This window comes from Pinus tabuliformis, chromosome Q (assembly GCF_031772625.1).
Source record: "Pinus tabuliformis cultivar Carrire ecotype Pingquan chromosome Q, CPIR1, whole genome shotgun sequence".
In the NCBI taxonomy this organism is placed as follows: domain Eukaryota; kingdom Viridiplantae; phylum Streptophyta; class Pinopsida; order Pinales; family Pinaceae; genus Pinus; species Pinus tabuliformis.
In genome coordinates, this window is record NC_142296.1 from 1,235,834,455 (window position 1) to 1,236,411,170 (window position 576,716).

Below are 576,716 nucleotides of genomic sequence, written 5' to 3' on the forward strand. Positions count from 1 at the left end.
GCTTCAACTGAAAGAATGCACCAGCACCCTAGTTTTACCAACTCCAACTGGAAGGATGCTTCAACACCCTGCTAGCATCAATATGCTGCCCTAGCACCACCCTACCACCTTGAAGTGTTTTTAGGCTGCAACTTGAGGGAGACTTCACTCTCCACCATGCACCACCCTACCATCCTAAAATAAAAATAAATATGGGATCCCATACCATGTACAATAAGCCACTTACAATGATATACAAATAAACCTTTACTGTTGTCTTTGTCAATATAATGCTCAGATCATAGATAATATGCAATGGTGCTTAGATTTGAGCTCAAACATGAAAAAATAACCTTCATGTCTGCCTCTTGAATTGTGGCATGTTTGATCTAATTGTAGATTTGATGTTTAAACTTACAAAGAGAAAAAGACAAAATATAGCTTATACCTTAGTAGATTTGAAAGATCATAATAAAGAAGAAGAAAAGCCTCAAACTTGACCTCTGATTTTGCTCAAAATATATCCTTAAAGGGGGACTGAAGCATACGTAAGTATGCCCCTTGGATATTTACCCTTGAACCAATCTTTCAATTGTTGCGGCAAGCAACCAAAATAGATCTCAACAAATGCAACTAGCACAGGGCTATTGTGGCCTTATAGTATAGAAACTCAACCTTACAATGTGCCTTAGGATAGGCTAAAACAAGTCTCAGACCAACCTTAATATAGGTCAAAGTTTTTAACTTAGGGAAGGCCACTAAAACAACTCAAACTCTACCTCAAATATCATTGTGTTTGGAATCAAGTCAAATGAAAAGAAGCCATATAAAATAACATTTTTTTGCTTAAGGATAGAGGCCAAAATAAGTCTTAGAAAGAGCCTCAGACTTGGCTTTGAACTTGTTACAAGAGGGTGGTGGGGGGGGAGGAATAGGCCTAAATTTATGTAACTGAATCACAAAACAAAAGAAAATATAGTTCAACGACTTGAAAATATGCCTCTTTGAGGGGGAAACCCCTTTTACATTGCATAAATGAACAATTCTTAGATGATTCAAATAACAAGATCTTCTTAGTATATATAGGAGTCTAAGGGGTTGAAATATAATTAAGGCCTACATAACAATAATAATGTAAGGGTATAACAATAACAATAGTGAGCTTCTTATGGGGCACAACAATAACAATAATGGGCTTCTATGGGGTACAACAATAAGAATGTGGGGGCTACACTAGTATTATAGAGACCTAACATGCCTCTGTCCTTAAAAAAAGTGTTGTCCTCAAAGCTTGAGTAGTTCTAGACGTTTCTGAATAAAAATACTCATCCTCTCATGTGGAGTCTTCAACAGGTAAGTTCTTCCACTTAATGAAATACTATGAAATTGATATGTTCCGTAGATGTCAAATTGTTGTTTCTGTGATCGCTTTAGGCTCCAATATGATTTTTCCTTCCTCGTCAAGTTCTGGCAATATAGTTTGAATTGGAAGCTTGGCTTCTATAACCTTCTTTAACCATGAAACATAGAAAACTGTGTGTACTCGCGAAGATGCAGGCAACTCCAATTTGTATGCCATAGTACCAATCTTTTGCAACACCTTGTAAAGGGCATAGTATTTGGGTAATAATTTATTATCCTTCTTAGCTTTCTTGAGGGACATTTGTTTATTTTGTTGTAGTCGTAAAAATACCCAATCACCCACATCAAAACTTCTTTCACTACGAAGTTGATTACCCTATTGTTTCATTCGATTATGCACCAGAGTCAAGCTATTCTTTAAGAGTTAGAGAACTTGTTGTCTATGCTCGATGTGATCTTCCATTGCTTGAACCTTAGAATTGTCTCTTAAAGACGAGGTGATGGGCGATGGATGATATCCATAAAGTGCCATAAATGGGGTCATTTTTGTTGCGGTATGGAAGGAAGTGTTATACCATAATTATGCCAGGGGTAACCACTTGATACATTGTGTTTGTTTATTAGATACAAAGCAACAAATATATCCTTCCAAACATTTATTCACTGTCTCAATTTGTCCATCAAATTGAGGATGATAAGATGAGTTATGAGCTAATTGAGTACCAAGATAATAAAATAACTATGTCCAAAAATTTCCAGTGAAAATGGGATCTCTATCACTTACAATAATTTTTGGGTTTCCATGTAGCTTTTGAACTATTTCCATAAATGCAACTGTACGGTCTTTGAACGGATGAGATAGTGCACAAAAATGTGCATACTTGGTAAGTCTAGCAAGTACCACCATGATGGACTTTTTCCTTTAGACTTGGGTACACTTGTGATAAAATCCATTGAGACCTCTTCCCAATGCTGACTTGGAATGACTAATAATTGTAAAATACATGGTTTCTTAATTATCTCAACTTTATTTTGTTGGAAAACTAAACATTCTACCACAAACTTCTGTATACCAGATTTAAGTCCATCCCAAAAAAATTCCTTCTTGACCCTGTGGTACATTTTAAAAAATCGTGAGTGCCCTCCTATAGAAGAGGTGTGCAATTCAAAGATAACCTTTTGTTAAAGTTTAGATTTATTACATAGATATACGCAATGTTTGTACCACAATGAATCATTTTTCCAAATAAATGAATCAAATGCACTCGAATCTCGCTGCAACTTTTGAATGAGTGTCCATACCTCTTCATCATTCTTCCATTGATACCTTGCTTCAATTATCCAATCAGGTTGGATAATAGAAATGACACCGATCAATGCTTCCACATCCTCATCCGTTCTTGAGAGTGCATCTGCAACAACATTTTGCTTTCCTTTTTTGTAGATGATTTCAAAGTCATAAACCAACATCTTTGTGGCCCATTTTTGCTACTCTTTTGAAGATAATCTTTGTTGCAATAAGTATTTAAGACTATCATGATTTGTTCAAGTATTTAGGACTATCATGATCTATTGAAGAAGTTCACCAGGATTTCAACTCCACGTGGTAAAATTTTCAACTTATGAATCCTCGCAGGAAAAAGTTATAGAAAAAATGCCAAAATGACCTATTTGAAGTAGTAAAACCCTAGGATCGAAAGCTTTGATACCAAATGTTATGTAACCAAATCACAAAACAGAAGAAAAGATAGTTCAACGACTTGAAAATAAGGCTCTTCAAGGGTGCAACCTCCTTTTATGTCACGTAAATGAACAATTCTTAGATGATTCAAATGACAATATCTCCTTGGTATATATAGGAGTCTAAGGGGTTAAAATATAATTAGGACTTACATAACAATAATAATGTAAGGACACAACAATAACAATGGTGGTCTTCTATGGGGCACAACAATAACAATGTGGGGGATACAATAGTGTTATAGGGACCTAACACCTTAAGAAATGCCTTTAATGTTGCTTTATATTGGTCTGAATTAGGCCTTCGAATAGACTTAAAACGTGCTGCAAAAATCCTTGTATTCTGCCTGAGAAGCCTAACAAATAATCACCTGAATTTAGCTTTGATACCCTAGACAATGCCTCTCAAATAAAGCACAGATTTGACTCAAGATTGCCTTCAAGAAGAGTAGTATTTCACTTTGGTCGTTTACCATGCCATGAACATTTATTTTTTACTCCCTCTTAAATGTGTGGGTTACACTAATTTGCTTATCTTTGGGGAAATTAATTAGTTATTGTTTCAAATTTTTTATTTTTTGAAACTTAGATTGATTTTTTTAATGGTATTAATTTATTTTGGTGATGTCTCTTAAATTTGCATCAATATCCAACTTCCTTTTTCACAATAGTTCTTTATAATTATTTCACTTTTACACCCGACCCTCCAAAATACACTTACAAATGCAGTGACAAAACCATGTTTAAAGTATTTGTCTATATATTTTATTTGTATATTGTAGTTCAAATTCAATACACTTTTTGGGATGCCTTTTTACAAGTTTTTTAGAATGCCTTTATTTATATTGGTAATAGTTTGCAAGGACTTTAATGGTTCATGCATTGCCTTTTGAGAAGCCTTCATATTGTAAGATAATACTTTACACAAACTTTGGTGATTCTTTTTAAGGTGCTTTCCTATTTTGGAAGCATCCTAATGCAAGTTTTGATCCCACTTTTAATTTACTCTCTTCTTTTCACATGTTCACATATCTCAATTTTCAAGCTAATCCTCGACATCACATTCTCCATTTATTGTTTCACATTTGAGGAACCCTTTAATGCAATACAAAGACCTTCCATGTGTCATATAAAGTAATGGAAAACCAATGCAATGACGTAGTGGATGTTATATATGAGCTTTAGTGTGTTTTGGCATAATATTCAATGCAGTTGTTTGAATGTATTTATGTCCTTCTACGCGTTATGTGGAATAAACAAAAACTCAACATCTTAAGTTGGTTTATCTTAGTTTGGCCTTTTCTCCAGGCTATTAAATAAGACTCTTATAAGCATCAACCAAGGCCTTATATGTTGAAGCCTTCTCAATTTTGTTATATTTGTGAGTAACTAATGCAATGATGTTTTTGGTGTTGTATGCCAAAGTTTTAGGTTTTTTGACATAATATTGTGTGCATTTATTTACTATTTGTTTTTAAAATTTTGGGCTTAGGAGATCATCCTTCTATTTGTCATGTAAAGCAGAAAAAAACTTAACATCCTAAGTTGATAAAAAATGTTTTGAATTGCCTCTAATTAATCTAATCTTGATTCATATGTTATCATTTTTAGCTACATAATGAAAAATTTTGCAATTCCATTTGTCTTGTAAATAACCACAAGATCTTTCATTTCTTACTATTTTAAGGTTTTGTATCATTATCACATTCCATATTACACTACACATACATGTTTCCAATGTGCTCACAATCAATTACAATAAGTTTTCAACCTCTTCTCATATTTAGGACATTCTTTTATACCATCTAGGGAAATGCCACTTTAGGTTGTTACATGGAGAAAATTGAAGTTATTTTTTCTATGTAGCCAGACACCCCACACTCTAACTCATAGGCAAGGGCAAGATATTCTTCAGGGCTCAAGGTTCTCCAACAATAAGACTTGAAGCCATTACAACAATATACTTGATATAAGTTTGATATATCACTTACAAGAATTGTACCTCAAGAGAAAAGGAAACTCCTACTAATCACTCTACATGAACTTAATAAATAAAAATATTAAAATATATTTAGTGCACTTTATAATTTAATATAAAAAAATGTATAACTTAATATTAATAAATTAAAATTAAAATAAACTTGAAATTTATAATATAAATTGAAAAAAATATAATAATAAAAAGAAAATATTGTTAATTGAATTTAAATAAATAATTTTGACTACCATTATTATTATGCCTTTTTCACATCATTTCTATGATTGCTAATAAAAATTACTGCAAGGAAAATGCCATGATCGAAGTTACTATGAGGAAAATGCCATGAAAATTAAAAATAATGTATTAAAATAATATATGATATTAATTAGATTAAAATAACTTAATTTTATTTAAAAAATAAAATAAAACATTATTCATTTGAATAATTAGCTTTAAAATACTCATTTGTACTGCTGTCTTAATTCCTTTTCCATTCTTAGTTTTTAGTTTCACTTCTCCAATATGATTTTGAGGAGATGTGTAAGAGAGGAGGTGGTTTTTGACATCTCTTTTTATCATGTTAGGATGGTTTTTATGGAGATCATTTTATTATAAAAAAGACATTTTTTAAAATTTTAAACACTGGTTATTATTGGCCCAATGCAAGGAAATATACCACATGTAATGAGTACCTACCAAATGCAAGGAAATATACCACATGTAATGAGTACCTACCACATGTAATGAGTACCAAAGAATGAAGAAAGCACACCCAAACATGAAATGCTCCTACAACCTCAAGTGGCCAATCAATACAAAAAAAAATACATCAGTGTGCAGTGATTGCTTGACAAAGTGGACAAAGTGGGTTAAGACAAGACAAAGACTATGAAAGCAGCAACTTAGCATAAAGTGACAGAATTTTTAAAAGAGAACATCTTCTGTAAGTTTGCCTATCCAACGGAGCTAGTCACTAATCAAGGAGCACAGTTCACATCAAATTTGATTGATCTTTGATGGCATGGAATACTATCGCAAAGGCGGTTCATATGCGCGCTGTTCAAGTGTTCGAACTACAAGTATCGAGTTATGATTTACCCAATGCGAATATATTTGACTAAACCACCACCTATCTCTCACATATATTGAAGAACCTGTAACCTTAGACATTTAAATTGTCTGCTATAGGCTCTGGAAAATGGGGGGCGATGTGTATTTTGTGGATCAGGGTGCTCACATTACATTAGATAATGGAATTGTGCGAGTCACCATATCAAAACCAGCGGGGATAATTACAGGCATACGTTATGGAGGGCTTGACAATTTGCTCGAAATTCTCAACAAAGAAACGAACAGAGGGTCGTTTATTTTCAATCTATTTCTATTTCCGCATTTATTTATTTATATCCCTACCGATGTCATAGCATCTGCTTAACTATTTTTAGTTTTGCAGATACTGGGATCTCAATTGGAACGAGCCAGGAGGAAAGGATACGTTTGATGTGTAAGTAAAATTAGGCAAATTTGTCGAATATTTCGTTATGAAATGGTAAATGGGGGTTATCCCGAGTAATTCAAGGCAATGTCTGAATTTTCAGATCATCGGGTGACTAAACACATGTTTTGCATGAAAACTACATGGTTTTTGTTTTTGTTTTTAGAGTGTGCCAGTGATTTTATGTGGAGAGTGTGTACAATTTGGTATAATTAGAGCATGTAGTATAACAGGGTAAGAGGTGACGAGAACTTTGAAAATTCCCTTATCTAAAATTTGATGAGAATTAAAGCCGGCAATTACCCAAGATGGTTCAATGATTTTTTTTTACTTTTTGTTTCGTTTGCTTGTTTTATGTTCTTTTTAAAATTATATTAAATTGAAGAGCCAAAAATTTGATCAAGCATAACTGCCAAAGGCAAATCTTCCCTTCTCAAATTGCTGGGGTTACTGATCCGCTGATCTCAGGTTTGATGTCGGCTGCAGATTGATCTTTTGGTTTGATACGGTTGCTACTTTGGTTTACTCGCCTTTATGGCTAATTTTGAATGCTTTCTCTGAAAACTTTTTATGCGGGCCAGGTAGCATGTTATATTTTGGACTTGATCTAGGGCAATTTTGATGATTTTTAAGGCATTTATTGCCGACAAATTGTGCTAATGGTGGTCGCCCTAATAACCCTTTTATGTTGTATGTAATGCCTTGTATGTGCATAATACTTATGTTTAATAGTAAAAGGTGCATTTTCTACAAAAGTAAATGCTAAAGGTATTGGCAAAAGATTAGCAAAAATCCTTAAATTCAGCCCTCAATTGATGTTTTCCAAAATGAGGTTGTCTTGGTCATAATATGTTTCAGACCACTTGGCATGATGGGATGAGTGGGAATCCGTACATGCTCAAGCACCATCGATATATGATGATCCAGCCTAACAATATCCATTCAATACACAATTCCACCTTTAGATACACACTATATAACCAGAAAAACCTCCGATGGAGACCTCCTTAGTGATTAGCTCTAAGTGTAGACCTGGTGGCTCTAATTTGACTTTGCCACCTTACCAAGTAGCTGGGATTCACCTTATTTTATCCAGCATGCTTTTCTCTTTTGTCCTATCTTCTCCAAGTGGGGCGCTTTCCTCCTTTTCGGGATGCTTTCTAAAACAAGGTCAAATTTATTCTTGATTCTCCTCCCGTCTTATCTTCTCTTGGCTATAAATAAGAGTGCAAGAAAATGAGACAACCATTGATGTCTTCATGTTTGCCTCTTCTTGCTCCCTCTCTTTTCAATGGAGATTTAGATGTTTGAATAAACACTTGTACTATTGTACTGGTTGAGTTTCCAACATGCACTACCCTAGTTATACTTTGACTTGTGTGAGGAAATTGTAAGTCTTGGTGTGATTACTTCTATCCCTTATGATCCTTGAGCACGTTGATATTTGTCCAACTTGCTTGGAACTTTGTTCTTTTTATGACTCCCAGTAATGAAGATCCAATCAACATCTTTTGGCAACAAATGGAAGCATACCCGTGTATAAGAACTCTATCTAGTTTGCCTACGTGGTTCTCAGTTAAATGTTTAATTCTCAAATACATGAACTTGTGACATTCAAATAATCTAATTTGCTTCAAATGTTTTCTATTTCATTCATTGCATTAGCCAAGGACAAGCTAATGATCACCTAAAAAGCATAGTTGCTTTTTAAGCTCGGAAAAATTGCATTGAATACCATTAACCTTTTGAACTTAATTGAAGATTCGCGAGAGGAATACCTAAAACCAATTGTAAAACATTGATTTCAAGTTCACATTTTAAGGCCAATTAGTTCGTTGTTCTGCAACTTTAATTGCAGGGCAAAGCATAGGGAATTAATAAATTGTAGATTTGTTTTCACATAAATAATTATAAATTTGAAGTTTAAGTTTTCTTATTTGAATATAAGCTGCAGGTTTCTTTTACTGTTTTGGTGCAGAACACTAAGATTTAATTGCAGATTTAAGGTGTTACATAGCCCCAAAAGGTCATAATTGAAGCCTTGAATATAGTATTCCTAACTAGGAAATATCAGTGAATATCAAATGCATGCACTAAGCTACAACAAAATAAAATACTGATAACACAAATCACAATCAGTAAACACAGTGAATGAGTGGAGACAAATATCTGAGCCATGGTATTAATTTGGAAAATATAAGTACATCAGTAGTAGAAATGGAACCTGGGCTTGCTACTGCCAGCTATGGCAAAACCCAGGTGTCAATACAATATATCAAAGTGCCAGAAAGATCCTCAAAAAGAATTGCACACTGCCTAGAAGAACTGCTGCTGTTGGCTGGAATCAACCCTGTGTTTTGGCGCCCTAGAGTGCTCAGAAAATTCGGCCAAATTAATTGGAGCCTCTCCACATTAAACCCACAAAAGCCCAGAAAGGCTTTGCGCTGAATCCAACATGCCCCAGTGACCCCAAGAAGTGCGTGTGGCTCTACTGGCTGGTTCTGCTGTAGGAAGAATCTGCTGAAGAATGGCTTCAATCACTATTGGAATTCTCCTCCTACCCATGCAATTCTCTACTCCAATTCTTCTGCTTTCTATGACTGCGCAGAGTATGCTCAGTAAACCTCTGCATAGGCCCAGACTTGGGCAATTCGGCCCTCCAAAATGCAACACCCTCAGCCCTGCAAAATACAAAAAGGGAAACTCGCCTTTCCATTGGATGAATCTCTGCAAAATCTCCTGTGCAGACTCCACTTCATGCTGGTTTTATTCAACCCCGTGAGTTCCTCTTTGCGCCCTAGGAAAAAGCACACTCCAGCTGATGAATGGACTGCGAAATAACTCTTCAAATGCATGGAACAATCTTCCTTCTTCTCTCCTAGGGTAACACTCAAAGTTCACCGAAGGTAGAGGTGGAATCCCTGCTTGGAAATTCCTTGTGCTAAGCAGCATTGGTTGACTTGGCTGAACAACTCAAGCAAACTCAAGTTCAAATGTCAAATTGTCAAAAGATCCCAAAATGAGGCCCTTCTCTTCCATTTACAGTTGCTGCTCCCTTATCTCCTTGCAGGGTCCACTAGTTTGAGTTCTTTCCTTTCCCTTCTCCGTTCAATTTTTCCTAAGGGGTTTGAATTCCCCTTCTTGGGTGGCCCCCACATTCCACTACCAAATTAGTTTTATTTTTTCTAGTATGTTTGTAGCCTCCTTCTCTCTAAAAATTAAGTGGAGTTTCCTCAACCCACTTTTCCTAAGTTTTCATGCCAAAATATTTTCTTAACGCCAAAATTGCAAAAATAGAAGTTTACTTAGCAATTTTTTTTAGCGGGGACTGTTGAGTTCCAAAACTGCCTTTCCCTTAGCTACTTTTCTCATCCTTCCTTCTCTGTTTTTCCATGAAAAATGCATCCTTATCATCAAAAACCATTATACATTGCCTTAAGGAGTATATTTCAGTGATTTACATGTTATACTATTATGTTTGCTATTTGAATAAGTTTTTGTCTTTTAGGTATGGAACGCAACCACATTCTGTAGCTAATCGGCTGTTCCGCAGCTACTTCCATGCTTTTGTAGGTTTCAGGTGTCAAGAGGGGAAAAGGACTACATGGGTAGCTTGGAAAACAGCAGGGCATGGATCATATCCTATTCATCTGACCTAGATTGACAAGGAAGACTCCGGTCAAAGGGAAGTCAAACATAGAAACCTATGGCAAACAGGACTTTGTTTTGCACACGTTTTTCAGTGATGGGATCCGAAGCAGTTTCCTGAGGCCACGGACTTTATCTGCGACCTACGCAAATAGAATCCAACAACCATTATCATAAGATTTATGTTTCCAAGCAACCAAGGACAAGAGTTCCGCATACTTGCCTGCCTACGTGTTTTATTGTAGCTTATTTCTCTCTTTAAAACAGTTGTATAATTCTCTATAAATACTTATGTGAAGAACGCAGAACAAGTTCAGTTTTTGCTTATGTATTAAGTTCAGATTTCTGCTCTGTAGTTTGAAGAACTCATTCTTTGTTTTAATATAAAGACTCTGTTTCATGGATACTTGAAGCGTTGTTGGAGTGTTGATTAAGTGCTTATAATCCAAGACCTTTGCAGAGGGCACCTGTGTTGGTTAAGCTTACATTTTACATTTTATTTTTCTTTCATAGTTAACTGTAAATTCACTGTGTTTTTCCATGATGTTTATAACCATTTTCTAACTCTGTTCATAATGCAACTTGTGTCATCTTCTTACTAACTCAGAATAGTTTTATCTCAGCACTGAATAGTTCTTTTGTTTCACTACTTTCTAGTCTCTCATCAGTAGCTTGAAGTTGATGTCAGTAGCGTAGATTGATTCATTTCATTTGCTGTTCATTAGTCTTTAGATTTTGAATTAAACTGTTCAATGCCATTTTATTGTTAGTTTAGTAACTCATGTTGTAAGTGAATGTTTCCAGAAGCCCTTTCAGTTGATGGTTCATCTTAAAACTAAGTGGTGAAATATTTCATTTATGAATGAGTCTTTCTCTGCATCTTTATGCTTACTTTTTCTTAGAACAATGAAGTATGAAATCCCCCAAAATGCTATCACAAGGAGGTTGTTCTCCCAAAATTGTGTAGCAGAGTGACAAAGCGTTTCATTTAGCTGTTATAATAGATTAGTTGCAATTTCACTTCCAATGTTAGTCTTTTATTTAATTTCATTGCAATTTCATTTTCAGTTTTAGTTTCTCTTAAAACAATGGAGTATTGAATCCCTCAAATGCTATCACAAGGAGGTTGTTCTCCCAAAATTGTGTAGCAGAGTGACAAAGCACTTCATTTAGCTGTTATAGTAGATTAGTTGCAATTTCATTTTCAGTCATAGTTTTTCATTTAGTTTTGTTGTAATTCCATTTTCAGTTTTTCATCAAGTTTTGATTCCGCAATAGACTAGACTGTAGTTGTAATCTCATTTTCAGTATTTCATTTTTGGTTCATCAGAGAGAGCTGCCATCTCATTTTCAGTTTTTAATATCTCATTTAAGCTTTGGTTTTGTAATTGATTGGATAGTAGTCTTAAGTCCTTTTAGTTCATGTTTTGGAAACAATCATAATAGCAAGAAGAGAAACTCTGTTTTCATTTTCTTGGTTAAAACTTTACTTCCAAACCTGGCCTAAAGCACTTTTAGCTCTCATTTGATTTCTCTAGATTCTTAGCAGCAGTAAATTTAAGATTTTGTTAAGTACATTGTAGAACATTAGGAATTAAAAGATCAAACCCCCAAAACAACATAGAACTCAAAAACAGTGAGGTAAGAAGGGTCATCTAGCACATATAGTGCATTACACTTCATCAGTTTACGATACCCGGATTGATAATTTATGTAGAGCAATTTAGGACATTAAATTGACCAAACATTTTGGCGTCGTTATGGGGGAAGTGTAACTAGGTAGCCTTATCTCTTACATTTATTAAAAAAAAAACAACAACAAAACAAAACAATGACATGCATAGAGAGAGATTCTAGGGGTAGATTTATAGCTAGGGGCAGAAGTTCAATTCCCACAACTCCACCTACTCCACCAAGAATTAGAAAAGACACACCTCCATCCCAGACTCATACTCCCAACCATAGGATTCTTGGAATTCAAGGGGTAGAAACTCAATCAGAAGATTCTCCTACATCATCCACCAAAATAGTCCTAGGAGAGAAGACCTTTTTCACCTCCACAGGGGAGCTTTTTGTAGTTGAAGAACTAGGAATACCCGGTGAGAAAGAAAAAGTAGGAACTCCCTCTCATAGTCCATTGATAGAGGAACCAGAGGAAGAGGGAATAACCTTGCAGGTTGAGCCCTATACTGACTCTGAAGAAACTATAATGGCAGAAGAAGAACAAGATGGAGAATTCTCACTGTTTAGAGGAGGGGGTAGAGGGAGAGTGTTGGGTCCCTATAATACTAGTGATTACCCCATTACTATTGTAGTTGTATCCCTTATTAATATTGTTGTGCTCCTATTGTCTCCATATTGTTATTACTGTGCCCCATAGAATCCCTCTATTGTTATTTTTGTGGCTTTATATTATTATTGTTAGGTCGGATGGGTTATATTGTGACTACTTAGACTCCTATATATAGAAAGGAGCTTTTGTCATTTGTATTATCCAAGAATTGTTCATTTATGTAATGTAAAGGAGGTTGCCCCCTCGAAGAGGCCGAATTCTAAGGCGTTGATTTATCTTTTCTATCTTTTTTGGAGCTGGTTTCATTACATTTGGTATTAGAGCTTTGGATTCTAGGGTTTCGCTGCTCCAAACAGGTCATCATGGCATTTTCGCTATAACTTTTTTCTGCGACGTTTCAGAAGCTAAAAAAACCCATTTGAGAAGAAATCGCGCTGAATCTCGGGTTTGAATTTCAGAGCTTTTCGCGCTATATTTGCGGAGATATGATCTGAGGAAGTTGGTCTTTTTGCAGACTCTTGAATTACATTCCAAATAGGTGACCTGGGGAAAATCGTCATAACTTTCTCTCTGAGCATCGGATTGAAATTTCATAAGAAGGTACAAAAAGAGGACGGACTGTAGTTTCTTGTGTATATTTTTCAGAGCCAAAGGTCGAAACAGTGACTCGTGGCACGTCGTACAAGTTCGCTCTATTGAACTAGTCTATAATCAGGTCATCTTGGGAGATTGTGCATAACTCTTCTTTGGAGAATCCAATTTGGATCAGACTGGTGGCATTGGAAAGAGGACACAGAGGGCTACTACAGGTCGCAATTTCAGAATTGGATGATCCGAAATTGCAGAGATACATCAGATTCAATATCAAGCTTCTACAAAGTGAAAAAATGTGTATAGTTTTTTTTATAAATTTTTGCATAAACTTGGTTTGAAAAATTAGTTTGAATCGGTAATTGATGCCCTGAGGAAAAAAAATGCAAACATCTAGTAAGCAACTTGAAAGCTCTAGCATGACTCATGAAGAAGAGGAAGAAATGCAACATGATATATCAAAATTACGAGACCAAGTGCAACAAGTGTCACTTGCACAAAAAACAACAGAATCTAAGATGGATGGTTTAAGGAAAGATGTAGAAGCTAAGATGGATGGTTTAAAGAAAGATGTAAAAGCGAAGATGGATTGTTTAAAGAGAGGCGTAGAAGCTAAGATGGATGGCATGAAAGCTAAGATGAATGGCATGGACGCTAAAATTGATGGCATGGATGATAAGATGGAAGAATTGAAGATAAATATGAATAAGTTGTTACAAGAAATGGTCACTAATGGTGAAAGGGTAGTAAAAGAAATTCATGATGAGAACAAAAGAAATGTTAATCATGATTCCATAGACTCTAATGTGGGATCAAAGACCCACCATATTCCAAAAATCGATATGAGAAAGTTTGATGGCAAGGATCCCGCAACATGGATATTACAGATGGAACAATTTTTCGATCTCAATAATGTGCAAAACACACAAAAGGTACGTATTGCAACTTTATATTTGGAACCAAATCAGTTTGTATGGTATCGATGGCTTTGCTCTCGTAAACAAATTATCACTTGGGCGATTTTTACGGAAGAATTGACAGCACATTATGAGGATACAAAATGCAACACTTTTTTTAGCCAATTGGTAAGTCTCAAACGAAAGGGTTCAATAATGGAGCACATTGAGGAGTTCCAAAAATTGAACATAAGGGTAAAAAATATTCCAGAGGAGCATAGGGTTGATGTGTTCATAGGGACTTTAAAGGATAATATCCAACATGATGTTCGCCTTTGGGAACTGGATTCATTAGAGAAGGCATTCAGGTTAGCAAAAAAATGGAAAGCAAAATTATGGCAACCAGGAAGCATACCACTCACAACTATAAAGATGGAAGTGTTGTTGCCCCTAGTTTTCCGCAACCTATAAGGTTGACGCCACAACAATTGGAAGAAAAAAGAGCAAAAGGGCTTTGTTACAGTTGTGATAGCAAATACACTAAAGGCCATAAGTGTGCTGAGAAGAAATTATTCTACATAGATTGTGAAGAGGAAGAAGAAAAGGAGTAAGAAAGGTCAAAAGAAGAGGATATACTCCAGGAACAAAGCCTAGATAAAGAAGAAATGAATCCGACCATATCTTGTAATGCATTGGCGGGAATTACCACTCCTCAAACCATCAAGATAGAAGGACAAATCAAGAAGAAAATGGTAATAGTGTTGATTGATTCCGGAAGTACCCACTATTTTATTCATTGTAAGGTAGCAAAAGAATTGAATTGCTTCTTATATCCAGCACCAGAGTGTCAAGTGATGGTTGCAAATGGAGGAACAATAAATTGCTCTAGAAAGTGCCATAATATCAAGCTATCCATGGAAGAATATGTATTGACTAGCCCAATGCTTTCCATTCCAATGGGAGGTGCTGATGTTGTACTAGGAGTCCAATGGCTACAATCCTTGGGTACAATAGTTTTTAATTTTCAAGAACTTTTCATGAAATTTTCTGTGGAAGGAAAGGAAGTTGAATTAAGGGGTATTGCAGGGAAACCGGGAAAGATAATCAACTCTAATGGTATGACAGCTTCTAAAAAATGAACAAAGAGGTGTAATTGCACAATTATGTTCGCTAGATGTTTCCACATTGGAATCATCTATTTCTCCAGATCTCCAAAAAGTCTTGGACAATCATTCCAAGGTATTTGAGACTCCCAAAGGTCTCCCACCTATTCGTGATCATGATCATGTTATTCATCTGATTCCAGGAAGTGTTCCTCCAAACATCAGGCCGTACAGATATCCCTATGCCCAAAAGAGTGAAATTGAACGCATGGTTGCAGAAATGCTAGAGGCTGGTATAATTCAACCGAGTCAAAGTTCTTTCTCTGCTCCAGTAGTATTGGTGCACAAGAAGAATGGATCATGGCGCATGTGTCCAGATTATAGGGAGCTCAACAAGCTCACTATTAAAGATAAGTTTCCCATTCCTGTCATTGATGAATTACTGGATGAATTGCATGGATCAATTTACTTCACCAAGTTGGATCTTTGTTTAGGATATCATCAAATCAGAATGAAGACTGAAGACATTCGGAAAACAACATTTAGAACTCATGAGGGTCATTATGAATTTTTGGTCATGCCTTTTGGCCTTACCAGTGCACCTTCAACATTTCAAGGTTTGATGAATTCCATTTTCAAACCATTCCTTAGAAAATTTGTGTTAGTATTTTTTGATGATATACTAATCTACAACAAGTCTTGGAAGGATCATGTTGAACATGTTGACAGGGTGTTATAACTATTGGAAGAGAAACAATTATATGCAAAAATATCCAAATGTTTCTTTGGAGTACAAGAGGTGGAATATTTGGGTCATATTGTATCTCATGAAGGAGTAGAGGTAGACCCTAGCAAAATTAAAGCCATTAAGGAATGGAAAATCCCCACATCCATAAAGCATCTGCGAGGATTTCTCGGGTTGACAGGGTATTATCGCAAGTTTGTTAAGAATTATGGGAGAATAGCAGCGCCTCTAACAACATTATTGAAGAAAGATGCATTTTCATGGACTCTAGAAGCAACAAAGGCCTTCGAGCATCTTAAAGAGGCAATGTGCGAAGCACCGGTCTTCGCTACACTAGACTTCACAAAAACCTTTATTGTGGAATGTGATGCTTCAGGAAATGGAATTGGTGCTGTTTTAATGCAAGATGAAAGATCTATTGCTTTTGAAAGTCGTCCAATCAAGGGAAAGTTTTTACACAAAGCTATTTATGAGAATGAAATGTTGGCAATACTCCATGCACTTAAGAAATGGCGACCCTACCTAATGGGAAGACACTTCAAGGTAAAAACGGATCATGATAGCCTTAAATACTTTTTAGAACAAAGATTATCCTCTGAAGAGCAACAAAATTGGGTCACAAAGATGTTGGGTTATGACTTTGAAATCATCTACAAAAAAGGGAAGCAAAATGTGGTGGTAGATGCACTCTCAAGAAAGGATGAGGATGTGGAAGCATTGTTGTGCGCCATTTCTATTATCCAACCAAATTGGATAAACGAAGCAAGGGAGGAATGGAAGAATGGCAAAGAAGTGTGGGCACTTATTCGAAAGTTACAACAAGACTCTAGTACGTCTGATACATTTAGCTGGCAAAATGATTCGTTATGGTACAAAGATCGCTTATATCTCTGTAAGAATTCCTAGCTAAAACAAAAGATTCTTATGGAATTGCACACTTCTCCCTTAGGAGGGCACTCAGGATTTTTAAAAACTTACCACAGGGTTAAGAAGGAATTTTTTTGGGAGGGCCTTAAATTAGATATTCAAAAGTTTGTGGCGGAATGTTTGGTTTGCCAACAAAATAAAGTTGAAACAATTAAGACACCGGGTCTATTACAACCTTTATCCATTCTGTTAGCGCTTGAGATTTCACCCTAGGCTGAGGAAGACAAACTCTCAAGGCTACATCAAACCATTTCACCTCGTAGCTAGCCCTACGAGGTATGAGAAGGCTCTCTCGGGTCAGATTCAGTAGATCTTTCAATATGATAAGCTGACCAATTAGGAATAAAGATTTTAGGCTAGTAAATTGATAAGGGGGGTTGATTTAAAGATTTTTGGGGTTTTTGGTGGCAATTGGAGGGAGTGCAATTCAGGGTGCGGGGATTAGGCTCAGTTTTTGCAGGGGGATCTTTGGGGCAAGGTAGGAGTGAGTGCTGATGCCTTAATCTGAGATGGATGATCAGGAATGATAGAGGAGGAGCTAAAGAGGGCAAACAACAACTTTGAATCCTCTTTAGACAGTGGAAAACATAGATATTGAACAAAATTAAAAGCTGAGCATGGCATGCATGAATTCAAACTTTATCACTTCATCTGTTCAATTAGCAGCAAAGAAAGAGATGGAACACATAAACACACTTACAATAACATGTAGAGAACACACCATCAACACAACAATCCACAAGAATCCACAATGATGTCTGCAAAACCCTGGCCTTCCTTTTCCTTAAATTGCAGTAATAGATGTACAATATACAATAATGCTTCTCCCACAAGAGTCCAACCATGAAAATGAGCAAGAGAAGGCATAATATAGACCATCTAACTCCTTTCCCCACCTCTAGGGGTCGAGCTCAGCTTCCTAGGAGCAGTTTGAACTAATTCTAAACTAAGCACTAGATAATAGGAAGTCAAAACAACTTGCCTCTAAAACTTAGCTAACTCATCCATGCATTAAATATTCACTATTTATATCAAGGAAGCTTCTAGAAGGGTTAAGAGAGATTAAATCTATCAATGTGCCATGAAAATTATCCATACATCCATCATTTACAGGTACAAATGATCAACCAAGGTAAAAACAGAGTTTGCAGGCCTGAAAAGTCAAAACTGTCAATTTTAGCTCGAGTGGTCGCGCCCCTTTGCAGCACTTTTTGAATGGGTTCCAGTTGTCCAAATCAAGTGCAAGATGGCTCATTGGAAAGCTCTGTGTGTCTACTTTCCATCCCAAGTGGAATTTCTGGATTTGGAGTTGATCTGACCCCTCAAAAGTCAATTCTCCCAAGGTCACTTTCTGCAACTCAAAAAGTGGGCAGAAAGTCAAAATTTTGATGTATTTTGAGCTTTTGGAGGCCCAAATCTCAAAATCAAGTTGACCCCAAGTATAGGTAATTCTAGTTTTTGCATGCCCTTTCCAAAAATGTCAACTTTTTGTGATTCTGAGCAGTCCTCCCGAGTGGTCGCGCGGGGGGTGAGACCACTCCACAGGCAAAAACCTGTAAATTTCCAAAAAATTTCCAAAATGCTCCAAAACTCTCAATTTTTTTTTATTTTGCTGCTGGATGAAGGCTAATGAGTACCATGGTGAGTGAGGGATGCCTCAGCCAAGATACGGAGTGGGTTTGTCCTTTTCTTCTTCTTCTGGGCCTCTGACAGCTTCCTTCGGAGAATTTTCATTTTAGCCTTGCAAACATGCAATCTTGCCCAATAGTGTGTTTTCATGTTGCGTAGCAGCTCTTTGTCATGATTTGCCTTCTCCAAGCCAACGTTGGGAGGAGGTTTCAATGGATTTTATCACAGGTTTACCCAAGTCTGAGTGAAAGAGTGTCATCATGGTGGTAGTTGACAGACTTACCAAGTATGCACACTTTTGTGCATTATCACATCCATTTAAAGCTAGTACAGTTTCTACTGCATTTATGGAAACAATTCAAAAACTACATGGAAACCCAAAGATTATTGTAAGTGACAGAGATCCCATTTTCACTGGAAATTTTTGGATAGAATTATTTTCTTGTCTTGGTACTCAGTTAGCTCATAGCTCATCTTATCATCCTCAATCTGATGGGCAAGCTAAGATAGTAAACAAATGTTTGGAAGGATATCTTCGTTGCTTTGTATCTGATAAACAGACACAATGGGTCAAATGGTTGCCTCTGGCTGAATGGTGGTATAACACTTCCTTCCATACAGCAACAAAAATGACCCCATTTATGGCACTTTATGGCTATCAGCCACCATCCATCATATCATATTTAAGAAAAAATTCTAAGCTTCAAACAGTGGAACATCACATCGAACATCAACAACAAGTCCTCCAACTCTTAAAGGATAACCTCATGTTGGCACATAATAGAATGAAACAACAGGCAGATCAACATTGCAATGAAATAAGTTTTGATGTAGGTGATTGGGTATTCCTACGGCTACGACCATATAAGCAAATGTCCCTCAAGCAAGCTAAGAAGGATAATAAATTATCACCAAAGTATTATGGTCCGTACAAGGTGTTGCAAAAGATTGGTACTATGGCATACAAATTGGAGCTTCCTACAACTTCTCGATTGCACTCAGTTTTCCATGTTTCATGTTTAAAGAAGGTTATAGGCGACAAGCTCCCAGTTCAAACAATATTGCCAGAACTTGACGAGGAAGGAAAAATTATATTGGAACCAAAAGCAGTCACAGAAACAAGAACTTGATAGTTATGAAATCGATCAATTTCGGAGTATCTTATCAAGTGGAAGAACTTATCCGCTGAAGATTCCGCATGGGAGGATGAGAATTTTATACAGAAGCATCTAGAACTACTCAAGCGTTGAGGACAACACCTTTTTGAAGAAGAGGGGTATGTTGGGTCCCTATAATACTAGTGATTACCCCATTACTATTGTAGTTGTATCCCTTATTAATATTGTTGTGCCCCTATTGTCCCCATATTGTTATTACTGTGCCCCATAGAATCCCTCTATTGTTATTTTTGTGGCTTTATATTATTATTGTTAGATCGGATGGGTTATATTGTGACTCCTTAGACTCCTATATATAGAAAGGAGTTTTTGTCATTTGTATCATCCAAGAATTGTTCATTTATGTAATGTAAAGGAGGTTGCCCCCTCGAAGAGGCTGAATTTTAAGGCGTTTATCTATCTTTTCTTGAGCTGGTTTCATTACAGAGAGGTAGAGGAAACAATGGAGGTAGAGGTAATAATGGAGGAGGCAGAGGAAATAGGGAAGTAGATAACTCATTTGGATTCCCTATAGTGGATGAGGAAACACATACCACAATGAAAAACATTTCACCATTTGTCCTCCCAAACTTTTATGGGTTAAGAAGTGAGGACCCTGAAACATTTTTGTTTGAGTTTGAAGTCTTATGCAGAACCTATGACTATCTAGAAGACTCTCAAGAACTCAAATTGTTCCCTTCAACGCTAAAAGGGGTTGCTTTGAAATGGTTTATGGGGTTAGTCACTTAATCCATTAGAACTTGGAATGCCATGAAACAAACATTTTTGGATAGATACTTGGATTATTGTATGCCTATCAATCATGAAGATGAGGTGTTCAAAATGATACAAAAAGAAGATGAAAATTTAGAGGATTTGCTTAAGAGATTCAACTATAATTTGAAAAGAGCAAAAATGAACAATTTAGATGAAGAAACTTTGAAAGCTCTTGTGTTAAAGACCATTAGAGATAAATGGACAGATATCCTTAACATGATGGGGAAGGGAGATATCTCTCAACTTCCATTGAGTGACATAGCAGAACTATGTGTTCATCCCTCAAGAGGGAAATCTAAAACCGAGAAAGGGCCGAGAGATCCTTCTCTTGTTAGAGCAAACAAATCTGCAATTGGATTTGTAAGTAGGGCAGAAATTGGCAATATGCTTGATGAGTTTAAAACTGACATTTTAGGGAGCCTTAGTGAGCAACTAGACACCCTTAAAATTCAAAACAAGCAGAAAACAGAGGCTGATGCTTTAGCCATTTTTTGTCCAAAATGCAGAAAGAAACATGCTCTAAGGGAATGCCCTTTAGATGCAAAAATTGTAGAAACTTGTATGATTTGTTCAGAAAGTCATGAGACCAAGGGTTGTCCCTCAATCCCAGGTCTTAAGGTTGTCTTTCAAGAGGAAACAGTCCCAAATCCTACAGAACCTCTTTGTTTTGTTGCAAGAAGACCTTGGCAAGGGCCACAAAATCAAAGATTTAACGATCCAATGTATTTTCAGCCCCCACCAAATTGGAATTCTTGGCAGCAACCTTGGCCTCAACCTCAATCTCAGTATCAATCTCAACCGTGGGCACAAGGGGTACAAAATCCTTATGGGAGATTTGCTCAATATTATCAATATCCTCCATCTTATCAGAGCTATCCTCCCCCACAAAATCAGCAATCTCAACTTCTAAATCAAAACCCTCAACTTTCATTGCCATTTCCACAACAACCTCTACAACAAAGTCAAAATCCTCAACTCTTGCTTCCATTTCAGCAAAAACCAAATCAGTTACCTACCCAACCATTGCAAAACCCCAATAATAAAAACCCTCAGAATGCTTACATGGTAGAAGGACAACAATTTCCAACTTACATGATTACTCCTCTAGATCCTAATAATGTTCAGCTTAGATCTGGTAGGATAGTAGAAAAGGAAAAACCTTCTATAGTCATTTAAGAACAAGACACTTCTGAGGAGGATTCTCTGAAAATCAATAAAAGTTTTGAGGGAACATCCCTCCAAAACCAAAACATTGAAAAAGAAAAACAAAAAGAATCAATAAACACAACTCCTATCATTGAGCAACTAGCATCTACTTCTACACCTCTTTTTCTTGAGAGATTACAAATTGATAGAGGGGTAGAAAAACAGATCTGGTTGCCCAATTATGATTTTCTAGATGAATTGAAGAATGTTTGTATCAAAATTCCTTTGTTACAAGCCATTAGAGAAATTCTTATTCTAGCTAAGACAATAAATGAGTTGAGCATCAAAAGACCAGGGAGAAAACCAAGAGAAACAAAAAGAATTCACCTCGTAGGAAAGATAGCAGATATCATGATGGGAAAGATTGCCATGCAGAAATATGTGGATCCAGGAAGTCCAATTGTCAAGACACATATAAATGGGATTGAAATTCCATACACATTGATTGACTTAGGGGCAGCAATAAACATTATGAGTAGACAAACTATGGAGTAATTTAAACTTGCTAACCTTCTTTACACATTTACCTTATTGCAACTTGCACATAGATCAGTAATCAAACCAGATGGTGTGCTAGAAGACATGTTAGTATCCTTAGATTCTTGGGAATATCCTGTTGATTTCATGATTTTAACTCCCAGTAATAATCTAGGAGGACACCCACTCATATTAGGAAGACCTTGGCTGGCCACAATTGATGCTTTTATTAGTTGTAAATCTAGTGACATGTATATTTCTGATGGTAGTTCAACAAAGAAATTTACTTTGTATCCTCCAGCAAAAGCAATCACAGAAATAGATGACAAAGAATGGATCGATGAAGAAGATGATATTCAACTTCTCTTTACTATGTCAGAAATTAGTGAAGATAGTCCAATTTTAAACACATAGGAAAATTTTGAAACATCTTCAAAATATGATTATGCACAATTCCAGGAAAAATCTAATGTTGAATACTTGTCATTTAGGCAAATGTCTCTCTATTCTATGGAAGAGTTTGGTAGCTCTCCAATTGAAATTTTTCCAGGTAGGACATTGAACATAAACAAAAACTTGAAGAAACTACAACAAGAAAAGCTAACCAAAATATTACAAAAACATTCTGTTGCATTTGCATGGGAGTATATCGACATGAAATGAATTGATCCTAAGATTTGTATCCATCATATCTATATTGAAGAAAACAGTAGACCAGTCAGACAATCTCAAAGAAGAATGAATCCAAATCTTAGGAAAATTGTGAAAGAAGAGCTCCAAAAATTACTCAATGTAAACTTCATTTACCCAATTTCAGATAGCCAATGGGTTTCTCCTTTGGTAATTGTGCCTAAAAAGAATGGTAAATGGAGGGTGTGCATTGATTACCGAGAATTGAATAAAGCAACCTTGAAAGATCACTTTCCTTTGCCCTTCATAGATCAAGTGTTAGATACATTAGCAGGTAAAAAGTATTTCTCATTCTTGGATGGTTTTAGTGGTTATAATCAAATTCAGGTAGCACCTGAGGATCAGGATAAAACCACATTTACTTGTCCATGGGGAACTTTTGCCTACCGAGTACTTCCTTTTGGGTTATGTAATGCACCTGCAACATTCCAAAGAGTAGTACTAAGAATTTTTTCTGATCTAATACATGCTTGTGTAGAGGTATATATGGATGATTTTACAGTTTATGGTAACACATTTGAAGAGGCTTTGGAAAATTTGGAAAAAGTCCTTAAAAGATGTAAAGAAATAAACCTTTCACTAAGCCATGAAAAATGCTTTATGATGTTTACAGAGGGTATTGTTTTAGGACATCACATTTCAGGAGTAACACATTTGAAGAGGCTTTGGAAAATTTGGAAAAAGTCCTTAAAAGATGTAAAGAAATAAACCTTTCACTAAGCCATGAAAAATGCTTTATGATGTTTACAGAGGGTATTGTTTTAGGACATCACATTTCAGGAGATGGGATTAAAGTTGACAAATCTAAAGTTGAAGTCATTTCGAAGATATCAATTCCAAATTACCAAAGGGATGTTAGAAATTTTCTAGGATTTACAGGGTACTATAGAAGATTTATAGAAAACTTCACTAAAATAGCATCTCTACTCTTCAAATTGCTTACAAAATATTGTGAATTCAAGTGGAATCCTGATTGCCAACTAGCATTTGAAACCTTGAAAGCAAAAATATCTGAAGTGCCTATCTTAAGAGGACCAAATTGTAAATTTCTTTTCCATATTTTTACAGATGCTTCAGATACAGCTCTGGGAGCTGTATTGGGACAAAAAGATTTGATTCCTTATGCCATTTACTATACAAGTAAAAATTTGACTCCCACTAAGTTGAATTATACTGTGACTGAAAAAAAATTCTTAGCTGTTGTTCATGCAATTAACAAGTTTAAACACTATATAACAGGCTATGAAACCTTTGTTCATACAGATCACTCTGCAATTAGATATTTGATGAATAAACCTATTACTAATGGCAGAATTACAATATGGCTTTTACTTTTACAAGAATTCAACATTATTGTGCTAGACAGACCTGGAAAACAAAACACAGTTGCTGTTTTCTTGTCCAGGATTCAAAATATCAAAAAAGACTCTCCAGTTGAAGATAAGTTTCCTGATGAATATCTCTTTGCAGTAGCTACTCAAACTCCTTGGTTTGTAGATGTTGCTAGCTACTTGGTTACAAGGAAGTTATTTTCACATTTATTTCCTAGAGAGAAAAGAAAGATTATTCAAGATAGTGCAAGATATTCATGGATCACTAACGAATTGTATAAAACAGGGCCAGATCTTATGATCAGAAGGTGTGTCAGGGAAGATGAAATGCCTGATATTCTCAAAGCATGTCATGATGAGCCGTGTGGTGGACACTTTGCTGATAAGAGGACAACCTATAAAATTCTTTCTTCAAGATATTATTGGCCATCCATCTTTAAAGATGCTAAAGAATATGTCAAAAGGTGCGACAGCTGCCAAAGGGTAGGGAAACCTGCTCCCTCAAATGAAATGCCATTACAACCTCAGGTACTTATCGAACCCTTTGAAAAATGGGCTTTAGACTTTATTGGACCTATTAATCCTCCATCCAAGTAGGAAAAATATATATTGGTATGCACTGACTAAATCACCAAATGGGTAGAAGCCAAAGCATTATTTTTTGCTAACGAAAAATCTGTAGCTAGTTTTCTTTTTGAGGATATTTTTACTCGCTTTGGTGTTCCAAGAGAAATTGTGACAGGATCAAGGACCTCAATTCGCATCTAACATGATGGAGAAGCTTATGGAGGAGTACAAAATCAAGCATAGGAAATCCACTCCCTATCATCCACAAGCAAATGGTCAAGTGGAGTCTACAAATAAGATGATTGAAAGAATCCTCACCAAGACTGTGCATCTACATAGAAGAGATTGGGCAGAAAGGCTTCCTGAAGCCTTATGGGCCTATAGAACTACATGGAGGAACACAACTGGACATACACCCTATGAACTTGTTTATGGGAAACAAGTCCTGTTCTCCATAGAGTTCCAAGTCAAAACTTTCAAAATGGTAGTCCAGTTGGGGATGGATTTATCAAAAGCTCAAAAGCATAGACTGGAACAATTGAATGAACTTGATGAAATCATACAAGAGGTTGTTCAAAGGATTGGTCTAGTTCAGCAATAGAGGGCTAAATGGCATGACAAATACATCAAGGACAAGAAGTTTCAAGAGGGAGATTGGGCACTGTTATTTGATTCAAAGTTTAAAGATTTTCAAGGGAAGTTTAAAACTCATTGGCTTGGGCCATATGAGATTGAAAAAGTTTTCAGTAATGGAGCAGTAAGGATCAGAACAATAGATGAAAGTCAAATTCCTCTCCTTGTGAATGGCCATAGATTGAAAATTTATCAAAAACCAATCTCAAAGGAGGAGTTCATCAAGATCTTTCAGAACAATTCTGAAATGAAGTTGGTGAAGAAGAATCTTTCGTCTCCATCAACTTAGTGTTTGTTTTTCCTATCTAAAAAAAAAAAGAAAAAAGAAAAAAGAAAAAAAAATAATTGTATAAGGTTGAAAACCAATCACTGATTGGCATGCTTATACAAAAAATATAGGGTGAAAATCAGAAGTTTCTGACACCCTATATTTTCCATTTCCTTTTTCTAAAAAAAATGGTGACTCACTTTGCATTTTGCAAAATTCATTGTTTTATCTCATTTTCACTCTGTTTTACTTTTGCAAAGTTTCACTTCACTCCACTATCATATTCCACCAATAAATTTTTCCTCTCTAGCATTTCTTCCATCTCCATTTTTTATTTATCATCTTGTCATATTTTCACTCATACAACCATTTCCATTCCATTCATCCATAAGCCATAATTTGTTCTCTGTTTTACATTCTGCAACTGTTCCCACGTTCTGCCGCTGTTTCCATTCCATAGCTAATCCTGTTCTGTAGTCAATCTGATTCTGCAGCAACAGTTTGATCATCAGTCCATGCACAAAGAGGCAAGTTCATAATAATATTTCATATGCAGGTAATTGAGGAGAAAACAACTTTTGAAGACCAATCACATCTAAGCACCTGTGGATGCAAACAACAAGAGATTAGCAAGCGGAAGGTATGGTTCTAAAGGTAAAAACAAAAACCTATTTCAAAAAGCAATACAGAACATAAGTTTGTATAACTCGTATAATCACATGACTCCTTGATTTATCATTATGAGATTTGATTGCCATGATGATTCCGCCACACCTTCCGTCTTTAATGCCAAACGGTCTAATGATGCAATCTCCGTTTTAAACTCAATGACTCGTACTTAACCGGACTTCTCCAACACACCTGTTAAACGGTTAGATTCATGACATAACCTATTTGAATACGACTCTTCAAAACCCTGATTGTTCATTTATTACACCAAGTTTTTCTCTTATACTTCCGCAACCTTTTTGTGCATACAATCACTCTGTTTTCATATATTTCGTGCATACAAACACTCTGTTACCTTGTGCACACAGTCACTTTGTTTTCGTATTCTTTGTGTATAACAGTCACTCTGTTTTTCACACAGTTTACGTGTACAACCACTCTGTTTCATATACCTTGTGCACACTCTGTTTCCACACATTTTATGCATACAACTACTCTGTTTTCGTATACCTTGTATGTACAGTCGTTTTATCTCATACTCATAGTCATTTTACTTCCATATATTCTGTCATTCCGTCCCCATATCCATAGTTATTTTTGTTTTTATATACCAGCTGTTCCATTGCCTTATACATAGTCCTCTGTACACAGTCACTCCATTTCTCAAACAGTGAAGGAAATTTTGAAGAATAGCAGAGAATAGAAGTGATGGGGCTCATCGTCAGAACTGAACCCATAAGGGTGAAGTACATGGAAGGTTATCCTCCGCTGAAAGGAATGTTACAAAAGGCTGGTTGGTTGAGTTTCATTGAAAAATTCAACGGTTATAATAAAGAAATCACCAAATCTTTTGCCAGATCGTTTGATGGAATAGACGTGGAAATAGGTGACATAAAATTTGCAGTTACCGAGTCCTTTATTGCTGAAGCAACTGAGCTACCAAGGCTAGGAGAGAGGTGGTTCAAGAACAAAGAATTTCATGGTGAAACCTGGAAGGTCATTTTCAAAAATCCAGGTATGGACACTTTAGTTTTTAGGAAAGGAATTCCAATCTCTGCACTTAAGAGCAAATGGAGTAGCATGTTATTAATTTTGCAAAAGTTTATTACATGTGAGGGGAGGTTTGGTTCCATGTATGTATATCACATACGACTGTTAATGAATTTTCTTGAAGATGGAACCCTCAATCTCCCATTTTTCCTGTTGAATAGTTTGAGAAGAATGGCCACTAATGTTCAGAAGAAAATTGAAGCAATATAAACCACTCTTTATCACCATGGACTAGTAAAAATTTTAGTTGAATTTCACTTAAAGAGAGTAGGGGACACATGGGAGGGCTTTTTGGTTAGAAACTTCTTCCAAGATGCTCTAGAATTGCCTGAGAGAAGTCCTACAAAAAGAAGTAGGAGAAGGAAGACCAGTCTCAGCATTCAAAACACTTTTGAAACTTCAACACAAAAAAACAATGAAGAAGAGCCAATCTCTGAAACATTAACAGAGATCAGAAAGCAAACAAAGTAGAGAAGAAAAATGAAAGAAAAGGTTGAGGAAATCCACAAAAATATTCCTGAATCTTCATCATCTAAGGAGGATGAACAACTGCTTTCTGAGAGACTAATCAAAATCAGGGATCAGCTCAAGAAAGATAAGGAGAAGGGAAAAAGGAAACAGGTTATAGAGGAAGAAATCATAGGCTCCCAAAGTTTGAGGAGAAGTTCTAGACTCAAGGGCAAAGTGAGGAAAGCAAAATCAAAAGAGACCCAGTTCATAGATATGGAGGAAGAAACTCCAACCCAGTCCCATGACAATATTCCATATGAGCAAAGCCCACAAAACTCTTCTCCACAAAACTTTGAAAGCAGCCCAAGAAGAGCCTCTCCAGGCATTGATCCAATCCAACAGTAGATTTATGACTACATAGAGTCATTGGAGAAAAAGAGTACATCAGTGGACCCAGGGACTTCATCTAATCTTGAGCAGCCTACCACATCACAAAAGACTTTAACTAGCTCACTTAAACATGAGATCTATGAGCTAGAAGTTCTAAATAGGCACATCCAAAGAGAAAATGAAGCTTTAAAAGAACAGAACAAGTTGGATAAGATTGTCCATGATAACACTATGCTTCACTTTGGTTTATGGCACAAGAAGAACATAAAACTAAAAAGGAAGAATAAGAAGTTAAACAGGGCACTTATTAACCTCAAGTTCAGATTTCTCATGAGAAAGCCTAGGATGGCAGTTGGTGCAAAGAAAAGCAAGAATAGGTTGGATGTTTTGGCTGAAGTCTCAAAACAAATGCAGTAGGAGGAGGGAGTTCACAATTTTGATTGCATAGGGACATGCAACAATCTTGCAGTGGGGGTATGTTGAGTTCCAAAACTGCCTTTCCCTTAACTACTTTTCTCATCCTTCCTTCTTTGTTTTTCCATGAAAAATGCATCCTTATCATCAAAAACCATTATACATTGCCTCAAGGAGTATATTTCAATGATTTACATGTTATACTGTTATGCTTGTTATTTGAACAAGTTTTTGTCTTTTAGCTATGGAACGCAGCCACATTCTGCAGCTAATCGGCTGTTCTGCAGCTACTTCCACGCTTTTGTAGGTTCTAGGTGTCAAGAGGGGAAAAGGACTACATGGGTAGCTTGGAAAACAGCAGGGCATGGATCGTATCCTATTCATCTGACCTAAATCAACAAGGAAGACTTCGGTCAAAGGGAAGTCAAACATAGAAATCTATGGCAAACAGAGCTCTATTTTGCACACGTTTCTCAGTGATGGGATCCGAAGCAGTTTCTTGAGGCCACGAACTTCATCTGCCACCTGCACAAACGGAATCCAACTGCCATTACCATAAGATTTATGTTTCCAAGCAACTAAGGACAAGAATTCCGCATACTTGCTTGCCTACGTGTTTTGCTATAACTTATTTCTCTCTTTAAAACAATTGTATAATTCTCTATAAATACCTGTGTGAAGAACGCAGAACAAGTTCAGTTTTTGCTTATGTATTAAGTTCAGATTTCCGCTTTGTAGTTTGAAGAACTCATTCTCCACTTTAATATAAAGACTTTGTTTCATGGATACCTGAAGCGTTGTTAGAGTGTTGATTAAGTGCTTATAATTCGAGACCTTTGCAGAGGGCCCCTGCGTTGGTTAAGGTTACATTTTACATTTTATTTTGTCTTTCATAGTTAACTGTAAATTCACTGTGTTTTTCCATGATGCCTATAACCATTTTCTAACTCTGTTCATAATGCAGCTTGTGTCATCTTCTTACTAACTCAGAATAGTTTTATTTCAGCACAAAATAGTTCTTTTGTTTCACTACTTTCTAGTCTCTCATCAGTAGCTTGAAGTTGATGTCAGTAGCGTAGATTGATTCATTTCATTCGCTGTTCATTAGTCTTTAGATTTTGAATTAAACCGTTCAATGCCATTTTATTGTTAGTTTAGTAACTCATGTTGTAAGTGAATGTTTCCAAAAGCCCTTTCAGTTGATGGTTCATCTTAAAACTAAGTGGTGAAATATTTCATTTATGAATGAGTCTTTCTTTGCATTTTTATGTTTATTTTTTCTTAGAACAATGAAGTATGAAATCCCTCAAAATGCTATCACAAGGAGGTTGTTCTCCCAAAATTGTGTAGCAGAGTGATAAAACATTTCATTTAGCTGTTATAGTAGATTAGTTGCAATTTCACTTTTAGTCTTAGTCTTTCATTTAATTTCATTTTCATTTTCAGTTTCTCTTAGAACAATGGAGTATTGAATCCCTCAAATGCTATCACAAGGAGGTTGTTCTTCCAAAATTGTGTAGCAGAGTGACAAAGCACTTCATTTAGCTGTTATAGTAGACTAGTTGCAATTTCATTTTCAGTCATAGTTTTTCATTTAGTTTTGTTGTAATTCCATTTTCAGTTTTTCATCAAGTTTTGATTCTGCAATAGACTAGACAGTAGTTGTAATCTCATTTTTAGTATTTCATTTTTGGTTCATCATAGATAGCTGCAATCTCATTTTCAGTTTTTAATATCTCATTTAAGCTTTGGTTTTGTAATTGATTGGATAGTAGTTTTAAGTCCTTTTAGTTCATGTTTTGGAAACAATCATAATAGCAAGAAGAGAAACTCTGTTTTCATTTTCTTGGTTAAAACTTTACTTCCAAATCTGGCTTAAAGCACTTTTAGCTCTCATTTCATTTCTCTAGATTCTTAGCAGCAGTAGATTTAAGATTTTGTTAAGTACACTGCAGAACATTAGGAATTAAAAGATCAAACCCCCAAAACAACATAAAACTCAAAAACAGTGAGGTAAGAAGGGTCATCTAGCACATATAGTGCACTACACTTCATTAGTTTACGATACCCGGATTGATAATTTATGTAGAGCAATTTAGGACACTAAATTGACCAAACAGGGACATCACATTGAATCACTTAGGGATACCCATGTGAGGTTAGAAAAACACTTGCCCAAAGTAGGAGGGATTGTGTGAGGTGACATTCGCACTTTCCCTAAAGTTATACAAACACCTTTGGGTCTTTTTAGTGAAGGTATTTCTCGGTCTTTGGGTCTTTTCAGTGAAGGTATTTCTTGGTGATAACAATACACAAGTTAATATGACACATACATTAATACAAAACTGTGTGAAACTGGATTGATGTGAGCATATAGTGTAAGTATGAGAAAGAGAGAGGACATGTTTTTTGAAACTCTCGTTTCTTCAAGGCTATGGCTATTTTTGAATTACATATATATAAGTATGTGGCAAGATTCAAGATTGAAGAGGAACATATAAGGAGACGAGTATCTAATTTGTAAGGGTGAATTCAAGAGGAGGAATGGATTTCCCAAAAGGCTGAGTTGATCTATCATCTTATCTCTTTTGTTGGCTGATGGAGTTACCACCTAGGGTGCAGTTAGCAGTGCTACAAAGGCAGACATACCATGAAATAAACAAAATGTCATATCCCCAATAATTAAATTTATCTAAGGAGTATTGTCAATTTTGCAGTTCTGTTTCCTACTAAATTATTTTGGCACTTGGACTTAGGAGTTTTGGGAATTAAATTTTGCAAGGAAAGGAAGACAACTTAGGAAAAGTGGGTTGAAAATCAAAGGGTGAGTTGTGGGGGTCACACAAAGGGGAAACTCGAACCCTTAGGAGGAATTCGATTCACATGGAGGGAAAAATGCTCAAGGGGCTCGATTTGGTGGGGACCACATGAGGAGGAGGAGAGCAACTACAAAAGGCAAAAACAAACTCATTTTTTGGGGTTCCTTGTTCATTCATCTAACTTAGAGTTTGCTTGTGTTGATAGCCAAGTCAATTGGTGCTTTGAGCATAGGAATTTCCAAGGAGAAATTCCAGCCTCTCTTTTAGTGGACTTTGAGTGCCACCCTAAGGAGGAATTTCTGAATTCAGTGGGATGGTGAAAATTGCTGGGGTCGTGGTATAATGCAGCCCATTCCTTAGCCAGTTCGACTTCTAGGGAGGACGCAATAGTCAAGTCTGTACTACTGAGTTGAGGGAGATAAGAGGGGTGTTTTGGCTGGGGAATTTAGCAGAAATTACACTCAGATTGGACCAGCATTTGTGGAGATTTTCAGGGCCAAGCATTGCAGATTTTGTGAGTACCAAACGTGCCATTTTAGGGCCTGCGCAGTAGAGTTTCTGGGCAAAATTCGTGTAGCCGGGTTCATCTCACTTGGGCTAGATTTTGGGAAGAAACTTAATTCTTTTGGGTGAAATTTTTAGAACATTCCTACAGTTGTTAGAGTGGAGAAAGTGACATATTCAACAACAGTGGTTGTGGAGGACGCAGTTTCTGCTAGGGAGTGTGTAGCACCAAAAATTGGGTAATTCCGGGAGGTCAGAATTAGCCCAATTCCTTTCTGGGTTTTGCTGAACTATTATCAAGGAGTACATGCCTAATTCCGCAGAATTTTTGGAGGTATTTTGAGCCCTCAAATTCCAGTTTGCCTACAACAACAGTGCAAATAATTTTCTGGGTGCAGCGTACAGCCTATTGGAGCCATTCGCGTGGGGATTTTCAGCTACATTCACCTAGGTATTTGCTTGCTTTCATAGCAAGCCCAGGTGCACTCTTTCCACTCCCTATTGTAACCAAAATTCCATGATTTATCAATAAAATGGATCAGATTCCTTGTTGTTGCATTATGGGGTTTTAATTCTTGTTGCATGTGTTATTTCCAGAATTTTTATGGTTGTTTATATGTTGTAGCTAGTGCATGTCTTTGGTATTTTACTCTATATTTCTATTAGGAATATTATAGTGGTATCTGAGCAAGTTTCTGGCCAGAGTGGGGAACAAGAGTAGGTGATGCCTCCTAGGTACCAAGGTGTTGTTTTCCAATGGGGCCGTGGAAGAGGAAGAGGTAGAGGTCAAGGTAGAGAGGGAGTACAAGACCCTTTTCCAGATACTGAGTTGGAGAATGTTAGAAGGGGAATGGAGAACCAAGAGAACTTAGAGGGAAGTGAACAACCCAGATAGCGAGGACAAAACCCGGTCCTTAAGGAGCTACTGAGAACATCCCAGCATATGTTGAGACAGGGCCAGATGAGGATGGATATGATGTAGCAGGTGATGGGCCTACAAGTGAATCAGAGGCTAGAGGCATAACCCCAAGGTGATGGGGGTTCCAGAGCAGGGGGAGGCCAGGTAGGCAAGTACATTCCAATCCCCACACACCCCTTTGCGTGGCCAGGTAGGCCGTCTCACAATGCTTCATTTTGTGGATGAGCTAGAGCATGAGAGGGAGCCAGATCCAGTTGTGGATTTGGTCAACTTAGTTGCATTGGGTATTGATGAGTACGAGGGACTAGACCCCAGGATCAAGAGGGTGATGTCCTTTGGGGAGTACATCAACCTAAAGGAGAGACATACCACTGGGGTTGTGACCCACTATAGAGGGGGGTAGTCTAGTGAGAAGGTGCAAAAGATAGCGGGGAAGGTCACACTCCCCAACTATGATGGGTCGGCTAAGAGTTCAGCCAGGGCATGGGTTCAAAAGCTAGACACTTACTTTCACTTGAACCCCATGCGAGAGATGGATGCTATTTGGTTTGCTATGCTACATCTAGAGGGAGATGCACAGGAGTGGTGGTACCACAGGCTGATTACATTGGGGCACATTCACATCACCTCTTACACCAAGTTCACCAGGAGATTGATTGAGAGGTTCGAGAGGAAGGACCCTAAGCTACATTTCAGGGAGTTGGCCCACCTGAAGTAGACATACAACGTAGAGATCTATATCTCAAAATTTCAGAGGTTTGCCATGATGGTGTCGGATATCTTAGAGGCCGTGTTGAGTATGCTATTTCTGGAGGGGCTAGCAGAGCGATTGCATGTTTGGGTGAGGGCCTACAAGCTCACATCCTTATTGGACGCTATTTCTAGGACCCGGGACATGATTGACACAATGCCCAAGACCAGGGCCTTGGTACCCACTAGACCTACCACCCCACAGGGGAACTGTGACATTCACCCACCTCAGAGGGAGGGTGGACGTGGCCATTTGGATGAGGAGACTAGGAGGGACCTCAGGAGGAGGAAGCTATGCTTCACGTGCCAAGAGCCTTGGGCACTCAGGCACAAGTGCACCAAGGGCAAGGCTTATTATATTGAGGTGTATTCAGTTAGTGAGCCGGATGAGGAGAATGAGCTAGGCACAAACTAGGGAGATGAGGGGGTGCAGTCATTAGGGGGAGCACCACCACCACCCCATGGAGGAGGACCATTCGCTCCATCTGGGGGAGTTCTCGCTTCACTTCGGGGAGTTCTGAAGTACTTGACACTCAGGATCAGAGGTATTGTACAGGGGCAACATGTGTTAGTCTTAGTAGACAGTGGGGCCACCCACAACTTTATTGATGCCCAGATGGTGGAGCAGAGGGGCATTCACACAAAGACATTTGAGGGGTTCTCAGTGTTGGTGCCAGGAGATCGGACGATGCAGTGCATGAAATATGTTCCCAGCTTGACTCTGATGATGGGGAACTACTCTGTCACTAACCATTTCTTTGTGGTTGATGTTCCAGACACCAACGTGGTGTTGGGTGTCCAATGGTTGTACTCATTGGGGAGGGTCACCACTGATTGGTAGAAGTTAGTGATGGAGTTTACGGGCCCAGATGGGAAGTTGGTAGTGCTAAGGGGAATGCATTCCTACCCACCCCTGACAGTGTCCGCTCATCGGATGGAGGCAGATTTATGACACATCCTTTGCGCTTATATGGTGTGGCCAAATAGTTCTGGAGTACCCCTGTTGAAACAGGGATAATAGATTGCAATTGGCCTTGACTTCCTCATTGTGGCCTACCTCTTTCTAGGCTATGATTGACCCGCATTATTTTTGGGTACAAGACCTTGTGTGCAGGCTGCAGGTTAGTTTTATGAAATTAGTTTGATATTGTAAGTGTGAAGACACAACCTCAGGTAGATCAAAGTCTTATCATCAATGTTAGAAAAATTGAGTAGTTAAATGTTGCACAAAGAGGAAATGTTGTGCCTAACTAGATAGCTGAAAATTAATTATAAGAGGGAGAAGATTAGATAAGAGAACATCTCTTTTCTGAAAATTGGTAGTCTCCATATGTCCATGAAATGAGGTTGGTGACAACAAATAAAGGGGAATACAATATTTATAATTCATGTCTATAGGGACCACTATGGGGAAGTCTTTCTAATACATGGATCAATCAGCTAGTAGGGTGTCTAGCGACACAAAATTGGTAAACATGCTCCTGTCTCTTTGTCATTTCATCATTCTATTCTCATTGTGTATCACATCTCTGCATATTCCTGAATTTATTACACATTAATGAAGTGTTTCTACATTAAGAAGAGGAACGATTTCTAGAGGAGGAATATAACTTTACTATTTTCAGGTATCATTTTTCCAACTTTAGTGGTTTTCTTGTTGAAGTTTTGCATGAGAAGGGAATTCACTTTGTACTTACTATTTTTCTATAATGACCTTATGATCCTCTTAGAATCACTTGGATAAAGGGACCTTGTGATGTTTGTACAAGGATAATATTGCTTTTGAAGTCCTATTGTGTTGATTTTGGGTTGATGCAGGGATTCTGGGATGATATATGATAGTTGTCTTTAACCTTTTCTTTAATTACATTGTATGTTAAATGGTTTTGACGTGAATTTCCCCAATTTGAAAGAAATGTGTTCCCCTTTTAATGAGCGACCATTTGTTTTGTTTGAGTGAAGTCATTACCCACTTATACATATATTAATGATGCAACTTGATGGAAACAATGCACTTGTATGCTCACATTTGTTTTGGTTTTGTAAGGTCATCCTAGTTTTTGGAAATGCACTTGTTACTAATTGTTCCTTGTTACACCCTACAACCACAACTTCATACAATGTAAGAAGGCAGGCAAGCTTGCATGCAGTGCAACCTAGTTAGAGTCAATATAAAATAATAAGACATGTTTTTTTTCACAAATTGGATATGTTTGTATAGTCCTTAATACCTTTGAATATGCAATTTTATTAATAAGCGCCATTTTTTATACTTGTGATAACTAGCCGTTGAGAATTATAATTTTGTTTGCAGGCCAAGTGCGATATTTTTTAAAGTAGTCGAGGCTAACAAGGATAAAGTCGAAGTCTCTTTCCTCAGGCCATACAATCCTTCAAGCAGTTGGAAGATGGTGCCACTAAATATAGACAAAAGGTTAGTTTGTATCTTTTCAATTTTCCCGCGATTAAAAATATTGCAAGGGAATTTTTTTTCTTATGCTTATCCTTATCTGTCTTGTGCAAAGGAAGGTATTGTGTTGTTTCTGCTTTGAATGAACATGTCAGCTTTGATCTTTATTACAATGGATGATAAGGAGCTTATTGGTGGGAGAATTTTTTCTATTACTCATGAAGTAACTTTGACATACATTTTTTTTCATTTTGCTGTCTGCCTTGTCTAACTGATTTAGAATTAGGATTTCAAACCAATTTTAAGGTTGCAACTTCGCTTAAATTGTACCAACTTAGACACGGGCACAAGTAATAGCCTTTATGGAATATGAACTGTTAGATTTCACAAAAACCCAACATATTTAATTCCAAGCAATAAATCACTGAACAAACACATAGCTAGATTCCTAACAAATAATATCTAGCTAAAGCAAATTATGATCTGAATCACATGAATCACAAACAAAGTTTTGCCCAACAAATCAATTCATCATTAATAGAACTCAAAACTTACTTGGGCTCCCATCTTCGTACAATGGTCCAACTTAGAAAATACAGATTATAATACTCTGGATTTGATCCAACAGATCTGCTCTCTTGTAGATATGGATCTCCAGCCCCTCTGCACTCCCTTGGACCCAACACTCACTCACTGAGACATTGCTCTCAATCTTGTGCTGCCGTTGTATCTTTGGCTCAACCCTTAGGCTCAATTTATAACTTTTCTAAGCTAAGATTGACGGCCAAAATTAGCTCATAAAGTTAAATGAAGATACGTGACTGAAATTTAGTTAACTTTCTTATCTTTATCTTTCTTTACTTTAACTTAAGTATTGGTGATAAATTTAGCTTGCATTTCATGCATGTCACATGCAACACATCCACATGCATGCAACTCATTTGTACACTCTGCATGTCACATGCATTCAACATGGAAAATCCATGTGTCACATGCAAGCTCCTAGAGAGGCAAAACAAGGACCTTCTTGCTAGAAGACCTTCCGCAGGTACAAAAGTACCTGCTTGAGCTACAAAAATCAATACTCCCTCTTAGCGAGGGAGGTACTTTGGAAGAACCTCCTCCACCTGGATCTGTCTCCAATCCCACCACGTCATCTGTTGTTGTAGCTGCTCTCTTTGAATTGGAAAATTTTTGTATTAATTGCTTCAGAATCTGCTTTGAAGACCTGTTTCTCCCAACCATGCTCTAGGATCATGCTCCTAAGCATCCATCAATGTTAGCTCATACCATTTGGTCCTGATAGATTTGGAAGAGGCCTCTTTCCCATCTGCCATATTAGAACGCTAAGTCCCCGGTATCAACACAATCTTCAAAGCTTTATGCCCAATCCCTGTCACTAACATCGATCCTTAATCCAAGATCCCCTTAGATCTATTTATAGGCTGGCCCTACAAGCTGTACAACTTACCCTTCTTGACAACAAGCCTGACTGCTGTGTCTTGGGTAGCTCCCTCTGAACATATGAATAGTTGTCCCTTCTGGAACTCTACATCGTACCTTGTGTCCTCTAGCGCTGAGACTGAGAGCAAGTTCGTCTTCAGCCTTGGGACATATAACACCTCTGCTGCCTCCAGAGATCCTCCTGATTTCAGCTGGAATAACATTGTTCCAACCCTTTTCACTGCACGTATGGTAATCATACCAACTCTCACATGCATTTCTGAATTTGTCTCTGAAACACTAAGGAACACATCCTTCATTCCCATCATATGGTGAGATGCTTCACTATCTATGAACCATGCATTGTTGTCCACTATCCGGGCACTTCTAAAACTAGTGCCAGAAAGACAAGCAACCACCAATGAGAACTCATCAAACTTTGCTGCAAAATCTGTAATCTCAATTAATGTTGCAATCTGTGCTTTCCCTTTGTCTTTCTTTTTGTTTGGACACTGACTCCCATAATGGCCTGTATTTTGACATGCAAAGCACTTGAATTTGTTCATATATTTATTTTTTCCATCCTGAAAAGATCCACCCTCTCCTTTGTTCATGTTGGAAACTCCCTTGCACTTTCTTACATGACTTGAAAGAGCAACGTTCTCTTCATCCCTTTCACCTTTTACCTAGTTGCCATGAAGAGCCTCTTCACGAGTCTCCTCTTGGGTGAAGTCATCCCACAACCTATCCCAGGTTGGGAGTTTATCTTGTGTTGTGACTCCTAAAATGAAGGCACCCCACTACTTTGTGAACTCGTTCAGAGTTGTCCTTACCAGTTTTGAGTCGAAAACTTTCTCCCCTACTACAACAAACTCATCTCGTACTTGATATATTCTGGTGAGATAAGAAGAAATGGTTTTGTTCTTGGACATCTTGGTGTCGTTAAGTTTCTCTTTGTGCACCATTTTTCGATTCTCGTTGTCTCTTTGGTATAACTTGGTCAATGCCTCCCACATTTCTCTGTCTGTTTTCTTCCCGGATATACGAGGAATAATATGGTCCTTCACTATGTCCAAGATAATCCTCTTGGCTTGTTGTTGCAAAATCAAGCAGGCCTTGGAGGGGTACCCTATAAGGCTAAGACTCGACCAAGTGACAACAATGGGGTAGTGGCCCACTGTCACCACAGCCAAAACCTCCTACTCTCTACAAATTATCACTGATGGGAGGGATCCCAGTTTGTGAGAAGGTCACCTAATAGGTTTTCTAAGATTTAAGGTGAGAGGCGACCTAAGGCTTTCAAGGGAAAGGCTCAACTTAAGTACAAGGTTCCACACGAGAGGTGAGGCATTCACTTTCCTTGCAAAGCCCTATAAGAAAGCAATCTATAACCTAGGGTTTGATTGATTGGTTGAGAGTTGGGATACCCAAGGCTAAGATGAGGAGAATGGGTTTCCAAAGGTATATATCAACAATATTCAAGCACATGAATCCCTCAAACAAGCCCCCAAGTTGAAGCAACACAAAACTAGGGTTTTCCCTTAGGGCAAACAACTAGGGCAAAGAAGTTTATGGACAAGATTGGAGTTGATGTCCACCAAAAGAAGCGATTTTGTGGCAAATACACTCCTCTTGATGTTTAGGCTCTTCAATGCCAAAAATCTACCTTGCCTAAGGATTCATACCAAGCCATAGTGAGCTTGGCCTTAAAGGGGCCAAATTAGAGAGAGAAGAATTTATGGATAAAGGAAGGGTTTCATCATCAACAAATAGGCCAGTTCCTTGTTCCTTCGGATCATGGAGTCTATGATGTGATGCATTAGCCAAAGGTTTTCTAAGGATGTTGAAATCTTGATGCCCTAGCACCAAAACTCAAGCAATTACCTATGCAATGGACAATGGAATTTTCATGGGCAATTTAACTACTAAGATGAATAACTGAAAACTGAAACTAGTTAACTTTCACCTAGATACAAAGTTCCTTAACAATTCGTACGCAGCAGAATAAAAAACACTGAGATAAAAACACAAGCACAAATTGACACAATTTTCTTAGGAACCCAATAGGGAAACCTACTTGCTCGATGTGGCTATTTTATTGATTGTCCTTGAGCACTTTGATCTATTACAAAGCAATTTTTCTCTTTGAGAAAGTGTTCTGCTTCTCTCTCAAATCTCAGCTAATATAATTTATCTTGGCTGGCCTTGATCCTGCTTGATCTCGACCCTCTAGCACACAATTGTTCTTTTGTTGCCTCCTTGACTTGGTCTGCAAAACCTGCTCTCTTTTGCTTGATCTTCACGCACTAGAGACTCCTTTTGTCTGCACATAACCAATTCTCCTAAATCCTAGCGCGCTTGTGGCTCCTATTTCTTAGGATACTCCACAATCTAGGCTCTCTCTCACAAACTCATGAGCTTTGTCTTGTCACAATCCTTTGTGCACAAAACAATTGTAATTTACTTGTGCCTTTGTCCTTCCTTTATAGATTTGATCCATGCTGAATTAGGCTAGTTCAAATATAGAGCTCGAGCTCTGATAACGAGTTAACTGATAGTGTCACTTGCTCTCCTTCCAATCATCACTGGAGTTGTTAACTCGTGCTCTCTCTAATCAACACTGGAGATCTAACTCGCTTTTCCTTCAATCAAGACTAAAGACCCAACTTGTTCTAACTTAATTCGATCTGCCAACCAATCCTGTAGTCAAATTGATGAAGACTTACACTTAACTGAAGCTCCAACTCTACACATGCTAACTTGATGATTATTCCAGGAAACTGGAAATAAAATCACCATCATTGAAGTCTAACTCACGAGGACAATTCGAGGTCTTCACTGGCTAGGGCACAAGTTAGAAGACCTTGCTCACTACTTTTTCAACACTCTCTCTTAGTGAGGAAGGTACTTTTGGAAGAACCTCTTCCACCTAGATTTGTCTTTAACACTACCACATTATCGGCTGTTGCAACTGCTCCCTCTGAACTAGAAGACTTCCTTGCTACCTGATCTGGAACCTGAGCAGTGAACCTGTCATGTGACTGGATGCTCTACTATCCACTAACCTCAATCCTGTGCTAAGTCATTCTAGCATGGCTGTGGGCCTGTCTCGATCCTTTGAGACACCCACGAGTTTTGCTGCCAATCCCTTGATTAGTATGGTCTCCCCTTCTCCCTTTGAGGGTTAACCTTTGCCAATCCTGCTGGCAAAATTGGTACTGTCCTTCTTACCTTGTTGCTAGCTATTACCAGCCTAGTCAACAACTGTTGGCCCATGCTTGTCACCTCAGATCCCCTATCCAATGACTCCTGCACAATAACATTGCATGCAACTCTTTGTTAGCTACTGCATCCACAAACTTGGGCACCAAATCCTCGCTCAACTTGAATTTTGCCCATCTATTGACTATGTTGTCGTATGACCTATATGGCCTCACATTTACATTCGTGCTATCTTGGCGATTGGCTGACACTCAGCCTAATAGACTTTGATAGCTCTCTTGTTGCCAACCTTGTCTGTCTCATTGCTTTTACTCTGTGAGCCTAGTACAACAATTTCTACTGGCTGTCAATCCTTGTTGGCCTTGCTGCCACTGACAGTCATGTCTTCTCCACACTTTTCCCCTATTGGATGCCTTGATCTGCAACCGTTGGTAGACATTGAACTTGGTCCAACTCCTTACTACCTCTGGGCTGCCACCCACTATTGAGCCTCCCTACACTGGCGCACCCTAGATGTGAATCCTATTTCCATGGGCCGATTCCTTTGCATGGCTACTGTGCCAACTGTTGGCTACAACAATCACGTATGCTGACGCACCTCCTTGTTGTTGTCAGTGTCAACCTTGCTCCTGTGTGTTGATTTCCAAAATCCACTGATGCTCGAAACTGTTTGTGTTTGTCCCCTATGTTGTTGTGCTAGCGCAACCCACTATGCTTCTGTTGTGGCTGTTCTGTACCACTACGGCTCCTTTGGTTGCCTTCGACCCGCTGCCTGTTGTCTTCGATGACATGTCCTTGCACTCGATCTGCTTGTCTGTGTTTGCTTGCCATGGCTGTGCGTTGTTGCTGATTGATTGTACTTGAGGCTATCAGATTTTCCCACGCACCTTCGCGTTGGTCTCGTCTTGTAGCCTTCTGACTCTTCCTCTATTGCGTCCCGTTGAGTTGTCTACTTAAGTTGAACTTGTTGCTGGCTGTTGTGTCTTTTTCGCGCTCCCAACTGCCCATTCTCCTCGATCCGCTACTGCATCCTTTGTGGCCCTTCCTTGCCGACCTCGTCTGCACGATTGTCATGGCCTTGCGGTTGGTCGACTTGTATGTTGGCTACTATGGGCTACTTAGACAGTTGAGCAACAACCCCTGTCAGATGGTTGGCTTGTTGGTTGACCACCCATGGCCTTTGACTTTTGTTTTGTTTTGTTTTTTTTTCATTTAAAAAAAATGGCCCTTTTCCTTTTTTTTTTCTTTTACACCCCTTTTTTTCTTTTCACGAAAAAAATTGTCAGTAAAAATTTTCTTTTCGGCCCCCAAAAAAAATTCTCGTTCGTACTACTCTTTAAAACTCTAGCGCAAGCTTTATGCTTGATCTGCGTTGTCCACCAACTGGTCAATTTGTTGCTGGCCTTTATATTGATCTCTTCTCTGATACCATGTTAAATTTCGATGAAACTCTGCAACTACTTAGATGAATAACTGAAAACTGAAGCTAGTTAATTTTCACCAAGATACAAAGTTCCCTAACAATTCATATGCAGCGAAATAAAAAACAAAGAGATAAAAACACATGCAAAAATTGACACGCTTTTCTCAAGAACCCACAAGGGAAAACCTGCTTGCTTGATGTGACTATTTTATTGATTGTCCTTGAGCACTTGGATCTATTACAAAGTAATTTGTCTCTTTGAGAAAGCATTTTGTTTCGCTCTCAAATCTCAGCTGATACAGTTGATCTTGACCGGCCTTGATCCCGCTTGATCTCGACCTTCTGGCACACAATTGTTCCTCTGCTGCCTCCTTGACTTGCTCTACAAAACCTTCTCTCTTATGGTTGATCTTCACGCACTAGAGACTTGTAATCGCCTCTTCCCACATTTACCCACTTGTACCGGTTTACTTGGGGTAAACATGAGCTGAGGGTCACTATGATAAGACTCAACCTCCTATATGACCTTAAGGAAATGGAGTCGACAACTTAAGACCTTATTGACTTCCCTCAGGTGCTATAGGACCTCTAGGAGCAACCCAACCCCTCCAGGTGTCCAACCCCTGAGATAACTCTCTTTTTCACTGATCTAGAGCCCCAACCACTCCCTTGCCAAGGCATGCAAGCGACTGTAGCCCTCCAGTTGCACTGATAAGCCTGCCTCCATGCGATTGTGGAATTTTCCAGTTAGTTCTATGCCAACGACCCCGAATTCTGAGCCACTTTTTTAGGGCCAAGACTCAAGCCTTTGCCCAGAACTCAATGAAACTTCCAGAAAACTAAAAGGTAAATGACATAGAAATAAAGCTTATAAACCAAAAATTGAACAAGGACTTGACTCGACTCCTCCCAACTAGTACTGAAATTCTGTCAAACAGATGGTAAACATGCAACCTACAAGTCATGAATGCATATTTAAACATAAGGATCTGAAAACTTATCTGAAGTTAAACAAGAAGGGCCAATGCCTTCTCACAATAGCTGTCATAACACCAATTAGGTCATACATTTATTAACCAGACCTTCATGAAATGAGATGTGATAAGAGCCATACTTAGAACTGTCAATTAACCATGCTCATAACCAACATATAACCAGATAAATAACAATGAGAGTACAACCATTTAAGCTACAGAATAACAAGTACATTTACTCATCAAAACAAGAGGAACTTAGCTCTTATTAACCATATGCAAAAACCAACCAAGTCAAGGACTTCCATGTACCACCCGACCATAGATTGTGCTGAACCAAATCTTTCTTTTAGCCAATCACCCTCGTGCCATATTCCAAGCATGAATGTGGGATCTCATGGGATAAGCCAATCCATAAACAACCAAAAGAGTTCAGAGGTTAAACCACCTCCACCTTCACCATACCGTGATCTCACCTAAACCGGTCCCAAGATCACAAAACCAAACTAAGTTTGGATGCCTTAGAATTCTTTCACCATCCCTTGAGGATTTTTCCTGTCTCCACCCACCTGTTTAGGGTTTCCCGAAGAAAACCATCTCCACCCCCAACCCTTGAGATTTTCCTTAGACCACCTCACTTGGATCCAAAACCTTCCGACAATCCAAAGCTCAACCAAGAATGAATCCCATCACACCATGGCTATCCGGAAATGGCAAGGCAAGGCTAAAACCACTGTCAAAACTCGGCAAAATCCATGCCACTGACAACAAAGAAACCTAAATACACACATGCATATGTCGTGCATGCCAAAACCAACTAGGAAACCATATATGCAATCTTTTACTTGCAAGTATTCCTGCTGAAGCTACCCGATCCAACCTTTCCTTGCTTCCTTTGCCTTCCTTGTCCTTCCTTTGCTTTCCCCTCTTGCTTGCTTTCCTTCTCCTCTTGGTGCTCTTCTCCTCTCTGAGACTAACTCCAAAACTGAACTGACAAAAAGCTACCAATTGATGCTCTGATGTCTTTTTATTATTGATGCCTCTAATTTCTTCATTTTCCTTCAATTTCCTCCTCACATGCAACATGTGACCTTTCACCTCCCTTTTCTCCTAATTTCCTTTATTTTCATAAATAAAATGCCAATAATACATTTTTGCCTTTTCAAAGCCTTTGCCATTGTCTTTGCCAATTTCTCCTTAGCCATAAACACACGAAGTGATGCCCACTAGGATATTTTTCCCAACATTCAACTTGGAATAAGTGTCCCTTGACCTTGGTCTTATTTTTCCTTTATTAACTTTTATTACATGAACTTTTAACCCGGGGCTGTTACAGACCCCTCCCCCTTAGGGGAACACCATCCTCGGTGTTCTATGACACCTACAACTAGCAAAACCGCTGAAAAGCATAACATACTGCCCATGGAGCTTTATAACTTAGCTCGTTGCAATATTTACAATGAACAACCTGCTCAAAAGCAAAACCATCATGAAAAACATGACAACATGACAATCATACCGCTTATTGGAGCTTTATAACACAACTCATTGCAGTATTTACAATAACAACCATACATGAATATGTACATATACCAAAACTGCTTTGCCTCAACTGAAAAACAATGAAGGATACATAGCCCGCATTTGATCAATCATCTCCCATGTAGCTTCATCGGGCCCAAAGTGCTTCCACTGCACTTTAACTTGCTCGATTGCTCTATTCCGGAGCATGAGCTGTTTCCGCTGCAATATGCACTGAGGTTCCGACTGTAATTCTCCTTTTGGTTCCACTTGCAATACAGACTAATCAATAAGATGATCAACATCCTTTACATATATTTTAAGCAATGAAACATGGAAAACATCATGGACTTTCACTGTCAGAGGCAGTGCAAGTCTGTAGGCCATTGGTCCAATCCTCTCAAGGATCTCAAAAGGCCCGCAATACCGTGGTGCCAACTTGGCACATGATCCAATCCTCAAGAAGCTCTTCTTGGGCTTGATGCGCAAATACACATGCTCCCCAACCTAAAACTCCTTAAATTCCCTGTGTTGGTCTGCATAACTCTTCTGCCTGTCTTGTGATGCCTTTAGATTCTTCTTTATAACCTGCATTTCTTGTTCCATGTTTGCCAACATGTCTGGTCCAATAAGTACCCTGTTCACTGGATCACTCCAGCTGATGGGAGTATTACAACTCCGCCCATACAATGCCTCAAACGGACTCATCCTTAGTGACTCCTAGTAACCATTGTTGTAAGCAAACTCAACCAATGGAAGGTACTCCTCCCATCTCCTCTGCTGATGCATCACATACATCTTCAACATATTCTCCAGAATCCTCTTGACCCTCTCTGTTTGTCCATCTGTCTACAGAAGGCCAACTCTATCCCCAAACCTGCAAACAACTCCTTCCAAAACTTGGAAGTGAATTTAGCATGCATCTGTAACCCTGTTCTCCTTACCCTTGATGTATCTGATGTCAAAGTCAAACTCACTGATCGTGGCAAACCACGTAGCTTGCTTGACATTCAGATTTGGTTGGTCAAATAGATATCTCAACCCAATGTGACCGCTCATTAATACAAACTCTTGCCAAGAGGATAATGTCTCCACATCTTCAATGCATGGATAATAGCTGCCAACTCAAGATCATGAGTCACATAGTTTTGCTCGTGCTCATTCAGTTTCCTAGACTCATAGCATACCACTTGATCCTCCTGCATTAAGACCCCACCAAGTCCTCTCTTGCAGACATCTGTACACACCACGAACTCTTTATCTGGATCTGCAATCTTAAGAATTGGAGTATTTGTCAACAACTGCTTCAATTGCTCAAAACTTGCTGCACATTCCTCTGTCCATTCAAATTTCTTCCCTTTTCTCTGCAAAGATGTAATAGCATATGCAATGCGTGAGAAGTTCCTGATGAACCTCCTATAGTAACCTACTAATCCCATGAATGATCTGACATCATCCACATTCTTAGGCCTTGCCTACTCCATGATAATCCTTATCTTTTCTGGATCTATTGCTCCGCCTTCCTTGGAAACAACATGTCCCAAGTAATGCACCTCTGTTTGAAAGAAGCTGCACTTGCTAAACTTGGCATACAATTGATGTTCTCTTAGCAATCTCAATACTGCTGCTAAGTTCTCGACATGCTCTTCCTCATTCTTAGAATATATTAAGATGTCATCAATGAATACAATAACAAACTTGTCTAGATAAGGATGCAACACACTATTCATCAAGCACATAAAAGTAGCTGGAGCATTAGTCAAACTGAATTGAACTACAACAAACTTATAATGCACATACCTGGTCCTGAAAACAATCTTGTAGATGTCCTCTTCCTTGATGCGTACTTGATGGCATCCTGATCTCAGATCAATCTTCGAAAACACTTATGCTCCCTCCAATTGATCAAACAAGTCACAATCCTCGATATTGGGTACCTGTTATCGATCGTCACCTTGTTCAACTGCTTGTAATCAATGCACAACCTGAGAGTACCATCCTTCTTCACGAACAATACTAATGCACCCCAAGGTGATACACTTGGTCTAATATATCCCCTATCAAGCATTTCCTTCAGCTACAACTTCAACTCTACTAACTCAGGTGTGCTCATGCTGTAAGGTGCTTTTGATGCTGGTGCTGCCCCTGGTACCAACTCAGTAGAAAAGTCCACTTGTTTGTGAGGCGGCATCTCTGAAATCTCTGTTGGAAACACATCCTGAAACTGCTGCAAGATTGGTTACCTGCTCAATATATCAAGATCCTCAACATCCTTACCTTTATCACTAGAAATATGCACTACAAATAACACATACCCTTTTTCGTGAATGCGCCTAGCCTGCATAGCGGTGACCATCTTTACTGATGTAGGCTTCTTCTTTCCTTGCAAAATTTTCTTTTCCCCATTATCATCTAGACACTCAATAGCCTTGTCGTAACAATCTACTTTGGTCCTATGAAGGTACAATCAATCCATACCAAAAACCTTCTATATGATCCCAGTGTGTTAATTTATGGTATGTTCTATGCTTAGTGTAGTTTACTTCAATTTCTTCTTATTAGCCATTGTTTAGCAATCATATTGACATAAAGTAAAATGCTGACAGAACATTAATAGATCGGCAGAAAACAAGCCAAGACAAGAGACACCAGATGTGGAGGCTAGCTAGGGACAAATGTCAAACCCCAATGTGGGGAAACCCTTTGATCAATTCTTCTATACTCTTCAATAGTTCAGCAGAGAGAGAAATAGTACAAATATACAAATCTATAATTTTATGATAGCAGCAACAAACCTTAACCAACAAAGTCAAAGCTGGTCAAACAAGATAGAATTGACCTCCAGTTAGCTTGGTCAATATCCCAGTCAACTCGTCCTCCAACAACAAGAAGAGGTAGCTCAAAAACAATTTGAAAAACCCAGTCAAATGAAGTCAACAGAAGTCAACCTGCTGCGAGAAATTAGGGCAGTTAACGCTGGTCAAACCTGAGGTTAGAATGCCTCGGTTTGCATGCCAAAATCTGCGGCTGCCTAGGACAGACATCCACACCAAAACCGGACTTCAAGAAAGTCTACATTGGTCAAAGATACCATCTGCAGCCCTGGTCAATGCAGTCAAATAGTTCTGCGTCCTTTTGTGTCCTCCTACTTCGTCCTTCTGCATCCTCTTTCCTCCCACGTGAGAGCTGCTCCTTTGTGTGTAAACCCAATCAACTAAGGAGAGAGAGAATGTGAGAGATGAGATGAGTGAATAATGCCTCAACCTCACTTCTATTTATATGAAACGTTGAGGATGCGTGCCACACATTTCGCTGATGGCCAACCTTAACAATTTGTCAAGTAAATACAAATAAATTCATATCTCCATATATACTTGTCGGAATCGGATGATCGTTAGATCAATCCTACACCTTTCGACGAGAGGAATCCAAGAAAAATATCACCTGCCATAAATAAGATTACCCACATGGAGTTTGGCCCTAGTTGCCAATTTTAACACAGTGGTAGTACATTGAGATGTGCTGCTGTAGGCATACCATTCAGCTCAAATGCACAAGCTCTTACCCAATGATGAACTCTATATCAACTGCCATAAATAAGATGACCCACATGGAGTTTGGCCCTAGTTGCCAATTTTAACACAGTGGCAGTACATTGAGATGTGCTACTGTAAGCATACCATTTAGCTCAAATGCACAAGCTCTTACCCAGTGATGAACTCTCTTCTTAGTACCTGTAGTCAACTGCACCAACCAAGACTCTGCATGCACTTCTTTTCTTAAGCCACACTTATCCACCAGGGCAAGATTAACATAACCATAATTGGATCTAGGATCAATCAAAATAGAAACAACTCGACCGTAGAGCTTACCTTCCATCTCAATAATGGATTCCTGATGATCTGCTTGCTTGTTGTCCACAGCTGCATAAATCCGAGGAATGCTATGACCAACATCCCCAACTGTTTGTGCCTCCCGAGCACTATAGATCTGAGGCCTACCAGCCTAGTACAATGGACAATTCTTCTTGCGATGATCTTTGCCACATATCCAACACTATAATGGTCCCCTACTATCACCTCGGTTCTGCTGCTCTCCATGTCCCTTCTTGTTAATTTTAGTTAACAATGTTATGTTCTATGCTTAGCATGTACTTCAATGTTACTTATAGCTCAATAACAATTTCTAGTTTACAATAGTAGTCACAATAATCACATTGACGATAAAAGCAGATAGAATATGAAACAAAATGTAGAAGACAAGCCAAGACAAGAGGACAACAGATTTGGTGGATGCTAGGGAAAAACCCCAATGTGGGGAAAACCCTTTGATTAATTCTTCTTATTATTAAATCAAAAGTTCAGTTGAAAGAGAGAGTACAAAAGTCAAATTGATTTGCCTAATACCAAGTCAAAACAACCTTGTAAATTTCTACAGTCAACTGCAGTCAAACTTCAACCCTAACCAGAAAGTCAACGCTGGTGAAATCAACATCAAATCTTCCTCAAAGTAGCTTGGTCTTCTTTGGTCAAACTCGGCCTGCTCAAGAGGATAAATTCAGCCCAAAACAATTCGGTCAAACTCAGTCAAAGGAGAGAGAAAACTGCTGTAATTTTCTGTGGTCAAACAATAGTCAACCTTGAAGTCAACGCAGGTCAAACAACCCAAAATTTCTGTTGGAATTTCTAAGTCTAACTGTTAGAAACCCTTCATGTACTTTTCTGATTTATTTCTACCTACTTGTTCTGATTAATTAAGAAGTTATTTACCATGTAAATACTGGCTAACCATGACTTAGCTCTTTGAAATAGTTAGATATTGATAAATGAAGTGCAATACGCGAGAAATAAAATTATTTGAAGTTTGATATTTTGATGCAAGAAATAAAAGCTTTAAGAAACATGAAAGAATCCTTGCAAGACACAAATAAGATATAGATGAGACTTTGAAGTTCAAAACATGCGGGTTCTCCTTGAATATTTTTCAAGAATGGGTTGATTCCTCCGAGAATTTCCCCTCATGCTTGAAAAGCTTGACCAAATAATGGTTCTTTTACAAAACTTCACCACAAATCATTAAATCGACATGAAATTAAATAAGTGCAATGGAAAGAATTCCTAGAGATACATCTATTATCCACTAGAAGATTTCTTTTCCTAAAGCAAATGAGTAATTCTTATGCTAATATGAGATAGTTGCATACTAACATAACTTGAAACAAACATGAAAGAAACAATGACATGATGAAATAAGTAGAAGCATAACAATAAGTCAAGAATTTACCACATATGCAAGGAGAAAAACACCATCACGTTTTACCTTAAAGACTATTGTATTATATTGCAAGTAGTGAATACAATTCGGTAGAGTCTCCTCGAGCATAATAGCTTGTATTACATGATACAATATGAGAACCCATAGCCTCATTATATAGAGAGTTGGGAGCAAATCCCAAGGAAGAATGCATGTGAGCACTGAACTTGGAGCAAATCCCAAGAAAGAGCAAGTCGAGTTCCAAGTGGAGATGATAGAGACACCAAGGCATATCGAATTCCTCATGTGGAATCCAAGGGAAATCGAACTCTCTATATGACATAGTAAACATATCCCCGATTGAACCAAAGCAATGAGATAACTCGAGTCAAACCAAATCAAGCTCGAACCAAGTGTTGCCACTTTAGATGATGATCCCCAAGATGCTCAGCACAAATCCCTAGGAACTGTGTGATTTCCTCTAAGTGAAACTCTTAATCCTCCATGGTGAAGTGCTAAGTGTAGAAGCACTCGAGCTAACAGTGAGAGAAGGTCCCACAAAATCCTCAGTCCAAATATTCCATAGAATATTCCTTTAGTGCATGAGTTCCTCTAATAAATTTGATTTTCCACATGTGCAACTGTTGCTTTATCTTTGGGAAATTCGATTTTTCCAAATAATGGTGTATTTATGATGCAGTGTGCTCAATCATCTTCCACATGTCCGTTGATTCAACTCTTTGACTTGGATAATTTCTAAGTCATTTCCACTTGACAGAAAATGCCACAATTTCCACTAAACTTAGTAAATGTGGGTTTTGAGGGTGCAAAACACATTATTAACCTCTCAAAGTGTGTCATTGTAGAAAGTTGAGGGTGAAAGGTGTAATTTTTTTACTCGTACCACATACAACTTCTTTAGACTAAACTTATTACAATTTAAATACAATTTTATTTGCATATTTTGATCTACGGGAAATCTAAAAAATTAAAAAATGACTGCCTAGACCTAACCAAATTCCATGAATTTTTTTGTGTGATTTATTATGGTAATATAGATCGACTCTAGACGCTAATATGTGTTAGGAGCTCAACCTTCAAACCGTCACCTCGACTTTGGGTTAAAAAGTGAGTGAAAAAACCTAGAAAATTATCCGCCTTTAAAAAAAAAGGGATAATTAACCCGATAAAAAAAAGCACTCCAAGGTGTACTCTTTTTCTGATCAAGTCCAACATCTTAGCCCTGTTACAGACTCAAAACTCATCATTACTAGTATCACTTATTGCAATTCCCCGTAGGGTGTGGAATTTGGGTACGAGAAAGATGATGAGAAATAGAAGTAGAGTTAAAAAACTCTGTTGACCGATGATATCTGATGGTACAAGTGTCCTTTGGATCATCATTGGGCATGGAGTCTTCATATAATCATCAGGTGCCATTCCTCTGCTATAGTGGCCCACAGTATCACAGTCGCAGGATTCGGTGTTGGCAGAGCTAGTTGCAGTGAGTACACGTGAGACAATGTAGAGCTAGCTGCAGTGTCACAATGTCAACAAGATGGAGTTGGATGACAGTGGCAAAACTAGTTGTGGTTAGTACATGTGAGGCAGTTGCAAAGCTAGCTGCAGTGACATGGGCAATGTGAATTGCCTAGTTGTAGGATGCAGGTGCAGTTCCAACTAGAAGATTCCCAACATAGAACTACGTAGTCTAGTTTCCAGTGCAGTAGGACAATGCAAGTTGCCAAGGGGGAGCAGAGTGATTTTTTGTAGGGAGATCAAGACTTAGAGGGAGTCTAGCTTTAGAGGGAGCAACCCTATAGAAGCTATCACTTTAGGCTCTGGGGAGATGAGAGTCATTATTGCAGTAGTTGCAACAACAATGCAAAAATAGCAACAAAACAGTAGCAACAACATGAGTAGATTAGAGTTTGCACAGTAGCATGATAGACAATATTCTCTTCACAGTCACTTCCAGTGACAGGGAGATTGGTCAGCTTGGAGAAGATTAGTCAGACATCAGCAGCGTAGAATTTTCTAGATGCAGGAGAGTAGTATTGGTGGAGAAAACACCTTCCTCGCTAAGAGGGAGTGTTAACCAGAGCTAAAAGATGATGGAGTGATGATCTATGTTGGTAGATTGATAACAACATTGATTGGCTGAAGCTAGAAAAACAGACAGGAGTTACAGGCGTATAACCTGCAGTCATAGTGATGGATTACTTGATTCCTATCCGATTCTTCCTGTTTGTCACTGCACAAGATTTGTTGGATGCCATTTCTGAAACATTTTAGCATAGAAATTCACATCTTTCCAAGAATCTTCATGATTACCCATTCATTGGAGAATTTTGCTTTAGAAACTGGCTTTTTCTACAGTTGGGCTTTCATTTCTCTCCAATCTTTATGATTTAATGTCTAGTCCATATATTTTTCTTTAGCTTTTGTACACTAGAGACATTTCTCGGTTGACCTGCCACAGACAAAGCTGTCCATCGTGATAAATCTACTTAGCCCCACTTACATGCTTACTTCAAGGTCAAGTATTTGAATTCGTGTCTTTTGTGGTACTAGTGGTTTTTACTTCCACTACTAGGTCATCATTCTCAAACTTTCTCCAAAGCCACTAGATTTGTAAATGTTATTCCAAGGGATGAGATGAACAAAGCGTTATCTATGTAGCTCCTTGCTAAGGCCCAATGCAATTTGTTGATATTAAGTCAGAAATGAATACCACTAGTGCATTTTAGAGCTTCCATGTCTTTTGGTTGCCTTAAAAAGCTGAGTTATCCGTGCAACAGATGAGACACAGTGACAATTTTTACAAACCAAGATGTTGCCTGGTTGTTTGAATTGAATCTCTCTCATTATCTGGATGCTGATCAAAACTAAAAACGGATGGCCAATGTATTGATGTGAGACCTGGATTAATTCACAAGCATTTATTTGACCATTTACTTGCCATGACAATTGCAAACAACTTTAATGCCAATATTTTGTTTTCAGAACAAATATGACACCTTTTACCTTCCCAGCGATCTTCAAGTTGGCTTCAATTTCAAATTTTGTGCTAGTTGGTACTGTCATAATCTGTGTGTATTCTACGGAAATTAAATGCATCATTTAGATGCCAAAATGCTAATGTGCTGAGAATTTGATAACTTCATCTATATTTTTTCCAAAGGTTTGTTTTGCTTCGAGGGAGCAGTGGGTTTTACACCTATGCGATATATGAGCGTCCAACGGGGTGGCCAGATTTCAATCTCAATCAAACTCGTGTTACATTCAAATTGAGGAAAGACAGGTCTGTGGGATCTCCCATGGTTTGCAAAGCTCTTCTTTTTTCCCTTCTGTGATATAAAAGTGAGTAGTTTGTTTGGTTCCTTAATGATAAGAATATGAATAACAAGTTTGGTTGCTCTCTTTTCCTACTGCAACAATTTGTTTTTTTTACTTTTTGGATGCTCTGTTTTCCTACTATAACAATTTTGTTGTTTAACTTTTATATAGATTTCACTACATGGCACTTGCTGATAACAAGCAAAGATTGATGCCATCCCCGGATGATCGGATGCCAAACAGATGCAACATACTTGCATATCCTGAAGCAGTTTTTCTCTCAAATCCCGGGAACCCCAGCCTTCAAGGCGAGGTGACATGCAATCTTCTTAAAGAAGCTGATATGGTTATTTCTGTTTTTAATCATATGCATTCATGCACTCCTTCATTTGTAAATAAGCAAATAACAAAGAGTAATACATAAAAGTTTAGATCATGAAACTGCAATGTATTAAAATAGATATGCATAATAGGCATTAAATGCCAACAGTGAATGCCATAACAAAGGTTTTCAATCCCAGAAATGATACTGCGATCGCAGATCTGTTCATCTGTCTTCAGAAATCTTAATGGGACATATTTCATGAACAATCCAATGTATTCTCTCCTACAAAAAGGCCTAGCACCATCGACTTGGTCGATCCATGGAAGAATATCAGCTTGTCAGGAAAGCTCACAGTAATAGTTGCATTTTCTTTCTGAGATGCTTCACTTTCAGTTCTGACTGACAGCAGTGATCCTAAAAGAATGCCTGTGCTTTCTGAGATGGCGGGAACCCCAGCCTTCAAGGCGAGGTGACATGCAATCTTCTTAAAGAAGCTGATATGGTTATTTCTGTTTTTAATCATATGCATTCATGCACTCCTTCATTTGTAAATAAACAAATAACAAAGAGTAATACATAAAAGTTTAGACCATGAAACTGCAATGTATTAAAATAGATATGCATAATAGGCATTAAATGCCAACAGTGAATGCCATAACAAAGGTTTTCAATCCCAGAAATGATACTGCGATCGCAGATCTGTTCATCTGTCTTCAGAAATCTTAATGGGACATATTTCATGAACAATCCAATGTATTCCCTCCTACAAAAAAGCCTAGCACCATCGACTTGGTCGATCCATGGAAGAATATCAGCTTGTCAGGAAAGCTCACAGTAATAGTTGCATTTTCTTTCTGAGATGCTCTACTTTCACTGCTGACTGACTACAATGTTCCTTTAAGAATCCATCTTTCATCACAGAATATGTTATACTCCTTTAACAATGGAGACAGGTCTAGCCCAACATGCCTACTACACTTAATTATGACGTCCAATTTTCTGAATAGTTTGACAGAAATGTACAGCTATCACTTGTTATGTAACCTCCTCCCTTTCCCCCAAGGCCCTATGGTTTACCTCACACAATCCAATAGGTTCAGCATGCACATGTTAGGATGTCAGCATATGTAAGAGACGTTCATATACCTTGAAAGACAAAAGGATCTACATGTAGGTCTGTTATTCTAGCATAATAAGATTTAGTAGGCATGATATTTCCACTATTGGTTTGTTGACATTGTTGCCAGTATAATGTCTCTAATCTATCAATCATATCTGGTTCCTGTTCCCAATCAATTTAGTGGTCCTGGCAAGGTCCCCTGAGGCACTAAGGTGGGACCAGAGAGGACAAGTGCCCACTGTCACCTTGGCACAAGTCCCCGCTATTTAATCCCAACTCTTACTAAAAAGTTACGGAAAGCTTCCCCAACACACACAAGTGACTTCACCTAATTTAATAGTCCAATGACTAGTATTGACTTGTAAATTGCAGATAGGAGTTAATTATTTAATAATTTACTAATCTGGAAGTGAAATTCACTGCAGAAGTAATGTAGAATAGCAAACAAAAATCATTCAAAACTTTAATTATCAACTAAAGAATGAGTGATAAATACTTACCTTTCCCTTGGATAAGTGCCTGTAAGTAGGCAAATTCCTTGTTATTTTGTACTTTCAGACTTGCAAAATTGTCAAAAAATGCAGAAAACCATGAAACTAATATTCTCAAAAAATGTAGAAAACCATGAACTTAATATTGTCAAAAAATGCAAAGAACCATCAAGCTAATATACCTAATGAAGTCACCGACAATTGTGAAATCACACACAATCTATTGATTTGTGGGTAGGAAGTTTGGGTAGCAAGTTAATCACAAATAATATATCCCAAACTTCAATTTTGTAAGTGTAATTGGAGTTTTTGGCAATTTGGAAACTACTTGCAGCAAACAGGGGTCAAATCCTTCCCCCATTGGGTGAAAACCCATAAAATTTTCCAGCAAGCAAATTGACGTTATAATAGTTGAAATATGTATATTTCAGCTCCAGAAAAAAATGTATTATATGCTATTAAATTAACTCTGGAATAAAACAAAGGGTTATTGGGTAAGCCTCTTTGTACGAGGATTTTGTTAGATCTGTTGTAGATTTTTTCTATAGTAAAGTGCATATTTGCAAAATACTTCACAATACCCTCGTGAAATATAAATATAAATGTGTAAAATTGAACGGCAAAATATCTTTGTATATAAAATAGATCTAGTGCTAAAATGTTGAATCTTGGTAGCTGCGATCGGTATTCCTTACTATACAAGTTGGCCCTAAAAGAAAAAATGGAAAGGAAGAAATTTAATATTTAAAATTTTCCTTCAAATGTAAAATTGGCCCAGCCATAAAGACACACCTATACGGGCACCCTAAACGGCTTTCGACCTCTCACATTTGGCAAGCAACTCAGATCATCTATTCTTCTGTTTTCTGTCCACACGTGCGAAGGAAAGAAAGAGTTAAGACCAACAAAGTTGACTGAGGCATTTGACCGAAATTCTGGGTAGTTGACTGAATTTGTTTCTGGGCAGTTTGATTGCAGTTGACTAGGGTTTCTGAGGGAGTTGCAAGAGGCTGAAATTCGGTCCAATTAACCAGAGTTGTCCGAATTTCAGAGGAGTTGCAGGAGGCCGAAAAAGTGGTCTGCTTGACCAGGTTTGACCTATTAAATTTTGTGGTTAGTCTGACATATTTTGAGTGGGCAAAATCAGATTGTAATTTTGAGAAATGTAATAATATTAATTTCTCCCAAAAAAAGGTTGCTGGGTTTTTCCCTAGTTAAGGTTTTCCTAGGGAAAAAAATGTGTCTCTAGTGTCTGGCTGTCTCTTCATGATCCTATTGTCATTTTGTTTTGCTGTTGAAATTTTCTATGTATAATTGCTTAATGATGAATGTGACAGGAGATGGATTGGTTAAAGAATCATTGGAAAGTAATTATCAGATTAGGAAGTCATGAAAAATCAACATAAAACTCCAAAGATCTACTAGCTAGTAAGATAAAATTTCAAGCACAAGCTAGGAAAAAGAAAAGAAAATATTTTTTGTATTTTCTATTTTTATAGAACAAAAAATATAAAAAAAGACACTGAAGGTTTTTTACTAGATGGTTGTTGTAGTGAGGTTTACCTTGTCCTTATTTACCTTCCAATATGCTGGATTGCGATCACAACCCACTCAAAGTCAGCTATGTAGATTGGAATGGAGAATGGGGTTGGAGTCTAGCGACTATCATACCCAATATAGTCTAGAATAGTTGTTTAAGCCTTTGGATTCTACTAGAAAGGTCTCCCTTGTGGAGATGTCTCCAATCCCCAGCTCAACTATGGCACATAATGCAATCTAACCCTCATTGAAGGAACCCCCTACAGGGGTGTGTCCAACACTTGGGTTCAATTAACACTTGATACCAACATGGGTGAGATGAGGTCTATCACCTTGTTCCCGCTCTCCATGTGACTCGTTGCCCCTCGATGGATCAACCTAGTGGCCTTGTAGGAATCCAAAAGTACTTGTGTCTATTCTTTCAAGCACAATTATACCATAAAATCTAAGAAGAGAAAGCATAGAAAAATCAATCCACACAAAGGTTTGCACTTGGAAAATAATTTTATTAATATGGCATGAGTGATATCACAATTCAACAACCACATCTAATGGGAGGAGGATTTAGCCTTACATAAATTTTCTTGTAACAACTAGATAACAGTTAGATAATGGCTAGTTTGTCTCTTTCCTAAAATAATATTATTTGACTTGTAATTTGGAGTAAGTCATTTTATAAAAAATAATTTTCTGTGTTAACAAAAAATTAACGCACAAGAGGCTCGACTTGGTTTGGAGAGGCAACGCTGGGGCCTTTGATTCCCACATGTGAGCTTGATTTAACCTTGATTGAGTTAAATGAGAGGAATAGTAGCCCAACGACTAGCTTAGGTGGCTCCAATAGCTAGTTTGACCTTTCTTTGACTCCCATGTGTGAGCTAAGAGCACGTTTGACCAGTTCCAAAAACTGCCTTGTGGAGAAAAAGCCCTACAAGATTAGTCTAATGTTTTGCTTGAGGTAGGTGGACCATAGTTGCAGGAAGCGCCCCCCCCGGGATCCTAGGCCGGAATCGCGTCCCGTACGGAAGCGTTCCGGAACCTCCAGCCGAAGCGCGATTCCAGTTTTCATGAAGCGCGATTCCGAATTTTTAAAACGATTCCTGGTTTTTGGGTTGCGTTGCCCCCGATCCGCGCTTCGGAGGGCGCTTCGGGCCTCCGGAAGCACCACGCTTCGGGCCCGGAAGCGCACGCTTCACGAGCGCTTCGGAGCGCTTCCGGAAATTTCCGCGCGGGCTCGGTTTTAAACTTAAATTTTTTTTAAAAGTTAACTTAACTTGCAATGAGGGGGTGGGTTAGGGTGAGTTTAGGGTGAGTTTAGGTGAGGAGTGAAAAGCATAAAGCTCCCATTCATTCCTCATTTTCTCACTTTGAGTTTATGAGAGTTGGAGAAGAGAAGAGAGGAGAGGAGAAGAGAAGAGAGGAAAGGAGAGGAGAAGAGAGGAGAGCTTGGAGGAGTGAAGAAGGAGGAGCTAGGAGAAGGAGGAGGAGCTTGGAGCAAGAGCTTGGAGGACTTCATCTACAAGAGCTAAAGAGGTAAGTTCAAACCCCAAACTCCCTTGTTTTTTTGAAAAAAAAATTGTATTTTTCTCCTCCCTCTCCTACTCTTTCCCATTGTTTCTACTTGCTCCTTTATTTACAGGTTGTCCACCACCTATATCCATATTCCAAGATGGTGTTCTTTTGGCTTCTATGTATCATTCCACTCTTGGTTTTAATGATGGCAAGGGTGAGGCAGAGGAATAGAGGGGAAGAGGAAGGGGATGAACTTGGTCCTAATAGTAGTGACCCAATGTATGATGAGGAGGAAGGGTTTGAAGAGGAAGGGGATGAACTTGAAGGGGACACTGAAGCACAAGATGGGAAAGGTACATCAACACCCTTGTGGAACTATGTGACCAAACTTGATGGGGGAAAGGGTGGTGGATCTTACAAATTTGTGTGCCCTCATGGTTGTCATGGAGGAAAACCATATACGGGTTCATATACCCGTCTGAGGAGGCATCTTTGTGGGGTGCTGGACAGTGATGAAAAAAAGGGTTCTGTGGGGGTACAAATTTGCCCAAACATTTCAACTGAAGAAAGAAGAAAATACATCCAAATAGAGATGGCTGCACAACAAAAAAACAAGAAACAAAAAACTCATTCTGAATCAAGTGCAACCTCTAAATTTGGTAGTTGCCCATCTCCTCATGGTACTTCTGCAATCTCTGGAGGTAGAAGAACAATAGGGGATTTCCTTAATGTTGCTGGGAGGGATGATGTGGATGGAAAGATAGTCCGTTTTCTTTGTGCTTGCGGTGTACCATTCAATGTGCTTCGCTCTCCCTATTGGCATGACATGGTAAAGGCCATCAATGAAGCCCCAAAAGGATACAAGGCCCCCAACTATGAGAAAGCTAGAACAGTGTTATTAGAAAGAGAAAAAGCTAAGGTTCAAAGAGCTTTGACATGTTTTACACATGAGTGGGTGGATTCTGGGGTATCCATTGTATCAGATGGGTGGACAAATATTAGAAACCAACATTTGATAAATGTTCTTGGTGTTTCTTCTAGTGGTGCAGTATTTATTGCATGTCATGACTCCTCCTCCATCAGTGCAACTGCACAAAACATTGCAGATCTCCTATTGAAATCAATCAAAGATGTTGGTCCGAATAATGTGGTTCAAGTGATCACAGATAATGCAGCAAATTGTAAGGCAGCAGGAAAAATTATTGAGCGTACTCATCCACACATCTTTTGGTTTGGGTGCCTGGTTCACACATTGAACCTTTTGATGCATGATATTGTGAAACACAAAGATTGTGGGTGGATTGCTGAGGTTTACAGGAAAGGGAAGCAGCTCATTAAATTCATCACAGGGCATACAAGGGTAAACTACTTCTATGGCACTTACTCCAAGTTGCAATTGCTTAAAATTGCAAAGACAAGATTTGCTAGTTATTACCTCACCTTTAGGCGGCTAGTGAGGGTGAGACAAGCTTTAACTAATCTGGTGTGTGCTGAAACATGGGATGAAATTAACACTGACACAGATGGTGCTAATGTAGTCAAGGACACTGTTCTTGACAGTTACTTTTGGTCACAGGTTAAATATGTTTTGCAATTCACCAAACCAATTTATTACATGATCAAGTTTGCAGATTCAGATCGACCAGTAATTGGGGAGGTGTATGAGCAAATGGATAGCATGTTGGGGCAGATTAAAGACATTGTTGAGCCTAGAGATACCACCTTGTACAATTATATTCGTGTAGAGGTGCAAACCGATGGGAAATGCTAAATATTCCATTGCATGCATTAGCATATGTTTTGACACCTAAATACTATCATCCATCATGGCTTTCAACACCAGCACCTGGGGGGGGAAGCATGAAAAAACCACACCAAGATAGAGAGGTTCACGAAAAATATATGGCTGCATTGAGTAGATTAATCCCTGATGATGAGGAGGCTGCATTGGTACGGAGACAGGTGAGCAACTATACGCTCAACACTGGTCCATTTGGGAGCATGCATGCAATTCAAGATCGAGAGCATTTTTCTGCTCTTGAGTGGTGGAACATGCATGGAGGGGGTACTCCACTTCTACAGAGTTTGGCATTGCGGGTGCTATCACAGGTGGTAAACACTTCTTCTGCAGAGAGGTGTTGGAGCTCTTATTCTTTCATCCACAGTGTTAAAAGGAACAGGTTGAATTTAGACCGGGTAGAGAGCTTGGTTTATGTTCATTACAACTTGCGATTGTTGTCCCATTACTGTGAAGATGCAAAGTCTAATAAAGACTTGTTGATTTGGGACAAGAATCCAGAGGAGCCCAATTTGGAGGATGGAGTGTTGCGACTAGAGCAATTAGAGGATGCTCTTATCCAGGTATGTCCATTGTGGTATGAATTTTCCAATTTTCCCTTATAAAGCATTTCTCTAATTCATGTTTTTAATTTTTTTGTTAACTAGTGTTTTTTTTTTTTTGCATGAATTTTTTGAGCGATTCTAGGATGATGATGACCGTGTTGATATGCCACCACCCCCACCCCCATCTGGTCCCTTGGTTCCTAGGTTCCATGGTTCAACACCAACAGCAGGGGGTTCTTCTTCATCAGTTCCAGTGCCACGACTTACACAGGGACCATCTTCTTCATTGCCACCACGTGGAGGCCCGCCATCACGTTCTATTCGTGGTGGAAGGAGGAGAGATTAGTAGATATATTCACAATCTACTTCTTTTTGTCATAGATTACTCATTAGACTTGTAGACTTGTGAATTTGAATTTTGAACCTTTTTGGCTTGGCGGTGACCAAGTGACATATTTTGTAAACATTATTATTTGAATTTTGGACATGACAAATGTTGACAGTTGCTCACTTGCTAGATAAATCATAATATGCTCTATGTTTTATGTTTTATAATATGCTTAAATGTTTTATGTTTTATAATATGCTTAAAAATTTGATGTATGTTTGTAATAGCTAGAATATAGATGATTGTTGTACATACTAGTAACTACAATGGAATCATGGATGCCATATCTATCTTGATTTATGCAAAAATATGCATGTTTTCATGTCTTCTACAATTAATTTGGTATTTGGGATGTTTGTTTTGAGTATAAATGCAAAAAAATAAAAAAAAATATATATATATATAGCAGACGCTTCCGCGGACGCTTCGCTTCCTAGATTTTTAGAAAATGACGCTTCCGCTTCGCTCCCGCTTCGTGCAACATTGAGGTGGACCACTTCATGAGGATTCCAATGAGCTATCTTTTGCCCAATTTGGATCTAGGACATTACCTCTATGCCCACTTTTGATTCTAGAACATCAAATCTTTTAATTGACTCAACAAACTTCTCTTCATGATGTGTGATGCCCTAAGGCCTTTGAATCTTCCCAGCAGTCCAATCTCAATCATTGCTTGGCAGATTCAGCAGAATGAATTTCTACACTGCAACTTTTTGAGCAATGACAACCACTGCATAATAGTTATACCCAAAATAAGTTTTAGGCCAAGATTATGTAGGACGTGATATCCTTGATATAGGAAATGATGGTTGCACAACTTGTCAAAAGATCAATTCATGATATGCAGATCTAATTTCTGAAATTCAACGTAATTCCAAAACTATACAACTTACAAAACACCAATCAAAACTTTGTTTTTCCAAAGAAAACTATAGTAGAAAGATAGATCAGGGAAAGAGACACATCATATTTGAGTTTTGGATCAATCCATTAACAAGTTGTAGATCTGAGAAATATCACTGCTGTAATTAAAAACTAGTAAGTTTGAAGTCTGTAATAGCAATCACATAACTTTTCATCGACCATAAAAAATGATTACAGTGATACAATATAAGAGGGAGGTGCCCTAGGAAGGTTGGAGCTCCACTTGCTTGAGTTCTCTCAAGTCAATTCACACTCAAAATCACCATGTGCTCCTCTGAAGCATCCAAGTGATAGAGGAGGCAATGCATATGGATTCTTAAGCAAAATAGAAAGAACAACAATGGCACACCTCTATATCCTTCATTGTTTTAACTAGGAAAACTAGCAAAACTGGGGCCACACCTTTATATCCTTCATTGTATTCACTTCACCATTCACAATAGAATATTTAGATATTTCATGGCATCCATAAATTTAATACACTAACCCACATTAGATTACAACCCTATTCCCTTAACCAGGATGATATATTAATGGGCTGAAAATCATTGTCTGAAAAAACTAACACTCATGGATGAGTGCACAGTCCACACGCTACCACTGACACCTCGTGCATGAATGCGCAAGCTACATGCAACAATATAACATCTCCATTTTTCTCCCACTTGTTTTCTTTTCGAAACAATTGGGCCTAGTGTTTATAAGATCACATATTTATGGAAGTAATGGCCATTAATTGTCTACACCCATAAAGCCTCTTAATACTAATACTTTTTTCAGTGAGTATGCAACATTTTTCAAGGTATCAACCTTCTTCAACAACACTTTATTGTGTTCAACCATGTTTCCAACAAAATAATATTGCACTTTAATATTGTTAAATTTCCATGAAACTCTGCAACTACTTAGATGAATATCTGGAAACTGAAACTAGTTTACTTTCAACAAGATACAAAGTTTCTTAACAATTCTTATGCAGTGGAATAAAAACACAGAGATAAAAACACATGCACAATTTTACACACTTATTTTCTAAGGAAACACAACAGGGAAACTTGCTTACTTGATGTGGATATTTTATTGATTGTTCTTGGAGCAATTGAATCTATTACAAAGCAATATGTCTCTCTTGAGAAAGTGTTCTGCTTCTGACACAAATCTCAACTGATACAATTGACCTTGGCCTTCCTTGATCACTACTTGATCTCTATTCCTACACTTAATTGATCATTTTCTGCTTCCTTGACTTGCTCTGCAAACCCTGTTGTCTTGCTTCGATTCTGCTCCTCCTTTCTTGTGCACTTAGGCCTTCTTAATCCTTACGCGCATTTCTGGCCCTATTTTCTAGCGCACTTCAGCTCCTATTTTTTAGGAGCCCAACTTCACACAACTTGCGCACAACCAATTCTCCTAGATCCTAGCGCTCTTGTGCTCCTATTCTTTAGGACACAATTCCTGCGTTCCACAATCAAGGCTCTCACTCTAACTCATGAGCTCTGCCTTGTCACAATCCTTCGTGCACAAAGCAATTGTGAATTTTCTTTTGCCTTTGTCCTTCCTTTATAGGCCCAATTCGAACATGCAAGGAGGCCCAGTTCCAAATTTAGAACTCAAGTTCTTATTGAGAATTAACTGAGAGTTCTTCTCGTCCTTGCTCTAATCAATGCTTGGAGTTTACTGAGAGTTCTTCTCATCCTTATTCCAATCAACACTTGAGTATTAACCCATTCTCTCTCCAATCAAAACTTGAGTATTATCTTGTTCTCTTGCTCTAACTGAACTGTAACTGCCACCTCGTTCTGTAGTCAAACTGATGAATACTCCTCTTTAACTGAAGCTTCAACGCTATGCATGCTGACTTGATGATTCTTCCAGTAAATTGGAAATAACTCATCCTAACTGCGGTCTAACTCATGAGGACAATTCAAGGTCTTCACTGGCTAAGGCGCAAGTCAGAAGTCTTTGCTCACCACATTTTAGACAATTATGCTTTGTCTTGGAATGATAAGCAAGGTTCTTGGTTAGAAAATTATAGTTGAGCTATCACAACCTATCCTCGTTGTTTTTTAAACAAAACCAATGCTTGATCACTTTGCAACCATACTGCTTCCCTAGTTCTATGAGTAGTTTCCGTGTATTGAGTTTCTTTAGTTGACAATGCAACTATGACATGCCTCTTTCTCATCCAATTGATTGCTTTACTAAATAGGTTAAAAATGTGATCACTTGTAGACCTTCTACGACCAATATCTCTAGCTTAGTTCGTATCAACAAATCCCGCTTATTTCTCTATGAGGTCCAAGTCTTTGTCCTTCCTTTATAGGCCCAATTCGAACATGCAAGGAGGCCCAGTTCCAAATTTAGAACTCAAGTTCTTATTGAGAATTAACTGAGAGTTCTTCTCGTCCTTGCTCTAATCAATGCTTGGAGTTTACTGAGAGTTCTTCTCATCCTTATTCCAATCAACACTTGAGTATTAACCCATTCTCTCTCCAATCAAAACTTGAGTATTATCTTGTTCTCTTGCTCTAACTGAACTGTAACTGCCACCTCGTTCTGTAGTCAAACTGATGAATACTCCTCTTTAACTGAAGCTTCAACGCTATGCATGATGACTTGATGATTATTCCAGTAAATTGGAAATAACTCATCCTAACTGCGGTCTAACTCATGAGGACAATTCAAGGTCTTCACTGGCTAAGGCGCAAGTCAGAAGTCTTTGCTCACCACATTTTAGACAATTATGCTTTGTCTTGGAACGATAAGTAAGGTTCTTGGTTAGAAAATTATAGTTGAGCTATCACAACCTATCCTCGTTGTTTTTTAAACAAAACCAATGCTTGATCACTTTGCAACCATACTGCTTCCCTAGTTCTATGAGTAGTTTCCGTGTATTGAGTTTCTTTAGTTGACAATGCAACTATGACATGCCTCTTTCTCATCCAATTGATTGCTTTACTAAATAGGTTAAAAATGTGATCACTTGTAGACCTTCTACGACCAATATCTCTAGCTTAGTTCGTATCAACAAATCCCGCTTATTTCTCTATGAGGTCCAGGTCTTCCTTGGTAGCAGATTCCATAATTTGAATTGCCACACAAATATCTAAAGACCCTCTTTACCTATGTCTAATGTTCTTTCCTTATTTTTGAAAATACCTACTCAAATATCCCACTTCATGTTGGTCTAGTATAGACCATAGCCTACATCATAATTCCAACAACACTAGCATAGGGAACACAAGATATGTCCTCTACCTCTTTTTGTGTCCTTTGCACACTGATTTGCAAACAACTTTACACCTATAGGCTTAGAGATTTTGACTAGTTGACATTCTTGCATAGTAAATCTCTCAATATTGTCTCAACATATTTACTTTGATTCGACTAGAGTTTCCTGTTTGCACTCTCTTTTAATTGCCATACCCAAAATAAAATGTGCAGCACTAAGATCTTTCATATCAAATTTAGAAGACAATTGATTTTTGACATCCTTGATAATTTTTTGATTATTTCCAATCCACATCATATCATAAACATGGAAGACCACATAAATAAAATGATCACTAATTAGCTTGGAATACAGATAGTGATCAACTTTGCTATGATAAACCAACTTCTAACATATAAGTATCAAACTTTTGGTACCACATTCTTGAAGATTGTTTTAATCTATACATGGAATTTTTCAACTTGCAAGCTAGCTCCTTTTCCTTCACTAAAAAACCTTTTGGGTGTTTCATGTACATTTCTTCTTAAAAATCTCCATGTAGAAATTTTCTAGGAAAATACCCATGTAGTTATTGTGACATAAGATGCCTAGCCCTCTCCATTAGAGAAATATTTGGCCATAGATCTTGGTTCTTGCATGCCTCACCCTGCCATGAGATTACTAGGATCAACATCTCATACTTTTGTTGCACTACTGGGTTGGGGCAAAGACAAAGGTATTCTTAGAGTATTCTAGACCATATAATGATAAGGCAATGTGCATCCTCTCAACCTCTCCCCCTGGGATGTTGACTGATATTCTCAAGTTTAGTTCACAGGTGTCAAATTAGACTTCTTGTTGCCCAAATTGTATTGGGAATATGCGACAACGCTCAGGGTGGGGGTTGTCACTCTAATCCCGACCCTCTATGTTCTAGTTGTCTCCCTAGAACAAACTATGGGGGGTGTTGTCGCACAGATTGTCTAGGCAGTGCGACAACGCTCAGACCAGGGGCTGTCACCCTGATCCCTGATCTCTCCGTTTAAGCCGTCTCCCTATAGCAGGCTAACGGGGGTAGACCCTATGGGAAAAAGGAAGACCAACTGGGAACCAGCTGGGTTGGGAGACACAACAGGGGGAAACAAGCGCTTGATCGATTTTAGAATTTGATTAGATCTTTAAATGCTTAAGACCAGTGCCTTATGGAGTCAATGAAAACCAAGTAATTAATTAGCTGTTGCTGCTTATGAAGTAATTTAACGATTGCCTGAAAATATTTACAAAATTTCCAACATGTAACGAGAATTATATAATCCAAGCAATGATTAATTTTACCAGGTGCAAAATATTCAATAGATGCGCAATGCTCTAGCAATTAAATTTCAAAAGATCAAATATTTTAAGCAACCATGAAATTTAAATGCTAACCAGCTCACAAAATGATTCACCACTTTTCAATAGCTAATCTTTAAATAAACATTTAAGCACATTTAACTATAGAGAAGTGGAACATAGATACCACGAAAGACACCAAAACAATTTTCAATTTTTAGTTAATCTTTTCAAATTTTCTTTTAATTTTTATAAAATTCTAAGATTAAAATAAAACAAAACTAAAGTCTAAATAAATAAAATTTAAATCTAAATAAAAATCTAAACTATAAAACAAAATTCTAAATAAAAGCCTAAAGATTTGTAGGAATTTACAGGGTAAGTTCCACAGAAAGAATACCAAAAGGACACCGCTCACAACCAGATCTCAAATCAATACACCAGTATTTTTGACGTGGTTAAAACCCTCAGAGTGCAAGGAGGGAAACAGTCCACGGCCTGTCCCAACGTGGGTACTACAGGCAATTTATTAATCAAAGAATGAAAATTTACATAAGCTTCTCTCATGCACGGATTACCCGAACAATGACCCTCCATGCGCTTTAAATAGAACTCATGGACCAATCGGGTGTCAAGCCACGGATCAAGTGTCGGTAATACCGAGGTGAGAGTGAACCGTCGGATCACTACATATCGTGACCGTCGGATTGTAAGTTACAAAATGTACAACGGTAAAGAAACACACTTTACCTAACTCTAACCTAACTCTATACTAGACCAAGTTGAACTTAACTATATCCTATGTGTCGGAATATCCTAACATCCCCCCTTAAGAACAACTTGGGATAGGATTGAAGGATTTACAAATATGACACAATAGGAGAAGGAAGGAGGCACTAGAGCCTATCCCCCCTTAGTGACAACTTCCTGAACTCCAAGCATATATCGAAGTTTAGTGAACTTCGCCTCTGTGAGAGCCTTTGTGAAGATGTCTGCAACCTGATCATCTGTTGGACAATATTGCACTTCAAGAACATGGTCATGAATGAGCTTTCTGATGAAGTGCATGTGTAGTTCAATGTGTTTGCTGCGCTGATGCTGGACTGGATCTTTGCATAGCTGAATGGCACTTTGATTATCACACCAAAGTGTGGTTGGATGCTGCTGCTCAAAGCCAAACTCTGATAGGATCTGACGAAGCCACAAGGCTTCCTTACTAGCTTCCACGGCACCACGATACTCTGCTTCTGCTGACGAAAGAGAAATGGCAGCCTGTTTCTTACAAGCCCATGTAATAGGTCCTGAACCAAGAGTGAAGACATAACCGGCAGTAGACTTCCGATCATCAGGGTCACCAGCCCAATCAGAATCAGTGAAACCAACTAACAGAGGAGCTGCTTTGGCACTGTAATGAATCCCAAACTGTACTGTACCTCGAACATAACGAAGTATTCTTTTAGCTGCTTTCCAATGACTTTCACGGGGGTTTTGCATAAAACGAGCAACAAGGCCAACAACAAAGGAAAGATCAGGACGAGTATGGGTTAAATACAAGAGTTTTCCGACAAGTTGACGGTATAAGGTAGCATCAACTTCAGGAGAAGTACAAGAGACTGAAAGTTTGACTCCAGACTGAAAGGGAGAAGGGGCTGGCTTACAGTCTTCCATGTGAAAATGACGAAGAATATCACAAGCATACTTGGACTGGGAAAGGAAAATACCCTCTTGGGATTGCAAGACTTGAAGACCGAGAAAATAGTGTAAATGTCCTAAGTCTGTCATTTCAAATTTCTTTTTAAGGCTGGACTTCACATGGTTTATAAGGTTGGGATCACTACCAGTAAGAATAAGATCATCAACATAAAGAACAAGGATGATAAGAGAGTTGCCCACTTTCTTGGTGTAGACAGTATTGTCAGAATGACACCTAGAAAAGCCAGATTCTAAAAGAAAGCTATCCATTTTGGCATACCAAGCCCGAGGAGCTTGCTTGAGGCCATAAAGGGATTTCTTAAGTCGACAAACAAGGCTGGAGTCTGTTTGTATGAAGCCAATGGGTTGTTCCATATAGATTTCTTCCTGCAAGTCCCCATGCAAGAAGGCAGATTTAACATCCATCTGATGGACTTCCCATTTTAAAGAGGCAGCAAGGGAAAGAACAAGGCGGATAGAGTTCATTTTGGCAACAGGAGAAAGGTTTCAGTGTAGTCAATGCCTTCAACCTGTGAAAAGCCCTTAGCAACGAGACGAGCTTTATGTTTATCAACTTTCCCATCTGGTCCATACTTGGTTCTGTAAACCCATTTACATCTAACAAGTTTGCGTCCCTTTGGTAGAGGAACAAGATCCCATGTATCATTTGTCATCAATGAATGATATTCTTCATTCATAGCTGCTTCCCAATGTGGATGGCCTGAAGCTTCTGCAAAAGTGTCAGGATCATGATTTACTGGAGCTTGAGCCAGTAAAGAAGAGGCTCTTTCAAACTGAGAACGTGTACGTCGCTGATCTGTAGGATCACCGGCAAGATCACCTGCTGCATCCCGAGTAGCACGGACCCATCTTGGAAGTTGAGGATCCTGAGAAGGTGGGGGAGGATTATCATCCTCGCTTTCATCATCTGAAGAAGAAATGTTTTCAAAGATAGAAGAGATAGGAAGAGGTGGCACATCCGCCGGACTAGGCTCGCAGGCCGATTTATTTTCATCAAATTTTACATCTCTTCTAATGATAACATTTTTGGACTTAAATGGAATAAGTCTATAACCTTTTACATCTTCAGAATATCCAACAAAAGTACATTTCTCACTTTAGGTTCTAAAGCTTTATGCTTTTCATCTGGAATATGGGCCCATGCTTCACTTCCAAACACACGAAAGTGACTTACATCTGGTTTAATGGAACTCCAAGCTTCTTCTGGAGTGATATTCTCTAGAACCTTAGTAGGAGTGCGATTGATTATATAATTTGCACAATTAATTGCTTCGGCCCAAAAACTAAGACTGAGTCCTTTAGATTGCAGCATACAATTAGCCATTTCCTTTAAGGTGCGATTTTTCCTTTCAGCTACACCATTTTGTTGTGGAGTGTATGGAACAGTATGTTGCATTTGAATTCCATTTTCGGTGCAAAAGTTGATGAATGTGTTTTTAACATATTCTCCACCATTATCAGTTCTTAGCTTAAGAATTTGATGTCCAGATTGTTTTTCAACAAATGCTTTGAAGGCCAAAAAAGTGGTAAATACTTCGCTCTTGAGTTTTAAGAAGTATACCCAAGTGCGTCTGGAGAAATCATCAATGAAAGTTAAGAAGTACTTGCAGCCAGAGAATGAAGCAACAGGAAGAGGACCACATAAATCACTGTGCACAAGCTGTAAAGGGGCTGAGGCGTGCCAAGAGGCACGTTTGTCAAAACTGTCCCGATGATGTTTTCCGAGTACACATCCGGAACAAACACCATCTCTGCAAGATACCATAGGAAGACCTGTCACCATATTTTCTTTACATAGATGCTGAAGGGAGCGATAGTTTAAGTGACCAAATCGCTCATGCCAAAGTTTGCTCACTTCATCATTATGAGCAACAAATACTGAGGGAAGATTGGATGACCCAAAGTTGTGAAACTTATACAACCTTTTGGAATCATCAGCAAGACCAGTAGCTAGAATCTGTTTAGGATCTTTTAGATCCTTGATTACAACATCATGAGGTGAAAATTCAACAATTTTACCTTCACCTGAATGAGTTATCTGATAGACAGATAGAAGGTTGCAGGATAAGGTTGGAACACATAATACATCATTAAACTGACCATTGTCTAGATGAACAGTTCCAGTCCCTACAACATTAAGAGATCTATCATCACCAATATATATATTTTTGGTGTTACAATCATTTAAAGAAGAAAACATGGCTTGGTTTTTGGCCATGTGACAAGAGGCTCCAGAATCAATGAGCCACTCATGAGAATGAGAAGAAGAAGAAGATACATTTAATGCATAACCAGACTGAGATGATTGACAATGACATGCAGAAAGTGCCATTCCGGAAGTTGAAGTTGAAGTAGGCTCCACATGGATGTTATGTTTCTTCATTGCGGCTTCCAAGGCTTCCATCTTCTTAAAGCATTTAGATTCTAAGTGGCCATCTCGATTACAAAAGTTACAATGTCTATCAGTCTTCTTCCATTTGTTTTTATTGGTCTTATCATTTTGCGGCTGAAATGGTTTAGGACCATTCTTTTGAGGATATGACTTCTTAGGATTCTTTGAATTTGGTTGCTGCTGGGCGGCTAATGCTTTCGTGGAAGAGTTTCCAAGATTAAGAAGACCAAGGTGTAAGAGTTTTTCTTGTTCTCTTATTAAGGAATCACAAAAGGAGTCAAAGGAAGGGGGCTTGTAGTCTTGTCCTTGACAAATGAAAGCTTCTCTTGTAGAATGGAAAGTGGAAACAAATACAGAGTAGGCTGGTCCCAACTTAGTAAGGATGGAATAAATAAAGTTACCATCGTCTTTCTTAACTTTAACACCTTCCAGAAGATATCTAAGGTTCTTGAATTTGGACAAGAAATCTTCAATGCAAGAAAAATTATTAGGATCCAAAGTAAGCAGTTCATTTTCAAGTTGATGGGCTCTAATTTCATTTTTAATCCCAAAAACTTTAGCAAGTTTTTCTAATGCTTCATGAGGAGTCTCAAGTTCCGCAATGTGGAATCTAAGATCAGGAGAAATAGACATCCCTATCAAACCACGTGCTTGATCTTGTCTATTTTCCCATTTTGCCGCCTTGTCTTCATCTTTTGGTTTCTTCTCTTGGTCTGTGGCTATTCTGAAGAGACCTTTACTTCTAAGTAAATCTTCGATGTAGGCTACCCATTGGAAGTAGTTAGTGCTGTCAAGAATGACTTGGCATGGGCTTTCCATTTTTAAAAAAACTGAAGCTGAAGATGCTGAAAGTAGGTGTTCCAATGGATAGATCTCGAAAAAATAGGCGGTTTTAAAAAAAACGGCTCTGAAAAAGGCTTCCGGATGAAGAAGTTATGGCTTTTTGAAAAATAATTGTTGAAGTAGCCGGCAAAGTGCGCGAATGAAAAAATCCGCCCCCACAAAATGGAGACTTGAACCCAAGACCTCTACTCTCTTAAAATAGCTTTGAACCAATTGATCTATACAAAAAATTTGAGAGAGAGAGAGAGAGGGGGGGGGGGCCTCGGTTTGCGTGCTTGCCTTGAGAAAGCTCTTTTTCCCTACAAAACACAAAACACAAAACCCAACACGAATATGCAAAGAAAAACGAACCTTGCGGCTCGAAGTTAGCTTTAGCCAAAAAACTAGAAATTTTAAAAAAATCTCAAAGTTAGCTTTAGCCGAAAAACTAAATGTTTTTCTCAATGTTTCTGATTTTCCGAGATCACACTAAGGTGCAGGGAAAAGAGCATACGCATGAGAAAAATCCTTCCTTTCTGTTTCTGATTTGCCCAGATCGCACAGAGTCGCAGGGCAAAGAGCATACGCAGAAATGAAAGGTATAGATCCGGTTAAAAAAAAGGCTAAATAAACTGAGACCGAAATAAGCAGAGAGAAAATAACAGTAAACTGCAAAAAAAACACTGTATACCTCCCGATCTGAAAAATGACGCAGCTAGGGCTACCGGAAACCTTTTCGCGTGAAACGAAAGGGGTTCCTCACTGGAACAGATGCTCCAAACGCAACAGAGCAGTCCTCTCGGCCCGAAAGCAGTCAGAAACAGCAGATCTAGGAAACGACAGTCGCATGCAGTTCTACCGGCTTCAGATTTGGATCACCAACGGACGCGGCCCTCAAATAGCTCTGATACCATGTAGGAATTTACAGGGTAAGTTCCACAGAAAGAATACCAAAAGGACACCGCTCACAACCAGATCTCAAATCAATACACCAGTATTTTTGACGTGGTTAAAACCCTCAGAGTGCAAGGAGGGAAACAGTCCACGGCCTGTCCCAACGTGGGTACTACAGGCAATTTATTAATCAAAGAATGAAAATTTACATAAGCTTCTCTCATGCATGGATTACCCGAACAATGACCCTCCATGCGCTTTAAATAGAACTCATGGACCAATCGGGTGTCAAGCCACGGATCAAGTGTCGGTAATACCGAGGTGAGAGTGAACCGTCGGATCACTACATATCGTGACCGTCGGATTGTAAGTTACAAAATGTACAACGGTAAAGAAACACACTTTACCTAACTCTAACCTAACTCTATACTAGACCAAGTTGAACTTAACTATATCCTATGTGTCGGAATATCCTAACAAGATTAACTTTTATGCTTTTGGGATTTTTTATATTTTTTATTTTTTTTATAAAAAATAAATCTTAATCTAAAGCTAACACCTTATCATATATATATATATATATATATATATATACAAAAGGGAAAATTTATAAAATCTAAATTCTAAAAACTCAAATCTAAAACCTAAAAAAATGAAACTTTTTTATGATTTTTTCATTATAAGTTATCCTAACTTAACAAAATAATGTGAAAAATCGAAATTAAAATCTTTTATTTGTTAAAGTCTAAATGCTAAAATCTAACTTAAATAAAAGTGAAATCTAATCTAAACAAACAAAAACATAATACGCCAACCTAAGACTCTAATCATGCCAACCCTATCGAATATACAAAAGATGAAAACGCGTTTTAGTGTGTAGCTGCAGGTTTGCCTGGAGGTAACTTGGCAACGACGGTTGAAGGAGTTTTGCAGGCTGAAGATATTGGAGAAATATGGCTGCAGCAAGGGAAGGGATATGCGTGGTGATGGAATGGATGCAGCCAAGGGAAAAACGCAGAATGAAGGGGTTTGGCAGCGTGGAAAAACGCAGGAATGGAGACTCAACTCAGCGAAGGACTACGTGGAACGTGGGATGGCCAGCGTGAGGATGGCAGAAGGGTGCAGCGGACAGGAATGGAATACGCGGGCAGAGGGAGCGAGAGCAGAAAACATTGGAGAAGGCTTCGATCAGGTAGAGAGGCAGCGTGGAGCTGCAATGAAGCCGCAACAACGTGGTGAGATGAGTTCGATGCGGGGTTTTTAAAAAAAATAAAAATGCAGGCACAACAGCGTGAATGAGCCGCTGATTGAAATTTGTGTGGTGGCTGAGAATGCCAGAAGGAAATGCGGCAGCATGAGAATGAAGGATTTGATGGCCAGTGATGCAGCTTGAAGGATGCAGATCTGGAGGTTTGAACAGTGCACACCTAAAACAAATTTCGAAATTCTTCTGCAAAAAAGAAACCCCCAAGGCAACAGCAGAAAACCCTTGAATTTCCTCAGAAATTGTAAACTTTTTTAACTTTCCTACTTAAGATCTGCATGATGAAAACCCGACAAGAACGATTTACAGATCTAAAGTAAATATTCCTGCTAGAGCTGATCCTGAGGCCAGATCTTACTCTCCAGGGCCTAGATCTGGCTTCAGACAAAATGTTTTCTTCCAACCTGCAACCTGCAAAAACCGAACACCCAGAAGTAAAATGTGCAAGAAACAAAATTAAAAAACACTAAAACCATCTAAATAATTACAGTATTCACAGTTTAGAGGCTCTAACTAGCCAGATTTGTCAATATGCCACAAAAATATTTTCAGAATTTTAAATTTAATGTGAGGTGCTTCAGAAAACCCTTCATGCATCCGCAACAAAAATTCTAATGATAAGCCCGGGATCAAAACTCACTGGGCTCTTTAGAAAATGCAATCTGGGAGTTGGCTGGTTCAGCTGAGAACTTCCCTAAACACCCAGTAATCTCAAAAAAAGGATTTCTTGTGCAGCTTAATTCAACCATTAACAAAGAGGGAGAAAACGATACTAAAATCCAGATCTAATGGAGATACCTGCCATCATATTTAGAAATTTAATTACCATTCAAACCCTAATGACTAAACAAGATATCTGTGTTTAAAATCACTCTTCATAAAGCTATCATCAATGGCTGAAATTAAAATCATACATGGAAATAAAACATCTTATAGCATTTTCGGAAGAGTAACACCAACAAGATTTCAACCCCAAAGTCTTTCTTTATTGCACAAAAAATGACTACAAGAGAGCTTTTTTTAGGACACGACTCTAAGATCGAATGATCTCAAATGACCCCTGACACCCTATTTAAAGGAAAATTTCCCAACGGATAGTTCGAGTGATCGATGTCAAAGTGATCTCGACCATCGATAAGGATCAAAATCTCTTTTAATCTCATACGTCGAAATTTTAAATATATTAAAAAATTAAAATCTTGCATTTATTTTCTCAAAACTTTGACTTATTATTATTTTATTTTACTTTTCAATTTATTTATTTATTTTATTTTATTTTTTATTTTTTAATTTTTAATTTTTAATTTTTTTATTATTTTTATTGGACCCTCAAACTTAGCCTTTGGGAATCTTACCTAGGACTTAGGACCCATGAAGGGATTAATTATTTTCTAACCCTTAAGACACTTTACATCATGACTTTTACAATTTTACATCTCAAGGGGGAAAACCCATTTGACATAGACCCTCATAAACCACCTAGTTCTGCGACACAAATATAATCTAGCAGATCAAGCAATTTGTAATAACCTAACCAAATAGTTAGGATTATTTCCAAATAACTTTTACATAGACTCGAAGCACACTAGGATTCCTCTGAGATTCTAATGACAAAATCGATTCCAGCTTTGGGGTTAGGCCGAAGGAAAACTCTGCCGACCATGGGTCGGTGAGACAAAAAACCTTCCGGAATGTAGATCATCACTAGAAGATTAGGTTTACCTAGGCAAATACATACATGATATAGATCTGCTAAGATTATTTACAATTTACACATGCAGACTAGGTTTACAACATAACACGATCGGGCTGATGATGATAGTCGAATGGTACGGACACGTCGATCAAGCGCTATCCCTTTTACGAACAAAGGGGGTGTACTGCTATGGGTAGTTGACATGTAGTGGTCAACATCTGGCTCTACTTGGGGACACGTTCCTGCATTGTAGGAATGTGAGAATCCAGAATCTGCATCCACGCAACACACAACAAAACATAAGTAGCGTCCATCCAAAATCATCACATAACATTAAGCACAGGGACGATATAAGCTCTTCATTTATTAACTATCTAGTAACATGCAAAGTAAATCTAATCCTAAAACAGAAATGAAAATGCTGAAAAACCAAGGAGTAGGGTTAGAAATAAAGAGGATGCCCAATGGCATCAGATGTGTTCAATACAGTGTATACTGTGCATTTGCCTGCTTTCAGGCAAATCTGTCGGCTGCTTCTGGGATGTGCCATGTCCAATTCTGCATACAGTAGGAATTTTTCCTATCTGAAAATCAAGTTGCTCGCGGCCATCTGATGCATCAAATCTTTTTCTCATTCTCTTTCTTTTGCGTTTTTTCTTTGTGGCAGGCTATATCACTGATGACGTGGAACTTTCCATTTCAAAGCTCTCAAATGAAGTATGTAAGATATGTATGACATGTCTTTCTTCATTCTGCATTTGCTCTATCAAGGATGATGGATCAGTCTCACAGGTGTCATGAGTTATAACTTGATCTTCTATGACTCGTGGATTAACTGTGTGAGCATCAACCTGATTATTAATTTCCCTTTTATCCAGGTCACCTTCAATTAGCCACTTTTCAATGGAACAAAGGACCTCATAATAAGATGGAGCTTGTTGCAGCAGATAAGGAGGCTTTTGATCTATTGACGTTCCCTGGTTTCTTTCATCCTCCGACCGCTGTTGAAATTTCTGAACCTGTATTTTAATGGCATCCATCTGACTAGAGTGTTCAACCTTCATAGCACTGATTTCCCTGGCATGGTCTTCTTCCATGGTCAGTAACTTATTCTGAAGACATATTTGACTGGCTTCCATATCTTTTATTACTTTGTCGTCCTTTGCCTTTATGGTCATCCAGCAATGTTGCATAAAGTTTATCTCTTTCTTATGATTTGCTTGCAGGGTAGCCAACTGATTATTATAATCGAATCTCATGATGGTCATTTCATCATCCATAGTTGACAACTTGTTCTGAATAGCACTTATTTCTTCCTGAAAACTTGCTTCCCTGGCAGTCACTTGATTTGAATGATTGAGTTCCATGATTGTCATATTTTCCTCTAAGCCTGATAACTTGCTTTGCATAAAATTAATTTCCCTGTCATGATTAGCTTTCATGGTCTCAATTTCCTTAGCATGCTGACTTTGCATGTTAGTTACGTGATCAGAGTGTTTAATTTTCATGATTTCCATCTCCTTATCACGTTTTTCCAGGTGGGTGCATAAAGTTCTCATATCATTGGCGTAATTAGTTTGATTGATCTCCATATTTTTTACCAGCCGCATTAGTTCTTGTATAATTTGCTTCTGATTTTCCCTTTCATTGTTGACATTGATTTTACAATATGTCCCTGCTTTTCCACTATCATGGATTTGATCAGCAATGGTACAGGTGGATGGCACATTCTGATATGAAGAATTGTCTTGAAATCTTTCATCGACAACTGGACCTTTCATAAGATTACTTTCATTCTTTTGCACAATTTTAGGGGCACAAGGCGAGCTATCTTGATAACCATATCTATCTTTAAAAGCATTGACAATGTCTTATAAAGAAGCAAAAGAATTTTCAGGACAATTATTAAACCAATTCAAAGCATCATCCTCTAAAGGACAAATAGACGCATTTTGACATCTTCATGATCATACTGAGGAGATCTACAATATATGATCATTATACGAGTAAACTTGCATAAATGCTTTCTAACAGCGACTGAATCACCACCCGAGAACAAAGGTAATTTAGAAATGGCCACTTCTGGAACATCATGGAGAACATCAATAAAATGACATGGGGTAAACGAATAATCCATGATGAATAATGAGGGACCAAATGGATGATAGAAAGAGATCTCTGCTCAAGAAAATCAAGAGATGAAAGAAGTGGAGTCACCACTTGAACAATGAATCTAATTCTAGGATCCAAAAAGCAACAAACAAGCAGATATGAGGGATGGAGTTGCCACCCAAACAAGAAACAAACTGAAGAGTAGTTGCTGATATGACGAAAGATAAGGTGATAAAAAGATCAAATGACGCCAAAGAATGTTGGCCGTTTGACAGGCTAATGAATGGCGGAAAAGATGAGATGATGCCAAAAAATGTTGACCTTGCCGGCTCAAATGAAAAGATTCCAGATTCCAGATGAGAGAGAAGAATGAAGATGAAACGCCGTTGAAACGCTAGAGACAGAAAAACTCTATCCCCGGCAACGGCGCCAAAAAATCTTGTCGCACAGATTGTCTAGGCAGCGCGACAATGCTCAGACCGGGGGTTGTCACCCTGATCCTCGATCTCTCCGTTTAAGCCGTCTCCCTATAGCAGGCTAAGGGGGGTAGACCTTATGGGAAAAAGGAAGACCAACTGGGAACCAGTTGGGTTGGGAGACACAGCAAGGGGGAAACAAGCACTTGATCGGTTTTAGAATTTGATTAGATATTTAAATGCTTAAGATCAGTGCCTTATGGAGTCAATGAAAACCAAGTAATTAATTAGCTGCTGCTGCTTATGAAGTAATTTAACGATTGCTTGAAAATATTTACAAAATTTCCAATATGTAACAAGCATTATATAATCCAAGCAATGATTAATTTTACCAGATGCAAAATATTCAATAGATGCGCAATGTTCTAGCAATTAAATTTCAAAAGATCAAATACTTTAAGCAACCACGAAATTTAAATGCTAACTAGCTCACAAAATGATTCACCACTTTTCAATAGCTAATATTTAAATAAACATTTAAGCGCATTTAACTATAGAGAAGTGGAACATAGATACCACGAAAGACACCAAAACGAATTTTCAATTTTTAGTTAATCTTTTCAATTTTTTTTTATATATTTATATATTTTTATAAAATTCTAAGATTAAAATAAAACAAAACTAAAGTCTAAATAAATAAAATTTAAATCTAAATAAAAATCTAAACTATAAAACAAAATTCTAAATAAAAGCTTAAAGATTAACTTTTTATGCTTTTGGGATTTTTTATATTTTTTGTAAAAAATAAATCTAAATCTAAAGCTAACACCTTATATATATATATGTATGTATATATATATATATATATATATATATATATATATATATATATATATATATATACACAAAAGGGAAAATTTATAAAATCTAAATTCTAAAAACTCAAATTTAAAACCTAAAAAAAAAGAAACTTTTTTATGATTTTTTCATTATAAGTTATCCTAACTTAACAAAATAATGTAAAAAATCGAAATTAAAATCTTTTATTTGTTTATTTGTTAAAATCTAAATGCTAAAATCTAACTTAAATAAAATTGAAATCTAATCTAAACAAACAAAAACATAATACGCTAACCTAAAACTCTAATCATGCCAACCCTATCTAATATACAAAAGATGAAAACGTGTTTTAGTGTGCAGCTACAGGTTTGCGTGGAGGTAACTTGGCAATGACGGTTGAAGGAGTTTTGCAGGTCGAAGATATTGGAGAAATATGGTTGCAGCAAGGGAAGGGATATGCGTGGTGATGGAACGGACGTAGCCAAGGGAAAAACGCAGAATGAAGGGGTTTGGCAGCGTGGAAAAACGCAGGAATGGCGACTCAGCTTAGCAAAGGATTGCGTGGAATGTGGGATGGCCAGCGTGAGGATGGCAGAAGGGTGCAGCGGACAGGAATGGAATACGCGGGCAGACGGAGCGAGAGCAAAAAACATTGGAGAAGGCTTCGATCAGGCAGAGAGGCAGCGTGGATCTACAATGAAGCCGCAGCAGCGTGGTGAGACGAGTTCGATGTGGGGTTTTAAAAAAAAATAAAAATGCAGGTACAACAGCGTGAATGAGCAGCTGATTGAAATTTGTGTGGTGGTTGAGAATGCTAGAAGGAAATGCGGCAACATGAGAATGAAGGATTTGATGGTCAGTGCTGCAGCTTGAAGGATGCAGATCTGGAGGTTTGAACAATGTACACCTAAAATAAATTTCGAAATCCTTCTGCGAAAAATAAACCCCTAGGCAACAGCAGAAAACCCTTGAATTTCCTCAGAAATTGTAAAAAATTTAAACTTTCCTACTTAAGATCTGCATGATGAAAACCCCACAAGAACAATTTACAAATCTAAAGTAAATATCCTGCCAGAGTTGATCCTGAGGCCAGATCTTACCCTCTAGGGCCTAAATCTGGCTTTGGACAAAATGTTTTCTTCTGACTTGCAACCTGCAAAAACCGAACACCCAGAAGTAAAATGTGTAAGAAACAAAATTAAAAAACACTAAAACCATCTAAATAATTACAGTATTCACAATTTAGAGGCTCTAACTAGCCAGATTTGTTAATATGCCATAGAAATATTTTCAGAATTTTAAATTTAATGTGAGGTGCTTCAAAAAACCCTTCATGCATCCGCAACAGAAATTCTAATGATAAGCACGGGATCAAAACTAGCTGGGCTCTTCAGAAAATGCAATCTCGGAGTTGGTTGGTTCAGCCGAGAACTTCCCTGAACACCCAGTAATCTAAAAAAAAAGGATTTCCTGCACAACTTGATTCAACTATTAACAAAGAGGGAGAAAACGATACTAAAATCCAGATCTAATGGAGATCCCTGCCATCATATTCAGAAATTTAACTACCATTCAAACCCTAGCGACTAAACAAGATACCTGTGTTTATAATCACTCTTCATAAAGCTATCATGAATGGTTGAAATTAAAATCATGCATAGAAATAAAACATCTTACAACATTTCCAGAAGAGTAACACCAGCGAGATTTCAACCCCAAATTCTTTCTTTATTGCACAAAAAACGACTATAAGAGAGCTTTCTTTAGCACACGACTCTAAGATCGAATGATCTCAAATGACCCGACACCCTATTTAAAGGAAAATTTCCCAACGGCTAGTTCGAGTGATCCATGTCAAAGTGATCTCAACCGTCGATGAGAATCAAAATCTCTTTTAATCTCACCAGTTGAAATTTTAAATATATTAAAAAATTAAAATCTTTCATTTATTTTCTCAAAAAATTGACTTATTATTATTTTATTTTATTTTTCAATTTTTTAATTTATTTTATTTTATTTTTTATTTTTTATTTTTAATTATTTTTTAGTTTATTATTTTAAAATTTTATTTTATTTTATTATTTTTATTGGACCTTCAACTTAGCCTTTGGGAATTTTACCTAGGACTTAGGACCCATGAGGGGATTAATTATTTTCTAACTTTCAAGACACTTTACATCATGACTTTTACAATTTTACATCTCAAGGACCCATTTGACATAGACCCTCATAAACCACCCAGTTTTGCGACACAAATATAATCTAGCAGATCAAGCAATTTGAAATAACCTAACCAAATAGTTAGGATTATTTCCAAATAACTTTCACATAGACTCGAAGCACACTAGGATTCCCCTAAGATTCTAATGACAAAATCCATTTTGGCTTTGGGGTTAGGCTGAAGGAAAATTCTGTCGACCATGGGTTGGTGAGATAAAAAACCTTTCAGAACGTAGATCATCACTAGAAGATTAGGTTTACCTAGGCAAGTACATACATGACACAGATCTGCTAAGATTATTTACAATCTACACATGCAGACTGAGTTTACAACATAACACGATCGCGCTGATGATGATAGTCGAATGGCACAGACACGTCGATCAAGCGCTATCCCTTTTCGAAAAAGGGGTTGTATTGCTACGGGTAGTTGACACGTAGTGGTCAATAGGGGGTAGCCCCTATGAAATGTGAAGATGAGAGACTTGTTGGTGATCAACAAGTCTGGGAGACACAATCGAATGGCCTAGCAACTTGGTTAAATTAGCAAGTTAAATGATTTGATTAGATTATCATGGAAGACCAATGTTGTACAACTCGTATTCGTATAAGACTAGTTTGGCTATTGACTCATCGACTCGTATAAGACTCGGGAACGACCCCTATACGACTCATCAAAATACAAAAAAACAAAAATATGGTAAATTTTAAGCACAAAAAAGAAACTATTGACAATTCCAATCCTTATAAGCTATAAAAGTCACAATATATGCAATAATTCATAACATCATCTTATATCTATAAAAGTACAACATAACATATTCAATTTTTGTAAGCAAAACATTTAGATACTAAATAAGAAAAGGAATAATGATTCCATAATTAAAATAAAAAATGTCAGCAATTTCAAAATTCAAATACATGTCATAAATGATAAATGATTGTCTCATAACAATCTTGAGTCCCATCACTCATGGATGACTATGCCTACAATTAGCCCTCATGGAGCTAGTGCTAAAATCGGAAGGCTGAAGCAACTGTGAGGCAGGTGCATTTGGAGTCTCCATTTGAGATGGCAAACTAGAGAGATCCTTAGTCTCTTCATTAAGCCAACTCAAATCGGGGGACTCCTCCTCCACAACCTAATCAGACTCTAAATCAATAGTATCCAATAAAATTGGATCTGTATCCTTTGGTTGCACTGGTTTTGTGAGCATTCGAAGGTTGTAGTAGATGAAAACCAACTTCTCCAACCTCTCATGCGCCAACTTGTTTCTCTTTTTGCTGTGGATGTGCTCAAACACTGACCAATTGGGCTCACAAGAAGAAGCATTGCAGGGTTGACTCAAAACTCTAATGGTGAATTCCTGTAATTGTGGTGCCTTAGTGCCACAATCTATCTACCAATGAGCTGTAAAAAAATAACAACAAATATTATCAGTTTGCAATGTTGAAAAGTGTAACTAGGTTCGGTCTTCGTAATGACACGTAATTGTGATTTTTGTAAATGATGAAAAGAAGAAAAATAAAATTATTATTGTAATCCTTGCTTCATGGGTTTCATGAGCAAGAGATTTTACTTTTAGATGGCTCCCATTGAGAGCCTTTAGGATTTGTCATTAAAGTAAAAAAGAGTCAATGTCATGTATGAAGAACCCTTCTTGGGCATATAATGAATGTATATGAGTCTATAGAATTGTCATGAAGCCCTCCAAAGACAAGCACTAGTTCTCCTCTTCAAGTCGGCCTAAAGATGAAGAATATGACACATGTCGACTCACTTAATTAGAGACACATCCTTGCTTGAGGTCATGTCGGCTTTATATGGTCAAACCACTATATATATGTGTGAAGGGTCTTCATATTAACACAGTCAGTCAAGCTCGGATCTCTCTGAAATTTGGATCACAGAAAAGAGACAAGTTTAGATGGAACTCAGAGAAGCGATGAAGGGACAATGAGGATTTGTTTAGGGCTAATCACAGAAATAACAGTTCAGATTTTTGAGAGAAGGTCTTGGTGCTTTAGGAGAGGAACATTGTTGGGGAAAGGGTATCTTGGATGCCCTAACTCATCCTCAAAGAGTATCAGATGCCAGATGTTTACCCAACTCTCCATTTTGTCTTCCCAAGTGAAGACAAGAATGATGTGTCTATCTCTCCCTCTTAATTAGGGAGGACATATCTATTTCAAGAAAGGAATGTACTCATTCCTACAGAAGGAATGTACCTAAGCTCCCTCTTGGCTTAGGAATTTCCAAGTTTCTTCGAATTAAGAAACTTGTTTCTAGATTCCCTCTTAATTAGGGACCTACAACAGCTCCTCAGGTGGAGATAATGGGACGACCAGTTGCTTGAATAACTCCTCCTCACGACGTCATGAACTTCTTTTTGTCATTCAGGAGTCTTCATAGTTTGGGACTTCTTCTTAGGGCACAGACCATCCATCACTTTCAGCCATGAGTTAGCCATGTCATCATCGAAAAGTGATCCATCAGTCTATATCTAGCCTTTCTTCATGCCATGTTTACTTAAGGATCTTTCATCCTACTACGTGTGCATTGGTGGTGGAAGACATCCATTGATCTTCCCTTGGCAACCCTGCATAAACCCATCAAGATATTTGATCAAAAATAAAGGAATGAACATTAAAAACAACATTACCTTTGTGATGGTCTCTTATCATGACATCTTCTAGTTTGCATCAGCATCCTGCATACATATCGACACATCTCCCAAAGATATATATATTGTTAAAGGTCTCTTTGTTTTTCAGACTTCATCAGAGTCTTCATATCTTCCATGGAGATATCCTAGTCAAATATTCTTGGTCTTTCAGATGTTGGTTGCCTTTACCATGGTTGCATATTCCATGATCTCTTCCTTTCTTCACACATTTCATTCCCAGGAGCTTCCAATCAGAGTTCCTCAATTGCAGTCAACCACATCAGAGTTCCTCAATTGCAGTCAACCACCTCATTCTTCATATGAGGACATATGTTGATTTCATCTAGTGAATGTGTGACCCATGCATTCCTGCATCCCTTTGAAGGAGGAGATCCTTCCTTGTGATTATGCTCTCAAGATAGAGCATTGATCCATGTTACCTGCAACCATATGACATGACTTCCACAATATCAAATGTAAGCATACATACCTCATTTTTCCTTGGGTCATCCAAACTTCCTGCAACAACTTCCTTGATTGAAAGAGCTTCAATTCCTTGATCTTCTTTTATGTCATCATATCATCATCCCATGAATTCCACAAGTTTGGAATTCTTGATGAAACACTTGCTTCCTCTCTTGATCAGTGAACCTTTCGATGAAAATTCCGTCAGAAAATCATGAGGATCTAGAGTATCCCCATCAACAGATATTTCCTTTTGACAGATGTATGATAAATCTTGTATTAGATGACCCTGCCACTAATGTTCCAATGAGATTCCTAAGAGCTATATCCTTGACTTCCATAGATTCTAACCATCTTTCATGCTTCTCTATGATGATGTCCTGAGCTCTTTCTTTCAATGCTTCTATGATGCCTTGATGCATCCCATTGAGTGAATTATGATAGCCATATCTTACAACAAAAGACTTAGGAATTTGAAAAGAACTTAGGTGTGGAAGACTATCTCAGTCATAGTAGAGATCTCTTACTTCCTCTATCTTGGACTTCTTCTTTTCAACTTCCTCCACTTCTTCAGTGATATGAGCTTCGTCTCTTCTTTTGTTATTGTCATTCTTGATCTTAAGACAATCTCTTTTGTAGTGTCCATATTCTTGACACCCATAGCATTGAATTTTAGACATGTCCCTTTTCTTTTTCCAAGAACCATACTTTCCAAATTTTCCTTTTTCTTCTTGTCATTGTAGCATAAGCTTGACTTTGCTCACCTGCTCACACATCAGATTTGGCCTTTAGTCTAGATTCTTCAATCTTGCATAATGACCATAGATCCTGGAATGGAGTAGCTTCTTTATTCCCATAAATACTTGAAGTGAAGTTACCCCACTCCTCTGATAGTGCATTTAATACAACTGTAGTCATTTCACTATCAGACACGAATTCTCCCAGATCTTGTAGTTGATTCTGAATCTTAGCTATCCTCACAAAATATGGGGCTATTCCATCTTCCCTAGACATCTTCAACTCGTAGAGTTCTTGCTTTAATGAGATGACTTCTCCAATAGTGCGTACGGAATACAACTCTACCAATTTGTCATAGATTTCTTTTGAAGTTTCGTGTTTAGATACATATGGGATGAGGGGATCCTTGATGGATTCTATGAGAATCCTCTGAGCCATAACTTCCCCTTTCATATACTTGGCAAGAGCTTGAGCATCTTCCTCTCTTTGTTTAGTGATAGAACCTTTGACATGTTCCATAACCTCATTTTCAATAAGATTCAGATCAGTCCTTTTTTCCATGCAAGATAGTTTGAAGACCTAACCAATTTATTGCTTTCCTTGCAAAGAGACATTTTGATAGATATACTAACTTGATAGAATGCTCATTCTTCTTGCTGCTTCCTTGATGTTGATGATGATATAGAGGATAGAAAAGTTTTTTTTTGTTGATGAAGATAGTTTTTCTTCAATAATGATCCTTGATCCCACAGAGAGGGAGATCCCTTGGATCTTTTGATGATGATGATCTCTTCAATGGTAGGGATCTTGTTTGAGAGAGATCGCCTTAGAGTCTTGATGACAACGCCTCTAGCTTCCTTTTGATGAATATACTTCAAAACATGTAGGGTTTTGGCCTTCTCCTTCTTGATGATGATCCCAATACTTCTTTGTAGACTTCTTTGATCTTGGGTTATGATGCTTCCTTTGACTTCAAGATGATCTTGTCTTTGGTGCCTTCCTTGAGATTTGATCCTTGAGTGTCCCTTGATAAGATGCCCTTCCTTAACTTAGTCACCTTAGCTCTAATACGATGTTGAGAAATCTAGGGCATAGTTATTATGTGTTTTCTCTTCTTTTAGTAACTGCCTGTGAGTGCTTTTTACTTCTTTAGATTCATAACTTCTTTTACTTAAGTTATTAGTGTTCTTCTTCATCAAACAACTACCAATGCATAAACCATAAATAGACAAGAGACACAGAATATAGGTTATCATCCAGGGCCAAAATCTCTCACTATTTGAGATGAAAATCCGAACAAATTCTTCTTCTTATAGAGATTCCAATTGACGAATACCAAGACCAAGACCCTTGACCTATTAGACCTCTCCTAGACCAACATACCAAGCTTCCTATCTTTCCCTATTGAATCAACGATGGTCAACTGCCTGCTCCTTCCTTCTGCTTCAACTTCCTTTCAGATCTAGGCTTTCTTTCCTCTGTTTCAGGCCTGCAACATTTCGGCCCTAAATCAGAACCCTTGCATGTGTAGATGACAGTCCTTAATCTCCTTCGCTTGAGGTGGAGGATACTTCTTTGGCAACTCGACCTTCCTTATGACTTTAATCTGGTTGCCTCTGAAGCTCGGACTTGCTGTAGCAAATGGTTACTTCTTTCTTTGCACAAGTGACAACTACAATACCCAAAAAAAAAGACCTAAGACTTCTCCCTTTGCTGATCCTTAGGCTCTTTCTTGATCACCTTCGAATTGGTTTTCTGTACCTCGCATTTCAGACTTGATCACTGAAAAATCCTTGTGTCTAAATGAAATTCCGACAGCCCTATTTATAGTGGTTTGCCTCTATAATAAGCCAACATGAATAGGGTGAGCCGACATGACTCTTTGAAGGAGTTAATTAATTCCATTTGAAGGTGACTTGAAGAGGGATGCTTAGTGCTCGTCTTGGAGGGCTACTTGAAATTTCTATTGACTCATACATAGGTGTAATATGCCCAAGAAGGGTCCTTCATACATGACATAGACTCAAATTGACTTTCAAATCCTAAACGCTCACAATGGGAGCCACTACTAAAATAAAATTCCTTGCTCATGAAACCCATGAGACAAGCACTACAATGATAATTTTTTTTTCTTCTTTTCATCAATTACATAAAATCACAATTTCACATGTCATTATGAAGATCAAACCTAGTTACATTTCTACATCCCCAACCTGGGGTATTTTGGGGTTTTCCCCTTTATTGAGGACTATAGCCTATGGAGATTGATAGGCTATTTCGTCCCTTGGGCCAATTAATTCCTTGGGGACATTAGACACATCATGCATGCAACATTTGTAACACCAATTCTGATCTTGACAGTCAAGCCTTGGTGAAGCATAAGCCCTCACCACACTTTGTGCTTGAAAGAACCCTGGTTTCCAAATGGACTGACACCTCCTAAACCAATGTGCTTCAGAATCCCCAACTTCCCACCCATTGTTCAAGCATGAGGTAACATTGGAGGTGTGTCTTAGAAGGTCATAAATATCCTTTTCCACATATATGTAGAAGGGTTTCCCACTACTCCATCTCCAATCTCTTTGTGTTTGAGTTTGTTGAGCTTCTGAAACATTCTTCTTCTTTTACAACTTCCTTTGTATTTATTGTATTTTTTTCTCTTCATGTCGTGAATCTATCTATGACTAATCTCTGTTTTTCACAGAATATCACTCTCTATATCTTGGATTTGTTATATACTCATTATTGATGTGATTCCTTAGTCTCGTATTGAAACTAGTGTAGTTTGATGATGGTGTTGGTGTTATTATGTATATCTATCTATAGTTTCAGCAAGTCATTTTCTTGCTCAGTAATTCTAGTTTGCTCCAAATAAGATTTTGATTACACTTTTATGCATTCTTAGAGAATTGAGCATCCAGATTTGCGATTCCTGTTTTTCCATGAAATGGATAGGCTATCTGTGGAGGCTATACTGATAAAATATAAAGAAAGAATGAATCTATGGAGATCAGTCTTATGTTGTTTTTTAATGTTGCTATAATCTCTTGTTCCATGTGTTCTTTTCTCTTGTTCCTAATGGAGGACAGAAGCTAGGATGTAACTTGGTAACATTAAAGTGGCTTTTTTAGATGCTGAGACCTGAAAATTTCTTTTAATAATATTTTATATGCAGGTAGATGATAAGTACCAGTACTCATGTGACAATAGGGAGAACAGAGTCCATGGATGGATCAGCTTTGATCCCATGGTTGGGTTCTGGGTCATCACTCCTAGCGATGAATTTCGTAATGGAGGTCCAATAAAACAAAACTTGACATCTCATGTTGGGCCAACATCGCTTGCAGTAAGCATCCAACAATGAATTCATTTTTGATTTTTGTCTATGGATGCAATTTTATGGTTTCCATCACTGTTTTATTCTGGATTTCACTTTGCATGCTGTTGATATAATTATATTTCATAACTCTATATGACATCATTTTTTATTTGTACCATTGAAACTGTAGTGGTGATATATGACTTTACCTATTTATTACTGATATTTTGTGGAAACTATATAGGTTAATCATCGATATAATTCTTATTTTTCCAATTTTAAAATTTGAAATTTGTTTCATCTATTTTGTTAGATAATGCAGTAGCGAGCACTGAGAAGTTCATGCCATGATAAATTAAAATGGCTGGATTGCCTCAAGACTACTCTGAGTTTTGGTACGACATTAAGGCAACTAGGAGTTGAATAATCAGGAGGAAATAGGCTTAAGTCAATTATCAAACCAATCCATCTTCCGAGAAAGACCCGTGTGAATTTGTGTAGATTGAGCGAATCCTGTGATGAAGTGTACTTATATTCCCTCAATGCCTACACCATTATGACATTATGTTATAATGAGAAATGAACATAGGGTGACCAGCTAAGTTGCACTGAAACGGATACGGATGCATGGTTTGGAATGGATACGACAAATTTTCAAAAAATCTAGAAACGATACGGCAAGGAAACCACACACACACATGTAAAATATAAAAATTTCATATTAACATTCATTTTTTAGAATCTAGATTCTATATCTAAAAATACATAATCATTTATCATCTATCATCATCATCAATTCAGCATAAACATTGTCATCATCATTAATGATTATTATAACATTCATGATTCAACATATCATCAAGTTTCTGTTTCAAATTTCAATTACCAACATGACAAGTTACAACATCATCAAAATTAATAATGTTTACTACATAGTACAAAGTACAAAATGAACTATGACTGGCAGTCTACTATCATTATTCATAATTCATATGGCATATTATGGTATTCAATATTCATTGTTCAAAAGTTTAAAACACCATCATAAATTACATTTACATATCATCAAATATGTCTTCATTCATGTCACTAAGAATCACATCCTATTCAGGAGTGGGAGCATTGCTGCCATGTCCACTTGAAGATCCAAATACTGGTGCCTCCTCATCAAACAAAATCATATAAGACCTGACATTCAATGTCATATGCAAGTCAGGCAACTCTGGTTCCACATCTCATAGTTTGGTGGGCCCAAATTTGTATTCGTCTCTCTTGTGTGACAGAAGGCAAAGGTTCGAATGAACATACACTAGTTCCTCAGCCTTCTTGGAACCCAATTTGTTTTGCTTCACTGAATGGATGATGCCATATGTACTCCAGTTCTTTTTTGTTGAAGAGGAACTAGCAACCTGTGACAAGATCCTGATGGCCAATTTTTGGATATGTGGAAGCTCCCCACCATAGTAGTTCCACGAATCAATTGGAGTCTAGACTTAATCTGGTCTTGTCCCACATACAATCAATATCAACACCTCAACCCTCTGATCCCACAAAATGAACAAACTTTGAACGAATTCGAATCCCAATTTCAAGATCTACAAAAAACTTTCTAAAAGCTTTTTAAATCTTTGTGAGACTTTTGGGTGTTTGTTTGGTGCGGTTCTTTTTGGATCACTTGGCAACTCTACTACATAATATTCTGGATTCATTGCATAGGCCAAATTGTGCAATGGGGTGGACATTTGGGTCCTTCTCTTTGGCCTTTATAACCACCCTTATCTTCTCTATCATGGAATCAATGTCCTCATACACTTCTCCCAAATTAGGCATATTTGTGTCAAACAAGCGGAACAAATCCACAATTGGCTTAGTAACTGCCAAGAGGTACTTCACCCTATCCCACCATTCATCATCAACAACCAACCTTTTCACTGCTTGTGCTCTTTCAAATTGGAATTGCCTCCATTGATTCCAAAGGGAACTGCATACCATTGATTGCAATGCTTCTTTCACTTGCATAAGCCTTGTTAAGACTGTGATGTGAGAAGCAAAACGAGTCTCGGCAACCTGCAAGTGTCAAATTGCCAATGTTTCAATCAATTAAAAATCATAATTTGATTGAATAACTATTATGATTCATGAATCATAACATTTGAGAATCCAATTTACATATTTGAATTTTGAGTCATAGAAATTACAATTTATGAAATAAACTTTAAAGTTTAGGTACCCTAAGGAGCTCCAACTTCTCAAATTCCCTGTAAATGCTTCGAGACATGTGGTGGTTTATGATGAAGGCTTGAATTTCTTTTGCCTCTTCAAAAATAACTCAAATCCACTCAATTTGCTTCCCCATCTTGCTCAACATGAGGTTTAATGAATGTACAACACAAGGGGTCCAAAAGATGCACTGATATTTGCCTTCAATAATTAGGCCTACTCTTCTACACACTGTTGCATTGTCAGTTATTGTTAAATTATGCAACTAGGGTCAGATTTCACTTTGGATAGCTCATTTGATGGAGATGATGATTGCATTGAATTCTTCTTTTCAAGAGGACCAAAATTGACCTAAAGATCATCAAATTTGGACAAGGAAAAGTGTACTTATGAAGAAAAATCCACATATGCACATTTGGATAGGCCGGCCCTAATGGTAAATTGGTCACCCTTGGAAGCCTATAAATACAAGTGACCTCAATCTCATTTGGACATCACCAAATATCTTTTTCTTCTCTTCCTCATTGATTGGTTCGCACAGGTCTGAGGCTGGGACGACCAAAGAAGTTCGCAAGGGTCCGAAATTACAGGGTCTGAGGCTCGCATCTGATTTTAGGATTTTGGGTTACAGTCGCTGGTGTTGAGAAATGTAGGGGCAGCAAGTGTAGGTGATTTCTCTTATTATGATAACTGTTTGTGATGTATTTTTACTTTTCTTAATTAGATTCTTCTTCGCGTGTTTCTTATTAGTGTTTTCTTCATCAAACAACTACCAAACCATAAAGAACAATGAGACAAAGTAAACAAGATGTAGAAGATCAGCGAGGGCCAAAACCTCTCCAACTTGAGAGGAAAAACCACCAGAATTCTTCTTCGTATAGAATCTTCAACTGACAAATTCCAAGACCTAGAGCCTTGACCAAGAACCCCTCCAAGACCAAGTCAATGCGTCCTCTTTAAATAGCTTCTCCTTTCAGCAACTTCGACCTACTCTGCAACTGCAACTGCAACCTTGACTTGCCCAAAGACTAAACTTCGACTTGTCCAGAAATTGCAACTTCAACTACCCTAGAAACTACAACTTCGACTGCAACTTTGACTTGCCTAGAAACTGCAACTTCTCTTCTTTGCTTGGGTAGATTTTCTCTCTTAGAGAACTCGGCTTCCAAAACAACTCTTCTAACTTCACTTCTGCAACTTGGTTTCACTGCGGCATTATGTGCCCTAATTCCTTTGCACATGTGGAGAGAAGTAGCCCAAAAACAAATCCAAAATAGCTCGACTTTTCCTCCTTTCTTTTTCTTCTTCTTTTTCGCACTTCTTCTTGTCCTTATCATCAAACTTGTGTGTGAGAGTGAAGTGTCTCCAAATGAAGCCGAGTGCCTTATATATAGGCTTTCTTGAGCCTCTTATTAGGCTGACTTGACATGTCCTTAGGCCGTCTTGTTGCTTCATGAGGCCGACTTGATGCTTGCATGTTTGACATGGCCTTAGAGGGTATTTTGACTCTAATTTGACTCAAATAATTTTCTTACAATATGTAGCATGCCTAAGAAAGGTTATTCATACGTGAAAATGACTCTTTTGACTTTATTGACTCTATGACAAATCTTAGAAGCTCTCAATGGGAGCTTGACCTAAAATAAATTTCCATCGAGCATGAAACCCATGCCTCAAGCACAATAATAATAGATTTATTTTTCTCTTTTCATTGAATACATAAAATCAACTTTACATATGTCATTATGAAGACCGAACCTAGTTACATATTTCAACACTCCCTCTTAACTAGGGAGGTATTCATAATTCATACAAGGTACTTGGACATTCTCAATCTGAAGAATTCTCATAAGAAGAGTCGGATTGGTAACCCATCTGTATAACATCATACCATCTATCATTGTCTCATAGCAAGGCTTTGACTAACCGCTCTATCTCTCCACAAGATCAGAGCACAATGTTGGCGAGACCAATGATATATAGACACCCTCATCATTGTCTCTCTCGAAACATACCCCACCTGGGTTCTCTCAGAGTATTTTCCACCATGACTATTCTTATCTTGGATTCCCAGTCCTCAAAGAATATTGGTCCTCTACAACTACTCTTGTTTTGGATGCCCTATCACATTCAAAAAGAGTATCGGATGTGAGATGCTTACCCAATCCTCCATTCTATCTTCCCAAGTGAAGACAAGAATGATGTGTCTATCTCTCCCTCTTAATTAGGGAGGATATACTCATTCCAATGAAGCAATGTACACATTCCTATAAAAGGAATGCACCCAAGCTCCCTCTTGACTCGGTTTTGCTTCTAGCAGCTCTTTAGGTGGAGATCATGGGACAAACAACTGCTTGTAGAAATTCTTCCTTCGATGTCATGAGTTTCTTCTTTGATATGGAGCCTACATCTTTTTGGTACTTCTTGTAGGGCACAAACCATCCATCACTTTCATTTAGGAATTATGTTAGTCATGTCATCCTTCTTTTCATTGGAAAGTGATCCATTAGTCCATATCTGGCCTTCCTTCATGCCTTGCTACCTTCTTCATGTCATGATTCCTTCAGGATCTTTCATCCTATCACATGAATATTAGTTGTAGATGACATCTACAACTCTTTCCTTGGTAGCCCTGCATTAGCCCATCCAGATATTGTTCAGAAATAGAAAATGAATATTAAACCAAAATTACCTTTGTGATGGTCTTTCATCATGACATCTCCTTGTTTGCATCAACATCCTGCATATATATTGACACATCTCCAAAAAAATATACAATGTCAAGGGTCTCTTTCTTTTTTAGACTTTATCAGGATCCTCATATCTTTCCCATGGAGATAAAATAGCCAAATATTTTAGTCCTTGGATGTTGATTTCCTTCTCCATAGTTGCATTTTTCCATGATTTCTCCCTTACACATTTCTTCCAAGAAATTCCAATCATAGTTCCTTCAATCACCTCATATTTCATATGAGGACATATTATGTTGATTTCATCTAGTCAATGTGTGAACCATGCCTTCATGCATCCTTCCAAAGGAGCAGATCCTTTCTTTTGATTATGCTCATGAGGTAGAGCACTTATCTTGCTACCTGCAACTAGATGCCATGACTCTATTTTATTAAATACAAGCATACATACCTCAGTTTCTTCCTTTAGGTCATCTAGACTTCCTTCAACAACTTACTTGATTGAAAGAACTTCAATTTCCTTAACCCGCTTCACTTCTTATGACATCATACCATCATTCCATGAATCCATACAAGGTGGAATTCTCGGCGAGACACTTGCTTCTTCCAATAGGTGAATCTTCCAATGAAGATTCCAACGGAGGATCTTGATCATCCTTTTCCAGCAAATGCTCCTCTTGAATGATGTATGATGAACTTTATACTAGATGACTTTTCTTCTTCCCATAAGTACTACTTATGCTTCTAATGAGGTTACTAAGAGCTACATCCTTCTATGGGTGACTGCCATAGACTTCTATTTCAGCTGTTCTTCATGCTTCTCTATGAGCTCTTGCTATCAATCGTATGCTTCTATGATGCCATGATTCATCCTATCATGCTTCTTAGTGATTCCAATCATGGTACCCATACAATAGAAAACTTGAAAAGAACTAGGTGAGGAAGACTATTTCAATCATAGTAGAGATCTTTTACTTCCTCCTTGGATTTCTTCTTTTCAACTTCGTCCACTTCTTTACTGATATTGGCTTCTTCTCTTCCTCTTTTGATGTTGTCCTTCTTGAGTTTAGGACAATCTCTCTTGTAGTGCCCATATTCTTGACATCTGTAGCATTGAACCTTTGCCATATTCTTCTTTCTTTTATGAGGACCAAATTTCCCAAACTTCCCTTTTCTTTTTGTCATAGCAGCATATGCTTGAGTTTGTTCATTTGATCCTACATCAGATTTTGCCTTCAACCTGGTTTCTTCAATTTTGCATAGTGACCATAGATCATTGAATGGAGTAGCTTCCTTCTTCCCATAGATACTTGATGTGAAGTTGCCCCATTCTTCTAGTAGTGCATTGAGCACTATGGTAGTCATCTCTTTGTCAGACATTATCTGTGAAAATTACGAAACCCAGAATCCTACTACAGCAACTGATAATATTTCTTCTATTTGTTAAATTAATTAAACAAAATATTTGTAGTTTCCTACGACAAATATTGAAACATATACACTGCAGCCTTCATAAAACAAATATTGCGGGAGAAAAAATAAATGCTGAAAAATTAAAGAAATTCTAGCGCACATAAAGATATTGACACAATTATATTTGGACAATTGTCCCTAGAAAAACCCAATGTGGGAAAACCAATGCTGTAGATGAGGGTTTCTTTATTAATTCTTCCGCCGTAATTCAAGTATAAGAATTTGGACAGCAAAGCAGAGGAAAAATATTGAGAGAAAAATTTCTCACTCTCCACAGTAACTCCCTGACCCCGAGATGTGTTGATTTTTGGTAGCATTGGATGTGTTCTAAGTCTCAATATTTGTAGGGAGGCTTAGACACATGCATTCTCCAATACCCAGAAACTGTTTTGGAAAATTCTACCTGGAGACAATTTTATTAAAATAATATTATTTTTAATGGGTGCCTAAGCCTAAACTTAGGAAATTAAAATAATTAAAGGGTATTCATCTAACTGTGGGTGTAACCTCTAGAAGAAGACAAGGATCAAGACAAAATGATCTAAGCTATTGATTAGAACTTAATCTAGGCCATTGGTTGTCCAACAGAAAGATATAAGAAGAGGCCTGAGGGGCACTTGGAGAACAGACAAAGGGGAGATCAGAAGTTTGATTTTCTGAAGCAGAGCAGCTACCACAGAGATTTTTGATAGTGATCTTTTGCAGTGAGGGCCAGGCGTAGTATTTGAAGGGAAATCTTTCCTGGTTGGAGAATACTCAGCAGAGGAGGCAGAGAGAGATATGGGAGAGGCAGCATAGAGCCAGAAAAGGCTGACGCAGGACCATGCAGAGGCAACGTTTTGAAGAATCAAGGGAAATTATGTATAGTAGGATTCTTTTAGATTTGATAACAATTTGTGAAGCACTTTTACAATTTATCTTTGTTAGCTTGATCTTCTTCTCTTACTATTAGTGTGAGTGTTTACTTCATCAAACTGCTATCAAAACACAAGAAACAAGAACACAAGATGTTGGCTTTCTGTGAGGGCAAAACTTCTCTCTCTTAGAGAGGAAAACCCTTTCGTAAATTTCTCTTATTGGATCTTCTATTGATCAATACCAAACCTTAGATCCTTGGACATGAATATCCTCCAAGCACAAGTTAAGTCCTTTCTCCTCCCTGTACTTCATTCCTCGACACTTCGTCCACCTTCTTTTGGCATTTCGTTCTTCCTACAACTGTTGATAGTCCTTGTTGCACTTGCTCTAGAAGAGACACTTACCCTTGATCTTTAGTGAGACCCTTTACTTGTGATGATTCCTTCCTTCCTCTTGATCAACCGAGCTCCTTCTTCAAGGTGTAGTTGCAAACTTGATATGACTGTCTTGCAACCCTAAATTCTCGCACGCGTTGGAGGTTTCCTTGAGTATTTGGTTCCTTTCTTCTTCAATTGAGAGTCTCTTCTTCGCCCTAGTGGGAGGCCTTATAGGCGTAATTTTCAGCCCAATTTTCAGCCCAAACAATGAGAAGTATGAGACTGTTACGTTGCTGCTGTTATGACCGCAGAGATGCCTCCTTTTCTCACACGTGTGACTGTGTTTTACCCTAGAAACAGTCCTCCAACCTTCGGTGATGACTTCTCCTTCTTCGCTGCACTAGAGGCTCCTTATACTCGTCCTTTTTCACCCTTTTCTCAGTCTTCCTTGCTCGCTGATTTCAGAGGTGGATTGCTTGTTGTTTGAGGGAGTGGACAACCTCTATATATAGAGGACTGTCCCTCCTTTAGGCCGACATGATGATTGTAGGCCGACTTGAGTTTCCTTCATCATTTTTGCTCCTTTGATGATGTCGTTGCATGGAGAGGACTTGTCTTTGCTTGGAGGGATATTCTTTGACTCTTATACAAATATGTACATGGTGTAACATGCCCTTAAGGGTCTTCAACATTTTCTTTTGACTCTTTGACTCACCTATAGCACTTTGACATGTGCTAGACCTATTTCAATGAGCAAGAAACTCATTGATAAATATAACAAAAATAATATTTCTTTTCTTGAATAAATACAAATATCAAAAGTACATTTATGAAGACTGAACCTAGTTACACTTTCTTCAACACTCCCTCTTAACTAGGGAGGTATTCATAAATCATTACAAGGTGTTTGGCTATTTTTCAATCTTGAAGAATTCACATAAGAGAAACCGGATTGGCAATCCATCTGTTATAGCATCATAGTAACCAACATTGTTCATAGCAAGGCCTTGACTAACAACTCTATCTCTCATAAGATCAGAGCACAATGTTGGCGAGACCAATGACTTATAGACACCTTAGTCATTGTCTCTCAAGGTACATACCCACCCGGGTGTTCACTGAGTATGACCTTCTAGGACTATTCTTGTCTTGGGTTCCCAACCCTCAAAGAATATCGGTCCTCTTGCCTACTCTTGTCTTGGATGCCCTACACATCCTCAAAGAGCATCAGATGCCAGATGATTACCCAATCCTCCCATTCTTTCTTCCCAAGTGAAGACAAGAATGTTGTGTCTATCTCTTCCTCTTAATTGAGGAACTTGTTAGAACTCCCTCTTAGCGAGGGACTTGTCCATTCATCAAAAACTTCTTCTTTGTGGGTCCTTCAACTGCTTGATCTCTTTCTTTCCTTCGATGTCATGAAGTCTTTGTTTGAACTTCTTCTTGGTACGACACCGACCATCGATCACTTTCCTTCCTGATTTTTCATGTCATTTCTCCCTTCGTGGAAAGTGGCCTTCTTAATATATATCAGGTCCGTTTGTCATCTGGCTACTCCTTTGTCATCTTGTCTATGCTTCAGAATACTTATCACAGGGATGCTTAGTTGTACTTGCTTGTTCCCATACTTTGATTCAGTAGCCCTTCATGACTTCATCCTATATTGTTTCAACATCAAATGGTGCTTTTGCTGGATAGCTTCTTCATCATGACATCTTTGTAGAGTTGAATCAGTTATCTGCACCTTACTATCTCCAAGGCCTTCATAGGTGTCAAGAGTCCTTTGATCTTTTTCTTCCTTTGTCAGAGTTGTCATGCCTTCTTTTAGGAAATGTTAATGAATGTTGTCAGATAGTGATTCTTTTTGACCACGGTGTTCTTCACATGCTTGATCTCTTTCTTCATTTGCTTCTTAGATTGATTAGTCAACCACCTTATACTCCTTATGAGAGCACTTCTTCATGTCAACCTTTATTGCATTGTAGTACATGCCTTTGAGCATATCATTGGTGAAAGAGATCCTTTTATTCTTGATCATGCTTCTAGAACTTTTCCCATGACCCAATGTATATGATGACATGACTTAAAACTTTGATGCATACGTGCCTCATCTTGATTCGCTTTAATCATCTCGGCTTCATTTGATAGTTCTCCTTGATTGGTGTAGCCTTTCTTGCTTCATCTTCTCTTGCCTGCACATCATCCTTTCTTGAATCCCATAAATGGGACTCCCAACGAGACATCTACCCTTATGTATGAACCTTCTTTTGAAGATTCTATTAGAGGATCTTGAAGACTCTTATTTTGCAAATGTTTCTTGCTTTGATGATGGAGGCCTTCTAAGAATTTTAATCATGATCAATTATTCTTTCATTGTGGATGAGGTCCTACAATAGGTATGCTCCTTCTATATGAATATTTTGAGCTATATCTACACCATGCTCCTATATTCTAGAAGATATCTTTAACCATGCAATCTATTCTATTTCTATATGCTCCTATACTACTCAAAAACTTTGAAAGAAGACTTTAAGTAAAGAGGTTGGCTTAGTCATAGTAGAGATCTGGAGGATCTTCCTTTTTCTGCTTCTTGTCTTCTTCTTTCACTTCTTGAGTTACATGAGCTTCTTCCCTTTTTCTCTTGTTGTTGTTGTCCTTTTTAAGTTTAGGACAATCCCTTTTGAAGTGTCCATATTCTTGGTATCCAAAGCATTGGACTTTGGACATTTCTCTATTGCTTGATCTTCTTGGACTAAATTTTCCAAATTTTCCCTTTCTCTTGGTCATGGTAGCAAATGCTTGCTCCTTTGATCCCACATCATCTTTTGCTTTGAGTCTAGTTTCCTCTATCTTGCATAGAGACCATAGTTCACTTAGTGGGGTAGCTTCCTTCTTGGCATATATGCTTGATATGAAGTTTCCCCAATCCTCAAGTAGAGCATTGAGTACTACAGTTGTCATTTTTCTGTCAGACATGACTTCTCCCAACTCTTGAAGTTGATCCCTCATCTCAGAGATCTTCATGAAGTTGGGAGCTATTCCTTCGTTTGATATCTTCATCTTGTACAATTCATTTCGTAGAGATATCACTTCTCCAGTCATGCTTACTGGGAATAGCTCTATTAGCTTGTCATAGATTTGTTTTGATGTTTCAAATTTAGAGATATAAGGAATGAGAGAGTCCTTGATAGATTCTATTAGAATCCTTTGAGCTATTGTCTCATCCTTATTGTACTTGGCTAAGGCTTGAGTTTGTTCCTTAGCGGGGATAGTGATATTCCCTTTGATGTGAGGCAGAACCGTAGAAGTTCATCCTCTTTGAGAAGTAAATCAGTCCTCTTTTTCTTGCAAGGAAGTTATTGGTCCCAACCAATTTGTTGCTTTCCTTGCAAAAAGACATTGATGTATATTCAAAAGGGGACATATACTTACTTAATAGAGTTTGAGATGTAGTGGACTTGCTTTCTTCTGATGGCTTGCCTTCCTTCGATCTTGATGTTCTTCAAGTTGCTTTCTCCAAATGGACTTGCTTGATGTAGGTCCCTCTTTGATTTGCTCTTCTTGTAGGTGCCTTTATATAAGGCTTTTCTTCTTGTTTTGTAGTCTTCCTTGATGAATAGTAGATAATAGACCTTCTTGTCCTTGATGTGATTGAGACTTCTTGTCTTGATGCTTCAAGCTTGTAGATGTTCTTGAGATTTCATTCTTAGATGAGTCACCTTATGAGTGTCCTTGAGATGCCCTTTCCTTGATGTGTCACCTTAGCTCTGAAACCATGTTGAAGAATCAAGGGAAATTATGTATAGTAGGATTCTTCTAGATTTGATAACAATTTGTGAAGCACTTTTACAATTTATCTTTGTTAGCTTTATCTTCTTCTCTTATTATTAGTGTAAGTGTTTACTTCAAAACTGCTACAAAACACAAGAAACAAGAACTCAAGATGTTGGCTCACTATCAGGGCAAAAAGTCTTTCTCTTAGAGAGGAAAACCCTTTTGTAAATTTCCCTTATTGAAGCTTCTATTGATTAATGCCAAACCCTAGACCCTTGACAAGAATATCCTCCAAGCACAAGTCAAGTCCTTCCTCCTTCATGCACTTTTTTCCTCGGCACTTCGTCCTCCTTCTTTCAGCATTTCGTTCTTCTTACAATTGTTGATAGTCCTTGTTGTACTTGCTTTAGAAGAGACACTTATCCTTGATCTTTAGTGAGACCCTTTACTTGTGATGATTCCTTCCTTCCTCTTGACCAACTGAGCTCCTTCTTCAAGGTGTAGTTTTAGACTTGATATGACTGTCCTGCAACCCTAAATTCTCGCACGCATGGGAGGTTTCCTTGAGTATTTGATTCCTTTCTTCTTCGATTGAGAGAGTCTCTTCTTTGCTCTAGTGGGAGGCCTTATAGGCCTAAGTTTCAAGCCCAAACAATGAGAAGTATGAGACTGTTATGTTGTCGCTGTTATGTCTGCATAGATGCCTCCTTTTCTTGCACGTGTGACTGTGTTTTACCCTTGAAGTAGTGCTCCAACCTTCGGTGATGACTTCTCCTTCTTCGCTGCACTAGAGGCTCCTTATACTCGTCCTTTTTCACCCTTTTCTCGGTCTTCCTTGCTCATTGATTTCAGAGGTGGATTGCTTGTCATTTGAGGGAGTGGACAACCTCTATATATAGAGGACGGTACCTCCTTTAGGCCGACTTGAGGCTAACATGATGACTATAGGCCGACTTGAGTTTCCTTCATCATTTTTGCTCCTTTGATGATGTCATTGCATGCAGAGGACTTGTCTTTGCTTGGAGGGATATTATTTGACTCTTATACAAATATGTACATGGTGTAACATCCCCACAAGGTCTTCAACATTTTCTTTTGACTCTTTGACTCACCTATAGCACTTTGACATGTGCTAGACCTATTTCAATGAGCAAGAAACTCATTGATCAATATAAAAAAATAATATTTCTTTTCTTGAATAAATACAAATATCAAAAGTACATTTATGAAGACCGAACCTAGTTACACTTTCTTCAACACAAGGTAGGTTGATGCAGAGGTAGTGCAGAGCCTTAAGGAAGTCCGAAAATTTGCTAGGGAGATCGATTTCTGTAGCTGGAAGCCGAGGTGTGAGACCAGGAGAGTAGAATTCAGAATCTCAAAGGCAAATCGATCTGCTGAAGGGGTGACACTGGGTTGATGCAGTGACTGTGTAGAGGCAGCGAGCGGCAGTTCATTCAGTGGCTGGATCTTACGAGTGATAGTGTGAGGTAACCTCACTTATCTCTCTATCGGTGATATTCTTTGTAACTGGATTGCCAGGAAGGCATCCAGAGATTGTATTCATAAATTACTACTGCATAATAATAAAACCCTCAGAACTGTTGCACCAGTTTTCCCGCGTTGGGTTTTTTCGGGGACATTTGTCCAAAAATAAATGTGTATATGTGTTGTATATTTCTTTCTTGTTCAGTTTCTTGTTTCTGTATTTTATTTAAATGGTGAAGGATGCAGTTTATTCGTTTCAATGTTTATTGTAGGAAACAATAAATAATTTGGTCCAGTAATTAACAAATAGGAGAAACGTAATCAGTTGTTGTAGTAGGAATTTGGGCATCCAAATTTTCACGAGATGGACCCTCTTCCCATACGCCTGTCTCTGCGTCACCCTCTGCGCAGTGACTGTGTAGTGCTCTAGTGGACTGCATCTCTCCTCATGCTGTCTCTTCCTGAATTTGTCCTGCACCTCCCAGACCATTGCTGATACCCTCTCTCTTTCCCCTGCAACTCACCCTTTGACTTTATCTCCTCTGCTGAACTTCAACCACTAAGAAAATCAATCTGTTTGGGAAATTGAGTAATTGCACTGGTGTGTCCTCCATCTACCCATTGACTTCTTCTTATAATCTTCTGTTGGAGCACCAACAACCAAGATTAAAACATAATCGATGGCTCAGATTATTTCCCTGTCGATCCGTGTGAGTTTCTAGAACATTCACACCATGACTTAATTAATACTGATCATATTCCCTAAGTTTAGACTTAGGAAATATTTAAAAAATGTCTAATAATCTAATTAAATCGTCTCTAGGTGGAATTTCCATAAACGATTTCTGGGTTTTGGAGATCTCATGTATTCTAGCCTCTCCACAAAATATCGTGGTTAGAACGCATCCAATGCTACAAAAACTAACACTCCCTCTTAGCGAGGAATGTGTTCTAGTGCTGCTGCCCCCTGTAGCAACACCCTGTCTCTGCATCATCTCTTGTGACGCTGCTAATGTTTGGTTGCTGCTGCCCACCAACTACTGTGCAACTGTAATATGTGTTGCATCTGTGCTGCTGCTAACCTTGCTGTAGTGCTGGCAACTACTACATCTGCACTGCAAATCCCTCTCATCTGCTGTTGCTGCAACTAAGAATCCATCTGTTTCTGCTACTGAAACGAGTTCTACACCATACCCATCTGTTCCCTGAACTGGATGAACTTAGCTCTCCCTTGAGATTTTGTGAGTATGTATGCTACCTGATCTCTTGTGGGAACATATTGCAGCTGGACTGCTCCACGCTAAATGCAACCTCTGATGAAATGACACCTGATATCAATGTGCTTTGACCTATCATGAAATACTGGATTCTCAGAGTGTTTTATGCAACTCTGATTATCATAGTAAACACTGGTCGCTCCCATCTTCTTCCTGAACAAGCTCATGAGAAACTTCCTAAGCCATATAGCTCCTCACGTAGATATGTTGGCTGCCATATATTCAACTTCTGCTGAGCTGCATGCTACTGACTTCTACTTCCTGTTGCACCAAAAGACCATCCCTGATCCAAAACTGAAGCAATACCCAGATGTACTTTTCCTGTCCACTAAACTAGCTGCTCAATCTACATCTGTGAATCCACATAATCTGACATCATCTCCTTGAGTATATTTCAACCCATATTTGACTGTTCCACGCACATATCTAAGAATGTGCGTAGCTACTTCCCAATGTACCCCTTTTGGTTTTACCATGAATTGACTAAGAGTATTGGTAGCGAAACAAATGTCTGCCCTAGTGTTAACTAGATACATGAGTGATCCAATGAGCTGTATGTACAAGGTGGGGTCGAGTTCCTTGTCCCCTGATGCATCTATCTTCTTCCAATTGGTGACCATGGGCGTCACCATGGGTCGACAATCTTGCATTTTGAATCTCTTCAGAATATCTGTAGCATATCTCCCTTGCCCAAGGAAGATCTCCCCATTCTTCTGCCATACTTCAAATCCTATAAAGTACTGCATCAACGCCATATCCTTCATGTCGAATGCTGCTTCAAGGTTCCTTTTGAAGTCCTTTATAAGCCTTGATGATCTTGTCAAAAACAAGTCATCTACATACAAAACTAGAATGAGAGGCTCATTCTCCACCATCAAGTGGTAGATATTGGGATCTGCATCACTCTTGATGAATCCCAACTATTGCAAATAATTGTTAATTCAACCATACCATGCCCTGGGTCCCTGTTTGAGCCCATATAGGGCTTTCTTTAACCTGCACACATGAGTGTGCTTCTCATGAGTTTCGAAGCCTTCAGGCTACTCTATATACACCTCTTCTTCTATCACCTCGTTCAAGAATGCTGTCTTGACGTCCGTTTGGGGAATCTCCCATCCCAACTGCGCTACTAGGGATATAACAGATTTGATAGAGGTATATCTGGCAACTGGGGCGAAGGTCTCCTCGTAGTCTATCCCTTCCTTCTATGCATACCCCTTTGCCACGAATCTAGCCTTGTACTTCTCTACACTACCATCTGCAGCGTACTTGATCTTGTAGATCCATCTGGAACCTACAACTGATCTGTCTTTTGGTCTAGGCACTACCTCCCAGGCATCATTTGTCATGATAAAACTGTATTCTTCTACCATGGCATCCACCCACACCTGATGTTGTGCGGCTTCGTGAAAGCTGGAGGGTTCTGTAACCTGAACTACCAATGCTTGATATCTATCAGGCTGTCTGTGCTATCTCTTGTCTGTCCTAGGAGCTTCAACAAACTCCTCTGCGTCCCTCAAGGTCTGATGCACTTCTCTACTGGCTCTACCATTGGTGGTGGGAGGTTCAATCAGTTCCTCCTCGTGTTCCTATTGATATGTCTACTGAGAACTCCCTGGATCTCCTTCCCTTGAGGAGATAATGGTACTGGTCTTGGTACTCGATCCTTGTGACTGTCCTCCTGCTTGTCCCACTCGCTGTCCCTACTGTTGGACTAACAAAACTTTTGCTGATTGATCACTTACAGGCATTTCTCCAGATCTTCTGAAAGCTCTGTCTTCCATGAATTTTACATCTTGCCTTACTACAATCTTCCTGTTGCTAGGAATGTAGATCCTGTATGCCTTTGAGGTCTTGCTATACCCTACAAGGAACCCCTTCTCTGTAGTCTGATCCAATTTACTGCGCTTTTCATCTGGTATGTGGCAGTAAGCCACACTCCCGAATATCCTCAAATGACTTACTTCAAGCTTCTTTCCTATGAAGACCCCCTCTGGCATTTTCTTCCCCAATGCTCTATGAGGTGTTCTGTTTTGAATGTACACCGCTGTGTTGCATGCCTTTGCCAATCCTGGTCATACAGCATAGCCTTTGCAGCCCCAACTATTGTTCTGTTCTTTCGCTCCACTACTCCATTCTATTGAGGATTATATGGAGTTGTCCATTCTCTTTTGATGCCTTCCTTCACGCAGAAGTCTGTGAAGTCTTTATCTGTGTATTCTCCACCATTATTTGAATATAGCACCTTGATCTTTTTCCCTGTCGCATTCTCTACGAGAGCTTTGAATTCTCTGAACCAATCAAAGACCTCATCTTTGGTCTTTAAGAAATATATCTAGGTCTTCTTGGAATGATCATCGATAAAGGTGATGAAATATTCACCATCGCTAAGAGCTCTAGCAGACATAGGGCTGCAAATATCTTAGTGTATCAATCCCAACATGCCATTTGCTCTGCTAACACTTCTAGGAAATGTTGCCTTTGCGTATTTCCCAAGTATGCATCCTCTACACACATCATCGTGCTCTGTGCTGAGAACTGGAACTCCTATTACAATTTCTCTGAGCATCCTAAGTGCTCCATGCTGTAAATGTCTCATCCTCATGTGCCATAGTTCGTTTAGCTTCTTCCCACTGCTATTCTCACCATCTATCAATATTGTTGGAGAATCAAGCTGCAACCTGTGTAACCTATTGCTTCGAGTTCCAATCTGTCTCACCTTCTTCCAGCTAGAGTGTTTGACATACACTTTCTTCCCCACGAAGTGTACATCATACCCCTTGTCCTCTAACTATGTTAAATTATGGTATGTTCTATGCTTAGAGCAGTTTACTTCTTTTCTTCTTATTAGCCACAGATTAGCGATCACATAAACATAAAGTAAAATGCAGATAGAACATTAAAAGATCGACAGAAAACAAGCCAAGACAAGAGACACAAGATGTGGCGGCTAGCCAGGGACAAACCCCAATGCGGGGAAACCCTTTGATCAAATCTTCTTTTATCTTCAATAGTTCAACAGAGAGAAATAGTACAATGCAGAATTCTGTAATTTTATAACGGCAGCAGAAAGTCCTAAATCAGTGCAGTCAAACTTGATCAAAACAGCCTCGAATTGACTTCTAGTCAACTTGAAGAACTTGGTCTTCAACAACTGTCTTTAGCAGCCCAAAACAGTCCACAAATCTTAGTCAAACAGCAGTCAACACTTGGTCAAAGTCTGGTCAAACCTGCAATAGCTCCTTGACAGTCAACGCTAGTCAAAGGGGTGGTCAAACCTAGTCAAAGTTGCTGAACAGAACTGCGGCTAGCCTAGGAGAGGTTGCCCAACCCAATCTGCAGTCAAGAAAGCCTCCACGCTGGTCAACACTATCCAATCTGCCCACCTGCAGCTAGGTCAACCCAAGTCAATGTTGCCCTAACCAGAAATCTGCGTCTTCCTTCTTCAGCCACACGTGTGAGAGAGAGAGGCTCATCTAATGCGTAGGAGAGAGAGAAGATGAGTGATGAGATGAGTTGCAAATGACTCAACCTCTCTTCTATTTATATGAAACGCTGGGCATGTGTGCCACACACTTAGTTGCTGGCCGACCTTGACAATTTGTCAAGTAATTAGAAATAAATTCATATCTCCATAAATACTTGTCGGAATCGGATGATCTTTAGATCAATCCTACACCTCTCGACAAGAGGAACCTAGGTAAAATATCAGAAACCATAAATAAGGTGACCCACATGGAGTTTGGCCCTACTTGCCAAATTTAACAGTCCCTCTCAACTAGGGAGAACTCCATCTGCAATCCGTTTGACCGTCGCTACTATCCCAACCATCAAATGCACTGCCCTACACAGCTTGGTCCTGCTCTGCTCTGCTCGAACTATGAAGAAGAAGAAATGATCGAGGATGTATCATACCATCCTCCACTGACCCGAAGTCAGTCTCAGAGTGTGTCATAACACTCTCACTGATCCCATATCAGTATCATTGATCCCAGATCAATGGAGGTCATCCTAGCATAGGGAGTACGGTAGATACAACGATGCATCCATCGATAGTACTACTATGGTCCCTAACCTCATTTCCCTGCTCATTGATCTGATGAGAGGTACTTCCCATGAGTCCCAGACTTCATGAGTAGGATGCCTCGACAAGAGAACTAATCATCTTGTCCACAGGAGAACGAATCATCCTGTCCAATAGACACCACGGAGAACTAATCATCCTGGCCCACAGGAGAACTAATCATCCTGTTCCACAATCACCACGGAGAACTAATCATCCTGGCCCACAAGAGAACTAATCATCCTGTTCCACAGTCGCCACGGGGTGTCACAGGGGAAGGTTGAACCTTTCACCCTGTACATAGTGCACCACTAGGGGATGGTGAGTCGCCCTGTGGTCACATGTCGCTCCAAGAAGTACCCCGTGCCCCCTGGAGCTCCCAGAGCTCAATACATCATACTCGACCCTCATAAGAGGGTCTCTGAACGACACCAAGTCGTTCTCGGAAAGTCAAGAATTTGACCTTTCCTAGGGGCTTCGTCAAAATGTCGGTGACTTGTTCATCTGTATTGATATGTTGGAGCCTTATTGCTCCCCGCTTCACCATATCTCGAATATAGTGGTACCTGATATCGATATGCTTGGAGCGATCATGAAATACGGGGTTTTCTGATAAACGACTCCCGCTCTGGTTGTCAGACAAGATCACGGTGGTATCCAATGTAAATCCAAACAGCTCACTGAAGAGCTTTTGCAACTAGACTGCCTTGCAAGAGGCCATACTAGCAGCAATGTACTCTGCCTCGGCGGTGCTCAAAGCCACCGACTTTTGCTTCTTGCTCATCCATGATATCGAGGCAAATCCCAAAGAGAAACAACACCCAGAAGTGCTCTTTCGGTCCACCACACTGCCTGCCCAATCAACATTGGTATATCCAAGTAGTCTCACATCTCTGGCAGTGTATCTCAACCCATGAGTGATTGTGCCACGAAGATATCTCAACAGATTCTTGGCACCAATCCAATGTGTATGGTGAGGCTCAACAATATGTTGACTCAACGTGTTGACTGCAAAGCATATATCCGGACGAGAGTTCACCAAGAACATCAATGCTTCGATGAGTTGATGATACTTTGTAGCATTTCATAAAACGGGTCCGGCAGTACTACCTCTTAACTTCTTGAAGTCAAGCTCCATCGGGGTAGTTACGGGCTTGCAGTCCACCATACCGAATCTCTCCAATATCTTCACCACATATTTTCCTTGAGATAAGAAAATCTCCCCTGGCTTCTACCATACTTTTAGTCCTAGGAAATAGTGCATCAGTCCTAGGTCCTTCATCTCAAACTCAGAAGCCAACTCCCTCTTACATTTGTGAATGAGAGGGTCTGCCCCTCTTAGAAAGAGGTCGTCAACTTAGAACACTAGTATGAGAGGACTGTCATCTTCAACCTTAAAGTAAAGGTTAGGGTCGGCTTCACTCCTAGTGAATCCCAGCTTCATCAAGTAGCTATCGATCCTTTCATACCACGCTCGGGGTGCTTGCTTCAGCCCATAGAGGGCCTTCTTCAACCCGCACACATGAGATTCTCGATCATGAATCTCAAATCCTTCAGGTTGCTCCACATAGACTTCCTCTTTGATTGAACCATGCAAGAACGCAGTCTTGACATCCATTTGATGTAGGTTCCATCCTTGCAAAGCAGCAAGGGCTATGATCAAGCAGATGGTGGTATATCGGGCAACAGGTGCAAATATCTCGTCATAGTCTATACCTTCCTTCTGAGAGAAGCCACGAGCGACAAAACGAGCCTTATACTTTTCCGCACTTCCATCAACTGCATGCTTTATCTTGTAAAGCCATTTCAAAGTGACAACTGCTTTGTCCTGGGGTCTGGGGACCACATCCCAAACATTGATTTTCATGATGGACTCATATTCCTCGGTCATAGCATAGCGTCCGTGAATGACGAAGGCTCATTTTGGATGATCGTGCTCATGATGGTCAGGTATCCCTGATACCTGTTCGGCCTCTCACTTCCCGGAAGGTTCCTCTGGGTGCAATGTGTCCTTCAGCATCATCAAGTGTCCTTCTTTTACCTCTGCCATTGGACTTGCCATTCCTTTGATTGCCTTGAGAGTAATTTTGATCATCGTCATGGTGTGAGTCCCTTTTATCAGGGCACTCCCTCGCATAGTGGCCCATTTTATTGCAATTGTAACATTGTCCTTTTCTTCCACCCTTCGGTCCAGCCTTTTGTTTGAATTTAGCCCCGGAATTGTTTCTTCTTTTAGCATGAGAAGAAAAGGCAGAGGGATGACTTTTAAGTACGAGCATTTCTTGCTCTTCCATCCTTGTTTTTTCTTGAATGCATCTGGCCATCAATTCCTCAAATCCAGGAATTAAATTATTGTTGAGAAGAGTAGTCATGAATATATACCATTTCGGTGGCAGTCCTCCAAGAGTTGTGAGTGTCATTTCCCTGTTAGGAATTACTTCCCCAATAAATAGGAGATCGTTCTTGATCTCAGTGATCCTCAAGAAATATGCTTGCATTCTCTCATCTTTGCCCTTCTTAATTTCCTTCAGCTTATTTATAAGGAACAAAAATTGATTTGCATCATTAACTTTAAATAAACTCACTAGTCTATAGTAGATTTCCTTGGAGGTGGTCAGCTCGGAAACATAAGGCGCCAGGCGCTTGTCGATAGAGTCCCAGATGATCTTTCTTGCTTTGACTTCTCCCTTGGTCCATTTGTTCCTAGCAGCAGCGGATGCATTTGATGGAGGCTCAACAATCCTACCTCTCTCATGGTCCAACACTTCCTGCTCTTCTAATGTTAGAACGAGAGACATATTCCATCTGTGATAATCAGATTTCTCACGGAGTTTGTCTTCAGCAGGGAAGTGTGCTGAGGACCCCATGACTTCTTAAGATAGCTTTAACAGCCTTCGGTGATTGCTCTTGCTCTTGTTCTTGCTTGGGCTTTGTCTTCACCTTAATCAATGAATGGATTGAAATTGATTTACAATGAGCAATGAAGCTCAATAAATAATACAAAAGTATTTACCATTTTCCCATTTTTTCCCAAGTCTAGCCCCATTAGGTCACTTAGGGAACCATATTTTTCGAGAATTGACCCAAGGAAAAACTTCGATCTCCTACAAGCCACTGCACAGGTGGGTCCCCTCCCTCTTCTCCAAATTTGAGGCAATTCTAACGATGGAATCTCCCAGAATCCCAAGCCCTAGCTCTAGCATCGAATTTTTCCTAGGCATCCCCAAGGCTAGACATCAATAGGATCAATTCAAGCTTTCAAAGTAAATATTCTTGTTTGGTCCTTTCCCCTCACCTTGTCCAGAATAGGAACATCATTGGTTGGTGCATTCCGGCCCCGAACCTGCGTTGGGTCTATTTGGTCCTGTGTGGTCCCACTTCTCAATAAAGACTATTTGTCAAGGACCATTTGGGAATCCAAGTTTCCAAGGATTATAGGGATTGAGAAACTCATCTATAAGCTTATCCTTTCTCCCTCAACCCTCCAATCCTCACCCCTTACCCTTGGTGGACCAAGTCCCTTGCTTAAAGAGCAAGTAAGTTCCATTCTTCACTCCATCCTTGGGAAAGGGTTTTCAGGGTCACTTCTCACCTATCCATTGACATCTACTTTACAAAGTGATCCCTACACTACCGGGACTCCTCCCATTGGTGAAAGTTCGTAAAGAGCAGGGAGACTTAGCTGTGGTGACAGTGGGCTAAGCCTCCACCGTTGCCCTTGACCTAGCAGTTTCCCTCTTAGGAAACCCCTTTAGGTCCCCTGCTGGTTTGAGCGGTAACAGTCTCTAAAGTAAAATTAAGTTAAATATGTGAGTTTCTAGGAGAGTTGTTAAAAGTCAAATAGATTACTTTTTAATATTTATAAGCAAAAACTGATATGAGCAATAACCATCAATACATAAGATAAGCATGAAACATATAAACAACTAGTGCCTTCAAAGTATTTCTCTTAATAAATGAAATTGTGTTTTCTTAAAATGAAGTGAAATGCTTTCAAATGGAAAGCCAAAGTAATGCTGATAAGTGAAACAATAAACTGTTAGCACAAGGTATTATAAATGCTTTTAAGATGAACAAGTTTATAAATCAAAGCATGTAAAACTATCTTGCTCAAAATGATACAATTAGAAATCTACTTATGAGAATGAGATGATAAAAAGAACTCAAATGTTAGACCAAGATACCAACATGCAATTAAATTTGCAACAATATAAGAGTACTTGAAAGTGAGATCAATGACCATCAAAATGGAAATATGTAATTAAGCTTCAGCGCAAGAAAGGTGAACTAAACTTGTTGCAAAATTAAGAGATTACGATGCTTGCATGCAAAATGCTTCTTGACATAATATTTGCATGTGAGACTTTTCACCATCAAGATAGCAAGAAATTTAAGAACTTTGCAAGTAAAACAAATATGATGAAATAATGTTATTGGTTTATTTTATTAGCTAGCATTAAAGCAAAGTTACAATTGAACTCTAGTCCTCAGACCTCACCCTCGCTCAAAGATTTGGATCTCATAGTTAGGAGTCAATAGAGGTAGAGGGTTCCTAAAATGTCTATTCAACCAACTTAAGTTGGGGGTAAGTTTTAGTGATGCTTGGGGCATGTAAGTAAATTTACCAAATAATGAAAATTAAATTCAACTTGAAATGTACTTGCTTGACATGAAATAGAATCTTACTGTTAGGGTCCAACCCTAACCCCCTTATTTATGTAATAGGGTCAAGTCATAGTTATAGTTAAATAAGGAGTCAATAAAGCCCATATTAATAATTGTAAGTGGTTGACCTGCATTTAAAGAAGGGACCACAATTAGTTGCAAATGGGCCATGCTATTAGATGGATGGTATTAATAAGAACCATGGTATTGACCCATGGTATTGCATGTATGAATCCTATATAAAGGATAGAGACTCCCCTCGAGGAGCATCATGTCTTATTTTGTAATTGAGCCCAACTCTATTGGAGGTTGCCCCCTCGAAGAGGCAAGTGAACATTGCTTTCCTTTCTGAATAATAAAATACTTGCTGTTATTTCTTATTGTTCTGTGTTTTGGGTATATTTCTTCGCATATTTGGTATTCTGGTATCTTCTCGCAGGTCAAGAGCATAACAAGTGCTATCAGAGCACTTTCTAGGGTTGGTGGGATCTCCATTTTTAGCAATTTTTTTTCTTGGCTAGAGACGTGTTCCGACGTCTTTAAACCACGGTATCTGTCGTTGAGCTCATAAACCTGCGGAATTGGGGAGGCATGCATGCAGGAAATACAAGAGGTGGTCACGCTTGTTGGACTCCCTTGTAACCCCTGTGGGTACCCCTTCGAGTAGTAGCGCATTAGACAGAACCGCACATTGACTGTCTTCCAAGTACCCTCTGGGTATATAGGAAGCCCCCTAGGCTCTCTTGAAACCTTGCCATAGATAAACTGTCGGCCGTCTTGTTGCTACAGTACGCCGAGAACAACACTCGAGGGGATTACTCGCGCGTACAATAGGGTAGTCGGGTTGTACGGCTAGGGGTACGGTTGATCCTCCTTGGTTAGTGCTGTGAAAGATTGGGTCGAGTACTACTGTCAGACCCTTATGTATATTGCGATCTGTAGCACCTGACACTCCTTGAGACCATAGTTCCCTTGTCTCTCTCTAGATCACGCATCATCTTTGCCAGATCAAATCTAGCAGGTGGGGTTCTGTTGCAGCTGCAACAATCAGTTTCGCTATTCAGATCTCTCAGATCCGCCATTCAGATCTATCAGATCCGACAATAAGATCTATCAGATCCGCTATTCAGATCTAGTCGTTGCCATAATCAGATCCACCATTCAGATCTAGCAGCAGGGGTTTGATCACTGCCACATTCCTACTCAGACTTTGCAGTTGAGGGTTAGCCGACAGATCTGACTATTTGTTTGGGCCCCTATACCTGGGTGTGATTCTCGCAAGACATTGGGCAGAATTTACTTTTTTGGGATTCGGCTACTGCGGTATTCCTAAGCGAGGACTAAAACTCTTTTTCTGAGACCCTCTCGGGACGCTTATAGGAGACTTAGCCCATAAGAATCAGGTCGACGAGTTGAGCAAGGTGGTACCATTCACTTGTTAGCGTCAAAATTTCGGGTGGTCCCAAATTTTATTTTTTTCGCAGTAACGACAAGTGCACCGGATCGGTGCATGGTACAAACCAGAGCTCAAGCTATGGCCAATGAGAAGATCGACACCCTTGAACAAAAGTTGGACACATTACTGAAGACGATCTAGACCTTAGCTGACACAATGACAAAGGGCAAGTCGGGGGAACAATCGGAGGCATATGCTTTTAATGAAAACATTGAGGGCGAGTCTAGCCATTCTCTTCACCTCTTTGGAAACCACCAACAGTCCCAATCGTGACCACCCAAGCTGGACATGTATAAATTTGATGGCTCTCATTCGGCCACATGGCTAGCACAAATGGAGCAATATTTCACATTGAATCACATCAGAGATTATGCGACTCAGCTAAGTGTGGGTAGCATGTACTTGGACAACGAAAGATGGCAATGGTGGTAGTGGCATCAACGTTGCTATGGAAATCCCTTGACTTGGCAGGTATTCTCAAAAGCCCTTACGGATTGCTTCGACCATGAATCTAATTTTTTGGGTCGTCTTACTAAGCTCCGACAGACAGGAACAATGCAAGAATATATTACAGTGTTTGAAGCCTTAGCCTTTCGCACAGGAGGTCTACGAGATGAGTTCTACTTGGAATGTTTTGTCAGTGGTCTCAAAGAAGCCATACAAGCCCACGTCCGACTGCAACACCCAATCTCATGGCTGGATGCTTGCAAGATAGCTTGTGAAGTAGAACGCGCGTTAGCAGCCCAGTCGACTCGTCCAAATTTCATAGCCAAGGGTTGCCCCACCCAGGCTCCAAGCACCACCCAAACACTTAAAGTTCAAAAGGTGTCACCAACGGAAATGGCGGAAAGAAGAAAGCAAGGATTGTGTTACTACTGTGATGAGAAATACTCCCTGGGGCATAAATGCAAGGAACCCAAATTCTTTCAAATTGATGCTACTGATCACAGTTCATCGGAGGAAGCCCCACCATTTGAGGAACCAGAGGAGGAAGATGAGGACAACCAGCCGGACAATGCGCTCCCAGCTACACCTGACGAACCAGTTATCTCGCTTCATGCTTTGGCAGGGATTTCTTCTCCCCAAACTCTCAAAATCAGAGGTTTTATCATGCATCGCCCTGTAGTAGTCTCGATTGATAGTGGCAGTACGCATAACTTTATCCATCAAAGAATCGCTGAAGCAGTGCATTGTTTTGTTAGAGCAGTCACTAACTTCCAGGTCCAAATTGCTGATGGGGGACAATGAAATGTGAAGGCCGCTGTGAAAATGTCAAACTTCAAATGGGGGATTATCAGCTAAAGACCCACATGTTTGCCATACACATGGGAGGATGTGACATTGTCTTGGGTGCTGAATGGCTCCACATACTCGGCCCAATCATAATGGATTTCCAGGAGTTATATATGAGCTTTAAGCAGAACAACCACACACATACCCTCCGTGGACTCCAGGCGGGTGCTCCCTCTATCATCAACTCGCATAGGATGGAAAAATTGTTAAAAAAGGGCCACCATGGAGTTATAGCTCAATTTAATGCCATCCAAGCCTTCGAACCAGCTTCTCTTCATATTCATCTTGAGATGCAACAAATCTTAAACAACCATCTGCCGGTCTTTGACAAGCCTCATGAGCTTCCACGCTCGAGAGGGGAACATGATCATAGCATTACTTTGGTCCCAAGAGCCCAACCACCAAATGTGCGCCCATATAGATATCCGTTCGCCCAAAAGAATGAAATTGAAAAAATCATCAAGGAATTCCTAGAAGCAGGCGTCATTTGTCCTAGCATTAGTCCTTATTCATTGCCTGTGGTCATGGTGCTCAAGAAAGATGGGGAATGGCGTATGTGTCTAGACTTCAGGGCTCGCAACAAGCTGATGGTCAAAGATAAAGTTCCCATCCCGGTTGTCGATGATTTGCTGGATGAACTAAATGGGGCTCAATTCTTTACTAAGCTCGACCTTCGCTCGGGCTATCACCAAATTCGCATGAAAGAAGTAGACATTCCAAAGACTGCTTTCCGAATTCATGAAGGCCATTATGAATTCCTGGTCATGCCATTTGGTATTTGTAATGCCCCATCCACTTTTCAGAGCCTCATGAACCACCTGCTCAAACCATATTTCAGAAAATTTGTCCTTGTTTTCTTTGATGACATCCTCATCTACAGCCGCCCCTGGGCCACACATCTTCAACAAGTAGATCTGCTCTTGCAACTGCTCCGGAAGTATAAATTGTTTGTCAAGATGTCCAGGTGCTTTTTTGGCATGGAAGAAGTCGAGTATTTGGGCCACATTGTGGGGCGTGAAGGTGTCAGGGTGGACCCCAAAAAGATCCAAGCAATGCAGGATTGGCCTCAACCAAAGACCTTGAAGAGCTTGAGAGGATTTTTGGGTCTCACGGGCTACTATCGCAAATTTGTCCGCAATTATGGTTGCATTGCTAGACCCCTCACTCACCTTCTCAAGAAAAATTCATTTCTTTGGAATGATGAAGCGCAACAGGCATTTATAGCTCTCAAACATGCCATGTGTTCCACTCTCGTATTAGCACTACCCGACTTCACCAAATCTTTTGTGATTGAATGTGATGCTTTAGGTACGCGTATTGGGGCGTTCTTAATGCAGGAAGGTCGACCCTTGGCCTTCACTAGCCAACAACTAAGTGGGACAAATCTAGGACAATCTACCTATGAGAAGGAGATGATGACCATCTTACATGCAGTAGATACCTGGCGACCATACTTATTGGGGTGGCGTTTCCAAATCCACACAGATCATCAAAGCCTTAAATATTTTTTGGAGCAACACCTATCCTTGCCACAACAAAATAAATGGCTCGCCAAAATGTTGGGATATGATTATGAGATAATTTACAAGAAAGGGCGCGAAAATGTCATAGCAGATGCTTTATCACGCCAATTTGAGGAGGAAAGCACCCTGCTCGCAATCTCCCTTCTCATTCCAGAATGGATTGAAGAGGCTCACAAGGAATGGTTTTCACATCCTTTGCTCTCCCAACTCATTAATAAATTGCAAGTGGATCCAAATTCCACAACAGGCTACTCTTGGTAGGATGAGATTCTTTGCTACAAGGACAGAGTCGTGATATCACCAACATCCACCCTCAAAAGTCGCATTTTGGCGGAGTTGCACTCATCTCCCACTGCAGGCCATTTAGTTTTTCAAAAGACTTATGCTCGCACTCAACGTTCATTCTTTTGGACAGGCATGAAAAAGGACATTCTTACTTTTGTAGCTGAGTGTGACGTATGTCAACGCCACAAAGGAGAAACAGTCAAATCCCCAGGCACATTACAGCCATTGCCCATCCTGGCCTCAATTTGGATGGAGGTTTCTATGGACTTCATTACGGGTCTTCCAAATTCAGGCAACAAGTCAGTCATCATGGTGGTTGTGGACAGACTTTCTAAGTATGCTCATTTTTGCACCCTACCCCACCCTTTTACACCGGTTTTGGTGGCTCAATCTTTCATGGACCAGATCTTCAAATTGCATGGCATGCCCACTTTCATTGTGTCTCATCGTGATCCGATTTTCACCAGTAACTTTTGACAGGAACTCTTCAGGCTACAAGGTACCCAACTACAACTCAATAGTTCCTATCATCCCCAAACTGATGGTCAAACTGAAGTAGTCAACAAATGTCTGGAGACCTACCTTAGGTGTTTCACTTCAGAATAGCAACATCTATGGGTACAGTGGTTACCTCTAGCGGAATGGTGGTATAACACTAACTATCATGCCACCACCAAAATGACTCCATATGAAGCAGTTTATGGTCAACTCCCTCCTTCACCTACTTCTTATATCTAGGGATGCTCGAAGGTACAAGCAGTGGATCAACTCCTACAGAACCGCACAACCATGCTGGCCCACCTCAGAGAAAATCTCCATCAAGCTCAAAACCACATGAAGCAACAAGCAGATCAACATCGTTCAAAACACAAATTTTAAGAAGGGGATTAGGTATTTTTGAGGTTGCAACCATATAAGCAAACATCACTCAAAGACAAGGGTTGTCAGAAATTATCTCCAAAATTCTACGGACTGTATCAAGTACTTCAGCGCATCGGAGAAGTAGCCTACAAGCTAGCTTTGCCACCCACGACAAAAATCTATCCAGTCTTCCATTTCTCATGCCTCAAGAAAGTGATTGGGAACCATTGCCGAATTCAAACCAGTGTACTGGAATTGGATGAAGAAGGTTCAATCTGGCTCCAACTTGAACAGGGTCTTGACATGTGAGAATGACACCTGCGCGGCTGCACGATCAAGGAAGTCCTTGTCAAGTGGAAAGACACATCTCCAAAAGATGTGATCTGGGAACCAACCATTGTCCTTCAGCAGTTTCCGCAGCTTCAACCTTGAGGACAAGGCTATTTTTATGGAGGACGGCATGTTAGGGTCCAACCCTAACCCCCTTATTTATGTAATAGGGTTGAGTCATAGTTATAGTTAAGTATAGAGTCAATAAAGCCCATATTAATAATTGTAAGTGGTTGACCTGCATTTAAAGAAGGGACCACAATTAGTTGGAAATGGGCCATGGTATTAGATAGATGGCATTAATAAGAACCATGGTATTGACCCATGGTATTGCATCTATGAATCCTATATAAAGGATAGAGACTCCCCTCGAGGAGCATCGTGTCTTATTTTGTAATTGAGCCCAGCGCTATTGGAGGTTGCCCCCTCGAAGAGGCAAGTGAACATTGCTTTCCTTTCTGAATAATAAAATACTTCTTGTTATTTCTTATTGTTCTGTATTCTGGGTATATTTCTTCGCATATTTGGTATTTTGGTATCTTCTTGCAGGTCAAGAGCATAACACTTACTTTATGGAGAAAATTTGCCCAAATACTTGATGCATGTAAGATTTGTTTAATGGTGAAACATAAGTAAACTTGGAACTATGTTCAAGCCAAATAAGATCAAGTAAACGCTGCTTTTATGCAAAAAAAGCTGAACTTGTTATGTACTTAAAACATGTAGTAAATCAAACTAAAACAGATGCGTAATGAGTGTAATGCATGATTGTGCTAATTCTCCAATTAAATGAGATGCATGCAAATAAAATAGATCAAAGATCAAGCTGCCAAGTGGAGAGATGGGATAACAATGGGTAACACCCACGCTCCCAAAATCAGAAATTATATTAGATATTATAAGGAGGAAAATGAAATGAAGTTTTCTCTAAAATCCAATGAAAGTTTTAACAATTTGACTTCAAACCATAGACGTTTCCAAGCTAAAACTTTTTGCAATTTGAGGCCCAAATAGGCTCAACAAAATTTAGATTTTGAAGAAGGAGAAGAGAGGGTAAGCCCTTTCTATGGCCACGACTAAGAAAGAGAAAGAGATGACCAAAAGAACTCGGCCTCCCTCAGGAAGAACATGGCCTAAAGGTGGAAGTAGTCACTAAATTCTAGCCCCAAGGTGTTGCATGCAAACTTGTAAGTAGTTTTTTGATGATGAATCCCGCAAGTAGCTGCAAGAGAACATGATAGAAATGGATACAACAACGCAACAAATATTAGTTCATGAAAACTACAAAATATGTTACAAAATAATCTACAAGACACTAAGCCAAAGAGTATGAGCAAACTCTTCTCTTCGACTAGCCATAACTTGGTTCTTTGAAATAGCCAATTATAACTTTGAAAGTGCTAGAATCAAATAAGTATTTTAAATGTAAATGGATGATCAAGTAGCTATAGAGTAAGAAAACTCTCCCTTGTATTTCGTTAGATGGAAGATTTAGAGCGAAAAAATGGCTGAGTCTTGGATCGCTTTGACTCTAGGAGTGAGTTGATCTAATTGAGATTTCTCCCACTTCCAGATAGATTTTTGCACACAATACAAAAGATCTTTCCTATAGACTTGAACAAGTATTATTTTACAAAGGATTAGAGAAATATAATGAATAAGATAGACTAAACATTCTTCCGAAAATGAATTGGCAAACTAATCCCTAGAATACTACTCTAAATCAATGATATATGCAAAATAACTTGCACATATCAATATAAGCAAGACGACAAGTATAAACTAATATTAAATCAATATGCAAAAGAAATTAAACACAATAGCAATAGCATGAAAGAACATCACGTCATAACACTAAGAGAACACTAGCCAGATAGTCCCAAAGTCTTGATTATATTAAGAAAATGTGCAAATACAAAATGACAAAGTTTCTTCAACCCCAATAGCTCATAACATGATACCATATGAGAGCCCATAACCTCATTATATAAAAAGTTGGCAACAAATCCCAAGGAAGAATGCATGTGAGGACTAAACTTGGAGCAAATCCCAAGAAAGAGCAAGTCGAGTTCCAAGTGGGGATGATTTTGTACCAAGACAAATCGAATTCCTCATGTGGCAACCAAGGAAAATTGATTTCTCTAAATGCCATAGTAAACATATCCCTGAGTGAACCAAAGAAATGAGATAACTCGAGTCAAACCAAATCAAACTTGGACCAAGTGTTGCCACCTCAGATGATGATCCCAAAGATGCTCTGCGCAGATCCCAGGAACTGTGTGATCTCCTCCAAGTGAAACTCGTAATCCTCCATAGTGAAGTGCTAAGTGTAGAAGCACTCGACCTAACAGTGAGAGAACGCCCCATGAAATCCTTAGTCCAAATATTCCATAGAATATTCCTTTAGTGCATGGGCTCCTCTAATAAATTCGATTTTCGACATGTGCAACTGTTGTTTTATCTCTGGGAAATTCGTTTTTAATGAAATAATGGTGTATTTATGATGCAATGTGCTTAGTCATCATCCACATGTCCTTTGACTCAACTTTTTGGCTTAAAATAATTTCCAAGTCATTTCCACGTCATTCTGTCACATGGAATAATTTATTTCTATCCATTTTATTTAATTCTAGCCTAATTAAATGCCACAATTTCCACTAAACTTAGGAAATGTGGATTTTGAGGGTCCAAAACACATTATTAACCCCTCAAAGTGTGTCATAGTAGAAAGTTGAGGGTGATAGGTGTAATTTTGATTACTCATACCCCATACAACTTCTCTAGACTACACTTATTACAATTCAAATACAATATTATTTGCAATTTCCGCAGTGCGAAAAATCTATAAAATTAAAAAATGACTACTTAGACCTAAGAAAATTCCACGAATTTTTGTGTGATCTTGTATGGTAATATTCATCGACTCTAGATATTAAGATGTGTTAGGGGCTCAACCTTGAAACCATCGCCCCGACTTTGGGGTAAAAAGTGAGTGAAAAAACGTAGAAAATTATCTGCCTTTAAAAAAGATGGGATAATTAACAAGATAAAAGAAAACACCCCAAGGTGTACTCATTTGCTGATCGAGTCCCAACATCCTATGCCTGTTACAGACTCAAAACTCATCATTACTAGTATCACTTATTGCAATTCCCCACAGGTTGTGGAACCTGGGTACAAGAAAGATGATGAAAATTCGAAGTAGAGTTAAGAAACTCTGTTGACCGATTATATCTGATGATACAAGTGTCCTTTGGATCATCCTTGGGCATGGAGTCTTCATATAATCATCAGGTGCCACTCCAGTGGTCAACATTTGGGTCCATATGGGGATGCATGCTAGATATGAAGTGATAGTGTGCAAGAACTTGGAATCTACATCCACCGACAAAAGACATATATCAACAGTATCCATTCAAAATATCATCAAACAAAATCAAGTACTGAAATGAAGAAATTGAAATTTATTCTAAGAGCATAAATGATAATTTATTCATGACATAAAAATAATTAAACAAAAATGACAAGAGATAAGGTTAGAAATATGATACAAAAAGATGCCCCATGGCATCAGATGTCTTCGGTGAAATCCATCTTGAGAACCTGCCTACTCATAAGCAAATCCATAGGTTCCTTCTTTGATGTGCCTTGTCCAATTCTGACTATCTTGGGACTATGACTTGCCCCAATGTTAATCAGTTTGTGGCCATCATATATACCAAACCTCTTCCTTTTCCTTTTTCGACTATCGATGCGTTGAGGTTTGATTTTGCTCAAAACTGGTGGTTCATTTTTTATATCTTTTTTCTTTTCTTCTTGGTTAGTTGCGATGGTGATGATGATGCAATTACTGTCAATCCTACTGCGTTGTCTTGAAAATGTTTTGATGGAAGATTTGAAGTACCCAAGCTTTTTGAGCTACGCACAATTTCTTCGTTTTGAATCTGTTCTATTAGTGGGAAGAAAATTTATCAACGCTACATCACTTCCTGTCTGGCATGATCTATAGATAATCTCATTGTTAGGTTTCCTTGGATCCTCAACATGATATCTTTTCTCTAACTCCCGATCAACTTTGTCAAAGGTATTATCAGAAATGGGGATGGTGGCTTCTGATAAGTCCATTTGAAGGCTACTACCTAAATCTGATGCCCATTTTCTTGATAGAAGCATTCCCCATGAATCAAGAACATCTATCACAACAATATCCATAGTCATTATTCTATTTGTTGGAATTTCTAAGTCTAATTGTTAGAAACCCTTCATGTACTTTTCTGATTTATTTCTGCCTACTTGTCTTGATTAATTAACAAGTTATTTACCATGTAAATACTAAAAATAAATACAAGTACATGCTCAACACGTTACAGATCATCAACTAAAGGAAACAAAACAAACACACAAGTGACACCGTTGTTTTTGGACCAATGTCCCTGGAAAAACCCAATGCGGGAAAATTGGTGCAACTATCTGAGGGTTTTAATTATTAAGCAGTTTCAGAATACAATTTGGGTGCCAAAACCAGCTCACCCAACAGAGAATAATCTTGATAGTAGTACCTCTTAGTCGGAGATAGATGTTCCGGCTGAAACCCCGGATAAACACTCTGACAGCTCCCAGCTCCAATCTGCCCCACGAAAACCCCAACGTTAGCCTCTAGGGACTGCGTCAGCCCTTTCTGGCCCAACGTCTGCCCAGCTTCACCCTAGCTTGCCTTGCGTCAGCCTCTGGAGGCACTGCATCAGCTCGCCTCTGTGTCACCCACGCTGGCTCTCTGAGGCACTGCGCAACTCTTGGTTGGCTCTGCGTGAGCCCTGGCTAGCTTTGTGTGAATCTCTAGCTGGCTCTGTGTCCCTCTCTCCCGGCTTCTGCGCTGATCCTCCTGGTACTCTCTCTACCTCTCTGCATCTGTATTCACTGCCTCTCAGCTGCAAATTTGATCACTCTTTCGACTTCCTCAGCAAACCCTGCCCCAGAAAATCGAAATATTGATCAACTCGGTGTATTCTTCAAGTGATCCTCAAGCCTCCTTTTATACTTTTCTCGTTGACAATTCAATGACCGAGATGAAGTTCCTAATCGAAGGCTAAGATTAATTCTGGCTTGATCCATGACTTTTTGACCCTTCTAATAGTTTTATATTAATTCACATTAATATTTTATTTTCCCTAAGTTTAGACTTAGAGACTCCATTAAAAATATTAAATTGTTTTTAATATCTCCCAAACTGTTTAGAATCTGCCCAAACTATTTCTGGGTATTGGAGATCTCATGTGCCTTAGCCTCTCCACTAATTTTCGTGGCTAGAGAACACTCGATGCTACCCCAAATCAACACTCCCTCTTAGCGAGGACTGTGCCCTAGTAATACTCCTCACTGAGCATCACCGTGATCATCCGGCATCAGTCCCTGTGCTGATGTTAGGCCTGCTGCCCAACATCCTCTGCACTGCTCCATCATGTACTGCTACCCATGGCCCTGCCACTGCCACTGCTGTATCTGTACGGCAACCCCTCTCATCATGCTGCATCGTGCTGCCCATAGCACTACCACTGCTAACTGCTGCGCTACAACTCAGTTACTGAGAAGTAAGTAATTGATGTCCCAACTTTGACATCTCTGTTAGGCTAGAGACACCCTCGACGCTGAAACTCCCTCTGTCGCTGACAAGTGCCCCTTCTCTGACCTCTGCGTTGCTGCAACAACTCCATGCATCTCGGACTGCTGCCTCACGTTGCTCTGGGAATCCTGCATTGTAGCTCACTCTGTCGCTCCATCTGCATCTGTCTCTACTGACATCCGCTAGTATTGCTCCTCCTCTTCGGGGCTCTCGTAGCAAGGTATAATCCAAGAGGCTAGGTACCTCGAGGATCTTGCCCCCCATCACCTGTAGTCCATCTGACTACAACTCGATGTCTCCCCACTTCCTCTCAAGTGGCGTGTGAGCACTCATGGCACAGTCATCATATGTCTCCACTTCCTTCTTTGCCCTTGCTAGCGTAGCCTTGGTCTTGGAAGCCTCTCCCTTGCTCTTCTTCCTTGGACACTGGGTCGCATAATGACCCAGTTCCCCATAGTGGAAGCATTTGACCTTGGAGTGGTCCTTCTTCTTTCGTTTCTCCAGCTTTCCCTCAGATGCTATGGCATCATCCACCTCCTCCTCCTCCTTGATTCTGACCCCCTTGTCGCTGCTTCCCACCTTGCTTAGCCTTCTGATCTCTTCTTGGTGAAGAGCTGCCCACATTTCCTCCCAATCTGGAAGGGTCGCCCTGCCCAGTATGCTTTGGACAAACACCTTCCAGTCTTCTGAGACTGCATTCAAGGTTGTTCTCACCATCAATTCTTGATCTGGCATGGCCCCTATGGAAGTCAGTTGATCCCGGATCTCCTTCAATCTACCGAGGAAGGTGTCTATTTGTTTTCCCTTCTGCATCTGGTATGACCGCAATTGATTTTCTAGTAGCATCTTCCTCTGCACGGAAGTATGCTGATACAACTTCTTTAGGGCCTCCCACATCTCATTTGCTGTATTCTTCTCGGCAATGTGTGGTACTACATGGTCCTTGACCCCGTCAAGGATGATGCTCTTAGCCCTCACCATTGCATCCTCGTACTTATCGTTATCAGCCGGGTCAAATGGGAGCACTATTGACCTCAAGGCGAATTGCTTGAGACAGTTCATGTCTAGAACAGATAAGATTCTAGCCTTCCAAACTACAAAGTTTGAGGTTCTGTCTAGTTTGTCCTGGTCTCTTACCCCGTTCACTGCCATCTCGTTGCTTCCCTACTTCCCTCCTGGTAGTTCTTGGTGTGACTCCCTCTGAGCTTTGATTTCCCTCCTGGAAACCCTTCTGCCAATGTCGAGATGCCCCCACTTCGATTGTTAGTGCAGCTGTACCACTGATCCAGATTTCTTGGCTAGAAATCGTCAGTAGAAACTCCCTCCTCCTTGGTCTTGCCCTGTTAGGTATTGTTCTGACTACAGTACCCCACTAGCCTCACTCTGCAACTTATCCACAACCTCCTAAGCTCCAACAAATCGAAGGTTTAGAGCTTCTAGGCTCTACGCAATCCCGACACCAGCAAAATCCGCACCTCCTGGCCACGGGCGTCCATCCTTCCTGAATGAGAAAGATGACTGGGCACTGCGTAGGTCGAGTCTGCTCCCCTCTGCCACTGTGTTGATCCTCTTCCCGACTCAAACTTGATGACGTAGGCACTGTGTCAACCCTTCCTTGCTGCTTCTCTTCTGCTAGGAAAAACTTCTGTCACTCAGGATAGCTATTTTTTGCTGCTACTACTTTGCTCGGCTGATGTCCTCAGTTCTCTTCTGATCTGCCACCACCCTCTGATACCATGTTGGAATTTCTAAGTCTAACTGTTAGAAACCCTTCATGTACTTTTTTGATTTATTTCTGCTTACTTGTCTTGATTAATTAACAAGTTATTTACCATGTAAATACTGAAAATAAATACAAGTACATGCTCAACACGTTACAGATCATCAACTAAAGAAAACAAAACAAGCACACAAGTGACACTGTTGTTTTTGGACTAATGTCACCGGAAAAACCCAATGTGGGAAAACCGGTGCAACTATCTGAGGGTTTTAATTATTAAGCAGTTTCAGAATACAATCTGGGTGCCAAAACCGACTCACCCAACAGAGAATAATCTCGGCAGTAGTACCTCTCAGTCGGAGACAAATGTTCTAGTTGAAACCCCGGATTAATACTCCGATAGCTCCCAGCTACAATCTACCCCACGAAAACCCCAGCGTCAGCCTCTAGGGACTGCGTCAGCCCTTTCTGGCCTAGCGTCTACCCAACGTCACCCTAGCTTGCCCTGTGTTAGCCTCTGGAGGCACTGTGTCAACCCTTAGAGCCTCTGTGCCACCCACGCTGGCTCTCTGAGGCACTGCATAGCTCCTGGCTGGCTCTGCGTGATTCTTGGCTAGTTCTGTGTGAACCTCTAGCTGGCTCTGCGTCTCTCGCTCCCGGCTTCTGCACTGATCCTCCTGGTACTATCTTTGCCTCTCTGTTTTTGTATTCACCACCCTTCAACTGCAACTCTGATCACTCTTTCGACTTCCTCAGCAAACCCTGCCCCAAAAAATCAAAATCTTGATCAACTCGATGTATTCTCCAAGTGACCCTCAAGCCTCCTTTTATACTTTTCTCGTTGACAATTCAACGACTGAGATTAAGTCCTTAATCAATGACTAAGATTAATTCTAGCTTGATCCATGACTTTTGGACCCTTCTAACACAGTGTTATATTAATTCACATTAATATTTTATTTTCTCTAAGTTTAGAGTTAGGGACTCCATTAAAAATATTAATTATTTTAATATCTCCCAAACTGTTTAGAATCTGCCCAAATCATTTCTGGTTATTGGAGATCTCATGTGCCTTAGCCTCTCCACCAATTTTCGTGGCTAGAGCACATTCGATGCTACCCGAAATCAACATCATCTAGGTATGCAGCTAGGAAAACCTGTAAATCTTTAATAATCCTACACACTTCAATTCTTTTAGAATTCATTGAAGATATGTTGTGATAGGGCCTATATACCCTTAAATTCAGTTGCTCCATGACTTTCTTGGTCATTATCTTTGATGAAGCCCCTGAATCAAGCATGCCATTGTGTAAAAGGTGATCATTCACTATCAAAGAAACATAAAATGGTAGATGATCTTCATTCCCCACATAACAATTCATATTTTTCAATACAATTTCCTCATCTTCTGGTTCGTCACTAGGCTTTTCTTCCCTTTGAGTAACTTGAATGGCACTTCGTAACTTGGGCCTTTGAGATGGTATCTTTGAAAGTTCTGTCACTGGAATAGAAACCTTTGCATTATTCACCCAATTTCCCAAGTCAAAGTTTAATTCTGAAGTAGGAGGAGAATTTTTTTTGTGATTATTCCGGTTCTTGAATATCTCTTCTCTAATAAGTCATCCTTTTGTGTTTTCCCGTAGCAAAAATTTGTCCAATGTAGACTTTTCCCCAAAAATCTCAATGACTTTGTCAAAATTTACAATCATATTGTCAACCCCAAGATTATTAGGCCTATGGTCAATCTCTTGATTTCTCTCAATGGTGTATACCTGATCTTCCATGGATAACATATTGATTTAACCACTTGTCCCTACATGTTCATCTCCTAACATGCCACTTTCCATGATTCTCTTCACATATGGGCATGTGGCCTCTTCATGGAACTCATTACATGGCCTACAAAAAGGGGGAATTTGATCTACCATGTTGGTGGATTCCAATGGATTAGGAGGCCTATAATCTTGTGGAGGGCCTTTATTCTTTTTCCATCTATCATTTGGCCTAGGTTGGAATCTTTGCACTTGTGATCTTTCCATGGCCACCAACGTATTTTGGATGGCTTGCATTTCTTTAATGTGATTTTCTTCCATGCTCTTGATGAGTTGAATTAATTCTTTAATATGATCATGTGTAGTCTCTTCCTTGACCTTGCCTTTGGAATCATTTTGATGGCCCTCTATTGAAACTAAGAATTTCAGATTTTCCTGATTGCTTTCTAGCCTTTTCTATCTTCGACGCTTCAGATTGAGCTACACTTAGATTCATAGGCTCCTTCCTCCTCAACTCATAGGTATTGTCAACCCCAAAAGCATCTAGATATGAGCATAAAAGGAATTCATTAGGAGGTTTAACAGTAGCAGGCATGCTTTTTACTAATTCATTGAATCTCTTGTTAAACTCCTCCATGGTTTCATTCTCATTTTTCCTCATGTTTCTAATGGTATTGATCAAATGCCTATTTTCCTTCTCTCCAAACTTATCTAAAAATGCAATTAGAATGGCTTGTAAAGAGTTATATGAATTAGCAGGTTGCTCAATGAGCCAATCAAGAGCATCCTCTTCTAAAGATAAAACAAAAAGTCTCATCTTCACATCCTCATAATTAGTAGTGTTACACTATTTAAAGATACAAACATTGAAGTTTTTCACATGTGATGTAGCACTAATGACATTGTTACCTTGAAATGAAGACAACTTTTCAATAGCCTTGTCATGGATATTTTGAGGATAGCCATTTATGTTAGTGAGGTCACAAGGAACAAAAAGATCATTCATGATGTTAGGCTCTACTTGTTCTTGAAAAAACAAATGAATATTAAAAATAGCCTCTTTCTCAAGACTAGCAAGAGCTCTACTATGAGAAAGTCTATTCAACCTCTCTCTAAAAACCCTTTCAGGATTAGGAGAGGGGCTAACTAGACCACTTGAATTTCTCCTAGTAGGGACTCTTGTGAAATTTGGGTTGAGTGGAGTCGCCACTTGCCCAAGAATCTAAATCTAAAGTTCAAATATGCTAAAACCAAAAGGTTAGTTGATTTCCCAGGTATAAGAAAGCTTGTCCCCAGCAACGACGCCAAAATTGTTGCTCCCGCCGCTTACACCTACCTACAGGTTAGTGAGAAAAGCCTTTAACCCCACAAGGTGTGGTTGTTGGCAGTGAACTCAGAGAAAGGGTTGTCACACTAATCCCGACTCTCTCCGTTTAAGCTATCTCCTAGGTTAGCTAAGGGGGTGGTCCCTAAAGGAAAATTAAGTTAAAGATGTGAGTTTTTAGGAGAGTTGTTAAAAGTCAAATAGATTACTTTTTAAGATTTATAAGAAAAAATTGATATGAGCAATAATCATCAATACATAAGATAAGCATGAAATATATAAACAACTAGTGCTTTCAAAGTATTGCTCTTAAGAAATGAAATTGTATTTGCTTAAAATGAAGTGAAATGCTTTCAAATGGAAAGCTAAAGTAATCCTGAAAAGTGAAACAATACACTGTTAGCACAAGATATTATAAATGCTTTTAAGATGAACAAGTTTATAAATCAAAGCATGTGAAATATCTTGCTCAAAAGGATACAATTAGAAATCTACTTATGAGAATGAGATGATAAAAAGAACTCAAATGTTAGACCAAGATGACAACATGCAATTAAGTTTGCAACAAAATAAGAGTACTTGAAAGTGAGATCAATGACCATCAAAATGGCAATATGTAATTAAGCTTCAAGGGTAAACCAATTTCCAAGCACAAGAAAGTTAAACTAAACTTGTTGCAAAATTAAGAGATTACAATGCTTGCATCCAAAATGCTTCTTGACATAAGATTTGCATGTGAGACTTTTAACCATCAAGATAGCAAGAAATTTAAGAACTTTGCAAGTAAAGTAAATGTGATGAAATAGTGTTCTTGGTTTATTTTATTAACTAGCACTAAAGCAAAGTTACAATTGAACTCTAGTCCTTAGACCTCATCCTTGCCCAAAGATTTGGATCTCACAATGAGGAGTCAATAGAGGTAGAGGGTCCCTAAAAGGTCTATTCAACTAACTAAAGTTGGAGGTAAGTTTTAGTGATGCTTGGGGCATGTGAGTAAATTAACTAAACAATGAAAATTAACTTCAAATTGAAATGTACTTGCTTGACATGAAAAATAATGTTACTTTATAGAGAAAATTTGCCCAAATACTTGATGCATGTAAGATTTGTTTAATGGTGAAACATAAGTAAATTATGTTCAAGCCAAATAAGATCAAGTAAAAAGTGTTTTCATGCAAAAAAAATCTGAACTTGTTATGGACTTGAAACATGTAGTAAATCAAACTAAAACATATGCGGATTGAGTGTAATGCATGATTGTGCTAATTCCCCAATTAAATGAGATGCATGCAAATGAAATAGATGAAAGATAAAGCCACCAAGCTGCTTGAGAGATAGGGATACCAATGGGTAAAACCCACACCCCCAAATTCAAAAATTTTATTGTTACAAGAAGGAAAAGACAATGAAGTTTTCTCTAAAATCCAAGGAAAATCTTAACAATTTGGCTTCAAACCATAGACCTTTCCAAGCTGAAAATTTCTGCAATTTGAGGCCCAAATAGGCTCAACAAAATTCAGATTTTGAAGAAGGAGAAGAGAGGATAAGCCTCCTCTATGGCCACGACCAAGAGAGAGAAAGAGATGGCCAAAAGAACTCGGCTTCCCTCAAGAAAAACATGGCCTAAAGGTGGAAGTAGTCACTAAATTTGAGCCCCAAGGTCCTGCATGCAAACTTGTAAGTAGTTTTTTAATGATGAATTCCACAAGTAGCTGCAAGAGAACATGTTAGAAATGGCTACAACAACACAACAAATATTAGCTCAAGAAAACTACAAAATATGTTACAAAATAATCTACAAGAGGCTAGGACAAAGCGTATGAGCATGCTCTCCTCTTTGACTAACCATAACTTGGCTCTTTGAAATAGCTAGATATAACTTTGAAAGAGCTAGAATCAAAGAAGTATCTTAAGTTTAAATGGAATGATCAAGTAGCTATAGAGAAAGAAAACTTGCCCTTGTTCTTCGTTGCATGGAAGACTTGGAGCAAAAAATGGTTGAGTCTTAGGTCACCTTGAATCTAGGAGTGAGCTGATCTAATTGAGAATTTTCCCACTTCTAGATGGATTTTTGCACACAATACAAAATATTTTTCCTATACACTTGAACAAGTATTATTTTGCAAATGATTAGAGAAAAATAATGAATAAGATAGACCAAGCATTCCTTCTAAAATAAACTGGCAAGCTTATCCCTAGAATACTACTTTAAATCAATGATATATGCAAGATAGCTTGCACATATCCATCCAAGCAAGATGACAAGTATAAACTAATATTAATTCAATATGCAAAAGAAATTAAACATAATAGCAATAGCATGAAAGGACATCACCTCATAAAAGCCAAGAGAACACCACCCAGATAGCCCCAAAGTCTTGATTATATTAAGAAAAGTTGCAAGTACAAAATGTCAGAGTTTCATCAAGCCCAATAGCTCATAACATCATACCATATGAGAGTCCATAACCTCATTATATAGAGAGTTGGGAGCAAATCCCAAGAATGCATGTGAGAACTGAAATTGGAGCAAACCCCATGTAATGTTCCTAAGTAGGAATATAAGTGATATACAAGCATAGAATCATTTTAGCAAATATAAAAATGAAATAGATACTAAGCACCCATGGAAATGCTAGAAATAATGAACTGTTGAGCCATTTTATTAATTCTTTCAGGGAAAAATACAATAGAAAATAGAGTAGTGCACTTGGGTTTGTTTCAATGGACAAGCATGACCAAACCCAGGTGAGCAATAGCTGAACTGATGGCTGCTACAACTGCTGCACCAATCTACATTGCGTTGCCTAGAAAACTGCCCTTTCTGTTGACTTCGAATGAATGGAAACACCACTTCCCGTGCTTAGAAAATTATGAGATTCGAGCCCTTGACTCCCTGGCCTAAACCCAGAAAAACCCACGAAGGAATTCAGCTGGTTCATACTTCTGAAATTCGACTCCCAAGGAGCCCCACTTTAGTTGCAATTGCAAAACTCGGCCTGCTGGATTTTGACTGTAAAGCCTCCTGGAAAATGTCCAAAAGTGTTGGGCTGATCCCTACTACAAATTCCCTGACTTCCCGGATGAGTTTCCGGGTTGTAGCACTTGCCCCCAAGACCCATGAAAACGCTATACTGGCCTTCTGTGCTCTCCCCCAGGCCTGGAATTCGAACTACTGGGTTGCTGGCTCCAAAACTCTCAAGAAATGTTGGCCTAATGTTGTCCTTTAGATCCCTTAGCTCTCCCAGGAAATGATTGATTTGTTGTGGGTCAAACTCTTGCGTATTCTCTTGGTGGCCTAGAAATACGCATTTCCTGTGTGTGGCTGAATGATAGTGCTGTAACAAACTCCTGGATCTCCTGAAAACGCTGATGGAACTGCCTTCCTAGGGCAGGCACTCGAGGTCCCTCGAAGGTAAGGTTGAATCTCCCGCTTGAGAGATTCGTGGCTAAACAACCAGTACTTGGCTAAGCAACAGAGCGAACAATCAAGTAAATTCGATTTGCACGGTGAATGAATGAATGCAAATGAGAGCTTCCTCCTCCTTTTATCTTCATATGCCTTCCTTGCCTCATGTTGGCCCCTCCATTCAGCTTTTTGAATTCCCTCCAAGCCATTGGAATGGCCTAGTTCAAATTCCCACGTGGGTGGCCCCCACCTTCCATTAACAACCAAATTAAGTCGAAATCTCTCCGAAGTCCCTAAGTCGAAAATGCTAGATTCTTTTCCTTTGCCAAAATTGTGCAAAAATGTGTAGAGACACGTTGTTACAAATGTGTTTGAGAAGGGACATGACAGTCCTTCCAATCATGGCAGATTCTCATGAGTGATAGACCAGTTGGTCTCCGAGATAGAGCATCGGCCACCACATTGTGCTTTCCCTGCACATACTCTATATCGAAGTCATAGGCATGCACCTTGCTGACCCATCTTTGCTGCCTGTGATTGAGTCCCTGCTGCTCCATGAAGTGACGAAGACTGTTGTGATCAGTCTTCACCCGAAACCTGTTGCCTACCAGGTACTGTCGAAATTTGGCCAATGCATGCATGATGGCCAACATCTCCTTGTCATATATGGAATATGACTGCTCATGTGGTAGGACCTTTTGACTCTTGAAAACAATGGGATGCCCATCTTGTGATAAAACTGCTCCAACTCCGTCCCTGAATGCATCACACTCCATGGTGAAGGGCTGGGAAAATTTGGGAAGTGCTAAGACCGGGCAACTGCTCATCACCTCCTTGAGGCGATCAAAGGCTACTGGAGCTCCATCAGTCCATGTGAAGGCCCCTCTCTTGGTGAAATCTGTTAAGGGTGCTGCCAGCTGTGAAAACCCCTTGACAAACTTCTTGTAATAGGTGCAAATGCCCAATAAACCCCTCAGCGCTATCACATCTCGTGGTTCGGCCAGTCCCAGATGGCCCATGTCTTCTCCTCATGGACCTTCATCCCATCAACACCGATGATATGCCCTAAGTAGAGCATCTCTGTCAAGCCAAACTCGCACTTGGATAGTTTGGCATAAAACTGCTGCTCCTCTAGCATACGTAGAACCTTCTCCAAGTGCTGGAGATGCTCCTCCCATGTCCGATTGTTAATCAAAATATCATCGTAGAAAACTAGCACAAACCTCCTCAATTGTCCTCAGAAGACATGGTTCATGCATGCTTGGAAAGTGGCCGGAGCATTAGTCAGCCCAAATGGCATGACCAGGAACTCAAAGTGCCATAGTGACACCGGAAAGTTGTCTTAGGGATGTCCTAATCCCTCACCCTGATCTGATGGTACCCTGAATGCAGATTGATCTTAGAGAAGTACTTGGCTCCTCTAAGCTCATCCATCAACTCATCTATGTGGGGGATGGGGTACCTGTTCTTCAATGTCTTCCGGTTGAGGGCCCGGTAGTCAATGCACATGCGTAAGGTCCCATCCTTCTTCTTCACCAGTACTACTGAAGAAGCGAAGGGACTGGAACTTGGCCTAATATGGCCCAATGCCAACAACTCTTGAATGGCCCTCTCTATCTCATGCTTATAGGCCTCAAGATGCCCATAAGGGGTAGTGATCACCGTCTGCACATGGCTCCAACTCAATAGTATGCTCGAATCCCCTGTCTAGCGGTTGCCCTGGTGGAATGTCCCCAAACACCACTGCATATTTGTCCAACAAGGCCAGTATGTCTGGTGGTGCTGGCTGGGCCCCTCCCCCAACCTCGGAAATCCTTAGCTCCACTGCCCATGCGATGTCCCCATGTCGCAGATCTGCCTCCATCCTGTCGGCCAAGACTATCTGTGGTGGATAGGAATGCATGCCTTTGAGAACTATTGGTTTGCCATCTGGCCCGGTAAACTCCAACTCTAGTTTCTTCCAATCTGTAGTGACTCGCCCAAGGGAGTAAAGCCACTGGACACCCATCACCACGGTTGTGCCTGGCTCATCGACCATAAAGAAGTGGTCTGTCATCGAGTAGTTACCCATAACTACTATCAAAGCAGGCATATAACGAGTGCACTGCATCATATGATCACCCGGTACTGGGACTGAAAAGCCCTCGAACTCAGTGGTGGTGAGGCCCCTCCTCTGAACCAACTGGGCATCTATGAAGTTGTGGGTAGCTCCATTGTCAACTAGCACTGACACCCGCTGTCCTTGTATGGTGCCTCTGATCCTCAATGTCAAGAATTTGGGAACCTCGCATAAAGAAGCAAGGACTCCCCCAGATGGGGCAAAGGAAACCCCTCCATGTAGAGGTGGTGGTGGTGGCCCCCTATCTGCCGGACTCTCACCATCTCCCACACCACACTCCTGCTCCTGATCACTGTCTGAAAAGACCTCAATATAATGTGCTTTGCCGACAATGCACTGATGGCCTGGTGCCCATGGCTCCCTCCATGTGAAGCACACCTTCCTCCTCCTGAGGTCCTTCCGTTTCTCATCATTTAGCTGCCCCCACCCCTGTGTGGTCCTCTAAGGTGGAGTGTCACGCCCCTTGTGTGGAAAAGGGGTCCGTGCTAGAAAAGGCACTCTAGTCTTGGGGATGGCCCCCTGTAGATCTCTAGTGCACAAAATTGGCTCTTGCAACGTGGAGGGTCTGCGTGACTTCACCAGTCCACGCAAGGGCTCAAGTAAGCCCTTAATGAAGGTGTATACCCCCCGAGCCTCTGATAGGTTCGGAACCATCACTAACACTCGCAGAAAGTTCCAAATATACTGCTCTGGGTTACTTGTCTGGCGCAGTTGGGTCAACTCCCTTAAATGGGCCTCCGGATCCCTCTGGTCAAAACATTCCACCACCCTCCTGGTGAAATCCTCATAAGAAGCCACATTGGCATGCCCCAGGGTGGCCAAGCCATGAAACCACCAGTCATGGGCTTTCCCCTCCATGTGTAGCGTGGCCATCTTGATGGCTTCCTGTTCAGTCATCTAGTTGAGCTGGAAGTAGGTGTCCATATTCTCAACCTAAGCCCTAGCAGTGCACTTGGCAGTGCCATCGAAAGTAGGGAAGTACATCCTCCCTATGGTCCTTTGTAGCTCATAGCTCTGTGTACCATGTCCTCCATAGCCCTTGTTCTTCTCACTCTGCTTGAGCTTGCAGAAATCTCTGAAAGAGAGTGCCTCCCTGAAGTTTGCATCCATAGATTGCTACTCTCTGAAATGATCTCTCATCTGTGTGGGGTCTTCACCCCTTGTTGATTTGATTTGTGCCACTGGTACGAAAGAGGGAAGTGTGGCTTGAGTTGGCCCACTAGCTGATGGGTGTTGTGTCGCTGGTGAGGGGTGATTGAATGGTCGGGAGACTCCAAAATTTTCCCCAAATAGAAAACCTCTAGGAGTGGTCCTCTCTCGGTTCTGCAGCTTTATCTCCTCCAGAATCTCTTTTTGGCCCTTGGCTAAGTCATTCAAGGCCTTTAGGAGGCTGTCAAACGCCATCTCTTCCCTGCTCTTGGGTTCCACCATGTCCTCCATGTTTGGAGTAATCTCCAACTCACTTTTTCTGCTACGGTACATCTGCCCTCTGTATGTGATGTTTTGCTGGTCCCCTTCTCTCATAGGAGAAAATCCCCATAGCTGAGCCAAGAACTAGGCTCTGATACCACTGTAATGTTCTTAAGTAGGAATACAAGTGATATACAAGCATACAATCAGTTCAACAAATATAAAAAACGAAATACTAAGCAGCCATGGAAACGCTGGAAATAATGAACTGCTGAGCCATTTTATTACTTCTTTGAGGGCAAAATACAATAGAAAATAGAGTGGTGCACCTGGGCTTGTCTCAATGGACAAGCATGACCAAACTCAGGTGAGCAATAGCTGAACTGATGGTTGCTACAACTAATGCACCAATTTGCACTACGCTGCCCAGACAACATCCCTTTCTGCTGACTTCAAATGACTAGAAACACCACTTCCCGTACTCAGAAAATTATAAGATTCGAGCTCCTGACTCCTTGGCATAAACCCAGAAAAACCCATGATGGAATTTAGCTGGTTCAGACTTCTGAAATTCGAACCCCAAGGAGCCCCGCTTCAGTTGCAAATGCAAAGCTCAACCTCCTCGATTCTGACTGTAAATCCTCCTGGAAAATGTCCAAAAGCACTGGGCTGATCCCTACTACAAATTCCCTGACTTCCCGGATGAGTTTCCGAGCTGTAGCACTTGCTCCCAAGATCCACAAAAATGCTAGACTGCGCCTCTGCGCTATCCCCTAGGCCTGGAATTCGAACTGCTCTGTCGCTGGCTCTGCTGGCTCCAAAACTCTCAAGAAATGTTGGTCTAATGTTGTCCTTCAGATCCCTTAACTCTCCCGGCAAATGATTGATTTGTTGTGGCTCAAACTCCTGCCTATTCTCCTGGAGGCCCAAAAATACTCATTTCCTATGTGTGGCTGAATGGTAGTGTTGTAACAAACCCCTGGATCTCCTGAAAACGCTGATGGAACTGCCTTCTTAGGGCGGGCACTCAAGGTCGCCCGAAGGTAAGGTTGAATCTCCCACTTGAGAGATTCGTGGCTAAACATCTTGTTTACTCGGGTAAGCAGCAGAGCGAATAATCAAGTAAATTTGATTTGCAAGGTGAATGAATGAATGCAAATGAGAGCTTCCTCTTTTTATCTTCATGGGCCTTCCTTGCTTCATGTGGGCCCCTCCATTCAACCTTTCAAATTCCCTCCAAGCCATTCGAATGGCCTAGTTCGAATTCCCACGTGGGTGGCCCCCACCTTCCAGTAGCAACCAAATTATGTCGAAATCTCTCCTAAGTCCCTAAGTTGAAAATGATGGGTTCTTTTCCTTAGCCAAAATTGTGCAAAAATGTGTAGAGACAACCTGTTACAAATGTGTTTGAGAAGGGACATGACATCCCAAGAAAGAGCAAGTCGAGTTCCAAGTGGAGATGATAGAGACACCAAGGCAAATAGAATTCCTCATGTAGCACCCAAGGAAAATCGATTTCTCTATATGGCATAGTAAACATATCCATGACTGAACCGAAGCAATGACATAACTCCAGTGAAACCAAATCAAACTCAGACCAAGTGTTGCCACCTCAGATGATGATCCCAAAGATGCTCTGCATAGATTCAAGGAACTGCGTGATCTCCTCCAAGTGAAACTCGTAATCCTCCATAGTGAAGTGCTAAGTGTAGAAGCACTCGAGCTAATAGTGAGAGAAGGCCCCATGAAATCCTCAGTCCAAATATTCCATAGAATATTCCTTTTGTGCATGAGTTTCTCTAATAAATTCAATTTTCCACGTGTAACTGCTGCTTTATCTCTGAGAAATTCGATTTTTGTGAAATAATGGTGTATTTATGATGCAGTGTGCTCAATCATCCTCCACATGTCCGTTGAATCAACTCTTTGACTTAGGATAATTTTCAAGTCATTTCCACGTCATTCTGTCACATGGAATAATTTATTTCTCTCTATTTTATTTAATTCTAGCCTAATTAAATGCCACAATTTCCACTAAACTTAGGAAATGTGGGTTTTGAGGGTCCAAAACACATTATTAACCACTCAAAGTGTGTCATAGTAGAAAGTTAAGGGTGAGAGGTGTAATTTTTATTACTCATATCCCATACAACTTCTCTAGAATACACTTATTACAATTCAAATACAATTTTATTTGCAATTTTCGCAAATCTGAAAATCTAAAAAATTAAAAAATGATTACCTAGATCAAACAAAATTCCACAGATTTTTTTGTGTGATCTAGTATGGTAATATGCATTGACTCTAGACACTAAGATGTGTTAGGGGCACTTCGACTTTGGGGTAAAAAGTGAGTGAAAAAAACCTAGAAAATTATCCACCTCTAAAAAAGAAGGGATAATTAACCAGATAAAAAAAACACTCCAAGGTGTACTAGTTTGCTGATCAAGTTTCAACATCCTAAGCCTATTAAAGACTCAAAACTCATCATTGCTATTATCACTTATTACAATTCCCCACAGGGTGTGGAATCTGGGTACAAGAAATATGATGAGAAATAGAAGTAGAGTTAAAAAACTCTATTGACCAATGATATTTGATGGTACAGGTGTCCGTTGGAGTTGATTTTTGGTAGCATCAGATGTGCTCTAGCCATGAAAATTGGTGGAGAGGCTAAGCCACATGAGATCTCCAAGACCTAGAAACTGTTTGGAGAAATTCCATCTGGATGAGTAGATATTAAAATAATTAATATTTTTAATTGGGTTCCTAAGTTTAAACTTAGGAAAATTAAAATATTAATGTGTATTAATAAAAAATGGGTGAGAAAGTTCTAAATAACGAGGATCAAGTCAAATCTAATCTTAGCTGTTGATTAGGGACTTAATCTCGGCCATTGAATCGTCAACAAGAAAAGTATAAGAGGAGGCTTGAGGGTCAGTTGGAGATACAGCAAGTGAGATCAAGAATTCGATTTTCTGGGGTAGGGTTTGCTGAGGAAATTGAGTGAGTGATTAGTTGCAGCGAGGGATAGTTCATCAAGACGCTGAAGAATACATATTAGAGAGATAGCGCAGAGCCTAGGAGGGTTGATGCAGAGGCTATGGAGGCCAGCGCAGAGGACGCATAGGGCCAAAGAAGCTGACGAAGAGGTCGTAGTCGCTGACACAAGAGACAAAGAGCTTCAGAGGCAGCACTGAGGTGATTCAGTGGGACAGACTGAGAGATGATTGGGTGACACAGGCAGAGAGGGTGATGCAGTTCCAGAGAGGGTGACGCAGTTCCAGAGGAGTGTGTGGAGTAGTTTTCGTTGTCTAGCACAAGGAACGATCCGAGTCACTGTGGGATTGTTCATCCGGTTGTTGATTAGCCGGAATATCTGCCTCCGAATAGAGGTATTGCTACCAAGGATATTCTCTGAAGGGTGAGCCACTTCTGGCACCCTAGCTGTATTTATAAATCTGCTTAATAATAAAACCCTCATATATGTTGCACCAGTTTTCCTGCATTGGGTTTTTCCAGGGACGATTGCCCAAAAATAATGGTATCCCTTGTGTTGTCTCAATTTTTTTAAGTTGTTGATCTGTATAGTTTTGAAGGCTGCAGTTGTGTTTATTTCAATGTTTATATTATTAAATAACTTGTTACTGTAAAGAACAAATAGGAGATATTAAACCAGATATTTCAGTAGGGGTTTCTTATGTATTAGATCCAAAATTTTTCACATGGTATCAGAGCGATTGTAGATCAAAGAGGACTAAAGACACCAATCGAAGAAATTTGAGCATTTGAAGTAGAGAAGCAGTTGTCTCGAGAGACAGTACTGTTCCAGAGTTGAAGAGGCATGATCTGATAATCACCCTATGAGTGATCTCAGTTAAGAATTTATTAAATGAAGGTATTACAGACTCATATGTTGGTGTGTGTGTCTATGTTATTTAAGCAACGGATCGATCAGATTGCAAATACACAGACACTTGAAATGGAAAACAACAGAGAAATACAGTAAGCAAAGACAAGAACACAAGAAATTAATAAGGAGTTCACCCTATCCTCCAGGGCTACATCTCCGGTCCAGCTCTCAGTGGTGGCCTTCTTTTTATTGTGTCTTGAAGCAGAGAATTACAATGAAGGAGCTCAATATGAGTCTCCTGAAACAGATTGGCTTGGCAGGGTGGTTCTTGGATTCCCCAAACCACTGGAGTACACAGACTCTCTTCTCTACCAGCTCTTTGACCTCTCTGGTCTGACAGATCCTCTCAGGGATGGCTTGAATCTCTCAAGCTCTTTGGTGCTCGACGCTGCCTTTGGTCAGCTTGGCCCTCTATCTTCTTACTGCTTTTTGCTTCACTGATTCTTTCTCTTCTCTGTCTTCTGTCTTCGGTGTTCCTCTCTAGGTTCCCGACTCTTCCGTTTCTTTTTCTCTCTGTTCTCTGTTCATGACTTTAAACCATTCGATCTCATGGCGGTTCGCTTCCTCTTCCACTTTCGTCGATTTGCCTGCCTGCAGTTGCGCTTGGAGTTCCTTGTTCCCAGCGTTATCATCAAGCTCACAGGGATGGCCACTTGTCCTCCTGCGAACTGCGCCAACCTGCGTCGTCGGTTCATTTCTTCGTTTACGTCGTGGAATGAGTCTTTTGCCACCGTGGCGGTCAATCCGGACTTCAAATTCTTTCATATCGCGGCTTAATCCCCCATCAATTCCGTCTTCTCCATTGGGCGTGATCTCAGCCGTTAGATCTGGAGCCCCCAGATCCGACGCCGTTCGCTCGTCCCTCACAGTTGACTAGCTCGACCGTTAGCACGCGATGAGCAGCGGTTTTCTCTCTCCTTCGCTTGCCATACGTTGGGCGTTGAGTGGAATCGCTCCTTTTCTGTCAAAACTGCTTACCGCCCATGGATGCCCCCTATCAATACCGCCGGTTTTGGAGCGGGTCCCGCCTTTTGCGCTTAGCCTTTTTCCCCACGGTTTTCCTTGCTCCCACGCCATTGAGTGCTCGGGGCTTCCCTAAGCGATAATCGCGCATCAAAAACCTCCTCTGTTTCCCGATCTGGGCCTCCCAGGGGCTAATTTCGCCTCCCGCGCAGCCTCCATGGGGCTCGGTTAGCGCACTTTGATCGAGGTCCTCGTCGTTCCACGCTGGCTGCCATTGCCACTAGTTTAGAGGTGTTTTTGATCGCTGTTGTAATTTCTTTGAACTCTGTCCCGACCTGGTACAACCATGGCTCTGTTTATCATTCTTTATGGATTCAATTCGGATCACAACCTTCCCACTAAAAAGCCTTTGGACCACCAAAAGTTGGTTTTCTTTCAAGCATCGACTAAGTGAGGGTACTGTTGTCTCACTTGCCCAATCTCAATCCACTTTGCATTGCTCGGCTTCGAACTTTTGAGTCCAATTCTGAGGTACTCAGCATCTCCCCTGCGCGTTGTCTTCACCTTCCTGTCCAAGACTGTGTCTTCCTGCAATTCATTCAGATATTCAAGTAGTAGGTCATCAATAGAAGGCAATTGACTTTGCTCTTCAGGATCCTCAATCATTGAAGGTTCAAATAGTCTCAAGAAATCTGCATTTACGACTGAGTAGATGTGCATGTAAGTTGGTAGATCAAGGTGAAAAGCGTTTTCACCAATCTTCTCAAGTATCCTAAAAGGTCCATACCTGATAGGCTTTAGCGTTTTACCTTCACCTTGCATTCTGTCCTTGCTGATATATAGCCAGACCTGGTCTCCAACTTGAAAACTATGCTCCATCTGATGCTTGTCATCCCTTGCCTTGTATCTGGCTTGGCTCTTTTCTAGCTGTTCCTGTATTGCCTAGTGGATCTCCTGGATCTGTTCAATGAACCTAGTTGCCTTGTCCACATCACTGTGTCCATCAACTGTGGTATCTTTACCAAAGACAAAATCGAAGGGAGACCTTGGTATGAAACCAAAATAGGATTCAAAAGGAGATCTCTGTGTAGAAGAGTGTTTTGCTCTGTTGTAAGCATGCTGCACATAACATAAGTGTTCATCCCAAAGCTTAGGATGTTTGCTGCAATATCCTCTGAGTAATTGGATCACTGTCCTGTTAACTACTTCTGTCTGGCCATCGATTTGTGGATGAAAAGCTGTGCTTTTCTTCAGTTGGGTGTCCATCACCGCCCATAGACTGGACCAAAACTTCCCCACAAATCGGGTGTCTTGATCAGATACAATAGAAGTGGGTAATCCGAAATGAACCCATACATGTTCAAAGAACAGTTTTGCAGTTTGTTCAGCTGTAATCTATTTATTACAAGGTATCAAAATACATATTTTGCTGAGCCTGTCCACAACCACATACAGATAATCGTGACATTTCCTAGATTTAGGCAGTCCTCCAACAAAATCCATGGAAACACTTTCCCAAGGGTGAGAAGGAACTGGTAAGGGAGTGTACAAGCCTAGTTTTCTATTGCTGGGCTTGCTTTTAGCACACATAGTACACCCTCTTACATATCTAGAAATTGTCTCATTCATTTTTGGCCAACAACAAAATCTTTGCAGCGGTGCAACTGTTTTACTTACCCCAAAGTGACCTGATATCAGAGAAGTGTGTGCCTCTCTAATTATCTTTACTCTCTCAGTTTGTGGAATGCAGAGTTTCTCACAATGATATAAGAGTCGGTTCTTTATATGATAATCCAATTCTTCTACCTTTCTGCCTTGACTCAAAGTTGCATATACATCTTTAAAATCTATATCTTGAGCATATTGTTCAATGTAGCTTTCATGTAGTACAGAGTTATGCTTAAGTATAGTAGATGCATTTATAATAGGTTTAGATAACATGTCTGCAACTTTGTTATGTATGCCCTTTTTATATCCGATGACCAAATGAAACTGTTGTAGAAAACCCATCCACCTGTAATGTCTTGATTGCTACAACTTAGTTTGGGAGTGTAGATATTGAAGTGGTTGATGATTAGTATGTATTACTGTCTCTTTGCCCATTAAGTAATGTTTCCACTTTTTCACACTCTGAACTAATGCATACAATTCTTTATCATATGTAGGATAGTTAACTATTGTAGGATTAAAAGTCTTAGGATGATAACATATGGGTTTACCATGCTGTGTCAACACTGCTGCCATGGCATAGTCACTGGCATCTGTTTGGATCTCAAATGGTCTTTGTAGATCAGGTAGTACTAGTATAGGCGCTGTACTAATCTTTTCTTTCAAGGTGTCGAAGGCTTTCTGATGTTTGCCTCCCCACTGAAACACCTTGTTCAATCCTGTCAAAGTATGTAAGGGAGCTGCAATTGAGGAAAAGTTAGAGATGAACTTCCTCCAATATTGTGCTGCTCCTAAGAAGCTTCTCACTTTTGTAGCAGACTTGGGTTTAGGCCAGTTTACAATAACTGCCACTTTAGAGGGATCTATTTTCAATTCACCACCCCCTACTATATGACCCAAATAATTTAGAGATGTTTTGCCAAATTCACATTTTGAAAGTTTAACATAAAGTTTTTCTCTTTTCAAAACATCTAATGTCTGCTTAACTTTTTTTAAGTGTTCTTCTCACGTTTTACTAAAAATCAGAATGTCATCCAGATACACAATAACGAAATCATCAAGAAAAGGTCTGAGTACATCATTCATTAGTCTCGTGAAAGTAGCAGGGGCATTGGTCAAGCCAAAAGGCATAACCAACCACTCATACAATCCCTGCTTTGTTTTGAAAGCAGTCTTCCATGCATCTTGCTCTGCAACTCTGACTTGATGGTATCCATTGTGCAAATCCAGTTTGGTGAAATAAACAGCTTCCTTTAATTGATCTAAAAGATCATCTATGCGAGGAAGGGGATAACGATTTTTGATTGTTATATTATTCAGTGCTCGGTAGTCAATGCACATTCTCCACGAGCCATCTTTCTTTCTCACCAAAACGATTGGTGACCCACATGGTGATGTGCTAGGCCTGATGAACCCCTTCTCGAGCAACTCCTGCACCTGCTTCTTGATTTCAGCATTCTCTAAAGCAGACAGCCTGTACATTCCAATGTTAGGCAATGGAACATCTTGCTGCAAAATAATATCATGTACTATTTCCTTTTTGGGTGGTAGATCTTTAGGTTCTTGAAATAGGACTTCATACTCTGAAACAATCTTTTCTATATCAGCTTGCTGCTTAGCATTACAGCCCTCAAATGCATTGGTTTTATCAGGTTTTTTTTCCTTTACAACCATTAGTAAGAATTATTTGCATGAATTTATCATTCTTTTCATCTGCCCTGAGTTTATGAGAGTATAATCATTCTTGAGCTTATGAGCTCTTACAAAGTATTCGATTCCATCTTTAACAAGTAGATACTTTTTCTCAGCTCTATAGAAAATAGCTTTTCTATCATACAAGTAAGGACTTCCTAAAACAATTCCACATATATCCAAAGGAATTATGTCTAACTCAACCTCATCTACAAATGTTGACCCAAAAGAAAACTTGAGTTTGCATTGTCTAGTCACTTGTAGTTGTGCTTTATCATTCAACTATCTTAATGGGTATGGTTTCTTGTGAGGTGTAGTTGCTAATCCCAATTTCTTTACAATTGCTTCAGAAATCAAATTTACTTGTGAGCCACTATCAAACAAAATATCAATCTTTTGATGTTTGGAAATAACTTGAATATGGAAAAGCTCATGTCTTTTTCTCTCGTGTTCTTCATCAATAATAGATTGAGCAGAATTACTAGTAGATGCTTTAGAATTCTTACCTTTTATACCTGTGGCTGCAATGATTGTTTCATCTCCCGAGTTTGACCCCAAATCTTTCTGAATAGCTGCAACAATCTTCTTCTTCTTGCCCTCGGACTTCTTAGGTCTCAGCTCTGGATGCAGAATCCAACAGTGCTCATCATCATGCCCATCCTTTTTACAGTGAGTGCATGAAGCTTTGCCTTTTTGTGCAGTGTTAGCCTTCCTTGCTTTCCACTTCTGCTTTCTTTTCTCCTTGCTCTTGCTTGCAGTGGGTTGGGATGGTCCCCCAACTTCTGGATTTCCATTCTTTCCTCTAGCCTCTAGATGAGTAGCTTGTACAGACACCTCATCTATACTAGTGGGATTAAACATGAGGATGGTATGCCTCATGTAGCTGTGTAGACCACCAATGTACTTCAAAAGAGTCTCTAGTGAGTCTAATGAGATCCCTAGAATCAATGCTCTCTTTCTAAATTCTTGAGTGTACCCTTGCACACTTTGCCCTTTCAACTGCCGAAGAGTTTGCCAACTCATCATGGCTTGTTGCATGTAGGCCAATGGATAGAACTACTTCTTAATTGCAGAAACAAAGTCACTCTAGACAGAGATGGTCTTACCATGTCTTTTCATGTCAGCTTGGGTTCTGCCTTCCCACCAAACTAAGGCAGTGCCTCCTAGGCTTAGGCTTGCCAGCTGAATTTTGCTCGTCTAAATCGATGTTCTGTACTCTACAATACACATCAATTTGTCTAATCGAATTGTTCAACTTTTCAGCATTTAGCTTTCCATCATATATAGGCAAGTCAAATTTAACATCTAGCTTAATCAAAGATGCTTTCTTATTATGCACAGGGCTATTAGGAGGTGTGAGAAAGTTTTCCTCTTTCCATTTTCCTTTTGAGTGGTCATGGGAATGAGACTCATCTTCTTCTTTATCTTGTTTAGAATCTGATGAATCTTCATCCTTATGCTTTCTAAAGTCCTTAAACATTTCTTCTACCATAGACTTTATAGCTAGGAAATTCTCTATGAATTGAGGGTTTGGCCCCACAGAACCTTCCTTTGACATTGTCTTCCGAGGATAGACTCTCCCAATTTCAGGATTAGTTTCGACCAACTCTCATTCTCCTAATTTGAGCTTTGATCTAGTGAGCATTCAACAGCTAAACCAACATAAGCTTGTCTAAACTTACAGCCTAAAGCTCTGATACCACTTGATCTGATAATCACCCTATGAGTGATCTCAGTTAAGAATTTATTAAATGAAGGTATTATAGACTCATATGTTGGTGTATGTGTCTATGTTATTTAAGCAATAGATCGATCAGATTGCAAATACACAGACGCTTGAAATGGAAAACATCAGAGAAATATAGTATGCAAAGACAAGAACACAAAAAATTAATAAGGAGTTCACCCTATCCTCCAGGGCTACATCTCTGGTCCAGCTCTCAGTGGTGGCCTTCTTTTTATTGTGTCTTGAAGCAGAGAATTACAATGAAGGAGCTCAATATGAGTCTCCTGAAACAGATTGGCTTGGTAGGGTGGTTCTTGGATTCCCCAAACCATTGGAGTACATAGACTCTCTTCTTTACCAGCTCTTTGACCTCTCTGGTTTGACAGATCCTCTCAGGGATGGCTTGAATCTCTCAAGCTCTCTGGTGCTCGATGCTACCTTTGGTCAGCTCGGCCCTCTGTCTTCTTACTGCTTTTTGCTTCACTGATTCTTTCTCTTCTCTGTCTTCTGTCTTTGGTGTTCCTCTCTGGGTTCCCGACTCTTCCGTTTTTTTCTCTCTGTTCTCTGTTCATGACTTTAAACCATTCGAGCTCATGGCGGTTGGCTTCCTCTTCCACTTCCGTCGATTTGCCTGCCTGCAGCTGCGCTTGGAGTTCCCTGTTCCCAGCGTCATCATTAGGCTCACAGGGATGGCCACTTGTCCTCCTGCGAATTGCGCCAGCCTGCGTCGTCGGTTCATTTCTTCGTTTACATCGTGGAATGAGTCTTTTGCCACCGTGGCGGTCAATCCAGAGTTCAAATTCTTTCATATCGCGGCTTAATCCCCCATCAATTCTGTCTTCCCCATTGGGTGCGATCTCAGCCGTTACATCTGGAGCCCTCAGATTCGATGCCGTTCGCTCATCCCGCGCGGTTGACTAGCTTGATCGTTAGCGCACGATGAGCGGTAGTTTTCTCTCTCCTTTGCTTGCCATGCGTCGACCGCTGAGTAGAATCGCTCCGTTTCTGTCAAAACTACTTACTGCCCATGGATGCTGCTGATCAATACCGCCAGTTTTGGAGCGGGTCCTGCCTTTTGCGCTTAGCGTTTTTTTCCACAGTTCTCCCTGCTCCCACGCGACTGAGTGCTCGGGGCTTCCCCATTTTGAGGGTTTTCACCCAGCAATGCCGCTAATCGCGCGTCAAAAACTTCCTCTGTTTCTCGATCCAGGCCTCCCAGGGGCTAATTTCGCCTCCCGCGTAGCCTCCATGGGCCTCAGTCAACGCCCTTTGACTGAGGTCCTCGTCGTTCCATGCTGGCTGCCATTGCCATTGGTTTAGAGGTGTTTTTGATCGCTGTTGTAATTTCTTTGAGGTCTGTCCCGACCTGGTACAACCATGGCTCTGTTTATCATTCTTTATGGATCCAATTCGGATCATGGCAAGAGGAGGAGTGACACAGTGCAAGGAGGGTGACACAGATGCTCACACAGGGCTTGCGTCAGCATTCTGAGCTAGGAGAAGGGCCAACATAGAGGAAGAGAGGGGCAAAACAGGCTCACGCAGAGCCACGTCATCCTTCTCAGTTAGGTAGGATTGACGCAGTTGGCCAGGGAGTTGCTCTAGCTTAAGTTGTGATTGCGCGGAGCCTGAAGGGCTTAGATTCTTCAGTTGCCGGGGCTAAGGGAGCTATGTAGATTGTGATTTGAGGAGCTGGCAGGACACTGTTTCTGTCAGTGCAGAACAGTGTCTAAAGAGACTAAACCAAGGTAGAGGGAAGCACTACCTCAACTGATTTCTAGCCAAGAAATCCAAATCCGAGTTGCAATGACAAAGGATTATTGGAGATGAGTGGTTCGACAGTTAGCCAAAGGATTTTCATGAGGGAAGTCGAGACTCAGAGGGAGTCTAGAAGAGGAGCAGGGATGACAATAAATGGATTGAGGGATTAGGATAGATTGGACGGGGCTTCCAATTTTGTCATCTGGAAGGCCAGGATCTTGGCAATCAAGGATAAGCATCGCATCAAGGACTATGCCTTGAAAACTGTAGCTATCCCAGTTGACCCTAATGCTAATGAGAAGTATGAGGAGGCCGAGGCGAAGGCGAAATTCATGATCCTAGACGGGGTCAAAGATCATGACATACCACACATTGCTGAGAAGAACACATCAAGGGAGATGTGGGAGGCCCTGCCCACCTTATACTAGGGCTCTTCCATGCAGAGGAAGATGCTATTGGAGAATCAACTGAGGACATATTAGATGCAGGATTGGAAAGGAGATCGATCACTTCCTCCTTAGGTTGCAAGGAATTCGTGACCAGCTTACTTTTGTAGGGTCTACACCGGATCCAGAGTTTATGGTCAGGACTGCTTTGAATGCAGTCTTTGAGGATTAAGAGACGTTTGTCCAAAGTATTTTGGGCAGAGCGACTCTTCCCAGTTGGGCGGAGATGTAGGCAGCTCTTCGACAGGAAGAGACCAAGAGGTGGACCAAGGCAGGGAGTAGCGGTAAGGGAGTTCGAGTCCAGAAAGAGGAGGAGGAGGATGCGGCTCTAACATCTGCGGGACAGCAAGGAAAGAGGAAGAAGGACATCTCCACGGTCAAGTGCTTCAACTGTGGGGAGTTGGGACATTATGCATCTCAGTGCCCCAGGAAGAAAGGCAAGGGAGAAGCTTCCGACTCGAAGGCAGCTCCAGCAAAGGCGGAGAAGGATGTCGAGACTGATGATGATTGTGCCATGAGTGCTCATGCACCTCTAGAGAAGAGGTGGGGAGACATCAAGTTGTAGTCAGGGGGACTACATGCTATGGGCAGGATCCTTGAGGTGCCCAAACTCTTGGATCACATCCGACTACGAGAGCCCTTAACGACAGTAGCATGATGACAGGTGTTGGGTGGAGCAAAGTGTGATGGAGTAGCAAGGCAGGGCTAGAGTGCAGAAATCTAAGACATCCAAGTGGAGGTTGCAGCAGTGCGAGAGGTACATAAGTGTTTGCAACAGCACAGTGGCAACAGATGGTGCACAGGATAGCAGCAGAGGTAGCTTCAGCATCACGAGGATTCCACACTGACCAGGATGTCAGTGTTTGCGTGAAGTTAGTTACTTCTCGGTAACTGAGTTGCAGTGCAACAGTTAGCAGTGACAGTGTTATGGGCAACATGATGCAACGTTTTGAGAGGGAGTTGTAGTACAGATGTAGCAGTGGCAGTGGCAGTGTCATGGGCAACAATATAGGAAGGAATAGTGTAGTGGATGTGAGTCAGTATGCCAAGCATCGACACAGGTACCGATGTGGAGGATCAGTGTGATGCTTCTATGGTGGGGTATTACTAGAGCACATTCCTCGCTAAGAGGGAGTGTTGATTTTTGGTAGCATCGGATGTGCTCTGGCCATGAAAATTGGTGGAGAGGCTAAGGCACATGAGACCTCCAAGACTAGAAATCATTTGGAGAAATTCCACTCGGATGAAGAGATATTACAATAATTGATATTTTTAATGGGGTTCCTAAGTCTAAACTTAGGAAAATTAATATATTAATGTGTATCAATATAAAATGGGTGAGAAAGTTCTAAATAACAAGGATCAAACCAGCTCTAATCTTAGCTATTGATTAGGGACTTAATCTCGGCCGTTGAATCGTCAACAAGCAAAGTATAAGAGGAGGCTTAAGGGTCAGTTGGAGATACACCAAGTGAGATCAAGAATTCGATTTTCTGGGGCAAGGTTTGTTGAGGAAATCGAGTGAGTGATCAGTTGCAGCGAGGGGTAGGTCAACAAGAGGCTGAAGAATACATATTAGAGAGGCAATAGAGTGTCGGAAGAGGTAGCATAGAGCCTAGGAGTGCTGACGCAGAGGCAGCAAGGGTTGATGCAGAGGCTAAGGAGGCCAACGTAGAGGACACTGAGGGCCAAAGAAGTTGACGCAGAGGCAGTAATGGCTGACGCAGGAGACTCAGAGAGCTTCAAAGGCTGCACTGAGGTGATTCAGTGTGACACACTGAGAGCTGATTGGGTGATGCAGAGCCAGAGAGGGTGACACAGTTCCAGAGAGGGTGATGCAGTTCCAGAGGAGTGCGTGGAGCAGCTTTCGCTGTCCAGCACAAGGAACAACCGGAGTCATTGTGGGATTGTTTATCCGGTTGTTGATTAGCCAGAATATCTGTCTCCAAATAGAGGTATTGTTGCCAAGGATATTCTCTAAAGGGTGAGCCATTTTTGGCACCCTAGTTGTATTCAGAAATCTGCGTAATAATAAAACCCTCATATACGCTGCACTGTTTTCCTGCATTGGGTTTTTCCGGGGACGATTGTCCAAAAATAACGGTGTCCATTGTGTTGTCTCAATTTATTTCAGTTGTTGATTTGTATAGTTGCGAAGGCTGCAATTGTGTTTATTTTGATGTTTACATTATTAAATAACTTGTTAATGTAAAGAACAAGTAGGAGATAATAAACCAGATATTGCAATAGGGGTTTCTGATGTGTTAGATTCAGAAATTTTCACATTTGGATCATTCTTGGGCATGGAGTCTTGATATAATCATCAGGTGCCACTCTAGTGGTCAACAGGTGGTAAGGGAGACACACTCAATGAATTCTCAACCATCAATACAAGTGGTGACACCTCTGAAATCAAACCAACGAACTGCCCTCAAATTGCTTTGTGTATCTGCTGTGGATGCTGTGTGTAGATCCTTTTGGTAGTTGGACTGAAGAGCTTTGCGTACAAGTCTATGATGGAGTAGGTTATAATGGAGACATACCTCCATAACTCTCTCAATTAAAATCCCATAAAATATCTTCAAACATGTGTCGATTTTCATTGAGATATTTGACTCGCCACATGGGAAATTCGGGCTCCAAATCTTGCCCACAAATTCAACTTGATGAAGTGTAATAATTTCTTGATTATGTGGGTGCCCAATCACTATCAAACTTGTCCTTTGACTTGATTTTGGCTTGAGTTGATTTTCCAACTCATTTCCACCTCATTTGGGATGTGGAAATAATTATTACTTTTGTCCACTTATTAATTTATTTTCAATTTATTCTTGATTTTCCCACTAGACTTAAGAAAAGTGTGTTTTGAGGGTTTACAAGTGATTTTTTTCCCTCTCAAAGTGTGTCCTAGAAGAATGTCGAGGTGGAGACGTCTAATTTTGATTATTCATACACCCTCAACATCTTCAGGCATCACTTTATTATAATTTACATAAAAATTAATTAAAAATTCATATCCTGCGGGAAATTTTTAATTTAAAATTTCCTATTTAGACTTAGTCAAATTCCACGAAATTTCAGAGACGACCTAGCATGGTAATATACATCGAATTTAAAATTTCCTATCTAGGTTTAGTCAAATTCCACGAAATTTCAGAGACGACCTAGCATGGTAATATACATCGACCCTAGACGCTAAGATGGACTTATGGCATGATCTTCAAGCCATCACCCCGGCTTTGGGGTATGCGGTAAGTGAAAAAACCGAGTCAATTATTCGCTGCTGAAAAGCGAGAATATTAACCAAGTAAAAAAAAAACACTCCAAGGTGTGGTGGCTAGTTGACCGAGTCTCAACCATCCTAGTTCTGTGATATAGCTTTACTCATCATGCTAGTGACATTTATACAATATCCCCGCAGAGTAGCGGAATCTGAGCACTGAGAGAATGATGACAAAAGAGAAAGAAAGGGGCTGGAATGCTCTGCTCACTTCTGAACTTCAATTTTTTTTTGGTGTACTGTGTCATGGGCTATGGAGTCTTCACAACATCTGCTAAGTACAACTCAGCAATCAACAACATGAATAAGCCCAAGCTTGGTCTTCCTATGCTTAGCAATTTACATATCTCGTGCATCAATTTACCATAGACTAATATCTCCACTTGAATGCTTGTGCAATATCGTATTATTTGAGATGCTCATATACAACATTTTTTTTGAGGTTTGTTGTGCATCTGACATGAAGAAGATACGCTATAGAATTCTTGATCATAGGTTTTGATGCTATATATTTCTCTGTCTGCAGTTTGTGACCTGTGAAAAAAAACTGCTGACAGAGTATCTATGATTAAATGGTTTTTATGTTTTGCCTTTGATTAAATGCTATTTCAGGTTTTCATTACTGCAGTCATAGAAAGGATGTTGAACTATTTTATGAGTAATTCTCATTCATTAAAATCTTCAGCCACTAAACAACATCATGAGCTACATGTCCATGGCAGGAAAGTTCCAAGAAAATTTGGTTTACTCTACTTAAAATTTAAGATATAGTGTTCCACTTTAGCATAAGCAGGAGAAGTTTCTGTTTTTATTGTCTATTTTAAAGTTGAATTGAAAATGCAGATGTTTCATAGTGCTCATTATGCGGGTGAAGAGCTGTGTCCTAAGTTTCGTTCTGGAGAAGCGTGGCAAAAGGTTTTTGGCCCAGTCTTCATTTATCTTAATTCTTCATCAAGAGAGGCTCACCCATTCTCCTTGTGGCAAGATGCAAAGTTACAGGTAAAAGTTATGTAATTGTAGAATCTAGAGTGCATGCACATAATTTTAGGCAAGTTTTTTTTTGTCTTTGTCTTTGAAGTTTCTGCGAGTTTCATCATTATGTAGATTATCTTCCGGATACATCGCATTAGGTTTCTTTCCGATCAACGTTTCAAACCAGCAACGATGGTTCATCTTTAGGATGTGAAATGTTATTTATTTTATTTTTGTGTCTTTCCCAAAGTTTCTTTGCTAGAGCTACATTAACAATAAATTGCAATGTAGAGAGAACAAAAGGAAGTATAAATGATTGGGAATAAATTTATCTAACTTGTGGGAAACAATGTTAAGATTCAATAATAGCAGGTGTAATGATATTTTATGCAATCTTAGACTCACATGAAATAAACATATTAGAAAAGTAGACTCTTATTGCAATATTGCTTTAAGGTGGAAGCTTTGGAATATAACATCACAAGATTCTTTGATGTCTTCCGTATTCCTACCATTACTTATTTATGGAAGAGGTAGTTATCTCATGCACTTTCTTCCGTTGACACATGAAGGAGTGGACAAGAAGAAAGTAATTACTTGTGAGTACTAAAAGAGTATTGGTAATAAGAGTGAGTTCTTGAATAGAAGCATTTGAGGGGTATGGTACTTGATCCACTCACTTACATTATTAGCGGAAATAACTGAGTACAAGGAAAGATTATTAGGCAAGTCATAAATTATTGGGAGAGTAACACAATGTGCTTCCCACCTTCAAAAGCTTTGTCCTCAAAGCTTGCAATTCTAGATGATGTTTCATAAACTGTTAACCATGTATAGGTTCTTCCATTTGATGAGATACCTGGAAATAATTCCATGCTTGACATGATGGTGAAGGATTAACTCCTACTTGTGATGTTTAATAAATAAATTATATGATGGTTTGCAATGATAAAGACCAATTCTAGAAGTATATGTCATAATTAGAGATGGAGAGAAATGGGAGATGCCAGGGAAGAATATTTGGTTGAGAGATACATGGTAAGGAGATACTTATGGAGATGGTTGAACTAAATGTCCAATTCTGACATAGTTGTCATGGTCACCTATAGTTATATAAAGGGACCTTTTTTACAATAGAAATATAAATGAGATGATTTAATATAACAGATTTTTCCCTCCGAGGGTTTCTTGACCATATACTCCTAGTGTCCCTTAGTTCATATATGTGTTACTGTTTATATGTTTGCTGATGTCTATTAAAGCCAACAATCTTATCTCTACAAGGAAAAATGGTGTGATATTGATGAGGCTGGATGAAAATTGTGTGATTATCAACTTTCATTCAGCTTGAATTGATGTTTGTATGACGTTGTATGAATTTGCTGATCTACATGAACTGGATGAGGTGTTTGTAAACAAACCAAAGGAGTGTCTGCGATTGGCCATTCAAGCCATTGAGTTTGGTGCTGAAAATTGCACTACAACTATTTAGGAAAAGCCTGCAACAAAAAACTCACCTTTCTTGTCACAATGTTATGTCATCGTATTCCAAAGCCATTGTTCTTAGAAAATTCTTCAAAAAGCATTTGTGGTTTTGGATTTCTAGTATGTTGAAATTTGTATCTCGGGCAGGTACTTCTACATAGGCCTCGTTATCTAGGCGTGCAAGAAGTCACCCATAGATTTCCTCAGGACACTTTCTTTAGTGTGAGAAATTTTCTTTTGTAACTTAGCCTAAGTTTTTAACTTAGAAAAGCACATAATTATTATGTTGGATAGTTGAGCTAAAGTAAAGCAAGGAAAGGTGAGATAATTACTTTAGTGATTAATATTAGCTCTTGATCTCAAGTGAAGCGAAATCTAATCTTGGCTGTCAATCACTTTGGAGATTAGGGTGAGGAATTTAGCTCAATGTGAAGTTATAAAAGCAAGGCTAAGGCGAGGAGAAGACACACCATACAATGACACAACACTGAGAGAAAGACATCTCGGTGTCAGGGTAGAGGACTTCCACTGAGTGTGCCAGGTTTGAGGAAGGTGCAAGGAGTAGTAAGGGAGTCAAATCTAGATCATTCAAGGAAGATCAAATGATATATCTAGGGCTTGATCGGGTGGCTAATTGCAGGTTTATTGCTCTATATGAAAATTCCTCAGTTGGGCCATTATCCCATGACTAGAGTCCAAGTACGTTCAGGTTAAGTTATTAATGAAGAACTATTGATTGGGCAAATTCTATTCTTGCGATTTTGATTGGTGTGAATATTTTGCTTCTGCTGAATGTTATATTAAGAATCTAGTTGTGCATTTATTTAGTAGATCTGTGATTTGCTAGGTCAATAAACTGCCAGGTGCTAGGTTTGTAGGAAAATTAACATGGTATCAAATTGAGAAACTCTAAAAGCTAATCTCTGAATCATACAAAAGCTAGGTTCACACAAGATCGTCGGGGCCAAGTTTGGTCATGATTGTACTGTTGAAGAATCTGGGGCAATTATAGTTAATGAGATTCTTCTTAGCATGATAACTATTTGTGAGGTATTTTATCTTTAGCTTATTAGCACAATCTTTTCTTGATATCATTAGTGTGTGTATTTCTTACTTCATCAAATAGCTACCAAAACAAAGAGACAAGAACACATGATGTTGGCTTTCTGCCAGGGCCAAAACCTCTCCCTCTTGGAGAGGAAAACCCACACAAAATTCTTCTTATAGAGATTCCAATTGACGAATACCAAGACCATGACCCTTGACCTACTATGCCACTCCAAGACCAAGACATCAACCCTCTTTGTTGTCACTGTTGAGATCATCATTATGCTGCACCATTGAAGCCATTACTACTTTACCATTGAGATCTTCATTCTAGCTGCTCCATGACTGTTCCTTCATCAAGCTTTTCAACATCACAATGAGATCTTTAATATTTATATACATAATTGAGAGTTGCACTTAGATCATTGTTGTATCATAGTTGCACCAATGATATCTTCATTGGAATACCACCGAGATCATGATTGCATCATGATTGTGTATGCTGAGATAAGATTATGTATGCTGAGACTATGACTGTGTATACTTCTGCACTGTGCTCTTCACCAAGACTATAGCTATGCCCTCCTTGCACCGAGGTCTGTTGCAACTATGTTGAGACTGTATGGTTGTGACCTTTTAACTAGGCTGAGACATTAGGGATATATGCGAAGATATCACTGTGATACTCATTCGAAAGCTATAGTAATCCTCCTCCATACGAAATGCTGAACTGTTGCCCTTATCTGAGTGTCTTGTACCACTGTACCTTGTCCGAGATTCTGAGCTGCCTGCACCCATCCGAAATTATAGAGACTTGTCCGAATTTTTTTGTGTTTCTTGTGGTGACCTCAACGGGGTATTTATAGTGGTTCTGTCTCCCTAAATAAGCCAACATGTCACAGTGAAAGGATGTGTCTATTATTTGAGCCGACTTGACATTAATATATATTTTGAGGCCGACATAGCTGCTCTTCTTCATCGTTTTGTTGGTTGATGTCTTCAGGAGGATTGTGCTTGTCTTGGAGGGTTGTTCTAGACCTTTATATAGACTTTTATACATTACACATAGGCTCAAGAAGAGCATGACATTGACTCTTTAAACTAAATCCTAAGGCTCTCAATGGGAGCCACTAAATAAATAAACTTCTTGCTCATGAAACCCATGCAGCAAGGAATAAATTCATTTTCTTGTTTTACAAAAATCATAATACAATGTCATGAAGACCGAACCTAGTTACACTTTTTCCAACACTCCCTCTTAACTAGGGAGGTATTCATGATGGTACTTGGTCATTCTCAATTTGAAGAATTTCTCATAAGAAGAATCAAATTGGTAACCCATCTGTATAGAATCATAGTAACCAACATTGTTTCCACAAAAAGGCCTTGACTGACAGCTCTATCTCTTATTAGATCATAGCACAATGTTGGCGAGACTAATGATTATAGACACCTTCATCATTGTCTCTCAAGGTACATACCCACCCAGGTGTTAACTGAGTATGACCTTCTAGGACTATTCTTATCTTGGGTTCCCAACCCTCAAAGAATATCAGTCCTCTTGCCTACTCTTGTCTTGGATGCTCTACACATCCTCAAAGAGCATTGGATGCCAAATGATTACCCAATCCTCCATTCTTTCTTCCAAAGTGAAGACAAGAATGTTGTGTCTATCTCTGCCTCTCAACAAGGGAAGATATGCCCAAGTTTCCTCTGATCAGAAACTTGCCCAAGCTCCCTTTTAATCAGGAACTTGTCAGAGCTCCCTCTTAGCTAGGGATGCTTCTATACATCAACAACTTCTTCGTCGTGGGTCCTTTAGCTGCTTTTTCAACTTCCCTCCTTGATGTCATGAAATTTAGTTGAGCTTCTTCCTTGTTGGGCATCAGCCATCGATCACTTTCCTCCTTAGTTCGTCATGTCATTCCTTTATCCTGGAAAGTGGCCTTCTTCATATCTGGAACCTTTGTCATATGGCTACTTCTTCATCATGCTTTTTCTATCCTTCACATGAATGTTAGTTGTACTTGTATTTACAACTCTTATCTGAGTAGCCCTGCATGAACTTATCCAAATATTTTTCAAGAAATCAAGAAATATTAAATAAAGTCATACCTTACGAGATGGCTCTTTATCATGACATCTTCTTGTAGTTATTATCATCCTACATTCATGTTGACACATCTCCCAAGGATATCTATTGTTAAGGGTCTTCATCTTTTCCATCAGAGTCGTCATAACTTTCCGGGAAATTTCCTAGTCAAGTCTCTTTAGTCTTTTGGATGTTGATTGCCTTCATTAGGGTTGCATATCTCACGATCTCTTCCTTCTCCACACATTCCATTCCCAGGTGCTTTTAATCAAAGTTTCTTAATTGTGGTCAACCACCTCATACTTCATATGAGGACATACTATGTTGATTTCATCGAGTGTGTGTTATGCCTTCTTTTAGAGGAGGATATCCTTTTTCTCTTGATCATGCTTCTCAAGATAGAAGTAATGATCGATGTTACGTGCAACCACGTGACATGACATTATAATATTAAACATAAGCATACATACCTTATTTTACCTTTAGGTCATCTAGGCTTCTTTCAACAGCGTCCTTGATTGAAGTGTCTTCAACCCCTTGATTTGCTTCTTCTCTTATGTCACCATAATATCATCTATGAATTCCACAAGTTGGAGTTCTTGATGAAACACTTTCTTTTCCTCTAGATTAGTGAACCCTTCAATGAGGATTCTATAAGAGTATCTTGAGGATCTTTGTATATCCCCGTCTGGCAAACGTTTCCTTTTTGACTTGATGTATGATGAGCCTTGTCCTGGATGACTTCTTTCCTGTAATGTCCATTGAGATTCTCAAGAGCCATATCGTACATGTTTGTCTGCCATGGATTTTGTCCTTCATGATTCCCATGGTGATGTTGCGAGCTCTTGATTCTAATGCTTCCATGATGCCACGATGCATCTTATTATCATTGTCATATCTTATAACATAAGCTTCTAATAGGATCCTTTTGTGAGGGATACTATCCTAATCATAGTAGAGATCTGTTACTCCCTTTTTCCGTGGCCCTTTTATTCAGCGTCCTCCATCTATTTGGTGATATGAGCTTCCAAAATCTTTCCATATCATTGAATCTTAGCTATACTTATCTGTCTTCCTTGAGGACCAAACTTGCCTTTCCTTTTTGCGCATATTTTAGTCCTTTAACCTTCAATATTTTTTTCATCAACATGTCTTTCTCTATTTAGCATAGATACCATAAGTTTTTGAATGAGGTAACTTCCTTATCCCATGGATACTTGTTACCTTTTTAGTGCATTATTGTTAATTTTAGGCAACAATGGTATGTTCTATGCTTTAGAGCAATTTTACTTCAATTTCTTTATGAGCCCAATATCAATTTCAATTTAGCAATCACATAAACATGTAAGTAAAATGCTGATAGAACATAAACAATAGAAGACAAGCCAAGACAAGAGGATACAAGATGTGGCACCAGCCAGGGACAAACCCAAATGTGGGGAAACCCTTTATCATAATCTTCTTTTAGTCTTCAATAGTTCAGCAGAGAGAGATAGTACAATTTACAAATTCTGATAACAACAAAAGAGCCCTAACCAGAATCATCAACGCTGGTCAATAGGGTAGATTTCTTGCTCAATTCAGCTCGGTCAAATCAGTCAAATTCGGCCTCCAACAACAAGTCTAATCGGCCCAAAACAGTCCGAAAAAGTCCAGTCAAAACTGGTCAACAAAAGTTAACCTTGCAGCCAACCTTAGGACAGTCAACGCTAGTCAAATAGGAGGTCAGATTGCCTCGGTTCTTGTGACCAGATCTATGGCCTGCTAGGATAGAATTCCTCCACCAAAATCGAACCAAAAACATGTCAATGGTTTGGTTAACATAGTCAAACATCCTCGGAAATTTTCGGTAAAATCTGGTCAATGCTGAAACAAAAAAAACCTTCCTTCCCTTTGCACATGTGGAGAGCAGCTTCTGATTTTCGTACCCAATCAAAGTAGAAGAAAGAAGATGAGAGAGTGAAGTGTGTCCAAATGAGGATGAGGCATCATGTATTTATAGGCTAACGTTGAGGATGAATAGACGTGACTATTGGGTTTCTGAGCCTACATGAATTTGCTGGCCGACCTTGACAATTTGTCCATAATCAAAATAAATTCATAACTTCATTTATACATGTCAGAATCGGATGATCTTTAGATCAATCCGACACACCTCTCAGAGAGGAATCTAATAAAAATATTAGCTGCCATAAATAAGATGACCCATTTGGAGTTTGGCCCTAGTTGCCAACTTTAACACTCCCTCTCAACTAGGGAGAACTCCACCTGCTAATCCATCTGCCAATTTGTACTATCTTTGCCATCCATGCACTGCTCTGCACTCCTTTGCTGAACTATGAAGAAGAAGAAGTGATTGAGAATGTATCATACCGTTCTCTACTGGCCCGAAGTCAGTGCCAATCAAAAGAGTGTGTCTCATACCACTCTTACTGACCCGAAGTTAGTTCCCATTGATCCTAGATCAATATCGGACATCCTAGCATAGGGAGTACGGTAGTACACGATGCATCCATCAGTAGTACTATGGTCCCTATCCTCATTTCCCTACTCATTGGCCAGATGAGAGGTACTTCCGATGACTCCCAGAATGCATGGGTAGGATGTCTAGGTAGGATAAGGATGAACCACTCATCTTGCTCACATGTTGCCAAGGGGTATCACAGGGGAAGGATGAACCACTCACCCTTTACACAACAAACACTAGGGTAACGCTAAACCACTCATCCTATGGTTGCTCATCGCTCCAAGAAGTACCCCAAGCCCCCCGGGAGCTCCCAGAACTCAATGTTCATCTCATATAGGACCCTCATAAGAGGGTCTCTCCACGACTCCAAGTCATTCTCGAAAGGCCAAGAATTTGACCTTCCCCAGGGGCTTTGTCAGAATATCGGTGACCTGCTCATCAGTCTCAATGTGATGTAGCCTTATTGCTCCTCGTTGTACCATATCTCGGATAAAGTGGTACATGATATCTATGTGCTTGGAGCGATCATGAAACAAGGGATTCTCTGATAATCGTATCCCACTCTGGTTGTCACAGAAGATCACGGTGGTATACATCACATGTCCAAACAGCTCACTGAAGATTTTCCTCAACCAGACAACTTCACAGGAGGCCATACTAGCAGCTATGTATTTGGCCTCGACGGTGCTCAAGGTAACCCATTTCTGCTTCTTGCTCATCCAGGATATCAAAGCAGAACCCAAAGAAAAACATCATCCAGAAGTGCTCTTGCGATCCACCACATTGCTAGCACAATCAGCGTCAGAATAACCATACAACCTCATATTTCCGGCAGTGTATCTCAGTCCATGAGTGATTGTGCCCCGAAGATGTCTCAAAAGATTCTTGGCGGCAGTCCAATGTATATGATGAGGCTCAACCATATATTGGCTCAATGTGTTAACTGGAAAACATATGTCCAAATGAGAGTTCACCAAGAACATTAGTGCTCCTATGAGTTGACGATACTCAAAAGCATTTCCCAATTTAGGTCCAGTAGCACTACCACATAACTTCTTAAAGTTAAGTTCCATTGGAGTAGTCACAGGCTTGTAGTCCACCATTCCAAATCTTTCCAATATCTTCGCAACATATTTTCCTTGAGAGAGGAAAATTTCACTTGTCTTTTTGCTAGACCTCCAACCCTAGGAAATAGTGCATCAGTCCTAGGTCCTTCATCTCAAATTCAGAAGCCAACTCCCTCTTACATTTGTGAATGAGAGGGTCTGCACCTGTTAGAAAGAGGTTATCCACTTAAAGTACCAGAATGAGAGGTTTATCATTTTCAACCTTAAAGTAAAGGTTTGGATCGACTTCATGTCAAGTGAATCCCAGCTTCATTAGATAGCTATCGATCCTCTCATAGCAAGCCCGGGGTGCTTGCTTCAATCCATATAGAGCTTTCTTCAACATGCATACATGAGATTCCCGATCATGAAATTCAAACCCCTCGGGTTGTTCCACTAGATTTCCTCTTTGATTGAACCATGCAAGAAGGTGGTCTTGACATCCATCTGATTTAGGTTCCATCCTTGCGAGGCAACAAGGGTTATGATCGAGTGGATGGTGGTGTATCAGGCAACAGGTGCATATATCATCGTAATCTACACCTTCCTTTTGAGAGAAGCCTCGAGCAACAAAGCGAGCCTTGAACTTTTCTGCACTTCCATCAGCTCCATGCTTGATTTTGTAGAGCCACTTAGAAGTGACAATCGATTTGTCCTGGGGTCTAGGGACCACATCCCAGACATCATTCTTCATAATTGACTCGTATTCTTCATTCATAGCATCCTTCCATACTTGTTGCTTCACAACTTCTTCGAATGATGAAGGCTCATTTTGAATGATAGTGCTCATGGCGGTCAAATATCCTTGGTACCTGTTCAACTTCTTGCTTTCACGGAAAGTCCCCCTTTGTGCAATGTGCCTCTCAACATCTTCGAGAGTCTCCCTAAGCCATGAGGGTCTCCTGTTGGAGGAGGAAGGCTCATGAGGGAGTGGATCAATAGGATCCATAGTTTCATCAACATCAGGCATCGTTTCGTCCTCTTTTTCACCCTGATTTCCTGTGTCATCTTCTTTGTCCTTCCTTAGGATGGGAAGCTTGTTGATCTTCCTGGGGGCCATATCTTCGTCGAAGGTGTCATCATGACTTATCTCAACTTCCTTTTGACCAGCCACATAAATTCTATATCCCTTAGAATTTTCCTTTTTTCCCAAATGCACCCAATTTGCTTCTTTTCTCTTTCGGCACATGAAAATATACGAGGCTTCCAAAAATTCTAAAATGTGAGACATCGGGTTTCTTACTAGTGAAGATTTCTTCGGGAGCCTTGGAGTCCAATGCTTGATGAGGGCATCGATTTTGAATATACACGACAGTGTTTGCAACTTCACCCCATAGAAACTTCGGAAGGCCTTGATCATGAAGCATGGAATAGACAACTTCTACAATAGAGCGATTCTTCCTTTCAGCCACACCATTCTACTTGGGAGTGTATGGTGTTGTAGTCTCCCTCTTAATGCCGACTTCTCTGCAATAATCTTGGAATTCGTTGGATTCATACTCGGTCCCATTATCAGTCCTCAATATCTTGATTTTCTTCCCGAATTGGTTTTCGATCAAGGCTTTGAAATGTCGGAACTAGGTGAACACTTCATCCTTCTTCTTCAAGAAGTAGATCCAGGTCTTGCGAGAATAATCATCCACAAAGGTGAGATAATATAAGTATCCTCCTAAGGAGTTTACGAGCATCATACCAGATATGTCAGAGTGGATCAATTGCAAAATGTTTGTGGTCTTGTTATTACTTGAGGGGAATGGCCCCCTTGTAAGTTTTCCTTCGGCACATCCTAGACATACACCTTCATGCTCTACTTTGAACTCGGGCATACTTGTCACTATCTGTCTCACATCAGGTAGGGCCTTATAATGAAGATGGGCGAACCTCCGGTGCCATAGTTCAGATTGTAGAGATGTGTCGCAAGACATGGCTTCCAATGGACTTCCTCCAACTTGATACAAACTGTCATCTTGAACCCAAGAGTAAAAGCATCCTTGAAATTTATTTTCCAAACACGTACCTTTCCATCGATAAAAGCCACCTTGAATTATTTATCTTCCATTGCTGAAATGGACACCAGGTTCTTCTTGAGATCGGGTATATATAATACTTCTTGCAAATGAATAGTGTTACCTTGATTCAATTGATGGGTAACATTCCCTACTCCTTCACAGGATAGGTGGCATCGTCTCCAAGGATGATTGCCAAGTTTGTCTCCTTTTTTATCAGATTATAGAGGGCTTCCTTATATCCGGTGAATTTCCTTGAGGCACCACTATCAATCAGCCAATTTCCCAAAGTGTTTGGAGGAGAGGCAATGGAGAGGGCCGATATAAGATAGTACTCTTTTTGCTTATTGTTAACAACATTGGATTCATCGTACTTGGAGTTTCTTGATTTCTTGGAGGGTCGACCATTTCCTTGATGTCCCGCATTCCTTTTTCCTTTTCCATTGGACCTGCCATTCTTTTGATCGTTGTTGTTGTTGTTGAAGTTGCCCATAGAGTTGTTATGATAGTCATCATCTCGAGGTGTATCCCTTTTATTAGGACACTCTCTTGCACAGTGGCCAAACTTATTGCAAACAAAGCACCTGCACTTCCTTCCTCCCTTAGATCGAGGCTTTCCATGGAAATGACCTTTCGACCCTGCATGATTCCTCCTTTTGGCATGAGCGGAGAATGCAGTGAGGTTGATTCTATTAGAAGGCATTTCTTGCTCCACCATTCTTGTTTCTTCTTGAAAGCATCTCAACATCAATTCTTCAAACCTTGGAATTCGATCATTGTTGAGTATAGTGGTTCTAAATACATACCACTCAGGTCGGAGTCCTCCAAGGGTGGTGAGAATAAGTTCCTTGTCAGGAATGACTTCTCCAATCGAGAGTAGATCATTCTTGATCTCAGTAATCCTCAAGAAATAGAATTGAATTACCTCATCCTTGCCCTTCTTAATATCTGTCAACTTATTCTTGAGAAAGAGAATTTGATTAGCATTACTAACCTTGAACATGCCGACTAACCTGTTGTATATCTCCTTGGAGGTCTTCGATTCAGAGATATAGGCCATCGGATGCTTGTCAATGGAATCCCTGATAATCTTTTTCGCTTTGACTTCAGCCTTATTGTACTTGGTCTTTGCAGCAGCCGGTGCATTTAAAGGAGGCTTAGGGATTTTTCCTGCACATAATCCATAACTTCAGTCTTTTCCAAGGTCAAATCAAGAGACATCTTCCATTCATGATAGCCAAATTTATCATGGAGGTTGGTCTTCAGCGGGGAAGTAGGATGAGGAACCCATTGAGTCTTTTGTCCTTGTCCAACTGCCTTTAGTGTTTTCTCTTTCACTCTTGCTTGGGCTTTGTTTTCACCTCAGCTTTGATACCATGTTAATTTTAGGCAACAATGGTATGTTCTATGCTTTAGTGCAATTTCACTTCAATTTATTTATGAGCCCAATATCAATTTCAATTTAGCTATCACATAAACATGTAAGTAAATCGCTGATAGAACATAAACATAAATAGTAGAAGACAAGCCAAGACAAGAGGACACAAGATGTGGCACCAGCCAGGGACAAACCCCAATGTGGGGAAACCCTTGATCAAATCATCGTTTAGTCTTCAATAGTTCAGCAGAGAGAGATAATATAATTTACAAATTCTGATAATTTATAACAACAGCAAAAGAGCCCTAACCAGAAAAGTCAACGCTGGTCAATAGGGTAGATTTCTTCCTCAATTCAACTCAGTCAAACCCAGTCAACTTTGGGCTCCAACATCAAGTCTAATAAGCCCAAAACAGTTTGAAAAAGTCTAGTCAAAACTGGTCAACAAAAGTCAACCTTGCGGCCAGCCCTAGTACAGTGAACGTTGGTCAAACAGGAGGTTAGATTGCCTCGGTTCTTGTGTCCAGGTATGCGGCCTGCTAGGACAAAATTCCTCCACCCAAAATCACACCAAAAACAGGTCAACGCTTGGTCAAGGCAGTGAAAATAGCCTCTGAAATTTTCCGTCAAATACGGTCAACGCTGAAACAGAAAAACTCTTCCTTCCCTTCGCACGTGTGGAGAGCAACTTTTGATTTTCGTACCCAATTAATGTAGAAGAGAGAAAATGAGAGAGTGAAGTGTGTCCAAATGAGGATGAGGCATCATGTATTTATAGGCTAACATTGAGGATGAATAGATGTGACTATTGGGATTTTGAGCCTACATGAGTTTGCTTGTTGACCTTGACAATTTGTCCATAATCAAAATAAATTCATAACTTCATTTGTACATGTCAGAATCGGATGATCTTTAGATCTATCCTACACCTCTCTAAGAGAGGAATCTAATAAAAATATTAGCTGTCATAAATAAGATGACCCATGTGGAGTTTGGTCCTAGTTGCCAATTTTAACAATTATAGATCAATGATGGTTATCTTCCTTCCTAGATCTTGTATATTAGAACTTATTAAGATATCCTACATCTTTTGATACCTTTTACTTTCATGTGACCTTCTTCATTGCACCTTAAGAGAAAGAGTTTATCATCTACATCACTTTGATGTCTCCAATATTGCTATGTGAGGGGATCTTTCATAAATATCCCTTTCCATAAATTTAGAGGAGACCTTTTGATATGTTTAATGACTTCAACTACTTATAGGACTATGTATATCCTTCTTCTCCATGCAAGGAATCTTGATGACCCATCAACCTATAGATGTCCTTGCAATTCATGAAGTCATTTAACCAAATTTATAAATTGAAAAGATACTTACTTGTCATGTGAAGATGAAATCTTCACCTTGATTGCTTTGATGATGGTTGAAGAAGATATACTAGTTCTTCTTCTTGGATGACTTTCTTTTGAATGAGAGAGTCTTTCCTCAATAGAAGAGGTTGCTCCTTTCGATGAGGATGATTTGCTGCTTCCTCGGGTGATTTTCTTCTAGGGCAAGGAGATGATCCTTGCTTGATTTTATATCCATGAAGATGATAATGCCTTCTTGCCTTCAATAAGCTTTGCCTTCTTTTATAGTATAGATGAGGACTGCTTCTAAGATTTCAACCTGTTCCAAGATGATGTGATCCTTGTTTTTAAGCTCCTTTGAGTTACCTTTATTTGTATACCACTTGATGAGGGTCTTGGTGGCCTTCTCATGATGACTGTGGAGACAAATGTTCTTGCTGTTGTAGACTGCTGTGTTGATTTGGGGTAGCATCGGATGTGCTCTAGCCATGAAAATTGGTGGAGAGGCTAACGCACATGAGATCTCCAAGACCCAGAAATGGTTTGGGCAGATTCTAACCGACTTGGGAGATATTAAAATAATTAATATTTTTAATGGAGTTCTTAAGTCTAAACTTGGGAAAAATAAGATATTAATGTAAAAGTAGGTTAGAAGGATCCAAAAGTCATGGATCAAGCCAAATCTAATCTTGGCTGTTGATTAGAGATTTAATCTCGGCCATTAATGGACCAACGAGAAAAGTATAAGAGGAGGCTTGAGGGTCAGTTGGAGAACACACCGAGAGAGATCAAGAACTCAATTTTCTGGGGTAGGGTTTGCCGAGGAAATTGAGTGAGTGATCAAAGTTGCAGCTGAGGGGCAATGAATACATAGCAGAGAGGCAGAGTTAGTACCAGGAGGATCAGTGCAGAGCCGGGAGAGGGACGTAGAGCTAGCTAGAGGCCACACAGAGGCAGCCAGGAGCTGTGCAGAGCCAGAGAGGGCCAGCGTGTGAGACGCAGAGGGTCCAGGGGCTGACGCAGAGGCTCCAGAAGCTAACGCAGAGCCCAGAGAGGCTGATGCTGGGCCAGAGAGGCTAACGCAAGGCCTAGAGGCAGCACTGGGAGCATTTCGTGGGACAGACTGAGAGCTGGAGAGTCGGATAGGGTGACACAATCCCTTTTAGAGAAACGCAGAGCAACATAAGCTGCATTGTTGCTGTGGGATCATTCATCTGGTGTTTTAGCCGGAATTTCTGTCTCCCATTGAGAGGTACTACTGTCGAGAGCATTCTCTGTTGGGTGAGCCATTTTTGGCACCCAGGTTGTATTTTGAAACGGCATAATAATAAAACCCTTTGAATAGCTGTGCGGATTTTCCTGCATTGGGTTTTGTTGGGGACATTAGTCCAAAAACAACAGTGTCACTTGTGTGCTTGTTTACTTTCAGTTGATGATCTGTATGTTTTGATACTGTACTTGTATTTATTTGTAGTATTTACATGGTAAATAACTTATTAAGTAATTGAACAAGTAGGAAGAAATAAATCAGATAGTACAGGAAGAATTTCTAACAGGTTAAACTTAGAAATTCCAACATGGTATCAAAGCGTGGTTGCAGATCACAGGATAACTGAAGGCATCAACTGAGCAGAGCAGTAGTAGCAGAAAACAATTGTCCTGAGTGACAAAAGTTGTTCCTAGCAGAAAGTAGCAAGGAAGGGGTGACGCAGAGTGCCTGCATCATCAGTTCGAGCCAGGAGGAGGATCAACGCAGTGGCAGAGAGGAGCAGACCTGACCTACGCAGTGCCCGATCATCTTTCTCAACCAGGAAGGTTTGATGCTGTGGCCAAGAGGTGTAGATTTTGTCGGTGCCAGGATTGCGCAAAGCCTAGAGGCTCAGTCCTTCAAGTTGCTTGGGTATAGGAGGCTGTAGATAACTTGCAGAGTGAAGCTGGTGGGGTACTGTGGTCAGAATAGTACCTAACAGGGCAAGACCAAGGAGGAGGGATTTCCAGAAAGGAAATCGAGACTCAGAGGGAGTCGAACCGAGGACTTCCAGGAGGGAAGTAAAGAGACTCAGAGGAGTTGGAAGAAGAGCAGCAAGATGGCAGTGAATGGGCTGAGAGATCAGGATAGACTGGATGGAGCTTCCAACTTCATAGTCTGGAAGGCTAGGATCTTGTCCATTCTAGACAGGTATTGCATCAAGCACTTCGCCTTGAAAACGATAGCGATCCCAGTTGACCCAGCTGAAAATGAGAAGTACGAGGAGGCAATGGCCAGGGCAAAGTGCATCATCCTTGATGGGGTCAAGGATCATGTGGTGCCACATATTGCTGAGAAGGACACGACAAATGAGATGTGGGAAGCCCTGAAGAAATTGTACCAGCACACTTCCGTGCAGAGGAAGATGTTACTTGAAAATCAACTGCGGTCATACCAGATGTAGAAGGGAGAGCAGATAGATGTCTTCCTCGGTGGATTGAAGGAGATCCGTGATCAGCTAACTTCTATAGGGGCCACGCCAGATCAGGAACTGATGGTGAGGACCGCATTAAACGCAGTCTCAGAGGATTGGGAGGTATTTGTCCAGAGCATACTGGGTAGGTCGAGCCTTCCAGATTGGGAGGAACTGTGGGCGACTCTTCGTCAAGAAGAGATCAGACAGGTGACCAAGGCAGGAGGTAGTGGAAAAGGGGTTAGAATCAAGGAGGAAGAAGAAGATGCGGCTCTTGCATCTGCGAGAAAGTAGGAAAAGAGGAAGAAGAAGGACCTCTCCAAGGTTAAGTGCTTTCATTGTGGGGAATTGGGTCACTATGCGAACCAGTGTCCTAGGAAGAAGAGCAAGGGAGAGGCCTCTGAGACTAAGGCAGCGCCAGAGAGGGCGAAGAAAGAAGTGGATATTAATGACGATTGTGCCATGAGTGCTCATGTGCCACTTAAGAAGAAGTGGGGAGACATCGAGCTATAGTCAAGAGGACTATAGGTGATGAGGGGCAGAATCCTTGAGGTACCCAACCTCTTGGATTATACCTTGCTACAGCAGCCCTGAAGAGGAGTAGCAAGATTGGTAGATGTTAGTAGAGAGTTGAGACGGATGTGAATGAAGTGACAACGAGTGCTACGATGCAGGAGTCTTAGGACAACGCAGAGGCTAGCAGGATGCAACAGTGTGAGAAGCACGAGAATATTGCACCAGTGCGGGATGGCATGAAGAGGTGTGCAACGGTGTGAGATGCATGAAGTTGTTGCAGCAACGCAGAGGTCAGTAGAGGGAGCACTTGTTAGCGTCAGAGGGAGCTTCAACATTACGAGAGTCTATAGCCTGACAGGGATGTCAGAGTTGGGTGGATCAGTTACTTCCTTCTTAGTAACTGGGTTGCAGTGCAGCAGTTAGCAGTGGCAGTGCTATGGGCAGCATGATGCAGCGTGAGGAGAAGGGGATGCAGTGTAGATGCAACAGTGGCAGTGGCAGGGCCATGGGTAGTAGCACAGATGCAGAGGGTGCTACCGTACAGATGTAGCAGTGGCAGTGGCAGGGTCATGGGCAGTAGTACATGATGTAGCAGTGCAGAGGATGCTGGGCGGGGAGGCTTAGCAACAACATAGGGACTGATGGTGGATGATCAGGGTGATACCCAGTAAGGAGTATTACTAGAGCACAATCCTTGCTAAGAGGGAGTGTTGATTTGGGGTAGCATCAGATGTGCTCTAGCCATGAAAATTGGTGGAGAGGCTAAAGCACATGAGATCTCCAAGACCCAAAAATGGTTTGGACAGATTCTAACTGGTTTGGGAGATATTAAAATAATTAAATTTTTAATGGAGTTCCTAAGTCTAAATGTAGGAGAAATAAAATATTAATGGGTATTAATATAAAATTGGGTTAGAAGGGTCCAAAAGTCATGGATGAAGCCAAATCTAATCTAAGCCGTTGATTAGAGATTTAATCCCGGCCATTGATAGACCAACGAGAAAAGTATAAGAGGAGGCTTGAGGGTCAGTTGGAGAACACACTGAGAGAGATCAAGAACTCGATTTTCTGGGGTAGGGATTGCTGAGAAAATTGAGTGAGTGATTAGAGTTGCAATTGAGGGGCAGTGAATACATAACAGAGAGGCAGAGTTAGTACCAGGAGGATCAACGTAGAGCCGGGAGAGGGACGTAGAGCCAGCGAGAGGCTACGCAGAGGCAGCCAGGAGCTGCGTAGAACTAGAGAGGGCCAGTGTGTGAGACGCAGAGGGTCTAGGGGCTGACGTAGAGGCTCCAAAAGCTGACTTAGAGCCTAGAGAGGCTGATGCTGGGCCAGAGAGGCTAACGCAGGGCCTAGAGGTAGCGCTGGGAGCATTTCATGGGACAGACTGAGAGCTGGAGAGCTGGATAGGGTGACGCAGTCCCTATCAGAGTGACGCAGAGTAGCAGAAGCTGCATTGTTGCTGTGGGATCGTTCATTCGGTGTTTTAGCCAGAATATGTCTCCCACTGAGAGGTACTACTGCTGAGGGCATTCTTTGTTGGGTGAGCCATTTCTGGCACCCAAGTTGTATTCTGAAACTGCATAATAATAAAACCCTTTGAATAGCTGCAACAGTTTTCCCGTCACTGAGAGGTACTACTGCCGAGGGCATTCTTTGTTGGGTGAGCCATTTTTGGCACCCAGGTTGTATTCTGAAACTGCATAATAATAAAACCCTTTGAATAGCTGCACCGGTTTTCCCGCATTGGGTTTTTCCGGGGACATTAGTCCAAAAACAACGGTGTCACTTGTGTGCTTGTTTAATTTCAGTTGATGATCTGTATGTGTTGATACTGTACTTGTATTTATTTTCAGTATTTACATGGTAAATAACTTGTTAAGTAATTGAACAAGTAGGAAGAAATAAATAAGATAGTACAACAAGAATTTCTAATAGGTTAAACTTAGAAATTCCAACATGTTGTTGTAGACTAATTTTTCAATCTTGATAAAGCTCTTCAATGTTGCTTTGATGCCCTTCTTGAAGCTTGATCCTTGAATGTCTTTGAGACTTGATCTTTGAATGTTTTTGAGACTTGATTCTTGAATGTCCCTTTGTTGCCCTTCCTTTGACTTCAGAACCTGGCTCTGATACCATGTTGAAGAATCTGGGGCAATTATAGTTAATGAGATTCTTCTTAGCATGATTACTATTTGTGAGGTATTTTATCTTTATCATATTAGCACAATCTTTTCTTGAAATCATTAGTGTGTGTATTTCTTACTTCATCAAATAGCTACCAAAACAAAAATACAAGAACACATGATGTTGGCTTTCTGCCAGGGCCAAAACCTCTCCCTCTTGCAAAGGAAAACCGACACAAAATTCTTCTTATAGAGATCCAATTGACGAATACCAAGACTATGACCCTTGACCTTCTATGCCACTCCAAGACCAAGACATCAACCCTCTTCGTTGTCACTGCTGAGATAATCATTATGTTTCACCATTGAAGCCATTACTACTTTACCACTGAGATCTTCATTCTTGCTGCTCCATGACTATTCCTTCATTGAGCTTTTCAACATCACAATGAGATCTTTATATACATGAATGAGAGTTGCACTGAGATCACTGTTGTATCATAGTTGCACCACTAATATCTTCATTGGAATACCACCGAGATCATGATTGCATCATGACTATGTATGTTGAGATAATATTGTGTATACTTCTGCACTGTGCTCTTCACCAAGACTATAGCTATGCCCTCCTTGCATGAGGTCTGCTGCAACTATGCTGAGACTGTATGGTTGTGACCTTTTAACTAGGCCGAGACATCAGGGATATATGTGAAGATATCATTGTGATACTCATTCGAAAGCTATAGTAATCCTCCTCCATACGAAATGCTGAACTGTTGCCCTTATCCGAGTGTCCTGTACCACTATACCTTGTCCGAGATTCTGAGCTGCCTGCACCCATCCGAAATTACAGAGACTTGTCCAAATTTTTCTATGTTTCCTGTGGTGACCTCAACAGGGTATTTATAGTGGTTCTGTCTCCCTAAATAAGTCGACATGTCATAGTGAAAGGATGTGTCTATTATTTGAGCCTACTTGACATTAATATATATTTTGAGGCCAACATCGCTGCTCTTCTTCATCTTTTTGTTGGCTAATGTCTCCAGGAGGATTGTACTTGACTTGGAGGGTTGTTTTAGACCTTTATATAGACGTTTATACATTACACATAGGCTCAAGAAGAGCATGACATTGACTCTTTAAAATAAATCCTAAAGCTGTCAATGGGAGCCACTAAATAAATAAACTTCTTGCTCATGAAACCCATGCAACAAGGAATAAATTCATTTTCTTGTTTTACAAAAATCATAATACAATGTCATGAAGACCAAACCTAGTTACATTTTTTCCAACACTCCCTCTTAACTAGGGAGGTATTCATGATGGTACTTGGTCATTCTCAATTTGAAGAATTTCTCGTAAGAAGAATCAGATTGGTAACCCATCTATATAGCATCATACCAACATTGTTTCCATAGCAAGGCCTTGATTGACATCTCTATCTCTTATTATATCAGAGCACAATGTTGGTGAGACCAATGATTATAGACACCTTCATCATTGTCTCTCAAGGTAAATACTCGCCTGGGTGTTCACTGAGTATGACCTTCTAGGACTATTCTTATTTTGGGTTCCCAACTCTCAAAGAATATCTATCCTCTTGCCTACTCTTGTCTTGGATGCCCTACACATCCTCAAAAAGCATCAGATGCCAAATGATTACCCAATCTTCCATTCTTTCTTCCAAAGTGAAGACAAGAAGGTTGTCTATCCCTCCCTCTCAACAGGGGAAGATATGCCCAAGTTTCCTCTGATAAAAAACTTGACCAAGCTCCCTTTTAATCAACAACTTGTCAGAGCTCCCTCTTAGCTAGGGACCCTTCAATACATCAACAACTTCTTCTTTGTGGGTCCCTCAGCTGCTTGATCAACTTCTCTCCTTGATGTCATGAAATTCAGTTGAGCTTCTTCCTTGTAGGGCATCAACCATTGATCACTTTCCTCCTTAGTTCGTCATGTCATTCTTTTCTTCCTGGAAGGTGGCCTTCTTCATATCTGAAACCTTTGTCATATGGCTACTTCTTCATCATGCTTTTTCTATTTTCCACATGAATGTTAGTTGTACTTGTATTTACAACTCTTGTCTGAGTAGGCCTGCTTGAACTTGTCCAGATATTTTTCATGAAATCAAAACATATTAAATCAAGTCGTACCTTACGAGATGGCTCTTCATCATGACATCTTCTTATAGTTATCATCATCCTGCATTCATGTTGACACATCTCCCAAGGATATCTATTGTCAAGGGTTTTCATCTTTGACATTAGAGTCTTCATAACTTTCCGGGAGATTTCCTAGTCAAGTCTCTTTAGTCTTTTGGATGTTGATTGCCTTCATTATGGTTGCATATCTCACGATCTCTTCCTTCTCCACAGGTTCCATTCCCAGGTGCATTTAATCATAGTTTCTTAATTGTGGTCAACCACCTCATACTTCATATGAGGACATACTATGTTGATTTCATCTAGTGTGTCTTATGCCTTCTTTAAGAGGAGGAGATCCTTTTTCTCTTGACCATGCTTCTCAAGATAGAAGTAATGATCCATGTTACTTGGAACCCTGTGACATGACATTATAATATTAAACATAAGCATACATACCTTATTTTACCTTTAGGTCATCTAGGTTTCTTTCAACAACTTCCTTGATTGAAGTGTCTTCAACCCCTTGATCTGCTTCTTCTATTATGTCACCATAACATCATCTATGAATTCCACAAGTTGGAGTTCTTGGTGAAACACTTTTTTTTCCTCTAGGTTAGTGAACCCTTCAATGAGGATTGTATAAGAGTATCTTGAGGATCTTTGTGTATCCCCGTCTGGCAACTGTTTCCTTATTGACTTGATGTACGATGAGCCTTGTCCTGGATGGCTTCTTCCTTTCCTGCAATGTCCATTGAGATTCTCAATAGCCATATCCTACATGTTTGTCTGCCATGGATTTTGTCCTTCATGATTCCCATGGTGGTGTCGCGAGCTCTTGTTTCTAATGCTTCCATGATGCCGTGATGCATCTTATTATCATTGTCGTATCTTATTACATAAGCTTATGTTAGAATCCTTTTGTGAGGGATACTATCCTAATCATAGTAGACATCTGTTTCTCCCTCTTTCCGTGGCCCTTTTCTTTAGCTTCCTCCATCTATCTCGTGATATGAGCTTCCAAAATCTTTCCATAGCATTGAATCTTAGCTATACTTATTCTGTCTTGCTTGAGGACCAAACTTGCCTTTCCTTTCTGCACATGTTTTAGTCCTTTAACCTTCAATATTTTTGCCATCAACTTGTCTTTCTCTATTTAGCATAGAGACCATAAGTTGTTGAATGAGATAACTTCCTTATCCCATGGATACTTGTTACCTTGTTAGTGCCTTATAGATCAATGATGGTTATCTTCCTTCCTAGATCTTGTATATAAGACCTTATGAAGATATCCTACATCCTTTGATACCTTTTACTTTCATTTAGATCATATTTCATGTGACCTTCTTCATTACACCTTAAGAGAGTGATTTTATCATCTACATCACTTTGATGTCTCCAATAATGCTATGTGAGGGGATCTTTCATAAATATCCCTTTCCATAAATTCAGAGGAGACATTTTGATATGTTTAATGACTTCAACTACTTATAGGACTATGTATATCCTTCTTCTACATGCAAGGAATCTTGATGACCCATCAACCTATAGATGTCCGTGCAATTCGTGAAGTCATTTAACCAATTTTATAAATTGAAAAGATACTTGCTTGTCATGTGAATATGAAATCTTCACCTTGATTGCTTCGATGATGGTTGAAGAAGATATACTAGTTCTTCTTCTTTGATGACCTTCTTTTGAATGAAAGAGTCTTTCCTCAATAGAAGAGGTTTCTCCTTTTGATGAGGATGATTTGCTGCTTCCTCGGATGATCTTCTTCTAGGGCAAGGAGATGATCCTTGCTTGATTTTATATCCTTGAAGATGATAATGCCTTCTTGCCTTCAATATGCTTTACCTTCTTTTGTAGTATAGATGAGGACTGCTTCTAAGATTTCAACCTATTCCAAGATGATGTGATCCTTGTTTTTGAGCTCCTTTGAGTTACCTTGATTTGTATACAACTTGATGGGTCTTGGTGGCCTTCTGATGATGAATATGGAGCGTTGGGTGCAGTATAGGGTCTATAAATGTACCAACATATAATTTGTCAATCCGGATAGTTCGTGAACTTCGAGACGCAGCACTGGAAATGCCAGAGAAAGCCCCTGGCAACCTGCAAAACAAATGCTAGTCTATCTTCCGTATTACTCTCATCGATAAATGAAATCTTGCACTAAAAGAGAATTCGAGAAACACTAATCCAACCAATTAAATCATGCAGGAAATAAAAGGAAATTAATAATGCGAAAGGAAATTCAGAAAGAAAATCATAACTAGAAACCAAACAGTGTCCACACAATATCGAGAGACTGTAAATGTTGGAAGGAATTCAAAAGCAATTCAAAATCATTCTGCCTTTACTAATTTTGTGTGAAATTAACTTGAAAGCATCTGCAAGTAAATCTATTGCGTAAATAACTTATGAAAGAAATTAAATTAATATGAATCTCTCGCCTTCCTTGTCCCTAAAAATTAATCATGTAGAATTGTGCAGAATTTAAAGGGCAACTACAATAGCAATTAGAGAATATCATAGTGCAATTTCCCTTTTATACATGTTGGCTTTGCGTGATAAGAATCACAACTTTAGATAGTATAAACTTATATGTGATCGTTGCTTAATGATGCACCAATTAATGATTAAATGATTTCACCATTTCATAATTATTCAAGTGCATAACGTGAAACTGATCAAAGCACAAACCCGTTGATTCTCGACTAGAGCAGAGGATTCTTATTAAAACTTGTAAAGGCAGGATGTTGCAGCATAAGCCAATATTGTAAATTCAGATAATCTGGAGGATGCAATTGCTATTTAAAATATTTAAAGTGCAAATATAATTAACAATGTAACAAATGAAATAGTGTGTAGAGGAACAAATTGCCACAAATTAACTTTAACACTGAGAATAAAAGATTGCAGCAAATCGAATTAATTCTAGAACTAGAAATAAAACATCTGCAGCAAATTAGATAACATCAATTGAAGACAGAAAGAAACTGTAAATACACAAATAAAATTAACACAACAAATATGAATTGAAATGCTATTTAGTTTAAAAGATGAGAGCGATGTCGAGCTGGTCTGGCGGCCAACGCAGCCAGCTCGCACCCTCTTTGAGTGCCTGGTTCACACAGAAATTAACACCATTAGATGCAGAAAATAAATAGACAGTTCATGGATAAAAATTGCTTCAATTAACTCCTGAAAACAATCTTTTACATGATGCAGACATCGGCTTAACTCCAACAAGCAGGAGAAGCGATCCACAACTAGAATCCGTGTGCTGCTACATTGGGACAACTTCTCCTCCCTTCTGCGCTTCCTTCAGTCCTTGTGCCTGTCTCTAAAGCTCTCTTGATCGATTAGCTGACTAATTAAGCTAACCCCTTGCCGCTCCAGGCAATCTATTATATATGCATCAGATTACAATTTGGGACTCTTAATTAGCCAATTAAAAACACAAGAGGTAGATCATCGATCATAACAATTTGTTGTGAATAAAATTAGTTTGCAACTGAATGTCGAAACAGGGATGATTCTGGCGAATCATTCCTCTTTTCTTGGAATGGTGCTGTTGCTGGACTCCATGTAGGATGGGTGCAATGCTGCATCATAACCACTTGGCGTAGATGTGGACATGGCATTGCGTTGACTCTAGCGTTGATGTGTCTGCACTTTTCCGGATTTAGATAATACGTACTTGTTGACTCAAATCCACATTCCAATAATGCGGCCTTCTGTGTACCATTTCCATCAAGCAAAACACCTCTTAAATAAATCATGTCGCTTGGTTGGATCATGATGCTTCGGTTTCATGTATACCATGCCACTAGTGGCGGCTGACAACAGGCAAATGGGAACCATTATTCTTTTCACCCCATTTCTATTGGACTCACACGTTACAGAAAATTCTTGTTCGTTGATTGTGTTGATCGGGAGGTCAAGGATCGCTATGAAGGGAAGCAAAAAGATCGAAGGAGCGTTTAAGAGACTTGAGGCTCGATGGGTTCGATACTTGAACTAAAACCATCTTTCTGATCATGCCTGAAACTACCTCTGAATGAATCTTACAATCATAGCCATTAGAGATTGGCAAAGAGAACTTGTTGCATTCAAGTAATTTCCATTGCAAGCCTCTTTGACTTCTTATTTCAAACTAACAATACACAGATATATTACTGCCCAAATCACTTCATCACCAAAGATACAATTCATGATAAAAGAAACTTCAATAAAATAAAGGATGTTTTGGTGAAGCAATTAAGAGCAACAACGCAAAATCATTGGACTCATAGTGCAGGAACGTGAATGTAGTTCAGGAATCCTTCATAGTGCAGGAAGACATAAAATGGTGCAGGCAGGTAAATGCAATGGTGCAGGCATGTAAATGCAATGGTGCAGGCACGTCCCAAAGTATAATCAAACTGGTTTTAATCCTGCAACATACAAACCTTAATTAAACTCTTATTAATGCTATTTTAATCCTATTAAAACAAAGAAGTAACAAATACTCTTCAAAAATAATCATTTAGCCAATCGACAACATGAGAGAAATAAATAAAAATAAGACAAAACAGAGACCCAACATCCCCCCATGTTGACCATCTTGAATGTCCTCATGCAAGGAAATCCGCTACTGTTACTTCCTCGCAAAAAAACAAAATTAGGAACATTTGTAGGTATTCAAAATGATGTTCCTATAATTTTGTGTGATCACACTTCCTGCGCTAGTTAAAGCATACTCTAAAAACAGAGTGTATGCTGGACTCTTTATTTGCTTAGACTGATTTCAAGAAAACCTAAAACGAAAACTGCCATAAAAAACTAAATTGCACGGATGGTGTTATTACTTGAATAAAATAGCTAACTTTTAAAATTTCCAAAAAAATATCTTGTAGGCATCCCTTATCAGAAGTTACACGTTAAAATCGTCATTGTGAATATGAGTGACATGATTTAAATGACATGGTGTTAAAAGTAGACATAGTAATACCTTCCCACAGTGACCATTCTACCATTATCCATGTATATTTGAAGCTCCTCTTGTCTGGGCACAGTAAATTACCTGCACTAAGGGTCCCACGTCCATAAAAATCATTCCAAAAAGATATAACTCCAAGGTATAACAACAAAAGGATTTTAAAGCCATTCTCAAAGAGATTGATAATGAGTTCAGGGAAAGCAAAAGCAACCAAGTAAATTATAGTGTAGAGTTAACTTTAATACCACAGACGTGGCCCTGTTGCCAGCAGGCATCTATAGCCAACATGCATCTATAGCCTCGATAGGGATACCTTTTAACCTTATGAAATTCTTTTGTCCCACCTATTAGATATAGATTCAGAGTCGTTTAAGAACATCTTACTTTTTCTCTTTTTAGAAATTAATAGAACGCCGTTGTCCTGGCTTGTTAACTAGCTATCGACAGTGCCAGTCACAAGAGCTAAGAAGAATGAACAAGCTGGCTCGCGATGAGACCTCTCATCTTCCAGTTTTTCAACTGAAAGACATTACCCTGGCTCGGTGACCAGTGCGGTAATGTCATTCTCCTTAGGACCCATGATCATAGTAGGTCGGTTCTCAATGAGACCTCCTATCCCTCAATTAATTTGTTTATATTTTTTTTTAGGAAAAAACTTTGATTATGATTAACTTTAGATGGATTACTTAATAGTTGGGGAAGCAAATCTACTCTTTAAGAGTGTAGGATGGCATGAAAAGTTTTTAATTACTATTCTTTACTGGTTGGTCATGCTACCCTAAGAACTTATTTAAAAAACATCTCGGATAATGACCAAAAATATTCCTTGAGTTGATCATGTCAGGGTTCTTTATGAAAGCTTATTAGAGTTTTGTAGGCATGGTCCACCATAGGAGGTTTTTCACCGGTCCCTTCGAAGAGGAATTTGAAAAGATTTTTTGGATGATAGTTTGTTAGAATAGGAAAAAGTATTACATGTAACTTAAAACAATATCCTTGACTGACATGTTAATCCATAATCAAAGTCACTTTAAAATATGAGGTATTAAGTGTAAATTTCTTTTGACAAGTCTTACCATGAGAGTGCATGATAATAGAAATTTCAAAAAGTTGTGCTTTTAGGGAATCACAAGTTCAAGAGTGTTGTTAAACATCTTTATTCATTATTCTCATATTACCCTACCCTATTTTTAAAGAAAGAAATATCACCTTTAAGTGAAGGCATACTTCCAATGAAGCCATGTGCGTAACAAAATGTTGATTATACTCACACTTAGTTTTAAAGAATAGACTTCAAGACATACCAAAGCATGAGAAACCAATTGCTTCAATTGACATGGTACCAAGAGTTTCCGAATGATGAGGAAATAAGGTGGCTTGATGACTGCTCGAAACCAGGATTCAATGGAATCCACATATGTATGATTCTCCAACTGATGCAAGTCTTCCACAGTTTGATAGTCACTCTCCTGGAGGCACAAAGAATCTGGTGAAAGACAAAAGACAAATCCCTCAAGTTCAGGCTCAAATATTTGATTTTCAGATTGATAAGAATGGTTGAGAGAGATTCTAGGGTTTCGAGTTTCAACAACATTTTCAGAACAAGTTCCAATGAAAGATTTCTCCTCTGGTGGTCTTTGAATGATAACTTCTTGGGGTGAATGTTCAACACTAATGGGGGAAGTTTCCAAATTCATTCCCTTTCCAAACGTGGAAGATGTAGCATTTTGTTCAATGGGAAGAATAGGTGTTCGAAACTGCTGTTCCACCTGGTTTGGGCTAGGGTTTTGGTTAATGCTTGGACTAAGGCTTGGGTTTGGATTGGGATTAGGGTTTGGACTAGGGTTAGGTCTAGGGTATGGATAAGGGTATGGACTAGGATTAGGGTTTGAATGAGAGCTAGGGTATGGGTAAGGATAAGGAGTAAGGTAAGGATCAGGATAAGGGGTAGGGTATGGATTAAGGCTAGGGTAAGGTTGCACATGCGGTTGGGACCATGGAGGAGGATAACTTAATGGTGCATTGGAAATAAATTGTGGTTGTTGTTGGTGCTCATATGATTGAATTTGCATGGGAGATTGCCCTAGAGATAAGGATCCAAACGATTCTTGAGGCCATGGTGATATCTGGCTCGAGGATGAGGGCCAAGGAGAGGGCCACTGCGACCATGAAGTAGGATATTCGATTGGAGGAGGATTAAAAGTTTGCCATGAAACTGCAGGATTATAAACATGTTGAGGAACCTGCTCAGGATGATAAACATTATTCCAAGTATCAAATGGTGATGGGTTTTGAGTTATACCTGGTAGTCGATTTGATTCCTTACTTGATTTCCTAAGTATCTACAGTAATCTTGGTAGTGCTGGGCAATGTTTCGTTAGATGATCCTCTTCACAAATTTTGCAAATTTTCAGGCTACTAAGTGGACACTTTCCAAGGAGGTGTTTCTTTCTACAGTTGGCGCAAAAGATAAGTGGTGGGTTTTCATCCTGCTCCCACTCTTCCTGCAAATCATCCAATTTCGAAATCAAAGATTTAATAATATCATTTTTATGTTTAATCAAAATATTAAAATTTTCAATTGTTAATTCTTCATCGGATGAATTGTATGTCTCTGTAGCAGCATAAAAATTCCTCATTAGATGATTCCTCAAAATACCATTTTCCTGTTTTTAACAAGCCAACTGGTACATTCGTTAGCACATGAATGGTGTATATATATATATATATGTAGGGTGGGTTGTTCTTTCAACATCAGATAAAATTAGAAACCTTAAAGAAACAGTGCAAGAAAGAAATAAATTCAAAGAACATAAAATTGCAAGAGAAACTAGGTGAAGGAAAAAAACAAATGCGGCAGATCACCAAGGTCAATCCCCTGAGCGCCTCCTCGGCAACGGCGCCAAAATGTTGGGTGTAGTATAGGGTCTATAAATGTACCAAAATTTAATTTGTCAATCCGGATAGTTCGTGAACTTCGAGACGCAACACTGGAAATGCCAGAGAAAGCCCTTGGCAACCTGCAAAACAAATGCTAGTCTATCTTGCGTATTAATCTCATCAATAAATGAAATCCTGCACTAAAAGAGAATTCGAGAAACACCAATCCAAACAATTAAATCATGCGGGAAATAAAAGACAATTAACAATGCGAAAGGAAATTCAGAAAGAAAATCATAATTGGAAACCAAATAGTGTCCACACAATATCGAGACACTGTAAATGCTGGAAGGAATTCAAAAGCAATTCAAAATCATTCTGCCTGTACTAATTCTGTGTGAAATTAACTTGAAAGCATCGGCAAGTAAATCTACTGTGTAAATAACTTATGAAAGAAATTAAATTAATATGAATCTCTCGCCTTCCTTGTCCCTGAAAATGAATCATGTAGAATTGCCTAGAAGTTAAAGGGCAACTACAATAGCAATTAAACATTATCATAGTGTAATTTCCCTTTTATACATGTTGGCTTTGCGTTATAAGAATCACAACTTTAGATAATATAAACTTATATGTGATCGCTGCTTAATGATGCACGAGTTAATGATTAAATGATTTCACCATTTCATAATTATTCAAATGCATAACGTGAAACCGATCAAAGCACAAACCCATTGATTCTCGACTAGAGCAGAGGATTCTTATTAAAACTTGTAAAGGCAGGATGTTGCAACATAAGCCAATATTGTAAGTTCGGATAATCCAGAGGATGCAATTGTTATTTAAAATATTTCAAGTGCAAATATAATTAACTACGCAACAAATGAAATAGTGTGTAGAGGAACAACTTGCAACAAATTAACTTTAAAACTGAGAATAAAAGATTGCAGCAAATCAAATTAATTCTAGAACTGGAAATAAAACATCTGCAACAAATTAGATAACATCAATTGAAGGCAGATAGAAACTGTAAATAAACAAATAAAATTCACATAAAATTCACATAGCAAATAAGAATTGAAATGCTATTTATTTTAAAAGATGAGAGTGGTGTTGAGCTGGTCTAGCAGCCAACCTAGCGAGCTCGCACCCTCTTTGAGTGCCTGGTTCACACAGAAATTAACACCATTAGATGCAAAAAATAAATAGACAGTTCATGGATAAAAATCACTTCAATTAACTCTTGAAAACAATCTTTTACATGATGCAGACATCGGCTTAACTCCAGCAAGCAGGAGAAGCGATCCACAACTAGAATCCGCGTGCTACTACATTAGGAAAACTTCTCCTCCCTTCTGCGCTTCCTTCAGCCCCTGTACCTGTCTCTAAAGCTCTCTTGATCGATTAGCTGACTAATTAAGCTAACTAGTTGCCGCTCTAGGCAATCTATTATATATGCATCATATTACAATTTGGGACTCTTTGTTGATTTGGGGTAGCATTGAATGTACTCTAGCCACGAAATTTGGTGGAGAGGTTGGGGCACACGAGATCTCCAATACCCAAAAAGGGTTTGGGCAGATTATAAACAGTTCAAGAGATATTAAAATAATTAATATTTTTAATGGAGTCCCTAAGTCTAAACTCAGGGAAATTAAAATATTAATGTGGATTAATATAAAATTGTGTTAAGAATGGTTCAAAAGACATGGATCAAGCTAGATCTAATCTTAGCCGTTGATTAGGGACTTAATCTCGGTCGTTGATATGTCAATGAGAAACGTATAAGAGAAGGCTTGAGGGTCACTTGGAGAACACACCAGAGTGATTAGTTATTTTATTCTCTAGAGCGGGGTTTGCTAAGAGAGATAGAATCAGTGATCAGAGTTGCAGCTGAGGGGCATTGAGTGCAGAGATACAGAGAGGCAGAGATAGTGCCGGAAGACCAGCGCAGTAGTCGGGGAGAGTGACGCAGTGGAAGCCAAAGCTCACGCATGGCCATGCAAAGGCAGCCGAGAGCTGCGCAGAGGCAGCTGGGAGCTGCGCAGAGCCTTAGAGAGGCCAGTGTTGTTGACGCAGAGGGCCAGAAGGTTGCGCAGGGCCTCCTAAGGCTGACGTAGACGCATTCAGGGTGACGCAGGGCCAGCGCTGGGCAGGGAGGGGCTGTTGCAGTCCAGAAAGGTAGACGCTGGGGTTTCTGGGGCAAATTAGAGCTGAGGAGCTACTAGAAGGATTATCGGGGGTTTCAGCCAGGAAATTTGTCTCAAACTGAGAGGTATTACTGCCAAGGAAATTCTCTATTGGGTAGGTTGGTTTTGGCACCCAGATTATACTCTGATATTGATTAATAAGAAAACCCTCAGATAGTTGCACCGATTTTCCCACATTGGGTTTTTCCCGGGACATTGGTCCAAAATTAACGGTGTCATTTGGTGTGATTGTTTCTGTTTCCTTCAATTGTTGATCTGTAATATGTTGAGCATGCACTAGTGTTTATTTTTAGTATTTGCATTGTAAATAACTTGTTAAGTAACAGAACAAGTAGGTAGGAATAAATCAGATAAAGTGCATGGAGGGTTTCTAACTGGTAGACTTAGAAACTTCAACATTGTATCAGAGGGTGATTGCAGATCACAGGAGGACTAAGGACATCAGCCGAGCGGAGCAATAGCAGCAGAAAACAACTATTTCGAGGTGACAGATGCTGTTTCTAGCAGAGCAGCAACAAGGGAAGGGAGACACAATGCCTGCGTCATCAAGGGTGAGCCAGGAAGAGGTAGTGCAAAGGTTAAGGAAGGCAAAGGGGGCCTCACGCAGAAGCTAGGAGGGTTGATGCAGTTGGCTGAGGCTGGGTTGCTGTTGACGGGATTGCGCAGAGCCTAGGAGCTCTCACCTTCAGGTTGCTGGGGTTTAGAAGGCTGCGGGGAGATTGCAGAGTGGAGCTGGTGAGGTACTATAGCCAGAACGGTACCTGATAGGGCAAGGCCAAGAGGAAGGAGTTGCTACTGAGAGTTTCTAATAGAGAAACTCGGATCCATGGTGTGGTTGCACAGACGATCAGAGTAGGGGGCATCTCAACATCGGCAAAAGGATTTCTAGGAGGAAATCGAGACTCGGAGGGAGTTAGATTGAGAACTTTCAGGAGGGAAGTAGAAGAGCATCATGGCACTAGACGGAGTAAGAGACCAGGATAGACTGGAAAGAGCATCAAACTTCGCAATTTGGAAGGCCAGAATCTTATCCGTATTTGACAGAAATCGTGTCAAGAACTTCGCCTTAAAGGTTATAGCTATCCCAGTCGACCCCAATGATAACAAGTACGAGGAGGCAATGGTGAGGGTCAAGAGCATCATGCTTGACGGGGTCAAGGACCATGTAGTACCACATATTGCCGAGAAGGAAACGACATATGAGATGTGGGAGGCCCTCAAGAAATTGTACCAACATACTTTTGTGCAGAAAAGAATGTTACTAGAGAATCAGTTGAAGTCATATCAGATGACGAAGGGAGAACCGATTGACACCTTCCTCGGAAGACTGAATGAGAGCCGAGATCAGTTGACTGCTATAGAAGCCACGCCGGATCAGGAATTGATGGTGAGGCCGGCCCTGAATGCAGTCTCAGAAGATTGGGAGGTTTTTGTCTAGAGTATACTGGGTAGAGGGACACTTCCACCTTGGGATGAGATGTGGGCTGCTCTTCACGAAGAAGAGATCAGACGATAGTCGAAGATGGGTAGCAACAACAAGGGGATTAAAGTCAAGTAGGAGGAGGAAGATGTTGCCCTAGCATCTGAGGGAAAGCAGGGAAAGCGGAAGAAGGATCTCTCCAAGATCAAGTGCTTCCACTGTAGGGAGCTTGGTCATTATGCGACCCAGTGTCCAAGGAAGAAGAGTAAGGGAGAGTCTTCCGAGACTAAGGCAGAGAAGGAAGTTTTGACAGATGATGACTGTGCCATGAGTGCACATGCACCACTTCAGCGGAACTAGGGAGACATCGAGCTGTAGTTAGATGGACTATAGGCGATGAGGGGCAGGATCCTCGAGGTACCCAGCCTCTTGGATTAGACTTTGCTACAGGAGCCCCGAAGAGGAGTAGTAGGATTGGCTGATGTGGGTAGATATGGATGCGGATGGAGCGGCAGAGAGAGCTACAATACAGGAGTCCCGAGACAGCGTGAGGCTAGCAGGCTGCAGTGTTGCGAGAGGCACAGGAGTGTTGCACTAGTGCAGGATGGCACAGAGAGGTGTGCAACGGTGCGAGATGCAGGGAGTTGTTGCAGCAACGCAGAGGTCAGAGAGGGAGCACTTGTCAGTGGCAGAGGGAGCTTCAACATTAGGAGGGTCTTTAGCCCAACAAGGAGGTCAGAGTTGGGAGATCAGTTACTTACTTCTCAGTAACTGAGTTGCAGTGCAACAGTGGGCAGCACGATGCAACATGATGAGAGGAGGTGCAGTGCGGATGCAGTGCTAGGAGAAAGGACCAGCAACAACACGGATGCAGAGGGAGCTGTCATACAGATGTAGCAGTGGCAGTGGCAGAACCATGGGCAGCAGTACAGGATACAACAGTGCAGAGGATGGTGGGCAACAGTACAGGATACAACAATGCAGAGGATGGTGGGCAGCAGGCCCAGCATCAGCATAGGGACTGATGTCAAATGATTAGAGTAATACTCAGTGAGGAGTATTACTAGAGCACATTCCTCGCTAAGAGTGAGTGTTGATTTGGGGTAGCATCGGATGTGCTCTAGCCACGAAATTTGGTGGAGAGGTTGGGGCACATGAGATCTCCAGTACCCAGAAAAGGTTTGGGTAGATTTTAAACAGTTCAGGAGATTAAAATAATTAATATTTTTAATGGAGTTCCTAAGTCTAAACTTAGGAAAATTAAAATATTAATGTGGATTGGATTAATATAAAACTGTGTTAGAATAGTCCAAAAGACATGGATCAAGCCAGATCTAATCTTAGCCGTCGCTTAGGGACTTAATCTCGGCCATTGTTATGTCAACGAGAAAAGTATAAGAGGAGGCTTGAGGGTCACTTGGAGAACACACCAGAGTGATCAATCATTCTATTCTCTAGAGCGGGGTTTGCTAAGAGAGATAGAATGAGTGATTAGAGTTGCAACTGAGGGGCATTGGATACAAAGAGATAGAGAGGCAGAGATAGTACCGGGAGAGCAGTGCAGTAGCCAGGGAGAGTGATGCAGTAGCAGCCAGAGCTCACGCAAGGCCACGCAGAGCCTCAAAGAGGCCAGCGTCCCTGACGTAGAGGGCCAGAAGGTTGATGCAGGGCCTCCTAAAGCTGACACAGACCCATTCAGGGTGACGCAGGGCCAACATTGGGCAGAGAGGGGCAGTTGTAGTCCAGAAAGGCAGATGCTGGGGTTTTTGGGGCAAATTGGAGCTGAAGAGTTGCTGGAAGGATTATCCGGGGTTTCAGCCAGGAAATTTGTCTCAAACTGAGAGGTATTACTACCAAGGAAATTCTCTGTTGGGTAGGCCGGTTTTGGCACCTAGATTGTACTCTGATATTGCTTAATAAGAAAACCCTCAGATAGATGCACTGATTTTCCCACATTGGGTTTTTCCAGGGACATTGGTGCAAAAATAACGGTGTCATTTGGTGTGATTGTTTCTGTTTCCTTTAGTTGTTGATCTATAATATGTTGAGCATGCACTAGTGTTTATTTTCAGTATTTACATTATAAATAACTTGTTAAGTAACATAACAAGTAGGTAGGAATAAATAAGATAAAGTGCATGGAGGGTTTCTAACTGGTAGACTTAGAAACTTCAACACTCTTATTTAGCCAATTTAAAACACAAGAGACAGATCATCGATCATAACAATTTGCCATGAATAAAATTAGTTTGCAATTGAATGTCAAAACAGGGATGATTCTAGCGAATCGTTCCTCTTTTCTGGGAACGGTGCTGTTGCTGGACTCCACGTAGGATGGGTGCAATGCTGCATCATAACCACTTGGCGTAGATGTGGACATTGCATTGCGTTGACGCCAGCGTTGATGTGGCTGCGCTTTTCTGGATTTAGATAATACGTACTCGTTGACTCAAATCCACATTCCATTAATGCAACCTTCCGTGTACCATTTCCATCAAGCAAAACGCATCTTAAATAAATCATGTCGCTTGGTTGGATCATGATGCTTCGGTTCCATGTATACCATGCCACTAATGGCAGCTGCCGATAGGCAAAGGGGAACCATTATTCTTTTCACCCCATTTCTATCGGACTCGCACCTTACAGGAAATTCTTGTTCGTTGACTGCGTTGATCGGGAGGTCAAGGATCACCATGAAGGGAAGGAAAAAGATCGAAAGAGCGTTCAAGAGACTTGAGGCTCGATGGGTCCGATACCTGCACTAAGACCATCTTTCTGATCACACATGAAACTAACTTTGAACGAATATTACGATCATAACCATTAGAGATTGGCAAAGAGAACTTGTTGCATTCAAGTAATTTCCATTGCAAGCCTCTTTGACTTCTTATTTCAAACTAACAATACACAGATATATTACTGCCCAAATCACTTCATCACCGAAGATACAATTCATGATAAAAGAACCTTCAATAAAATAAAGGATGTTCTGGTGAAGCAATTAAGACAGCAACGCAGAATCATTGGACTCATAGTGCATGAATGTGAATGTAGTTCAGGAATCCTTCATAGTGTAGGAAGACATAAAATGGTGCAGGCACGTCCCAAAGTATAATCAAACCGGTTTTAATCCTGCAACATACAAATCTTAATTAAACTCTCATTAATGCTATTTCAATCCTATTAAAACAAACAAGTAACAAATACTCTTCGAAAATAATGATTTAGCCAATCGACAACATGAGAGAAATAAATAAAAATAAGACAAAACAGTACCCAACATGGAGACAAATTTTCTTGATGTTGTAGACTAATTCTTCAATCTTGACAAAGCTCTTCAACCTTGCTTTGATGCCCTTCTTGAAGCTTGATCCTTGAATGTCTTTGAGACTTGATCTTTGAATGTTTTTGAGACTTGATTCTTGAATGTCCCTTTGCTGCCCTTCCTTTGACTTCAAAACCTGGCTCTGATACCATGTTGAAGAATTTGGGGCAATTATAGTTAATGAGATTCTTCTTAGCATGATAACTATTTGTGAGGTATTTTATCTTTAGCATATTAGCACAATCCTTTCTTGATATCATTAGTGTGTGTATTGCTTACTTCATCAAATAGCTACCAAAATAAAGAGACAAGAACACACAATGTTGGCTTTTTGCTAGGGCAAAAGCCTCTCCCTTTTTGGGAGGAAAACCTGCACAAAATTCTTCTTATAGAGATTCCGTTTGACGAATACCAAGACCATAACGCTTGACCTACTATGCCACGTTAAGACCAAGACATCAACCCTCTTCGTTCTCACTGCTGAGATCATCATTACGCTGAACCATTGAAACAATTACTACTTTACCACTGAGATGTTCATTCTTGCTGCTCCACGACTGTTCCTTCATCGAGCTTTTTGTTGGAATTTCTAAGTCTATCCGTTAGAATTTTTATTTGTATCCTTCTGGTTTATTTCTCCTACTTGTTAATTACAAACAAGTTATTTAAACATATAAACAACGAAATAAACACTATATAATCTCAACCATCTATAGATCAACAACTGAAAGAAATAGCAAACACATAAGTGACATGTTATTTTTGGACAATTTGTGCCCGGAAAAACCCAATGCAGGAAAACCAGTGCAACAACTATGAGGGTTTATTTTATTATGCAGTCTATCCTTGAGTACAACTGGGTGCCAAACTGGCTCACCTGCCAAAGAAAAATAACCGGCAGTAATACCTCTCTATTTGGAAGTAGATATTCAGAAAATCTGCCACATGAAACCCTGTCCAACACAATTGAAGCACTGCGTCAGCCCTCCTGGCCTTTGCGTTAGCCTTCCGAGGCACTGCGTAGCCTCTACAACCTTCTGCGCCACTCCTGCTGCCCTCTACGTGCATGATGTAGGCCCTTCTGGCTCTGCGTTGTCTTTGTTGGGCTTTGCGTGGCCTACTTTGGCTTCTATGTCTGCCTCTGCACTGGTATCTTGGCACTATCTCTGCCTCTCTGTCCAGTACTCATTGCCCCTTAGTGCAAATTGATCACTGATTCAACTTTACTTAGCAAACCCCGCTCTAGTAAATTGAATCACTGATCACTTTGGTGTGTTCTCCAACTGACCCTCAAGCTTCCTCTTCTACTTTTCCTGTTGGTCTTTCAACAACCGAGATTACGTCTCTAATCAATGGCTAAGATTAGATTTGGCTTGATCCATGTCTTTTGGAACCTTCTAACCCAGTTTTATATTAATACCCTTTAATATTTTATTTTTCCTAAGTTTAGACTTAGGAACTCAATTAAAAATATTAATTATTTTAATATCTCCTAAATCGGGAAGAAGCTGCCCAAACCATTTCAGGGTCTTGGAGATCTCATGTGCTTTAGCCTCTCCACCAATTTTCGTGGCTAGAGCACATCTGATGCTATCCCAAATCAACACTCCCTCTTAGCGAGGACTGTGCTCTAGTAATACTCCACACTGAGAATCACTCTGATTATATGACATCGATACCTGTGCTAATGCTAAGCCTCCCCACCCAACATCCTCTGCACTTTATGCATCCTGTACTGCTGCCCATGGCCCTGCCACTGCCACTGCTACATCCATACGACAACTCCCTCTGCATCCATGCTGCTGCTGGTCCTTTCTCCTAACACTTCATCTGCACTGCAACCCGTTCTCATCATGCTGCATCGTGCTATTGCCAACGGCTACTGCACTGCAACTCAGTTACTGAAAAGTAAGTAACTGATCCACGCAACTACTGACATCCTTGTCAGGCTAGAAACACTCCCGATGCTGAAGCTCCCTCTGCCGCTATCAAGTGCTTCCTCTATTGCCTCTGTGCTGCTGCAACAACTCCCTGCCTCTCGCACCATTGCAAACCTCTCTGTGTATAAAATTGTTGTTCCTCCAGAATGCACAACAACTCCTCAAAGTGTTGGAGGTGCTTCTCCCACGTCCGGATATAGATCAGGATGTCATCGAAGAACACTAGCACGAACCTCCTCAGTTGTCCCCAGAAAACATGGTTCATGCAAGATTGGAATGTGGCTGGAGCGTTGGTCAACCCAAATGGCATGTACAGAAATTTAAAGTGCCCATAGTGGCACCACAAAGCTGTCTTCGGGATGTCCTAATCCCTTAACTTGATCTGGTGGTACCAGAACGAGAAGATCTACATGATGAGACTCTTGAATGGGAGTTTCAGTGACTTGAGGAGACATGGTGGCCAATTTACCCTTTTCCCGCATTAAAAAGAATATTTTAATTAAAATAAAAGAGGGAAAAGTGCTCTATGATTAAAATAATAATAAAATAGAAGATTCTAGAGGCGTCCATCAGATCTATAAAAAAGGAGGAGGAGGCCATTGGAGGCCATCTTGGATTGAGTATTTTTTCTTGTATGAGAGGTTGAGAACCCAGTTCTCTACTCTAGCAATAGCCCTAGGACAGAAACTGTTGGGTGATTCAGTGAGAGTGGGCGAGCACCCATCTCTTCCCTTGGTGAATCCATTCAGGGTTCACAGGTTGCAATGTATTGTTTTTAGTTGTTTGGACTCTGGAGGCTGATTTTTGGCATTGTTGTAGATCTGTATGAGGCTAGACTATCTCAGATGTATGGGTTGTATGTGCATGTAAAACCCCAATTATCTAATATAATAAAGCTGAGAGTTTTCTTATTTATTGTGTTGTGAGATTGCAGTGCTCTATTTGTTTATTTTTACATGGCAATCTTCAGTTTATGAATCAAATTTGTATCTGGAGTTTTTTTGTGTTAAAATTCGAGCTTGTTCCAAATTTTTCTCATTTGGAACATTACAATGGTATCAAAGCTGGTGTTCCTACCAGCTTGAGCATTCATCTCAGATCAATTTTTGAGCCAAAAATTTTGTAGTTGGCATCATTGCTCCATTGCCAAGATTGCTCTTTGAAGAGTTTCTGCAAGAGAGGCAAAGTGACCACTTGTGACTTGTTGAACCGGATGAGTTTTCCACTTTAATGAGAAGCCGAGGATCTTCATTATCGGGAGACCTAGGGCATTCATATTTGAAGACCGAGCTGCTCAGCAAGCCAAGTAAACAATGCGGTGACTTTGGGTCGAATTTATTATACAACTACAGATTCGTAGGACCCTCGACTCTGTGAAACTGCAGGGGAAGCGAAATTAATTCTTTAAACAAGTAGCAATTGTTGATCGAGTACCACTGATACAAACCATGGAGAGCCACTTCTTCTTTCAGCCGTCATTCATAACGAAGGAGGGGTTGTGCCCCATCAGTGAGACCGAAATTTCCAGAGCCATTGACTCATATAGTGGTGAGTCACTCTATGGCGTTATATGTTCTGGTTATCCACGGATCTGAGCAGATCCAGAGTCGGAATTATATTTGAAAAGGGCCAAGCCGATTTTTTAGTTGACCAATCATGGTACGTGGTCAAAAAATTATAATTACGTGCAACTGATGCCGGAGATATCTGCAGCTGTGGGTTCTCCGTCGCCAAGGGATCAAGTAAATTGCCAAATCTCGTGAAATATAGGTGGGAGCCGACTACTTATCTACAACTCGGTTTGTCTATGTTTGCAACTTGGGAATGCGATGGTGAAGTTGAACATTGTGGTAGAGTAACACGTAATTTTTTTTTTTGGGAGTCGATGGATCAGATCCACACACCTAGGAAGTATGATCGAAATCATACCCTGCGTTGAAGTGAAACCGAGGATTGAATACACTGTTGAAGAAATATCTGCACTTGAATAACACTCGGATTGGTGAGCTCTTGGAAATGCGGTGACGACAAGTGAATAGCACGTGGAAACCGTTGGTGTGCGCTTGGGAATGCGGTGACAACAGAGAAGAGTACATGCTCGTGAATGCGCAATTGACTTGTTCCACAAATGAATGGATGCAATCTAGATGGTCATGTGTTTTGCATAACTCTGAGATCGTAAGGAATGAGGGGTCGAAATTTTCTCGGGGTGGAATGTTTCTAAATCTGGTAGTGACTCAGAAAAAAAGACCAACATTTAAATCTGCCTAAATGAGCCAAAAATTTTAGCGTATTAGTGATTAAAAGAGGGATGTGTGGCTCAACAACTGTGATAATATTGAAAGTTGTTTATCAGTGACGAATATCTGAGTTAATCACTGGGTTGCGTGATGGGTATTGGAGGTGTCATTCTTTCCCCAAAATTTAGGATGAGATGTTGATTATTGTGGTTGCTATACAAGAAATATGAAGTCCGGTTAATAGATTGATGCCAAAACTCTTTGCTAGATGTGACTGGTCACCTCTGTGTACATTCTGGGACAACATGCCAATTAACTGGGGGTGAAATTGTGCCTTATCTTCTGGCTGAAGGCTTGCTGGTATATTTCCAAGCCAAGTTTGGGTTGATTTTGCCATAAAAAAATTAAAAATAAAAACAGAGCCATACAATGCTATAGTTGGTGGGTCAAATTTTTTGTGGAAAGAAGAGGGATTTAACCAGTAAAGGGCCAAGTTGTTGTTTCTCCTGCTGGACAAGATGTTCTAGGTTTGTGGGTGAGAAACAGAGGAGAAGGAGAAGAGTATTATCTGAGCCTTGGCGAAGCTAGCCTCTCTACTTTTCACTGGTTGTTCCCTCTTCTTCCTAGCTGGTCTAACTCAAGGACCACGAATTCTCATTGTTGACTGATTTCTATTAGGAAATGAGTTGTTCATGTGTGTGGTTTTCTGGGCATACTTGTGCATTTGGGAAGAGAGAATATATATATATTGCTGCTCTCATCTTGAAGAGGACTGTCATTCAACGAACTGTTTGCTGAGCTACACACCAGGAGGAGGCAGAGCTATTACGCTGGGAAGCTGAGTCAAAGAAGGGAGCATAAATCAGAAGCTGAGAGGATATTGGCTGTAGCAGAAGAAGTATTCTACAAAGTTTCAATTGACGAGGCCACCAGTATATCCAAGTGCCATATTCGGAGGATTCTCAATTCAAAATCTTGCCTTTGAATCTGTCATTTCCAAAATTGCCGGAAGTTGATTTTGTAGTAGTCTTCAGGCTTTCTTGAATCAAAGGAGAGGCCCAATTTGTGCATTTTTGGGACAGACCATAGTGCTGGACATTTCTGAGCTAAATTTATCAGGTTCTCTTTGTCACTGTGTTGTATATCTCAAGTAATGTTATGGCTGCTTATTTAATTTTGAATGTATCATTGGTGCTATGAAGGTGCTATGAAACTGAATGTGAGGTCTATGTATTGAGTTAGCTACTATTGGGTACTTCTATTGAGCTATCAGTCCAGGCTGTGTGAGATGCACTTGACTTCATTGGACTAAAACATTTCTGATGCCTTTGTAAACTCTCCTAACAAACCAACAAAAACAAATAACAAACCTTTTTCAAAAAGAGTCCATGCCATTCTTTAGAAAGAACAACCAAAGGATGTGCAAGAGGGGCAAGAAATAGGACACAAGATTTATGCTCTTGGGACAGATTTGAAGCACATGAGGGTCACATGGAAAGTTCTTTTCAAACTTGATGAACTAGATGCCCTCCTTTCCAAAGTGAGCCAGTTAGAAGGGAAGAAACTAATATGGGCTCTAAAACCAGCTATGTTTGCTCTCATACAACAAAAGTTCTTGGAGGAACCTTGTGAAGGGGTTAGATTTCCAGTTGTATCTTGTCTCAGCAACATTATGAGACTAACCGCCCGTATAGCTCTTTACAATGATGATGTTATGAGGAGAGTTTTCAGACTGATAATAGAGACTTTCCAGGACTTGGACAATAGTGTAGGCTCTACCTTTGGGAAGAAGCTTGATATTCTAGGAGGCATGGCCATGACTAGGACTTATGAGATCCTGTTTGATCTGGAGTGTGACGATTTGATCTTACAGATGTTCCAATGCTTCTTTAGCATTAGGAAACATCATCTTGATAGAGTTATAACCCACATGCAGTCCATCTTGTCCTCATGTATGAGAGGTTGTGATGCCATTTGTCGGGAGTTGCAGTCTCGATTGTTATCTGTTTGGAGGAGAGAGCAATTGGTCTCACCTGTTGCTTATGGTCTAGCTAAGAGGTTGGTTGAGCAGAACATTGGGCTGTTCAGGAGACAATTGACCAGGGAGGAGCAGCTCAGGTTTGGGGGCTCATGCAGCAAGAATGAGATGAGGAGGAAGGGACTTTGCTTCATCTGCAAAGGACCTTGGGGACTTGACCACTCATGCTTGAGTGACACTGAGGAGATGACAATGGTAGAGCAAGGAGATATTCTTTATGTCTGTCAGGATGAGGACTCTTCATTGGACGAGTCCATGGGTTCATACAATGATACCTTAGAGGAGCACGAGCAGTGATATGGAGTTGATGATAGTAGCCTAGATATGCATCCATGTGTGGTAGAGGAGTACGAGGAGCAATTGATTGTTCCCATGTGGGAAAGAGATCAAGGAGCAGATGAGCAGTTGATGATTCAGCATAGAGAGCACGTAAAGGAGCATGAGTCATGGTGAGTCATTGACATCAGGCCAGATTCAAGTCCGTGGGTCCTAGGGGAGACATTCATGATAGTGGGTCACCAGTGATGAGTCAACATGAGCAACATATGATGGAGCGTAAGTCAATTGAGGAGGATGAGGCGCACAATATGCATGATGAGCTTTTTTGGGAGAGCTAGTTGGAGGTTCATATTGAACCCGTGATGATGGAGGATGAGCAGCCACCCTTGGGGTCAGTCGTTGATGAGGAGAAGATAGATGTACAGACAACTGGCAGGGTGATGATGTTCGCTGACACTTGTCCTCAGGAGATGTTGGAGTATGACAAGATAGTTTGGCAGGAGATTGGTGGATTGGAAGAGCGTGGAGTTTCCTATCAGGCGAGGGAGATGGCAATGCATCCATCTTTGGGTCTACCCATTGATGAGGTGCAAACAGGTGTAGTGGCAGCTAGCTGAGCTGCAACATTTTCAGGCAGCAGCCCTCTCCAGGAGTACATAGATAGGGCTTGCAACACAGTTTGGCTACTTGTACCCATTATAGGGAGAGAGGCAGGACTTTCTCGATGGATATTGCTAACCAACCAGATAGGGCAACATGAGTTGAGCATGGACCAGCATCAACATAGTAGACTTGTTCCTTACACAGGAGTCCATGACTTAGATTGGCAGGAGATCATGAGTTGGTATCTTATTGATGGAGTATCATTCTTAGTCGGGAGCAGTGTACTATAGGATCCCTTTGAGGTGGAGGATATATTACATGCTCCAGTCGACAGCAGAATGTGGGTTGGCCACTCATCAGTATCTCAACGCAACATTAGTATGGTGAGACTGGCCTTGGGGTATGCTAAGGATTGGATTGGAGAGAGGCGATGAGCTGGTACATAGTTGGTAGGGTAGAATTCATAGTCGGAGCTACAACACAGTAGGAGTCATGTAGCATTAACGCTCCTTCTTGGTGGCATTAGGATTAGGTGGATCTACTGGCAACAAGTTGAGTCAGAGATGGACATGGGATCCAGGTATTGGAGGATCCAGTCATGTTTCGATGGCTTGGAGACGTGACGTGGACCAGTGGTTCGTATGGGATCTGGGCATTGGGTCTTAGTGGTGTTGGACCACTAGATTGGTCCACAAATTTGGATTGCTTGAGGGCAAACAATCTTGGGGCGGGAGGACTATCATGTCCCCATTTTGATTCTTCTTCATAGTACAGCGAGGGTGGATTTCGAGGACAGGGGATGGCTAGGTCAATGGAGTAGGTTTATGTCCTCTGGGGTCTTGATGGAGTTTTGAGGAGTTTTTATGGGATTTGATGGCATTCGCTTGGCATATTCCATCATCAGCACAATTTTCCTTTCGTTCCGTTGCATTCCGACAACTTTCAAAAATCAACATTATTATTGGGCATAACTTAATTAATTATGCTCGAGGTGGCATTCCAGGGAGATTAATTGATGGAACACCTCAGCGTAATAGCTCGTTGGAACCAGAATGAGAAGATCTACATGATGGGACTTTTGGATGGGAGTTTCAGTGACCTGAGGAGACATGGTGGCCAATTTACCCTTTTCCCGCATTAAAAAGAATATTTTAATTAAAATAAAAGAGGGAAAAGTGCTCCATGATTAAAATAATAATAAAATAGAAGATTCTAGAGGGGTCCATCAGATCTATAAAAGAGGAGGAGGCCATTGGAAGACATCTTGGATTGAGTATTATTTCTTGTATGAGAGGTTGAGATCCCGATTCTCTACTCCAGTAGTAGCCCCAAGACGGAAACCCTTGGGTGATTCAGTTAGAGTGTGCGAGCACCCATCTCTTCCCTTGGTGAATCTATTCAGGGTTCACATGTTGCAGTGTATTGTTTTTGTTGTTTGGAGGCCGATTTGTGGCATTGTTGTAGATCTGTATGAGGCCAAATTATCTCAACTGTATGTGCATGTAAAACCCTAGTTTTCTAATATAATAAAGCTAAGAGTTTTCTTATTCATTGTGTTGTGAGATTGCAGTGCTCTATTTGTTTATTTTTACATGGCAATCTTTTGTTTATGAATCAAATTTGTATCTAGAGTTTTTTTGTGTTAAAAATTTGAGCTTGTTCCAAATTTTTCTCATTTGGAACATTACAAAAGATCAAAAACATTTAAAACAAAGGGAAAAAAGTTAATTTTTTTTTAAAACAATATAAAATAATTCAAAATCAAATTTATTTAAAAAAATGAGTAAGAAAATTATATATATATATATATTTATAACTTAAACTATTAAAAAAAACAAAACATTTCAAAAAAAAAAAAAAAAATTAATTTTTTTAATAGGAATGAGTAGCTTCAGAATTAAATCTACGCCCAGATGGGCTGAAACTCGGGGAATTTACATTGTTTCTACAACCTCTGATACTCCAAAAAAGCCACCTACAACTATGATCCATTCCCAAGTTACATGAGCAAAATTCCCAAAAGTTGACACAACTATAACAAGCCATGAAGAGTACATGCTAAAAAACTGTAAGAGTAATCTAATACATGTAAAACATTGCATTTCAAAATCCTATGAATGTGGAGAAACATGCTGTTGAGATCTAGCCCTTGAGGCTGACTGATTTCTGGCTATACTGGCTGAGGATGTTGCAGACCGAGTTCATTGAGAATGCTACGAAGAACATCAATTTCATCTTCTAGTGTTGAAACCTTCTGCTGTAGGGACCCGATATACTCCCATAAATCGCCTTTGCGGACCTTTGTCGGTAGTACCAAACGTTTAAGTCATAGATTTTAGAATTCAAGACCTCGTGTGCATGCTTGCATTGGGTGCAAACTGAGTCCGTGGAGTCAAAAGAATTCAGGCTGGTATCCATTGGAGAACCGTGTGAGAGGATGGAAAAATTTCCCAGTGACCTACTAGGAAAGGCTGTAACAATCAAACTTTGAAACACAAAGATAGAGAAAGGGGACTGATCGTGCTGAAACAAAAATAAATAGAAGGAGCCCGCTAGTGTAGAATTGCCACTCTATATTTCTGTTCGAAGAAATATAAGAGAAATAACTTGTCTTACCAATTACCTCAGTGTAGAGCTGAAGAAAGTCTGCAGATATGAACCAAAACCCTCTTTCCAAATAGCTCGTTGTCCCCAGTGCTTTCTATAGTTTACAATAGGTAAATATAATCGCCCAATTGTGGAGATAGGGTCAAAGAATTTAACATCTAGTAGTCCCCTTCTGTCTCTAGAATGTGAAATCCTCCACTGAGAAGATGTCTTAAATTTCCAACACCACCAGAGAGATGTATCTATAAACCATAGAAATATGAACTACACAAAATGACAGGAAACTAAGTCAACCAACCCATTTATAACCCCATTCCTTTTGAAGCGCTACAATAACGCATTAATAACCCACTCATGATAATCATTTGCCCAAGGAGCCCAAATTTGATCCAAACGTTTCGGGCAGATGAAAATTCCCATAGTTGTGCGAGTTGACATGCGGGAAGGTCAAGTCTTCCTCTGAACAACATCCTTCAACACGCTCTCGAACCACTTTCCATGCAAACCATTAAGGCATTGATCTGAGCACAGCCTAATCACGCGCATGAAGCAGTGAGGATCGTGTCTATTGTCGCCTGGATTAACAAGCACCGCGACAACGCTCGGGTTGGGGGCTGTCACTTTGATCCCCGCCCACTACGTTCTAGCTATCTCTCAACAACAGGCTATGCGGGGTAGTCCCTATGGAATGAGGTGAAGGGAAACAAGTTGGAAACCAACTTGTGTGGGAGATACGGACGAGTGGCCTAGCCAAATGGTTAAATTCAAGCAAGATTATTAATTAGATTAGGTTTAAAGTATGAGACCAGTGCCTTAGTAGAGTCACAAATTCTTGCTTATTGTAAATTGGAACCAAATGACCGGATGGACACTCGCTGCTTAAAATGATTGACTAACCTGAATGATACGCAAACCTATGACCTATGTGTGATGCAGAGATCTTGGTTATTTTTAGTTAAATGTCTAATCTAGATGTAACCTTCCTTTAACTATTTTGAAGCTGGGCTCCAAAGTAGGTTGTGGGAAGGAGACCAACAGGAAGTAGGCTAGGGCCTGATTAACGATACCTTCTGTTGTGCTCCTATCATTCGATGCCTCTGGCGCTGCAGAGACTGTGGCTTTGATGACTGCAAGGTCACCGTGTTAACCACCGAAGAGTTGCTGAGGCCCCTCAAGCTAAGTGAGAAGGGTTGCCCTATATCTCTATCAACCTAGTTTATGCTAGGAGGTAAATTATTAATGCAATCTAAATCTAGTATGCTTATGCAAGAGATTATGGATGAGATTATCTACAGTTAAGTACTTATGTGAAACTTGTTTTAATGCAAGAGTACTTAACAATGTTGTGATACAATCTTAAACAATATGAGTGCTAAGTGATATAAGTGTAAATTTCAAGTAACCAACTTATCCACCATTGATTATTAACACAAGATATTATGCCAATCAACAAGATCAATGTCGGATTCTAAATGCAAAGATGAGATTAGCCAATTTTAGACCTATGACAATTTATATCAGCAGTAAAAATTCAGAGTTTATCATTGTTATAACAACAGTGAGGAAACCACTTCAAATCATGAAATTTGCCATACACATAAAACATAAAAATTCTCAATGACCAACAGATGTAACTTAACTTATTTAGCCCACTTTGTGATGGTGTATTGAGTGATATTTCAGATTTGATTGTTTAGTTTACATCAGTAAACAACCACAAATAAACAAGCTAAAGATGCCAAAAATAGATGGTCAATATGCCAAAAAATAGTAAAAATGCACTAGAACACAAAAATTTCAGTTTTTAGGGCTTTTAGGAAGTGTGATTCAGCGAATTTCAGAACTGATATGTTATTACAACAGTGAAACAATGACAGATCAACAAGCTAAAAATACTAGAGATGATGCCCAAAATGCCTAAAAATAGTAAAAAATTTCTGGAAACTGAAAATTCAATTTTTTTGATTTTTATTAAGTATATGCTTCAGAAATATTTCAGACCTGAATTTTACAGTTATGCAGTAAATTCCAACAAGCTAAAATGTTAGATATAGGTCAAATTAGAGATGCCCAAGTGGCCAAAACTTATGAAAATTGAGATTTTACAATTCTATGTGATTTTGACCATTTAAAATGTGATTTTAGGGCTTAGATATTAATGATTTGACTGCTATAATAAAATTGAAGTAAAACAAGGGTTTAGAGGTCACGTCCTAGGCCCAAGACCCTAAATATCCCATCGTTGAAATTTGTTGAAATTTTGGGATCACGTTGCCGCTTGAAAAATATGAATTTTGAGACCTTAAACCTGCAAAACTGCCAAATATTTAACCTTAAAACTTCAGATTAGGGTTTTAGGTCAATTTAGGGCAAAAGAGGCCAAGGAAATAGAGAACAAGGCTAAGTGAGACAAAATTGTGGGGAAAAAGGGGCTAAGAATATAGATCAGGGCCTAAGGATGAAGAATAATGCCTCAAAGAGGCAACACTATGCCCAATGAGGCTAGCATTGGGGGTATGGAGGGTTTAGAGGCTTAAGAAAAGGCCTAAGGCTTATGGCCTAGGGCCTAAGGGCCACAAAAGGAAGGGATGCAAACCCTTAGAGGGTTGCGACTTAGAGAAAGGTGGGAGAGGAGGCTGAGAGGAGAAGGAGTAGAGGATGAGAAGGCTGGATGGAGGGACGAGTAGGCCTCACAGAGGAGGACGAAAGGCTGAAGATGGAGCCGCAAGGCATCTAGGGCCTGCGGCTAGGGTAAGGAAGGGAAGCCGCAGCGACTAAGGATCACGACTAGCCCTGGGAGAGCTAGAAACTAAGACACAGAGGGTAGAAGGAGGGATGCTAAGGCCTAGGAGGGAAGAACCGGGGCTAGAAGCCCTGAAAAGATTGAAACCCTTGCGCCAATTTTTTTATGCTTCAACTCTTTGATTTTGTAAAAATTCTTTTGTGGAAACCCTGCTAAAAATTCCAAGAGACTACATCTTACCCTCAAGGGCCTAGATCTAGCTCTTCTTCCACTTAACTCCTTGATTTAACTTGCAAAAATAAAATTTACAACACCCAAACGCCAAATATATACAAAATGCATCTAAAAACCCCAACTCAAGTTAGAAAAATAATTTACAATTAAAATTACAAAATTATTTTACAAAATATACATGGGTTTTAAAATAGATTTTGAGAAAAATATTGTTTTATGAATTTTTTTTCCTTGAAAGAATGGCTAAAATGCTTTAGAAAAATTCATGCTCGCTATAACCCTAGCAAAGACTCAATCCACCATATAAAAACCAAGGATCCAACCAAAGTAACCCTTGCCCACAGTCTATGAACTTGGAGACCAGGGATTAACTACCTGCAAACACTATGTATTATCTCAAAATAATAATATAAAACACCACATAGGAAGCCCGTAGTCAATACATATTACAAATCAACAAACAAGAACACCTCAAGTTGCACCCAAAAGTCTTTTATTATAGTAGAAAAAATAGTTCCTAGCAGGAGAATAGTTTACAAAATGCTTCAGCAACAATTTTTTAGTTAGAGAGGAAGATGACTAGAGACCTATGTTGCGGGGGAGCCCCCCCCCCCGAACCCGCTCCCAATCTGCGCTCTGGGTGGGAGTGGCTCGGGAGCGCGCTCTCGAATTTTTTTTTTCGCTCACTGCCAATTTAGGAACCACTGTCGGGAGCGTCGCTCCCATTGCTCCTGGAGCGAAAATTATAGCCCGGGAGCGATCGGGGAGCGATCGCTCCCGACCACTCCTGAGCTATAAATTTTCGCTCCGGGAGTGAATCGAGCGGCGCTGGGAGCGATCCGGCAGGAAAAAAATCCGTGGACCCGAAAAAAATCAAATTAAAAAAAAATAAAATAATTTGCATTAAAAGCCCAATGGGGCTAAAAATATTTCATTATCACTTGAATGAGTTGAGTTAGAGCTGGAGAGCAAGAGCAAAGGAGCGAGGAGAGCGAGGAGCAAGCGCCGAGGAGCAAGGAGCAAGCCTGCAAAGAGGTAAGTAACTTAGTTATTTAGTTAGTTTAGTTAGTTTAATTTAGTTAGGTAGTAATTTAGTTAGTTTAATCTAGTTTATTTAGTTTATTAATTTTATTTAGTTTAAAAATCATGAATCTAAATTAAATTAATAAATTAAATTAATTAATCTAAATAAATTAAATTTATTAGCAGATTCAAAAGCCTACAAATATCAAACACCATGGACCTGGCTATATTTCTTGGCATTTTCCTCTTCTTGGTCCCTTTTATGGTTATTATGGTGTTGGAGAGTAGGAAACGGAGGGGCCAAAATGAAGAGGGGGATGAAGAAGCTGGAGAAAGTCGAATTGATGAAAACCTTGGTGAGGAGGAGCTGGAAGAGGGTGAACATGACTCTCAAAAAACTAAACAAGACCAAACCCCATTGTGGAAATATGTTAACAGGGCTGAAACAGGGAGAGGGGGTGGAACCACTAAATTTCATTGCCCCCATTGTAACAATGATTACACAGGTTCATACATCCGTGCTAGAAAACACCTCTGCGGGAAAAGACCATGGGATGGAGACAAACAAATAGGAATCAAAACTTGTCCAGCGGTGTCAACAGCGGATAGAGCCAAATACATAAGGGAAGAGGAGGAAGCCCAATACAAATCAAAAAAATCAAGGGGTTTCTTTGAACCAAGCTCACAACTACAAGCACAAAGAACTCCTTCAACATCCTCCCAAGGCAATGGATATGGAGGCACAGGGTCATCATCTTTAAGGCGTAGAACCATATCAGATTTCCTTGATGAGGGGTGTAGGAATGATGTGGATTCAAAGGTTTACAGGTTTCTCTATGCATGTGGGATACCATTCAATGTTCTTCGCTCACCTTATTGGCACGAAATGGTTTTTGCCATAAATGATGCACCTAAAGGATACAAGAGCCCTGGGTATGACAAGGCAAGAACTGTTGGACTTGATCATGAAAAAGCAAAAATATCACATTCTTTGAATAGAATGACAAGTTCTTGGACTGACCATGGGGTGTCCATTATATCTGATGGATGGACAAATGTAAAAGGCAAGCCATTGATAAATGTTCTTGCTGTGTCTGTTAGTGGTGCCATCTTTCTAATTGCACATGATTACTCAGACAAGTTCAGGACCGCCATCAACATTGCAAAAGCATTACTTGAAACAATTGACCGTATTGGGCCATACAATGTCATCCAAGTCATCACTGATAATGCTGCTAATTGTAAGGCAGTGGGAGCAATTATTGAGGATAAATACCCCAACATATTTTGGTCTGGATGTTTGGTTCACACATTGAACCTTCTGATGCATGATGTTGTCAAGAACAAAAAAGCACAATACCAATGGATTGGTGATTTGTACAAGAAAGGCAAACAAATGATAAAATTTATTATAAATCATAGCAATACCCATGGCCTTTTCTGCAATCACTCGAGATTGGAGTTGTTGAAGATTGCGAAGACCAGATTTGGTAGCTATTACCTCACCTTCAGGTGTCTTTTGAAGGTAAGAGAGTCATTGGCTAGCATGGTATCAAGTCCACATTGGCAGGTATTAAAGGAAAGGGCTATAATGCAGCTGACAGGGAAGGTTTTGAACTGGTGTAGGAGGCCGCTCTTGATGGTCAGTTTTGGACAAGTGTGAGGCAAGTATTGGATTTCACCAAGCCCATTTATCACACGATTCGGTTTGCAGATACAGACAAACCAGTGATTGGCGAGGTGTATGAGCAAATGGATACCGTGTTGGGGCAAATAAAAGATATTGTTCATAACAGAGATCCCAACTTGTACAAACTGATTCATGATTGTGTGTGTAAACGGTGAAATAGACTTAATCTTCCACTACATTGCTTGGCGTATATTCTTACGCCAAAATACTACTCTACATCTTGGTTGGGCCAACCTGCACTAGGGGGTGGGATTAGGACCAAACCCCATTTAGATCCAGAGGTAACTAGTGGATATTTGCAAGCATTAGAAAAGTTGATACCTGACAGGGAGGAATGTGCAGCTGTGCGCCTTGAAATAGGCAAATACTTCAGTGGCACTGGTTTGTATGGTAACTTCCATGCAATGGACGACAGAGATAGATTTGATTCTCTCACATGGTGGGAAACATATGGCGGCCAGGGACTTTTGCCAAAATTGGAAAAAAAAGTTCTTTCACAGGTTGTAAATACTTCTTCTGCAGAGAGGTGTTGGAGCACCTACAGCTACATACATAATGTGAAAAGAAACAGACTCAATGAAAACCGAGCAAAAAGCTTGGTTTATGTGCACTACAACTTGAAGTTGTTGAGTCATTACTGTGATCGGGCTTATGAGGATCCCACATATAAAATTTGGGACAATCACCCAGAGGATGAAAATTTGGAGGATGGCATTGTACATCTTGAAGAACTGGAAGAGGAACTTATAAGGGATGAAGATGAAGCAGTTGTAGCAGCCATGCCACCTCCACCTCCACCATCCAGTAGCAGTGCTCGAGGTCCGAGTCTTGTTTCTTTGCTGTCGCCACCTCCATTTACACCCTCACATGGAGGGCATGTGCCTTCTAGTTCTGGTCGTCGGTCTGTGCGGGAGACTCCTAGAAGACCACCACGACCTGCTTATACTCCTGGAGACTCTCGTGGCAAGGGCCACATGTAGATTTATAGTTTACTTGTCTTTTCTAGTTTCTATTAGACTTTAGTTTTCATAACTGTTGAGTTTTGAGTCCTTGACTCTTGACTCTTTCATATCATAATGATATTTTTTGTAAACAATATATGACTGTGACAATGAAAATTTGAAGTTTGAAGTTGGCAATTATAACTCATTGGTAATGATTGTGAATTATGAATATGATGCTTTGTGAAAGACTAAAGTTGTTTCATTTCATTTCATTATTCATGTTTCATTTTATAACATTTCATTTCATGTTAACAGTTAGAAGTTAGGACTTAGAAATATCTAAGATATTACTTCTTGTAATGGTTAAACTTAGCTTGCAAGTACAACTTTGGTGATCAATGATGATAAATGTTATATATTGAATTTTCAATTTTGAAAGCTTGAAGTTGAAACTTTAAGATTGAATTTGATGAATCATGATTCACGAGACTCAATATGTTGCAGTTGTAATATGTATTTTACTAACTTGTGGACATGGTTGATGAAGATTATAATTTCTAGATGATTGATCATTGATGTGATATGGTTCAATGATCAATCATCAATCTATGTTTTTTTTATGTTTTTTATGTCTAATTCATCATTCTACATGTTTTTGTTGACATATATGTATCAAAAATAAAAAAATATAAAATATATATATATATTTTTAAAAAATTGCTCCGGGATTCGCTCCCAAACCGGGAGTTTCTGAAAATGGTCGCTCCCGCTCCCCGCTTCCGCTCTCGCTCCCATGTAACATAACTAGAGACTCATCTGACTCTCTAATTTACAGATAAATCTCCAAACAGAAAAATAATGGCTAGTTTCTTTGATCATTGTCAAAATAATCTTGGCCGTTGATAAACACTTCAAAATCTTTTAATCTTGGTCCTTGATTTTTTATTTTTATTTTTGAGGAATTTTCGAATTTATCATTCAGTTCCATTTTAATTTAGCTCAAAATTAATTATTTTGAGCTAATTTCCTCAAAATGTTGACTTTGACTTAACTACCAAGGTCCAAGGGTCCAAATTTTCTTGAAATATACAATATTCTCTTGGTGGAGGACATTTAAAAATTAATTCTTTTGAGACCCACGTATTTTTTCATTTGAAGAATTTATTTTCTTAAGAAAATTTAATTTGACTCTAATTAATTAATTTTCTGGCTTAGGATTTATTTTGCTAGAAAAACTAATTTATTTACACATGAGGGGATTTAATTATTTTTCCAACCTTTTAATAACGTAAGATTTTTCATTTACAAGACTCAAAGATGGAATATACATTTGGCTTAGATCCTCAAGACACAACCCATCTGCGACACAATATGATCTAATAAACCAAGTGATTTGTAATAAAATAATTCAGCCAATTAGCTTAAATTATTTTCAAATCACGTTTACATCAGATTCGACTAAAAACACTAGGACTCACCAAATAATTCAACAATAAATTTTACCCTAGCTTTGAGGGTTTAAGCTGGAGGGAAAAAACTTTTCTAATTAGCCGTATTGAAAAACACAGGTTACTAGTGAAGTTAAAAAACCTCATAGGATGGAATTCGTCATCAAATTATAGGGTTACCTAGGTTGTTACATAGACTCAAGGTTTTACTAAGATCATTTACAATATATAACTTGCATAATGAGATGACCAAGACACACAAACTGCTGATATGTGATTTGATCCTTGTTGAAAAAGTTGGCACTTCCGCTTCCTTGGAACCTTGACAATTTGAGTGCAATAATGCTAAGGAACGAACCTTAGGACGATGCCATGAGAGGATGACACCAAGCTCCAAGAGGGAGCATGCATTGCTTATAACTGCCAGAAGAGAACATGTTGGAGGAGAGGGTTGAGGTGAAAGGGTGCGGGGTAATTCAAGGAGATGGGGGGAGGGGTGATAAGTGTGATGGGAGAGGCGACGAGGGGCACAAGGGGCGACAATTTAAGGGGGACAAAATGAATTTGAGAAAAAATTAAAATCTTCATGAATCACTAGGGGATGATTATTGACCCCTCTTCTCCATTAATCTCGCGCTGGTTTATAGAAGGAGACTTTAGAATAGCCTGAGAGAACAGTCTTTACTCAATGATACAAGAGATGGAGGGTACTGTCTCTTGGTGGGGATGTGTTCCTCATCTATTGAAGGACTAAAAGGGAGTCCCCCAAGATGATGATTTTAGATATGCCTCTGTTGTTGGCGATGCTCAAGCCCATATAAAGACCACACATTTCTGCTTGGTTATTGGTCTTATTCCCAAGGTCCTTGGAGAAAATTTCATTAATGATTCCATCAGAATTGATTAAGATCCCTCCCGCTCATGCCACCCCTAAAATTGAAAAAAAATATTAAAAATATTACAAGTTCTATTAAAAAATTAGACATAAAATTGAAATAAATAGATTAAAAAAAAAGAAAAAGGACTAAACAAATTAACGAACATGTTAGAAAAAAAGAGGTAAGAAAAAAAGAAACATAATTATTAAAAAAAGAGATTGAGAGAAAAAAAACAAATTAAAAATATAAATAAATACAAAATATTCCACATTTTAAAAAAGATCAGAAAAATAATAAATAATAAATAAAACCATATTAAAATATAAAAAGAAATAAAAAAACATTTTATAAATTTTTTTTTTTTTTTTTTTTTTTAAATAACATTAAAAGTTATTAAAAAAATTGGAAAAAAATCGAAAAAATAAATAATAAATAAATAAAATATTAAAAGCAATTTAAAAAAATGGTTAAAATTTTATTTGGTTGCCCTAGCGCTAAGGGGCTGGGGGCAGGGTGAGTGGAGTGATGTCATCGCTCTTGTCGCCCTGCCAGTGACCCCCTGGGCATTGGGGCGGGACGACAGGTCGATTCCTAGAATTGACCAATTGTGTGTGGGTGGTTGATCGATTTTGGTAATAGACCTGTCGCTGCACTGGGTGCCAAAGGGTCATGGGCATCGCGCCGCTCCACCCAACACTGCTCCACCCATTATGCTCGCGGCCCCTTGGTGCCCAGGCGGGGCGGCAGGTCGATTCCTAGAATCGAACAACGATGTGCCACACGTGGCTGGTCGATTTTGGGAATCAACTCCCTGCCCCACGCAAGTGCCAAGGGGCCGCAAGCATGGCGGCTAGAGTGGCAATGGGAATCAACCTGTCTCACCTGGACGCCAAGGAGCCGCCATCAACAGGGCGACAATTTTTTATTATTATTTTTTTTTTTTTTTTTGGTTATAACTATTTTTTTTTTAAATTGTTTTTAATACTTTAATTTTTTATTATTTTTGTTTTTTTAGTTTTTTATTTTTGCCTTTTAATTTTATTTTTTGTTTGTTAATTTCTATTTTTAATTATGTTTTTTAGTGATTTATTTTTTTGTTTTTCATTTGTTATTTATCTATTTTAAATTTGTTTCTTGTTTTTTAAAATTTTTCTAATTTTTGATTTTTTTGTTTATAATTTTTTATATGATTGATTTTTTTTTTTTTTCCCAAATTTTTGTTTAGTTTTTATTATTTTTAATTTTTTTAAACTCTCTTTTTAATGATTTATTTCTTTTTACCTTCATTAAAAATTTTGTAAACTTTTTTTTTTTTTTTTAAATTTTTATTTATTTATCAATCTTTTTTTTTTGGCGGCCAGGGCTGTGTCCATGCTCGACTAGCAACTCAACCCCTCTATGCGTCAATTCAATAGCTGTTTTTTAAGTTTTTGTTACAATGGATCAAGTCCGCCTTAACTGTGTGTCAATTTGATGGTTGATTTTTAAATTTTCGTTGCAATGTGTGAAGTTGTATTAAGGCAGAGACTTTAAAGGAGATACACTTTTAGCATTTAAAAAAATTACTCTTGGTTTAAAGACTCCTTGATTTAGGTATTTATTTTTATTATTTAAAGAATTTTTAAACATGGCATTTGGTTTTGATTCCATGGCTGAAAAATCTCGAAATTTTAAGGTTATTTGAAGTTGTGATATTTTATCTTTAACACCATGGTTGAAAAATGTCAAAATTTTAAGGTTTTTCAGAGTCATGATATTTATCTTTAATGCCATGGTTGAAAATTGTTGGAATTTTTAAGTGTTTTGGAGTCATGATATTTTAACTTTTATGTTATCATAAAAATTTATTGGAATTTTAAGGTTTTTCAAAGTCATGATAAATTATTTATAATGCCATTGCTAAAAAATGTTGGAATTTTATTCCATAAATAGTTGAAGCAACAACACTTTCGATTTTGGCGTGTTTTTTCATGTTTATTGTACAATTTTTTTAGTTTTTAATGTCATTATTAAAAAAATATTCAACCCCCTCCCCCAGACCAAAAAAATGATGAAAGTGTTGATGCAACATCAACACTTTTCATTTTCAGGGTGTTTTTTCATGTTTATTGCACAAAAATTTTGGTTTTTAATACCGTTGCGAAAAAAATAAAATGGAATTTTAACCTTGTTGTCACCTGCCGTCTACAACTCCCTACAAGCTAGTGGGAAAAAGCCTTCAACCCCACAAGGTGTGGTTGGTGGCAAGGAACTTAGAGAAGGGGCTGTTACACTAATCCCGACTCTCTCCATTTGAGCTATCTCCTAGTTTAGCTAAGGGGGGTGGTCCCTAATGAAAAGTTAAGTTAAAAGATGTGAGTTTCTAGGAGAGTGTTATAGTGAAAATGGATTATCTTTAAGGATTTATGGGAAAATATGATGTGGACAACTTGAAATAACAGTGCTAATCATTAACATGAGAAAAACCATAAAACTAGTGCCTTATAAGGAATTTTCTTAACAATTTAAAGATATATTTGCTCAAAGTAAAATGTAATGCTCTCAAAAGATAAAGCAAAGTAACCCTGGAATGTTAACAAAAAATGTTAGCACAAGATATGTAAGATACAAAACCCAAAAATTAGTAATTAACTTGGAAATGTAAAGAAAATGAAGTGTTAAACCAAGACATCAATATGCAATTAGATTTGAAGCATAAAAAGAAAACTCTTGTTTGAAAGGATTACAATACTTGCTTTCGGAATAGACTTTTCATATGAAAACTCAAACTATCAAGAGACAAGTAAAGTAAATGTAATGGAAGTGCTCTTGGTTAATTTTATTAATTATCTCTACAACAAGATTACAATTTAACTCTTCAATCCTTAGGCTTCACCTTCGCCCAAAGATATGGATCTCACAATGAGGAGTCAATAGAGGAGTAGAAATTCCCTAAGATGTCTACTTCAACCAATTTATGTTGGAGCTAAAATTTTAATGAGGCTTCGGGCCTTCCTATACTAAAATGCCTAGATGAAATGCATGTATGTTTTTCCCCAAAAGAGAGATTGATTTGCAATGCTTCAAAGTAATGAAAATAAAATAGTGTTTAACGTAAGTTGCAATTATAACTTCAATTGGAGGAATAAAATTAGCTTACAAGTGTTGCATGTGTCTCATCAATTGATTGGAAATGAATTAAAATTATACAAATAATTTGCTTGAAAGTAAAATTTGTTTCAAATAGACAATGACAATAAATCGCTTTAATATTCAAGATAACAACGTAGCATAAAAATGAAGCATGTATTCAAATGCCCATGAAACAATTTACCAAGGTAAATGGAAACGAATCAAAGTTTGTTAAGAATATAAAATGCTTGCATGTAAATGATGAATTGCCCAAAGTGTAATCTTGTAGCTCCACAACAACAATGAAATAGAGAATGCAAAGCTCAAATGAAATTGTAACAAACTTTAACTTAAAAAATGAAATGTGATAGTGAGGTTGTGTTAATTCCCAATTAAAGCATGCATGTAAGTTAAAAGAAAACTAGCAAAAGAGAATCAATCCACCCAACAAAGGTCCTCCCTCTAAATGAGGAGAAGGGATGCCATGGGTAGAAACCCAAGCTCCAACAAGAAAATTGGAATTTTATTAGGTATTACAAATAAGAGATGGGAACCTCTCTCTAGGCCTCAAAAAAGCCTAAAGGAAAAGTTTACAATATGATGCTTCAACTATGAACCTTGATCAAAACTCACAAGTAACGAGGCCTAAGAAAACCTTTTTTATTAAAACCAACAAATCTCAGATTTAAAATCTGAATTTTACATGTAAATTTCAGCAACTTAGAAGGAGAGGAATTAGCATGAGAAAGAGAAAAGAAGTCTCTCCTAAGGCCCATGGCTTAGAGAGGAAAATGGGCAGCCCTCTAGTGAACTTGACTTGGCCAAAATAAGCCTCAAAAGGGCTCACGACATCCTTGGAAATCGAACCCCAACACTTGCCAAAGGTCCTGCAAACACTTGTTAGATGTTGCGAGAGGTTTATCTTCAAAATCTGCCACGCAAGAGTTAGCAAACAATCCAAACCACTGTATATAATATCGTCGAAATATCACTGATTTTCGCAAAGATCGCAATATTTTCTGGGAGAGGAAATATCGCGATATTTTCTCTCCCTGAAAATATCACGATATTTTTGAAATATCGGTGATATTTCGGGAAAATATCACGCTACGACCCAATTTATCACCGGGCGGGTAAAAATACGCAGTGCCGCAGCTAAAAAAGGCGAATTTCGTTTTTTTTTCCTCATTTTTGTTTTCTGATTGTTGGAGAAGGAAGGGGAGAGCATTGTGCTTGCTGTCAAGGAGGAATCAAGGGTTGAATAGCCATTATCGCCACCAACAACGAATTTTTTGTTGATCAAAGATTGAAGAACAGTGAGACAATCTTCATTTCTTCCATTAATAGGTATGTTCTAAAAAACCCCTATGTTAATGATTTTTTTGATAGATTTAGGGTCATTTTTGATTGCCTCTTTCACTACAAACATTTTGCTTTTTTTTTCCCCATTTGCTATGATTTTCATGCCCATGAGCCAATGCAAGGGTTTTCTCCATATTTGGACAACAAACTCCATTTTTTTTTAACTTTCAAATGCACCCTCTTATTGTCATTTTTCATTGAATTCACATTGCAAATAATGTAGCAAAAAAATTATTTTGAAAAATGAGGTGGTTATTAGTAATTACTTATTAATTTTAATCTTTTTTTTGGTGCCCTAGGTTTGAGTTAACTCACTACAAAATTCAAATATGCCAAAAACCTTGGACCCATTTTGGGAGTATGGGGAGCCTAACAGTGGGACAAATTGGGCATATCTATTATGCAAATTGTGTGGGATCAGGATGATAGAAGGGGTTACGCGATTGAAATACCATCTGGCTAAACTCACTGGACATGATGTTGGGATTTGTACAGTTTCTAGTCTAGAGCTTATACAAAAAGCTCTTGAAACAATTGATGAAAAAGACAAAAAGAAGGAAGAGGCAAAAAGAAACAAGGCTAAACGTGCAGGTAGGTCTTTCGGGATATCTTCTTTTGATTTTGAGGCTAAGAGTAGTGGGAGGGGCTCCACAACATCACCTGCTACTACTAGTGTGAAGTCATTATTTTTTGTTCGACGAACAGGACATGGAGCACAACTTGACATAAAATCAATTGTTAAAAAAAGGGAGAAGCAAGAAGCAGATAGAGTCATGGGGAGGTGTCTTTTCTGGAGCGACTTACCTCTTAGCATAATCAAAACCAATCCATTTTGGCACCCAATGTGTGATGCTATTGCTGTTGTGGGCCCAGGGTACAAAAGTGATACATATGAGGAGTTGAGGGTGCCAATTCTTCAAGCAGAAAAACAAGACATCAACTCTAGATTGGTAGAGTTGAAAAAAACATGGGAAGTTTCTGGATGCATAGTGATGTCTGATGGTTGGGCTGATAGGAAGGGTAAGACCCTTCTAAATTTCTTGGTACATTGTCCTACAGGTACCATGTTTATTAAATCAGTGGATGCATCAACACATATCAAAGATGCAACAACAATATGTGAGTTGTGAGATGGGTTCATTCAGGAGATTGGTGTGCAAAATGTGGTGCAAGTCATAACAGACAATGCAACTAATTATGTGTCTGCCGGCAAGATGCCTATGGAGAGGCATTGTAGATTGTTCTGGACTCCGTGTGCAGCACAATGTATTGATTTGTTGCTTGAGGATATGGGGAAACTTTCCTTCATCAAGGAGGTGGTTGATATGGCTAGGAGCGTCCCCAAGTTTATTTATAACCATGCTTTTGTTCTTAGCCTCATGAGGAGGTTCACTAGAAACAAGGAGTTGCGGCGTCCTACAATCACACGTTTTGCCACAAACTTTATTACTCTTCAGTCTTTGCTTCGATGCCAGTTCGAGTTGAAGCAAATGTTTTTTTTGATGAGTGGCGTGATTGTAGATACAACAGGAGACAGGACGGGAGAGCCATTGCAAAAATGGTGTACTCTGACACGTTTTGGCAGGGAGTAGAAGAAGCATGCTCAGTTAGTGAACCTATAGTAAAGGTTCTGAGATTGGTAGATGGGGAGAAGCCTGCAATGGCTTATTTGTATGAGGCCATGGATAGGGCCAAGGAGGCCATTTGTTCTTATTATGCAGACAAGGGTTTTGTTAGGCTTGATAGGCATATGATGTTATGGGATTTCATTGATAGTTGGTGGACAGGGATGCTTCATCGACCCATTCATGCAACATCACTCTTCCTCAACCCCGCATTTTCATACAAATGCGGCTTTGATTTTGATGGCGAGGTGATGGAAGGGCTCCATTCCTGTATTCATAGGATGGTACCTGATCCTGAGCTTCGTAGCAAAATCAATCACGAGATACAATCTTATCAGGAATGTGTTGGCCTATTTGGCTTTGATGATGCTATTAGGGAAAGGACCCTCTTCATGCCACGTAAGTGACAAGTCATCACTCATTAGAAATTAGAATTTTCAATTTAGAATTTCCTTACTTATAATTCTAGATTTTTAAAATTCAATTATGTAACTTTTATTTGAAAGTTTAATTATGTTTTAAGTTTTTGAATTTTTTATTCTTTATTTGTTGTAGATATTTGGTGCCAAAGCTATGGTGCAAGGGCACCAAATTTGTAGAAATTGGCCATAAGAATCTTGAGTCAAACATGTAGCCTTTTAGGGTTGAGCGCAATTGGAGTGTATTTGAGAAAATACACGCAAAAAAGCGCAACAGGTATAACTTTGAGCTTTAGCCTTCAGTTGAGCAATTACACTTATTGTAATTTAAAATTTTTAATTTATGACCCTCAAGTGTCAAGAGTCAAGAGTCAAGACTCATTAGTTTTTTTGACACTCTTACAGGTTCGAGTTTGCACACCTCAATGATTTAGTATATGTGCATTACAATATCTGATTTCAAGTGAAGCAAATAGAAACACCAATGGATCTAGATGCCATTTCCTTAGACAATATTGATGTATTGTCTCAGTGGAGGGTGGAGTCTGAAGAGCCCATCTTGGAGGAGTCACCTTCATGGTTAGAGCCAGATGATCCATTAGAACAGGGGTAGAAGGAGGAGGAGGACTCGGAGGAGGAGCAGGAGGCAGAGGAGGAGGAGGAGGAGCAACAAGAGGAGGAAGAGTAGGAGGTAGAGGAAGAGGAGGAGGAGACTGTGGGAGCATCAACATCAACACCATCTGCTATAGATATAGGAGAGTACAACTCCATACTTAGCACTCATTATTTGACATTAGGGGCAGGGCCAGGGTCTTCTACTGATAGGAGCAGGTCTGGCAAACAACCCATCATGTTTTCTCGTAAAAGTGGGAGAGGGTACTGATTTCAGATAGATAGTTACTAGTTTCATTTGTTTTGCTACATATAACTCATGATGATGAGATACTTTTATATATGTGATGTTATTTTGTATTGGTTCTCCACATTTGAGTCCTTGATTGGACAATTATCAGGGATTAGCAGGATTTGGTATCGCTTTTGATGTATCATTTTTTTTTGACATCATATATATCAGTGCTTTCTTCATATTTATGTGCCAATGTGTTTATTTCATGTTGTTATTGCTTTATATATTTAAAAACCTGAAAAAATGAATATATTATGCATTTTTTTATGCTTGCTGATATTGTTGCCGATATTTCCGATAAGATGTTTTCTGCACCCTCGCTGATATTTTGTTGATACCGATATTATCAACACTAATCCAAACAATGGTTGCAAAATAAATTAAGTATTCATGGAAAAATCAGCAAGATGAAATGTTTATGTACAATTATAATTTACAAAGGGATAAGTTAAAGAGTTTGAGTAAACTCTCGCCTTTTCTTAGCCATCTTCAAGCTCTTAGATAGCAAATGAAAGCAACGAAGTACGGTGTTTTTTAAAAGAGATTTAAATTTAGAAGTACTTGGCTTGTGTACAAGTTATGTTCCAAAACACCTGCAAAACCATTTTGTAAGATAAGACTATGAAGGCTCAAAGAACAAATTAGAGTTCCTTTGAGAATGTATCAAGAGTGGGTTGGTCTCTCCAAAGACTTCCCCTAACACTTGCTGCTTTGATCCCAACAAGATGTTCCCTCTACAAAACTTCAATCAAGAATTAGTTCCATATCGATTTAGCAATAAACAATGATAAAAAACTCTAGAGATTTATTTGAAACCAACTAGAGCATTCTATACTTAGGGCATACTTGTAAATCAAATGTCAATGCAAGACAGCTCTACATTAACAAATCTATAAGAGCATATGAAAACAAATTAGATCAAAGCATGAGTAAAAATAATTATACCAATGACCAACAATTCATCACATTCGAAAAGGAGAAACACCTCATGAATGAAACTCCAAAGTCTTTATTGATATTTTTAAAAGTGTACAAGGCAACAACATTTCCGCAAGCACAATAGCTAGTGACAATATGATATAATAGGAGAGCCCATGGCTCTATTATATAGAGTTGGGAGGATCCCAATGTAGAAGTGATTAAACAAGTTGCATGAGGTGACAATTCCAAAGACAAATTTGAATTTGTTGAATGAAGCTCCAATGCCAAGTGTAAAAATCGAATTTTGGCAAGTGGACATCATTTTCTTCTTCCCTTATGTGCCAAATTCGAATTTTATGATGGAATGACAAGTGTAGATAGGTGGTAGCCCATGTGGGGACAATTTCCCATAAAAATATCCACCAAATATTCTCCCAAATCCTCCCAAATGTGTATTAACTTTACAAATTTGAATTTCCAAGTAATCAATTTTTTCATTTAATGCTAGAAATTCGATTTTATTTGAGCACATGTCGTTTCCTTGATTTTAGGAATCCACATCACCTTGGGATTTCACTTTAACTCCTCCATAATTTTCCACCTCATTTTCACTACATTTAGCATGTGTGGATATTTATTTTTTTCCATTTATTTAATTTTTGGCTTAATTAATTATCAAATTTCCCACTAAACTTAGGAAAAGTAGTTTTTGAGGGTTCAAAACACATTTTAACCCCTCAAAATGTGTCATAGTAGAAAGTTGAGGGTGAGAGGTGTAAATTTTATCACTCATACTCCATACAACTTCTCTAGATCTCACTTATTACATTACAAATACAATTTTATTAGCAATTTCTGCAGTGCAGAAAATCTAAAAAATTAAAAATTGACTACCTAGACCTAACCAAATTCCACTAATTTTTATGTGAGATCTAGTATGGCAATATACATCAAATCTAGACACTAAGATGTGTTAGGGGCTCAACCTTCAAACCGTCACCCCGGCTTTGGGGTAAAAAGTGAGTGAAAAAACCCAGAAAATTATCCGCCTCTAAAAAAGAAGGGATAATTAACCAGATAAAAAAACACTCCAAGGTGTACTCGTTTGCTGATCATGTCTCAACATCCTAGGCCTATTACAAACTCAAAATTTATCATTACTAGTATCATTTATTACAATTCCCCGCAGGGTGTGGAATCTGGGTACAAGAAAGATGATGAGAAAATAGAAGTAGAATTAAAAAACTTTGTTGACTGATGATATTTGATGGTACAAGTGTCTTTTGGATCATCCTTGGGCATGGAGTCTTCATATAATCATCAGGTGCCACTCCAGTGGTCAACAAACCCGAAAAAATAAGAAGAAGAAAAAACGTTGATGCAACATCAATACCTTTTGTTTTCATGGTGTTTTTTCACACTTTGCAAAAATATGGGTTTTCTGGTCTATAGTTCTCATTTTGAGGTTACAATGCTTGTTAAGTTGGTAACTTTTTTTTATTCATTACATAAAATTTAATTAAAAAATTTACATCCTATGGGAAATTCTTAATTATTAAAAAATCCTAGAAATACATAATGCAATTCCATGAGAGTCTGGATAATGCCTAGCATGGTAATATACATTGACCCTAATTTAGAAAACACACTCAAGGCTTAGTTGGAAATCACACTCCAGCTTTGAAGGATGTAAGTGAAAAATTTCAATTAATTATTTATCACTAAAAAGAAAAAATAATTAACTAAGTAAAAAAAACACTCTACAGTGATGTTCTTACTAACCAGGTCCTAAGGATATAAATCTGTTACATAAGTTCATCATTCTAGTGTCAATTTCCCCATGGGGATATGTAATTTGCATAGAGAGAGAAGATAGAAGAAGAGAGAGAAGAAGGGGCGAGAATTGCCCAGCTGGACTTTTAAACTCTAAAAAAGTTTGATTGGTGCCTTGTTCATTGGGGAATGGGGGGTCCTCATTCCTTGCCAGGTACATCTGAGCAAGTAATAGCTCTAATGAGAATAATTTAAATCTTTAGTGAAGCTTTTATATAATTGATCAATCAATTTGAATGGTCAACCATTTAGCCCCAACTTGCATTCCAACCATATGTATGTTCGCCATGTTTTATTACCGTTAGGGGAATTTTGAGGTAAAAAGTGGGCTTCAAAACAAAAAATGTACGAGCAAAGTCAACTTTAAAAGAAGTGATAAGATTCAAGATGATGATGTTATTCTCAAAGGTAAATAATTTTGGAGGGAAAAGATATATATATTTTTTAATTGTTTTTTTTACTTATCTCCTTATAGGTTTACTCAAATGTTAAGTCTAGACATTGGTTGGATGTGAAATTAAATTCCTCTTCTGAGTACCCACTATGCATACTTTTGAGTAGACACACCAAAAAAAATGAAAATACATGAAAAACTGAAAGAAACACATTTTTTCATGAATAAGTGAAAAATTTCAATTAATTATTTATCGCTAAAAAGAAAAAAATAATTAACCAAGTAAAATAAACACTCTACAATGATGTTCTTACTAACCAGGTCCTAAGGATATAAATCTGTTGCATAAGTTCATCATGTTAGTGTCAATTTCCCCATGGGGGTATGTAATTTGCATAGAGAGAGAAGATAGAAGAAGAGAGAGAAGAAGGGGCAAGATTTGCCCAGCTAGACTTTTAAACTCTAAAAAAGTTTGACTGGTGCCTTGTTCATTGGGGAATGGGGGGTCCTCATTTCCTGCCAGGTACATCTGAGCAAGTAATAGCTCTAATGAGAATAATTTAAATCTTTAGTGAAGCTTTTATATAATTGATCAATCAATTTGAATGGTCAACCATTTAGCCCCAACTTGCATTCCAACCATATGTATGTTCTCCATGTTTGATTACCGTTAGGGAAATTTTGAGGTAAAAAGTGGGCTTCAAAACAAAAAATGTACTAGCAAAGTCAACTTTAAAAGAAGTGATAAGATTCAAGATGATGATGTTATTCTCAAAGGTAAATAATTTTGGAGGGAAAATATATATATATTTTTAATTGTATTTTTTACTTATCTGCTTATAGATTTACTCAAATGTTAAGCCTAGACACCGGTTGGATGTGAAATTAAATTCCTCTTCTGAGTACCCACTATGCATACTTTTGAGTAGACACACCAAAAAAAATGAAAATACATGAAAAACTGAAAGAAACACATTTTTTCATGAATATATATATAAAATTTTATTTTTAATTTTATTTTGTTTACCTATTGGTGTGGATCTGCTAAAAAGTATGTAGAGTGGATATTCTGTAAGTAATTGGTGTTTACACTTGACATTTGAGTAAAGCTATAAGGAGATAAGCTGAAAATACAATAAAAGAAATAACTTTATTTATTTTCCTTTAAAAATTTGTAACTTTTATTTTTTTAGATGTCAATTTCAGATCTCAAAATTCCATTAATGTGAATATTAAGTGAAAATGGATTATATATTATGAAAATAAGTTTGGTTCTCTATTTTCAGTTGCGCATATACTTTTCTTGTGGGTTCTATTGAAGTGTGTAATAAAGCATAGTTAAATTGAATGTTATTATATCAATAGCTAATATAAGGCATGTTATGTATAGTTTGTTATTCATATAGGATGAGTGTGATTTTCAAGATTTATTATTCAACTTGTGTGGTAAGAACATTGGATTGATGAATGTATCTAGTCTGCCATGTTGAACGTTTGTTTTTCCCTTTCTTCAGATGATAAAGGAGGTACAAAGTTGGCCTTATGGGTGGCCTGAATCTCCATTATTTAGAAAGAGACCAGAACGAGGATATATTACTGGACAACTGTTAGTACATGATAAGTAAGTTTCAATGTGGGATGCATTCTATATTGTTAGACCGAATGAGATGTAGTGTCAGCTAAGACATTGCATTATGAGGTACAGTAAAAATGAAGATGTATGTTTTTGTTAGTTAAGATGTGGTTCTGCCATTCTGAATTTATATTTGTGATAATTATATATGTAAAATCAATATTGGAAATATCATTTTGGGGAATATATTGCTGAGGATCCAGAAAGAAATTTATTGAAAATATAGGAGAAAATATCGGCAAGCATAAACTTGGACCTGAAAAACTCGGAGAAAATCATCGGAGATGCTATTCAAGTTAGCTAAGGATAGTCATCACATGGTGCATCAATTAATGAAATCAGAATCATACAGAATGTTAGAAATCCATAAGAAACTAGAATGGATTTTGGCCTATCTTCATGTATCTTCCGTTGAACTTTGCCACTTCATGCCAGTACGATTTGGACTGATTATTCATAATTAGGTTTGTTACCGCCCAAGTTCTAACTTGAGCTGTAAAAGTCCCAATCAACAGGTGAGACCCCAAGAGCAACTTAGAAAGACTACCCACTGTCACTTCAGTAGTGCTTTCCCTCTTTTTAAGCTGGCTCTCCTCTGGCACAAGGGGGGCTTCCCTAAGCAAACTATGGTTCCCGTGAAGCAAATAGAATGTAAGGGACATCTACGACTTAATGGAAATGTGGTTTCAAGCGAAATTAGAGCAATAAATTCCAAATTTATGAAACAGAAACTAAGTCTAAAATAGATGTGAATAAAAGAGTTTCTTAGACTTGTAGCAATCTGATTTTAACGAATTCAACAGTAATTTCTAGATTTACAAAACATAAATAAAATGATGGATTTTTTACCTTTTTATTTAAGGTGGTCGAAAGGGAAGACAAGTGGCTAGATTCCAGATTGGGCAAATAGGGTTAATGGAGCAGATTTAGATGGCTGTTTTAAAAATGTTTTAGGGGCAAGCTGAACTGAAAAATGCATGCCACAGCAGTTCTAAGTTGGCTGTTAATCTCTGTAGAATTTTATGTAGGAAAGGTTCTGCAAGAGTTACATATTCAAACCTAGATCTAGGGTGAGTTTTACAGATGCAATAGGATAATTTCCATTAACAAAACTACAAAGCAAAAAGAGAGGAAATTTCACACCTAGTTTGCTTCCATTGTGGTAGATATAGCCTCCATTGTTGCCACATGAAATGAGGTTTGACAAGTATAAAATCAGAACCAACACAACAACAATAAAGCTCCAAGAAATTGCCTCTGTAATATTCCTAACTAGGAAATATCAGTGAATATAAAATGCATGCAATCAGCTACAACAAAATAAAATTCTGATGACACAAATCACAATCAGTAAACACAGTAAATACTAAATAGAGCCAAAAATCTGAGCCATGGAATTAATCTGGAAATATGAGTACATCTGTGGTAGAAATGGAACCTGAGCTTGCTACTGCAAACTATGGAAAAACCCAGGTGTCAATACATGATATCCAAGTGTTGGAAAGGTCCTTGGAAAAAACTGTGCACTCCCTGGAAAAACTGTTGCAGCTGGTTCCAATCAACCCTGTGTTTTGGCTCTCAAAAGTTCTCAGAAAATTCACTGAAATTAACTGGAGCCTCTCTACATAAAACCCACAAAAACCTAGAAAGTGTTTGGGCTATATCCACAAGTCACCGATGACCCCAAATCTGCATGTTGCTGTCACTAGTCTGTTAGAGAAGCTACAAAAATCATACTGCTGCAAAAATGCCCAAATCTCCCTCAATGAAGTCCTCTCCAACTCCAACGAATTTCCTCTCCCAATCTCCACGTGATTTGTAGGTCCAAGGTCCCCTACACTCCTAGTCTTAGTGAGTATGTAGAAGATGCTCGGTAAACCTTGCGTAGGCCCCAAATATGATAAAATCAGCTCTCCAAAATACCACACCTTCAGCCCTGCAAATCACCAAGGGAAAATTTGTTCTTGTGGCAAACTCTCTGCAAAAACTCCAAGCAAACACCCCTCTATGTTGGCTCCCTTACGCCAACGAATTTGGATTTTGCATCCCTGGAAAAATACATCCTGTTGACCACTGGAGTGGCATCTGATGAATGTATGAAACACTTCATGCCCAAGGATGATCCAAAGGACACTTGTACCATCAGATATCATCAGTCAACATAGTTTTTTAACTCTATTTCTATTTCTCATTATCTTTCTTGTACCCAGATTCCACACCTTGCGGGGATTGTAATAAGTGATACCAATAATGATGAATTTTGAGTCTGTAATAGGCCTAAGATGTTGGGACTCGATTAGAAAACAAGTACATCTTGGAGTGTTTTTTTTATCTAGTTAATTATCTCTTCTTTTTTGGAGGCAGATAATTTTTTGGGTTTTTTCAATCACCTTTTACCCCAAAGCCAGGGTGACAGTTTGAAGGTTGAGCCCCTAACACATCTTAATGTCTAGAGTCGATGTATATTACCATGCTAGATCACACAATTTTTTTTGTGGAATTTCGTTAGGTCTAGGTAGTTATTTTTTAATTTTTTAGATTTTCCGCAATTCTAAAATTGCAAATAAAATTGCATTTAAATTGTAATAAGTGTAGTCTAGAGAAGTTGTATGGAGTATGAGTAATAAAAATTATACCTCTCACACTCAACTTTCTACTATGACACACTTTGAGGGGTTAATACTGTGTTTTGGACCCTCAAAACACACATTTCTTAAGTTTAGTGGAAACTGTGGCATTTAATTAAGTTAGAATTAAATAAAATAGAGAGAAATTAATTATTCATGTGACAGAATGATATGGAAATGACTTGGAAATTATCCTAAGTGAAAGAGTTGAATCAATGGACATGTGGAGGATGACTTAGTACACTGCATCATAAATACACCATTATTTTACAAAATCTATTTTCCCAAAGATAAAGCAACAGTTGCACATGTGGAAAATCGAATTTATTAGAGGAACTCATGTACTAAAGGAATATTCTATGGAATATTTGGACTGAGGATTTCGTGGGGCCTTCTCTCACTGTTAGCTCGAGTGCTTGTACACCTAGCACTTCACTGTGGAGGATTATGAGTTTCACTTGTAGGAGATCACACAGTTCTTGGGATCTGTGCAGAGCATCTTTGGGATCATCATCTGAGGTGGCAACACTTGGTTTGAGTTTGAATTGGTTTGACTAGAGTTATCTCATTGCTTTGGTTCACTCATGGATATGTTTACTATGCCATATAGAGAATTTGACTTTCCTTGGGTGTGACATGAGGAATTCGATTTGCCTTGGTGTCTCTATTATCTCCACTAGGAACTCGACTTGATCTTTCTTGGGATTTGCTCCAAGTTCAGTTCTCACATGCATTCTTCCTTGGGATTTGCTCCCAACTCTCTATATAATGAGGCTATGGGCTCTCATATTGTATCATGTTATGAACTATTGGGCTTGAGGAAACTCTGCCATTTTGTACTTAAATACTTTCTTAATATAATCAAGACTTTAGGGTTATGAAACCGGATTTGCTGAAAGGAGGCTACAATGTCCGAATCTCATGAATCAGACACGATTTGTTGGAGATTCGAATCCCAAAATGGGACACGTCGTGTCCTAACGGGACACACTCGAATCCCGTACGTGTCCCGTTAGGACACAATGTGTCCTGATTTTGGGATTCGAATCCCAAAATAGGGAAACCTGCGGGCATAAAAGGACGTTGTTCTTTCACTCATTTACCATTTCTCTCTTTCAGTTTTGCATACATTGAGCTGTGGGCAAGGAGCTAAGGGTTTGGAGCAAGGACCTAAGGGTGTGGAGTGTTCGGAAAGGAGATTCAAGCACCAGGTAAGTGCATTTCATCTCTATTTTTTTGCATTTCTATTATAGCAGTTTGTATATGATTTTTTTTTACAAATTTGTGCATGTTTTGTTTATTTTTTTACAGTATTCAAGGCTCAATCAAGGGCAGTAGTTAGGGGGCAAAGGAAGGGGAAGAATGTCTCCATTGGAGATGCCCCTCCTCCCCCAATATCATTAGAGTCTGCTGCAAGTAATGTAGAGGGAAGATGAGGACCTAAAGACAACACTGAGAAATATCCCTTGTGGAAATATGTCACAAGAGAGGATGGGACAAGCACCAAGGTGAAGGGAGGAGGCAATGTGTAATGGAGATGCAACTTTTGCAACATTTCTTTCAAAAGCACATATTACTGTGTGAAAGGCCATTTGTTGGCTTTACCAGGTTATGGAATTGGAGTTTGTAAAGTTGTTCCTTTACAAAAAGGAAAAAAATGGAAAAGGAGTTCACTGTTGGTATGACAAATGTGGCTGCAAAATCAAGAAAAACCAAGAATGAAGACCCCCTTCCATTTTTGAGGAAAGACACCACCAAATTTCCATTCGAGAGTTCTATTGGGGGTCAAGCAGCAAAAAGAAGAGCAATTTCACTTGCTCCAGTGGACAAGATTTTTCAAAAAGAGAAACGGGAAGAGCTTGATCTCAGCGTTGCCTTCTTTTTCTATCAAAACTTCATATCATTTAATGTTGCACGCTCACCTCTATTTATTGAGATGTGTCAAGCTCTAACTCATGGGTCTCCATCATGGTATGTGCCTCCTGGTTCAGAGAAGCTTAGAACCACATTGTTGACGAAGGTGAAAAAAGAGGTGCAAAAAATGCTTGAGCCTATTAAAGCATCATGGCCAACATCTGGGGTTACCATTGTTTCTGATGGATGGACAGATCCAACACGACACCCAATGATCAACTTCATGGTGTTTTCCTTGAATGGTCCAGTTTTCTTGAAAGCAGTGGATACACTTGGAGAATACAAGGATGCACAATTTATGGGTGAGTTATTTATTAAAGTTATTGAAGATGTAGGTGTTGATTCTTGTGTGCAAATCATTACAGATAATGCACCTGTTTGCAAGGCTACTGGCGTGATTGTGGAAGCTAAATATCCACAAGTGTTTTGGACACCTTGCATTGTCCATTCATTGAACTCAGCATTGAAATCCATCGCTTCTGATGTGCTTTGGATTGGTAACATTATTGAGGATACACGACATATTCGTAACTTTGTGCAAAATCATACAAATGCCCTCACTATCTACAAGGAGTACAACAATCTATCATTGTTGAAAATTGTTGATACACGATTTGCCTCCTCATTCATGATGTTGAAGAGGTTGAGGGAGGTCAAGACCGCTCTTGGGGCCATGGTTATTTTTGAGTTTTGGTCTTTTTGGAGAAAGACAGATCAAGTAGCCTCTAAAAGAGTGAAGGAAACAGTGCTAGATGATGCTTGGTGGGAGAGGGTAGATCTAATTATTCAGATCGTGGACCCTATCATTTCTTTGCTTCGATTTGCAGATACAGACAAACCCATCCTAGGAGAGGTTTATGAGGGACGAGATTCCATGATTGAGTTTGTGAGGAGCATTATTCTACAGAATGAGTGCCCCGAGTATGAGACATCACTAGACGCCTTTTGTGGTACTATACAGGATATTCTTGTCAGTAGATGGGACAAGAATTGCACACCTTTACATTGTGGGCTCACTCATTGAACCCAGAATACTACAACCACGAGTGGCTGAATGGTGGACCTTCTCGCAGATTCCCTCCTCACATGGATGGTGAAATCTCACAGGAAAGGAAAGATGCATTCAGGCGGGTTTTCCAGGATAGAGCATCCCTTGATGAGGTGGAGGATGCCTTTGCAGAGTTTTTCACTGTCACTAGTTGATTTGTAGTAAATGATGTGATTAGAGACAGGGGGCTAAGAAGCCCTATTCTTGGTGGGCAAATCATGGGGAAACAAGCCCTCCTCTTCAGCAGTTTGCCATGAGGCTCCTCGCTCGGGTGACTTCATCCTCTTGTTGCGAGAGGAATTGGAGCACATATGGGAATTTGTATAGTAGTTAGCCATGAGGCTCCTCGCTCAGGTGACTTCATCCTCTTGTTGTGAGAGGAATTGGAGCACATATTGGAATTTGTATAGTGTGAAGAAGAGCAGGCTTGAGCAATCCAGGGCAAAGACAATGGTGTATGTGCACACCAATCTTCGTCTTATTTAAAGGCAGAGGGAAGAGTGGTTGAGGGGAAAGGCAAAGATGTGGGATGTCTTTCCTGATGATATGGGTCTGGACAACAGTGTTGAGTTGGCATTGGCCAACCTGGATCTCAATGATCCAGTGCTAGAGCTTGTTAGATTTGATGACAGTGATATTTTAGAGGGGTCATCCTCCACACCAGCAGATGCAGAGGCGACTATGGATACAGGGGAGGAGGAGGAGGCATAGGAGAGCAGTGGTGACCATGATGATGAGGACATTGATGCTGATTCTGATGATGACTATGTGGATTGTTGACTCATGAGTCATGGGCTACCTATTGCCTTGAGGCTTGTATACCTGTAGTTGTTTTAGATTTTCTATTTCTATGTTTCAAATCAATGAATTTGTATCATTAATGAGAATTTGTGTAAGAAATATCTAATTTTTAATATATATATATATATATATATATATATATATATATATAATAAAATAATATATAACGATTCCTATGTGTCTTGTTCTGGGGGGTCAACATGTCTGAATCTGACTCTCGAATCCCCGTATCCTACGAATGCCGAATCCCCGTGTCAGCTTATTTTTGGGGCTATCTGGCTAGTGTTCTCTTGACGTTATGAGGTGATGTCTTTTCATGCTATTGCTATTGTGTTTACTTTCTTTTGCATATTGAATTAATATTAGTTTATACTTGCCATCTTGCTTGGATTGATGTGTGCGAGCTATTTTGCACATATCTTTGATTTAGAGCAGTATACTAGGTATAAGTTTGCTAATTCATTTTTAAGAGGAATGCTTGGTCTATCTTATTCATTATATTGCTTTAATCCTTTGCAAACTAATACTTTTTTCCTAAAGGAAAATTCGTAACTTTCATTATGTATTAAAAAATTACATGTTGTAAATGCTTCTTAGAAAGCATATATCAAAATCTGGTGGCAAGCCACATGCATAGTAAAATGTCTGTTACATAGCTATAACCTGATGACCTGAGATAAATATACAAGAGATAAACAAAAATATATAGTTTAGTAAATATATATCATTCAGAAAGTATCTTCTCCAAAATCAGGGCAAAGCTGCCCCTTGTGAAGGTTGTTCAGCAAATGGCTTGTGAAAGTATTGGTAAAAAGCATAACTGTTCTATTCTTGTATCAACCAGTGACCACGTGGAAGGCGCGCTGCCTCCTTGGAAAGTTGATTGGAAAGATTTCTTTCCCTATAAATATGATAACATGAAATAGAGTCAAATTGTGATTTTAATAGTAGAACATCATCCGATAGGTTCTGCAGTGTGTGCACGTGACAAGTAGATTGCTGATTGAACCAATTAATGATGAGTTTGGAATCTCCAAAAATCTGTAGGTGTTTGCATCCCTTTTCTATTGAGAAAGAAGGAAGGTATTTGAGACTGATAAGCTCTGCAAAGTTATTGTTGCCTCTTCAAAGGCCCATTTTTAATTTGAAATGTTGATCATCATTAAGATATAATATCACTCCACCCCAACAATCATCGAACTGTGCAGATCCATCAAATATGCCTAGGGGGAAGGTTTGTGAATGGTCTCTGCAGTGATGGTTCTGTTGTTTTGTTTGGGGTCTTCCTCATGTATCAAATGATAAAGAGTAGATATGTGTGCAGTGACCGCAATCCAGTTTGGATCTCTTCCATGAAAGATAATCGAGTTCCTACTAAGCCAAATACCCTAGCATATGAGCAGAGAGAGGTTCCGGAGCTTGGAGGGGATAGCTCAATTCCACCATGCTTGTCGGGCTGCAATGATGTTCTAACTAGTCCAGGGTATGTTGGTATTGAGCATATGCAACAGATGACGCCAAAATGCTATGATGATAGGGCAATGAAGGAATAGATGGTCAATACTTTCTTCGACATTCCTACACAGTGCACACCAAGAGGGACCATAGAAAGATTTTTTCTATAGGTTGTCACCTATGGGCGCTTTGTTGTGTAGGATACACCACATAAATAGTTTTGCCTTGGGAGGGCATTTTAGTTTCCATATGGGACACCACCACCAGGACAAATCCAGTGGTTTATGATCAACATATATGAAAGAATATCCATCCTTAGGCACTGATATTGAGCATATGCAATAGATGACACCAAAATGCTATGATGATGGGGTAGTGAACGAATAGATGGTCAATACTTTCTTCGACATTCCTACACACACCAAGAGGGACCATAGAAAGATTTTTTCCGTAGGTTGTCGCCTGTGGGTGCTTTGTTGTGTAGGATACACCACATAGATAGTTTTGCCTTGGGAGGGCATTTCAGTTTCCATATGGGATGCCACCACCAAGACAAATCCAGTGGTTTAGGATCAACATATATGAAAGAATATCCATCCTTAGGTGTGTACCTGCCATGTTGTGAGATCTAGTATACCTATGGGGGATTGTATGGGGTACAGAGGGAGGTACCCAAGGGAATAATCTAATAATGGGATGGGCCATAGTAATAAATAAAGTGGTTAACCTGTATCATGTAAGGGACTACAAGTAGTTAACAATAATGTAATAAGCCCATTGTATTAGATAGATGGTATTGAGGGAACCATGGTAATGACCAATGGTATTGTATGTATAAGGCCTATATAAAGGCTAGAGACTCCCCATTGAGAGATGTCAAGGAATATTGTATGGACAAGCATATGGCTTGTAGAGTGTTCTCCTTCCTTAAGGAGTGAATGTATGGTGATGCCCTACCTTAAGGGTTGATCAATAAAGAAGCATTTCTATCTATATTTAGATCTGGTTATTTCTTGGGTATATTTGTATTCTCATATATTTGCAGGTCAAATCTATTACAAGGGGTATCAAAGCACTTTCTTGGGCAACGCAGAATTTTTTTTTTTTGCAGGAACTTTTTGGGGCGGCAAGTTTTCAGATCAGATCTGTAAGTTCTGCGGCAACATTTGCAGAATCTAATTGCAGATCTAGGTTATTTGCGAAAAAATACCCAATTTGAAAAAAAAATTGGCTGAATTAGAGTCCAGATGAGGGAGATATCGCTAATTTAAAAATCAGCTGTGTTGTAGACATTTTTCGGGGTGGTGAGTTTGCCGATTAGATCTGTATGTTTTGGTGCAAAATTTGCAGAATCTAATTGCAGATCTAGATTGTTCGCGAAAAAATACCCAATTTGGAAAAAAAATCGGCCGAATTAGAGTCCGGATGAGGGAGATATCGTTGATTTAAAAATCAGCTGTGTTGCAGACATTTTTCGGGGCAACGAGTTTGCAAATCAGATCTGTACCTTTTGGGGCAACATTTGTAGAATCTAATTGTGAGAGATATCACTGATTTAAAATCAGCGCTTTTTTCAGAAATTTTTGTGACGACGAGACAGTTGTAGCACGAATCGGAAATTCCAGTGCCTTGATCGGGATTTCTATCACATGGGTAGATGTAGAATGGTTGTTCCATTTTCGAAAACATGTCATAATAAGGATTTTGAGCAATATTGACCGAACTGTGGCCATTTTAAATTTTCACCAAGTGAGTGATTTTTTTTAAACCCTCTTCTTAGCTTCTAGCAATATGTTTTCAGGAAAAAATGATGGGCCGACTATTGAAAAATTTATACAAGAGAAGAAGAGTGACTTTCTAGGGTATTGGAAGGACAAAATAGGGTATTATTTGGAAGATGAGGCTGCTATATGGTGGCAATCACTTGACAGTGAGTTTCTGAAGTTATGTAGTGCTGATGAAATTGAAAAACTATTGTTGGACAAATGATCTCATGCTGGAAAGAAAAAAACCAAAAAACCTAGCAAAGATCTTGTTTTTATAGGGAAAGATAATGGTCCTACTATTGAAGAATTCATAAAGATCTTAAGAAAAACCATCCGAAAAATTGGACAAGTTTCCTATGGCTTACTTTGAAAGAAGAGGCTGCCATATGGTATTACCCACTTGGCACCCAGCAGTTCAAATTTTTAGATGAAGAATTTGAAAAAGTCCTTTTGGACAAATGGTCTCATACTAGAAAACAGGGGAATGAGACATGTAAGGGGTTATTTTCTACTGGTATCTCCTTATTACAGGTTCATGGATATATTCAGAAGGAGAAGATCATTGTGTCTATAAATCCTAGTTGCAAGCAAAATTTTATAAATGTTAATTTGGCAAAAAGATCGCAAATTCCAGCTAAAAAAATGGAGCACACACAGGTTAATAATGAGTAGGTGCAAGTTTATAAAGATTTGAAGATTTCTATGGACAAGTATGTATTGCATTCTGATTTTTATGCTTCAGATATGGCTAATGTGGATGTTGTTTTGGGATACCCTTGGATGGAATCTGTGGGTACTATCAATATTAATGTGCAAAAGAAATTCCTAAAGCTCTGATATAAAAAGAAGAAAATTACATTATAGGATATTTCCATCAATAAACAGGTAGAGTCCACGGAGGCTGAAGCAAAAGATGTTCCAGGGACTGACACATTAGACGACGAGCTTTTGATGGTCGACAACAAAACACAAACATCAAACCAGGTATGAGAAAAATAGGTAGAGTCCAAGGAGGCTAAAGCAAAAAATTTTACAGGTACGGATACATAATATGAGGAATCCGTGGTTGAAGTAATATTGGAAGATAAGCAACAACAACAGATGCCACAACATGTACCAGATACTAATCAGGCTCCTTTAGGTGGTGAATTAAAGAAAGATACACCGTTGGTTAAAACTTCAGCATATCACCACCCACATCACCATGCAAGGAAACAACCAACATGATGGCAACAAATTAGCCATAAAGACAACAACCCCTGCATGACAGATTGAGAGGGGCGACGATCCACCTACTACACATCAACACAGAAGAGCTGCAAGGGTCAAATTCCATCTCAAGGGAGCGAGGCACCAACTAGATTGAGGGTTCACCTTTCTCTTGGATGGCTAGATGCACGTGCATGGTACCAGTGGACTACTCTTTTGAGTAGACCTTATTATTTGTATTCTTCTTATGTTTGGGGATGAAACATGTTTAAGTGGGGTGGAATGTAGTATACCTAGGGGAGATTGTATGGGGTACAGAGGGAGGTACCCAAGGGAATAATGTAATAATGGGATGGGCCATAGTAATAAATAAAGTGGTTAACTCGTATCATGTAAGGGACCACAAGTAGTTAACAATAATGTAATAAACCCATTGTATTAGATAGATGGTATTGAGGGAACCATGGTAATGACTCATGGTATTATATGTATGAGGCCTATATAAAAGCTAGAGACTCCCCATCGAGAGATGTCAAGGAATATTGTATGGACAAGCATATGGCTTGCGGAGTGTTCTCCTTCCTTTAAGGAGTGAACCTATGGTGTTGCCCTACCTTAAGGGTTGATCAATAAAGAAGCATTTCTATTTATATTCAGATTTGATTATTTCTTGGGTATATTTGTATTCTCATATATTTGCAGGTTAGATCTATTACATGAGAAGATCCATATGAGTTCATTGTTCCTATCAAAAATTCTAATATGATATTCCATGAGTGCATCGATGTAGCTTGACCATTCCTGATGCCATTCAACAGGGATGTCGAGGTTGAGTGTCAATTCCCAGGCTTGAGAGAAAATGGAAGTGTTAACCGGATCAACAATATGGCCAAGTGTTGTGATGCCAGCTTGTTCCAAGAAACGAATGAGGCCAGGAGAGAGGGAGTGAGCATTGCCACAACCTAACCATGGATATTTTCCAATACGGACCTATTTGCCCGATCGAATTCTCCAATCCAATCCATTTCGAATGTAATCAATAAACTTTAGAATAGCACGCCAGATCGAGGAGATGCGAGCCCTGTTCACGATGGACTTCGGATCCACTCAATGGGTCGGAGAGGACTGATATATTTCTTTGTGACAACCTTGGTCCACAAGTTGTCAGTAGTGAGGATTTGCCACCCCAATTTAGTAGCAAGGGACTTAGAGAAACACGAGACATCTTTTAATCCCCAACCTCCCCATTTGCAATAAGGTCCCATCTGGTCCAAGCAAAAGTGTGTCCTTGCTTGGAACCTTTCCAAAAGAATTTGTAGCAAATTTGTTGGATTCTGGAGAGTATGCCTTTAGGAATCCATGCTAGTGACATCCAGTATAATGGGGTCACCTCTAGGACTGATTTGATAAGGACTAGACGACCTGCTCTAGAGAGCCATTTGTGCTGCCAAATATTCAGTCTTTTCTCAATCTTGGCTACCAACCAAGTCCAGTATGCAATTCTGTATTTGTTCGGTCTAGATGGAAGCCTAAATATTTGAATCCTTCTTCAAAATCCAAAGAGGAGAAAGGAAACCTCTGGAGGGCAAAATGTAACTCATGCTATGAGTAGCCCAAAACTGATAAAGTAGATTTCAGATTATTACACATCATACCCATGGCTTTACAGAAAAGCTTGAGCAATGTATTGAAGACCATGGGATCACTGATAGATACATTTAGATAAATCAGAATATCACCCACAAAGAGGAGATGTGTTATGATACATATTTTAGCTATTTTGATGCCCTTCAGTTTCCTAGAGTTTTGCTTGTCGATAATAAGCCTACTTAGGCCCTCCATTACCAAAAGAAAGAGTAGGGGCGATAAGGGGCATCCTTGCCTGAGTTCTCTCTCGGCATGAAAAAAGTTTGTGTTAGCACCATTTATAAGGACTTTGTATGATACCGATGTGATACAACACATGATCCAATTGATAACGGAGATACAGAATCCTAGGTGTGTCAGGAGCATCCAAATGTATATCCAGCTGGTCCTGTCAAAAGCCTTTGCAAGATCAATCTTGAGGATCATGCCCTTGATGTTTTTGATATGCATAGAATGAATCCCTCCTGTGCAATGCTAATGGCATCGTGGATCTGTCGGTTGTCCAAAAAAGAAAACTATTCCTGTGAGATATAATGAGAGAGGATAGGCTTAATCTGATTAACAATGATTTTGGCGATGATCTTGTAAATACAATTACATAAGGAGATAGGTATGTAATAAGAGAAAGTGCGAGGCAAATCCGATTTGGGGACGAGGGAAATGAGTGTAGAGTTAAAGGCATGATACATATGACCATTTGTCTTGGATTCTTCAACTACCCGAAGAAGATCATGACCAAGCAGGTCAAGGAAGGTAAGATAGAACTCAACTGGCCAGCCATCTGGTCCCGGACTCTTGTCTTGAACCATTTGAGTACAACTTCTAACTCCCCCATTGATATAGGTCTGTTCAGTTCCTCCATTGTATCATCATCGACAAATCTGGGAAAGAGACCAACGATTTTGATGATTTTCGCCAAAGTGGCCTCCTGTGGAGCTTTGAAAAGTCGACCAAAATGGGAGGTGGCCAGTGTTGCAAGTTGATTGAAAGAAGAATATGTATGTCCTTCCTCATCTTCCAGAGACCAAATGGTGTTGATGGCCTTTCGTCCTTTAGCAAATTGGTGGAAGAACTTGGTGTTATCATCTCTGACTTGAAGCCAAGTAGCTCTGCTCTTGAGCCTCCAGGTTTCTTCCCTTTCCTTGAGGATTCTAATTCTTTCCAATTCCAGCTTAATGATACGATCTTTGGCTTCAATGGATGAGAAGCCTCCTCTGCTAGGGTCTTTCAATCTGGCTAGTTCTTCTTCAATATTATTGAGCAAGTGTTCATCATGTCTTCACCTAGCCCTTGCCCACTCAATCGTTTTCTTTTTGAGACAATGGAGCTTATTGGCAAAGATAGTAGAGGCAGACTGTCCCGGGGAAGGTGGGTCTGCAAGCCATGTCTCTTTGACAAGCTGGGTGTAATTCTCGTCCATAAGCCAAGTTGAGTTGAATTTGAAGGGTGCTTTGGGCTTGGACATGTGACCAGAGATATCAATATATATTGGAGAATGATCAGATATACCCCTCGAGACCACTCTTTGTCTGTACAACACAAGTTTGTTAAGGAGGCCTTCTTTAATTAGAATCGATCCAGCTTCCAGGCAAGCATAGCATCCCCAATTCCCATGTTCCTCCAAGTAGGTTGTAGACGTGCCATCGGAATATCAATTAAATGGTGATGCTCCAACAATGGGCTAATCATGTCAGAGAGAGGGTCCGACTGTGCATGGGATCCCCATGATTCTGCAGCTCCAATAGAGAAATTGAGGTTGCCACCCAAAATGATGTTGTCAGATTGCATAAAGGAGGAATTCAATATTGATTCCTAGAATACCATACGATTGTGATAGGGTCCATAGATATTTACCAATCGAAGTTCCATCCCAATCTGTTTCGAGTGTACATCCACTACCAAAACACCTTCCCTACCCCATACATTGATGAGTCTTAAGGCCTTGGGATTGATACCAATAGCAAGACCCCCTGAACGACCGCGAGCATCGAGGGCATGGAGGGTCCAACCTGGTAAGATCGAAGCCAGAACAAGGATAATATGGTCACAGTCACCAAGAGTCTCTTGTATCAAGATCGCGTCCACCTTCTCAACTTCAAATAGTCTCCTAAGGGCTAGTCATTTTGCAGGGCTAGCCAACCTGCGACAATTGAAGGAGAGCCACTTCATGAGGGGACCAAGGAGGGGTTATTTCTTGCTCTAAGAACCCCATCAATGGAGAGTTGCCTACCTTCGGCCACGTCAAGACCGACCTGTTGTATGGCTTTGGATATGTTGGAATGTCTACCCCTAGAGGATTTAGGGATCTTTGGGATCTTTTGGGGGGGGGGGAGGATGTACCCAATCCACCCCCAGAGGATGAGACAGGCTTGTCAAGAGATCACAGGTTATATCGATGGCCTGAGAGAGATTCAGAGGATGCCTCGAGGGTGGAAGGGGGGCACGAGGGGAATGTAGGGATGATAGGTGGTGGATTAGAGAAAACAACAGGGGAATTAGTAGAGGGGCAGGGTACCGAATTAAGATTGAGTCCAGATTGAATAACATCCTTGGGAGGTGCAAGAGAAAAAACAGATGATTCAATCGAAACAAAAGGAGTAGAGAGGCAAGGAAAGGATTCAGTACCCGAAGGATGACCGACAAATGTAGAGCATGACTTGGTGACCCTTGGGGAAGGTGGTTATGGTGTTGCAGTCGATTTCGTTTGATGAGTCGCGGTTGATTTTGATTTCGATGGCCCCTCCTTCATCGAATGCTGATCCTTTTGTGGAGGCTGCTCGGCCTTACCAGTATCATCCAGTGTCGCCAGAGGAGGGAGTTCTTTGGCCAGCAGGGGACACTCTTTATAGAGATGGCCAACTTTGTGGCAACGCCGACAACTGAATGGTACTCCTTCATAATCCAGAATTTGAACTCTGGTGGTATTCCTCCATTGAATCTTCATGTTCTCCTCCAATCCTTCACGGGTGTCCAGATGTACCAGGATACGAGCAAAAGCCATCTTCCCTGTCTCAATGAAAGATTTATCATGGTCGAGGTATGTCCCCAGGGTGTTTCCAATGCGCTTGAATATGTCCTCCGACCATAGATGCAAAGGCAATCCTGGCAGCCTAACCCAAATTGGGCCTACACCTAACTGTTTCCGTTCAAGATCGAATAGGGGACTCCATTTTTTAAGCAACACAGGTGCCAATTCAATGTGCCAAAATTTGGTGAGGACCAAATCTGCATGTTTAGGTTTGTGAAATTGGAGAGCGAACCAGCCCTTTGACATCGTTACAACCAATGGTAACACCTCCAATATTTGGCCCCAAATCTCCGTAATCCATTTCCACAGATGGGGGGCGGTATAATTCCTTCCATGAACCCTTCCCACTAGAACCCTATTTGCGGTGCTAATGACATTAGCCATAGGAAGCCCTTCGCCGAGAATTCGCTGACTTCCCTTATTGCTCACCTTGATACACTTGGATTTTTTAACACTGTGCTTGCGAGTTTTAGATTCTGGGTTAGCTACTTCAGTGGAAGGTGCTTTTGAGGATGTACTAACCCTGGCGGCTTCAATAGGGCTATCAGGTTGTGGAATGGGGCCTCCTTCAAAATAGCCAGAGGATGGAGGAACAGAGGGGAGGTGGGGAGGGCGAGAGGGTGGTGGGGAGGACGAGAGGGTGGTGGGGAGTGAGCGGGTGGAACTGAGGTGTAAACCTTAGGCGTGCCTGAATCTATAGAGGAGGTCACCGGAGGGTGAAAGTCGAGACAGGATTCCAGAAAATGTATCGAGGACGGGGAAGGGATGGGGTAATTCGGTAGATTAGAGTGAAAAGGGTCATCATATTAGTAGTGAAACGGGGTTCCCACAGATACATAACCAACCGCGCGAACGGAGACCAACCCAGTAGGTTAGGGTTTTCGGGAGAATATGTCAGGGAAACCCTAGACTCGCCGACAAGGGAAGCTGGTTGTCTCATGCCGCCGGTGGATCCATAGATGTTGACCGATGTGGAGGCTCAGTCCAGATGGACAAAGAATCGTAGGGGTTCCCTGAAAAGTCTACAAGCTCATCCTTCATCTCAGCCTCCAATAGTGATGCAACTGACCTGCGAGAGGATACTAGGTCCAATTGAAACCTATGATTGCGTAAGATGCGCTCAAGTCCCCACGTTATGCAACCGCCTCAAGGTATGAAAAGAGGAAGAGGAAACAATGAGTAGTCTATCGTGCTGCAGTCAAGCGACGCGACTAAACCGTGGTCGTGCGAAGGTTGCAGGCTTGAAATCAGGCGCGTGTTCAGAGCCATTTTTCCTCCCATGCCCTTTTTCATTGCAAACTAATACTTGTTCAAGTGTATAGGACAAATATTTTGTATTGTGTGCAAGAATCCATCTGGAAGTGGGAGAAATCTCAATTAGATCAACTCACTCCTAGAGTTAAAATTGGCAACTAGGGCCAAACTCCATGTGGGTCTTCTTATTCATGGCAGTTGATATTTTTCTTGGATTCCTCTCATCGAGAGGTGTAGGATTGATCTAAAGATCATTTGATTTCGATAAGTATTCATGGAGATATGAATTTATTTGTGTTATGGGACAATTTGTCAAGGTCGGCCAACAACCAAATTGCCCCCATCTATCCTCAACGTTTTACTATAAAAGGAGGTGGCTTGCAAGTCATTTGTCACTCATCTCATGTGATCTTTTCCTCTCCACTCGTTTGGGTTTTGGTGGAAGGAAAAGTCACTAAGAGTATACGCTGCCCTAATGGATGCCCTAGACCCTAATGCTGTCATGGAGGAGGCTTTAATGAAACTACAATAACGCGGCAAGGAGAGATCTAATTGCAGGTCTAGGAGAGACCCTATTCGCTGCCCTAAAAGGCTTCCTATACACTGTCATGAAAAGGATGCCTAATTCCTATACGCTGTCATGGAAGGGATGCCTAAATCCTATATGCTTTCATGGAAGGGATGCTTAATTCCTATACGCTGTCATGGAAGGGATGCCTAAATCCTATACGCTGTCATGGAAGGGATGCCTAAATCCTATACACTGTCATGAAAGGGATGCCTAAATCCTATACGCTGGCATCCTTATGCTAAACGCTGTCATGGAGGATCTAGTCTCCTAGCCGCAACAATAAAGGAGGTCCACTCTCAGCTGAAGATATGTAGCCCTAGCTACAATAACCATAGACCTGATCCGTAGCTATTGTACAACCCTCACTCTTAGTCCAAACAAGGTGACTACAACGTTGTCATATCTGGCCCATCCGCTATAAGGAACAACACCTAACCTCATCAAGTGAAAGGTCACTTGGCCACAGTAAAATAGGTTTCAACATTGAAGTGACCTGAGGCCTCAAGATGCTGCTAAGGGGTTCTAAATTCACAATAGATGACAACGTTGTACCAATGTAATGAATAAGCTTACTAGTCGAGTAATTCACAATAGATGACAGCATGGTGGAATGTACTTACCAGTGTTTTTTGAAGAAGACTTACTTGACTTTCCTTTTGTGTAGTTGTTTGATTTTTCATTACTAGCATATGGTGTTTTATGGAACTTATATTTTTGCTCAATAATTATTGCTGCATGTTTGGCTTCTTCAATGGTTTTGGGTTTATATAGTTTTAATTCTTTTCGAATATACTATTTACGCCCACATTTGTACATTTTTAGCAGTTCTTTGTCGGACAACCCCCTTTGTCTTATAGCTAATACTTCCCACTCGTAGGTGTATTCGCTTACAAATCCTTTTTGTTTGAGGTGAACGATTTTTTCGTAAGCATCGTCTTCTTCTTTGTCATGGAACCTTTTGAGCAGGGCGTGCACACATTTTTTCCAATTGAACGAACAAGCCTGACATCTATTGGACCACCATAGGAACCAATCGTATGCTTCATCTTCGAAGTTATTGGATGCGGTCATGATCTTCTCTTACTCACCTATTGGCGGGTTTGCTTCGAAAATGGCCTTGATTTTATTTACCCACACAATGTCACCCCTATGTATGGTCCTTACCATCGTACTTAGGTAATTCCCTTTTAATTTTTTGGTAGTCTCTTTCAGGAAATTTTGTATAGTACTGATTTCCTTGGAACTATATATGTAGTATTTGTGGGATTTCGTGCATCAGCAGAAATTCATGACTAGGAAGAACTTCGCCTTCTAGAGTCTTGGGACTTTGTGGCGATTCTTGAGTGATTAAGGGATTAAAAGATGGATTGACTCTCATCAGCTGGCTCAACATTTTCTCAACGTTCTTTATTTTTTAATATTGTTTTCCATTTGGTATTGTGTACTAATTATCCTATCTTGGCCTTTTCCGAATTCATCTTGCTTCTTTTCGACATTATCAAGGCGCTAGTGCATTCTATTGAGTTCCACTTGAAATTTTCTTGAATTTGCACCGTCATTGCTACTCTCCATTTTGTTCTTCTTTTTCTTAGTAGACCCAATTTTTTATTTTATTTTATTTATTTATTTATTTAATTAAATAATAATAATATATTATTATTATTTTTTATATTATTATTTTTAATTATCTATATAATATAATATAGTTATATATTATAACTATATATAATAATTAAAATTAACAATGAAATTAAACCTATACGCTAGAATTGCAATTTGAAATGACGTGGAGAGGTGACTTTCCGATTGGACCAAACCTACGATATGAACTAATTGGATGACGGAACAGGAAGGGTGGTGTCAGAACTGGTCAAATGCTCGCGTCAGATTTTGACGGATAGGACAAAGTTGGTCGGTGGTGGAACGGTGTCAAGTTATCAGATTGGTGGGGGGAATGAGTACAGGGTTATGTACAACAATGGGGGTGGGGGACAAGATGGTTGACACAAGGTGTGACGGTCGGGAAGGTCAATAGGGAATGTATGCCAATGGTTGTCGAATGTAAAGGAATGGCAGACTAGGAGCACAATATGACAAGGTAGATGGTCGGGAAATTGAAGAGATGCATAATGACAAGGTAGTGAAGGATGCGGGTAGGTTGGTGAGTAATGGAAGATGCAGGGAGAACGGTGGTTGCAAGACGATGTCGGAGGACTTGTCGGGACGCAGATGAGAGACAATAAACAATGAACAAGAAGGGACGATTAGCGACATTGTGCAACTACCAGCCCAAGAAAGAACACTTTGATACCAACGGAACAAGAGAACCCTTGTTCACTGCAAACTTCCAATTGCAGACACATTTGTGTACAAACTATATATTTTATTATTCAAATACTCAGATGATGGTTTACAAGTCCTTGGCAGTTCACCTTTATAGGAGTTGACTGGCCATAAGGACTAAAGAACATATCTTATGACATATGTGCCCTTTCATAATTAATGGGCAATTTAATTTAACTAATTTATTAATTAATAATATATTTATGAATTTAATATTTTTATTTAATTATTATATAATTATGAATATTTTATTCATAACAAACAACGAAACTTTTCACTGCTTGTGCTCTTTCATATTGAGATTGCCTCCATTGATTCCAAAGAGAACTGCATACCATTGATTGTAATGCTTTTTTTACTTGAATAAGCCTTATTAAGACTATGATGTGAGAAACAAAACAAGTTTCGACAACCTGCAAGTGCCAATGTTTCAATAAATTAAAAATCATAATTGATTGAATACCTATTATGATTCACGAATTATGATATTTGAGAATCCAAATTACATATTTGAATTTAGAGTCATAGAAATTATAATTTATGAAATAAATTTTAAAGTTTAGGTACCTTAAGGAGCTCCAACTTTGCAAATTCCCTGTAGATGCCTTGGGACATGTGGTGGCTTGTGATGAAGGTTTGAACTTCTTTTGCCTCTTTAAAAATAACTTGAATCCACTCAATTTGCTTCCCCATCTTGCTCAACATGAGGTTCAATGAATGTATAACACAAGGGGTCTAGAAGATGTGTTGATATTTGCCTTCAATAATTAGGTCTGCTACTCTACACACTGTTGCATTGTTAGTTATTACCTGAACAACATTTTCTGGCCCCACCAATTCAATTGCTTCAGTCAAGATGTTAGCAATGAATTGGGAATCTTTTAGCTACCCCTCACAATCCATTGCCTTCAAAAACATTGCCCCCTTTGAGCTCTGAGCAATCACTTTGATCAAAGGCCTATTCCTTTGATTTTTCCATCCATCTAAAATGATGGACACCCCTGAAATGCACCATGAATTACGAATGGGGCTTAATTTAGCCTCCAAATTTAACTTGTCAACACTCAACATTGTAGTGTGTACCTTCTCATATCCAAGGCTCTTGTTGTTGGGAAATCAATGCATGCAGTATTTATGGTTTTGATTCCTCTTTTCTTGATAATTACTTGTGATATGTGTTCGTTTCTTTACTTCTTTGTTATGTTATCTTTCATCAGGCAATTACGAAATCAAAAAATACATGCAGATCACAAGAATAAGATACAGAAGATTTAGGCACTCAGCAAGGGCGAAACCCCTTTCAAGCTCTTCTTGTCTAATAGAACCAAGTCAAAATGATACAATCCAAGACCTTATGACCAAGACAAAGACCTTCTCCAATCACCAAGTCAACCCTCCTTTCAAGTAGACAAATTTTGCTAGAGTCAACAAGTGTCAAAACCCTTCAAATTTGCTCCATTGGAATTTCAGCCCCTACAACTCACCCAAAAACCCTAGAAAAACTTGCACGTGTGAGAGAGAGATGCCCAAAAATTGTCCTTTTCACTTTTCCTTGACTTTGTCTTCCTTCCTCTAGACTTCGCTCTCCTTTTTGTCTTCTTTCCACTGCAAATCGAATTTGTTGTGAAGTGGTGCTAAGGAGGAGAATTATTGTGAAGTGGTGCTAAGGAGGTCGAATTCTCCTTCTATATATACTTCTTCCACAGGGTTGAATAGTTCCAAACAAGGCCAGCTTCATCAAGGTAGGGCCGACTTGGTGAGGAGGCGTAAAATGACTTTTGACTCAAAATAATTTTTGTTTTTCTTCTTTTTCAATTTTACAATAAATACATAATGATGAAATACAATAACAATTATGAAGATCGACCATAGTTACATTTTCAACAATTGTACCCTTTTGGGGCATCATTCACTACTTTGATCATCTTTGCCTAGTAAGGAGATCATACAAGGTTAAAGAGAAGGCCATTTGCATAAATGCATTGAACTATAGCTGCATCTGCCGTCTCTTGAGGATCATTATTAAAACTATTTTCAAGCAGCCCCAAATTCCATAAGAGGGTTGCCAATTCCATAAGAGAAGTGAAAGCTTTGATGAAGACGATTCCAATCTTATTGGTTGTTTGAATTGAGAGACGGGTTTTGCCTCATCTTGTTCTTTCCAATATTTTACAAGTTTTTCCTTGCTTAAACCTTTTCCCTTGTCCCATTCTCTTTAGGTAGACCAATGCATATTTCCAAAGTGGTGACTTTGGATAAACTTTAGAGACAAATTCAATTTCTTGTTCCTCTGCCTCACGAATGGCTGAACTTGAAGTTACCATGATGACGATGCAAATGGAATTGCAAAATAAAATTGACAATTACAAATTCAAACTCAAATAATTTTACAATTTATATTATATAACTGTAAAAATATAAAAAAGTTAAAAAACACAAATGGGCAGATAAATGGTTCATGTAGTAGTGTTACATTCTGATTCCATAGATACGTTATTAGATAATGGTTTATATAGGAAGTTGGAGCATGTGAGTGATAACCAATGGATTTTACTCCAACTACTCAACATTCAGTCTCTTGCCATTTCGTATTGGAGGCTAAAGAAGTCCTAGACTTTAGTGAATAAATTCTTTAATTTACAAAAGTTAAAATGATGAAAGGGCTTTTATAAGTTATTTTCGATGTTTGTTTTGTGGATCTCCATATCTTGTTTATGTCATTTCTAATATATGAATTGTGGAATCCTAAGGTTTTGGGTCTATTACTTGCATCCTATTTGTGGATCCAGCGTGCAGGGGGCTACAGTCAGATCACATTTGGCCAAGAATTTGCACGAAAGACAATAAGAAGGGTTCATGATCAGAAAGTGGCAGAGTTGATTGGCAACAACATTTTCAAAGGTGATACTCCATTAAATTTTGTAGAGAACCCAGTTAGTGTTGCAAAGCTAAGGGAGATGAGTGGAAGTGATATATTTGCCGATGAAAAGCTAGTAAATTGAGACTATCTTGGAGGAATCAGTGTTGAAATGTGTAACTAGGTTTGGTCTTCATAATATTTTATGTACTCTTGATTTTATATATTTGATGTAAAAGAAAAAAGAAAATTATTATTGTCATTTTATAAAGCATGGGGTTTCATGCTCACAGTTAAATTGTTTTAGGTCAAAGCACCCTTTGTGTGCTTCTAGCTTTTATCATAAGAGTAAAAAAAAGTAAAAAGTGTCATAGTCACATTTATTAGACCTTATTGGGCATATTGTAACAAGTAAAAAGAATTATTTTTGAGTCAAATGTGTCAAAAATATCCCTCCAAGACCAAGTCGGCCTGCAGAGAAGAAGTCGACCCTATTTAGGGCTATTCATACTCCAAGGAAGCCTATATATAAGAAGCCATCGACCTCATTTAAAATATTATCTCATGATTCGATCCAGGAAGCAAGACAAGAAGAAAGGAAGGTAAAAAAAGATCTAGAAGAAAGAAAGAAGGCCAAAAAATCTGATTTTTACCCTCTATCTCTCACACATGTGAAGAAGAAGCTAGGATTTTTGCAGCTACAAGAACGAAATTTCAGATCTATAAGAAGGGTCGAAAATCTGATGAAAGGAAGCAAGTTTTATAGTCTATTTGTCTAGAAGGAAGAAGCAAGCCAAGCGAAGAAGAAAGGAGGCCAAAATTAGCCTCTTTCTCCCACATGTGCGAAGTTGCAGTAATTGTATGAGGGCTGAAAAAGTGCAGACCTGCAGTGAAGGCCAAAAATTTGTTGCAGGGGTCGAAGTTGTGCAAATAAAGAAGATTTGACTTGGGTTGACTTTGTGAAAGAGAAGCTCATCTAAAAGGAAAGTTGACTTGGTCTTGGAGGGATCTCTGTCTTGGGTCGAAAGGTCTTGGAATTTGTCATTTGAAGATTCTATAAGAAGAGAAAAATTTCTTGTGGGTTTTCCTCTCTAGGAGAGGTTTTGGCCCTGGCTAGCAGCCTACATCTTGTGTCCATTTGTTCTATTGATCTTCATGTTTTGGTAGCTGTTTGATGATAAGAACACTATAATAATCAAAAGAAGAAGAAGCTAATTATAAATACTACAAGTTGAAGTAAAGAAGATCGCAAGAAATTACCAAAGTAAAGAGAAGCCACCCCAATCTAGTTGACCTAGATTTCTCAACATGGTATCAGAGCTAAGGTGACAAGGAAAGGCAGCTTGAAGATCACTCAATTGAAAAAGGATACATAAGGGCCGAATATAAGAGGAAGAGCATCAAGGAGATCTAGTCATCACATCACAAAGACTTTATCATCTTGAAGGAAGAACTCTTGGAAAAAGAAAAGAGACCTCAAAGACTCTACCTCCATCTCAAAAAAGGACTCTACACATTTGAAGCATCTTGGGAAGCCTCCCTTATTCTACATCATCATCGAAAGGAAGCAAGAAGAGCACTTCATCATCATCAAAGATATCAAAGTGATCTTCCTCATATTGAAGAAAAGATCACTCCGCAAGCATTTTGAAGGAAGAAGAACATCTCTCCCTCATCATTGAAAAGAACAACGACTCTAGTGAAAGGCACCATCATCAAGGGAGCATCCTTATTTGACAACTAAGTATTTTATATTCATGTCTCGATCTACAAATCAAATGGTTGCTTTTTGCAAGGAGAGCAATAAACTTGTTGGGACATCAAACTAACTTGCATGGAAGAAAATAATAGATTTGATTCTCATAGAAAATGAAGTTTTTGATTATGTCAAGGGCTCCATCACAAAACCTCCTCAAGAAAAGTCTCAAGCATTATCAAAATATATGAAAGGATAAACAAGGGCTCTAAGAATCCTCATTGAATCTATCAAATATTCTCTCATTCCCTTTGTAGCGAAATTGAAGACATCAAAAGAGATCTATGACAAATTGGTAGAGCTATACTCTGTAAGTACAGTTGGGGAAATAATATCCTTAAGAACCGAGTTATACAAAATGAAAGTATCAAAGGAAGAAGGGTGAGCTTCATATCTCATGAAGATATCTCAATTTAAAGATCAACTACAAGAGTTAGGAGAAACATTTTCAGATCTTGAAATGACCACTTGTGTACTCAATCCAATACCGAATGAATGGGGCAACTTTGTATCAAGCATTTATGGAAAGAAGGAAGCTACACCATTTAGTGATCTATGGGCATTATGTAAGATTGAAGAAACTGGTACACTTAAATTGTTCGCTCACATTCACAATGCTCAGAAACATTGATGTTTTTTAAACATATATATATATATATATATATATTATTCAAATAATGGATGATGTTGTTACAAGGCTAGGGCAGTTTTCTTTATAGGAATTGATTGGCCATGACCCTAAAGACACGTCTTTTGACTAATGCCTCTTCAAAACTAATAGAGTAACTTAGTTTAATTTATTTACTAATTATTAATTAATATTTATTTATTAATATTTTAATATTTCATCATTTATTTTTATTTTATATATATATATAGTTATGAATATTTAATTCATAGCATTGCCTCTCTCTTAAAAACGAGTCTTCCTCTGGAAGTTTTTTCCATTTGATAAGGTACTCCTTAATAGTCTTTGATCGTAGTACCTTCTCTTTGGTAGCGAGGATGCCTTTAGGTTCTAAGATGATCCTTCCTTCTTTGTCAGTCTCAGGTATCTTTGTTTGCGCTGTTTGGTTTTGCCCCAGTATGTTTTTGAGACTTGATACATGGAATGTGTTGTGGATTCGACAATTGTCTAGTAGCTTTAGTCCATAAGCCACACTACTTATTTTTTTTATTATTTGGTATGGTCCATAATATTTAGGAGATAACTTATTTTTCCCTTATTGTTTTAATGACAACTGCTTATAGGGTTGAAGTCTAATAAAGACCCAATCTCCTTCTTCAAACTCTCTTTCGGTGCGGTGCTGGTCAGCTTGTTGCTTCATTTTATTACATGCCACTGTTATATTATCTTTTAAGAAGTTAATAATTTTGTGGTCTTCTTCTAAGTGGTCCTTCACCGCTTGTACCTTAGAATCAAGTAACGCAAAATCATTCCACGTAGGTGGTTCATAGCCATATAGGGCTTGGAAAGGCGTTATTTTAGTTGAAGTATGGTAGGTGGTATTATACCACCATTCTGCCAAGTGTAGCCAGTGAGAGCATTTGTTTTATTTATCAGTGGCGAAACAACAAAGATATATTTCCAAACATTTATTTACTACTTTAGTTTGACCATCTGTCTAGGGGTGATAAGCCGAACTCATGTTGAGAGATATCCCTGCTTGGTGGCAAAAATATTTCCAAAAATTGCCTTTAAATTTTGCGTCTCTATCATTGACAATAACTTTGGGAAAACCATTTAGTTTGTAAATGTTTTTACAAAACACATCCACAATTTGCTTAGTTGTGTCAATTTTTTTGATTTCCGTGAAGTGGGCATATTTGGTGAGTCTGTCGACTATGGCAAATATCTTGTCCTTACACTCAGACATGGGTAGTCCTTCAATGAAATCCATCGATATTTCGTCCCATTTTTGATTTGGAATATGTAATGGGTGTAGAAAACCAGGGGTTGGGATATTTTCACTCTTATTTCTCTAAAGACCATCACATTCCGCGACATATTTTTGGATTTCCTCACTGAGAACCTTCTAATAGAATGATTGTCGAATGTTGTAGTAAGTTTTGAAGAATCTGACATGCCCAGTGGCAGGAGAATTGTGAGATTCCCTTAGAATTTTTATTCTAAATTTGGATGATGGGATTAGGTAAATTCTACCTTTGTACCCTAATATGTTGTTTTTCCATTCAAAATTGGCATATTGACTGATATTTTCAATCATAGAGCCACACTCCAAATCTTTGGCATACTCAGCTCGTATTTCGTCTAACTAGTTAGGAACAGCCATCAAGGCGACGCATGTTGTGTTGCCATCATCCTTCTATGAGAGTGCATCAACTACAATATTTTCCTTTCTTTTTTGCGTAGTATTTCTAGGTCGAATGCTGAAAGTTTCTCCATACGATTTTGCTGTTCTGTTGACAATGTTTTTCGTTGAAGTAGGAATTGAAGAATATTGTGATCAGTTCGGATGGAGAACTTACTTTTGAGCAGGTACTGTCACCATTTAGTTAAGGCATGTATGATTGAAAGCATCTCCTTTTGGTAAGTTGATTTCAAGCTTTCCCGTTTGTTAAGCTTCTTGTTCTCAAAGGCTATAGGGTGGTTGTTTTGCATTAACACTGCTCCAATTCTGAACCCTGAAGCATCAAATTTGACTATGAATGGTTTGGAGAAGTCTGGAGTTGCCAGTACCGGTGTGGTTGACATCACTTCTTCTAGATTTTCGAAGCATTCGTTTGCCTGGATTTTCCATTGAAAAGCGTTCTTTTTTAACAAGTTGGTTAGGGGCACCGTCAAATGTGCATAGTTTTTTATGAATCTTTTGTAATACCTAGTTAAACCTAGAAATCCTCTTAGTTTTGATATGTTCTTGGGTTTGGGCCATTCTTTAATTTCTTTGATTTTGTTGGGGTCCACTTTGACTCCTTCCCTGGATATAACGTGTCCCAGGTATTCAATTTCTCTTTGCCCAAAGGTACATTTTGATAACTTGGCGTAAAATTGATTCTTCTCTAATACGGAAAATACTTCTTCTAGATGTTTGAGGTGCTCCTTCCACGTCTTACTGTAAACGAGAATATCGTCGAAGAAGACATACAAATTTTTGCAAGTATGGCTGGAAGAGTTCGTCCATGGTTCTCTGGAAGGTGGTTGGCACATTTGTTAAACCAAATGGCATTACCTTAAACTCATAGTTCCCTTCGTGAGTTTTGAATGCAGTCTTTTCGACGTCTTCTAATCTCACTCGAATTTGATAGTAACTTGATCTTAAAAATAATTTTGAGAAATATTTTGCACCATGGAGCTCATCTAGGATCTCATCAATGAATGGAATTGAAAATTTATGTTTAATAGTAATTTTTTTTAATCCTCTGTACTTTATAGTATATACACAACCGGAAAGATCCATCTTTCTTCTTGACCAATACTACTGGTGCAACGTATGGACTTATACTTTTCGTAATGACTCCATGCTTTAACAAATATTGTATTAATCGTTCTATTTCTGTTTTATGATGATGGGGGTAGCGATATGGCTTTACATTTACTGGTGTTGAATCTGGTTTGACTTCAATGATATGTTCAATTTTCCTTTCAGGGGGCAATTTCATCGGTAGATCTTGAAAAACCTTCTCATATTTCTGGATTAGGGTTGAAATTTCAGACTGTTGGTGAACCCTTTCCATCAATAATAATTCTAACTGTTGACATTGTGCAACGAATACTAGGTTTCCCTTGCGAATAATGTTTTTCATTAGCTGAGCAGAAAAGACTTGGGTAAGTGGGGTTAGAACCTGAACAAACTATACTTCCATCAATTTTGAACTTAATGCACTGTTTTTGGTGATTTGCTGAGTACGTCCTTAGTGTTTGCAACCATTTTACTCCTAAGACGACGTCTACTCCTCCTAAAGGGACCGTATAAAAACTGGACTCCATTTCGTATTCATTCAGTTGCATTTTAACTTTATGGCACTTTCCTACTCCATCTATTCGTTTTCCATCTGCCACCATAGCTTTTAAATCTGCTACGGGGTAGGCAAAAATGTTCAGTCTTTTTGCGACATTGACATCTATAAAGTTGTGCGTACTCCATGAATATATTAAAACAATAACTTTTTGTTTCTTGATATGTACTTTAAGCTTCAGTGTTTGTGGTTGAGCTATCCCTGTGATGGATGCCAAAGAAATTCGTGGCATATTCTCTTCTTCTGGATATGGATTAGGGGTCTCGTTTTTTTCATTGTTTTCTTCGTCGGAACTATCTTCTGAAGATTATTCTTCTTGTTCTGCTTCACAATTGTAAAGTTTTTATGTAGTGCATTTGTGCCCTGGGGAATATTTGTCTCCGCGTGTCCAACACTTGCCATCCCTTTTTCTTTCAACATTAGACTGTTGTTTTCCTCCATTGCGCATTGGTGGTGGAATGTACTTACCAATGTTTTCTGAAGATGGTTTACTTGACTTCCCCTTTGAGTAGTTGTTTGATTTTTCATTACTGGCATATGGTGCATTATGGAGTTTATATTTCCACTTATTAATTATTGCTGCATGTCTAGCTTCTTCAATGGTTTGGGGTTTATATAGTTTTAGTTCCTCCCGAATATAATCCTTAAGGCCACATCGATACATTTTTAGCAGCTCTTCGTCTGAGAACCCCCTTTTCCTTATAGCTAATACTCCCCACTCGTGGGTATATTCACTTACCGATCTTTACTTTTTGACGTGAATGATTTTTTTGTAAACATCATCTTCTTCTTCATCGTGAAACCTTTTTAGCAGGGCGTTTTTAAAATTTTCCCAATTGAATGAGGAAGTTGCACATTTGTTGGACCACCATAGGAAACAATCATATGCTTCCGCTTCCAGGTTGTTGGATGCAGTCATGACCTCTTGTTCACCTATTGGTGGGTTTTCTCCGAAAATGGCATCCATTTTATTTACCCATACAATGATGCCTTATGGTCCTTACCAGTGTACTTAGGTAATTCCATTTTAATTTTAAGGCAGTCTCTGCTTGGAAACTTTGTATGACATTGACTTCCTTCGAACTGTATATGTGGTATTTGTGCTTTTCGTGCATCGACGAAAATTCATGACTTGGAAAATTTCACCTTCTGGAGTCTTTGGACTTTGCATGGCTAAGGTGTTAAAAGGTGGATTGGCTCCTCCCATAAACTAGTTCATCATGCTATTTATTTCTTTGATATTCTCTGCCATTTGGTCTTCGCCCTGCCCGAATTCATCTTGCTTTGTTTCGACATTGTAAAGGCACTTGTGCATTCTGACGAGTTCTTCTTGAAATTTCTTCGAATCGTTATTATTCTCGATTTTGTTCTTCTTTTTTCTAGTGGTCCCAATTTTTTTATTTATTATTATATAATATAATTTTTCTTTAATTAAATAATTTACAAAATAAATAATTACATTAATCTATTTATATAAATTAATCAATTTATATAAATTAACTAATAAAATTTACTTAAGTGATATCGTTGTAATATATTGTGTATATATCGTGATTCCAACAGTTATGTTGTATCCAACAGGTGGAACTTTGGACGCCTCATGATTTAATGCAGATTGGTCAACAGGAAGTTGTTGTTGGGTGGCAACATGGACGAACAATGACAACGCTATTGACTGTGTATGAACGCCACAGACGAGGCAATGTCGAAACAACTGACCAGGGTTGTTGGGAGGTGTCGGTGGTTACAACAGGACGTGCAAACAGAGTTAAAGTAGAGGACAAAATGACGAAGGTATGGGGAGACGGTTTGGTAATGCGTGTGGGTGGTCAGATGTAGTGGAAGGTTGAAAACAGATGGGAATGGTGGTAGTAGTGACGGGTATTCATGCAGCAAGAGACCAGATAGATGAGACACAACAGATTGTTGGCATGGGGGCACGTAATGTGGAGCAGTGGCGGAAATACAATGCTGGTGGGCAGGGATCGAAAGGGACAATTGAGAATGTGAAGGGAGTGTGAAATGGAGGGTGAAAACCAACATAGGCGAGGGGATGCGATGCTCTGGTACCACTGGTACACTTAAGTTGTTGGTCACGTTCACAATGCTCAGAAACATTGATGATATATATATATATATATATATATATATTAATTATTGAAATAATGGATGATGCTATTACAAGGTTAGGGCAGTTCTCCTTTGTGAGCCTAAAGACATGTCTTTTGACTAATTCCTCTTCAAAACTAATAGAGTAACTTAATTTAATTTATTTACTAATTATTAATTAATATTTATTTATTATTATTTTAATATTTCATCATTTATATATATATATCAGTGTTGCACGAAGCGCCCCCCCCGGTTCCAAGCCCCGAAGCGCGTCCCGTACGGAAGCGCCTAGGAAGCTTGGCCGGAAGCGCGCTTCCGAAATTTTTAGACGCTTCCTGGAAATTTGGAAGCGCTGGCGCTTCCGAAGCGCCGAAGCGCGCTTCGTACGGCGCTTCCCAGACGCTTCCCAGGCGCTTCCCAGACGCTTCCCAGACGCTTCCGTACGCTTCCAGAAAAGCTTCCGGAAAAGCATTTAGAAAATCTTTTTTTTTTCAATTTTTTTTTAAATTTTAGGTGAGTTTGCTTGTTGGGGGTGGGTCCACCTTGGGTTAGGGTGACAAATGAAAGCAAAAAAAAATATAAATATAGCAGATGCTCCCTCATGGTAATGTTAAATTCTTAAAGTAAAAGTGACATTCTCCTTTATTTTTCATTTTCATCCTTTTACTTAAATTTTTAACATTACCATGAAATGACTCAGAATGTTTGAGAGTGGTTCCAGCCTCATTGGACTTCATATGGAGAAAATAGAATTTCATATCCTATTCAAAATTCAGCAGACTTAACAGTTTTCAGGTATTCAGGATCAATGGGATTGTGGCATTTCATTAGATTATATCAAGTATGAAGGTATGCGATTAGCATTTAATCAAGAGCACCAAGCCCTATATGTACCCTGGTGTTGGTGGTGTTAATTGTTGAACTCCTTTGTCACGCAGCACGCCCTTAGCAAAAAATTACCTTTCAATCAAGTCAAAATCATCGATCAAACATGTTAAGCTTTTTCTACCATATTTTAAGTCTTGAATTAGGTAGTTTGATCAAAATTGGGCAATGTTGACTAATATCCCTAGACAATCGAGGTAGAGGCAAAGGCTAGAGAAGAGGAGAAGAATCTAGATTCTAGATCATTAATGTACAATGGATGTTATATCTATCTTGATTTATGCAAACATATGCATGTTTTCATGTCTTCTACAATTAATTTGGTATTTGGGATGTTTGTTTTGAGTATAAATGCAAAAAAATATAAAATATATATATATATATATAGCAGACGCTTCCGCGGACGCTTCGCTTCCTAGATTTTTGGAAAATGACGCTTCGGCGTCCCCGCTTCCAAAAAACGCTTCCGCTTCGCTCCCGCTTCGTGCAACATTGATATATATATATATATATAGTTATGAATATTTAATTCATAACAGGAACCCGATTAAAAGAAAAGAATGATATTGAATCCAATGAGTAGTCTCAAGCATTTGCAACTATGTCAAGGAAGAAAGGAAGGTTTGGAAAATTTGAGCCTTGAAAGAAATTTCAAAAGAAAGTTGACATGTCTAAAATTCAATGTTATGAATGTAATGAATATGGGCACTACAAGAGGAATTGTCCTAAACTCAAGAAGGGCAACAAGAAAAGGAAAGAAATAAGTGAAGCCCATGTAACCGAAGAAGTGGAAGAACCTGATGAAAAGAAAACAAAGAAAGAAGAAGTGAGAGACCTATACTATTAATGTTCTCTCATATATTGAAGTTCATTTTCAAATAACAGTCATGGTAAAAAACATTGCAGTTATGATAGGATGCATTATAGCAGTATTGAGATGGCATCATATTAGAAGCATAAAAGGATAGCTGAAGTAGCAGTTTGCATGGTTGAAGCAAGTCATCTAGCAAGATTGGAAGATAAGAGCTCATCACACCTCATCATCATTAGAATGAAGTATTTGCAGAAAAGGATCATCAAGATCCTCTACAAGAATCTTTGTTGAAAAAGTTCATTACTACTGAAAGAAACAAGTGTTACATAGATAGTCTTTCCACCTAGTGTAGGATCCATAGTTTAGAAGAATAAAGGTATGATGACAGGAAGTGCAGCGTGATGATTTGACTGAAGTATTTTCATCTTAAAGCAAGGGAAATGACGCTGTTGAAGGAAGTATAGAAGACCATAAAAATAAAGAGGTATTTATACATTCGATAACTTTTTGATAGATAGACAAAGTCATGTCTTCACTTTATTGCAGAAAGAATGATTGAAATGCTCTATCTCATGAGCATGATTGAAGAAGAAGGAACTCTTGCTTATGGATGATACATGAAGGCATAAATACGATGTGCCCTAAACTCTTCTATATAATGACATGATAGAGTCAACATCATATGACCTCATGAAGAGTGTGAGGTGGTGGGCAAGAATTCTTCCTAAGCATGAGGAGCTATGTTTAGAGATCCCGAGAAAGTAGTATGTAAAGAAGTTTAAAGGAGAGTTCGTGAAGATGTGTCTACAACTACTTAAATAAGATGATTAATCAACATCTGATAAGAATTAGAAGGATTATCTATGACATCTGTTAAAATTGGCAACTAGGGCCAAATTCCACTTTGGACAACTCCTATGGGGAAGATTATTGCAACATTGAATTCCTCTCTTCGAGAGGACCAAAATTGATATAAAGATTGGCTCATTTGAACAAGCGGAAGTGGTATTTTGTATTTATGCTCTCTCACAAGTAAATTTATAAGTTTGGCCTCATTCTTATGTTGGCACATAAGCCCAAAAGTCATGTCCCTTGCACTCCAATGACTAGTATATATAGAGATGCTTTCAACCTCATTTTATACATTGAAAAAGGGTAAAATGGTATCTGAGGCAACCGAGTTGAGAAGGAGGACGTAGGAGTATTCTGTTTTGGGTTTTCTATTCCATCACAGGGCCAAGATTCGTTTGTTGGGAAGGTCGCAAGTTGTTAGGGCATGTCTGGGATAGTTTCATGTGGTAAACTCTTCCCCACTTCAGGCCAAGTATCTCAGGCGGAAGACCGAGGTTGTTGGTGGCATTTCTGAACTAGATTGATGGGTGTTCATGACAATTTTGGACCACATTCATCTTACCTTGCTGGCTGTAGACCCTCCTTGGAATATAGTAGGTTCAGACCTCGATTGTATGGTAGAAAAGAGGCTAAGGTATTAGCCTAGCCTAAGCCGCTTTCACTGCTAAGAAGATCAAATGTTTTTGAGGTTAATATCATGTGTTTGTTGTTGTAGGTTAGGGCAGATGTATGCCTTAGCTAGATCTTCATTCAGTGCAAATTAATCTACTTCGGGTAACTCTTCTTCAGCTAAGAAGGCCACATATATGTATCCAAGATCCAACTGTTTTGAAGTTAGTAGTGTGGTGGCATTATCTATTATGAACCTCTGATGAGATCAAGAAGTGCAGACTTGACAGACATTTGGACTATGGTATTGCCCAGTCAATTTGAATTTAAGTGTACTCTCCTTCTCTTTCACTATTGAACATTTGATAATAATAATAAGAAGAATTGATCAAGGGTTTTCCCCTTCTTGGGGTTTTTCCCTGGCTTGAACCAATTTTGTGTTCTCTTGTCTTGGCTTGTCTTCTGCATGTATGGTTTATGTTCTTTCTTCAGTTATAATGGTTAATGTGATTACAAAAGGAAAAGAAATGGATTGGTAATTGAGCTCACATTGATCTAACTGTCGTAAGAAAAGAACATGTTAAAATTTAACATCTCCATGAAGAAGCTATGAAGACTCTAATAAGTATAATAGAAAAACCTTGGTAAATGTCTTGGAGATGTATTCATATAGTATACAAAAAGATGGTGATGTTGCAGAAGCAAATGTTATGACGAAGGGCCATCATGAAGAGGTAAATCTATTTTTGAAGTTCACTTTTGACTTTTTGAAAGCAAGCATCTGGTTGGACTGGAACAGGGCTACCAACAAAAGGTTGTAGAAATTCACCTACAACTAGTACACAAATTTGGATGGATGATTCTGAAAGGAACATGACTTGAAAGAGGTAGCAATATGTGTTAGTTTTTGTAGCATCAGATGTGTTCTAGCCTTGAAATTTTGTGGAGAGTCTAGAATGCATGAGGTCTCCAAAACCCAGAAATCGTTTATGGAAATTCCTCCTAGAAATGACTTAATTAGATTATTAGTAAGTTTTTAAATATTTCCTAAGTCTAAACTTAGGGAATATGACCAATTAATCAGAATTAATTATGTTATGGTGTGAATGTTCTATTAACTCACATGGACCGACTTCAAGTTCATCCAAACCATCGATTAAGATCTAATCTTGGCCGTTGAAGTCTCAACAGAGGATTATAAGAAGAAGTTGATGGGGCTTGAGGAAATCATTGTGTAGTTCAATTTCATGAGCATATCGATTTCCTCAGTAGTAGCATTCAATTGCCGGAGAGAGAGCTAGTGAAATTGAAGCAGTGAGAGAGGGGTAGTGATAGTGAAGTTAGAGGAAGGATTCCAATTCCGTTGAGTGCATTTGCAGAAAGGCAGAGAAGCCATAAGTGAGGCTGATGCAAGGCGTCGTAGTAACCTCTAGAGGCAAAGTCAAATTGTTGAGATGCTGAATTTTAGTGCTAGAAGCTAAGCAGAGGTTCTAGAGGTTAGGAGAGACGTTTCTTCAAACAACAGCTGGTCAGACGACTTGAGGAGAAGCTGTTCCAAGATGAGAGCAGCAGCAATTGCGCTAGGGTGATGTAGTGACTGCGCAAAGGCAATTTGGACCAGTGTTGCGGAAATCGCGGTTTTTTGACTCAACCGATATTATTGCCCGATTTTTACAAAGTTTTGTTTGTTTGTTTGTTTGTTTAAATCGTGATTCGAACGGAAAAAATCGCTACCTTCTAGGACAATGCATTTTATAAGCAAATTGATGAGTTTTATTTCTCATTTTTAGCAGACAACAGACTTGTTTGAGAGCTTAGGAGAGGAAGGCATCTACTAGGGCAGAGGAGGAGAAAAACGGGAGATTTTAGCATCCCAAGCAAGAGAACTTCATGTTTGGACAAGATTTCTTCGGAAAACAGTGGTTTCCAGGTATGGGCACCAAATTTGGCCATTTTGTTTTGGTTTTTTTTTTCTTTTTGCTTGGGTTTCTATAACCCATTGATTATCAATGATTTTTGAGTGGATTTGATGGTGTTTTTTTCATTTTTTGTTGCATAGAGTGGAGAGGGTTCATTTTGGTAAAAAAATGCAAAAACTTGATTGTTAGATTTATTAGTTTAATTTTTTCTTGTGCTCTATTTTTTTGCATCATTTTTTATTGTGTTTCAATGTGCATTTTTTTTATTATTGTTGGATTGAGTTGAGGTTTTTTTTTTGTTCGTAAAAAATTCAATGTGTTGTGTCATGTATGTAATTTTTAAATTTTTTTTTTAACTTGCAATTCTTATTGTGCCATAGGTTCAACTTCAAAATTCATCTTACATTAAAATTCAAGAGTTCAAACAAGTTACAAACATGCCAAGGAAATTGGACCCTTTGTGGGAATTTGGTGAACCTGATGGAGGGTTTAATAGAATAAACTTGTCTTGCAAGTTGTGTGGGCAACATATGTCAGGGGGGGTTTATAGATTGAAGTATCACCTTACACAAATCCCTGGACGTGATGTAGGGCCTTGCACTAATGAAAATGCGGAAATCATCTGAAGAGCCATGAGATCATTGGAAGAATTAGAGCAAGACAAAGTGACCAAAGCAGATCTAAAGAAGCAACTAGCAAGGAGTGTGTTAGGATGTGAATATGGAAGTGGCACTGGTTTTACTTTAGTGCCAATGTCTACAACCAATCCTGTAGTTACCTCATCATTTTTTTTCTAGAACCATAGCTGGTTCACAACAATCTATCACTTCAATGCTTTAAAAGAAAAGGAGAAAGAACAAGTTGACAAGTTGCTGGGCAAGTTTCTCCTTTGGAGTGATATTCCTTTCAATGTTGCAAGGAATAATCCATTTTTCCAACCCGCTGTTGATGCTATTGCAATTGTTGGCCCAGGGTACAAAATCCCTTCTTATGATGACTTTAGAGGCCGCATTCTTCAAGATGAAAAGGTTGACTGTACCAAAAGTTTGGAAGAGTTTAGGGCATCATGGGCACAAACAGGATGCACTGTGATGTCAGATGGTTGGACCAACCAAAATGGGAGAACCCTTATAAACTTCATGGTTAATTGTTCCAAGGGGACAATGTTTATGAAATCTATTGATGCATCTTCACATATCAAAGATGCAAAATTATTATGTGATTTGCTGGATGTGTTTATTTTGGAGGTAGGTGCAGAACATGTTGTCCAAGTCATAACGGACAATGCTACAAATTATGTTGCTACTGGCAATATGCTTATGGAGAGGCATGCTACTTTATTTTGGACACCTTGTGCTGCACATTGTATTGATTTGATGTTGGAAGACATAGGAAAAATTTCCTTTGTCAAATATATTGTTGACTCATAAAAAAGGATTACAAAATTTATATATAATCATGCATCTGTGCTTAGCTTGATGAGAAAATTCACCAACAACGAGGAGTTGGTGCACCTCGCCATTTCACGGTTTGCCACCAGTTTCATATCTCTTCAATCTCTCTTGAATTCTATGTGGGATGTGAAGAGAATGTTTCTTTCAAATGAGTGGCGTGCTTTGACATTTAGTCGCAAACCAGAGGGAGAGGCCATATGCAGATTAGTTTCATACCAGGAAAACTTTTGGGCGGGAGTGCAGGAGGTGTGCAACGTTATTGAACCTTTGGTAAAGGTTCTTCGATTAGTTGATGGTGAGAAGCCTGCAATGAGCTATTTGTATGAGGTCATGCATAGGGCCAAAGGATCCATTCGGGCCTACTATGATGATAAGGGAGATGAGAGGTTTCAGAAACAACTCCTCCTATGGGAAGTGATTGATGAATGATGGAACAACACATTCCATCGTCCCATTCATGCTGTAGGGATTTACCTAAACCCTGCATTTTTTTACCCATGTGGGTTCTTATTTGATGCTGAGATCATGGATGGATTCTTAACTTGTGTTCAGAGGATGGTGCGATCTCCTGCAGAACGTGTAGAAATCTGCAAAGAAATAGAGATATACAGGATGACAGGTGGCACATTTAGCTTTGAGATGGCTGTGGTTGATAGGAAGACTAAAATGCTAGGTATTTTTAGTTTTTTTCAAATTTCATTGTCTTTTCAACTTCATAACTTCATACTTTGCTTCAACTTTCAAATTTCATTTTTTTTCTTATGTTTATCTTATTTGTAATTTTGTTGTAGATGCATGGTGGACTTGCTATGGTGCTAGAGTACCCCATCTGTGAAAGCTTGCCATTCAAATCCTTAGCCAAACATGTAGCTCCTCAGGATGCGAGCGCAACTGGAGTGTATTTGAAAAAATACACAACAAGAAGCACAACAGGTTAAACTTAAAACTTAAAATATTCCAAATTTCCAATTAATTTTTTGAATTCATTAAATAATATATTTTTTATAATTATTATTTTATGATCTTTGTACAAGTTGGAGTCCCAACGACTTAATGATATGGCCTACGTCTACTACAATCTTCGATTGTGGGTGAGGCAACTTGAGAGGATATCTGATATGGAAGCCATTTCATTGGATGGGATTGACACCACTGCTGCATGGAGGGTTGAGGCCGAGAGGCCTCTCTTGGAGTCTTTCGATGATTGGTTAGAGCAGGAGGTAGTGAAAGGCATAGAAGGGGAGGAGGAGGAGGAGGAGCAACAGGAGGAGGAGCAATAGGAGGAGGAGGTGACACCACCCACCCAGGCTACCCCTGCCACTAGTAGAGGACGTGGTCTACCTCCTGTAGCTCCTAGTTCTTCAGCTTCTAGAGCACAACAGAGTTCACTGCCAACTCCACTGGCATCTACATCTAGAGGGAAAGGGAAAACTATTGCATTTTCTCGTAAGAGGGGTAAAGGAAATCGATAGTATTAGTTATTCAGTTCATTTCATTATATATGACATTATGACTCATGATATGAGATACATTATTATATTTTTTGTTGATATTTTGAGGCCGAGTTGGGACTCAGGAGTCAGGACTTACTATTCAGGACATGATTCATTGTTATGTGTGATGTAGGACTAGAAATGATATTACACATCTTATATATTAGTTCTTTTATCATATTTATGTGTCAATGTATTTATTTTATGTTGTAGATGCTTTAGATATTAGAAAAATTGAAAAAAATGAATATATTTGTATTTTACGATTTTTTCTCGATTTTTACGATTTTTTCTGATTTTTTCCCCTCGCCGATTTAATCCCGATCGAGATTTTCGCAACATTGGTTTGCATGACTCAATTTGAGCTGAGGTCAGTGTCGGGATTTGCCTGTGGAGTGAGGAATTTCTCCTCACTAGATTTTCTTGCCAGTATTTCTCTGTAGGATTGCCAGTTTTAGCATCTAGTTGTACTCAAATTATTTCACTGTTGCATAATAATAAAACCCTCAGCTGCTGCACTGGTTTTCTCGAGTTGGGTTTTCCAGGGACATTTGTTCAAAAATAATTGTCATTTTATGTGTGTGCTAATATTTCTTCCAGTGTTTATTTCTTTCACAGTTTATTTGTGTAGGTTGCAGTGGGATTTATTCATTATTTTTGTGGTAAACAGTAAATAAATCGTTAAGAATTAATTTAACAATTAGGAGAATTAGTTCCAGTTGTTGCAATAGGAATCAGGGTTCTGAATTTTCACATGGTATCAGAGCATAAATGATCAACCGGAGAGCTCAATAGCAAAGAAAGTGGGAGTTTTGTTGTTCATTGAGGGGCAACAGATCGAAACCCCCAGAGGTAGCGTAGTCACCTTGGCCAAGAGGTCGAATTTCTTGAGGAGAATCGATTTTTTTGAGAGAGGGATAGAAAAATTCGATCTCTCCAGATCGAGGGATTCTAGAGGCAGAGGAAGTAGCCCATATTTTTCGTAGAGAAGATCTCTAGCTGGACACAACAATTTTGCAGCAATTTACTAGAGCAGAACTCGCATTGGTAGGAAGAAGAGCACACACTGAGGGAAAATTTTCCTCGGGGAAATTCTAGTCTCAAGAAGTTCAAATTCCCTTGTAGATCAACAGTCGTTGTGAGCAAGTTTTCTCACTCCAGAAGGGAGTGCGAATAGCCTAGTAGCAGCTATTTGCCAAAGAGCTCAGTAGCGAAGAAAGAGGGAGTTTCGTTGTTGATTGAGGGGTAGCAGATTGAAACCCGAGAGGTAGCGTAGTCACCTTGGCCAAGAGGTTGAATTTCTTGAGGAGAATCGATTTATCTAAGAGAGGGACAAAAAAATTCAATCTCTTCAGATCGAGGGATTCTAGAGGCAGAGGGAGCAGCTAGTTTTTTTTGCAGAGAAGGGCACAACAGTTTTGCAGCAGTTTGCTAGAGCAGAACTAGCGTAGGGAGGAAGAAGAGCACACACTGAGGGAAACTTTTTCTTAGGGAACTTCTAGTCTCAAGAAGTTCGAATTCCCTTGCAGATCAGCAGTGGTTGTGAGCAGTTTTTCTCACTCCATAAGGAAGTGTGGATAGCTTAGCAGCAGCTGAGCAGAAAGGGAAGAGGAGGTTTTCAACATCATCTAAGATGGCCATTGCTTGACTATGAGTTTCGGATAGGTTGGACGGTGCCTCCAACTATGTCATCTAGAAGGTAAGGATATCCTTCCTCCTGGATGAATATGGCCTGAAGCCACTCATAGATGCAGTGGTAGTTATCCCCATGGATGCAGATCAGCTAAAGGAGTACAGAAAAGAGATGGCATAGGCAAAGAGGTTGATTCTTGATGGTGTTCGAGATCACATTGTATTTCACATAGTGGGCTAGGAAACGACCAAGGAGATGTGGGATACACTTTCCATGTTGTACCAAGGCACTTTCGAGCAATGAAAGATGTACTTAGAGGAGAAGCTGAGATGCACCAGGATGCAGAAAGGGGAATGCATAGACCCCTTCCTCACTAGGATTCAGGAGATCCAGGATCAGTTGTCAGCTGTTGGGGCAGCGCCTCAAGCCACAGAGCTAGTACGATTGGCACTCAACAATGTCTTCAAGGAGTGGCATATATTCGTCCAAAGCATCTTGGGCAGAGAAACCTTGCCAAGGTGGGACAGGATGTGGGCTGATTTGCAACAAGAGGAGTTGAGGCGAGACTTAGTGAAGAGGTCCATCAGTGGCAGCAACAATGGATTGAAGCAGGTGAAGGAAGAGGAGAATGTGGCCCTCACATCAAAGGGTCCTAGTTAGGGACAGGGGGAGCAACAAAAGAAGGATTTGTCAAAGGTCAAGTGCTTTAGATGTGGTGAGCTTGGTCACTACAACATCTAGTGTCCTCTCAGGAGGAAGGATAAGGAGGAGAAGCAAGAAGCATCAACAAAGATCGATACGTTGTCCTCCAGGCTGGAGGAAGACTTCATCGTGTTTGCTGACATATCCCTAGGAGTATAGTGGGGTGACTTGGTTCTATAGCCCTAGAGCGCTACAGGTAGGATTCTTGAGGAGGTCCACCTCTTGAATCAGTACCTTGCTACAGGTGCCCACAGTGTTTCAGTAGCAGGATGGATCAGTGGCAGTAGATGCAGTCAGATGCCAGAGTGACAAATGTAGAGTCTAGTTGCAGTCAGATGCTGGGGAGTGTAGTGCAGAGTTGGCAATAATGCAGGTGGCACAGTGCAGAGTTAGCAACAGCGCAGATACCTCAGTGACAACGCAGATACTAGTAGCAACCAGAGACTCACATGACATATATATCATACTGAACACAGTTGATTCAATATTTAGGATGTTTTTCAGTTGCAGATGTTGCAGTTGCAACAACAACAAATGGAGAGGGAGTTGCAGTGTAGATGCTGTGTTGGCAGCTGTTCAACAGCAACACAAATGCAACACATATCAGAGTTGTGCAGTGGTTGGTGGGCAGCAGCAGCCAGATATTAGTAGTGTAACAGGGGATGATGTAGAGATAGGGTGTTGCTACAAGAGGCAACAACACTAGAACACATTCCTCGCTAAGAGGGAGTGTTAGTTTTTGTAGCATCAAATGTGTTCTAGCCTTGAAATTTTGTGGAGAGGCTAGAATGCATGAGATCTCCAAGACCTAGAAATTGTTTTTGGAAATTCCGCCTAGAAATGAATTATTTAGATTATTAGTCATTTTTTAAATATTTCCTAAGTCTAAACTTAGGGAATATGACTAATTAATCATAATTGATTAAGTTATGGTGTGAATGTTCTAGAAACTCACATGGATTGACTTCAAGTTAATCCTAGCTATCAATTAAGATCTAATCTTGGCTGTTGAAGTCTCAACAGAGGATTATAAGAAGAAGTCGATGGGGCTTGGAGAAATCACTTGTGCAATTCGATTTCATGAGCTGATCAATTTCTTGAGTAGCAGCATTCAGTTGTTGGAAAGAGAGCCAGTGAAATCGAAGCAGTGAGAGAGGGGCAGGGATAATGAAGCCGAATGAAAGTTTCTAGTTTCGGTGAGTGCCTTTGCAGAGAGGCAGGGAAGCCACAATGAGGTTAATGGAGAGCAACACAATAGCCTCTAGAGGCAAAGTCGAATTGCTGGAAAGCAGAATTTCAGTGCTAGAAATTGGGTAGAGGTTCTAGAGGCCAGGAGAGACGTTTTTTCAGACAATAGCTGGTCAGACGGCTTGAGGAGAAGCTGAGAGCAACAACCACTGTGCTAGGGTGATGCAGTGACTGCGCAGAGGTAGTTTGGATGACTCAATTTGAGCCGAGGTCAATGCTGGAATTTACCTGTGGAGTGAGGAATTTCTCCTCACTAGATTTTCTTGCTAGTGTTTCTTTGTAGGATTGCCAATTTCAGCATCCAGTTGTACTTAGATTATTTCACTGTCGCATAATAATAAAATCCTTAGCTACTGCACTGGTTTTCCCGAGTTGTGTTTTTTTGGGGACATTGGTCCAAAAATAATTGTCATTTTATGTGTGTGCTAGTATTTCTTCCAGTGTTTATTTCTTCTGGAGTTTATTTGTGTAGGTTGCAGTGTGATTGATTCAGTATTTGCTGTAGTAAACAGTAAATAAATTGTTAAGAATTAATTCAACATTAGGAGAATTATTTCCAATTGTTGCAATAGGAATCGGGTTTCTGAATTTTGACAATATGAAGTATAGCCATATGATGACAAAGAAGGTTACTTTCCTACGAAAAGAAGGATGACATGACTAGCATTACTTGGTTCAACACTATGTTTCATTGAAAAGAAAAAGGGAAAGTGATGAAGAAGATGGTCGAAGCCCTATGAAGAAGTTATGGAAGAAGATGGCTCCATGATGTGGAAGTTGAAGTTTATTCATGACATGATGATGTAGAAAGAAGAGCCCTACAAGTAACTGATAGTGCCATGATCTCCACAAGAGAATAAATGGTTGTTGTTGGAAACAAGTTCGTAGTTAAGAGGGAGCTTGCTTATATTTCTTTCATGTAAAGGAAGGAGTAGATCCTCCCTATTTGAGAGGGAGAGATAGACACATCATTCTTGTTTTCACATCATGAAGAAAGAATGGAGGACTGGGTAAGCATCTAAGACCAATACCGATACTCTGAGGATGAGGTAGGGCATCCAATAAGTAAGAGTAGTCAAAGAGGAGATTCCTTGAGGATGTGTAAATCGAAGAAGGGAATGGTCCTAACCAGACATACCTTGTGAACATCCGAATGGGGTATGTGCCTTGAGAGACAATGATGAAGGTGTCTATAAATCATTGCGTCCATAACATTATGCTCTAATCTAGTGGAGAGATAGAGCTGTTAGTCAAGGCCTTGCTGTATGAAAATGATGGTTGATATGATGAGATGCACTGGTATACGCTGAAAAGATATATTATGGGATGGCTTATCAATCCAACTCTTCCTATGATAATTCTTTAGTATGAGAGTGTTCGTCTATTATCAATGTATTATGAATACCTCTCTAGTTAAGAGGGAGTGTTGAAATGTGTAACTAGGTTTGGTCTTCATAATATTTTATGTACTCTTGATTTATGTATTTGATGTAAAAGAAGAAAGAAAAAATATTATTGTCATTTTATAAAGCATGGGGTTTCATGCTCAAGGTTGTGAAAATTTCACCCTTGAAATACTATTGCAGCAACTGGTATTAATTCTCCTAACTGAAAAATTAATTATTTAGTTTATTGCTATCACAAAATCGAATTAAATACACTGCAACCTTCCTAAATAAAATTCTGTGGAAAATAAATAGTGTTGGAATCTGACAAAATAGTAGCACAGACACACACACATATAAATGACGCCGTTATTTTTGGACAATTGTTCCTGCAAAAACCAGTGCAACAGCTGAGGGTTTTATTACCATGCAACAATGAAAATCTGAGTACAATCTGGATGCACAAACTGGTAATCCACTACTGGAGAAACTGTTGGAGAAAATGTAACTAGGTTTGGTCTTCATAAATGTAATTTTGATATTTGTACTTATTCAAGAAAAGAGAAATTATTTTTGTATTATTTGTCAATGTGTTTCTTGCTCATTGAAAATAGGTTAAGCACATTTTGAAGTGCTTCTAGAGAGTCAAAGTCAAAATGTAATTATGAAAAGACCCTTTAAGGGCATGTTACATCATGTAAGTCATCATACAAGGTCAAGGAAATAACTCCAAGCATGGTCAAATCTCCTAGCACCAACGAAGTCTACAAGCAACAAAAACGATGAATAAATGTTGAAATATAATGTAACTGCAAGTCGGCTTTAGGGACAATCATGTCGGCTTCAAGGAGGAGGGACAAACCTCTATAAATAGAGGCTCTCCACTTCTCATTTGGACACACAATCATATCTCTAAAATCCGCAAGGAATGAGGACAAAGTAAGACGAAGAAAAAGGTGAGAAAGAGGGCTACAAGGGCAGCATAGGAAGGAAACAAAATAGCGAAGGGAAAAAAGTGAAATCTGAAGCTGCTACAGCCACACGTGCAAAGAATTCAAGGACAAATCTGCAGCCAGAGTAGCAGCAAGGTTGCATTGGTGTTTTCTTTATGGTTTGGGCTAACAAATAGGTCCACAAAAGTCTCATACTCTAGTGTTGAAGGTCGGCTCACAAGCGAAGGAAGGAGGGACAAATCTGAAGAAGAAAAGGATTGTTTCTAGGGCTAGATACAATCACACGTGCGAGGTGCTAGAAGGGTTTGACTAGGGCAACAACATGAGCAACCTCCTTCAGTTGTGTATTAAAGTCCACAAGGTATCCAAAGAGAGGTGAAGAAAGATCTCTTTATAGCGAAGAAGAGAAGCCCTAATATTCTAGGGTTTCCTAACCTAGAAGATAAAGTGCTGGAAGAGAAAGTGCCGAAAGAAGTGCCAGAAGATGTGCTGGAAGTGACAGTGTAGAAAGAGGAAGGATTTGACTCATGCTTGGAGGACATCCTAGTCAAGGATCTAGGGTTTGGCAGTTGTTCAAATAAGAAGCTTCAATAAGAGAAAACTTACAAAGGGTTTCCCTCTCAAGAGTGGAGAGGGTTTGTCCCCGGCGGAGAGCCAAATTTGTGTTCTTGTTATTTTGCATTTGGTAGCAATTTGATGAAGCACACACATATGCACTAATAATAAGAAGAAGTATAAGCTAACTAAGAAAAGTAAAAAGACTTCACAAATTGTTATCAAGTCTCAGAGAATCATCACATCACTACTTTGCCCTAGATTCTCTAACATGGTATCAGAGCGATAGGTGACACATCAAGGAAAGGGCAACTCAAGAACACTCAAGCATCTACAAAGTTGAAGCATCAAGCCTAGAAGTCTCAACCACTTCAAGGACAAGAAGGGTCTACAATCCATCATTCATCAAGGAGGGCTACAAAGTGGAGAGCCTTCTATAAAAGAAGAAGTAGATCTACATCAAGCTACAATTCCCCAAGAACACCTCATCACCAAGCAAGTCCACTTGGAGAAGACAACTTGAAGGACATCAAGATCCAAGGAAGACAAGCCATCAAGCTTTCAAGGAGGAAGCATATCCATCAAATCTCAAAATCTATCAAGTACGTACATGTCCCCTTCTGAATATACATCAATGTCTCTTTGCAAGGAAAGCAATAAATTGGTAGGCACCAATAACTTTCTTGCATCAAAGAAGAGGACTGATCTACTTCTCAAGGAGAATGAGCTCCTAGAGTACATCAAGGGGAACATCACTGCCCCTGCGAAGGAACGGACTCAAGCCTTAGCCAAGTTCAATAAGGATGAGACAAGAGCTCAAAGGATTTTGATAGAATCAATCAAGGACTCTCTTATTCCCTATGTCTCGAAGTTTGAGACATCAAAAGATATTGATGATAAGCTAGTAGAGCTATTCGCGGTATCCACCACCAAAGAAGTATTATCTCTAAAGAATGAATTATACAATATGAAGATAACAAAAGAAGGAATAGCTCCCTACTTCATGAAAATCTCTGAGATGAGAGATTTGTTCAAGTTTCTAAATCTACCAGTTAGAAACCCTCCATGCACTTTACTGATTTATTCCTACCTACTTGTTCCGTTACTTAACAAGTTATTTACAATGTAAATACTGAAAATAAACACTAGTGCATGCTCAACATATTACAGATCATCATCTGAAGGAATCAGAAACAAGCACACAAAATGACACTGTTATTTTTGGACCAATGTCCCTGGAAAAACCCAATGCAGGAAAACTGATGCAGCTGTTTGAGGGTTTTCTTATCAAGCAATTTCAGAGTACAATTTGGGTGCCAAATCTAGCTTACCCAACAGAGAATGCCCTTGCCAGTAGTACCTCTCAGTCTGAGACAAATGTCCTGGCTGAAACCTCGGATAAACCCTCTGGCAGTTCCTCAATTCCAATCTGCCCCAGAAACCCGAGTGTCAGCCTCTCTCTCGACTGCGTCAACCTCTCTCTGCCCAGCGCTGGCCCTGTGTCACCCTGAATGGGTCTCCGTCAGCCTCAGGAGGCCCAACGTCAGCCTTCTAGCCCTCTGCGTCAGCAACGCAGGCCTCTCTGAAGCGTTGCGCAAATCCTAGCTGCCTTTGCGTGGCCCTGCATGAGCCTTGGTTACTACTGCATCACTCTTTGGCTCCTGTGCTGATATCCCGGCACTATCTCTGCTTCTCTGTCTCTTTGTACTCACTGCTCCTCAGCTGCAACTCTGATCACTGATTCTATCTCTCTTAGCAAACCCTGCTTTAGAGAATAAAATCACTGATCATCTGGTGTGCCCTCCAAGTGACCCTTAAGCCTCCTCTTATACTTTTCTAGTTGAAATATCAACAACCAAGATTAAGTCCCTAATCGATGACTAAGATGAGATCTGGCTTGATCCATGACTTTTGGACCATTCTAACACAGTTTTATATTAATCCACATAAATATTTTAATTTCCCTAAGTTTAGACTTAGGGACTCCATTAAAAAATATTAATTATTTTAATATCTCCTAAACTATTTAGAATCTTCCCAAACCCTTTTAGGGTATTGGAGATCTCATGTGCCTTAACCTCTCCACCAAATTTCGTGGGTAGAGCACATCTGATGCTACCACAAATCAACACTCCCTCTTAGCGAGGATTGTGCTTTAGCAGTACTCCTCATTGAGTATCACTTAGATCATCCGGCATCGGTCCCTATGCTGATGCTAGGCCTTCTGCCCACCATCCTTTGCACTATTGTATCCTGTACTGTTGCCCATGGTTCTGCCACTGCCACTGTTGCATCTGTACAACAACTCCCTCTGCATCAGTGCTGCTGCTGGTCCTTTCTCCCAACACTGCATCCGCACTGCAACTCCTCTCATTATGCTGCATCGTGTTGCCCACTGCTACATTGCAACTTAGTTACTGAGAAGTAAGTAACTGATCTCCCAACTCTGACCTCTCTCTTGGGCTAGAGACCCTCCTGATGCTGAAGCTCCCTTTGCTACTGACAAGTGCTCCCTCTCTGAGCTCTGCGCCGCTGCAACAACTCCCTGCATCTTGCATCGTTGCACACCTCTCTGTGCCATCCTGCACTGGTGCAACACTTCTGTGCCTCTCGCACTGCTATAGTCTTATAGTCTCGCACTGTCTCGGGACTCCTGCACTGTAGCTCTTTCTGCTGCTCCATCCGCATCCATCTCTACCCACATCAACCAGTCCTGCTACTCCTCTTCGGGGTTCTGGTAGCAAGGTCTAATCCAAGAGGCTGGGAACCTAGAGGATCCTGCCTCTCATCACCTGTAGTCCGCCTAACTACAGCTTGATGTCTTCACACTTCCGCTCAAGTGGTGCGTGTGCACTCATAGCACAGTCATCGTCTGTCTCCACTTCCTTCTCTACCCTTGTTGGCATTTCCTTAGTCTCGAAAGACTCTCCCTTACTCTTCTTCCTTGGACACTGGGTCACATAATGACCTAGCTCCCCACAGTGGAAGCACTTGATCTTGGAGAGATCCTTCTTCTTCCACTTTTCTTGCTTTCATTAAGATGCTAGGGCAACATCTTCCTCCTCTTCCTTTTTGACTCTGATCCCCTTATTGCTACTTCCCGCCTTTGTCTACCGTCTGATCTCTTCTTGGCGAAGAGCCGCGCACATCTCATCCTAAGGTAGAAGTGTCCCTCTGCCCACTATACTCTGGACAAATACCTCCCAGTCTTCTGAGACTGCATTCAGGGCTGTCCTCACCATCAATTCCTGATCCGGCGTGGCTTCGATGGAAGTCAACTGATCTCAGATTTCATTCAGTCCTCCGAGGAAGGTGTCAATCGGTTCTCCCTTCTTCATCTGAAATGACCTCATCTGATTTTCTAGTAACATCCTTCTCTGCACAGAAGTATGCTGGTACAATTTCTTTAGGGCCTACCACATCTCATTTTCCATTTCCTTCTCGGCAATGTGTGGTACTACATGGTCCTTGAGCCCGTCAAGGATGATGCTCTTGGTCTATGCCATTGCCTCCTCATACTTTTTGTTCTCAGCTTGGTCTACTGTGATAGCTATTGTCTTCAAGGCAAAGTGCTTGACACGATTTCTGTCAAGTACGGATAAGATTCTGGCCTTCCAGACTGCGAAGTTTGACGCTCCGTCCAGTCTGTCCTAGTCTCTGACTCTGTGTAGTGCCATGATGCTCTTCTACTTCCCTCTTGGAAGTTCTCGATGTGACTCCCTCTGAGTCTTGATTTCCCTCTTGGAAATCCTTTTGTCGATGTCGAGATGCCCCCTACTCTGATCGTCTGTGCAACCGCACCACTGATCCGGATTTCTCGGCTAGAAACCCTCGGTAGCAACTCCCTCCTCCTTGGCCTTGCCCTGTCAGGTACTGTTCTGACTACAGTACCTCACCAGCTCCACTCTGCAACTTTCCCACAGCCTTCTAAACCCCAGCAACCTGAAGGTGAGAGCTCCTAGGCTCTGCGCAATCCCGGTACCAGCAACTCGACCTCCTCAGTCAACTACGTTAGTCCTCCTAGCTTCTGCGTGGCTCTGCGTGAGTCCCCCTTTGCCTCCCTTAGCCTCTGCACTGCCACTTCCTGGCTCAGCCTTGATGACAGAGGCACTGAGTCACCCTTCCCTTGTCGCTGCTCTGCTAGAAACAACTTCTGTCACTCGGGGTAGCTGTTTTCTGCTGCTATTGCTCCGCTCGGCTGATGTCCTCAATTCTCCTGTGATCTGTAACCACCCTCTGATACCATGTTGAAGTTTCTAAGTCTACCAGTTAGAAGCCCTCCATGCACTTTACTGATTTATTCCTACCTACTTTTTCCGTTACTCAACAAGTTATTTACAATGTAAATATTGAAAATAAACACTAGTGCATGCTCAACATATTATAGATCATCATCTGAAGGAAACAGAAACAAGCACACAAAATGACAGCGTTATTTTTGGACCAATGTCCCCGGAAAATCCCAATGCGGGGAAGCTGGTGCAGCTATCTGAGGGTTTTTTTGTTAAGCAATTTCAAAGTACAATCTGGGTGCCAAATCCGACTTACCCAACAGAGAATGACCTTGGTAGTAGTACCTCTCAGTCTCAGACAAATGTCCCGCCTGAATCCCTAGATAAACCCTCCGACAGTTCCTCAGCTCCAATCTGCCCTAGAAACCCTAGCGTCAGCCTCTCTCTACCCAGCGCTGGCCCTGCGTCACCCTGAATGGGTCTGCATCAGCCTCGTCGGCTTCTTTGAAGCATTGTGCAACTCCTGGTTGCCTCTGCGTGAGCCCTGGCTGCTATTGCATCACTTACTCTGGCTCCTGCGCTGATCTCCCGGCATTGTCTCCGCCTCTCTGTCTCTCTGTACTCACCGCCCCTCAGATGCAACTCCGATCACTGATTCTATCTCTCTTAGCAAACCCCACTCTAGAGAATAGAATGACTGATCATCTGGTGTGTCCTCCAAGTGACCCTCAAATCTCCTCTTATACTTTTCTCATTGACATATCAATGACCGAGATTAAGTCCCTAATCGACAACTAAGATTAGATTTGGCTTGATCCATGTCTTTTGGACCATTCTAACATAGTTTTATATTAATCCACATTAATATTTCAATTTCCCTAAGTTTAGACTTAGGGACTCCATTAAAAAATATTAATTATTTTAATATCTCCTAAATTGTTTAGAATCTGCCCAAACCCTTTCTGGGTATTGGAGATCTCATGTGCCTTAGCCTCTCCATCAAATTTCGTGGCTAGAGCACATCCGATGCTACCACAAATCAACAAGATCAACTTCAAGAGCTTGGGGAAGTCATGTCTGATAGAGAGATGGCAACTGTTGTACTCAATGCACTACCTGAGGAGTGGGGAAACTTAACATCAAGCATTTATGCCAAGAAGGAAGCAACTACTCTCAGTGATATGTGGTCTCTATGCAGAACAGAGGAGACCATATTTAAGGTGAAAGAAAATGTGGGATCAAAGGAGCAAGCATTTGGTACCATGGCCAAAAGAAAGGGTAAATTTGGCAAGTTTGGTCCATGAAGAACAAACAACAAAGACATGTCCAAGATCCAATGTTTTGGATGCCAAGAATATGGACACTACAAAAGGAATTGTCCCAAGCTTAAGAAGGACAACAACAATAAGAGAAAGAGAGAAGAAGCTCATATAACTCAAGAGGTGGAAGAAGAAGGAAAGAAGCAAAAGAAGGAAGATCCTCTGGATCTCTACTATGACTAGGTCAAACTCTTTCCTTCTAGACTTCTTTCAAAGTTTTGAGTAGAATAGGAGCATGTAGGAATAAATTAAATTGCATGGCTAGAATTACCCTCTAGAATCTAGCAGCATGATGTACATGGAGTTCTAGACACTCGTGTAGATGTAACATTTATGAGAAGAATAAAAATGCATAAGTAGAAATATCTCCTAGAATATAGGAGCATGGAAAATATATCTCAAAGATATTCATGTAGAAGGAGCATACCTAGAATAGGACCTCATATATGATGGAAGAAAACTTGATCATGACAAGAATCTTAGAAGACCTAAATCATCAAAGGTAGGAAACATTTGCAAGGCAAGGATCTTTAAGATCCTATGATGGAATCTTCAAGAGAAGGTTCGTGAACCAAGGTAGATGTCTCATTGGGAATCCCACTCATGAGATTCAAGAAAAGGGATGATATGCAGGCAGGCTAAGATGAAGCAAGAAGGGCTACACCAAAGAATGATCAAGGAGGATCAAGATGAGGTATGTATGCATCAAAGTTTAAGTCATGTCATTATTTGTATATTATTGAGTCATGGGTATAGTTCTATAACATGCTCAAGCATGAAAGGATCTCTTTCATCAAGAACATGCTTGAAGGCATGTACCACGATGCAATGAGGGTCAACAAAAGAACATGCTCACATAAGGAGCATAAGATCGCTGACTAAGAGGCAAGAAGAAATGCCGACAAGTCCACAAAGAAAGGGATGAAGGAATGCTTCCACAAGAAGCAATAGGTGGTTGACCAATCTATCTAAGAAGAAGCAAATGAAGAAAGAGATCAAACATGTGAAGAACACTACGATCACTAAGAATCACTACTAACAAAATGCCTTGAAAGATATCTCCCGAAATAAAGCAAGATAACTCTGATGAAGGAAGAAAGGACACTTGACACCTATGAAGGCCTTAGAGAGATAAAAGGTGCAGATAACTGATTCTACTCTATGAAAATGTTGTGATGAAGAAGCCATCCAACAAAAGGAAAAACAATGTTGAAGCAATATCAGGATGAAGTCATGATGGGCTACCAGGTCAAAGCATATAACCTAGCAAGTATGATGGAGCATCCATGAGGAGAGCATTCCGAAGCATGGACAAGATGACAAAGGAGTAGCCAAGATGACTAGAAGAACTTGATAGTCACTTTCCACGAAGCAATGACATGACTAACCAAGAAGGAAAGTGATGGATGGATGGTGCCCTATCGAGAAGAAGTTCGATCGAAGACTTCATGACATCAAGAAAGGAAGGAGATCATGCAGCTGAAGGACCCATGAAGAAGAAGTTGCTGATGAAGGAAAGAGTCCCCAGTTAAGAGGGAGCTCTGACAAGTCCTTGATCAAGAGGGAGTTTTGAATCACCCCTGATTACAAAGGAGTGACTATTGTGTTTTCCATGTCATGGGTCATGTAGGACTAACAACCATAAGTCTAGATGAAGGCCATGAATGGAAATGTAGACACAAGATAGACACAACATTCTTGTCTTCACTTGGGAAGAAAGAATGGGAGGATTAGGTGATCATCTAGCATGCGATACTCTTTGAGGATGAGTAGGGCATCCAGGAAAAGAGTAGGCAAGAGGATTGATATTCTTTAAGGGATGGGAACCCAAGATAAGAATAGTCCTGGAAGGTCATACTTGGAGAACACCCGGGTGGGTATGTACCTTGAGAGACAATGATGAAGGTGTCTATAAATCATTGGTCTCGCCAACATTGTAGCTCATGGTCTCGTAAAGAGATGGAGCTGTTAGTCAAGGCCTTGCACTATGACAACACTATTGAATATGATGCTATAACAGATGGATTGCTAATCCGTTTTCTCTTATGTGAAATCTTCAAGATTGAAAATTGCCAAACACCATGTAATGTTGTATGAATACCTCCCTAGTTGACAGGGAATGTTGGAGAAAATGTAACTAGGTTTGGTCTTCATAAATGTAATTTTGATATTCGTACTTATTCAAGAAAAGAGAAATTATTTTTGTATTATTTGTCAATGAGTTTCTTGCTCATTGAAAATAGGTTAAACACATTTTGAAGTGCTTCTAGAGAGTCAAAATGTAATTATGAAAAGACCCTTTAAGGGCATGTTACATCATGTAAGTCATCATACAAGGTCAAGGAAATAAGTCCAAGCATGGTCAAATCCTCTCCTAGCACCAACGAAGTCTACAAGCAACAAAAATGATGAATAGATGTGGAAATATAATGCAACTGCAAGTCGGTTTTAGGGACAGTCATGTCAGCTTCAAGGAGGAGGGATAAACCTCTATAAATAGAGGTTGTCCACTCCTCATTTGGACACACAATCATATCTTTGAAATCCGCAAGCAAAGAGGACAAATTAAGATGAAGAAAAAGGTGAGAAAGAGGGCTACAAGGGCGGCGTAGGAAGGAAAGAAAACCGTGAAGGGAAAAAGGTCAAATGTGAAGCTGCTATAACCACACGTGCGAGGAATTCAAGGACAAATTTGCGGTCAGAACAGAAGCAAGGTTGTAGTGGTATTTATTTATGGTTTGGGCCAATGTTGCTTGGGAGCGGGGAGCGGGAGCGAAAATAGAAGCGGGAGCGACCATTTTCTGAAGCTCCCGGTTTGGGAGCGAATCCGGGAGCGATTTTTTAAAGATATATATATATATATATATATATTTTATATATTTTTTAATTTTTGATACATATATGTCAACAAAAACATGTAGAATGATGAATTAGACATAAAAAACATAAAAAAACATAGATTGATCATTGAACCATATCACATCAATCATCTAGAAATTATAATCGTCATCAACCATGTCCACAAGTTAGTAAAATACATATTACAACTGCAACATATTGAGTCTCGTGAATCATGATTCATCAAATTCAATCTTAAAGTTTCAACTTCAAGATTTCAAAATTGAAAATTCAATAACATTTATCATCATTGATCACCAAAGTTGTACTTGTAAGCTAAGTAACTAAGTTTAACCATTACAAGAAGTAATATCTTAGATATTTCTAAGTCCTAACTTCTGACGGTTAACATGATATGAAATGTTATAAATTTATAAAATGAAACATGAATAATGAAATGAAATGAAACAACTTTAGTCTTTCACGAAGCATCATATTCATAATTCACAATCATTACCAATGAGTTATAATTGCCAAGGCCCAACTTCAAACTTCAAATTTTCATTGTCACAGTGATATATTGTTTACAAAAAATATCATTATGATATGAAAGAGTCAAGAGTCAAGAGTCAAGGATTCAAAACTCAACAGTTATGAAAACTAAAGTCTAATAGAAACTAAAAAAGACAAGTAAACTGTAAATCTACATGTGGCCCAGGCCACGAGAGTCTCCAGGAGTATGAGCAGGTCGTGGTGGTCTTCTAGGAGTCTCCCGCACAGACCGATGACCAGAACTAGAACCTCCACGTGAGGGTGTAGATGGAGGTGGCGACAGCAAAGGAACAAGACTCAGACCTCAAGCACTGCTACTGGATGGTGGAGGTGGAGGTGGCATGGCTGCTGCAGCTGCTTCATCTTCATCCCTTACAAGTTCCTCTTCCAGTTCTTCAAGATGTACAATGCCATCCTCCAAATTGTCATCCTTTGGGTGATTGTCCCGAATTTTATATGTGGGATCCTCATAAGCCCGATCACAGTAATGACTCAACAACCTGAAGTTGTAGTGCACATAAGCGAGGTTTTCTGCTCGGTTTTCATTGAGTTTGTTTCTTTTCACATTATGTATGTAGCTGTAGGTGCTCCAACACCTCTCTGCAGAAGAAGTATTTACAACCTATGAAAGAACCTTTTTTGCCAATTTTGGCAAAAGTCCCTGGCCGCCATATGTTTGCCACCATGTGAGAGTATCAAATCTATCTCTGTCGTCGATTGCATGGAAGTTACCATACAAACCAGTGCCACTGAAGTATCTGCCTATTTCAAGGCGCACAACTGCACATTCCTCCCTGTCAGGTACCAACTTTTCTAATGCTTCCAAATATCCTCTAGTTACCTCTGCATCTAAATGGGGTTTGGTCCTAACCCCACCCCCTGGTGCACGTTGGCCCAACCAAGATGTAGAGTAGTATTTTGGCGTAAGGATATACGCCAAGCAATGTAGTGGAAGATTAAGTCTATTCCACCGTTCACACACACAATCGTGAATCAGATTGTACAAGTCGGGATCTCTGTTATGAACAATATCTTTTATTTCCCCCAACATGGTATCCATCTGCTCATACACCTTGCCAATCACTGGTTTGTCTGTATCTGCAAACCGAATCATGTGATAAATGGGCTTGGTGAAATCCAATACTTGCCTCACACTTGTCCAAAACTGACCATCAAGAGCGGCCTCCTCCACCAGTTCAAAACCTTGCCTGTCAGCTGCATTTGTAGCCCTTTCCTTTAATACCTGCCAATGTGGACTTGATACTATGCTAGCCAATGACTCTCTTACCTTCAAAAGGCGCTTGAAGGTGAGGTAATAGCTACCAAATCTGGTCTTCGCAATCTTCAACAACTCTAATCTCGAGTGACTGCGGAAAAGGCCATGGGTATTGGTATGATTTGTAATAAATTTTATCATTTGTTTTCCTTTCTTGTACAAATCACCAATCCATTGGTATTGTGCATTTTTGTTTTTGACAACATCATGCATCAGAAGGTTCAATGTGTGAACCAAACATGCAGACCAAAATATGTTGGGGTATTTATCCTCAATAATTGCTCCCGCTGCCTTACAATTAGGAGCATTATCAGTGATGACTTGGATGACATTGTATGGCCCAATACGGTCAATTGTTTCAAGTAATGCTTCTGCAATGTTGATGGCGGTCCTGAACTTGTCTGAGTAATCATGTGCAGTTAGAAAGATGGGACCACTAACAGACACAACAAGAACACTTATCAATGGCTTGCCTTTTACATTTGTCCATCCATCAGATACAATGGACACCCCATGGTTAGTCCAAGAACTTGTCATTCTATTCAAAGAATGTGATATTTTTGCTTTTTCATGATCAAGGCCAATGGTTCTTGCCTTGTCATACCCAGGGCTCTTGTATCCTTTAGGGGCATCATTTATGGCAGAAACCATTTTGTGCCAATAAGGTGAGCGAAGAACATTGAATGGTATCCCACATGCATAGAGAAACCTGTAAACCTTTGAATCCACATCATTCCTACACCCCTCATCAAAGAAATCTGATATGGTTCTACGCCTTAAAGATGATGACCCTGTGCCTCCATATCCACTGCCTTGGGAGGATGCTGAAGGAGTCCTTTGTGATTGTGAGCTTGGTTCAAAGAAACCCCTTGATTTTTTTGACTTGTATTGGGCTTCCTCCTCTTCCCTTATGTATTTGGCTCTATCCGCTGCTGACACCGCTGGACAAGTTTTGATTCCTATTTGTTTGTCTCCATCACATGGCCTTTTCCCGCAGAGGTGTCTTCTAGCACGGGTGTATGAACCTGTGTAATCATTGTTGCAGTGGGGGCAATAAAATTTAGTGGTTCCACCCCCTCCCTGTTTTAGCCCTGTTAACATATTTCCACAGTGGGGTTTAGTCTTGTTTAGTTTTTTGAGGGTCATGTTCACCCTCCTCTAGCTCCTCCTCACCGGGGTTTTCATCAATTTGACTTTCTCCAGCTTCTTCATCCCCCTCTTCAGTTTGGCCCCTCCGTTTCCTACTCTCCAGCACCATAATAACCATAAAAGGGACCAAGAAGAGGAAAATGCCAAGAAATATAGCCAGGTCCATGGTGTTTGATGTTTGTAGGGTTTTGAATCTGCAAATTAATTTAATTTATTGGGATTAATTAATTTAATTTATTAATTTAATTTAAATTCATGATTTTTAAACTAAATAAACTAAATAAACTAAATTAAATTAACTAAATTACTACCTAACTAAATTAAACTAACTAAACTAACTAAATTACTAAGTTACTTACCTCTTTGCAGGCTTGCTCCTCGCTCCTCGGCGCTTGCTCCTCGCTTCTCCTTGCTCCTTTGCTCTTGCTCTCCAAGAAACTCAACTCAATGAAGTGATAATGAATTTTTTTTAGGCCCATTGGGCTTTTAAAACAATTTTTTTTTAAATTTAATTTTTTTCGGGTGCGCGGAATTTTTTTCCACCAGATTGTTCCCGGCGCCGCCCGAGATGGTCCCAAAGCGATTTTTTAATGTTCGGGAGCGATTAAGAGCGATTGCTCCTCGATCGCTCCCGGGCTTAAAATTTCGCTCTGGGAGCGACGGAGTGATCGCTCCCTACAACGATCCCGAAAATGGCAGGGAGCGGAAATTTTTTTCGGGAGCATGCTCTGGAGCCGCTCCTGCCCGTAGCGTGATTCGGGAGCGGGTTCGCGGAGGGGGGGGGGCGCTCCCCTGCAACTCTGGTTTGGGCTAACAAATAGATCAACAAAAGTCTCCTACTCCAGCGTTGAAGGTGGGCTCACAAGTGAAGGAAGGAGGGACAAATCTGAAGAAGAAAAGGACTGTTTCTAGGGTTAGAAACAGTCACACATGCGAGGTGTTGGAAGGGTTTGACTAGGGCAGTAGTAGAAGCAACCTCCTTCAGTTGTGTATTAAGGTCCACAAGGTATCCAAATAAAGGTGAAGAAAGATCTCTTTATAGCAAAGAAGAGAAGCCCTAATATTCAAGGGTTTCCTAACCTAGAAGATAAAGTGTTGGAAGACAAAGTGCTGAAAGAAGTGCCGGAAGATGTGCCAGAAGTGACAGTGCAGAAAGAGGAAGGATTTGACTCATGCTTGGAGGACATCCTAGTCAAGGGTCTAGGGTTTGGTAGTTGTTCAAATAATAAGCTTCAATAAGAGAAAACTTACAAATGGTTTCCCTCTCAAGAGTGGAGAGGGTTTGTCCCTGGTAGCGAGCCAAATTTGTGTTCTTTTTATTTTGTTTTTGGTAGCAGTTTGATGAAGCACACACATATGCACTAATAAGAAGAAGAAGTATAAACTAACTAAGAAAAGTAAAAAGACTTCACAAATTGTTATCAAGTGTCGGAGAATCATCACATCACTACTTTGCCCTAGATTCTCTAACAGAAACTGGCCACAAAAATTAGTGAGACAATTTTTGTATCACCCGACACTGATCCAACTCGAAAACTGGCTTTGAATTGGCTCCACGAAACCCCTGCATCAACCTCTGCTCAAGCCTGTGCAGCCATTGGCACGCTCTGCTTGGGACTGCAACTGATCAAATCGTCTGCCTAATCTAGCCTCTGAGAATGACTCTCTAGTCCCTTCCAGAAATCTACCTGGCCTCCAACGACTAAATCGACCCTCTGTCTGGCGCAGTGTTGCAGGAATCGCCCCCCCCCCCCCACCGGATCCTAGGCCGGAATCGCGTCCCGTACGGAAGCGTTCCGGAACCTCCAGGCGAAGCGCGATTCCAAAATTCATGAAGCGCGATTCCGGTTTTTTGAAACGATTCCTGGAATATAGGTTGCGTTGCCCCGGATCCGCGCTTCGGAGGGCGCTGCGGGCCTCCGGAAGCGCCACGCTTCGGGCCCGGAAGCGCACGCTTCACGAGCTCCGGATCCGCGCTTCCGGAAATTTCCGCGTGGGCAGCAATGTAACTTGAATTTTTTTTAATTTTTTTTAAAAGTTAACTTGAGTTTGCATTGAGGGGGTGGGTTAGGGTGAGGTTAGGGTGAGTTTAGGGTGAGTTTAGAAAAGAATAAAGCCCCCACTCTCTTCTCATTTTCTCACTTTGAGTTTATGAGAGTTGGAGAAGAGAAGAGAGGAGAGGAGAAGAGAAGAGAGGAAAGGAGAGGAGAAGAGAGGAGAGCTTGGAGGAGTGAAGAAGGAGGAGTTAGGAGAAGGAGGAGGAGCTTGGAGCAAGAGCTTGGAGGACTTCATCTACAAGAGCTAAAGAGGTAAGTTCAAACCCCAAACTCCCTTGTTTTTTTGAAAAAAAATTGTATTTTTCTCCTCCCTCTCCTACTCTTTCCCATTGTTTCTACTTGCTCCTTTATTTACAGGTTGTCCACCACCTATATCCATATTCCAAGATGGTGTTCTTTTGGCTTCTATGTATCATTCCACTCTTGGTTTTAATGATGGCAAGGGTGAGGAATAGAGGGGAAGAGGAAGGGGATGAACTTGGTCCTAATAGTAGTGACCCAATGTATGATGAGGAGGAAGGGTTTGAAGAGGAAGGGGATGAACTTGAAGGGGACACTGAAGCACAAGATGGGAAAGGTGCATCAACACCCTTGTGGAACTATGTGACCAAACTTGATGGGGGAAAGGGTGGTGGATCTTACAAATTTGTGTGCCCTCATGGTTGTCATGGAGGAAAACCATATACGGGTTCATATACCCGTCTGAGGAGGCATCTTTGTGGGGTGCTGGACAGTGATGAAAAAAAGGGTTCTGTGGGGGTACAAATTTGCCCAAACATTTCAACTGAAGAAAGAAAAAAATACATCCAAATAGAGATGGCTGCACAACGAAAAAACAAGAAACAAAAAACTCATTTTGAATCAAGTGCAACCTCTAAATTTGGTAGTTGCCCATCTCCTCATGGTACTTCTGCAACCTCTGGAGGTAGAAAAACAATAGGGGATTTCCTTAATGTTGCTGGGAGGGATGATGTGGATGGAAAGATAGTCCGTTTTCTTTGTGCTTGCGGTGTACCATTCAATGTGCTTCGCTCTCCCTATTGGCATGACATGGTAAAGGCCATCAATGAAGCCCCAAAAGGATACAAGGCCCCCAACTATGAGAAAGCTAGAACAGTGTTATTAGAAAGAGAAAAAGCTAAGGTTCAAAGAGCTTTGACACGTTTTACACATGAGTGGGTGGATTCTGGGGTATCCATTGTATCAGATGGGTGGACAAATATTAGAAACCAACATTTGATAAATGTTCTTGGTGTTTCTTCTAGTGGTGCAGTATTTATTGCATGTCATGACTCCTCCTCCATCAGTGCAACTGCACAAAACATTGCAGATCTCCTATTGAAATCAATCAAAGATGTTGGTCCGAATAATGTGGTTCAAGTGATCACAGATAATGCAGCAAATTGTAAGGCAGCAGGAAAAATTATTGAGCGTACTCATCCACACATCTTTTGGTCTGGGTGCCTGGTTCACACATTGAACCTTTTGATGCATGATATTGTGAAACACAAAGATTGTGGGTGGATTGCTGAGGTTTACAGGAAAGGGAAGCAGCTCATTAAATTCATCACAGGGCATACAAGGGTAAACTACTTCTATGGCACTTACTCCAAGTTGCAATTGCTTAAAATTGCAAAGACAAGATTTGCTAGTTATTACCTCACCTTTAGGCGGCTAGTGAGGGTGAGACAAGCTTTAACTAATCTGGTGTGTGCTGAAACATGGGATGAAATTAACACTGACACAGATGGTGCTAATGTAGTCAACGACACTGTTCTTGACAGTTACTTTTGGTCACAGGTTAAATATGTTTTGCAATTCACCAAACCAATTTATTACATGATCAAGTTTGCAGATTCAGATCGACCAGTAATTGGGGAGGTGTATGAGCAAATGGATAGCATGTTGGGGCAGATTAAAGACATTGTTGAGCCTAGAGATACCACCTTGTACAATTATATTCGTGTAGAGGTGCAAAACCGATGGGAAATGCTAAATATTCCATTGCATGCATTAGCATATGTTTTGACACCTAAATACTATCATCCATCATGGCTTTCAACACCAGCACCTGGGGGGGGGAAGCAGGAAAAAACCACACCAAGATAGAGAGGTTCACGAAAAATATATGGCTGCATTGAGTAGATTAATCCCTGATAATGAGGAGGCTGCATTGGTACGGAGACAGGTGAGCAACTATACGCTCAACACTGGTCCATTTGGGAGCATGCATGCAATTCAAGATCGAGAGCATTTTTCTGCTCTTGAGTGGTGGAACATGCATGGAGAGGGTACTCCACTTCTACAGAGTTTGGCATTGCGGGTGCTATCACAGGTGGTAAACACTTCTTCTGCAGAGAGGTGTTGGAGCTCTTATTCTTTCATCCACAGTGTTAAAAGGAATAGGTTGAATTTAGACCGGGCAGAGAGCTTGGTTTATGTTCATTACAACTTGCGATTGTTGTCCCATTACTGTGAAGATGCAAAGTCTAATAAAGACTTGTTGACTTGGGACAAGAATCCAGAGGAGCCCAATTTGGAGGATGGAGTGTTGCGACTATAGCAATTAGAGGATGCTCTTATCCAGGTATGTCCATTGTGGTATGAATTTTCCAATTTTCCCTTATAAAGCATTTCTCTAATTCATGTTTTTAATTTTTTTGTTAACTAGTGTTTTTTTTTTTTTGCATGAATTTTTTGAGCGATTCTAGGATGATGATGACCGTGTTGATATGCCACCACCCCCGCCCCCATCTGGTCCCTTGGTTCCTAGGTTCCATGGTTCAACACCAACAGCAGGGGGTTCTTCTTCATCAGTTCCAGTGCCACGACTTACACAGGGACCATCTTCTTCATTGCCACCACGTGGAGGCCCGCCATCACGTTCTATTCGTGGTGGAAGGAGGAGAGATTAGTAGATATATTCACAATCTACTTCTTTTTGTCATAGATTACTCATTAGACTTGTAGACTTGTGAATTTGAATTTTGAACCTTTTTGGCTTGGCGGTGACCAAGTGACATATTTTGTAAACATTATTATTTGAATTTTGGACATGACAAATGTTGACAGTTGCTCACTTGCTAGATAAATCATAATATGCTCTATGTTTTATGTTTTATAATATGCTTAAATGTTTTATGTTTTATAATATGCTTAAAAATTTGATGTATGTTTGTAATAGCTAGAATATAGATGATTGTTGTACTAGTAAGTAACTACAATGTAATCATGGATGCCATATCTATCTTGATTTATGCAAAAATATGCATGTTTTCATGTCTTCTACAATTAATTTGGTATTTGGGATGTTTGTTTTGAGTATAAATGCAAAAAAATATAAAAAAATATATATATATAGTAGACGCTTCCGCGGACGCTTCGCTTCCTAGATTTTTGGAAAATGACGCTTCCGCGCTCCGCGCTTCCGCTTCGCTCCCGCTTCGTGCAACATTGGTCTGGCGAAATCGAACAGCTACCTCTGAAGCTTCTGCGCTACCTCTGTGCAACCTCACTGAGGAAACTCGATGCTCCGATAGTTGACTCTTCAGATCTAGAAAATCTACTCCGGACTCAGTATCCCTGCCCCTCACTGTTTGCTTCAATCTCTGGCTCTTCGGCAACTGACTGTTGCAACTCTAGAAATCGATCTGCCAAGTAAATCGAACCTTTGGTGTTCTGGTGTGTCTTCCCCAAGTACACATCGACTTCCTCTTATAATCCACTATTGGAGCACTAACGACCAAGATTAAAACTTAATCAAGGGCTAGGATCATCTTGGAGTTGATCCGTATGCGTTTCTAGATGATTCTCACCTTGACTTAATTAATTCTGATTAATTAACTATATTCCTTAAGTTTAGACTTAGGAAATATTTAAAAATTGATTAATAATCTAATTAAGACATTTCTAGGTGGAATTTTTGGAAACAATTTTTGGGTATTGGAGATCTTATGTATTTTAGCCTCTCCACCAAATTTCGTGGCTAGAACACATCTGATACTACAAAAACTAACACTCTCTCTTAGCGAGGACTGTGTTCTCTCTCTAGTGTTGCACATCCTACCACAACACCCTGTCTCTGTATCATCTTTGTCACATTGTTGATGTCTGGCTGCTACTGCCCACCAACTACTGCCTAACTCTGATGTTGCATCTCTGCTATTGCTGACACTGCCATACTGCTGCCAACTTTGCAATTGCAACTACTGCAACTGAGAAGGGTTAATACATTGAATCAACTGTGTTCAGTATGATGCATTTGTCTCCTGACCGCTACTATAATCTGCACTGTCACTAAAGAATCTGCGATGCTTTGAACTCTGTACTGAGCCACTTGCTCTGCTGTCAACACTGCTCTGTGCTCCTCCATCATCTGACTGCTACTAGTATTTAATTGTCACTCTGGTACTGATTGCATCAACTGCCACTGATCCATCTTGCTACTGAATATTGTGGGCCCTCGTAGCGAAGTAATGATCCATGAGGTGGACTCCTCAAGGACCCTGCCCAAATTTGTAGCTCTCTGGTGCTACAACTCTAAGTCACCCCACCTCATTCATGTAGTATGGCTGCCAACATCGTGAAGTCTTCCTCCAACTTGGAGGACAACTTGTCGATCTCAGTTGACGGTGTGTGCTGGTCCTGCTTCTCTGACTTATCCTTCTTCCTGAGAGGACACTGTGTGTTGTAGTGACCAAGCTCACCACAATGTGAAGCACTTGACCTTTGACAGGTCCTTGTTTCTCTGCTCTCTCTACCCCTGACTAGGATCCTTTGATGTGAGGGCCACATTCTCCTTCTCCTTCACCACCTTCAATCCGTTGCCATTGATGCAGCTCTTTAATAGAGCTCGCCTCAACTCCTCATGCTGGAAGTTTGACCACATCCTATCCCATTCTGGTAGCTTGTCTCTGCCCAATATACTTTGGACAAAAACTTGTCACTCCTCAGAGACATTGTTTAGTGCCAATATCACTAGCTCTATCAGTTGAGGCATTGCCCCAACAACTACAAGCTGGTCTCTGACCTCCTGAATCCTAGTGTGGAAGGGATCTATGCCTTTCCCCTTTTGCATCTTGATGCATCTCAACTTTTCTTCCAGGAATATCTTCTGTTGCTCGAAAGTGCCTTGATATAGCGTGGAGAGAGCATCCCACATCTTTTTGGCAGTATCCTTACTAGCTATGTGTGAGACAATATGGTCCTAGACTCCATCAAAGATCAACCGCTTCGCCTGCGCCATCTCCATTTTGTATTCCTTCAGCTAATCCGCATCTTAGGGAACTGCCACAACACTGTCTATGTAGAGCTTCAGGCAATATTCATCCAACAGGAAGGACATCCTAGCCTTCCAGATGACATAGTTGGAGGATTTTGTTTTTCCTTGACTTTGGTGTCTGGGATAGAATCTTAAATCTCTGATGCTGCCAAACCAAGAATCACAACGATACTACTTTGCACAATGGAATATAAATAGGAGTAAATCTACTAGTGCACAAAATATGGACAACTTTTTACATTTTTCAACCCAACTTCGTTATATTAATCAACATATAATACAACAGTCTAGGGCTTCTGTGCTAGGGATAATGGCCCTCATACATCCACTAGTACAAGAATACGAAACTAGGGCTTGGTGTTAGTCCATCAACAACCAATCTACCCTCAACAAGATACTTTGACCATCTGGCTGATGTGGTCAACTCTCTCAGCTCCTCTCGGTTGTACCTTGTACCTTCTCAGTCCTTCGACTCCTAATTTGCAGCACTGCCTTTATCAATGATTGAAGTCCGTCAGGCCACTGAATCTCAACTATCCAATTTGCTCACTACTTGTGCCTTATTCCATCAGGGCACAACACATCAAGACTATTGTCGAGTTGTTCACAACTCCACTTGTGAAAAACTCTCAACTGCCCACTTCTGCTCCTCTGGTACTCGGGGACTTCAGCCCACTATAGTCTTCCCACGCTGCTCCAATGAAGACTAACATAGGGCACGGAGGGCTGCCACATATCACTGTAAGATGTCCATCTCCCGCAATGAACATGGGTTAGGAGGGATGCCCATCATCTTCTGCAGATGCCCTTCTCTACACACAAGTATAGGGCTGCACAAACTGCTCCTGGTTGATCAAACCCATTAGCTCAACAACTGCCACTCTAGCAACCACCTAATTCCATGAAGATGGTGCACATCGAACTCTAACTTGGGCACTATCACGCTGTCCCCCACCAGACCATAAATGCCCAATTACTATCCACACTTGGTTCACTCTCACGCTGCCCTTCAACAGTTGACGAATGACCAATTGTATTGTAGCATCTGCTCCTAGTTAGGGCATCCAACCACCTAGGAAACCCTTCTTCTTGGCTGCTAACAGACTTCCAAATTGTTGTCTTCTAGGACACCATTCACTAGCATCAATTCAACCTTAACACATCAATACAATACATCAACCTGATCTCTTCCATGCCAAAGAAACCCTCGAGTTGTCCCAAACATCCATGAAAAGACAAAGGAAGCCCGCGATCTGCAAACCACCATATAACATACTGAAGTGTGTCAGGTCCATGACCTTGGTTGTCTGGGATAGAATCTTACATTTCTGGCACTACCAAACCAAGAATCGCAATGATACTACTTTGTACAATGGAATATAAACAACAGTAAATCTACTAGTGCACAAAATATGGACAATTTTTTACAATTTTCAACCCAACTTTGTTATATTAATCAACATATAATACAATAGTCTAGGGCTCCTGTACTAGGGATAATGGCCCTCATACATCCACTAATACAAGAATACAAAACTGGGGCTTGGTGTCAGTCCATCGACAACCAATCTACCCTCAACAAGATACTCTGACCATCTGGATGATGTAGTCGACTCTCTCAGCTCCTCTCGGTCGTACCCTGTACCTGCTCGGTCCTTCAGCTCCCGATCTGCAACACTGCCTCTATCAATGATCCAAGTCCATCTAGCCACTAAATCTCAGCTATCCAATCTGCTCACTAGTTGTGCCTTAGTCCATCAAGGGCACAACACATCGAGACTCTTGTCGAGTTGTTCACAACTCCGCTTGTGAACAACTCTCAATTGCCCATTGCTGCTCCTCAGCTACTCATAGACATCAACCCACTATAGTCTTCCTATGCTGCTCCAATGAAGACTAACATAGGGCATGAAGGGCTGCCACCTATCACTGTAAGATGTCCATCTCCCACAATGAACAAAGGCTAGGAGTATTGCTCGTCATCTGTTGTAGATGTCCTTCTCCACACACAAGTGTAGGGTTGCACAAACTGCTCCTGGTTGATCAGACCCATGAGCTCAACAACTGCCACTCTAGCAACCACCTAAGTCCATGGAGATGGTGCACACCAAGTTCCAACTTGGGCATTATCACATTGTCCTCCAACAGACCATAAATGCCCAATTACTATCCACATTTGTTCCACTCTCACGCTGCACTCCAACAGTTCATGAGTGACCAGTCCTGCTGTCGCATCTATTACTAGTTAAGGCATCCAACCACCTAGCAAACCCTTCCTCTTGGCTGCTAACAGACTTCCAAACTATCCTCTCCTAGGACACCATCCACTAGCATCAATTCAAGCTTAACACATCAATATAATACATACCTAGCCCCTCCAATGAAGACCAACACAGGGCATGGAGGGAAGCCACCTATCACTGCATGATGTCCATCTCCCACAATGAGCACGGGCTAGGAGGATTGCCCATCATTTGCTGTAGAAGTCCTTCTCCACACACAAGTCTAGGGCTCCACTAACAGCTCCTGGTTGATCAGACCCTTGAGCTCAACAACTGCCACTCTAGCAACCACCCAAGTCCATGAAGATGGTGCACACCGGGCTCCAACTTGGGCATTACCACGCTGTCCTCCACTAGGCCATAAATGCTCAATTACTATCCACACTTGGTCCACTCTCACACTGCCCTCCAACAGTCCACAAGTGGCCAGTCCTACTGTAGCATCTGCTCCGAGTTAGGGCATCCAACCACCTAGGAAACCCTTCCTCTTGGATGCTAACAAACTTCCGAACTATCCTCTCCTAGGACACTGTCCACTAGCATCAATTCAACCTTAACACATCAATACAATAAATCAGTGTTGATAATATCGGTATCGGGAAAATATCGGCGAGGGTCCAGAAAATATCTTATCGGCAATATCGGCGAAAATATCGGCAAAATATCGGCAAATATCGGCAAGCATAAAAAATAATTTTTTCAAATTTTTAAATATAGCCGATATTTTGCCGATATTTTCAAAATATCGTGATATTTTGCCGATATTTTCCGATATTTGCCGATATTTTGAAAATATCGCGATATTTTCAAAACAGAAAATATCGCGATATTTTCTCGGCGATATATCGTTTTGCCGAAAATATCGCGATATTTCCGAATATCGCCGATATTATCAACACTGCAATAAATACCTAGCCTTGCTTTGCTTTTGCATCACCCTGGTGCAGTCTCCTACATGCTCAACCCTCACTTGTGTTGCCTGCACTCGTGCTCCTGCATTCGCATGTTCCTGCACTCGCGCGTTCCTGCACTCGCGCGTTCCTGAATTCGTTCTTTCCTGCACTCGTGTGTTCCCGCACTTGCGTGTTCCTGCAATCGCGCGTTCTTGCACTCGTGTTTCTGCACTTGCGCTGCCTGCACTCACATTGCCCGCACTCATGCTGCCTCTCTTGATGTGTACACTGTAGACTATGAAAGATGCTTCTTGGATGTGTCTAAATGCCTTACACTTGACCTATATTTATAGGCGTCAAGTGGCTACAAATAATTTGTCTTTGGGCACTACTTTAACCTCAAGCCGACCTGCCCAACTAGACAAATTTATCCTCTTAACTTCAAAAATTCATTTCTCTTCAACCAAAACTCGGAATCAGATGATTTTCGATGCGTCAAATTCGTCTCGACGAGTACTATCATCCTCATCCATCACATGTCGAAATCTCTCAATAGTTATGTCCCCAACATCAATGGGTGCAAAACCCCAAACTTGGGTTTCAAGCCCACATTGCCATTTGTGTAGTTCCTTCCTCCAAACCCTCGATCCTCAAGGCTTGGAGTACCTCCTGTTGTCGCGCAGATTGGCACGACAACGCTCGGACCGGGGGCTGTCACTTTGATCCCCGATCCCTCCGTTTAAGCCCGTCTCCCGCGGCTAAGGGGGGTAGACCCTGCGAGATAGTGAAGACCAACTGCCAAACAGTTGGGTGGCAGACACGATACACGATATGATAAGCACTAGATGGATTTAGAGATTTAATTGACCAGTGCCTTGTGGAGTCAATGTTTAAATGATTACTTTTTAAATGATAAAGAAACATGGACCATGAACAACAACCATCTATCATCAGCTAAATCATGTGACCAAAACGATATCCGGCAACTGAAAGCTTTGAAGAGATAAATGCCTTAAACCACCATGAGCATCATGAATTATTAACCAGACATTGGATTTCGTGTTTCGACTTGAAAATTTCAGATCTCAGCATGAAAGATATATCGCGAAAGCAACTGAAACTGGCAAAATGATTTTCCACAAAATTTTTATTTTTTCAATTTTTTTTTTAAATCTTTTTTCAATTTTTATTTTTCAATGTTATGGAAATTAAAAATAAATCTAAAAAAATTTAAAATTCTAAAACTAATCTAATTTTAAAACTAAACTAAACAAAAAAAATAAATTAAAATTTAAAAAATCTAACAAAAACATTTTTATTTTTTAATTTTTATGAACCTATATAAAAATGAAACTATATAAAAAAAAAGAATTAAAATCTAATAAATTAAAATACATAACTAAAATGAAATCCTAAAAAAAATCTACGCTAGCTTACACATTACTATGACCACAAAATATCGATTTTTTTAGAATTTCATTAAATTAAAACCTAAAAACCAAAAAAAAGTGAAAACGTAAATGAAAATGAAATAATTCAAATCTAAACCAAACGTAAGACTACGGCTACGAAAAACTTCAAAACGCAATCAAGTAATCATAAACGCGATATAGCTCACGAAGGAAGAAATGTAAAAATGTGTGATGCGGCGACCAAAAAATCGATTTAAACTTGCGTATGACGGCGGCAATGAAACAGTGCTTTACCTGAAATGAATCGGCCAGGCAAATTGTGATGGGACACGGCTTTGAAACCCTGGCTCAGCACACATATAAACAGTGAATCGATTTTTACATTATACCTGCGTGATGGCCATAACCACGTGCTGAGATTGACTGTGACGAATCGTAACTGTTGTTGCTGGCGGTGAATATGGCTCCTACGATGTAACTCGTGAGAAATCCGCGTGAAAATTGTTCTAAATGCAGACAGAGGCAGAATCCTTCAAAGCATTAAATGGTTTTGATCTGAGTACTGCGCAGACATGTACATATTCGTAGAACCCAAGGAACCGAAACGATGATACTCAGCCGGAAAATGCGTGAGTGTGCGTGACTTGGCTCGGTTTTGACTGAGATCAAAGCTGACAAATTTCGCAGCGAATGATTTCGTTTTGGAAACGGATCTGCCGCTGATGTTTTATCTGAAATCTTTCACGCTGGAGTTTGCAGATTATCCAAACTGATTTCGCTTAGTGACTGGCCTGCGTGGCGGCAAATGCTTTGCTGCTTGACCCTCAGATTGATATGCGTTTGCAGCTTAAGGAGACGGCAGAGGCTCATACGTTCAAAATGCTTCTGACGGTGGTCCTGCAATTGGCAAAACCCTATACCTGCAAAAAGAAAACAAAAGCCCAAATAAAAAATCTGTATAAAACAAAAATTTAAAACCCTAATAAGAAATGCGGAACGCAGAATTTTGGAAACCCTAGATTAGCTAATTAATTTACAGATTGCTGGCCCCTGAAATGCCAGATTTGACAATAATTGCAGTAATGTTTTCAATATATCAGAAATTTTGAACTTCACTGTGAACAGAAAGAAAATCTCTCAATGTAAAACAGAAAAAAAACTTTGAATGATTAACCCAAGGAACAATCAGCTGGGCTCTGCACAGAAGAGCCAGTGGGAGTCGGCTGGTTCAGCCCATAACTTCCCCAAACGCCCACAAATATCCTTCACTAAAAAGTTTCCCTGCACATCTTCAAGCAACCATCAGCACAGAGAGGAAAAGTGCTGCTAGATTTCAAAAAATAATGGAGATACCTGCCATTATTTCAGAAACCCTAGCAGCCCTCAAACCCTAGCAGGTGAACAAGATACCTGTGCTCAAACTACTCTAAAAACAAGCTATGATTAATGGCTGAAAACTGAAATATGCAGAAAATTAAAGATCTCACAGCAATTCCAGAGAGTAACACCAACACGATTTGGACCCCAAAGTCTTTTTATTAACCAGAAAATCAGATTACAAGAGAGCTTTTAAGTTTTTAGTACAGACTCACAGATCAGATCCCTTGAAATGACCCCCTAAGACCCTATATAAAGGAAATGATCTTAACGGCTAGTTCGAGTGATCCATGTAGAAATGATCTCGACCGTTGATGAGGATCAAGACATCTCTTGATCTCATCCGTCGATTTATGAACTCAAAATATTATTATTTTATTAGTTAGGGTTTTTGCTTTATTTTTTAATTTTTTATTATTTTATTATTTTTATTCATTTTTTAATTTTTTTAATTCATTTTAAAATGGATCACTGAACTAAGCCTTCGGAAACATCACCTAGGACCTAGGACTTAGGACTCATGAGGGGATTTAAAACATTTCTCGACCCTCAGGACACATTACATCATGACTTTTACAAAATTACATCTTAAGGGACAAACCCATTTAATACAGACCCTCACAGAACACCCAGTTCTGCGACACAACTATAATCTAGCAGATTTAACACACTAGGATTTTCCTAAAGTTCTAATGACAAAATCCATCCCGGCTTTGGGGTCAGGTTTGAAGGAAAACTCTGCCGATCCATGGATCGGTGAGACGAAAAACCTTCCGGGACATAGATTATCATAGAAAATTAGGTCCACCTAGGCAGCTTTATATACATGACTCTGATCTGCCTAGATTATTTACAACTTATACATGCAGACTGGGTTTACAACAAAAAATGATCAAGCTGCTGATGATGGCAGGATGGCACGGACATGCTGATCAGGTGCTGCTTCTTTCTGTCAAAAAAAACGGGGTGCACTGCATGGGTAGTTGACCAGTAGAGGTCAACACCTCCCAAGCTACAAAACTCAACAGAGGAACCCTCCAACCTATCTTGATCTCTAAGTCCAACTGTGGCCATCTCTGCATCTATCGAAAACTCCCTCTTTCCCTCTACCTAGCTACTGCTCTGCTACTCGCACTCCCTTCTGGAATGCACAAATCTGCTAGCTGCTACTGCCAATTTGCTGGAAACATCAAACTCCTGAGACCCGAAGTTCCATGAGAGAAATTTTCCCTCTGCTGTGTGTGCTTTTCTCTTCTACCTGATGCTAATTCTACAATTGAAACTGCTACAAAACCTTTTGCGTCCAACCAAGGAATCTGCTCAATGAAAATATGATTTGCAACTGCCCCCTCTAACTGTTGGAATCATTAACTCGGACAATTCTACTTTTTTGCCAACCTGCAACTGAAAATTGAATCCTTGCCCTAGCAACTCTGCCTTCTTGTCGAGGAACTACGTTGCCTCAAGAATTTCGGCCTGCTACTCCCTTTGAGTAGCGAAATTCTTTTCCTTTACTTCTGAGCTTCTTGACTGATCACTCAGGCTCTGATACCATGTGAAAATATCACCACTGAAATCCTATTGCAACCACTGGTATTAATTCTTCTAACTGATAAATGAATTATTCAGTTTATTGCTACGAGAACATCAAATCGAACACACTACAACCTTGACAAATAAAATTTTGTGGAAAATAAATAGCATTGGAATTTTAGAAAATACTAGCGCACACACACATAAAAATGACACTGTTATTTTTGGAAATTGTCCCCTGAAAACCCAACATGGGAATACCGGTGCAGCAATTGAGGGTTTTATTATTATGCAATAGTGAAAATTTGAGTACAATCTGGATGCACAAACTGGTAATGCACTACAGGAGAAATTGGCCACAAAAATTAGTGAGATGAATTTTGTGTCACTCGACACTAATCCAGATCCAAAACTGACTCTGAATGGGCTCCACGAAACCCCTGCATTGGTCTCTACGTCAAGCCTATGCAACCACTGATATCCTCTGCCTTGAACTGCTACTGATCAAGTCGTCTGCCCAATCCAGCCTTTGAGAATGACTCACTAGTCCCTTCCAGGAATCTTCCTGGCCTCCAGGAATGAATCGACGCTCTGTCTGGCGAAATCGAACTGCTACCTCTGAAGCTTCTATGTTTCCTCTGCACATCGTCACTGAGGAAACTCGATGCTCCTGTAGTTTACTCTCCGGATCTGGAAAATCTCTTCCGGACTCACTGTCCCTGCCCCTCACTCATTGCTTCGATCTCTAGCTCTTCGACAACTGATTGTTGCTACTTTGGAAATCCATCTGCCAAGGAAATCGAAGTTTTGGTGTCCTGGTGTGTCTTCCCCAAGTGCCCATCAACTTCCTCTTATAATCCACTGTTGGAGCACTAACGACCAAGATTAAAAGTTAATCAAGGGCTAGGATCATCTTGGAGTCGATCTGTGTGAGTTTCTAAATGTTTCTCACCTTGACTTAATTAATTTTGATTGATTAACGATATTCCCTAAGTTTAGAGTTAGGAAATGTTTAAAAGTTGGTTAATAATCTAATTAAGTCATTTCTAGGTGGAATTTCTAGAAACGATTTTTGGGTTTTGGAGATCTCATGTATTCTAGCCTCTCCACCAAATTTCGTGTCTAGAATACATCTGATGCTACAAAAACTAACAAAGGTTAAAGTGTTCTAGGTCAAAGCACCCATGGTGTTCTTCTTGGTTTTGTCATAAGAGTAAAAAAAGGTCAAAAGAGTCATAGTCACATGTATTAGACCCTATTGGGAATTTTGTAACAAGTAAAAATAATTATTTTTGAGTCAAATGTGTCAAAAATATCCCTCCAAGACCAAGTCGGCTTGCAAAGAAGAAGTCAACCGTATTTAAGGTTATTCGTAATCCAAGGAGGCCTATATATAAGAAGCCATCAACCTCATTTAAAAGACTATCTTATGATTTGATCAAGGAAGCAAGAGAAGAAGAAAGGAAGGCAAGAAAAGGTCTAGAAGAAAGAGAGAAGGCCAAAAATTCTGATTTTTTCTCTTTCTATCTCTCACACGTGCGAAGAAGAAGCTAGGGTTTCTACAACTACAGGGACGAAATTTCAGAACTATAAGAAGGGCTGAAAATCTAATGAAGGGAAGGAAGTTTAATAGTCTATTTGTCTAGAAGGAAGAGGCAAGCCAAATGATGAAGAATGAAGGACAAAATTAACCTGTTTCTCCCACACGTGCGAAGTTGCAGGAGGGCTGAAATAGTGTAGACTTGTAGTGAAGGCCGAAAAATTGTTGCAGGGGTTGAAGTTGTGCAAATAAAGAAGATTTGACTTGGGTTGACTTTGTGAAAGAGAAGCTCATTTAAAAGGAAGATTGACTTGCCCTGGATCTTAGTCTTGGGTCTAAAGGACTTGGAATTCGTCATTTGAATATTCTGTAAGAAGAGAAGAATTTCTTGTGGGTTTTCCTCTCTAGGAGAGGTTTTGGCCTTGGCTAGCAGCATACATCTTGTGTCCATTTGTTCTTTTGATCTTCATGTTTTGGTAGCTGTCTAATGATATGAACACTATAATAATCAAAAGAAGAAGCTAAGTATAAATACTACAAGTTGAAGTAAACAACATAAGAAGCAATTATCAAAGTAAAGGGAAATCACCCTAATCTAGCTGCCTAGATTTCTCAACAATCAGGAAAGTTGGAAACCCTTGAGAGGAGAGAGCAACATTGCTCTGGTGTAAATAAAGATTTAACCAATGATATACCTGGATTGATTAACCTTTTGAATGACCATCATGCATGGGATCATGGATGACGGAGATAGCTGTTTGTTGTTAAGTTTTTTGGTGTTGTTTTGGATTTATGGATTTGATTTGGATTAGGCAGTTTGCATGGCAATTTCAATAACATACAAGCTATTTGGTGGGTGGATGCTTCTATAGGCCACTGCCAAGAGCTTCAACTACTAAAATGATATTCCTAATAGTGCGAGCATGGCAAGAGATGATAAATTGTATAGTGGAGGGCGACGCATTAGGAATTGCCTTAACACTGTTATTTTCATGGGTGATAATTAACCAGATGAAAAAAACACTCCATGGTGTACTTGTTCTCTGATCGAGTCCCAACATCCTAGGCCTGTTACAGACTCAATACTCATCATTACTAGGACCACTTATTAAATTCCCCGCAGGATGTGGAATCTGGGTACAAGAAAGATGATGAGAAAATAGAAGTAGAGTTAAAATTCTCAAGTTGATTGATGATATTTGATGATACAAGTGTCCTTTGGATCATCTTCGGGCATGGAGCCTTTCATATAATCATCAAGTATCACTCCAGTGGTCAACATGACCAACCAATGGTACCACCACTCCTGCGCATCTTCATCCAGGTGTAGAGTGGAAAATATGATCACATTTGTCTCTCACATAAGATTCATATGGAGGTATGTATCTAGCTTTTGAATCGATGCGCTAGCTAAAGTTCTAGTTGATCCATCAAAGTTGGGCAATGTCACCTTCCCTGCCAACTTCTGAGTGTCCGAGTTCTGATGCTGCTATCCTCCTCTGGAAGATGTTCCTACCTTAGGTCTGTACTTCTCCTTTAGGTGGCCATATTCCCCAAATGATAGGATTCTCTTGAACCTAGGATCCAATGCTTCATACTCATCAACCCTATCTGTGAACAATCTCATCTGCTCAGCAAATGCATCTAGTTCTCTCTCCCTCTCTTGTTCCTCTAAGAAATGAGGCATTGTGGATCTAGGTGTCTGGCCATAGGTGTGGGTTCTCAAATGTTTATTTGTGCATGCATGTACATGGCTCGCCTCTCCTGTTTGGGACCCACCTTCTCCCTCGTTGGACCCTCCTTGTATGTTCTGCAACTGTGGACCCAACATTTGCCGCATCATATCTGTAACTTGCTGATTTTGCCTCAACATCTACTAATTCAACCTCACTAATTCCTCCAACAACTGATTCTGCCCATTCTGTCTATGCTGCTCGTTGTCTCCCTGATTTTTCATGCACTCTCTAGCATGATCAATCTCGGTGTCGAAGTAATGGTCAGATTCTTCTTCTTTACCACGACCCCTTCCTCTACCTCTTCCTCTGCCTCTGTGGAACACTACTACTTGGTACTTGGGTGGCATCACTTGCTATTTTGCCCACAACTGGCCAAGAACATGCTTTGATACCACTATAATATTCCTAAGTAGGAATTATTAGTGAAGATCAAATGCATGCACTAAGGTACAACAAAATAAAATTATGATGACACAAATCAAAATTAGTAAACACAGTAAATGGAGCCAAAAATATGAACCATGGAATTAATCAGGAAATATTAGTATATTTGTGGTAGAAATGGAACCTGGGCTTGCTACTGCAAGCTATGGCAAAACCTAGGTGTTAATACGTGATCACTAATATCTTAGTGTTGGAAAAGTTCCTGGAAAGAATTGCACATGTTGATTTGGGGTAGCATCGGATGTGCTCTAGCCACGAAATTGGGTGGAGAGGTTGGGGCACATGAGATCTCCAATAACCAGAAAGGGTTTGGGCAGATTCTAAACAGATTAGGAGATATTAAAATAATTAATATTTTTAATGGAGTCCCTAAGTCTAAACTTTGGGAAAATAAAATATTAATGTGTATTAATATGAATCTGTGTTAGAGTGGTCTAAAAGACATGGATCAAGCCAGATCTATTCTTAGCCGTTGATTAGGGACTTAATCTCAGTCGTTGAGATGTCAACAAGAAAAGTATAAGAGGAGGCTTGAGGGTCACTTGGAGAATACACTAGAGTGATCAGTCATTCTATTCTCTAGAGCAGGGTTTGCTAAGAGAGATAGAATCAGTGATTGGAGAGTAGTTGAGGGGCATTGAGTACAGAGACAGAGAGGTAGAGATAGTGCCGGGAGAGCAGCCAGAGAGAGAGACGTAGGAGTAACCAATGCTCACGCAGGGCCACACAGAGGCAGTTAAGTGCTGCGCAGAGCACTAGAGGGACTAGCATAGCTGACGCAGAGGCTCAGAGAGTTGACACTGGGCCTCCTGGGGCTAACACAGGCCAAGATAGGTTGACGTAGGGCCAACAATGGGCTAGGAGAGGCTGACACAGTCCAGATTGGGTAGACGCTGGGGTTTCTGGGGTAGATTGGTGCTGAGTAGCTGCTGGAAGGATTATCCGGGGTTTCAGCTAGTAGATGTGTCAGAAACTGAGAGATATTAATGCCAAGGAAATTCTCTGTTGGGTAGGCCAGTTTCGACACCCAAATTGTACTTTGATATTTCTTAATAAGAAAACCCTCAGATCGCTGCACTGGTTTTCCCACATTGGGTTTTTTCCGAGGACATTAGTCCAAAAATAATGGTGTCATATGGTGTGTTTGTTCTTGTTTCTTTTAGTTGCTGATTTGTGATATGTTGAGCATGCACTAGTGTTTATTTTCAGTATTTACATTGTAAATAACTTGTTAAGGAAAATAACAAGTAGGTAGGAATAAATCAAATAAAGTGCATGGAGGGTTTCTAACTACAAGTAAACTTAGAAACTACAACAACGCGCTGCATGGAAACACTGTTGCTGTTGGCTAGAATCAACCCTGTGTTTTGGGCCTCAAAATTGATCAGAAAGTTTAGCCAGATTCATTGGAGCCTCCCCACGTAAAACTCACAAAAACCCATAAAGGGTTTGGGCTAGATCCATAAGTCACTAGTGAGTAGTGACCCCAAATCTGCTTGTTGCTCTCACTAGTCTGCCAGAGAAGCTACATAAATCATGTTGCTGCAAAAATGCCCAAATCTCCCTCAATGGAGTCCCCTCCAACTCCAACGAATTTCTTCTCCCAATCTCCACGTGATTTCTAGCTCCAAGGCCCCCTAAACTCCTAGTCTCAGTGAGTGCACAGAAGATGCCCAATATTGCACAAGCGCCAAGTATGAGCAAATCAACTCTCCAAAATACCACACCTTCAGCCCTGCAAATCGCCAAGGGAAATCTTTGTCCTTCTTGTGGCAATCTCTCTGCAAAGAGTCCAAGCAAACACCCCCTCTATGCTGGCTCCCTCAACCCCATGAATTTGGCTTCTGCGTCCCTAGAAAAATACACCCAAGCTGATGGAAGGTCTGCGAAATAGCTTCTCAATTGCTCGGAAATCTCTCCTGAATTGCTATCCTAGGATGACACTCGAAGTTCACCAAAGGTAGAGTTGGAATTTCTGCTTGGAAATCTCTTCTGCTCAGTAGCACTGGTTGACTTGGCTGAACAACTCAAGAGAACTATATTTTAGATGTCAAATTGTCAAAAGATCCCAAAATGAGGCCCTACTTTTTCATTTATAGTTGTTGCTCCCTTCTCTCCTTGTGGGCTCCACTAATTCGATTTCCTTTTTCTCCCTCCTCCCTAGTTCGATTTTCCCAGTGGGTTTGAATTTCCCCCTTTGGGTGGTTCCCAGATTCCACTATCAATTTAATTTTTCTTTTTCTCCAATGTTTGTAGCTTCCATTTTTTCCAAAAATTAAGTGGGGCCTCCACAACCCAGTTTTGTTAAGTTTTACATGACAAAATATTTTCTCAATACCATAATTGAAAAATTAGTTTACTTAGCAAAATTATTTAGTGGGGACATTACAACCTCACACAAACAAGAATGCACCCATATATTTCCAAGAGCCTTCACAAAAATGTCTAGCAATAGGTCTAAAATGTCATGGGCACTTTTAACAACTATTTCAAGTTGGAGGAGCCTCTATTATATAGAGGTTTAGGCCTCCTCGATAATAAAATAATAATATTCATGCTAAAACCCTAGTTCTATCCTAGGAATACATAAAAAAATAATATCCACAAACTAAGAGCGAACAAATCAAACAATACATAGAATATAAGAGGCCATGCCACATGTAAAAATATCCAACAAGAAGAGATTCAAGAGGTTGGATGCTTCCTTAGGATGGGTGAAAGACCATGTCAAAGGCTTCAATGTTCTCCTCAAATGTGTCCAAGATAGGGGACTCCACCAAGAAGCCTCACTACACAGTCTTCCCACCTCCTCTTCTTTTCACTAACACTTGCCAAGGATGGTTGAGATCTTGGTCTTGTGTAAGGTTGGAAGAAAGGCGAGGTGATGGTTAGCCTTGCAAGATTTGATGAGCACCTACTGGGAGTTGGCATTTCAGATCTATCAACTCCTGCAATTTCTAACTTCATCCTAGATTTGCTTGTTTTGTTTAATAAGATGTTTTCCAAAACCATTGTCATTTGGGTTGTGTCCTCTTAAAGGCAGTGGTTATAAACAATAACATATTTGTATGGTAATAATTTTAGGTGGTGTTTCGACATGTTTATGCCTCCAAACATAAATTTCAAACTGTATTTGTGTAATACCCTAACTAAGGAGTTCTTAAGTAGACAATTATTTGGTTTAAAATTTTAAACTTTTGTAGAAGAATACCTGGAAATTGTTTTTGCTGTTGAGATCAATCCAGGTTGTTGCTGCTCCAAATTCTCTCTTGTTACCAAAAGACCAACTCCAACTTGCCATACTAGGCAAAATCTTGGTACCCAACTCAAAAATACTTCCAATTTGAAGTAATTTGGCCCGTGTGCCCAAAAGCTTCAAGGACAATTAAGGTTGCTCTAACTGTAGCTCTTCACTGTAAATTCTTCCTTCATGTACTGCATTCTCCATGCCAACTTGCCTTCGAAGGCAAACCCCCTTTTCTTATATAGGAACCTCAACTGTTTCAAGACGGTAATTTTTTTGTTCCCCAATTCCTCTAGCGAAGGGTTAAGTGAAAAGCTTTGGTTTACTACTGAACAAGCATCCGCCACCTGCATTTATGTTGACAGTGTTCTCTTTTAAACGCTTATAATATTTATACACCATATAAGTTACGTGCCTTATATTGCTTTATATATGTTCTATGGTTTTCGTAAAGTTTGCATAGGGTCATCTTATGTTTTATTATATTTTTATTAATAATTATTTCTTTTAATTTTATTTAATATAAAATTTCATTAATTTAATAATATCAATAATTAATACAATATTTAGGCATAACTAATAATATTATAGTTACCCTTTTATTTTGTAAAATACTCGAAATTTACTTTTTTTGAATATGTTAATTATGGTGGTATATATATAACAAGTCACCCACCTTAATATGCTTATTATATTCTAATGAGTCTGGTTATTTACTTAGTATGTCAATAATTCATTCATTGGACTTTTCATAAATGGTTAACACATTACCAGTGTTGCGGGGGGAGCACCCCCCCCGATCTCGCTTCCAATCCGCACTTCGGGTGGGAGCGACTCGGGAGTGGGTTGAGAGTGTGCTCCTAAATTTTTTTTCGCTCTCTGCCTTTTCGGGAGCGTTTTGCCCTTTTTTGCAATTTTTTTTTTTGTAGTAATGTTCGAAATGCAATTTTTTTTGAAAGAAACAAATAATTTTTGAGTGGGGTAGCTTAATGATAAAGTGTAGGCCCTAGTATTGATATGCTATTCATGGTAATGTTAAATTCTTAAAGTAAAAGGATGAAATGACTCAAGATGTTTGAGAGTGGTTCCGGCCTCATTGGATTTCATATGGAGAAAGTAGAATTTTAGATTTCATTCAAAATCCAGCAGACTTATCAGTTTTTCAGGATTTTAGGATTGGGGGATTGCAATGTTTCCATTGAATTTTGTCATGTATTAGGGTATGGAACTCATATTTAATCAAGAGCACCAATCCCTCTATGTACCTTGATGTTAGTGACATTGGTTGTCGAACTCCTCTATTATGACCCTCCTAAAAATGTATGCATCACTCAAACAAAATCTTGACTTGACATGCTATGCTTTTTCTATCTGATGTTAATGCTTAGACGGTGATGTTAATGACAAAGATCCCTATACAGATACAGAGGTAATGACAAAGATACCTCTGGATATTATTGCTTAGAGGGTGATATTAATGACAAAGATCCTGATTTTTCAACAAGACCAAAAAATTAGACATTTCTCGTGGTGGCAAGAGGCCCAAGCATAAGAAATAGATAATAGATTTACTTCTCTTTTCTAGTTTCTAGTAGCTTTTATAACTATTGACTGTTTCATATTTATTATGATATTTTTTTAATAATATATGACAAATTAAGTTTGAAGTTGGCAATTATAACTCATTAGTAATGAATTATGAATATGATGCTTCATGAAAGTTGAAAGTTATTTCATTTCATTTCATTTTATAACATTTCATTTCATGTTAAATATTATTTGTTGTAATGGTTACACTTAGCTTACAAGTACAACTTTGGTGATCAATGATGATAAATGTTATATATTGAAGTTTGAAAGCTTGAAACTTTAAGATTGATGAATCACGAGACTCAATATGTTGTATGTTACTAACTTGTGGACGTGGTTGATGAAGATTATAACTTCTAGATGATTGTTGTTGTATGGTTCAATCTATGTTTTTCTATGTTTTTTATATCTAATTCATTATTCTACGTGTTTTTGTTGACATATATGTATCAAAATATAAAATATATAAAAAATATATATATTATATAAAAAACACTCCGGGATTTCCTCCCAAACTAGGAGCTTCTGAAAATGTCTCTCCCGCTCCCTGCTTTCGCTCCGCTCCCAGGTAACACTGCACATTACTAATGCAGTGCATGTGATATGCTAATATTCACATTCTTTTTGTAAATTGTAGGTGGATCATTACAATTTGCACTTGAACTTCTTGTTATCAATGGGATACATCTTGATAGCATGTTCCCATGCTTGATCAGGATGCCTTTTGGGCTTAGGAGCGATGGACATCAATCTAGGTAGAATCTAGAATCTAGATGACGATAATCACTTTAATTAAAACATGAAAATGAAAAATCAGAAAACATTTTGCTCAAAATTAAAATACTTTCTTTCAAATTAGAATGTAATGGACATTGGAAATGGAACAGCAAATTTCCTACAGGGAGGTTGATTGCCTCTCCACTTTGAGGCTTGTATTCGGTATCCAGCAGATGATATCCAAACATCAAAGTCGAACACCAAAGTTCCCATTTATTAGAAACACTATATCCAATCTCATGAAGTCTAGAGTATCACACGTTGAACTATTGTTTCTTTCTTTGCACTTTACTTTTACACTCTCTTGTAAATTATCTCAATTCTACTCAGATAATAATCCAAATTATCGTAATTTTCTAAAAAAATACAAAATTGCTAGTGAAGAAAATTTGGTGCTAGTTAAAGAGAAATGTCTAGTGTAAACTTTAAAGTTTAAAGTCAATAACATTGCATCAAAAATACCTAGCATAGGAAATGAGATTCATAACATTCATTCTTTTGTATCCGCACTTCACTCCACCTTCAACACAGATTTTCCATCTAAACAATTTTAGGCGTCAAGACCAAACACACTAATATTCATTGAGACCTATCAAAAGTTTCAAAGTTTCAATCAACAAGCTTGGTTTGTTGGTTTTTACTCGAATGGTACCCTGTTCATTTGAGTACATATATCTATATTTATGTTTTTATATAGATAAATCTTTTAAAGGAGTTGTACAATCCTTGATTTTCAATTCTCCTTTGTAAATGTTGGTGTCAAGAATACCTGGTCATGCTATTTCTTTTAAAATCATTTAAATTATTTAACTCAATTTTATGTTCAGATATGCTGTTGAGGATGTTCACCCTGCTCGTTTTGCTTTTTTGGGATTGTCCACACCTGGGGAAAAGGGATCTTGGCAAAAAGAGAGTAAGGTGTATACTTAATCATAACATTTATTAATTTTTGTGATAATTCCCTTCTTTTTTGTATTTTCTTCCTTTTTGATATGTGTGCGTGGGGATTGGAATTATATTCTGTGTTAACAGAGCTACCAATTTTGGAGTCAAGCTGATGAGAATGGGCTTTTCTCTATAGAAAATGTTTGCCCTGGTACCTACAATCTCTATGGTTGGGTGCCGGGTGTTCTTGGTGACTATATGAAAGAAGGCTCGATTAACATATATTCAGGTTTGAAATCACAACTCCAACCCAGAAATGATGATTTGAAGTTTCAACTCGTTGATTATGTTGACATCAGTTTGTGCACATTTTCTTCATGTAAATATGACGTTAGTGTTACCAGCTCAGCATTGAGATTATAAAAGTCATTACGATAGTCAATTGTGAGTAAGAAAGGCATCATATGGTGGATAGCAATTTATAGATGGAACTAATATGTGTTAACTTTTCCACATGACCTCCTGCTAGGTAAGGTTGTGTTGATTAGGTTTATAGTTATTAGTTTTATAAGGTTGATTAGTACAAAGTCTTATCAAATGGTCATATTGGTTGAACAGTGGGGTTTCTTGTGAGTTAATTTTAGTTTTTTTATTCGGCAATGAAAACATTATTGGCATGGAACCTTTCATTAAAGATATCATTGAGAGATTTTTATAGGCTTTGTTTTCTATATGTAGAACATACATGTTAATAAGCCAATAGGCAATTAGAAAAAATGAATATAGTTTAGCAATGCTAATTAAAAGGTGATTGCTTAGTCTATAAAATCTTATAGATGAATCTTATTACAACGCAAGCATAGACAAGGGTTGAATATCATTAGTATGAATAATTTGACAATGAACCCCTAATCCATACCAATGTTGCATTAATTGTTATTGGGATTAAATCGGTGCGGGGAAAAAATCAGAATTATCGGGAAAAATCGGAAACAATGGGAAAAAATCGTTTGGTACAAAAATATTCATTTTTTTTCAATTTTTTTAATATCTAAACCATCTACAACATAAAATAAATACATTGACACATAAATATGATAAAAAAACTAATATATAAGATGTTTAATATCATTTCTAGCGCTAAAATCACACATAACATTGAATCATGTCTTGAATAGTAAGCCCTGATTCCTGAGTCCCAACTCAGCCTCAAAATATCAACAAAAAATATGATAATGTATCTCATCATGTCATAATGTCATATACAATAAAATGAAAGTCTAATCCTATTGATTTCCTCTGCCCCTCTTGCGAGAAAATGCCACAACTTTCCCTTTCCCTCTAGATGTAGATGCTGGTGCCCGTGCTGGTGGAGATGGCAGTGGAGTCTGATGTGCTCTAGAAGTTGAAGAACGAGAAGTAGGAGCTATAGGAGGTAGACCACGTCCTCTACTGGTGGTAGTGGTAGCCTAGGCAGGCGGTGTCACCTCCTTCTCCTCCTCCTCCTCCTCCACCTGCTCCTCCTCCTGCTTCTGCTCCTCCTCCCCCTCCACTACATCCTGCACTAACCAATCATTAGCAGAATCCATGAGAGGCCTCTCGGCCTCAACCCTCCATGCAGCAGTGGTGTCAATCCCATCCAATGAGATGGCATCCACATCAGGTGTCTTCTCAAGTTGCCTCACCCACAATCAAAGATTGTAGTAGACGTAGACCATGTCATTAAGTCGCTGGGACTCCAACCTGTACAAAGATCATGAAATAATAATTAATAATTATAAAAAAAATATTGTTTAATGAATTCAAAAATTTATTTGGAAATTTGCAATATTTTAAATGTTTAAGTGTTAACCTGTTGCGCTTCTTGTTGTGTATTTTTTCAAATACAATCCAGTTGCGCTCACATCCTGAGGAGTTGCATATTTGGCTGAGGATGCGAATGGCAAGCTTTTGCAGAAGGGGTACCCTGCCACCATACATTTTCCACCATGCATCTACAACAAAATTACAAATAAAATTTTAAATAAACATAAGAAAAAAATGGAATTTGAAGAGACAATGAAATTTGAAACAAAGTTACAAACTAAAAAATACTTGGCATTTTAATCGTCCTATCAGTGATAGCCATCTCAAAGCCAAATGTGCCACCTGCCATCCTATATGTCTCAATTTGTTTAGAGATCTCTATACGTTGTTTTGGAGATCGCACCATCTTCTGGACACAGGATAAGAATCCATCCATGATCTCAGCATCAAAATCAAACCCACATGCATAAGAAAATGAAAGGTTCAGGAAAAGCCCAGCAGCATGAATGGGACGATGGAGTGTGTTGTTCCATCGCTCATCAATCACTCCCCATAGGAGTTGTTTCTGAAACCCATCATCTCCCTTATCATCATAGTAGGCCCGAATGGCTTCTTTGGCCCTGTCCATGGCTTCATACAAATAGCCCATTGTGGGCTTCTCACCATCAACCAACCGAAGAACCTTTACCAAAGGTTCAGTAATGACGCACAACTCCTGTACTCCCGCCTAGAAGTCTTCCTGGTATGAAACTAGTCTGCATATGGCCTCACCTTCTGGTTTGTGGCTCATTGGCAAAGCACGCCACTCCTCTGAAAGAAACATTCTCTTCACATCCCACATAGAAATCAAGAGGGATTGAAGAGATATGAAACTAGTGGCAAACCGTGTAATGGCGGGGCGCACCAACTCTTTGTTGTTGGTGAATCTTCTCATCAAGTTAAGCACAGATGTATGATTATATATAAATTTTGTAATGCTTTTTGATGAGTCAACAATATCTTTGACAAAGGGAATTTTCCCTATGTCCTCTAACATCAAATCAATACAATGGGTAGCACAAGGTGTCCAAAATAAAGTAGGATGTCTGTCCATAAGCATCCTACTAGCAGCAACATAATTTGCAGCTTTGTCTGTTATGACTTGGATAGCATGTTGTTCACCTACCTCCAAAATAAACACATCCAGCAAATCACATAAAGTTCTTGCATCTTTGATTTGTGCAGATGCATCAACAGATTTGATAAACATAGTCCCCTTGGGACAACTGACCAAGAAGTTTATAAGGGTTCTCCCCTTTTAGTCAGTCCAACCATCTGACATAACAGTGCATCCTGTTTGTGCCCATGATTCCCTAAAATCCTCCAATCTTTGGGTGCAGTCACGCTTTTCATTTTGAAGAATCCGGCTTCTGAAATCATGATAAGAAGGGATTTTGTACCCCGGGCCAACACTGGCAATAGCATCAATAGTAGGTTGGAAAAATGGATTATTCCTTACAATGCTGAAAAGAATATCACTCCAGAGGTGAAATTTTGCCAGCAACTTGTCAGCTTGTTCTTTCTCAGTTCTTTTTAGCATTGAACCGATAGATGGCTGTGAACCAGGTGTGGTTCGAGGAACAAAAAATGATGATGCAGCTACCGGATTGGCTGATGCTGCAGTAGAACCAGTGCCACTTGGCCCACTTCCTTCAGCTGACCTTTTTAGTTGCCTTTTGAGTTCTTCTTTGGCCTCTCTATTCTGCTCTAAAGTTTCCAATGCTCTCATGGCTCTTTGGATAAGTTCAGAAGTTGTATTTGTACAAGGCTCCACATCATGTCCAGGGATTTTTGCAAGGTGAAACTTCAACCTGTACACCCCCCCGGACATCCCCTTTCCACACAACTTGCAACTCAAGTTTACTCTATCATTCGGAGCATCAGGTACACCATATTCCCAGAAAGGATCCAATTTCCTTGGCATGTTTGTTTTTGAACTTTGAAGTTGCAAACTTGAAGTCTTGAATGGTGTTTTGGTGCAGTTGTGAACCTATGGGAAAATAAGGATTAGGATTACAATTTAGCATTTACAAAATTACAAGTTACAAATTTACAAATTACAATTTAGTATTTTAATTTTTAATTTTTACATTGATGATTGTACAATGAAAACCCAAGTTACCAGTAACCCAACCTAAAACAACCATTCCAAAGTTCAAAGTTTCAAACACAAATTACCCAACCATTCCAAACCCAAGTTACCCAACCAAATGGCAAAAACAATGAAAAAAACATAAACAATGTTTCAAAAAAATGAAAACAAAAAAAAAATGGTTCCCATAGTCATACCAAGTTATCCAACCCAAAACAATGAAGAAATACAAAAAAATCTTTAAAAGCAATGAAAACAAAAGAAAAATGGTGCCCATACCAAGTTTCCCAACTAAAAACAATGAAAAACATACAAAAACAATGTTTTTAAACAATGAAAACAAAAAAAAATTAATCCACATACCATTTCTATGGAGAAACCGGTGGTCTCCTCTCAATTTCCTCCTCTAAGCACTTAGATTTGGCAAAAAACCCTCTTCAGCTTGGTCTCCAAGAGCTCCTCCTCCCTCCGCGCGCGACTGTCCAAATGAGCGCATGAAAAAACCCAAAAAAACGTTATAAAACTACGCTGTCGCGACCCCCAGCGATTTTTTCAGTTTTTATCGCGATTTTTTCAGTAAAAATCAGCAAAAAAATCCAGCGATTTTTTCGTTTAATTATCGCGATTTTATCGGTAGAGGGAAAAAATCGCGATTTTTTCATTTTATCGCGATTTTCACAACACTGACCCATACCATTTAGTAGCTAGTTCAATACAACACCATAAGACAACATTGAGGTAATCCAATGGCTTTTCCAAAGCAAAGTTTTGTCAATTGACAACATAATGAATGTACCTTTCATCTCACTTAGACATCTGGTATCTTGCATCACATGTAGGACATTTTAACCATATTTTAGGTACATCAACAAGACAAGGGTCATAGCTATAGAAGGGGATTTTGGGCCTTGGAAATCTATATATTAGGCATGTTATCACATAAAGGAATTTCATAGAAGCATGAAAGGAACAAAAGACCTCTACTTGAGTGGAATTTTAACTTAATTTGTGTTTTTGAAAAATACATCTTACATTTATTGAAAAATATTTAGAAACAAACAATTTTGGAAAAGGTGAAAGGTATATACAATGAACAAACATTACCTCTTCAATAAAACTACTAATACGAAGATAATAAAATAAGCTATAAGGGATCAAAAGATTTAGCATCTTTGAACAACAAAGCTCCCTTAGCTAGGAGTTGATGGTGTACTTCATCCTACCGCATAGAACTAAAAGAAGAAAATGGGATAACCTCATTCTCAAAAATAGACTTAGACTTGCTCTTCGATATAATGAATAACATTGAAATCTGCTAGCATTGACATATCTCAGAGAAGGTAGTACAAACTAGAGAACAACAATTTCCAAATAATGTAGTGTGGCTATGCACCTTCCTTGGGAGTAAATTTAAATATTGATCTAAAGGGGTTTGTGTGTAGAATAGTGTCAAGGGGTGCGGCACTTATGAAACAAAGTTTTACCCCCAAAAACATCATTTAAGGCTTCAAACTGAGTTTGGAAGGTTTCTGACCCCAAATCTTCAAACTGGGTCCTACTGTTAAAACTGCTCCTGTAAGCTAATTTCTCTATTTTTTCCACCTTGAAAGCATCGAGATGGATGACAAATAATATAATTATTCAATCCAGATTTGTAAGCACTGAGATGGATGAAAAATAATATAATGATCCAATTCGAATCATACCTCCCCATTTTGAAAGGATTTTGTTCCCTAGAATATTTCACTAAATGGGCTGAGGAAAATTTTCCTCTAAAAAACCATCTCCCTAGAGTACCATTTAGCCTTGCCTAGAGGCTATCCTTTCAAACCAACCTGCCAAAGGTGATGATGCCCCTGTCTTGTAGTTTTGGATATCTCTACAACATTGTTTCCTTTATCAACTCAGCCTGAGCATCTGGGGCCAAATCCCTTATAGAAGGTAGGACCTGCTCCCTTTCCATATCCAACATGGAAGGCTCATAGAGTTTCAAATTTTCCATTTTCACCATTGAGTAAATGTGCACGTATGGTGGTAGGTTGAGTCTATAGGCATTACCTCCCACCTTTTACAGTATCTCAAAAGGACTATATTGTAGAGCCTTGTGTTGACCACTACGTGTCCACTACCCATCGCAGTATACCCCCCTTTTCGCAAAAGGGATAGCGCTTGATCGTTATGTTCGTGCCATTCGACTGTCATCATCAACCCGATCATTTTATGTTGTAAACCCAGTCTGCATGTGTAAATTGTAAATAATCTTAGCAGATCTGAGTCATGTATGTAAATTGTCTAGGCAAACCTAATTTTCTAGTGATAATCTACATTCTGGAAGGCTTTTTGTCTCACCGATCCATGATCGGCAGAGTTTTCCTTCAGCCTAACCCGAAAGTTGGAATGGATTTTGTTATTAGAATCTTAGGGGAGTCCTAGTGTGCTAAATTGAGTCTATGTAAAAGTAATTTGAAAATAATCCTAATTATTTGGTTAGGTTATTACAAGTTTCTTGATCTGCTAGATTATGTTTGTGTCGCAAAGTTGGGTAGTTTATGAGGGTCTATGTCAAATGGGTTTTCCCCCTTGTGATGTACAATTGTCATGATGTAAAGTGTTTTGAGGGTTAGAAAATGTTTTAATCCCCTCGTAAGTCCTAAGTCCTAGGTCCTAGGTGATTTTCCAAAGGCTAAGTTGGAGGATCCAAAAAAAAATAAAATAATAAAAAGATATAAATAATAAAAAAAATAAAAAAAATAGATAAAAATAATAAAATTTAAAAATTTAAAAACAATTAAAAAATATTTTTTTTCAAAAAAAATAAAATAAAATAATAAGTCAAATTTTTGAGTAAATAAATGCAGAATTTCAATTTTTTAATATATTAAAAATCCATTTAAAAATTCGACGGATGAGATTAAAAGGGATTTTTGATCCTCATCGACGGTCGAGATCATTTTGACATGGATCACTCGAACTAGCTGTTGGGAATTTTTCGTTTAAATAGGTTGTTAGGGGTCATTTGAGATCATTTGATCTATGAGTCTTGTGCTGAAGAAAGCTCTCTTGTAAACTTTTTCTTGAGCAATAAAGAAAGACTTTGGGGTTGAAATCTTGTTTGTGTTACTCTTCTGAAATGTTGTAAGCTGCTTCATTTTCTGCATAAATTTATTTTCAGCCATTAGTAATAGCTTGGTGAAGAGTGATGTTGAACACAAGTATCTTGTTTACTCATTAGCGTTTGAATAGTAATAAAGTTTTTGAAAATAATGGCAGGTATCTCCATTGGATTTGGATTTTACTACTGTTTTTTCCCTTTTTATTGATAGTTAAAGTGAGCTGTGCAAGCAAATCTAGATTGAAAGGATCAACGAGCGTTTGGGGAAGTTCTCGGTTGAACCAGCCAACTCCCGAAAAGCATTTTCTGGAAGAGCCTAACCAGTTTTGATCCTGGGTTTATCATTTAAGTTTATCTTTTGAATGCATGAGAAGTTTTCTGAAGTATCTCATAGTAAACTTGAAATTCTAAAAATATTGCTGTGGATTACTGACAAATCTGGCTACTTAGAGTCGTTAATCTGTAAATATTGTAATTAATTTGTAGGGTTTTTAGTTTTTTCATATATCATTTCTGGGTATTTTTGCTATTGTTGTTACAAGTTTTGGAGCTGAGGATATAATCTTGTCCTGAAGCCAGATCTAGGCCCTGGAGGGTAAGATCTGGCCTCACAACCGGTTCTTACAGGGGCACTGTTTTGTTGTCCAAGGGTTTCAAATTCAATCACTGTCAAATCTGGAAATTTGTTTCAGGGTTTTGAAGCAAAGGGAGTTAAATTTTCTTTTAGTTTTCAGAAGGACCTCAAAGCTGCACAAGCCATACCACTCCTGCGTGTTATCAATCAGAATCTGCATCCATTTCAACTGTTACTCTCTCACGCAGTTGCCATCCTTACATTGCAGCGTTTAAACTTCTGCGTTCATCCCTCACCTGTTGCCAGCCTCAGCATACAGCCCAATCTAATCTTCTGCTGCCGTCAACCCTTCTTCGAACCTGCAAACACATACACACATTCTTATTTTCCTGCAAAACAAAGCTGCTGCCATACCCACGCAGCTCCTCGCTCCCTCTTCCAAACCTGTGATTTTTCTTCCCACGTCTCTACCTATCTGCATCGTTGCAGCAAACGCATAACAAAACCCTCTCCCTCACGCAGCTCCATCACTGCCATATTCATCGTGTTGCCACCTTTCCATTTCCACGCATTTCTATCATCGCATTTTTCAGCGTTCATCACACCCCATCCGTTGACCATCCTAGGCATAACTCTTGGCCTTCATCGAGCTCCTTCAGCTGCCAACAGCTACCCTCAGCTCCTCCCTCTTTATGTTCACCTGCACACTACCTTTTTTTTGCGGCTCCTCACGCAGCTCTAACCTACGTTTCCAGCCAACTCTACACCCATCTGTGTCCCTTCTTGCGTGCTGGTCTGCGCCTCTAATCACGATTTCTCTTCATCATTCGACCTGCAGTAAGCAAGCAAATCTGCAAATCCTTCTATCATATCCCTCAGCCACCTGCGTTCCTTTCTCTGCTATCTGCCTGTCTCTCCGCGTCCTTGTCTTCTTCACACAACACTCCTTACCTCCGTCCTGCTCCTTAAGCCTTCAGGCAGCCCTGCGTCCCTTCCTTGCGTCCATCCTTCACGTAAACCTGCAATTGCAAACAAGCAAATACGATTTCTTTTTTTCTTACGTTAGGATTATAGTGTAAAATTTTCTGTTGTTACATAGTTTTAGTTTTAAATTTTTATTTATATAGCTTTAATTTCGTTTAACTTAGTTTCTTTTGGGTTTTAGATTTTGAATTAATTTAAATTTAGTATTATTTCGTTTTGACTTAAAAAAAAATATAAAAAATATAAAAAAGCAATAAAAGGTCCCTTTAGTTTCTATAGATTAGGTGTTGGTTTAGTTTTAGATTAGATTTTATTTTTATTTGTTTTAGGTTTGTTTCATTTTGAATTTAAAATTTTAAAATCATAATATATCTATCTATCTATCTATCTATATATATATATATAAAATCATAAAAATTAAAAAAGGGCATTCTTTCTTTAGTTTTCTTTTATTCAGTTTTAGAATTAAATTTTAGAGTTAGATTAGTTTAATAATTAGATTTTGAATTTTAGTTCTAGTTTTAGATTTATTAAATTTTTGCTTTAGTTTTAGACTTTGATTAATTTTAGTTTAGGTTTAATTATTTTTAATTTAGTTCAGTTTTGTTTTATTAGAAAATCGTAAAAAAAAACATAAAAAGTAATCCTTAAACTTTTTATTTTTGTTTTATAATTTAGATTTTTATTTAGACTTGATTTTTATTTATTTAGACTTTGTTTTCTTTTAATCCTAAAATTGTATAAAAAAATAAAATATATATATATATATATATCATAAAAAAAGTTGTTTTTTTTTTTTGAAAATATTTTTTTTGTGTCACATTTAATCTTAAGCATATTTTGTCACATTTCCAAATTTTGGTGTATTTAGCTAAGGCTAATAGATTTTTGATGTGGGATTAATGTTTATCATTTTTATGTGGTTAAACATGCTTAAATGTTCATTTGAAGATTAGCTATATGAAAGTGATAACTGGTTAGCATTTAAAAATTGCGTGGTTATTTAAAGCATTTATTTTTTTTGCTAAATCATTATTAAGGCATTGTACGACTTATTTGATGATAGATGATTGTTAATGGTGGAATTACAAAGTTCATATTTTTGTAGCATTTGATAAACAATTATTTAATCATTAACTCCATAAGGCACTGGTACATTAACTTCTCAATCAAGTGCTAATTTGCCTCGCTGTGTCTCCCAACGCAACTGGTCCACAGTTGGTCATCCTTTATCCCATAGGGTCTACCCGCCTTAGCCGCGGGAGACGGCTTAAATGGAGAGATCGGGGATCAGGGTGACAGTCCCCGGTCCGAGCATTGTCGTGACAATCCGTGCGACAACATTTTTGGCGCCGTTGCGGGGGATAGAGTTTTTTCTGTCCTTGGTTCCTTCGACATTCATCTCGTTTCTTTCGTATTGTCCTTAGCTCTTTCTTTTCGAGCTTTTCCGTGTTTCACTTCCTGTCCGGGTGGCGACTACACTTCATATATCGTCTGCAAAAGTGTATACTAGAAGACATCCAAGCAGTTTGTGCAATCCTGCTCCTGATCCTGAAAGGGCTCTCAGGGTAGGATTACACAAACTCTCTTCTCATACACTTCTTGTTAATCTCGGACAAGAAGCCCTCTTTGATATCCATTTGCTTTTTACTAGTCCAGTTGGGCATGACATCATGGATATATATGCCCCTTGCGATTTTTTTAACATTCAAGGTTATCCCAATGATCTTCCATCACTTGGGATAGATAAGTTGCCGAGCTTTCAGGGAGATAATGCGATTAGTGCTAATGCCCATCTGAGCGCTTTTAGTATATGGATGGCTAAGTCCGCAAGGTCTGCTGATTTCGATCATGAAGATGTTAGAATGACTCTTTTTATTATAACCTTGGAGGGTGATGCTCATGACTGGTTTTCAGAAAAGCCTTGGAATTCATTTAATTCCTTACGATCGATCATTGATGCCTTTAAGGAAAAGTATGGAGATAAGAGAGAAGGAAGACACCTCGTGAAAGCTATTAGCATAATAAAAAAGAGAGAGAATGAAACCGTTTTAGAATTTAACAGAAGGTTTAATGATATTGTTAAAGAGTTACCTCAAGATTATAAGGCTACTGACAAATCTCTTTGAGATTTTTACATTGATGCCTTTAGTCCTGAGCCCTCTTATGAATTGAGGCGTGCTAGACTTAATGGTTATAGGGATTTCCAAGCCTTAGCAATAGAGCTTGAAAAGGACAAGGCGACATCTGGGAAGTCTGAGATCCCAGGTTTCGATAGGGCTGCTACGAAACTACAAGAACCTAAAGGAAAAGCGGTTCAAGAGCCTGAAAGCGAGCTTGTTCAGAAATTACTCCAAAAGATCGAAACCATGGAAATTAATCATAATAAGGAGATAACTACTTTGCAGAATAGGTTGGTCCAAATGGAAAGAGCACAAACGCAAAATTTCCAACCTAGAAATAATAATAACAAAAATAACAATTGGCAAAAGAAGGGTCAATCTAGTGAGCAGAGACCTCCCAATCCGCATACTAATTTGGTTGATAATGCTCTACCTTACTATCGGGTTTGTGATGCTCTTCATGAAGAGGCCACTTGTCCCATCATTAGAAGAATTTTAGATAATGGAATATTTGGGATAGGTGATCAAATAAATGTAGTGGGTAACAAGTTTCCTTTATCTATGGATGATTGGATGGAGTTCAAGGAAAATAGTCGTGACGTTATGAATCCCTCATCAGCTTTTATTATAAATAACCTTGAAAATGAAGATGACATTTTGGCCAAGTTATATGGTGAAAAACCCTCTCCAGAGAAAATCATGGAAATTGCTAGAGATAAAGGTTTAACCTATCAAAGAAGGGATAAAGATCAGAGCAGGAATCAAATTCCCCCTCGAACTTTTAACCCTGGCTTAAACTCTGGATTAGATGTTGATTTGGGAAGTTGGTTTAACAATGTGATAACAAAGATAAGTTACTAAAAGCTATTCAAGGTCGTCAAGTGAATATTTCTCAACAAAAGACCCAGGAAGTTGACTATCACGATGCTCCCATATATTTGCAAAGCTTAGATGCAGATAACAAAGATCATCAGCCTTTCTTTATCACCTTGTTGGCTAATGGATATAAATTGAATAATTGCATGTTGGATTCTGGTGCATCAACTTGTGTCATGACTAAAAGGGTCATGGAATAGCTTAACTTAAGAGTTTCTAGACCCTACTATAATATATGTGCCATGGATTCTAAGAAGATTGAAGTGCATGGTTTGATCAAAGATTTACAAGTTCATCTATCAGTTTACCCAGACATCATGATTGTTATGGATATTGTTGTTGTTGATGTGCCTGATGCCTGGGGTATGCTTTTATCCAAAAAGTGGGCCTCTGATCTAGGAGGAAGTATTCAAATGAATTGGTCATATGCTATGATTCCTTCTCCTAGAGGTGATGGTTTTGTAAGACTTAATAGAGAGCCCAAAAGAAAATTCCATGTTGAAGATCCTAAGAGACCTCACAACGAGATAATTAAAGAACAATCTGACATTGGGAATTACGCTATCATGTCTAATTTCATAATTCCTCCTGATGATAAGATTAAGGATCTCAATGATAGAGTTTGGTACATGTACTTTGATGGTGCATCGTCTAGGCATGGTAAAGGTGCAGGAATAGTGCTTAAATCTCCCCTTGGTCACATTTTCAAGTTTGCCTATCGATTAGAATTTGAAGCAACCAACAATGTCGCTGAATATGAGGCTTTATTGTTGGGTCTTGAATTGGCAAAGTCTTTGAAAATTAAGTTGCTTAGCATTAAGGGGGATTCTGATTTAATTATCATGCAGCTTAAAAATAAATTCACATGTAAAAATCAAAGATTAAGGAATTATCGAAATGCTGTGTGGGATACTATGGAACACTTTGATGCCCTTGACCTCGAAGCTATCCCAAGAGAGCAAAATAGTTTGGCGGATGAACTTGCAGTAGCTGCTACTACCTTCCAGTTATCTGATGAGCTAATTAAGGATAAGATCAAAATGGAAGTAATATTTAGACCGTCTGTTCCAGATAACTCAGAGCATTGGCAAGTCTTTAATGATGAAAAGCAAGTGATTCGTTTTCTTGATAGTCTGGATGAGTTTGAAGATTTCCGGATAGATTCTGAGGAGGATGGATCTTTTAATCATGAGCATATCATAAATCCTACTCCTAGGAATGTGGTTGCCTTAGAGCAACACTTTGATCGTCATGATGCCACGAAGTTGAGAGAGGAAAATAAAATGGACCCAGGCGAATATCTCGAGATAAACATTGGTACTCCTGCAAATCCAAAGATTGTTAAAATTGGTAAAGGTACTAGTGTGGAGGAAAGAAAAAAGTTAACTAATTTACTTTGCGAGTATCGAGATGTTTTAGCATTTTCTTATGCTGAATTAAGAGGCTATAGGGAAGATGTCATGGAACATACTATCCCCTTAAAAGATGAAAATGCTAAACCCTTTCGCCAAAAGCTTAGGCAAATTAACCCTAAGTTAGTCCCTTTGGTTTAGAAAGAGCTTTCAAAAATGTGTGCAACAGGAATTATCGCTCAAACAAGGCATTCGACTTGGTGTTCCAATCTGGTGATTGTTAGGAAAAAGAACCGTACGATAAGGCTTTGTGTCGATTTTTGAAATCTTAATTTAGCATGTAAAAAAGATAATTACCCTTTGCCAAACATGGAGACTTTGTTGCAAAGAGTAACCGGTTTTGGAATGATGTCATTGCTAGATGGTTTTTCTGGGTATAATTAGGTATGGGTTAAAAAGGAAGATTGTCACAAAACCACATTCACCACACCATGGGGTACGTTTGAATACATTAGAATGCCGTTTGGATTAACCAACGCTGGGGCTACATTTCAAAGGGCTATGGATTATGCCTTCAAGGGGTTAATCAGGAAATTTATTGAAATTTACCAAGATGATCTTACTGTATTTTCTAAAGATGGTATTAGTCATATAAATCATCTTAGGCAGGTTTTCGATAGATGTAGAGAATACGGGATTTCTTTGAATCCAACTAAATCTATTTTTGGAGTAACCGAAGGGAAATTACTTGGCCATATCATTTCTAATGATGGAATCAAGATTGATCCTGAAAGAATTGAAGCAATCCAAAAGATTCCTCTTCCTTATAATCTTAAATCCCTTCAGTCTTTCCTTGGAAAGACAAATTTTCTTAGAAGGTTTATTCCAAATTATGCAGAAATAGCTAAGCCTATTCAAAGTCTTCTGAAGAAGGATGTAAAATTTGTTTGGCAAGAAGACGGAAAAAAGGATTTTCAGGAAATCAAATGCACTATTGCAAGAGCCCCTGTCTTAGTTAGTCCAGATTATTCCAAGGATTTCATGATTTTTTCTTTCGCATCTGAAGATATCATTGCTGGTGTCCTGTTACAAAAGAATAAAGATGGTCACGAGCAACCCATTGCTTTCATGAGTAGAGCGCTTCAAAATTCCGAATTAAAGTACAATACCATGGAAAAGCAAGCTTATGCCTTGGTCAAGTCTCTTAAGCACTTCAAAACTTATGTGGGTTATTCTAAAATCATTGCTTTCGTCCCACATTCTGCTGTTAAAGATATATTAACTCAAACCGATTGCTTAGGGACTCGCGCTAGGTGGGTTACTAAAATACAAGAATATGATTTAGAGATCAGACCCACCAAGCTAGTCAAAGGCCAAGGTTTGGCTCAAATGTTGACCGAAAGTAACGAAAAGACTCTTGGTTTGTTTTGTCTTAGCGATCTATCTTCGCCTGAGTTGCAAAGATTAGGAGAGCATGAGTGGTACAAGGACATTGTTTATTACTTGATGAATCTTACATGTCCTAGCCATTTAGTTGCGCATAAGAGAAGGGCTCTTAGACTAAAAGCCACTAAGTATTGCCTTATGAAGGATGGCCTTAGGTGGAGAAATCCCGAGGGCATAGTGCTTAGGTGTGTTGATGAAATTGAGTCCAAGAAATTGATCTCTGAGTTTCATTCATGATTTTGTGGTGGTCACTATGCTGCTAGAACTACCCCCCACAAAATTCTGAGAGCTGATTATTATTGGCCTTCAATTTTTTCTGATGTGCATAAGTTTGTTAGGACTTGTCAAGCCTGTCAACTGTTCACTGGGAAACAGAAGCTTGCTGCCCTGCCCCTACAACCTATCATTGTGGAGGCACCTTTTTAGCATTGGGGTTTGGACTTCATCAGGAAGTTCCATGAAAATTCTAGCAATGGCTACTCATGGATTTTGACTTCTACTAATTATTTCACTAAATGGGTTGAAGCCATTCCTGCTAAGAATGACACTGAAAAGGTTATTATGGATTTCATTGAAAATAATATCATTACTAGATTTGGTGTCCCTGCTAAGATCACTACTGACATTGCCAAAGCTTTTAGTTCCTTAGAGTTTTCATCTTTCTGTTTCAAGTATGGCATTGTCTTATCTCATTCATCAAATTACTATCCTCAGAGTAATGGTCTGGTTGAATCAAGTAACAAGAATCTCATAACCATTATCAAGAAGATAGCAGGAGATAATAAGAGATCATGGGATAGCAAAATCAAGTATGCTTTATGGGCAGATAGGATCACTAAAAAGAAAGCTACTGGTAAATCTCCCTTTGAGTTAGTTTATGGCTTGGATGTCACCTTACTTGTGCACCTGAAATTGCCAGCTTATCAGCTCCTTCAGCATTTTTCTACTAATAAAGATGTTGTTCAAAATAGAATAGATCAGATTGTGGAGTTAGATGAAGCTCGTAGGACAACGTTTAATGCTATATGTAAAAATCAATCTAACATTAAGAAAAGCTTTGATAAAACCTCTCGATCTAGATCTTTGCAGGTGGGAGATATGGTACTTCTTTGGGATCGCAAGAATGAAAAACCAGGAAAACATAAGAAGTTTGACAGTTTGTGGCTGGGACCATACATCATTCGAGATATAGCTGGACCAAACTCATTCCACTTGAGCGGATTGGATGGCGAACCACTTGATCTACCTGCAAATGGCCAAATGCTCAAGCTGTTCTTCAAAGATGATATCTGATGCCATGGGGCATCCTTTGTATTGTATTTCTAACCTTACTCGTCATTTCAACATTTTATTTCTATTTTAGGATTAGATTTACTTTCCTTGGTACTAGATAGTTAATAAATGAAGAGCTTATATCTTTCATGTGCTTAATGTTATATGATGATTTTTTGGATGGATGCATACTTATGTTTTGTTGTGTGTTGCATGGATGCAGATTCTGGATTCTCACATTCCTACAATGCAGCAACGTGTCCCCAAGTAGAGCCAGATGTTGACCACTACGTGTCAACTACCTATAGTAGCACACCCCCTTTTTTGCAAAAGGGATAGCGCTTGATCGATATGTTTGTGCCATTTGACTGTCATCATCAGTTCGATCATGTTATGTTGTAAACCCAGTCTGCATGTGTAAATTGTAAATAATCTTAGCAGATCTGAGTCATGTATGTAAATTGCCTAGGCAAACCTAATTTTCTAGTGATAATCTACATTCCGGAAGGTTTTTTGTATCACCGATCCATGATCAGAAGAGTTTTCCTTCATCCTAACCCCAAAGCCAGAATGGATTTTGTTATTAGAATCTTAGGGGAGTCCTAGTGTGCTAAATCGAGTCTATGTAAAAGTAATTTGGAAATAATCCTAATTATTTGGTTAGGTTATTACAAGTTGCTTGATCTGCTAGATTATGTTTGTGTCGCAGAACTGGGTGGTTTATGAGGGTCTATGTCAAATGGGTTTTCCCCCTTGTGATGTACAATTGTCATGATGTAAAGTGTCTTGAGGGTTAGAAAATGTTTTAATCCCTTCATAAGTCCCAAGTCCTAGGTCCTAGGTGATTTTCCAAAGGCTAAGTTTGAGGATCCAAAATAATAATAATAATAATAAAAAGATATAAATAATAATTTAAAAAAAAGATAAAAATAATAAAAAATAATAAAATAATAAAATTAAAAATAATATTTTTTTTTTTTTTGAAAAAAATAAAATAAAATAAAATAAAAAAATAATAAGTCAAAGTTTTGAGTAAATAAATGCAGAATTTCAATTTTTTAATATATTAAAAATGCTTTTAAAAATTCGACGGATGAGATTATAAGGGATTTTTGATCCTCATCGACGGTTGAGATCATTTTGACATGGATCACTCGAACAAGCCGTTGGGAATTTTTCCTTTGAATAGGGTGTTAGGGGTAATTTGAGATCATTCGATCTGTGAGTCTTGCGCTGAAGAAAGCTCTCTTGTAAATTTTTTCTTGAGCAATAAAGAGAGACTTTGGGGTTGAAATCTTGCTGGTGTTACTCTTCTGAAATGTTGTAAGCTGCTTCATTTTCTGCATAAATTTATTTTCAGCCATTAGTAATAGCTTGGTGAAGAGATGTTGAACACAGGTATCTTGTTTACTCACTAGGGTTTGAATAGTAATAAACTTTCTGAAAATAATGGCAGGTATCTCCATTGGATTTGGATTTTACTACTGTTTTTTCCCTCTTTATTGATTGTTGAAGTGAGTTGTGCAAGAAAATCTAGATTGAAAGGATCAACGGGCATTTGGAGAAGTTCTCGGTTGAACCAACGAACTCCCGAAAGGCATTTTCTGGAAGAGCCCAGCCAGTTTTGATCTTGGGTTTATCATTTAAGTTTATCTTTTGAATGCATGAGAAGTTTTCTAAAGTATCTCATAGTAAACTTGAAATTCTGAAAATATTGCTGTGGATTACTGACAATTCTGGCTACTTAGAGTCGTTAATCTGTAAATATTGTAATTAATTTGTAGGGATTCTAGTTTTTTCATATATCATTTCTGGGTATTTTTGCTTTTGCTGTTACAGGTTTTGGAGCTGAGGATATAATCTTGTCCTGAAACTAGATCTAGGCCCTGGAGGGTAAGATCTGGCCTCAAAACCGGTTCTTATAGGGGCACTGTTTTGCTGTCCAAGGGTTTCAAATTCAATCACTGTCAAATCTGGAAATTTGTTTCAGGGTTTTGAAGCAAAGGGAGTTAAATTTTCTTTCAGTTTTCAGAAGGAGCTCAAGGCTGCACAAGCCATACCACTCTTGCGTGTTATCAATTAGAATCTGCGTCCATTTCAACTGTTACTCTCTCACGCAGCTGCCATCCTTACATTGCAGCATTCAAACTTCTGCATCCATCCCTCACCTGTTGCCAGCGTCAGCATACAGGTTGATCTAATCTTCCGCTGCCGTCAACCCTTCTTCGAACCTGCAAACACATACACACATTCTTATTTTCCTGCAAAATAAAGCTGCTGCCATACCCACGCAGCTCCTCGCTCCCTCTTCCAAACCCACGATTTTCTTCCCACATCTCTACCTATCTGCGTCCCTGCAACAAATGCATAACAAAACCCTCTCCCTCGCGTAGCTCCATCGCTGCCATAATCATCGTGCTGCCACCCTTCCATTTCCACGCATTTCTGTCACCACATTTTTTAGCCTTCATCACACCCCATCCGCTGACCATCCTAGGCATAACTCTTGGCCTCCATTGAGCTCCTTCAGCTGCCAATAGCTACCCTCAGCTCCTCCCTCTTTATGTTCACCTGCATGCTATTTTTTTTTTTTGCGCCTCCTCACGCAGCTCTAACCGGCTTGTCCAACCAGCTCTTCACCCATCCGTGTCCCTTCCTGCGTGTTGGTCAGCCCCTCTAATCACGATTTCTCTTCATGATTCGACTTGCAGTAAGCAAGCAAATATGCAAATCCTCCTCGCATATCCCTCAGCCACTTGCGTTCCTTTCTCTGCTATTCGCCTGTCTCTCCACGTCGTTGTCTCCTTCACGCAGCACTCCTTACCTCCGTCCTGCTCCTTAAGCCTTCAGGCAGCCCCACGTCCCTTCCCTGCATCCATCCTTCACGTAAACTTGCAATTGCAAACAAGAAAATACGATTTCTTTTTTTTCTTACGTTAGGATTATAGTGTAAAATTTTCTTCTGTTAGATAGTTTTAGTTTTAGATTTTTATTTATGTAGCTTTAATTTCGTTTAACTTAGTTTCTTTTGGGTTTTAGATTTTGAATTAATTTAAATTTAGTATTATTTCGTTTTGACTTAAAAAAAATATATAAAAAATATAAAAAAGCAATAAAAGGTTCCTTTAGTTTCTATAGATTAGGTGTTGGTTTAGTTTTAGATTAGATTTTTTTTTTTTTTTTTTTTCAGGTTTGTTTCATTTTGAATTTAAAGTTTTAAAATCGTAAACTATATATATATATATATATATATATATATATATATATATATAGATATCATAAAAACTAAAAAAGGGCGTTCTTTCTTTAGTTTTCTTTTATTCAGTTTTAGAATTAAATTTTAGAGTTAGATTAGTTTAATAACTAGATTTTGAATTTTAGTTCTAGTTTTAGATTTATTAAATTTGTGCTTTAGTTTTAGACTTTGATTAATTTTAGTTTAGGTTTAATTATTTTTAGTTTAGTTCAGTTTTGTTTTATTAGAAAATCATTAAAAAACATAAAAAGTAATCCTTAAACTTTTTGTTTTTGTTTTATAATTTAGATTTTTCTCTAGACTTAAGTTTTATTTATTTAGACTTTGTTTTCTTTTAATCTTAAAATTTTATAAAATATATATATATATATATATATCATAAAAAAGTTGTTTTTTTTTAATGTTTTTTTTGTGTGTCGCATTTAGTCTTAAGCATATTTTGTCACGTTTCCAAATTTTGGTGTATTTCGCTAAGGCTAATAGATTTTTGATGTGGGATTAATATTTATCATTTTTATGTGGTTAAACATGCTTAAATGTTCATTTGAAGATTAGCTATATGAAAGTGATAACTGGTTAGCATTTAAAAATTGCGTGGTTATTTAAAGCATTTATCTTTTTTGCTGGATCATTATTAAGGCATTGTACGAGTTATTTGATGATAAATGATTGTTAATGGTGGAATTACAAAGTTCATATTTTTGCAGCATTTGATAAACAATTATTTAATCATTAACTCCATAAGGCACTGGTACATTAACTTCTCAATTAAGTGCTAATTTGTCTTGATGTGTCTCCCAACCCAACTGGTCCATAGTTGGTCATCCTTTATCCCATAGGGTCTACCCCCTTAGTTGCAAGAGACAGATTAAACGGAGAGATCGACGATCAGGGTGACAGCCCCCAGTCTGAGCATTGTCGTGACAATCTGTGCGACAACACCTTGATTTTCTTACTAGGACCCTGTAGCTTCTCCTTGTTCAATCATAATGATACTTTGTCTCCCATCTTGAATAAATTCTCTGTTATGTGTTGATCACGCTTAACCTTCTACTTTTCCCCAGACTTCTTCAACGTCTCGTGTACTTGCAAATGGATTCTCTTGATCTTCTCAAGAAATTTCTCTGCCCTTAAAGCATCCCCTATGAGTTTCTCCCTCACTCTTCCTTGGTGTCCATATGCAATATCCAAAGGTGAAAGTGGCAAAATATCGAAAACTGGTTTCAAATGGGGACTTATAAGTAGAAGTGTGGATTGCTCTATTACAAGAGTGTTATGTATATACCAGTTTTTTATCCCACGTCTTTAGATGATTTTGATTATAACCCCTCAAAAGATGCAACAAAGTCATGTTGTCTACTTCTATTTGCCCATTTGTCTATTTATGGAATATTGTATATCTCCTCAACTTTGTGTCCATCTTCTCCTACAATGTAGTCTGAAATGCACTAAGAAATCTAGTGTCCCTGTCTAAAATAATTCTCCTTGGTAACCCAAAGTGCACCCAAACCAATTAAAAGAATAAGTTTATTGCTTCTTGTCTTCTAATGGTCTTTTTACAAGTCATGAGAAGACACCTCTTGTTGAACCTATCAACTACCACAAACAAGTAGTCATGTCCTTTCCTAGTTGTTGGTTAACGTGCCACAAAGTCCATGGAAATGCTTTCCCAAGGGCAAGTGGGTATAGAAAAGGGATAATATGGACTTTGTTTCCTGTAATTAGGATTGTTGGTAACTTGGCACAACAAGGCATACATCGGCATCCTCTTATGAACCTAGCTACATGTTTTTACAACTTTGGCCTGTACACATGCTTTTGTAAGTTGGCTACTATCTTCCCTACACCAAAATGCCCTGCAACCTTTTAGATGTATGAGCCTCTTTGCTTAGCCACAATGCTCACCTTTAGGGACACATAACTTGTCCAACTTGTAGAGTAACCCATTTTGGAGGTGGTAGTCAACCATGCTATCTTCGTTCTAGGCAAGACTCTGATTTTGCAATTACTAAAATGCCTCCTTGAAGTTCTCATCCTCTGTATATGCCTCTCTCTATGTGTCATGGGTGAAAGGCTCCATGTGCATCGAAGTTCCCAAAGCTATGAACTTTGATGTGGGTGGCCTTGAAGGCATGTCGACCAACTTGTTTATGTTGCCCTTCTTGTACTTGATGACTAAATGAAACTACTGTAAAAATCCCATCCACTTGTAATACCTGGTTTGTTGTAACTTAATTTTGGCCTAGAAATACTATAGAGGTTGGTGATCTATTTGGATTATTTGTCTCATTTCCCATTGCGTAATGTTTCCACATTTTTGAAGCTTGTACTACAACATAGAGCTCCTTGTTGTAGGTAAGGTAGTCGAGAACCACCCCATGGAATACTTCCATATGTTTCCACTTTGAAGGGTTGCTACAGGTTCAGTAATGCAAGAATTGTTGCTTGACTAATTTTTCATTTTTTAACTCAAAAGCATTTTGCTGACCCTTCCCCCACTAGAAATTCTTACCACTCACTGTTATGGCATGGAGTGGTGTGGCTATTGCTGAAAACGAGGCGATGAATTTCCTTAGGTACTGTGTTGCTGCAACAAAACTCCTAATCTCAGAAACATTGGTAGGCACTGACCACTTCATGATGGCCTCCATCTTGGTAGTGTTAGAAAATCGATAGTGGCAACTTATTATACTTATTTTCTTTAACTTTGATACTTGCTTGTGGATCTTAACTATCTTCTATATGTTCTTCAGTTAGATCTTTTCATCAAACAATATCAAGAAATAGTAACAACAAAAGAGGATAGAGATATAAGCTCTCAGCCAAGGTAAAACCCCTCCAAGGGGAAAACCTGGAAACCCTTGTCTTTTTAGAATCTGCTTCAAATGAGATGTAAAGAGTCAAGACCCAATCCCTGGACCAAGTCCTTCTCGCAGTACGAAGTCGACCCTTCCTCTAGTCCTTCCTTTGTTCCTGCACCAAACTGCTCCTTCCTACAACTTTGTTCTGCCAGGGACAACAATGCTACTCGACTTGCAACTTCGACCCAACAAATTTTCCCTTGCAGCTTCTTGGAAACCCTAATACAGTCACCTCCTGAGACCTACTTAGATCAAGACAACTCCCCTAAGGGCAACAAGATCTAGACAAAGGGTTTTCCCTATTCCAGCTACAGATTATACACTTCGTCCTTTTGCAACTTAGACTTGCAATTTCAAACTGTTTCTGCAACCCAAAAACCCTAGAATTTTGCATGTGTGAGAGAGATAGAGTCCAAAGACAAGATATTTTGTCCTCCCAGCTTCTTCCAGACCATTGCTCTCCTTTTCTTCTCCTTCCATTTACAGATCAAACTCTTTCTTGATGATCAAACTTGTGAGTGAGTTTTTCTTCAAACAAAGTCTAACTGCTCTTTATATAGCCTTCTCAAGGGGTTGAATTCCCTACTTTAAATTAGCAGGTTTGACATGTCTTGTCTCATATTAAGTGCCAATACCAAAGGCTTTAAGATATTGCTCCAACATTGTTTTGTCAGGTGGCTTGTAATCTTGATTCATATCTTTAAGGATACCATTAAATCTTTGGTTGAACTCTTCCATTGTCTCATTTTCCCTTTTCTTAATAGAGTTAAGCTCTTTGGTAGAACAACAAGAGGAACAAGAGGAGGAGGAGGAGCGAGCCATAAGAGGATGTAGCACTATCAAGTTTCAACACCACCTTTTAGAGAGACTAATGAGCCTAGTTCTATGCCTACTAGTCACCATTAGACACTTGTTGCAGTGCCAAGGACTTTTGTTGTTAGGGGCAGGCCTAGCAAATAACATATCGTCTTTTCTCGTAAAAGGGGGAGAGGTCATTAGCTAGTTGCTAGTTTTGTTTTTATTGTCATTGTACATCTACCTCATTATGATGATATACATTTATACATGTCATGTCATTTTGTATTGATTCTCTATTTTTGAGTCCTTGATTGGATGACTATCAGACTTTAGGATTCAATATTGACAATGACAGATCATTTTTATTTGGCATCCACTACACACACACAAATGTGTGTGTTTTCTTTATATTTATGTGTCAATGTGTTTATCTAATGTTGTTGTTGCTTTATATGTTTAAATCAATGTTGCATGACTTGTACTCGTATAAGACTTGTTTGGCTATTAACTTGGCGACTCGTATCAGAATCAGGTATGACTCATATAAGACTCATATAAGACTTCGCAAAATATAGAAAATAATAAAAATAAAAATCGAAAAATAAAGAAAAACAAAAAAAATCGAAATTTGCTGCCAGGGACGGGCCTTATAAGGGTTTGCACGAGTTTGATACAAGTCGTATGCGAGTCGATGAGTCAACGCAATTCTTATGCGAGTCAACGTGGGTAAGGGTCTTATGCACGGCTTCTATGAGAGTGACTCATTTCGGCATATGACTCGTCAAGACCCGCTAGTCTGGAAGGGTCTTATAAGGGTCGTGCTTCACTGGTTTAAATTTTTGTTTAAAATGAATATATTATGTATTTTTTTATGTTTGCCAGTTTTTTTCCGATTTTTTCATCGATTTTTTTGACACTGTTTTCTGTATCCTCACTAATTTTTTTCCAATTCCTTTTCAACATTGATTGGAATAATTTGCAAGTAAAATTGTTTATGAAATGTTTCTAAATATCCAACATGAATCTAATTTTAGGAATAGCGTGTCTGTGTTTAGTTCTTACATTGTAAAGTAAGTCCTCAATAGAAGTAAAAGGTTGTTAGGATATTCCGACATATAGAAAATAGTTAATTATAACTTGGTCTAGTGTAGAGTTAGGTAAAGTGTGTTTCTTTACTATGTACTTTTGTAACTTACAATCTGACGGTCACGATATGTTCTAGACATGAAGTGATCCGGTGGTTCATTCTCTCCTCGGTATTATTGACATTTGATCTGTGGCTTAACACCTGATTGGTCCATGATCTCTATTTAAAGAGAATGGAGGGTCATTTGTAAGGGGGCCGTTCATGAGAGAAGCTTATGTAAATTTTCTTTCTTTTATTAATAAATTGCCTGAAGTGGACGCGTTAGTTTAGGCCGTGGACTGTTTTCCTCTTTGAGGGCTTTAACCACGTCAAGAATACTGGTGTATTGATTTGTGATCTATTTGTGAGCGGTGTCGTTTGGTTTTCTATCTGAGAAATTTACCCTATAAATTCCTACATGGTATCAGAGCTATTTGAGGGTTGCATCCGTTGGTGATCCAAATCCGAAGCCGGTACAACTGTGTCCAACTTTCGTTTCCTAGATCTTTTGTTTCTGACTACTTTCGGGTCGAGAGGACTGCTCTATTGTGTTAGGAGCATCTGTTCTAGTGAGGAACCCCTTTTGTTTCACGCGAAAAGGTTTCTGGTAGCCCTAGCTACGTCATTTTTAAGATCTGGAGGTATATAGTATTTACTCACAGTTTTAGTTATTCATCTCTTTGTTTATTTTGGTTTATTTAGCTCTCTGTTTTTTATTACCGGATCTAGACCTTTCTTTTCTGCGTATGCTCTTTGTCCCGTGACTCTGTGCGATCTGGGCAAATCAGAAACAGAAAGGAAGAATTTTTCTCATGCGTATCCTCTTTTCCGCCACGCCTTAGTGTGATCTTGGAAAGTCAGAAACATTGAGAAAAATATTTAGTTTTCGGCGAAAGCTAACTTCAAGCCATAAGGTTTGGTTTTTTTGCATATCTGTGTTGGGTTGGGTGGTTTTTTGTTTTGTAGGCAAAAAGAGTTTTTCAAGGAAGCATGCACCCCAAAGCTTCAGTGACTAAAAAAAAATAAAAAAAATCCTTCATCTTTTCCAAAAATTACTAACGTTTTAAACTAGCTCACTTGGTCCAAAGTTACTTTATGAGAATAGAGGTCTTGGGTTCAATTCTTTCTTTTTGTTGAGTTACCTTTTCAAAAAGCATATGTAACTTATGTTTTAAAGTTACTTTATGTAAAAGTGTTTTCACCCATTATAAAAAGTGAGTCACTTATAATTCTGAAGTCTCTTTATATTTTATCTAAGTTACAATTTTAGTGAGTAGCTCATAAAGTACCATTGTGAAAGTGACTTTTACTTATTTATAAAAGTGGGTCACATAAAATATTTTTTTAAAGTGAGCTAATTAGATTAAGTTTGGAGGGGGGGGGGGGACGGGGAATTTTTTTTAAATATAACATTATCATTCACTTTCACACATTCACGCACTTCATCGACATGTTCAACAACTTTTCTTCAAAAAGCCATAACTTCTTCATCTAGTAGTCGTTTTTAGAGCTATTTTTTTTTTGAATCAGCCTATTTTTTCAAGATCTTTCCATTTGAACACTTAGTTTTAGCATCTGCAGCTTCACTTTCTATTAAAATGGAAAGTCCATTCTAAGTTATTCTTGACAGCACCAACGACTTCTAATGGTGGTCCTACATTGTGGATTTACTTAGAAGTAAAGGTCTTTACAGAATAGCCTCAGGCCAAGAAACTAAACCTAAAGATGAAGATAAGGCATCCAAATGGAAAAATAGACAAGATCAAGGACGTGGGTTGATAGGGATGTCTATTTCTCCAGACCTTAGATTCCATATCGCAGAACTTGATACCGCTAATGAAGAAATGAAATAGCTCACTAAAGTTTCTAGAATTAAAAATGAAATTAGAGTCCATCAACTCGAAAAAGAGTTGCTTATGTTGGACCCCAATAATTTTTCTTCCATTGAATATTTTTTGTCCAAGTTCAAGACCCTTAGACTTCTCTTGGAAGGTGTTTGTTATCACCCCAAGAAACTCACCTAGGCTATAAATCGGTGATGCTCAAGAACATTAAAAATTCAACAGTTTTGTTGGATAAAATGATGGATAAATGGAAGATGTGCAGCACATTTAAGCCAGATAACCACTCCTACTATGATTATCCCCAGACATGGGTGAAGATCCCCAAACTACAAGGCTTTCAACTACCAACTACTCACAGTTTAAGGTAAAAGTGATGATGGAGAAGACTGATTGCACTAGCAGATGCACAGGACCCTGTGATGGCCAGCTGCAACCAATTAGAAGGTCTGCAAAACTATTATTCAATACACAAAGAGGATGACAGCTCTCTGTTATTTAAACAACCGCAATCTGCAAGCAAAATCAATGAACCACTAAATTGTAGCACAAAGGTGGGATGACAGCCCCTCACATGCTAAATATTCACAACACATCAAATAAATGCAATGCAGGCAGAGCCTAGAACATAGAAGAAATGAAAAGTGAGCAGGTGACAGCAAAAGAAGCTTATATTTGTTGGAAACCAAGAGCAGAAGCTGCAGGTCTCATAGTATTTACAGTCTCCAGAAGTTAAAAGGCTACAATAAGCTCTCATTCATCAAACATTCATCGAATCCCTTACATTCTCTCTTCTGAGTATATATAGTGTTACAATACAAAATATCTCTGCTAAACAATGCGTGGAGGAGTCCATAAATGGCCACCAACCACATTCACACTTAGAAATGGGCCTCTGATACAAATCTGTTTGAGTTTTAAATAGATTTGACCCTCTCCGGTGCTCTGTGGTCCTCCTTGGGCAGGTGGAGTGAAATATGGGTGAAACCCATAACCATTGAATGCTCTGACTGGATCGGCAGTGTCCTGCTTCCTCCTCGGCCATACTGTGTATTGAATGAAGTCTTTGATCATTAAAACGGATCATCATGACTAAAGCACTGTCAAACTGCTCATTCCCGCCCAACACTGCTTCATTTTGGACTCTAAAAGGTTCATTCATGCCTATTTTCTTTATCGGGTCCGCCTTTCGGGTCACAATGCATATCGCAGCCAGCCAATCCTCTGTATTTTTATTTTTGAAAATACACGTAAAAATGCTGCAAAATCATGAAAAATGGCTTTGGCGGACTTCAAATATCAAATGATTCTGTTTCGAAAATCCATCGGGTCCGGTTCCATCGCATCGACATATATGAAAGTGTTGAGCACCCTTGGTATCCCTGATTGCGAAATGCCGACTTGATCTGGGCCAATGCGATATGGGCCGATTCCTCTGATCCCTCGCTTTCCTTTATGTTTCAAAATACATTGAAAAATGCTGCAAAAACTGAGAAATCCCCTTTGGCGGACTTGAAAATAAATGTATTTCACTTCCCGGACCCATGAATGGGTCTGGGCTTCATCGCTTTCTGCGCTTGCCTAAGGCCTCCCTTATATTTCATTTATACTATGAAAATGCGCAAAATTCATTGAAAATGGCCTGAGCGCGGACCTAAAATTTTATAAAAATCACTTATATCACCATCGGGTCCGCCTCATCGGGTCGCAAACATAACTGTGCGAAGGCCCTGCCCCCTTTGAAAACGCCGACGCGATGCGATCGCAATCGCATATCAGCAGATATAAATGCCCCGACCCCTTTGTAAGTCCTCCATTGCGACATGATCTCAGCCGTTGATCCTGATGCGCGATCAACGGTTTTGATCGAATCGCTATATCGCATCGCTATGCCACCGCTGATACCTCCGATTGCTCCGATGCTCCAACCTGCCGACTTGCCGATACGCCCATCGGCGATCGCTGATCGGCAATCTCCCACGTCGCTGCCACTGCCTGCCTTCTCCGATTGCGATATGCCGACGCGATCTGGGCCGTTGATCGGCTAGATCCAACGGCTGATATGATTTCGGACCTTTAAGCCTGCGATTTGGGTTTTTTATGGTTTTTTAAGCATTTTAGGCCTCCCGATAGTGTATTTTTGCTCCCTTAAGGGCTTTTCTCTTGCAACTTTTTATTCGGTGGAAGGCTTTTAATCACATCTTGGAGATTTTAACAGCTTCCATGGATCCTATGACATGCATCTAAGTGTGTTTGCAGCCCTTGAGAGTGTCTTGAATCCATTTTTGACCCTTTTGTAGAGCAGAGCTAACACTAGCTCCTTCTGGGGATGAGATCCTCCCTGTGAGGTTTCAAGAACCTGCAGATCAATGCCTTTCCAGCAACAAACAAATTAGCCAAAATTCCTAGTGTTCCATTGGGCATGGAGTCTACCACAGCTACACTAAAAACTGATAAAAGCAGAATATTTACAGCTTTAAGGCCAAAGACCTTAAATCACATAATTTTTCAAAAACTGCCCATTAACTGGGCCATCAAAAGCTGTTTCTCCTCCCATACTTTTCAGTATAAAAGTGTTGTTCCCTTGAATCTGTGAAATGATGAAAGGCCCTGTCCAGAGAGCATCAAATTTCCCATGATTGCCTTTCTTTTCTTTAAATGCATCCCATTTTAGAACCAAATCCCCAACCTGCAAATTATCTCTTTTTTTTGCCTTCTTGTCAAAGACTTGATCTTTTTCTGATGTGCTGTAGCTTTTTCAATCAACTGCTCTCTGATATGATACAATTCTGTTAAATCAGTGATTCTATGGGCCATATCATCTTTTTCATCCTGCGCTGTTTGGAGCAACTTTGCCACAGGGAGGGTAAGTTGAATTGGAAAAACAACATTGGTACCATATACTAGCTTGAAAGGAGAGCAGCCTGTAGATCTCTTGATGGTCACTCTGTCTGCCCAAAGCGCATACTTGAGCTTGGCATCCCAATTCTTCTTATTATCCTCTAACAACTTCTTAATTATTCTGATCAGACTTTTATTAGAGGATTCTGCTAAACCATTCCCTTGAGGGTAATAGGAGGTGGAATGAACAATTTTAATGCCCATTGAATTACACATTTCCACCAACTCTTTTACCTTGAAAGCTGCTGCATTATCTGTTATAAGCTTATGTGGGCAACCAAATCTGCTAAAAATGTTTTCTGATAAGAATTTCATGACCACATTATGATCAGCCTTCCTTGTTGGGATTGCTTCAATCCATTTTGTAAAATAATCAGTGGCAACTAATATCCACCTGTGCTGGCCACTAGAGTGTGGGTTGATTTCACCAATGAAATCCAAGCCCCACTGCTGAAAAGGTCCTTTTGCAATTATTAGCTTTAGGGGCAGGGATTTTAACTGCTACTTTCCTTCAAATCTTTGGCACCTGTCACAAGATTTAACAAAAGCAAATGCATCAGAAAATAAAGAGGGCCAATAGTACTCACCTCTGAGAATCTTATGGGCAGTAGTTCTCCAATAATGATGTCCTCCACACATGCTGTCATGGAATTGCTGCATAACCTCTATTGACTGTTCTTTGTCCAGGCATCTTAAAAGCACTCCTGATGGATCCCTCCAGTAGAGCAAGCTATCATTGATGCAATATTTTGTTGCCTTGAGCTTTAAAGTTCTTGCTTGACTTTGAGAGAATTCTGAAGGGACTTCTAGCTTTAGAAGGAAATTGATTATTGCAGCATACCAGCTACATGAAGCTAGATTCTCGGCCACCGACTGCTTATCCTCTGATTCAGCTGTTTCATGCTCTTCTATTTGACCATTTTCTGCCACAGTGAACAAGAAATCCATGTCCAAAGACCTGCAATTTTCTTCAGCCAATAACTTGGCAAGCCCCTGACCTCTTACCAGCTTGGTGGGCTTCAGCTCTATGTTGAATTCTATCATTTTTGCAATCCATTTCGCTCTTTTTCCATCAGCATCAGGCTGCGTTAAGACATCCTTTATTGCAGCAGAAGGCACGTATGCAACTATTTTGGAATGCAAGATATACACTCTGAAAGCTTTCAAAGATTTGATAAGAGCATAAGCCTGCTTCTCAATGATATCATACCTTAGTTCAGCATCCCTCAGATTCTTGCTGAAAAAGGCCACTGGATGCTCATGATCTGCTTCATCTTGCTGCAACAGAACAGCTGCGATGGTATCCTTAGAGGCGAATGAAAATAGGTGAAACTCCTTGCTATAGTCAGGGCTTATCAAAGTAGGAACTTCCATAATAGCCTTCTTAATGGAATCAAAAGACTTTCTTGCTGCATCGGTCCACTTTACCTCTGCTCCTTTTTTTAACATGGAGGTTACGTGCTTTACCAGCTCTGCAAAATTCGGAATGAACCTCCTTACAAAATTAATTTTGCCCAGAAAAGACTGTATGTCTTTCTTTGATCTTGGGAGCGCCAAGGCCTGAATCGCTTTGACTCTTTCTGGGTCAATTTGAACACCTGTAGCAGACACTACATGCCCCAACAGTTTGCCTTATTCCAAAGCGAATTGGGATTTTTTGGGATTGAGTGAAATCCCAAACCTTCTGCACTTCAAAAACACCTTTTTTAAGTGTTGTAAGTGATCATGATGGCTGCTGGAATAGACAGTTATGTCATCAAGGTAGATTAGCACAAATTTATCCTTCTCTCCCACAAAAGCAATATCCATAGTGCGCTGAAAGGTGGCTCCAGCATTCATCAGCCCAAACGGCATTTTGGCATACATAAACGTGCCCCAAGGCGTGGTAAATGCTGTCTTCTCTTGATCATCTGGATGCACAGCGATTTGATTAAAGCCTGAAAATCCATCTATAAAAGACATTACTTTGGCACCTGAGACTTGCTGTAACAAATGCTCCATTTTTGGCAGAGGATAATTATCCTTTTTAGAGCATTTATTTAGATTCCTGAAATCAACGCATAGTCTGATTTCTCCATTCTTCTTCCTCACAACCAGATTGGCCACCCATTTAGAATATCTGAGAGGCACTATGATCTTAGCAACTAGCAACTTTTTAATTTCTTTCTCAACCAGAGGAAGGAGCATAGGATTCATTGGTCTCAGCTTCTGTTTGAAAGGAATGGTGTCTTTCTCAAGCGGAATTTTATGCTGAATTATATTCTTGTCATATGTCTTCAGATCACTGTACTCCCAAGCGAACACATCAGCAAATTGCCTCATTAACTTGCAGTATTCGGCATTCTGATCAGCTGATAGATTAGTAGACAGATTTATAAATTTGGGCTGACCTGGGCTTCCTATATTATGCTTACACACAACAGATTGATCTTCTTTATGGGCAGCTTTGTAAGGCACATCATTGTGGTCAAACAATCTCTCAAGAGGAATCAGACCCTTAGGAATATGGTTGCTAGGGAGCTGGACTATGCTATTCTTGCCAATCTTATTTCTAAGCTGGGACTTGGGATCTTCTAACAAAGCATCATTATTTTGGTCAATTTGCATTTCGGAGAACTCATCAATGACTTGAAGGAACCTATTTAACTCATCATCATCATCAAAAACCTTCCAATGGTGGACATTATCAGGCAAGGAGGGCCTATACTTCATTTGTACTTCATAAACTAGTTTGGGAGGCGATGGAGGGATGAACAAACTAGCTGAAACAGCAAGGGAGTCGGCAAGCTGATTTTGGGCTCTAGGAATGTATGAAATGTAGAAAAAATCAAAGAAATCTTTAACTCTCCATACCTCATCTCTGTATGCTTTTAGCCTCGAATGCTTTGCTTGGAATGTTCTATTTAATTGCTGAATTATCAGATCAGCATCTCCAAATACCTTCAACCTTTTTATTCCTCTGTCTTTAGCTGCATGAAGGCCCGATAGCAGTGCTTCATATTCTGCTACGTTGTTTGTGACCTGAAAAACCAGCTTCAAAGACAATTCAAGTCTTTCTTGCCACGGAGATATTAACACCACCCCTGCTCCTGCAGTCTGTTTGGTACAAGCTCCATCAAAGAACATCTCCCAAATCTGACTTCCTATATCATGCTCGGCCTGAGCTATTGGTTTCCTAATCTGCAATGAGACCTTCTGAGATTCTTTTATTTGGAGATTGCATGTTCCAAACTCAGTGTCCACTGCATATATGGGATGGTTTGTAGGATTCTTCTCATCACTAATGATATATGCCAGTGGTGCCTCTCTATATAATCTCCTGCTTTCTTCTCCAAACACTAGGATAGTTGCATAAGATAGATCATTCTGTAATGTCCCTCCTAGTCTCTTAATCCACCCTCTAGACAACAGCATACCAAACTTCGGAGGGACATCGACCACCACTATATCCATCATCATACTCTTCATGGGCAGCTGGGTTAAGGTAATGGCTAGATCCTTAATCAATCCAATGCATTTTAACTTCCTTGAATCAAAAGAGAACAAATCATGATAAGGTCTAGTGATATCAAGGCCTAACTCTTCCATGACAGTTTTAGGCATTAGATTGTGGCTGGCCCCTGTGTCTAGCAGGCAATTGTGGAGGATTTTATCATGGATAGTCAATGAAACATAGAAAGATGGAGAACTATTATCAGCAGGTTCAATCATGGGGCTGAGCACAATAGCAGGCTTGTCATCTTGCAAATTGACAGAGTCAATGGAGGTTTGTTTAGACTCCAGTTCAAGGGCTTCAAGGATGGGTTTTCTAAATAATTCACTCTTTACCAACTCGGCCAGAGGCACAGCTATTTTCAATTTCTAAACTTCTGACTCAAAACTGAAAGATGAGAATGATTTATCAGCAGTTTTTACCTCTTGAACAAGGGCTTTGAGGGTGACAGGATCAGCTGCTGGTCTTCTTTGCCTGGTATTCTGTGGCAGTGTTGATAATATCGCCGATATTTCGGCGATATTCGTAAATATCGCGCGATTTTCTTGAAAACGAGATATCGGCTGGAAAATATCGCGCGATTTTCTCATTTTGAAAATCTCGCGAGAAATCCGAGATTTCGGCGATATTTTTATAAAAATCGCGCGACGATGGTGAATATCGCCGGCAGAGTTTATAAATTGGGTTTTTGTTTACCGTCAAAGCGTCATTTGATTTTCGTGAGCTGGAGAGTCGAGACGCTGCGAGTGCGAACAGTGCGGAGGGTTTGAACTTTGGCTGCGAAGGAGGGTTTACAGCGGCCAGCCTACAGGTATGCACGTCATTCTATATGCATGGAGAGTCGAGACTATATACGCACAGTCTATAACTTATTACAGTGATCGCATGGTTTGTCTTCTACAGTCATCGCATCTATATTTTGTGGCTTGTATTCTACATTGATCGCATGGCTCTTATTTATCCCACATATGTTATCTATGGCTTGCCTCTATTCTGTGAGCATTGCTCATATACAGTGGCAACGATTATTCTGTTACACAGTGGCAAAGATTACTTTGTCTCGCATTGAAATTATACAGGAGCAACGATTGGTAAAAGCTTGATAGTGACATAGAGAAATGGCGTTGACTCTACATGGCAGTAAAACTTGGCATATCAATGACTATGACCTTGCTATATGATGACAATGGCAGAGTAATCTATATGACAACAAGATCGAAACCTACATGATAAACTTTTGACATATAATATCCTCAATGTATACACTGCCTGTAGCAGCCAAATCGCAGTCCTCTAACGCTGTTATTGAATACATTTATATTTTATGATTTTAATGTCTTTTGACTCTTTTCTACATAGCTTGACTAGGGTCCTTTGTGTGAAGATTGCAGATTACATAAATGATATTTATTATTTATTATTGACTATGACACATAGATTTGAAAACCTTGTGACTGTCCTTAATATTTTCAGAAGCATGTGATCACAGATAGCAAACACAATAAAAGATGCCTATTTGTGACTGATAAGGCTACCCTGCTACCGTAGTCTCCACTTTAACTGATCAGTGAGATGAAGATCACAAGCAAACCCATGCTCAACTTGCAGATGCACTGAAAGTGACTCTAAGGCCTGTGTTATCTCCTTAGTTAATAACTTAATCCCTTTGCTTTTGAGGGTCAACAAGTAACCAACATCATGATCAAAGTAATAGATGCTGTATAGGTAGCAATGAGCATATTACTCTGCTGCCAAAGTTAGCATACCTGTAAACCTGTATAAAGATATGGCTGAACCTGTAAAATTGCAGCGTTGCAGTTATACTGTTATTGCTCTTACACTTTTAAGTTATGTGATGTTATTTTAATTTTTGTTTGAGTCCTTGATTGGACAATTATCAATTTATCACTATCAGGGATCAGCAGGATTTGGTATCGCCTTTGAAGTTTGATGTATCATTTCTATTTGACATCATATATATCAGTGTTTTCTTCATATTTATGTGCCAATGTGTTTAGTTCATGTTGTTATTGCTTTATATGTTTAGAAATCTGAAAAAAATGAATATATTATGCATTTTTTATGCTTGCCGATATTTGCCGATATTTTGCCGATATTTTCGCCGATATTTCCGATAAGATATTTTCCGGACCCTCGCCGATATTTTCCCGATACCGATATTATCAACACTGTTCTGTGGAGCTGTTTGGGCAGCAGCTTCTTGTGCAACATTTTCTTTGGCATTCTTTGCATTGGATCTTAGATTATATTTTCGCTGCTGCTCACCAGATTGTAGAACAGCACCACTGTCCCATCTCTGACTGTTTTGCTCTTGCAGCAATGACTCTTCATATTCAGCCAACATTAAATAATAAAAACGCAGCGCTGCCCTTATCTTCCATGCAGTGGATTTCATCCTCATCTTCTCCAGATTGTTCCCCCTCCATGACTGCATTTTGAAAGGGAGCTTTGACTTTATGATCTTCTTTTGCTTCTTCACCCCTTTGCATAATTTGCAGCTGATCATTTGCTTTTCTGAATGGGTTTGGATTTCTTGGAGCAAATGTGTTTTGCTGCCTTGTTTTGCCTGAAGCCTGCTCAACCTTTAGCTTAGAAATTTCAGCAGCCAATGACTCTATCATCTTAGTCATTTTGTCTAATTTAGGCTCTGAAGTAGAGGCAGAGGAAGAAGAGGTCTCACCTCTCATCCTTCTTCTATCAACTTGACTCTTCAACTTCTCTGCTGCCATAATATTGGATTCCACCTCCAGGTTGCTTCTTGCATATCATTCAAGGTAGCACATCGTCTTTCTCTCAACAATAAGCAGAAATCGGGGTCAAAAGCATTGGCATATGTGAGTTTGGTAGTGGTGGGGGTAGGCTTTACCTCAGCTGGTATTTTACTGTACATTTTATTAAATCTCTTATTAAAGTCAGGCAAAGACTCACCTTTTTCTCTTTTCAGATTTCCAAACTCAGTATGATAATACAACAAGTCCTTCTTATCTCCCCATTGCTTCAAAAATGCATCATCTAATGCTTCAATATCTGTTATAGATCCCTGGGGTAATTCTCTAAACCACTTCCTAGCCTCTCCATCAAGGCTTTGGACAAAAACTCTCATCCATACATCATTCTCACTTATATCTAAGTTATCAGCATAACTGTAAAAGGCTTCAAGATGTTCTTCTGCTGTCACTCCCTCTGTTCCAGTAAATTTAGGCATATATTTTTGATATTCTCCCACAGGCATAGGATTTAGAGGCACAGGCAATACCAGAGGTCCATATCTAGCTGCAACAATCCTCTCAATCCTAGTGGGTGCTTGCTGTTCTGCCATATTTGGAATATGTGGAGGAACATTAACAGATGGAGCAGTAGGAAATAATGCGATGGATGGCAGAGATATTGGGATATTTTGGACCGTATAGGAGGCTTTCTTTGGACTGAGATTCAAAGGGGAACTGACTACACAAGGGGCTGAACTAATCTCTGAAGTAATTTCTTTATTAATAGCGCCGGGCTCCAAGACTTCAGGCTGTGATTCTTTAGCTATAAACTCATTTTTCAGAGATAAATCAGAGTTTTTAGGCTTACCTGATCTTGATGCCCCTTTCTTTGATGATTTCTTCGATTTAACAATTCTTTCAGGGTCAAGAAACGGTTTAGCTGGAGATTTCTGAGGATTTCTTCGAGTATGCCTTGCAAACTGAGCCAGAACTTCAAAGTGGAGTCACCAAAGGATGGTTTTCCACCAATGGAGTCGCCAGACAGATGATTACAACCAATGTTGTGTTCAAACCTTGTCTGTCATCAAAGCTTGAAACTATGTCGTTCTCCCAGGGAAGCTTGAGCTCCGATTCTCCTCTCTCCCCGGCAACGACGCCAATTAATGTTATCACCCCAATAAACTCACCTAGGCTGTAAATCGGTGATGCTCAGGAACATTAAAAATTCAACAGTTTTGTTGGATAAAATGATGGATAAATGGAAGATGTGCAGCACAGTTAAGCCAGATAACCACTCCTACTATGATTATCCCCAGACATGGGTGAAGACCCCCAAACTACAAGGCTTTCAACTACCAACTACTCACAGTTTAAGGTAAAAGTGATGATGGAGAAGACTGATTGCACCAGCAGATGCACAGGACCCTGTAATGGCCAGCTGCAACCAATTAGAAGGTCTGCAAAACTATTATTCAATATACAAAGAGGATGACAGCTCTCTGTTATTTAAACAACAACAATCTGCAAGCAAAATCAATGAACCACTAAATTGTAGCACAGAGGTTGGATGACAGCCCCTCACATGCTAAATATTCACAGCACATCAAATAAATGCAATGCAGGCAGAGCCTAGAACATAGAAGAAATGAAAAGTGAGCAGGTGACAGCAAAAGAAGCTTATATTTGTTGGAAATCAAGACCAGAAGCTACAGGTCTCATAGTATTTACAGTCTCCAGAAGTTAAAAGGCTACAATAAGCTCTCATTCATCAAACACTCATCGAATCCCTTACATTCTCTCTTCTGAGTATATATAGTGTTACAATACAAAATATCTCTGCTAAACAATGCGTGGAGGAGTCCATAAATGGCCACCAACCACATTTACACTTAGAAACGGGCCTCTGATACAAATCTGTCTGAGTTTTAAATAGATTTGACCCTCTCTGGTGCTTTGTGGTCCTCCTTGGGCAGGTGGAGTGAAATATGGGTGAAACCCATAACCATTGAATGCTCTAACTGGATCGGTAGTGTCCTGCTTCCTCCTCGGCCATACTGTGTATTGAATGAAGTCTTTGATCATTAAAACGGCTCATCATGACTGAAGCGCTGTCAAACTGCTCATTCCCGCCCAACACTGCTTCATTTTGGACTTTAAAAGGTTCATTCATGCCTATTTTCTTTATCGAGTCCGCCTTTCGGGTCACAATGCATATTGCAGCCGACCAATCCTCTGTCTTTTTATTTTTGAAATAACACATAAAAATGCTGCAAAATCATGAAAAATGGCTTTGGCGGACTTCAAATATCAAATGATTCTGTTTCGAAAATCCATCGGGTCCGGTTCCATCGCATCGGCATATATGAAAGTGTTGAGCACCCTTGGTATCCCCGATTGCGAAATGTCGACTTGATCTGGGCCGATGCCTCCGATCCCTCGCTTTCCTTTATGTTTCAAAATACATTGAAAAATGCTGCAAAAGCTGAGAAATCCCCTTTGGCGGACTTGAAAATAAATGTATTTCACTTCCCGGACCCATTCGGGTCCGGGCTTCATCGCTATCGGCGCTTGCCTAAGGCCTCCCTTATATTTCATTTATACTATGAAAATGCGCAAAATTCATTGAAAATGGCCTGAGCGCGGACCTGAAATTTTATAAAAATCACTTATAACGCCATCGGGTCCGCCTCATCGGGTCACAAATATAACTGTGCGAAAGGCCCTGCCCCCTTTGAAAACGCCGATGCGATACACTGACGCGATGCGATCGCAATCGCATATCGGCAGATATAAATGCCCCGACCCCTTTGTAAGTCCTCCATTGCGACATGATCTCGGCCGTTGATCCTGATGCGCGATCAATGGTTCTGATCGAATCGCTATATCGCATCGCTATGCCACCGCCGATACCTCTGATTGCTCCGATGCTCCAACCCGCCGATACGCCGATCGGCAATCTCCCACGTCGCTGCCATTGCCTGCCTTCTTCGATTGCGATATGCCGATGCGATCTGGGCCGTTGATCGGCCAGATCCAATGGCTGATATGATTTCGGACCTTTAAGCCTGCGATTTGGGTTTTTTATGGTTTTTTAAGCATTTTAGGCCTCCCGATAGTGTATTTTTGCTCCCTTAAGGGCTTTTCTCTTGCAACTTTTTATTCGGTGGAAGGCTTTTAATCACATCTTGGAGATTTTAACAGCTTCCATGGATCCTTTGACATGCATCTAAGTGTGTTTGCAGCCCTTGAGAGTGTCTTGAATCCATTTTTGACCCTTTTGTAGAGCAAAGCTAACAGTGTTAAGGTAAAGAAAGGAGATGGTAGCCTTATCTATTCCATTCTTACTATGTTGGGACCATCCTACTCTGTGTTTGTTTCCACCTTCCATTCTATTAGAGAAGCCTTTATTTCTCAAGGACAAGACTACAAGTCCCCCTCTTTTGATTCCTTTTGTGATTTTTTAATAAGAGAACAAGAAAAATTCTTACATCCTGGTCTTCTTAATCTTGGAAACTCTTCTAAGAAAGCCTTTGCCGCCCAACAACAACCAAATTCAAAGAATCCTAAGAAGCAATATCCTAAAAGGAATGGTCGTAAACCAAACAAGGGTCCTACGCAATTTCAGTCTCAAAATGAAAAATCAATTCAACAAAATGATAAGGCAAATAAAAACAAAGGGAAGAAGATTGATATACATTGCAACTTTTGTAATCGAGATGGCCACTTAGAATCTAAATGCTTTAAGAAGATGGAAGCCTTGGAAGTAGCAATGAAGAAGCATAACAAACATTTGGAGCACTCTTCAACTTCATCTTTATGTATAGCACTTTCTGCATGTGGTTGTCAAGCATCTCGGTCTGGTTGTGCACTAAATGTATCTTCTTCTTCTCATTCTCATGAGTGGCTCATTGATTCTGGAGCTTCTTATTACATGGCCAAAAACAAAGCCATGTTTTCTTCTTTAAATGATTGTAACACCAAAAATATATATGTTGCTGATGAAAGATCTCTTAGTGCTGTAGGGACTGGAACTGTTCATCTAGACAATGGTCAATTTAATGATGTATTATGTGTCCCAACCTTATCCTGCAACCTTCTATTTGTATATCAGATAAATCATTTAGGTGAAGGTAAAACCATTGAATTTTCAATTCACGATGTTGTAATTAAGGACCTAAGAGATCCTAGACAGATTTTAGCTACTGGCATTGCTGATGATTCTACAAGGTTGTATAAGTTTAACAACTTTGGGTCATCAACTCTTCCCTCAGTATTTTTTGCTCATAATGATGAAGTGAGCACGCTTTGGCTTGAGCGATTTGGTCACTTAAACTATCGCTCAAATATGGTGACAGGTCTTCCTATGGTATCTTGCAGAGATGGTGTTTGTTCCGGATGTGTACTCGGAAAACATCATCGGGATAGTTTTGAAAAACGTGCCTCTTGGCATGCCTCAACCCCTTTACAGCTTGTGCATAGTCATTTATGTCATCCACTTCCAGTTGTTTCATTCCCTGGCTACAAGTATTTCTTAACTTTCATTGATGATTTCTCCAAACACACTTAGTTATACTAATTAAAACTCAAGAGAAGTATTTAACATGTTCTTGGCCTTAAGCTAAGATCTAATAATGGCGGAGAATATGTTAAAAACAAATTCATCAACTTTTGCACTAAGCATGGAATTCAAATGCAACATACTGTTCCATATACTTCGCAACAAAATGGTGTAGCTGAAATGAAGAATCGCACCTTAAAGGAAATGGCTAATTGTATGCTTCAATCTAAAGGACTTAGTCTTAATTTTTGGGCAGAAGCAATTAACTGTGCAAATTACATAGTAAATCACACTCCATCTAAGGTTTTAAATAATATCACTCTAGAAGAAGCATGGAGTTAAATTAAACCAGATGTAAGTCACTTTCGTGTTTATGGAAGTGAAGCATGGGCCCATATTCCAGATGAGAAACATAAAGCTTTAGAACCGAAGAGTGAAAAACATATTTTTGTTGGATATTCTGAAGATGTCAAAGGATATAGACTTATTCCACGTAAGTCCAAAAATGTTAACATTAGAAGAGATGTAAAGTTTTTTGAAAATATATAGGCCTACGAGCCTAGTTCTGTGGATGTGCCACCTCTCTCTATCCCTTCTACTTATGAAAATATTTCTTCTTCAGATGATGACAGCGAGGATGAAAATCCCCCCCCCCCCCACCTTCTCAAGATCCTCCTTCAGCTCCTCAGCTTCCATAATGGGTCCGTGCTACTCGGGATGCAGCAGGTGCTCTTGCAGGTGATCCTACAGATCAATGACGTACACGTTCTCAGTTCGATAGAGACTTTTCTTTACTGGCTCAAGCTTTAGCAAATTATGATCCTGGCACCTTTGTAGAAGCTTTAGGCCATCCAGATTGGGACGTAGCTATGAATGAAGAATATTGTTCATTATTGGCAAATGATACATAGGATTTCGCTCCTCTTCCAAAGGGATGAAAACTTGTTAGATGCAAATGAGTTTACAGAACCAAGTATGGACCAGATGGAAAAGTTGATAAACATAAAGCTCGTCTTGTTGCTAAGGGTTTTTCACAAGTTGAAGGCATTGACTATACTGAAACCTTCTCCCCTATTGCCAAAATGAACTCTATCTGCCTTATTCTTTCCCTTGCTGCCTCTTTCAAATGGGAATTCCATCAGATGGATGTTAAATCTGCTTTTTTGCATGGGGACTTGCATGAAGAAATCTATATGGAACAACCTCTTGGCTTTATACAAATAGACTCCAGCTTTGTATGTCGGCTTAAGAAATCCCTTTATGGTCTCAAGCAAGCCCCTTGGGCTTGGTGTGCCAAAATGGATAGCTTTCTTTTAGATACTGGCTATTCTAGGTGTCATTCTGACAATACTGTCGACACCAAGAAAGTGGGTAAGTATCTTATCATTCTTGTTCTTTATGTTGATGATCTTATCCTTACTGGTAGTGATCCCAACCTTATAAACCATGTGAAGTCTAGCCTTAAAATGAAGTTTGAAATGACAGACTTAGGACACTTGCATTATTTTCTTGGTCTTCAAGTCTTGCAAACCCCCATTCCAAGTATGCCTGTGATCTTCCACGCCATTTTCACATGGAAGACTATAAGCCAACCCCTTCTCCCTTTTAGTCTGGAGACAAACTTTCAGTCACTTGTACTTCCCTTAAATTTGATGCTACCTTATACCGTGAGCTTGTAGGAAAACTTTTGTATTTGACCCATACTTGTCCCGACCTTTCCTTTGTTGTTGGCCTTATTGCTCGGTTTATGCAAAACCCACATGAAAGTCATTGGAAAGAAGTTAAAAGAATACTTTGCTATGTTCGAGGTACAGTTCAGTTTGGGATTCATTATAGTGGAGAAGCATCTCCTCTATTGGTTGGTTTCACTGATTTCGATTGGGCTGGTGACCCTGATGATCGGAAGTCGACTGCAGGTTATGCCTTCACTCTTGTTCAGGACCTATTACATGGCCTTGCAAGAAACAAAGTGCCATTTCTCTTTCTTCATCAGAAGCAGAGTATCGTTGTGCCGTAGAAGCTAGTAAGGAAGCCCGATGGCTTCGTCAGATTCTGTTAGAGTTTGGCTTTCAGCCGCAGCATCCGACTACACTTTGGTGTGATAATCAAAGTGCCATTCAACTATGCAAAGAACTAGTCCAACATCAAGGCAACAAACACATTGAACTACAAATGCACTTCATCAGAAAACTCATTCATGACCATGTTCTTGAAGTGCAATATTGTTCAACCGATGATCAAGTTGCAAACATCTTTACAAAGGCTCTCATAGAGGCGAAGTTTACTAAACTTCGATTTATGGTTGGAGTTCAAGAAGTTGTCATTAAGGAGGGATAGGCTCTAATGCCTCCGTCCTTCTCTTATTGTGTCATATTTGTACATCCTTCAATCCTATTCCAAGTTGTTCTTAAGGGGGGATGTTAGGATATTCCGACACATAGGAAATAGTTAAGTATAACTTGGTCTAGTGTAGAGTTAGATAATGTGTGTTTCTTTACTATGTACTTTTGTAACTTACAATCCGACGGTCACGATATGTTCTAGACATGAAGTAATCCAACGATTCATTCTCTCCTCGGTATTATCGACACTTGATCCGTGGCTTAACACCTGATTGTTCCTTGATCTCTATTTAAAGAGCATGGAGGGTTATGTGTAGGGGGACCGTTCATGAGAGAAGTTTATGTAAATTTTCTTTCTTTATTAATAAATTGCTTGAAGTGGCTGCGTTGGCTCAGGCTGTGGACTGTTTCCCTCTTTGAGGGTTTTAACCACATCAAGAATACTGGTGTATTGATCTGTAATTTGTTTGAGTGGTGTCCTTTGGTGTTCTATCTGAGGAAGTTACCCTGTAAATTCCTATAAAGGCCAGAGGTACTATTAATTCTTTTTATTTGGAATAAAATCTTCTTTTAAATATTGACAAAAGAATATGTACATGGTCATCTTTTATACGAAAAAAGGAGGGTCATAAACTAGCTGCCACAAGCACTAGTAAGGTCATTATCGGCATGGCTAATTACCAAAATGACCACCAGATTTACAACCTGGTGGAAACGTTTTTATTAAAAAAATTATAAGTCTAGGAGATATAGTTATAATCATAAGGCTCCATGCCCAATCATAAACACCAAGTAATCATGCTACACTCGGTAGGAGGCTGGTATTCAGTGGTGGCTTGCTGTGAGCATTGAGGGTTTTCCACCCCATTCTAAAGCTGGTGGTTTGACCTCCACAACAATCAGTTCTCAGTAATCAATGCTGTGTTTGATACTATAATGCTATAAAGTACATGACGAAGTTCAACAATTTTTTATTATTTGTACATAAGTTGTATCCAGATAAATTTGCATCCTCAATAGCATTTTGTTAGAGGTGATTATCATTACAGGGAATAGATATTGTTTAAAAGGGTTAGTGACGAAAAGAAACTAATACATTTGTTTTTTACTTATATCCATTTGGCATATGGTTTAGAAATTTGAATCTTGATAGTAACGATTATTATTTTATCAAGACTGTTTCCAATATTTAAATAGTTTTTTACATTAAAATAACCATTATGTGGTCGAGTTGGATCAATTTGTGCATTAGGATGAAAGTGCATTGTTATCAAGAATCACTGAGCTTCCCATGCTGATGAAAAATGTACAATGTCAACTGATATATTGCAGGTTGTAGGATAGATGTTGGGATCTTGATCTATGAGCCCCCAAGAGATGGCCCTACTATATGGGAGATAGGTTTACCAGATCGCACTGCTGCAGAATTTTTCATTCCAGATCCCAAGCCTTGCCACATCAACAAACTATTTCTCAATCATCCTGAAAGGTCCTTCGCTCTATCTTGTTCATTTGACCTCTCCAATATAATTCATTGTTAACATCTATTTCATAGTAGAATACAAGTTTAGACTAGAATGGATAAACTATTTTAAGTTTTAAGTGACAATATAGGCTAATGTCTATGATTGATTGATCTATTGTCAACAGGTCACCCATTAAATGAAAATCATGACAATAAAATCCTTTTGTTGCTCCTTCATTACAGCTAAAGCTCTAAATGATAAGTGATCACACTGTATGAAATATAGAAAAACAAAAAATCCTGGGAAGATGCACTTTATAAACCCAAGAGGAAAGGTTTTTCTTGAATTCGCCATATTTCTTGTAAGATATGAATTATAAACGCACAAGGAAAAGTGACTTGAATTCACCATGTTTCCACTAAATTGCTAACATATATTTATATTACAAAATTATATCAGAGTCAAATATTCAAGATGAACATAGGTCTTAAGCATTTTATAAATCCAGCCTTAAATGAACAAACATATAAAAAAATAACTTTTTTAACATGAGGGACAGTATATACTATAAATTGGTGTGGAAAGAGCTGCTAATACTTTCAAACTGTGTGTTTACTGTTTAGTGATCTCCCTTTCCTCCCTGCTTAGATAAAATTGTCCACAATTTTGCTAATAATGGGGAAACACCTCAAAGGACAAACTTCTTTTCCAACCAGGTATGTAATAGTTTTCGTGCTTCATATATTTCCAATATGAACAGCTTCTAATACTGGAGGCAGAAAATTTGTAGTACTTTGATTGGGGGCAGAACTCTGTTAATCAGAAGAGTCACAAAAGGGTAAAACATTGGATATCCCCCCTCTTTAAAACTGATGGTTATGGTTAAAGATTATATTCTAGGCACTGCATGTAGGAAATTAGGGTGCAAGAATTCAAACATTATAATGGAGAGAGTAAATAAATGATTAACTTTGTTACTCATGCTGCAACGATACTTCTCTTACACATTATATATCCCCATAGATGAAATATTTATAGGAGCCCTAGTTGGTTAGCTTGTTTAAACCTGAAAAACTACAAATATTATTTCAAAGAATATATCTCTGGGGATCTGGAAATAAGCTTATTGAAAATATTAGGGAAAACATAAAAAAATGTTGGGAAATATCGCCAAAAAATCTGAAAAATATAAACATTGGGAAAAACTAGCAATATTTGCAACACAATCTTAACCCCCAACTATGGCATCTGAAATTGCATTGGTCACATATTTATCATATATTGTGACATATGTATTAGTTACACCTAATGACACTCAATGAGTGTTAACACTCCATCATAACACTAAATATCACTTTTTATTTTACCCCCCTCAATAGAAAAACTGAAGGTCAAAAAACTTGCTGACGAGATAATTTTAAAAATATATTTACAAAAAACTCCTAGCACACCTAATCTCCAAGCAATGTCCTAGGTTGGATCACCAATGTCCAAGGTCTGAGGCTGAGGGATGGTCTCCTCAATTGTGCCAAATCACCCTCAAGGTCAACGTCCCCAAAATATGCCCAACATCCTTTGTTGAAGTGCTCTACGTTATCATCAAAGTGGTTGGACATCATCTATGAAGAGCTGGAGAAGAATCATATCATCCCTCAAGGGATCTTGGATGCACCTGGAGGAAACATCTAACACATACTCAAGGAATCAAGTGAAATCAACATCATGGGTACAAGAACCATAAGAGCATCAAGGTGGACCATATTTAATGTCAAAGCCATCAAAACAATTCACACAAGTATCATCTTCAAATGTCTTACTAGCTTATGATTGTGCACATGTTACCATACGTAGGTATGAAAGGGTTATCACATGACCCTACTAGTGATGAAGTTTCTAAGTCTACCAGTTAGAAACCCTCCATGCACTTTATCTGATTTATTCCTACCTACTTGTTCTGTTACTTAACAAGTTATTTACAATGTAAATACTGAAAATAAACTCTAGTGCATGCTAAACATATTACAGATCAACAATTGAAGGAAACATAAACAATCACACCAAATGACACTGTTATTTTTGGACCAATTTCCTCGGAAAAACGCAATGAGGGAAAACCGATGTAGCTATCTGAGGGTTTTCTTATTAAGCAATATCAGAGTACAATTTGGGTGCCAAATCCGGCCTACCCAACAAAGAATTTCCTTGGCAGTAATACCTCTCAATTTGAGACAAATTTCTTGGCTGAAACCCCGGATAATCCTTCCGGCAGCTCCTCAGCTCAAATCTACCTCAGAAACCCTAGCATCTGCCTTTCGGGACTGCGTCAACCCCTCTCTGCCCAGCGCTGGCCCTGTGTCACTCTGAATGGGTCTGCGTCAGCCTTAGGAGGCCCTGTGTCAGTCGTTTGGCCCTTTGCGTCAGCAACAATGACCTCTCTGAAGCTCTGCGTAGCTCTCGGCTACCTCTGCGTGGCCCTGCGTGAGCCCTGGCTGCTACTGCGTCACTCTCTCTGGCTCCTGTGCTGATCTCCCGACACTATCTCTGCCTCTTTGTCTCTCTGTACTCAATGCCCCTCAGTTGCAACTTCGATCACTGATTCTATCTCTCTTAGCAAACCCCGCTCTAGAGAATAGAATGACTTATCACTCTGGTGAATTTTCCAAGTGACCCTCAAGCCTCCTCTTATACTTTTCCTGTTGACATATCAACAGTCGAGATTAAGTCCCTAATCAACGACTAAGATTAGATCTGGCTTGATCCATGACTTTTGGACCATTCTAACACATATTCATATTAATACACATTAATATTTTATTTTCCCTAAGTTTAGACTTAGGGACTCCATTAAAAATATTAATTATTTTAATATATCATGATTTGTTTTGAATCTGCCCAAACCCTTTTGGGTATTGGAGATCTCATGTGCCCCAACCTCTCCACCAAATTTCGTGGCTAGAGCACATCTGATGCTACCCCAATTCAACACTCCCTCTTAGTGAGGACTGTGCTCTAGCAATACTCCTCACTGAGTATTACTCTGATCATCCGACATCGGTACCTGTGTTGATGCTAGGCCTTCCTGCCCAACATCCTCTCCACTACTACATCCTGTACTGTTGCCCATGGTCCCGCCACTGCCAGTGCTTTATCTGTACGACAGCTCCCTCTGCATCTGTGCTGTTGTTGGTCTTTTCTCCCAGCACTGCACCTCTTCTCATCATGTTGCATCGTGCTACCCATCGCTGCACTGCAACTCAGTTACTGAGAAGTAAGTAACTGATCTCCCAATCTGACCTCCCTATTGGGCTAGAGACACCCACTGATGTTGAAGCTCCCTTTGCTGCTAACAAGTGCTCCCTCTTTGACCTCTGCACTGTTGCAGCAACTCCCTGCATCTCGCACTGTTGCACACCTCTCTGTGCCATCCTGCACTGGTGCAACACTCTTGTGCCTCTCGCACTGCTGCAGCCTGCTAGCCTCACGCTATCTCGGGACTCCTGCACTGTAGCTCTCTCTGCCGCTTCATCCGCATCCATCTCTACTCGACTCAGCCAATCCTGCTACTCCTCTTCAGGGCTCCTGTAGCAAGGTCTAATCCAAGAGGCTGGGTACCTTGAGGATCCTGCCCCTGATTGCTTGTAGTTTGCCTGACTACAGCTCAATGTCTCACCACTTCTTTTCAAGTGGTGCGTGTGCACTCATGGCACAGTCATCGTCTGTCAACACTTCCTTCTTTGCCCTTGTTGGCGCTGCCTTAGTCTCGGAAGACTCTCCCTTCATCGTCTGTCAACACTTCCTTCTTTGCCCTTGTTGGCGCTGCCTTAGTCTCGGAAGACTCTCCCTTACTCTTCTTCCTTGGACACTGGGTCGCATAATGACCCGGCTCCCCACAGTGGAAGCACTTGATCTTGGAGAGATCCTTCTTCTTCCGCTTTCCTTGCTTTCCCTCAGATGCTAGGGCAACATCCTCGTCCCCCTGCTTGTCTTTGATCCCCTTGCTGCTGCTACTCGTCTTTGACTGCCGTTTGATCTCTTCTTGGCGAAGAGCAACCCACATCTTATCCCAAGGTGGAAGAGTCCCTCTGCCCAGTATATTCTAGAGTCTAGACAAATACCTCCCAGTCTTCTGAGATTGCATTTAGGGCCGTCCTCATTATCAGTTCCTGATCCAATGTGGCTACTATCGCAGTCAACTGATCTCGGATCTCGTTCAGTCCTCCGAGGAAGGTGTCAATCGGTTCTCCCTCCTTCATCTGGTACGACCTCAACTAATTCTCTAGTAACATTCTTCTCTGTGCAGATGTATGCTGGTACAATTTCTTGAGGGCCTCCCACATCTCATATGTCATTTCCTTCTCGACAATGTGTGGTACTACATGGTCCTTGACCTCATCAAGGATGATGCTCTTGGCCCTCGCCATTGCCTCCTCATACTTGTTGTTATCATTGGGGTCGACTGGGATAGCTATAACCTTCAAGGCGAGGTTCTTGACACGATTTCTGCCAAGTACAGATAAGATTCTGGCCTTCTAGACTGCGAAGTTCGACGCTTTGTCCAGTCTATCCTGGTCTCTTACTTTGTGTAGTGCCATGATGCTCTTCTACTTCCCTCTTGGAAGTTCTCGATCTGACTCCCTCTGAGTCTTGATTTTCCTCCTGGAAATCCTCCTGCCGTTGTCGAGATGCCCCCTACTCTGATCGTCTGTGCAACCTCACCACTGATCCGGGTTTCTTGGCTAGAAACCCTCGGTAGAAACTCCCCCCTCTTGGCCTTGCCCTATCGTGTATTGTTCTGACTACAGTACCTCACCAGCTCCACTCTGCAATATTCCCACAGCCTTCTAAACCCCAACAACCTAAAGGTGAGAGCTCCTAGGTTCTGTGCAATCCTAACACCAGCAACCTGACCTCCTCAGCCAACTACGTCAGCCCTCCTAGCTTCTGCGTGGCTCTCTGTGAGGCTCCCTTTGCTTTCCTTAGCCTCTGCGCTACCTCTTCCTTGCTCACCCTTGATGATGCAGACACTGCATCACCCTTCCCTTGTTGCTGCTTTGCTAGAAACAACTTCTGTCACCTCGGGACAACTGTTTTCTACTGCTATTGCTTCACTTGGCTGATGTCCTCAGTCCTCCTATGATTTGCAATCACCCTCTGATACCATGATGAAGTTTCTAAGTCTACCAGTTAGAAACCCTCCATGCACTTTATCTTATTTATTCCTACCTACTTGTTCTGTTACTTAACAAGTTATTTACAATGTAAATACTGAAAATAAACACTAGTGCATGCTCAACATATTACAGATCAACAATTGAAGGAAACAGAAACAATCACACCAAATGACACCGTTATTTTTGGACCAATGTCCCCGGAAAAACCCAATGTGGGAAAACTGGTGCAACTATCTGAGGGTTTTCTTATTAAGCAATATCAGAGTACAATCTGGGTGCCAAATTTGGCCTACCCAACAAAGAATTTCCTTGGCAGTAATACCTCTCAGTTTGAGACAAATTTCCCGGCTGAAACCCCAGATAATCCTTCCGACAGCTCCTCATCTCAAATTTTCCCCAGAAACCCAGTGTCTGCCTTTCTGGACTGCGTCAGCCCGTCTCTATCCAGCGCTGGCCTGACATCACCCTCAGTGTGTCCGCGTCAGCGTTCTAGCCCTCTATGTCAGCAACATTGGCCTCTCTGAAGCTTTGCGCAACTCCCAACTACCTCTGCGTGGCCCTACGTGAGCCCTGGCTGCTACTGCGTCACTCTTTGTGGCTCCTACGCTGATCTCCCAGCACTATCTCTGCCTCTCTGTCTCTCTGTACTCAATGCCCCTCAGCTGCATTTTCGATCACTGATTCTATCTCTCTTAGCAAACCCTGCTCTAGAGAATAGAATGATTGATCACTCTGGTGTATTTTCCAAGTGACCCTCAAGCCTCCTCTTATACTTTTCCTGTTGACATATCAACTGCTAAGATTAAGTCCATAATCAATGGCTAAGATTAGATCTGGATTGATCCTTGTCATTTGGACCATTCTAACACAGATTCATATTAATACACATTAATATTTTATTTTCCCTAAGTTTAGACTTAGGACTCCATTAAAAATATTAATTATTTTAATATCTCCTGATCTATTTTGAATCTGCCCAAACCCTTTCTGGGTATTGGAGATCTGATGTGCCCCAACCTCGCTACCAAATTTCTTGGCTAGAGCACATCCGATGCTACCCCAAATAAACAACTAGGTGCTTCTAACCCTAAAGGGAAGAATAGTTGCTAGGCTGACACTCTCGAATGATAGGTACAAATGATAGGTGTTATGCCTTGGGATTTACTTTATGAAAGGTGCATAGTCTTATACTAGGTTATGTAAAACCATTGTCCATGAGCACCTTTGTAGAGGGAGCACTTAGCTGCTTGAGTTACCTTCCCTCGCCTTTGTTTTTCCAAGCCCCCTCATTTTCCTTTTTCTTTGGGTTGATATGACTTGTTTAAAAAGCTTCATTGATTTATAATGTAATGATGGTGATATAATCCCACTTTAATGATGGGCAGTTTATAGCTTCATTGGGGTTGGGATGTTCTTTGAGAGTTCCTTTTACTTTGATAGGCATGATATACATAGATTCTCCTGAGGATGAGTGGCTATATAAGAGGGGCTACAACTCAAGCTATAATTGGCTTTTGATTCCTTCATATCCCTTGCCACTCTTTTGCATTTCAACATTTGGCTTATGCTTTTTTTTTTGTTATAGCTACATCAACCTCGGGTATTTCCAACCCCTTCTTCTCATAGGAAAAGGCCAATAGGGAACCAATATGAGGGACTGACAACAACCAGTCAAAAAGTGGGATAATGAAATGAAGTGAATGATGAGAAGTGTTTAGTATGAAAAACATGGAACACTACCATCATCAGAGCCTCCTATTTGTGCCCCTCCTAGACAATGAAAGAAAGGCCCAAAGGTCACATTGGACTAGGGGCAAATGATAACCACCAAGGTGAAGTAAGGGAACAAGTACACAACCAATAGTGGTCTATACTCCAATTTCAACCAGCGATCCATACTAGAATGCCTTAAAATCTAAATGAAGGCACTTGAATGTAAAAATGGTTAACGTACGTCACAATAGATGACCTACCTTCATTGGATGATTAGGCTAGACCAATGAATGTATGGACCAGAGAATGGGTGATAGGCATCTGAGGTTAGGTATTTGTGGATCATAGTAGGGGTTGTTGGTTGGCAAGCTGCATCATAGGAGAAAAAAGTTCTCCTAGGACTACCTATGTATGTGGACAGGTAAGAGCACCAAAACTACCTCTAAAACAATCTTGGAATTGAAAACTTTATTATTTAGTAATTGTTGGCTTAGCACATATATTCCTCTCACTGGCTCACCTTTATCTATAACTTCATCCCAAACTTCGAAAAGAGTGATGATCATCTCACTATAATTGAAGTTCACAGATTCAAGAATTTCATCTAAGGTGCTTCCTGATAAAACAGGAAAAATAGCTTTAGCTGCTCCATAGCGAATGTCAGCATCAGATGGTTGGCATGCTCTCAAGAGCTGATACTGACCTTGTCTGGAAAGCACTGATACTGCTCAAAATAAGACTTCAATCAGCCTTTCCTTTTGATATTAAAGGCTCCTTGCCGTCCTTCACTTTCTTGTCGTTTCCCTTGAATGGATGTTTTATGAACCATTCTATCATCCTCAGAAGAAAACAGGTCCTAAGTTCTGGAGCAAAATGTCAATGTAAGTTCTTTGCATTCTTTACATTGTCCCTGCTATGCTATTTTTGTCTCTGGTATTTGCTGCCATGTAGAGAAGATGCAATTATCTCTTAATATGAGAAACTATTTCCTGAAGTTGAAAGGTTAGATTGTAGCATTGACACACTTGAAGCATTCTAAGGAGAAGAGATGTCCCTAAAATTGCCTTTATAGTCCCTTTCGTCATAGGAGTTGACCTGTGAGTTGGGTTCAAGCTTTAATTCTTCAGATCTGCCTTTTATAGTCCCTTCAGAAAAATAAAATTCTTTAGTGGCCCCCTTCTCTTTAACTGGTTCTACTTTGTAAGGCTTACTACATAAAGAGGAAGTATACAAAAAACTGAACAAGGAACATGACTACATTCAGGATTACTGGGCTGCCATCCAAAAACAGATTTAGCAAAGCAAGTACCCTCCATTAGTGCCAAAGGTGTGAGCTTAATTTGACTTGTCACATCTATGAACTGCCCAGACATTTGGAACTATAAAACTTCATCTACAAGGCTGCCAATGGGATCTTGGGACTAGTTCCTCTGTTCTGAAGGGATCAACACCAGTAAAAATCACCATGAATTCATCCTAAATATGATGAAATCTGCACGCCTTGACCTGACCTGTGCACAATCCCTACATGTAAATGATGAGTCTGCAAATCTGTGCACCTTTATTCCTTGCTTATGTGATTTCTCTGTCTATGCACCTCACCAGTAAAATCATCATGAATTCATGCTAAATAAGGTGAAATCTGCATGGCTTGACCTGACCTGTGCTCAATCCCTACATGGAAATGGTGACACTGCAAGTCTGCACACCTTTCTTCCTTGCCTATGCACTTTCTCTTTCTACGCATCTTCCTTTCTGTGAAAGAATACCTAATAATCATGGCAATAATGTCAAATAATTTGATCCAAGTTCCTCTTGTTGGGAAAAATGGGTAATGAAATATTTTTTGTTGTTTCCTGCTTTTGTCTAAGCAAGGCAGCATTATCTATCCCTTTATCTTTTCATTAAATTAGAAAATCTTGCTCATGAAGTCAACCGACCTTTTGACTTCATCCATTATTATGAATATGCCAAAACTGAGCTAATGGTTCGAATACCCCTCTTTCCTCATGCAAGATCATGAAAAAATTAAATGTGGAAAATGGGAGGAAACCATGCTTTATGCCTATTCCATTTGCCTTTGGTAATAGATATATCATGACTTTTATTGATGACTGTTGCCACAAAATCTAGCAGATCTAGTGAAAGGCCTCACCGGGTGAGGGGCCAGACCTTATGGCAACATTGAGGAAGGGTTGCCATTGTCACCTCAGAAACATTCCTCCTGTTGTTTAGGGGTATTCCCTATGCCAACTATAAGATATTTTAATACTAGGGCTAAATGTGACTTATTTTCAAGGTGCAAGGATAGATAGAGGGCTTAGCAGGGTCAATGATGATCAAGGTGTTGATTTTCTAAGAGCCTTCTATTCTGATAATTATTTTTTATCTTTTCACATTCTTATCCATTAATCCATCATTCAATAATTACATAGAAGACATCAACAATATAATTTTTAAAACAGTAGGATCATAAAGAGACAGTCACACAAATGAACACAATGGTTTACCCTAGGAAAATGCACATGGGGAAAAACCCAGCAATCTTTTCAATAAAGAATTATTCAATTCAGCAGAGATACATCTAAGTCAACAACTCGTCAAACCTGGTCCATGGTCCATCCTCCTAGTCAAGTCAATCTGGCCCAGAAAATATTCTTTGATCTTGTTTCAGAAATGCTGCTCTACTAGCCCTTATAGCTGACACTTCATAGCTCAGAATATGCCTTTCGCTGGCTGCTTCAGATTTCATAATTCACTGCCTCATATATCCCTTCGCTAGCTACCTCAGACCTCAGACTTCATTGCCTCAGAGTGCGAGTTCTCTGCCTCAGATATGCGAGCTACCTGCCTCAGATACATGAGCTACTATGCCTCAGATATGCGAGCTACTATGCCTCAGACTTCACTGGTCTTTTCTGCCTCAGACATATCCTATCCACTACCTCAGAATTCTTTTTCGCTGACCTCAGAAGATGACTGAGTTGCTTGCTTGGAGAGGGACAAAATGATGCCTTTATATAAGATTTCATGAGGCCGAATGGGTGCCTCTTTATTGGAGCCGACCTGAGCTATCTAGAGGGCTGACTTGACTAGGACGAGGCCAACATAACTAATTTTGGAGCCACAAATTTTATTTCAGAAATTCGAATTCTTCCTTTTTAAAAATCCAAAAAGGGACATGACTCAATTTTTATTTTTTCTTTTTGTTCTAGCACGAAGAACATGCTTACAAATACATAAATGACTCAAATATACATTATGAAGACCGACCATAGTTACAAAAATCAACACTCCCTCTTAACTAGGGAGGTATATGTTAATTTTACTAGGGCATAGGTTAGAAATAATTTTCTTCTTCATGATAACTAGTTTGAGATAGTATAAATTCCACAGCTTTTATTCGAAGATCATTAAGAATTTATATTAGGGTTGCATAGGTGCGGCTTCCCCCCCCCCCTTCGAATTGCAGTGTTCCACGAGGACGCGTCCCCCAGGGTCGGGTACATGCACCCCTTGCACCTAGAATGGGGAGTCTTCTAGGGGTGCGTTTCTCCACACACCCTTGTTGGGGAGTCTTGGGGAGACGCAAGGGGGTGTGTTTCCTCAGTGTGGGGGACGAGACTCCCCAAAAGGGGTGTGTCTGAGTTTCCCCCCTCAAAACTTCAGTATCTAGTATATAGTATATGGTAATATACTAATATGTTTTGCTTTCAATTTAGATTATAGAATGTTGAATGATGAATTTAATTTTTTAATCAATGTAGATTGTAGAATGATGAATGATATGGATCAATGTATTTGAATATTTCATTATTGAATCTCATGGTATGGATGAATAATGAGTATGTCATATGAATGATGTACATATCAAAATGAGTGATGAGGATGGATCAATGTATGCTATTATTTAATTCAATTATGAATTTAAATTTTATGTGTGGTTCAAATCTCAATTTTCAATGTATTGGTATACATATTATTATTAGTCTATTTAATATTTATGCTTTCATTATTGAACAATGAATATGAATTTGAATATAAATATGGATACCCCGATGTCCGCCCCGCACCCCCGAAATTTCCTTAAAATTTGAGGGTACTCGCACACATCCCCCTGTGCGTCTCCCTGCAGCGAAGTTTTGGTGGAACATTGTTGAATTGCTCCCGAAGTGTGCTCCCGAAATTCGCTCCTGCAAAAAAAAATTCGCTCCCTGGTTTCTTTCACAAATTTTTTGTCACAAAGATGTTCCAAACACAATTTTTTTTCAAAGAAACAAGATTTTTTGAGTAGGACAGCCTAATATTCAAGCTTATGGCCCTAGTATTGATATGCAATTCATACCATGAAATGACTCAAGATGTTTGAGAGTGGTTCTAACCAATGTTGCGAACATTGCGATCAGGATTAAATCGGCGAGGGGAAAAAATTGGAAAAATTGGGAAAAAATCGGCAAATACAAAAATATTCATATTTTTTCAAATTTTTAATATCTAAAGCATCTACAACATATAATAATGCATTTACATATAAATATGATGAAAGAACTAATATATAAGATGTGTAATATCATTTCTAGTGCTACATCACACATAACAGTGAATCATGTCTCGAATAGCAAGTCCTGAGTCCCACCTCAGCCGCGAAATATCAACAAAAAAATCATGAGTCATAATCTCATATACAATGAAATGAACCAAATAACTAATACTACTGATTTCCTCTGCCCCTCTTGCGAGAAAATGCAATAGATTTCCCTCTAGATGTAGATGTCGGTGGAGTTGGCAGTGGAATCTGCTGTGCTCTAGAAGCTGAAGAACTAGGAGCTACAGGAGGTTGACCACGTTCTTTACTGGTGACAGGGGTAGCCTGGGTAGGTGGTGTCACCTCCTCCTCCTGTTGCTCCTCCTCCTCCTCCTCCCCCGCTCTACCCCCTCCACTACCTCCTGCTCTAACCAATCAATGACAGACTCCATGAGAGGCCTCTCGGGCTCAACCCTCCATGTAGCAATGGTGTCAATCCCATCCAATGAGATGGCTTCCATATCAGGTGTCCTCTCAAGTTGCCTCACCCACAATTGAAGATTGTAGTAGACGTAGACCATGTCATTAAGTTGCTGGGACTCCAACCTATACAAGGGTCATAAAATAATAATTATAAAAAAAATTATTTAATGAATTCAAAAAATTAATTGAAAATTTGGAATATTTTAAGTTTTAACCTGTTGCACTTCTTGGTGTGTATTTTTTCAAGTACACTCCAGTTGCGCTCGCATCCTGAGGAGCTACATGTTTGGCTGAGCTTTCAAATGGCAAGCTTTCGCATATTGGGTACTCTGGTACCATAGTTTCTCCACCAGGCATCTACAACAAAATTACAAATAAGATAAACATAAGAAAAAAAATGAAATTTGATAGTTGAAGCTAGTGTTGCGGGGGAGCGCTCCCCCCTCGCTCTCGCTCCCAATCCGCGCTCCAGGGGGGAGCGGTCGGGAGCGCGCTTCCGATAAAAAAATTTGCGCTCCCTGCCAATTTAGGGAGCGACATCGGGAGCGTCGCTCCCGTCACTCCCGGAGCGAATATTTAACGCTCAGGAGCGATCGGGGAGCGATCGCTCCCGATCGCTCCTAAGCGTTAAATATTCGCTCTGGGAGCGAATCGACCGATGCCGGGAGCGATTCGGGTGGAAAAAAAGCCGCGGAAGCGAAAAAAATTTCCAATTAAAAAAAAAAATTTGTTTTGAAAGCCCAATGGGGCAAACAAACATTTCATTATCACTTGAATGAGAGCAAGAGCAAAGGAGTGAGGAGAAGCGAGGAGCAAGCCTACAGAGAGGTAAGTAACTTAGTAATTTAGTTAGTTTAGTTAGTTTAATTTAGTTAGGTAGTAATTTAGGTAGTTTAATTTAGTTTATTAACTATATTTAGTAAAAAAATTATGAATCTAAATTAAATTAATAAATTAAAATTATTAAATTAATTAATCTAAATAAATTAAATTAATTTGCAGATTCAAAAGCCTACAAATATCAAACATCATGGACCTAGCTATATTTCTTGGGATTTTCCTCTTCTTGGTCCCTTTTATGGTTATTATGGTGCTGGAGAGTAGGAAACTGAGGGGCCAAAATGAATAGGGGTATGAAGACGCTGGAGAAAGTGGATTTGATGAAAACCTCAGTGAGGAGGAGCTGGAGGAGGGTGAACATGACTCTCAAAAAACTAAACAAGACCATACCCCATTGTGGATATTTGTTAATAGGCCTGAAGCAGGGAAAGGGGGTGGAACCACTAAATTTCATTGCCCCCATTGCAACAATGATTACACAGGTTCATACACTCGTGCCAGAAAACACCTCTGCGGGAAAAGGCCATGGGATGGAGACAAACAAATAGTAATCAAAACTTGTCCAGCGGTGTCAGCAGCAGATAGAGCCAAATACATAAGGGAAGAGGAGGAATCCCAATACAAATCAAAAAAATCAAGGGGTTTCTTTGAACGAAGCTCACAATCACAAGCACAAAGAACTCCTTCAGCGTCTTCCCAAGGCAGTGGATATGGAGGCACATGGTCATCAGGTTTAAGGCGTAGAACCATATCAGATTTCCTTGATGAGGGGTGTAGGAATGATGTGGATTCAAAGGTTTACAGGTTTCTCTATGCATGTGGGATACCATTGAATGTTCTTCGCTCACCTTATTAGCACGAAATGGTTTCTGCCATAAATGATGCCCCTAAAGGATACAAGAGCCCTGGGTATGACAAGGCAAGAACTGTTGGACTTGATCATGAAAAAGCAAAAATATCACATTCTTTGAATAGAATGACAAGTTCTTGGACTAACCATGGGGTGTCCATTGTATCTGATGGATGGACAAATGTAAAAGGCAAGCCATTGATAAGTGTTTTTGCTGTGTCTGTTAGTGGTGCCATCTTTCTAACTTCACATGATTACTCAGACAAGTTCAGGACCGACATCAACATTGCAGAAGCATTACTTGAAACAATTGACCGTATTGGGCCATACAATGTCATCCAAGTCATCACTGATAATGCTCCTAATTGTAAGGCAACGGGAGCAATTATTGAGGATAAATACCCCAACATATTTTGGTCTGGATGTTTGGTTCACACATTGAACCTTTTGATGCATGATGTTGTCAAGAACAAAAATGCACAATACCAATGGATTGGTGATTTGTACAAGAAAGGCAAACAAATGATAAAATTTATTAGAAATCATAGCAATACACATGGCCTTTTCTGCAATCACTCGAGATTGGAGTTTTTGAAGATTGCGAAGACCAGATTTGGTAGCTATTGCTTCACCTTCAGGCGCCTTTTGAAGTTAAGAGAGTCATTGCCTAGCATGGTATCAAGTCCACATTGGTAGGTATTAAAGGAAAGGGCTACAAATGCAGCTGACAGGCAAGGTTTTGAACTGGTGGAGGAAGCCGCTCTTGATGGTCAGTTTTGGACAAGTGTGAGGCAAGTGTTGGATTTCACCAAGCCCATTTATCACATGATTCAGTTTGCAGATACAGACAAACCAGTGATTGGCGAGGTGTATGAGCAGATGGATACCATGTTGGGGCAAATAAAAGATATTGTTCATAACAGAGATCCCGACTTGTACAAAATGATTCACGATTTTGTGTGTGTACGATGGAATAAACTTAATCTTCCACTACATTGCTTGGTGTATATCCTTACGCCAAAATACTACTCTACATCTTGGTTGGGCCAACCTGCACCACGGGGTGGGATTAGGACCAAATCCCATTTAGATGTAGAGGTAACTAGTGGATATTTGCAAGCATTGGAAAAGTTGATATCTGACAGGGAGGAATGTGCAGCTATGCACCTTGAAATAGGCAAATACTTCAGTGGCACTGGTTTGTTTGGTACCTTCCATGCAATGGAGGACAGAGACAGATTTGATGCTCTCACATGGTGGGAAACATATGGCGGCCATGGACTTTTGCCAAAATTGGCAAAAAAAGTTCTATCACAGGTTGTGAATACTTCTTTTGCAGAGAGGTGTTGGAGCACCTACAGCTTCATACACAATGTGAAAAGAAACAGACTCAATGAAAACCGAGCAGAAAGTTTGGTTTATGTGCACTACAACTTGAGGTTGTTGAGTCATTACTGTGATCGGGCTTATGAGGATCCCAGATATAAAATTGGGGACAATCACCCAGAGGATGACAATTTGGAGGATGGTATAGTGCATCTTGAAGAACTGGAAGAGGAACTTATAAGGGATGAAGATGAAGCAGCTGCAGCTGCAGCAACCATGCCACCTCCACCTCCACCATCCAGTAGCAGTGCTCGAGGTCCGAGTCTTGTTCCTTTGCTGTCGCCACCTCCATCTACACCCTCACGTGGAGGGCATGTGCCTTCTAGTTCTAGTCGTCGATCTGTGCGGGAGACTCCTAGAAGACCACCACAACCTACTTATACTCCTGGAGACTCTCGTGGCAAGGGCCACATGTAGATTTACAGTTTATTTGTCTTTTCTAGTTTCTATTAGTTTTCATAATTGTTGAGTCTTGAGTCCTTGACTGTTGACTGTTGACTCTTTCATATCATAATGATATTTTTTGTAAACAATATATGATTGTGACAATGAAAATTTGAAGTTTGAAGTTGGCAATTATAACTCATTGGTAATGATTGTGAATTATGAATATGATGCTTCGTGAAAGACTAAAGTTGTTTCATTTCATTTCATTATTCATGTTTCATTTTATAACATTTCATTTCATGTTAATAGTTAGAAGTTAGGACTTATAAATATCTAAGATATTACTTCTTGTAATGGTTAACCGTTAAACTTAGCTTACAAGTACAACTTTGGTGATCAATGATGATAAATGTTATATATTGAATTTTCAATTTTGAAAGCTTGAAGTTGAAACTTTAAGATTGAATTTGATGAATCATGATTCACGAGACTCATTATGTTGCAGTTGTAATATGTATTTTACTAACTTGTGGACATGGTTGATGAAGATTATAATTTCTAGAATCTAGATGATTGATGTGATATGGTTCAATGATCAATATATGTTTTTTTATGTTTTTTATATCTAATTCATCATTCTACATGTTTTTGTTGACATATATGTATCAAAAATTAAAAATTATAAAATATATATATATTTTTAAAAAATCGCTCCCAGATTCGCTCCCAAACCGGGAGCTTCTGAAAATGGTTGCTCCCGCTCCCAAGTTACACTGGTTGAAGCAAAGTATGAAGTTATGAACTTGAAGAGACAATGAAATTTGAAACAAACCAAAAAATACTTGTCATTTTAGTCTTCCTATCAACCAAAGCCATGTCAAAGCTAAATGTGCCACCTGCCACCCTGTATATCTCCATTTCTTTGGAGATTTATGCACGTTTTGTTGGAGATGGCACCATCCTCTGAACACAAGTGAAGAGTCCATCCATGACCTCAGCATCAAATAAGAACCCACAGGGGTAAGCAAATACGGGGTTCAGGCAAATCCTTGCAGCATGAATGGGATGATGGACTGTGTTGTTCCATCATTCGTCAATCACTTCCCATAGGAGGAGTTGTTTCTGAAACCCCTCATCTCCCTTATCATCATAGTAGGTTCAAAGCGGGCTTGTCACCATCAACTAATCAAAAAACCTTTACCAAAGGTTCAATAATGTTGTACACCTCCTGCACTCTTGCCCAGAAGCTTTCCTGGTATGAAACTAATCTGCATATGGCCTCTCCCTCTGTTTTGCAACTATATGCCAAAGCACACCATTGATCTGAAAGAAACATTCTCTTCACATCCCACATGGAATTCAAGAGGGATTGAAGAGATATGAAACTGGTGGCAAACCGTGTAATGGCGAGACGCACCAACTCCTTGTTGTTGGTGAATGTTCTCATCAAATGAAGCACAGATGCATGATTATATATGAATTTCGTAATGCTTTTTGATGAGTCAACAATATTTTTGACAAAAGAAAAATTTCCTATGTCCCCCAACATCAAATCAATGCAATGTGCAGCACAAGGTGTCCAAAATAAAGTTGGATGCCTCTCCATAAGCATCTTGCCAGCAACAACATAATTTGTAGCATTGTCTATTATGACTTGGACAACATGTTCTGGACCCACCTCCAAAATAAACACATTCAACAAATCACATAATAATTTTGCATCTTTGATATGTGCATATGCATCAACAGATTTCATAAACATTGTCCCCTTGGGACAATTAACCAAGAAGTTTATTAGGCTTCTCCCCTTTTGATCGGTCCAACCATCTGACATCACAGTGCATCCTGTGTGTGCCCATGATGCTCTAAAATCCTCCAATCTTTTGGTGTAGTCAACCTTTTCATCTTGAAGAATGCGGCCTCTAAATTCATCATAAGAAGGGACTTTGTACCCTTGGCCAACAATTGTAATAGCATCAACAGTAGGATGGTAAAATGGATTATTCCTTGCAACGTTGAAAGGAATATCACTCCAAAGAAGAAACTTGCCCAACAACTTGTCAACGTCTTCTTTCTCCTTTTTTTAAGTATTGAAGAGATAGATGGTTGTGAACCAACAGTATATCTAGGAACAAAATATGATGAGGTAGCTACAAGGTTGGTTGTAGATACTGATGCTAAAGTAAAACCAGTGCCACTCTTGTATTCACCTCCTAACACTCTATTCCCTGCTAGGTGACTCCTCAGCGCTGATTTGGATTGTTTAGTTTGCTCTATTTCTTCCAATGATATGAGGGCTCTTTGGATGATTTCCGGATTTGTATTGGTGTAAGGCCCTACCTCATGTCCAGGGATTTGTGCAAGGTGATACTTCAATCTATACACCCCCCTATCATATGATGCCCACACAACTTGCAAGACAAGTTTGATATGTCAAACCCTCCATCATGTTCACCAAATTCCCACAGAGGGTCCAATTTCCTTGGCATGTTTGTAACTTGGTTGAAATATTGAGGTTGTAGAACTGTTCTTTTGGGATATTTTTAAATTGCATGGGCTCCCCAAGAACATTGTGAGTGACAGGGACAACAGGTTCATGGGAGGCTTCTAGTAGGAGCTTTTCAGATTGGTTGGGATGGAACTCACTCCTAGCACTAACTACCACCCTAAGACAGATGGCCAGACCGAGGGGGTTAATCAATGGTTGGAGGGGTACCTGAGGAACTTCGTGACCGGTCACCATAGGGCTTGGATTCAATAGTTGCATGTAGGCGAGTACTGCTACAACACCACACACCACATGTCCATTGGTATGGTTCCTTTGCATGTTTTATATGGATATGATGCATTATCTTTCGCTGACATTGTTTTTGGAGACAGTCGGGCCCTAAAGGCCAAAGATTGGGTCCAAGAGAGACAAGACATCCTCAAGGCTCTCAAGGATAACTTGGTGACAACCCAAAATCAGCAAAAGGTATACGTAGATCGGCAGAGGACAGAGAGGCATTTTGAGGAGGGGGATTGGTGTACCTCCGGCTACAGCCTTACAAGCAGTCCACTTTGAAGCAAAAGGGGGTCGAGAAGCTATAGCCACGCTTCTATGGGCCCTACTGGGTGGTTAGACGAGTTGGGGTGGTGGCCTATGAGTTAGAGCTGCCTCAGGGAGTAAGATCCACAATGTTTTTCATGTCTCATACCTTAAAAAGGTGTTGGGACAATAGGTGACAGCAACAATTGATCTACCCCCACTGGATGATGAGGGCCACTTGGTTTCGGAACCTAAGGCCATTTTGGAGAGTAGGGAAAGAAAACTGAGGAGCAGGACCATCAGGGAATTCTTGGTGCATTGGAGGAACTTGCCAGATGAGGATGCCACTTGGGAGAGTAAGCACATATTGGAGCACCCAGTTTTGAGGTTGCTTGAGGATAAGCAACATTTGGGAGGGGAGAATTGTCGTGTCCCTTCTCAAACACATTTGTAATAGGGTGCTGCTACACAATTTTGCACAATCTTGGCTAAGGAAGAGAACCCATCATTTTCGACTTAGGGACTTAGGAGGGAATTCGAATTTATTTGGTTGCTAGAGGAATGTGGGGGCCACCCACATGAGAATTCGAATTGGCCCATTCGAATAGCTTGGAGGGAAAGTCAAATAGGTGGATAGAGGGGCCCACATGAGGCAAGGGAGGCCCAAGGAATTATAAGGAGGGAGAAACTCTCATTTTGGGATTCATTCTTACATCTTGCAAACAAAACTACTTGACTATTCGCACTGCTATTTAGCTAAGTCAACTGATTGTTTAGCCACAAATCTCTCAAGCAGGAGATTCAACCTCTACTTCGGGGGACCTTCCGTGCCCTCCCTAGAGAGGCAGTTCCACAAGTTTTTTCAGGAATTCCAGGGTTGTGAGACAACACCCTCATTCAGCACGAAGTAGGGAGTGCGTATTTCTGGGCAGCCAGGGAATACGCAGAGGAAGCTAGGAGCCATCAGAGATCAGGTGTTTGCCGGGAGAGTTAGAGGGCTAAGAGAACAGCAATAGGCAAGCATTCTTGTTGAGTTTTACAGCTAGCAGAGCAGAGCCAACATTCCAACAGTTCGATTTGTTGGGCTAGGGGATAGTGCAGAGGTGATTCCAACAATTTTCGTGGAGCTTGGGAGCAGGGGCCATAGGTCGGAAGCTCATCTGAGAAGTCAGGAGTTTGTTAGCAGGGGTCAACCCAACACTTTGGGACCATTTCTGAGAGGATTTACAAGCAGTTTCTAGCAGGCTGAGTTTTGTAGTTGTAGCTGAAGTTGGGCTCCAAGGGGTTCGAATTTCAGAAGTCTAAACTAGCTAAAATACTTCGTGGGTTTTTTTGGGTTTAGGCCAAGTCTGGTGTTAAAAGTACATAATTTTTTGGACAGTAAAAGTGCACCTTCCAGCCATTCAAACTTCTGTAGAAAGGTAGTTTTCTGGGGTAGCGCAGTGCAGATTGGTGCAGCAGTTGGGTAGCATTCAGTTCAACCATTTTCTTGCTTGGGTTTGGTCATGCTTGTCCATTGAGACAAGCCCAGGTGCACCATTTGCAACTTTTTTATGGATGTTTAATGTGTATTTCACTTTGAGAAATTGATGCAAAAATTATTTGCTTTGTATCACTTGTATTCCTATTTAGGATCATTACATAGCAAGGTGGCAGTATTTGCAGACACTTTTCCTCAAGAGGTGTTGGAGGCTGACAAGGTAGTTTTGCAGGTGATGAGTAGAACAAAGGAGTGTGGAGCTTTCAGATAGATGAGAGAGGATCTTCTAGAGATGGTGGTGCACCCATCCTTGGGCCTACCCATTGATGAGGAGCCAATAGGTACAGTGATAGCCAACAGAGCTACAGTGTTTCCATGCAGTAGCCCTCTCCAGGAGTACATAGACAGGGCGTGCAACACAATTTGGCCACTTGTACCCATTGTAGGGAGAGAGGTTGGGTTCTCTCAGTGGATATTGTCAATTGACCAAGTAGAGCAGCATGAGTTGAGTGTGGAGCAACATCAGCATAATAGACTTGTTCCTTACACCAGAGTCCATGTGTCACACCCCCAATTCTTTTTTCACGAGTTGGTTGACGTGCGGCACCTGCCAAATGCCTAAACATTTTATTTTCTAAGTCATTTCCCGGACTACGCCTAACACATTCATCTTTCGACATTTTCATTATATTAGTTTGCGGAATAAACATAAATCTTCACCAACATAAAGAATGCAAGAGACCCTTCATAAAGATATAATATCAGTAATAATATTATAATTTCTGTTTTTACAATCCTCAGGAGAAATACTCGACTGAGTTCATAATTTACAATATAAAAATCAGTCTGTCATGCAGCTCGGCCGGTCCACCCGACTCGGCCGCTGCACCATGCAGCCCCGCCTTGGCTACCCGAACTCGTTATCGCAACTCACTGCCGCAACCGCACCGCCCATTCACCCGAACACACTACCCACCCCAATGCTATTTACCGTCGTGTCGCTCGGGTCGCAGCTGTGTTGGCTCGCCCAACTTGCGGCCTGCACCTGTTGTTGTTACAACTCTCCATGCCCTCTACAGTCCTCTGCTACCCGTATTGTAGCTCGGCCAAAAGAGCCGTGGGCAAAACTACCCTCCTGTGATCCGATGCTACCCGACCTGCGGTTCTTCCGACTGCACCTCGCTTGAACTTCCTATTTTGCGTTATGTTTCTGCTGCCCGTCACCACGGGCTTATTCCGCTTCTTAGCTCGCTCGTCCTACCCAATACTTGGACTTGCTTACTTCAATGGCTTGTGAAATGATGCCTTTCTCCACTTTGTCGTCTGCTAATATATACCCATGCTACAATGGTTATGTCGCCCTCCAAGCCGATCTCTCATCATAACACTTAACCAAATTAACATGTCGGCCTAAGTGTGGGGGCGCCCCAGCTCGTTGCTCCCTTATAAAGTGAGTTGACACGTGCTCTCCCATACTTACCCAATTTTTTACTCTCGTGTGGGCGTGCCCCTCAACTTGTTGGTTGACCCGGCTCGTCGGTTGGGCGTGCTCATCGCAACTCATCGGTTATGCGCGATTGCCCGACTCATCCACTCACTCGCCCTAATGTCTCATCCTCAACTCATCGGTTAAACGCGCCCATCGTGCGTGCCTGACTCGCCCAAGTGCGATGATGACTCAGGGGCCTGACATCCTCCCCCACCAGAAGTCATTGTCATCCTTGACAATCCAGCTACTCTCCTCAACTTCTTGTCGTACTCCGCAATCTCCTTCCTCCATATCCATAGTGAATTCTCTGTTTCCCAGCTACTATGCTTCGGTGCATCCTTCCATTTAATGAAGAACTCTAGTCGCATGTTACTCCCAAGACCTGTCGTTTGAAGATCCATGATCTTGTCTGAAACAAGGTTTGGCCTGTCAACAATCATGGTTGGCCCTCTCAGTGGCTCTGTCTTGTCTAGATGGTGTGCATCAAGTCGACACTTCTTCAACTGACTCATATGGAAAACAGGATGTTTCGAACGCATGTGGTTCGGAAGCTCCAACTCATATGCAACTTCTCCCACTTGCTTCTTCACTCGAAATGGCCCCTCATACTTCCTCATCAAAGATCTCACAGTCCCTTTCGGTGGCTGAAACTGATCTCCGGTAATCCTAAGAAAAACCATATCTCCCACACTGAAGTGTGCATCCCGTCTATCCTTATTTGCCCATTTCTTCATCCTCCTTGTAGCTTCATGCAAGTGTACCCATGCTAACTCCAAGGTCTCCTCCCATGCTATCATAAATCTCTTCGCATGTGGACTCCTCAAGAAACCTCTCGATAATATGGTGTGAGGAGAAACTGGCATTTGTCCATTCACCAACTCAAATGGACTATACCAAGTTGCGGAACTCTTCTGCATGTTGTAGCTAAATTGAGCTACATCCAAGAGTTCAGGCCAATTCTTTTGATCAACCATCACATGATGTCTCAAGTAGTCCTCCAGCAGTGCGTTAATTCACTCAGTCTGCCTATCTATTTGTGGATGGTAACTTGAACTCATCAACAACTCTGTCTCAACCAACCTGAACAAAGTGGCCCAAAATATGCTTGTAAATCGCGAATCTCGGTCCGATACGATACTCAATGGCATTCCCTGATACTTCACAATGTTCTTGAAGAACAACTCGACAGTCTTCTCGATTCCACAAGATATCTTCATTGGAATGAAAACGACATAGTTGGAAAAACGATTGACCACGACCATAATCCCATTATACTCCCGAACCTGTGGTAATGAAGTCCATCAAAACACTCATCCATGGTCTCTCTAGAATCAGCAAAAGCTACAACAATCCTCCCTGTCTCTGGTTATCTGATTTGTCTTGTTGAAAAATAATGCATGTATGTACATACTCCTCTACATCCTCCCACATCTTCTCCCAAAAGAATCCTCTCTCCAACAATGCCAAAGAACGACGCTACCCTGGGTGGCCAGCCCATGGAGAATCGTGGCACTCCTTCAAAAGGTGTCTCCTAAGCCCTGATGTCTTTGGAATGTAAAGTCGGTTCCCAAAGAACAAGAGTCCATCTCATAGAAAGAACTTCCATGTCTTCCCTTCCTTCACCTGCTTCACAATATTTTGCGCTTGAGTATCAGTCTCAATGCTTGCTCGAAGCTTATTCTGCATCTCATCGGTCATTTGTACCTGACTCCTACTTCGTGCTACCCGGTCTTCTTCCTCCTCAAGTGCGGCCAACTGTCCCTTCCTACTGAGGGCATCTGCAATTGTATTGAGTCTACCCAGTCTATACTCAATAGTGATGTTGAACTCTTCCAAGAAGCCTTGCCAATGAGCTTGCTTTGCTGACAGCTTCGGTTGTGATGCAAAATAACTCGCTGCAACATTGTCAATCTTGACAATAAAAGGCTTCCCAATCAAGTAATGCCTCCATACCTGTAAACAATGGATGATCACAATCATCTCTTTCTCATGAACCGGATACCTTCGTTCCTTGTCCTACAACTTCCGACTTTCGTAAGCCACCAGATGCCTATCTTGCATAAGGACGACTCTTATCGCAAAATCTGAAACATTTGTGTGTACGTCAAACGGTTTGTCGAAGTCACGTAACTTCAGTATCGGTGCTGTAACCATCCTCTTCTTCAAGTCTTCAAATGTTGTACAACATTTCTCCATCCAATTCCATTAATTATCCTTCTTTAAAAGGTCTGTTAGTGACGAGGTCACTTTGGAGTACCCCTCTACAAACTTCTGCTGGTAGTTGGTCATCCCCAAAAACACCCTCATATCATGGACATTCTTCGGTTTGGCCCAATCCTCTATTGCCTTCACTTTGCTCGGCTCCATCTGTATGTGCCCTTGGCCCACAATGTGCCCAAGGAACGGAATCTTGGTCTGGGCAAACATACACTTCGACTTCTTCAAGTACAACTAATTCTTCTTCAATGCCTCAAACACCAAAGCCAAGTGTTTCTTATGATCCTCCATGTTATCACTGTATATCACGATATCATCCAAGTATACTACTACGAACGAATCCAAATATGGACGTAGTACATTGTTCATCAAAGTGAAAAATGTGGCAGGAGCATTGCACAACCCGAAAGGCATAACAACAAATTCAAAACATCCATACCTTGTCACAATCACGGTCTTCCTCTTATCTCTTTCCTCTATTAGCACCTGATAGTACCCATGCCTCAAGTCTAGCTTGGAAAACACTTGGGCTTTTGCAAGCTTGTCGAAGCAATCTGCAGCTAATGGCAAAGGATATCTGTTCTTTATCGTTTGCTTGTTAAGAGCACGATAATCACAGCACATCCGTAGTTCATTCGTGTCTTTCTTCCGCTGGAACAATACTGGAGCTCCATATGGGGACCTTGAAGGTCTTATGAAACCTGCATCAGTCAAGTCCTTCAACTGTCGTTTCAACTCCTCCAACTCCGGTCTTGACAATCGATAAGGAGCTTTTGTTGGAGGTTGCTTCCCTGGCTCTAGCTCAATGCTATGGTCCACTGCATGCCTTGGTGGAAGTGTCTTTGGTAGCTCATCGGGCATCAAATCTGCATACTTGGCCAATACATCGGAAATTTCAGCTAGAACAGGCGTCCCCACTCCATCATCGCTATCAACCTCCCTGATGATTGTCGCATATGTCTCCACATCTAACTCCCGCATAGCCTTCTCCAAACATAGTGCAGAAACATGTTGCACCTTGACTTCCTTCCTTTGCTTATGAGTAGGAAAGGTCCAAGTTTGTGAGCCTCCAATCAACATAATCTCATCGCAAAAGGGGACAATAATTTCCTTATTTCCCTTTAGAAAATCCTGCCCCAATATCATGTCAAAGTCATTCATCTCCATCACTGTGAAGTCCAATCAACCCTACCAATCTCCAATCCGAATTGGCACTTCATTTGCCAATCCTGACACTTTAGCCTTCGAGTTCATTGCCTTGACTTCCACATTAGATGGAATAATCTGTAGCCCAACTTCTCTTGCCAAACGTGTAGTCATGAAGTTATGTGTGGCACCCGTGTCCACCAATGCTTGGATAGTTTTGCCATGAACTTCCAAGTCTAGAAACCCCAAACTATGAATCCAAGATTTCCTTTCCAAAACTTCAGACTGCATACATACCTGGTCTTTGCATCTTTTACCTCTGATACCATTTGTCATGCCCCCAATTCTTTTTTCACGAGTTGGTCCACGTGCGGCACTGGCCAAATGCCTAAACATTTTATTTTCTAAGTCATTTCCCAGACTACGCCTAACACATTCATATTTCGACATTTTCATTATATTAGTTTGTGGAATAAACATAAATCTTCACCAACATAAAGAAAGCAAGAAACCCTTCATAAAGATATAATATCAGTCATAATATTATAATTCCTATTTTTACAATCCTCGGGAGAAATACTCGATCTAGTTCATAATTTACAATATAAAAATCGAGTTGTCGTGCAGCTCAACCAGTCCACCCGACTCAGTCACTGCACCGTGCAACCCCACCCCAGCTACCTGAACTTGCTGTCGCAACTCACTACCGCAACCGCATCACCCGTTCACCCGAACACACTGCCCACTGCAATGTTGTTCATCGTTGTGTCGCCCGGGTCAGTCGTGTTGGCTCACCCAACTTGCGGCCTGCACTCGTTGCCGTTTCAACTCTCCATGCCCTCTGCAGTCCTTTGCTACGCGTATTTGTAGCTCGACCAACAGACTTGCGGGGAGACCTGTCCTCCTGCGATTTGTTGCTACTCAGCTTGCAGTTCTTCGGACTGCACCTCGCTTGGACATTTGTTTTTTTCGTTATGTTTTTGGTGCCTGTCACTACGGGCTCATCCCGCCTCTTAGCTTGTTTGTCCTACCAATTGTTGGACTTGCTTTCTTCGATGGCTTATGAGATGATGCCTTTCTCCACTTTGTCGTCCGCCAATATATACCCATGCTACAATGGTTATGTCGCCCTCCAAGATGACCTCAGTTGAGCGCGCTCGCTGCAACTCATCGATTATGTGTGACCCCCCGACTCGTCCACCCATGCGCCTCGACGACTCATCCTCAACTCGTCGGTTAAACGCGTCCGACTCGCCCAAGTGCGATGATGACTTGGGGGCCTAACACCATGCCTTAGATTGGCGGGAGATCATGAGTTGGTATCCTTTTGATGGAGTATCAACCTTAGTCTGGGGCACTCAGTTGCAATAGCCCAGCATCAGCAGAGTGAGGTTGACCTCAGCCTATGCCAGAGGCGGTATTGGAGATAGTTGATAAGTTGGTATTTGCTTTATGGAGCAACCGCTATAGCCAGAGATAGAGCACAGTTAGAGCCATGGGACTTAGGCGATGTTGGTCATGGTGGCATTGGGATCTAGGATGATTGGTTGATGACAGGTATAGTCAAAGATCAGTTTGGGATCTGGGCATTGAGGGGTTTATTGACCGCTAGACTGGCACCTGATGATTATCTGAAGACTCCATGCCAAAGGATGTACCAAAGGATGCTTGTACAATCAATCATCATCATATCACCAAAGTTTTTAAACTCTATTTCTTATCATTTTCTTCTTCAATTCTTAGATTCCGCAGCCCTACGGGGATATTGTATAAATTTCACTAGCATGATGAATAAATCCATGTAACAGGCCTAGGGTATGGGGACTCAATCAACAAGCAAGTACACCTTGGAGTGTTTTTTTTACTTGGTTAATTATTCCTACTTTTTAGTGGCGAATAATTTGCTAGGTTTTTTTTCACTCATTGAATTACCCCAAAGCTAGGGTGATGGCTTGAAGGTTGAACCCCTAACACATTTTAGTGTCTACAGTCAATGTATATTACAATGCTAGGTCATCTCTGAAATTTTTACAGAATTTGACTAGGTCTAAGTAGGACTTTTTAGTAATTAAAAATTTCCCTCCAAAAAGGATTTTTTAATTAATTTCTATGTAATGATGTAAATGAATGGTCTTAGGAAATGTCTAGGGCGTGTGACTACTTGAAATTCATCCTAAGACCCGACATTATCCTAGGACCCACTTTGAGGGTCAAAAAACGACTTGTCCCTCAAAAGCCAATTTTTCTAATGTCAATGGCAAAAATGAGAAAAAAAATAAAAAAATGAATAATTGGAAAAGTTCAGAAAATTTTCCAAAGTCAAAATAAGTCAAACAAGTGACAACGCAAATTGAGGGGAAGTCAAAGGTGATGTGGCAGTCATGTGGGGCCCACCACATAAGGTACAAGTCAAAGTCAAATGTTCCAAATGCCAAGTCAAAGGCAGTCAAATTGTTTCATGATGAAGTCATGAAGTATTATGTATGGCAAAAATTCAAGTTAGATTTAATTCAAAAAGAAAAAATGTGAGGAATTAAAATATAAGGTAAAGTTAGTGAGTGGGGAATGGACCCCACCTCACTCTCCTTTGCTATGCATGGGCAATTAAAAGAGAAATATGCACATGCCATAAATGTCAAAGGTTTCAAACGCAGCAAGGGAAATCAACGGAGGGCAAAAGCTTATGAGAAAATTATGGTAAACGTTTCTCCAAAGTATAGTATACCATCACACTTGTACATGGGTCCTTCACCACAGCTCCATGCAAATCAACCAACAACAGTTCAGTTTAGTTAACACGCACATGCTTATTAGAGCATCTACGCACAAGCTACAACAAAGGAATATCCATGCTGGACAGAGATATCTCCACGCAGATTTGAAGGGTGAATCAACTATAGTTAGCTTCAGTTGAGTGTGTAACTTCAACTCCATTGTGTCTCCGCGTTGAGTAAGCAGCAAACTGCCATATTCGTTTCAGCCATATGCATAGTCAAGAAGGCATCCCGCAGCTCAACGCACTTCAGTTTAGAAATGAACACAACCTTTTTTTCCAGCTACACACAAAGATTAGGGAGTAGTTTGGATACGATTATTTCTAGAGATGTTTTTACATGACTATGGTTGAAGATTTGTTGGAGAATTTGCTCATTTTCAGCTCCTATCAACAAGTTCGATTTTCCTTGTGATCTCCTCCCTCTCTCTACTTGTCACTTGCACTCTACATTGGGATTTTTTCCCATTCTCTTATATAATTGGGCCTTGGGATCTCATTTGTAATCATGTAATACGAGCTATTTTGCTTGACCACATGCTGTTGGATTGTACATGCATTTTGCAATATAATACAACAAACTTTGGGGTTACTTGTGATGGTGTTCTTCTCCTTGCATATGGTAAATTCTTGACATGTTGTTATTGTGTTTCTACATACTTCTTCATGTTATTTTTCCTTCATGCTTGTTTCAAGTTATGTTGATATGCAACTATCTCATATTAGCATAGGAATTGTTTAATTGCTCTAGGAAAAGAAACATTCTAGTTGATGTCAAATATATCTCTAGGAGTTCTTTCCATTGCATTTATTTAATTTCATGTGGATTTAATGTGTTGTGGTGAAGTTTTGTAGAAGAATCCGTCTTTGGTCAAGCTTTCAAGCGTGAGGGGAAGTTCTCGGAGGAACCAACCCACTCTTGAAAATATTCAAGGAGAACCCGCATGTGTTAAATTTGAGTGTCTCATTTATTTCGGTTTGCTTTGCAGGTGTTTTTTTAAGTTTTAAGATCTTATTTATTGCATCAAAATCACATTAAAATTTTATTGTTCACGTATTGCACTTCATTTATCAATATTTGGCTATTTCAAAGAGCCAAGTCATGGCTAGTCAAAGAAGAAAGCTTGCTCATACTCTTTGTCCTAGCCTCTTGTAGATTATTTTGTAACATATTTTGTAGTTTTCTTGAACTAATATTTGTTGTGTTGTTGTAGCCATTTATAGCCTGTTCTCTTGCAGCTATGTTAAATTATGGTATGTTCTATGCTTAGCGCAGTTTACTTATTTTTCTTCTTATTAGCCACGGATTAGCAATCACATATACATTAAGTAAAGTGCAGATAAAACATTAAATGATCAATAGAAAACAAACGAAGACAAGAGACACAAGATGTGGCGGCTAGCCAGGGACAAACCCCAATGTGGGGAAACCCTTTGATCAAATCTTCTTTTATCTTTAATAGTTCAGCAGAGAGAAATAGTACAAAATCTAAATTCTGTAATCTTATATCAGCAACAACAAACCCTAGATCAGCAATGTCAAACTTGGTCAAACTAGCTGAAATTGACCTCTAAAATACTTGGTCAATTTCCGGTCAACTTGTCCTCAAATAGCTTGAAGAAGCATCCCTTGAACAGCCCCAAAAGTTCAGTGAATTTGCAGATTTCTGAAGTCAATTTGCAGCCCTCAAATAGGACAGTCAACACTGATCAAACCACAGATTAGATCACCTCGATTTTCGTGCAAAAAATTGCGTCCTACCTAGGAGAGGCAACCGCACCCAATCCGCACTTTTGGAAGGTCAACGCTAGTCAAAGAGATGATTTGCTGCCCTAGTGTCCTTTTTTCTGTGTCTTCCTTGCCCTAGGATGTCTTCCTTTCAGCCACACGTGTGTGAGAGAGAGAGGCTCCTTTTATGCGTAGGAGAGAGAGAAAAGATGGGTGAATTGAATTGTCCAAATGAGGAGAATGCTCCTTGTATTTATATGCAAACTTTGAGGTTGAATAGACATGATTGTTGGGCTTCTAGCCTACATAAGTTTGCTGGCTAACCTTGACAATTTGTCCATAATCAAAATAAATTCATATCTCCATAAATACTTATCGGAATCGGATGATCTTTAGATCAATCCTACACCTCTCAATGAGAGGAATCTAGGAAAAATATTAGAAACCATAAATAAGGTGATCCACATGGAGTTTGACCCTAGTTGCCAATTTTACACTCCCTCTCAACTAGGGAGAACTTTATCTGCAATCTGTTAGACCGTCGCTACTATCCATCCATCAAATGCACTGTCTTGTATAGCTTGACCCCACTCTGCTCTGCTCTGCTTTGCTTTGCTTGAACTATGAAGAAGAAGAAATGATCGAGGATGTATCATACCATCCTCCACTAACCCGAAGTCAGTCTCAGAGTGTGAACCACTCTCACTGATCCCAGATCAATGGAGGTCATCCTAGCATAGGGAGTACGGTAGATACAACGATGCGTCCATCGATAGTACTACTATGGTCCTTATCCTCATTTCCCTGCTCATTGATCAGATGAGAGGTACTTCCCATGAGTCCCAGACTACATGGGTAGGATGCCTTGACAAGAGAACTAATCATCCTGTCCACAGGAGAACGAATCATCCTGTCCAGTGGATGCCACGGAGAACTAATCATCCTGGCCTATAGGAGAACTAATCATCCTGCTCCACAGTTGCCATGGAGAACAAATCATCCTGACCCACAAGAGAACTAATCATCCTGTTCCACAGTCACCACGAAGTGTCACAGGGGAAAGTTGAACCTTTACCTTGTACATAGTGCACCACCAGGGGATGGTGAGTCGCCCTGTGGTCACATGTCACTCCAAGAAGTACCCCACGCCCCCCTGGAGCTGCCAGAGCTCAATACATCATACTCGATCCTCATAAGAGGGACTCTGAACAACACCAAGTCGTTCTCGAAAAGTCAGGAATTTGACCTTTCCTAGGGGCTTTGTCAAAATGTCGGCAACTTGTTCATCTGCATCGATATGTTGGAGCCTTATTGCTCCTTGCTGCACCATATCTCGAATATAGTGGTACCTGAAATCGATATGCTTGGAGCGATCATGAAATACGGGATTCTCTGATAAATGGATCCTGCTTTGGTTGTCGCATAGAATCACGGTGGTATTCAATGTAAATCCAAATAGCTCACTGAAGAGCTTTCACAACTAGACTGCCTCACAAGAGGCCATGCTAGCAGCAATGTACTCTGCCTCGGTGGTGCTCAAAGCCACCGACTTCTGCTTCTTGCTCATCCAGGATATCGAGGCAGATCCCAAAGAGAAACAGCACCCGGAAGTGCTCTTTCGGTCCACCACACTACCTGCCCAATCAGCATCAGTATACCCAAGTAGTCTCACATCTCTGGCAGTGTATCTCAACCCATGAGTGATTGTGCCACAAAGATATCTCAACAGATTCTTGGCACCAATCCAATGTGAGTGGTGAGGCTCAACCATATGTTGACTCAATGTGTTGACTGCAAAGCATATATCTGGATGGGAGTTCACCAAGAACATTAATGCTCAGACGAGTTAACGATATTCGGTAGCATTTCGTAAAACAGGTCCGGCAGCACTACCACTTAACTTCTCGAAGTCAAGCTCCTTCGAGGTAGTTACAGGCTTGCAGTCCACCATGTCGAAACTCTCCAATATCTTCACCACATATTTTCCTTGAAATAGGAAAATCTCCCCTGGTTTCTGCCAGACTTCCAATCCTAGGAAATAGTGCATAAGTCCTAGATCTTTCATCTCGAACTCTAAAGCCATCTCTCTCTTACATTCGTGAATGAGAGGGTCTGCACCTGTTAGAAAGAGGTCGTCAACATATAGCACCATGTTGGAAATAATACTGAGAGGGGGGGGGGGGGGTGAATCAGTATTATCAAACTATTTTCAACATACCATCCAGATTTATACTTTAAATTATTCTTCAGATATTGATGATTAACTTATATGTCAGTACCGCATAATAATGAACAAGAACAAAAACAGATAGTCACACCAAAGAACACCAGATATAAGGTGGAAACCCAATGTGGGTGAAAACCACCTGCTGCAATATGTCTCTATCTTCTTTCAATTAGAAACTTCTTTTACAATGATTTTGTACTGGTGCAGTCCTTTACCAGTACGCAGGCTGCAACCTGCAGAGAGCTACAACTCTCTCTCGTTTTCCAGTCTCTCCTGGAAGGGAGCTACAACCCCCTACTTCTTTTCAAGGACCACTTTTCATAAATTTTCAAACTGGATCCATGAACATCAATTGTGAATCACCCAATCAACTCAATCAAAAATCAACCAATAACTTCTCAGAATTCAGTAACCAGATCAGCAATACCAGTAATCTAAACCCAGAACTCTTCAGCAATAGATAAAAGACAGCCAACAAATGTTTTAAGACAGATACGCAGTTTTCCCTTGTCTGGCCTGCGCAGCTCCGCACCTGCGGCTTCTGTTGCGCTGCGTACCCCCGCAGAGCGCCTTCTGCTGCGCTGCATACCTCCGCACTGTCCCTTCTGCTGTACTGCATACCTCTACTGTGCCTCCGCACCTGCACCTTCTATTGATCTGCGTACCTCCGCACTGTGCCTTCTGTCGCGCTGCGTACCTCCGCACCTACGCCTTTCACTGGACTGCGAACCTCCGCATCTGCACTGTGGATCGCCTGCGGACCTCTGATTAGAACCAAATTAACAGTCCTCCAATGTGCCACTGACAGTCAGATCCACAGATCTGATCATGCGCCCGAGAGATCATGACTTAATAGATTCACCTTCAAATTCACTTTGATTTAGATCAAGCTTTTAAAACCGATAACCCAATATTTCAGATCTTAAGATATTCAAATTTCACAAGTGTCTAGCCAAGCGATCTCCTTTCCTTTTTATAGGCAAGCCCTTACTAAAACCATGAACCAAAACCATAGAGAGCCAAAACAAGGGACCCAAAAACCAGGGGCTCAATAATTTGGATCTTATACCACGAACCAAAACCATAGGATCATGAACGATGGGCTAAATACCACGGGCCAAACAAAAGAAACCCCATGTGAGCGCATTTCTCTGCATTGGAGTGAGTGAACTGGGGTCCGCACCTTCTGAATGGAGCACCTGCGGGTATGTCCGCACCTGTTGGTCGGGGTACTTGCGGGTCCGCACCTTTTGAACTATCCACCTGCGTACCTCTTATTTTCCATCATTTTGAGATTCTGATCAGAGATTTGCCACTTGAATGAGTTGCCATCAAGTACAACACCTGTACCATAGAGCCAGATCAGAATCATAATGCCAACACACCAGTATGAGAGGCTTGTCATCTATAACCTTAAAGTAAAGGTTAGGGTCGGCTTCACTCCTAGTGAATCCTAGCTTCATCAAGTAGCTATCGATCCTCTCATACCATGCTCGAGGTGCTTGCTTTAGCCCATAAAGGGCCTTCTTCAACCTGCACACATGAGATTCTCGATCGTAAATCTCAAATCCTTCGGGTTGCTCCACATATACCTCCTCTTTGATCGAACCATGTAAGAATGCAGTCTTGACATCCATTTGATGTAGGTTCCATCCTTGCAAAGAAGCAAGGGCTATGATCGAGTGGATGGTGGTATATCGGGCAACAGGTGCAAATATCTCGTCATAGTCTATACCTTCCTTTTGGGAGAAGCCACGAGCGACAAAACGAGCCTTATACTTTTCCGCACTTCTATCAACTGCATGCTTTATCTTGTAAAGCCATTTTGAAGTGACATCTGCTTTGTCCTGGGGTCTGGGGACCACATCCCAACCATCGTTTTTCATAATGGACTCGTATTCCTCGGTCATAGCATCCTTCCATACTTGATGCTTGATGGCATCTGTGAATGACGAAGGCTCATTTTGGATGATCATGCTCATGATGGTCAGGTATCCCTGATACTTGTTCGGCTTCTTACTTTCACGGAAGGTCCTCGGGGTGCAATGTGTCCTTCAGCATCATCAAGTGTCCCCCTAAGCCATGAAGGCCTCTTCCTAGAAGAGGAAGGCTCCTGCGGAGGAGGATCAATAGGATCCATAGGTTCTTCCACATCGGGCATCGTCTCTTCTTCTTTTTCCTTCGGTTCCCCGTTGTCCGCTTCTTTAGATCCCCTTAAAGTAGGAAAATTGTCTACCTTGCTAAGAGCCATATCTTCGTCAAAGGTGACATCGTGACTAATCTTGACTTCCCTTTGACCACATAGATTCTATAGCCCTTAGTATTTTCGCTATAGCCCACGAAGATTCCTTTCTTTCCAGATGCACCCAATTTATTCTTTTTTTCTTTAGGCACATGAAAATATATAGGGCTTCCAAAAATTCTAAAATGAGATACGTTAGGTTTCTTATTGGTGAACATTTCTTCAGGAGTCTTGGAACCCAATGCTTGACGAGGGCATCAATTTTGTACATATACGACGGTATTTGCAGCTTCGGCCCATAGAAACTTCGGAAGTCTTTGATCATGGAGCATAGCATGGACAGCTTCCACAATTGTACGATTCTTCCTTTCTGCCACACCATTCTGTTCAGGAGTGTATGTTGTAGTAGTCTCCCTCTTAATTTCAACCTCTTTGCAAAAGTGATGAAACTCATTAGATTCATATTTAGTCCCATTATCAGTCCTTAAGATCTTGATCTTCTTTTCGGTTCGATTCTCAATCAAGGCTTTGAAGTGCCAAAACCAAGAGAACACTTCATCCTTCTTTTTCAAGAAGTATATCCAAGTCTTGCAAGAATAATCATCTGTAAAAGTGAGGTAATATAAATATCCTCCTAAGGAGTTCACAGGCATCATACCGGATATATCTGAGTGAACCAACTACAATATATCGGAGGTCTTGCTTTGGCTTGAGGGGAATGGTCCCCTTTGGCACATCCTAGACATACACCTTCCTGTTTTAATATGAACTCGGGCATCTCGGTCACCATTTTTCTTACATAATGTAGAGCTTTATAATGAAGGTGAGTAAACCTCCGATGCCATAGTTCAGACTGAAGAGATGTGTCACAAGACATGACACCCAACGGACTTCCATCGACCTGATATAATGAATCAACTCGAAACCCAAGAGTAAAAGCATCTTTAAAGTTGTTTTTCCATACATGTACCTTGCCATCGTTGAAGGCCACCTTGTAGCCTTTGTCTTCCATTGCCGAAATGGACACCAGGTTCTTTTTGAGATTAGGTACATATAATACATCTTGTAAGTGGATGGTATTACCCTGATTCAACTGAAGAGTGACATTTCCTACGCATTTCATGAGATATTTTGAATTATCTCCAAGAACAATTTCTAGGTTGGTTTCCTTCTCTATTAGATTATAGAGAGCTTCTTTGTAACTAATGAAGTGCCTTGAGGCACCACTATCAATAGCCAATTTCCCAACAAGTCCGAGGGAGCAGTAGTAGATAGAGTTGCTGGTAGATAATATTCATCTTGCTTATTGTTAACAGTGTTAGATTCATACCTGGAATTTCTTGCCTTCTTGAATGGTTGTCCTCTTCCTTGATTTCCAACACTTCTTTTACCTCTGCCATTTGACATGCCATTCCTTTGATTGCCTTGAGAGGGATTTTGATCATTGTCCCAGTGTGAGTCCCTTTTATTAGGGCACTCCCTTGCATAGTGACCCGTTTTATTGCAATTGTAACATCGTCCTTTTCTTCCACCCTTTGGTCCAGCCTTTCCTTTGAATTTAGCCCCAGAATTGTTTTTTCTTTTAGTATGAGAAGAAAAGGCAGAGGGATGACCTTTAAGTATGGGCATTTCTTGCTCTTCCATCCTCGTTTCTTCGTGAATGCATCTGGCCATTAATTCCTCAAATCCAGGAATTACGTTATTGTTGAGAAGAGTAGTCCTGAATATATACTATTCGGATGGCAGTCTTCCAAGAGTTGTGAGTGTCATTTCCCTGTTAGGAATTACTTCCCCAATAGATAGGAGATCGTTCTTGATCTCGGTGATCCTTAATAAATATGCTTGCATACTCTCATCTTTGCTCTTCTTGATTTCCTTCAGCTTATTTCTAAGAAACAGGACTTGATTTGCATCATTAACATTAAATAAACTCACCAGTCTATCGTAGATTTCCTTGGAGGTGTTTAGCTTGGAAACATAGGCCACCAAGTGTTTGTCGATAGAGTCTTGGATGATCTTCCTTGCTTTGACTTATCCCTTGGTCCATTTGTTCCTAGCAGCAGTGGATGCATTTGATGGAGGCTCAACAATCCCGCCTCTCATATGGTCCAACACTTCTTGCTCTTCTAATGTTAAATCGAGAGACATCTTCCATCTGTGATAGTCAGACTTCTCACGGAGTTTGTCTTCAGCAGGGAAGTGTGTTGAGGACCCCATGATTTCCTTTTAAGATAGCCTTGCCAACCTTCTCTTCGGTGATTTCTCTTGCTCTTGCTCTTGCTTGGGCTTTGTCTTCACCTCAGCTCTGATACCATATTAAATTATGGTATGTTCTATGCTTAGAGCAATTTACTTACTTTTCTTCTTATTAGCCACAAATTAGCAATCACATATACATTAAGTAAAGTGCAGATAGAACATTAAATGATCAACAAAAAACAAGCCAAGACAAGAGACACAAGATGTGGCGGCTAGCCAGGGACAAACCCCAATGTGGGGAAACCCTTTGATCAAATCTTCTTTTATCTTCAATAGTTCAGCAGAGAGAAATAGTACAAAATCTGAATTCTATAATTTTATATCAACAGCAACAAACCCTAGATCAACAAAGTCAAACTTGGTCAAACTAGCTAAAATTGACCTCTAAAATACTTGGTCAATTTTCTATCAACTTGTCCTCGAACAGCATGAAGAAACATCCCTTGAACAGCCCCAAAAGTTCAGTCAATTTGCAGATTTCTGAAGTCAACTTACAGCGCTAAGCTAGGGCAGTCAACATTGGTCAAAGCAGAGGTCAGATCACCTTGATTTTCGTGCCAAAAATTGTGGCCTGCCTAAGAGAGGCAACCACATCCAATCCACACTTCTGGAAGGTCAACGCTTGGTCAACGCTGGTCAAAGAGATGACCTGCTGCCCTAGCATCCTTCTTTCTGCGTCTTTCTTGCCCTAGGACGTCTTCCTTTCAGCCACACATGTGAGAGAGAGAGAGGCTCCTTTTATGTGTAGGAGAGAGAGAGAGAGAAGATGAGTGAATTGAATTGTCCAAATGAGGAGAATGCTCCTTTTATTTATATGCAAATGTTGATGTTGAATAGACATGATTGTTGGGCTTCTGAGCCTACATAAGTTTGCTGACCGACCTTGACAATTTGTCCATAATCAAAATAAATTCATATCTCCATAAATACTTATCGGAATCGGATGATCTTTAGATCAATCCTACACCTCTCGATGAGAGGAATCTAGGAAAAATATTAGAAGCCATAAATAAGGTGATCCACATGGAGTTTGGCCCTAGTTGCCAATTTTAACAAGCTACTTGCAAGATTCATCCTCAAAAAACTACTTACAAGTTTGCATGTAGAACCTTGTTACGAACCTAAATTGTATAAAATAAAATAAACATAAATAAATATTAAGTAATGATTATGTTAAGTAGTCATTAGTTAAGTGAAAAGGCATGTCTTTTAGACATGCCTAATCGTGAAGGGACACCTGCCTAGTATATATGCAGGTCTTCATTGGAACATTCATCATCACTTATACAATTTTATATATAATAAATTCTTATTACAATTACTTTTATGTATTTTAACATTTAAGTCAACAAGCTATAAGTTTTGTTGCTTCAGTGGTATCAGAGCCATGGTGCAAAATATAGTCATGCGAGTCTTTGAACGTTGCTTGCCACACAAATTTCCATTATGTTCACGTCCTGAATTCATGGAACAGTTTAGTAAAATTCAAGAAGCATTTCAGTGTTTAGAAAAATCATACGCAGAAGTTAAAGCATGTCGAAAGGAAATTGATAGTAAAGAAGATGATGATCCAGATGAAAATTATAAAGATGACATTCCAAGCTTAGGAGAAACTGTTAAAGAACATGTTACAGATGCTTCGATGGAGGTTAATATGGAAAATCCATTGCAAAATATAAAAACTAGTAAGATTGAGGATCATGCTGATATTGAAACCATTAACCAAAAGAATATTGGGCAACTAGAACAAATATCGGATTTGATGAGGGTTGAAATCGGTTAGTGTAATGCAAAGAAGCATGCTGAAAATGTTTCTTGCAAGAACATTATGTTAGTAGAAAAGCAAGGAATTCCAGATTCCTCATTGGAGGAAGGTAATAAACATGGTGAAGGGAAACATTTCATTGAGGCATCACTTGAGAATCTTTCACAGACCTGTGATGATAAGCAAGCAAGAAATGGGGGTTGTTGATTTGGGGTAGCATCAGATGTGCTCTAACCACGAAAATTAGTGGAGAGGCTAAAGTACATTAGAGCTCCAAGACCCAGAAATGGTTTGGGCAGAATCTAACCGGTTTGGGAGATATTAAAATAATTAATATTTTAATGGAGTTCCTAAGTCTAAACTTAGGGAAAATAAAATATTAATGTGAATTAATATAAAACTGAGTTAGAATGGTCCAAAAGTCATGGATTAAGCCAAATCTAATCTTAGCCGTTGATTAGGGACTTAATCTCGGTCGTTGAATTGTCAATGAGAAAAGTATAAGAGGAGGCTTGAGGGTCACTTGGAGAACACACCAAGTTGATCAAGATTTTGGTTTTATGGGGCAAGGTTTGCTGAGGAAGTCGAAAGAGTGATCAAATATTGCAGTTGAGGGCTAGTGAATACAGAAGAAGAGAGGTAAAGATAGTACTAGGAGGATCAGCGCAGTAGCTTGGAGAGAGGGACAGAGAGCTAGCCAGAGGTTCACACAGAGCCAGCCAGGGCTCACGCAGAGGCAGCCAGGAGCTGCGTAGTGCCTCAGAGAGCCACCGTGGGTGACACAGAGGCTCTAAGGGCTGACACAGGGTTTCTAGAGGCTGACGCAGGGCAAGCTAGGGTGACGTTGAGCAAACGCTGGACCAGAAAGCGCTGACGCAGTCCCTAGAGGCGGAAGCTGAGGTTTTTCGTGGGGCAGATCGGAGCTGAGAGTTGTCAGAGTGTTTATCCGGGGTTTCAGTCAGAACATCTGTCTCCGACTGAGAGGTACTACTGTCGAGATTATTCTCTGTTGGGTGAGCCTGTTTTGGCACCCAGATTGTATTCTGAAACTGCTCAATAATTAAAACCCTCAGATAGCTGCATCGGTTTTCTCGCATTGGGTTTTTCTGGGGACATTGGTCCAAAAACAACGATGTCACTTGTGTGCTTGTTTTGTTTCCTTCAATTTATGATTTGTAATGTGTTGAGCATGTACTTGTATTTATTTTCAGTATTTACATGCTAAATAACTTGTTAATTAATCAGAACAAGTAGGCAGAAATAAATCAGAAAAGTACATGAAGGGTTTCTAACGAGTTAGACTTAGAAATTCCAACATGGTATCAAAGCGTGATTGCAGATCACAAGAGAACTGAGGACATCAGCTGAGCAGAGTAGCAACAGCTGTCCCGAGTGACAGAAGTTGTTCTTAGAAAATCATTAAGGAAGGTGTGACAGTGCCTGCGTCATCAAGTTTGAGCCGGGAAGAGGATCAGCGTAGTGGCAGAGGGGAGCATACTCGACCTACACTGTGTCCGGTCATCTTTCTTAGTTAGGAAGGATTGATGCCCATGGCCCAGAGATGCAGATTTTGCTAGTGCCGGGATTGTGCAGAGCCTAGAAGCTCTAACCTTCAGTTTGCTGGGGCTTAGGAGGCTGTGGGTAAGTTGCAAAGTGAAGCTGGTGGGGTACTGTAGTTAGAACAATACCTAACAGGGCAAGACCAAGGAGGAGGGAGTTGCTGCTGAGGATTTCTTGCCGAGAAATCCGGATCAGTGGTGCAGTTGCACTAAGGATCGGAGTGGGGGCATCTCGACATTGACAGAGGGGTTTCTAGGAGGGAAATCAAGGCTCAGTGGGAGTCACACCGAGAACTTCCAAAAGGGAAGTAGAGAAGCAACAAGATGACAGTGAACAGGGTAAGAGCCCAGGACAGACTGGACGGAGCCTCAAACTTCATAGTCTCGAAGGCCCGAATATTATCTGTTCTAGTCAGGAACCGTCTCAAGCACTTCGCCTTGAGGACAATAGCGGTCCCAGTTGACCCAGCTGATAATGATAAGTACGGGGATGCAATGGCGAGGGCCAAGAGCATCATCCTTGAGGGGGTGAAGGACCATGTAGTACCACACATTGTCAAGAAGAATACGGCAAATGAGAAGTGGGAGGCCCTAAAGAAGTTGTTGAGCATACTTCTGTGCAGAGGAAGATGCTACTAGAAAATCAACTACATTCATACCAGATGCAGAAAGGGGAATAGATCGACACCTTCCTTGTTCGATTGAAGGAGATCTGGGATTTTCTGACTTCCATAGGGGCCATGCCAGATCAAGAATTGATGGTGAGAACAGCCCTGAATGCAGTCTCAGAAGACTGGGAGGTGTTTGTCCAGAGCATACTGGGCAGGGCTACTCTTCCAGATTGGGAGGAAATGTGGGCGGCTCTTCGCCAAGAAGAGATCAGAAGGTTAAGCAAGGCAGGAAGCAGCGGCAAGGGGATTAGAATCAAGGAGGAGGAAGAGTAGGATGCTACCCTAGCATCTGAGGGAAAGCAGGAGAAACGGAAGAAGAAGGACCTCTCTAAGGTGAAATGCTTCAACTGTGGGGAACTGGGTCACTATGCGAGCCAGTGTCTGAGGAAGAAGAGCGAAGGAGAGGCTTCCAAGACCAAGGCAGTGCCAGCAAGGGTGGAGAGAGAAGTGGAGACATATGATGATTGTGCCATGAGTGCTCACACGCCACTTGAGTGGAAGTGGGAAGACATCGAGCTGTAGTTAGACGGGCTACAGGAGATGAGGGGAAGGATCCTTGAGGTACCCAACCTCTTGGATTATACCTTGTTACTGGAGCCCCGAAGAGGAGTAGTAGGATTGGTGAGTGTCGGTAGAGATGGATGCGGATGGAGCGACAGAGGGAGCTACAATGCAAGAGTCCTAGGACAGCATAAGGCAACAGTGCGAGTTGCATGGAGTTGTTGCAGCAGTGCAGACGTTAGAGAGGGAGCACTTGTCAACGACAAAAGGACTTTCAACATTGTGGGTGTCTCTAGCCTGACAGAGATGTCAGAGTTGGGAGATCAGTTACTTACTTCTTAGTAACTAAGTTGCAGTGTAGCAGTTAGCAGTGGCAGTGCTATGGGTAGCACGATATAGCATGATGAGAGGGATTGCAGTGGCAGTGGAAGAGCCCTGGGTAGCAGCATGGATGCAGAGGGAGCTGCTGTACAGATTGAGCAGTGGTAGTGGCAGGGCCATGGGCAATAGTATAGGATGCAGCAGTGCATAGGATGTTGGGCGGGGAGGCCTAGCATTAGCACAGGGACCGATGTTGGATGATTAGGGTGATAATCAGTGAGGAGTATTACTAGAGCATAGTCCTCGCTAAGAGGGAGTGTTGATTTGGGGTAGCATTGGATGTGCTCTAGCGACGAAAATTGGTGGAGCCGCTAAAGCACATGAGATCTACAAGACCCAGAAATGGTTTGGGCAAAATCTAACCCGTTTGGGAGATATTAAAATTATTAATATTTTAATGGAGTTCTTAAGTATAAACTTAGGAAAAATAAAATATTAATGTGAATTGATATAAAACTGAGTTAGAATGGTCCAAAAGTCATGGATCAAGCTAGATCTAATCTTAGCCGTTGATTAGGGACTTAATTTCGGCCTTGAATTTTCAACTAGAAAAGTATAAGAGGAGGCTTGATTAAGATTTCGATTTTCTGGGGCAGGGTTTGCTGAGGAAGTTGAAAGAATGATCAGAGATTGTAGCTGAGGGGTAGTGAATACAGAAGAAGAGAGGCAGAGATAGTACCAGAAGGATCAACGCAATAGCCAGGAGAGAGGGACAGAGTGATCAGAGATTGCAGCTGAGGGGTAGTGAATACAGAAGAAGAGAGGCAGAGATAGTACCAGAAGGATCAGCGCAACAGCCAGGAGAGAGGGACGCAGAGCCAGCCAGAGGTTCACGCAGAGCCAGCCAGGGCTCATGCAGAGGCAGCCAGGAGCTGTGCAGTGCCTTAGAGAGCCAGCGTGGGTGATGCAGAGGATGACGTAGGGCAAACCAGGGTGACGCTGGGAAGACGCTAGGCCAGAAAGGGTTGACGTAGTCCCTAGAGGCTGACGCTAGGGTTTTTCGTCGGGCAAATCGGAATTGAGAGATGTCGAAGTGTTTATCCGGGGTTTCAGCTGGAACATCTGTCCCCGATGAGAGGTACTACTGCCAAGATTATTCTTTGTTGGGTGAGCTGGTTTTGGCACCCAAATTGTATTCTGAAACTACTTAATAATTACAACCCTCAGATCGTTGCACCTGTTTTCCCGCATTGGGTTTTTCCGGGGATATTGGTCCAAAAACAACAGTGTCACTTGTGTGCTTGTTTTGTTTCCTTCAGTTGATGATCTGTAATGTGTTGAGCATGTACATGTATTTTTTCCGTATTTACATGGTAAATGACTTGTTAATTAACCAGAACAAGTAGGCAGAAATAAATCAAAAAAGTACGTGAAGGGTTTCTAACGGGTTAGACTTAGAAATTCCAACAGAGGTGTGGAAAGCATGCAGGACAGGGATAAAGATCTACAGGAAACTAGTATGTCTTTACAAGGAAGGATCCATGCGCAGAAGAAAATGGGCCAAAGACTGAAGGAAAGTGTTCAACTGAGAATTTAATTAGAACTTGTAGTGGAAAGCATTATATTCAAGCGAAAAGGAGGGCTACAAATTCTGCCAAGCGCGCCAGCGAGAAGAAGATGAGGAAAAAGGAGGAAAGCAGCAAGCCAGTGTTTGAAAACAAGCAGAATGAAGTTGAAAAGCCACATATTTCTGCCACTGTTGGGCTGGAGTTCTCTAGCATCCCAATGAATAAGAAATCAAAAGAGAAGGTTCCAAAAAGCCAGCTTATGTATCAGTCAGGCACATCTATTTGGCACTCCCAACTGTTCAGTAGTGAAGAAGCCAAGGTGGATATCTTAAGAAACCGTGGAATTGAAAGAGAGACTGATTTTCCACGGTATCAATTCCACACACCTTTTGCTAAAACCAAAACTACAAAAAATTGATAAACAAGCCTCTTTTTGATCCCTCTAGCAAGAGGATTGGTACCTTGGGTGAGACAGAAACTGCAATATGTCATCAATGTCAAAAGAATGACGAGGTGAAGTTAGTGTTGAAGAATCTAGGGCATTAGTAGTGTAGTGTGATTCTTCGTTACTTGATAACAATTTGTGGAGTCTTTTTACTTTTCTTGTTAGCTTAATCTCTTCTTATTATTAATGCATGTGTGTGTACTTCATCAAACTGCTACCAAAACTTAAGAACAAGAACACAAGATATTGGCTCTCTGCTAGGGCCAAAACCTCTCAACTCGTGAGAGGAAAACCCTTTAGTGAATTTCTCTTATTGAAGCTTCTATTGATCAGTGCCTAACCCTAGACCCCTGACAAAGAGATCCTCCAAGCACAAGTGAAGTCTTCACTCCTTTCTGCACTATATACCCCAACACTTCTTCCGGCACTTTGTTTCCTGTCACTTCGTCCTCTTACTTCTGGCACATTGTTCTTCTTTCAACTTGTTAGTAACTTTGTTGTACTTTCTCTAGAGAAGATACTTTTGATGAGACCCTTTTCCTATGATGGTTCCTCTCTTCTCTTCACCAATCAACTAACTTGGATAACTGTAATGTAGGGTTGTTATGACAGCAAAGGCAACCTCCTTTTCCCTCGCACATGTGACTATAATCGGCTGTAGAACAACCCTTTCCTTTACCTTTCCTCCTTGATCCTTCGCTTGAGGGAGTGGTCTTGTAGGCTTGGATTGAGCCCTAAACAATGAGATATGGTGAGTTGTTAGTGATTGTTGTCATAACGGCAAGCAACCTTCCTTAACTTCACACGTGTTATTGTAGCTGCCCCAAAAATGATCTCCCTAACTTCGGTTCCATATACTTCTTCCTCATTGCCCTTGAGGACCCTATAAACTCCCTTATCTTTGCTTATCTCTTCACTTATTTCAGAGCTTGAGTGAGTACGTTATAGAGGAGTGGTCAACCTCTATATATAGAGGTATGTCCCTCCATTTAGGCCTACTTGTCAACTGTATGTAGGCTGACTTGTCAATTGATTGTAGGCTGACTTGAGGATTGCTCTTATGCTTCGGATTTCTTCTTTCAGAGATGTCATTGCTTGGAGTATGCTTGTGACTTTGCTTGGAGGTATTCTCTTGACCATAATACATATACATACAAGGTAGAACATGCCCTTAAGGTCGTCAACTTATTCTTTTGACTATTTGACTCACCTGTAGCACTTTAAATAGTGTTAGACCTATTTCAATGAGCAAGAAACTCATTGACATATATTATAAAAATAATATTTCTTTTCTTGAATAAATACAAATATCGAAAGTACTATTATGAAGACTGGACCTAGTTACATTTCCTTCAACACTCCCTCTTAACTAGGGAGGTATTCATATAACATTCCAATGTGTTTGGTTGTTATCAATCTTGAAGAATTTACACAAGAGAAACCCGATTAGCAATCCATCTGTTATAGCATCATATCCATCAACATTGTCATAGTGCAAGGCCGTGACTAACAACTCCATCTCTTTACGAGACCATGAGCTACAATGCTGGCGAGATCAATGATTTATAGACACCTTCATCATTGTCTCTCAAGGTACATACCCACCCGGGTGTCTCCGAGTATGACCTTCTAGGACTATTCTTATCTTGGGTTCCTAGCCCTCAAAGAATATCGGTCCTCTTGCCTACTCCTGTCTTGGATGCCCAACCTATCCTCAAAGAGTATCGGATGCTAGATGATTACCCAATCTTCGCATTCTTTCTTCCCAAGTGAAAATAAGAATTTTGTGTCTATCTTGTGTCTACATTTCCATTTGATGGCCTTAATCTAGACTTACGGCTGTTAGTCCTGGTCTAGTACATGACCCATGAAATGGAAAACACAATTGTCACTCCTTTGTAATCAGGGGTGATCCAAAACTCCCTCTTGATTAGGGACCTATCAGAGCTCCCTCTTAACTGGGGACTCTTTCCTTCATCAACAACTTCTTCTTCGTGGGTCCTTCAGCTGCTTGATCTCCTTCCTTTCTTGATGTCATGAAGTCTTTGTTTGAACTTCTTCTAGGTAGGGCACCATCCATCGATCACTTTCCTCCCTGGTTTTTCATGTCATTGCTTCCTTCAAGGAAAGTGGCTTTCATGTCATACATCAGGTTTTCTTGTCATCTTGGCTACTCCTTTGTCATCTTGTCCATGCTTCGGAATATTCTTCTCATGGATGCTTCATTGTACTTGCTTGTTTACATGCTTCGACCTAGTAGCCCATCATGACTTCATCCTAATATTGCTTCAACATTGCTTTTTGTTGGATGGTTTCTTCATCATGACATCTTCGTAGAGTAGAATTAGTTATTTGCATCTTTTATATCTCCAAGGCCTTCATAGGTGTCAAGGGTCCTTTCTTCCTTTATCAGAGTTGTCTTGCCTTCTTTTGGGAGATATCTTCAAAGTATCTTGTCAGATAGTGATTCTTGGTGATCATGGTGTTCTTCCACATGCTTGATCTCTTTCTTCATTTGCTTCTTATTAGATAGATAGGTCAACCATCTAATGCTTCTTGTGAGAGCATTCCTTCATTGCTTGCTTTTTGGACTTGTCAACATTTCTTCTTGCTTCTTAGTCAACAATCTTATACTCCTTATGTGAGCATATTCTTTTGTTGACCTTCATTGCATTGTGGTACATGCCTTTGAGCATGTTCTTGGTAAAAGAGATTCTTTCATGCTTGATCATGTTATAGAACTATCCCATGACTCAATAATATACAAATGATAACATGACTAAACTTTAATGCATACATACCTCATCTTGATTCTCCTTTGATCATCCTTTGGTGTGGCCCTTCTTGCTTCATCTTAGCTTGCCTGCCTTTCATTCTTTTCTTGAATCCCATGAATGGGATTACCAATGAGACATCTGCTTTGGTCCATGAACCTTCTTTTGAAGATTCCATAATAGGATCTTAAAGATCCTTGCCTTGCAAATATTTCTTTTCTTTTGATGATGGAGGTCTTCTAAGATTCTTAATCATGATCAATTTTTATTTCATAATGGATGAGGTCTTATACTAGGTATGCTCCTTCTATATGAATATTTTGAGCTATATTTACCATGCTCCTATATTCTAGAAGATATTTCTACCCATGCATTTTTGATCTTATCATAAATGCTACCTCTTCATGAGTATCTAGAACTTTATGTACTCCATGCTTCTAGATTCTAGAGGATGGTTCTAGCCATGCAACATTATTCTATTCCTACATGGTCCTATACTACTCAAAACTTTGAAAGAAGTCTATAAGTAAAGAGTTTGACCTAGTCATAGTAGAGATCCAAAGGATCTTCCTTCTTTTGCTTCTTTCTTTCTTCTTTCACCTCTTGAGTTATGTGAGCTTCTTCCCTTTTTCTTTTGTTGTTGTTGTCCTTCTTAAATTTAGGACAATTCCTTTTGTAGTGTCCATATTCTTAGCATCCAAAACATTGGATTTTGGATGTCTTTGTTGTTTGTTCTTCGTGGACCAACCTTGCCAAATCTACCCTTTCTTTTGGCCATGGTAGAAAATGCTTGCTCCTTTGATCCTACATCTTCTTTTGCCTTAAGTCTGGTTTCTTTTGTTCTGCATAGAGACCACATTTCACTAAGGGTGTTTGCTTCCTTCTTGGCATATATTCTTGATGTGAAGTTTCCCCACTCCTCAGGTAGAGCATTGAGTGCTACAATTTTCATCTCTCTGTCAGACATGACTTCCCCAAGCTCTTGAAGTTGATTGCTCATTTCAGAGATTTTCATGAAGTAGGGGGCTATTCCATCCTTTGTTATCTTCATCTTGTATGATTCATTTCTCAGAGATATTACTTCTCCGGTTGTGGATACCGAGAATAGCTCTACTAGCTTATCATAAATTTCTTTTGATGTCTCAAACTTGGAGACATAAGGAATGAGAGAGTCTTTGATTGATTCTATTAGAATCCTTTGAGCTCTTGTCTCATCCTTATTGTACTTTGCTAAGGCTTGAGTTTGTTCCTTAGCAGGGATAGTGATATTCCTTTGACATGTTTTAAGAGTTCATTTTCCTTGAGAAGTAGATCAGTCCTCTTCGTCCATGCAAGAAAGTTATTGGTACCTTCCAATTTATTGTTTTCCTTGCAAAAATACATTGATGTATATTCAGAAGGGGACATGTACTTACTTGATAGATTTTGAGATGTAATGGATTTGCTTCCTCTCTAAAGGCTTGATGGCTTTTCTTCCCTGGATCTTGATGTTCTTCAAGTTGCCCTCTCCAAGTGGATTTGCTTGGTGATGATGTTTGCTTGAAGACTTGTAGCTTGATGTAGGTCTTGCTTCAGTCTGCTCTTCTTTGTAGGTTCGTTTATGTAAGGCTCTTCTTCTAACTTTGTAGACCTACTTAATGAATAATGGATTGTAGATCCTTCTTGTTCTTGAAGTTATTGAGACTTCTAGGCTTGATGCTTCCCCTTGATGAGTGCTCTTGAGTTGCCCTTCCCTTGATGTGTCAACTTCGCTTTGATACCATGTTGAAGAATCTAGGGCATTAGTAGTGTAGTGTGGTTCTTCGTTACTTGATAACAATCTGTGGAGTCTTTTTACTTTTCTTGTTAGCTTAATATTCTTCTTATTATTATTAATGCATGTGTGTGTACATCATCAAACTACTATCAAAACATAAGAACAAGAACACAAGATGTTGGCTCTCTGCTAGGGCCAAAACCTCTCTGCTCATGAAAGGAAAACCCTTTAGTGAATTTCTTTTATTGAAGCTTCTGTTGATCAATGCCAAACCCTAGACCCCTGACAAAGAGATCCTCCAAGTACAAGTCAAGTCTTCACTCCTTTCTGTGCCATATACCCCAGCACTTCTTCTGGCACTTTGTTTCTCGACACTTCATCCTCTTACTTCTGACACTTCATTCTTCTTTCAACTTGTTAGTAACTTTGTTGTACTTGCTCTAGAGAAGATACTTTTGATGAGACCCTTTTCCTATGATGGTTCCTTTCTTCTCTTCACCAATCAACTAACTTGGATGACTGTAATGTAGGGTTGTTATGACAGCAGAGGCAACCTCCTTTTCCTCGCATGTATGACGATAATGGGCCTTAGAACAACCAGCTTACCTTCACCTTTCGTGCTTGATCCTTTGCTTGAGAGAGTGGTCTTGTAGGCTTGGATTGAGCCCTAAACAATGAGATATGGTGAGCTGTTAGTGACTGTTGTCATAACTGCATGCAACCTTCCTTAACTTCGCACGTGTGGTTGTAGTTGCCCCAGAAATGATCTCCCTAACTTCAGTTCTATATACTTCTTCCTTGTTGCCCTTGAAGACCTTATAAACTTCCTTATCTTTGCTTATCTCTTCGCTAATTTCAGAGCTTGAGTGAGTACATTATAGAGGAGTGGACAACCTCTATATATAGAGGTATGTCCCTCCATTTAGGCCGACTTGTCAATTGTATGTAGGCTGACTTGAGGATTGCTCTTGTGCTTCGGATTTCTTCTTTCAGGGATGTTGTTGCTTGGAGGATGCTTGTGACTTTGCTTGGAGGTATTCTCTTGACCATAATACATATATATACAAGGTATAACATGCCTTTAAGGTCTTCAACTTATTCTTTTGATTATTTGACTCACCTATAACACTTTAAATAGTGTTGGCCTACTTCAATGAGTAAGAAACTCATCGACATATATTATAAAAATAATATTTCTTTTCTTGAATAAATACAAATATCAAAAGTACATTTATGAAGATCAAACCTAGTTACATTTCCTTCAATAGTTAGTACGCAAAGGGAAGCGTTAGTGTTTTTCCTTTATTGCTAACTGGTACCCCGAATATGCAGAAGCAGATAAGGAAAAGGCTTGCCCATTCTATCGTGGGAATTGCAGTTACAAGGCATGTTCGCGTGGGAATGGCCAAGCACCAGTAGCGGCGCTTGTGGGGAAGACAGTGGGTCGGTTTTTCTCAGGCCCCTATTATGACTATCCTAGAATTTTCATTTCAGACCTTGTGGAAATTTATATTAAGCTTTTGAGTAAAGGGGAGGACTTTGAGATTGTGTTTCTCTCGCATGATCTTTACAATTTAACCGATTGCCAGAAGCCTCGTGCGTTCTCTCTCTGTCACGATCATGATATCTGTGCCATTGTGAGCGAGGACATGGTTTTTTCTTTGGGGTTATCTCAGGAAGGCACTCACAGTATACAACATATCATCTGATATCATATGTTGAACAAAACAGAAAGGTTCAATGGTGTCTAGCTCCCAACTGTGTGTACTGTGTGGAGGTTGACTTTGCTTCTAATCTAACTCAGGAGGGTGTCTACAATTGCTCAAATTAATTTCGTTGGGATTGTTTAGAGGAGGGCCATCGTCTAATAGGTTGCAACAAAGTAAAAAATGGATTGATCAAATTAGTGATTGTGATTCACTCTGCGCATACTGGATATTTTGTTATTCCAAGCCTTGTCCAAGGTATAAATGACCAATAGAGAAAAATCAAGGGTGTATGCACATCATGGATCTTTTCGTCTCACTTGACGATCACCACGACTGTGTGCTTGCAAAAATTTTCGACCGCCTCTTCACAGACATGATGCGGATGGCGATGGGTGTGCCTCATCATTTGCTAACAACGAGTGATGTCAGGTTGCTGAGAACGGCCATACTGCACGAAGCCATGCCCATTCGACTCCCTTGTGGATACACCATCAAACAATGTGACTCGTGACTAATCATATAATTAAGGTTGAGGGGTCGATACACAATTTCATTATATGAATTATTAAAAGAAAAACTATATATATATATATATATTAAAAAAATAATAATAAAAAAATAATTATTAAAAAAATCAATCGATAACCCTTTATTCAAGACAGTGTTATCAACGAATTACACAGACAGAGGTACCAGTGACCAGTTATCAAAAATGACGTGAGCCAAGCAAAGACAATTATTCGAGGTTAAAGTAAAGGAAACTACCAACAATAAGCTTTGAGGACAAAGCTTTTGAAGGAAGGGGCAATGTTATGAACATAAATTGTATAAAATAAAATAAACATAAATAAATATAAATAAATGTAAATACTAAATAATCAAGTAATGATTATGTTAAGTAGTCATTAGTTAAGTGAAAAGGCATGTCTAAAAGACATGCCTAATCGTGAAGGGACACCTACGTAGTATATATGCGGGTCCTCATTGTAACATTCATCATCACTTATACAATTTTATATATAATAAATTTTTATTACAAATATCTGTGTATTTTAACATTTAAGTCAACAAGCTATAAGTTTTGTTGCTTCAGACCTTGTGCCTCGAATTAGTGACTACTTCCACCTTTACGCCGAATTCTTCTTGGACAAGGCCGAGTTCTTTTGGCCATCTCTTTCTCTCTGTTGGCCGTGGCCATAAAAGAGGCTTATCCTCTCTTCTTCTTCTTCAAAATCTGATTTTTTTTCTAGCCTATTTGGGCCTCAAATTGCAAAAATTTTAAGCTTGGAAAGGTTTATTGTTTGAAACCAAATTGTTAAGACTTTCCTTCGATTTTAGAGAAGACTTCATTGCCTTTTCCTTCTTGTAACAACTAATAAAATAATTGATTTTGGAAGTGTGGGTTTTACCCATTGGTATCCCTATCTCTTCACCTTTTGGAGAGGCTTGGTGGCTTGATCTTTGATCAAATTCATTTGCATGCATCTCATTTAATTGGGGAATTAACACAATCATGCATCACATTCATTCCGCATGCTTTTTAGTTTTATTTACTACGTGTTTTAAGTCCATAATAAGTTCATATTTTTTGCATGCAAGCACATTGTAATTGATCTTATTTGGCTTGAACGTAGTTCCAAGTTTACTTATGCTTCACCATTAAACACATCTTGCATGCATCAAGTATTTGGGCAAAGTTTCTCCATAAAGTCACATTCTATTTCATGTCAAACAAGAACATTTCAAGTTGAAGTTAATTTTCATTGTTTGGTTAATTTACTTGCCCCAAGCATCACTAAAATTTACCCCCAACTTAAGTTGGTTGAATAAACATTTTAGGGACCCTCTATCTCTATTGGCTTCTCACTGTGAGATCCAAATCTTTGGGCAAGGGTGAGGTTGGAGGATTAGAGTTCAATTGCAATCTTGTTTTAGAGCTAACTAATAAAATAAACCAAGAACACTCTTTCATCACATTTACTTTACTTGCAAAGTTCTCAAATTTCTTGCTATCTTGATGGTTTAAAGTTTCACATGCAAATCTTATTTCAAGAGGCACTTTGGATGCAAGCATTGTAATCTCTTAATTTTGCAACAAGTTTAATTTTCTTGTACTTGGAAATTGGCTTACCTTTGTAACTTAATTGCATATTGTCATGAATGGTTGATTTCACTTTCAAGTACTATTATTTTGGGTTGCAAACTTAATTGCATGTTGTCATCTTGGTCTAACATTTGAGTTTTTCTATCATCTCATTTACATTCTCATAGGTAAATTACTAATTGTTTCCTTTTGGCAATATAACTTCATATGCTTTGATTCATAAATTTGTTTATCTTTAAAAGAATTATTGTATCTTGCATTTATAGTATCTTGTGTTAATAGTTTCTTGTTTCACTTTTCAGGATTACTTTTTCTTTCCATTTGAAAGCATTTCACCTCATTTAAGAAAATATAATTTCATTTTAAAGCAATAATTTGAAGACACTGGTTTTCATATGCTTTATGCTTATTTTATGTATTGATGGTTATTGTTTATATTACTTTTTGCTTATAAATATTAAGTATTAATCTATTTAACTATAACACTCTCCTAGAAACTCACATCTTTAACTTAATTTTCCTTTAGAGACCACCCCCGATAGCTTAAACAGAGAGAGTTGGGAATAGGTGACAATCCCTTTTCTAGGTTCCTTCCCCCCAACTACACCTTGTGGGGTTAAAGGCTTTTCTCACTAACTGTAGGTAGGTGTAGGCGGCAAGGTCAACATATTTTGGCGGCATTGCCGTGGACAAGCTTTCTTTTACCTGGGAAATCAACTAACTTTTGGTTTTTGCATGTCGGATTTTAGAGTTAGATTCTTGTTCAAGTGGCGACTCCACTTATTTCATTTTCTGCAAGGATTTCTATTTGAAGCTTGCTTCTTTTAGACTTCTTGCTAATCTTGGATAGGAGCCTCTCTCTAGTATCCATTTGCTCTTTTAGAGTCAAATGAGCATGACATCATGAATGATTTGTTCGCCCCTTTTGATTTTACTAACATTCCAGGGTATCTGAATTTTATTTCGGATGAAGCTATTGGGGCTATTGAAGAGTTGCCTAGTTTTCTAGGTAACAATTCCATTACTACTGAAACTCACCTTAGGAATTTCCACCTTTGTGTGAGAAAATGGTGCCATGATATTAACCATGAGGACATTAAAATGAGACTTTTCATCTTTTCATTAGATGGCGATGCTATGGATTGGTTCATAGACTTACCTGCTAACAATTTCGATTCTCTAGAATCAATCATTGACACCTTTGAAGAAAAATATGGAGATGAAAGAAAGATCAAAGTGAAAGTTGATGAGAAAGATAAAGATCTCATCAAGGAGTTGACTCGAATGATTAAGGATATGCAACTTAGTCAAACTCAACTCATTAAGACCATGGAGATAAATCATGCACAGGGAATAAAGGCCATGGAAGTCAATCATTCTAAACAGATCAACTCTATTTAAAATAGGTTGCTCGCCATGGAAGAAAAACTAGTGCAATTAATCAACACCATGGAAACAAATCATGCCAAGGAAATAAGTGTAATGAAGGCTATTCAGGTCACTTTTCAGAATAGGTTGGAGGAAATGGAAAAATCATAGGTACAAAAATTCCAACATTGATCAGATGATGAATGGGAAGAGAACAAAGAAACAGATCATAAGCCTCTCGATCCACTAAAGCAAGCTTCATCTTGTTATGAGGAGGTCATTTATTCCATTGAAAAATGGCTAATTGAAAGTGACTTGGATAGAAAGTAAATTGAGGGAAATCATGTTAATACTTATAAGATTGATCCATCACCCATATTAGAGAAGATGCAAACTAGAGAAAGTTGTTGATTTCTATAGCATCGGATGTGCTCTTGCCTTGAGATTTTGGAGAGAGTCTAAGGCACATGCATTCTCCAATACCCAAAATCGTTTGGGAAAATTCCATGTAGAGATGGTTTAATTAAAATAATTAACTTTTTTAAATGGTTCCCTATGTCTAAACTTAGGAAATCTAGTTAATTAAAGGGTATTAAATAAATCAGGTGTGAATCTTCTAGAAGAAAATGATGATCAAATCCCAATTAATCTTAGCCGTTGATTATGTTTTAATCTTGGCCGTTGGTGCTCCAACGAGAGATTATAAGGAGTTCGATGGGCACTTGGAGAAAACACTTGTGCAGTTCGATTTTGCTGGGAAGTTGATTTCCTAAGTAGCCGCTGTGATTTGCTGGAAGTGACTTAGTAAAGTCGAAGTAGTGAGAGAGGAGTAGTGATAGAAGACCGGAGGAGAGTTTTTCTATCCGAGGAGTGCAAGGTAGAGAAGACAGAGAGAGGTTTAGAGAGGCAGCGCAAAGCTTCAAAGGGAGCCCGAGACTTAGCAAGGAAAGTCAAATTCCAGAGCCAAAAGCTGGGATTGGAGGGCCAGAGGGTCGAATTTGCAGTCAGCATGAGATCAAAGGAGGAGGTGATGCAGAACCCAGAAACTGTGACGCAAATCTATGTAGGCTGACGCAGAGGTAGCATGGGGCCAACGATCCAAAGACTGGATTAGATTCGGATCGCCATTGATAGTGTGAGATTTTTCTCACTATTTCCTTGTCAGTATTTCTTTGTATTAGATTGCTAGTTTGGGCATCTAATGATTTGTATTCAGATTACTATTACATAATAATAAAACCCTCAGCTGTTGCACTGGTTTTCCTACATTGGGTTTTTCTGGGGACATTTGTCCAAAAACAACAGTGTATAATTGTGTGTTTATTTCTCTTTAGTGCAGTGTTTAGTTTCTGCAGTATTTTATTTTGTGTAGGTTGCAGTGTATGTATTTCAATATTTGTAATAGAAAACTACAAGTAATTTAACAAATAGGAGAAATATCATCAGTTTGCTGTAGTAGGAATCAGGACACCAATTTTTCACATGGTATCAGAGCACAAATCGTAAGCCGGAGAGCTCAGCACAGAAGGAAGGAGGCAGTTTGAATTTCTGCGTAAGCAACAAATTGAAACCCTCAGGGGCAATGTATTTCCTTGGCCAGAAGGGTCAGTTTTTCGTGGGAATTTTTTCTCTGAGTGAGTCGACAAAGAATAAAATTTCCCAGATCGAAGAAGTACTAGAGGCAGAGGGAGTAGCAGCAGTTTCCTTGCAGAGCAGATCTTCAGCTAGGACACAATTATTTTGCAGCAGTTGCTGGCAGAATAGCGTCAGAAGGAGAGAAGAGTACATACTGAGGGAATTTCTTCCTCAAAGGACTTCTAGCCAAGATGTTCGAATTTTCCTAGATGAGTAGCAGTAGTTGTGTGCATGATTTCTCACTCCAAAAGGGACTGCAAATAGCTAGGCAACCGTTGTGCAGAGGAGAAGAGGAAGCAATTCAACTTTTTTTCCAGGAGAGATGACATCAACTGGGTTGAGAGATCAAGATCAGTTGGACAGAGCCTCCAACTATGTGATCTGGAAGGCTAGGATTTCCTACCTTCTAGATGAGCATGATCTCAAAACTTATGTGGATAGTGTGATAGTTGTACCCGCTGATGCAGATCTGCTCAAGAAGTACAAGGCAGAAATGGCGAGAGCTAAGAGGATCATTCTCGATAGGGTTCGAGATTAGGTGGTATCCCATATAGCTAGCAAAGATATTGCACAACAAATGTGGGAAGCATTAGCTATGCTGTACGAAGGATCTTCCGAGCAGCGGAAGATGTACTTAGAGGAGAAGCTGAGATGCACGAGGATACAAAAAGGGGAGCGTGTAGACGCTTTCCTTACTAGGCTTCAAGATGTCCTGGACCAACTGGCTTCAGTAGGGTCAGCGCCCTAGCACTGAGAGTTTGTATGATTAGCGCTGAATAGCGTTTCTGAAGATTGGCAAGTTTTCATCAAGTTTTCGTCCAGAGTATCCTAGGAAGACAAAAACTTCCAAATTGGGAACGTGTGTGGGCTGATCTACAACAAGAGGAGATGAGGTGTGATCTAGTGAAGGCCATTATTAGTGGCAGTAGCAGCAGTGGGACAAAGCAAGTGAAGGAAGAGGAGGACGTGGCCCTTTCATCAAAGGGGCAGTAGGAGCAACATAAAAGAAAGAAGGGTATTTCAAAGATCAAGTGCTTCAAGTGTGGTGAGCTGGGCCACTACAACACTCTATCTCCTCTCAAAAAGAAGGACAAGGAGGAGAAGCAGGATCAACAAGCTGCATCCACTGAGATCAATAGGCTGTCGTCGACACTGGAGGAAGAGTTTGCCATGATTGCCGAGATGCCTCCAGGGGTGAAGTGGGGCGATCTAGAGTTGTAGTCCTAGAGAGCTACAAGATGGGCATGATCCTTGAGGAGTCCACCTCTTGAATCAAGGCCTTGCTACGAGAGCCCATAGTCAGATGTAGTAGGATGGACCAGTGACAATTGGTGCAATCAGGTGCCAGAGTGACGGATGCAATAGCCAGTAGTGGTTGGATTCTGAGCAGCGCAGAGCAGAGTTGGCAGTAGTATAGTCATCACAGAGCAGAGTCAGCAGCAGCGCAGAGGCTTCAATGACAGTGCAAAGACTAGCAACAGCGAGAACTCGGACGACAGATGCATCATACTGAACACAGTTTGTTCATTATTTGGATGCTTTTCTATTGCAATTGTTGTAGTTGCAGCAACAAATGGAGAGTGAGTTGCAGTGAAGATGCAATGTTTGGAGCAGTTCAGTAGGGCCAGTAGTAGCACAGATGCAGCAGTCAGAGTTTCAAAGTAGTTGGTGGGCAGTATAGCCAGACATCAGCAGTGTGACAGGAGGTAATTCAGAGATAGAGTGATGCTTCAGTGGGTTGCACCACTAGAGTACATTCCTTGCTAAGAGGGAGTGTTGATTTCTATAGCATTGAATGTGCTCTTACCTCGAGATTTTGCAGAGAGGCTAAGACGCATGCATTCTCCAAAACCTAGAAATCATTTGGGAAAATTCCACCTAGAGATAGTTCAATTAAAATAATTAACTTTTTAAAATGGTTCCCTAAGTCTAAACTTAGGAAATATGGTTAATTAAAGGGTATTAATTAAATCAGGTGTGAATCTTCTAAAAGAAGATGAGGAAGTCGATTTCCTGAGTAGCAGCTGTGAGTTTCCAAAAGTGACCTAGTAAAGTCGAAGCAGTGAGACAGGGGCAGGGATAGTAGACTGGAGGAGAGTTTTTCCAAATCCAGGGAGTGCAAGGTAGAGAAGGCAGAGAGAGGTTTAGAGAGGCAGTGCAGTAACAAGTAGAGGCAACATAGAGCTTCACAGGGAGTCCAAGATTTAGCTGGGAAAGTCGAATTCCAGAACTAGAAGACGAGGTGTGAGACCAGAGGGCCAGAGGGTCAAAGTTCCAATTAGCAGGAGATCAGAGGAGGAGGTGACGCAAGGCCCAGAGACTATGACATAGATTTGCGTAGGCTGACGTAGAGGCAACATGGGGCCAGCCATCCAGAGCCTGGATCAGATTTGGATCACCAGTGACAATGTGGGATTTTTCTCACTATCTCTTGTCAGTATTTCTCTATATCAGATTGCCAGTTTGGGCATATAATGATTTGTACTCAGATTACTACTGCATAATAATTAAACCCTCAACTGTTGCACTGGTTTTCCCACATTATGTTTTTCCGAGGACATTTGTCCAAAATCAAGAGTGTGTATATGTGTGTTTATTTCTCTCCAGTGCAGTATTTAGTTTCCGCGGTATTTAATTTTGTTTAGGCTGCAGTGTATGTATTTCAGTATTTGCTGTAGAAAACTACAAGTAATTTAACAAATAGGAGAAATATCATCAGTTTGCTGCAGTAGGAATCGGGTCACTGATTTTTCACAAAAAGCATGTCAAAGAAGTCTTGGATGCTTCAAATTTCCCATCTGAGCATCTTCAAGATTGAGCAGAAAGATTTACTTTGATCGCATCAACATCAACATCACAATCTATTAAGAAGAAAATAAAAAAGCGGAAAGGATTTGGTGTACTCTCCAAGTGAGCCTCTCTCTGCCCAGTGCTGGCCCTACGTCACCCTGAATGGGTCTGCATGAACCTCAAGGACCCTGCGTCAGCCTTCTAGCCCTCTGCATTAGCAACGCTGGCCTCTCTGAAGCACAGCGCAGCTCCCGGCTGCCTTTCCGTGGCCCTGCGTGAGCCCCAGTTGCCACTGCATCACTCTCTCTGGCTCCTGCGCTGCTCTCCCGACACTATCTCTGCCTCTTTGTATCTCTGTACTCAATGCCCCTCAGCTGCAACTCCGATCACTGATTCTCTCTCTTAACAAACCCCGCTCTAGAGAATAGAATGACTAATCACTCTGGTGTATTTTCCAAGTGACCCTCAAGCCTCTTATACTTTTTCTGTTGACATATCAACGGTCGAGATTAAGTCCCTAATCAATGACTAAGATTAGATCTGGCTTGATCCATGTCTTTTGGACCATTCTAACAATGATTCATATTTTTTTTTCTCCGTAAAACTAAATCTAGTAAGAGGACATATGGTACAATATGAAGTTACAGCCAAGAGAAGCAAGAAAATGGGCAGCCGGAAAGGAAGGACTATCCACCTCGGCCCCTAAGAGAAATCAAGAAGAGAGTAGTGCTAAGCAAGAAATGACAAGAAGAACAGAGTAACAAGAGCAGAACAAAGGATTCTACCCAACGTGGGTAGAATCAACTATTCGGCATTTTTTTTCTTTCTTTTTACCAACTTTGACCCAATCAAGATGACTCTGCTGAACTGGCATGATTTGCAAACTGAGCTGGGCTGACGGAGAGGTCTCCTTGTCTGAATCCGAGGGAGAGGACTCATGAGTTCTTTTCTGTGAGTTTGGTGGGCCAGTAGATTCCTCAGGACCAGTCGAGGGTGGATCCTGTGCCAGCTTTGCGTCCATTCCTTCCGCATCCCCTTCCTCTTCATCTGAGCTGGAATCAAAATCATCCAAATCATCCATGGGGGGAGGATCATGAGGTTTCCAGCTTTTGGATTTTGGCTTAGGATTGGCTTTCTTCTTTTGGGCAGGCATCGAGGGACAAGTGCTCTGAAGGTGCCCTGTATGATGGCAATTTCGGCAGCGAAAGGCTGTGTTCTTGTAATCCAGGGTCTGAGTCCAATGGAAGTCTCCAATTTTGAGATTAATCTGATCAGGTAGACCTTTGCTCATGTCTATTTCTGCACAGATTCTGGCGAAGGTGTATATGCCCTTTTCCCCTCTAGAGGTGTCTGTGGTTAGAAAGCAGCCTAGAGTATTGCCGATCCCTTGGAATACAACAAAGTGCCATAGATGCGCAGGGAGATTAGGAAGTCTGACCCAGATGGGGAGCTTGGTGATGATTGTTGTAGAGGGATCGAAATCTGGGAACCAAGGGGTGAGGAATAGACCTGCTGAGCCCCAAAACCATGGGCCTTCTGTTAATGCTTTTTGGTAGTCCTCACTGAAAGCAAACACTACAATGAAGAAACCCTTTGAGCAGAGAAGAACCTTGCAATTGTTGGTCTAGTTAGAGTGAATCCATTGGTAGAGATCTGCTGTGCGTGGCCATAGCCCATTGAACCTGCAAATAATGGCATGCTCTGCATACTTTTGGATTTGCTCATCCAGCGTTGGATGCATTATTTCAATGGAGGGGGTTTCCTCCAGTTTGTCCACCAAAAAAGGTTTGGGAGCTTGAGCTGGTGGAGCTGTTTTCTTGGGCATCTGAGCGTGGACAGCATCTTTGTATGAAAAAGGCACAGCTGATGATGACTATCCAACAGCTCCCCCTCTCAAACAAAGGGTAAAAATAATGGATGCATTTCTCTTAAACAGAGATTCATATTAATACACATTAATATTTTATTTTCCCTAAGTTTAGACTTGGGGACTCCATTAAAAATATTAATTATTTTAATATCTCCTGATCTGTTTAGAATCTACCCAAACCTTTTCTAGGTATTGGAGATCTCATGTGCGCCAACCTCTGCACCAAATTTCGTCGCTAGAGCACATCCTATGCTACCCCAAATCAACACATCCTCTTAGTGAGCACTGTGCTTTAGCAATACTCCTCACTGAGTATTACTCTGATCATTCGACATCGGTACCTGTGCTAATGCTAGGCCTTCCTGCCCAACATCCTTTGCATTGCTATATCCTATACTGTTGCCCATGGTTTTGCCATTGCCACTGCTGCATCTGTACAACAACTCCCTCTGCATTCATGCTGCTGCTAGGCCTTTCTCCCAGCACTGCATCTGCATTGCACCTCCTCTCATCATGCTGCATCGTGATGCTCACTGCTGCACTGCAACTCAGTTATGGAGAAGTAAGTAATTGATCTCCCAACTAACCTCCCTGTTGGGCTAGAGACACCCACTGATGCTGAAGTTCCCTCTGCCACTAACAAGTGCTACCTTTTTGACCTTTGTGCTGTTGCAACAACTCCCTGCATCACGCACCGTTGCAACCTCTCTGTGCCATCCTTCACTGGTGCAACACTCCCGTGCCTCTCGCACTGCTGCAGCCTTCTAGCCTCGCGCTGCCGTGGGACTCCTGCATTGTAGCTCTCTCTGCCGCTCCATCTGCATCCGTCTCTACTCGACTCAGCCAGTCTGCTCCTTCTCTTTGGGGCTCCCATAGCAATGTCTAATCCATGAGGCTGGGTACCTCGAGGATCCTGCCCCTCATCGCTCGTAGTCTGCCTGACTACAGCTCGACGTCTCCCCATTTCCGCTCAAGTGGCACATGTGCACTCATGGCACAGTCATCATCTGTCAAAACTTCCTTCTCTGCTCGTGTTGGCGCTACCTTAGTCTCAGAAGACTCTCCCTTGCTCTTCTTTCTTGGACACTAGGTCGCATAATGACCCAGCTCCCCACAGTGGAAGCACTTGATCTTGGAGAGATCCTTCTTCCGTTTCTCCTCTTTTCCCTTAGATGCTAGGGCCATGTCTTCCTCTTCCTGCTTGACTTTGATCCCCTTGCTGCTGCTACCCATCTTCGACTGCCCTCTGATCTCTTCCTGGCGAAGAGCTGCCCACATCTCGTCCCAAGGTGGAAGTGTCCCTCTGCCCAATATACTCTGGACAAACACCTCCTAGTTTTCTGAGACAGGATTCAGGGTTGTCCTCACCATTAGCTCCTGATCCGGTGTTGCCCTTATAGTAGTCAATTGCTCTCGGATCTCATTCAGTCCTCCGAGGAAGGTGTCAATTGATTGTCGCTTCTTCATTTGATACGACCTCATTTGATTCTCAAGCAGCATTCTTCTCTGCACAGAAGTATGCTGGTACAGCTTCTTGAGAGCCTCCCATATCTCAAATATCATTTCTTTCTTGGCTATGTGTGGTACTACATGATCCTTGACCTCGTCAAGGATAATGCCCTTGGCCCTCACCATTGCCTCCTCGTACCTGTCATTATCACTGGGGTTGAGTGGGACAGCTATTACCTTCAAGGCGAAGTTCTTAACACGATTCCTATCAAGTACGGATAAGATTTTGGCCTTCCAGACTACAAAGTTCGATGCTCCGTCCAATCTATTCTGGTCTCTTACTCCGTGTAGTGCCTTGATGCTCCTCTACTTCCCTCCTGGAAGTTCTCTGTTCGACTCTGAGTCTGTACTTCCTGTCTGGAAGTTCTCTTCTGGACTCCCTCTGAGTCCTGATTTCCCTCTTGGAAATCCTTTTGCCACTTGTCGAGATGCCCCCTACTATGATTGTCTTGTGCAATTGCACCACTGATCTGGGTTCCTCGGCTAGAAACCCTCGGTAGCAACTCCCTCCTCTTGGCTTTACCTTGTTAGGTACTGTTCTGACTACAGTACCTCACTAGCTCCACTCTGCAACATTCCCACAGCCTTCTAAACCCCAACAACCTGAAGGTGAGAGCTCCTAGGGTTTGCGCAATCCTGACACCAGCAACTCGGCCTCCTCAGCCAACTGCGTCAGCCCTCCTAGCTTCTGTGTGAGCCTACTTTTGCCTCCCTTAGCCTTTGCGCTGCCTCTTCTTGGATCACCCTTGATGATGCAGGCACTGTGTCACCCTTCCCTTGTTGTTGCTCTACTAGAAACAACTTTTTTCACTGGGGACAACTGTTTTTTTACTACTATTGCTCTGCTCGGTTGATGTTCTCAGTTCTCCTGTGATCTGCAACCACGCTCTGATATCGTGTTGAAGTTTCTAAGTCTACCGATTAGAAACCCTCCATGCACTTTACTGATTTATTCCTACCTACTTGTTTTGTTACTTAACAAGTTATTTACAATGTAAATATGAAAATAAACACTAGTGCATGCTCAACATATTACAGATTAACAACTGAAGAAAACAGAAACAATCACACCAAATGACACTGCTATTTTTGGACCAATGTCCCTGGAAACACCCAATGCGGAAAACCGATGGAGCTATCTGAGGGTTTTCTTATTAAGCAATTTCAGAGTACAATCTGGGTGCCAAATCTGGCTTACCCAATAGAGAGTTTCCTTGGCAGTAGTACTTCTTAGTCTGAGACAAATGTACCCGCTGAAACTCCGGATAAATCTTCCGACAGCTCCTTAGCTCCAATCTGCCCCAGAAACCCTGGCGTTTGCCTTTCTGGACTGCGTTAGCCTCTCTCTGCCTAGCGCTGGCCCTGCATCACCTTGAATGGATCTGTGTCAGCCTCAGGAGGCCCTGCATCAGCGTTCTGGCCCTCTGCATCAGCAACGCTAGCCTCTCTAAAGCATTACGCAGTTCCCGGCTGCCTCTGCATGGCCCTGCGTCAGCGCTAGCTACTACTGCGTCACTCTCTCTGGCTCTCGCACTGCTCTCCCGACACTATCTTTGCCTCTTTGTCTCTATGTACTCAATGCCCCTCAACTACAACTCCAATCACTGATTCTATCTCTCTTAGCAAACCCCGCTCTAGAGAATTGAATGACTGATCACTCTAGTGGATCCTCCAAGTCACCCTCAAGCCACCTCTTATACTTTTTTCCGTTGACATATCAACGATCGAGATTAGGTCCCTAATCAACGGCTAAGATGAGATCTGGCTTGAACCATGTCTTTTGGACCATTGTAACACAGATTCATATTAATACACATTAATATTTTATTTTCCCTAAGTTTAGACTTAGGGACTCCATTAAAAATGTTAATTATTTTAATATCTCCTGATCTGTGTAGAATTTGCCCAAACCCTTTTTGGGTATTGGAGATCTCATGTGCCCCAACCTCTCCACCAAGTTTCGTAGCTAGAGCACATCCGATGCTACCCCAAATCAACAGGACTAAGATGGACTAAAGCTTTCAGCGTCTCTAGGTACCATCAGGCTTACTTGCTAACCATCAACCCAGGGATCTAGGTGCATATCTGAGGTCAGAGCTCCATGACCAATGCCACCCTCCATACTTCGGGAAGTAGACATCAACACATGATGTCGCCCAGATGTCCTCCCAGACAATGTGTCTCACACACAGGGCTTCAACAAATCTCTTCCAAACTTTTATCATCATCAACAAGATCAACAATATCAACTAAACCAAGCATGCTTCAAAGATATTCAAACTTCTTATTAGCAAGAGACTTTGTTAGCATATCAGCTACTTGATCATGTGTCAGGACATATTGTAGCTTCACAATCCCATCTTGCACCAAGTTCCTAATATAGTGGAACTTATTGTTGATATGCTTCATCCTAGCATGAAACATGGGATCTCTAGACATCTTGATACAACTTTGATTATAACAATTAATCACAGTAGGATCCAGAGGCTTCTCGAACAAATCTATCAGAAGCTTCCTCAACCATACATCCTCCTTTTGTACTTCACATGCAGCCACGTACTCTGCTTCAACACTACTCAAAGCAATGAGATCTTGCTTTCTACTCATCCATGTGATCATGGCGGATCCCAAACTAAAGCATCCATCAGTAATGCTTTTTCCATCGGTCTCACTACCACCCCAACCAGAATCTGTGAATCCAATCAGTTTGACTTCTTTACTATTGTACTTTAGGCAATGATGTATCATGCCACAAAGATATCTCAATATATGCTTGGCAGTTATCTAGTGGTCATGACGAGGCTCCAATTGAAACTAACTAAGGATGTTCACAGCCAAGCATATATCCAGCCTAGTATTTACCAGATACATCAGAGAACCCACCAACTTACGATATGAGGAGGATCTACGAGACTTGAGTCGGAGCTCTTCAACTTCTTGAGATTGGTAATCATAGGAGTAGTCACGGGATTGGAATCCATCATCCCAAATTTCTGCAACAACTTGATGATATACTTTCCTTGCCCCAAATATATCTCCCCAGGATTTTTCCATACTTCCAGACCTAGGTAATAGTGCATCAGTCCTAGATCCTTCATCTCAAATTCAATAGCCGACATCTTCTTGCATTTTTGTATTCTTCTCTCCACACCTGTAATGAATAGATCATCCACATACAATAGAATAATGACGGGTTCATTATTCACAACCTTGATGTAGAGATTTGGATAAGCGGAACTCTTCACGAACCCAATTCTTAGAAGGCATTCTTCTCTGCATTCGTGTATTCTTCTCTCCACACCTATAATGAATAGATCATCCACATGCAATAGAATAATTATTGGTTAATTATTCACAACCTTGATATAGAGATTTGGATCAGCGAAACTCTTCACGAACCTAATTCTTAAAAGGTATGCATCCATTCTTGCATACCATGCCCTAGGAGCTTGCTTCAAACCATATAGGGCCTTCTTGAGTCTACAGACATGAGTATCTTTGCCATTTACCTCAAAGCCTTCGGGTTGCTCAATGTATACTTCCTCATCAATGGTCCCATTCAGAAATGTTGTCTTCATGTCCATTTGATGGATATTCCATCCCATTGTAACAGACAATGAAACCAAAGATCTAATGGTAGTATATCTTGCAGTGGGTGCAAAGGTTTCTTCATAATCTATGCCTTCCTTTTGAAAGAAACCCCTTGCAACAAATCTGGTCTTGTATTTATCTATACTTCCATCAACAACGTGTTTGATCTTGTAGATCCACATTGAAGTGACAACCGATTTGTCACTAGGTCTAGGAATGATTTCCCAAACCCATTCTTCATGCTGGATTGATATTCTTCCTGCATAGTTTTCTTCCATACTTCTTGATGAATAGCATCTTCAAATGTAGATGGTTTTGCTTCAATTACTCGTCATATATGTAGCATATCCAGAATATCTCTTCGTCCTTTTGCTTTCTCTAAAGGTTCCTTTCTCAGCGCCATGTCCTTCAGCTTCTTCAAGAGTAAATTTTAACTAATTTTGCCTCTTCCTTGCGTTTGGTATCACCACAGGTTGAATAGGTTCACTTGGTCCTTCTTCTTCTTCTTGAATTGTTGAAGGGTTGTTGGGTTGTACTTCTTCTTCTTCAAATATAGGTAGATCTTCGTCATCGGAATCAATGTTGATTTGGGTAGCATCGGATGTGCTCTAGCCATGAAAATTGGTGGAGAGGCTAAAGCACATGAGATCTCCAAGACCCAGAAATGCTTTGGGCAGATTCTACCTAGTTAAGGAGATATTAAAATAATAAATAATTTTAATGGAGTTCCTAAGTCTAAACTTTGGAAAAATAAAATATTAATGGGTATTAATATAAAACAGGGTTAGAAAGTTTCAAATGATATGGATCAAGCCAAATCTAATCTTAGCCGTTGATTAGAGATGTAATCTTGGCTGTTGAAGGACCGATAGGAAAAGTATAAAAAAAGGCTTGAGGATCAGTTGGAGAAGACACTAGAGTGATCAGTGATTCGATTTACTAGAGCGGGGAATCAGTGATTAGTTTTCAGCGAAGGGCAGTGAGTACTGGACAGAGACGCCGAAATCCCAACACAGAGATAGAGAGGCAGACGCAGAAGCTAGAACAGGCCACACAGAGCCCAGCAGAGACAACACAGAGCCAGAAGGGACTGCGTCATCCACACAAAAGGCAGTAGGAGTGACGCAGAAGGCCGTAGAGGTTGCGCAGTACTTCAGAGGGCTGACGCAGAAGGGTTTGAGGCTGACGCAAAGGCCAGGAGGGTTGACGCAGTGCTTCAGTTGTGCTGGAGAGGGTTTCGTGGGCCAGATTTTCTGAATATCTGCTTCCGAATAGAGAGGTATTACTACCAGCTATTTTTCTCTATCGAGTGAGCCAAATTGGCACCCAGTTGTACTCAAGGATATACTGCATGATAAATAACCCTCAAAATTGCTGCACCGGTTTTCCCGCATTGGGTTTTTCCAGGGACGAGTTGTCCAAAAATAACGGTGTCACTTGTGTGTTTCCTATTCTTTCAACTATTGATATGTAGATGGTTGAGACAGTGTTGTGTTTATTTTGATATTTATATGTTTAAATAACTTGTTCGTAATTAACAAGTAGGAGAAATAAACTAGAAGAATACAGATAAAAATTCTAACGGATAGACTTAGAAATTTCAACATGGTATTAGAGCCAGTGTTGCAGGAAGCGCCCCCCCCCGGATCCTAGGCCGGAATCGCGTCCCGTACGGAAGCGTTCCGGAAGCGCCCAAGGAAGCGCGATTCCATTTTTTCCGAAGCGCGATTCCGCATTTTTTATGCGCTTCCTGGTTTTTGAGAAGCGTTGGCCCCGAAGCGCGCTTCGGGCCTCCGGAAGCGCCACGCTTCGGGCCTCCGGAAGCGCCACGCTTCGGGCCCGGAAGCGCACGCTTCACGAGCGCTTCCGAAAAATCCGCGCGGGCTAAGGAATGACACTTCATTTTTTTTAATTTTTTTTAAAAGTTAACTTAACTTAGCAATGAGGGGGTGGGTTAGGGTGAGTTTAGGGTGAGTTTAGGTGAGGAATGAAAAGCATAAAGCTCCCATTCATTCCTCATTTTCTCACTTTGAGTTTATGAGAGTTGGAGAAGAGAAGAGAGGAGAGGAGAAGAGAAGAGAGGAAAGGAGAGGAGAAGAGAGGAGAGCTTGGAGGAGTGAAGAAGGAGGAGCTAGGAGGAGGAGGAGCTTGGAGCAAGAGCTTGGAGGACTTCATCTACAAGAGCTAAAGAGGTAAGTTCAAACCCCAAACTCCCTTGTTTTTTTGAAAAAAAAATTGTATTTTTCTCCTCCCTCTCCTACTCTTTCCCATTGTTTCTACTTGCTCCTTTATTTACAGGTTGTCCACCACCTATATCCATATTCCAAGATGGTGTTCTTTTGGCTTCTATGTATCATTCCACTCTTGGTTTTAATGATGGCAAGGGTGAGGAATAGAAGGGAAGAGGAAGGGGATGAACTTGGTCCTAATAGTAGTGACCCAATGTATGATGAGGAGGAAGGGTTTGAAGAGGAAGGGGATGAACTTGAAGGGGACACTGAAGCACAAGATGGGAAAGGTACATCAACACCCTTGTGGAACTATGTGACCAAACTTGATGGGGGAAAGGGTGGTGGATCTTACAAATTTGTGTGCCCTCATGGTTGTCATGGAGGAAAACCATATTGTGGTTCATATACCCGTCTGAGGAGGCATCTTTGTGGGGTGCTGGACAGTGATGAAAAAAAGGGTTCTGTGAGGGTACAAATTTGCCCAAACATTTCAACTGAAGAAAGAAGAAAATACATCCAAATAGAGATGGTTGCACAACAAAAAAACAAGAAACAAAAAACTCATTCTGAATCAAGTGCAACCTCTAAATTTGGTAGTTGCCCATCTCCTCATGGTACTTCTGCAACCTCTGGAGGTAGAAGAACAATAGGGGATTTCCTTAATGTTGCTGGGAGGGATGATGTGGATGGAAAGATAGTCCGTTTTCTTTGTGCTTGCGGTGTACCATTCAATGTGCTTCGCTCTCCCTATTGGCATGACATGGTAAAGGCCATCAATGAAGCCCCAAAAGGATACAAGGCCCCCAACTATGAGAAAGCTAGAACAGTGTTATTAGAAAGAGAAAAAGCTAAGGTTCAAAGAGCTTTGACACGTTTTACACATGAGTGGGTGGATTTTGGGGTATCCATTGTATCAGATGGGTGGACAAATATTAGAAACCAACATTTGATAAATGTTCTTGGTGTTTCTTCTAGTGGTGCAGTATTTATTGCATGTCATGACTCCTCCTCCATTAGTGCAACTGCACAAAACATTGCAGATCTCCTATTGAAATCAATCAAAGATGTTGGTCCGAATAATGTGGTTCAAGTGATCACAGATAATGCAGCAAATTGTAAAGCAGCAGGAAAAATTATTGAGCGTACTCATCCACACATCTTTTGGTCTGGGTGCCTGGTTCACACATTGAACCTTTTGATGCATGATATTGTGAAACACAAAGATTGTGGGTGGATTGCTGAGGTTTACAGGAAAGGGAAGCAGCTCATTAAATTCATCACAGGGCATACAAGGGTAAACTACTTCTATGGCACTTACTCCAAGTTGCAATTGCTTAAAATTGCAAAGACAAGATTTGCTAGTTATTACCTCACCTTTAGGCGGCTAGTGAGGGTGAGACAAGCTTTAACTAATCTGGTGTGTGCTGAAACATGGGATGAAATTAACACTGACACAGATGGTGCTAATGCAGTCAAGGACACTGTTCTTGACAGTTACTTTTGGTCACAGGTTAAATATGTTTTGCAATTCACCAAACCAATTTATTACATGATCAAGTTTGCAGATTCAGATCGACCAGTAATTGGGGAGGTGTATGAGCAAATGGATAGCATGTTGGGGCAGATTAAAGACATTGTTGAGCCTAGAGATACCACCTTGTACAATTATATTCGTGTAGAGGTGCAAAACCGATGGGAAATGCTAAATATTCCATTGCATGCATTAGCATATGTTTTGACACCTAAATACTATCATCCATCATGGCTTTCAACACCAGCACCTGGGGGGGGAAGCAGGAAAAAACCACACCAAGATAGAGAGGTTCACGAAAAATATATGGCTGCATTGAGTAAATTAATCCCTGATGAGGAGGAGGCTGCATTGGTACGGAGACAGGTGAGCAACTATACGCTCAACACTGGTCCATTTGGGAGCATGCATGCAATTCAAGATCGAGAGACTTTTTCCGCTCTTGAGTGGTGGAACATGCATGGAGGGGGTACTCCACTTCTACAGAGTTTGGCATTGCGGGTGCTATCACAGGTGGTAAACACTTCTTCTGCAGAGAGGTGTTGGAGCTCTTATTCTTTCATCCACAGTGTTAAAAGGAACAGGTTGAATTTAGACCGGGCAGAGAGCTTGGTTTATGTTCATTACAACTTGCGATTGTTGTCCCATTACTGTGAAGATGCAAAGTCTAATAAAGACTTGTTGATTTGGGACAAGAATCCAGAGGAGCCCAATTTGGAGGATGGAGTGTTGCGACTAGAGCAATTAGAGGATACTCTTATCCAGGTATGTCCATTGTGGTATGAATTTTCCAATTTTCCCTTATAAAGCATTTCTCTAATTCATGTTTTTAATTTTTTTGTTAACTAGTGTTTTTTTGTTTTGCATGAATTTTTTGAGCGATTCTAGGATGATGATGACCGTGTTGATATGCCACCACCCCCACCCCCATCTGGTCCCTTGGTTCCTAGGTTCCATGGTTCAACACCAACAGCAGGGGGTTCTTCTTCATCAGTTTCAGTGCCACGACTTACACAGGGACCATCTTCTTCATTGCCACCACGTGGAGGCCCGCCATCACGTTCTATTCATGGTGGAAGGAGGAGAGATTAGTAGATATATTCACAATCTACTACTTTTTGTCATAGATTACTCATTAGACTTGTAGACTTGTGAATTTGAATTTTGAACCTTTTTGGCTTGGCGGTGACCAAGTGACATATTTTGTAAACATTATTATTTGAATTTTGGACATGACAAATGTTGACAGTTGCTCACTTGCTAGATAAATCATAATATGCTCTATGTTTTATGTTTTATAATATGCTTAAATGTTTTATGTTTTATAATATGCTTAAAAATTTGATGTATGTTTGTAATAGCTAGAATATAGATGATTGTTGTACATACTAGTAACTACAATGGAATCATGGATGCCATATCTATCTTGATTTATGCAAAAATATGCATGTTTTCATGTCTTCTACAATTAATTTGGTATTTGGGATGTTTGTTTTGAGTATAAATGCAAAAAAATATTAAAAAATATATATATATATATATAGCAGACGCTTCCGCGGACGCTTCGCTTCCTAGATTTTTGGAAAATGACGCTTCCGCTTCCGCGCTTCCGCTTCGCTCCCGCTTTGTGCAACATTGATTAGAGCATGGTTGCAGATCATAGGAGAGCTGAAGGCATCAGCTGAAGCAGATCATTTGCAGTAGAAACAACTATCCCGAGTGACAAAAGTTGTTCCTTGCAGAAAGCGACAAAAGAAGGGTTGACACAGAGGGACCACATCATTAGTCTGGGCCAGAGAGAGGCCAACGCAGAGGTTGAGGAGGGTAGAAAAAGGCTCACGTAGAGCCACACAGAGACTAGGAGAGTTGACAGAGTTGGCTAATGGAGCATCTTAGCCAGTGCCGGGTTGCGCAGAGCCTAGAGGCTTAGTGCTTCAATTGCTGGGGCATAGGAAGTTGTGGGTAGTTTGCGGGGAATGAAGCTTGTGCGGTGCTGTGGGCAGAACAATAGCTAACGGGGCAAAAGCAAGGTAGAGTGAGTCGCTACCGACACAGATTTCTAGCCAAGGAATCTGGATCAGTGTTGCAGGTTCATAGGAGATTGAAGAGGTGCGACTCGACGGTTGGCAGGCGGATTTCCAGGAGGGAAATCGAGACTCAGAGGGAGTCTAGCAGAGAACTTCCAAACGGGAAGTAGAGCCTTAGAGGAAGTCGAAGAGGCAACTTCCAGAGGGAAGTAGAGACTCAGAAGAATCGAAGAGAAGAGCAGAGATGGTTGTTGATGGCGATTGTGCCATGAGCGCTCATGTACCTCTAGAGAAGAGGTGGGGAGACATCAAGTTGTAGTAAGGAAGACTACAGGCGATGAGGGGCAGGATTCTTTGGGTACCCAAACTTTTGGATTATACCTTGCTATGGGAGCCCCGAAGAGAGAATAGCAAGACCGGTGGATGTCGGTAGAAATGGATGCGGATGAAGCGGCGAAGTGTGTTATAGTGCAAGAGCCACGGGCAGCGTAGAGCTAGCAGGCTGCAGCAGTGCGAGAGGCACAGAGAGGGTTGCAACAGTGCAGGATGGCACAGAGAGGTTCGCAGCGGTGCAAGATGTGGGGAGTTGTTGTAGCAGCATAGAGGCAATAGAGGGAGCACTTGATAGCGACAGAGAGAGCTTTAGCATCAGGAGTGTTTCTAGCCTGATAGGGATGTTAGTAGTTGGGTGGATTAGTTACTTGCTTCTGAGTAACTGAATTGCAGTGTAGTCGCAGTTGGCAGCAGCGCGATGCAGCACGATGAGAGGGGGTTGTAGTGTAGATGTAGTGTTGGGAGAAAGGACCAGCAACAACACGGATGCAGAGGGAGTTGTCGTACCGATGCAACAATGGTAGTGGTAGGGCCATGGGCAGCAGTACAAGACGCAGCAGTGTAGAGGATATTGGGCGGGGAGGCTTAGCATCAGCACAGGTATCGGTGCCGTATAATCAGGGTAATGCTCGGTGTGGAGTATTACTAGAGCACAATCCTCGCTAAGAGGGAGTGTTGATTTGGGGTAGCATCGGATGTGCTCTAGCCATGAAAATTGGTGAAGAGGCTAAAGCACATGAGATCTCCAAGACCCATTAATGGTTTGGGCATATTCTACCCAATTAAGGAGATGAAAAAATAATTAATATTTTTAATGGAGTTCCTAAGTCTAAACTTGGGAAAAATAAAATATTAATGGGTATTAAAATAAAACTGGGTTAGAAGGTTCCAAATGACATGGATCAAGCCAAATCTAATCTTGGCTATTGATTAGAGATGTAATCTTGATTGTTGAAGGAACAACAGAAAAAGTATAAGAAGAGGCTTGAGGGTTAGTTGGAGAAGACACTAGAGTGATTAGTCATTTGATTTACTAGTGCGAGGTTTGCTAAGTAAAGTCAAATCAGTGATTAGTTTTCAGCGAGAGGTAGTGAGTACTGGACAAAGAGGCAAAGATAGTGCCGAGAGACCAATGCAGAGGCAGGCGCAGAAGCCAGAACAGGCCACACAAAACCCAACAGAGACATCGTAGAGCCAGAAGGCCTTGCGTCATCCATGCAAAGGGCAGTAGGAGTGACGCAGAAGATCATAGAGGCTGTGCAGTGCCTCAGAGGGCTGACGCAGAGGGTTTTGAGGCTAATGCAAAGGCTAGGAGGGTTGATGTAGTGCTTCAGTTGTGCTAGAGAGGGGTTTGTGGGACATATTTTCTAAATATCTGCTTCCAAATAGAGAGGTATTACTGTCGGTTATTTTTCTTTGTCAGGTGACCCAATTTGGCACCCAATTGTACTCAAGGATATGCTACATAATAAATAACCCTCAAAATTGCTGTATTGGTTTTCCCGCATTGGGTTTTTCCGGGGATGAGTTGTCCAAAAATAACGGTGTCACTTGTGTGTTTGCTATTCTTTTAGTTGTTGATCTGTGGATGGTTGAGACTGTATTGTGTTGATTTCGATATTTATATGTTTAAATAGCTTGTTCATAATTAACAAGTAGGAAAAATAAACCAGAAGAATACAGATAAAATTTCTAACAGATGGACTTAGATATTTCAACAATCAATAGGAATATCCTTTGACATTTTGAATGCTTGATTTTCATCAAATATAACATCCCTTCTTACTTCAATGTGTCTCCCTTCCTTGATGTAGATTCTATATGCCTTTGAGGAGAGACTATAGCCAACGAAGATCCCTTTGATGCTTGTAGAATCTAGCTTCTTTCATTTGTCTTTTGGAATGTGGATGTAGGCAAGACTCGCAACATTTCAAAGATGGTCCGCAATTGGCTTCTTCCCTGTGAATCCTTCCTTGGGCGTCATATTTTCAAGAATTCTTTGGGGACTTATATTTTGAATATATACGACTGCCTGTAATGTCCCTTCCTAATTGTTCTCCCAAGGAGAGGAAAAACAATTTTGGCAATTTTGTTATTTTTGGCTTAATGCATTTTTGGTGGAAGAACTTAGGAGAAAAGGGGGTCGATATGCCTTTAGTGGATTGTGGGGACCACTCACCCACCAAAAATACGCACCCCTTGGAGGCAACTCGATTTTCCTAAGTTGGGGGTCGAAATATTTGATGGGACCCACATGGGGCCCAAGGGAGAAAACATAAATAGAAGGAGAGGAACAACATTTGGGGCCTTTAGTTGATTTGAGAATTCATTGTTGCTTTTGTTGTTCAATTAAGCTACAATGTGTTGTTTAGCACTAGAGCTTCCCAAGGAGTGAAGCTCACCCCTTTTTTCAGTGGACCTCGAGTGCCACCTTAGGAGGGCCTTTCCTTATAGTTGGAGACAAAGAGACTGACCACCATCAAAGGATTACGCTGCCTTGGCTCAGCTAGGACGCGGCAGGAGAGACTGCATGTTTGGGTGGAGCAGTAGGGTTGGGATTTGGGAGTGAAGTGGTTGCTAGAGGCATTCTGATAAGGTTTTCATCTCATAGTATCGATATTACAGCAAGAGGAAGAGACAATCACCCAGGTTGAGTTTCTAGTGCAAGGGACTGCGTCATCTTCACCCAGGACTGCGTAGTCACTAGAGGGGGTTGTTTGGAGGGAGTTTTACCCAGAGGATTGAAGATCTGGGTGTTGATTAAGGGTAGCATCGGATGTGTTCTAGCCATGAAAATTGGTGGAGATGCTAAGGCACATGAGATATCCAATACCCAGAAAGGGTTTGGGCAGATTCTAAACAGTTTGGGAGATATTAAAATAATTAATATTTTTTATGAAGTCCCTAAGTCTAAACTTAAAGAAAATAAAATATTAATGTGAATTAATATAAAACTGTGTTAGAATGGTCCAAAAGACATGGATCAAGCAAGATCTAATCTTAGCCATTGATTAGGGACTTAATCTCAGCCGTTGATTTTTCAACAAGAAAGATATAAGAGGAGGCTTGAGGGTCACCTGGAGAACACATCAAGGGATCAATATTTCGACTTTCTGGGGCTGGGTTTGTTGAGAAAGTTGAGAGAGTGATCAGAGTTGCAGCTGAGTGGCAGTGAATACAGAAACAGAGAGGACAAGATAGCACCGAGAGGATCAGCACAATAGCCAGAGAGAGGGACGTAGAAGTAGCCAAGGGTTCACGCAGAGCCAGCCGGGGCTCACGCAGAGCCAGCCGAGGCTCACGCAGAGGCATCCAGGAGCTGCGCAGTGCCTTAGAGGGCCAACGTGGGTGATGCAGAGGGCCAGACGATTGACACAGTGCCTCCAGAGGCTGACGTAGGCCAAGCCAGAGTGACACTGGGCTAACACTGGGCCAAAGAGAGGTGACGCAGTCCGTAGAGGCTGACGCTGGGGTTTCGTGGGGCAGATTGGAGACGTGGAGCTGCCGGAGTGTTTATTCGGGGTTTCAGCCAGAATATTTGCTTCTAAGTAGAGTGGTACTATTGCTGAGATTTTTCTTTGTTGGGTGAGCCGAATTTGGCACCCAGATTGTATTCTGAAACTGCTTAATAAATCAAACCCTCAGATAGCTGCATTGGTTTTCCCGCATTGGGTTTTTCCGGGGACATTAGTCCAAAAACAATGGTGTCACTTGTGTGCTTGCTTCTATTTCCTTCAGTTGATGATCTGTAATGTGTTGAGCATGTACTTATATTTATTTCTAGTATTTACATGGTAAATAACTTGTTAATTAATAGAACAAGTAGATAGGAATAAATCAGTAAAGTACATGAAGAGTTTTTAACGTGTCAAACTTAGAAATTCCAACATGGTATCAGAGCGTGGTTGTAGATCACAGGAGAACTGAGGACATCAGTCGAGTAGAGCAACAACAACAGAAAACAATTGTCCTAAGTGACAGAAGCTGTTCCTAGCAGAGTAGCAGCAAGGAAGGGATGACACAGTGCCTGCGTCATCAAGATTGAGCCAAGAAGACGCTATGCAAAGGCTGAGGAAGGCAAAGGTAGGCTCACGCAGAGGCCAGGAGGGTCGAAGCAGTTGGCTGAGGAAGTTGATTTGCTGGTGTCGAGATTGCGCAGAGCCTAGGAGCTCTAACCTTCAATTTGCTGGGGTTTAGGAGGTTGTGGGTAAGTTGCAGAGTGGAGCTGGTGGGGTACTGTAGTCAGAACAATACCTAACAGGGCAAGGCCAAGGAGGAGGGAGTTGCTACCGAGGGTTTCTAGTCGAGAAATCCGAATCTGTGGTGCAGCTGCACAAACGATTAGAGTGGGGGCACCTCGACATTGGCAGAAGGCTTTCTAGGAAGGAAATCGAGGCTCAGAGGAAGTCACACTAAGAACTTCTAGGAGGGAAGTAGAGGAGTAGCGAAATGGCACTATACGGAGCAAGAGACCAGGAGAGACTGGACGAAGCTGCAAACTTTGTAGTCTGGAAGGCTAGAATCTTATCCGTACTAAACAGGAATCGTGTCAAGCACTTCGCCTTGAGGACGATAGCTATCCCAGTTGACCTGGCTGATAAAGACAGGTACGAGTATGCAATGGTGAGGGCTAGGAGTATCATCCTTGACGGGGTCAAGGGTCATATGGTACCACATATTGCTGAGAAGAACACGACACAAGAGATGTGGGAGGCCTTGACCAAGTTGTATCGGCATACTTCCGTGCAAAGGAAGATGCTACTAGAAAATCAATTGCGATCATACCAGATGCAGAAGGAAGAACAGATCGACCCATTCCTCAGTCAATTGAAGGAGATCTGGGATTAGCTGACTTCCATAGGGGCAATGCCTGATCCAGAATTGATGGTGAGAATAGCCCTGAACGCAGTCTCGGAAGACTGGAAGGTGTTTGTCTAGAGCATACTGGGCAAGGCGACCCTTCTAGATTGGGAGGAAATGTGGGCTGCTCTTTTGCCAAGAAGAGATCAAAAGGCTAAGCAAGGCGGGAAGCAGTGGTAAGGGGATCAGAATCAAGAAGGAGGAGGAGGAGGATGCTGCCCTAGCATCTGAGGGAAAGCAGGAGAAACGGAAAAAGAAGGACCTCTCCAAGGTCAAATGCTTCCACTGTGGGGAGCTGGGTCATTATGCGACCCAGTGTCCAAGGAAGAAGAGTAAGGGAGAGGCTTCCAAGACTAAGGCAGCGCTAGCAAGGGAAGAGAAGGAAGTGGAGACAGACGATGACTATGCCATGAGTGCACACACACCACTTGAGCGGAAGTGGGGAGACATCGAGCTGTAGTCAGGCAGACTACAGGCGATGAGGGGCAGGATCCTCGAGGTACCCAACCTCTTGGATTAGACCTTGCTACGGGAGCCCCGAAGAGGAGTAGCAGTATTGGCAATGTCAGTAGAGACGAATGTGGATGGAGCGACAGAGGGAGTTATAGTGCAGGATTCCCAGGACAGTGTGAGGCTAGTAGGCTGGAACAGTGCGAGAGGCACAGGAGTGTTGCACCAGTGTAGGATGGCACATAGAGGTGTGCAACGGTGCGAGATGCATGGAGTTGTTGCAGCAGCACAGAGGTCAGAGAGGGAGCACTTGTTAGTGACAGAGAGAGCTTCAGCATCAGGATTGTTTCTAGCCTGACAGAGATGTCCAAGTCGGGAGATCAGTTACTTACTTCTCAGTAACTGAGTTGCAGTGCTGCAGTTAGCAGTGGTAGTGCTATGGGCAGCACGATACAGCATGATGAGAGGGGTTGCAGTGCAGATGCAACAGTGGTAGTGGCAAGGCCATGGGCATCAGCATGGATGCAGAGGGAGTTGTAGTACGGATGCAACAGTGGCAGTGGTAGGGCCATGGGTAGTAGTATAGGATGCAACAGTGCAGATGATGGGTTGCAGGCCTAGCATCAGCATAGGGACCGATGCTAGATGATTAGGGTGATACTTAGTGAGGAGTATTACTAGAGCATAGTCCTCGCTAAGAGGGAGTGTTGATTTAGGGTAACATCAAATGTGCTCTAGCCATGAAAATTGGTGGAGAGGCTAAGGCACATGAGATCTCCAATACCCAGAAAGGGTTTGGGCAGATTCTAAACAATTTGGGAGATATTAAAATAATTAATATTTTTAATAGAGTCCCTAAGTCTAAACTTAGGGAAAATAAAATAATAATGTGAATTAATATAAAACTTTGCTAGAATGGTCCAAAAGACATGGATCAAGCCAGATCTAATCTTAGCCATTGATTAGGGACTTAATTTCGGTCATTGATTTGTCAATGAGAAAAGTATAAGAGGAGGCTTGAGGGTCACTTGGAGGACACACCAAGAGATCAAGATTTCGACTTTCTGGGGCTGGGGCTGGGTTTGCTAAGAAAGTCGAGAGAGTGATCAGAGTTGTAGCTAAGGGGCAGTGAATACAGAAACAGAGAGGCAGAGATAGCACTTGGAGGATCAGTGCAGAAGCCGGAGAGAGGGACACAAAAGTAGCCAAGGGTTCAGGCAAAGCCAACCGGGGCTTACGCAGAGGCAGCCAAGAGCTGCGCAGTGCCTTAGAGGGCCAGCGTGGGTGACGTATGGGCCAGAGGGCTGACGCAGTACCTCCAGAGGCTGATGCAGGCCAAGCCAGAGTGACGTTAGGCTAACACTGGGCCACAGAGAGGTTGACGCAGTCCCTAGAGGCTGACGCTGGGGTTTTGTGGGGTAGATTCGAGCTGTGGAGCTGCCGGAGTGTTTATCTGAGGTTTCAGCTGGAATATCTGCTTCCAAGTAGAGAGGTACTACTGTTGAGATTTTTCTCTGTTGGGTGAATCGGATTTGGCACACAGATTGTATTATAAAACTGCTTAATAAATCAAACCCTCAGATAGTTGCACTGGTTTTCTCACATTGGGTTTTTCCGGGGATATTAATCCAAGAAAAACAGTGTCACTTGTGTGCTTGCTTCTATTTCCTTCAGTTGATGATCTGTAATGTGTTGAGCATGTACTTGTATTTATTTCCAGTGTTTACATGGTAAATAACTTGTTAATTAACAGAACAAGTAGGTAGGAATAAATCAATAAAGTACATGAAGAGTTTCTAACGTGTCAAACTTAGAAATTCCAACACTGGGTTGTGGGGAATTTGTTGGGAGGCTAATTTGGGAGGTTTCTTGTTATTTTGGGAGTAGGATACAACAATTCCAATTGTTGATTTGGGATAGCATCAGATGTGCTCTAGCCACGAAAATTGGCGAAGAGGCTAAGGCACAAGAGATCTCCAATACGCAGAAAGGGTTTGGGCAGATTCTAAACAGTTTGGGAGATATTAAAATAATTAATATTTTTAATGGAGTCCCTAAGTATAAACTTAGGGAAAATAAAATATTAATGTTAATTAATATAAAATTGTGTTAGAAGGGTCCAAAAGTCATGGATCAAGCCAGATCTAATCTTAGCCGTTGATTACGGACTTAATCTCGGCCATTGATTTGTCAACGAGAAAAGTATAAGAGGAGGCTTGAGGATCACATGGATAACACACTGAGGGAAACCAGTCAGTTCAATTTATGGAGCGGGGTTAGCTGAGAAATTGAACCTGTGCTCTGGTGAGCAGTCAGGAGGTAGCAAGTATGGACCAGAGAGACCGAATCAACCACTGGATATCAGCGCTGAGGCAGGAGAGAAAGACGCAAGGCTTTTCAGGCAGACACAGAGGCAACAAAATACTACGTAGTCACTAGCTGGCCTGTGTGGGTGACGCAGAGAGGCCTAGGGCTGACGCAAAGGGTTTGAGAGCCACACAAAAGTCAGTCGGGCTGATACTGGGATTGGGAGAAGTGCTGGAGAATTTTTTCTCTCTATGGGTAAGACAGTTTGGCACCCTGTTGTAATGAAGAATCGCTGAATTATAAAATCCTCCCTTGCTGCACTGGTTTTGCCACATTCGGTTTTTCCGGGGACTGTTGTCCAAAATATCTGTGTCAATGTGTTAATGCTTGTGCATATGTTTGTTTCTATATTATGGTGCGATATCTGCAACAATATTTTTTTTTAATATTTATTGAAGTAATTTCATAAATAACTTATTGTGGAATAAGTAGGAAAAATAAATTAGTTACTGCAATGATAGAATTTTCACATGGTATCAGAGCGAGTAATTAGAGACAAAAAGGGAAAATTAGTTATGGGTCGAGACCATGATGTAGAGGCATCCACGTCAGGGGACTCACAAATTTTTCAGAAGATTGCACAAGAGAGAGATTTTGATTTCTCTATGTTGGCTTGCAGGTTGGAAGAAGTGGCATGTTTGACTAGTGTTGCATCATCAGAAGTATGGTATATAGACAGTGGAGCTTCGTGGCATATGACGGGAATCAGGGAGTGTTTCTCAGAATATCGAGAAGAGAAGATGAACTTTCAGATCACCATGGGGAACAAGGCAAAGTGTACTCCAGTAGGGAAGGGTACCATAGTTTTTCAAATAGAATCGGGAGAACGGTTCCATGCTACAAATGTGTTGCATGTACCAGGATTGGGGATGAACTTACTTTCCGTGTCGCAACTACAAGGCAAGGGCTATGACGTCTACTTCATCAAGGAGAAGGTATACGTCAAACACCTGAGCTAGAAAAAGAAAGTGCAGATTGGGATCAAAAGTAATCGGTTGTATAGATTGCAACTAGAATCACCAATGGCACTAATAGGCAGTCATGGAGACAAGGACTTTAACAAACTATGGCACAAAAGAATGGGTCACTTGCAACATGGAGCTCTGAGAATTCTCAGAGGCACTATAACAGGAGTTCCGGATCTAAGTACGGAACGAGATGATGTATGCAGGGGATGTGCTCTAGGAAAGTATGCCAAGGCAACATTTCCTAGGAGCAAACACAGGGCCAAGAGTGTACTAGGATTGATACACTCTGATATCTGCGGACCTATGTCCGTCAAAGCTCTTAGTGGTGCTAAGTATTTCCTTACCTTCATTGATGACCACTCAAGGAAAACTTGGATTTATTTTTTGAAAACCAAGGATGAAGTTTTCCGTCAATTCAAGGAGTTCAAGGCTCTGGTGGAGAATCTGACTGGGAAGAAAATAAAAGTTTTGCGCTCAGATAATGGTGGAGAATATGTCGATAAGGACTTCACTAATTTTTGCGCTAAGGAGGGCATCAGAAGAGAGTGGACAACTCCATATAATCCGGAGTAGAATGGGGTAGCAGAAAGAAAGAACAGGACTATTGTAGAAGCAGCTAGGGCCATGATGTATGATCAGGATATGCCAAAATTCCTGTGGGTAGAAGCATGCAACACAACAATCTATGTTTAGAACAGGACTCCTCATCGAGCAGTGGGCAAGATTATTTTAGAGAAGTCTTCATAGGGAAGACACCTGAAGTTAGTCATTTCAGGATATTTGGGAGTCTAGCATATTGCCGCATACCTGAAGAAAAGAGGAAGAAGCTGGATCAGACTGCGAAAAAGGGATATCTAGTAGGATATAGCAAGAATGCTAAGGCATACAAAATCTATCTTCCAGGGAGTAGGAAGGTAGTAGTACGACGAGATGTAAAGTTCATGGAGGACAGGGCTTTCAAAGGATCTTGCGAGATGCCTTTTGAGGAGCAGCCAAAAGAGGAGCCATTGGTTAAGCCTCTTCAACCAACAAAAGTAAAGAATTCTTCCTCAAGACAAGAAGATTCTTAGGATGTGGAGGAGGAGTGAACAGAAGCACCTACTGGCAGAGGAAAAACTAGCAGGGAACTTCGTCAGATTTTGCGAGATGCAGAGGATTTCATCGGTGCGCCAAGAAACAATAAGAGGGAGCGAAAGCAGCCAGATAGATATCAAGCATTAGTAGCTCAGGATGGAGAGCCTGCTAGTTTCAAGGAGGCAGCTCAACATCAGGTTCGGCTAGATGCGATGGCAGAGGAATACAACTCCATAATGGTAAACGATGTTTGGAAGGTGGTGCCAAGACCTCAAGACAGATCTGTGGTAGGTTCAAGATGGATCTACAAGATCAAATACGCTGCAGATTGCAGTGTTGAGAAATACAAGACCAGGTTTGTGGCTAAGGGGTATGCTCAAAAAGAAGGGACTGACTATGAGGAGACCTTTGCCCCGGTAGCCAGGTATACATCTATTAGAACCGTGATATCTCTTGCAACCTAGATGGGATGGGAGATCCATCATATGGATGTCAAAACGACATTTCCGAACGGGGTAATAGAAGAGGAGTTATACAATGAACAACTAGAGGGCTTTGAAACTCATAAGAAGAAGTCTCATGTATGCAGATTGAAGAAAGCCTTGTATGGGCTGAAACAGGCACCGAGAGAAAGGTATGGTCGAATAGATGGCTACTTGCAAAAGATGGGGTTTGTCAAGAATGACGCGGATCCAAATCTCTATTGTCTAGTTGTAGAGAACGAACCGCTAATCTTAGTATTGTATGTGGATGATCTTTTTCTGACAGGATCATCTAAACTCATTGGGCGCTGCAAGAAGAATCTAGCCACTGAATTCGATATGAAGGATTTGGGACGAATGCACTACTTCCTAGGGTTGGAAGCTTGGCAGCAAAAGGGAGAAATCTTCCTTGGGCAAGGGAGCTATGCTACAGAAATCTTGAAAAGATTTGAGATGGAGGACTATAGACCTATGGTTATGCCAATGATCACCAACTGGAAGAAGATTGATGCATTAGAAGACAAGGATGTCGATCCCACCCTATATAGGCAACTCATAGGGTCCTTGATGTATTTGGTCAATACCAGGCCAGGCATTTGCTATTCTGTTAACACCCTCAGTTAGTTCATGGTGGAACCGAAGAGGGCGCACTGTGTAGCAGCCAAACATGTTCTCAGGTATTTACAGGGAACAGTTGATTATGGACTCTTGTACATTAGGAGTAAGGATATCAGATTGAGTGAATTTACTAATGCAGATTGGGCAGGAAGTTCAGTGGATCAGAAAAATACCTCTAGGTACTATTTCAACATTGGATCAGGAATGACCTCCTGGTGCAATAAGAAACAGAAGTCCGTGGCTCTGACCTCATCTGAGGCAGAATATATGGCAGCAAGCATAGCTTTGTGTGAGGCCATATGGCTTAGAAAACTGCTTGTGAACCTACTCAGAAGGAATATGGAGGCGACCAGGATCATGTGCGATAATCAGAGTTGCATAAAGCTCTCTGAGAATCCAGTGTTTCATGATAGGTCGAAGCATATTGATATCCGGTGTCACTTTGTCAGGGATTGTGTCCAACAAGATGCTGTACAGTTGAGCTACACTCCTATAGGAGAACAGGTGGTGAACATCCTCCACCAAGGCCCTTGGAAGGACAAAATTTGACTACTTTAGGGAAAAGATGGGGATGGTAAAGAACCCGTTTCAGTAGCAGAAATGGGAGTGATAAGAGCAAGGATGCAGAGGGAGTTGCAGTGCGGATGCAGTGTTTGGAGAAAGGACCAGCAGTAGCACGGATGCAGAGAGAGTTGTTGTACAGATGCAACAGTGGCAGTAGTAGAGCCATGGGCAACAGTACAGGATGCAGAAGTGTAGAGGATGTTGGGTAGGGAGGCTTAGCATCAGCACAGGGACCGATGCCGGATAATCAAGTTGATACTCAGCGAGGAGTATTACTAGAGCATAGTCCTCGCTAAGAGGGAGTGTTGATTTGGGGTAGCATTGGATGTGCTCTAGCCACGAAAATTGGTGGAGAGGCTAAGGCACGTGAGATCTCCAATACCCAGAAAGGGTTTGGGCAAATTCTAAACAGTTTAAGAGATATTAAAATAATTAACATTTTTAACGAAGTCCCTAAGTATAAACTTAGGGAAAATAAAATATTAATGTGAATTAATATAAAACTATGTTAGAAGGGTCCAAAAGTCATGGATCAAGCCAGATCTAATCTTAGCCATTGATTAGGGACTTAATCACGACCATTGATTTGTCAACGATAAAAGTATAAGAGGAGGCTTAAGGGTCACTTGGAGAACACACCAAGGGAGACCAGTTAGTTCAATTTTTGGAGCGGGGTTAGTTGAGAAATTGAACGAGTGGTTTAGTGAGCAGTCAGGAGGCAACAAGTATGGAGCAGAGAAACGAGATTAGCCACTGGAGATCAACACTGAGGCAGGAGAGGCAGACGCAATGGCAACAGAAGACTGTGCAGTCACTAGCTGGGCCTGTGTGGATGATGCAAAGAGGCCCAGGGCTGACGCAGAGGGTTTGAGAGCCTCGCAGAGGTCAGCGGTGCTAACACTGGGATTAGGAGAAGTGCTGGAGACTTATTTCTCTCTGTGGGTAAGCCAGTTTGGCACCCTGTTGTACTGATGAATTGTTGAATAATAAAACCCTCCCTTGCTACACTGGTTTTCCCACATTGGGTTTCTCCGGGCACTGTTGTCCAAAATATCTGTGTCAATGTGTTAATGCTTGTTCATATGTTTGTTTCTGTATTACGATGCAATATCCGCAACAATATTTATTTTAATGTTTATTGAAGTAATTTCATAAATAACTTATTGTGGAATAAGTAGGAAAAATAAATCAGTTGCTGTAGTGATAGAATTTTCGCACTAGCTACAGGTGTCGATTCCTAGTGTTGGAGGAGGGCCAACCTCTAGGAGGCCGAAATTGGAGGTTCAAAACTAGGGAAAACCCTTTCTAGTTTTTCTGGGTTTTTGGCAATGAATACACTCCTAAATTTACAGAAATTTCTGGGTTGTTTGGAGGGGGAAAATCAGAGCTTGAAGTCAACCAACAGTGCAGATTTGGAGGGACAACGCAGTTTTCTGGAGAGTAGCACTTCTACAACTTTTTTTATTGATCCCGTGAGGGTCGTAGCTTGCCTTGTGCAAGCCCATGTGCACCTCATACATCTTCTATTGTACTCCAACATATTTTATTAATGAAAATGAGCCAGTTGGGTGTTTGATGAGAAATTTCTGTCTATGAGTTGATTGCTGAGTACATTTGTTTCTGAAATTTATTACATGTATTTGTTATCATTGCAAATTTTCCTTTAGGAATATTATAGTGGTATCAGAGCATGTTCTTGGTCACGGTGGGGAACAAGAGCGGGTGATGCCACCGAGATACCAAGGACTTGTTTTCCAGAGAGATCGTGGTAGAGAAGTGTTCTGAAAATGAGATCTTAAATCAATATTAAGGTATTATAGACTCATGTGCAGGAATGCCTATATTATTTAGTGCAACGGATCGAAAAGATTGCAAATAATATAGACAATGAACATAATAAACACACACATCAACACAAACAAAATAGTGAAGGAGTTCACCAAACTTCCTGGCTACGTCTCCTGGTCTAGCTTTCAGTGTCGACCTCTATATTATGTCTTTAAGAGCAGAATATTACAAGTGTGAGCTCAAACAAAGTCTCAACACAACAGTGACAAAACAATAGGGATTTACTTGAAATCCTCAAGTCTAAAAGAGTGTACAGACTCTTCCTCTTGCTCTCTGTCTTCTGCTTTCTCTTGCTCTCTTCTCTGTCCTTTTCTGCTTGTCCCTGTTCTGTTATGGGATGGCTTTTTAAGCCTCTCGGCCCTATCCATTCACCTCCCTTCTCAGGCTTTCTGGCTCTCAGCCGCTGTCTGTTCAAATCCCTGTTGAGCGTTAAACAATCATTGCAAAATGCTCTAAGGTATGGTGGCCACTTGTTTTCAAACGGAAAAGGACCTTGGGCGCAAGTGAAAATCCCCTGAATTTACATGTCTCTGTTTACATAGAGAAATACCGGGAAAACACTAAAAACAGTGGAAAATCCGCCAAGCCAGACTTCAGATGATATCGAATCTGACCTATACTCCTATCGGGTCCGTTGTTGCATCGCTATCACAAGTCGCAAGCGCTACAGTCATAATCCCTTTGTATTTGGTCCATAGTGGGAATACACAAAAATACATAGGAAAACACTTATTATCGAACTTCAAATTTTATAGAACTGCATCTATAATTCCTTTTGGGTCCGCCTTGATCGCAATCGCATATCGCATGTCAACGGTCCTTTGTATTACCCGATCACCAATCACTGATCGCCAATATCGGTGAATCACATATCGTGGGGTCGCGGGTCCATTGGTATCACCCCTTGTATCATTGTGATGCGATATATCGCGGTCGCATATCGCAAGTACTCGAGCCCCTAGTAAGCCCTCCTTTGTATTATAGCGATGCGATATTGCGATGCAATATCGCGATCAGCAATTGCATATCACTAATCCTCAAGCCCTTGGTAAGTCCTCCTTTGCGTTATAGCGATGCGATAAAGCGAAAATCGCATATCGCATAGACTTTGGGCCTGTGGGTAAGTGCTTCCTTTGGTAATATTTGCAATGCGATTATGTGATCTCCACCATTGGATCTGCGCGCCCGATCCGACAACTCTTGTTAAATTGCTGGATTGCTGATCACATTTCCCAATGGGCTGCCTCCGATACGTGCCGCTGGTCTGCTCCAATGCGATACCTCGATTTAATCTGGGCCATTGATCTGTCCGATCCAACGACTCTGGTGCATTCTCCGCTGAACTCTATTTTCCGCCATTCTTCATGGTTTTTGCTTACGATAATGCTTTCCGACAGTTTTAAGGACTTAGACTTAGAGGCTTTAGGATCCATTTTGGATCACGCCTTCCCATTGAAGAGCTTTTAGACCACCAAAACTTGATTTTTAGGCATCGATCAAGTGAGGATACAACTCCCTCACTTGTCCAATTTTGATCCACTGTGCCTTGCGAGGATACAACTCCCTCAATGAAGGTTCATACAATCTCAAGTCTTTTGCATTAACGATTGAATAGATCTGCATATGAGTTGGCAAATCAAGGTGAAAAGCATTTTCACCAATTTAACCAAGTATCTTGAAAGGTCCATACCTTATTGGTTTTAGCTTCTTACCTTCACCTTGCATTCTGTCTCTACTTATGTACAGCGAGACTTGATCACCAGCTTGAAAACTATGCTCAACTCGATGCTTGTTATGTCTTGCCTTGTACTTGGCTTGACTTCTTTCCAACTATTCCTGTACTTCCTGGTGAATTTCCTGGATTTGTTCAATGAATTTGGTTGCTTTGTCCACATCACTGTGTCCATCAACTGCTATGTCTTTACCAAAGACAAAATCCAAGGGAGACTTTGGTATAAAACCAAAACAAGTCTCAAAAGGAGATCTTTGAGTAGAAGAGTGCTTGGCACGGTTGTAAGCATGCTGCACATAACACAAATGCTCATCCCAAAGCTTGGGATTCTTGCTGCAATAGCCTCTGAGCAACTGGATCACTGTCCTGTTGACCACTTCTGTCTGACCATCTATTTGTGGATGAAATGTTGTGCTCTTCTTCAATCTGGTGTCCATCAACTCCCATAAACTTGACCAAAACTTCCCAACGAATCGAGAATTTTGATCAGATACAATAGAAGTGGGTAACCCAAAATGAACCCATACATTCTGAAAGAACAACTTTGTTGTTTGTTTAGCTGTAATCTGTTTGTTACAAGGTATCAAAATACACATTTTATTGAACCTATCCACAACAACATACAAATAATCATGACCTTTTCTAGATTTTGGCAATCCCCCAGCAAAATCCATGGAAACACTTTCCGGGCCTAAACGTGGATTCGAAGGGTAAAGCCAAGCGAGTGTATTAGCCAAGGTAATAGCTATAGCGTAATAGCCCATAGAAGGAGGTTGGGCTTATCACCTCACCCCAGCCTACTAGTTGTAGGAAGGTAAGGACGAGAATGAATTGTTAGTGGAGTGTACAAGCCTAATTTTCTATTACTGGGCTTGCTTGTAGCACACATAGTATACCCTTTGATATATCAAGAAACTGTCTCATGCATTCTGGGCCAATAACAAAACCTTTGCAATTGTGCAACTGTTTTACTTACACCAAAATGCCCTGATATAAGAGAAGTATGTCCTTTTCGAATTATGTTAACTCTTTCAATTTGTGGAATGCATAACTTTCTCAAATGATATAAGAGTTGGTCCTTTACATAATAATCTAATTCTTCTACTTGCTTGCCATGACTAAGTTGCATATACTTCTTTAAAATCTACATCTTGAGCATACTGTTCAATGTAACTTTCATGCATTACTGAGTTATGCTCAAGTATAGTAGATGCATTTATGATTGGTCTTGATAACATGTCTGCAACCTTATTGTGTATGCCCTTCTTATATTTGATGACAAGATGAAATTGTTGTAGAAAACCCATCCACCTATAATGTCTTGATTGCTACAATTTAGTTTGTGAGTGCAAATATTGAAGTGGTTGATGATCTGTATGTATGATTGTTTCTTTACCCATTAGGTAATGTTTCCACTTTTTCACACTTTGTACTAATGCATACAATTCTTTATCATATGTGGGATAATTAACTACTGCAGAAGTAAATGTCTCAGAATGATAGCATATGGGTTTTCCGTGTTGCATCAACACTGCTCCGATGGCATAGTCACTGCCATTTGTTTCAATCTCAAATGGATGTTGAAGATCTGGCAGTGCTAGTATTGATGCTATACTGATTTTCTCTTTTAAGGTGTTGAAGGCTTTCTGTTGTTTGCCTCCCCACTAAAACACCTGTTTCAATCCTGTTAAAGCATGTAATGGAGCTGCAATCAAAGAAAAGTTAGCAATAAACTTTCTCCAGTATTGTGCTGCCCCTAGGAAACTCTTAACCTCTATAGAAGATTTGGGTTTAGTCCACTTCACAATGACTTCAACCTTAGAGGGATCTAACTTCAATTCACCACCCCTTACAAGATGACCCAAATAATTTAAAGATGTTCTGCGAAATTCACATTTTGACGTTTTACAAAGAGATTTTCTCTTTTTAAAACATCTAAAGTCTGCTTTACATGCTTTACATGGTCTTCCCATGTCTTACTAAAAACAAGAATGTCATCTAAATAAATAAGTACAAAGTCATCAATAAATGGTTTGAGTATATCATTCATAACTCTCATAAATGTAGCAAGAGCATTAGTTAAGCCAAAAGGCATAACCAACCATTCATAAAGTCCTTGCTTTGTCTTGAAAGCAGTCTTCCATGCATCCTGTTCTGCAACTCTGACCTGATGATAACCACTTCGCAAGTCTAACTTAGAAAAGTAAACTGCTTCTTTCAATTGATCTAATAAATCATCAATACGAGGAAGAGGATAACGATTCTTGATCATTATTTTATTTAGTGCTTTATAATCAATGCACATTCTCCACGAACCATCTTTCTTTCTCACCAACACGATTGGAGATCCACATGGTGATGTGCTTGGTCGTATAAACCCTTTATCGAGCAACTCCTGTACCTGCTTCTTTATCTCTGCATTCTCTAAAGCTGACAACCTGTACATTCCAATGTTAGGTAATGGAGCATCTTGTTGCAAACAAATATCATTTACTATTTCTCATTTGGGTGGCAGAGCTTTTGGTTCTTGAAATAGAACATCATACTCTGAAACAACTTTAACTAAATCAACTTTCTATTTAGAATCACATCCTTCAAATGCGTTGGATTTTTCAAGATCCTTTGCCTTTACAACCATTACTAAAAACTGCTTACTTGAATTCACAATTCTTTTCATCTATCCTAAGTTTATGAGAGAATAGTTATTTTGAGTTTATGAGCTCTTACAATGTATTCTATTCCATTTTTAGTGAGTTGATACTTATTCTCAACCCTATAGAAAATAGCTTTTCTATCATACAAGTATGGAATTCCCAAAACAATACCACATATATCCAATGGAACTATATCTAACTCAACCTCATCTACAAATGTTGATCCAATAGCAAATCTAAGTTTACATTGTCTCGTTACTTGGAGCTTCATTTTATCACACACCCAACCTAATGGATATGGCTTCTCATGAGGTTTTGTTCGTAATCCCAACTTCTTTACAATTATTTCAGAAATCAAATTTACTTGTCATCCACTATCAAACAAAATATCAATATTATTATGCTTGGAAATTACTCTAATACGAAAAAGCTCATTTATTTCCCTCTTATTACTTTCATTATCAACAGATTGTGTAGAATTACTTGTGGATGCTTCAGAATCTTTACCTTTAATACCTGTGGTTGTAACTGTTGTTTCATCACCTGAATCTGATCCCAAGTCCTGCTGAATAGCTACAACATTCTTTTTCTTCCTTCCACCGAACTTCTTAGGTCTCCGTTCTGGATGCAAAAGCCAGCAGTGTGCCTCATCATGTCCTTCTTTCTTGCAATGAGTGCATGAAGGTTTATCCTTCTGTACAATGTTTGCTTTCCTCTCCTTCCATTTTAGTTTCTTCTTTTCCTTGCTCTTGCTTACAGAATATTTAGATGATCCCCCAACCTCTGGGTTTACATTCTTACCTCTAGCTTCTAGATGTGTGGCTTGAACTGATACATCATCTAAGCTAGTGGGATTAAACATGAGAATAGTATGCTTTAAATAACCATCAGACTACCTATATACTTCAATAAAGTCTTAGGTGAGTCCAAGGATATACCTAGAGTTAAAGCTCTTTTCCTGAATTCCTGAGTATAACTTTGTACACTCTGACCCTTCAACTGGCAAAGAGTTTGCCAACTCATCATTGCTTGCTGCATGTAAGCTAAAGGATAGAATTGCTTTTTGATAGCAGAAACAAATTCATTCCAGGTAGAAATGATTTTACCATGTTTTTGCAGATCGGCTTGTGTCTTGCCTTCCCACCATACTAGTGTAGTTCCTCCAAGTCGAAGGCTAGCCAGCTGAATCGTCTTCCTTTCGGAATCAACGTTCTGTACCCTGCAATATACATCGATCTATCTTATCCAATTATCTAGCTTTTCTGCATTTAGTTCTCCATCATAAATTGGCAAATCAAACTTCACATCGAATTTAATCAAAGAAGTTTTCTTCTTCTTCTTATCAGGGCTAGTTTTATGCGAAGAAGATGATGAGGATGATGAAGGTGATGATGGAGGAGATGGCGGAGGAGGCATTTCCCCTTTCCTTTTGCCTTCTGGAGGGGCAACTAGAAAAGGTTCCTCTATTCCTTTGTCTGGTTTGGGTGTTGAAGTGCTTTCACCTCGACGCTTCTTAAACTCTAGATACATCTCTTCCACCATGGCTCGCATGGCCATAAAACTGTCCATGAACTGAGATTCTAATTCCAGTGGAGTTTCTTCTGCCATTCTCCTCTGATAATAGACTCTTCCAATCTCTGGTTTAGCCTCAACAAGTTCTCCTTCTCCTAGTCTGAGCTTTAATCTAGTTAACATTCAAAATCCAGCACAAGCTTGTCTAACCTTAACAAAACCAAAACCAAATGCTCTGATACCACTTGATCTGAAAATGAGATCTTAAATCAATATTAAGGTATTACAGACTCATGTGAAGGAATGCCTATATTATTTAGTGCAACGGATTGAAAAGATTGCGAATAATATAGACAATGAACATAATAAACACACATCAACACAAGCAAAATAATGAAGGAGTTCACCAGACTTCCTAGCTACGTCTCCTGGTCCAGCTTTCAGTGTCGACCTCTATATTATGTCTTTAAGAGCAGAATATTACAAGTGTGAGCTCAAACAGAGTCTCAACACAACAATGACAAAATAACAAGAATTTACTTGAAATCCTCGAGTCTAAAAGAGTGCACAGTCTCTCCCTCTTGCTCTCTGTCTTCTGCTTTCTCTTGCTCTCCTCTATCATTTTCTGCTTGTCCCTGTTCTATTATGGGATGGATTTTTAAGCCTCTCGGCCCTATCTGTTCACCTCCCTTCTCGGGCTTTCTGGCTCCCGGCTGCTGTCCATTCAAATCCCTGTTGAGCGTTAAACAATCATTGCAAAACGCTCTAAGGTATGGTGGCCCCCTGTTTTCAAACGGAAAAGGACCTTGGGCGCAGGTGAAAATCCCTTGAATTTACACGTCTCTGTTTACAAAGAGAAATATCGGGAAAAAACTAAAAACAGTGGAAAATCTGCCAAGCCGGACTTCAAATGATATCGAATCTGACCTATAATCCTATCGGGTCCGTTGTTGCATCGCTATCGCAAGTCGCAAGCGCTACGGTCATAATCCCTTTGTATTTGGTCCATAGCGGGAATACACAGAAATACATAGGAAAATGCTTATTATCGGACTTCAAATTTTATAGAACCACATCTATAATTCCTTTCAGGTCCGCCCTGATCGCAATCGCATATCGCATGTCAATGACCCTTTGTATTACCCGATCGTCGATCGCCAATATCGGCGAATTGCATATCATGGGGTCGTGGGTCCATTGGTATCACCCATTGTATCATTGCGATGCGATATATTGTGATCATATATCGCAAGTCCTCGAGCCTCCGATAAGCCCTCCTTTGTATTATAGCGATGCGATATCGCGATTGACAATCGCATATCACTAATCCGCAAGCCCTCGGTAAGTCTTCCTTTGCGTTATAACGATGCGATAAAGCGGAAATCACATATCGCATAGACTTTGGGCTTCCGGGTAAGTGCTACCTTTAGTAATATTTGTGATGCAATTATGTGATCTTCACTGTTGGATTTGAGTGCCCGATCCGACGTCTCTCGTTAAATTGCTGGATTGCTGATCGCATTTCCCAATGGGTTGCCTCCAATACGTTCCGCTGGCCTGCTCCGATGCAATACCCCTATTTAATCTGGGCCATTGTCCTGTCCGATCCAATGGCTCTAGTGCATTCTCCGTTGAACTCTGTTTTCCGCCATTCTTCATGGTTTTTGCTTACGATAATGTTTTCTGATAGATTTAATGACTTAGAATTAGAGGTTTTAGGATCCATTTTGGATCAAGAAGAGGGCCCAAACCCATTTTCAGACACTGAAGTGGAAAATATTTGAGGCAAGATGGAGAAGCAAGAAGAGAATGAGCAGCCTAGGTAGCGGAACACAAACTAGGTCTTAGAAGAGTTGCTAAGGACAAACCAGCAAATGATGAGGCAAGGGCAGCTGATGATGGACATGATGCAGCAAGTGATGGGCTTGCAAATGGGTGGAAGACTAGAGGGAGAACCTTGAGGTCACAGGGTTTCAAAAGCGGGAGGAGGCATTTGTACCTATCATCTTCCACATACCCCATAGCCTAGGCAAGCTAGCTACCCCACAAGGCCTCATTTCATGGAGGAGGCAGAGCTAGAGAGAGAGCCAGACCCGATCGCAGACTTGGTACATTTTGTTGCATTAGGCATTGATGAGTATGGGGGTTGGATGGCCGAATCAAGAGGGTGATGTCCTTTGGAGAGTACATCCACCTCAAGGAGAGGCGCACTACTGGGGCTAGAGGCCACTATAGGGAGGAGCATCCAACAAAGATGTGCAAAAGCTAGCAGGGAAGGTCACGCTTTCGAACTTCGATGGGTCTGCAAAGAGCTCAATCAAGGCATGGATCCAAAAACTTGATACATAACCTCACTTGAATCCCTTGAGGGAAGTTGATGCCATATGTTTCGCCACCCTTCACTTGGAAGGGGATGCATAGGAGTGGTGGTACCATAGACTGATCACATTGGGGCACCTTCACATCACCACTTAGAAAACGTTCACTAGGAGATTGTTGGAGAGATTTGAGAGGAAGGACCTGGAGCTATCCTTCAGAGAGATGGCCCACTTGAGACAGACTAGCAGCGCAGAGGCCTACATTACGGAGTTTTAGAGACTCGTAGTGATGGTGACAGATATTTCGAAGGCACGATTGCTCGTGTTGTTTGTGGAGGTGCTTGTTGAGCCTCTACGTGGATGGGTGAGGGCTTACAATCCCACATCTCTACAGGATTCTATTTCTAGGACCCGGGACATGATCGATGCAGTGCCCAAGAACCAGGCCTTTGTTCCCACGAGACCCACAGCCCCACAGGGGAACAAAGATGTGAGGCCACCACTGAGAGATGGAGGACGTAGCTAGTTGGATGATGACACCCGGAGGGACCTCAGGAGGAGGAGGTTGTGTTTCACGTACCAGGAGCTTTGGGCACTAGGGCACAAGTGCGCCAAGGGTAAAGCCCATTTCATCGAGGTGTTCTCAGATAGCGAGCTTGAGGAGGAGGAGGCCGAGGCAGTAGAGGAGTTGGGAGATGAGGGAGGACCATCATCAAGAGGGCTACCACCACCATCTCCTAGAGGAGGGTCGTTTGCCCCAATCGGGGGAGTCCTTTCTTCACTTCGGGGTGTGCTGAAGTATTTGACACTCAGGATCAAGGGGAATATACAAGGACAATGTGTGTCAATCCTGGTTGACAGTGGGGCCACCCACAATTTCATTGATGCCCAAATGGTGGAGCATAGGGGCATCCACACAACTACATTTGAGGGGTTCTCATTTTTGGTACCCGAAGACCGAACCATTTAGTGTACTATGTATGTCTCCAGGCTAACCTTGAAGATGGGAAACTACTCACTCACTGACCATTTCTTCGTGGTTGATGTCCCAGACACCAATGTGGTGTTGGGTGTCGAGTGGCAGTGTGCATTGGGGAAGGTCACTATTGATTGGCAGAAGCTAGAGATGGAGTTCAAGGGGCTGGATGGGAAGCTGGTAGTGTTGAGGGGAATGCACTCTTATCCCCCTTAGACAGTTTTAGCCCACCGGATGGAGGCAGATTTGTGACATGGGGATGTGGAGTGGGCAGTTGAGTTGTGGATTTCTAAGTTGGGGACACAAGCACAAGTCACACATCCAGACATACTAGCCTTATTGGAGAGGCACCAGGTGGTTTTTGGGGATGTTCCACCAGGTAGACTGCCAGATCGTGGATTTGAGAACACCATCGAGCTGTTGGAGGGGGTGAACGCAGTCATCACCACCCCTTATTGGCACCCAAAGGCCTATAAGGATGAGATAGAGTGGGCCATTCAGGAGCTGTTGAGATTGGGACACATCAGGCCTAGCTCGAGTCTATTTGCTTCTTCCGTGGTGCTGGTGAAGAAGAAAGATGGGATGTTGCGCATGTGTGTTGACTACCGGGCTCTCAATAAGAAGACCTTAAAGAATAGATATCCCATTCCATGTTGATTTTGGGTAGCATTGGATGTGTTCTAGCCATGAAATTTGGTGGAGAGGTTAAGGCACATGAGATCTCCAAGACCCAGAAATTGTTTGGAGAAATTCCACCCGATTGAGGAGTTATTAAAATAATTAATATTTTTAAAGAGTTCCTAAGTCTAAAATTGTGAAAATAAAAATATTAATGTGTATTAATAAGAATATGGGTGAGAAGGTTCTAAGTGACGAGGATCAAGCCTGTTTTAATCTTAGCCATTGATTCATGAACAGGAAAAGTATAAGAGGAGGCTTGAGGATCAGTTGGAGATACACCAAGAGAGATCGGTCAATTCGATTGTTTGGGGCGAGGTTTGTTGAGGAAATTGAGTTAGTGATCAGATTTGCAGTGAGGGGCAGTTCAGTAAGGGATTTTCATCCGAGGCTGAAGAATACATAGCAGAGAGGCAGCGCAGTGCCGAGAGAGACAGCGCATGCCCTAGAAGGGCTGGCGTGGAGGACACAGAAGGCTGACGCAAGTAACGCAAAAGCCGTAGAGGGTGACGCTGGGGAGATTCTGTGGGGCAAACTGGGAGCAGATCAGTAGATTCTGAGCTGGGAGAAGGTGACGCAGCTCCTGGAAGAGTGACATAGTTCCAGAGCAGTGCTTGGAGTAGCTCTCGTTGTCAAGCATAGGGAACATCCAAAGTCATTATGGGGTTTGATCATCCGATTGCTGATTTTCTGGAATATCTGTCTCCAGATAGGGATACTATTGCCAAGGATATTCTCTATTGGGTGAGCAATTTCTGGCACCCTAGTTGTATTTACAAATATGTTTAATAATACAAATCCTCTATATGTTGCACCGGTTTTCCCGAATTGGGTTTTTCCGAGGACGATTGTCCAAAATAATGGTGTCCCTTGTGTTATTGTCTCAATTTATTCCAGCGCATGATCTATATATTTGTGAAGGATGCAATAGTGTTTACTTCGATGTTTATGCAATTAAATAACTTATTAATATAAAGAACAAGTATGAGATTGTAAACTAGTAATTGCAACAAGGGTTTCTAATGTGTTAATTCAGGAATTTTCACATTCCACGCATCGATGAGTTGATGGACGTGCTTAGGGGAGCTAAATAGTTCGCTAAGATAGATCTATGTTCGAGGTATCACCAGATTTGCGTGAGAGAGCAGGACATTCCGAAGACTGCTTTTCGCTGCCACTATGGACATTTTGAGTTCTTGGTGATGCCCTTTGGGCTAGCCAATGCTCCGGCTACTTTCTAGTCTTGTATGAACCACGTATTCCGTGGGTAGCTGAGGCGCTTTGTCCTGGTTTTCCTTGATGACACACTCACTTACAGCAGGACATGGGAGAAGCACCTTCAACATTTGGAGGAAGTGCTTCACATACTTGAGTAGCAGCAGTTGTATGCAAAGTTGTCCAAATGTGAGTTTGGACTAACGAAGATGTTGTACCTGGGGCATGTGATCGGGGAAGATGGAGTGAAGGTGCATTAGGAGAAGATTAAGGTGATACTGGATTGGCCCACACCCAGGAACGTGACGGATTTAAGGGGATTCTTGGGCATTTGCATGTACTATAGGAGATTTGTGAGAGGGTTCTCACAACTTGCAGCACCTCTCACGGATCTGACGAAGAGGGGATTTTGAGTGGACGCAGGTGGCAGAGGCTTTTGAATGCCTCAAGAGGGCCATGAGAAGCTGTTCGGTTTTAGCCTTGCCGGATTTCACATGGCCCTTTGTGCTAGAGTGTGATGCCTCTGGTGAAGGGGTTGGGGCCATTTTGACACAGGGGGGCCATCCTATTGCGTTTGAGAGCAGGAAACTGTTGCCTCATGAGCGGTTGTACTCCGTGTACGACAAGGAGATGTTGGTAGTGATGCATGCACTGGCCAAATTCAAACAGTATCTAGTGGGCAACTAGTTCAAAGTGAAGACTGATCACAACAATCTTCGATTCCTCCTTGAGCAACAGTCATTAGAGGAGAGGCAGCAGAAATGGGTGAGTAAGCTCCAGGCTTACGATTTCGAGATTGAGTATGTGAAGGGTAAACACAATGTGGTAGCAGATGCCCTCTCTAGGAGACCAACAGTGTTGTCTCTGATCGATGTCACGCAAGATTGGAAGGCTCAACTACTGGTTGAGTACTCAAGGACAGGTAGGCTTGCGATATTTTGGATTGCACACACAAGGATGACTAATTTAGGATGATGGACGATATGATTTACTATAAGGACCAAATCTATCTGGTACTGGGATCTCAGTTGAAGGAGAGGATCATGTAGGCAGCCCATGATTCCCCCCTAGCAGAGCACCCAAGCTTCCTCAAGACATATCATGCTGTCAAGGAGAGATTCTCTTGGCGGGGGCTCAAGGGAGATGTGTTGAGGCACGTGAGGGAGTGTGTGGACTGCCAGAGGAACAAGGTGGAGCTGACCCACCCAGACGGTTTGCTATAACCGCTTCCCATTCTAGAGAGGAAGTGGGAGAGTGTATCCATGGACTTCATCACCGGGCTACCAGTTGCGCAGGGGCGAGACTGCATTTATGTGGTGGTCGATAGACTAACCAAGTTTGCCCACTTCTTTGCTATTTCATCGAGATCTTCAACTTCCCGGGTGGGCGAGTTATTCTTTCGGGAGGTTTTCAGCTGCATGGTCTCCCCAAGACCATTGTGAGTGATAGAGACAGCAAATTTATGGGGGCTTTTTGGCAAGAGTTGTTCGGGCTAGTGGGGACGGAGCTTACACCCAGCACCAACTATCACCCCCAAACCGATGGGAAAATAGAGATTGTGAACAAATCGCTGGAAGGGTACTTGCGCCACTATGTGACTGGGCATCAGAGAACATGGGTCAAGTGGCTACACCTTGGGGATTTCTGCTACAACACAACTTATCATATGTCATTGGGATGTCTTCTTTTCGAGCACTCTATGGGTATGATGCATTTTCTTTTTCTGACATGGTGTTTGGAGATCGCAGGGCCCCAAGGGCAAAGGATTGGGTTCAAGAGAGCGAGGAGATTCTTTGAGCTCTCAAGAACAACTTACAGGTGGCCCAGAATCAACAAAAGGTGTATGTTGATAAGCACAGGGTGGAGAGACACTTTGAGGTAGGAGACATGGTTTACCTACGCTTGCAACCATATAGGCAATCTTTTCCCAAGAAGAAGGGAGTAGAGAAGCTTCAACCCCGATTTTATGGGTCGTATAAGGTGGTCCAAAAGGGTGGTAGCCTATGAGCTAGAGCTACCTATGGAGAGTCGGATTCACAATGTGTTCCATGTCTCATGCTTGAGAAAGGCATTGGGACGGCATGTTACAGCAACAATTGAGTTGCCTCCTTTGGATGATGAGGGGCACTTAGTCTTGACACCTGAGACCATATTAGAGACACAGGAGAGGAGGTTGAGGAATAGGGTGATCAGGGAGTACCTTATCAAATAGAGGGATTTTCCAGAAGAGGATGCCACATGGGAGAGTGAACAAATCTTGCAGCATCCAGTTTTCTAATTGCTTGGGGACAAGCAACATTCGGGAGGGGAGGACTGTAATGTCCCTTCTTAATTGTTCTCCCAAGGAGAGGAAAAACAATTTTGGAAATTTCGTTATTTTTGGCTTCATGCATTTTTGGTGGAAGAAATTAGGAGAAAAGGGGGTCGATATGCCTTTAGTGGATTGTGGGGACCACTCATGCACCAAAAATACGCACCCCTTATAGGTAGCTCAATTTTCCTAAGTTGGGGGTCAAAATATTTTATGGGACCCACGTGGGGCCCAAGGGAGCAAGCATAAATAGAAGGAGAGGAGCAACATTTGGGGCCTTTTGTTGATTTGAGAATTCATTGTTGCTTTGGTTGTTCAACTAAGCTACAACGTGCTGTTTAGCACAAGAGCTTCCCAAGGAGTGAAGCTCACCCCTTTCTTCGGTGGACCTCGAGTGCCACCCTAGGAGGGCCTTTCCTTGCAGTTGGAGACAAAGAGAGTGACCACCATCAGAGGATTACGCTGCCTTGGCTCAGCTAGGATGTAGTGGGAGCAACAAGGATGCAGTGGGAGAGACTGCGTGTTTGTGTGGAGTAGTAGAGTCAAGATTTGGGAGTGAAGTGGCTGCTGGAGGCATTCTTATCAGGTTTTCATCTCATAGTAGAAATATTATAGTAGGAGGAAGAGCCAATCACCTAGTTAGAGTTTCTAATGCAAGGCACTGTGTCATATTCACCTAGAATTGCACAGTCACTAGAGGGGGTTGCTTGGAAGGAGTTTTACCTAGAGGATTGAGGAGCTAGGTTGTGGGGAATTTGTTGGGAGGCTGATTTGGGAGGTTTCTTGTTATTTTGGGAGCAGGATACAACAATTCCAGCTACAGGTGTCGATTCCTAGTGTTGGAGGAGGGCTAAGCTCTAGAAGGCCGAAATTGGAGGGTCAAAACCAGGGAAAACCCTTTCTGGGTTTTCGGCAAGGAGTACACTCCTAAATTTATAGAAATTTCTAGGTTGTTTTGATGGGGAAAATCAGAGCTTGAAGTCAGCAAGCAGTGTAAATTTAGACGGACAACGCAGTTTTCTAGAGAGCAACACCTCTACATTAGTTGGGCTCTTTTGTATTCATCACCTAAGGCTTGTAGCTTGCTTTTTGCAAACCCAAGTGCACCTCATCCATCTTCTATTGTGCTCCAACATATTTTATTAATGAAAATGAGCCAATTGAGTGTTTGATGAGAAATTTATGTCTAGGTGTTGATTGCTGAGTACATTTGTTTCTGAAATTTATTACATGACCTTGTTATCACTGAAAATTTTCCATTAGGAATATTACACTATCATTGTTGCTTCTAGCCATAGAAATTTCAGTAAGACTTGGTCAAGGAGCATTATTCGTACACCTTCTTCAATTGTCCTATTCTTTCTTTCGATCACTCCATTTTGTTCAGGATAGTAGGGAACAATAAGCTACCTCTTAATTCCTATTTCTTTACAATATGCAATCAATTATTTAGAAGTGTATTCCCCACCATTGTTGGATCTCAAAGTCTTTATTTTCCTTTCGGTTAGGGTTTCCATTTCACATCTAAACTCCTTGAATTTCTCAAATATGTCATAATTTTCCTTGAGAAGGTAGAGCCATGTCTTTCTAGAGTGATCATCAATAAATGTTACATGGTAAATATGACCTCCAAGTGATTTGTCAGACATGGGCGCACACACATCGGAATGTATGAGGTCTAATATTTCTTTAGACCTTGTTTCACTATTTGAAAATGGTTTTCTTGTATGTTTTCCCAAAGAGCATCCCTTGCAAACTCCTTCATGATCTTCTTTGATATCGGGGATGCCATGAACTAGTTATTTAAGAGTGGGAATGACCTTGTAGTGAAGACCATATCTTCTATGCCATAGCTCAATGGGATTGATTTCCATATGAACTAAGGCTTGAGGAGGTGGTGTAATGACTCTATACAAGCTTCCTTCATGAACTCCAATAACCCTAGCCTTATCAATACTTTAATATTTTCCCCAAACCAAGACCTTTTCATCAACAAAAGCAACTCTATCCCCTTTATCTTCTAAGAAAGAGATTGAAAGAAAATTCTTTTTCAAACCTTGAACATATAGTATGTTGTTGAGATGTAGTTTTGCTCCATTCTTCAGCTTCAAAGATGTTATCTCAGGCCTCTAGCATCATAGCTTTTGTTGTCTCCCAATTCCACTGCATGAGAAGATGGTTCCTTTGATAGAGTTTGTATTTGTTTACTTTCCCCTGTGATATGCCTTGATGCTCCACTGTCAATGATCCATGCATTATCATCATTAAGTGATCCTGTAAGTGTAGCTAAGAACCCTTGGCTTTTGACCTTGTTGAATAAGTAGTAGACAATCTTCTTGATCCATCTTCTTGTAGATTTATATCCCATTCTTATCATAGAGGGAGTAATCATTACCTTCAACGAAGTTTTCTAATCATTTCCTTCAACGAAGTGATCTTCAATCTTCTTCGACCTTAGCTCTGATACCATGTTGAGAAATCAATGCTAGTAGAGTTAGGGTTCGATTTCTCTTTCTTGATAATTACTTGTGAATTATGTTGGCTTCTTTTACTTATTTGTTAGATTATCTTTCATGAAGCAATTACCAAATTATGTGTGCATGATCACAAAAACACAAGACACAAGATGTAGGCACTTTGTCAGGGCAAAACCCCTATCTAGGGGAAAACCCAGTCAAAATATTTTCCTTCAATAGTTTTTGTCAAGGCTCTTCAACCTAGACACAAACCTCCTCCACACCAAGCTAGCCTTTCCTTCTTCGATCCAACCTTCGTCCTAGTAGCAGCAACACTTCGACTCCAGCAACTTTGACTTGGTAGCTTCTGGCATCAACAAGCAGTAGCAACAGCTTCGACTTTGACAAGGAAACTTCGATCTCTTAAATTAGCCCACACAAGAGAGAGAGAGAGAGAGAGATCCCAAAACTTCAATTTTGTCCTTCCCTTCCTCCTTAACCAAACTCGCACTCCTTTTATCTTCCTCCTTCACCTTCATAGTTTTCCCAGCTTCCAACTTCAAATATCGAACTATGTGTGAGAGAGTGAGATGCTCTAAGTGAATTCAAATTGCCTTTGTATATATAGCCTTCCAATGAGGTCAAATTACCTTTCTTGAGGCCAACTTGGTGTGGAGGTTACATAATTCATCTTTGACTCAAAAATAATTATTTTTACATTGTTCAAAAGCCCAAGAAAGGTTTCATAAAATATACAATGACTCTAATGACTCTTTATTAATCCTAGAAGTCCACAATGGGAACTTTGACTAATAAAATGATAACCCAAGCATGAAATGCATGCTTTAATAAGTCATTGTGTTAAGTTATCATATGTTCTATGCTTATAGCAGTTTACTTATCTTTCTTATTATTATCCACAGATTAGCAATCACATGTACATAAGGTAAAGCGCAGATAGAACATTAAACGATTGACAGAAAACAAGCCAAGACAAGAGACACAAGTTGTGACAGCTAGCCAGGGACAAACCCCAATGTGGGGAAACTCTTTGATCAAATCTTCCTTTATCTTCAATAATTCAGCAGAGAGAAATAGTACATAAATCTGATGTATATCAGCAACAGCGAACCCTAGATCAGCCAAACTAGGGCAGACAATATCTTGCAAACTGACCGTCGGATCGGCTTGATTCCTTCACCAAAAAATGCGGCCTTTAGAGGAGATCCAGATTCACCTACAGCATAGTTCCGAGGAGGGAGTCTGATGGTCAACGCTAGTCAAACTTCTGATCTGCAGTTGCAGCCCTAAATTCTGCACCTTCCTTCCACACATGTGAAAGAGTCTCTTTCTGCGCAGTAGGAGAAGAGCCTCTTTTCTGTGCAGGAGAAAGAGAGATGTGATGAGTTGAGTGAGTCCAAATGAGGAAAAGACCTCCTGTATTTATACACAATGGTTGATGATTGAATAGATGCGATTGTCGGGCTTTTGAGCCTACATGAGTTGCAAGTCGGCTTGATAATTATTCCATAATTAAAATAAATTCATATCTCCATAAATACTTATCGGAATCAGATGATCTTTAGATCAATCCTACACCTCTCGACGAAAGGAATCTAATAAAAATATTATCAGCCATGAATAAGATGACCCACATGGAGTTTGGCCCTAGTTGCCAATTTTAACACATTCTAACAATAATAAAAATTCTTTTGACAAATACATTTTATGAAGACCGAACCTAGTTACATTTTTTCAACAGAGATTACTTTCATTTTAGATGGTATAGTGGTGTTGGAACAAACAACAAAGCAGAGCTACTAGCTCTATGGGGAGTCTTATTCCGTGCCAAATGGCTCGCCATTGATGAGATTGATGTCTTTGGAGACTCCAAAATGATTATTGAGTGGGTTAAGATGAGAAATGTTTTTGAGACTTCAGCGCTTACTAACTGGATGATCAGGATCAGAATGTTGATTAAGACTTTTAAGAGGATATCCTTTTCACATATCTTCAGAGAACAAAGTCATGTGGCAGATGGTGTGTCAAAATACGGGTGAAACACTGAACCAGGCATTATCAAGTTTTCTGTTTTGGAAAAAGGTTCATTTCAGCATTCAGGGAACATCAAAATATGAAGGATAATACTAGCTTTCTTTCCTTTTGCTGTTATACAGATTTTAATTTTTGATTATGTAATTACTGATCTAATACTCTTTTTTGTAGATCCATGAAACTCCTAGAAAGAACAGAAAATAGGATTTGTGTTTGAGAAAGCATGAATTGTAAATTTGAGATAGAAAGCGGAAGGAAAGAAGAGATAGATCCTAGATCATAGTTTGAAAAATGACAGAAGTAACGAGAGAAACTTTGTGATAATGGGGAAATCAGATGTAAGGTAGAATGGTGCTTAACTGTCATGCATTCATCTCATGTTAGGTTAGTATACCAGATTTAAGATTGAGGATTTTTAAACTAGAATTGTCACATTAACATTGCTAAGCCTGTGGTGGGTCCCTACTTTTATAACTTTAAGGGTTCCAATTTTTTATCTATATGTGGAGTATTTAATACTATTTATAGAATGCCTATATAAATTGGTTTAGATGGCTATGTTTGTGTTCTATAATTTCTATTTGCATTCTAATGAGTGCAGTTAATAAAATGTGCAACTGTTGGATTCTATTCCGACTGGCCAGTATAAAAACATATAATAGACATGAGAGAGATTGATTAAACAAGAAGAGATTTTCTACTAGTAGATATAAAACATCACCATGAGAAAACACCAATTAAGTAATGAGAGCTTTATGCCAGTAGATCTAAAATGTCTTGTATTGTTAGCAAGATATTGACTGGTGGTGATGAAATACATTGGATCTGTTACATCAATTTGTAATAGATTTAGGATATAAATGAGAGTCAATTTACAAGAATTCATTAAAAAATTCTCATTGGAAAAAGTCAAGTAACAAGAATATTACAACAAAATTCAAGATGATTTGGTGTTATACTTCAAATATACGAATGGATTTGTTTATTGTCGTCAATCTGGAGTTACTATTGTTGACATTGGGAGGGGGGACTTGAAAGGGAAAATCATTTAGATGAATTAGACGTTATACTGATAATTTTTCAGTAAGAAAGATGGAAATGCCATTTTGTCTTATTGATTATACATCTCTCTTCTATTTCTCGTATGTATCCCTTTCTCTCATCTTGATGTTATAACTTTTCTTTTCAAACCTTTTATTGCATAATCTGGCCACTGAACCATTCCTAATCATAGGAATGTTGCTGATTGATGCCATTGTTTGAGTTCTTCTTCAGGTTCCGGCAATATGGCCTTTGGGAAAGATATTCTGAAATCTTCAAAGACAACGATTTGATATATACAGTTGGGACTAGTGACTGGAGAAGAGATTGGTGCTTTGCACACACATGCAGGTATCTCCTATCTTCATACCCTACATACAAATACGAATATGATTTCTATTGTCACCAAGACTTTGTCATCACCTTATGTTTCACATTGTTAAGGCAAATATTATCATGATCCTCCCTTGCAGTCATGATGACGATACTTATGTATATTTATGAGAAATCCAAACCTTTTTTTTGGTCTTATAGTTTTTTCATCCAAGTTATTCTTTATGTGTGGTTTACTTCCATTTTCCTAAAAAACATTAGATGAAGATGCTTATGGCACAGCTTTGACTGCAGATAACATATCTATATTTAAAGTATGATTGATTCTGTTAACTTCTAATACCAGGTCTGATAATTTTTTCTCAACAATTATTTTATACCCAGAAATTATTCACCCAATAAAATATTGTTTTGAAATTGCTGAAAATAAATACACTGGTATTTTAACTTCACAAATAAAATTTTCAGCATAAATAAAACAGAAAATGAGTCACAAGAAATAGTAGAAAAATCTGCCCAACAAATTCTCCTTTACTTAATGGCTTCCTTTGACAAGGCATTCAACCCACAAAGAATACATTGAAAATACAGCACAGTTGGAACTTGGATTTTTGGCATGCTGGAAATTTCAGCCATCAAAGAATTTGACCCACTAGAAATTTTCAACCCTGGAAAAACTCGGCTCCCTTAGCTGTAAATAGGCCTCCTCTTCTTTGCACTGCACAGCCCCTTGTACACTAAGGAAAATCACCATTTCTCCTCTGTGCAAACCCGGGCTGGAAAACTCTGCCTCTCACAACTTTTGGCCACCTCCAAATATCAACCTCCTTTCTCCACAAACTCAGCCTCCTTGATTTCTTCTCTTGAAATCACCTTGCTGCGCAACTTTCTCTTCTCTTCATTCTTTGAGCCTCTCACTCCTTGAGAAAATCACTCTCTCGATCACAATATGTCGTTCACCTCTCTCTTATGCTTATTTTATACTTTAATTGAGCCAAATCCCTAACCCTAATCTCCTAAGTGATGAATGGCTAAGCCTCACGTGAGATCAACGATATAGATTAGATCTAAGTCACTTAAATAATTAAATTATTTATCCTTAGAAACTTGGCTTAATAGTTAACATAATAAATTAATTAATGTACTTTTCCTAAGTTCAACTTAGTAAAGAAATCATAATAATCACTTTCTCCTCATGAACAAGCACCTAAAGAGGCCATCTAACATATTTTGCATGCTTGACACCTAACCTATGGAAAAGCACTTGTCTGAGCTATTAACATCAACAGATTCAACTGAGATCATCTAATAGTTCGATCTATTTTGCTTGAGTTGTTTTTGTTATCTATCCTCTTACTGGTTTTTTAATATATCAAGCTTGTTTATGCATGATATTCATTTTTTTTGGAGGTCTCAAGTGATTTCACTCTTCAATAACTTGATCTACAGAAAAGTCTTTCATTTGTATAGCTGATCTAAACTACCATGGATATTCCACTGGATCTACTAAAATATATTAGAAAATCTAAAATCTATTCTATGAGGGTTTATTTTTCTTTATATTTCTAAATGTGTAAATTAATGTTTATTGTGTATCCATGCAAATTATAATTATGCAGAAAATAGAGAACATCTAAATAAAACTCACAAACCATAAATCAACACAAGAAATAACCTAGGAAACCCTTTTGGGAGAAAACCTAACTAGAAGGTGAGATTGCTTTGCTTTCTTTTTCTGAATGGAAAATGGATGCAAATACAAACAAGTGAGGCATGTGGCCCGTGGGCGGCTACAGTGCACCAAATCATTTCTGTTTTTTTTCTGCCTATCCACTCTTGGCTACACTGCTCATCTATGGAACAAAATGTAGTTTAACAGAATGGAACCCCTTTTCCTCCAAGTGGCCTGATTATAACACGACCCGATAGCCTATTAGTGATTAAGTTTGACTCCTTCAACTCTTAACTAGAGTTACAAATCTTCTAAAGTCTTCTTTATCATAATCATGCGGCTATTCCCTTTTCCATGAATAATGGGGGATGGTGTGGCATCTTCTCAAATTATGGTGATCAAAACAAGAAGGTCAACTTCTGGATGACATAACTTTTGCATACAGACTCTAATTGAGGCAATTCTTGTGCCATTGGAAAGGTATCTGTGTATAATAGCACAAAAACATGTGGACCTAAAGCAACAAATTTTTAACCCCAAAAAACATTGTTTGATGCCTCAAACTAGTCCCAAAAGGTTTCAGACCCCAATTTGCCAAACTGGGTTCCACTAGTAAAAATGTTCTTGTGAGTTGATTCCTCCACTTTTTTGACTCTGAAAGCTTCGAGATGGATAATAAACAATATTATTATCCAATCTGAATCACACCTCCCCATTTTTGGAGGCTTTTTTTTCCCAAAAGCTTCTACTGAATGAGATGAGAAAAATTTTACAGCACCTTCTCTCGGATGTACCTTTTAGTCTTGCCTAGAAGCTATCTTTTCAACCCAATCTACGAAAGGTCATGTTGTCATTGTCTTGTAGTTCTAGACCTCTTCTGCAAAAGTGTATCCTCTATCAACTCTGCTTGAGCATCTGGTGCCAAATCCTCTATAGAAGGTAGGACATGTTCGTCTTCTTAATCTAGCATGGAAAGCTCATAGAGTTTCAAATTCTCTACATTTGTGTTGAATTTTATAAGTCTATCCATTAGAAAACTAATCTGTATTCTGCTGGTTTATTTCTTCTACTTGTAAGTTCTAAACAAGTTATTTAAAACATTTAAATACTGAAATAAACACAATACAGTCACAACATCTACAGATCATCGACTGAAGGAAAACAAGCACACAGGTGACACCGTTATTTTTGGACAAATGTCCTCAGAAAAACCCAATGCGGCAAAACTAATGCAGTTATTCAGAGGGTTATATTATTATGCAGTCTTTCTGAGTACAACTGGGTGCCTAACCAGCTCACTGGACAGAGAAAAATACATGACAACAATACCTCTATATCTAAAAATAAGTATTCAAAAAACCTGTCCCATGAAACCCTCTCCAGCACAACTGAAGCTTAGCGCTGGCCCTCTGGCCTCTGTGTCAGCGTCCTGCTAACCTGCGTCAGTGCTTGGACCCTCTACGTTAGCCCTCTGAGGCACTGCACAGCCTCTAGGACCCTCTACGTACTCCAGCAACCTCTACGTGGATGACGCAATCCCTCTAGCTTATGCGCTGACTCTACTGGGCTCTGCGTAGCCTAGACTGGTTGTTGCTCTTGCTCTCTCCGCTTCTACGCTGGTCTCTCAATACTGCCTCTGCCTTTCTGCCTCGTACTCACTGCCCCTCGTTGTTGATCACTGATTCAACTTTTCTTAGCAACCCTACTCTAGAAGTATGAATGACTGATCACTCTGGTGTGTTCTCCAAATGACCCTCAAGCCTCCTCTTATACTTTTCTCGTTGGTCCTTCAACGACTGAGATTAAATCTTTAATCAACGACTAAGATTAGATTTGGCTTGATCCATGATTTTTGGAACCTTCTAACCCAGTTTTATATTAATACCCATTAATATTTTATTTTTCCTAAGTTTAGACTTAGGAACTCCATTAAAAATATTAATTATTTTAATATCTCCCAAACCGGGTACAATCTGTCCAAACCATTTATGGGTCTTGGAGATCTCATGTGCTTTAGCCTCTCCACCAATTTTCATGGCTAGAGCACATCCGATGCTACCCCAAATCAACACTCCCTCTTAGCGAGGACTGTGCTCTAGTAATACTCCACACTGAGCATCACCCTGATTATTCGGCATCAGTCCCTGTGCTGATGCTAGGCCTCCCCGCCCAACATCCTCTGCATTGCTACATCCTGTACTGCTGCCCATGGCCCTGCCACTGCCACTGCTGCATCCATACAACAGCTCCCTCTGCATCCATGTTGCTGCTGGTCCATCCTCCCAACACTGCATCCCCTCTCATCATGTTGCATCATGCTACTGCATACTGCTACTGCACTACAACTCAGTTACTGAGAAGTAAGTAATTGATCCACCCCACTTCTGACATCCCTATCAGGCTAGAAACACTCCCAATGCTGAAGCTCCTTTTGCCCCTCACAAGTGCTCCCTCTACTGACCTCTGCGCTACTACAACAACTCCCTACATCTCGCATCATTGCACACCTCTCTGTGCCATCCTACACTGGTACAACACTCCCATGCCTCTCGCACTGTTGTAGCCTGCTAGCCTCGTGCTACCTGGGGACTCCTGCATTGTAGCATTCTCTGTCACTTCATCTGCATCTGTCTCTACCTACATTCGCCAGTCCTGCTACTCCTCTTTGGGGCTCCCATAGTAAGGTATAATCCAAGAGGTTGGGTACCTCAAGGATCCTGCCCCTCATTGCCTGTAGTCCTCCTGACTACAGCTCGATGTCTCCCCACTTCTTCTCAAGTGGCACATGAGCACTCATGGCACAATCGTCATCCTCCTCGACTTCTTTCTCCACCCTCACTGGCACTGCCTTCGAGTCAGAAGCCTCTCCCTTACTCTTCTTCCTCAGACACTGATTCACATAGTGACCCAGTTCTCCACAATGGAAGCACTTGACCTTGGAGAGTTCCTTCTTCTTCCTCTTCTCCTGCTTTCCCGTAGATGCTAGAGCCGCATCCTCTTCCTCTTCCTTCTTGATCTTGACCCCTTTGCTGCTACTTCCCGCCTTGGTCAATCGTATGATCTCTTCTTGACAAAGAGTCGCCGACCGTTCTTCCCAATTTGGAAGACTCGTCCTGCCCAGTATGCTCTGGACAAATGTCTCCCAATCCTTGGAGACTGTGTTGAGTGCGGTCCTTACCATCAACTCCTGATCCAGCGTGGCCCCTATGGAAGTCAGTTGGTCACGGATCTCCTTCAATTGACCGAGGAAGACATCTATCTGCTCTCCCTTCTGCATCTGGTATGGCCTTAGCTGATTCTCCAGGAGAATCTTCCTCTACACAGAAGTATGCTAGTACAATGTCTTCAAAGTGTCCCGCATCTCCTTTGTTGTTTCCTTCTCAGTAATATGTGGGACCACATGATCCTTGACCCCATCAAAGATGATACACTTTGCCTAAGCCATTGCCTCCTCGTACCTTTCATTAGCTATCGGGTCAACTGGGATAGTCATCACTCTCAAAGCAAAGCCCTTGATACGATGTCTGTCTAGAATGGACAAGATCCCGGCCTTCCAGACCACAAAGTTGGATGCTCCGTCCAACCTGTCCTGATCTCAGCCCATTCACGTCCATCTTGCTGCTCTTCTTTCAACTCCTCCGAGTCTCTCTACTTCTTGCCTAGAAGTTCTTGGTTGGACTCCTGCTGAGTCTCTCTACTTCCCACCTGGAAGTTCTCGATTCGACCCCTGCTGAGTCTCTCTATTTCCCGTTTGGAAGTTCTCTTCTGGACTCCCTCTGAGGCCCAATTTCCCTCCTAGAAATCCTTCTGCCAACTGTCAACTTGCTCCTCTTTGATTGTCTATGCAATTGCAACACTGATTCGAATTCCTTGGCTTGAAATCCACCTCAGTAGCAACTCCCTCTACCTTGGTCATGCCCTGTTAGGTACCGTTCTAACCACAGTACCCCACCAGCTTCGCTCTTGCAAACTGCCCACATCTTCCTTCGCCCCAGCAACTGAAGGATTGAGCCTCTTGGCTCTGCACAATCCCGGCACCGGCATAACAACTCCCTCAGCCAACTGCGTTAGGCCTCCTGGGCTCTGCGTGAGCCTCTCTCTTCCATCCTCAGACTCTGCGCTGGCCTCTCTCTGGCCCAAACTGATGACGCGGTGCCTCTGTGTCAACCCTTCCTCTGTTGCTTCTGCAAGGATCAAATATTGTCACTCGGGACAGGTGATTCTGTTGCAAATGCTCTACTCAGCTAATGCCTTCAACTCTCCTGTGATCTGCAACCATGCTTTGATACCATGTTGAATTTTCTATGTCTATCCGTTAGAAAATTAGTCTATATTCTGTTGGTTTATTTCTTCTAGTTGTAAATTCTGAACAAGTTATTTAAAACATTTAAATGCCGAAATAAACACAATACAGTCACAACATCTACAGATCATCAACTAAAAGAAAACAAGCACACAAGTGACACCGTTATTTTTGGACAAATGTCCCCAGAAAAACCCAATGCGAGAAAACCGGTGCAGCTATTCAGAGGGTTATATTATTATGCAGTTTTTCTATGTACAACTAGGTGCATAACTGGTTCACCAGACAGAGAGAAATACACGGCAACAATACCTCTATATCCGGAAACAGGTATTCAGAAAAGTTGTCCCACAAAACCCTCTCCGGCACAACTGAAGCTCAGCGCTAGCCCTTCTGGCCTCTGCGTCAGCCTCCTACTAACTTGCATCAATCCCAGGACCCTCTGCGTCAGCCCTCTGAGGCACTACGCAACCTTTGGGACCCTCTGTGTCACAACAGTAGGCTCTGCGTGGATGACGCAGTCCCTTTGGCCTCTGTGCTGACTCTGTTGGGCTCTGCGTAGCCTGGATTGGCTGTTGCTCTTGCTCTCTTTGGTTCTGTGTTGGTCTCTCAGTACTGTGTCTGCCTCTCTACCTCGTACTCATTGCCCCTTGCTATTGATCATTGATTCAACTTTGCTTAGCAACCCCGCTCTAACAAAATGAATAATTGATCACTCTGGTGTGTTCTCCAACTGATCCTCAAGCCTCCTCTTATACTTTTCTCATGGGTCCTTCAACAACCAAGATTAAATCTCTAATCAACGACTAAGATTAGATTTGGCTTGATCCATGACTTTTGGAACTTTCTAACCCAGTTTTATATTAATACCCATTAATATTTTATTTTTCCGAAGTTTAGACTTACGAACTCCATTAAAAATATTAATTATTTTAATATCTCCAAAACCGTATACAATCTGTCCAAACCATTTCTGGGTCTTGGAGATCTCATGTGCTTTAGCCTCTCCACCAATTTGCATGACTAGAGCACATTCGTTGCTACCCCAAATCAACAATTCGCCATTGAGTAAATGCGCATGTATGGGGGTAGACTGAGTCTATGGGTGTTAACTCCCACCTTTTCTAGTATCTCAAAGGGACCATATCATAGAGCCTTGATTTTCTTACCAAAACCTCGTAACTTATCCTTGTTCAATTGTAACCATACTTTGTGTCCCACCTTGAAGGACTTTTGCATTCTGTGTTGATCATGTCTATCCTTATATTTTCCCTATGACTCCTGCAGTGTCTCATGTGCATCTAATTGGATTTGCCTGATCTTCGCAATAATATTATTGGCCCTTATGACATCCCCTATAAGATCGTTCACTCACTCCTCCTTACTACACATGCAACATCCAAAGGTGAAGATGGCATATACCCAAAACAAATTTCAAATGGGGACTTACCAATACAAGTGTGGGCTGCTCTATTATAAGAGTGTTGTATATATACTAGATTTTGATCCAAAGTCTTTGAATGCTTCTAATTGTAACCCATCAAAAGTTGCACCAATATCTCGTTGACTACTTTTGTTTTCCCATCTATCTGTAGATTAAATGTTGTAGACCTCTTAAACTTCGTGTTAATCTTCTCCCACAATGTAGTCTAAAATGCACTGAGAAATCTTGTGTCCCTGTTTGAATGATGCTCCTTGGTATCTCAAAGTGCACCCAAACTTGTCCAAAGAAGAAGTGTGTTTCTTCTTGTTCGTTGGTGGTGTTTTTATAGGGCATTATAACACACATTTTATGGATCTTGTCAACTACCATGAATAGGTAGCCCTTCCTTGTTGGTAAATGTCCCACAAAGTCCATGGAAATGCTCTCCCAAGAATGAGTGGTTACAAGCAAGGGATGGCATAAACCATGTTACTACTCAAACTAGCAGGGGTCCTAGGAGTGGGGTCCTATCGGGCAACTACTAGGTCAAGGGCAACAATGGAGCAATAGCTCACTGTCACCTCAGTTAAGTCTCCCAACTCTTTATGGACTTTCACCGATGGCAGGAGACCCGTTATAATGAGGATCACAAAGATGAATAGATCAATGATAGGGTGAAAGGTGATCCTAGAAGCCTATTCACAAGAGAGCCTCAAATGTATAGCTTACTTGCTTGGAAAGCAAGATGAAAGGTTGTCTAAGAAGGGCTTAGGAGAATTCCAAGAGCTAGGCTTTGAGTGTATGACTTGTCAAGGAGATTCCTAGACCCTAAAATCCTTATGGAAACTTGGATTCCAAGTGGTCTTTATGAATTTATCTCTAAAATGTTATGGGACCACATGGGACCAAGTGGACTTAGAATTAGGTCAAGGGGATGGAAGTGATCAACCAAGGGTGTGCTTGACCTAATTGAGGGGGACAAAGGAATTAAGGAGAAATTTTCTTTGAATTTGATGCAATAATCCCAATCAAGTCACTAGCCAAGGGAAACCTAGGGCAAGAAACGATCCTCAAGCTAGGGCTTGCAATATCTCACGATCCCACTGTCAGATTTGCTTCAAATTTGGAGGGTCCCTAGAGAAAACTCCAGTGCAGTTGTGGACCAATAATCGAAGTATTTTGTAATGTCCCTTCTCAAATATATTTGTAACAGGTTTTAGTCTCCCACAATTTTGCATAATTTTTGGTGAATGAGGAACCCATGCATTTTTTACTTAGGGACTTAGGAGAAAAGAGGTTGAATTATATCACTAGTGGAAGGTGGAGGCCACCCACTTGGGGAAAACACACTTGGGCACTTGGGCAATTCGGATTGCCTTGGATGGGAAATCGAATGGATAGGGAGAGGGGCCAACATGAGGAAGCAAGGCTTACGGAGTTATAAGGAGGAGGAACTCCCCAACTCAAGGCATCATTTGTCTATCAAACTCATTTGTGTTGCTCGAGCTGCTTAGCCGAGTTACCAGTTATTTAGCATCGAGTTTTCCAGGTGGGAGACTCAAACCTTTCTTTAGGGGACTTCAAGTGCCACCCTAGGAAGGCAATTCGTACTACCTTGGAGGAGAGCCGGTGGAGTTTCACAATCACATCACTCAGCCTTTGTCTCAGCTAGTGCGTGTTTCTGGAGGACGCAGAAGGGGAACACGCAAGTGTTGTTTGTGGGTTCATCCAGGTAGCAATTGTCGGGGGAGTTTGGGCATTGGAGCTACAGTGGAGGATCAACCTTTTGGGAGAGTTTTGGAGCAGGAGATTGCTGCATTGGAGCAGTTCGATTTACAGTCACCTGGGCCTGCGCAGAGAGCCATCACTGGGCACACGTGGGAGTTGGAGGAAGTAGTTGTAGAGCTGGAGTTGGCTGCGAGAAGTAAGGGAAATCTTAGTGGGGAGCATCTCAGCGCTTGGGGAGCAAACCATGTGACAGTTGGGCGACTAAGCTCACCTTGTGTGAATTCCCTCATAAGGTTCAACACCCAAGCATGATTATAAATATACTTGGTAATTTGCTTGCATTCTTGCACAACATCTTGCACCCACTCCAACTTCCAAATGTCCTCCAATATCAAGTCTATGCAATGGGTAGTGCATGGAGTCCAAAAAATGGTGGGATATTTGGCACAAAGCAACCTTCCAGCTGCCGCATAATTTGTTGCATTGTCTGTGATTACTTGGACAACATTTGTAACCCCAACTTCCTCCACCACATCAAACAACAATGTAAAAATAAATGTGCATCTTTTACATATGTAGATGCATCAATGGATTTTAGGGACATGGTTCCTTTAGGGAAAGCTACAACAAAATTTATTATTGTTCTACCCCTCTGATCTGTCCACCCATCAAACATAATTGTACAACTTGTAAATTTCCATGAGCTTTTAATGCTCTCCAATTGTTCCTTGACACACTCAAGCTCCTCATCTAGCTCTTTCCCCCTAAGTGCATTATAAGATGGGGCTTTGTATCTAGGGCCAGCACTTGCAATGGCATCCACCATGGGCTAATAAAAATAAGACTTTGCATAGTTGAATGAAAGACTGTTATGGTACCAAAACCTCCTCACTGCCATATTTGCCTCCTTCCTCTTCTTTTCATTAAAACTATCCAAGGTTGGTTGAGATCCTAGAGTTGTACAAGGACTGGAGAAAGAAGAGGTTATACTACTGTTTGCCACAACACTTGAAGAGGAGTTACCAATACCTAGACTTTGAATCTGTTTTTCACGATGATATGAAGATCTACCTATCCCAACAATCTCATCCTTCCTTTTTTTCTCCCTATTAGAGCTTTCTTCTTTAATGGCTTCCAAAGAAGCTGCCATTTCAGTAGTGACTTCATCAAGGCAATTTTAACAACATCCCACACCATTCCCAGGAATTCTGGCTAGGTGGTATTTTAGCTTGTTTATCCCTGCATGCATTGTGGCATTGCAATAATTGCACTTTACATGGTGGTCATTACCGGCAATGATTCGTTGACCATGTGCCCATGCAGGGATCACGAGACTTTCTAGACCCCTTTGATGGCATGGTGACAAAATCTGGAAGAAAGAAAAAAAAAAAATTGGTTTATAAATTTTTTTTTGGTTTTGAATTTTTTTTTTATTTGCAATTTCTTTTGGGTCTGTGGTTGAAAAACTCTGCCACAGGACCTGCGGGCTGAGGAGGCAATCCTCTTTAGCTCGCAGGCCCTATGGCTGAGTTTCTCAGCCACACAGGGTTGCTATGTGGTGAATCTTAGCCATAGGGCCTGCGTGTTGAGAAGACAATCCTCCTCAGCCTGCAAGGCCTGTGGATGAGATTATCAGCCACACAGCGGCCCTGTGTGGCTGAGAAACTTAGCCACAAGGCCAAAAAAAAATTGCAACCATAAACAAAATTTGGAAACAAAAAAAAAAAACTAAATTGAATACAAAAAATTTAAAAAAATTTACATGGAAAACATTCAAACAAGGTTCATGAAGCCTACTTGAAGCTGGGTCTGGACTCTGATCCGATGAAGCCTCCTTTAGCCTCCTCCAAGAACTCCTTCACTGTGCAATGGAGTCACTCAACACTCATAGAAATGAAGAAAACACTCAAATGACAAGTGAATGACAAATGGAAGGGAGAGAGGTGCTTATAAAGCATTTTCTTCCCTCCAATTTCGCTTTCCCTCCACCTCATTTCCAAAAAAGAAAAGAAAAGAAAAAATATTGCCTTTTGAAGGTCGACGGGTCTTATAACGGTCAGATGCGGGTTTTATAGCATACTTGCGGGTCTTATACAGGTAGCTGGGTATAATAAAATACCCGCCAAGTCTGGGTCTTAAGCGTGAGTGACTTGGCTCGCTATAGAACCTGCCAAGACCCGCAAGTACTCACGGGTCTCATACGGGTGGTGCTTCACTAATTTTGATTTTGTCTTGAATATCTTGATTCGGGAACATCTTCTCACTGCATATCATGACACCTCTCATCACCTGGGGATCTCTTTGAATGTTAGACCCCTTATTATAGAATAAGCTCGGAAGCCCAAAAAAATTTGCAAATTAAAACAAAACTAAAAACCAAAAAAAATAAAAAAAAATACATGGAAAACATCCAAACAAGGTTCATGAAGCCTACTTGAAGTTGGGTTTGATCTGATGAAGCTTCCTTTAGCCTCCTTTAGCCTCCTCCAAGAGCTCCTTCACTGTGCAATGGAGTCACTCAACACTCATAGAAATTAAGCAAACACTCAAATGACAAGTGAATGACAAATGGAAGGGAGAGAGTTGCTTATAAAGCATTTTCTTGTCTCCAATTTCCCTTTTCCTCCACCTCATTTCCAAAAAAGAAAAGAGAAAAAAAAAAATTGTATTCTGAGGTTCGACGGATCTTGTAGGGTGTTCAATGCAAGTCTTATGCCAAACCTGCGGGTCTTATAAGAGTACACGGGTTTAATGAGAGTTTGGTCAAGTAAGGGTCTTAAGCACGAGTTCTATGCGAATGACTCATCTCGCTATAGAACCCTCCAAGAACTGCAGGTACTCGCGAGTCTTATGCGAGTGGTTCTTCATTGGTTGTAGATTCGGTACTGCCAAAATCAGTGCTTGACTGATCTTCTATAACTCCTCAAAAGTCCTCTGCTAATTTTGTCCTCTATAGAAACTCTTTCCACTTGCTGTTATGGCGTGGAGTGGTGTTGCTACTGCTGAAAACAAGGCTATGAATTTTCTCAGGTACTATGTTGTGCCAACGGAACTCCTAACCTTAGAAACATTAGTAGGCACCAACCACTTCATAGTGACCTCCAACTTGATAGGATCTATCTTCAACTCCCCTCTACCTGCCACATACCCCACATACACCAAAGACTGTTTAGCAAACTCACACTTCCTGAGATTTGCCAGTAGCTAGTGCTTCTTTAATGTCTCTAGCACTTGCATCGAATGTGAGATGTGCTTCTCCCAAGTAGCATTGTGTACCAGTATATCTTCCAAATAGACAATAACAAATGAATCTATAAAGGGGTGTAATATATCATTCATTAACCTCATAAACATAGTTATTGCATTGCATAGGCCAAATGGCATGACTAATCACTCATACAAACCTTGTCTGGTTTTGAAGGTCTTCTAAGTGCCCTTTTCTCTAACTTGAACCTGGTGATATTCATACTTTGAGTCCATCTTGGTGAAGTATTTGGCTTGTTGCAACTAATTCAACAGATCATCTATCTTGGGCAGGAGGTACCTGTTCTTGAGCATAATTTTGTTTAATGCTTAGTAATCAATACACATCTTCCAAGTCCCATCCTTCTTTTGGCACAATGATGATGGGCAACTCAAATGGTGAGGTACTTGGTCGAACGACACCCTATTCCAATAGTTGTTGCAATTTCTTCTTCACCTCACTTGCTTCTATATCAGACTACCTATAGAACCCAATGTTTGGCAACATGGAGTGTGTTAATAGTTAGATCTCGCACTCCACTACCCTCTTGGGTGATAGCCCATTAGGCTTATGGAACACATCTCCATATTCCTATAACAACTCTTCCAATTGTTATTTATGTTTCCTAGTACACCTCTCCAAGGATGACTTTTCTCTCACTGACCCCTCTACAAACTAATTTTCTCCTAAAAACAATGAAACATAATTCTTGCTAGAACTAATAATTTTCTTGTCTTGGTGGGCACTTAGCAGCAAAATTTTGGACTTGCCCCTATGGTGAAGGATCTTCCAACTTTAATGAGGCAGTACTGGTTGGATGTTGGTACATGAATATTGCATCTCGCAAGTACATATAGGGACTTCCAAACACCACTCCACATACATCAAAGGGAACTACGTCTAATTCTACTTTATCAAAAAAATCAGCAATGATAGAAAATTTGATTTTACATTGCTTTGTTACCTTTATTTCTGCAACCTTATTTACCTATCTCAATGGATATGGGCTTGAATGATCATGAACATCCAATCCCAACTTGTTGACTAACTCTTCTGCAATGAGATTTGTCTATTATCTTGAGTTGAGCAAAGCATCAATCTTTTCCTTCTTGACCTGATTCTTTATATGGAATTGTTTGGTTTTTTCATTCTCTACCTATTGCTAAAGGCTACTCAGATTCACCTCCTTCTATATTGATGTACAATCGATCTTTTTGTCCATGTCCAAGTTTCTTTCCACGTAGTTGCCTTGAGATTTTTCCTAGAAGAAATTTCTCCTATCGACCACACATGCAAGGTCAAACAACATAGAATCCACACATGCAAAGTCAAACAAAGAGAAAAGAAACATAGTCAAAGGCTAGAATGTCTAGTCAACTTCATATTCCTTGTCTTTGTCTTCTTTGCTTAGATGAAAAGATGATGTGTGTGAGTGATCCTAATTTCCCAGAGGAGGAGAGCAAGTGGTTTATATATAGTCATTGATGAGGCCAAAAGGGTGTCTCTTTCTTGAGGGCTGACTTGATCATTTTGGTACCAAAACTTTGAATTTCAAAAATTAAAATTTTCCTCTTGAAGTCGACTTGAAAACCACAACTTATATATATATATATATATATATATATATGTGGAGGGCTAAAGACTTTAATGAAGATCAACCATAGCTACAAAAATCAACAAATTATTGTTTATTGTGTATACATACAAATTTTAATTATGCATAAAATCGAGAACAACGAAATAAAAATCAAAACGCATGATTCAACATAAGATATAACTTGCAAAATTCTTTTGAGAGAAAACCTAGTTGGAAGGTGAAGTCCCTCTGCTTTCTTTCTCTATATGGAAAATAGATACAAGTACAAAAAAGTGACGTCTGTCGCTCATGGGTTTCTACAATGCACAAATCTCCTCTCTCTCCCTATCCACTCTCGGCTACTTTACTCATCTATGGAACAAAATCCATTCAAATATATAATGGAACCCCTTTTCCTCCTAGTAGCCTATCTATAACACGACCCAATAGCCTACTAGTGGTTAAGTTTGACTCCTTTAGCTCTTAACTAGAGTTACAAAATGGACTCGTTGATTTTCTAGTTGCAGACAAAACTTGAACAATTTTCAAACTGATAACTACTTCCAATGATACAATCTGACTTCTGTAGAGCTTTCCAATCATTATGCAGTTATATATGAAAATTCCAACCATATACTTCAATAGAGCAGTAGAGATCACAGAAAACAATAAATCAAGAGACACCAAAATTTCTTGGGACAAAACCCCACAAGGGGGAAATCTTGGTAATCTTTTCTTATGAGAGAGAGTTCAACTCATCAAAATTTACATCAAAATATTCCATTCAAAATCCTAATCTCTAACCTCAATATTTTCCAAGTCAAAACCAATCAAATGAGAGAGAAAAAGTCAACGCTTGTCAAAATAGAGATAAGAGAAGTCAAACTTCACTGGAAACTTCAGCCTTCTTTCTCCTTATCACATGTGAACAAAACTCCTTGATTGGTCGAATGAGTGAGTGTTTTGTTTCCAAAAGAGGTCAATCGAATGCCAATATATATGTGAGTCAAGAGATGGGTTTTGACCTTAGGGTTTGTTGTAACCAAAATTTGCAGGGAAAAATTTTGGTCCAGGGACAGTTTTCTATTGATGGTTATGCATTAAAGATAATAAAAATCGTGATGAAGTAGATGTTATTGGTTGATTCCAAACAAAATACTTTAGATTCATATATTTGTGAATTCAATGGCAACACCAGTGTGTGTGAAAGATCTTAATGGACTCGAACTATGGTTTTAACAGATTGTCTCATGCCTCAAACATTGTTTGATTCACATTAAAAGTGTTTTGGATAGGTACTCATATAGGATTTGTGTTCTTTTAGGCCTTTTCGAGTTAAAGATTACATGTATGGTAGCCTCATGCTTCTAGCCCAAGAATGATCACTGTCGATAATCGAGTGGTCATAATTTGGAATCCAGAAATGGGAGAAGGTATGACTAGTACTGAACTAGCAACTGGAAGTATCAATGATGTTTGTGTAATTCACAACAATAGATTAACGTTCATGACACTTGAGTCCACTCAAATTCCTTCCTATTTTATCCATTCTTTGGGACCTGCTCCAAAGTGATGTTCTTACCTTCAGAACTTGATAGAAAAGCTTGAGGAAGGGGCACAAACTACCATCTATGATGATTTCAAATTTGTTACAAAAGAAGACCTCGAAAGCTTGAACTCAATAATACAAGTCTATTTTCTTGAACTTATCTATTTTATGAAGAAGCCAACAATTTTTCCTTACAGATGGGTGTTGGTGCAATTTGGTGCATTTATCTTGCTTTGTGGAGTAACACATATGATGAACCTTTGGACTTTTCATGCACACACAAAATTGAAAAGAGAAAGACAGTCTTTAAATTGGATATAAAGGCTACATGTACCCTATACGATCTTTGCCTTTTGATTGTCTATTGCGGTGTTTACAACTTGAGAGCTATATAAGGAATCATGACAATGACCTATGCCAGCAACTTGGCAAATGACCAAGGGTTGTGGGTAGCATTCTGTCTTGCAATATGCATTTAGGTTTTTGTATCTAATTGTGGAGCAGCTATGTGTAAATTTATGGGCTAGATTCAAGCCATGGTGTCAAAATCTTTGGAAATGTTGCAACACATTGAGGTATATTATGATATAATGCATACATTCCGTTAATCCATTGTTCCAATTGATATATGATGTCTCTTCAATGGGTGTAAGTGGCTCACAACTCTTGCAAAAAGTATGAAGAGCTACTAAAATTGGGTCATCTTATTGCTCACAAGTGTCCAAATTTGCTTGGTTAATAACACTAATTTGACATAAATTTATTTGACTTACACCTTGTCCTCAATCTAATAAGGATTCATGTATTGTTGGTGTTTATTATTATACGCCCTGGACATACTCTGTTGTCGCACGAAATGTCTAGGCACCACGACAACGGCTCAAATTGGGGTCTATCACCCTGATCCCCAATCTCTCTATTTAAGTTGTCTCCCTACAGCAGGCTAAGGGGGGTAGACCCTACGAAAATGGAATGAAGGAGAACTAGTTGGAAACCAACCAGTTCGGGAGACACAGTGAAGCGACCAAGTACTTGATTTAGATTTAGCAAGGTTTATAGGATTTGATTAGATTTTAAGCAATTGATGCCAGTGCCTTATGGAGTCAACTATCTTGCTAGGAAATTTAGGACCAAGTAATTGATTTGCAATTGTTGCTTGAATGAATGACTATCTTATATGAAATGCAGATCTTAAAGCTAATATGAGATGCAAGAATCTTAGTTAATTTTAGTTAAATGCCTATCTAAGTTTTAAGTTTTAACCCTTCGATTATTTCTATATTGAGCCTGATTTCGTAGTAATTGGAAAAAAGAAGATAAGATGAAGCACACTAAGGTGTGATTAACGATACCTCTCCTGAAAATCTAACATACCCGGTGCCTCCGGCACTGCAGAGAGTTGTGGCTCTGACGACTACAAGGTCACCGTTTTAAGTACTATTAAAAGCAAGCTTCTCAAGCAAAGATGAATGGATACCTATCTCTCTATCGACCAAGCTTATGCTTGGAAGTAAATTTTATTTATGCAAAACTAACTTATATGCAAATGCACCAGATGATGAGAAGAAGTTAGACCCGAGGATTAGAAACACTTGTGTCACAAAAGCCCTTAATCACCAAAATAAAATGCTCGCTTTATTGGATGAAGACTTAAAAATAAATCTTTGAAAATATTACAATTAAACCACAAAGTTATTTCAAATCTTTTTTGATACAATTATAGCTCAAAGAGAACAAAAACTTCTTTGCAATCAATGTCAATAGATGCTCAAAAAATACTCAATTTATGAAACAAAAGATATGCATTTTATCACATTTCCAAGACAGAGTACTTAATTTTCAGAAATTAGTTTTTAGGACAGCAGTAAGAAAAACTTTATGACAGCAACAATATGACAATGAAAACAGTGAGCTATCAATGATATCTTTATGCCAAAAATTTCTGAAATTTTTTCAAACTTGCCCACATGAATTATAAAAAAAAATTAGCCTGTTATGATGTGATTCCCAAAATTATATCAGATCTGATATATTTATTACAGCCAGCAATTAAAACATGAAATAAGCCTAATGATGAATGCCCAACTCAAAAAATTAATTCCTTAATGTATTAGACAACTTAGGAACTGATTTTAGGCTAACCCACATGAAATTTTTCCATTGTTATATTTCAGACATCAGAAACAGAATTATTCAGAGATAACAGTCACCCAAAATGTAGATTTAGGCCAAATTCTTGATACACATCAAACATAAATGACTTATTAATGTATTTAACAATTTTTTTAGTGAATTTCAAACCACTTAGATGTGTTTTTCACCACTATTAGAAAGGTATATGACTGTTGTAACAAATACTGAGGAAAAATATGGTTTAGAGATCAAACCCTTAGGCCCTAGGCCTTAAAAATCACTTGCCCAAGTTGCCAAAAAAATTTCAATACCTGAAACACAAATTTTTACTAAATTTTCTACAAAAACCCAACAACGATTAGCTTTAGAAGATCAAATATTCAAATCAAAAATGGAGCAAGGGGAATCTAGGGCCAATGAGAGCTAGCACTAAGCCCAATAGAAATAACATTAGACTAGGAGAAGGCAGATTTGGGCTTAGGAGCCCCAAAACTTGAAACCCTTGTTCCGGAAAAAATTATTTTGCTTCAGATCTTTAGATTTATTGCAAAATCTTTAATGGTTGGCTTTGCAAAAATATTTGGGACAAGATATTGGCCTCCTGGGCCTAAATCTGTCTCAAAACCCCCTAGATTTGCTTGAAAAAATCTCATATTTGAGGATTTACTTAGCTAATTTGTTGGGTCCCTATAATACTAGTGATTACCCCATTACTATTGTAGTTATACCCCTTATTTATATTTTTGTGCCCCTATTACCCCCATGTTGTTATTTCTGTGCCCCATAGAATCCCCCTATTGTTATTTTTGTGGCTTTATATTATTATTGTTAGGTCGGCTGGGTTATATTGTGACTCCTTAGACTCCTATATATAGAAAGGAGGTTTTCTCATTTGAATCATCCAAGAATTGATCATTTATGTAATGTAAAGGAGGTTGCCCCCTCGAAGAGGCTGAATTCTAAGGCGTTGATCTATCTTTTCTATCTTTTCTTGAGCTGGTTCCATAACATTTGGTATCAGAGCTTTGGATTCTAGGGTTTCACTGCTCCAAACAGGTCATCGTGGCATTTTCGCTATAACTTTTTTTCTGTGACGTTTCAGAAGTCGCAAAAAAAAACCCATTTGATAAGAAATCGCGCTGAAGCTTGGGTCCGAATTTCAAAGCTTTTTGCGCGATATTTGCGGAGATATGATCTGAGAAAGTTGGTCTTTTTGCAGACTCCTGAATTACATTCAAAACAGGTGACCTGGGGAAAATCGTCATAACTTTCTCTCTGTGGATTGGATTGAAATTTCGTAAGAAGTTACAGAAAGAGGACGGACTGTAGTTTCTTGTATGTGTGTTTCAGATCCAAAAGTTGAAACAGTGACTCGTGGCACGTCGTACAAGTTCGCTCTACTGAACTAGTCTAGAAGCAAGTCACTGTGGGAGATTTCACATAACTCTTCCTTGGAGAATCCAATTTGGGTCAGACTTGTGGCATTGGAAAGAGGACACAGAAGGCTACTACAGGTCGCAAGTTCAAAACTGGATGATCTGAAATTACAGAGATACATCAGATTCAATATCAGGCTTCTACAAAGTGAAAAAAGGTGTGTAGTTTTTTTTTAAATTTTTGCAGAAGCTTGGTTTAACGAAATTCAAAGGGCATAGTAAAGCATTATTATCGGTAACTGATGCCCCGAAAGAAAATGCAAACACCTAGTAAGAAACCTGAAAGCTCTAGCATGACTCATGAAGAAGAGGAAGAAATGCTACATGATATATCAAAATTACAAGAACAAGTGCAACATATGTCACGCTCACAAAAGCTAACAGAAGCTAAGATAAATGGCGTGGAATCTGAGATAAAGGGCATGAAAGCTAAGATGGATGATTCGAAGATAGAGCTGAAGAGAGACATGGTAGATTTGAAGACAGATTTGAAGACAGACATGGACGAATTGCAGATAAATATGAATAAGTTGCTACAAGAAATGGGCACTAAGGGTGAAAGGGTACTAAAGGAAACTCATGATGAGAATAAAAGAAATGTTAATCATGATTCCATAGATGCTAATGTTGGATCGAAGACTCACCATATTCCAAAAATCGATATGAGGAAGTTTGATGGCAAGGATCCCGCCACATGGATATTACAGATGGAGCAATTCTTCGATCTCAATAATGTGCAAAACACACAAAAGGTACGTATGGCAACTTTATATTTGGAACCAAATCAGTTTGTATGGTATCAATGGCTTTGCTCTCGTAAACAATTTATCACTTGGGCAATTTTTACGGAAGAATTGATAGCACATTATGAAGATACAAAAAGCAACACTTTTTTTAGCCAATTGATAAGTCTCAAACAAAAGGTTCAATAATGGAGCACATTGAGGAGTTCCAAAAATTGAACATAAGGGTAAAAGATATTCCAGAGGAGCATAGGATTGATGTGTTCATAGGGTCTTTAAAGGATAATATCCAACATGATGTTCGCCTTTGGGAACCTGATTCATTAGAGAAGGCATTCAGGTTAGCAAGAAAAATGGAAAGCAAAATTATGGCAACCAGGAAGCATACCACTCACAACTATAAAGATGGAAGTGTTGTTGCCCTAGTCTTCCACAACCTATAAGGTTGACACCACAACAATTGGAAGAAAAAAGAGCAAAAGGGCTTTGTTACAGTTGTGATAGCAAATACACTAAAGGTCATAAGTGTGCTGAGAAGAAATTATTCTACATAGATTGTGAAGAGGAAGAAGAAAAGGAGCAAGAAAGGTCAAAAGAAGAGGATATACTCCAGGAACAAAGCCTAGATGAAGAACAAATAAATCCGACCATATCTTGTAATGCATTGGCAGGAATTACCACTCCTCAAACCATCAAGATAGAAGGACAAATCAAGAAGAAAAAGGTAATAGTGTTGATTGATTCAGGAAGCACCCACAATTTTATTCATTGTAGGGTAGCAAAAGAATTGAATTGCTTCCTATATCCAGCACCAGAGTGTCAAGTGATGATTGCAAATGGAGGAACAATAAATTGCTCTGGAAAGTGCCATAATATCAAGCTATCCATGGGAGAATATGTATTGACTAGCCCAATGCTTTCCATTCCAATGGGAGGTGTTGATGTTGTACTAGGAGTCCAATGGCTACAATCCTTGGGTACAATAGCTTTTAATTTTCAAGAACTTTTCATCAAATTTTCTACGGAAGGAAAGGAAGTTGAATTAAGGGGTATTGCAGGGAAACCAGGAAAGATAATCAGCTCTAATGGTATGACAAAGCTTCTAAAAAAGGAGCAAAGAGGTGTAATTGCACAATTATGTTCGCTAGATGTTTCCACATTGGAATCATCTATTTCTCCAGATCTCCAAAAAGTCCTGGACAATCATTCCAAGGTATTTGAGACTCCCAAAGGTCTCCCACCTATGCGTGATCATGATCATGCTATTCATCTGATTCCAGGAAGTGTTCCTCCAAACATCAGGCCGTACAGATATCCCTATGTCCAAAAAAGTGAAATTGAACGTATGGTTGCAGAAATGCTAGAGGCTGGTATAATTCAACCAAGTCAAAGTTCTTTCTCGGCTCCAGTAGTATTGGTGCACAAGAAGGATGGATCATGGCGCATGTGTCCGGATTATAGGGAGCTCAACAAGCTCACTATTAAAGATAAGTTCCCCATTCCTGTCATTGATGAATTACTGGATGAATTGCATGGATCAATTTACTTCACCAAGTTGGATCTTCGTTCAGGATATCATCAAATCAGAATGAAGATTGAAGACATTCCGAAAACGGCATTTAGAACTCATGAGGGTCATTATGAATTTTTGGTCATGCCTTTTGGCCTTACCAATGCACCTTCAACATTTCAAGGTTTGATGAATTCAATTTTCAAACCATTCCTTAGAAAATTTGTGTTAGTATTTTTTGATGATATACTAATCTACAGCAAGTCTTGGAAGGATCATGTTGAACATGTTGACAGGTGCTACAACTATTGGAGGAGAAACAATTATATGCAAAAAGATCCAAATGTTTCTTTGGAGTCCAGGAGGTGGAATATTTGGGTCATATTGTATCTCATGGAGTTAAGGTAGACCCTAGCAAAATTAAAGCCATTAAGGAATGGAAAATCCCCACATCCATAAAGCATCTGCGAGGATTTCTTGGGTTGACAGGGTATTATCGCAAGTTTGTTAAGAATTATGGGAGAATAGCAGCACCTCTAACAACATTATTGAAGAAAGATGCATTTTCATGGACTCCGGAAGCAACAAAGGCCTTTGAACATCTTAAAGAGGCAATGTGCCAAGCACCGGTCTTAGCTACACCGGACTTCACAAAAACCTTTATTGTGGAATGTGATGCTTCAGGAAATGGAATTGGTGCTGTTCTAATGCAAGATGAAAGACCCATTGCTTTTGAAAGTCGTCCAATCAAGGGAAAGTTTTTAAGCAAAGCTATTTATGAGAAGGAAATGTTGGCAATACTCCATGCACTTAAGAAATGGCGACCCTACCTAATGGGAAGACACTTCAAGGTAAAAACGGATCATGATAGCCTTAAATACTTTTTAGAACAAAGATTATCCTCTGAAGAGCAACAAAAGTGGGTCACAAAGATGTTGGGTTATGACTTTGAAATCATCTACAAAAAAGGGAAGCAAAATGTGGTGGCAGATGCACTCTCAAGAAAGGATGAGGATGTGGAAGCATTGTTGTGTGCCATTTCTATTATCCAACCAGATTGGATAAACGAAGCAAGGGAGGAATGGAAGAATGACGAAGAAGTGTGGGCACTTATTCGAAAGCTACAACAAGATTCCAGTACGTCTGATACATTTAGCTGGCAAAATGATTCGTTATGGTACAAAGATCGCTTATACCTCTGTAAGAATTCCCAGCTAAAACAAAAGATTCTTATGGAATTGCACACTTCTCCCTTAGGAGGGCACTCAGGATTTTTAAAAACTTACCACAGGGTTAAGAAGGAATTTTTTTGGGATGGCCTTAAATCAGATATTCAAAAGTTTGTGGCAGAATGTTTGGTTTGCCAACAAAATAAAGTTGAAACAATTAAGACACCAGGTCTATTACAACCTTTATCCATTCCAAGCCAACGTTGGGAGGAGGTTTCAATGGATTTTATCACAGGTTTACCCAAGTCTGAGGGAAAGAGTGTCATCATGGTGGTAGTTGACAGACTTACCAAGTATGCACACTTTTGTGCATTATCACATCCATTTAAAGCCAGTACAGTTTCTACTGCATTTATGGAAACAATTCAAAAGCTACATGGAAACCCAAAGATTATTGTAAGTGACAGAGATCCCATTTTCACTGGAAATTTTTGGACAGAATTATTTTCTTGTCTTGGTACTCAGTTAGCTCATAGCTCATCTTATCATCCTCAATCTGATGGGCAAACTGAGATAGTAAACAAATGTTTGGAAGGATATCTTCGTTGCTTTGTATCTGATAAACAGACACAATGGGTCAAATGGTTGCCTCTGGCTGAATGGTGGTATAACACTTCCTTCCATACAGCAACAAAAATGACCCCATTTATGGCACTTTATGGGTATCAACCACCATCCATCACATCATATTTAAGAGAAAATTCTAAGGTTCAGGCAGTGGAACATCACATCGAACATCAACAACAAGTCCTCCAACTCTTAAAGGATAACCTCGTGTTGGCACAAAATAGAATGAAACAACAGGCAGATCAACATCGCAGTGAAAGAAGTTTTGATGTAGGTGATTGGGTATTCCTACGGCTACAACCATATAAGCAAATGTCCCTAAAGCAAGCTAAGAAGGATAATAAATTATCACCAAAGTATTATGGTCCGTACAAGGTGTTGCAAAAGATTGGTACTATGGCATACAAATTGGAGCTTCCTGCAGCTTCTCGATTGCACCCAGTTTTCCATGTTTCATGTTTAAAGAAGGTTATAGGCGACAAGCTCCCAGTTCAAACAATATTGCCAGAACTTGACGAGGAAGGAAAAATTATATTGGAACCGGAAGCAGTCATAGAAACAAGAACTCGACAGCTACGAAATCGATCAATTTCAGAGTATCTTATCAAGTGGAAGAACTTATCCGCTGAAGATTCCACATGGGAGGATGAGAATTTTATGCAGAAGTATCCAGAACTACTCAAGCGTTGAGGACAACACTTTTTTGAAGGAGAGGGGCATGTTGGGTCCCTATAATACTAGTGATTACCCCATTACTATTGTAGTTATACCCCTTATTTATATTGTTGTGCCCCTATTACCCCCATGTTGTTATTTCTGTGCCCCATAGAATCCCCCTATTGTTATTTTTGTGGCTTTATATTATTATTGTTAGGTCGGCTGGGTTATATTGTGACTCCTTAGACTCCTATATATAGAAAGGAGGTTTTGTCATTTGAATCATCCAAGAATTGATCATTTATGTAGTGTAAAGGAGGTTGCCCCCTCGAAGAGGCTGAATTCTAAGGTGTTGATCTATCTTTTCTATCTTTTCTTGAGCTGGTTCCATAACATAATTTCCCAAATCTATTCCTGCAAACAATTTTTGAGCCCAGATCTTGCCCTCCAGGGTCTAGATCTAGCTCAGGTCTGAAGATTTTCTTGGCTGATTTCTCAGATCTATTCTTGCAAACAATCTTTTAGCCCAGATCTTGCCCTCCAAAGTCTAGATCTAGCTTAGATCTGAAGATTTTCTTGGTTGCTTTCTCAGATCTATTCCTGCAAACAATCTTTGAGCCCAAGATCTTTCCCTCCAAAGTCTAGATCTAACTTAGATCTGAAGATTTTCTTCATTGATTTCTCAGATCTATTCCTGCACAAGTGAAAAGAAAAAAATCCAATCCCCAATATGTACAAAAATAGAGAAAATTCCAAGTGTTAAAATTCAAAATTATGTTACAAAATTTCATATCTACACAAGTAAATAACAGATCTATACAAATAATTTACAAATCTATCAGGTCTGAGGAGTATGAGTCCAACTCCACTCTCAGATCTGATAATCTAAGGCTTTTAATACCTAGATCTATCAAAATTTCCACAAAATATTTAAAAGATTTTGAAATTTTAGAGAGGTACTAGCCCAAAAACACCTTGCAGAAAAAAGATTATCGTTAGATAAATCCTGAAGCTTATATGAAGTAGGCTCTTCAGAAAATATGTATTAAGAGTTGGTTGGTCCAACCGAAGACTATCCCCAAACGCTCAATGGGAACTTGAGAGATCTTCTGCAAACACTAGATCAACCATCAAATCAAGTAGAGAAATAGAACAACAATAAAATTCTAGAAAAATAAAGATACCTGCTACTTCAATCAAAATTGAAAATGTTACCCTAGATCCAACAAACTGAATAAGATACCTGTATTCAAATTATTCTAAGAGAGCTATTGATTGATAGTTTTCACATAATATTAAGCAGAAATTAAAACAATGTTAACATAAATTCATGAAAATGAACACTACAACATGTTGAAACCCCAAAGGCTTTTGCATTAATTCAAAAAAGTATACAAGAGAGCTTGAGAGCTTAGTACACGATTCAAAGATCGGATGGATCAACTTACAAATGACCTCCTATTTAAAGATAAATCTTCCAACGACTAGTTCGAGTGATCATTGTCAAAGCAATCTCAACTATTGATAAGAATTAAAATTTATTTTAATCTCATCCGTCAAAATTTTAAATTCTTGAGGAAATTCGAATTTTTCAATTAAATGCATTTTAATTAACTCAAAGATAAAAAATTGGAGTTAATTTGTTCAAAAATTTGACTTTGACTTAAACTCCAGGAACCAAAAGCTTAAAATTTAGCAAAATAATTAATTTACCTTAGTCCCAGGGCCTTTTAAAATTTGAATTTTAAAGGACTGACAAATTTTGCCTTTGGAGAATTTAAATTTACCTAGGACCTAGAATTAATTAAATTTCTAGCTTAGGATTTTAATTAATTTTTTTGCCAGAAAATATAATTAATTAACCTATGAGAGGATAAATTAATTTTCTAACCCTCAATACACTTTACATCATAATTTTCGTATTTTTTACATCTCAAGGGGGAGAACCCATTTGTAATAGACCCTCATAGACTACCCATTTCTGTGACACAAATATAATCTAGCAGACCAAACAATTTGTAATAAAATAACCTAACCAAATAGTTAGGATTATTCCCAAATCACTTTTACATAGACTTGATCTATAACACTAGGACTCGCTTAAGATCCCAGTGACAAAATACATTCCGACTTTGGGGTAAGACTGAAGGAAAACTCTACCGACCATTTGAGAATGGATTGGTGAGACAAAAAACCTCCTAGAATGTAGATCGTCACCAGAAAAGTAGGTTTACCTAGGCAGTTACATACGTGACACAGATCTGTTGAGATTATTTACATCATATACATGTAGAATGGGCTTACATTATAACATGATAGTCAGGCTGATGATGATCGCTGAACGACACAGACACATCGATCAAGCGCTATCCCTTTTGTGGAAAAAATTGGGGTGTATTACTATGGATCATTGACACGTAGTGGTCAACATCTAGCTCTACTTGGGAACACATTGTTGCACCTAAGGAATGTGAAGATCTAGAATAATATAAGGATGCCCCATGTCATCGGGTGCGTTCAATATAGTGCATACTGAGCATTTGCTTGCTTTCAGGCAAATCTATCGGTTGTTTCTCAAATGTGCCATGTCCAATCCTACACACGGTAGGACTTCTTCCTATCCGAAAATCAAGCTGCTCGCGGCCATCTAATGCATCAAATCACTTTCTCATTCTCTTTCTCTTGCACCTTTTCTTTGTGGCAGGTTGTATCATCGATGATGTGGAACATTCTTCTTCAAAACTCTCAGATGAAGTATGTAAGATATGCATGACATGTATTTCTTCATTCTACATCTGCTCTGTCAAGAATGATGGGTCAGTCTCACAGGTGTCATGAGTTATAACTTTATCTTTTATGACTGGTGGATTAACCATGTGAGCATCAACCTAATTCTTATTAATTTCCATTTTATCCGAGTCACCTTCAATTAGCCACTTTTCAATGGAACAAATGACCTCATAATAAGATGGAGGTTGCTGCAACAGATAGGGAGGCTTATGATCTATTGATGTTTCCTTGTTCCTTTCATCCTTTGACTGACACTGAATTTTCTGTACCTGTATGGCTATGGCATCCATCTGGGTAGAGTGTCCATCCTTCATAGCATTGACTTCCTTGGCATGGTTTTCCTCCATGGTCAATAACTTATTCTGAAGACATATCTGACTAGCTTCCATATTTTTTTATCACTTTGTCATTATCTGTTTTTATGGTCATCAAGCAATGTTGTATAGAGTTTATCTCTTTCTCATGTTTTGCTTGTATGATAGCTAACTGATTATTATAATCGAATCTCATGATGGTCATTTATTCATACATAGTTTACAATTTGTTCTAAATCGAACTTATTTCTTCTTGATAACTTGTTTCCATGGCAGTCACATGATTTGAATGATTAAATTATGTGATCGTCATATTTTCCACTAGGGCTAATAACTTGCTTTGCATAGAATTATTTTCCCTATCATGATTAGCTTTCATGGTTTCCATTCCGTTAGCACGCTGACTCTGCATGTCAGTCCTCATATCCTCCATATTCTAGGCATACTTTTCTACTACGATGGCTACATGATCGGAGTGTTTAATTTTCATGATTTCCATCTCCTTATCACGTTTTTCCAGTTGAGTGTACAAAGTTCTCATATCCTTGACATAATCAGTCATAAATTTTTCCTAATTAAGCTCCATATTTTTTACCAACTGTGTTTGACTGAATTGCATGTCTTTAACCAATTGCTTTAGTTCTTCTGTAAGATGCTTATCATTCTCCCTTTCACTGTCGACACTGATTTGATAATCTGTTCCTTCTTTTCCACTATCATGGATTCGTCCTACAACGGTACAAGTGGATGGCACATTCTGATCTGAAGAATTGTCTTGAAATCTTTCATTGACAATTGGATCCTTTACAAGATCACTCTCATTCTATTGCATAATGTTAGGGGCACAAGGCGAGCTCCCTTCATCACCATATCTATCTGTAAAAGCATTGATGATGTTTTGGAAAGAAGCGAAAGAATCTTCAGGACAATTATGAAACCAATTCAAAGCATCACCCTCTAAAGAAAAGGCAAATAGACGCATTTTAACATCTTCATGTTTATATTGGGGAGAACTACAATATTTGATTATTGTATGAGTAAACCTGCATAGATGCTTTCTAACAGCGACTAAATCACCACCTGAGAACAAAGGTAATTTATAAATAGCCTCTTCCGGCATATCATAGAGAAAATCAGTAAAATGACACAGGGTAAACAAATCATCCATGATGACTTGCTTGAAGGGATAAGGAGGGACCAAATGGATGCTAAAGAGAGACCTCTGTTCAAGAAAATCAAGAGATCCACAAGAAGCGAGCTTCTAGTAGAAATTCTTGTAAGAAATGAAAGAAGTGGAGTTGCCACTTGAAAATGAATCTAGCTCTAAGATCCAAAAGGCAAACAACTGGATATAAGGGAGGGTTTCTTGTCTGAGAAATAATGGATGAATAAGTGGAGTCGTCACCCAAAGAAGAAATGAACCGAAATGTCCAAGTGTTAAAAGTGCAGATAAAACGATTAATGAGATGATGAAAGATAGGGTGATGAAAAGATCAAATAACATCAGGAAATGTTATGTTGATGGGATAAGAAATGACAAAAGATTAGATGATTAGAAAAGTTTCGTGAGGACCAAGGTCAGAAAAACTCTATTCTCGGCAACGGTGCCAAAAAATGTTGTCGTTGCCAGCTCAGATGAAAAGATGAGAAATGAGAAGAATGACGAGGAAATGTTGATGAAATGCCGAGAATAAAATATCCCCAGCAATGACGCCAAAAAATGTTGGCGTTGCCAGTAAAAATGATAAAGATGATATGAAGATAAAATGTCGTTGAAGTGCCGAGAATAAAATATCCCCGGCAATGGCGCCAAAAAATGTTGTCGCACAGAGTGTCTAGGCACTGTGACAACGGCTCAAATCGGGGGCTGTCACCCTGATCCCCAATCTCTCCATTTAAGCTATCTCCCTACAACAGGCTAAGGGGGGTAGACCCTACGAAAATGGAATGAAGCCACCAAGTACTTGATTTAGATTTAGCAAGGTTTATAGGATTTGATTAGATTTTAAGCAATTGATGTCAATGCCTTGTGGAGTCAACTATATTGCTAGGAAATTTAGGACCAAGTAATTGATTTGCAACTACTACTTGGATGAATGACTATCTTATATGAAGTGCAGATCCTAAATAATATGATATGCAAGAATCTTGGTTAATTTTAGTTAAATGCCTGTTTAAGTTTTAACCCTTCGATCCTTTCTATATTGAGTCTGATTTCGTAGTAATTGGCAGAAAGAAGATAAGGTGAAGCACACTAAGGTGTGATTAACGATACCTCTTCTAAAAATCTAACATACCTGGTGCTTCCGGCACTGCAGAGAGTTGTTGCTCTGACGACTGCAACGTCACCATTATAAGTACTATTAAAAGCAGGCTTCTCAAACAAAGATGGATGGATACCTATCTCTCTATCGACCAAGCTTATGCTTGGAAATAAATTTTATTTATGCAAAACCAACTTATATGCAAATGCACCAAATGATGAGAAGAAGTTAGACCCGAGGATTAAAAACACTTGTGTCACAAAAGCCCTTAATTACCAAAATAAAATGTTCGTTTTATTGGATGAAGACTTAAAAATAAACCCTTGAAAATATTGCAATTAAACCACAAGCTTATTTCAAATCTTTTTTGATACAATTATAGCCCAAAGAGAACAAAAATGTATTTGCAATCAATGTCAACAGATGCTCAAAAAATATTCAGTTTATGAAACAAAAGATATGCGTTTTATCACAATTCCATGACAGAGTACTTAATTTTCAAAAATTAGTTTTTAGGACAGCAGTAAGAAAAACTTTCTGACAGCAGCGATATGATGATGAAAACAACAAGCTATCAATGATATCTTTATGCCAAAAATTTATCGAAATTTTTCCAAACTTGCCCACATGAATTATAAAAGAATTTCAGCCTGTTATGATGTGATTTCCAGAGTTATATCAGATCTGATATACTTATTACAGCCAGCAATTAAAATATGAAATAAGCCTAATGATGAATGCCCAACTCAAGAAATTAATTCTTTAATGTATTAGACAACTTAAGCACTGATTTTAGGCTAACCCACATGAAATTTTGCCACTGTTATATTTCAAACATAAGAAACAGAATTATTCAGAGATAACAGTCACCCAAAATATAGATCTAGTCCAAATTCTTTATACACATCAAACATAAATGACTTATTAATGTATTTAGCAATTTTTTTAGTTAATTTCAAACCACTTAGATGTGTTTTTCACCACTATTAGAAAGGTATATGACTGTAGCAAACAGTGAGGAAAAAGATGGTTTAGAGATCAAACCCTTAGGCCCTAGGCCTTGAAGATCACTTGCCCAAGTTGCCCAAAAAATTTCAATACCTGAAACACAAATTGTTACCAAATTTTCTACAAACACCCACCAATGATCAGTTTTAGAAAATTAAATATTCAAATCAGAAATGGAGCAAGGAGAATCTAGGGCCAATGGGAGCTAGCACTAGGCCCAATAGAACTAGCGTTGGGCTAAGAGAAGGCAGATCTGGGCTTAGGAGCCCCAAAACTTGAAACCCTTGTTCTGAAAAAAATTATTTTACTTCAGATCTTCAGATTTATTGCAAAATTTTTCATAGATGGCCTTGCAAAAATATTTGGTACAAGATATTGCCCTCCAAGGCCTAGATCTGTCTCAAAACTCCCAAATCTACTTGAAAAAATCTCAAATCTGAAGATTTACTTGGATGATTTCCCAGATCTATTCATGCAAACAATCTTTGAACCTAGATCTTGCCCTCCAAGGTCTAGATCTAGCTCAGATCTAAAGATTTTCTTAGCTGATTTCTCAAATCTATTCTTGCAAACAATCTTTGAACCCAGATCTTGCCCTCCAAGGTCTAGATCTAGCTCAGATTTGAAACTTTTCTTGGTTGATTTCTCAGATCTATTCTTGCAAACAATCTTTGAGCTCAGATCTTGCCCTCCAGGGTCTAGATCTAGCTCAGATCTGAAGATTTTCTTCGCTGATTTCTCAGATCTATTCCTGCACAAGTGAAAAGAGAAAAACCCAATACCCAATATGTACAAAAATAGAGAAAATCTCAAAAACCCAAGTGTTAAAATTCAAAATTATGTTACAAAATTTCAGATCTACACAAGTAAATAACAGATATATACAAATAATTTACAAATCTGAGGAGTATGAGTCCAACTCCGCTTCCAAATCTGATAATCTAAAGCTCTTAATAGCCAGATCTATCAAAATTTCCACAAAATATTTAAAAGTTTTTGAAATTTTAAAAGGTACTAGCCCAAAACACCCTGCAGAAAAAATATTATCGTTAGATAAATCCTGAGGCTTATATGAAGTAGGCTCTTCAGAAAATATGTATTAAGAGTTGGTTGGTCCAACCAAAGACTATTCCCAAACGCTCAATGAGAACTTGAGAGATCTTATGCAAACACTAGATCAACCATCAAATCAAGTAGAGAAATAGAACAATAAAATTCTAGAGAAATAGAGATATCTGCTATTTCAATCAAAATTAAAAATGTTACCCTAGATCCAACAAACTGAATAAGATACCTATATAATTCAAAAAAGTATACAAGAGCTTGAGAGCTTAGTACACTATTCAAAGATCGGATGGATCAACTAACAAATGACCTCCTATTTAAAGATAAATCTTCCAACGGCTAGTTCGAGTGATTCTTGTCAAAGCAATCTCGACCATTGATGAGGGTTAAAAAAAAATTTAATCTCATCCGTCGAAATTTTAAATTCTTGAGGAAATTCGAAATTTTTAATTAACTCAAAAATAAAATTTTTGAGTTAATTTCCTCAAAAGTTTGACTTTGACTTAAACCCCAGGGACCAAACGCTTAAAATTTAGCAAAATAATTAATTTACCTTAGTCCCCGAACCTTCTAAAATTTGAATTTTAAAGAACCGATTAATTTTTCCTTTTGAGAAAATAAATTTACTTAGGACCTAGAATTAATTAAATTTCTGATTTAGGATTTTAATTAATTTTTTGGCCAGAAAATTTAATTAATTAACCTATGAGGGGATAAATTATTTTCCAACCCTCAATACACTTTACATCATAATTTTCATATTTTTTACATCTCAAGGGGAAAAACTCATCTGTAGTAGACCCTCACAGATTACCCATTTCTGCGACACAAATATAATCCAACAGACCAAACAATTTGTAATAAAATAACATAACCAAATAGTTAGGATTATTCCCAAATCACTTTTACATAGACTCAATCTATAACACTAGGACTCTCTTAAGATCCCAATGACAAAATACATTCCGGCTTTGGGGTAAGACTGAAGGAAAACTCTGCTGACCATCCGAGAATGGATCAGTGAAACAAAAAACCTCCCAGAATGTAGATCGTCACCAGAAAAGTAGGTTTACCTAGGCAATTACATACATGACACAGATCTGCTGAGATTATTTACATCATATACATGCAGAATGGGTTTACATTGTAACATGATAATCAGGCTGATGATGATATTTGAACATCACGGACACATCGATTAGACGCTATCCCTTTTGCGAAAAAAATGGGGTGTACTGCTATGGGTCATTGACACGTAGTGGTCAACAGACTCAAAGCGTGAATTTTATGACAATGGCAAGTATAATTTTCCTTGCAAAGAATCAAATCCAATTTTGCATCAATGGACGATCTATAATTTGTTCTCATTTCTATTTTAAGGTTGTGAGTCATCTTTAAGGAGGAAAAGCATTGTCACAAAACAAAAAATGGCTTTCCTCTCTACATGGCTTCACTATATTGCCCATAAGATCGAGGACCCGATTTTCTTCAGCTTGAGGAATTTCTATGTGAGTAACATGGATCAGGATTTTGTGTCACCAATGTTGCTTGGGAAAGGCACCGAAGTCATGAACCAAGTTGTGACCCCCCTATAAACTAAAGAACAAATCCTATCTATTGGTCATTGTTGCCGACGCAGTGCCTATACTACAATGATAATTGTCAAGGAATTATAGGTATCAGACGATACAGATCAATTTTTATTCATGATATTCCAATTCTCTTCCATGCAATGCTTTTTAAATTGGATTCCCAAACAAAAAAAATCTTGGTGTCTATCCCATGGAGTTTGAGCCTGTACTATTACGTACAAGTACATATGAAAATATAGTCGATTTGCAAGGGAGGAAAAGTAGTGAAAGCAAGTTCATATGTTTCTCTCGACTTATTTTCTCAATACTGATTCAAAATGCACGACATTTGGACAATTTGAAAGTGGGCTACCCTCTGTGATCATTTCCAGTTCTTGATTTTCAATTTCACTCCAGGAAAAGGAGGTGGAAAGGTGGTGTTGTGTTTCTCAATCCAGTTTATACCTCTTGTAGATCTGAGACAAATTGATGGCCCATAGCATTCTTGCTCCAAATCATGTTGAAGAATGTAACTAGCTTTGGTCTTCATAATTATACTTGTCAAAAGAAAATTTATTATTAAAGAAAATGACTTATTAAAGCATGGGTTTCATGCTCAGGTCATTGGTTTCTAGGTCAAAGCCCCCATTGAGGGCTTCTAGGTCTTGTCTTGAGTCATTAAAGTCATGATTATAATTAAACCCTTCTTGGGCTTTTGTATCATGTAAAAAGAATTATTTGAGTCAAAAAGGTAATTTGTCACCTCCACATCAGGTTGGCCCTACCCTCAACAAGTTGGCCTGGATTCGGGAAATTCGACCTCACAAGAAGCCTATATATTGAGCAACTCGACTTCATTTGGAGAGCATCACCAACAAGTTTGATCTTCGAGAAACAAGAGTTGGAAAAGAGTGCAAAGTTGTTGGAGGAGAGAAGTTGGGAAGAAGAAAATCGAGTATTTGGGCTACCTTTCTCTCACACGTGCAAAGATACTAGGTTGAAGTTGGGGCTGAAATTCTGTTTTTGTTGCAGGGTTGAAGTTTTAAAGTTGGGAGGTCGATAATCTGCTGGTGGGGTCGAAATTCAGATCTGAAGTTGCACCTTGAAGCGTTGAAACCTGAAAGGCTGAGAAAATGACATCTACAAGGAGGAAGGGCTGACTTGGTGGTTGGAGGAGGTATTTGTCTAGGTCTAGAAGTCTGGAAGTGTCTCATCTTGATTTGAATCTACTAAAGGAAGAGTTCTTGACTGGGTTTTCCCCTTATAGGGGTTTTTCCCTGGTTGTGCGCCTACATCTTGTGTCTCTTGTTCTTGTGATCTTCATACACATATAATTTGGTAATTTCTTGATGAAAGATAAACTAAATAAGTAAAAGAAGCCAACATAATTCACAAGTAATTATCAAGAAAGAGGAATCAAACCCTAAATTCTACTAGCATTGATTTCTCAACATGGTATCAGAGCTAAGGTCAAAGAAGGTTGGAGATCACTTTGTTGGCTTGGAAGAAAAGGTTACTCCCTCTATGGCAAGTTATTTGAAGATGGGATTCAATATCATAAGAATTGCAGGAAGCTAGATTGGAAGGATCATCTACAACCTATCTAGGAAAGTCAAGAGTGAAGGACTCTTGGTTGCACTTACAGGTACTCTTGATGATGACAATGCATGGATCATTGATAGTGGAGCATCAAGACATATGACTGGAGAAAGTGAACAACTTCATACTTTATCGAAGGAACCATCATCTCATGCAGTGGACTTATGAGACAACAACAATCATGTAGTCAACGCCCTTGGATCTGCATCATTGAAGCTAGAAAATGGAGCAAAGCTACACCTCAACAATATACTCTTTTTTCTAGGTTTGAAAAAGAATTTACTTTCAATTTCTTGTTTAGAAGATAAACGAGATAGGGTTGCCTTTGTAGATGGTAAAGTTATGGTTTGGGGAAAAGATTCAAGCATTGATAAGGAAAAAGTTATTGGAGTTCATGAAGGAAGACTATGTAGAGTTATAACACCATCTCCTCAAGCTCTAGTTCACATGGAGATCAATCCTATTGAATTATGGCATATAAGATATAGGCATTTACACTACAAGATAATTCCATCGCTTAGTCAAATGGTAAATGGCATCCCAATATCAAAGAAGATCGCGAAGGAGTATGTAAGGGATGTGCTTTGGGAAAGAATACAAGGAAGCCTTTTACAAGTAGTGACACAAGGTCTAAAGAAATATTAGACCTCTAATGTGTATGGGCCAATGTCTAACAAATCTCTTAGAGGCCATCTTTACTTTGTGACCTTCATTGATGATCATTCTAGAAAGACATGGCTCTACCTTCTCAAAACAAAGGATGAAGTATTTGAAAAGTTCAAAGAATTTAGATCTGAAGTGGAGACCTTAAATGAAAGAAAGATAATGACTTTGAGATCTAACAATGGTGGGGAATACACTTCAAAAGAACTAACTGTATATTGTAAAGAAGCAGGTATTAAGAGGGAGCTTATTGTTCCCTACAAGCCCGAGCAAAATGGAGTTGCAAAAAGGAAAAATAGAACACTTGAAGAATGCATACGAACTATGATACTTGATCAAGATCTACAAAAGTTTCTATGGGGAGAAGCAACAATGACAACATTATATATACAAAATAGAAGTCCTCAGAGAATCCTTGATAATATGACACTGAAAGAAGCATTTACAAGGAAGAAGTCATTTGTGGACCATCTCTAAATCTTTGGGTGTCTCGCATACATCTGTGTTCCAAAGGACAAGCGAAAGAAGTTAGATTCTACAAGCATTAAAAGGATCTTTGTTGTCTACAATCTTTCTTCAAAAGCATATAGAATCTACATCAAGGAAGGAAGACAAATTGAAGTGAGCGGGGATGTTATATTTGACGAAAATCATGCCTACAAAATATCCAAGGCTATTCCAATTGATTTTGATGATGAAGAGATACCACTATTTGAAGAAGAAGAGCATCATGATAAGTCAACTACAAACCAAGAAGAAGAAGAAGAAGAAGGACCAAGTAAGCCTATTCAACCTACGATCATACCCGAAACAAGGAAAAGGCCAAATTGGTTAAAAACTACTCTTGAAGATGCCACAGGGCATGGAGCTACTAAAGGAACTTTTAGAGAAAGCAAAAGACCAAAGAGATATTCAGGATATGCAACATATATGACAAAATTGATAGAACTTGAACCAACTACATTTGAATAAGTTGCTCATCAAGAAGAATGGAAGAAGGCAATTCAAAAAGAATATCAATCCATCATGAATAATGGGGTTTGGGATATCATTCCTAGACCAAGTGACAAATCAGTTGTCACTTAAGAATGGATTTACAAAATCAAACATGCTATTGATGGAATCATAGACAAATATAAATTTAGATTTGTTGCAAGGGGTTTCTCACAAAAGGAAGGCATAAACTATGAAGAAACCTTTGCTCCTACTGCCAGGTATACTACTATAAGATCTTTGGTTTCGCTAGCTACTACTATGTGATGGAATATTCATCAAATGGATGTCCAAACAACATTTGTAGATGGAACCATTAATGAAGAAGTATACATTGTACAACCGAAAGGTTTCAAAATAAATAGCAAACATACACATGTCTGCAGACTCAAGAAAGCCCTATATCGCTTGAAGCAAGCTCCTGGGGCATGGTATGCAATAATGGATGCATATCTCTTAAGAATTGGGTTTATCAAAAGTTATGCAGATCCAAACCTCTACATCAAGGTGGTGAACAATGAATCAGTCATTATACTATTATATGTGGATGATTTGTTTATTACAGGTGTGGAGCACAAAATACAAGAATGTCAGAAAATGCTAGCAGCCGAATTTGAGATCAAATATCTAGGACTTATGCACTATTACTTGGGTTTGAAACTTTGGCAGTAATCCGGAGAAATATATCTGGGTCAAGGTAAATACATAATTGAGATATTGCAGAGATTCGGTATGATGGATTCCAAACCTATGAATACTCCCATGATCACTAATCTCATGAAGTTGAGAAGCTCCGACTCTAGTCTCGTCGATCCTACTAGCTCTCATAGGTTTATGGGTTCTCTGATGTATCTGGTAAATACAAAACCTGATATATATTTTGTCGTGAATGTTATTAGTCAATTTCAATTGGAGCCTCATCATGACCATTGGATAGTTGCCAAGCATATTTTGAGATATCTATGTGGCACTATACATCACTGCCTAAAGTATGATGGAAAGGAAGTTAAGTTAACAAGTTATACCGATTCCAATTGGGGTGGCAGTGAGACTGATGGAAGAAGCACTACTGGTGGATGTTTCAGTTTGGGTTTTGCAATGATTTCATGGATGAGTAGAAAACAAGATCCTGTTGCGTTAAGTAGTGTTGAAGTAGAATATGTTGCTACATGTGAAGTAGGAAAGGAGGTTGTTTGGTTAAGGAAACTTTTATCAGATTTGTTTGGAAAGCCTCTGGATCCTACCATAATAAATTGTGATAATCAAAGCAGCATCAAGATGTCTGAAGACCCCGTATTCCATGCAAGGACAAAGCATATCAACAACAAGTACCACTACATTAGAAGCCTGGTACAAGATGGGGTTGTAAAGCTACAATATATTCTGACAGATGAACAGGTAGTTGATGTGCTAATGAAGTCTCTTCTGAAGCATGTTTGGGTTAGTCGATATTATAGATTTAGTTGATAGGGAGAGATGAAGCATCTAATGGCGAATGCTTGGGAGGACATCTGGCTAGCCTATGTGTTGATGTCTATATCTCGAAGAGCGAGGGTGGCATTGGTCAAGGAGCTCTGGCCTTGGATACACACCTAGATCCCTGGGTTGATGGTTAGTAAACCTGATGGTACCTAGACTGGTTGAAAGCTTGAGTCCATCTTAATCTCACCCGAATAGATTACCTTGGTCAGTAATCTAGTCTGCAGCACTAAGTGTGCTAGAACTCTTCGTAGTTCAAGATCATTTTGAAATCTTCCATGTACTTATATATATATGTAATTATGAATACCTCCCTAGTTAAGAGAGAGTGTTAAAGAATGTAACTAGCTTCGGTCTTCATAATTGTACTTCTCAAAAGAAAAATTATTATTAAAGAAAATGACTTATTAAAGCATAGGTTTCATGCTTGGGTCAATGTTTTCTAGGTCAAAGCCCCCATTGAGGGCTTCTAGGTTTTGTCTTGAGTCATTAAAGTCGTCGTCATTATAATTAGACCCTTCTTGGGCTTTTGTATCATGTAAAAATAATTATTTTTGAGTCAAAAAGGTAATTTGTCATCTCCACACCAAGTCGGTCTGGATTAGAGCAATTCGGCCTCACAATTCAGCCTCACAAGAAGCCTATATATTGAGCAACTTGACTACATTTGGAGAGCATCATTAACAAGTTCGATCTCTCAGAAGCATTAGCTGGAAAAGAGTGTGAAATTGTTGGAGGAGAGAAGTTGGGCAGAAGAAAATCGAGTTTTTAGGCTACCTTTCTCTCACACATGCGAAGATACTGGGTTGAAGCTGGGGCCGAAATTATGTTTTTGTTGCAGGGGCAAAGTTCTGAAGTGGGGGAGCTGAAATTTTGATGTGAAGTTGCACCTTGAAACGTTGACACGTGGAAGGATGAGAAAATGACATCTACAATGAGGAAGGACTGACTTGGTGGTTGGAGGAGGTCTTTGTCTAGGTCTAGAATTCTGGAAGTGTCTCATCTTGATTTGAATCTACTGAAGGAAGGGTTCTTGACTGGGTTTTCCCCTTATAGGTGTTTTTCCTTGGCTGTGCACCTACATCTTGTGTGTGTTGTTCTTGTGATCTTCATACACATGTAATTTGGTAATTGCTTGATGAAAGATAAACTAAATAAGAAGTAAAAGAAGCCAACATAATTAACAATTCGGCCTCACAAGAAGCCTATATATTGAGCAACTTGACTACATTTGGAGAGCATCATCAACAAGTTCGATCTCTTAGAATCATTAGCTGGAAAAGAGTGTGAAGTTGTTGGAGAAGGAGAGAAGTTGGAAAGAAGAAAATCGAGTTTTTAGGCTATATTTGTCTCACACGTGCGAAGATGCTGGGTTGAAGCTGGGGCTGAAATTCTGTCTTTGTTGCAGGGGCGAAGTTCTGAAGCTGGGGAGCTGAAATTTTGATGTGAAGTTGCACCTTGAAACGTTGACACGTTGAAGGATGAGAAAATGACATCTACAACGAGGAAGGACCGACTTGGTGGTTGGAGGAGGTCTTTATCTAGGTCTAGAAGTCTGGAAGTGTCTCATCTTGATTTGAATCTACTGAAGGAAGAGTTCTTGACTGGGCTTTCCCCTTATAGGGGTTTTTCCCTGGTTGTGCACCTACATCTTGTGTGTGTTGTTCTTGTGATCTTCATACACATATAATTTGGTAATTTCTTGATGAAAGATAAACTAAATAAGAAGTAAAAGAAGCCAACATAATTCACAAGTAATTATCAAGAAAGAGGAATCAAAACCTAAATCCTACTAGCATTGATTTCTCAACAAATCAATGGAGTTTTGATAGGTCAAATACGCTTAAATGGTGGACACCCCTTGGAAAGCAGAATTGTCAAACTGCTCATCTCTAGATCGATGGTCCACATTCTTTCCTAGAGGTCCTCAACATTTTACACAAACCACCAAAGGGGAGTGTTAGAAGGTGGTTTATGGCTTTGCATGACACCACCCTTGGTTTGCCAATGTATACATGGCGGCGGGCTGGATCCACACAACTTCCACATTACTTCCATCTATTATTGAAGACCTATTATCTTATTACGAAGACCAACGCATTCTCCATTTTAATATAGTCGCTCTACATTAATAAAAGCCCATGACCTACTATAAAATTCTTGTAAGAGGCAGGGTTTAATTTATTTAAATATTGAAGTATAACATTGTAAACCATAAGGCCCAACATACTTTGTAATGTGCAGGTTTTTATTTTGATCAAAGGGCGAGCATTATATATATATATAATTTATAATTTTATTGTAAATAGTTTTTTTTTAAAGGAGAAAACAATTTTATATCTGTTTTAAAAACCAGTTTTATAAGTGATTGAAAACAGTTAGACTAGAGTGTAAGGGCCCTAAATTCAAAATTTAACATGGTCCAGCATATTCATGTTCAGAAAAACTGTGAAGCCTTAAATTCAAAATTTAACAGAGTTTAACAATATTTCTACTCACAAATATAAAATTTTAATACAAAATTTATCCATTCTTCTATTGAGTACCAACCTGTCTGCTCTGCCGCAACTCCTGCTCCCGCTGGAAATCAGTTGAAGATGTTTTTGAGTGTTGTTCCCGCTGCTGCAATTACCAAACCGCCATTTTCCTCCCAGCCTATCTGGGGTCTACCTATACGGTCCCCAGATCCAAAAGACAAGTCTTCTAGCCCCCATGCCCAAAACCCCAAGAACAATCAAGCTCAATGTTTGTGACTCTGTTAGAACTTCCTCCTCTGTCTCTTTCCAACTCATAATGAATTTCCCACAGTTTGAAACAAAATGGTGTGTGTTTTTCTTCAACCCTCCTTCGTTCCTTATATGTTTAAATCCACCGCCTTCCAACCACCTTGCTGTCAGCCTCCTCCTCCCTTCCACTGACTCATGCTTCCTTCCACTGCCATCCTCATACATTCTGGACCTTTCTTTATTATTTTTTTTTGTTTGGCTAGAGGCAGTTATATTCTTCTTTTAAATGAAGCTCTGAATGGTTCTTTTATAGATTTAGGAATTAGCAATATTTTATTTTATTACATTTCTATTTTAATTAATTTGTTTCATTTGTTTTTTTTTTATTTTTTTAATTGCTTTATTTTAACATATGGATGAATTTATTTATTTATTTTGATTAAATTAAAATATCATTTAAATAAGCTTTTGGTTAATTATATGATTATTTCAAACAATAATTTATGTACATTAATGACATGGGTTATTAATAAGAATAATTTAGCATCAAAATGATAAGTATTAATACTATTTAATAACTAAAATAATAAAGAGATATTTACTATTTTTTTAGAGTGTCATGTCTAGGACAAGATCTACCTTCTTAATGGTTTAGGTATTCAATCTAGTATATTTTTCTTTAAATAATTAATTTGTTTATCCTTTATTTAGACATCATTCATAATCAATTAGTAAGTATACTAGTGCAATGCATGCATATGTAGCTATCATATGCATGCCTCGTATGCACGCTAATACTCTTATTCTGTCCGAAATTCAGGCTGTGTCGCTACATAGAGGCAGAAATAAAAGTAAAAGACAATGATTTTGTAAGGGTTTGAAAATAGAGAGTCTGGAACAAAAATATGGATGTAAATGATGGAGTCTCTTAGAAACTTATCAATAAAGACCATTTTGATTCTAGCCTTGGGCAAGTTGCAGACTTTGTTTTTCTTTCACTGTATTTAACATTTCATTAAATGTGTTTTTCTTCCACTGATATGTGATTTAAGAGTAGCAGGTTGATTTAGACCAGATTTATGAATTTACCTAGCACTAATGGTACTCATCATTTTGGTTTAAGTCCCTTAATAGGTGCTCCATTGTATCAAGCATTTATCCATTTTACTTGTTATATGCATCATTTCTTCTGCAGGGTTGAAAGTTGAGATTCCTAAAGGCCTCAGTGATTAATCTCTGTTTTCCTCATTTACTTCTAGTCATTTTTTAAAACCCTAAGTTCTGCAACCTTCATTGATCTAGCCATTCTAGTTGGAGTTGATAAATTTCTGAATTAGAACAATTGTTTTACCTCTTATGATGTGTCTCTCTGTCCAACCAGCAGTTTTAAAGTTTTATCAATTCTTGTAGATGTCCTGGGCATCGATTCCCTTGCAGCCAGGAATTGTCTTCGGGAGACAACATAGTCAAACCCCTTCAAATGGCAGGGCTGACTTGTCCATTTGAGGCTGATTTGGACAGCTGGACAATAATTAATTTCTTCTTCAATTTTGAACATGAAAATATTCACTGAAGCTACCAATTTCCAAGATCTTTTTCATCATAATCATGTGGCTAGCCCCTTTTCCTTGAATAATGGAGGCTGACATGGCATCCTCTCGAATTATGGTGATCAAAACAGAAAAGTCAAATTCCCAATGGCATAACTTTTTCATACAAATTATGGTTGAGGCAATTCTTGTGCCATTGGAAAGGCATCTGTGTAGAATAGCACAAATGGGTGCAGTGATTAAGTGGCAAAATTTCTCCCCCAAAAAATGTTGTTTGATGCCTCAAACTGGTCCCGGAAGGTTTCAGACCCAAATGTGCCAAACTGGGTCTTGCTGGTAAAAATAGTCCTGTGAGCTGATTGCTCCATTTTTTCCACTCTAAAAGCATCAAGATGGTTGACAAACAATATAAAGATGCAATCCGGATCAATAGCTATTAAGATTAACTCCAATATTCTAAACCAATGTAGAATAAGTTTTGTTTCAATTCCTCAACAAGTATTATTTGTCTCCATGCTGAGAGCAATCATTTTAAGGCCACCTCCATAATTGTTGGTAATATTGATATTTCCCAAGGAATATGCATGACTGTAGAAATTTAAATTTTCCTTTTCTTAAGTTGTCATGTAAGTAATCCTTCCTCAATTTCTTGCTAAAAGATGAGTGATCCTTCCTCCATTCCACCAGCTCGATATCTTTCTTATTTATATCATCCTAGTCATTGTTGGTTGTTAATTTTTGGCATTGGGTTGTTAGCCTCCTTCCTCTCAGTCCTGTTACGTTTTTGAGCACTTCTTCGCACATCTTGCATATTTGATGACAATATGTAGTGATGTTTCACTCAGCAGTAATAAATAGTGCTTTCAGGTCAATAATATCATATTAGTTTGTCTTTGGCAATTTCTTCCATATCCTCTCTGCAATATTCCTCAATTCATTGAGATATAACCGAGTAGCTGCTGTAGTCTTAGAATAGTCAAAAGCAAGAATTTGTTCCAATAAAGAGTGCCCCCTCAACTAAGTTAAGATGACAGCACTTCATTACTAGTTAGTCCATTTATCAAGGATGTTACAAGCAGTATGTGCAAGCTACTTACATGTGCATCTATCTATCCTTGGCTCTCTTGATTGATTGAAAACATAACGACAAGCCTTGCACCAAGTCTTGTTTGATTCCCAATTTATATTTGTAGAAACAAATGTATACCCTAAAAGTTATATATATATATATATACATACATGTAATTTTGAAATTATGAAAGAATTGGAATGGAATGGACAATCATGTGTTTTATTGATTTCATTAAAATAATTTCAGGATTGAAAATGATGGAAGCTTTCGTCCCGCAACATGGCAAATAAAATTCCAGCTAAGAGGTGTGGAACAAAACAGTCCTTATAAGCTTCGATTAGCAATTGCATCATCAACCAATGCAGCCATTCAGGTATAAAAAATTTCATGATGGCTAATCCTCTGTTATGGCTCAAGTCATAATGGTGTCTATAATTCTTGCTAGTATCTATCTCTACTTAAAAGATAGGCAAATAATATGATTGAGCTTCAAACAAATGATTTGGTTTCGTTAATTCGCTCCTTACAAGTTCCTTCATGTCACAGGTTCGATTCAATGATGCAAATATATATAAACCACATTTTGATACCATGCAATTTGGGAAAGATAATGCCATTGCTCGTCATGGCAACCATGGTTTGTACCATCTGTTTAACATTGATGTTTCTGGAAACTGGTTGGTGGAGGGTGAGAACACATTATACCTTACACAAAGAAAAGCCACTGGCCCTTTTACTGGGGTAATGTATGATTATCTCCGGTTGGAGAAAGTTTCTTCATAGACTAGAAGAAGAACAATTGAGTTTTCATATATTAAGAGAGAATTATTGTATATGATTTGATAATGAATTTGTATAAACATAGTTTACATTGTTTAAATTATTTGTTTAGGATTACACAATGAATTCCTATAAACATCGTTTTCACAATTTCTCGGTGGAGCGCACAAACAAATATTGTGAAGATTATTTTTCCACTTGCATTTGTTAATTTTATGGGATATAGTTTATTGATGTGATGGAGCAATGCAAATCTATAATTCAACAATCAAATTAAAAAAGCCGCTAATAGATACATTTGGTTGTGTTAAAGGATATTGATTGTAGACATGTATAGTGCTTCACCATTTTGACTTCTATTGAATTTTGTAACTGTGGTCGGTCTTCATAATGTATATTTTCATCATTGATATATGTAAAGTATGTTCTTCATGCTCAAAAGAAAATTTTATTATTGTATTTTGTCGAAAGGAAAATTTTGAATTTTGGATTTCTATTTTCGGCTCCACAAGATGATGAAGTCAGCACTCCTATGTTCAAGTCAGCTCTACCTCAAGAGTCACCTATTCAAACCCATGCAAATGAGCATAAATAGGTCATTCAACCTCCATCAAAGGGAAAATTGGATAACCAAGCAATAATATCATCTATCTAGCCACACGAAGAGATCTAAGGAGCAAGTTGGAGAGAAAAAGGAGTAGAACGAAGTGTCCAAGGAGAAGAATAATTTTGTGAGTAAAAGGCCGAAATTTCTAAGGTACTTTCTTTGTAAAAAGGGAAAAATTTCTGAGGTTGAGTCTTTATGAAAAAGGCCAAATTTTTTGCGTTTTATCCTTGTGGTCAAGTCCGAACTTTTGTCGAAGCTATGTCGAATTTCAAAACTTTGTTTCAGACCTTGTAGCAGACATTTGACAGAATTTTGTGGAGGGTTGACTTGACATCTTGGTGGCTTGTTGGTCTTGTCATCTTTTTGGTCAGTTTGTCTATGACTTTAATGTCTCTCTTGTTGAATTAATTCTATAAGGAAATGATTGTTGGGTTTTTCCCCATGTGGGTTTTCCCAGGGTAAAATTTTGTCCTCTTGTGTGGCTGACTCTTTATGATCCTTATGTCATTTTTTTATGTTGTTGAGCTCCTTTTTGTAATTGCTTTATGATGGAAAAGATCATTGAAAAACATTAAACTAATAAATATCATAAGAAGTAATTATCAACTTAGAGGATGTCCTAAAAATCAACATGGTAGATTATGGTGAAAGAGCAGCCCTAGAAAAGAAGTCGTCCTTGTTTCATTTAAGCCCTAATATGTTGCTTTGTCCTTGCTTAAAAGGAATTCCAAGCTATTTGTCTCATTAGGTCTAAAGCCCTAGTCTTTGAAAAGGCTGAATCCAATTGCAGAAAGAAATAAGAGCCTCAATAGACTGAAAATCTCAAAAATTAGTTTTAGGAGAGCTGAAAATTGTTGAGGCCTATTACATGGACCGAGAATCCCCGGGAGATGCAAAGAATCCTCAGTCCCCTAGGCTGAGTCTAACTTCAGATCAGAAGTATGCAAATCCAAGGGCTTGTTCAGAGGACTGAGAGTCTCAGGAAAATGATCAAATAAAGGTCCTAAACATATTTCTTGTGATATTCTGTTATAAGTATTCTAGGGTCTATTAGCACTTCGTAATTCCTCTAGGCTGAGAAGAGGAACCAAAAGGTAACCACAAACCACTTTGAAACTGGAATCTAGCCCTTTCAGTTTCAGAGAGGGCTCTCTCTGTCTAAATCCTTAGTCACCTACATGACTGATTTCTTTAGGTTTTTAGGCTAGATCTTAAGATCATACGGGAATAAGGTTTAACAATTTGCTGGCGAGGAAAGGGGAAAATCCATTGAGTATACAGTCATATAAAGTTGACTAATTTTCCAGTGAGAGGATGAAGGGATGAGGGATCTTTCAATAGGGGCAAGGTAGGCAGTCCTTTTGGTATTTTCAAATTCATTGTAGAAGGGTGAGCAGAGGAATGGTGAAAAAGTGACATATAAAGCATCTAACTAAAGGATGAATTTTAAATGTCATTAAAGAAGAAAAACATTAATTGTTCAGTAAGCTATGATAGAGCATTGTGATAGTGAGTTCTGAGATAAATCCTTGCTTAACCAAACATGAAGACATACATTCAAGCATGAATGAAAACAAGAGAGAAAACTTACAATACAAGAAAGAACATCACCATAGGGAATTGACATAGGAATCCCTGTAAAATCAAACCTCAGTCTTTTTCATTCACTTGAAATATAAAAAAAATATATATATAATGCATAATGTTTTTCTCCTAACCTAGACCAACCATTTCTTCATCAAAATTACATCACAAATAGATAAAAAATAATCAATTCCTACCCCTAGGAACTAAATTCCCCAAAAGGTTTTTGTTTCTGCCTTTAGTGGTGAATATAGAACTCTTTCTCTAGAAAATAGGAAACTACTTTGACTAAGGATTTTCTTGAACAAATTACACTAAATATATACATGGAAATGATGTTCGAACCTCCCAAAGCACCTTAGGATATTTACCCAGACTAAAAACAATTACATAAAGTTTTGATGTGAATTTTATAGTCAAAGGGTTGATTGTGTGGAACTGGTGCATTACTTCCCCCTGTAGCAGAAACGTAGCACAAAAGCGCAACGAGTTGATGGTTTATATAGCTCCGATCACTTTCTGAACTGCTCAATGACTGATGCATGTGGGAAATAACCTGGACATCATCAACTTCCCTTTGAAAAGCCTCCTTTCATCTTGCAAACCTTTCATCTTTCAAAAACCCCACTTACAGTAAAAGTGTAGCACCTGTATGAAAGCGTCGTTGTCACATACTCCTTGACCCAATATTAACAATCACCTACTATACTCCACTGGATTCACGCATGGACTTTTAGGTTCAATTAATAGACTTATTGACTTCATTCCAAATCAACCCTTCAACATTTCTTATGCATACATTACATCTTGGAGGAAAGAACCAATCATGGGCATTCAACATGATAAGATTAAGCATTCGGATTTCATTCCTTTGATGACTCAAACCAGCATTAATGCATTTCATACAAATCACATCTTCATACTCAATGGTTAAGTTGTCACCTACCATGTTTACGTTGTCATAAATACTCTATAGCTAGCATTGCCATATACTGTCATAGTCGAAGGTATTACTGACATATATATTATGCAATACGAATCATAGTGAATAATGTGTGTCATAGCTAAAACGAGCCTCAATGGATGCAATTCACCCCATGATGCATAATGCATAGCATAGATAACCTGAACCACAGGCTATACAATTGCAACCTTAAAAACATAATTATTCATCATACATAATTGTCTCATGCATAAGTATTCATCATCTTAAAAACCGAGATAGCACATAAGTTTAAAGATGTGACAACATAAAGGGTAAGGAAAAAACATACAGTACATCCCATGCAATTGAATCAGACCAAAATAATTGAAAGGACTGTCACTTGGAAAACCAAGCACTGCCACCCAACCTAGAATTGACTTCCTTCAGTTCACCCCCGAGCTGAGAGTTCTTTCCATGGATCAATCGCCTCTTGTTGATCTCTTCAATGGGTATTTAATACCCTCTTTCATGATATGGTTTCCTTTAGCGATGTCCCACTTTTATGGATCTTTTTATCCATTTGCCTAGGCTTTTCTCATAAAAGCTCACCTTTCTCTCTTGCGAGGCTTTTCCTCATAAAAGCTTTCCTTTCTCTCCCACAAGGCTTTTATGTTTTTCTTAAACTTAACATCTTTCTCTAGCGAAGTAACTTAATGGATATTCATCTCCAAATCCATTAAGCTTATCTAGAATTGTATCTAGAAGTCTTATTGTGAAATAATTATTCACCAATGGGATTTCATTTGGCAAGAGCCTCATCTCTTGGTGTCTTGTTTTCCAAGTGATTAAATTATCTTTATTTATTTAATAATAAAGTATTTACTTTCATTGTTACACCTCTGACCTAGCTTTTCTTAGCTTAGATTAACAGAGTGTTACATACTCCCCCCTTAAATTTACACCATCCTTGGTGTATTACTGCATCTTACAATTTATTTCCTCCTTCACAAGTAGTTGTTTCTGAATTTTCACATTCCCATGGCCTTATTGTTGATCAGTGGTTGTCATTGATGTCAACCCAAGTAGCACCAAGGGCTACCCCAATCTTGCATGGGCATTTTGACTTGACAACTTACTCTATTATGAGTCAAGGATCTTCTAGATGGATTCTACTCATCGAGATGTTTTGTTGATATATGGCACACCAAGTAACTCTTCACGGTTTGAGAGATATTCATGTTTGAAGTTAGTAATCCCAGTTAATGGGCTTGTCAGGCCAGGAGTAACTCCAGTTTGGCAGAAAACTGATACGATTTATTTCATTAGGTAGCTATTGTTATATACAAAGAATGTGACTACTCAGTTCATCTTCTTGATGACTGTTCACATTCCAAATTCACCTAATCGCAGAGGATTAGGTGTCAACATTCCCCTCCTTAATCTAAAGGGATGTTGGTGAGTCCAAGCATCGTTCTGAATCTTTCAAGCTTTTCTCTTCCAAGTGCTTTGGTGAAGATGTCTGCAATTTGCTCATTTGTGGAACAATGACGAAGATGGATTGTTTTGGCCTCAACATGATGTCAGATCAGATGATATTTAGTATTGATGTACTTTGTACGATCATGGAACTTTGGGTTCTTGGCCAACTTTATTGCAGAGGTGTTGTCAATCATGAGTGGAGTTGATTGTACTTGTTTTACATGCAAATCTTCAAGAATTTTCCTAAGCCACACAATTTCTTTCGTTGCTTCAGCTGCTGCCACGTATTCTGCTTCTGTTGTGGAATCTGCTGGAACTGATTGTTTGCATGATCTCCAAGAGACAGCTCCTGATCCAAGACTCATAGCATATCCTGAAGTAGATACTCCAGTTTCTTTGTCTCCATCGAAGTCTGAATCAGAGTATCCAATCAAGCTGAAGTCGTCCACCTGTGTATACTTGATTCCAAGGTCTTGAGTTCCCTTCAAGTACCTTAGAACTCTTTTTGCAGCAGACCAATGTCCCTCACAAGGCTTTTGCATAAACCTGGAGAGGATTCCAATAGCAAATGAAATGTTTGGTCTGGTAGTAGTGAGGTAGATGAGACTTCCTACAAGCTGTCTATACTTTGTTGCATCCTCAGATTCTTGTCCTTCAATAGATGTGAGCTTTAAGTTTTGTTCCATTGGAATAGAAAGAGGATTGCACTCTGTCATGCCAAATCTGTTTAACAAATCTCCAATGTATTTCTTTTGAGAAAGAAATATGGATTTTGGATGTTGGGTTACTTCAATGCCAAGATAGTAATGAACATAGCCCAAATCAGTCATTTCAAAACTTTTCCCTAATTCCTTCTTTATGGATGCAATGTAGCTTTCATTGTTCCCTGTCATTAAAAGATCATCTACATATACCACAAGATATACAACTGTTTTGCCAACTTTCTTGACAAATAAAGTTGCATCATCAAGATCAAATTGATTGAAGTTGAGTTTCAGAAGATGCTCAGTTAGTTTTTCATACCAGGCTTGCGGTGCTTGTTTGAGGCCATACAAGGACGTCACAAGTTTGCATACTTTATGTTCATGTCCTTTCACAGCAAATCCTTCAGGTTGGGACATAAAAACATTCTCTTTTAGATCTCCATTCAAGAAGGCAGTTTTTACATCCATTTGATGGACTTTCCAACCGTTCTGAGCTGCTAATGCAAAGAGTGTCTGTATGGTGGCCCATTTTGCTGTGGGGGAAAAAGTTTCATCATAATCGACCCCTTCCTTCTGTGCAAAACCTTTTGCCACAAGCCTAGCTTTGTGCTTGTCAAGTGAGCCATCAGCTTTGTACTTGTTCTTGTAGACCCACTTGCAGCCAATTGTTTTGGTTCCAAATGGAGGATCAACCAGCTTCCAAGTGTCGTTCTTTATGAGGGCATCATACTCTTTTTGCATCACTTCTTTCCATTCATCATGAGAAGCAGCTTCTTTGAAGGAAGTTGGTTCGAAATTTGTAGACAAGTTCAATTCACAATCATAAGAAACATCCATATCAACAAGTGAATTAGAGTCATCTACATCACCTCCATTTTGTCGGTTTGAATTTCTGGTTCCTGTTTTTCCAATTTCATCAGGATGAACACTTTCAAGTGTCTTTGTCAGCCACTTTGGGGGGCCTTTCTGAGATGGTCCAGGCTGCTCTGTTGATTGAGTTGGGGCTGAATCAAGATTGAGTCTCCCAATTCTATCAATTACATCACTTAAAGCATTATCCGTTGTTGGAGTTTCATGCAGGGGAGAGTGTTCTTCAGAAAAAGATTTCACATGTTGGTCTAGTATAGGAATCCCCCCTTCAAGATGTGGAATCTGATTATCAAATTCTTGAAATGATTTTGTTTTTGCGAATCTATCCAAGCGATCAAGTTGATGCTCAACAACATTATCAGATTTGGATGTTTCAATAAAAATTACATCTCTAGATACAACAAACTTTTTATTTACTTCATCATAGAGGCAGTATGCTTTGGAGGTGTTTGAATACCCCAAGAAGATACACTTACGACTTCTAGCACCAAGTTTGTTTCTATGTACCTTTGGTATCAAAGCGTAACAGGTGGAACCAAAGATCCTGAGATGTTTTACCGAAGGAACATGTCCATACCACAATTCATAAGGAGTCTTGTTTCTTATAGCATTAGATGGACATCTATTCTTTATATATGCAACACATAGAACAACATCAACCCAAAACATTATCTTTACATTTTTGAAGAAAAGCATTGATCATACCATATTCAAGATTGTTCTATTCATTCTTTCAGCTACACCATTCTGTTGGGGATTATAAGGCACAGTTGTTTGATGTTTGATCCCATGTTGACGAAGATAGTTTTCAAATTCATTTGATGTATATTCTTTTCCATTATCAGTGTGAATAGACCCAATATGAGATTGTGCATCATTTTCAATCCATTTATGAAAATTCTTGAATGTTTGAAAAGCATCAGATTTGTTCTTCAATAAATAAACCCAACACATTCTGGTGTAATCATCAATAAACGTCATGATATATTTATTTTCATTTGCAGAAGGAACAGGCATTGGACCGCATAAATATGAATGAATGAGTTCAAGCTTCCTATGTGCTCTTGAATGTGAATCATGAAAAGACTGTTTGCTATGCTTTCCTAGAATGCAAGCATCACATTGCTTATGTTTCCTAGGAATTGTAGGCAAACCAACAACACCATTTTTCTTCAATAAGCGGAGACTGTCATAGTTTAAATGTCCAAATCTAGCATGCCATAATAAACTTGATGGAAGTGTACCTTCTTCATGATGAGAAATATATGAGAAATGTTGTGCATGAGCAGAGGTTCCTTGCAGTTTGAGAAGCCTTTCTTCTTCTATTCCCCTCATGACAAGTGAGTGGTTAGAAGCTTTTCTTACCTCAAGCTTGCCATCAAACATATGAATGGAGTGACCTTGTTGGCGGACGTGAACCAAGGACAGCAAGTTTCTTTTGAGCTGTGGGAGATATAGAACATGATCCAGAAGAAAGTCTGGAAGACCAGGCAATTTAAGCCTGATTGTGCCAAGCCCTGATGGCTTGATTTTTGACTGATCTGCAAAGTATACTGCTCCATCAACATTGTGAGTGAAATCTTCAAAAAAATCTTTTCTATGAGTCATGTGACAGGTTGCTCCTGAATCAAGCAACCAATCATTTTTCGAAGAAGCAAGTGAAGCATTAAACAAATCTTCATTTACTCCAATGTTACATTGTGCCTCAATATAGTGAGCGGATTCAAGTGCTTTACCTTTGTCTGTATCATCAGTTTTACCTTTCTGTTGGTTTCTTTTCTGCTCAATTTTGTCCCATGGTAGCTTGCATGTAGAAGCATCATGTGATCCATTTCTTTTGCAGCGAATGCAATGCAAATCTTCCTTTTCTCCTTGAGAATGTCTGCCCCCCCTGCCTCTGAAATATCTTTCTCTTCCTCTTCGTCCACCTCTTCCTCTTGTAGAGTCTTGAGCAGGATGCTTTTCTTTATGAGCAAGGCACACAGTCTCTTCAGAAGATTCAGGTGTTGTCTTCTTTCCGAAAGCTTTCTCTCTTTCAGCAAACTTTTTCACAAGAGAGTCAAAGGTTATATCTTTAAGATTTCCATTTGTTTGTAAGGACTCAAGATAATTGGAGTAAGTAGGATAAAGTGCCTTGAGAAAAGCAATAAGAGGGATATCCAGCTCAACCTTAGTGGATTTGATATCATGCATTATAGACTTTACTTCAGATGCAAGAGCAAGAGGATCATTATTTTGCAGTTTAAGAGTGAAGAGTTTAATCATGAGTTGGACAACTTCAAGTACAGAATGTGAGTCATAGAGTTCTTTCAGCTTTTGTAGGGTTTCAAAGGCAGTTGAATATGACGAAATATGGCGACTCACCTCTTCATTTATAGATGTTGCGATTAATGCATAAGCTTTGCTGTTCTTGTTTTCCCAAATGACGAGTTCTTTCTCTGAGGTAGGTTGAACTGGGTCATTGTCTCCTTCTCCGACACACACTCCTTTCCACAACTCATTGAAGATGAGGGTGTGTTTTATCATCCGGGACCATTCAGGATAGTTCTCCTTGCCAGTGAGAACTATTCCTACCATAGAGATGATTGAATGCATTCTGTAAAAAAAAACTTTTGCTGATAGAAAAAAAATACTTCTGCTGATATACAGTGAAATTGTACTCAAAAGGGCAAAAATATTTCAAATTCTTTATGCACTATGTTTTCTTCAAATGTCTCCAAAATTTATAAAATATCCTCATATAATATTTCCATATCACCTCCCCTTTTATTTTCTTTTAAGCAAGAGCTCCACGCACAAATGAAAACCATTCAATATATATATATATATATATATATATATATATATATATATATATCATTCAATATATATACCATAGACCACTCGCTGGACCTATTCAAATGCAGTTCATAGGCAGTGTATATCACTTAATAAAGCTGCAATTTAAATATTGTTTCAACCGCACAGTGCTGAACTATTCAAATAGCGTTCATTCCACAGTTCACAAGACTCAAAACGCTCTGTCATATATATTGACCAGACTTTTAAAATAGAGACAAACATTAAAATACATCGGGCACGGTTAATAGAACATCCACAGAGCGTTATGTTGCAATTGACCTCTTTTTAGCAGTTTGCAATACCACGGAGTGCAACACGAATATGTTGCGACCGGGCCGCTCTCACAACACGAATATTACGCTGCCGCTGCGCAGAGCAGCCACACCATTACGCAGAAGGTATTGTGCAACTGGACAACTAAGGAAGCGATGGATCATTCAAAGCAATGGGACAAGCAATAAGCAAGACTGTAGCTACTGCAGAGATTATAAAACGGAAGGTTCCTGGACTGGCTCAGCTCGACAAGCATAACTGATGCTTGCGACTATTGCAAAACGTCATTAGTTCCGCACACTGAAACGTACTATCTACGTTATCTATTTTACTTACAAGAGAAGAACATACTCCCTCGCCATTCTCCACATGAAGAAGCCCGGTCTCTGTCGTTGGATTTGATCGGTATGAGGTGCCATTAACAGTGATTGATTGACAGTTTCCTTCATATTCATCACCAGCTGAAACAATCAGTTTTTCTCTTTCAACGCGATCAGCCTTTGTTCGTTCTTCCATCGACTTCTGAGAAGCAGACTTTCATCATTCAACGTTTCAATAGTGAGTTTGCAGCAGAGGCAGCGCTGGAAAGGCAGTGCGTTATGGACACAGATGAGTTTGCAGAGAATATGAAACGGTTTTGGAGTCTGAGCGCATTCAAATGAATAGGGCGCAAAGAATTCATAAATAGAATATTTCAGGGCAGCGTAGGTGTGGCAGACAGAACGTAGGTATGGCAGATAGAATTATAGAGAGAGCAATGGAGCAGATCAGGAGTTACAAAGACATAAAGGGTAAACAGGGAGCTGGCTCTGATACCATGTTACGCCAGGAGTAACTCTAGTTTGGTAGAAAACTGATAGGATTTATTTCATTAGGTAGCTATTGTTATATACAAAGAATGTGACTGCTCAGTTCATCTTCTTGATGATTGTTCAGATTCCAAATTCACCCAATTGCAGAGGATTAGGTGTCAATAGGGCTAAAACCGTATGGGGTTGTGGCATGGCACTCATAAATGGTTGTGGTCATTGAATAGTTAATAATTAATAATAATAATAAAAATCTCCTAAAATCCCTCAAATGTTCACTTGTTGAGGACCCTCTGAACTCAAGACATTCATATAAATAATGACCCTCATATCCTCCTCTAGTAGGGATTTTGTGGCTTCAAACAGGTCATCATGGCATTTTTGCTATAACTGTTTTTCTGCGAAGCTTCAAAATCTGAAATTAAAATCCATTTGGGCCGAAATCTTGATGAACCTCGTGACCGAATTTTAGATCTTGGTTCATTATATTTTCGGAGATATGATCTGAGGAAGTTAGGGTTTTTGCAGGCTCCCGAATTCCATGTCAAACAGGTGACGTTGGGAAAATTGTCATAACTCTCTCTGAGTATTGGATTCAAATTTCGTAAATAGTCACATAAATAGGACGCCCTGTAGTTTGTTGAGTTGTGTTTTCACGGTTGAAGGTCGCAACAGTGACACGTGGCACTCCGTACAAGTTCTCTCTACTAAACCAGTCTATAATCAAGTCATCGTGGGCGATTGGGCATAACTCTTTCTTGAAGAATCCAATCTTGATCAGACCTGTGGGGATGGAAAGAGGACTAAGAGTGCTACCATTGGACGAAATCGCAGACGCTGAAGATTAGAAATTACATAGATACAATAGATTCAATATCGAGCTCCTAGAAGGCAAGAAAAAGCATGCATTCAAGGATCACTGCAGTAAAGACCACACATCAACAGTCAAGGGTAAGTCTCCTACAACAAGGTATGTATTATTAGTGTTTACATTTCAAATATGAGTATCATCTCTGACATATGTTTTTGCAAGACAATGTAAGTACATACAAGGTGTTGGTTATATCTCTCTGTCTCTATATGTCACAGTTAGTTTTGATACAACATTTCGGATGTCCTATTCTTGATACAACACATTTGATGCTACACCAAGTCTGCTAAATCTATATGATGTTGTAAGTTCATGTTACTTGTCTTGTCATAGTTGATAGAATGGTCTTTGTTGTTGTACTTAGAACTTGGTCCATCACAAGTCTGGGGTCTGTCATCAGTTTTTATTGTATATATCTTTAGGCCAGTTTTAGATATAATCTTGCATAGAGTCTAGGCCTATATCAAGAGTGGGAGTCTTTGTCTACTGCTGCAACAAGTCAACAACAAAAGTGACAAGCACACTTCAGGTACTCATTGTAATTCTAATTTGTATTTATTCATTAGTATGCACTTACATGTGTTTTGTAGGCAGAGGTAAGTTGAAGGGTATTTTGTTTTGTTTTGGTATTGGTTTCGCTGGGCAAATTTTGCACGTAGGTAGAAGAAGATTCAAGTACAACTTCAACAAGAATTCAAGAGCAGAAGTATCCAATCAAAGGACGCATTGCAACGGGACATCCTTTGAAGACATGATAGTCATCTGAATATTGTGAAGAAGTGTCAAGGCCAAGAGTCATCATTGTAAAATTATAAAAGAGTCATTTGTAAAAGTGTCATCATTGGAAGAGTCATTATTGTAAAAGAGTCAATCTGCCTAGAGTTGAAAAGGCATTATTGGGAGCTATAGGAGTCTCTGTTGGGATGATGTCATGGTTGGGTTGCAGGTCATAGTGTGATTGGGTGTTCGGTCAAAATCATTGTAAATCATATTGTATAGCAGATCATTGTCCCTGGTACAGGAATCCACACTCTTGTCTCATTTTAGTAATTATAGGGTGGCAGGGAGGTGCTAGGATGGTGCATGAAGTCGCCTACAAGTTGGAGACTGTGAACACTTCAAGGTGGTAGGTTGGTCTAGGATGTTGGGGCATCCATTCAGTTGACTACTAAAGAAACCAGGGTGTTGGGGCATCCTTCCAGTGGGGGCTGGAGAAGAATGCTTTTCTAGAATTCTAGGAAGTTGTTGCTTTCATTTCAGTTGGGGCTGAAGATCAAAGAATTTATTAGAAAAGCGTTAGGTGGTTTTTGACCCGGAGGGGGTTTTCCACCTAAAATTCTTGTGTCTACTGTGTTATTTTATTTATTGTTATTACTGCATAAACATTAATAATAATTGAATTTTAACTAATGCTCTGAAAATATTTAGAAGTGCTAATTGCTGACAAATATTGATTCACCCCCCAGTATTTCCAACAATTGGAATCAGAGCTTGGTTCCTTCAATAACAACTTAACCGCCGGAAGTCAGTGTTCAAAGCATAGAGATGGGAAAGTCAAAGAAGCAGGTTACAAGGATTTCAAAGGAAGGTACATGTACAACAAAATTTGAAGAAAGTGAGTATTGTGTACCAACCCCTGTTTTTTATGCAAATAATTACTGGATATGGGAATCCAGGATGGAAGTACATTTGCAGCCACATGGAGTATGGGAATCAATTGTTTCGTGAGACAAATCTACTGACAAAGCTAAAAGGTACAATTCAAAGTCCATGAATGTAATTTTAAATGTTTTGCCAAATTCTGTGAAAACAAAAGTTGGTCAATGTTCAACAACTAAAGCTCTTTGGGAAAAGCTTCATAATCTCTACTCAACAAAGCAATTAGATTAGGATGTTAATAAAAATTCGGATCCTTCTAATTATGATGAAGAAATGGAGAAATGAGTAAAACTGAGTTTCAAAATCAAGTGATCAAGGTGATAAAGGAACTCAAAAGTCAAAAGGAAAAGACAAGATTTTGGAAGCAGAATTCAAGACAACAAAAGAATTCATTAAATAAAATGAAGAGTCTAAGAAGATGATTAGTAGTCTTAGAACTCAATTGGAAGAAATCAAGAATATAACGACACACGACCTTAAGAGAAAAGTCCAACAAAAGTAAGCAGAACTCGAAACAACATTTGTAGAGATTAGCAGGGTCACACAACATATGCATGAAGCAGAAATTAAAAGGAAGGAATTTGATCAAAGATACATATCCGTTGTTGACCAAAAGAAAAGTGAATTAGAAACATCTTCAATAGAAGTAGGCTCAAGATTGAAAATGAGAAGCAAAAGGAACATATACAGGTTCTAAACAGAGTAGAGAAGACCACTCTTCTCAAGCTACAGGTTGAGGAGGTAGAAAAAAGACGGATGGTCTTGCAAAGATGGTTTCCAGAAGATCTTGCTCAAAAGCAAGAAGAACTTGATGCAACCCATGATGAGATCAACAAACTCAGCAAAAAGAACACTTATAAGATAAGACAAATGAAGAAGCAAAAATGAAGGCAATTAAAGATGGTAAAGCTCCAGTTGATGAAGGTACAAGTTCCACATCTTTGCAAGATGATTCTAAGAAGGAAGTTGGTCAAAGTGAAAAGCCAAAGAATAATGTTGCAACTCCAAAGAACAAGACCAAAGCAATCAAGAACAAAGGACCACAACAAACTACAACACCGCCTCCAAAGAAGAATAAAAAATATTCCAAGTATGTTCGTTTATTTAATGGTTATTGTTTTTCATGTGCTAACTATGAACATATGGCCAAGGATTGTAAAGTCATTGACGGGTACAACTATCAAGGACCATCACATCCGAATGAACCATTCAGGTACGCACATTTATTTAATGGTGTTTTTCATGTGCTAACTATGGACATATGGCCAAGGATTGTGAAGTTTTTGACAGGTACAATCATTATCTACAGAACCCTAGAAGCAAGTTTGTAGGATCAGGAGACAAGTTCCACGATGGATTTTTTAGAAGAGAATACGTGCTATATGGGCCAAACATTGAATGTTTCAAATGCCATAACTATGGCCATAGGGTTCGCGGTTGCAAATATCAGATGGAATCACCTATGGACAACAATGAATGCTTCAAGTGTCATAACTATGGGCACATGGCTCGAGATTGCAGGAATAAGAAGGTCTGGGAAAGGAAACAGGTACAGGAAGACAAAGCAGATAACAAGGTTTCAACAATTATGCTTTCAGGATTTGTAAAAGCAAAAGGTCACGAGGAATTAGTAGTTGCTTCAGATAATGACTCGAGTCAAGATGGCCTGTTAGGTGACTCACTTTTTTGAACAGTCTGGCTTGTTGACTCCTTAATGTTTGTAGAGGAGGAATCTATGTAGCAGTATATGGCACAAGTCTACGATTGACAGGAAGGTAGTTTGAACAAGATGGCAATTCCATTACAGGTTCATGGGGAGAAAAACAGTTGAAGGATTACAGGTTACCATGAACAAGGCAAGATTAGTGCGCAAAGGATATGCATAGGTTGAAGGAATCGATTTTGAAGAAACATTTTCTCCTATTGCCAGAATGGAAGCTATTAGGATGTTTCTCACTTATGCTTGCTCGAAAAAAAATCAAGGCCTACCAAATCGATGTTAAGTTAGTTTTTTCTAAATGGTGAATTGGAGGAAGAAGTTTACATTGAACAACCCGAAGGTTTTTTGCTCTCTGACATAGAAGACTACGTCTACAGATTAAAGAATTCTCTATATGGTCTCAAGCAAGTTCCTAGGGCTTGGTATGCTCGTCTTCTTGGCGGATATCTACATCAACAGGGATTCAAGGAAGGAAGTGTTGACATCAATCTTTATGTGAAAGTAGATCAAGATAAGTTAACAATTATTGAAGTATATGTGGATGATATAATCTTTGGAAGTAGTGATGACAGATTAAATAAAGACTTTGCCACAAAAATGCAAAGTGAGTTTGAAATGTCTATGATTGGCGAACTGACATACTTCTTAGGGTTTTAGATTTCTCAGCAGGATAAAGGAATATTCATATATCAAACCAAGTACATCAAAGAAATGCTCAAGATATTACAGATTGGAGATTGCAAGCTAGTCCTTACCCCCATGGTAACATGTTGCAAGTTAAGCTTAGAAAATTCATCAAAGGATGTGGACCAAAGGTTGTATAGATCCATGATTGGCAGTCTCTTATATGTCACATCCTCCCAGCCTGATGTGATGTAGGAAGTTGGAAAAGTAGCAAGATTCCAAGCAGCACCAAAAGAATCTCATATTATTTCCGTCAAAAGAATTCTTCAGTATCTTAAGGGCACAGTGGAATATGGTCTATGATATCCCAAAGGAAATGATCTGGTCATCCAAGCTTATACAGATGCAGATTGGGTAGGAAGTGTTGATGATCGTAAGAGTACCAGTGGTGCAACATTCTATCTAGGTGGTTGCCTTGTTTCATGGTTAAGTAAAAAGCAGTCTTCAATCTTGTTATCCATAGCAGAAGCAGAATATGTCATGGAAGCAGCTTCTTGTAATCAAGTTCTTTGGATGAAGAAAACTTTGCAAGATCTTCAAGTCAAGTTCGATGAGCCTATTCCCATATTTTGCGATAAAACCAACACCATCAGTATCTCCAAGAATCTTGCGATGCATTCCAAAACGAATTCCACTCCGATTAAATATCATTTCGTTAGAGAGCAGGTCGCTGAAAAGAATATCAAGGTTGAATATGTTGGCACAAAGGAACAAATCGCTAACATCTTTACCAAACCATTACCTCATGAAGCATTTGAGTATCTTCACCAAAAGCTTGGGATTAATTTTTCATTAGACTCTTTCTCTTATCTACTCGAGTAGAAAAGGGGAGTGGAGGATGGTTATTTGTCAGGGGGAGTTACCCTTTGCCATTGATGACAAAGGGGGAGAGAAGGTAGTAGGAAGATGTGTCATGATCGCAGGGGGAGTACTTGAGTTGCCATCAATGCCAAAGGGGGAGATTGTTGATCAGTGGTTGTCATTGATGTCAACCCAAGCAACACCAGGGGCTACCCCAATCTTGCATGGCCATTTTGACTTGACAACTTACTCTATTATAAGTCAAGGATCTTCTAGATGGATTCTACTCGTCGAGATGTTTCCGTTGATATATGGCAAGCCAAGTAATTCTTCACGGTTTGAGAGATATTCATGTTTGAAGTTAGTAACCCTAGTTAATGGACTAAAACCCTATGGGGTTGTGACATGGCACTCATAATTGGATGTGGCCATTGAACAGTCAATAATTAATAATAAAAAAATTCTCCTAAAATCCCTCCAGTGTTCACTTGTTGAGGACCCTCTCAACTCAAGACATTCATATAAATAATGACCCTTATATCCTCCTCTAGTAGGGATTTTGTGGCTTCAAACGGGTCATCGTGGCATTTTCGCTATAATTGTTTTTCTGCGAAGCCTTAGAATCTGAAATTAAAACCCATTTGAACCGAAATCTCGGTGAATCTCATGACTGAATTTCAGATCTTGGTTCGCTATATTTTCAGAGATATGATCTGAGGAAGTTAGGGTTTGTGCAGGCTCCTGAATTCCATGCCAAACAAGCGATGTTGGGGAAATCGTCATAACTGTCTCTCTGAGCATTGGATTCAAATTTTGTAAATAGTCACAGAAATAGGACAGGCTGCAGTTTGTTGAGTAGTGTTTTCACGGTCGAAGGTCGCAACAATGACACTTGGCACTTCATACAAGTTTGCTCTATTGAACCAGTCTATAATCAGGTCATCGTGGGCGATTGGGCATAACTCTTTCTTGAAGAATCCAATCTTGATCAGACCTATGGGGTTGGAAAGAGGACTCAGAGTGCTACCACAAGACGAAATTGCATACCCTGGAGATCCGAAAATACATAGATACAACAAATTCAATATCGAGCTCCTAGAAGGCAAGAAAAAGCATGCATTCAAGGATCACTGCAGTAAGGACCACACATCAACAATCAACAGTAAGTCTCCTACAGCAAGGTATGTATGATTAGTGTTTACATTTCAAATATGAGTATCATCTCTGACATATGTTTTTGCAAGACAACGTAAGTACATAAAGGGTCTCGGTTATATCTCTATGTCTCTATATGTCACAGGTAGTTTTGATACCACATTTCAGATGTTCTGTTCTTGATACTACACATTTGATGCTACACCAAGTCTGCTAAATCTATATGATGTTGTAAGTTCATGCTACATATCTTGTCATAGTTGATAGAATGGTCTTTGTTGTTGTACTTAGAACTTGGTCCATCACAAGTCTAGGGTCTGTCATCAGTTTTTATTGTATATATCTTTAGGTCAGTTTTGGATATAGTCTTGCATAGATTCCAGGCCTATATCAAGAGTGGGATTCTTTGTCTACTACTGCAACAAGTCAACAACAAAAGTGACAAGCATACTTCAGGTACACATTGTAATTTTAATTTGTATTTATTCATTATTATGCACGTACATGTGTTTTGCAGGCAGAGGTAAGTTGAAGGGTATTTTGTTTTGTTTTGGGATTGGTTTCGCAGGGAAAATTTTGCATCCAAGTAGAAGAAGATTCAAGTACAACTTCAAGCAAGAATTCAAGAGCAGAATTATCAAATCAAAGGAAGCATTGCAACGGGACATCCTTTGGATACATGACAGTCATTCAAATATTGTGAAGAAATTTCAAGGCCAAGAGTCATCATTGTAAAATTGTAAAAGAGTCATTTGTAAAAGTGTCATCATTGGAAGAGTCATTATTGTAAAAGAGTCAATCTACCTAGAGTTGAAAAGGCATTATTGGGAGGTATAGGAGTCTCTATTGGGATGATGTCATGGTTGGGTTGCAGGTCATAGTGTGATTGGGTGTTCAGTTAAAATAATTGTAAATCATATTGAGTCATGTATCATTGTCCCTAGTACGGGAATCCACACTCTTGTCTCATTTCAGTCATTATAGGGTGGCAGGGAAGTGCTAGGCTGGTGCATGAATTCACCTACAGGTTGGAGCCTATGAACACTTTAGGGTGGTAGGTTGTTCTAGGATGTTCAGGCATCTATTCAGTTGACTACTGAAGAAACCAGGGCATTGGGGCGTCCTTCTAGTGGGAGCCGGAAAAGAATGATTTTCTAGAATTCTAGGAAGTTGTTGCTTTCATTTTAGTTGGGGCTGACGATAAAATAATTTATTAGAAAAGTGTTCGGTAGTTTTTAACCCGGAGGGGCTTTTCCACCTAAAATTCTTTGTGTCTACTATGTTCTTTTATTTACAATTATTACTGCATAAATATTAATAATAATCGAAAATTAACTAATGCTCTGAAAAGATTTAAAAGTGCTAGTTGCTAAGGAGCACTGATTCACCCCCCCTCAATATTTCCAACAATTGGAATCAAATCTTGGTTCCTTCAATAATAGCTTAACCGTTGGAAGTCGGTTTTTAGAGCATAGAGATGGGAATGTCAAAGAAGCAGGTTACAAGGATTTCAAAGGAAGGTATAGGTACAACAAAATCTGAAGAAAGTGAGTATTGTGTACCAATCCCTAATTTTAATGTAGATAATTACTAGATATGGGAATCCAAGATGGAAGTACATTTTCAGACACATGGAGTATGGGAATCAATTGTTTCTGGAGACACATCTACCGACGAAGCTAAAAGGTACAATTCAAAGGCCATGAATGTAATTTTGAATGTTTTGCCAAATTCTATGAAAACAAAACTTGGTCAATGTTCAACAAATAAAGCTCTTTGGGAAAAGCTTCATAATCTCTATTCAACAAAGCAATCAGGTCAAAATGTTATTAAAAAATCAAATCCTTCTGATTATGATGAAGAAATGGGAGAAATGAATAAACCAGAGTTTCAAAATCAAGTGATCAAGGTGATAAAGGAACTCAAAAGTCAAAAGGAAAAGACAAGGTTTTTGGAAGCAGAATTCAAGACAACAAAAGAACTCATCAAAGAAAATGAAGAGTTGAGAAGATGATTAGTAGTCTTAGAACTCAATTGGAATAAATCAAGAATACAGCGACATGAGACCTCAAGAGAAAATTCCAACAGAAGCAACAAGAACTTGACACAACATTTGCAGAGATTAGCAGGATCACACAATAGATGCAGGAATCAGAAATTAAAAGGAAGGAATCTGATCAAAGATACATATCCACTATTGACCAAAAGCAAAAGGAATTAGAAGCATCTTCAGTAGAATTAGACTCAGGATTGAAAATTAGAAGCAGAAGGAACAGATACAGGTTCTAAACAGAGAAGTAGAGAAGACCACTCTTCTCAAGCTATAGGTTGAGGAGGCAGAAAAGAGAAGGAAGGTCTTGAAAATATGGTTTCAAGAAGATCTTGCTCAAAAGCAAGAAGAACTTGATGCAACCAGTGATGAGATCAACAAACTCAAGGGATCACAAAAATAACACTTACAAGATAAGACAGATGAAGAAGCAAAAATGAAGGTAATTAAAGATGGTAAAGCTCCAGTTGATGAAGGTACAAGCTGCACATCTTCGCAAGATGATTCTAGGAAGGAAGTTGATCAAAGTGAAAAGCCAAAGAAGAATGTTGCAACTCCAAAGAATAAGACCAAAACAATCAAGAATATAGGACCACAACAAACTACAACACAGCCTCCAAAGAAGAATGAAAAATATTCCAGGTATGTTCGTTTATTTAATGGATATTGTTTTTCATGCGCTAACTATAGACATATGGTCAAGGATTATAAAGTTATTGACAGGTACAACTATCAAGGACCATCACATCCGAATGAACCATTCAGGTACGCACATTTATTTAATGGTTATTTTTTTTTATGTGCTAACTATGGACATATGGCTAGGGATTGTGAAGTTTTTGACATGTACAATCATTATCTACAAAACCCTAGAAGCAAGTTTGCAGGATCACGAGACAGGTTCCACGATGATTTTGTCAGAAGAGAATACATGCTAGATGGGCCAAACATTGAATGTTTCAAATGCCATAACTATGGCCATAACGCTCGCGGTTGCAGATATCAGATGGAATCACCTATGGACAACATTGAATGCTTCAAGTGTCATAACTATGGGCACATGGCTCGAGATTGTAGGAATAAGAAGGTTTGGAAAGGGAAACAGGTACAGGAAGATAAAGCAGATAACAAGGTTTCAACGGTTATGCTTTAAGGATTTGTAAAAGCAAAAGGTCATGAGGAATTAGTAGTTGCTTCAGATAATGACTCAAGTCAAGATGGCTTGTTAGGTGACTCAATATTTTGAACAATTTGGCTTGTTCACTCCTTAATGTTTGTAGAGGAGGAGCCTATGCAACAATATATGGCACAAGTCTGCGATTGACAGGAAGGTAGTTTGAACAAGATGGCAGTTCCATTACAGGTTCAGGGGTAGCAAAACAGTTGAAGGATTACAGGTTACTAGGAACAAGGCAAGATTAGTGTGCAAAGGATATGCACAAGTTGAAGGAATTGATTTTGAAGAAACATTTGCTCCTGTTGGCAGAATGGAAGCTATCAGGATGTTTCTCGCTTATGCTTGCTTAAGAAAAATCAAGGTCTACCAAATAGATGTTAAGTTAGCTTTTCTAAATGGTGAATTGGAGGAAGAAGTTTACATTGAACAACCCGAAGGTTTTCTGCTCTCTAACAAAGAAGACTACGTTTGCAAATTAAAGAAGGCTCTATATGGTCTCAAGAAAGCTCCTAGGTCTTGGTATGCTCGTCTTGATGGATATCTACATCAATAGGGATTCAAGAAACGAAGTGTTGACATCAATCTTTATGTGAAAGTAGATTGATATAACCTAACAATTATCGAAGTATATGTGGATGCTATAATCTTTAGAAGTAGTGATGACAGATTAAATAAAGACTTTGCCACAAAAATGCAAAGTGAGTTTGAAATGTCTGTTATTGGCAAACTAACATACTTCTTAGGGATTTAGATTTCTCAGCAGGATAAAGGAATATTCATATATCAAACCAAGTGCATCAAAGAAATGCTCAAGAAATTCCAGATGGAAGATTTCAAGCCAGTCCTTACCCCCATGGTAACATGTTGCAAGTTAAGGTTAGAAAATTCATCAAAGGATGTGGACCAAAGGTTGTATATATCCATGATTGGTAGTCTCTTATATGTGACATCTTCCTAGCCTGATGTGATGTAGGAAGTTGGACAAGTAGCAAGATTCCAAGCAGCACCAAAAGAATCTCATATTATTGTCATCAAAAGATTTCTTCGGTATCTTAAAGGCACAGTGGAATATGGTCTATGGTATCCCAAAGGAAATGATCTAGTCATCCAAGCTTATACAGATGCAGATTGGGCAGGTAGTGTTGATGATCGTAAGAGTACCAGTGGAGCAACATTCTATCTAGGTGGTTGTCTTGTTTCATGGTTAAGTAAAAAGCAGTCCTCAATCTCGTTATCCACAACAGAAGCAGAATATGTCACGAAAGTAGCTTGTTGTACTCAAGTTCTTTGGATGAAGCCAATTTTGCAAGATATTCACGTCAAGTTTGATGAGCTTATTCCCATATTTTTTGATAACACCAGCGCCATCAGTATCTCCAAGGATCCTATGATGCATTCCAAAACGAAACAAACTCCGATTAAATATCATTTCGTTAGAGAGTAGGTCGCTTAAAATAATATCAAGCTTGAATATGTTGGCACAAAGGAACAAATTGCTGACATCTTTACCAAACCATTAACTCATGAAGCATTTGAGTATCTTCACCAAAAGCCTGGGATTCTCCCAAGTTTTCATTAGACTTTTTCTCTTATCTACTAGAGTAGAAAGGGGGAGTGGAGGCGTGTACAGGTTCGCAAGATGGTTGTTTTTCAAGGGGTGTTACCCTTTGCCATTGATGACAAAGGGGGAGAGAAGGCAGTAGGAAAAGATGTCATGATTGCAGGGGAAGTACTTGTGTTGCCATCAATACTAAAGGGGAAGATTTTTTATCACTGGTTGTCATTGATGTCAACCAAAGCAGCACCAAGGCTACCCCAATCTTGCATGGACATTTTTACTTGACAACTTACTCTATTCTGAGTCAAGGATCTTCTAGATGGATTCTACTCGTCGTGATGTTTCCGTTGATATATGGCACGCCAAGTAGTTCTTCATGGTTTGAGAGATTTTCATGTTTGAAGTTAGTAACCTCAGTTAATGGGCTAAAACCCTATGGGGTTGTGGCATGGCACTCATAATTGGTTGTGGTTATTGAATAGTCAATAATTAATAATAATAAAAATTCTCCTAAAATCCCTACAATGTTCACTTGTTGAGGACCCTCTGAAATCAAGACATTCATATAAATAATGACCCTCATATCCTCCTCTAGTAGGGATTTGGTGGCTTCAAACAGGTCATCGTGGCATTTTTGCTATAACTGTTTTTCTGCAAAGCTTCATAATCGAAATTAAAACCCATTTGAGCCGAAATATTGATGAACCTCATGACTGAATTTCAAACCTTGGTTCGCTATATTTTCAGAGATATGATCTGAGGAAGTTAGGGTTTTTGCAAGTTCCTGAATTTCATGTCAAACAGGTGACATTGGGAAAATCGTCATAACTGTCTCTCTGAGCATTGGATTCAAATTTCATAAATAGCCACAGAAATAAGATGGACTGTAGTTTGTTGAGTAACGTTTTCATGGCCGAAGGTCGCAATAGTGACACGTGGCACTTTGTACAAGTTCGCTCTACTGAAACAATCTATAATCGGGTCATCGTGGGCGATTGGACATAACTCTTTCTTGAAGAATCCAATCTTGATTAGACCTGTGGGGTTGGAAAAATGACTCAGAGTGCTACCACAGGATGAAATTGCAGACCCTGGAGATCCGAAATTACATAGATACAATAGATTCAATATCTAGCCTAGAAGGCAAGAAAAAACATGCATTCAAGGATCACTGCAGTAAGCACCACACATCAACAATCAAGGGTAAGTCTCCTACAACAAGATATGTATGATTAGTGTTTACATTTCAAATATGAGTATAATCTTTGACATACGTTTTTGCAGGACAATGTAAGTACATACAAGGCCTCGATTATATCTCTATGTCTTTATATGACAAAGTTAGTTTTGATACCACATTTCAGATGTCCTATTCTTGATACTACACATTTGATGCTACATATTCTTGATGTTACACCAAGTCTGCTAAATCTATATGATGTTGTAAGTTCATGTTACTTGTCTTGTCATAGTTGATAGAACGGTCTCTGTTGTTGTACTTAGAACTTGGTCCATCACAAGTCCAGGGTCTGTCATTAGTTTTTATTGTATGTATCTTTAGGCCAGTTTTGGTTATAGTCTTGCATAGAGTCCAAGCCTATATCAAGAGTGGGAGTCTTTGTCTACTACTGCAACAAGTCAACAACAAAAGTGACAAGCACACTTCAGGTACGCATTGTAATTTTAATTTTAATTTATTCATTATTATGCACTTACATGTGTTTTGCATGCAGAGGTAAGTTGAAGGGTATTTTGTTTTGTTTTGGGATTGGTTTCACTGGGAAAATTTTGCATGTAGGTAGAAGAAGATTCAAGTACAACTTCAAGCAAGAATTCAAGAGCAGAAGTATCAAATCAAAGGAAGCATTGCAACGGGACATCCTTTGAAGACATGACAGTCACCCATGTATTGTGAAGAAGTGTCAAGGCCAAGAGTCATCATTGTAAAATTGTAAAAGAGTCATTTGTAAAAGTGTCATCATTGGAAGAGTCATTATTGTAAAAGAGTCAATCTACCTAGAGTCGAAAAGGAATTATTGGGAGGTATAGGAGTCTCTGTTGGGATGATGTCATGGTTGGGTTGCAGGTCATAGTGTGATTGGGTGCTCGATTAAAATCATTTTAAATCATATTGTATCGCAAATTATTGTCCTTGATATGAGAATCCACACTTGTCTCATTTCAGTCATTATAGGGTGGCAGGGAGGTGTTAGGTTGGTGCATGAAGTCGCCTATAGGTTGGAGCCTATAAACACTTCAGGGTGGTAGGTTGGTCTAGGATGTTGGGGCATCCATTCAGTTGACTATTGAAGAAACTAGGTTGATGGGGCGTTCTTCCAGTGGGAGTTGGAGATGAATTATTTTCTAAAATTCTAGGAAGTTGTTGTTTTCATTTCAGTTGGGGATGAATATTAAAGAATTTATTAGAAAAGTGTTCAGTGGTTTTTGACCCAGAGGGGGTTTTCCACCTAAAATTCTTGTGTCTATTGTGTTATTTTATTTATTTCTATTATTGCATAAACATTAATAATAATTGAAGATTAACTAATGCTCTGAAAAAATTTAAAAGTGTTAATTTCTAAGGAATAATGATTCACGCCCCCCTCCCTCCGCCCCTCCCCCTCAATATTTCCAACACTTGCCACCTGAACTAGATCTTCCGATACATTGGTTACAAGGGAATTCTACTAGCAATCTCCTTCCATTTCTACCTGTACATCTATTTCAGTCAATTTTGTGAGAGATTTTCAGATGTAGAAACTCATTTTTGTTTTACCTCAGTCAATGTAACAATGCTACTACATGAGTAACTACGGGTTAATGTTGCCCGCCCTTTAACTATGATTCCTCATTTCCATTTTATTTAAATAATAGGAAGAAATGCATGTTCTTCCAATGCATTTGTGTTCTTGCCAAACACTTGCTTCTTGTAGTTTCCCTGCATTAGTCATAACAAGTCAAACTAGCACATTTGACCAATCAACATGTCTAAAATATCATATTAGGGTAGCTCAAACATAACCATCAAAATCATAACCCACATATATCAGAGTTATGAATTTCATGCATACAAAACTGAAATGAAACACTGATACTTATCCTTGAATCACTCCTTAGCTTCTACCTTTGTCTCTCTTATGTACGCACCCCGGCGTTGATTTTTGGGTAGCATCGAATGTGCTCTAGCTTCGAAATTTTGTGGAGGAGCTAGAACACATGAGATATCCAAGATCCAGAAATCGTTTGGTGAAATTCCACCCTAATTGTATTTTATTAAAATAATTAATATTTTTAATGGGGTTCCTAAGTCTAAACTTAGGAAAATTAAAATATTAATGAGTATTAATGAAAATATGGGTGAGAAGCTTCTGAGAGATGAGGATCAAGTCTAATTTAATCGTAACCGTTGATTAGAGTCTTAATCTAGACCATTGATTTCTCAACAGGAAAAGTATGAATGAAGGCTTGGGGTATGTTGGAGAAACCACACACATAGAGCAACACTTGAGCTAGTTTGAAATTTTGGGGTGTGGTTTACTAAGAATTTCAGAGTGAGTTTCTAGTGCAGAGAGGGGCAGTTCAGCAGAGGGACTTCATTCTAAGGCCGAGAATACATAGCAGAGAGGCAGCATAGCACTAGGGAGAGACAACACAACTCCAGAAGGGTGACAAAGAGGCTAGAGGCATATCGAGCAGCAGTTCAGCAGGTCGATTTCTGAGATGGGAGGGGACGCAACTCCTAGAGGAGGTGACATGGTTCTAGCACAGAGCTTGAGTAGCCATTGCTGCCTAGCACTGGGGACAATGCAGTCACTTGTGGGCTTTGTCCATCCAGTTGCTCAATTCACCAAAATATTTGTCTTCGGATAGAGGTACTTCTACCGGGTTTATTCTCTGTTGGGTGAGCCGAATTTGGCACCCTAGTTGTATTCAAAAATCTTCTTAATAATAAAGCCCTCATATCTATTGAATTGATTTTTTCGCATTGGGTTTTTCTGGGGACGTTTACTCCAAAAATAAGTGTGTCCTTTGTGTGATTATCTCATTTATTTTTCAATTCTTGATTTGTATAGTGGTGTAGGCTTTTGTGCATTTGCATTAATGTTTTCTGAATATTTATGAAAATAACTTGTTAAAGCGAAGAAAACAAGTAGGTAATGCCAATCAATTTACTGCAGTAGGATTTTTGGTTTTTTAGATTCAGAAATTTTCACATGGTATCAAAGGGATTGCAGATCAAGGAGGACTGAAGCCATCGGCGAAAGGACAGAGGAAAATATCTATTGAAGACAGTTGTTCCGAGAGACAACATAGTTTCTGGCCGAGAGAGAAGAGGAGGGGTGACATAGTTATCAAGGGAGGCTCACACAGAGCCTGCGTCAACCTGATTGGCTGACGTTGTTGCTGCTAAGGGCAGCGTAATGATTACTGGGCCAACACAAAGATTGTTGCGTCTCATTTTTCTTGTTGTCGGGGCTAGAGGTGTAGCGCAAACTTCATCTAGAGTTGTTGGTGGGGTGTTGATTCTGCTAGTGTAGAACAATACCTAGTAGAGCAGAAGCAAAGTAGAGGGAATCAGTTCCTCAAAAGATTTCTTGCCAAGAAATCTAGATCCAGTGCTGAGCAACAGGAAAGAGAGATCAAAGAGGTGTGGTTCGATAGTGGTTGGCAAAAGGATTTCCGTGAAGGAAATCGAAATTCAGAGGGAGCTTGTTCGTTAGAAGATTTCTAGCGCTAAAGAAATTTAGATCTGATTTTTGTTGGGGCAACAACGAAAGAGGGAGAAGAGAACCAATTCGACATTCATTTGAGCAGAGATGGAAGTTAATTGAGGGATCAAGACAGGTTGGATGGAGCATCGAACTTCGTCATTGGAAGGCCAAGATCCTGGCAGTTTTGGATAAAAATCCCATAAAGGATTATGCCTTGAAGATGGTTGTTGTTCCGATTGATGTTGATGCTCTCAAGAAGTACGATGAGGCTCAGGCAAAAGCAAAGTGCATGATCTTGGATGAGGTCAAGGATCATGTTATCCCACATATTGTTGAGAAAGACATAACAAGGGAAATGTCAAAGGCCTTGACCACTTTGTACAAGGGAACTTTCGTTCAGCAGAAGATGTTGCTTGAGAGTCAGTTGAGACGGTTTCAGATGCAAAAGGGAGAAGAAATGGATCCCTTCCTTCTCAGGTTGCAAGGGAGTTGTGACCAACTACCTTCTGTTGGGGCTACACCATATCCTGAATTTATGGTAAGGACTACCCTGAATGTGGTCATTGAAGACTGGGAAACCCTTTTCCAAAGCATCTTGAGCAGGGCTTCTCTTCCTAGTTAGGAGGAGATGTGAGCAGCTCTTCAGCAGGAAGAGATCTGACGGTTGACCAAGGCCGGAAGCAGTAGCAAAGGGATCAAAGTCAAGAAGGGGGAAGAGGAGGATGCAACTCTTGCATCAGCGGGACAACAAGGAAAGCAGAAGAGAAAGAAAAAGGACATATCCAAAGTCAGATGCTTCAGATGTGGAGAAATGTGTCATTTTGCAACACAGTGCCATTGGAAGAAGGGCAAGGAAGAGAAGTCTGACTCAAAGGTTGCTCCAACGAAAGCTAATAAAGAGGACGATGATGAGGATTGTGCCATGCATGCTCATGCACCTCTAGAAAAGAGGTGGGGCAATATTAAGCTATATTCGGGAGGATTACAGTGGGGGCAGAATCCTTGAGGTGCCCAAACTCTTGGATCACATATGGCTACAGGAGCCCTTAATGACAATAGCAGAATGGCGGGAGTCAGTTGGTGTGAGGGATGATGGAGAAACAGTGGTAGAGCTAGAGTGCCAGAGTCTAAAGTAGCACAGTGGAGTGTTGCAGCAGTGCGGGAGGCACAAAGCAGATACAACAGCAATGCAGTAGCATCAGAGGGCCAACATAGATTAGCAACAGAGGTAGCTTCAGTGTCACCGGGCATCGAGACTGACCAGCATGTCAGCTTTTGGGTGGCTTTTTAGTTGCTTACTTCTCAACAATTGAGTTGCAGTGCAACAGTTAGCAATGGCAGTTTTATGGGAAGCATGATGCAGCATATTGAGAGGGAGCTACAGTATAGATGTAGCAGTGATAGTGGCACTATCATGGGCAGCAATACAGATTGCAGCAACGCAGTGGATGAGGGGCAGCAGGCCGAGCATAAACAATGTAGAGGACCAATGTCGTGGATCACTGTGATACTTTTGTTGGGAAGTATTGCTAGAGCACATTCCTTGCTAAGAGGGAGTGTTGATTTTTGGGTAGCATCAGATGTGCTCTAGCTCTGAAATTTTGTAAATTTTGTAAATAGATTTGTAAAATATATTTTGTAAATTATTTTTAATTGGGGTTTTGGGGTTTTAAGATTTTTTATATATATTGGGGTTTTGGATATTTGTAAATTTATTTTTTGCAAGTGAGATCAAGTGGATAAAGTTGGAATAGAGCTAAATATAGGCCCTTGAGGGTAAGACCTAGTCTCCAAATTTTCGCAGGGCAATCCATTGAAGAAATTGAGAAAAGTTGTAGATCTGAAGGAGATTAATTTATCTGAAGTTGGGGTTTCATTTTCAACCTTCTCGGGTCGAAATATAACCCTTTTAGGGCCATTGTTAGCCTCCTTCCCCCCTACGTCAGCATAAAAGCCTCTTGCTTCATCTTTTTAGGGCCTTTCTCGGTTGGTCGTACCCTCTAGGGGCCTTGGCCTACCCTTTCAACCCTTGCATCAAGTGTTTTAGCCCTTTTTAGGGATGGTCATGGGCCTAGGAGGCCTCGTCCCCCCTTCTTTTCCCTAGACGGTAGTCCTAGAGGGCTTGCCATGGGATTTTAAGCCTCTTAATCCCTAGGTCATAGCCCCTAAGGGCCTCTCAGCCCTCCTTCCACCCAAGCGGCAACCCTCTAGGGCTTGTCGTTGGCCTCCTTAGGCCTCCTCCTTGAGCCACTAGCCCTTTTTTTCCTTTTTTCCCCTAGTAGTTGACTTTTTTGAGCTCTTTTCTCTTGCCCTTAGCCTTCTTCTAGCCTATTTTGGCCTCTACCCATTTCTAAAATACTTGGTGGGTTTTACAGAATTTTTGGCTCAAAATCTTTGTGTTTTCAGGTGGCGACTTCAGTGGAAATTTTTGGCAATTTTGTGCACGTGATCTACATGGCCTGGGCCCTAGGGTTCACTCTCTAAACCCTCATTTTATCACTATTTTGTTATGTTGTAGTATATTCTTCATAAAAATGACATAAATGCTCTAAAAACACATCTAATTGGTTAAAATACTTTAAAATTGCATAATAATTTTTTTCTAGAATTTTGGCCACCTGGGCATTGAAGCCTAGATCTAGTAATTTTCTTGCTGGAAATTCTTTTCATAATCACTAAATCAGATCTGATATTTTCTTAATAACACACCTAAAAGAGCTCAAAAAATCAATTTTTCTGTTTGGCAATTTTATTCCATGTTTTGGGCATGTTTTGACACTTGTTTTAGTATTGATAGCTCATTGTTTACATATTTTCCTACTGTTGTAATTAACATTTCAGATCTGATATAATTGTAGTAATCACATCATAAGAAGGTCGAATACATCTAAATTATTGAGTTGGAAAAGTTGATTTGATAGTTGGATTTCTCTATCTTACATTGGAAAAACATATGCACTTTGAATTTGGTATCTAAGGCAAATTTACTCATTGTTGTCATAAATTCCTTAACGTTGTCATATCATTCACTTATTGCACATTAAAGAGTCATTGGAACATAAATTGCATAAGTGTTTTCATAGTTTTACACTCTATTGTTCCTTGTTGCTAGCATTGACATTGTGGAAGTAGCTAACATTGTGTTTTCCTTGTGAGTTTATGTGTTATAAAGTTCATAATTCACATCTAATAAGTTCACTCACTAAAGCACTCTAATTATAACTTTCCTTGGTATTGAGTATCTTTGGGCACTTGAAATCTAGTTGGCCTTGGAATAGCTTGAGTAATTGTGATTGGCATTTTGTATTGATAATCATTGGCTAACTAATAAGTGGATAAGTGCTTCGAGTTCTTTAAATTGATATCATTGATTGTGTATCTTGTGGATTGATTTATTATTGAGACTAAGTTAATTGACACTTCCTTGGTTGCGATATTGCATATAACTCATTGATAAGTACTCTTGTTGTTAAAGATTCATCATAACTTAAATTAGTTAAACATTAAGCTAATCTCAAACTAAGGATTTCACTCATAATCTTTTGCATAAACATTGTAGGCTTAGCTTGCATTAAAATCTTACCTCAAAGCATAAGCTTGGTTGATAGACTCTTAGGACAACACTTTCTCATCTAACTTGAGAGATTCAACTCTTCTTAGTGGTTAACACAATGACCTTGCAGTCGTCAGAGCCACAATCTCTATAGCGCCAGAGGCACTGGGTAGTTGGAACACAAGAGGAGGTATCATTAATCAAGCCTTTGCTTGCTTCCCGTTGGCTTCCATCCCACAACCTACTTTGAAAATTGTTCTCAAAATAGTTAAAGAAAAGGTTCCATTTAGACTAGGCATATAATCTAAAATTAACCAAGATCCTTGCATCACACTTAGATCTTAGGACTTGCATCTCATATAGGTTAGTTAATCATATAAGTAGTGGTTTTCCATCTGGTTACTTGGTCATAATTTATAATAAGCAAGAAATTTGACTCCATAAGATGCTGGTCTCAATTCTAAATTTAATCGAATCCTAAAATCTTGCTAAATTTTCACCAAGTAGCTAGGCCACTCAATTATGTCTCCCAGGCAAGTTGGTTCCCAACCTGCTTTCCATCATCTCACTTCCATAGGGACTACCCCCCATAGCGTATTGTTGGGAGACATCTAGAACGGAGTGGGCGGGAATTAAAGTGACACCCCCCGTCCTGCGCTATTGTTGTGGTGCCTGTACAATCTAAGCGACAACATTTTATGGCACTATTATCGGGGACCAATTTATTGGGCTTTGGCGTTATGACAATTATCATCACTCTTCTTAATCAACTAATCAATTTCATCTTCCTTATCTCGCCAATGCCACAACATTTTTTGGTGTCGTTGTCGAGGACGAGTTTATCTCGTTCTTGACACTTCAATGATAATCTTCCTAATCTTATAACCCATGTTTCCATTCATTAGCTGATCAAGTGGCACAACATTTTTTGGCACCCTATACTTCATCATTCTTCGTCTTTTTGTCGCCTTATCTCTCTTCCTTTCACTAATCCTCTCATCTTGTTGATATCCACCTTTAGCACATGGACATTTAGGTTGGTTTCTTGTTTGTGTGGCGACTCTTGTTCAACCATTCACAAGAGCTTACTCTAGAAGGAATCCTGGTAGTTTGGTTAACCCCACTTCCAATCCTGAAAAGGTTCTAAGAGTTTGTTTAAACAAATTAAATTCTGGAGCGAAATTAAATTTTCTCAAACAAGAATCTCTCCTTGATCTCCATTTTCTTTTCATTAATCCCGTAAATCAAGACATCATGGCTGATTTTTATTGGCCTTGCAACTTCACCAACATCCAAGGATATCCTCATGATTTTCCAAATGAGTCTACCATGAGCAAGTTGCCAATCTTTGAAGGAAATAATGCCATCAATGTTGAGGCTCACATAAAGAAGTTCAACTCCTTCATCCAGATATATGCTCATTCCACTGCCTACAACCATGAAGATGTTAGGATGAAATTGTTTGTTTTATCATTGGAAGATAATGCTCTTGACTGGTTTCATAATAAAATAGATAATGCCTTTGCCTCCTTAAGAACCCTCACTGATGCATTTAAAGACAAATATGGGGATAATAGGGAAGGAAAATATTTAGTCAAAGAGTTGAATATTATAAAGAAAAGATAAAATGAAACGGTCGAAGAATTCAACCATAGATTTAACAGTCTTCTAAAACACATGACTGAAGACTATAAAACTCCTGAAAAGACAGCCTTGGAACAATATCTCAAAGCTTTTAATGGGACACTCAATATGAAATTAGACGTGCCAAGCCCGTTACCTTAATCATTTCTCAGAATACAACTGAAGAGTTGGAGAAGGATAGAAAGGCTTCAGCTAAGTCAAAGGTCCCAGGTTTTGATAGAAGTATATTTAAATATAAGGGAAAGGAAATAAAAGAAGAAGAGCCAGATTCAGTTAAATAATTAACTCGAGTAATCAAGGAAATGAAGATAGAACATGTTAGGAACATAAGTGACATGCAGAATCAATTGATCCAAATGGAAAGAAACCAAACGCAAAGTATGTGGCACAAGAATAATAAAAATAATAGGGGTAACAATAATCCTTGGCTGTGAAAGAATCCTTCCAATTATCAAGGGCCTCCCACACCACTTAAGTCTGCTAATATGGTTGATGAACCTATCCCTTTCTGTAGACCTTGTGATAACTTCCATGAGGAAAGTACATGTTCCTTTGCTAGAAAATTTTTAGAAGAAGGAACAAATCAACAAGAAAATATTGCAAGACAAGATGCACCTAAGGAAAGTCAATGTGTTGATATGATATCTTCATCATTTTCCATAAACAATTTTAGTGAAGAAAAAGACCCCATCACTCAAGCATACGGTAAAAGACCATCTCGAAAGCAAATTTTGGAAATTACTAAAAGCAAGGGATACACCTATCAGAGGAAAAGTAAAGATCAAAATCAAACTAAATAGATCGCTTCTAAAAGGTATAAATCAAGATTAAAGGTAGATTGGCCCACATGGATCAATAGCATTAAGATGTTTGTCCTGGTACTTGAACTTCTAAGAATTCCATTTCAGAGGGCATCTTTCTTCAAAGCTTTGGGTATGGTTCAGCAAAGTAATGATGATAAAAGTCCTAAGGATGAGGAAATTAAGTTAAAAGATTTAAACTGTTACATGACGAATGAAGACCATCAACCTTTCTTCCTAACTTTGGACATAAATGACCGTTTGCTCCACAATTGCATGCTTGATTTTGGTGCATCCACAAATGTTATGACTAAGAAAGTTATGTAACAATTAAACTTAAGAATTTCTAGACCTTATCATAACATTTGCTCAATGGATTTGAGGAAAGCTGAAGTCTTTGGTGTGGTAAAGGATCTACAGGTCTCATTGGCTGATTACCTATACAAGATCATCACCATGGACATGCAGTAATTGATGCACCAGATGTTTGGGGAATGCTTCTTTCCAAAAAGTTTGTAGTTGATTTAGGTGGGTCTATTCAGATGGATTTATCTTATGCCATTATTCCTGTAGCAGTTGGTGGCATGGTCAGATTATATAAAGTGGAAAGAAGATAACACGTGGAAGTTCCAAAGAGACTGAAAAATGGTGAAGAGGTTGTGCCACATGGTCATCCGCCGCTTTTTGAGTCAGAATTTGTCCATTCAGTTGATCAATTTTCTTCGTTCCACTGCTCATCCCCTCCTCTGAGCAGAAAGAGAAGCAGGTTTTAGTTTGATAGAGATATGCAACACAATGATGAATAGTTACACCAGCCAAAGAGGGTCAAGTTTCAAAAAGGGACATCTGATAAGAAGCCTATTCATCTACCATTCAACAAGAAGATGTCTGATATTGTGCCATATTGATGACATCTGATGCCATAAGGCATCGTTTGTCTATTATTTATAACCCTATTCATTTTTATTTCATGTCATTAACTAGTTTTATTTCACACATTTATGTTATGTCCTTTATATTTCAGTTTGTTAGAGTAGATTTTGTTATTCCAACAGGATTTACTATGTATAGATGATGATTTCGATTTTGAATGGATATCTATTTGATGGACTAATTTGTTTTCTTGGATGTAGGATTCTGGGGTTCTCACATTACTACATGGAAGAAATGTGTCCCCATATGGATCCATATGTTGCACATTTTTTGTCAAAGTTCTAAGGAAATAGATATGCCAAAAAAATTTCAAATGATCGAATCATCAGTAAACAATTTATTGAGTCATTGTAAACCCATTCTGCAAATTTATAATGTAAATGATGCTAGTAAGACCGTGTGTGTATGTAACAACACAATTAAGCTTATTATTTTGGCAAGAGTTGCATTCTAAGAGGTTTTTCGTCTCACTAATTCATTTGTGTTTCTAAATACATATGGTTGGCAGACATTAGGGAAATTCTGAGGTCTAAAATGGGCCTCCTAAGGAAATTATAAAATAATAGTGGAAATAATAAAATAAGATTAGATTACACCATATAATCTTAGATGGAAAAAAGAAAAACCTATTTTTTCAACTTGTATTTTCAACTTATCTCTTTATGGGTTTACTCAAATTTCGAGTAGCAACACTCATTGGATGCAAAATTTGATTCATCATCCACGGAGTATCCATGTTGCATACTATTTGTTGATTTTTAATGTACCTTTGACAAGTAGTTTCCCATAGGTTAGTCTCTACCTATGCAAAAATAGCCAAAATAATTATTTTCCTAAGTGTGACTTTATAAAGTGAAAGTGACTTTATAAGTGGTAAAGTCAATGTTAGATTATAAAGTGAAAAGTGAATTTAGACGCAAAGTACAATGTGGTTACTTTATTTAATGGGTGATTTAAAAAATAGAAAGTGAGAATTAAATGCACATTTATTCTCATCCCTTGATCTAAATGAATTTGAGCCATTAGATCTTAAGGTTGCCCAAAAGTCATTTAGGGAAACAAAAGGAGGAAAATAAAAGAGAGTTTGCATTCATTCTTCATGAGCAGATTGGAGAAAGGAGGCTGAGAGCTGGAGAAAAGTTCTGAAGGAAAAATTTGTTGCAGCAAGTTGAAGGAGATATTTTTGGGAAAAGTTGGGCATTGAAATCAAGGCATAGAAGACAACAAAAAGTACGGTATGAACAACATTTAATGTTGTGAGATGCACGCCGTTCGAGATAAGTTTTTGATTTTTTTTTAAATCTATATAGTATAGTCCGTACATTCTGTATCTGTACAATACATATTTTCAACTTCAAGTGGGCATGGAAATTGAAGTAAAGTGGGCACGGTTTTCAAAGAGTTTTGCGCTGAAGAGATAAGTTGTATTTTGTTGCTTTGTTTTGTCTGCAAATGTATTTTTCCTAAGCTTGAAAGATAAATAAATTTAAAGGGCTCTCTAATAGGTTTTCCAAGGAGAATATTGAATGGGTTTTGCCTGGGTCTAAGTTGACCAAAAATCTGTGTATTTTTATGTGTTTTGTTGCTCTGTTTATGTCCATATTTATTTTCAGCTTGTGTTGACAGTCCCATGTGTTTTAATCTTAAAATTTCATTTCCAAAATTCTATATGTTGAATGTATGTTTATGGAAAAGGGCATTTAACTAAATGAGAGTGATAAGGTGAAATTAAAACCAGGTTGGGATTGCAGGAAACTTTTTATTCATCAAATTTCAACATAGTATCAGAGCTACAAGCTGAAAATTGCAGTTTGAACAATAGACAATAGTTTGGGACAACAAACAGTGGTTTGGACAACAAACTGAATTTTTGGACAACAAACTGAGTTTGGATAGCAAACTGATATTTTGGGACACCATGGTGAAATTTCACACAGACTGAACTATTGGGACAACAAGATGTACTGGAAAGTTCATTTCTCCATTTTATTGGTTTTGTAAATTTTGGACAGTAGTCATGGCCATGTTCTTAAGTATAGAGCACAGACTGGATGGGATATCTAACTATGTCGTTTTGAAGGACAGAATTCAGACAATGTTTGAGGAGGCAGTAGTTTGGGACACAGTGCAGCAAGTGGTTGTACCTCCTACTAGTGCAGATGAACTTGTTGAATTCAAACAAAATAATGCAAAGGCAAAAAAGATTTTGATGGATAGTCTGAAGGATCATGTGGTTCCTTAGGTGAGAGGAAACACATATGCATATCAGATGTGGATTGCTCTAACCACTCTCTATCAGAGTACTAATCAGAGTAGAAAGATGGTACTCAAAGAATAGTTGAAGAACATCGAGATGACAAAGGCTGAAAGTGTAGTTCATTATCTTGGCAGGGTCAAACAGGTACGTGATGATTTGACTATTATTGGTGAGGCAGTTACACCCACAGAGTTAGTCAGGATAGTTGTAGCAAGACTTCTTAAGTCTTGGGAAGCCTTTGGAGATGTTGTTACCTCAAGGGAGAATCTTCCCAATTTGGACAAATTCTGGGATGATTGTGTGCAGCATGAGATCTAGAAGACTGAAAGTGGTGGGGTGAAGATAACAAATGAGGAGGATGTAGCCTTGACAGCCAGGGGGAAGAACAAAGGGAAGGCCAATAAAGGGGCCTCATCAGATGGGGCTAAGGGAAAGGAGAAGAAGAAGAAGAAAGATACAGATATGTCCCAAAGTTAAATGTTGTGCATGTCAGAAGATGGGACACTATGTTGCTATGTGTCCTAAGAGGAAGAACAAGGGGAAGAAGGGTACCGCAGCTTTAGCAGAGGTGGAGCAGTTTGACAAGGACTTTTCAATTTATTACTTCTACATCTATTAGGAGTACATCATCTAATGTGTGGTACATAGATAAACAAGGGTTCCCTCCATATGATAGGTGCACGGGAGTTCTTTTCAGAGCTTGCAGAGAGGGCACTTGATATTGAGATTGTACTAAGAGATGACCACACTATGAGAGCTATTGGTGTGGAGTCTGTGACCTTTGGGAGGGATTCTTTGCCTCCTTTGAAGGTCATGGATGTTTTGTATGTTCCTGGGATGAAGAAGAACTTGATTTCAGTGCCTACTATGGAGGAGAAGGGGTTTGACGTCACTTTTTCAAGAGGGCAGGTATTGATGAATCCCAGGGGAGCTTCCATCACTTTGTCCAAAGTGATTGGAGTCTACTCTGGGAAATGGAGTCATCTAACGAGGCAGAGGAATTGCTCAGACAGCCAAAAGTGGTCGGAATCCGCCCAAAAAAATTTCAAAAAATCTTGTAGAGGCAGTGTTTGAATCCTGTTTTTGATGGTGGAAATGGATTCAACACCATAAAAAATGTCTAGGACACCTAAATTTTTTAAGTTTAACAACTATAACTTGGATTTACAAAAATCCTTGCTGGATTTTCTCTAAATATGACCAGAATTTCCATAACTTTCTGGGAAACTCCTCCGCCTCGTTAGACTACATGTTGGGAAAATATACAGGTTTAGTTTAAGTCAGCAGGAGCATTGGTGAGTAGCACATCTGGTAGCACTCACAATAGTACCACCAGTTGTAGAGACTTCTGTGAGTTATGGCACCGGAGGATGGCGCATATACATCATGGAACTTTAAGAGTACCGAGGGAGATCACTACTAGAGTTCCTTATTTTAGTGTCAGGAATTATGAGGTTTGCAAAGTGTGCTTTGGGAAAGTACATCAAGTTACCATTCCCAGCGAGTGACGACAAATCTACAGGTTTGATGTTAGTGGTCGTATGTTTCATGTGTCTTTGGGTAGTTATGAGTATTATGTTATATTCAATGATGAATACTCTAGGAGCACATGGATATATTTCCTAAAGACCAAGGGTGAGGTCTTCAGTCGCTTTAAAGAGTTCAAATCTCTTGTGGAAAAGCAGACAGGTAGGAAGATTCGAGTCTTGAGGTCAGAAAATGGTGGTGAGTACATTGATGGTTGGTTTTCTGACTTCTGTGCACATGAGGGCATTAGGAGAGAGTTCATGGTTCCTTACAACCCCCAGTAGAATGGGGTGTATGAAAGGATGAACATAGCTATTTTTGGGGCTGCTAGAGTGATGATTCATGATCAGGAGTTGCCTTTGTTTTTGTGAGTTGAGGCCTACAATATTGTTGTTTATCTTCAGAACAGGAGTCCTCACAAAGTATTTGGGAATATGACTTCGGAGGAGGCTTTCATTGGAAAGAAGCCTCATGTGGGACATCTTCGTATCTTTGGATGTCTCACATATTGTTATATCCCTAAGGACCAGAGGACAAAGCTGGAACCCATGGCAGAGAAAAGTATCTTTACGGGTTATAGTGAGATTTTGAAGGCCTATTGGATCTTCATTCCTTCTAAACAAAGAGTGGTTATTAGGACGAATTTGAAGTTCGAGGAGGAGAGGGCCTATCGGAGATCATGGGAGTATGATGAGAGAGAGTCACAAACTTCTCCTCAGCAAGGAGGTCAGGTATAGGGAGCAGGACCTCAGGGTTTTGGATCAACTGGTACAGGAGGTACTTCAGTGTGAGTGACATATGGGGCACCAGTGGCAAGTTCACCGAGCATTTCTTTAGGGAGTCCACTGGTATAAAGTTCACATGGCACTTCAGCTGACACAGGCACAGGTGTCGGTCACCAGACTGGGGGGCAGAGGATGAGGGTCCCTATGGGGAAGCTTCTTCAAGGAAGAGGAGGCCCAAGTGGCTTCAAGACAGCTTGAAGGAAGCGAAGTCTGTTGGTCCTTTGAAGAGGGTGAACAAGGAGAGTGTGCCACCTGAGTGGTTTTGCAGTTATGTAGCCAAGGCTACCAACATTGTTGACTCTGAGCCTACTATCTATGAGGAGGGTACCATCCAGGAGGTATGGAGAGAGGCTATGGTGTAGGAGTATGCCTCTTTAATTAAGAACAATGTCTAGGAAGTGGAGCCTAGGCCTGAGGGCAAGTTAGTTGTAACTTCAAGGTGGCTCTACAAGATCAAGCATGCTGCGGATGGCACCAATGAGAAGTTCAAGGCGAAGTTTGTGGCTAGAGGGTTATCATAGATAGAGGGAGTTGACGATGATGATAGCTTCACTCCTATAGCTGGGTACACTTCTATCCGGTCCCTTATTTCTATTGCTGCAAAAATGGGTTGGAAAATCCATCAAATGGATGTGAAGACAATATTTCTGAATGAAGTTACAGAGGAGGAGGTGTATGTTGAGCAGCGACAGGGCTTTGAGGTACTTGGGCGGGAGACCCGTGTATGCCACTTGAGGCGAGCACTCTACGGACTTAACCAAGCTCTGAGAGCTTAGTATTCGAGGATTGATACTTACCTGCAACAGATGGGTTTCACGAAGAGTGATGCAGATCCAAACCTATACTACATTGTTGTAGGGGATGCTCTACTCATTCTTGTGTCGTATGTTGATGACTTGTTCATTACTGGGGCAGAGAGACTGATTACTGGTTGCAAGGAGGATCATGCTATGGAGTTCAAGATGAAGGACATTGGGTTGATGCATTACTTTTTGGGGCTTGAGATGTGGCAAGAGGAGGGGCATATCTTTCTGGGGCAGGGGCAGTATGTTGTGGATGTCTTGAGAATATTTCACATGGCAGACTATAGACCCATGTCTACACCTATGATCACCAGCTGGAAGAAGCTTAATGCTTCAGATTCTAGTTTGGTGGATCCCACATTATATAGGAAGCTTATTGGGTCCTTGATGTATCTAGTCAACATTAGGCCAGATATATGCTTTGCAGTGAACACACTTAGCCAGTTCATGGTTGAGCCCAGGAGGGTGCACTACGTGTAGGGGACTATTGATTATGGTCAGGACTATAGGAAGGGAGATGGAGTGAAGTTGGCAGGTTACACGGATTCAAATTGGGCAAGGTGCGCTTTTGATAGGAAAAACACTCCATGTTGTTGCTTAGGATTGGGTTCGGTCATTGTGTCATGGTTCAGTCAAAATAAAAAGTCAGTTTCTTTGAGCTTTTTTGAGTCTGAGTATATGGCTGCTAGCTAGGCTAGTTGTGAGGCCATTTGGCTTCACAAGTTTTTGTATGGCCTATTTGATCAGGAGTTGAGATCGACGATTATTCACTAGGATAATCGGAGTTGCATTAAACTCACGGAGAATCCAGTGTTTCATGATAGGTCAAAACACAATGACATTAGACATCATTTCATCAGGGACTATGTTCAGAAGGAGGCAGTGAAGCTGGAATATATATCGACAGGTGAGTAGGTGGTCGATGTTCTCAGGAAGTCCTTGCCAAGAGGCAAACATGTCCATTTCAGGGACAAGATAAGTGTGGTGAGAAACACTTTCCTCGGTAAGAGGGAGTGTTGATTTTTAATGTACCTTGGACAAGTGGTTTCCCATGGGTTAGTCTCTACCTAGGGAAAAATGTCCAAAATAATTATTTTCCTAAGTGTGACTTTATAAAGTGAAAGTGACTTTATAAGTGGTAAAGTCAATGTTAAATTATAAAGTGAAAAATGATTTTAGACATAAAGTACAATGTGGGTACTTTATTTAATGGGTGAGTTAAAAAAATAAAAAGTAAGAATTAAATGCACATTTATTCTCATCCCTTGATCTAAATGAATCTGAGCCATTAGAACTTAGGGTTGCCAAAAAGTCATTTAAGGAAACAAAAAGGGGAAAAGAAAAGAGAGACTGCATTCATTCTTTATGGGCAGATTGGAGAAAGGAGGTTGAGAGTTGGAGAAAAGTTCCAAAGGAGAAATTTGTTGCAGCAAGCTGAAGGAGTAATTTCTTGGCAAAGTTGGGCACATAAATCAAAGCATAGAAGATGATAGAAGGTAGAGTATGAGAAACATTTAATGATGTGAGTTGCACGCTGTTCGAGAGAAGTTTTTGAGAATATATATATATATATAGTTTTTGAACAATCCATACAGTATAGTTTGTACAATACATATTTTCAGCTTCAAGTGGGCATGGAAATCGAGGTAAAGTGGGCATGATTTTCAAGGAGCTTTGGGTTAAAGAGATAAGTTGTATTTTGTTGTTTTGTTTTGTCTGCAAATGTATTTTTCCTGAACTTCAAAGATAAACAAATTTGAAGAACTCCCTAACAAGTTTTCCCTGGAGAAGATTGAAGGGGTTTTTCCTAGGTCTAAGTTGACCAAAAATCTGTGGATTTTATGTGTGTTGTTAGTTTGTTTATGTCCATATTTATTTTCAGCATGTGTTGACAGTCTTATGTGTTTTAATATGAAAAAAATAATTTCCATGATTCTATATGTTGAATGTATGTTTATGGAAAATGCCATTTAACTGAATGGGAGTGATAAGGTGAAATTAAAACTGGGTTGGGATTGCAGGAAACTTTTTAGTCATCAAATTTCAACACTTTTGATGAACTTTGCTACATGAAAATGAAAAATACATGGAAAACATGATTGCAATCACGTTTTTTCATGTATTTCTCATTTTTCATGTGGCAGGGTCCATTAAAAGTATGCAACATGGGTACTCCTTAGATGAGGAATCAAATTTTGCATCCAATGAGTACTCTCCCTCGAAATTTGAGTAAAACCTTAAGGAGATAAGTTAAAAATACGAGTTGAAAAAGTAGTTTTATTATTTTATTATTTTTAACTTTTTACTTATTTACTCCAAAAATGGTGAATCATCCCCCATGGTTGACATGATCATCTTGAATCCTATTGGTTCTTATAAAGTTTATTTTGGTTGTACATTCTTCTTAAGAGGCCCATTTTAAACCTCAAAATTCCCCTAATGGTTTTTCTCTCCAACCTGACCACAAAACTAGGGTGGAATTCTTCATCAAAGTCTTAGGTGAATCCTAGTGTTCTACTCGAGTCTTAAGTAAAAGTGATTTGGGAATAATTTGAGCTAATTGGCTAAATTATTTTATTACAAATCACTTGACTTACTAGATCATATTGTGTTGTAGAATTAAGTATGTAATTTGAGGGTCTAAGCTGAATGGGTATTCCTCCTATGAAGGTTGAATTTGCAAAAATCTTATGTAAAAAATATTTTAGTGCATGGTCTCTCATACTTAGATACCATGGCTAAAATATTAGAGGGTGGAAAAAATTATTAATTCCCTCAAGTGTCAATTAATTAAATTTTCTGACAAAAATAAATTAAAATCCTAAGCCAAAAATTTAATTAATTAGAGTCAAAATTAAATGTTTAGAGAAATTAAATTCTCTAAGTGGAAAAATTCGTGGGTCTCAAAGAAATTAATTTTTGGAAGTCCCCCACCAAGGGAATATTGGAAATTTCAAGAAAAATTGGACCCTTGGACCTTGGTGGTTAAGTCAAAGTCAATTTTTTGAGGAAATTAGCTCAAAATAATTAATTTTGAGCTAATAAAAAAGGGATTTAATGAGAAATTCGAAAATTCCTCAAAATAAATATTTTCAACAACTAAGATTAAAAGATCATCAAATATTTATCGACGACCAAGATTATTTTGATGAGGATCAAACCAACTAACTATTTTTTTCACTTTGAGGATTTATCTATAAATTAGAGAGTCATTTGAGTCTCATGCGATCTGATTTTTGGCTAAGAAAATTCTGTAGAAAAATTTGATGTAATGCTATTGTCTTGCTGAGAACATTTTTTTTGAATCATAATAAAGACTTTGGGGTGTGGTTCATAGTGTTTAGTGTTCAATGATTTGTGGTATGTGTTGGGTACGAACTTTCCTATATTGTGCTTAATTTATTTTAAAAATTTATTTTTCATTACATGGGAATAAAACATTATATTAATAGATTTTGTGTCTATTTTAGATTATTTGATTCGTCATAAGTCTAACAAGATTTTCTTGAATATATATATATAGTGTTTTCAAGTTCTCTAGTCCTTGGTCTCCAAGTTCACAAATTGTGGGCATGAACCAACCTTGTTTGGACTTCAGATATTTGTTGTGGTCTATCTAACTGAGAAGGATAAACTGCACTGCAACGCAATTGCTCAGTTATGCAGGGTTCATTTGGCCCAAAATTAGTGTTTAGGGCCTCACAAATCAGTTCTTAAGAGTTGCAGGTCAAGAAGAGGCGTAGGTATTTGGAGAGGGATAATGACAAAGTGTTCAAGGATGTTGATTGATCCAATTTTCATGCCTATTAAACAGATGTGACAAAATGGGTTATAACCGATTGCCCCCTAAAGTACAAAGTCAGAAGTAGTGGTTGATGATTGAAGTGTTTTACCTTATGACAAGTCTAGATCAAGAACAACTAGTCGATATCATCATCTGTTACAATACATTTTCATCATGATATCATTGTTGAGGGAGGCATACCCATGCTCAGCATATAAGCCAATATTACATGTACACTGATCAAGAAGCCTCATCCATTGCTGACGAAGTGTGGAACCATGCTTAGGTAATCTTTTGTATGATCATAGGCATCATATTTTTGTAATCTTATATCATTCTTGACATCACAACCCAAATGGTTAGAACTATATATGGGGTCTTCTATCTTGTCCACTCGATAACTTGATGTACGAATCTAACCATGCAAATAAATGAGATGATATCATACATGGTAGAAACCATCTCGTTACTGGCCATTGATGTAAGCCATTAACAAACGTGAGAAAAACCACTGATGATGTTAATGGGTCTCAAGGTATTGTAGTATAATCTATGAGGTGTGAGTAAATGAGCTGAACTAGAACACAAACAAAATATTTTGGTCGAATTCTAATGATGAGAACTTGTTGCTGAGAGCGAGGAATATTTCCATTGATGTATGCACACTCCAAGGTACTAAAGATATTTTTTCAAGTCAACTTCCTAGATAATGAGTTGATGTCGATAGGAAGTGACCCGTCGTAGTAGGGCCTTGATGTATCCCCCATCAATGACACAAAACAAGTATCAAAACTTGAGGCCTAATGATGTTGATGTAGAGTTGATTCAAGAATGACAAACATGAATGAAGGCTTAGGATTATTGTAGTAGATATGCCCTAAAGGACTTCTCTTGAATATAGATAACACTTTATGGAGTTGTAAGCATTGAACCAAAACCGATTATGGAGGCTTTTGAATATGGTATGATGGACCAAAGAGGTAAGAAAATTTCCCAACCTAATAGTCACAAAGATGAAGTGAAAGAATCTCATGTTTAAGAGAAACTCACTACCAATGGTAGGTTAAATATCTTGTTTTCCCAATTTTCCCGGCCATTTTTGGTTAATACCCATTTTTTTTGACAAACTTGAGGAGGATAACATATGTTTGATCTATAAGTTCATCCTTCAGATGAATCCCTTTGATAATTTTTAACAAACCATGAGAAGGAGTGGTTCGGTGCCATCACGATCGATGAGTATAACGTTATTTGATGCTTTTACGAGTCTAGCGGAGGTGTAACTCATCTTCTTTCTGATGTTTAGAGAGTTTGAAAAGGAGGCGAAAAAGAAAATTCCAAAGGTTCTTGTTCGCCCTCAATTTCGACCCTTTTTCACTATGCATATTCCACCTTTCTATCATCCCTTACCACCATATCATGATCATACTTTTCATATTTTTGCTTCATTTTTCACATTAAGGTAAAATAATTATGTCTTTTAATTTTTTGAATTTTTAGTAAAAGATGGGTATTAAAAATTATTTTTGGCAGAAACAGAATTTCCCGTAATGGCTCCATTGAAGTCGTATGTGCAAAACACCTAGGCACAAACTGAAGAAAGATTCAAGAAGTAAAGGAACCAAGGATGAACAAAATCCTATTGGCACACTCCAAATGAGTCAGAACAGGCCTCGTCAAAGCTAGTAAAACTTGACCAATCACTCAGGAAATCCCCTCATTTAGGGGGTTGTTTTGTGATTTTGTGGAAACTTCCCATATTTTATGCAACAAAAGGGATGATTTTGACCCGATTAGATGAATTAGTACCAGGGAAAATTTTAAGAACCCCCCCCAAATTTATAAATATAATAATTGGGCGAATCTCCATGGTATATAGGAAAAATGGAAGGCGATTTTATCAATAATATAATATGTATATATAATTTTCTGGCGAATCTCTCATCGGGCATGGCGAATATTTTACTCAATTATAAAATCTTGTAAGAACTTGGCAAGTCTTTCACTAAATAATAAAACTTTGTAAAGTCCTAGTGAATTTTAGCATTGTGAACTCTTAGAGAATTTTTAGAAGAAGCATAAAACCATATATGATAAGAACCACATGGTGGCAATATCACTATTTTTTTTCACATTTCTACGACATGGAACTTGTCTATAAAATTATAAAAAAACCAACCAAGTCCCTTATAATATGTAGGTAAGCTTATAACAGAGTCTGATACCTCTATTATGCTTGTCTTCATTCAAGTGTCATAGCTGCTATACTTAACACTGTGAATCACAACTCTCTCAGAACTCAACTCTATAGTGTACTTAAAACCTTTGGAAATTGAATCTGACAACTCTATAAAAAGGATTAGTGAAATAGAAGCTTTTGTGAATGAGCCCACTAACTATCACTGCTAAACAATCAATCTAGACTATGAAGTCTTCCATCTTGATCACAATCGTACTCACGATCAAGGGAGTGTGATCACCTGGCCTGATATAATGGCCATCATAGCTTCCCTGCTAATACACAAGTATGTTCCTGTTTGCAGTTAGAAAAATTACCCAAATTACAATCTATTTACTCCAGCCTATGTTGAAAAGTTATAGAAGGATGACTAGTGCAATCAATCCATTCCTTTTAGCCCTGGATTTGTTTCAGTTTAAAACAGAAGTATACAAATATACTTGTCCAATGTCTACTGCTACTGAGCATTAGTTAATTCATAAGAAAGTATGTAAACACACAAACATAAATTCACACTCATGAATATCCCAACTTTCTATCAAGTGCTATGACTAGTGATGGAAATCACAATTATTTTCAAAAGCCTGGAATCATGCCTAAGCATCCTCTATGAATGACCCAATGCCTTCCTGGTTAGCTGTCTACATTAAAGTTGCAACAAACAATATGACATTAGGCATGGCTTGAAAGTAACAAACCGCTGCAGAACTCAGGCATAGATGGCAAGTGCAGACCGCGTTTTCAAGATATCGGTTAGAAAATCCATAGCATATAATAACACAAATTGAGAAACTCATAATGTCCTGTCTGTTGAATATTGTAGCCAATTTTCTCACAGATTATACTGCAGAGCATAAAACTGCTCATAAATTAACATAACACGCAGGCTTCATATTCTTTGTTTTTCTTCAAGTTTGTTGCCTTACAAGACTTAAATTATTCCTTCTGAATTTGGTTTACAAGACTTAAATTATTAAAGATAATAACAAATCTTCCCAACCATTCAAGATAAATCTGATTTAACTTGAATGCACATATTCTTTATTTCCATTATCTAAATGTTTTACTGTCATGAAAAATAGATATTTCCATCTCAACATATCCTTGATCATTTGACATTTCCCTTGGTTAGTTTTTAAAGGTAATGGCTAAACATTTACAGAAGTTCTAATATTGTAAGCCTTACCATTTCCTTTTCATTTGTCAAGTTTAATTTCCACATTTTTTATTTCAATGAAACATTAAAGGCTGCAAACTTTGTGGTTATGATCCAACTGGTAGAAGAAGGATGACTTTCTATGAAGCTCAAACCACTCACAGGACCCTTTAATACCACCATGCTTATTTGGCATGCCCGGGGTCTACAAAACCACAAGACTGACATAATAGATTTCATGCTTCAAGAAAACATAAATACTTCAAGCTTGACTTCCATTACATTTTTTTACACGCACTATATGGTCTACCCTGTCCTCTGAGATGGACAGTGGTTCTTTGTGAAGACACACCAAATACAACCGAGTGATTTATGGCACAATGATTAAATAATGATAAGCCAACAAAATATGTACTATTAAACATAAGATATGCTCACTCAAGGGAAAGATTACTAGCCGAGGATTTAGACTCCAAACACCTAATTGGAAGTTGGTTTATGTGGCCTCAAACCAAATGCACTTGGACTCATATTTTTTCCTTGACTAACCAGGGGAATGCCCGAATGCTTTTCCCCTCTGTGAGGGCTATGTGTCTGTCTGATCTCACTTATACGGGGGCTATATATTTGTTTAGCTTCTGCAACTTGGGGACTTAATGCAGACTCAGATCCATGAATTGGTGTGCAATCACTCGAGCTAGTTATCCGTGGACTATATGTGTGTTTGACCTCACCGCGACTTCATGTAATCATCTCATCCAAAACTTCGCCATCATTTGCACCTGTTCCCATGCTTCCTAGTCTGAACCCCTGAATTCCAGCTTCCTGCAATCAATATATGTTACAGTTCAATTTATTATTGTTCATGCTGCAGGGCTTATGAAATAGAATTGAGTAATATTTTTAAAATTTGTTTGATATGTGTCTTGCACTCACTGTTATATTGCATGGCATTCCAGGGGCTTCTTCATACTCTGCTGCATCCAATTCTTGAAGATGTGCTCCTTTGAAAAACTTGGGAAGGATATACTGCCTCGCTGGGACTAACAAGTTACAACATGATTAGTAGTGGGAAGAGAACACCATCTATAGGCACCCATGTGATACCAAAACATGCCAGCAAATAACATGTCTGGAAAATGGTGAAAGTGGCAATTGTCTTGAAAGGCACCGTTTCAAGAAATGTAGCATGATACTCCTAAAGTTCTCTGTAACCATCAGTTCAACATTGATCAGCTTTGAAAAGTATATTACAAGCATTAAATTCAATCACATTATAGTTTGAATAAAGTTCATACTTGTATCTACGGCTTGGAGCAGTGAAAAGAAACAATAGCCTTTCCCAAAATTGATTTCCTGGCAAACTCTCTATGGCCATGAAGGCAAAGTAACCCCAAAGCACAGAAGTTGGGATCTTTCTAATGATGGGCATTACTGCAAGGCAGCCAACCACCATCAGAGATTGCAACAAATTACTCAATTGTTGTTCTTTCACCTCAACAGGAAGCAGGTCATCCACGTCCTTGTCAACATTAAAAATTGATTCATCAACTGGGGCATCCATATTCCCAGTACTTGCGGCCAACTGAATTGTGGTCTCTTTCAATTCCTTAAGTGCCTGCATAAATGGTTGGGACATGACAAGACAAATAAATAAAGGGAGAGGAAAATTAGATAAAATGAAACACCCAAACTCAAAAATAAGACCATTACCAAGGCAGGTGGAGGCTGATAAACCATTGGGGTCTGCATTTGCTCATAGGCTTCTTGCATGTTTCCGTATAATTGCCCTAAGGTTGAATTTTTCTGCATACTTTTCCGGATTGTTGTCACTAACTTGCTAAGCACCAACTGTAACAAAAGTACTTGTAAGTTACTCGTCTATAAAATGTCTGAATTGTGTCTTTTCCCTAAGAAGCTGCAATTGATAATTCCAATATATCGGTACCTGATGTTTGAGGGTAGCTAAGCTTTTCATGTGCATTGGAGATTCAGGAATAACACCATTTGAAGGAGGTATGCCAACAATACCACATAAAATAGTCTGTCACAATAAAAGGAAAATTTATGAATCCACTAGAGATTTTTTATGGAGGTGAAAACAAAGAATGAAGAGTTAGATCAAGATGTCTTCAGGAGAGCAAAAGCTCTTCCAGAATAGGGTAGCCAGTGACAGTTGAACCTAAACATGAACCCTGACAAAAATTACAACATAGTTCTAAATAATATATATTTACTGAGGTAATTTGCATACCAAAAATCCTAAGAGAAGTCATAATGGTATGAAGAAGGTTTTCTTAAGTTGAACTCATTTTGTTGGGCAAGTTGGGATGCAACGCTGTGATCAAAATAATAAAGCACTGCAATCATTGTTGCCCGAATGAAAGCTCCAGAAATGCATAACAATGGCACATCATATCTGCATTTGCAGATAAGAATTTCTGAGGAAGACAGTGACATTGAATAGCCATTTCTGGGATAAATTTGCACACTTGTCAACAAACATTGTAGACAACTTGAAAACTGGTGGTGTAAAGCACTAACGAAGGTGCAGAACAGTTTATAGGCCCAAAACCTGACAGGATCAATCCCAGCTTTCAAGCAGCAATACTGCCTGTAACTTCAACAATTATATTTTCTAATAGTGCGGCAATACAATAAAGTATTTCCTGGTTTGTTGTGCATTACAAGTACCATGTAGGTACAACAGTCGTGAAATCAGATACATTATGGAAAAACGACCAAAGGCAATCTCTCAGATTTCTCTAACACTGTAGTGTTGATGAAATTCCACTGCTTCAAAGTGCTTACAAGTATTGTCAAACGGCAGTACATTCTAAATTTACTCATATTACACTTGAGAACTAGAACACATACTATAGAAGAGAATTAAATCAGAACACTAAAACAGAACTGATAACTCATGAGCTGCTGCCGCTTCAAGTACCTCAAGCTCAAACTAGTATGTTGTTCTTTATTGCATCAAAAGAACTGAGTACAATAAGAAACAAGTTCCATGAGTATAAAATCAACAAATACAAATGAATATTACATTTTTTATCATCACCCAACGAACAAGAACCAAACAAAACTCAAGTCTAAGGGAAGGTTTATCAACTTGATGTCGAAAGAAGTACCATGAACAGGTATACCCCATCTTCCGGAAAGCAATTGCAATCCCTGAGAAAAGAAATCATCTTATTGTCTACCACAGTACAGACTATCGACATCTGAGACAAAAATTCATTCCCAAGTAGTCCAAAGCACCTCGTAGCAGTTTCTCTATTACAAATCAGACAATATTAATACAACAGATTTCTTGCCTCGAAAACTCCATACGGTATCTCCAATTTTTCACATCATTGAGGTCATCAGTATCTCCAGTTTCAAACAGCATTCAGGCCACATTTGATATAAATAGTGCTAACTGACCCATGACTCAGGCAAGAAAACACCCAATTCCCCCACTCAACCCTATGAACCAGCCCATACTTGGCAACATGACTATAACGCTCCCTCTCACCATAAAAGACATTTGAGACAATTGTACATTCGAGATCAAGCTGAATGAAAAATATGAACAATACAACAATCATTGCCTACATCTTTCCAACACGAACAATACATGGGAATCAGAAGCAGGAAGTTGCCTTCTCCATCACAATATTCATCTTGGGATACTGGCAGACTGCAAACATCCAAATGCTGTAATATTTAGGGTAAGTACTGATAACTTTCCAGCTCAACAACACAACAAAAGGGAGGACACAGACAATCATAAAAAGAGTAAGCAGATCACGGCTACTTACCCCATGATTGAATATCAACAGAGTTAATATACCTTTTACACGAACATGAGAATATCAGCTTGAGAAACTACAAGATACTGCCACATTCCTCAGCAGCTCCTGCCTCAGTTTCTTACTTTACAGCATTAAAAATGTAGCAATGCATAAGTCTTAAAGACCATAAAGTTGACAAAGATTCAAACATACAATCACACATCCAAACTGAATGAATCAAAACAACATTACATGCAAGCAAAATTTTGAAGCCTGTGCACAACACGACCTTTTGATGAAAGATGCTACTTAATCAACATAAACAAGTCCAGACATTCTTCAAGGAAAGCCACAAACAAAGTTACAAGGAAAAGGAAAATTCAACTCATTCAACAGTCATCTCCTTTATAAAAGACCTCTACATCAGATAATGAGTTGAACATTTACTCTTGAAAAGAACCTTCTAATGTTAGTTATACTAGACAATCCCAAAATAAAAAATGTGACCAGCAGACAATCAAGATCTGATCAGCAATAATAGCTGTCATAGAAATATTGGCAAAAGTTCAACTGCCAATATACATGAAATAAATGCCATATATATATGATTTGCATCGACTAAACGCTGTGGAGTAACATGATCTTGGTTGGAAAAAGGAGCATGTAGTGAAAAAGAAAGGTTGGAATATAAATCAGACCATTCAGTAAAGCAAATAAAATGATGTTTGGAACAACAAGGGGCTATTAACAGCCATTCGCACTTTTTGCTTGGGAAGGGAAATCAAGAATTCTTCTATTTTTTCCCAGATCCACCTATTGGAAGATCCAGGCTCCATGTTTCCATAAGTCCAGATGCTGTATGTTTCCCATATACTTTAAGGGCCCTACAACCCTATCTTTTGCCAATAAAAATAACTACTGCGCCACATTTTAGACAACACAAATCTAATATTTTCTAGCAGTCTGCATTTCTGGGTTTGTGAGAACAATTTGGAGCCACGGTTATATTTGCTTCCAAACCAACGGAAGCATTTGTGAGAACAATTTGGAGCCACGGTTATATTTGCTTCCAAACCAACGGAAGCATTCAGCGTTCACTGGCAAAGTGATTATCACCCCTGTTCCAACTGCAGGAGGCATGAATCCACCTAATTTGGCCTTCCAGAACAATTGATAATCTGTATCATACTCAGCAACTATCTTCTCCTGTACTTCAAACTTGAAGAAAAACAAGACATATGAAGCCAACTTACCTTGATTCAAAAGCCGGCTACAGATGGGCAGGACCTGCATAAATGGGCCTAATTTCTCGCGCTTAGCCAACAATTCTGTCAAGTACCGACTATTGTTGTTGCTGCTGCAGTGGCATGAGCCATTCAAATCCAAGAAACAATGGATACCAAAACAAGAGAAGAATAAGCGGATTGAAAATGCAAGAATATCGCACTGAAACTGCTGCTGCTAACTAGAACATTTAGATTTGTGAACTACGATGAAAAAACCTATTTCAAAACCATTTTTATACAGAGACCCAGGGAGCCATATACACCATGAATCCGGAATTCATGAAAACAGTGGGCTGAATCCCTGAAAACAGGGAGCCGCCCTCCATTTGAAAACAAATTAAGCTCCGCCCTCCATTTCAAAACAAATCTAACCTCCCATGACCAAATCGACCCTCACAAACCACTCCCAGGACCAAATCGACCCTCACAAACCACTCCCAAACCAGAAAACCCAAACTGTAAATCAGAAATGGCGATTTTGCTCTCCCAAACCGGGAGAAAATATCAAAATGGGGCGATTTTAAGAAAATACGATTCGGTTAGTTTATCCGCCCTGGGCTAAAATAAAAAAATAAATTAATTTTTAAATAAAATGAGGGCTAATTATATAAAAAAGTTTTTATTATTTTAATTAAAAATTCGCCCCATTAAAATATAAAAAGCCTTAAATTTCGCCTTTGGGCGATTATTCGCCCCTAAAATTAACCTTGATTAGTACTCTTATAGGTTGTTACAACTATTTTAGTTGAGTTTTTTATACATTTGGCTTATTTAAGTATAACTATTCAACAAATATGGACATGTATTATGACTATTGAGACTTCTCTATTTCTGAATATAATTTGAAGAACTTGTCTTCTATTTTCTTGTTGTTCTTGCTATGGGATGTGATTGTTGATCTACTGTAGCTGATAGTTTCAAGTGTACCAAGAAAGGGTGGAGGACCCCCATTCTGAGCTAAGTACACTGCATTGTAATTGTTGTGTATAATTGTTAATATCTTAGATTGCTGAATATTTCCTTTAAAATTTATTGTGAATATTTTCTGATTCAATTCATTGTATGTCATAGATATATATATTTTTGAAGTGATTTCCTTTCAGTAATTGGTTTAAGTAAGGAAGGACAACCCAGGCATCTAATTTAGATCCTCTTCCTTGTGAGTTAAGAATTGAATTGGAAATTGTGTTTATGCATTTAATCTTTACCGCTTTCTTAATTTAATTATGTTATGCTTTATGGTGGAATTGGTTTTGTTGGAATAGGAATGACGAGGAAGGAAAACTAGGACCTCTAAGTTAGAGCCTCTTCCTTGTTGGCTATACTCCACATAAAATCTTTGCACATTTTCTTTTAGATCAGAATTTCAATGCTTTCTTTACAATCAGTAATTTACATTTGTAATATGCATTTCCATTATTTTCATCTAAACAACTACTTCCTACACTAGTTTAATCTAAGATTCCATAAACTTTGGTTTAATTCTAAGTCTACTAACTCTGATTGATAAGTAAAATATATGCTCTAATTTATCTTAGTAAATTAGAATGTGTTAAATTTTGGTATGTTCTATGCTTAAAAGCAATTTACTTCAAAATTCTTTAAAAGCCCAATATCAGTTTCTAGATTAGCAATCACATCATCATGATAGTAAAATGCAGATATAACATAAACATAAATAGTAGAAGACAAGCCAAGACAAGAGGACGCAAGATGTGGCACCAGCCAGGGACAAACCCTAATGTGGGGAAACCCTTGATCAATTCTTCTTATATTCTTCAATAGTTCAGCACAGAGAGAGAGATAATACAAATATACTGTCAGGCCAGGTAGTAACTCCAATAGGCAGTAAAACTGATTCATATTATTCCATAGGTAGGTCATTGTTATATACAATAGGGAGTGACTGTTCAGTTCATCTCCCGATGACTGTTCACATTCCTAATTTAATTATTTACATAAAATTCACCCAATCATGAATATTAGGTGTCAACATTCCCCCCCTTAATCTGAAGGGATGTTGGTGAGTCCAAGCATCATTCTGAATCGTTCAAGCTTTTCCCTTCCAAGTGCTTTGGTGAAGATGTCTGCAATTTGCTCATTTGTGGAACAATGATGGAGATGAATTGTTTTGGCCTCAACATGATGTCGAATCAGATGATATTTAGTATTGATGTGCTTCGTTTGATCATGGAACTTTGGGTTCTTGGCCAACTTTATTGCAGAGGTATTGTCAATCATGAGTGGGGTTGATTGTACTTGTTTTACTTGCAAATATTTAAGAATTTTCCTTAGCCACACAATTTCTTTCGTTGCTTCAGCTGCTGCCACGTATTCTGCTTCTGTTGTGGAATCTGCTGGAACTAATTGTTTGCATGATCTCCAAGAGACAGCTCCTGATCCAAGACTCATAGCATATCCTGAAGTAGATACCCCAGTTTCTTTGTCTCCATCGAAGTCTGAATCAGAGTATCCAATCAAGTTGAAGTCGTCCACCTGTGTATACTTGATCCCAAGGTCTTGAGTTCCCTTCAAGTACCTTAGAACTCTTTTTGCAGCAGACCAATGTCCCTCACAAGGCTTTTGCATAAACCTGGAGTGGATTCCAACAGCAAATGAAATGTCTGGTCTGGTAGTAGTGAGGTAGATGAGATTTCCTACAAGCTGTCTATACTTTTTTGCATCCTCAAATTCCTTTCCTTCAATAGATGTGAGCTTTAAGTTTTGTTCCATTGGAGTAGTAAGAGGATTGCACTCTATCATGCCAAATCTGTTTAACAAATCTCCAATGTATTTCTTTTGAGAAAGAAATATGGACTTTGGATGTTGGGTTACTTCAATGCCAAGATAGTAATGAACATAGTCCAAATCAGTCATTTCAAAACTTTTCCCCAATTCCTTCTTTATGGATGCAATGTAGCTTTCATTGTTCCCTGTCATTAAAAGATCATCTACATATACCACAAGATATACAACTGTTTTGCCAACTTTATTGACAAATAAAGTTGCATCATCAAGATCAAAATGATTGAAGTTGAGTTTCAGAAGATGCTCAGTTATTTTTTCATACCAGGCTCGCGGTGCTTGTTTGAGGCCATACAAGGACTTCACAAGTTTGCATACTTTATGTTCATGTCCTTTCACAGCAAATCCTTCAGGATGGGACATAAAAACATTCTCTTTTAGATCTCCATTCAAGAAGGCAGTTTTTACATCCATTTGATGGACTTTCCAACCGTTCTGAGCTGCTAGTGCAAAGAGTGTCCGGATGGTGGCCCATTTTGCTGTGGGGGCAAAAGTTTCCTCATAATCGACCCCTTCCTTCTGTGCAAAACCTTTTGCCACAAGCCTAGCTTTGTGCTTGTCAAGTGAGCCATCAGCTTTGTACTTGTTCTTGTAGACCCACTTGCAGCCAATTGGTTTGGTTCCAAATGGAGGATCAACCAGCTTCCAAGTGTCGTTCTTTATGAGGGCTGTTAGAGTCGGTCTAGTAGCCCTCCACCAGAGATCAAAGCTCTTTGCATTTCATGATTAGGTGTCCCATCAGTGTGATCATGTTGCATTCCGTTAGGCATGCCATAACTCTGGTGGAGGAGTTCGTGTCTTTTATTCCCCTCCTGTTTGGCACTGCTGGTCCAGGTCTGTTTAAGTAAATAAAATCTTCAAGGGTCATTCATCATCTTGTTTTAAATTTCGAGGTCTTAGGTCTAGGGTTGAGTCAATTTTGTCTTGAGAGGTCATAAAGGACTAGCAGGCCAGAGGGATGTCCTCCATAAAGCATCATTTCAATAATTCTCATCATTGTACAGCTAAATTTTCACCTTGTTTTCAAAACTCTGTTTTTGAAAAACACAGGTCATTATCTCGTTTTTGTAAAAAATTGTCAAAATTTCAAATTCTCCAAATGTCGAAGCGCAGCCTTGGTCTCCTTTGCCAAAGCATCTTAGAAGCCATCCCTGCAAAAATTTTCAGGAGAAATCATCATTTCAACCGATTTATTTTTAAAAAGGAAACCAAAAGTCAAAGCTTATTAATTCAAAAAGTGTCAACACTCAAACACTATAAAGTGGGTTTTGGGCAAATAAAATAAAAAAAAGAGCCTATATAAGCACATCAATCTTAATTTACAACTCATTTGCCTCTCACAAGCCAAGTGAATCCTTGCAAAGGCGATTTCAAGAGTCATTGAGCAAAACAGGCAGTTTCAGGGGCGCGCTACGCATCAGCTGAGCCGCGCTATGCACCCAGGGCGCGCTACGCATCAGCGCGATTTTCTCAGTGTATTTTTACTCAGGCGCTACGCACCAAAGGGGTGCTACGCGTTGGGTAAGGTGCGCTACGCGTTGGGTTTTTTTGCCCAATAACCTGCCAGCAAGCTACCAAATCCTCTTTTCACTCAAGAAAATTTCAGGTAGGCCTCTCCTCCATGGCTGGTTTTGGTTTTTCAAGATGAATAAGAAATAAATATGCTAAAAATGCCATGAAAATGAGAAGTTAAAACCCTACATTGCTGTGTGAAATTTAAAGACTTAGTTGTGCTAGGGTTCCAAAGTATTTTGCTATCCAAGGTTTTCCCATTTTGATCCCTCTTTTCCCTCATTTTCACCAGCATTCTCCTTGAAATTTTCCCATAAAATTTTATAATCTTCCTCTATAAAATCCCTAAACCCTACTAAAATTCCCAAACCCTACTTCACCTTGAAATCCCACAATATTATAATTTCCCATGTTGCCTTCCCTAAATTCCTTATTTATGTTTATTGTCCCTAATTCCCTCATGTTCCCCTTTCCCTAACAATTCCCTTGTATTTATGTTCCCTTGGTGACAGCATTTGAAAAGGAAAAACAGTAGTTAATTGGGTGCAAAGTCAGCATTACATTTCAGTCATCTTGCCTCCAAAACTATGTCAGAAACCGAATCAGATTATGAGCAGAGTTATGACAGTGATTCGACACCGGAGATAGAAGTGCCAAGGAGGCATCACAAGGGTGGTAAAGGTGGTCGGCATGTCAGGGAGGAGCCCACTTCTTTGGCTCAGTTGCAAGCTTGTCCACTTGCAATGACATGTTTTCAGTATCAATCATGCTTTGGATATTGTGAGCGGATCTCACAAATTCAACATCACAGAGAACTAGTTCGCTTATTTGTCCTACATTTGCAGAATGGTCATGTGAACCTTGCAGGAGTGGACTTCACTCTATCACCCGAGATTGTTGCTGAAGCCAGCGGGATACCAAATGTTGGGGAGGAGTGGAACAAGCGCCAAAAGTTAGACAGATTTCACTATGAGCCATATATCAAACCGGGGTGTATGAGACACCTAACTGTTGTTTTTTCCCTTCAGATTCCTAAGGGATGAGTATGCACCCTTGATGAGGCTCATTATTCGCTATTTCACTTGTGAGGGCAGATTTTCACGTCTCTATTCGTACCATATCCGTTTGTTGATGCATTTCACAAGGGTACGGATGATGAACATTCCATTTTTCATGTGTCGCAATATTGAGAGGATGGTGCCCTTGGTACAAAGGAAGAGCCCAACACAGCAGCACAAGAGTATTTATCATTATGCATTGATTAAGATCATAGTGATGCATCAGTTGGCACAGCAGGGTATTGCTTGGGAGGATTTCATTTCTCGCGACTTTTTCACGGTGCCACAGCCACCTCCTGAGATTGTCCATGATGAGGGAGGGCCTTCACATCAGTTTGACATTCCAGAGCCCGAGCATGTCAGCACTCCAGCATGTATTACATATCAGAGAGGCCACAGGGCCTTATTTGCATCTGCACGGCGAGTATTATCTCCACTTCAGGTGGAAGGGGTCTCGCCTTCTTCATCAGCACAGCGAGTGTTATCTCCACTTCGTGTGGAAGGGGCCTCGCTTTCGACAGCAGCACAGGTACAGGTACAGGACAGAGGCAAGCAACCCATGTTTGATGAGGGACCATCAGGAGATCCAGACATAGATATTATTGACCTTGATATCAGCCCTCCTAGCTCGGAGCTAAAGGAGATCATTCAGCAACAAAGGGCTAAGAATCACTTGTTGCAGCAGAAATTGGAAACGGAAAATTGGACAATCAATTACTTGGAGTAGCGCAACAAGCAGCTAGAGGATGAACACACTCTTGATGAGTTGCGACGGATCCGAGAAGACCGAAACTTGGCCCGCAAGAGACCCGGTGATTTGACACCTATTGAGCGAGAATCTATGCTCATCCGGGTGAACACTCATTTAGAGAAGTTGCTAGCCAAGGCAAATAGGGACAAAGATATGCTCCGCCACATGAAGAATCATTATTGGGCCCGCATGCATGTTTGCAAAGCGAGAATGAAGGTACTTAAAGGACGATTGGCCAAGGCATTAAAACGGAGGAAAAGGCCCGATCCACTCCAAATTTTGGCTGAAGCCTCCTTGAAGAAGCATGGTACTCAGTGATACACCCGCAGCTCAAAATTCAGAAAATTTGGACCATTTTTGGTCAATTTTGAATTTTTTTTTATCAAAAATAGGTTTTTGCCCTCAACGCGTAGCGCGCCGCGCGCTACCCTGAAGATGGGGAGGTCCATTTCACAAAAAATCTGCATTTTTGGATTTGTCATGACAAATTACACCTGCTCAGCCACTGCCAAGACATTTCATCAAGTTTTGGGCCCCCAAGAGGTCAAAAAACATGCAAAAAATGACCTTCTGCCACTTTTTGGACACACAGGAAGCAGTCTTGGGAGATTGCATTTTTGGAGGGGCAAATGGGCACCCAATTCAGAAATTCCACTTGGGTTGGAAAGTAGACATTTAGCCCTTTCCAACAAGCCCACTTGAGCCTCATTTGGATGCCGGGAAGTGCCCCAAAAGTGGGCTGAAAGGCGCGCTACGCATAGAGAAATGGCGCGCTACGCATCAGGGAAATTTGCCAGTTTTGCACCTACAGCACAGGGCAACGCAGCTATTTGACCAGTTTTGACTTTTCATGGGATTTTTCACCCTCTTTGATGTAATTAATGTATTTTCATGTTGACATGACACTTTTTTACCTATTCTAGAAGATTCATTCATAAAATAACAAAAAATTAATGAATGAATTGGTTTCCTAGCTTATAGAGGCAAGTTGTTTTGATTGCCTAGATTGTAGTGCTTAGTTTAGAATTGGTTGAAACAGCTCCTAGGATGATGAGCTCGACCCCTAGAGGCAAGGAAGTGTGTTAGCTTGCCTATATTATGTATCTTCTTAGTCATTTTCATGGTTGGACTCTTGAGGGATAAGCTTAGACTGTATTACACTTTGTATCTCTGCAATTTTGGCAAAGGAAAGACCAGGGTTTTGCAGCACTATTTGGGATTCCTGTGGTTATTTGTGTTGATGGTGTGTTTCTCTCATGTACTTGTAAGTTTGTTATGTGTATCATTTTCCTACTATTTTCTTCTGCAAATTAAGCAAATGAAGTGTTAAGGTAGAATTCATGGTTTCCTATGCTCTGCCTTTAAGTTTGTTTAATATCTATGTTTTCATCTGTTTAAGGAGAATTCTTGAGGCTTCTTGCTCTCCTTAGCTCCTCACTAGTCATACCTATCCATTCATTTCCTTTAAAGGCATCAAGACAATCACCTACCTTGCCCCAAAAAGACCTCTGCAAAAACTGTGTCGCATCCCCGCACCCAAAATTGCCTTGCCCTGTTGTCCAACAAAACCCTAAAAATTTGAAATCAAACTTTCCCTATCAATTTACTAGCCTAAAATCAGTATTCTTTATTGGTCATCTCAGCCCCTCTGAAAACCTTTTGCCGAGATAGACCCGGAGAGAGCCCTCTCCTGTCCTCGTAGGGCTAGCTACGAGGCTGAGTGGTTTGATGTTGCCTTAGATTTTGCCTTCCTCAGCCTGAGGCCAAATTCAAGCGCTAACATATTGGCGACCATACTGTGGGAGAACAACTTGTTTGCAGGTTGATGTGTTTATTTCATAAGTCTTAGACGGAGTCTGAAGATATGCCAGGTAGCCTTCGAAACGCTTTTGCTTTGCATAAGCCCAAGTAGATAAACGTTGCTTCAGTCGATATTCGTGAGCTTGTGAACATAGCACTTCATTTGCATTTTACCCCAGTACATTTGTAAACTTTGAAACTTGGGATGATAAGTTGAGAGTTTTCACAGGCTGATTGTTTTTTTGTTCCTTGATATTTTGAGAATAACAAGCTGGTTTCAGATCCTAGCCATATATTTAAATCCCATTCATGTCCAACTGTTTTTAAGTATTTTGAAGACATTGATTCTGACGAGAGCTTTGAGTTGTCCCTGTTCAAAACCAAATCTGAAAGTGCACTTGATTCCCTAGTTCTCAATCCTGATTTTGCAACTGCCCTTGAAATTGAGAGACATAATAAATTGGTTGAAAATTTCATCCTAAGACACCTTCAGACAGATATCCAAGCTACTAATATTGCTGATTTCCTCGAAACTGTATCTGTCAATATTGGATCCACTATCACGGCTTCTCCCTCGCACGAACAGACCGAACCTGCTTTTATCTCCGTTTCTCCTATAATCACATATCCCGAATCTACAGTCGGTTCTCCTTCTACATCCCATATCACTTCTCCTCCTCATACTCCTCATACGCCTCATACTCCTCATACTACAGCTACTCCTACTCCACATACTACTCCTAGACCAAATCTACCCAAAGCAATGGCTGCCCGGTTTGCTCCCCTTGCTCTTCCTCAAAATCTGCATGATATGCCAGCTGATTATCAGAGTAAAATTCCCATGTTTGATGGCACTCCTCAAGGTGTTTCTACTCAGCAGAAACAATTAAGAAATCGAGTTGTTCCCATAAATCCTATTCAGAAGAAGAAAGATATTTCAGCAAAAAATGATTCAGCTGCCCCACAGAAAAAAGGAAAAGAGATAATTGATCCCCCAGCAGGTCAATCATCATCAGCAGATAAGGTAAATCAGCCACCAAGCACAATGAGGGATAGAGTTGAAAGAAGAGAAGTTCCGGCCAAAGAGGGTGAAAAGGTTTCAGCATTTAGTTTGGAGAATGAAATTTCAAAGCTGAAAGTGTCTATTCCTTTGACTGAAATCATGAAAAACAGCAGCTACCGAGGTCAAATCTCCAAAATTCTGAATTTCGATCCAATGCTTGACACGGTAAATGTAGAAGATGATCAGCCGGAATTAATTTTTGGGCCTGCTTTAGATGGTGAGTCTCCTGAAAGTGATGTTCCTCCCTTCTATATCAGTTTGAGGTTGCATGAGTATGTTTTACATAATGCTATGTTTGACTCGGGTGCTTCGCACAATTTGATGCCGAAAGCAATCATGGAAAAGCTGGGATTAGACATCACAAGAAAATATCATGATTTGTATTCATTTGATTCCAGCCGGGTAAAGTGTATCGGATTGATCAAGGACTTGGTGGTAAGCTTAGATCAAATTCCAGCTAAGAATGTCTTGATGGATGTGGTTGTGGCAGATATTCCTCCGCGTTTTGGTATGTTGCTTTCAAGATCTTGGGGAGCTAAGTTGAAAGGTACACTTCAGTTGGATTTTTCTTATGCTACAATTCCAGTCTTCGTTCAAATGAGAAAGTTATATCGGGAGCAAAAGATGAAATACATGATAACTAGCAAAGAAAAGCCAATAAATCATCCTGTAAATTATGTACATACAGATTTGGAGTTGTTTGTTTTGTTTGCTGATAGTTTTAATGAGATAGATAGTCAGTTAGTTCAGGCAGAAGATATACCGGAGATTACTGAAAATTTTAGAGAGGTTCTGCAAAAGGTAAGAGAAGAAAAGCTAGCTGCTATGGAGCAAACAGCTGAAGCTAAGGGGCAGCAAACAGAAAAAATAGAGGCAACACAGTTTTAGCACTTGGAGGACGATGAAGATGGTCTCTGGACCATGGATTTTGATGGCGCTGTGGGCAGCGATGGCGCTGGTATTGGTGTGTGGATTCGAAGTCCCTTTTCTGCCCGAGACAAAGTCCCAAGCAAGGTGAGAGTGTGTTCTTATAAACTAGCATTTGATTGTTCAAATAATGAGGCGGAATATGAGGCTCTCATTGCTGGCCTTAAAATTCTTCGCAAGCTGAAAACAAAGAAGATTGCAGTCTATGGTGATTCCGAGTTGGTGATAAATCAAGTTAAAGGTGAGTTTCAGGCCAAGCATCCTCGTATGAGGGCATATTGAAATGTTGTCCTAGATATTTTGAAATTGTTTTCTGAGCATACTCTGACATGTGTGCCCCGCATACAAAATGGTGTTGCTAATGCATTGGCCAAGGCAGCAAGTAACTTAAAAATTCCAATGAATTCCAGCAACAAATTTGAGATTTATGTGAAACACCGCCCCACAGTCCCCGATAATCAACGATGTTGGCAAGTCTTTTAGGATGATGAAGAAATCAAAGATTTTCTGCAGAATGAAGGTGAGTTTAAAGATACCTCCATAGACACAGAGTATGATGAAGTAAATAAAATGGATGTGCTGCAACTTAAGGACAATTTTATTCCTAAGGGATTGACTCCTTTGGAGGAGCTGTTTGATCAAGATGATGTGGCCCGCAAACCGACATTGAGACCAACTGAAGAAGGTGTTGAAGAGGTAAACATTGGAGCAGCTAAGAATCCCAAGATGGTAAAGCTATCAAAGTCACTATCACCAAAGGTAAAGGAGTATATCAGATTGTTATCTTTGTTTTCTAATGTCTTTGCATGGGATTATTCAGATCTGAAAACATATGACACTAATATCATTCAGCATACTATTCCTATAAAGCCAAATCAGAAGCCTTTCCATCAAAAGTTGAGGAGAATCAATCCTAAATTGCTACCATTGATAGAAAAAGAAGTGAACAGGTTGTACAAGTCCGGAATCATAGTGCCTATCAGATTTTCCGATTGGATATCAAATTTGGTGCCCGTAAGAAAGAAGACCGGTGAGATCCGTTTATGCATTGACTTTAGAAATTTGAATAAAGTGTCCTTAAAAGACAATTATCCGCTGCCCAAGATGGATCATATATTGCAGCGAGTAGTTGGAGCATCAAGGATGTCGCTACTCGATGGCTATTCCGGGTACAATCAGATTTTGGTGCATGAGGATGATCATGACAAAACTGCATTCACTACTCCATGGGGAACATTTCATTATGCAAAGATGCCGTTTGGTTTGAAAAATGCAGGTGCCACTTTTCAGTGTGCGATGGACATGGCCTTTGCCAACGAGAAAGATGTATTTTTAGTTGTTTACCTTGATGACTTGACTGTATTTTCGAAAACTGATGAGGAACATTTATATCACTTGAAAATTGTTTTTCAAAAGTGCAGAAAATATGGTATTTCGCTGAATCCAAAGAAGAGTCTTTTCGCCATGAGTGAAGGCAAGCTCTTGGGCCACATCATTTCCAAAGACGGCATCCATATAGATCCTGCACGTGTTGAAGCTATTTAGCAAATTGAACAGCCTCGGAACAAGAAAGAAATACAGTCCTTTAATGGTAAGCTGAATTTTCTGCGTCGCTTCATTCCAAATCTTGCCGAGCATCTTAGAGAACTCACAAACATGCTGAAAAAGGATAGCCAGTTAAAGTGGACAGAAGAGGCGGTAAAATCTTTCAATTTGGTAAAGTTGGTTCTATCTTCAGCCCCTACTCTAATCAGTCCGGATTACACACAAGACTTTATTTTGTTTTCATTTGCTTCTGAGCACACATTGGCAGCTGTACTAATGCAAAAAAGAGATGGAGTTGAGAAGCCTATTGCCTTTTTCAGCCGTATTATAAGGGACAGAGCATTAAAGTACAACATCATCGAAAAACAAGCACTTGCGCTTGTGAAGGCCTTGAAGGATTTCCGTGTGTATATATTGAATTCCCACATTATAGCATATGTTCCTAATGCAACAGTAAAGGATGTTTTGGTACAGGCAGAACCAGAAGGAAGGCGGGGTAAGTGGATTGCTGCGTTATTAGAGTATGACGTGGAGATTAAACCAACTAAGCTGATCAAAGGTCAAGGTCTTGCCAAATTGATGGCTGAAACAAATCTACATGTCCTAGATATCAATTTGATGGCTGCCATGTCCGATGAAGATGAGGAGAATTCAACACAACAGGTATCCGACATTTTTATTTCTTCTCCTTGGTATTCTGATATTATATATGTACTTCAAAATTTGTCTTCACCTCCCGGGATGCCTCGAAATAAAAGTAGGACATTGAAATTGAAAGCTGCCAAGTTTTGCATCCTCAAATCTGCATTATATTGGAAGGACCCCGGTGGAATATTGCTGAATTGTTTGGTCGAGGAGGAAGCCAAAAAAGTTGTGGAGGATTTTCATAGAGGTGACTGCGGGGGCCATTTGTTTTGGAAAACTACAGCAAATAAGATTCTAAGGGCAGGTTTTTATTGGCCTTCATTGTTTTCAGATGTATATAAAGCTGTTAAGAATTGTCACGAGTGCCAAATTTTTCAAGGAAAGCAGAAATTACAGCCATTGCCACTCAAACCAATTGAGGTCAGCGCACCATTTCAGTAGTGGGGCTTGGATTTTATCGGCGAAATTCATGCGGCATCATCAGGACAGCATAGATGGATATTGACAGCTACAGATTACTTCACAAAATGGATTGAAGCCATTCCCACCTGGCAGGCCACGGATGCGGTAATTATTTCTTTCCTTGAAAATAACATACTGTCACGTTTTGGCTGTCCAAGTAAGTAAATTACAGATAATGCAGCAGCATTCAAATCAAAGAGAATGGTTGACTTTTGTTACAAATACAATATCAGCTTGGGGCATTCTACCGCTTACCATCCACAAGGAAATGGGTTGGCAGAATCTTCAAACAAGTCCTTGGTAAATATCATTAAAAAGTTGCTGGAAATCAATAAGAAGAGCTGGCACAAAAAGTTAGTGAATGCACTATGGGCTGATAGGGTAAGTCAGAAAAAGTCAATTGGCATGTCTCCTTTTGAGTTGGTGTATGGGACAGACGCGGTGTTTCCTACTTCGCTTGCTATTCCGGTGGTCAAATTGCTTTAAGAAGCTGGTGGTGAGGAAGATCCCATGCAGAGGCGGATTAATCAAATGATCCATTTACAACAGACACGGGAGGAGGTACTTCACAATACTCTCAAGTTGCAAGAGCGCATAAAGAAGATTTATGACAGGAAAGCAAAACCAGATGACTTCCAAATAGATGATGTAGTTTTGAGGTGGGATGCCCGGAATGAAGACAAAGGGAAGCATGGCAAATTTGACAATTTATGGAAGGGTCCCTACAAGATCGCAGCATATCGTGGCCAAAATGCTTTTCTTCTCAAAGAAATGAACGGAGATGATTATCTCGAAGGGTCGGTCAATGGTCGGCTGCTAAAGAGGTACCATGTCTGAGTATTTTCTGCTATTGTCATCATCATTGTACATACCGTTTTACTTCTGTTTTACCGCATGTGTGTACTGATCTTTCATCTTTAGTCTGGGGCCCGCGGTGAAGGCTATAATTCTGGAGATGAAGATTGGTTGGCTTGAGGTTTGTCAAGTTGTTTTTATCAGTCCATTTTCTGTCCAAAAGTGAGTTAGTTTGGGTCAAAGTTGTGTCCAATTTTTAGTCAAATTTGCAGTCAATAAAGCTGTCAAAGTTTGTGTCAAATATGAAAATAATGACTCCATCGCCCAATGGTTGAAAACACTGGTCTGCTCTCCCAGGGGGTCTGAGGTTCTTGGCATCTCCAAGGAGCTACCATCCCCATTGGAGCCAATGTTAGAGTCGGTCTAGTAGCCCTCCACCAGAGATCAAAGTTCTTTGCATTTCATGATTAGGGGTCCCATCAGTGTCATCATGTTGCATTTCGTTAGGCATGCCATAACTCTGGTGGAGGAGTTCGTGTCTTTTATTCCCCTCCTGTTTGGCACTGCTGGTTCAAGTCTGTTTAAGTAAATAAAATCTTCAAGGGTCATTCATCATCTTGTTTTAAATTTCGAGTTCTTAGGTCTAGGGTTGAGTCAATTTTGTCTTGAGAGGTCATAAAGGACCAACAGGCCAGAGGGATGTCCTCCATAAAGCATCATTTCAATAATTCTCATCATTGTACAGCTAAATTTTCACCTTGTTTTCAAAACTCTGTTTTTGAAAAACATAGGTCATTATCTCGTTTTTGTAAAAAATTGTCAAAATTTCAAATTCTCCAAATGTCGAAGCGCAACCTTGGTCTCCTTTGCCAAAGCATCTTAGAAGCCATCCCTGCAAATTTTTTTAGGAGAAATCATCATTTCAACCGATTTATTTTTAAAAAGGAAACCAGAAGTCAGAGCTTATTAATTCAAAAAGTGTCAACACTCAAACACTATAAAGTGGGTTTTGGGCAAATAAAATCGAAAAAGAGCCTATATAAGCACATCACTCTTCATTTACAACTCATTTGCCTCTCACAAGCCAAGTGAATCCTTGCAAAGGCGATTTCAAGAGTCATTGAGCAAAACGGGCAGTTTCAGGGGCGTGCTACGCATCAGCTGAGGCGCGCTACGCACCCAGGGCGCGCTACGCATCAGCGCGATTTTCTCAGTGTATTTTTACTCAGGCGCTACACACCAAAGGGGCACTACGCGTTGGGTAAGGTGCGCTACGCATTGGGTTTTTTTGCCCAATAACCTGCCAGCAAGCTACCAAATCCTCTTTTCACTCAAGCAAATTTCAGGTAGGCCTCTCCTCCATGGCTGGTTTTGGTTTTGCAAGATGAATAAAAAATAAATATGTTAAAAATGCCATGAAAATGAGAAGTTAAAACCCTACATTGCTGTGTGAAATTTAAAGACTTAGTTGTGCTAGGGTTCCAAAGTATTTTGCTGTCCAAGGTTTTCCCATTTTGATCCCTCTTTTCCCTCATTTTCACCAGCATTCTCCTTGAAATTTTCCCATAAAATTTTATAATCTTCCTCTATAAAATCCCTAAACCCTACTAAAATTCCCAAACCCTACTTCACCTTGAAATCCCACAATATTATAATTTCCCATGTTGCCTTCCCTAAATTCCTTATTTATGTTTATTGTCCCTGATTCCCTCATGTTCCCCTTTCCCTAACAATTCCCTTGTATTTATGTCCCCTTGGTGACAGCATTTGAAAAGGAAAAACAACAGTTAATTGGGTGCAAAGTCAGCATTACATTTCAGTCATCTTGCCTCCAAAACTATGTCAGAAACCGAATCAGATTATGAGCAGAGTTATGACAGTGATTCGACACCGGAGATAGAAGTGCCAAGGAGGCATCACAAGGGTGGTAAAGGTGGTCGGCATGTTAGGGAGGAGCCCACTTCTTTGGCTCAGTTGCAAGCTTGTCCACTTGCAATGACATGTTTTCAGTATCAATCATGCTTTGGATATTGTGAGCGGATCTCACAAATTCAACATCACAGAGAACTAGTTCGCTTATTTGTCCTACATTTTCAGAATGGTCATGTGAACCTTGCAGGAGTGGACTTCACCCTATCACCCGAGATTGTTGCTGAAGCCACCGGGATACCAAATGTTGGGGAGGAGTGGAACAAGCGCCAGCAGTTAGACAGATTTCACTATGAGCCATATATCAAACCGGGGTGTATGAGACACCTAACTGTTGTTTTTTCCCTTCAGATTCCTAAGGGATGAGTATGCACCCTTGATGAGGCTCATTATTCGCTATTTCACTTGTGAGGGCATATTTTCACGTCTCTATTCGTACCATATCCGTTTGTTGATGCATTTCACAAGGGTACGGATGATGAACATTCCATTTTTCATGTGTCGCAATATTGAGAGGATGGTGCCCTTGGTACAAAGGAAGAGCCCAGCACAGCAGCACAAGAGTATTTATCATTATGCATTGATTAAGATCATAGTGATGCATCAGTTGGCACAGCAGGGTATTGCTTGGGAGGATTTCATTTCTCGCGACTTTTTCACGGTGCCACAGCCACCTCCTGAGATTGTCCATGATGAGGGAGGGTCTTCACATCAGTTTGACATTCCAGAGCCCGAGCATGTCAGCACTCTAGCATGTATTACATATCAGAGAGGCCACAGGGCCTTATTTGCATCTGCACGACGAGTATTATCTCCACTTCAAGTGGAAGGGGTCTCGCCTTCTTCATCAGCACATCGAGTGTTATCTCCACTTCGTGTGGAAGGGGCCTCGCTTTCGACAGCAGCACAGGTACAGGTACAGGACAGAGGCAAGCAGCCCATGTTTGATGAGGGACCATCAGGAGATCCAGACATAGATATTATTGACCTTGATATCAGCCCTCCTAGCTCGGAGCTAAAGGAGATCATTCAGCAACAAAGGGCTGAGAATCACTTGTTGCAGCAGAAATTGGAAACGGCAAATTGGACAATCAACTACTTGGAGCAGCGCAACAAGAAGCTAGAGGATGAACACACTCTTGATGAGTTGCGGCGGATCCGAGAAGACCGAAACTTGGCCCGCAAGAGACCCGGTGATTTGACACCTATTGAGCGAGAATCTATGCTCATCCTGGTGAACACTCATTTAGAGAAGTTTCTAGCCAAGGCAAATAGGGACAAAGATATGCTCCGCCACATGAAGAATCATTATTGGGCCCGCATGCATGTTTGCAAAGCGAGAATGAAGGTACTTAAAGGACGATTGGCCAAGGCATTAAAACGAAGGAAAAGGCCCGATCCACTCCAAATTTTGGCTGAAGCCTCCTTGAAGGAGCATGGTATTCAGTGATACACCCCCAGCTCAAAATTCAGAAAATTTGGAGCATTTTTGGTCAATTTTGAATTTTTTTTTGTCAAAAACAGGTTTTTGCCCTCAACGCGTAGCGCGCCGCGCGCTACCCTGAAGATGGGGAGGTCCATTTCACAAAAACTCTACATTTTTGGATTTTTCATGACAAATTACACCTGCTCAGCCACTGCCAAGACATTTCATCAAGTTTTGGGCCCCAAAAAGGTCAAAAAACATGCAAAAAATGACCTTCTGCCACTTTTTGGACACATAGGTAGCAGTCTTGGGAGATTGCATTTTTGGAGGGGAAAATGGGCACCAAATTGATAAATTCCACTTGGGTTGGAAAGTAGACATCCAGCCCTTTCCAACAAGCCCACTTGAGCCTCATTTGGATGCCGGGAAGTGCCCCAAAAGTGGGCTGAAAGGCGCGCTACGCGTAGAGAAATGGCGCGCTACACATCAGGGAAATTTGCCAGTTTTGCAACCTACAGCACAGGGCAACGCAGCTATTTGACCAGTTTTGACTTTTCATGGAATTTTTCACCCTCTTTGATGTAATTAATGTATTTTCATGTTGACATAACACTTTTTTACCTATTCTAGAAGATTCATTCATAAAATAACAAAAAATTAATGAATGAATTGGTTTCCTAGCTTATAGAGGCAAGTTGTTTTGATTGCCTAGATTGTAGTGCTCAGTTTAGAATTGGTTGAAACAGCTCCTAGGATGATGAGCTCGACCCCTAGAGGCAAGGAAGTGTGTTAGCTTGCCTATATTATGTATCTTAGTCATTTTCATGGTTGGACTCTTGAGGGATAAGCTTAGACTGTATTACACTTTGTATCTCTGCAATTTTGGCAAAGGAAAGACCAGGGTTTTGCAGCACTATTTGGGATTCCTGTGGTTATTTGTGTTGATGGTGTGTTTCTCTCATGTACTTGTAAGTTTGTTATGTGTATCATTTTCCTACTATTCTCTTCTGCAAATTAAGCAAATGAAGTGTTAAGGTAGAATTCATGGTTTCCTATGCTCTGCCTTTAAGTTTGTTTAATATCTATGTTTTCATCTGTTTAAGGAGAATTCTTGAGGCTTCTTGCTCTCCTTAGCTCCTCACCAGTCATACCTGTCCATTCATTTCCTTTAAAGGAATCAAGACAATCACCTACCTTGCCCCAAAAAGACCTCTGCAAAAACTATGTCGCATCCCTGCACCCAAAATTGCCTTGCCCTGTTGTCCAACAAAACCCTAAAAATTTGAAATCAAACTTTCCCTATCAATTTACTAGCCTAAAATCAGTATTCTTTATTGGTCATCTCAGCCCCTCTGAAAACCTTTTGCCGAGATAGACCCGGAGAGAGCCCTCTCCTGTCCTCGTAGGGCTAGCTACGAGGCTGAGTGGTTTGATGTTGCCTTGGATTTTGCCTTCCTCAGCCTGAGGCCAAATTCAAGCGCTAACAAGGGCATCATACTCCTTTTGCATCGCTTCTTTCCATCCATCATAAGTAGCTTCTTTAAAGGAAGTTGGTTCAAAATCTGTAGACAAGTTCAATTCACAATCATAAGAAACTTCCATATCAACAGGTGAATTAGAGTCATCTACATCACCTCCATTTTGTCGGTTTGACTTTCTGGTTCCTGTTTTTCCAATTTCATCAGGATGAACACTTTCAAGTGCCTTCGTCAGCCACTTTGGGGGACCTTTCTGAGATGGTCCAGGCTGCTCTGTTGATTGAGTTGGGACTGAATCAAGATGGAGTCTCCCAATTCTATCAATTACATCACTTAAAGCATCATCCTTTGTTGGAGTTTCATTTGGGGGAGAGTGTTCTTCAGAACAAGATTCCACATGTTGATCTAGAATAGGAATCCCCCCTTCAAGATGTGGAATCTGATTATCAAATTCTTGAAATGATTTTGTTTTTGTGAATCTATCCAAGCGATCAAGTTGCCACTCAACAACATTGTCAGATTTGGATGATTCAAGAAAAATTACATCTCTTGATACAACAAACTTTTTATTTACTTCATCATAGAGGCGGTATGCTTTGGAGGTGTTTGAATACCCCAGGAAAATACACTTACGACTTCTAGCACCAAGTTTGTTTCTATGTACCTTTGGTATCAAAGCATAACAGGTGGAACCAAAGACCATGAGATGTTTTACCGAAGGAACATGTCCATACCACAATTCATAAGGAGTCTTGTTTCTTATAGCACTAGATGGACATCTATTCTTTATATATGCAGCACATAGAACAGCATTAGCCCAAAACATTATCTTTACATTTTTGAAGAAAAGCATGGATCGTACCATATTCAAGATTGTTCTATTCATTGTTTCAGCTACACCATTCTGTTGGGGATTATAAGGCACAGTTGTTTGATGGTTTGATCCCATGTTGGCGAAGATAGTTTTCAAATTCATTTGATGTATATTCTTTTCCATTATCAGTGCGAATAGATCCAATATGAGATTGTGCATCATTTTCAATCCATTTATGAAAATTCTTGAATGTTTGAAAAGCATCAGATTTGTTCTTCAATAAATAAACCCAACACATTCTGGTGTAATCATCAATAAATGTCATGATATATTTATATCCATTTGCAGAAGGAACAGGCATTGGACCACATAAATCTAAATGAATGAGTTCAAGCTTCCTATGTGCTCTTGAATGTGAATCATGAAAACACTGTTTGCTATGCTTTCCTAGAATGCAAGCATCACATTGCTTATGTTTCCTAGGAATTGTAGGCAAACCATCAACACCATTTTTCTTCAATAAGCGGAGACTGTCATAGTTTAAATGTCCAAATCTAGCATGCCATAATAAACTTGATGGAAGTGTACCTTCTTCATGATGAGAAATATATGAGAAATGTTGTGCATGAGCAGAGGTTCCTTGCAGTTTGAGAAGCCTTTCTTCTTCTATTCCCCTCATGACAAGTGAGTGGTCAGATGCTTTTCTTACCTCAAGCTTGCCATCAAACATATGAATGGAGTGACCTTGTTTGCGGATGTGGACCAAGGACAACAAGTTTCTCTTGAGCTATGGGAGATATAGAACATGATCCAGAAGAAAGTCTGGAAGACCAGGCAGTTTAAGCCCGATTGTGCCAAGCCCTGATGGCTTGATTTTTGACTGATATGCAAAGTATACTGCTCCATCAACATTGTCAGTGAAATCTTCAAAAAAATCTCTTCTATGAGTCATGTGACAGGTTGCTCCTGAATCAAGCAACCAATCATTTTTCGAAGAAGCAAGTGAAGCATTAAACAAATCTTCACTTACTCCAATGTTACATTGTGCCTCAATATAGTGAGCGGATTCAGGTTCTTTACCTTTTTCTATATCATCAGTTTTACCTTTCTGTTGGTTTCTTTTCTGCTCAATTTTGTCCCATGGTATCTTGCATGTAGAGGCATCATGTGATCCATTTCTTTTGCAGCGAATGCAGTGCAGATCTACCTTTTCTCCTTGAGAATGTCTGCCCCCCCCCCGCCTCTGAAATATCTTCCTCTTCCTCTTCGTCCACCTCTTCCTCTTGTAGAATCTTGAGCAGGATGCTTTTCTTTATGAGCAAGGCACACAGTCTCTTCAGAAGACTCAGGGGTTGTCTTCTTTCCAAAAGCTTTCTCTCTTTCAACAAACCTTTTCACAAGAGAGTCAAAGGTTATATCTTTGAGATTTCCATTTGCTTGTAAAGACTCAAGATAATTGGAGTAAGTAGGAAAATGTGCCTTGAGAAAAGCAATAAGAGGGATATCCAATTCAACCTTAGTGGATTTGATATCATGCATTATAGATTTTACTTTAGATGCAAGAGCAAGAGGATCATTATTTTGCAGTTCAAGAGTGAAGAGTTTAATCATGAGTTGGACAACTTCAACTACAGAATGTGAGTCATAGAGCTCTTTCAGCTTTTGTAGGGCTTCAAAGGCAGTTGAATATGACGAAATATGGCGACTGACCTCTTCATTTACAGATGCTGCGATTAATGCATAAGCTTTGTTGTTTTTGTTTTCCCAAATGACGAGCTCTTTGTCTAAGGTAGGTTGTACTGGGTCATTGTCTCCTTCTCCGACACACACTCCCTTCCACAACTCATTGAAGATGAGGGTGTGTTTTATCATCCGGGACCATTCAGGATAGTTCTCCTTGCCAGTGAGAACTATTCCCACCATAGATATGATTGAATGCATTGTAAAATCCAAGAGCTGTAAAAATACTTCAGTGGCATCCAACGTTTAAAAAAAAACTTCAGCACAACATTAAAAACTTCAGCACATGTAAAATGTCAGTGTAACTTTTCATGCACAATTGATTTTAAAAAATGTTTCAGAGAACCAGCCTCCGAGCATCCAACACTTGAAACAATGTTTGTTCAACGCAAATTACTTTCAATGCATACGTGAGCCCCTTTTGCATTCGAATCCGCTGTGGATTCTATCGAGAACCGGCCAAGCGAATTCAGACAGAGCACCGAAGCTCCGAGATCTTCAATCACAATTAAGATAGCAGCGAGGATCGAATGAGAGCCCAATGTGCCTCTAGCTCCTACTCGACATTCCAGCCGCAATGCTCTACCATTTTTTAGGGCACAGCTATTGATTTAGAAGAAACCAAGCCAATTTGTGGTCGAAAATAGCAATTGGAAAGAATTCCGGCATTTACCAGCGTAAGAGACAGAAAGATGTTATGTGTTATTATTTGTTTGGCTACAGACACAAGGCTTTGAATGAGCAGCAGCGGCACCAACAATGTTTTAAACAAAAAATATGGGACAACGATTTAAACACTAATGGGACAACGATTTAAATAAACAGTGTATCACTGAACAGCGTATCATCAAACATCGTATCAACATTTTAAACAATAATAGGAAGGTTGACCATAGAGAGGAAAATGAACTCTCGAGTTCATTAACGAGTGAGCCCCTCTTATTCATTCAATCTGCAAAGCTGGGCGATAGATATCTTTGGTATGGTGATAACTTGACGCAACAACAAATGCTTAAAAGTCCTGTCCTCACCTTCGAACATAATTGGAAGCCTTCTCGCCATATTCTAGTACGTATTATTCATAATAACATCAGCAGTCATGACAACGCTATTCACAAAAGGATTTAACGTACAACGCTTCTGTCTGGACAGAATGGACAGATGCGTTATGAGGCAGCGCTGGAAAGGAATATGGCAGAGTTAGGTTATTTCAGGACTAAGGGGAATAAGGCAGAGGCAGAGAAGTGCTGGAATAAGGCAGAGGCAGAGGCAGAGGCCAGGACAGAGGAGTTACAGGAGCATAATAGCTAAAACAAGGAGCTAGCTCTGATACCATGTCAGGCCAGGTAGTAACTCCAATAGGCAGTAAAACTGATTCATATTATTCCATAGGTAGGTCATTGTTATATACAATAGGGACTGACTGTTCAGTTCATCTCCCGATGACAGTTCACATTCCTAATTTAATTATTTACATAAAATTCACCCAATCATGAAGATTAGGTGTCAACATATACAAAACTGATATTTTTGACAGCAGTAGAAAAGACTTGACTAGAGAAGACAATGTTAGTCACACATGACAAAATCTTCCTCTGAAGATCATACATCTAGTATCAATAGGATATTCATCAATCTAAGCCAATCAGGGTCTAACCTTGACCCAAAACATCTCCCAAAAATCTGATGTCTTCTGTTGCACTAGTTGTCATTGCTTTAGCAGTTAGGGCACCAAACATTACTGCAACAGTCCTCCAACAGTCATCAAAACAACCTTTAATCTCACAAGGCAACTCCTAGATTATGTTGATTATCTGGGCATATATAAGCCCTCAAACACCCATATGCAATACTTGACTGTGGTGTTATGGCCTGTGGCCTAACATACAGTCTTCTTGTAGCTTCCGGGCAGCATCATCTTAATTCCTTGTCCCTCCAATGATACCCCAACAGATCTGGTCTTTATCTCCTCTAACTCAGCCCTCCTACAAGAGGAACATAGCCTCATGTAGTCACAAAACGATGCCTAAACTGTCCCTTAACCCATGCCGAGTAACAACCTTCTTTCACGTTGTTAACAAAACTATACTTGTTGCATTTAGGGCAATTTTTGCTACGCCCTAGGGTTAGTCAATGACTACATATTATGGCTTCTCAAATATGTTGTTTAAGACTTCTTTTGCTGTGGATTGAGGGCTCTCTTAACACCAGATTAGGGCTCCTTTATGACTGCGTATTAGGGATTCTAGGACAACAGATTTAGGGCTTCCCTTTAAGTGTAGATTAGAGCCTCCTTTGTTATGTATAATATCTTTTTTGTATAGCAGGTTGGAGTTCATCTTGTTAGTGTATTAGATTCAACTGTGGATATAGGCTTCCTCTAGACATTGTATAGGAGCCTTCCTTTAGACTGCGGCTAGGGCACATCTCAAATGCAGCTAGGACTATCTTTGATGGCTCTTTCCACAACATCTTTCTAGAGAGAATACAAACCCAAAACATGTGGAGAGATATCAAGTGAGTTGTGTGTGTAACAAACGACTTGAAGCCTCCTCTATCTATAATGCCACTTTGAGGTTAAGCTAGGGTAATTTGGTTGCTGGCTGACCTTGACAAATTGTAAAATAATACAAATAAATTCATATCTCAATAAATACATGTTGGAATTAGATTATATTTAGACCAATCTTACACCTCTCGGAGAGAGGAATCCAAGAAAAATATCAGTTGCCATAAATAAGATTACCCACACGGAGTTTTTCCCTAGTTTCCAATTTTGACACTCCCTCTCAACTAGGGAGAACTCCATCTGCTAATCCATCTACCAGTCAGTACTATCTCTGCCATCAATGCATTGCTCTGCTCTGCTCTATTGAACTATGAAGAAGAAGAAGTGATCGAGAATGTATCATATCATTCTCTTCTAAGCCGAAGTCATTCCCATATAAAGAGAGTGTCTCGTACCACTCTTACTGATCCAAAATCAGTTCCAAATAAAGAGAGTGTGTCATACCACTCTTACTGATCCGAAATCTGTTCCAAATAAAGAGAGTGTGTCATACCACTTTACTAATCCAAAATCAATTCCAAAGAAAGAGAGTGTGTCATACCACTCTTACTGACCCGAAGTCAGTTCCAATTGATCCGAAATCAATATCATCCTAGCATAGGGAGTACGGTAGTACACGATGCGTCCATCGGCAGTACTATGGTTCCTATCCTCATTTCCCTACTCATTGGCCAAATGAAAGGTACATCCCATGAGTCTCAGACTTGCATGGGTAGGATGCCTCAACAGGAGAAGGATGAACCACTCACCCTATGGTTGCTCATTGCTCCAAGAATTACCCCATGCCCCCTAGAGCTCCTAGAGCTCAATATATCATACAGAACCCTCAATAGAGGGTCTCTCCACGACTCCTAGTCACTCTCGTGAAGTCAAGAATTTTACCTTTCCCAGGGGCTTTGTCAAAATATAGGCGACCTGCACATTAGTTCCAATGTGATGGAGCATTATTTCTCCTCGTTGTACCATATCTTGGATAACATGGTACCTAATGTCTATGTGCTGGGAGTGATCATGAAATGCGGGATTCTATGATAATCAAATCCCACTCTGGTTGTCACAGAGGATCACGGTGGTATCTAGCACGTGTCCAGACATCTCACCGAAGAGCTTCTACAGCCAGACAGCATCACACAAGGCCATACTCGTAGCTATGTATCTAGCCTTACGGTTCTCAAAGCAACCGAATTCTTCCTGCTCCTTCAGGATATCGAAGTAGAACCCAAAGAGAACAAGAACTTAGAAGTGAATTTGCGATCCACCGTACTACCTATCTAATCAATATCAGAATAACCTTGTAGCCTCACAACTCCAACAATGTATCTTAGTCCATGAGTGATTGTGCCCCGAAGATATCTAAGAAGATTCTTGGCACCAATCCAATGTTAGTGGTGAGGCTCGGCCATGTGTTGGCTCAACATGCTAACTTCAAAACATATATCTAGACGGGAGTTCACCAAGAACATCAATGCTACTATGAGTTGATGAAACTCAGAGGAATTTCCCAATTTAGGTCCGAAAACACTACCGCATAACTTCTTAAAGTTAATCACCATTGAGGTAGTCACAAGCTTGCAATCCACCATTCCAAATTCGAAATCCAACTCCCTCTTACGTTTGTAAATGAGAGGGCCTGTACCTGTCAAAAAGAGGTCTTCCACATAAAGTACTAGTATAAGAGGTCTATCATCCATAGCTTTAAAGCAATGGTTTGGATCGGCTTCACTCCTACTGAATCTTAGCTTCATCAAATAGCTATCAATCCTCTCATACCAAGCCCGAGATGCTTGCTTTAAATCATAGAGAGCTTTCTTCAACCTACATACATGAGATTCCCAATCATGAATCTCCAACCCCTCAGGTTGTTCCACATCTGTGGTCTCTCTATTACATGAGGAGAATGGTCCCCTTGTAAGCTTTCATTTGGTACATCTCGGACATACACCTTCATGCTCTTATTTTAGCTCAAGCATCCCTGTCACCATCTGTCTCACATCGTGACGATGGGAAACCTTGCAATGCCATTGAAGAGATGTGTCACGCGACATGGCCCCTAATGTACTTTTTGCAACTTGATACAAAGTGCCAACCCTAAACCCAAGAGTTAAAGCATCTTTAAAATTCCTTTTCGAAACAAGTACCTTTCCATCATTGAATGCCACCTTGTAACCTTTATCTTCCATTGCCAAAATGGACACCAGGTTCTTCTTGAAATCAGGTACATAAATAACTTCTTGTAAATGAATTGAGTTACCTTGATCCAATTGAATAGTAACATTCCCTGCACCCTTTATGGGATAGATGGCATCGTCTCCAATAATAATCTCCAAGTTTGTTTCCTTCTCTATCAAAATAGAGGGAGCTTCCTTGTATCTAATGAAGTGCCTTGAAGCACCACTTTCAATAAGCCAATTTCCCAAAGTGTCTAGAGGACAGGTAGTAGAGAGGACCGATATAAGATAATACTCCTTTTTCTTATCAGAAACAACATTTGATTCTTCATACCTAGAGTTCCTTGATTTCTTGGAGGGTCAACCATTTCCTTGATGTCTTGCATTCCTCTTTCCTTTGCCATTGTACCTGTCATTGCTTCGATCATTGTTGTTGAGGTAGCCCCTGGAATGATTGTGATCATCAACATGTGACATGTCCCTTCTATTTGGACTCTCCCTTGCATAGTGGCCAAACTTATTGCAAGCAAAGCATATGCCTTTCCTTCCACCCTTAGATCCGGGCTTTTCATTGAAGTGACATTTAGACCCTGCATTATTTCTCCTTCCGTCATGAGCAGAGAAAGCAGTGGGGTTGCCTCTATTATAAGGCATCTTGTGCTCCACCATCCTGGTTTCTTCTTGAATGCATCTTGACATCAATTCTTCAAACCCTGGAATTCGGTCATTATTGAGAATAGTGGTTCTAAATATATGCCACTCAAGTGGGAGCCCTCCAAGAGTAGTGATAGTAAGTTCCTTGTCAGGAATGGCTTCTCCAATCGATAGAAGATCATTCTTGATCTCAGTGATCCTTAAGAAGTAGGACTGCATATCCTCGTCCTTTCCCTTCTTAATATCCCTCAACTTATTTTTGAGGAAAAAAATTTGATTTGCATCACTAACCTTGAACATGCTTACCAATTTGTCGTAGATTTCCTTGGAGGTGTTTAGATCGGAGATGTAAGCCACGAAACTCTTGTCATTGGAATCTATGATAATCTTCCTTGCTTTGACTTCACCCTTGGTGTACTTGTTCTTTGTAGCAGCAGGTGCATTTGATGGAGGCTTAGGGATTTTACCCTTCACATAGTCCAACACTTCTTATTCTTCCAATGTCAGATCAAGGGACATCGTCCATCCGTGATAGTCAGAATTTTCACGGAGCTTGTCTTCAACTGGGAAGTGGGATGAGGAACCCATTGAGCTTTCGTCCTTTCCAATTGTCTTCAGTGATTGATCTTCCACTCTTTATTTGGATTTGTCTTCACCTCAACTCTGATACCATGTTAAATTTTGGTATGATCTATGCTTAAGAGTAATTTACTTCAAAATTATTTATAAGCCCAATATCAATTTCTAGTTTAGCGATCAAATCATCATGATAGTAAAATGTAGATAGAACATAAACATAAATAGTAGAATACAAGCCAAGATAAGAGGAAACAAGATGTGGCACCATCCAGGGACAAACCCCAATGTGGGGAAACCCTTGATCAATTATTCTTATATTCTTTAATAGTTCAGCAGAAAGAGAGATAGTACAAATATACAAAGCTAATAGTTATGAAAGCAGTAGAAAAGACTTGACCAGAGGAGACAATGCTGGTCACACAGGACAAAATCTTCCTCTGAAGATCATACATCTAGAATCAACATGATGTTCAACAATATGAGACAATCAGGGTCTAACCTTGACCCGAAACATCTCCCAGAACTCTGATGTCTTCTGTTGCACTAGTTGTCACTGCTTCAGCAGTTAGGCACCAAACATTACTACAACAGTCCTCCAATAGTCATCAAAACGACCTTTAATCTCAGCAGTATTAACTCACAAGACAACTCCTAGATTATGCTGATGATCTGGGCATATATAAGCCCTCAAACACCCATACACAATACTTGACTGTGGTGTTATGGTTTGCGGCCTAACATACAGTCTTCCTATAGCTTCCAGGCAGCATGATCTTAATTCCTTGTCCCTCCAACGATACCCCAACAGATCTGGCCTTTATCTATTCTAACTTGGCCCTCATACAAGAGGAACACAGCCTCACGCAAACACAAAATGATGCCTAAATTGTCCCTCAATCCATGTCAAGGAAGAACCTTCTTTCGTGTTGTAAACAAAATTATACTTGTTGCATTTAGGGCACTTTTTGCCTAGGATCAGTCAATGACTGCGTATTATGGCTTCTCAAATATGTTTTTTAAGACTTCCATTGCTGTGGATTGAGGTCTCTATTGACACCAAATTAGGGCTCCTTTATGACTGCGTATTAGGGCTTCTAGGACAATGGATTTAGGGCCTCCCTTTAAGTGTAGATTAGAGCCTCCTCTGTTGCGTATAAGAGCTTCTCTGTACAACGGATTCGAGTTCCTCTTATTAGCGTATTAGAGCCTTCTTCAATAGCGGATATAGGCTTCCTCTAGATGTCATATAGGAGCCTTCCTTTAGACTGCGGCAAGGGCACATCTGAACTGTGGCTAGAGCACATCTCAATTACGGCTAGGACTATCTTTCATGGCTCTTTCCACAACGTCTTTATAGAGAGAATACAAACCCAAAACATGTGGAGAGAGATCAAGTGAGTTGTGTGTGTAACAAATGACTTGAAGCCTCCTCTATCTATAATGCCACATTGAGGTTGAGCTCGGGTAGTTTGGTTGCTGGCTGACCTAGAAAAATTGTAAAATAATACAAAAAAATTCATATCTCCATAAATACATGTTGGAATCAGATTATATTTAGATCAATCCTACACCTCTCAGAGAGAGGAATCCAAGAAAAATATGAGATGCCATAAATAAGATGACCTACATGGAGTTTGGCCCTAGTTGCCAATTTTAACACTCCCCCTCAACTAGGGAGAACTCCATCTGCTAATCCATCTGCCAGTCAGTACTATCTCTGCCATCAATGCATTACTCTGCACTGATCTACTCTGCTCTGCTCTACTAAACTATGAAGAAGAAGAAGTGATCAAGAATGTATCATACCATTCTCTACTAACCCGAAGTTAGTGCCAGTTAAAGAGAGTGTCTTATACCACTCTTACTAATCCGAAATCAGTTCTAAATAAAGAGAGTGTGTCATACCACTCTTACTGATCGGAAATTAATTCGAAATAAAGAGAGTGTGTCATACCACCTTTATTGATCCGAAATCAATTCCAAATAAAGAGAGTGTGTCATACCAGTCTTACTAACCCAACGTCAGTTTCAATTGATCCCAGATCAATATCATCCTAGCATAGGGAGTACGGTAGTACATGATGCATCCATCGGTAGTACTACGGTTCCTATCCTCATTTCCCTACTCATTGGCCAAATGAGAGGTACTTCCCATGAGTCTCAAAATTGCATGGGTAGGATGTCTGAGCAGGAGAAGGATGAACCACTCATCCTACCTACATGTTGCCATGGAGTATCCCAAGGGAAGGCTGAACTGCTCACCCTATACACAACAAATCATTAGGGGAAGGTTTAACCACTCACCATGTGATTGTTTCTCAACAGGAGAAGGATGAACCACTCATCCTACCTACATAGCAAACCATTAGGGGAAGGCTGAATCACTCACCCTATGGTTGCTCAACGCTCCAAGAAGTACCCCATTCCCCCTAGAGCTCCCAGATCTCAATATACCATACAAAACCGTCAGGAGAGGGTCTCTCCATGACTACTCGTCGTTCTCGTAAAGTTAAGAATTTGACCTTTCCCAAGGGCTTTGTCAGAATATAGGCGACCTACACATCAGTCACAATGTGATGGAGCCTCATTTCTCCTCATTGTACCATATATCGGATAAAGTGGTACCTGATGTCTATGTGCTGGGAGCAATCATGAAATGCAGGATTCTATGATAATTGGATCCCACTTTGGTTGTCACAGAGGATCACGATGGTATCTAGCACGTGTGTAGAATCTCACTAAAGAGCTTCTCCAACCAGACATCTTCACACGAGGCCATACTCGAAGCTATGTATCTGGCCTCAGCGGTTCTAAAAGAAACCAACTTCTGCTTCTTTCTCCTTCAGGATATTGAAGCAGAACCCAAAGAGAACAAGCACTCAAAAGTGCTTTTGCGATCCACCATACTTCTTGTCCAATCAGTATCAGAATAACCTTGCAGCCTCATAACTCTGACAGTATATCTCATTCCATGAGTGATTGTGCCCCAAAGATATCTCAGAAGATTCTTGGCACCAATCCAATGTTAGTGGTGAGGCTCAACCATATGTTGGCTCAACATGCTAATTGCAAAACATATATCCAGAGGGAAGTTCACCAAGAACATCAATGCTACTATGAGTTGAAGAAACTCAGAGGCATTTCCCAATTCAGGTCTGACAACACTACCACATAACTTCTTAAAGTTAAGAACCATTGAGGTAGTCACAGGCTTGCAATCCACCATTCCAAATTTGGAATCCAGCTCCCTCTTACATTTGTAGATGAGAGGGTCTGTACCTGTCAAAAGGAGGTCGTCCACATAAAGTGTGAGTATGAGAAGTCTATCATCCACAACCTTAAAGTAATGGTTTGGATCGGCTTCACTCCTACTGAATCTCATCTTCATCAGATAGTTATCAATCCTCTCATACCAAGCTCGGTATGTTGCTTTAAATCATAGAGAGATTTCTTCAACTTGCATACATGAGATTCCCGATCATGAATCTCAAACCCCTTAGGTTGTTCCACATTTGTGGTATTTCTATTACATGAGGAGAATGGTCCCCTTGTAAGATTTCCTTTGGTACATCCTGGACATGAACCTTCATGCTCTTCTTTAAACTCAGGCATCTCTATCACCATCTGTCTCACATCGTGATGATGGGAAAACCTTCAGTGCCATTGAAGAGATGTGTCACACGAGATGGTCCCCAATGGACTTCCTGCAGCTTGATACAAAGTGCCAACCTTGAACACAAGAGTAAAAGCATCTTTAAAATTCCTTTTCCAAACAAGTACCTTTCAATCGATGAATGCCACATTTTAACCTTTGTCTTCCATTGCTAAAATGGACATCAGGTAACGTTCCCTGCACCCTTTATGGGATAGGTGGCACCGTCTCCAAGAATAATCTCCAAGTTTGTCTCCTTCTCTATCAAATTAGAGAGAACTTCCTTGTATCCGGTGAAGTGCCTTGAATCACCACTATCAATAAGCCAATTTCCTAAAGTGTCCAGAGGAGAGGTAGTAGAGAGGGCCGATATAAGATAATACTCCTTTTTCTTATCAGAAATAACATTTGATTCTTCATATCTAGAGTTCCTTGCTTTCTTGTAGGGCCGACCATTTCCTTGATGTCTTGCATTCCTTTTTCCTTTGCCATTGAACCTATCATTGCTTTGATCATTTTTGTTGAGGTATCCCCTGGAATGATTGTGATCATCATCATGTGACGTGTCCCTTATATTTGGACTCTCCCTTGCATAGTGGCCAAACTTATTCCAAGCAAAGCATATGCCTTTCCTTCCACCCTTAGATCTGGGATTTTCATTGAAGTGACCTTTAGACCCTGCATTGTTTCTCCTTTCATCATGAGCAGAGAAAGAAGTGGGGTTGCCTCTATTAGAAGGCATCTCTTGCTCCACCATCCTGGTGTATTCTTGAATGCATCTTGACATCAATTCTTCAAACCCTGGAATTTGATCATTATTGAGAATAGTGGTTCTAAATATATACCACTCAGGTGGGAGCCCTCCAAGAGTAGTGATAGTAAGTTCCTTGTCAGGAATGACTTCTCAAATCGATAGAAGATCATTCTTGATCTCAGTTATCCTTCAGAAGTAGGATTGAATATCCTCGTCCTTGCCTTTCTTAATATCCCTCAACTTATTTTTGAGGAACAAAATTTGATTTGCATCACTAACCTTGAACATGCTTACCAATTTGTCATAGATTTCCTTGGAGGTGTTTAGATCGGATATGTAAGCCACGAGACACTTGTCATTGGAATCTATGATAATCTTCTTCACTTTGACTTCACCCTTGGTGTACTTGTTCTTTGTAGCAGTTGGTGCATTTGATGGAGGCTCAGGGATTTTTCCCTTCACATAGTCCAACACTTCTTGTTCTTCCAATGTTAGATCAAGAGACATCTTCCATCCATGATAGTCAGACTTTTCATAGAGCTTGTCTTTAGCCTGGAAGTGGGATGAGGAACCCATTGAGCCTTTTTTCCTTTCCAACTGCCTTCGGTGATTGATCTTCCACTCTTTATTGGGTTTTGTCTTCACCTCAGCTCCGATACCATGTTAAATTTTGGTATGTTCTATGCTTAAGAAAAATTTACTTCAAAATTCTTTATTAGCCCAATATCAATTTCTAGATTAGAAATCACATCATCATGATAGTAAAATGCAGATAGAACATAAACATAAATAGTAGAAGACAAGCCAGGATAATAGGACACAAGATGTGGCAGCAACCAGGGACAAACCCCAAAGTGGGGAACCCTTGATCAATTCTTCTTATATTCTTCAATAGTTCGGCAGAGAGAGAGATAGTACAAATATAAAAAGCTGATAGTTATGAAAGCAGTAGAAAAGACTTGACCAGAGAAGACAATGCTGGTCACAGAGGACAAAATCTTCCTCTGAAGATCATACATCTGGAATCAACAAGATGTTCAGAAATCTAAGCCAATTAGGGTCTACTCTTGACCCAAAACATCTCCCATGACTCTCATGTCTTCTGCTGCTCTAGCTATCACTACTTCAATAGTTAGGGCACCAAACATCACTGCAACAGTCCTCCAACATTCATCAAAACAACCTTTAATCTCAACAGTATTAACTCGCAAGTTATATCCTAGATTATTTTGTTGATATGGGCATATATAAGCCCTCAAACACCCATACGCAATACTTGACTGTGGTGTTATGGCCTGCGGCCTAACACATAGTCTTCTTGTAGCTTCCAGGCATCATGATCTTAATTCCTTGTCCTTCCAATGATAACCCAACATATTTGGTCTTTATCTCTTCTAACTCGGCCCTCCTACAAGAGGAACACAATGTCACACAGACACAAAATGATGCCTAAATTGTCCCTTAACCCATGCCGAGGAACAACCTTCTTTCACACTATTAACAAAATTATACTTATTGCGTTTAGGGAACTTTTTGTTGCGGCCTAGGGTCAGTTAATGACTGTGTATTATGGATTCTCAAATCTGTTGTTTAAGAATTCTTTTGTTGTGGATTGAGGGCTCTCTTGACACCGAATTAGGGATCCTTTATGACTGCATATTAGGGATTCTAGGACAACAGATTTAGGGCCTCCCTTTAAGTGTAGATTAGAGCCTCCTCTACTGTGTATAAGAGCTTCTCTGTATAGTGGATTGGAGTTCCTCTTGTTATCGTATTAGAGCCTTCTTTAACTTCTGATATAGGCTTACTTTAGGAAACGTATAGGATCCTTCCTTTAGACCGCGACTAGGGCACATCTGAACTGCAGCTAGGGCACATCTGAACTGCGGCTAGGACTCTCTTTGATGGCTCTTTCCACAACGTATTCCTAGAGAGAGGACAAACAAAAAACATGTGGAGAGAGATCAAGTGAGTTGTGTGTGTAACAAAAAACTTGAAGCCTCCTCTATTTATAATGCCACGTTGAGGTTGAGCTGGAGTAATTTGGTTGTTAGCAGACCTTGACAAATTGTCAAATAATACAAATAAATTCATATCTCCATAAATACATGTCAAAATCGGATGATCTTTAGATGAATCCTACACCCCTCGGAGAGAGGAATCCAATAAAAATATCAGGTGACATAAATAAGATGACCCACATGGATTTTTTCCCTAGTTGTCAATTTTAACAGAATGAAAATTATTTTTCGTAAAATTGGCTCGAGTCTGAAAATGAAAAAAATGATACTCAGGAGAACCTCTTAGCCATGTTCGACTAAGGTATTCCTTTTTCGTAGATAGTCTATCCCACTCTAAAAAAGGTTTATACTTATACTAGAAAAACATCTTTTCATTTACTTTAACAAGTTCAAAAAGACAAGTACTCGACAATCTTTTCATGTTTTAGGAGTTTGAAAATAGTTGAAAGAGAACTCCTCCTAGAGGAATGAATGGTGTAAAGGGTAGCAACTGGTTCCGGTCATGATGAAACTGCTCAAAAGACATAGAGGTCAAGAGGCAGGCTAATAAGACCACTCATTGCATCAATTCCTCAAGAAAGGGTAAAACAAACCAAGTGAAAGTGTATGATCAACCAAGAACAAGGTGATGAGAATGAAAAAACCAAGGCTCATCTGGAAAAAAACAAGCTGATAAAAAATGGAAATCACGAGGGATAACATGAGAATGAATTCATTTTTACACAAGCTTGAAACATGGGAAACTATGCTCGAAATTGGTTGGTTTCATTTTTACACAAGCTCGAAATGAAGAAAAACTATGCTTGAGAGTAAGATTGGTTTTCATGCCCTCGACAAAATAACACAATTCTAGGCTCATGTCCCCAAGCTTCATTTCATTCACCTAAGTATACTACTGGTTGCTAATAGGTGGATGGAATGAAGATTCATTTATGAGATCAAGTGAAAGACTCAATTAGGAATTTACAAGATCTAGTTAAAAACTTGAATTGGAAGTGTGACCTATTTCATTTTTTAACGAGCTTGACATAGGAAAAAAACTATGCTCATGGGACCTTGTTTAATTTTTTAACGAGATTGACACAAGAAAATGAATTTTACTCTAGGGACCTTGTTACATTTTTTAAACAAGATTGACACAAGAAAAATAACAGTTTTGATCCAAGACCCTATTTCATTTTTTAACGAGCTTGACACAAGACTAGGAATTCTACTCAAGGAACCTTGATCATGGCCCCCATGAGGCCATGGATTCCAAGAGGCTCTCATTAGATGGGATAACGATGTTTTGTAAGGGATACATATCGAAGGATCTAATGGTAATATCAGGCACCAATGCTCCCAGTACATGATGCATTGTATCACCTACTAGGTCATAAGTAGATGTGGGCATGGAACATGTTGCCACATAATTAATCTATGGTGGGGGAGATAGAACTTGCATATAAGGACCATTTAGGAAAGTTGGTTGATTAAGAGTCAAATTACTACCAACGAATGAAAGTTCGTTAATGGTCACGATTCTTCTTTCATGCAGGAAACACATCACATGAAAGAGTGAAGAGACAAGAGCTCCCATGTCATACATATAGTCACATCCAACGAGTAAATTAAAATCCAAAAGGCCATGGATTACCATCACTTTGATATAGACAATATTTTCTCCCAAATTAATAAGCAACTGAGGAAGGATCTCTAATGGTTGATTGGTTTGTTTGTTAAAAGCCAACAGATTATGGGTAACATGAACAAGCTACAAAGAACCTAAAGCTTGCCAGCAGTTCAGGACAAAATACTAAAAGACGTGCTTCGTCTATGAATGTGTTAGGTACGACCATATTATAAGCCTATAATCTGATTTGGAAAGGCATGAAAGGAGGAAGACGATATCCTACCAGTCGACTCTAATCAAAGGAAGTGACCCTACTACATGGAAGGGGTGTCATGGGAATGGGAGAACTTCCCCCTTGTGCTATGGGGATGGGACAACTACTCCCTTTTGTTGTGGTAATGGGAGGATTACGCCTTGTGCCGTGGGAATGGGAGGATTGGCCCCTTGTGCCATTAGAATGGGAGGATTTCCCTCCATTTCATTGGAATATGAAGAAACGAAAATAACCTGAGTGATATGAAGTTCACTCTCTACGGGAAAGGTCCGATCAAATGAAGGTGTAATCGAGTCAACTATTTTCTCAACTGATGGTTGGTCGGGAACAGACTCATGGGATTCACATTTAGAGAGAGTGGGATTAACTGGAGATAGATTCTGATGTATCACTTCATCAACTAAGGGAGGATTAGGGGAAATCTTCTGGTAGCCAGCCAAAAGTTGCGGTTGAGAAACAATAATATTTCAAACAATTTGGATGCTTCATCCCTATAAGGGAAAAGGTGATTGGATGATTCCTTTCATATAACTTACAGGGAAACTTGAATTTACCCTTTTTCCTGTGGATCTTACTATCAATAGTTGAAGGTTTATCACCAGCATAATGTTATGAAACCAGCTCAAAAAAAGATAGAATGGATAGATCAACGCCTTAGAATTCAGCCTCTTCGAGGGGGCAACCTCCTTTACATTACATAAATGAACAATTCTTGGATGATTCAAATGACAAAACCTCCTTTCTATATATAGGAGTCTAAGGAGTCATAATATAACCCAGCCGACCTAACAATAATAATATAAAGCCACAAAAATAACAATAGAGGGATTCTATGGGGCACAGTAATAACAATATGGGGACAATAGGGGCACAACAATATTAATAAGGGATACAACTACAATAGTAATGGGGTAATCACTAGTATTATAGGAACCTAACATGCCCCTCTCCTTCAAAAAAGTGTTGTCCTCAACGCTTGAGTAGTTTTGGATGCTTCTATATAAAATTTTCATCCTCCCATGTGGAATCTTCAGCGGATAAGTTCTTCCACTTGATAAGATACTCCGAAATTGATCGATTTCGTAGCTGTCGAGTTCTTGTTTCTGTGACTGCTTCCGGTTCCAATATAATTTTTCCTTCCTCGTCAAGTTCTGGCAATATTGTTTGAACTGGGAGCTTATCGCCTATAACCTTCTTTAAGCATGAAACATGGAAAACTGGGTGCAATCGAGAAGTTGCAGGAAGCTCCAATTTGTATGCCATAGTACCAATCTTTTGCAACACCTTGTACGGACCATAATACTTTGGTGATAATTTATTATCCTTCTTAGCTTGCTTGAGGGACATTTGCTTATATGGTTGTAGCCGTAGGAATACCCAATCACCTACATCAAAACTTCTTTCGTTGCAATGTTGATCTGCCTGTTGTTTCATTCTATTCTATGCCAACACGAGGTTATCGTTTAAGAGTTGGAGGATTTGTTATTGACGTTCGATGTGATGTTCCACTGCTTGAAACTTAGAATTTTCTCTTAAATATGATGTGATGGATGGTGGCTGATATCCATAAAGTGCCATAAATGGGGTCATTTTTGTTGCTGTATGGAAGGAAGTGTTATACCACCATTCAGCCAGAGGCAACCATTTGACCCATTGTGTCTGTTTATCAGATACAAAGCAACAAAGATATCCTTCCAAACATTTGTTTACTATTTCAGTTTGCCCATCAGATTGAGGATGATAAGATGAGCTATGAGCTAACTGAGTACCAAAACAAGAAAATAATTATGTCCAAAAGTTCTAGTGAAAATGGGATCTGTATCACGTACAATAATCTTTGGGTTCCCATGTAGCTTTTGAATTGTTTCCATAAATGCAGTAGAAACTGTACTGGCTTTAAATGGATGTGATAATGCACAAAAGTGTGCATACTTGGTAAGTCTGTCAACTACCACCATGATGACACTCTTTCCCTCAGACTTGGATAAACTTGTGATAAAATCCATTGAAACCTCCTCCCAATGTTGGCTTGGAATGGATAAAGGTTGTAATAGACCCGGTCTCTTAATTGTTTCAACTTTATTTTGTTGGCAAACCAAACATTCCGCCACAAACTTTTGAATATCCGATTTAAGGCCATCCCAAAAAAATTCCTTCTTAACCCTGTGGTAAGTTTTTAAAAATCCTGAGTGTCCTCCTAAGGGAGAAGTGTGCAATTCCATAATAATCTTTTGTTTTAGTTGGGAATTCTTACAGAGGTATAAGTGATCTTTGTACCATAACGAATCATTTTGCCAACTAAATGTATCAGATGTACTGGAATTTTTTGTAATTTTCGAATAAGTGCCCACACTTCTTCATCATTCTTCCATTCCTCCCTTGCCTCATTTATCCAATCTAGTTGGATAATGAAATGGCGCACAACAATGCTTCCACATCCTCATCCTTTCTTGAGAGTGCATTTGCCACCACATTTTGCTTCCCCTTTTTGTAGATGATTTCAAAGTCATAACCCAACATCTTTGTGACCCAATTTTGTTGCTCTTCAGAGGATAATCTTTGTTCTAAAAAGTGTTTAAAGCTATCATGATCCTTTTTTACCTTGAAGTGTCTTCCCATTAGGTAGGGTCGCCATTTCTTAAGTGCATGGAGTATTGCCAACATTTCATTCTCATAAATAGCTTTGTGTAAAAAAATTCCCTTGATTGGACAACTTTCAAAAGCAATGGGTCTTTCATCTTGCATTAAAACAACACCAAATCCATTTCTTGAAGCATCACATTCCACAATAAAGGTTTTTGTGAAGTCTGCTGTAGCTAAGACCGGTGCTTGGCACATTGCCTCTTTAAGATATTCGAAGGCCTTTGTTGCTTCTAGAGTCCATGAAAATGCATCTTTCTTCAATAATGTTGTTATAGGTATTGCTATTCTCCCACAATTCTTAACAAACTTCTGATAATACTCTGTCAACCCGAGAAATCCTCGTAGATGCTTTATGGATGTGGGGATTTTCCATTCCTTAATGGCTTTAATTTTGTTAGGGTCTACCTTAACTCCTTCATGAGATACAATATGACCCAGATATTCTACCTCTTGTACTCCAAAGAATCATTTGGATTTTTTTGCACATAATTGTTTCTCCTCCAATAGTTGTAGCACCCTATCAACATGTTCAACATGATCCTTCCAAGACTTGTAGATTAGTATATCATCAAAAAATATTAACATAAATTTTCTAAGGGTGGGTTTAAAAATGGAATTCATCAAACCTTGAAATGTAGAAGGTGCATTGGTAAGGCCAAAAGGCATGACCAAAAATTCATAATGACCCTCATGAGTTCTAAATGCCGTTTTCAGAATGTCTTCGGTCTTCATTCTGATTTGATGATATCCTGAACGAAGATCCAACTTGGTGAAGTAAATTGATCCATGCAATTCATCCAATAATTCATCAATGACAGGAATGGGAAACTTATCTTTAATAGTGAGCTTGTTGAGCTCCCTATAATCCGGACACATGTGCCATGATCCATCCTTCTTGTGCACCAATACTACTAGAGTACTGGAGCAGAAAAGAACTTTGACTAGGTTGAATTATACCAGCCTCTAGCATTTCTGCAACCATACATTCAATTTCACTCTTTTGGGCATAGGGATATCTGTATGGCCTGATGTTTGGAGGAACACTTCCTGGAATCAGATGAATAGCATGATCATGATCACGAATAGGTGGGAGACCTTTGGGAGTCTCAAATAACTTGGAATGATTTCCAAGACTTTTTGGAGATCTGGAGAAATAGATGATTCCAATGTGGAAACATCTAGTGAACATAATTGTGCAATTACACCTCTTTGTTCCTTTTTTAGAAGCTTTTTCATACCATTAGAGCTGATTATCTTTCCTGGTTTCCCTGCAATACCCCTTAATTCAACTTCCTTTCCTTCCACAGAAAATTTCATGAAAAGTTCTTGAAAATTAAAAGCTATTGTACCCAAGGATTGTAGCCATTGGACTCCTAGTACAACATCAGCACCTCCCATTGGAATGGAAAGCATTGGGCTAGTCAATACATATTCTCCCATGGATAGCTTGATAT

At 39.6% G+C, this 576,716-nt stretch overlaps 1 protein-coding gene and 1 pseudogene across 1 annotated transcript; one reads left to right on the forward strand and one right to left on the reverse strand.

The window, feature by feature from the left end:
• Positions 1 to 6,007: 6,007 nt before the first annotated feature.
• Positions 6,008 to 486,792, forward strand: LOC149224281 (putative rhamnogalacturonate lyase B). Its single transcript, XM_089386062.1, has 14 exons — positions 6,008 to 6,421; positions 6,516 to 6,566; positions 35,775 to 35,894; positions 52,891 to 53,010; positions 53,217 to 53,358; positions 87,644 to 87,814; positions 150,087 to 150,242; positions 215,949 to 216,055; positions 297,295 to 297,385; positions 297,500 to 297,641; positions 340,266 to 340,422; positions 442,816 to 442,932; positions 486,025 to 486,151; positions 486,325 to 486,792. The coding sequence occupies exons 1-14, from the start codon at positions 6,261 to 6,263 to the stop codon at positions 486,559 to 486,561; spliced, it is 1,899 nt and encodes a 632-aa protein (XP_089242188.1). The 5' UTR covers positions 6,008 to 6,260; the 3' UTR covers positions 486,562 to 486,792.
• A 46,068-nt stretch (positions 486,793 to 532,860) lies between these two features.
• Positions 532,861 to 537,593, reverse strand: LOC149224282 (boron transporter 1-like; annotated as a pseudogene).
• Between the last annotated feature and the right edge of the window lie 39,123 nt (positions 537,594 to 576,716).

What these genes read in the sequence shown, in the direction of transcription:
- LOC149224281 (XM_089386062.1), top strand. Translation starts at nt 6,261, where the DNA reads ATGGGGGGCGATGTGTATTTTGTGGATCAGGGTGCTCACATTACATTA. An exon ending in TTCAAATTGAGGAAAGACAG is followed by an intron (nt 53,011 to 53,216) that starts GTCTGTGGGATC and finishes ACTTTTATATAG; the next exon opens with ATTTCACTACATGGCACTTG. An exon ending in CTCGATTAACATATATTCAG is followed by an intron (nt 297,642 to 340,265) that starts GTTTGAAATCAC and finishes GATATATTGCAG; the next exon opens with GTTGTAGGATAGATGTTGGG.